At 44.4% G+C, this 576,716-nt stretch overlaps 1 protein-coding gene, 1 non-coding gene and 1 pseudogene across 2 annotated transcripts; 1 reads left to right on the top strand and 2 right to left on the bottom strand.

The window, feature by feature from the left end:
* Positions 1–102,754: 102,754 nt before the first annotated feature.
* LOC126234979 (frizzled-4) lies at positions 102,755–562,901 on the bottom strand. The gene is made up of 5 exons (XM_049943718.1): positions 562,597–562,901; positions 466,935–467,373; positions 461,364–461,785; positions 142,987–143,153; positions 102,755–103,029 (listed from the first exon to the last, which is right to left on the bottom strand). Exons 1-5 carry the CDS (start codon positions 562,899–562,901, stop codon positions 102,755–102,757), a joined length of 1,608 nt encoding a protein of 535 aa, XP_049799675.1.
* Trnaw-cca (transfer RNA tryptophan (anticodon CCA)) lies at positions 187,817–187,888 on the top strand. The gene has a single exon. It is a non-coding gene; the product is annotated as a tRNA-Trp (tRNA).
* On the bottom strand, positions 345,652–345,769 carry LOC126237883 (5S ribosomal RNA; annotated as a pseudogene).
* Positions 562,902–576,716: the final 13,815 nt, after the last annotated feature.

Below are 576,716 nucleotides of genomic sequence, written 5' to 3'. Positions count from 1 at the left end.
ATTTTTTCTGTTTCTGTTTGTGTACTATAAATACATTATACATCATGTTATATGTTGGAATTTACCACCTCACTTTCAGGTATTCAATTACTCTGTATGCAACATGAGGATTGCTGGGCATCCAACTATTGTGATTCTTACATCACTACTTCAAGTTCACTATGGGGCACCTCTGCCCTGGTATTTGTAAAACTATAAATATAAAAATACATCATTAAGAGACATACACACACCCACATATATATATATACACACGCACACAAAATAATTTGTCTCAGGAAACTGAACTACACTCCTGGAAATGGAAAAAAGAACACATTGACACCGGTGTGTCAGACCCACCATACTTGCTCCGGACACTGCGAGAGGGCTGTACAAGCAATGATCACACGCACGGCACAGCGGACACACCAGGAACCGCGGTGTTGGCCGTCGAATGGCGCTAGCTGCGCAGCATTTGTGCACCGCCGCCGTCAGTGTCAGCCAGTTTGCCGTGGCATACGGAGCTCCATCGCAGTCTTTAACACTGGTAGCATGCCGCGACAGCGTGGACGTGAACCGTATGTGCAGTTGACGGACTTTGAGCGAGGGCGTATAGTCGGCATGCGGGAGGCCGGGTGGACGTACCGCCGAATTGCTCAACACGTGGGGCGTGAGGTCTCCACAGTACATCGATGTTGTCGCCAGTGGTCGGCGGAAGGTGCACGTGCCCGTCGACCTGGGACCGGACCGCAGCGACGCACGGATGCACGCCAAGACCGTAGGATCCTACGCAGTGCCGTAGGGGACCGCACCGCCACTTCCCAGCAAATTAGGGACACTGTTGCTCCTGGGGTATCGGCGAGGACCATTCGCAACCGTCTCCATGAAGCTGGGCTACGGTCCCGCACACCGTTAGGCCGTCTTCCGCTCACGCCCCAACATCGTGCAGCCCGCCTCCAGTGGTGTCGCGACAGGCGTGAATGGAGGGACGAATGGAGACGTGTCGTCTTCAGCGATGAGAGTCGCTTCTGCCTTGGTGCCAATGATGGTCGTATGCGTGTTTGGCGCCGTGCAGGTGAGCGCCACAATCAGGACTGCGTACGACTGAGGCACACAGGGCCAACACCCGGCATCATGGTGTGGGGAGCGATCTCCTACACTGGCCGTACACCACTGGTGATCGTCGAGGGACACTGAATAGTGCACGGTACATCCAAACCGTCATCGAACCCATCGTTCTACCATTCGTAGACCGGCAAGTGAACTTGCTGTTCCAACAGGACAATGCACGTCCGCATGTATCCCGTGCCACCCAACGTGCTCTAGAAGGTGTAAGTCAACTACCCTGGCCAGCAAGATCTCCGGATCTGTCCCCCATTGAGCATGTTTGGGACTGGATGAAGCGTCGTCTCACGCGGTCTGCACGTCCAGCACGAACGCTGGTCCAACTGAGGCGCCAGGTGGAAATGGCATGGCAAGCCGTTCCACAGGACTGCATCCAGCATCTCTATGATCGTCTTCATGGGAGAATAGCAGCCTGCATTGCTGCGAAAGGTGGATATACACTGTACTAGTGCCGACATTGTGCATGCTCTGTTGCCTGTGTCTATGTGCCTGTGGTTCTGTCAGTGTGATCATGTGATGTATCTGACCCCAGGAATGTGTCAATAAAGTTTCCCCTTCCTGGGACAATGAATCCACGGTGTTCTTATTTCAATTTCCAGGAGTGTATTATTAGCTGCAATAGGCGACCTAATTAGGTAGGTAATTATTCTTGTGTATAAAAGCCACGCATTTGACATTAAAAATAAGTAGCTTTATTACAATTAAAATGCATTGTCAGTTACTAAAAAATGCTGACAGTTCTGGGTGTGCAATACTTGTAATATCGCACTTTAGCGCACTTGAGACAGATATGAGCATCACTTCCAACGTTTTGATGGGCCAGGTTCCTCAGTGTCACCAGAAATACCTTGAGTTACGGATTCAGGGTCTGTACATAGAGTTGATCTCAGATTAACCTCTTCTTTAAACATCGAGTCAGCCTCAGCAAGTTCATTTCGTCAGCGGTTTCCTCAACATCCTCCATAACATCCTCCATAACATCTTCTTCACTGTCTTCATATAAAAATTTTGGCACGTTTTCACAGTTGACCCCAATACATTTCTTACAAATTGAAGAACATTTCAAACCCGCTTTTCTGCAGGAGCACGCTCCGCCACATTTCAACTTGCATGAGCATGTGAAGAAGTGCTTCAGGTGCTGGATCTTGGCTCATTATAACAGGTATTGGACCATGGTCACTGTGATTCCAGCCCCATTTCTTAGGTTTCCAGTTTCCCATCCAACTTTGGAATTGTTGGTAAGTCCGCAACGAATGATGTTGTGCAGCATCTTGTGTAGGTGGCAATCGTGCAAGATTCAGTTTGCTTTTTGTGGCAGACTTGGCGAATAGCTGGTACCGCAAATGGTCTAGTGTGTGGGAACTGTTGACACCTCCACTATACAATGCGATAGTAACCTGTTCTCCTGCTGTTATTATTTCTACACGGGTAGCATGTGGTTTATTGAACGTGCTGAGGTTAGGTGTTCATTTTTCGCAGCAATATTGCAGCACTTAATTTTTCCTTGACCGAAAAAAGGCGTAAGTGAACAGAATATATTCACTGTCAAACTTGTAAGATGCAGTGGAAAACCACTTGTCTTCTGCATCTCTTCTTCCTGGCTTTAAGAAAAATAAGTTTTCATTGCCTTGCCCCAAACCGGTCATGAGCACAAGCAGGTCAACATCTTCTCCTACAATGACAACACTTCCAAAATCTTTGGTTCTTGAAATGACAGATGTTACAACCATAAAGTCAGCATCTTCTTGTGCCTGGAGCAATTCGATGCTACACTCCAGAAATTCCTTTTTAAGAAGTGTGATCAAACGCATCTTGTTTCGTTCGTTGTACAAGAACTTGTCCTGAGGGACTTGGTTCACCATCTCTGATTCAACCACAACGTCAACCGAAGAATGTTTTTTGGACCTACGAATCCTCTCAGCACTATTTGCGCTACATTTGTCTCCCTCACATGGATACCCATCAAATACAATAGCAAATTGAGATCCAGAAAGACGTTGCAGGTAAGAAACATAGCTTTGGGCTATTGACTTGAAGCAAACATTTCGAGTCCAAGTCACTTTGTGGATAAGGTACCCTCCATCAACGACAAAAAATTTACTCGGTCCACCTGACTTCGCATCTTCCACTGGAACGAAGGCCAAAGAATAAATAAGCTTTAGTCCGCTAAAGAACAATTCCTACATACTTTTTCTTATTACTGATCATTAACGTCAATCAACTGTAGAAAATGTGCGGCACCGGCATGCAATCTTATTACATATTGTAACACAAATAAACTTCACGCAATCCGACGTGAATGTGTTCGTAGTTACTGAATATAATGCTGTTTGTCCTGGCCCTGCAGCAGAGGGAGATGGTAAATTCCAACAAATAACACGATGAGTAATATGTTTATACTACACAAATAGAAACAGAAATAACAGTGTTCAAAAATTAGGTAATTTGCCACTTTGCTCGAAATTTGAAAAAAATGGTATTTTTTGACGTGCTGTAGCGCCTTAGATACTGAGAGTAGAAAAAATGGTAAGAATCAAATTTGTAGAGAATTTTGTGCTCTTTAAAAAAGATAAGAGACGTCAAAGCGATAGGAGCAAACGAAACTGAGATATTTTGAAAAAACTGAAAAAAGTCCGAAATTTTCGAAGTTTTTTGACTGCAGAAAGTTTTCCCAAGAGAAATTTTGTTGGCAAAACTTCGTTTTCTAACCTTTCCAACAATATGAACGAGTTAAAAAAATAAAATCTTCTACCCCACCTTTTGCATGGTACAGGCTTTTTTTCTGACAGTTTCACTGGACTATTGAGTGACGTTTAGGATTTTTCTTGAAGAAATGTGCAGACATTATCGCAATTATGTAAACAGTATATTTATTTAAAATGTTTCTGTGAAATCTTTCAATAAAAATGATTAATGCTCCAAAACGTGTTCTTACTAGCTTTCTCAGCACCAAATACCAACGTAAATATGTCAAGTCGTGCCTGGAGACTGACAAACAAATACCGCGTAAGTTGCAGATAATCGCATAAATACAGAGACAATTCCGCGTATGTGCCGTAATTAAGCTTTCTAAAGCGTATTTTCTTTTGTTTCACATTTTCACATTTTTATTTGATCCAATATTTCCTTGTAGTGCTACGATGCAAATTTAGCGCCGCTGTGAAATGTATTAGGCAGTTTAAACAGTTTTTTTGTCTCTCGTGTAAAATTCTTATTTTGTTACTTACGCGGTATTGTTTCTTCACCGACGATATGTGAAACAAAGGACTATTGACATCGATACTTTCTTTCTAGAAATGTCTTTATGGCGGTACCCAAAAGAAACTTTTAACCCATGTGTATGGGAAAGATTGCCAAAAACCATTTTTGTGGCAAGAAATGCAATTGCTATTGGCGTTTATGATGCAGTTTCATGTTTTAATGATGGTGTGCAAAGCAGGAAATACGTTTTAGAGAAAATGGGAATTAAGCCCGGAGTGAACTGCATCAAAACTTTGTATGAGATATAGCTGTTGGTAAACCATTCGAAATGTGAGGTCGTGGTCCAAGAAACTCTTCTGTTCCTGACGTTTCGTCCAGGACTGCGCTGGACATCCTCAGAGGCGCTCCTCCGCTGAGTCTTGGGAGCGACATATTTACTGTAGGAAAGGGGGCGTGGTCGAAGTAACACGTGATGAGCAGAGATAATCTGTGTCAAAGATAAAACTTAACTATCGAGTGTCGTCTTGTCAAAGATAAAATTGTCTAGCGTGTCTGCAGACCTACTGTCCGGATGTCGCTAACTTTCATTGTCTCCTCTTTCCTATTAAAATTATCCTGATGCTTATAAATTTCAATCGCTTTTCTACATAGTAGTGGATTATATTTTGACGTTGTAGATAAAATTTCTGTTTCAGAAAACTTCACTTCGTGGTTTCCTGACTGAAGAGCCACTTGCACGTTGATGAGGATAAAATGATGATGATGAAGACGACACAAACACCCAGTCCCTGAGCGGAGAAAAATCTCCAAACTAGCGGGCAATCGAACCCGGTCCCCCAGGCATGACAAGCCGGCGCGCTGTCCACTCAGCTACGGTGGCGGGCTTCCCCACATTAGATGATGAAGATGATGATGATATTTGGTTTGTGGGGCGGTCAACTGCGTGGTTGTCAGCGTCCGTACAAATTCTCAGTCTTTACACAGTCCAGACTCGCCACTTTCACGAATGATGATGAAATGATGCAGACAACACAAACACCCGGTCCCCGAGCGGAGAAAATCCCTCGACCAGACCGGGAATTGAACCCAGGACCCCGTGATCCAGAGGCAGCAACGCTAGCGACTAGACCACGAGCTGCTAGAGGCAGAAGCGTCATGGATAGTTGATATAATTCTGACACCCCGCTTGTCTTTCCATACGAGGAGAAGAATGTCATCTTTTCTACGTAGAACTATGTATCCTTAATTCATGCTTGATGCTTTGACTTTCCGCTTTAAACCTCTGTTCACCCTAATAGTACCACAGACTCTGGTTCTGTTTTTCAGTAGTAACTCTGCACTAGAGGTACTATTTGCCTGCTAGACATGGTGCCATATTGAAAGATAACATCAAGATCTGAGAAATAGACTCCTCCAATTTCTTCCCTGCACCATTGTAAGTCTCCGTATTGCACATATGGTAAGTGTCACTATCACACGCCATCCTATGAAATTTCAGAAGTCTGTCACAGCTATTGTTCAATTTCGTGTTGTCAATAAAGTGCCAGAATTTCCACCTCTCTTCAAATCTATTGCGACTCACAGTCTGTGAATAGCTACTAAAGGGTCTATTGACCTATAATCTGTCCATCTACCTTTCCTCGTTTGTCCCGTTGGAAGAATTAGGCCAAGGAGCAGAGGACTACTTGAGTGCTTTAGTCGGCGTTTTACGTTTCACTGAAGTTTGATCATGATAGGTGCAAAACTCCTTGCAAAACAATTCAAAGAAGTCGTCATCAAACATCAGGCTAATTAAACAGGCTACAAAGTCACATTGCGCTGGAAATATAATGACCCAGGATGACCTTCAAACGATTGCAATTGTGGTTTAATGCCAGTTTCATGACAATTATTCTTGTCATCACGGGAACACGAATCATTCATACCAACAGAATCACCATCATTAAGCTAGGGATCACGTGACAGCACTGTCACCTTACGATTCTTTGTAGGTCTAAAAATATCACTGTTAGTGCATTCGTCCTCAGAAGCGTAAATACATTCCGTAAGACAGTCATCCAGATCTCCAAACTCACTAGGAACATCTGAATACTAGTCGTCAAAAACCTCTGAAAGCATTTCTCAGTCGTTCATTTCCTTCCGTTGCCTGAACTATTTGAAATATAAAAATACACTCGCGATGTTAAATAAGCAAAGGTACGTGAAGCCAGTCACGTTTTCTACGTTGCCTACGGTTCTACACTGAAGCGCCGAAAAAACTGGTATAGGCGTGCGTATTCAAACACAGAGATAGGTGAACAGGCAGAATATGGCGCTGTGGTCGGCAAAGCCTATTTAAGACAAGTGTCTGGCGCGGTTGTTAGTTCGGTTACTGCTGCTACAATGGCAAGTTACCAAGGTTTAACTGAGTATGAACGTGGTGTTATAGTCGGCGCACGAGCGATGAAGTGGGGATTTCCCCGTACGACCATTTCATGAGTATACCATGAATATCAGAAAACCGGTGAAACACCAAATGTCCGACTTCGCTGCTGCCGGAAAAAGATCCTGCAAGAACGTGACCAACGACGACTGAAGAGAATCGTTCAACGTGACAGAAGGGCAACCCTTCCGCAAACTGCTGCAGATTTCAATGCTGGGGCATCAACAAGTGTCAGCGTGCGAACCATTCGACGAAACGTTATCGATATGGGCTTCCGGAGCCGAAGGCCCATTCGTGTACTCTCGATACCTGCACGACACGAAGCTTTACGCCTCGCCTGGGCCCGTCAACACCGACATTGGACTGTCGATGACTGAAAACATGTTGCCTGGTCGACGAGTCTCGTTTCAAATTGTATCGAACGGATGGACGTGTACGAGCATGGAGGCATCCTTATGAATCCGTGGACCCTGCATGTGAGCATGGGACTGTTCAAGTTGGTATAGGCTGTGTAATGGTGTGGGGCGTGTGCAGTTGGAGTGATATGGGACCCCTGATAAGTCTAGATATGACTCTGACGTTTGACATGTACGTAAGCATCCAGTCTGATCACCTGCGCCCGCATCTCGTGGTCGAGCGGTAGCGTTCTCGCTTCCCACGCCCGGGTTCCCGGGTTCGATTCCCGGCGGGGTCAGGGATTTTCTCTGCCTCGTGATGGCTGGGTGTTGTGTGCTGTCCTTAGGTTAGTTAGGTTTAAGTAGTTCTAAGTTCTAGGGGACTGATGACCATAGATGTTAAGTCCCATAGTGCTCAGAGCCATTTGAACCATTTGATCACCTGCATCCATTCATGTCCATTGTTCATTCCGACGGACTTGAGCAATTCCAGCAGGAGAATGCGACATCCCACACGTGAAGAATTGTTACAGAGTGGCTCCAGGAACACTCTTCTGAGTTTAAACACTTCCGCTGTCCATCAAACTCCCCAGACATTAACATAATTGAGCATATATGGAATGCTTTACAACGTGCTCTTCAGAAGACATCTCCGCCCCCTCGTACTCTTACGGATTTATGGACAGCGTTGCAGGATTCATGATGTTAATTTCCTCCAGCACTATGTCAGAGATTAGTCGAGTCCATGCCACGTCGTGGTGCGTCACCTCTGCGTGTTCGGGGGGCTCTACACGATATTAGGCAGGTGTAGCAGTTTCTTTAGCTCTTCAGTTAAATACCTATCTAGACGAAGTATACGGGCAGCATGTAGTAAACATAAGTTATCTCACAGTCCGTCCGCAACAGATGGCGCTCCAAACAAGAATGAACTCAGGTCCATCGTCAATATGTTAAGACTCCCTGAATGAAACATCCCCATTTGTGATTAATTAAGAATGTTTATATACCAGTAAGTAACTGAAAAACAGTAACCCGTCTGCCTGCCCCGTCTCCTTCTTCCCCACCGTGAGTTACTTTTGTAACCAGTCCACTTCCCAAGGCGTAATTCCTGAGGACTCAAGTATGCAGTAATAACATTCGTTTATAAAACTGTAGATAAGCAAGTGACCTGTAACTATAGGCCCACCTCCCTCCTTGCCACGTTCTCAAAAATATATGAGAAGCTACCCTACAGCAGAATATTGAACCATGTACCTGAGAATAACGTTTTAACAGCAGCTAAGTTCGCGCTTCCGTAATGGTATAATATATATTATCTCTAAGCAAGAAACATTACCGTGTGGGCGTTTTCAGTGATCTTGCCAAGGCTTTTAGTTGTGTAGATTGAAAAATTCTACCAGAGAAGCTAAAACGGTATGCTGTTGAAATCATTTCCCTTGCATGTATCAAGTAGTATGTTAACAACAGGAAACAGAACGTTGCGTTAGTAAATTATGCAAGGTGAAGTAGGGAAACATTAAATATACGAGTATGGTATTCCTAAAATTCAGTACAAGACCCGCTCCTCTTCCTGGCCCACATTAATGATTTACCTGGGACGTCGGAGGACACTTCAAAAACTGCTGTTTGGTGGTGACAGAAGTATAACCTACTGATAAACGGCCCGAAATCAGACATAGCACAAGCAGCCAGCAAAATAATCGGAGAGGATTGCAAATGTTTACTATCAACTGCTTAATCCTTGATATTACAAAAACTCATCTTACGCAATGCTAAACAGATCAAAATGATCAACAGATATCAGAAGTAGAAACGAATAGGCACGCGCTACACTTGGCTTAGTGTGTGAAATTCCTAAGCATCCAGAAGGATAATCAGTTGAGGTGGCACCATCACGTGGCTAAGTTAACCAAAAAGCTCAGTTCCGCCTTCTGTTAATATGTGACCGACAGACACCAGGGAGGTAACTGAATATCCCCAAATATCCAGCTCCACAGCGAGACATGGACGCACATTTTGACATGTCCTGAGATGTAAATCTTCACATAATCGACCTTTCACTCAGCAAGAGAATGTACACTATTATGAGATTTCCTTTCAGAAGTAAATCTTGCAGACGCGCACATAATGACAGAAAGGAAACGTATGAGCTTGACAGAACATTTTCATGTAATTTCTTTGAGTGACACTATTACTTCATAGCTCCTCAACACTTTAACGGTTTTGGCTAATCATGGGTCAGCTTCAGAGCACTCTATACAAATCAGCATCCTATAACATCATGTATTTGTAAAATCCATGCACTATCACTTGTTTACTTAAAGTCCTAAAACTGACCGTCATTGGCTTATTGTGGAGCTCAGGACCAGACATCAGCCATTTTCAAATTATACATCACGAAGCAGCACGCTACAAGAACTTGAACTTGTAGAAGAAATGAAGTGATACTTAATTTGTACCAATACCAGGCTTCTACATGTACAACCTGATTTTGCATGCTTTTTCGTGGGCTATTTTCTACAGATGACCAACATTTGGTCGAAATCGGAAACTGTAAGGGGATCGTAGAACTCAAACACATTCTGTGAAGAAGAATGTAAATCCGTAATAGAAAAATAGGGCGTATGTTCCTGTTGTATTCAGAGTGAATCAGGGAAGTGTACACAATGAACAGTAGCTCCATAATGGGGAAATAACCGTTGAGATCTTTGTGTTGTTATATACGTATGATTTGCTATCATATATTCAAGAATCAAAAACAGTTCTCTTTTCTGATGATGCATGTATTATAATCAAACCTAATGGAGTAACTTCAGTACTTGAAAATACAGGGTGAGTCACTAACTACTGCCACCTAGAATAACTCCTAAAGTATGATAGCAGCTGAAACGTATGTGGGACAAATGTTACATGGGACAGACGGCCGCGGTGGCCGAGCGGTTCTAGGCGCTTCAGTCTGGAACCGCGCCACTGCTACGGTCGCAGGTTAGAATCCTGCCTCGGACAGGAATGTGTGTGATGTCCTTAGGTTAGTTAGGTTTAATTAGTTCTAAGTTCTAGGGGACTGATGACCTCAGATGTTAAGTCCCATAGTGCTCAGAACCATTTTTGCATGGGACAACGGGGGCCTTAATATGACACTGATTTTTTGTTGCTAGGTAGGGTCGCGTCAGAGATATGAAAGTCTGTTTTTTTTTTTTTTTAATGGGATGCTATAGTTTGGTACTTATTTTCTGACAGCGGCTATCGAGACGAATCCAATGATTAACAGTAAGGTCTTTCGTGGTCAACGAAGGTCAAAAAGGTTGCATGAACATCCATTTACAGAAGGTGTTCGAAGTGACGACCATTGGTATCAATGCAGTACTGCAATCTTTTTGTCATGGACTATGTGATATTCCTTATCACTTCGGCACTTACCGAAGTACATGCTCTGATAATTCTCTCTCGTACATCGTGCAAATAGTAAAAATTCGCCGAATATGGCGTATCCATCTAACATGCCATTGACATGTAAACACCATTCGACGGTTTCGCAATACGACACTAATAGGAACGGTAAGACTAGTATCGTCGCATCAAGCGAATGTGAATGATGTAGTCCTTCGAAGAAGAAGTCGATATGCTTCTCATTTACGGAGAATGCCAGCGAAATTCAGTGAGAGCTAGAGACTTATACGCTGAAAGATATCCTCAGCGTACTCACCCTACGCGTCGTGCATTTAAATACACTCCTGGAAATTGAAATAAGAACACCGTGAATTCATTATCCCAGGAAGGGGAAACTTTATTGACACATTCCTGGGGTCAGATACATCACATGATCACACTGACAGAACCACAGGCACATAGACACAGGCAACAGAGCATGCACAATGTCGGCACTAGTACAGTGTATATCCACCTTTCGCAGCAATGCAGGCTGCTATTCTCCCATGGAGACGATCGTAGAGATGCTGGATGTAGTCCTGTGGAACGGCTTGCCATGCCATTTCCACCTGGCGCCTCAGTTGGACCAGCGTTCGTGCTGGACGTGCAGACCGCGTGAGACGACGCTTCATCCAGTCCCAAACATGCTCAATGGGGGACACATCCGGAGATCTTGCTGGCCAGGGTAGTTGACTTACACCTTCTAGAGCACGTTGGGTGGCACGGGATACATGCGGACGTGCATTGTCCTGTTGGAACAGCAAGTTCCCTTGCCGGTCTAGGAATGGTAGAACGATGGGTTCGATGACGGTTTGGATGTACCGTGCACTATTCAGTGTCCCCTCGACGATCACCAGTGGTGTACGGCCAGTGTAGGAGATCGCTCCCCACACCATGATGCCGGGTGTTGGCCCTGTGTGCCTCAGTCGTATGCAGTCCTGATTGTGGCGCTCCCCTGCACGGCGCCAAACACGCATACGACCATCATTGGCACCAAGGCAGAAGCGACTCTCATCGCTGAAGACGACACGTCTCCATTCGTCCCTCCATTCACGCCTGTCGCGACACCACTGGAGGCGGGCTGCACGATGTTGGGGCGTGAGCGGAAGACGGCCTAACGGTGTGCGGGACCGTAGCCCAGCTTCATGGAGACGGTTGCGAATGGTCCTCGCCGATACCCCAGGAGCAACAGTGTCCCTAATTTGCTGGGAAGTGGCGGTGCGGTCCCCTACGGCACTGCGTAGGATCCTACGGTCTTGGCGTGCATCCGTGCGTCGCTGCGGTCCGGTCCCAGGTCGACGGGCACGTGCACCTTCCGCCGACCACTGGCGACAACATCGATGTACTGTGGAGACCTCACGCCCCACGTGTTGAGCATTTCGGCGGTACGTCCACCCGGCCTCCCGCATGCCCACTATACGCCCTCGCTCAAAGTCCGTCAACTGCACATACGGTTCACGTCCACGCTGTCGCGGCATGCTACCAGTGTTAAAGACTGCGATGGAGCTCCGTATGCCACGGCAAACTGGCTGACACTGACGGCGGCGGTGCACAAATGCTGCGCAGCTAGCGCCATTCGACGGCCAACACCGCGGTTCCTGGTGTGTCCGCTGTGCCGTGCGTGTGATCATTGCTTGTACAGCCCTCTCGCAGTGTCCGGAGCAAGTATGGTGGGTCTGACACACCGGTGTCAATGTGTTCTTTTTTCCATTTCCAGGAGTGTATCTGTATGATAAATTTAGAATAACTGAATTTTTAACGCAGTGGAAGCGTATCTGGCAAAGTAAAGTTCCTAATGAGGAAACGGAAATTGGTACCCTTCCCACTGCTGTTCGTGATCCTTGTGTTAGTTCGCGTCAAATAAAAAATGGCTATAAGCGCTATGGGACTAACATCTGAGGTCATCAGTCCCGTAGACTTACAACTACGTAAACCTAACTAACCTAAGGAAATCACACACATCCATACCCGAGGCAGGTTCAAATGGCTCTGAGCACTATGGGACTTAACATCTATGGTCATCAGTCCCCTAGAACTTAGAACTACTTAAACCTAACTAACCTAAGGACATCACACGACACCCAGTCATCACGAGGCAGAGAAAATCCCTGACCCCGCCGGGAATCGAACCCGGGAACCTGGGCACGGGAAGCGAGAACGCTATCGCACGACCACGAGCTGCGGACTCCCGAGGCAGGATTCGAACCTGCGAATGTAGCAGCAGCGCGGTTCTGGACTGAAGCGCCTAGAACCGCTCGGTCACAATGGCAGGCTCGCGTCAAATCGCAAGGGAATCTGGCATGAGCCGAGTAATGCTGCATCTCCATAAATATCATCCTTACCATATCAGTCTCCACCATGAATTAACTGGTACGGATTGTATGCGTCGCATTGAATTCTGTCAATGGGCTCAACTTCAGATTCAGAATTATTAATTTGATTTTATTTACTGACGAGGCTACATTCACGAACCATGGCAATGTTAATTTGCATAATATGCATTATTGGGCAACTGAAAATCCATGTTGGCTGCGGCAAGCTGCACACCAAAAACCGTGGTCGGTGAATGTATGGTGTGGGATTCTGGAGAACAGAATTATAGGCCCCATTTCATCGAAGGAAATCTTAATGGTAGGAAGTACACCACATTCCTGTAAGAAACATTAGGTCTGTTACTGGAAGAAATACGTTTAGGAACATGGAACAGAATGTGGTATCAACACGATGGGTTTCCAGCACATTTTTCGCTGATGGCTAGAAATGAGTTGCAGAGACAATTCCCAAATCGTTGGATTGGACGCGTAGGAGATGTGTCGTGGCCGACTCGTTCGCCATACTTGACGCTCCTGGGTTTTTTCTTGTGGGAATTCGTAAAAGACATTGTTTATAAAGACGTTCCAACTGCACCTGAAGATAAGCGGGAGAGAATTGTCAGAGCATGTGCTTCGATAAGTGCCGATGTGATAAGGAATACCACTCAATCCATGATAAGAAGACTGTAGCACTGCACTGATACCAATGGTCATCACTTCGAACATCTTCTGTAAATGGACGTTCATGCCACCCTTGTGACCTTCGTTGATCTTCAAAGACCTCAGTGTTACACATCATTGGATTCGTCTCGATAACCACTATCAGAAAATAAGTACCAAACTATAGCATCTCATTTAAAAGAACAAAGTTGACCTTCATATCTCTGAAGACACCCCACCTAGCAACAAAAATCCACCGTCATATTATGGCCCCCGTTGTCCCATGCAACTTTTGTCCCACAAACGTTCCAGCTCATACTTTCGGAGTTATTCTAGGTGGCAATAGTTGGCGACTCACCCTGTATATATAAAATTGCCATGAAAGTTAATACATGATGCTCTACAGATGGACTGCCTCTGAACGATACATACAATTCTGCGTCGCATAAGGTCTAACCACGTCATTTGAATTGACGCAAGGCGTTAAATCAATAAATGAAAGAAAATATTCAAAATTCTTAAGTATTTACATTGATATGAACCTTACTGGAAATCACATGTTACAGTTATTCGTAAACGTAAAAGCTCTACAACTTTTTCATTATGTATAATATCAGATTTCGGAAATGAAAATGTCAAAAAGTTGACATATTTTAACTGTTTCGATTCACTAATGTCTTTCGCTACTATATTTTGGGGTAATTCGACGCTGATGAAAAAAGATATTTGTTGTACAGAAACGTGTACTAAGAAGAATACGTGGTGCTGAAAGAAGCCTACAGCGAGATATTGTACCAACTGTAGTAAAAAATAGCACTAATTTCGTAATTTGTTTTATCATTTATGTCTATTTTCATATTCTGAAGGCAACTTTTGTCTCAAATTGGTACCGTAAGCAGAAAATGTTTCCATCTATCGGGTTGCACGCACACTGACATTCGTTTTCGTAAAAGATAATGTCACTGTAGGAGTGAAACAGTGTCGTACCTGAACAAGAAAGGGTCAATTTATGATGCACAGCGTCCATGTCACACAGGACGTGCTGCTTAACGTGATTTGCGACTGTAGTGCTATCCAACGGCGTCTGTCGGCTGTATCTGGTTCGCAAACCACACATTTTGTTTACGAAAATGGACGCGGTGAAATTCCTACGTTAGCTCTATTAAAAACAAAATTTTCTCCCATGTTCATATGCTAGTCACGTTGCTCTGTCTGTGCTATACATAAATAAAAACTCTAATATCCATGAACATGTTACAACACAAAAAGAGAACTTCCATGTCCTACCAATAAGCTCAACAGCCTATAAAATTTCGCAAAATCGAAAAAAACCGCCATTGAGTGAAAGCACACTTGTATTTACGTAACCTCAAATTTCGCAGGTATTATTTCGACGTATTTAATAAGAAAGTCCCACAATCTTTTAGAAAACGAGAAGACGAGAAATATCTGGGTATAGTGAGACGTTGTTCAGTACCTCTACCAAATATACTCTGCACTGAACTGCAGTTAAAGAACTTGTATTTCGTGTTACGATCTTCTGAAGACTTTAATCGCCAATATGTTACTAATTGAAATTTAAAAATAACAAATCTTATCAAAAAGACCCGTTTTTTATGAATCTTCAATGTACTGTTATCTTAAAATGGCATTCTTTCGTGACACGTGGGCAATAACACGAAAATTACTATCTACGAAAATTTATTAACCACCAATATGATGTTTCCCTTCATTTTACAAGTATAACGACAAACTGTACCAATAACGACGCGTTTTTACAGATTCTCACTGTACTGGCGCGTAGAAACCGCATATATTAGTAGGGTGCAAGTTATAGTATAAAAGCCACCAAATATGGGCTTCTACAGAAAACGACAAATACAGTATGGCGTTTGTCAATTTTCGCTTGTGACGTAAAGAGCATTCTTGCTTCTGAATGGTTCTATTTTATGTGGCACGTTGACGAAATATTGCAGAACTTATTTTTTGTTTCAGTGTACGAAATGACTCCTCAATGGAAGATACCAGCATGTCAGTTAGAAAACTCGTACAGGTCTACCTCAAAGTTAGCTAACTTGTCCCGTGTGAGCAGAAGTTGAACAAACGTGGGTACTTGTGTAGGGGATGTAGTGAAGAGCAGTCAGCATCTTCTCGCAGCGTGTAAATTTGATGAAATTGCACTTGTTTTGCGGCACTTGCAGGGGACAGAAGAACAGTCTTATTATTTCATGATTTGCAATCATGAATCTCCTTTGAGATGAATTATTTGAGTAATTTTTGCCAGTAGATTTATAAAATCAATAATTGGTGTCTTGGTGGCTTTTCTTCTGATCATATGTGGCATTCAGTCAAGCCATCGGTTCGACACACCCTCTTGCTCATTCATTATGTTAATATTATACAAAGAAGAATTATTTTGGAAGTAGTTCCATGACATGCAATTCTTTAGGAATAGATGTACCAAATCAGTGATTGGAGTTTCTCCCTTTGTTCATTTTTATAATTTGGTGTAGCATTGTAGAGATTGCATCGGTGCGATGCACTGCGGAAATGAGTACAGAGGTCTCCCAATTGATTTATTATATATGGTGAACATTAATAAAACCGACAAACTGCAGGGACGGATTACTGACTGGAAATAGAGAGAAAAAGATCCTATGAACGTGTGTCCGGAAATGGACACTGCGTGCAACGACAACACGTCCCAGAACACAGCACAGAGCTGCATCGCATCCGCGTCACAACAGGTGTTCAAAGTGGCCTCCATGGGATTGCAGGTGATAGGGATAGCAGCGGTTTCCATGCAGGAGACACATAATCGTACTATGGCTTACATTATATTGGCGCGCCACTTTGCTGGAGCTTATACGGGGTGTCAGTCATATAGGCTTCAGCACACAAGGTACACATGACATGTGGTCAGAGGAACTTTCATTCGGCACCATCTACCGTGGCAATGACGCATTTCCAGACACAAGATCGTAGAACCTCATTTCCTCCTCTTCTAGTCAGGAATCCGTCCCTGCAGTTTGTCGGTTTTATTTATGTTCACCCTTTATATGCTCATACCATTTTTTAAAGTAAACTGTTTTTTGTAATTTGGTATTTTCACATTGTTTCTACAGGGTATAAAATTTCGGACTATACATTTACTATCAAAAGATGCTTCGTGAACTTTCTTTAGAACATGAGACTTTGCGTTTTTTCTAAAATATCTTTGTTCCGATGTGTTCCATATGTGGTCAGCACATAACTTATCCATAAGTGCTGAATGTCCTCTTCCACAACTGATTTTTGCTATCACATAAACACGCAGCCGTTATTGAAACGTGCTTGTGTAGCCAAGTTATATTTCGTTTCTGAACATTTTCCACTAATCTGGAGGGAGTGACATTTTGTGCAGTGAAGGGGAACTAGAAATATTACATTTACCATGAAGCAGTCTACCTCCAATATTTAACTGATGAGAAAAAGCCTTTGTACTGCCTAAACCAGAAGTCGGATCAGCTGATTTTCCGATTTTATTTATGTAAACAACGGACGATCGGAAAATCAATATTGACGGTCTAACAAAACCTACTCTACATCTGCATCTACATCCATACTCCGCAAGCGGAGGGTACTTTGAGTGCCTCAAAAATGGTTCAAATGGTTCTGAGCACTATGGGACTCAACATCTGAGGTCATCAGTCCCCTAGAACTTAGAACTACTTAAACCTAACTAACCTAAGGACATCACGCACATCCATGCCCGAGGCAGGATTCTAACCTGCGACCGTAGCGGTCGCGCGGTTCCAGACTGTAGCGCCTAGAACCGCTCGGTCACAAAGGCCGGCCTTTGAGTACCTCTATCGGTTCTCCCTTCTATTCCAGTCTCGTATTGTTCGTGGAAAGAAAGATTGCCGGTATACCTCTGTGTGGCCTCTAATCTCTCTGATTTTATCCTCATGGTCTCTTCGCTTGATATACGTAGGAGGGAGCAATATACTGCTTGACTCCTCGGTGAAGGTATGTTCTCGAAACTTCAGAAAAACCCGTAGCGAGCTATTGAGCGTCTCTCTTGCAGAGTCTTCCACTGGAGTTTATCTATCATCTCCGTAACGCTTTCGCAATTACTAAATGATCCTGTAACGAAGCGCGCTGCTCTCCGCTGGATCTACTCTATCTCTTCTATCAACCCTATCTGGTACGGATCCCACACTAGTGAGCAATATTCAAGCAGCGGGCGAACAAGTGTACTGTAACCTACTTCCTTTGTTTTCGGATTGCATTTCCTTAGGATTCTGCCAATGAATCTCAGTCTGGCATCTGCGTTACCGACGATTAATTTTATATGGTCATTCCATTTTAAATCACTCCTAATGCCTACTCCCAGATAATTTATGGAATGAACTGCTTCCAGTTCCTGACCTGCTATATTGTAGCTGAATGATAAAGGATCTTTCTTTCTGTGTATTCGCAGCACACTACACTTGTCTACATTGAGATTCAATTGACATTCCCTGCACCATGCGTCAGTTCGTTGCAGATCCTCCTGCATTTCAGTACAATTTTCCATTGTTACAACCTCTCGATATACTACAGCATCATCCGCAAAAAACCTCAGTGAACTTACGATATTATCCACAAGGTCATTTATATATATTGTGAATAGTAACGATCCTACCACACTCCCTTGCGGCACACCTGAAATCACTCTTACTTCGGAAGACTTCTCTCCATTGAGAATGACATGCTGCGTTCTGTTATCTAGGAACTCTTCAATCCAATCACACAATTGGTCTGATAGTCCATATCCTCTTACTTTGTTCATTAAACGACTGTGGGGAACTTTATCAAACGCCTTGCGGAAGTCAAGAAACACGGCATCTACCTGGGAACCCGTGTCTATGGCCCTCTGAGTCTCGTGGACGAATAGCGCGAGCTGGGTTTCACACGATCGTCTTTTTCGAAACCCATGCTGGTTCCTACAGAGTAGATTTCTAGTCTCCAGAAAAGTCATTATGCTCGAACATAATACGTGTTCCAAAATTCTACAACTGATCGACGTCAGAGATAAAGGTCAATAATTCTGCACATCTGTTCGATGTCCCTTCTTGAAAACGGGGATGACTTGTGCCCTTTTCCAATCTTTTGGAACGCGACGCTCTTCTAGAGACCTACGGTACACCGCTGCAAGAAGGGGGGTAAGTTCCTTCACGTACTCTGTGTAAAATCGAACTGGTATCCCAACAGGTTCAGCGGCTTTTCCTCATTTGAGCGATTTTAATTGTTTTTCTATCCCTCTGTCATCTATTTCGATATGTACCATTTTGTCATCTGTGCGACAATCTAGAGAACATTTCTATTTACGGCTGAAATTATCGATGCAGTAACCGCTTTATGATCGCTGAGTCCCTGTTCTGCGTTAACTGTTTCAAATAGTTCGTGTCTGTTTGTCACCAGAAGGTCTAATATGTTATCGCCATGAGTCGGTTCTCTGTTTAGCTGCTCAAGTTAGTTTTCAGATAATGCACTTAAAAAAATTTCTCTGGATTCTTTGTCCCTGCCACCCGTTATAAACGTTTGAGTCTCCCAGTCTATATCTGGTAAATTAAAATCTCCACCCAGAACCATAACATGGTCGGGAAATCTACTCGTAATATTTTCCAAATTATCCTTCAGGTGCTCTGCCACAACAGCTGCTGAGCCAGGGGGCTTATAGAGACATCCAATTACCATGTTCGAGCCTGCTTTAACCGTGACCTTCACCCAAATTATTTCACATTTGGGATCTCCGTCAATTTCCTTCGATACTATTGCACTTTTTATTGCTATAAACACGCCTCCCCCTTCACTGTCCAGGCTATCTCTGCGGTATACATTCCAATCTGAGTTTAGAATTTTATTACTATTTGCATCCGGTCTCAGCCCGGAAAAGAGAAGTATCTTGCCATGTTCTTCACAGTGATTTGCAGAGATTATATACAGGGGGTGGCCGACTACATGAAACACCACTAACACAAAACTACCATTCCTGATACAGTGTAGGAAACCCGTTGGTGCTCAAAACAGCTTCCAGTCGTCAAGTAAAGGATAAGTACGGGTGCTATAAGGGTTTTAAGAGAATTTTGTACCAGTCTTCCTGCAAAATAGTGGCAATGTCAAATAAATATAGCGGTCACGCGCTCTCTCCAACTTACACCAAGAAGGCTCAATAGCACTGAAATCTGGTGACTGTGGCAGCCAGGGGAATTCGACAGTTCATCCCTGTGGTCCCAAAATCGGTCCTTGGAGATGCAAACTTAATGAACAGGGGCCCTTAGCCTTGCAACACAGCGTCGCCACTGGAGAATAAACTCTGTACCATGGGATGGACCTGATCAACCAAAATTGCTACAAAAGCCTTGGCAATAGTGCGATCTTGCAGAGAACCCATGGGGACCCATTCAGGTCTGTCGAAGTTGTTTCACCACAGAAGATCGTAACACTGTCCCTCCTTTCAACAGTCGTATGAACGTCTAAATGGCAGATATTTGATAACCGATAGCGGAATTGAAATGCAGGACTAGATGAGATACCTATAAGATTCTATAAAGATTATGCGAAAGAAATTGCTCCCCTTCTAGCAGTAATTTATCGTAGATGGCGTGAGCAACGAAAGGTATCTAACGATAGCAAAAAAGCGAAGATCATTCTCATTAGTAAGAAAGGCCATAACACACATACACACAATTATGGACCTACACTGTGAAAGGTGGCGTGGTCTCCTGCCCTTCATTTCTTACATATTCCATCCTCACAATCGTATTCTGCACATGAAGACGCTGCATTCGAACCCAAACTCGATAAGGTAGAGTCAATTTTGTATGAATTCATGTAAGTGATATGTAAATCTCACAAGTAAATTACAACTCTGCACCAAGGTTGAAAAAGTCGAGGCTGGCATATACAACATGACGGCCTCAGGAATTTTCGTTCTAAAGAGGCAACCAGCCCGCTGGGAGGCCCGTCCCTTCATAGGGGTGCGAGAACACACACCTACTTCGGCCAGAGTTACCGCCCAGAGAGAGGACAGCTTTTGCCATAGCGAAGGGATAACGATCCCCGTGTTCGACTTAAAAGCAAATTCCGCTACATTTTGTGGGAGCGCCCAGAAGACGAATTTTTCGATGGGCCGACTGCGTAATTACAGAGTTTTCACAGGAGGACAGTATACGCCTAATGGAGATGCTACATATTTCCGCATTGGTCGACTTAAAAGAAACGTCATTCTCCCATTTAAAAGAGCAACGCTGATTGGCGGAATATTTCTGACGCAAAGAGCCAGAGGTGTGAGGCAAGACTGCGAATGATATACCCTGGCAATTTTTCCAGGAAAAGGGGCCATTCCATTCTCACTCTTGGAGTGGGAACACGTAATGAGAGCGAGTGCGCTCGTACGTATACGCAAAGAGCGAGGAACCAAGTCTCTCCTCAGTACTTCACTGGGAGAGCACCTCTGTTGTTATCAAAGCGGAGTGATACTCTATATTGAGTCGCTCGGAATTAAGCATTGTTCATTGTGTTGGCTGCCACACTTATTGTGTGGTGTGAACACGAACAGAGTACTAGTTAAACGCCTGTGAGCTAATATGGAGTGGCATCGCGGTGGACACGTTATCTGATCAGTGTACCACGCCAATAGTTAGACTAGGGGCGGATAGGGGTCCTTGCCTTCATCAAGGCTTAGGGAGAGTTTGATTGGCGAAGGTCAATTCAGATAGAAAGAGATAGTTGTGTTATTTGCCAGCAGCAAGCAACACAGGCAGCAGTCATCGCAGCTCACGGTATTGTGCACTACAGCGTATGTGAGCCCAATCTTTCCTCCTTAACAGTACACTCCATTACATTTCACATGCGACAGCCTTGACCATACCTAGAAAAGTTATTCAAGTTGGGTAGGCGCAGCTCTCAGCCATTCTGCTAAGTTAATAACATTCTTAAAGAAAAGGGAGAAAAGAGCCTTTCCATATTTTGTATAATACAGGGTTATTACAAATGATTGAAGCGATTTCACAGCTCTACAATAACTTTATTATTTGAGATATTTTCACAATGCTTTGCATACACATACAAAAGCTCAAAAAGTTTTTTTAGGCATTCACAAATGTTCGATATGTGCCCCTTTAGTGATTCAGCAGACATCAAGCCGATAATCAAGTTCCTCCCACACTCGGCGCAGCATGTCCCCATCAATGAGTTCGAAAGCATCGTTAATGCGAGCTCGCAGTTCTGGCACATTTCTTGGTAGAGGACGTTTAGCACTGAATCTTTCACATAACCCCACAGAAAGAAATCGCATGGGGTTAAGTCGGGAGAGCGTGGAGGCCATGACATGAATTGCTGATCATGATCTCCACCACGACCGATCCATCGGTTTTCCAATCTCCTGTTTAAGAAATGCCGAACATCATGATGGAAGTGTGGTGGAGCACCATCCTGTTGAAAAATGAAGTCGGCGCTGTCGGTCTCCAGTTGTGGCATGTGCCAATTTTCCAGCATGTCCAGGTACACGTGTCCTGTAACGTTTTTATCGCAGAAGAAAAAGGGGCCGTAAACTTTAAACCGTGATATTGCACAAAACACGTTAACTTTTGGTGAATTGCGAATTTGCTGCACGAATGCGTCAGGATTCTCTACCGCCCAGATTCGCACATTGTGTCTGTTCACTTCACCATTAAGAAAAAATGTTGCTTCATCACTAAAAACAAGTTTCGCACTGAACGCATCCTCTTCCATGAGCTGTTGCAACCGCGCCGAGAATTCAAAGCGTTTGACTTTGTCATCGGGTGTCAGGGCTTGTAGCAATTGTAAAAGGTAAGGCTTCTGCTTTAGCCTTTTCCGTAAGATTTTCCAAACCGTCGGCTGTGGTACGTTTAGCTCCCTGCTTGCTTTATTCGTCGACTTCCGCGGGCTACGCGTGAAACTTGCCCGCACGCGTTCAACCGTTTCTTCGCTCACTGCAGGCCGACCCGTTGATTTCCCCTTACAGAGGCATCCAGAAGCTTTAAACTGCGCATACCATCGCCGAATGGAGTTAGCAGTTGGTGGATCTTTGTTGAACTTCGTCCTGAAGTGTCGTTGCACTGTTATGACTGACTGATGTGAGTGCACTTCAAGCACGACATACGCTTTCTCGGCTCCTGTCGCCATTTTGTCTCACTGCGCTCTCGAGCGCTCTGGCGGCAGAAACCTGAAGTGCGGCTTCAGCCGAACAAAACTTTATGAGTTTTTCTACGTATCTGTAGTGTGTCGTGACCGTATGTCAATGAATGGAGCTACAGTGAATTTATGAAATCGCTTCAATCATTTGTAAAAGCCCTGTATTTTTGTGTCTTTTCCTTACAGAGGACGACTCCAGAAGATATTTATTGCTGAATGTTTTTCAAGCAGTTCTTGTTGGTACATTAGGAGCGTCTGTCTGACATCTGTAGTAGTGTGGGGTGGAAATTGTTTCTTGCAGGAGCCAAAGGGTACTTGTTGGATCAATCCATTGCGCAACTTGACAAAATAAAACCCACACATTCACAGAAAATGGCGACCCTGCCAGGATAGGTGAAACTGCCAGGATAGGTAAAGCTACCAGAATAGGTAAAACTGCTAGGATAGGTAAAACTGCCAAGCAAATATAGGTAGATTAATAAGAAAGGGTAGTGTCCGAGCTAGATACGGCAGGTCGCTATCGTAGTTGGAAATTTTTTTCATATTGTAAAGAGATATTTGCATGGATTTAGGGTTAGAATAGATACCAGTAGCGAGGAAAGTAGAATTTTAGGGACAAGGTTTTGTGTTATTGTGTTGGAAAATTTTGGATTTTTACGATTTTTGAGTAGCTGTTAGGACATAGGAGTTTCAGGTGATAGACACAGATGCAGGGAGACGCAGAAATACAGAGTGACGCAGTATCAAATGAGTTAGAACTAAGAAATAACATTTTTCTCCCTTTGCAAGGGCACAGGTGGCGATGGGAGACTCTAGCAGAGCAGACAGAACAGCCGAGAAGTCACGACGTTGTTGTTGCTGGTTCAACCAACTGGTAAGTGGTCGTACAGTTTTGTAGATAGAGTTGTGGTGTGTTGAAAGAACTTCCATGTTAACAAGAGCACAAGCCAAAAGGTTACAGGGTAGACAGCAAGTAGAAAACATGGGGGAAATCAATTAGATAAACAGCAAATAAACGAGCTTGTTGAGAATAGGACAGACAGTGAACCTGAGAATAGGACAGACGGTGATTCAGTGAATATGACAGTCGGTGAGTTGCAGAATCTGCAGGCTCAGTTAGATTGGGATAGAATTGAGACAGATTCGACAGATGGGAATCGGAGGGACGAGAACATCGAATTTCCAGAATACGCAATTCCGTGTAGGGCATATTCTGAGCCAGAAATAGACAGGCCACTCGGGAAATGGCAAAGATTAGCAGCGAAACGAGCTAAAGAAACGCATTTGTTTGGCGCATATTCAGAGACAGAATACGCGTCAATACAGTCAATGAATCGGCAGTTAGCTGACGTCCAAAGAGAAGTAGACAGTGAGGAAGAGGGGGAACATTTAGAATACGTCGAAGCTCTTGCACACATTCTAATATGCCTCAGCAACAGGCACAGAATTTTGTGGAGGTCCTAGCGCCGCGAAAGTGCATCGTAACAGTCACAACTGTACCTGCAAACACAAGACATACACAACAGAGAGGGCAGTGGGCGTAGTTGTTTGCGCCACGTAATGGTTCAATGACATACGCAACTAGTCCTCAACACAGAGATAACACAGGGAGACGGGAAGACATCACGGATTGTTGCAGTTATCAAACTTTGAAACGCCTCAGCAAAGCCCAGTAAACGACGTAACTGACCGAGAAGAAAACAATAGAACGAGAAAACACAGTTCAGCAGAAGGCAGTGTTACAGGACAGGACGCGATCATGGAGATGTTACCAGAAATGAACGATAGTATTACGAAACAGAATATACAGATGGCGGATATTAATACACGGATAACGAAACAGAATACACAGATGACGAAACAGCATCAGCAATTGAAACAGGATAATCAGAACTAGAGACAAGAGATAAAGACACAGATTCAACAGATTAAAATCCAGATGGAAGAAGGGATCGCTAGAATTGATAGATCACACAGGTAAACAAAGACGCGAAAGAATCTAGAGAAAGAATTCAAGTACTAACAAAAAGTCAGCAGCAATTACGCACTGACGTGGACAAGGTCCAATTGGACATCGTAAACGTTGACAAAAAGGTGGAACGTTTAACGAAAAAAACCACTGAATAGCAATACAAATTTCGGAAGAACAAACAATTCAAAGCAAGGTCAGAAAGGTTGCACTGAAAAAATATGATCAGCGGATCAGTAAGATAGAACTTAAAAACAAAGATCAATTAGAAAAGCTTCGAACAGAGTTGATACAAACTATTGAAGAAAAGATCGAGACCGATTACACCTGTAGCGAAGAAAACTGATACGTCAAGCATTAATTCAGTACACGAACACGCGCCGTCTAAGAAAGTTCAAGTAGAACCAAGGCCAGACGTAACACCCGCGCAGAAATCGAAACACAAAACCCCGATTAAAGTAGTACATGACATACCACAGAACTAGGCACAGTATCTAGAAAAACAGGACACATACAGTCAGCCGATACCAATAGAAAGACAGGCGACTGAACCAGTAAATCCAGTGACACAGTATAGCAGTAGCACAGGTACAGTACCGCGAATGACGAGAGTAGAGACAAACGAACAACACTTTTGTTCACCAGTGTTACGATATGATGCAATTATGGGGCAGGAAACTGAGCATATGCAGACAGGCAGTAGATTACCAGAGAATAGGCAAGATGACACAAGCCGTGGCAGATTATTTGAGTACATGAATCAGCCACAAACCGGATTTATGAGTAGATATGATGAAGACCACTTCCTAACAGTTAGAAAATTTCAACATTTCAAGGAAGAAGGCGGTAGCTTGCATGCACGCACATTCATCGATCAGTTCCAAGTAGGCTTGCCAAACCATTGGAGCGTGGCTTGCAAACTTGACTTCATTTGTGCACACATGTCAGGAACAGTAGCGGAGGTGATGCAAAAGATCGCTGCTACCTGTACGTCTTCAGTTCAGAACAGCATTTCTCGAAAGATATTGGTCTAAGGAGGCGCAAAACAAAATTAAATACGAGTTACTTCAGATGACACCGTATGAAAACTCAGGGGAGAAAAGCGTGGTAAAATTCTTTGACACAATGGACAAAAACAATCAATGCCTAGACAAACCATACAGTAACGGAGAGCCGATACGTCTATGTAGAATGAAGTTACCAGTAAAATATCAACAGGCGACAGTAGTAAAAAATGAAAATACCGAAGAATTCAAACAGGTCTTAAGGGAACTTGAATTCATGTTTAAAGAAGACGAGGTGAAAGAAAAAAGAAAGGAGAGGGAACAGCAAAAGGAGAGGACTAGGAACGAATATTCCAATAGTAATAATAATCGTAATCCTAATACCAATAATTTCAGGCAATTTAAAAGACTAGGGCAGTGGCATAATGAAGGTAATTGGCATAGAAACGAGAACCAGAATAATTGGTACCGAAATAGGAACGGTAAAGGACACTCATCCAATGTTAGATATGGGTTTAGGAATCAAAATGTCAACGGTCAAGGGTACTTTGAAAGAGGTCACGATGTCAGAAACAGCAACTGGCGAGACCAAGGCGTGAGTAATTACATTGGAAATTATGGTCCACAGAGACAAAACAACACACTAAAGGGAAACCTGAAGTAGAAGTTAGGCCACTGAATACTGCAAAACGTAAAGACTGACGTGGAAAATGCGGAAGAGGTTAGGCAAACTAACGTCTACCCTATCTTATACTAACCACTAAATAAAAGTTAAATTAATAGATCAACAGAACAACATAATTTTAAAAAAACGGACTCAAAACAGACTAACAATTTCATCTATTTACATCTACATCCATACTCCGCAAACCACCCGACGGTGTGTGGCGGATTTCTTGTAGTACTGAGTATCCTGCAACATGCACACAAACAAGAAATGACACACAACCCATAAAAGGATGAAGAAGTGGTAGGACATAATTAGAATAAAGAAAACAAATCAAATAATTTTTGCCACTATCAGAAAATTTTTGCATTATATAAAATCAGAGTTTTTTGTAAATAACAATAACAACTATATTTAAAACAAAAAATTGTAAATATTTCTACGTGTCAGAGGAACATTGCCACCAACATCAATCGCCAGCTCCCTCAACACCAGATGCTTCAAGATAGCGACGGAGAGGGTACAGACATGTTGAGAAAGCACTTAGGGCAATGGTAACAACATGAAGACCAACGCCAACTGGAAACGCAGGTTGCAACCAGGTTGGCCTTCAGCAGAACAATGCACAGCATGGACATGTCAAATGCCACGTAACTGCTACTTCATGGACAAGTGTGGGGAGGATCATGATACGACAAGACTACAAAGAAGATACAAAAAATAAACTCATCAGTGTATATTTGGAAAGGCAGTCAGATCCCACAAATCGTATATCTCTCCTACATTAAAAATCACATATTCCTAGCCTAAGAAGAACAGAAGAATGCAAGAAAGAAGAGAAGAAAAGAAGATGCAAGACGAAGCAGGGCAAAAGACAGCAAGACACCTTCCTCTTCTATCCTACAAAGAAAATTGTTACAAACGTCTTTCCATGAACTTTGAGGCATGGTAACTACTACAACCACCTCTCCAAAAATAAACCTTGAATAGTCAAACAAATACAAACAAACGACAAATGGAATATTAAGCGGTACCAACAAACATTATCCAGAAATGGATTCAGCAAATTGAACATCATTCTCCCTACCACATCAACAAATTAGCATACTGGACCAGGTTGAAATGGTTCAAATGGCTCTGAGCACTATGGGACTTAACTTCTGAGGTCATCAGTCCCCTAGAACTTAGAACTACTTAAACCTAACTAACCTAAGGACATCACACATATCCATGCCCGAGGCAGGATTCGAACCTGCGACCGTAGCGGTCGCGCGGTTCCAGATTGTAGCGCCTAGAACTGCTCGGCCACTCCAGCCGGCACCGAACCAGGTGTGGAGTACCAAGACGTCACGGCACATATATTAGGTGACGATCGTCGGTAATCACCAATTACTACAATCATCGAACTGCCATACCGCCCCAGGTGTGAGAGCAAAAGAGTACCAAGACATCACTGTATACTCAAACTCCAGTCATCATCATCGATTAAAAAGAAAAAAAACTTCATGATTACAACATCAACAAATAAGACCCGGCATCGCATGCTAGAGTGCTTCTCACATGATTTGTGACATCCATATAAATGAGTCGAACCCTTCCAGCACATCCATGGGGATCGTCGAACAAAGAAACGGATAGAGTAAATATAACCAGCGTAGATTATAAAAATTAGATATATGCCAATAATACTTACCTTCCTTCTGTTTGTAAAAGTAATTATTTTATTAAATATGTAAAGTCCCTAATTTATACATCCCTCAAAATTTTTGAGAAAGAAACTAAATTAGCATAGTCATACGATCTCTCATTTCCTTTATATGTAGAATTAGAAAAAGAATTATGTACTATTTTCCTTCTGTAAAGAATGTTCATAAATACATTTTTGTTGCAATCATAACATTAGTACCAAAGATAGAATTAAGAGAAAAGCTTCTTCATTCTTTTTTTTTTAAAAAAAAAACAGTGACACATAAAAGAAATATATAAACGAAACAAAGTGACACAACAGAGCTTTTGAGAACATTCACGTAAAGCTTAACTAGAGAAAAGAAATAACCACACTAAGACATGATGCACTGTGCACTAACGAGTTTAGAAAAATTAATATTGTAAAAGCAACTTTTGGAAATGAAAAATAAAAACAGAGACACGTAATGGCAATGACAAATAAAATCAACCTTAGTAAAACTTCCTGTCAGATTAAAACTGTGTGCCGGAGCGAGACTCGAACTCAGGACCTTTGCCTTTCGCGGGCAAGTGCTCTACCACCTGAGCTACCCAAGCACGGCTCACGCCCCGTCCTCACAGCTTTACTTCTGCCAGTACCTCGTCTCCTACTTTCCAAAAGCTGTGAGGATGGGGCGCGAGTCGTGCTTGGGTAGCTCAGTTGGTAGAGCACTTGCCCACGAAAGGCAAAGGTCATGAGTTCGAGTCTCGGTCCGGCACACAGTTTTAATCTGCCAGGAAGTTTCATATCAGCGCACACTCCACTGCAGAGTGAAAATCTCATTCTGGGAACCCTAGTAAAATCTATATTTGCTTAACAACAAAGCACAAACTGTATAATTAAAAACTAGAAACAATAGCTATAAAGAAATAATTATGAAATTGTTAAGAATGGCTGAGAATTTTTTTTTGCAAAATCTAAAAGAACAATTTTTGCCTGACTTTGTCAGTGTTTTACTCAGCACTGACAACAAACCCCACACAAAACGTTTGTCACAAGGGAGGAGGAGGAGGGTATGTAAGGTGGCGTGGTCTCCCCTTCTAGCAGTAATTTATCGTAGATCGCGTGAGCAACGAAAGGTATCTAATGATAGCAAAAAAGTGAAGGTCATTCTCATTAGTAAGAAAGGCCATAACACACATCCACACAATTATGGACCTACACCGTGAAAGATGGCATGGTCTCCTGCCCTTCATTTCTTACATATTCCATCCTCACAATCGTATTCTGCACATCAAGAGGCTTCATTCGAACCCAGACACGATAAGGTAGAGTCAATTTTGTATGAATTCATGTAAGTGATATGTAAATCTCATAAGTAAATTACAACTGTGCACCAAGGTTGAAAACGTCGAGGCTGGCATACACAACATGACGGCCTCAGGAATTTTCGTTCTAAAGAGGCAACCAGCCCACTGGGAGGCCCGTCCCTTCATAGGTGTGCGACAACACACACCTATTTCGGCCGGAGTGACCGCCCAGAGAGAGGACAGCTTTTGCCATAGCGAAGGGATAACGATCCCCGTGTTCGACTTAAAAGCAAATTCCGCTACATTTTGTGGGAGCGCCCAGAAGACGAATTTTTCGATGGGCCGACTGCGTAATTACAGAGTTTTCACAGGAGAACAGTATACGCCTAATGGTGATGCTACATATTTCCGCATTGGTCGACTTAAAAGAAACGTCATTCTCCCATTTAAAAGAGCAACGCTGATTGGCGGAATATTTCTGACGCATAGAGCCAGAGGAGTGAGGGAAGACAGTGAATGATATACCCTGGCAATTTTTCCAGCAAAAGGGGCCATTCCATTGTCACTCTTGGAGCGGGAACACGTAATGAGAGCGAGTGCGCTCGTACGTATACGTAAAGAGCGAGGAACCAAGTCTCTCCTCAGCACTTCACTGGGAGAGCACATCTGTCGTTAGCAAATCGGAGTGATACTCTATATTGAGTCGCTCTGACTTAAGCGTTGTTCATTGTGTTGGCTGCCACACTTATTGTGTCGTGTGAACACGAACAGAGTACTAGTTAAACGCCTGTGAGCTAATATGTTGTGGCATCGCAGTGGACTGGTTATCTGATCAGTGTACCAAGCCAATAGTTAGACTAGGGGCGGATAGGAGTCCTTGACTTCATCAAGGCTTAGGGAGAGTTTGATTGGCGAAGGTCAATTCAGATAGAAAGAGATAGTTGTGTTATTTGTCAGCAGCGAGCGACGCTGGCAGCAGTCGTCGGAGCTCACGGTATTGTGCGCTACAGCGTATGTGAGCCCAATCTTTCCTCCATAACAATACACTCCATTACATTTCTCACGCGACAGCCTTGACCATACCTAGAAAAGTTATTGAAGTTGGGTAGGTGCAGCTCTCAGCCATACTATCGAGTAAATAACATTATTAAAGAAAAGGGAGAAAAGAGCCTTTCCATACTTTGTAAAATAATAGCATTCCTATCCATAAGAGGCAATGTACTGTTCTGAAAAGAACCCGGAAATTTATTAATTTATAACAAAAAGTTTCACTTGATTTCTCAGAATTTTTTTGCAATAAATAATATTTTTCGTTCGTTTAATGTGGTTCTTACACTAACTAGCAATACTCCAGTACCCAAGTATTCCACTAGTTACGTAAGAATATAGAATATTTTTGTGTCTCTTCCTTACAGCAGACGACTCCAGAAGATATTTATTACTAAATGTTTTTCAAGCAGTTCTTGTTGGTACATAAGGAGCGACTGTCTGACTTCTGTAGTAGTGTGAGGTGGAAATTGTTTCTTGCAGGAGCCAAAGGGTACTTGTTGGATCAATCCATTGCACAACTTGACAAAATAAAACCCTCACTTTCACAACCATTGACGTCACTCTGTTGAAGAAATATGGAACATGTTTTATGCTCAAGAATTAGATCTTTTTTGGGAAATGAAATTCTCCTCTATAAAAATCAACATGGATTTCACAAACAGAGATTCTGCGAAACTCAGATCGCTCTGGTGATCCATGAGATCCACAGCGCAGTGGACAACGGCGCTTGGGTTGATGACGTCTTCCTTGACTTCATTAAGGTATTTGACACCGTCCCGCATTGCCGTTTACTGGAAAAAAAGGAGGTTACGGAGTATCGGAGCAGATTTGCTATTGGATTCAAGCCTTCCTTGCAGATAGAACTCAACATGTCGCTCTTAACGGAACAAAATCGACAGATGTAAAGGTAATATCCAGACTACCACTGGGAAGTGTCATAAAGCCGTTGCTGTTTACAATATATATAAATGATCTAGTAGAAAGCGTCGAATACTCTTAAGGCTGTTCGCAGATGATGCAGTTGTCTACAGGTTGGTCCACTGATCGTGACCAAACCAAATATCTCACGAAATAAGCGTCAAACGAAAAAAAATGCAAAGAACGAAGCTTGTCTAGCTTGAAGGGGGAAACCAGATGGCGCTATGATTGGCCCGCTAGATGGCGCTGCCATAGGTCAAACAGATATCAACTGCGGTTTTTTTTTTAAATAGGAACCCCCATTTTTATTACATATTCGTGAAGTACGTAAAGAAATATGAATGTTTTAGTTGGACCGCTTTTTTCGCTTTGTGATAGATGGCGCTGTAATAGTCACAAACATATGGCTCACAATTTTAGACGGAAAGTTGGTAACAGGTAGGTTTTTTAAATTAAAATGCAGAACGTAGGTACGTTTGAACATTTTATTTCGGTTGTTCCAATGTGATACAAGTATCTTTGTGAACGTATCAATTCTTAGAACGCAAGCTGTTACAGCGTTATTACTTGTAAATACCACATTAATGCAATAAATGCTCGAAATGACGTCCGTCAACCTCAATGCATTTGCCAATACGTGTAACGACATTCCTCTGAACAGCGAGTAGTTCGCCTTCCGTAATGTTCGCTTATGCATTGACAATGCGCTGGCGCATGTTGTCAGGCGTTGTCGGTGGATCACGATAGCAAATATCCTTCAACTTTCCCCACAGAAAGAAATACGGGGACGTCAGATCCGGTGAACGTGCGGGCCATGACCAATCCACCTGTCATGAAATATGGTTTTCAATACCGCTTCAACCGCACGCGAGCTATGTGCCGGACATCCATCATGTTGGAAGTACATCGCCACTCTGTCGTGCAGTGAAACATCTTGTAGTAACATTGGTAGAACATTACATAGGAAATCAGCATACATTGCACCATTTAGATTGCCATCGGTAAAATGGGGGCCAATTATCCTTCCTCTCATGATGCCGCACCATACATTAACCCGCAAAGGTCGCTGATGTTTCACTTGTCGCAGCCATCGTGGATTTTCCGTTGCCCAATTGTGCATATTATGCCGGTTTACATTACCGCTGTTGGTGAATGACGCTTCGTCGCTAAATAGAACGCGTGCAAAAAATCTCTCATCGTCCCGTAATTTTTCTTGTGCCCAGTGGCAGAACTGTACACAACGTTCAAAGTCTTCGCCATGCAATTCCGGATGCATTGAAATATGGTACGGGTGCAATCGATGTTGATGTAGCATTCTCAACACCGACATTTTTGAGATTTCCGATTCTCGCGCAATTTGTCTGCTACTTAAGTGCGGATTAGCTGCGACGGCAGCTAAAATATGTACTTGGGCATCATCATTTGTTGCAGATCGTGGTTGACGTTTCACACGTGGCTGAACACTTATTATCCGGCGAACGGTCCGGATACTTGGATGATGTCGTCCAGGATACCGAGCAGCATACATAGGACACGCCCGTTGGGCATTTTGATCACAATAGCCATACATCAACTCGATATCGTCCTTTTCCGCAATATGTAAACGGTCCATTTTAACACGGGTAATGTATCACGAAGCGAATACCGTCCGCACCGACGGAATGTTACGTGATACCACGTACGTATACGTTTGTGACTATTACAGCGCCATCTATCACAAAGCGAAAAAAGTGGTCCAACTAAAACATTCATATTTCTTTACGGACTACACGAATATGTAATAAAAAATGGGGGTTCCTATTTTTAAAAAAACGCAGTTGATATCCGTTTGACCTATGGCAGCGCCATCTAGCGGACCAACGATAGCGCCATCTGGTTTCCCCCTTCAAGCTAGACGATTTTCGTTCTTTGTAGTTTTTTCGTTTGATGCTTATTTCGTGAGATATTTGGCCTGGCCACTACCAATGGACCACCCTCTATAGGAAAGTAGAAAGGCCAGAAGATAGTTAGAATTCGCTTAACGACCTGCAAAGAAATGATGAATGGTGCAGGTTCCGGCAGTTGACCCTGAATGTTAATAAATGTAACATATTGCGCATACATAGGAAAATAAATACACTAATGATGACAAACAGCTGGAGACAGCATCTGTCGTAAAATAGCTTGGCGCAACTGTCCAGAGCGGCCTTTACTGGAATGACTACATTAAAAAAACAGTGGGAAAAGCAGATACCAGACTCAGATTCATCGGGAGAATCTTAGGGAAATGCAACTCATGAACGAAAGAAGTGGCTTATAAGGCGCTCATTCGCCCGATTCTTGAGTATTGTTCATCTATCTGGGATCCCTATCAGGTAGGACTGATGGAGGAGATCCAACGAAGAGCGGCGCGTTTCGTGACGGGATCGTTTAGCTGGCGAGGGAGTGTTACGGAGATGCTAAACAAACTCCACTGGCAGACATTTACAAGAGAGGCGTTGTGCATCACGGAGAGATTTACTACTGAAATTTCGGGACAGCAGTTTTCAGGAGGAGTCGGAAAACAGATTACTTCCTCCCACATACATCTCGCGTATTGACCACGAGGAGAAATACGAGAAATTAGAGCCTATACAGAGGCCTACCGACAATCATTCTTTCCACGCACTATTCGCGAGTGGAACAGGGTTGGAGCGATCAGGTAGTGGTACCAAAAGTACCCTCCGCCACACAGTATTAGGTGGCTTGAAGAGCATGATGTAGATAGCACGACATAGAGGACCAAATTATCACCGAACCCCCGCCATGTTTCATTGTTGCAACGTAAACTCAGCCAGAAGTTGGAAGCAGTTTGAAGCAAGGCTCATCCTTCCTAGTAACTTTCTACCACAGCTCCATAGTCCAGGTTTTATTGCTTGGGCACTACGTTTTCCTGTTACCGGCATTTGCATCACTGATGAGCGGTTTTGGACTTCCAGTTCGCCCTGCAATTCCCAGCTTGTGGCGCTCCCTGAAAGGGTTCGAGAGTGCGACATTCAGTTCTACAGTCATTTTGCATCTGTCGACTTCTTATTTGTCGGCGCAGTCTGTCACGATCACTCAACAAACTTTGGTCAGCGTTGTGACCTAGTGACGGATGATGTTTTACCGCCTACCCTCTATGTGGTATAAATCTTCGATACGGTGCCTCTCGAAATACCATCCTCTTCGGTTACCTTTGAGCACCAACAATTTGCCCACGTTCGAATTCATTTTAGCTCCGACATAATGCACTCACAACTACACAGAACACTGCCCTGACACTTGCAGTGTCTTGAGAAGGATGCATACGTGATGAAATAAAACAGCGCAACCTGCGGGCTTGGCAAGCACCTGCTCTTGCGTTGAAGTTGTAAGTAGGCTGTTTAGGTTTTTATATTGGTAACGCCACGTAGCGCTCTGTATGAAAATCACTCATTGTGCTATGTGCAGTCTGTGGCTCGTTTGCATTGTTGGAATTTGCTATTGTAGTGTTGGGCAGTTGGCTGTTACCAGCGCGTAGCATTGCGCACTTGGAGGTGAGCCGCCAGCAGTGGTGGATGTGGGGAGAGAGAGAGAGTTTTGAGAGCGGATGATCTGGACGTGTGTCCATCAGAGACAGTAAGTTTGTAAGACGGGATGCCATGAACTGATATATATATATATATATATATATATATATATATATATTATGACTTTTGAACACTATACATTGTTTGTTCTCTATCAAAATCTTTCATTTGCTAAGTATGCCTATCAGTAGTTAGTGCCTTCAGTAGTTAGAATCTTTTATTCAGCTGGCAGTATTGGCGCACGCTGTGTTGCAGTAGTTTGAGTAACGAAGATTTTTGTGAGGTAAGTGATTCATGAAAGGTATAGGTTATTGTTAGTCAGGGCCATTCTTTTGTAGGGATTTTTGAAAGTCAGATTGCGTTGCGCTAAAAATATTGTGTCAGTTTAGTGTTGATCAGAATAGGTAAAGAGCGAAATGTCTGAGTACGTTCAGTTCTGCTCAGCTATTTGAAAATCAAATAATGTAAGAGGTTTATCAGCACAGTCATTCATAGATTTTTCTAAGGGGACGTTTCAAAGTGTTTGTCGCAGTGTCCCAGCTGCCGGCAGCAGCGCTGGAGGGCGCGCCAGCCAGAAGTGCTCCCCTGGCCTGGTAGCAGGCCGGAAGCACGTGTGTGGCGGCATTAATCTGCGGCTGTTTGCTTGGCCTGCCTGCCCTGTGTACACAGCCAGCGACCGCCGCCCTCGGCCTACACGCGCGCCCCGGTACGGCGCCACGGCCACCGCTGGCGGCTGCTGCCCTGTAAGAACACGACTCACACACCTCTGCTCTGCGCCACCGGCAGCGTCTTCCCGACAACAGCGCGTGAATTACGGCTGCGCTACTCTCCTAAATACCACCCACTGTGTGCCCGAAATCCTCACGGAAGCAATGTGTAATACACTGAAGCGCCAAAGGAACTGGTATAGGCATGCGTATTCAAAGACAGAAGTATGTAAACAGGCAGAATACGGCGCAGCGGTCAGCAACACCTATACAAGAGAAGTGTCTGGCGCAGTTGTTAGGTCGGGTACTGCTGCTACAATGGCAGGTTATCAAGATTTAAGTGAGTCTGAAAGTGGTGTTTTAGTCGGCGCACGAGCGATGGGACACCGCATCTCCGAGGTAGTGATGAACTGGGAAATTTCCCCTACGACCATTTCACGAGTAAACCATGAATATCAGGAATCCGGTAAAACATCAAATCTCCGACATGGCTCCGGCCGCAAAAAGATCCTGCAAAAACGGGACAAACGACGACTGAAGGGAATCGTTCAACGTGACATAAGTGCAACCCTTCGGCAAATTGCTGCACATTTCAATGCTGGGCCATCACCAAGTATCAGCGTGCGAACCATTCAACGAAAAATCATCGATATGGGCTTTCGGAGCCACAGACCTACTCGTGTACCCTTGATGACTGCACGACACAAAGCTTTACGCCTCGCCTGGGCTCGTCAACACCGACATTGGATTTTTGATGACTGGAAAAATGTTGCCTCGTCAGACAAAATGGTTCAAATGGCTCTGAACACTACGGGACATAACGTCTGAGGTCATCAGTCCCCTAGAACTTAGATCTACTTAAACCTAACTAACCTAAGGACATCACACACATCCATGCCCGAGACAGGATTCGAACCTACTACCGTAGCGGTCGCGCGGTTCCAGACTGTAGCGCCTAGAATCGCTTTTTTTTACTATCCCGTCACCAACTTCGGCAATTTTAGAGGTGTTGAAATGTCCTTGATCCATTTGATACCTGGTAACTCGGCCACTCCGGCCGGCGCTTCGTCAGACAAGTCTCGTTTCAAATTGTATCGATCGGACGAACGGGTACGAGTATGGAGACAACCTCATGAATCCGTGGACCCTGCATGTCAACTGGGGACTGTTCAAGCTAGTGGAGGCTCTGTACTGGTGCGAGGCGTGATATGGAACCCCTGATATGCCTAGATACGAGACCGGTGATACGTAAGCATGCATCCTGTCTGATGACCTGCATCCAAGCATGTCCATTCTGCATTCCGACACACTTGTGGAATTCCAATAGGACAATGCGACACCCCACAAGTCCAGAATTGCTACAGAGTGGCTCCAGGAACACTCTTCTGAGTTTAAACACTTCTGCTGGCCACCTTCTGGCCGTCCGTTGTGGCCGAGTGGTTCTACGCGCTTCAGTCTGGAACCGCACGACCGCTACGGTCGCAGGTTAGAATCCTGTCTCGGGCATGGATGTGTGTGCTGTCCGTAGTTTAGTTACGTTTTAGTAGTTCTAAGTTCTAGGGGACTGATGACCTCAGATGTTAAATCCCATAGTGCTCAGATCCAAATGAACCATTGTTTTCAAAAAATGGTTCAAATGGCTCTGAGCACTATGGGACTCAACTGCTGAGGTCATTAGTCCCCTAGAACTTAGAACTAGTTAAACCTAACTAACCTAAGGACATCACAAACATCCACGCCCGAGGCAGGATTCGAACCTGCGACCGTAGCGGTCTTGCGGTTCCAGACTGCAGCGCCTTTAACCGCACGGCCACTTCGGCCGGCGAACCATTGTTTTGCTGGCCACCAAAGTCCCTAGACATGAACATGATTGAGCTTATCTGGGATGCCTTGCAACATCCTGTTCAGGATAGATCTGCATCCCCTGGTACTCTAGGGATTTATGGACAGCCCTGCACGATTCATAGTGTCAGTTCCGTCCAGCACTACTTCAGACCCTAATCGAGTCCATGCCATGTCGGCTGTGGCACTTCTGCGTGCTCGCGTGGGGCCCTACACGATATTATGCAGGCATACCAGTTTCTTTGGCTCTTCAGTGTATACATACATAACTAAGTTTGTGCGGAACCCTTTGAGCGCGTGTTCTAAGAGCACGTGTCCGGTTTTTAATAGATAAAGTTTACACATGGGTCCACAGCCGTGGTATATTTTTCGGCAACTCATTCAGTACGTTCTGAAATAAAAATATCTATCCCAAATGTTGTGTTTGTGGAGACAATACAACCTGCAGAGTTCCCAGGTTCCATCACTGGGCGTTCACAAGGTTTGAAGATTCATGATAGAAGGAGGCAAAGACATGTTTAATTTTTCTCCGGCATAATGTACGCAACCATTGCTGCGATCGGAACTGAGGTCCGTTATCAGATAATACTTTGTCTGTGTGACCAGCTTCCTTCAGTAAGTGTTTAACAAATGCTGCAGATACAGTGGTTGCTATTGCTCTGCTTAGTAGGGTAAATGACACAAATTTCGAGGTAAGTCGTACCGCCACAAAAACAAAAGAGTAACCATTGTTTGTTCTGGAAAGGGGTGCAGATAAATCGATGGCTGCGAGTTGTCTAAATTTATTAGAGTTTATAGGAAACACTGGAGCATCGTTGGAAATAGTAGGACGTTTTCATTTTTGACATACACTCCTGGAAATTGAAATTAGAACACCGTGAATTCATTGTCCCAGGAAGGGGAAACTTTATTGACACATTCCTGGGGTCAGATACATCACATGATCACACTGACAGAACCACAGGCACATAGACACAGGCAACAGAGCATGCACAATGTCGGCACTAGTACAGTGTATATCCACCTTTCGCAGCAATGCAGGCTGCTATTCTCCCATGGAGACGATCGTAGAGATGCTGGATGTAGTCCTGTGGAACGGCTTGCCATGCCATTTACACCTGGCGCCTCAGTTGGACCAGCGTTCGTGCTGGACGTGCAGACCGCGTGAGACGACGCTTCATCCAGTCCCAAACATGCTCAATGGGGGACAGATCCGGAGATCTTGCTGGCCAGGGTAGTTGACTTACACCTTCTAGAGCACGTTGGGTGGCACGGGATACATGCGGACGTGCATTGTCCTGTTGGAACAGCAAGTTCCCTTGCCGGTCTAGGAATGGTAGAACGATGGGTTCGATGACGGTTTGGATGTACCGTGCACTATTCAGTGTCCCCTCGACGATCACCAGTGGTGTACGGCCAGTGTAGGAGATCGCTCCCCACACCATGATGCCGGGTGTTGGCCCGGCCAGTGTAGGAGATCACTCCCCACACCATGATGCCGGGTGTTGGCCCTGTGTGCCTCGGTCGTATGCAGTCCTGATTGTGGCGCTCACCTGCACGGCGCCAAACACGCATACGACCATCATTGGCACCAAGGCAGAAGCGACTCTCATCGCTGAAGACGACACGTCTCCATTCGTCCCTCCATTCACGCCTGTCGCGACACCACTGGAGGCGGGCTGCACGATGTTGGGGCGTGAGCGGAAGACGGCCTAACGGTGTGCGGGACCGTAGCCCAGCTTCATGGAGACGGTTGCGAATGGTCCTCGCCGATACCCCAGGAGCAACAGTGTCCCTAATTTGCTGGGAAGTGGCGGTGCGGTCCCCTACGGCACTGCGTAGGATCCTCACGCCCCACGTGTTGAGCAATTCGGCGGTACGTCCACCCGGCCTCCCGCTTGCCCACTATACGCCCTCGCTCAAAGTCCGTCAACTGCACATACGGTTCACGTCCACGCTGTCGCGGCATGCTACCAGTGTTAAAGACGGCGATGGAGCTCCGTATGCCACGGCAAACTGGCTGACACTGACGGCGGCGGTGCACAAATGCTGCGCAGCTAGCGCCATTCGACGGCCAACACGGTTCCAGGTGTGTCCGCTGTGCCGTGCGTGTGATCATTGCTTGTACAGCCCTCTCGCAGTGTCCGGAGCAAGTATGGTGGGTCTGACACACCGGTGTCAATGTGTTCTTTTTTCCATTTCCAGGAGTGTAGTTTACACTTTGAAAGCACTATACAAATGCTTTTCTCCATATTGTGAAGATAAATGTGTCATGTAACTTGTAAAAACATTTCTGTTCCCCAGAATGAGCGTAACCAAGTTTTATGTACCACCCAAGTTTGTTCACCAAGTCATCAAAAATACATACCATCCATAATTCACTCTGAAAAGAATATTGTGTCATATCAGATAAAATTTTCTCACAACTACATTGTCCCTGTCTTTCCATTTCTCTTTGATTTCCTTCCATGTAGGATCCTTGTCTTGCTTCTCAATGATGTCAGCCAGTGTTAGTGAAATATAAATCTCAAATGCAACCTTTTGAGTGTGTGAGATACTACAGCTATTTTCCTGACAATCTTCTTCAGTTGGTATGATAAGACCAACAGGTGAATGAGACAAAGTGTCAGCTACTATATTTTGTGTCCCTGGTATAAAAATAATGGTGAAATGGAACTCCTGCAAAGTTTAGGTCCAACACTTAAGACAATCATGATTTAACTTAGCAGTCATCAGAAACTGAACGGCACAGTGATCAGTATACCCCTTGGTATGCCTGCCATAAAAGAAGTGTTGGAATTTATCAAAAGCCAAAACCCAACCACATCAAATGCCTGCATTTTGGTCACAGAGTAATTACATTCTGATTCAGATAAAAAGCGACTGGCAAATGCAGTAGTCCTTTTCCTCAAATTCTTGAAAAATGTGCCTGCCAAGTCCAAATTTAAAGCTGTCACATGACAGATCTGGTTGATATAATATAGGCACAGCAAAAAGTCCATGCTTCAAACTTTGAAATTCATCCTGAACTACCCCTTTCCAATGCCACAGAATATTCAACCAGTCAACTCATACAACCTGGGAGTGATAAAGATTTTCAAACTAATAAGGTGATGGTAGAAATTAATGAGCCTTAAAAACCCTCTGAGTTGACATTTAGTTGTAGGTAGAGGAATTTTTGCAAATACTTCCAACTTTTCTGAACCAGGTTAAAATCCTTCATTATACATGATACGACTAAGAAATTCAATTTGAGATTGGCCAAACTGCGACCTTTCGAAATCAACTGTGATGCCAAAGTCAGAAAATAACTGTAGCAGTAAATTAAGAAGACTTTTATGTTCTAATGACGACTTTTCTGCAATGAGGTGGTAAATCTTTCCTTCAAGTGCTCAGGAAGAACAGAATTTAATTCACAAATAAAGCAGAAGAGGAAATGTTAAGTCCAAAGGGCAATTTACGAAACTTGTAACAGTTACCAAAACAAAAATAACTGTATATATGCTACAAGCAGGGTGCAACTGTACTTGCCAAAAGCTGAACTGAGATCTAAAGCAAATAACACCTTCCCACCACGAAATTTCTGCAGCAATTACGCCAGTGTCTGACAACAATCTGTTTCAGGAAGAATAATGGTACTGACCTGTCTGGGATCTAACATAAAAATGTATTGACCCATCTCCTTCTTCAGCAAAATGAAGTGGACTGTTGTAAAACTCACAGCAGTCTCAATGACACCTTGAGCTAACATGGACTGGATCTCATTCTGTACGCTTTCCCTGTATACCAATGAAACAGCATAAGGCGGAACAGAAAACTTCATATGTTTGTTGACTTTAAATTCATACAGAAAATTTCGTATGATAGCAGTTTTGTTGACAAAAACTTCAGAATTTGACTGTAAGATATCGAATAATTCTTGCCTATCTACTTTAGAAGCATTCTGTTACACTGACTATTTTGTTGTTGTTGTGATCTTCAGTACAAACACTGGTTTGATGCAACTCTCTATGCTACTCTATGCTGTGTTAGCCTCTTCATCTCCAAGAAATTACTGCAACCCACATCCTTCTGAATCTGCTTCCTGTATTCATTTGTTGGTCCCCTTCTATGATTCCCCCCCCCCCCCCCACACACACACACACTTTCCTCCAGTACTAAATTGGTGATCCCTTGATGCCTCAGAATGTGTCCTACCAACCGATTCCTTCTTTGACTCAAGTTGTGCCACAAATTCCTCTTCTGCCCAGTTCTATTCCATACCATCTCGTTAGCTAGGTGATCTAACCATCCTATATTCAGCATTCTTCTGCAGCACCACATTTCAAAACCTTCTATTCTCTTCTTGTCTAAACTGTTTATTATCCATGTTTCACTTCCATACATGGTTACACTCCATTCAAATACTTTCAGAAAAGACTTCCTGACACATAAATCTATACTTGATGTTAAACAAGTTTCTCTTCTTCAGAAACGCTTTTCTTCCCATCGCCAGTCTACATTTGTTATCCTCTCTACTTCTGCCATCATCAGTTATTTTGCTGCCCAAATAGCAAAACCCATCTACTATTGTGTCTCATTTCCTAATCCAATTCCCTCAGCATCATCTGATTTAATTGGACTGTATTTCATTATTCTCGTTTTACTTTTACTGATATTCATCTTATATCCTACTTTCAGGACACTGTCCATTCTGTTCAACTGCTCTTCCAAGTCCTGTGCTGTCTCTGATAGAATTACAATGCCATTGTCTTTTACTGCCACCTAGATTCTGTACAAGTTGTAAATAGCCTTTTGCACCCCGTATTTTACCATGCTGCCTCAGAATTTCAAAGAGGGTATTCCAGTCAATATTGTCAAAAACTTTCTATGAGTGTACAAATGCTATAAACACTAGTTTGCCTTTCCTTAATCTATCTGCTATGAGACGTTGTAGAGTCAGTATTGCCTCATATGTTTCTAGGTTTCTCCAGAATACAAGCTAATCTTCTCTGAGGTCGGCTTCTACCAGTTTTTCCATTCTTCTGCGAGGAATTCATGTCATTATCTTGCGACCATGACATTAAACTGATATTTCGATAATTTTCACTTCTGTCAGCTCCTGCATTCTTTGGATTGGAATCATTATATTCTTCTTAAAAACTGAGGGTATTTCGTCTGTCTCATACATCTTGCTCACCAGAAGGTAGAATTTTGTCATGGCTGGCTCTCCCAAGGCTATCAATAGTTCTAAGAACATTAAGAAAATGTTGTCTCCTCCTGGGGCGTTATTTAGAATTAGGTCTTTCAGTACTTTGTCAAATTCTTCACACAGCGTCTTATCTCCCATCTCATCTACATCGTCTTCAATTTCTATCATATTGCCCTCAGGTACATCTCCCTTGTATAGACCCTTCATATACTCTTTCTACCTTCAGCTTTCCCTTCTTCACTTAGGACTGGTTTTCCATCTGAGCTCTTGATATTCATCTCTTTTGTTCAAGTCTCTTTAATTTTCATACAGGCACTATCTATCTTTCCCCAAGTGGTATACTCTTCTAAATCCTTGCATTTGTCCTCTTGCCATTCCTGATTGGCCACTTTCCACTTTCTGTCAATATTATTTTTTAGACGTTTGTGTTCCCTTTCGCCTGCTTCATTTACTGCATTTTTACATTTTCTCCTTTCGTCAACTGACTTCAATATATCTTGTGTTACCCACAGTTTTTACTAGCCCTCTTCTTTTTACTTACTTGATCCTCTGCTGCCTTCACTGCTTCCTCCCTCAGAGCGGCCCATTCTTCTTCTACTGTATTCCTTTCACCTGTTCTTGTCAATCCTTCCCTAATGCTCTCTCTGAAACTCTAAAAAACGTCTCGTTCTTTCAGTTTATCCAGGACTCATATCCTTAAATTCCCACATTTTTACAATTTCTTCGGTTTTAATCTACAGTTCATAACCGATAAATTGTGTCAGAGTCCACATCTTCCCCTGGAAATGTCTTAAAATTTAAAATGTGATTCCGAAGTCTGTTTTCTCATTATATAATCAGTCTGAAAATTCCAGTGTCTCTAGGTGTCTCCCACATTTACAGCCTTCTTTCATGATTCTTGCACCAAGTGATAGCGATGATTAAATTATGCACTGTGCTACATTCCAGCCGGCGGCTTCCTCTTCCATTCCTTTGCCCCAGTCCATATTCACCTGCTACCTTTCCTTCTCTTCCGTTTCCTACTATCGAATTCCAGTCCCCCATGACCGTTAAATTTTCGTCTCCCATAACTATCTCAATAATTTCTTTTATCTCATCATACATTTCTTCAATCTCTTCATCATCTGCGGAGCTAGTTGGCATATAAACTTGTACTACTGTGGTAGATATGGCTTTCGTGTCGATCTTGGGTACAATAATGCGTTCAATATGCTGTTCATAGTAGCTTGCCCACATTCCTATAGTCTTATTCATTTATAAAACTACTCCTGCATTACCCCTATCTGATTTTGTATTTATAACCCTGCAGTCACCTGACCAGAAGACCTGTTCCTCCTGCCACTGAACTTCACTAACTCCAATTATATCTAACTTTAACCTATCCATTTCATTTTCAAATTATCTAACCTACCTGCCCGATAAGGGATCTGACATTCCACGCTCCATTGTTCCTCCTGATAACAACATCCTCCTGAGTAGTCCCCGCCCGGAGATCTGAGTAGGGGAGTATTTTGCCTCCAGAATATTTCACTCAAGCGGATGCAATGATTATTTAACCGTAGAGTACAGCTGCATGCCCTTGGGAAAAATTATGGCAGTAGTTTCCCCTTGCTTTCAGCCGTTCGCAGTACCAGCACAGTTAGGCCATTTTGGTTGATGTTACAAGGACAGATCAAACAGTCACCCAGACTGTTGCCTACAACTACTGAAAGCTGAAAGGCTGCTGCGCCTCTTCAGGAACCACACGTTTGTCTGGCCTCTCACAGATACCCCTCCGTTACAGTTGCATCTATGATACGGCTATCTGTATCGCTGAGGCACGCAAGCCTGCCCACCAACAGTAAGGCCCATGGTTCATTTTATCACTTATAATTTCCGAGATATAATAAGACCGTTCCATTTCGTAAGAAGTACTTGATTTATGACTAATAGCTTCAGTGGAAAGTTAGGATTTTAAGGACGATAAAAATTTCAAACAATTGATGTCTTCTTCCTGTTATGTAATCGAATCCTCGTGTTGCAAACATATTAACTTGCCAGCTCTCGGCTGAGCAACATTAAAATCAGCATTCCATTGTATTCAGTCAAGAAATCGACATCCAATCTCATTTGTGTAGTAAGAAGTGGCACCATTTAGAAGTTAGCAGAGAACTGATGACCTCGAAAAATGAAATTCAAACGTGTTTGGTTTCTGACCTCTACAATTTTACCAATTTTTGGTTCGTTGCAATGGAAATGTTGGACAAATAATTGACCCCTGTCATTTTGTGAAAGCTGCCTCACTGATAAGCGAACTAGGACTACCCGGGCGTAATACTACTGATACAAAAAACCTGTCCAACATAAACTGATGGACTAATATGTTCTGAATGTCTACCTTTTCTTCCAGCAAGACGTTTCTAATATCATCCAACTGAACAAAATTTATTCGTCTCTCCTCTGAATCCATGTTACAAAATGTTTTTCCTAAGAAAGTGTTACCAAAGTCTACTACCATTTCATTAGTTACGTTCCGTACTGCTTGTCGATGTACATCTTTTTCAAATTCACTATCATCATCTGACTAAGGCGTGTAATCAGTTATCCAGTCAGAAACATCGAATTACCTTAAGTTTAATGCTTTGTTCTCAACAATCTCTATATTAACAGGATTATGGTCGTTTTCACATAGCAAAAGTTACTCATTTTAATTACTAATAGGCTCACAATGAATTTTATTCACTAATGGGTTCACAATGCACGACATTTGTGTTATGAATAGAGGAATTTCTGTATCGACAAACTAGTCGTTTGTGCCATGTGCCATCAGTCATCCCTGTGATGGCCCGTCACGTCTAACATTATCACGAGGATTAGGCAGTGTAATCTCAACTACTTCAGCACGTCGTTTAGGGCTAAAATTTCCATTATCGCGTTCCTCCTGATTATTTCCTTCGTAATAACTGTTATGATCAAGCAAACTATGTGCTGTTTGGTTGCAATTATGTGAGCTGAAAGCAGTTTTCTCAGTTCCTCGATTTGAATTAAAATTTCGTATTTCACACCGATTACTGTTATTTCATACATTATTCTCTTCTCCGTGGAAATCACAATTATTGCCGTAACTTCTTTGGTTCCTAACTCCACGTGTTATCTGTGTGTGCCACACAGTACTCGTTAAAGCGTGTACTATGGAATTTTGCCATGCTGTGTAGGCGTTGGAACGGCATACCCGAGGCTCAGTGAAGCTACGTCTTCCAGGAGAGACTCCTCGCTCCAGAAGGTGTTGCTCAAACCAGTGCCAAACTCCAACTACTACTGAGCCCGTTGTGCCGTGCAGTGCCCGCGTGCATTTTCCCGCGCTCGCCTGCCATCCACCTTTTACCGCTCCCTTACAGACAGGGTATTCACCCGAGGTTTTGCATTCTACATATCCTAACACATTGCCTACGTATGGACCAGACGCACAGTTACAATTTTAAACATCTTACAACAGTTTCAACATTTGTTACATTTCAATTCTATTACAATATTACTTGACATTTGACATAAACATTAATATTCACATTTAAACTTGTTTACAGTTTTCTTAACACAATGGCATGAAACAAAAAAGAATGAAATCAGAACATCAATTACACAAATGTATCGAAAAATCAGAATAAAAAAATTATTTATATGTACAATAGTACAGCGTCGTACTTTGCGCGGCGCTATTTACTCCCTTCTCCTTAAATTCGGGCCAAGTCATCTTATCGACGTCCCTACTATTTCCTTTTTCAGTAATTAATCTCCTTGCCTCATATTCCTTCTTAAAATCCTCCCACTCACATTGCTTGAGGCCCTAGTACAGATCGTCGATCTGCACACGCCAATCAGTTACTTCGGCTAATTCATTCTCGCCATTTACTTCATTACTAACACTGCTAACCGCACCTCTCTGTGTATCCACTGTTCCATCTACTATTTCCTTCGCCACGGAATTACCACTCGTAATGTATTCGCCAGCTCTTACGCAATGTTCGTACCTAATTCTACCGCCTTGCTAGTGGCTTCTCTCTGAACAGCTGATATGCTAGGCTGGGCCATTGCACTCTGATGCTCCACTCGCCTGTTAACATGTAGCGCTCTGCATGGCGAAGATAAATCATCTGCGCACGCACCTGACGCTTGTTTCTCAACAACACGCTGCGTCGTTCCACGCCTGTCCCTAAGCTGTCTCATAACTTTACTGTCAGTCCGGTAATGTTTCTTAAATCGGGGCCGATATGTTCTGTCCGCTTCCGTTTGGCCCGCAACGTTCGCGGAAATCAGTTTCCCGCGTCGTTATTATTTTGCGCGGTGTACCCTCTAGCGCGACCTGGATAACCCCCTGTTCCTCTTCCCCTGCCTCTACCTCTCTGTATCATGTTGACGCGAAAACCATCGACGTCATTCTTCTCGTCATTATTGCGGTTATTCCTGTTACTAAAATTCTGATAATTGGCACAACTTTCGCGCCAGTGGTCTTGGAAGCTGCGATGATTGCTTCCCACATATCTCTTCGAATTTTCTGGAAGCTTTTTATATAACTCCCATGCGATTTCAGAATCGGATCTTTTCCCTCTTAAGTGTGTCAACTTTCGGTACCAATATTCGCAGAAATCTTTCAAAGAATTCCTGCTCCTGTTATCATGAAGTTTGGCCATGATAAACTCGCGCCACAAATGATCCTGTTTTTGTTCGGACCAGTATTCTTCCGTAAACTTTTGTTTAAACTCTTCGAACGTCATTAGTTCGGTATTCAAGTTAATTCCCCAGCGCTTAGCGTCACCTGCTAAGGTACTAATTACTACGTTTATCTTCTCCTGACCAGAAAAGTGTTTAGGAAACATCCTCTCGCAATTTTTGATGAAATCTAACGGATGCCATCCGTTATGTTTCTTGGCGGGATCGAAGCGCTCCTCACCTTCCAACGGCTTCGTAAGTGGCGTGCCATTACAGACAACACCAGGCCTATCTTTGATTTTACTCTCGAGATCGAAAATTTTGCCTTGAATTTTCGATGTACTTTGTTCACACTTTTGTACACAGTCGGTAACTTTTTCGCCTAAATTTCTTTCAGTATCTGCCTTTTTCAACTGTGATATTCCATGTTGGCATTCGTTTACGATCTCAGTTTTAAGACAGAAAACTTTTTCGTCTACTTTTGTTTCAACAAGAGGCTCTACTTCTCTTGGATGTTGAGAATTTCAACATCAAACCTGCTGTTAATGTCGTCAATTTCCCCCTGCATAGTATTCATATTTTTATTGACTGTGTCAATTTCAGATTTCATAGTATTTATTGCAGAACTTAAATTACCCACTTTTTGTTCTACCTGTTCGATTTGTTTACTAATTTTAATTCCTTGTTCTTCGATCTGTGCTTTAAGCTGACCATTCTGTGTTTTGAGCTGATTAACGTGTGTTCTGAGCTGATTACGTTGTCCTGCAATTTGTTTGGTTAATCGTTCAAATAAGTCGTTCATGCTTAAAATTTTCACACTGTCTTGTTCTACGGAATCGGTGCGTTCCGATCCTACTTCAAAATTTTATTTCGGTTCTTTCTATATCTGTGGTGAATCAAACATGTCAGTGGATTCGTTCACATACCCACTATCATCTACAAAGTCATCCTCTACTTCCTGTTTTATTCCTTGCTGTGTTCGAGGCGATCTCGACATTTCAGTCTGTTCGTTAACATGTTCGTGGTATTGTATGTACGCCAACTGTCTACCGCTAACGCCTCTGGGCACGTGAACTCCTGTCATTGCCAGCCAAATCTTCCATTACGCTCGGCGCATCTACTGCGTTTACGTTCTTGTCCATACCGAACGCAAATTACACCCCACTACCGTACTTGACGTTCTTTGCTATTTACTTCACTAAATATTATTGCAATTCGTGCCACTGAACATCCACTGTTCGGTATTCACGTTAATTTGTGACCTAAAACATCTGGATGACCTGTCACGGTCGCCACTTGTTATCTGTGTGTGCCACACAGCCTGTACTATGGAATTTTGTCATGCTGTGTAGGCGTTGGAACGGCGTACCCGAGGCTCAGTGAAGCTATGTCTTCCATGAGAGCCTCCTCGCTCCAGAAGGTGTTGCTCAAACCAGTGCCAAACTCCAACTACTACCACTGAGCCCGTTGTGCCGTGCAGTGCCCGCGTGCATTTTCCCGCGCTCGCCCGCCATCCACCTTTTACCGCTCCCTTACAGACAGGGTATTCACCCGAGGTTTTGCATTCTACATATCCTAACACAATGCCTACGTATGGACCAGACGCACAGTTACAATTTTAAACATCTTACAACAGTTTCAACATTTGTTACATTTCAATTCTATTACAATATTACTTGACATTTGACATAAACATTAATTTTCACATTTAAACTTGTTTACAGTTTTCTTAACACAATGGCATGAAACAAAAAAGAATGAAATCAGAACATCAATTACACAAATGTATCGAAAAATCAGAAGAAAAAAATTATTTATACGTACAATAGTACAGCGTCGTTGTTGTTACACACGGCCTCTGTTTCTACGTCCGAAATTGCCGCGATTGTTAGACTGATCTCTCGAATGCCAATTTTTCGAATAATTACGATCATTACTATTGAAGAACTGCCAATTCTCTTCATATTTATGTTCAGATTGGGAGAATACCCAGATTTGTTTCGTTGTCATTGGAAATTTTGTTTGTTGCTGGCTCTGTATTTATTTCGCGATTAAAATTTTTCACTGTCAATTTGGAGTTCGTGCACTAAATTTTGAAACGCCTCATGTCATGTTTACAGCGTCCTGCCAAAATCATGTGTTGCGAGCCTGACGGTAGTTTATTCAAACAAATTCTTATTAATTCAGAGGGACTGTACGGATTCTATAAGAAGCGATTCTTGCGTATCATGTGTTGAGAATGGTCCGCCGGGCTGGAAAAGTTTGATTGTTCAAAATCGTTTAGCATAATGATGTTGTTTTTGACTGTCTTGTGTTGCTTCAGACCAGTATGACGACAAGAATGTGTGATAAAAATCACCTTCGTTTGGCATTCTTGTGCGAAAGCTTCTCATTCTTGTGGCTGATTCATATTCTAAATAGCCACACATATATTCAAGTTTATGATCGACTGGCCATGAAGGTGGGAGACAGTTTTGGAATTATTGTAGCCACGCTCTGGGGTGCATGCCATTGGCAGAATTTCGAAAAACTTCAGATTTTCGAAGTGTAAGAAAATGTTTGGAATCATCATAATGAGGGGGTAAATTATTTTTCACGTTGTGTGAGACATCCGCACTATTTTGTTAGCGTAACACACTGAGTTCGCGTGCAGTACACTTATATGGCACAAATCAGAAAGTTCGTCAGGAGCATTAAAACTCAAAGTATGGCTATCTGTATCATCACGCCCGTGACTGAGTTTCCGCTCGATGCACGATAATCGGCCATCCAGTTTCCTTACATCAGACTTACGGTTTTGGTTAATGATCATCTGTCCCTGTTGAAAATGATGAAGAGAAAGATGTTCTCCCAACTCTACAAATGGAACAGGCTATTTAACATTAGAATTTTTGTCTGGATTGTTAGCCAGCTGGATCACGATTACAAAAAGTCGTCTGCCTATCGGTAACTGTACTTAACTGGTCTAGGATATGTGTTTCTTTAGCCTTAAATGATGCGCATTACTCTTGAAAACGTTGTATCTGAGTTTCAAACTGACTATCCTGCTGTTTTAACTGTAAGATTTCGAGCGTTTTCAATGTGTTCAGCTCTCGACTTTAGATTATTTATTACAGGGTTGAACTCCTCACGTACATCTCGCCTAATTTGTTTCATCTCATCCTTGAAGCGCTTAATCTCTTCCCTAACACTTTCTTTAATCTCTTCTTTAAAACCTGTATTTTCTTCCTCAACAATTTTAAACTCCGACTATAGTATCTGCAAAAGATCGTTGTCCTTATCATCGGCACTACTACCGGAAGGAGTAGAGACTGGTTCAGTTTGATTAACAGCTGTGGGTGCAAAATCTGAATCGTGAACCACAGGAGCTGACTGTCGTAACAAATTACATCCTGCAGACTCGCTGTGTAAAGCAGAATCCCCAACTGCACTTTCTTGTTCCATGGTTGATACCGAAAAATTACCCTGATCAATCCCGTCAGGCATTGTTCTATCTGTCCCAATTAAATCAGTATTGTGAGAGGACCCCTATTCAATTACCCCTTTTCTGTCTACATGATTACCAAAAGTTACATCAGCTGCAGCTCTAGCACTGGTAGCTTTTGGCATTTTAATGCAATTACAGTAATACAGAAAAAAAACACACACACACACACTGAAGATCTACACAACACAAGTAACTAGTGAAAACACTTCCTAGAAATATCAATGAAGACAGAACAATTTAAGTCACCACTGGCACACTTTATCTAAAAATACCAATGAAGACAGAACAATTTAAGTCACCACTGGCACACTTTATCTAAAAATGCAAGTTAAGCTTCTGATAGCATCACTGTACATTAAAATGCCTATACTTCAGCAAAGGACAGACAGTAGTACACCCCAGATATAACCACTATCTGCCTAAATAATACTTAAAGATTCAGTAAACAAGAACACTTAAATGGGAATGTATATCAGCAAAAGAAAAAAAAAAATGGTTCAAATGGCTCTGAGCACTATGGGACTGAACTTCTCAGGTCATCAGTCCCCTAGAACTTAGAACTACTTAAACCTAACTAACCTAAGGACATCACACGCATCCATGCCCGAGGCAGGATTCGAACCTGCGACCGTAGCGGTCGCATGGTTCCAGACTGTAGCGCCTAGAACCGCTCGGTCACTAGGCCAGCAGCAAAAGAAAATATCAATGTGAGAATCACTTATTCTAAGCACATACATAAAGCTAAAAATTCACGACAATGAAAGAATCCCAGTTGCATCACACTGTGCAAAATACTTGTCAAAAATCGGTGTTCAAAACTGCTCAAACAAACTGTTCTACAGAAAATGTATCTGTAGTGTTGCCTGGTTATAAATATGCAAAATGAACTGTGTCGCTGAATGGCATACGGTGTATAATTACTACAGTTGTTGCGTTACAAAACTTGAAAGTAATTTCTAAATCATACATTATAATTGAAATTTTAATACATATATGGTTACAAAACAAAACGTCATCTGACTGAAAAAATCATACTTCCATGTAATTATGCATCCTGGCAGGAAAGATAGATGGGTGAAAGTTTCTTGTGGAAGTTTCTTATATATTTAAATTCACGTTCGATAGTGTCAAGGTGGTATCTGAGAAATGTGTAAAAGTTATATCTTATATTAAGGTATGTAAATCTCAGTGCAGGGCAATAAAACTATGCGAAAATTTATTTTTGAGTGGAAATACGCTATGTGATCAGAAGTATTCGGACACGTGGATGAAAATGACTTACGAGTTCGTTGAGTCCTCCATCGGTAATGCTGGAATTCAATATGGTGTTGGCCCACCCTTAGCCTTGACTATAGCTTCTACTCTCTCAATTAGGTGCTGAGGATTTCTTGGGGAATGACAGCACATTCTTCACGGAGTGCTGCACTGAGGACAGGTATCGATGTCGCTCTGTGAGGACTGGCACGAAGTAGGCGTTCCAAAACATCCCAAAGGTGTTCTGTAGGAATCAAGTGAGTACTCTGTGCAGGCCAGTCCATTGCAGGGATGTTATTGTCGTGTAACCACTCCGCCACAGGCCGTGCATTATGAACAAGTGTACGATCATATTGAAAGATGCAATCGCCATCCCCGAATCGCTCTCCAACAGTGGGAAGCAAGAAGGTGCTTAAAACATCAATGTACGCCTGTGCTGCGATAGTGCCACGCAAAACAACAAGGGGTGCAAGCCCCCTACAGGAAAAACACGACCACAGCATTAACACCACCGCCATCGAATTTTACCGTTGGCACTACACACGCTGGCAAATGACGTCCACCGGGCATTCGCCATACCCACACGCTGCCATCGGAACGCCACATTGTGTACCGTGTTTCGTCACTCCATACAACGTTTTTCCATTTTTCAATCGTCCAATGTTTACGCTCCTTACACCAAGCGAGGCGTCTTTTGGCATTTACCGACGTGATGTGTGGCTTATGAGCAGCCGCTCGACCATGAAATCCAAGTTTTCTCACCTCCCGCCTAACTGTCATGGTACTTGCAGTGGATCCAGATGCAGTTTGGAATTCCTGTCTGATGGTCTGGATAGATGTTGCCTATTACACATTACGACTTTCTTCAACTGTCGGCGATCTCTATCAGTCAACAGACGAGGTCAACCCGTACGCTTTTGTGCTGTACGTATCCGTTCACGTTTCCACTTCACTATCACATCGGAAACAGTGGATATAGGGATGTTTAGGAGTGTGGAATCATACAGATGTATGACACAAGTGATACCCAATCACCTGACCACGTTCGAAGTCCGTGAGTTCCGCGGAGCGCCCCATTCTGCTCTCTCATGATGTGTAATGAGTACTGAGGTCGCTGATGTGTAGTACCAGGCAGTAGGTGGCAGGAAAATGCACCAATGCACCGAATATGAAGAACGTGTGGTTTTGGGGGTGTCCGGATACTTTTGATCACATAGTGTATGTGGATCTCACGCTTCATGATGCGATTTCCAGACTAGCCGGTACATCATAAAATTCGTCTGCGAGAAAGCAACCCATTTTCACTTAAATTTATATACGCCGTCTGACTGCAAAATAAAATGACTCGGCTTAAAATATCGGCGCTGAATATTACTAATCTTCAGCTTTAGTCTTGTAAACAACCACTGCATCAGAACTGTTATTTTAATAACACAGAAATGAACATAAAAATTAAAGCATCAGACTTTCTGATAAAACTGCTTGAAAATTCACAAGATGGCACTTTCCTGAAATCTTTTACTGGCATTAAGCCTCTGAACTGATATTATTTTCACAATACACTCCGCCAATCACTGTGACTTTCAGTGGACGTTAACTCTGATTGTAATGAAATTTACTGGCTTACCCGTGCGCACGGAATGCACGTCTGATCTGCAACTTGTTATAATTAGAAATAATGATGTGACTGTCAAAAATCAAATTTCATTTGCCGTACTGGCGATGTTCTGTGCAGTACGGCATCTTACCAATTTTCATAAATGCTTCTCAGTGCACAACTCGCAATGTGCAACGCGAATGTGGAAAAACAGTCATGAAAGTAAATGTAAATGAGGAACTAATCTTAACGATGGATAAATGAGAAGAAAAACTCAAAGTTCAATTGTTCCATAATAACAATCCACCTTTTCGTATAGTTCTCACATCTATACAAGTTAGCAAAATGTTTCTTAATAACTCTCCAACCGGCCTCGGTGGCCGAGCGGTTCTAGGCGCTTCAGTCCGGAACCGCGCGACTGCTACGGTCGCAGGTTCGAATCCTGCCTCAGTCATGGATGTGTGTGATGTCCTTAGGTTAGTTAGGTTTAAGTAGTTCTAAGTTGTAGCGGACTGATGGCCTCAGATGTTGCGTCCCATAGTGCTCAGAGCCATTTGAACCATATGAATAACTCTCCTGTCACAATTATCTCCCCTCACACATGTTTCAACTATAAAACAAGACCATATGCTTCATTAGAAAATTTCTACACCAAACTTCAACCATATGTAAAGTTGTAACAATGAGAAGCTACACAGTTACAAATATGAAAAAACTACATTACCTTAAAAGTTGGCTTTTATTAGTCTTCATTTCATATAATCTCATTTGTTCAATATCTTTCCTGAAATTATATTATTACAAAATCCTTTTTAAATAATGCTGCCTGCAATACACAGCAGACCAGTTTCCTCCTTTCTAAACCAAGTACACTGCTAGACTGTCCAACACACTCTGCTACTCTCTGATTTACACTGACAAAGCAAAGTTAACCTCTCTGACCAACATCTCCGGCCTCAAACACAGTCTTACAAAGTATATGATTACATCGATATTACAGAGGTTGAGTACATCCACAGCTTCACTGACATTTAAGACCAAAACTTTCTGAAAATCGTCATGGCAAGTAGGACAGCCCGTTTTAACATCGGATGTTCAGATCCCTGTTTGACAGGCGAAGTTTATATTTTCCTAAAATACTGAAGCGACTGCCTTTGAAAACGACACCAGAGATTTCTCTCCCTGTCCACGACAGCGCTCAGTCTCTAACGCCACGTCGTCGACGGAGCGTTAAATCTTAAACTCACTTCCTTTTTTTGTACGAAATGATTCTGAGCATTCATTAATGGAATGGAAATCGGGGGAATTATTTTGGTGCAGTTTTCACCCAGCCATGCACTTCTTATATGGGTTATACAGTACAGAGATAGTCGTAAATGGTTTGACTGTCCCCGTTAATGTACTCTTTCTCATTCCTCGTGCGACTGTTCATATTTTCGGATTTTGCCGGCCAAAGTGGCCGAGCGGTTCTAGGCGCTACAGTCCGGAACCGTGCGACCGTTACGGTCGCAAGTTCGAATCCTGCCTCGGGCATGGATGTGTGTGATGTCCTTAGGTTAGCTAGGTTTAAGTAGTTCTAAGTTCTAGGGAACTGATGACCTCAGAAGTTAAGTCCTATAGTGCTCAGAGCCATTTGAACCATTTTTTTTTCGGATTTTCGTCCCAGTATTTCACAGCTTCCTCTGCCTCGTGACCCGTTTGTGTCCACTGCACTGGCTGCAGACGCCCCCATCCGCCCGCCGGGTTATTAATCCCGGTGTCTTTTCAAACATTTACACCGTCCTGGGCCGCAGTTAACGGCCCATCATTTTCATCACACCCTCCCCCTACCCTCCCCTCGCCTACAAGTCTCTTCCGGCAGACGTTCCTGTCAGATTATTCTGCGGCAGGGCACGCCAGTCTGGAATGACGAAAAAATAAAGTGTCCGCCGCAGCTGCTGTGTTTGTTTTGAAATTTTTTAATGGGCCTGGAGAAACGCGCTGTTGACGGCCTCCTTCCCTCCCCCTCCCCCTCTCCCAACACCCCTCCTTTCCCTCCAGTCGTCCGGCCTGTTATGCAGACTCCGGCCGCAGGCAACGCTGTTGCTGCCGAACCCACCGCCATACTTGGGCGCCGCAGTGGTGCTGCCTGAAATGAAAGGCCAACAGTGCGAATTTTTGGTTGCTTTTGCAAAGTATAAGAATAGACGAACATCAAATGGTGACCAATCAGGATTGGGACAATCCTTTTAATGTGTAGAAACGTCCATAATGACTGCGGAGTTGTTTGCCATTCATCACGCTATTCCTTACACAGTCGATTTACAAATGTGTATCTAATACATAAAATTATATATGATATACATAAAGGGGAAAAGTTTTTAATAAAAGCCGCGAAAAGTTCTTGACCAATTTATTTCAAACTTTTACCTGATGCTCTAATAAACATTCGGACTGACATTTTTTAAAATACATGTATTATATAAACATGTATTTAGTATATACAGAGGAGACGTTGTTAGCAAAATTCTCGAGAAGTTACGGACCGTTTTACTTCAAATTGCTACATAATACTACACTGACATTCAAACGGATGTAGGCTATGTATTGTTGTAAACAACTATGTACCAATTTTCTTTTACAACCACTGGATGAAAGGAAATGCTTTGTTGTGAAAATGTATGGTTTTGTTTTCTTTCTTGCAGTCAATTTTAAGTTACGTACCCAGGCATTTGAACTATTAGACAGATTGTTCCTTCCACATATATACTTTCCCCTTATATATGATTTTAGACAAAAACTATATAAAAAAACAACTGTTTTGTCTTCCTCCTAGCAGTCAATTTTTTAAAGAGGAAAGACTTATGATTTGAGTACTGATATGGAATCTGAGTCATTCAAAACTCTACAATCCTCCCCATTCACAGATTTAAAAGTTTGAGAAGTACTGTCATTGCAGTTGCTATCCTCAAAGACGCAGCATCTGGACAGGTCTCTCCTGCTCTCCTTATAGTAGATTTACCCAATCATTTTAAGTGACTTCATTTGCCAGTCAAGGTTTCGTTTGCAGTAACAATAAACAAGGATCTAGGTCAGCAAGGGAGGAGAAGAGGAGATGGACAAAGACGTGGAGGGGGAGAAAATGGACAGAGGTGGACAGAAAGTGGGTTGAGGAGGATAGATAGATGGGGAGGGGGGTGGGAGAAGGAAAGTGAGAGGGGCAAGAGGAGAAGGACAGAGGGAGTGGGGGAAGAGAAGGACAGAGAGAGGGGTGTGAGAGTCTTCCCTAAGAGGCATCAGGCGCGTTTTATCTGCTATTTCGCAGATATCTGAACTTCCTTTTTTGCAATGTGTAACTCGAGCCAGCCAAAATAAACACTATTCAAAGGAAAGCTTCGATATATTTCCCATTACAAACGGAAGCGGAATTTTACGAGCCATTCGACAGAGCAGTCCCAAACAGGGACGGTAAAACACAATAAGACCTTTGTTCACCATGACGAGGTCGCCCGACTTACCCCACCTCGTGCACTGCCCTGGCCTGTGCTATCTGCTAACACCGTGCAGCAGCGCAGCTCAGTCGCCGCTGGAGTACTGGTTATACTTTGTGTTTTACTATCTGTACTGTACATATCGCTAAACCGAATAACGCACAAGCGTACTTTTGGGCCACTTTATCGAATGGGAACGTAAATGACTGCTTTAAAAAAGATTTTATTTGTAACTGATAGCAAACCAAAGTTTTCCGTCGGCACTGATTGTCGCGTGATACATGTGATGAGCAGTATTTGTTTAGGTCGATATCACATGTGAATTGCAAAAACGAAATTGAAAATATCTGCAAAAATGCATCTGACAAGGAAACGCTCATCCTTGTCCGTCGTCTCGTAGCTCCTGTATCTTCAGGTGAAGTTCCATTCGCAGCCACAACCAGAGTCCACGAACTCTCAGGGCTGTGCGCTGCTCGAGACATCACGCCACGAATTCCTCGGCAGACTTCTTCCCAAACGTTCGTTGGCGGACTTATATAATTTCTAGGCCATACTACACGTACGCTATAGAGCCAAATAAGGGTTCCAGCCTCGCTTTGACTCGAGAGACAGGTTTAAAAATGTATCCTCCTCTATGTGGCGTCGATAGTTACGATGCCACAACGTAGGTGCACGCTCTCGTAAGTTGGCACTACGAGAGAAGACTAACTACGCTGACCACAGCGCCCTCTGGCCGACCCTGTGGAACTCAGCGAGTGCCGTCTTGATTTCCGCCCATTTTTCATCAAGAGCTGACGGACTGGAAATATCGCTTCTACTACCGAGTGGGCTAGCTTGCTATTGAGACTTTGTATTAATTACGTTCAGTTAAAGTTTGGATAGCAACGAGTATTTTTTAGTTTTGAGATTATACAGAACAGTCATCCTAACTTCACAGGATTAGACATGGACTACGACTTCACACCTACGTGCTCATCCTAGCCAAAGTTATGTATGCATCTGATACTTACTTGTGTTCTCGACTCTATTAAAAGTGTTAAGGTTACCTGCAGTACCGAAGTGCTTCACCTCCCCTGCTCCTACTCGCTTCCTTCAGTCTCGGCCTATATTACAGAAGCAGTTCACAGGAGCAGACCCACGCACAACGCCTATCCAGGAGGGATACAAAACTCTTTACCACGATTCCAAGTCCTGAAGTCGTGTGACTACTTTCAAAAAATCCCAAGTCCGACCACTGGAATCGACAAAGAACACTGCAGTCAGCCTGTACACCGTTGCTCACCGGTTTTTACCTTCTCCTCTGTAAACCACACATGATCACACGGTGAAGTTAAAGAGGATAAGAACATACACAATAACTCCACAGTTCCAATTTCCACTGAAATAAAACGCAGTTATTCTCTTGTAATATCCCTCGCCAAGTCCATTTCAACGCCTCTAACTAGCCAGTTGCTCCACGTTCGGTTAGGCGGCCTGTTCTTGCTAAACCGCAACACCCACCTCTAAAACAGGTAACTGACTAAGCCGCTTCCCACGCCCGCTCCCAGGAACGCACTTCCAAACACTTCCTGAGCGTTGCAACTTTACTTGTCCCTGCCTACAAACGTCCGAGCTAAGCACCGCAACACCATGTTAGCCCGAGCGGGCTCCAAACTTGACCGCTGCACCCCATCGGGGCTGCCGCTCGATTTCGCTCTTGAGAGCTTTTGAAGGTAGCTCCACGATATTCTTTTCACAGGCAGACATTTCGGCCGATCAGCCTCCAGAGCAGAGGGTAGCTTGTTCGCATAGGGGGGCGCTGATGAGTACCCACAACCACATGACGTGCCTTTACCTAAGACGATTTCACTCTAATAGAACATATTCCTTCACCTGTCTTTGTAGCAATCAGTTCGCATTAGTTTACAGTACATTGTGTGCATCTAGCAATTTGTTTACATATATAACATATTATCTCCTAATGGGACAGAAGCAGGGGATGAGAACTGAAAAATGTGCGGTAACTGTAGCTCTGCATCAGGAAGGCTATTCTGGTAAAATAATAGTAACAAAAGCTGGTGGAGCCCAATCTACACGGGTGTATACATCACAGCAAACTTAGCAGACTGGTGCCAATGGAAATGTTTCGCGATCTCGAAGACCCAGCGTAACATTATATAGGTAAGATATCAGTTTATAAGTGTACGGAGTAAATGTTAGAGGAGTCGTGCTGCACCTGAAATGCGCAAGGAAGTTAACAGTATGCGAGCAATTCCAACCTCTGTCCCAATAGTGCAACGCCATCTTCGTGGACAGAGTTTAAAATGCTGCTTTTTTATATTTTTTTTGAGTCATTAGTCTTCTGACAGGTTTGATGCGGTCCGCCACGAATTCCTCTCCTGTGCCAACCTCTTCATCTCAGAGTAGAACATGCAGTCTACGTCCTCAATTATTTCCTAGCTGTATTTCAATCCCTGTCTTCCTCTACAGTTTTTGCCCTCTACAGCTCCCTCTACTACCGTGGAAGTCATTCCGTGATGTCTTAGCAGGTGTCCTGTCATCTTGTCCCTTCTCCTTGTAAGTGTTTTCCACATATTCCTTTCCTCCCCGATTCTGCGTAGAACCTCCTCATTCCTTACCTTATCAAATGGTTCAAATGGCTCTGAGCACTATGGGACTCAACTGCTGTGGTCATAAGTCCCCTAGAACTTAGAACTACTTAAACCTAACTAACCTAAGGACAGCACACAACACCCAGCCATCACGAGGCAGAGAAAATCCCTGACCCCGCCGGGAATCGAACCCGGGAACCCGGGCGCGGGACTTACCTTATCAGTCCACCTAATTTTCAACATTCGTCTGTTACATCACATCTCAGAACCTTCGATTCTCTTCTGTTCCGGTTTTCCCACAGTGCATGTTTCACTTTCATGCAATGCTGCGTTCCAAACGTAAAATTATTTCTCAAATTAAGGACTATGTTTGATACTAGAAGACATCTGTTGGCCAGGAATGCCCTCTTTGCCAGTGCTAGTCTGCTTTTGAAGTCCTCCTTGCTCCGTCTGTCGTTGGTTATTTTGCTGCCTAGGTAGTAAAATTTCTTAACTTCATCTAATTTCTGGCCATCTAACGTGATGTTAAATTTCTCGCTGTTTTCATGTCTGCTAGTTCACATTATTTTCGTCTTTCTTCTAATTACTCTCAGTCCATATCCTCTACCCATTAGACTGTTCATTCCATTCAACAGGTCATGTAACTCTTCTAACCTTTCACTCAGGATTGTAATAACATCAGAAAATCGATCATTCATATTCTTTCACTCTGAATTTTAATCGCACAACAGAACCATTCTTTTATTTCCATCATTTCTTCTTCTATGTACAGATTGAACAGTAGGGGGGAAAGACTACATCCTTGTCTTACACCCTTTTTAATCCGAGCACTTCGTTCTTGGTCGTTCACTCTTATTATTTTTTCTTGGCTCTTGTACATATTGCATATTACCCGTCTCTCCCCATACCGTACCCCTATTTTTCTCAGAATTTGGAACATCGTGCACCATTTTACACTGTCGAACGTTTTTTCCAGGTTTCTTTAGTCTAGCTTCCATTATCAACCGTGTAAGACGTGTATATTTCTATTGTTTATTGTCAAATCACAATTTATGAAAGATCTTTATATTTTATTAATAGGATTAAGTAGGAATAATTAATATTTGTCATGTTGGAAATAATTGTGGTAGCACGGAACGTCTGCACCAAAGTATTGTTGACAAGAGAGACGGCAAATTGATATAATTTTAAAAAGGGCCGGAGAGACCGCGTATGGATACATTTTAAGAAAAGAGCGGGAAAGACCGTGCAGTGATACATTTTGTAATGGTAGTAGTGATTGTCTGTACCAGAAAGCATTGTTGGCAGGGGAGACCGCACTTTAGCGTTCGTAGGAAGTCAGTAGTAAGCGAGATGTGAAGCGAGTCGGTAGCAGGTCTGAAGCGAGAGGTTGAGAGGAGCGGTGTGCCTGCCAGCCACTAGCGATGATCCACAAGAGATTATAAACGGGTGTACAGAGACATCAGCTAACTATTATAATAAGAGGAACTAATATTATTGAATTAATTTTTTGAGAAACTCAAGACTACTGAAGGTATGTTTGCGCGATGCTAGTTGTAAGATTATTGTAAAAAGTAAGTCCCATTTGAACGTTTGTAAAATCATTTCATTACCAGCAGTAAATATCTGAAGAAACGTTTTCAGAATATAATTAATTTTTGCCAGAAATGTTGCATTACTGATTATCTCTATCTCTATTCGTTTAGTCGGTTCCGACTCTTCGTGACCCCATGAACCAAATCACGCCACTTTTTCCTGTCTTGCACTTTCTCCCGTAGACCTTCCAGGTTGGAACACATTGCTTCTGTGATGCCATCGATCCATCTCATCCTCTGACGTCCTCTTCTTCTAGTTCCTTCAATCTTCCCCAGCATTAATGTTTTTTTCCAGCGAGGCATGCCTTCGCATTGTGTGTCCAAAGTAGGTCAGTTTTTGTTTTAACATTAGACCTTCCAGGGAGAAATCTGGTTTAATTTGCTCCAGTATTGATCTGTTGGTTCTCTTTGCAGTCCATGGAACTCTAAGAAGTTTCCTCCAACACCACAATTCGAAGGAGTCAATTCTTCGCCGTTCAGCCTTTCTAATGGTCCAGGTCTCACATCCATACATCACAACTGGAAAGACCATAGCCCTCACAATACGGATCTTTGTTGCTAGTGTTATATCTCTGGACATTATAACCTTGTCAAGGTTTCACATCGCCTGTCTATCGAGCAACAGGCGTCTCCGGATTTCATGGCTGCAGTCGCCGTCAGCAGAGATCTGGGAACCGAGATAACTGAATGTGGTCACTACCTCCATGGTTTCTCCTGCTATATCCCACGAATTGATAGCTGTAGTTGCCATAATTTTCGTTTTCTTCAGATTCAGCATAAGACCGGCCTTTTCACTTTCGTCTTTCACCTTCAGTAAGAGTGTTCTCAATTCTTCTTCACTTTCTGCCAACAGGATCGTATCATCCGCGTACCTGAGGTTGTTTACATTTATATTACTGATTATAATCCATCCCAAAAAAACCATCAACGTAAAACTTTGCAAAAATTTTATTGTTGTCAAGAAAAAGTTTAACTATGAATTACGTAATTTCAGTCAAATTAATTATAAAATAACGTCAGCTCTGCTATTAAAGAATAACGTCAGCTTTGGTAATAAATACAGCCACTTATTATGAAAGCCCACCAGCAGCTAATAGAGTATAGTAAAACAGAGTAATTATATTCATGTCACAGTTCGATGTAGCAGTCAGATGGCGATCCAGTAACAGTAAAAAAGGTAAGGAACAGTTTTGGGTTATTGCAGATAACGACTGAGGGCCACGACGACGACACATGCTATGTTTCGTCGAAATAATCAGAAAATCACTTTTAATAAGCAGCAATTAAATTTGTATGCGAAGATTGAGAAAGAGAATAAATTTCAAAGGGAAGATTTCATTTGTTATTATTAAGCAAGAGATAGAAATCCTAAGGGAAGGTTACATAGGTTGTTGTAAAAGGGAAGGTTATCAATAACACAAGAGGTATGGAGGAGACGGGAAGGTTTCAACCGCAACATCAAAATTACCTCTCTGGTGCCTTTACCTTTCCTAAGGCCAAACTGCTCCTCATGTAACATATACTCAATTTATTTCCCATTCTTCTATGTATTGTTCTTGTCAGCAACTTGGATTCATGAGCTGTTAAGCTGATTGTGCAATAATTCTCGCACTAGTCAGCTGTTGCAGTCTTCGGAATTGTGTGGATGATATTTTTCCGAAAGGCAGACGCTATGTCGCCAAACGCACACATTCTACACAGCAACGTGAATAGTCGTTTTGTTGCCACTTTCCCCACTTCCCCCAATGACTTCAGAAACTCTGATGGAATGCTGTCTATCCCTTCTGTTTTATTGATTTTAAGTCATCCAAGGCTCTCTTAACTTCTGATTCTAATACTGGGTCCCCTGTATCTTCTAAATAGACTTATGTTTCTTCTTCTGTCACATCAGACAAATGTTCCCGCTCATAGAGGCCTTCAGTGTACTCTTTCCACCTGTCCGCTCTCTCCTCTGTATTTAACAGTGGAATTCCCGTTGTACTCTTAATGTTACCACCCTTGCTTTTAATTTCACTACAGGATATTTTGACTTTCCTATATGCTGAGTCAGTCCTTCGGACAATCATTTCTTTTTCTGTTTCTTCATAGTTTTCATACAGCAATTTCGTCTTAGCTTCCCTGCACTTGCTATTTATTTCATTCCTCAGCGACTTGTATTTCTGTATTCCTCAGTTTCACTGAACATTTTTGTACTTCCTTCGTTCATCGATCAACTGAAGTATTTGTTCTGTTACCTATGGTTTCTTCGCAATTACCTTCTTTGTACCCATGTTTTCCATACCAATATCTGTGGCTGCCCTTTTTAGAGATGTCCATTCCTCTTCAACTGTACTGCCTCCTGAGCTATTCCTTATTGCTGTATCTGTAGCCTTAGAGAACTTCAAGCGTATCTCGTCATTCCTTAGCACTTCCGTTTTCCACTTCTTTGCATATTGATTCTTCCTGACTAATCTCGTAAACTACAGCCTACTCTTCGTCACTTCTTCATTGTGATTTGAGTCTATATCTGTTCCTGTGTACGCCTTACAATCCAGTATCTTATTTCGGAATCTCTGACCATGAGGTAATCTAACTGAAATCTTCCCGTATCACCCAGCCTTTTTCAAGTATGCCTCCCCCTCTCGTGATCCTTCAACAGCGTATTTGCTATTACTTGCTGTAATTTATTACAGAACTCGATTAATATTTCTCCTCTCTCATTCCTTGTCCCAAGCTCATATTCTCCTGTAACTTTTTCTTCTACTCTTTCCCCTACAACTGAATTCCAGTCCTCCATGAGTATTAGAGTTTCATCCCACTTATGTACTGTATTACCCTTTCGATACCCTCACATACTTTCTCTGTCTCTTTATCTTCAGCTTGCGATTTCGGCATTTATATCTCAACTATGGTTGTCGGTGGCGGTTTGCTGTCGATTCTAGTAAGAACAATCTTGCTGCTGCGTGGCGGCCGAAAAGCCTTTATTACACAAACAAAATAAGCCAAACAGATTGAAATGGGTACAGTAGCACAAAAACTGGAGAGTGCAGCGATTCTCCCAGGTGATATTCCCGGAAGAATCTAAGTTTGGGGTATTTGGAAGCCATCGTCGAATTTTGTACGCCGCCTTCGTGGAGAACGTATGAAGATTCAATGTGTGATTCCAACGGTGAAGCACGGTGGATGGTCGGACTTTGTGTGGGTATGTTCTGCTGGATATAAAGTTGGTTGTCTAGTTAATGGAACACTAAAGAAGGAAGGATATCGGAGGATACTGATCAACAATACAGTCTTATCTGGCTAGAGACTTATTGGTCGTGGGATCGTTCTGCAACAGGAAAATGATCTCAAATATGCTTCTTAATTGTGCAGAGGGTATGTGAATAGGAAAGAGAAATATAGGAAACTAAAGAATATGATTTGGCCAGGTCAGTGGCGTGACTTAAATCCCAATGAAATTTTTTGGACTGAACTTTGTAGGGAGGTCATCTAATGTTGAAGATCTATGGAATGATTTACAGACGTGTTGGATTGCAATATCTGCGGAAACATTACAAAAACATATCTATAGAATTCCAAGAGTTTGTGCAGCTCTTTGAAGGGCAAAACAAACACAGTCCGAAGAGGCCTTGAGGGCCCAGTGGGACCGACCGACCGCCGTGTCATCCTCAGCCGTGTCAACGGACCGGTGTCGCTACTTCTCCATCAAGTAACTCCCCAGTTGGCCTCACAAGGGGTAAGTGTACCCGCTTGCAAACAGCACTCGGCAGACCTGGACGGTAACCTATCCAAGTGCCGACAGCTCTTGACTTCGGTGATCTGACAGGAACCGGTGTTACCAATGCGGCAAGGGCGTTGGTCTTTCGGAGCTCAAATGGTGGATATTTTGGAGAGGCTAAAATGTAAACCATACTGTACTGTACTTAATCATGGAGAGAGAAAATATTTTGTTGGTCTGTTTAGTTTGTACTATGTTTTTCTACATTAAATGAAAGTACATATTTTTATCATGGGTTAGAGAAAACTAAATGATGACTCACAACCTCAGCTGCCGACAGGTGTTGTTGTTATACCTCGATGTGGACAGCTGAAAATGTGTGCCCCGACGGGGACTCGAACGCGGGATCTCCTGCTTACACGGCAAACCCTCTATCCATCTGAGCCACCGAGGACACATACGAATAGCGCGACTGCAGGGACTTATCCCTTGCACGCCTCCCGTGAGACTCACATTCCCAACTGTCCACAATTCTACATATGTATTGTACCTTATAGACAGTAACTGTTCTTTCGAGAACTAGTTACTGTCTTCATATATATAGTTAAAGGTTACCCAGCCATTGACCTTCGTCTGTGCGAATGCGCACAGGTTGCCCAAACTCTTATGGGAATCGCCAAAGCGTGCGCGAGTAATGAGTGGGTGGGCAAATGTCTATAAGGTACAATACATATGTAGAATTGTGGACAGTTGGGAATGTGAGTCTCACGGGAGGCGTGCAAGGGATAAGTCCCTGCAGTCGCGCTATTGATCTGTGTCCTCGGTGGCTCAGATGGCTAGAGCGTCTGCCATGTAAGCAGGAGATCCCGGTTTCGACTCCCGGTCGGGGCACACATTTTCAGCTGTCCACATCGAGGTATAACAATAACACCTGTCGGCAGCTGAGGTTGTCAGTCATCATTTATTCCAGGGAAAAGCTGCATGGTCATCAACAGTAACTGTTCTTTCGAGAACTAGTTACTGTCTTCGTATATTATAGAAAACTTTCGACTGGTGGCGTAAATGTGCACTCAGTTCGAGGCTCTACAACAAATCGATGTGAATGATATTGGGCGGTAGTTTAGTGGATCACTTCTACTACCCTTCCTGTAGACGGGTGTCATCTGTTCTTTCTACCAGCTACTGGACATGGTTTTTTTGTTCGAGAGATCTACGATAGATTAAAGTTAGAAGAGGGGCTAACTCAGCTACAAATTCAGTGTAGAATCTGACAGGGATTCCATCGGGCCACGGAGTTTTGTTCAGTTTTAACGATTTCAGCTGTTTCTCAACATCACCGACACTAATACGTATCTCGCTCATCATTTCAGTGGTACGAGGATTAAATTGGGACGATTTTCTTAAGTTTTTCTATGCAAAGGAACATTTTAAAACGTAGTTAAGCATTTCAGCTTTTGTTTTCTTACCCTCAGTTTCAGTTCCTGTCTCATTCGCCACAAACTGGACACCAATTTCGGAGCCACTAACAGCCCTTAGACACGACCAGAATTTCTCTGGGTTCTGTGAAAGATCACTTGACAGTATTCGGCTACAGTAGTCATTGACGGCTTTACATGCTACTCTCTTGACAGCCAAACACGTTTCATTCAGCATCTCTCTAGCTATAGCCCTATGTTTTGTTTTACACTTGTTATGCAGTAATCTCTGTTTCTTTAGAAGTTTCTTTAGAGTGACTGTCTACCATAGAACGTCCCTCCCATTATGGGCTGTTCTACTGGATACATATCTATCAAGTGTATGGTTAACTATTCTTTTAAACTGGAGCCATATTTCCTTCTCATGTTACTGTACTGTGCTGAAAGTTTCAAGTTTCTCGCTGATATATAACACTACCGTTCTTTTTATCTAGTTTACGGAACATGTATAACTTTCTGCTTCTTCCAGTTGTCCTTTGTACTTTGGTAATCATTGTTGCCACAACTACGTCATGGTCACTGATGACAGTTTCGATGTGGACATCCTCAAAGAGGCCAGGTCTGTTTATGGTCGTTACATTCAATATATTTACATCATGAGTGGGGTTCCGAACTATCTGTTCTATCTAGTTTTCAGAGAAGGCATTTAGCAATGTTTCACAGGATGTCCAAAAGGAATGTAGTACATGTTAACCACGTAGTCACGAGTTGACGATTTTCTGTAGTTCGGGTAGCTGAAGAAACAGACTGTCTGGATGATAAAACATAGAAGAACAGAAATGGTTTTCAGTACTTTTGATAAATTGCATACAGCTTTCAAATCAAGCTTCACGTAAGTCTGAAAGTGATAGTTAATTATATTGGTGACTTAGTATTATGCTAGTTAGACACCGTCTTTTAATGCACATACCTTTTAACTAAGAGGTGGTCAGCTAGCAATGGAGAGATGCATGTTGGGAATTGTATTGCATTGTATGTTAAGCGGGGACCTAGAAACGACGGAGAGGCTCCGTCCCCGCCGCAGCCGCAGTGGTCCGCAACTCCACGACGACTACCGCAGTCCACTTCACCCCTCCGCCGCCCCACACCGAACCCACGGTTATTGTGCGGTTCGGCCCCCGGTGGACCCCCCAGGGAACGTCTCACACCAGACGAGTTTAACCCCTATGTTTGCGTGGTAGAGTAATGGTGGTGTACGTGTACGTGGAGAACTTGTTTGCGCAGCAATCGTCGACATAGTTTAACTGAGGCGGAATAGGGGGAACCAGCCCGCATTCGTCGAGGCAGATGGAAAACCGCCTAAAACCCATCCACAGACTGGCCGGTTCACCGGACCTTGACACAAATCCGGCGGGGGATTCGTGCTGGGGACCAGGCGCTCCTTCCCGCCCGGAAAGCCGTGCGTAAGACCGCACGGCCAACCGGGCGGGTATGTTGGGAATTACTACGCGTGAAAGGAAACGAATGCATAGCCCAAGGAATATATTGGGCGTGCAAGAGGGTAATTACGGCTGCATGAGACCTCCGACACCTATAGAAGAAAGGAAAACTAGGCTTTAACAACCTATCGACGAATAATTCGTCAGAGATGATGCTTTTTGTAAATATGGCTACATGCTGACAAAATTGTATTTTATTTCAATTTTTTAAAATCCTGGTCTGGATTCGTAATTTATACCCACCCACTTTTACAGATAATAAAAACAGAATTCCTTCTACAGAATAGATTGAATAGTCAAGAAAAAACCTTTTGTTGTCAAATTTAACTTCGCTTTTTGTCAGACATTTTGTATATCTGACGAAGTGATCAAAAATTTTGGCGCGTAGTCTTACGGGCCCTTTTTGTGCAAAAGACAACCTTACTATGAAATAACGATGTCATTTTTTCATCTGATACTGTAATTATGTGCATCATTCTTCCCTTTGAACTGTACTGAATTATTTATAACGAACTTCATGAGGATGTATATGTACTGTGAGGCAGTTGTCTACCGCCTGATCGTGCGTGGGCACTATAAATTATTCTTACAGCATATTTTTGAGCAATGAAGACTTTCTTAAACATGAACTGCCCCAGAATATTATCCTGTATGACATTAATGAATGAAAATACGCAGAACACTGTATGTTAACTTGCTGAGTTGTCTTTCACCAAGATTTGCAATGATTCGAAATGCAAACGTGGCTGAATTAAGTTGTTTTACGAGCTATAAAATATGTTTTTAGTTTAAGTTATCATTAATATGGACGCCTAAAAATTTTGAATTGTCGAAACTAGATATTACCTTGTCATGTGTACACATTTGTCACTTGTGTACTACTTCTAGAATTACAGAACTGAGTATGTTGTGTGCCTTTGAAACTGAGAGCGAGACCATTTTGAAAAAACCATTCAGTAATAGTTTTAAGAACATTTTTACCATTTCTTCGGTTGCTGAACGCATTTTTGGATTGATTGCAATACTAATGTCATTTGCATGAAGAACTGATTCTGCTTCTTGTATATTATTATAGTTTATATAAATGAGAAGCAATAGTACAGCTAATATTGAGCCTTGTAGAACGCCATAAGTGATTTTTCCCCATTCAGAGGAATCTCCCTTGCTTACTTTGGTTGAATAATTAACTACAACTTTTGTATACTTATGGTTAAATACGACATTATCCATTGATTGGCTGGATATCAATTTCTACAAAACCTCAATTTATCTAGAAGAATATTGTGATTTCACAGTCAAATGCCTCAAACAGCTTACAGAAAATGCCATGTGGAGCTATTTCGTTATTTAATGCTTGTAAAATTTGGTGAGTGAACTTGTAAATGTATTCTTATTTGAAGAACTCTTCTGAAACTCAAACTGTGATTTGCTGAGGCTATTATTGTTCCTAAGATGAGATACTATTCTAGAATACATAATCTTCTCAAGAATTTTGGAAAATGATGTCATTAGAGAAAAGGTTAGCTGGTTATCGACATCTCTCCCGTCGCCTTGATTAGCCTTAATATGGGTGGTCGGATAGGGATGTGAACCACCGTCTTCTCCAATGCAAAGCCAGTGTGTTACCACAGCGTGACCTCGGGTGGTCAGAGACTACAAGATGTGACATTGTGATGAGTTCGGAGGAAGAGGAAGGTGGTGTCAACGAAGCGACCGCGCGCACACAAATGTGCTTCCTGAACGAAGTGCGGTACACGTCGCTGTCGTTAATATTGCCGTCGTAGGCTTCGTGTTCGGGTCACGTCTGGGAGGAATGACGCAATCGGATTAGCAAGTCAGCCGCAGCAGCCGTGCGCGCCCTCCAGGATGTTTACGTGTCCGGGCTGTGGGTCTTGATTAGCCTGCCAGTGCTGTACGCAGCCGGGCACAAGTCACGCCGAGCATACACAAATTTAGCAATCTGTGGAACACTCTAGCGGATGGCTGTTTCAATAACTTAGCTGTTGATTTACCCATCAACATATTTTACAATGATATTAGACAGTTCAGCTTAAGACATGTCTAAAATAATTTTAAAATTATTTATGGAGAAAAAAAACACCTAACGAAAATATAGGACTGCTGGTTTTTGTGCAATACCAACGGGGATGGTGTAAGGTCCAAGCTGGAAGACTGGACGACAGAGGACATAAAGCAGGAATAAGAAAACTGAAACCATTCATGGTATAATGAGTGAGTGATTCACTCCCTAGTTAACTGGCAAGCACCACATAGTAATGTTCGATTGTTCTAATAGTTCTTACGGGTGGGGACTGTTGTGGATTGGCAGGAGAGCCAACCCACGGAGTTTGGAGGAAGCCGAAAGGCACGCGTTTAAGCTCACGCAGGCTGGCGTGAGGTCTGGAACAGGACAAGGAAATTAGAACTTAGAAAAACGGACGCAGATGGTGGAATACTTAACTTTAATCCATTAATGTTGAACGTAGCTCTTGTCTGTACATTCTTTACAATATCAATAGCAACTGATAATGGCGCCTTGCTAGGTCGTAGCAAATGACGTAGCTGAAGGCTATGCTAACTATCGTCTCGGCAAATGAGAACGTATTTTGTCAGCGAACCATCGCTAGCAAAGTCGGTTGTACAACTGGGGCGAGTGCTAGGAAGTCTCTCTAGACCTGCCGTGTGGCGGCGCTCGGTCTGCAATCACTGATAGTGGCGACACGCGGGTCCGACGTATACTAACGGACCGCTGCCGATTTAAAGGCTACCACCTAGCAAGTGTGGTGTCTGGCGGTGACACCACAGGGACAAATTACTACAAGTGTTCCACACAGGTCAATATTGGGACCTATTCTTGTCTTTCTATAATGAATTGCCATAGCATACTGATAAAACAGAATGCATACTGTTTGCTGATGACATCCTCATCATAATCAGTCCCACTAGAGGTACAATATGTGAACTACTCTGAATGTCTTTATTAATGATGTTTGGTAAATGGCATTCACTTAAGTTAGAGAAGACAGTGTACTCTCTGTTTTGTAAATAAAATGGAAGAAAAGAAATATGTAAAACAGAAAAATTAAAATTCCTGTGTACAGAACGATACGTTGGACAATACTGCTAGCCATGAAGTTAAAAGTATTTTTCAGTCCTTGGCTCTACATAAATAATTTGTGCAAAGAATGAGACATCTTCTTAACATATTTTTGAGTCACTAGGGAATCACGATTTCTTACTTTACGTTACATGGGAGTTTGTTAGCTATCTTTTCCCCATACCACATAAAATGTGACAAAGTTTACAGAATGATAAATTGTGTTAATTCATGCACACTGATAATATATGTGAATTTTTTATACTTGATCTTAGGTATTCTGGAGGAAACAAAAACGAAACAACAAATTAACCATCCTTGGCAGTATGATGCACCGAGCACCATGGGAGCTCCGATGCTATCCTGCAATACTATGCAAAAAAAATTGAGACATGGTCACTCTCTTAATCGCAGCATGAACCTCGATACAACATACTATAGATTACTAAGAGGAAAAGGGATTGCTGTTCCAAAATTTTCGTGTAACACTCCATAAATAAACATAATAAACGCCAAATTAAATTGTACACAATTATAGTGATGAGCCTGAAATAAAAACCATTACGTCAATACGAGTAGACAAATAACCCACATCCGAACATTGCTATGTGGGAAGACTTAGTGCGATACAAAATGTCTGATACGACTTCAGTCATGATGCACTCCTTTACGCGAGAATGTTATGAAGTGGTGTATACATTCCAGAAGATCCGTTTTCACGTATTTCGATTCAGTATGGTCAATATTGTTCGTTATATCGCTGATACATCGAAAGTTATTCCATAATTACAATTCGCGTTAACATATCGTTCATGCACCAAAACCTTGTAGCATAGGACACCAAGCGAGGTGGCGCAGTGGTTAGACACTGGACTCGCATTCGGGAGGACGACGGTTCAATCCCGCGTCCGGCCATCCTGATTTAGGTTTTCCGTGATTTCCCTAAATCACTCCAGGCAAATGCCGGGATGGTTCCTCTGAAAGGGCACGGCCGACTTCCTTCCCCATCCTTCCCTAATCCGATGAGACCGATGTCCACGCTGTCTGGTCTCCTTCCCCAAACCAACCAACCAACCAACCAGCATAGGACATTGAAAATACCTGGAAAGAAACTTCAATGACAACATAACCTATAGCCAGTTAAAATTAAGTAAGCAAACGAATACAAAAGTATTCAGTTGTATTTCTAACACCACTGTGATATTGGCACACTGAGTTTTTGTATGAGCTGCATTCTCTGCGATTCGAGTTGCGCGAATATCTCCTTGACGCTTTCAGATTCACTTAACGAACCTGTGAAGAAATGCGCTGTTATTCTTTAGATCTTCTGTATTTCCTCTATCAATGTTATCTGGTACGGATCCCAGACGGCGAGAAATATTGAAGTGATGGTCAAACGAGGGTTTCGAAACTTAACTCTTTCATGGATGGACTACACTTCCTGACGATTTTATCAGTGAATCTCAGGCTGGCATCTGCGTCACCTGCAATTAAACTTGCCACTCTCAGTATTCCTCATTGAAATTTCTGTCTTGTTTACCTTTTAAAGTGTAGTTTTTCGTTCTTTTCAGCGTGTCCAGGAAGGATGCGATGAGCTTTCGCAATAGCAGAGGCAAGTGAAATCCACACACGCTTCAACAGGGACCAAAGATCGGCTGGTAAGAAGTGGTATGACGGTTTTATGAGACGGTACCCCGAACTGATCTTACGACAATCGGAATTAACATCCCAAGCTAAAGTATCCGGCTTCAACAAGGTAGTAGTGAGATGTGCTGCGGCTCGCTTTGGTGCTGTTTGTAGGTTTCCGCCTCTGTTGGAGGCCAGACGGTATCGTTTAGTTGGCGTGGTTGCGGTTGTTTGTCTTCTTCTCGTGTTGACTGGCGCCACTCGGTTTCGCAAGCGTTGTCTGTCCGCTAGTGGCAGCAGCGGCGGTTATGGATATGTAGTAACTGTTGCCCTATCTTTGGGGCGACGTCGTTGTTTCTCCGGGCCGTGTGAGTGGGCCAGTTCGGTTGGGGACTCAGAAGGAGCCAGGTCCGCGCAGAGCCAGCACATGCTGGGACCGCTGGCGGCACGCATGGACTGCCTGATGGAAGGGGTGTGGCCACAAGGGTGTACGACCACGTCGTAAACCGGATCCGGCAAGCTTTAAGATGAGTGCATTTCAATCCAAGTAGAGAAACCTCCACCACTGTGACATCTCGCGATTCTCAAGTAACTTGGGTTCGTGTTGCTGCTCGTAGTGTAGCTGGCGGGGGGAGGGGGGGGGGCAAGAGCAGCGAGTGGAGTGCTTGGGGAAGGCGGATCTGATTACCTTGCCTCGACTTCTTACTACTATTTACTGCATTCAACTTGTTACAATTTGTTAAGTTCAACCGGCGGTAATTTTTCTTGCCTGGTGGCCGCAAACGCCCCAGTTACCTGCCCTGGGGATTAGTGTATGTAACGGCAGTGTACGTTTCCTCGCCTTGCCGCTGCTGTCCGGTAAGGCGTGTAGTCTTGACAGCTTTCTTGATTGTAGGCCGGTTGGTGATTCTTCTACTCTGGTGGCAGTGATTCCTTTCTCGCTCTGGGCGCTCTAAATACACTATTCTGGGGACGTAGTGCAGACCGCCGGTTCCAGCTTTGGCGTATTTTTCCATCGTTGCATTTGGTTTATCGGACGTCAGGTAGCTTCAGCAAGATTATCATTAGTCATTCGTTAGACTGCCACTAGTCTGAGTTACCATCTTGTGAAGTGAAAGCAACTCTCGGTTGCCTATCTCATCGCTCGCGAAAGTGTTTGTTGACGGACCTACTCAGAGGTCGATTCCAGGAGCACCGTCTGTGGCCCCTTAGTTCTTGTAAGACATGTGTGTTTTAAAAGGAGGTCTGATGGCCAGTAGTTCAGTGTAACGCTCCTTCAGTCCACGCCTTCTACGGGTATAATCTGCCTCAGTATCCCTTAAGGAACTTATGTAGTGGTCCTTGTGTTTTATTCTTGTATTATTTATTACAATACCTTGTAATGCCTACATTAAAGGTTATATATGTCTAGTTAATAGTTCTGGTCGCCTTATTATCCCACTGACATTCAGGCTGCTTGGTGACAATGAGGGAACAAAATCACCTTCGGTCGAAACATGTCTATCTCTGGCCATAATCCACTTACTCCGAAACCATTGATGTTTCCCTAGTCGCTGCCCTAGGGAACCAAAGCTATTCTCACTAGGGACGCTATGGGTACTGTTATCGGTCGTCTCGCAGGATTCTGCCTTAGTTTTGTTGCAATTGCTGACCCGAAGTGTGTATTAAGCGGTTTGAGGAAACCCACGCTCAGAGGCTGCATGCGGTGAGTGCAGTGGGACAGTACGATAATATGATTATTCCATTTTTTCGAGCAATTTCTATGGCGGCTAGACTTCGGTATGGGTACTGCGTCCATCAACTATCAACAAGACTTTTGTTTCTGCAGAAGGCTTGACAGCACACGCAAAGTGCTCCAGCCATCGGCAGAAAGCTTAAACATCCATCCATCTCTTTTCTGAGCAACAAAATATTGCCCCAGGAGGTGCTCCAAATGAAGGAGATTCCTTCGTTCTCTTCTTAGGATGTATGAGCAGCGGTGGCACGTAGATTCCTGAGGCACTAACAGCGTAGACCCCTGTCACATTTTGCCCTCGTTCACAACTTGTGACAGCTCCTGCGCCAGCCGCGGTGGTCTAGCGGTTCTAGGCGCTCAGTCCGGAGCCGCGCGACTGCTACGGTCACAGATTCGAATCCTGCCTCGGGCATGGATGTGTGTGATGTCCTTAGGTTAGTTAGGTTTAAGTAGTTCTAAGTTCTAGGGGACTGATGACCATAGATGTTAAGTCCCATAGTGCTCAGAGCCATTTGAACCATTTTTTTGACAGCTCCTGCTCGATGTTTTACTTTCTTAGCAAGCACCTTTTCAGGACGTTGCACAACTGTGTGCGAAGTTTCGTTCACGTTGAATATTCTTGTGTGTGTGATTTTACACTCCTGGAAATTGAAATAAGAACACCGTGAATTCATTGTCCCAGGAAGGGGAAACTTTATTGACACATTCCTGGGGTCAGATACATCACATGATCACACTGACAGAACCACAGGCACATAGACACAGGCAACAGAGCATGCACAATGTCGGCACTAGTACAGTGTATATCCACCTTTCGCAGCAATGCAGGCTGCTTTTCTCCCATGGAGACGATCGTAGAGATGCTGGATGTAGTCCTGTGGAACGGCTTGCCATGCCATTTCCACCTGGCGCCTCAGTTGGACCAGCGTTCGTGCTGGACGTGCAGACCGCGTGAGACGACGCTTCATCCAGTCCCAAACATGCTCAATGGGGGACAGATCCGGACATCTTGCTGGCCAGGGTAGTTGACTTACACCTTCTAGAGCACGTTGGGTGGCACGGGATACATGCGGACGTGCATTGTCCTGTTGGAACAGCAAGTTCCCTTGCCGGTCTAGGAATGGTAGAACGATGGGTTCGATGACGGTTTGGATGTACCGTGCACTATTCAGTGTACCCTCGACGATCACCAGTGGTGTACGGCCAGTGTAGGAGATCGCTCCCCACACCATGATGCCGCGTGTTGGCCCTGTGTGCCTCGGTCGTATGCAGTCCTGATTGTGGCGCTCACCTGCACGGCGCCAAACACGCATACGACCATCATTGGCACCAAGGCAGAAGCGACTCTCATCGCTGAAGACGACACGTCTCCATTCGTCCCTCCATTCACGCCTGTCGCGACACCACTGGAGGCGAGCTGCACGATGTTGGGGCGTGAGCGGAAGACGGCCTAACGGTGTGCGGGACCGTAGCCCAGCTTCATGGAGACGGTTGCGAATGGTCCTCGCCGATACCCCAGGAGCAACAGTGTCCCTAATTTGCTAGGAAGTGGCGGTGCGGTCCCCTACGGCACTGCGTAGGATCCTACGATCTTGGCGTGCATCCGTGCGTCGCTGCGGTCCGGTCCCAGGTCGACGGGCACGTGCACCTTCCGCCGACCACTGGCGACAACATCGATGTACTGTGGAGACCTCACGCCCCACGTGTTGAGCAATTCGGCGGTACGTCCACCCGGCCTCCCGCATGCCCACTATACGCCCTCGCTCAAAGTCCGTCAACTGCACATACGGTTCACGTCCACGCTGTCGTGGCATGCTACCAGTGTTAAAGACTGCGATGGAGCTCCGCATGCCACGGCAAACTGGCTGACACTGACGGCGGCGGTGCACAAATGCTGCGCAGCTAGCGCCATTCGACGGCCAACACCGCGGTTCCTGGTGTGTCCGCTGTGCCGTGCGTGTGATCATTGCTTGTACAGCCCTCTCGTAGTGTCCGGAGCAAGTATGGTGGGTCTGACACACCGGTGTCAATGTGTTCTTTTTTCCATTTCCAGGAGTGTATGTTCATCAAAAAAAAATTGGCTCTGAGCACTATAGGACTTAACATCTGAGGTCATCAGTCCTCTAGAACTTAGAACTACTTAAACCTAACTAACCTAAGGACATCACACACAACCATGCCCGAGGCAGGATTCGAACCTGCGACCGTAGCAGTCGCGCGGCTCCGGACTGCGCGCCTAGAACCGCGAGACCACCGCGGCCGGCTTTATGTTCATCCACAACCCTCTACAACAAATAAAAAATTTATGAACTACTTGAAACCTGGTAGTCAAGGGAAGGAAGGATTCGGTTACGATTGTGGACGGGGCCGTAATCAGTTACCATTGGTTGCCTTTTACAGTTACACACAATTTGTTTTAAACACCAGTAATTCCAGACTCAACAATAAATAAAAGTACCACACGTTATTAATGAATGAATAAACAACTATGTACATAATAATGTTTTCAGTGAGTTACAATTTAGCAAATGACCATTTAATACAGATACAGCAGATAATGTTTTAAAAGCAAACCACTGTAATCTGGGCAGAAGGCCTTACACGCCAGGAATGGCAATAAATTAAGAATTGTTTAAAACTCGCTGCAACTCACAAATTACAAGTATTGAAATATTAAAGGCAAGTCACCACAAACACAGCAGAAGGCATCAGAGGCCAGGAATGGCAGTAAATAAGGTTTTAAGGCTTACTGCTAAAAGAAAAATACCAAATTGGCATTTTAAGGCAAATGACCACAATCAGGGCTGAAGGCCTTACACGCCAGGAACGGAAATAATACAAAAATTTAGAAACCTGCTGTAAAACAGCAAATACAATAGCAAAGTTTAATTAAAAAAAAAAGAAAGTGATCACCAAACAGGTGAAATAAGCTGATGGTAAACTTTGTAACACAACCCTTAACATCTACTGAACACTACACTTGTAGATATTAATCAGATGTTAATCTGGGGCAATATTTTGTTGCTAAGAAAAGAGATGGATGGATGCTTAAGCTTTCTGCCGATGGCTGGAGCACTTTGCGTGTGCTGTCAAGCCTTCTCCAGTAACAAAAGTCTTGTTGATAGTTGATGGACACAGTACCCATATCGAAGTCTAGTCGCCATAGAAATTGCTCGAAAAAATGGAAGAATCATGTTATCGTTGCCGTCCCACTGCCCTCACCGCATGAAGCCTCTGAGCGTGGGTTTCCTCAAACCGCTTAATACATACTTCGGGTCAGCAATTGCAACAAAACTAAGACAGAATCCTGCGAGACGACCGATAACAGAGCACATAGCGTCCCTAGTGAGAATAGCTTTGGTTCCCTAGGGCAGCGACTAGGGAAACATCAATGGTTTCGGAGTAAGTGGATTATGGCCAGAGATAGACATGTTTCGACCGAAGGTGATTTTGCTCCCTCATTGTCACTAAGCAGCCTGAATGTCAGTGGGATAAGAATGGAACGTCCAGACCTTCTCGTTCTCTCACCACACACCCACTCCATACATCCTCAGACGTCCCAAACATGTAGATAGCATTTCATGACTATGTTCCAGCAATCAAAATTAGTCCTCTTCCATCAACCAGTGTAGATGGTTCAGGTAGGAAACATCGCAATCTTGGTACAGCGACTGTTATAATTCTAACTGGAACTCCTCATAAGACAACGCTGGTAATGACGCAATCGACATAACGTAGCGGAAATAAGCGCCTCCTGTTTACAGAAACGAAAACGATGATTGAAGTTACAGGGCCTTCAGATGGCAATGGGACTTTCTGTCTTGTATGTTGACAATCATTTAAGGAGGACTGGATTCAGTGTGATAAATGCAAAGGATGGTCGCACGAAAACTGTGCTGAATTCAGAAATGACAGTTTTTATTTTTGTGATTGGCATTCGTAGTAATCATCTGATTTTGATTTGTTGTTTTTTCGACTCATCTGTATTTATTATGCATGGGCAGGTTAGTATCATGTAGTCCAATTTACACGAATATGTGCTCCAGATTACTCGGATGAGGTCCAAGTTACACGATACTGAATTTCAACTGTTTATTATTGTCACTACAGTAGTTTCATAAAGTAATAAAATTTATATTAATCGATTGATGTATCGTACTGAATATTAGCCAAGAAAATATATTTCTAAGCTAGGGTTCAGTCAGCCAGAGTTTATGAATGATGAGCTTCGTGTGGTCCAAATTATACAACTTCCCGGCCGGAGTGGCCGAGCGGTTCTAGGCGCTACAGTCTGGAACCGCGCGACAGCTACGGTCGCAGGTTCGAATCCTGCCTCGGGCATGGATGTGTGTGGTGTCCTTAGGTTAGTTAGGTTTAAGTAGTTCTAAGTTATAGGGGACTGATGACCTCAGAAGTTAAGTCCCATAGTGCTCAGAGCCATTTGAACCATTTATACAACTTTCCCTATACTGATCCGAATAACGATACTCGCCGACTGTCTGCTGGCGATCCAAAAGTGCCACAGAGTTTATGGAGAATGTTATTAATCCAGTCACATAATTAGTTTGATATTCTGTTAATTGGGCGACAGTGCAGAACAGCATCGAGCGTCCTCCGGAAGTCGAGGAACACGACATCTACATGGACGCCAGTATGTGATGGCTCCTGGGCCTCGTGGTCCCAGGAATCTTCGCGGAATTGATGGCCGCGGCGCTTCGCGCCCTGAGAGAGCAGACTGGATGGAGGCTGGAACGTTAGCCCTCCGGCTGGACCCTCTGGCACGCGCCGGAAACATAAATTGCGCGGCGTACGTGCGAAGCGTGGCGCAGGGGGCGCGCCTTGCATACACGGCACCGCCTCTGGGACAGCGAGCGACCTACACCAGCCGCTGCCACTCCACTGGACCCTTCACAGAACTCTGAAGTATCTCACACGTCCACGGCATTCCTGCTTCTCAAGGTATTCAGAAAAACTGGTCTACAGGTGAGACTTAATGTCGTGGCGCCGAGACGCTCCTAGTGACATAAGAGAGACATATTTTACGCGGCGTCTGGCGCCGCTTATTCAGCGCTGACTGTACCTGTTGGTGCAAGAGCTGCATCGCCCCAACACGCCTGCTGCGTGGGAGACACTCTACTCCGGGTGTTCCCTCCAGCACTTAGATATGAACTGGTTTATACGAAAAGCTGATATTGTTATGGTATTCAGTCGGAAGACTGGTTTGATGTAGCTCTCCATGTTACTCTATCCTATTCAAGCCTCTGGAAAACTTCAGCAACCTATCTGCCCACTGCTTGAATACTGCTCACCGGAGTAGGATCCGTACCAGATAGGGTTGATAGATAAGATCCAACGGAGAGCAGCGCGCTTCGTTACACGATCATTTAGTAATCGCGAAAGCGTTACGGAGATTATAGATAAACTCCAGTGGAAGACTCTGCAGCAGAGACGATCAGTAGCTCGGTATGGGCTTTTGTTGAAGTTTCGAGAACATACCTTCACGGAGGAGTCAAGCAGTATATTGCTCCCTCCTACGTATATCTCGCGAAGAGACCATAAGGATAAAATCAGAGAGATTAGAGCCCACACAGAGGCATACCGACAATCTTTCTTTCCACGAACAATACGAGACTGGAATAGAATGGAGAACCGATAGAGATACTCAAAGTACCCTTCGCCACACACCGTCAGGTGGCTTACAGAGTGTGGATGTAGATGTAGATGCAGATCTGCACTTGAATCACCTTACTGTGTTCATCACTAGGTCTCTCTCTACAATACCCCGCCCCCCCACCACCTATCCACACACACACATACCTCACTCTATTGTCAAACCGACGGTGCATTGATGCCTCTCCTGTTTATCAAGCTGTGCCACAAATTTCCTCCCCCCCCCCCCCCGTCCCCTCCAATTCGGTTCGAAACTTCCGCATTACTTATTCGTTCTACTCATCTAATTTTCTACGTTCTTCCGTAGCATCATATTTCAAAGGCTTCTGTCCTGGTTTTATCTGTACTGCTTATCGTCCACTTTTCACTTCCATGCAGTGCTACACTCCAAACAAAATTTTAATAAACTTCCGGAAACTGACTGACTGTTACTTTATCAATCGGAACTAAAATTTATATTCGATATTCACAAATTTCTCTTTTTCAGAAACGTTTTTCTTGCTACTGCCATTCTGCGTTTTGTGTCATCTCTACTCCGGTAATCATCTTATATGTAGACAGGTGGAGTCCTGAAGATACCTAAAGGTTTCCGACAGACTAAGCTTTCAAAACCAGATTATCGTCAACAACTTCATACACACTAAGCAAGCCACCGTATGGTGCATGGCGGAGGGTACCTTGCAGCACTACTAGTCATTTCCGTTCCTGTTCCACCCGCAAAACATCTACAGATCTATAAACAAAGTAAAACGAATTACTTACTTTCTGTTATTTTACAAAAAGTATAAAAGTATTGTACATAACTGGTGAATTTATCTCTTAGTTGCGATATAGACACGACAGATTGCTAACGCAACTACAGACGTAAGGTCAATACACAATACTAGCATTGCCTGGGTAGGTATTTGTTCCAATCTTCTATTAGTGCATCTTCTCCTTTGTCCATCTCCTTCTTCACCCCTCTCTGTCCATCTCCTACACCCCCTCTCTCCATCCACCGCCTCTCCCTCCATCCACCTTTGTCCATCTCCTGCTCCCCTGTCTCTCTACCTGTCTCTTCCTCCCCCTGCCACAGTCCATCCTATCTTCTTTCCTTGCTCTGTCCGTCTCCTCCTCTCCTCTCTCGCAGTCAATTTCTCCCTTCCTTCTCTCTGTCCATCTCCTCCTCCTCCTATATCTGCCCATCTTCTCCTTCCCCCTCTCTTTGTCCATCTCCTCCTTCACCCCTCTCTGTCCATCTCCTACACCCCCTCTCTCCATCCACTGCCTCTCCCTCCATCCACGTTTGTCCATCTCCTGCTCCCCTGTCTCTCTTCCTGTCTATTCCTCCCCCTGCCTCTGTCCATCCTATCTTCTTTCCTTCCTCTGTCCGCCTCCTCCTCTCCCCTCTCCCTGTCTATTTCCCCTCCCTTCTCTCTGTCCATCTCCTCCCCCCCTATATCTGCCCATCTTCTCCTTCCCCTCGCTGTCTGTCCATCTCAAGATCTCCCCTTCTCTCTCCACATTATCACGTTCACCCCAATAGGAGGTTGCTGGCTGATACCCCCACAGGACTTTTTTCCGCATCGTAAGTAATATGTTTACCAAATTTGGTTAAAATCGTTCCAGGGGTTTAGGATAAGCTTTTTACCGATGTCTTTGCCCTTTCCTGTCCTGCGCCAGTCTTTTCATCTCGTAGTAGCACTGGGAACCTACATCCTCAATTATTTGCAGGATGTATTTCAATGACTGTCTTCCTCTACAATTCTTACCCTCTGTAGCTGCCTCCAGTACCTTGGATTCCCTGATATGTTAACGGTGTCGCATCTCAAAAGCTTGGATTCTCTTCGGTTTTGGTTTTCCCATTGGCTATGATTCACTACCACACAATTCTGTGCTCCAAACGTACATTCTCAGAAATTTCTTCTTCAAATTACGGACTATGTTTGATACCAGTAGACGTCTGTTGGCCAGAAATACCCTCTTTGCCTACGCTAGTTTGCTTCTCATGTTCTCCTTGCTCCGTCCGTCAAAGGTTATTTTGCTTCCAAGGTAGTTCCTTAACTTCGTCTACTTTATGATTCCCAATATTCATGTTAAGTTTCTCGCTATTCTGATTTCTGCTACTTCTCGTTGCTTTTGTCTTTTTCCGGTTTACTCTCAATTTGATTATACTGTTCATTCCGTTCAACAGGTCCTGTAATTCTTCTTCATTTTCACTGTGGATAGCAAAGTCATCAGTGAATCTTATCGTCGATATCCTTTCACTATGAGTTTTAATGCCGTTCTTGAAGCTTTCTTTTATTTCCCCCATGGCTTCTTCCATGTGTAGATAGAACAGCAGGGGCGAAAGAGTAGACCCTGTCTTACACCCTTTTTAATCCGAGCACTTCGTTCTTGGTCTCCTATTTTTAATCTTCGCTCTAAGTTCTTGTACTGTATCGTATATTACCTGTCTTTTCCTACAGCTTACTTCTATTTTTATCAGAATTTCGAACGCCTTCCACCATTTTCCATTGTCGAAAGCTTTTTCCAGGTTGGCAAATCCCACGAAAGTCTCTTCGTTCCATTATCAACCAAAACGTCAGGACCGCCACTCCGGTACCTTTACCTTTCCTAAAGCCGAACTAATTGTCATCTCACGGATCCTCAGTTTTCTTTTCCGTCCTCCTGCATGGTATTGTCGTAAGCAACTTGGATGCATGAGCTGTTAAGCCGATTCTTGCTATCTTTGGAATTGTATCGATGACGTTTTTCCGAAACTCTAATGGTATATCGACAGTCTCATGCATTCTACACCAGCTTCCCCCAACGATTTTAGAAATTCCGATGGAATCTTATCTATCCCTACTGCATAATTGGCTCTTAAGTCTACCAAAGCTCCTCTTAAGTCTAATTCAAGTACTGGGTCCCCTATCTCTTCCCTACCGACTGTTGTTTCTTCTTCTATCTCGTCATCAGAGCAGTACTCCCCCTCACAGAGGCCTTCACTGTACTCTTTCCACCTACCTCCTCTGCATGTAACAGTGGAGTTCCCATTGCACTCTTAATGTTACCGCCCTCACTTTTAATTTCAACGAAGGTTGCTTTGGCTTTTCTGTACGCTGACTCAGTCTTTCCAACAATCATTTCTTTTTCGATTTCACCACATTTTTCACGTAGCCATTTCGCCATAGCTTCCCAGCACTTCAAGTTTATTTCATTCCTAATTTCTGTATTCTTGAATTTCCCGAGCCGGCCGAAGTGGCCGTGCGGTTAAAGGCGCTGCAGTCTGGAACCGCAAGACCGCTACGGTCGCAGGTTCGAATCCTGCCTCGGGCATGGATGTTTGTGATGTCCTTAGGTTAGTTAGGTTTAACTAGTTCTAAGTTCTAGGGGACTAATAACCTCAGCAGTTGAGTCCCATAGTGCTCAGAGCCATTTGAACCATTTTTTTTTTTAATTTCCCGAATATTTTTGTACTATCTGCTTTCGTCAATCAGCTGCAATATTTCTTCTTCTGCCCATGGCCGTGGGAGATAGCCGCGCGATCTGAGGCGTCTTGCCTCGGTTCGTGCGGCTCCCACGTCGGAGGTTTCCGATTGTAGTGTAGCCCTATACGGGTGTGAAACTTGGACGGTGGGAAGAGAAGAGAGAAGACGGCTAGAGGCCCTGGAGATGTGGTGCTATAGAAGGATGATGAAGATCAGCTGGAGAGACAAAGTAATAAATGAAGAGGTGCTTAGAAGAGTACAGGAAACCAGATCTCTGTGGAGGCACATCCAAACAAGAAGAGACAAACTTGTAGGGCACGTCCTACGACACAACAACAGCATTGGAACAATAGCAGAAGGAGCTTCTGAGGGAAGTAATTGGCGGGAGTGACCAAGGATATCATACATGCAACAGATCATGAATGACGTTGGATGTAAGATATACGTGGAAATGAAGAGGAAGGCAGCCAGGAATGGCGCTCTGCTGCAAACCAACCTCAGGATTGAACAATAAAAAAAGAAGAATTAATATGTATACCAAGTTTGCTTCAAAATCGGTACAGTGGTTTAGGAGTAGGTGTGGGACATACATACTTACAGGAGTATACACGTAAGCCCATTTTTGTAATATGTACGGATTTTATATTTTTTGTAGAATAGTAGGAAGTGGTGGAGAGTGTTGAACCTACATGATAGTGTATCTAGAAACAAATGATGTTTCCTGGTCGGTGACCGGTTTTATAATCATATGAAGGAACAGACACTGCAGGCCACCATAAGCAGTTTCTGACAACTTTTAATTTTTGAGTTGTTCTGAGTAATGAGATTGTGTTTTGCGCAGTGTTAGTAAATACACTCCTGGAAACTGAAATAAGAACACCGTGAATTCATTGTCCCAGGAAGGGGAATCTTTATTGACACATTCCTGGGGTCAGATACATCACATGATCACACTGACAGAACCACAGGCACATAGACACAGGCAACAGAGCATGCACAATGTCGGCACTAGTACAGTGTATATCCACCTTTCGCAGCAATGCAGGCTGCTATTCTCCCATGGAGACGATCGTAGAGATGCTGGATGTAGTCCTGTGGAACGGCTTGTCATGCCATTTCCACCTGGCGCCTCAGTTGGACCAGCGTTCGTGCTGGACGTGCAGACCGCGTGAGACGACGCTTCATCCAGTCCCAAACATGCTCAATGGGGGACAGATCCGGAGATCTTGCTGGCCAGGGTAGTTGACTTACACCTTCTAGAGCACGTTGGGTGGCACGGGATACATGCGGACGTGCATTGTCCTGTTGGAACAGCAAGTTCCCTTGCCGGTCTAGGAATGGTAGAACGATGGGTTCGATGACGGTTTGGATGTACCGTGCACTATTCAGTGTCCCCTCGACGATCACCAGTGGTGTACGGCCAGTGTAGGAGATCGCTCCCCACACCATGATGCCGGGTGTTGGCCCTGTGTGCCTCAGTCGTATGCAGTCCTGATTGTGGCGCTCACCTGCACGGCGCCAAACACGCATACGACCATCATTGGCACCAAGGCAGAAGCGACTCTCATCGCTGAAGACGACACGTCTCCATTCGTCCCTCCATTCACGCCTGTCGCGACACCACTGGAGGCGGGCTGCACGATGTTGGGGCGTGAGCGGAAGACGGCCTAACGGTGTGCGGGACCGTAGCCCAGCTTCATGGAGACGGTTGCGAATGGTCCTCGCCGATACCCCAGGAGCAACAGTGTCCCTAATTTGCTGGGAAGTGGCGGTGCGGTCCCCTACGGCACTGCGTAGGATCCTACGGTCTTGGCGTGCATCCGTGCGTCGCTGCGGTCCGGTCCCAGGTCGACGGGCACGTGCACCTTCCGCCGACCACTGGCGACAACATCGATGTACTGTGGAGACCTCACGCCCCACGTGTTGAGCAATTCGGCGGTACGTCCACCCGGCCTCCCGCATGCCCACTATACGCCCTCGCTCAAAGTCCGTCAACTGCACATACGGTTCACGTCCACGCTGTCGCGGCATGCTACCAGTGTTAAAGACTGCGATGGAGCTCCGGATGCCACGGCAAACTGGCTGACACTGACGGCGGCGGTGCACAAATGCTGCGCAGTTAGCGCCATTCGACGGCCAACACCGCGGTTCCTGGTGTGTCCGCTGTGCCGTGCGTGTGATCATTGCTTGTACAGCCCTCTCGCAGTGTCCGGAGCAAGTGTGGTGGGTCTGACACACTGGTGTCAATGTGTTCTTTTTTCCATTTCCGGGAGTGTAGTACGAGATCTACAAGTTTTAGTTCCGTATAATATATTAAATCTATTTGGAGGATATTGTTTATTCTTCAGTTACAGAGTTTTGTGGTGAGTAAAATTCTGTATATTGTATTTTTAAAACCAGTTATAGGACATGTGGACGGTTACGGCATACTTTCTCGGTCGTGCTCCATCTTGTACCTTGACACGGAAGGTCTTCTGTCATGAAACACATGATAATTGGAAACGAACTGAGTGTTTTAGCTTGTTTTACAGTTTCCAACGACTCTTTAGCTGCATGCGAGGTGGCTCCATACTTTTGGAATCGGGAATGCTGTATGCCAAGGTTTGGAAATAAATGGAGTCTCGGAGCCAGAAATGTCTCTAACACGCTGACACACAGTCCAGACGTGACAATGACAGATAGCATGGCCTCATTCGTCCCCAAAACGGTATAGGCCAGCCACCCCACGACACGACACTGCAGACTGTACAGTTACTTTTGCATCCTGTAATGGACGCCAGTGAAGTCTCAGGGTTTACTTGATCCCTGCAACGGATGTTCTGCTTACTCACGTAACAGCTCAAATGAAAATTGCGCCGTCAGACATCCAAAGACGCGGAATGAAGGTTGCATCCTCACAAATGTTGCACACGAAAGGCACAGTTATCGAGATATTGTCGTTGCACAATTTGTAAAGTTTTTGCAGATCAAATAGAAGCTGGTGGAGTATTCTTTCAACTCTCCGACATCTGAGCTACAGTGATGAGGTCAGTTTTCACATCGAATAATGAGAATTGCCTCCGATGGCACCCTGCACGGCATCAGTATTTTCAGTTGTACACTCCTGGAAATGGAAAAAAGAACACATTGACACCGGTGTGTCAGACCCACCATACTTGCTCCGGACACTGCGAGAGGGCTGTACAAGCAATGATCACACGCACGGCACAGCGGACACACCAGGAACCGCGGTGTTGGCCGTCGAATGGCGCTAGCTGCGCAGCATTTGTGCACCGCCGCCGTCAGTGTCAGCCAGTTTGCCGTGGCATACGGAGCTCCATCGCAGTCTTTAACACTGGTAGCATGCCGCGACAGCGTGGACGTGAACCGTATGTGCAGTTGACGGACTTTGAGCGAGGGCGTATAGTGGGCATGCGGGAGGCCGGGTGGACGTACTTCCGAATTGCTCAACACGTGGGGCGTGAGGTCTCCACAGTACATCGATGTTGTCGCCAGTGGTCGGCGGAAGGTGCACGTGCCCGTCGACCTGGGACCGGACCGCAGCGACGCACGGATGCACGCCAAGACCGTAGGATCCTACGCAGTGCCGTAGGGGACCGCACCGCCACTTCCCAGCAAATTAGGGACACTGTTGCTCCTGGGGTATCGGCGAGGACCATTCGCAACCGTCTCCATGAAGCTGGGCTACGGTCCCGCACACCGTTAGGCCGTCTTCCGCTCACGCCCCAACATCGTGCAGCCCGCCTCCAGTGGTGTCGCAACAGGGGTGAATGGAGGGACGAATGGAGACGTGTTGTCTTCAGCGATGAGAGTCGCTTCTGCCTTGGTGCCAATGATGGTCGTATCCGTGTTTGGCGCCGTGCAGGTGAGCGCCACAATCAGGACTGCATACGACTGAGGCACACAGGGCCAACACCCGGCATCATGGTGTGGGGAGCGATCTCCTACACTGGCCGTACACCACTGGTGATCGTCGAGGGGACACTGAATAGTGCACGGTACATCCAAACCGTCATCGAACCCATCGTTCTACCATTCCTAGACCGGCAAGGGAACTTGCTGTTCCAACAGGACAATGCACGTCCGCATGTATCCCGTGCCACCCAACGTGCTCTAGAAGGTGTAAGTCAACTACCCTGGCCAGCAAGATCTCCGGATCTGTCCCCCATTGAGCATGTTTGGGACTGGATGAAGCGTCGTCTCACGCGGTCTGCACGTCCAGCACGAACGCTGGTCCAACTGAGGCGCCAGGTGGAAATGGCATGGCAAGCCGTTCCACAGGACTACATCCAGCATCTCTACGATCGTCTCCATGGGAGAATAGCAGCCTGCATTGCTGCGAAAGGTGGATATACACTGTACTGTGCCGACATTGTGCATGCTCTGTTGCCTGTGTCTATGTTCCTGTGGTTCTGTCAGTGTGATGATGTGATGCATCTGACCCCAGGAATGTGTCAATAAAGTTTCCCCTTCCTGGGACAATGAATTCACGGTGTTCTTATTTCAATTTCCAGGAGTGTATTTACAGAGTGTTCAGTCCCACTGGGCGTTCTCTTCTAAGTTGGACCAGTGTCTTCAATATTACAAATTTACCTTGTGTTTGCCACTGTCGTGCAGCTGTCTGCCAGACTGTCACCATATGTCTCGGTGAAACGTATGTTTAGTCAACTGCACCGCTTCGCAGCTCCAATGCATCCAAATGTCTGTTACTGCTTACTTCTGCTACCGCATTCGTTTTGAAAGCATCTGGAAAGTGACTTTACACATTTTTATGTGCAAATTTCGTTGTTTTCAGAACTATAGTTGCTACTTGCAGCGCAAAATTCAGGGTTGTCGGAATAATATTTTCATTTATTTCGGTACTGTATTCGCTATTTTAAACGGAATATCGTTGTTGTCAGGAAAATATTCGGTTTAAAAGCATGGAGAGAGGCTTTACACTTACGTGTGTACAAATTTTCATTTATTTCGGTGCTATATTCGTTGTGGTCAAAATTGTTCGATGTCCTCCAAAGTAATGTGAAGTGGGGCACCAGCGTATATATTGTAAAGGGAATAGTGTAGAGGATGCTGGTATGATCAGTATTGTATGTATATCCCACATTTCTAATGGAAGCACCACTCCATGCCTATCATTAACGAGCACGATTAATAACCGCGACTGGCTGTGCGCGGTTGAATGTGAGTGATTGATAGCTTGCGTCGGGTGTCGCTATCGACAGCGACCAGCCGCCAGCACTCCAAACATGATTCATAGCTCCACTATGCTAACAGTGTCATGTTAGTCAGTTAGATGGATGACCGGACGTTCTATTCACCTGCAGCCTGTGGACCAAGTTCACAGGATGCTCTGTGGTCTAGCATTTGATACTGGTGACAGTGAAATGCCGTGGATAAGAACGGTATGGGCCATTACTCTAACAAGATGTTATTCTTTCATTGTCTGTATTTACCACAACTTGCCAATAGGTGTAAACATGTTCGATACTCAAATATGCTTCATACATGGCTATTACATATAAGAATTCCAAGTCAATAACAGAACAGGGGTGGCAGGCTATGACTATAGATTCTTTCATAGTTCTTGCCCTCCCCACACCCAATTATTTTGTGGTGAATTTTACAAGCATAGTACCTGCATCTATTTTATTTGGCTTCGGAGCAAGAGCACAACTGTTCACTGCCAGGAGGACGAATGAGCATGTCTTGATTTTTCAATTCCATACCAAAAATTCAAGGTGGCGATCCACCTTGTACTTCCCAGTGTGATGTTAAAGATATGAAGTGGAAAGATCCTAATTTAGGAGAAGTAGTATTCAGGCATTCTATAAGTAACCATACACCTCTGAGTGAATAGCAGCTTGGGGAAACATGTTAAGTAGGTCAACAGACTGGTATCCATTGTCTAAAAGACAGGCTTGCAATTAGAGGAGGGAACAACCATCCTTTATCTCAGATGGCAATCTGACATCATAGTGCCTGTATTCCAGGTCTTGGGTTCTGATGCAGAGCCAGTACCAGTATTACAGGCTAGCATGTCCCAGTATCCTGGGTCAGCCATCTTGGATCGCCAGTTTGGATTCTGACGTCATAAAGCATGTCCCAGTATTCCAGATCAGCCAACATCAACAATGAGCCGTCTTGGGTGTTTGAATCTCCCACAAATGTATACTTAGGACAGCAACTCTACTTCAACAGTGATGTCATTGAAGGAGAAGGGTGGGGTTAAAATAAGAAATTCCCGCCATTTTCTACATACTGCAATTCGCATTTGTAAGATGGGTGGAGGGGTAGGAAATTCAATGACTCATCGATGATGTCATGAGTGACCAACTTTGTTCCAAAACTCCCACTATCTATGAAAAGTTAAATCCTAAATAAAGTTGTTGGCACACAGCCTGTTTGAAATATGAGGAAACTGAAGATACAGTTCACGCAAACAGATTAGTCGCTTCAGCTTCAAAATAAGGTTTGATAGGTTTTATCAGTATGATCATAATATTAATATCTTTTGATTATGCCATCAACACACAGAAAGAAAAGGAAATAGGGAAAACGTAAAAGAAGTTACAGACAAGGCAGAAGAACATTAATTTAGAGTAGTGTGGTAGGAAGAAGTGAAAGGAAATGGTATTAATGACAGGTCCAAAGGAGAGGTAGTGATGCTCGAAGAATGCCATTCAACTTTCTGCATGCAAGCACCGTTTGTCTGGGTTCAAAACACTGCAGACTGTCATGGGTAGTTCACATTTTTCTTATTCTGTATGTATTTGTTATAAAGTGTTCTTCTCAGCGATACAGCTACAGGAGTTCAAAGTTTTTGTATAAGAACTGTTAGGCCATCACACGCTGATATTTATCTTTGTTTCATTATTGTACAGTTTTTCTACTTTTGTACTATTTTCAAGCTGCCGTAGCTGTATATGTTACGTGTTGTGTAGGCACATGGTAGAAACTGAGTTGGCAGCAATACCACCAGCAAGCTCTGCATTTTGAAAGAGACACTCAAGAACCAACTCCAGTGCTTCATTTGTCATCTGTTTCACAATACCATGTATAATTCCCAGCAAAACACAAAATTTTATGAATGATTTGTATTTCCCATTTATTCTCAGACTTCTCCATCTATGCAAAACTTTCATTTTGTTTAATTCCTCGTTTGAAGCGATATTAAAATTTAGTACAAACAAAAACCTGCTGCCGAGGGCTGTGGAATGGTTCGTCCCCTCCCCCCCCACCCCCTCCGACTCCAACATCACCCCTTTAGCTGGCCCTGTTTCTTTCCAAAAGTCAACAGTTGAGTTTGAGTAACCCCAATTAACAGCAGTGATGTGTAAGATAATTTAACGTCCGAACTGAAAGTGTTACAGCTAGTCTTGGAGATTAATGAGATCTAAAGCACGTAACGTATGGTGCATTACCAGCTATCCCAACTATCAGAAGTTTCTATAGAAACATAATCACTGCACAAACGACTAGAAGATATTGAAACATTATGTACGTAAAACCGAATGTTCTTACTGTTTCGTACTTACTGAACTTCAGAGACTATTACATCTTACTAAGAGAATTTACACATTCTTCCAACCAATTAACTTCACCACAGGTTGCGCTTATCTAACATGTTTTCCATGCCTTTATCACAACCTGCTCGTATTAGGCAAGTAGGATTAAAATCCAAATGGGAAATAACTGCTGCAAAAGGTTCTACTGTTTTAATGGCTTCATTTGTGGCCCAGTATGACTATCCTAGGTTTTCTCTCCCGCAGAATTGTGCTTAAGTGGTGGAGGGTAAAAATGTACCCCCAAAACGGAAATTTTTGCAGTTTTACGGTTATATCTCTTAAAGGACTCACAGTATCGAAAACATGGTCCTATTTAAAGTTGCAGGCCAGAAAATTCTGCATTATATGAAACCTGATGCATTTTATTTGGATCACCTGTTCCCGTACTAGTGCTCATCAAAATTGGACAAATTTTACATATTTAAGAAAAATTTCCTTTTTAACTTCAGCTTTTTAGTAATATCATCTAAACTGACCCATCTACCAATAAAGTAATCCACACAAAAGTTATAGAGGAATAAATTATGCATTCGATGAGACCAAAAATGACCTTTTTGGTAAAGCTGTTCCGTACAGCTCCACCTTAAAGTTGGACCAGCCCACGTTGATTGTGTAGGTTGCGGGAAAGATTAGGGATTTTTTTGTTGTTGTAGCGTATTTCGTATTGAAGTTAGTTGTAGTGCAAAACAAAGGACTATAGCACACCATAGTACTAGTCTTGTACCTAGTAAACGTAGCAGCACGTTATTTAACTAAAATTTGAAATTTACGATTAATTTTGTTGCACCAAATGAGTTAGCGCAGCGATTAGCACATTCAACTCGCATTTGGGAGGACGACGGTTCAAACCTGCGTCCGGCCATCCTGATCTGGGTTTTCCACGATTTCCCTAAGTCGCTTAAGACAAATCTGAGCTTGTGCTCCGTCTCTAATGACTTCGTTGTCGACGGGACGTTAAAGACTAATCTTCTCCTCTAATTTTGTTGCATGGTGGAAACAAGCGAAAATGACGGATATGTTTCCAGTGCGTGAAAAAAAAAAAACAATAGAGGAGAATGAGGCAGTGACTGTGAAAGAAAGAGGAATCATAACTTCGTTGGAGTGCAAACACTACAACTGAATTGCGCCAAGTGTGGTGTTTGATGGCTACAAATATGGTAAGCGCCTCTGCCGAACCAAAAGACACGTAATACATGAGGTAACTGCACCTAGCTTATGGTGGTGTCTGTGACTCAGGAGCAAATTCCTTTCCAACGACACAAATAAAGCGCGTCTCATTAGCTTGCTACCTAAGAGGATTGATGGAAAGGCTTTTCAGTAAAACAAGCTAATGAAAACGCAGCTCGTCTTATTGTAGCCATGGGCCTTGAGGTATCACAGGAGCATGAGAAGGTTCTGCCACCATGTTCAATGCCCTAAGCACACCATAAGCAAACATATATTTCTCCAAACCTGGAAGAGGAACGACCACATCAAAAGCTTCAAACTAACAGACAACATCAGAAGGCCACTCAGGTTTCTCCACGCCATAACTGGACGTGACAACTGCAGCACTCTTCAAGTAGGGCAAGAAGAAGGCAGTTCAGCTGTTGGTCGAAAATAAATATCTTCTAGAAGAAATCAAACCTTTCCTCAAGTGTGACAGTCAAGCTGGAGCCAAAGCTCACTACGATTTGTAACAACCCTCTATGGAGGTATATGAGGAGATACTTTAGATAAATTTACATCTGAAGCATTCTGACAACACTGCTTGATAACTTACCTAAAAGTACAAATGTGATTCGGACACCAGGTGGATCAATTCGTCTGGGGTGGCAAGCTTCAGCGTTTGATGTTGACCTTGTTCCTACCTCCACGGTATCAGCCCCACAATCTCTTCTCTCCACAATTTTCTGCAAATGCAACAAGGGACGTGTCAGAAGGCTGGGATTAAGTGCTCGTTGAATTGTACCAACTGCAGGAGAAACTCCTGCACTGACTCCCTCCAACAAGATGAAATTGATGAACCAGATGTTGACAAAGACCTGGACTGCATATATGGGACGATGAAAACTGCAGAGTTTGAGGAGCCGAGCGATGGGACGACAGACTCTGAATCATAAATTACAGGCTTTGAGGAGCCAAGAGATCCAGCAATAGTCAAACATCGACATCTGTGAAATTTTTGTACCCTTTTAATCTTTATACCTTACCTACAACTTTTTATTATGAAACATACTCATCACTAATTGATTTCAAGAACTGTGTTTCTTATTCTGCTTCCATCTCCATATCAGTTGAATGGATCGCATCAAATAATATAAACCATTTTAATACTATCTTTTTATTTATTCTGCAATTTTAATATTTACTAAGTACAAGACTAGAACAATGGGGTGCTGTAGTAATATGCCAAAGGTATTGTAAATAACACTTACTGAAGAGTTGCAATTTCAGCATTCTTAAATGATGATGAGAAATGGTCCAGCCTTAAGATGGATCTGTGGGGAAAGGATTCAGAAAAGTCACTTTTGTTGTCATTGAACGCAGAATTTATTCCTCTATAACTTTTGGGTTGGGTTGTTTGGGGAAGGAGACCAGACAGCGAGGTCATGGGTCTCATTGGATTAGGGAAGGACGGAGAAGAAAGTCGGCCGTGCCGTTTCAAAGGAATTTGCCTGGAGCGATTTAGGGAAATCACAGAAAACCTAAATCAGGATGGCCGGACGCGGGATTGAACCGTCGTCCTCCTGAATGCGAGTCCAGTTTGCTCTATAACGTTTGTATGGACCACTTTACTGACAGATGGGTTATTTTAGATGATATTAACAAAAATCAGAAGAAACAAAGATTTTTCTTAAGTATGTAAAATTTGTCCAACTTCAATGAGCGTTAGTGCGAGATGGGTGGTCCAAAAAATATGTGTCTGGTCTCATTCAATGCAAAATTTAATGTCCTACGACTTTTAATAGGACTATGTTTTCGATACTGCGAGTCCTTAGATATAACCGTGAAACTGCAAAAACACCCCTTTTGGGGGGGTACATTTTTTACCCCCCCCCCCACCACCACCACCACTTAAGCACAACTCCACCAGGTGGGAAAACCTAGGATAGTCATATTGAACCAAAAATGAAGCCACTGAAACAATAAAACATTTTGTAGGAATTATTTCCGATTGTCCATATTTATTAGTTTTACAGTACTGGCAGCACAGCACATTAGCTTACAAAATAGGGAGTTAAGTGAGACCCAGATTAAATCCATGGACCTGACTAATGTCCAGTGTTCTTATTCACCTGCCAAACCCAGTGTGATTTTAGGCTATTTCTTATGGTTGTTTAAGCAGTACCAGGCCAGTTCCTTCTCTCTACATCGAAGACATGATACATATACAGCTAAGACAGCAAACAGAAAAAGTTTACTTGATTCACAGATAAAAGATGTATGGCTATTTCTTATGGTTGTTTAAGCAGTACCAGGCCAGTTCCTTCTCTCTACATCGAAGACATGATACATATACAGCTAAGACAGCAAACAGAAAAAGTTTACTTGATTCACAGATAAAAGATGTATAGGACTTTCCTACTTGAGGCTGACAAGTGTAATGCAGGGTGGGCAACCAGCCAGAGAATTAAGATAAATAAATATAAACTCATAAAAAACGAGTCAACCCCATGACCATGAGACAACACTAGGAATAAGAAGAACATTGCACATACCTTTATTACATGGATTTCATAGAGTGTTGCTTTATTATATTGAGTATTAAGATTACGAGACAATTCAACCAACCTAGTAGTATTTCAATTATAGCTCATTTTTCTAATTTGTTAGAAGTAAAGTAAATAAATTCCCTTCTCGGCAGTTTTTAAAGTTTAGTTTTTCAGTTTCTCTTTAAACAGGTGCATGTTTGCTCATTGTTTGCCGGTTACATACTGGTATCATAGTCATTTTTACCAGCACAAAATTCTTTTCAAATCTGGTTAGTGAACAGAAGTTCTTTAGTAAGTTTAACGAAACATCTGTCTCTTTGTATCTGTCTCTACAACATACTTTTACTAGATAGTCACACTTGCAGTAATTATTTTATGTGACTTCATAGTATGACTATTTACCGTATGATAGTTTGTAAATAACGTGACCCAAAGATTAATGCAGAATAAATTACAAATTGTACTGTCATTTGAAGAAAAATTTTGTTTCTTCTCTGTCTTCTGTTGCATAAATGGTTATTTTTAAATATGTTCATGTAACTACATCATGTATTATACAGAAAAGTTAAAATTATTCTCATAATTTTATTGCTTTCACAGATAAAGCAGAATAACATCCTGCCTTAAAAATATCACAGTGGAGTATAAGTGACCATTCTTCATTTGTGTAACATTTTATCTAGTTTCTGATGTTTGTATTTGGAAGCTGTATACTTTTTAAGCATCCAGAATTACTATTTTTATTGTTATCATAACTCAGGATCCTTATTCACATGAAACAGTCTTAATTTACTAAGTGTAGCTCAAAATCTACTTTAACAAAATGGAAATAGGATTCCATGATTATCTATGCAACGAAAATTCAATGCATCACTTAATGTATATAGTTCCATGAAATACACTAAACCTGATATTCGAAAATCATTAAGCGTTTAGTAAGGATGATTGACTTTGACTGATATTCAGCTGACAACAGACAATATATTGAATAAAATGTTCTCGGGTTTCCAACCGCGTCAATTGCTTAAAACTACACAGACCTGTACCTGCACGCCACCAGCTATCATCATCCAGCACAGAAGTGCACAGTATTACAAACATTGGTACATCGTGCAAGAGTAATATCAGACGACGATAACCTGCCCCATGAACTGAGCCACCTACGCAAGGTTTTCAGGAATAACGGCTACAGTGACCATCAAGTGAAAGAAGTGATAAGAATGAATAAGACCACCGACGAAGAGCAGGAAAAGAAACTTGATTTGCAGCCATTCTGTGGCTCTGTGTCGGGCAAGATAATCCGCCTGTTGAAAAGACACAACATCAAATCAATCTTCCGGCCTCCAACGAAAATCCGCCAATTACTGAGACCAGTTAAAAACACAGTAGGTCTCACAACACCTGGAGTCTACGAAATACCTCGTGAGTGTGGCCATAAGTACATCGGACAAATAGTTCTCCCTGTGCAACAATCCAGAGAAATCTGCGTTAGCTGAGCATGTGTTAGAAAATGGTCACCAGATAAAATTTGACGATATCTCTATCGTGGCTCGCACTAACGGCTTCTGGGATAGTTTAATAGAGGAAGCTATTGAAATAAAAATTACCGCAAACACCCTGAATAGAGACGGTGGCCTGCAGCTCAGCGCTGCTTGGGATCCAGCAATCGCACGGTTGAAGAGGGCACATCGAATGCCGACTCAAAACATGCCCATATATGGCAATGTCACGGGCACCAGTGACGTCACAGCCGGCAGGTAGCGTATATAATGGTGCACCAACAGCCCACCGACATTCATACCACTTGACAATGGCCAAGGAGTGCTTGGCAGAAAGCTCGTGTAGTTTTAAGCAATTGACGTGGTTGGAAACCCGAGAATATTTTATTCAATGTTATTGCCGCCAGACCCTGCATTCATACAGACAATATATTGTTTAATATTATACATTTAATGTAGAGTTATAACAAGTTTATAAGTTCAATTGTATTATATATTTTTGGCTTCATTTGAAAATGTAATTGTTTGTAAGTAAACATTATTGGTTTCTTTTTTCCTTATGTACTCAGGGATATAGTTTAGAAAACTGTGTTGTTTTTGTGTTTCTATACATGTTATGTTGTGGTTGTAGAACTGTATTAAACACTGTAACATAAAAGTGAAATTATTCTTCTCTTTAGCTGCAAAATTTCAATTATCTGAAATCAAGGTGATGAAATCACAGAAAATGCCACTTGTAATCCGAATATAAATTTTATTTACAAAGGATACAAATACATATATCTATTCATTAAAATATAATAATTTTATTCAATTACTTTCTCTTTTACAAGACTAATTATACTAACAGGGTAGTATTCTTAATTATACATTTTACCTCTTTGTTTGTTAAGGCACATGTGGTAAAACATTACATAAAATCAATAATATAGTCTCTGATATCTATAAGAGCAGCAATAAGATTAAAATACACTGTTTTATGCATGTGTTATTAAAAAACCTGTAAGATTTCAAATAGGGCAGCATAATCTGTCACTGTAAAATATAAACTGTTAAAATAAAAATATAATTAAATTGATAAATCTTCCAAATTCACCTCTGTGATTGTATGCTGATGATAAACATTGGTACCAGTTTGTAAAATAATAACACAGCACTTGATGTCCTTCCATTTGTTTAGTAAAAAAGAAATGGAGTTTCAGGTACAGTGTTTGAGATTGTCATCACTGATGTCATGTGAAATTCACTTGCAGCACACTATAGGTCAGAATTATGAGAATGATTAACAAAAACTGTCACTATTGACAGACAAATAACTATATTGCAAAAGAAACATTTTTATACTTGTATTTTCAAGGTCTTTTATGTCACTTTTCAAAGACACACAACTGTAATTACAGAGTTTTGTTGCTCAACATTGCTTCATTAGAAGTGATACTGTTATGAGATCTTTTAATATCGTAAATCTGCATGTTCCCATCATATCCTGGAAGTAGCAGATACAAGTAATAAATCAAGATACTACAGACTTAAAATGATATCTGGAAGGAACATACAATACTTCATATTTTTATGTCAGTAGTATTTAACGAGTTTAAATGTAACATATCAAAATGACAACATAAATCATATTTTATATCTGCACTGTTCACCATTGCCTAGCAATGTTTAAAGTGCAGATTAAGGTCCTTACAAGTTTATTTGAAACTGCTAACTACAAATATGGAGCAAAGCATCCTATGGTAAAGGTAGTTATTTACAAATAATTAACTACAAAATTTTGTACATTGATTAAACACAGTATCACAAATAGTAATTACAAAACACTTAAATAAAAAAGAAGTCTTCTTTGCCAATTACATAAGCAAAGATTAAACTCTATATACTTGAGTAACAGCTAACTTACTCTCAGATCAATGATCAATATGTACACTCTAGTGACTTGCAGCACTTTGTCTCAAAATATCACAATATTTAACACTAAAACGTGTTTCAATTTGTATAAGTCTGTTATATAGATTACAAAATTGTTAAAATGAGCATTCATGTCTCTGTAATTTTATGTATGAGTATGTACATGACTGGCAGCAAATAGTTTCATTTTATGAACATCAGTTACAAATTAAGTAGTAAAAAAGGAATTTCCATTAAGCATATTTAGCAATGACAAATTTTGAACAGTGTTTCAGGTTATCTAGTGAGACTCTATTTATCAGGTGTCTAGAGTTGTTCTGATGGTTGAGGAGCAGAAACAAAGTAGCAGGCAACATCAGTTGTAAGGAATACCCTGTGGCTTCCTCTTATGTGTAGTTTGATAAGAAGATAAAACTGATGTAACATATTACCCTTGAACGTTATTAGTAAGACAAGTAGTGGACACTTACAAGAGTGATTAACAAATTCCTATGCATAAACACATAAAATATATCTGCAAATATGAGATTCAATTTTGGTGACTTCAGGAGAACCGTGCAAAAGCTGAACTAATGCATTATTTCTCAAAGCAGTTTGTAGGATGCATTGGTCCAGTTAAGTGGTCTGGAACAGTGTGTCAACTTTCAAGATTGAATGTTTGCTGTAACACTTTGTTTTATAAACATTAAATTTGAATATTTGAAATGTTTCTTATTTAAGAATGGATTAGACTGTATCCATTTGGAAACAGTTTTATTCAGGTTTGCTGCTACGAATATGCAAGCAATCAGTGCCATTTCGATCATGAATGGTGAATTTATTTGATACCAGGCTCATTTAGTTCTCCTATAGGTTTTTAAAAAGTATGAGAAGAAATATAAACATAGAATGTGTCATCAGAATTGATGGTATTAACAGTGGAATGTACATATTTTTTGCCATCATCAGAAGGAGATTGAGAAGTGGGCAGAGAGTGGCTCTGGTGGGCATTAATTATACTACTGCTAATTAGTGTTGTCAATGAAGGAAACAGAGTTGCTTTCATGCAGAACATTTGCATTCACTGAAACACCTGAGGGCATGAGTAGTTTAATTTTTTATGTTATTTATACTGAAAATGCTTTGTAAATTCATAGGTGCACATAACTGTCTGTATTAATACACCAAGCTACCAATTATCCTGGTGCAGAGTATATGGTAAGAGGATAGTGTGTGAATAGATTGACTATTTTTGAAAAAATAAAAAACTAACCTAAAGTCTTCTGTTATCATTAGAAAGAATATTTTTTTTTTTAGAATTCACTATATGAATGAACTTATTTTTGTCACATACACAGAGGAACTGAAATTTATAGCTCTGTTGTCATGGTATGAAAGATAAAATTTGCTTGCTTTACCAGTGTTTTGATTCTCCAAAAAATTAGAATTGTCGACAAGAAGAAAGAAGGAAAAACAAGATGAGAAAAATGGGCATTTCATATGCTGAAACTGAACTGAAAATAAGTGGTATAATATAAAGTGTTTTAAGTGAAATTTCGTAAATTTTCAGGCGAGTAACATGTAAGGAAGCCAGTGGGCTTTGAAATGTGATTCGTAGCATGTTTTTGAAATGGGATAAATACCAGTTTCTCCTGAAAACATGCGTTTTTCAGTTATCTGTGCTTTCTCTGTTCTGAATTAGGCTGGGTTGTTGGAGGTTTGCTTCACAGTGTAAATACCACTTCTCAGAGAAATGTTATATTAAAAACAGAGGCATCTGAGAATGGTTGCTACTGTGTTAATGCATTATTCAAGTGCAAACGTTAGGTGATGCAGATCAAACTGTAGCAACTGGACGAAGTCTTCAGTTTTATTGTGGTTATGCAGTGGGAGAAGAACAGAGAGATAAAAAGAAAATATACAGAAAGCAGCTGTCTCAATCTTCAAGAAATTGGTTCAAATGGCTCTGAGCACTATGGGACTTAACATCTGTAGTCATCAGTCCCCTAGAACTTAGAACTACTTAAACCTAACTAACCTAAGGACATCACACACATCCATGCCCGAGGCAGGATTCGAACCTGAAACCGTAGCAGTCGCACGGTTCCGGACTGAGCGCCTAGAAGCGCTAGACCACCGCGGCCGGCTCAAGAAATTGTTGGCAGTGGCTAAGTTATAGCATCATGCAATAAATCATAATACCAGATGAAACTTGCTGACAGATTAAAGGTGATGGTCAATCAGTAAAAGCTCCCGAGGTATCAGTGCCGCACGGTACGGTGGAGAGATTCGGTGAATTTGGGAAGTTGAGTTGAGAGGTAATGGCAGAGTAGAGGTCGTAAGGGCGAGTTGTGTATCATGCGCAGCAAGAGCACAGACTGTAGCAGGCAAAATCCAGTCTAGCACGCAGCTTCAATCTGCCAGGAAGTGGACACGTCACTGCACAGTTGAAGAGTTGTTGCTCAGCTCTGGTGAGGAGTCCGACAATACAGTCGGTTTCTCGTCTCTAGTGTCCTACACCACTACGAGTATCGCAAACAGTGAAGCAGTAGAGGCAGTGGTGCGGTCAGACGGTGGTCTCACTGCCGTGCTTGGTGTGTTTGGAAGAGCGGTGCTTGCGCGCCGGCTTGTGGCCGCCGTGGACGTGGGCGGCGGGCAGCAGCAGCGGCTGGTGCTGGCCCAGGGCGGCGGGCAGCAGCGGCTGGGCGGCGTGGGCGGCGCTGTGCTGCAGGTGCACCAGCTGGGCGGTGGTGGAGGGCGCGGCGTGCTGGTAGGGCGGCCGCGCCAGCGGCGCCGGCTGGTAGTAGAGTGGTGGCGGGTGCGGGGGCGGCGCGGGGGCGGCGGAGGCGGGCGGCGGCTGCTTGCACGGCTGGAGGCGGCGCCAGGCGCGCAGCGACCGGCAGGGCGGCGGCGAGCACAGCCACACCCAGCCGGCCACGGCCACGGCGCCCGCCTGCCCCGCCGCCAGCCGCAGCAGCGGCGCCCACAGCGGCGTCGCCCCCGCCTCGTGGGGGCGGCGCGCCCCGTACTCCACCAGCAGCGCCACCAGGCTCAGCGCCGCGGGCACCGCGCACGCCCCGGCCAGCGCCCCCAGGCGGCACAGCTCACCCTGCACACACACACGCAAAACCCTGCAGGTAAGCTGTCACTTCAGCCACGTATATTACTAACGAGGTTTCCCAATTGAATATACAATATGCATTTCATAATAAATACACTGAAGAGCCAAAGAAACTGGTACACCTTGTAACCTCCCAACAGTAAAAATATGTATAGGATACACATTCAGTGTAACCTCCCAACAGAAAAATATATGTATGTTGCATTCACATTTAGTATAACCTACCAACAGATAAATTCCGTAACCTACCAAAAATAAAATGTGACTAATCCCTCAATAAAATTGAGGCTCACTTATGACCTTTCAATAATTGTCTGTGAATTTAAATTGGTCAATTTTGGACGTCAGCAGTGCTGCGTCTGGCCCTGAAAATTTATTCTGAATAAATTGAAAAATATTACCTCCGTGAAGTCGCCGGATAGCGCGTATATATCTGCTCCTATAAGAAATTTTTCTGGCACAGCCGTGTGCAATGCTGGCCGCTAGATTTGTCATGTATAAAAAGAAACAACTGATTTTTCTTTACGATAATCGGGATGACCATGCATTGCAGAAATTAGTAAATTCTTTAAATTCAAATGAATGACTGGCAAAAAAGTTAATTTTATAGAAAAGATTATTATTAAAATATTTTTTAAAACATTTACATGGGACTTGATATAACAATAGTACAAATTTTGTTGTAACAAACTACATATGTGCGCGGCTATTTTTACCTTATACTACATCGCTCAGACACCGCCATCACTCCCCACGACCGGCCTCGCGAACTCCATACACCAGACTGCTAGCTACTACTTGCTCCTACTGACACAGCTCCTACTGCAGCCAACACTGCTCTCTGGTCTGAGATTCTCTTACAGCTTGCATATCGCATGCAGCGCGTGAGCATTTCATCGAAATTACATCTGCTCGAGTGCGCTAGCAATAAATTCCTTAGTCATGGACCTCTTACAACCTGTCTAATATCGTGTGGAGGCGCCGCAAGCACACAGAAGTGCCGCAACACGACGTGGCTCGACTAATGTCTGAAGTAGTGCTGGAGGGAACTGACTCCATGAATCCTGCAGGGCTGTCCATAAATCTGTAAGAGTGCGAGGGGGATGCCTTACAAAGTGCTGTTCAGAAAAGATCTCCACCCCGTCGTACTCTTACAGATTTAGACAGCCCTGCAGGATTATAGGCGTCTGTTCCCTCCAGCACTACTTCAGACATTAGTCGAGTCCATGCCACTTCGTGTTTCGGCACTTCTGCGTGCTCGCGGGGGCCCTACACAATACTAGGCTGCTGTACCAGTTTCTTTGGCTCTTCAGTGAATGTAGGCACAAGATTCACGGGTGGACGCTTGGTAAGGCAGAAAAATCCAAGGAGATAGGAGGAGCCTGGTCTGACGAGCAGAAAAGAGCCCATTCTGAGTGAATGAGAGCGATGTGGGCACCAAGGAAAGATAAATAAATTGAAAAGGCCTCATATTGTGTATTACAAGCTCCAGTAGGGCCAAACTGTGATTAGTAATAACAGTATAACGATTTATTGCTCTTGTAAAAACTCAGAAGACAGCAGTTCTGGCATATAGGCGGTGGATGGGGCGGCGCGGCGCTCACCTGGTTGAGCTTGGCGTCCGGGCCCAGGGTCCTCATCCTGGCGGCGGCGCCCCGGCGCCTGCGGCAGCCCAGCCAGCCGGCGGCGAGCAGGGCGCAGCCGGCGCACAGCCACGCCAGCTGCGGCACCACCACGAACACCAGCAGCGAGCGCGCGCTGTGGTTGCCCACGTAGCACGACCCTGCAAACAACAACACGCTAGTCAGTAGTGAGCCTAGTTAGCACGACCCTGCAAATAACAACACTCTACAATCAGCAGTGAGCCCAACCTGCAAACAACAGCAACAACAACACGCTACAATCAGCAATGAGCCCAACCTGCAAACAACAGCAACAACAACACGCTAGTCAGCAGTGAGCCCATCATGCAAACAACAGCAACAACAACACGCTAGTCTGCAATGAGCCCATCCAGCAAACAACAGCAACAACAACACGCTACAATCAGCAATGAGCCCACTTAGTACGATCCTAAATACAACAGCAACAACAACACTCAACAATCAGCAGTGAGCGCACGTAGCACAAGCCTACAAATAACAGCAACAACAACACGCTACTACAGTCAGCAGTGAGCCCACTTAGCACGAACCTGCAACAACAACCCCAAAACGTTGCAGACAGCAGTGACTGCGTGCTGTGGTTGCCCATCGAGCATGGGGTGCAGGAAAACTGGTTCAAATGGCTCTAAGTACTATGGGACTCAACATCTGAGGTCATCAGTCCCCTAGACTTAGAGCTACTTAAACCTGACTAACCTAAGGACATCGCACACATCCACGCCCGAGGTAGGATTCGAACCTGCGACCGTAGCAGCAGCGCAGTACCGGACTGAAGCGCCTAGAACCGCTCGGCTACAGTGGCCAGCGGGGTGTAACAACAAGAACAATAACAACATGTTACAGTCAGACAGTGTCATGATGTGCACTCTTCAACAAAACGACACACTAGGCTTGATTACAGAGACAAGTGTCAGATAGGATCAACACCAGTAGAAGGTTGTCGCTGACAATGCTGTTGCCCACAGCAAGGTACCATGGATCGACGATCGTAAGGAAATGCACATAAACTTGGACAAAATTTTCCCTTGGTCTAATAAATGACAGCTCTCTCCAGATGTGGATAAGAGCCTATAAATGCGAAACAGAACCCGATAAAATGGTTCAAATGGCTCTGAGCACTATGGGACTTAACTGCTGAGGTCATCAGTCCCCTAGAACTTAGAACTACTTACACCTAACTAACCTAAGGACATCACACACATTCATGCCCGAGGCAGGATTCGAACCTGCAACCGTAGCGGTCGCGCGGTTCCAGACTGTAGCGTCCAGAACCGCTCGGCCACCACGGCCGGCCAGAAGCCGATAGTATATGGTTACAAGATTACTATCAGCATGAAATAGACGACCCCTTAAAATCATTGTTAGTGAGGGCGGATGTGAGAAATAGTGATTCCAAACCAAAATAACCAGTTTTTACCGCGGGACACTTATGAAAATTGCACTCCATTAATTTATGTTTGAATCTCCTCATCACACACACTCACCGCACAGCGCTCCATTGGAAAGGGCAGGAGACTAATAACCTAACAAGTCGTATCCTCTCCCATACACTTCACAGTGGTTTGCAGAGTATGTATTTATTTGCGTGTGTACATAGATAAACAGAACCGCTTCAGACAGATATTTTAGTCGATCCTGAGCTCCAGTGGAAACCATACAAATGTATGCGGGCACTGACTGTAGACACTTTCTCTCATATTTGGCAGAGCGGTTCTAGACGCTTCAGTCTGGAACCGCGCTGCTGCTACGGTTGCAGGTTCGAATCCTGCCTCGGGCATGGATGTGTGTGATGTCCTTAGGTTAGTTAGGTTTAAGCAGTTCTAAGTTCTAGGGGACTGGTGACCTCAGATGTTGAGTCTCACAGCGCTTAGAGCCATTTGAACCATCTCAATATTTCTGTGTTGACCACATCAGGGAACGTGATGAAAGAGTGATTTCGTTTCCGTTTACGAAGTAAATGTATATGGAAACGTTAGTATTTCTGTATACTAGTGGCACAACATTGAACAACAGCCTAAAGCAGTAAACCTCTGGATATGCAACCGTGGATAACGCCATCGCGCAACAGACAAGGACGGAGGCTTCTTTTTGTTTTTTGTTTTTTTTTCCTTTTTTTCCTTTCACTCTCCTACCGGTCACGAAATGGAAACTTCAGTCAAAATTAATAATGTTTATTCGCAAGATTTACCATCACCATCCAGCTACTTCTCTACATAGTCGCCACTCCGACTTACGAGGGGAACTTCCGGTCTGGGAAATTCGGTTCGGGATGAGACTTCGCAGGTTAATAGTATACCTCAAATCTTAAAGGGCACTATCCAGAAAATCCCGAAAAATGGGCTCTAAAGTTTTAAACATAGCTCATACACACCTCCTACACAGGTCATAAGGAGCGCGGTAGCAGACAAGTGAAGTAGCTCAGTAGAGTGCTAGACTGTCTGTGCCCGATCTGGTTTCAATCCTACCTACTTCCTGGTACGGTTTTTAGTTTTAAAAACTATAACCTCGCTTAATTAAAGTTAATGACGTAAAGTATTATCAATTTTTGGCGTTAGTTACTGGGAAACATCTTACACAAGGTAACAAGTTCAGAAACAAAATCAGCTGGTTCTGTTTAAAATAATCCACAATTTGCCGACAAATACATTTTTCCATTTGCTATTGGTCATCACTGAAAACAGCAGCGTCCATCCATCAGTTTTCTCACAGGTAATCCCTTACGCAAAAGTAATAGTACTGTTTCTCCTGGTACATTTACCGCGGCAAATGTTTCATACACCTTAAATCGCCTTTCGTCCACAGCAGTACTGTGCATTTTCTCGACATTTCCATGTGTGATCGAAGTTTTTGAACGTACTTCGTTTAGATTGTAGATGGAAATGAGCGTTTGGGGTCATTGGCCAGGAGGGCCCTTACGGGACAGGTCCGGCCGCCCTGGAGCAGGTCTTATTACATTCGACGTCACATTGGATGACCTGCGCGCCGGATGGGGATGAAATGATGATGAAGACAGCACCACAGGCAGTCCCTGAGCGGAGAAAATCCCCGGCCCGGCCGGGAATCGAAACCGGGCCCCTTAGGACTGCAGTCATGCCGACCATTCAGCTATCGGGGCGGACGCTGTAGATGATTTCAGAGAAAAGTATAGCGGCATTTGAATTCAGATGCCCATTTCTTAATGTTGGAATATAATTATTTTTCGTATAATATTGTAACAGAATAAAGTCTATAAATTAAAATATCGGTAATGACCTTGGATTTTTCTTAAAAAACTAGTATTTTTTACTGTTGTAAATAAAAATTGATATCTTCCAGTGGTGTTGGAAATCATCGGCGGTAAAGGTGCTGCAAGATTTTGGGGCTGTCAGTGATTAGAAATAGGCGACAAAAGGATTGTTCTGATTTTGAGAAAGAAGTGAGCAGTACGAGGTGACGGTTTTTGTGAGAGTGTGTTTTTGAAAGGATTCGAGAGGCAAGTGATGGGGGTGACGACTAGGAATCAAACTGTTCAAATGGAAGGGAGAAGAGTGACAAGAATGAAACTTGGCATGGAGACGAAAGGAATTATTCTGTTAAAGCTGGAAGAATGCATAGATCTTGGGCGGCCATCGTTGTCAGGTATTACAGCGATGTGACATGGGGTGTAAGTAGCTAAAGTTGGGGGAGGGGAATACTGATACAAGTGCGGCATAGGGCCAGTTTTGGTAACCATTGGGAGGTTGCTATCAAATTTACAGGAAGGTTAGGAACTTCAGTGTTCGTTGTCGGAGAAATGATGGAAATTAATACTTTACTGCAAAAGTGGGGTGGCGAGGGTGAGAATTTGAAGGGAGGGAGGGAGTGATGGACTTTTAATGGAGAGGCAATTCAGCCGAGTTTGGCATAAGAGAGGATAAGTGAGATTACGTCTTTCTGGTGTGGAGGAACCACTCCCCTTCTCTGTTTCCCGAAAAGTTATAGAACACAGGCTACATAAAAGACCGCCGAGTTGCCTGTGACTCATGCGCAATTAGTAAAGATGAACCTCCAAGACAGTGTATACACGACACGGATTACGCTACGCCGGCCGCGGTGGCGGGGCGGTTCTAGGTGCTTCAGTCCGGAACCGCGCAACTACAACGGTCGCAGGTTCGAATCCTACCTCGGGCATGGATGTGTGTGATGTTCTTAGCTTAGTTAAGTTTAAGTGGTTCTAAGTTCTAGGGGACTGATGACCTCAGATGTTAAGTCGCATAGTGCTCAGAGCCATTTGATTACGCTACGCATCCGCGTTACGCTACACAAATAGTTCCCAGGTGGATATCCATCCGCCATGTACCGATATAAGCAGACACACAGCTGCAATCAGTAATTAGTTAGTTAGTACCTCAAGTGAGTACCTTAAAGTAGTACCTCAGGACAGTTTCTCTGCGAGTGTCTCAGGACCCATCTCGTCAACGCCAAGAAAAGCTGAACCTGACGTTATACAAGTGACGTTGGTCATCGTTCACTGGATCTCTAACTATATCAGAGATTGAAGAGACATCAGTGAACACTGACCTATATTCGCACGCACGAGTCTCAACTCCACTTACGTACTGTAAAACGTCATTCAATGTTGTTGTTGTGGTCTTCAGTCCTGAGACTGGTTTGATGCAGCTCTCCATGCTACTCTATCCTGTGCAAGCTTCTTCATCTCCCAGTACCTACTGCGACCTACATCCTTTTGAATCTGCTTAGTGTATTCATCTCTTGGTCTCCCTCTACGATTTTTACCCTCCACGCTGCCCTCCAATGCTAAATTTGTGATCCCTTGATGCCTCAAAACATGTCCTACCAACCGATCCCTTCTTCTAGTCAAGTTGTGCCACAAACTTCTCTTCTCCCCAATCCTATCCAATACCTCCTCATTAGTTACGTGATCTACCCACCTTATCTTCAGCATTCTTCTGTACCACCACATTTCGAAAGCTTCTATTCTCTTCTTGTCCAAACTGGTTATCGTCCATGTTTCACTTCCATACATGGCTACACTCCATACAAATACTTTCAGAAACGACTTCCTGACACTTAAATCTATACTCGATGTTAACAAATTTCTCTTCTTCAGAAACGATTTCCTTGCCATTGCCAGTCTACATTTTATATCCTCTCTACTTCGACCATCATCAGTTATTTTACTCCCTAAATAGCAAAACTCCTTTACTACTTTAAGTGTCTCATTTCCTAATCTAATCCCCTCAGCATCACCCGATTTAATTTGACTACCTTCCATTATCCTCGTTTTGCTTTTGTTGATGTTCATCTTATATCCTCCTTTCAAGACACTGTCCATTCCGTTCAACTGCTCTTCCAAGTCCTTTGCTGTCTCTGACAGAATTACAATGTCATCGGCGAACCTCAAAGTTTTTACTTCTTCTCCATGAATTTTAATACCAACTTCGAATTTTTCTTTTGTTTCCTTTACTGCTTGCTCAATATACAGATTGAATAACATCGGGGAGAGGCTACAACCCTGTCTCACTCCTTTCCCAACCACTGCTTCCCTTTCATGCCCCTCGACTCTTATAACTGCCATCTGGTTTCTGTACAAATTGTAAATAGCCTTTCGCTCCCTGTATTTTACCCCTGCCACCTTCAGAATTTGAAAGAGAGTATTCCAGTTAACGTTGTCAAAAGCTTTCTCTAAGTCTACAAATGCTAGAAACGTGGGTTTGCCTTTTCTTAATCTTTCTTCTAAGATAAGTCGTAAGGTTAGTATTGCCACACGTGTTCCAACATTTCTACGGAATCCAAACTGATCTTCCCCGAGGTCCGCTCCTACCAGTTTTTCCATTCGTCTGTAAAGAATTCGCGTTAGTATTTTGCAGCTGTGACTTATTAAACTGATAGTTCGGTAATTTTCACATCTGTCAACACCTGCTTCCTTTGGGATTGGAATTATTATATTCTTCTTGAAGCTTGTGGGTATTTCGCCTGTCTCATACATCTTGCTCACCAGATGGTAGAGTTTTGTCATGACTGGCTCTCCCAAGGCCATCAGTAGTTCTAATGGAATGTTGTCTACTCCCGGGGCCTTGTTTCGACTCAGGTCTTTCAGTGCTCTGTCAAACTCTTCACGCAGTATCTTATCTCCCATTTCATCTTCATCTACATCCTCTTCCATTTCCATAATATTGTCCTCAAGCACATCGCCCTTGTATAAACCCTCTATATACTCCTTCCACCTTTCTGCCTTCCCTTCTTTGCTTAGAACTGGGTTGCCATCTGAGCTCTTGATATTCATACAAGTGGTTCTCTTCTCTCCAAAGGTCTCTTTAATTTTCCTGTAGGCAATATCTATCTTACCCCTAGTGAGACAAGCCTCTACATCCTTACATTTGTCCTCTAGCCATCCCTGCTTAGCCATTTTGCACTTCCTGTCGATCTCATTTTTGAGACGTTTGCATTCCTTTTTGCCTGCTTCATTTACTGCATTTTTATATTTTCTCTTTTCATCAATTAAATTCAATATTTCTTCTGTTACCCAAGGATTTCTATTAGTGCTCGTCTTTTTACCTACTTGATCCTCTGCTGCCTTCACTACTTCATCCCTCAGAGCTACCCATTCTTCTTCTACTGTATTTCTTTCCCCCATTCCTGTCAATTGTTCCCTTATGCTCTCCCTGAAACTCTCTACAACCTCTGGTTCTTTCAGTTTATCCAGGTCCCATCTCCTTAAATTCCCACCTTTTTGCAGTTTCTTCAGTTTTAATCTGCAGTTCATAACCAATAGATTGTGGTCAGAATCCACATCTGCCCCTGGAAACGTCTTACAATTTAAAACTTGGTTCCTAAATCTCTGTCTTACCATTATATAATCTATCTGATACCTTTTAGTATCTCCAGGATTCTTCCAGGTATACAACCTTCTTTTATGATTCTTGAACCAAGTGTTAGCTATGATTAAGTTATGCTCTGTGCAAAATTCTACAAGGCGGCTTCCTCTTTCATTTCTTCCCCCCAATCCATATTCACCTACTATGTTTCCTTCTCTCCCTTTTCCTACTGACGAATTCCAGTCACCCATGACTATTAAATTTTCGTCTCCCTTCACTACCTGAATAATTTCTTTTATCTCGTCATACATTTCATCAATTTCTTCATCATCTGCAGAGCTAGTTGGCATATAAACTTGTACTACTGTAGTAGGTGTGGGCTTCGTATTTATCTTGGCCACAATAATGCGTTCACTAAGCTGTTTGTAGTAGCTTACCCGCATTCCTATTTTCCTATTCACTATTAAAACTACTCCTGCATTACCCCTATTTGACTTTGTGTTTATAACCCTGTAGTCACCTGACCAGAAGTCTTGTTCCTCCTGCCACCGAACTTCACTAATTCCCACTATATCTAACTTTAACCTATCCATTTCCTTTTTTAAATTTTCTAACCTACCTGCCCGATTAAGGGATCTGACATTCCACGCTCCGATCCGCAGAACGCCAGTTTTCTTTCTCCTGATAACGACGTCCTCTTGAGTAGTCCCCGCCCGGAGATTCGAATGGGGGACTATTTTACCTCCGGAATATTTTACCCAAGAGGACGCCATCATCATATAATCATTCAGTAAAGCTGCATGCAGTAAAACGTCATTCAATAAGCAGTTGTAAATTATTGTTATCTAGTTGCTGTCTATTTTCTCCATAGCTGTTGCATAACCCTACCTGGCCCTGTAACAATTCCGTATGGTAGTTGTGTGCAAGCAAGGCACCTTGTAACAGCAACTACTTTGGTGGTAGTGGGTTCTCTTCCTGCCAAATTTACATATTTGTTGTCAAGTTGTTTGATTAATACAAGGGCCCCATATTCGGCGGTTAGTGGGCTGTATGTTATGTAGTTCATAGATGGTGTTGGTCTGTTAATTTATACTCAAAGGTTAGTCGGAGGTTACTTTAATATGTTAATTAGTTGGACAGTACGGTTCTAAACGGTGAGCTAGAAGACATTATTGGAAGGAATTTAAAAAAGCTACTTGGTCGCTTAAAACCAGTCGCTGATTTTCTCTGAATTTCTGAAACGTTTAGAGTTTGACCCATCACCTGATGACCTCTTACAAACTGACGAAGCAACAGCTGTTATGTTACAGTTTTTTACAGAAACGCAAATATCTTACAAAAGTCAGATCTAAACGAACACTATTCATGATACCAGAGACTGAGTAGACGTCAACGACTGTCACTACCAAAACATAGAAACAAACAGGTACCACCATTAACAGTACATTTTGACCCTAACTGTTGGAGTTCCATTCACAATATGAACAGCGCAAGCGAGTGAGCTGGGAGGATGTCTCGGTTGCGCTAGCTGTCGTTCCTGTGTCGATGCACGGTTACATAGCGTGTGTGTGTGGTTTGAGATCTTATGGGCGCTAAACGGCGAGGTTATCAGCGCCCTGACGTCAATTAAAACAAACGAGTGTGGATAAGAACGAAAACTGTCGTACACGCATGCACACGAAACGACCACACAATTACTCTATCGCACAGGCACTCTCACATGCACTAAAACCAATGAGGAGGCAAAATAGCTAATCAAGAAATTAAAACAGAGAGAAAACAAAACACAGAACAGCTAAAAGAATAGTACGGGGAAATGTCACTGGCTGACCACTTACGAAAAACTTTGGGTGAGACAGCCACCCCGTTTACACATTAAAAATAGCGCCACACACAGATTCGTGATCAATGTAAGAATTATATTCAAATTCTTAAGAGACAAGTGGAGAAAGTGCGTATCAATATAACTTCTAATACAAATCTTTCTAACAGAAATTCACGTTATGTGTTATAGTAAGGTCAGCATAATAAATCTTTACAATTTCTGTAAGCGTTTGTAAAATTGTCAAGATATGACCAAAGCAAACAGAAATCTGTCACAGTGCAAATTAGCAAGGTATCTTAATGCAGAAATACAATGCGTCATGACAGTTAATAAACAAATTCAGAGGACACCAGCGACCGTCTTTAAGCAACCAAGCATTAAAAAAAACTATGTAAATTGAAGGGGGGAGAAAGGAAAGGAAAATGAGGGGATTACTGATGTCAGCTGCATCGGGACATTATGTGAAGTCAGGGGCAACGAGTGGAAATGCGTAACGCACCAGGATTCGAACCCGAGATCTCCTGCTTAGTAGGCAGGTGCTTTAACCACTGCACCATCCGGGATACAGCGTTTAGCGCAACTGCGCGGACCATCTCGGCACGCCTCACAGCCTATCCACATTCCCACCGAGCACCACCTGTCCGCAGTCTCTGTCCATTGACTTCACACTCACTACTCTGAGATTCCAGCAGGAGGTCGGACGTACTTGTGCATCCGTACTGAAGAAGGTTGATCCACTGCCCAGCTAGATGAATCAATTATATGAATTAGATTTTCACTCTGTAGGGGAGTGCACGCTGATGTGAAACTTCCTGGCGGATTAAAACAGTGTGCCGGACCGAGACTCGAATTCGGGACCTATGCCTTTCGCGGGCAAGTGCTCTACCAACTGAGCTATCCAAGCACGACTCACGCCCCGTCCTCAAAGCTTCAATTCCGCCAGTACCTCGTCTCCTACCTTAATAACTTCAAAGAAGCTCTTCACAGAAAAAGTGACGGACTTTGAATGAGGTCAGGTGATTGGGTGTCACATGTGTCATACGTCTGTACGCGAGATTTCCACAGTCCTAAACATCCCTAGGTCCGCTGTTTCCGATGTGATAGAAGAGTGGGAAAATGAAGGGACACGTACAGAACAAAAGCGTACAGACCGACCTTGTCTGTTGAAGAGGTTCATAATGTGTAATAGGCACATATCTATCCAGACCATCACACAAGACTTCAAAACAGCATCAGGATCCACTGTAAGTACTATGGCAGTTAGGCAGGCTGTGAGAAAACTGCTCATAAGCCAAACGACAAGTAGCTTGATATAAGGAGCATAAACATTGGACGATTGAATAGAGGAAAAACGTTGCGTTGAGTGACGAATCACGGTACACAATGTGGCGATCCGATGGCAAGGTGTGGGTATGGCGAATGTCCGGTGAACGTCATCTGCCAGCGTGTATAGTGCGAACAGTAAAATTCGGACGTGGTGGTGTTATGTTATGGTGTGGTCGTGTTATGGTGTGGTCGTGTTTTTCATGAAGGAGGCTTGCTGCACCCCTCGTTGTTTTGCGTGGCACTATCGCAGCACAGGCCTACATCGATGTTTTAAGCACCTTCTTGCTCCCTACTGTTAATGAGAGACTCGAGGATGGCGATTGCATCTTTCAACATGATCGTGCACCTGTTAATGCACGGCCTGTTACGGAGTGGTTATACGACAATAACATCCCTGCAATGGACTGGCCTGCACAGAGTACTCACTTGATTCCTACAGAACACCGTTGGGATGTTTTGCAACGCCGACTTCGTGCCAGGCCTCACCGACCGACATTGATACCTCTCGTCAATGCAGCGCTCCGTGAAGAATGGGCTGCCATTCCCCACGAAACGTTCCAGCACCTGATTGAACGTACGCCTCCGAGAGTGGAAGCTGTCATCAAGGCTAAGGGTGGGTCAACACCATATTGAATTCCAGCATTACCTATGGAGGGCGCCACGGACTTGTAAGTCACTGTCAGCCAGGAGTTTGAATACTTTTGATCACATAGTGTATAACATCGCCAGCCCTGTGCTGTACCGAGAAATGTCGTTGGCCTCTTGAAAGGAACCGCATTCGGCGCTGTTTGCAGTCGCACAGGGGACGACGCCGGGGAAGTCAGTGTCCCTGCCGCGGCTATTAAGTAACGGGAGAGGACGGCAGAGGGGCTCTGGAACGCCGGCCCGTGTAGTTTACAGGGCCTACTCGGGTTCAAAATAAACTGTTGTGTCGCGCGGCGGCCTTTGTGTCGGCGCCCGCCGTTATTCTAAGAACGCGGAGAGCGCGGTCGAGTCCAGCTCCACTCGCCACCTCGCACCAGACCACACGCGCGCCGACACCCAGGGCAAAACCACGCCCTCTGCCACTCCGTACCCGGAGGTACGCCGTCCGTCCAAAACACGCCCAGCTCATCCTATTCCTACCGCATAAGCGACGTCAGCTTGACCTAGCAACTGTAAACAACAGACGCGCACGCGATCTGTCAGTTGTGTGCAGGCAGTGGACTAGCGGGCGAAGTGCATCGAAGTTGCTGTGCCACAATTCGCAATGGAGCAATATTCCTAAACCAAATGCTCAAGATATTCTCACCAATGTTTTGAAGAACATAATTACAACTGTTCTTTAAGTCGTTAATTTTCTTTAATGTACTTAACCATTTCTGTATTTCATAATTTAACATGTTTATTAATACACTGAAGCGCCAAAGAAACTGGTATAGGCATGGGTATTCAAACAGAGGTATGTAGACAGGTAGAATACGGTGCTGAATTCGGCTACGTCTGTATAAGACAACAAGTGTCTGAGGCAGTTGTTAGATCGATTACTGCTGCTACAACGGCAGGTTATCAAGATTTAAGTGAGTTGAACGTGGTGTTATAGTCGGCGCACGAGCGATGGGACAAGGCATCTCCGAGGTAGCGATTAAGCGGTGATTTTCCCGTACGACCCTTTCACGAGTGTACCGTGAATATCAGAATCAGGTAAAATATCAAATCTTCGACATCGCTGCGGCCGGATAAAGATCCTGCAAGAACGAGACCAACGACGACTGAAGAGAATCGTTCAACGTGACAGAAGTGTAACACACCATCAAATTGCTGCAGATTTCAGTGCTGGGCCACCAACAAGTGACAGCGTGCGAATCACTCAACGAAACATAATCAATATGCGCTTTCGAAGGCGAAGGCCCACTTCTGTACCCTTGATGACAGCACGACACAAAGCTTTACACCTCGCCTGGGCCCGCCAACACTGACATTGGACTGTTGATGACCGGAAACATGCCGGACGAGTCTCGTTTCAAATTATCTCGAGCGGATGGACGTGTACGGGTTTTGAAATAACCTCATGAATTCATAGACCCTGCATGTCAGCAGGGCACTCTTCAAGCTGATGGAGGCTCTGTAATGGTGTGGGGCGTGTGCAGATGCAGTGATATGGGACTCCTGATACTTCTAGATACGACTCTGACAGGTGATACGTACGTAAGCATCCTGTATGGTCACCTGCATCCATTCATGTCCATTGTGCATTCCGACGGACGTGGGTAATTTCAGAAGGACAATGCAACACTCTGCACATCCAGAATTGCTACAGAGTGGCTCCAGGAACACTTCTCCGTTTAAACACTTTCGCTGGTCACCAAACTCCCCAGACATGAACATTATTGAGCGTATCTGGGATGCCTTGGAACGTGCTGTTCAGAAGAGACCTCCACCCCCTCGTACTCTTACGGATTTATGGACAGCTCTGTAGGATTCATAGTGTCACTTTCCTCCAGCACTACTTCAGACATTAGTCGAGTGCATGCCTCGATATTAGGCAGGTGTACCAGTTTCTTTGGCTCTTCAATGTATTCATTATTAAATTATGTTAGTTGCAAGTTAAGTGTCACATGTGTATTTTACGCCAGGTCGAGATTCTCTGGAACCTGCTGAGTTTTTTCACTGAGATTCATAAGGTAAGAGGGCTGGGTTAGTAGGCCACACGCAGAGAGTCACTTTTTGTTGGTTATTTAACTATGTAATGGGAGGCACACAGTCTGCAATAGCATCTAGAGGTGTAAACTATGGTCCAGCCTGTCTCACATGGAGCAAGTTCCGCCATTAAGTTTGCTTGGCTAGCAGGCAAAGTTCTGTTTCATTTGAAAATGTTCAAAAGATGCCACCTATTTTGTTGGTGGGAGAAGGACAGACGGAAGCTAATGAACAAAGAAAGAGGACCAAAGCTTGGCCAGGAACATTGATAGAAAGGAGGAGCGCTGGGAAGGATGTGCTGTCGACACCTCATGGGCAACTGAGGTTAGCTTTCGAATGCTATTAATTTTATCAAAAATGGCTCTGAGCACTATGGGACTTAACATCTATGGTCATCAGTCCCCTAGAACTTAGAACTACTTAAACCTAACCAACCTAAGGACATCACACGACACCCAGTCATCACGAGGCAGAGAAAATCCCTGACCCCGCCGGTTAATGAATAGCACATTTCGTTAAGATTTGACATTCTGACTGTCTTTACAATGACTGTAACACACGATGTTTGTTAACAAAACAGTTGTATTTGGTCTCTCGGTACTACGGCACTCGAAACTCCTCCCAGAAGTTTCTAACACTTACATATTAATTTTAAATGACTATTGTATAGAAAACGCAACCGCATTTCGTATTAGAAGCGAGAATACATTTTGGGCTGCAAACGCTAATGTTTAAGCGCTTATTACATTATTTAGTCATTATTTGTAAGTCGCAGTACTCACTGACCATATTTCAAAAATACAATTTAGTTCTGATGGAGAAATAATTGTCACTAAAATGAACGTTTGTACAAAACCAACTTACTGCTCCTGTTATTATTTGTACAGACTTCACTTTTTGAACACACACATTTTGTGCGTTACACTGATATTTTTTTTTCACATGTTATCAGTTTGAAAATTCATGTATGTTACAAAAATACAAACAAGTAAAAATATTACTAAAAATAAAGAAGTTTCATTTTTTCTCTTCTAAGGCGAGGCTATAGTTAATATTACATCTCTATATGCATTTCAGAACAGACTTGAGTGCTGTATATAATCATCTGCAAAATTACTAAAGAAATTGTGGGAAGATATTTGAGAAAAGCGACATAAGATGCAGCACTCACTGTTGCCGCTCTGCCCAACCTACGACGTCCCCACCTCAACAGTCGTCAAACACCTCAAACACCCGAAGCGACCGGCAACACTTACGTAACACAAATGTCATGTCTTGACCACAAGTGGTTTTTTTTATTGAATCACTTCTCCCCACGCGATTCGATCACAGACGATCTTCAAAAGTTCTGACAACGAGAAGTCCTTTGAAGATGGCCGGTGGCCGAAACGAGTAGGAAGAAGTGATTCAATAAAAAACACTTGTGGTCAAGACACGACAGTTATGTTACACAAGTGCAAAAACTATGTCTTCTGAAATTAGTTCCATTATTTAGAATACGTTGGAAAAAATTCTGATTGCAAAAGTATTTCAAGTTGTTATGACAGGTGTAATATCTTCTCATTAGTTTCTATCTGAAGCTTTTGCGATGAGCAAATAATGACTAACAATCTGAAGTTGGGCCTTCATAGCTCATGACGTATAGTGCTTTCTAGTTTTTTTTTTTTAAAAAAAAAAAGCGCCAGTTGCGACTGAACGTGAGTGGTTATATCGTTTATATTTTACGAAAGTAAATCAATCATTCTCCAACGCTAGCCACTACGGATAAAATCGAAGTTACTAAATATGGCTCTAGCACCAGAGACGGCTCACACGGTGGCGAGAGTATTTCTGTACACATTATCAGTGTCGTATGTGTGTGTATACAGCTGAGACAAGTCTGCTAATTGCTTATGCATTAAGGGGTGGTGCTGTGGCAGGCCAACAAGTGTTTGCTTTTGAATGTCGAGACAGCCGAGAGCCGCTCTCCGTACAGGTGTGGGGCGAGCCTCCGCGGCGGTTACCTGCCTCCGTGCTGGAAAGTCACTCGCGGCTGGAGCAGAGAAGAGAAAAAGGAATCGCCGTGGATGTCGCCACTGGGACACACGTTTCCGCTGCAACTGTGGCGGCGGAGCGCGCGGCCGGCCGCCTCCATTTTGAGCGGCCGCGACTGTACCCGGCGCTACACCGAAAGCCTCTCGCGGACTGCGCCAGGATTAATATTAATGTATTCATGAATCAATTAGTCCGCTGTCGAAGCACGAAAATATACAGCTCAAACACATGCAGCAGTGTGTGTGCTTGCTCGGTAGACAAGAGGAGTGGACGGCAAACAGGTAGCGTGCCTCTCTCTGCTGCCGGACACCGACGCGACACACGTACCACTCTTCGCCGCTGAGGCTTCCCCGCCTCTGTGAACTTTTCGCTCTGCAGCGGAGTCTGGGTTGTTTTGACTCTTATTGACAGACCGAAAATATCTTAGTGTGTAGAATAAAAACCGCTTACTCTCTTTTATTATTATTATTTTCATCTCCAATCCTTGGTATTTGCTGATTTGCGATCGATTTCAAAAACAAATGGCTTCACCCTGAAGCAGCTCGCATGTTAATCGATACATTACTGTACGCCAGCCTCGGCCGGTTGTGGTGTAACGACACGAGATGCTACCACCTTATGAGGGCACGACACACTTGCGAATGTAGACAGCTCAAAAGAATTACGGGAACAGGTGTATCAGCGTTCGCAACGTTAAAATTCATACAGGGGGTACTAGTGGTCTTACCCCATAGCCTGAGATCTACGCTTTCAGTGTATGCAACAACTATAAGCGTCGTTTAGTAAGTAATGCCCCATTTTTTTTTTTCTCAGAACATATTTATTGTTAAGACTCAGAATCTGGTGACAATATACATCAACATGTCTTGCCCATGTCCTATCTTTCTACGTTGTGAAAGAGCAAGTATTCCCTGCTGGTAAAAGCTCTTCTCCTGTAGGTGCAGCCATGTTTTCACTGCATGACTGACACTCTCGTGATCTTCAAAGCGTGTTCCCCGGCCCAAAGAGATGAAAAGCCGAGGGTGCCAGGTCTGGACTGTAGAGTGGATGAAGCAGAGATGTCCAGCCCAATTTGGCAATGTGTTCAGACTTGTGGTGGGCGTACATTATCGTATTGGAGCAACATTCCTGCTGTATTCTTGTCCGATCGAACAAGTCGAGTACGGTTCTTGAGTTTATTCAGAGTTTTCACGTATGCCTCTGAATTGATGGTTGACCCTCTTGGCAACACAAACATGAGAATGACGTCATCACAATCCCAGAAGACTGTCACCAAGACTTTTCCGGCAGAGGGTCTTATCTTGAATTTCTTCTTTTGCGGTGAATGAGGATGGCGCCACTCTGTGGACTGCCTTTTTTTGTTTCCGGCACAAAGTGGTGCCCCCAGCTTTCGTCCCCCGTAACGATCCGTGACAGAAAGGCCTCTCCGTTGATCAGAAAACGCTGAATCTTGTGGTCCGCTGTGAACATTCGTGGAACCCATCGTGAGCACCTCTTGAATATCCGAGAGTCTCGATCATTGCAGACGCACTTCCAATGCTGACCGACAACTGTGAGCCAATTGTCGAGTTGTGATGCGCCGGTTGGCACGAATAATGGCATCTGCACGATATCTGGAGCAGTGGCTGTGATACGACGTCCCGAGCGTGGCTGAAAATGGAGCTCTGTTTCTGCATTTCCTGAGGCTGTAACTTTCTTTACCCTTCGCTAAACCGTACTCCTATCAACTGCAGCATCGCCGTACACTGTATACAAATGTCTATGCATGTTCACCACGGTTTCTTTTTCTGCACTCAAGAATTCAATAACAGCACGCTGCTTGTAACGTGAGTCGTATTTAGCCGACATTTTGACGCTGTACTACGGCTCTGCCATCGCCAGAACGGTTCGATTGAACGACCCTCGTACAATTATTCACCATTTATCGGCTGTGTTATACATTGTATTATCAGGTGTCCCAGTGTTCTACAATGAGGTACATAGATGGCAATTGATTTGTGGACATTGTATGCGACCAAGCACATGCAATGCGACATCTTAATGCAGTGAAAGTCGCAAGGGCGGTCTGTTTGATTAAAAAACGATGGACTTTCCTTTCTGTTGCGGAAGATGCCATTGCCTCTCCATTTATAAAAAACGGGTTGAGAACATGCCACAGCGAGACAGATCAGTATACGAAAACCGATACCTGGCCATCTCCGCGTTGCGGCGTCAGACGGCTACGGCCAGAGCACTGCAAGACGATCTCAGAAGGGCCACTGGATCCGTTTTGTCCTAACAGAATGTAAGAAAGAGTTTACAAGAAAGGACCATACGCCCCAGACGTCTTGTTCGAGTACCCCGTTTGTCACGACAACTCCCAGCTCGCCTTCAGTTCTGCCGTTCCCAAGTCAACTGCCAATCTCGTCACTGGCGAAACGTGTTATTCACAAACAGGTCTAGATTTCCTCTGATGCACGGTGATGGCTCTGTTCCTGCGTGAAGACGGCGTGGTGAGCGGTACCTGCCGAATGCTGTCCAGGAAATCGACAATTTCAGACAAGGTTTTGTGATGGCGTCGGGAGGCATCAGTGTTGACAGTCGTACGGATCTTATCGTCGTCCAAGGACGCCTTACCACCAGACAGTACATCGAACAGATCCTGTTGAAACATGTGGGGGGCTGCTGCATACGGTGGTAGCACTCAATTCCTCCTTATGGATGATAATGCTTAGGCCCATGTGGCGAGCGTGACAAGGGATATCGTGCGAAGCCTGGACATTGAAGGAATGGAATGGGGAGAGGTGAGTCCTGATCCAAAACCCAGATTGACAGTCGTGTTCGTGGTCATCCTGTTCCACAACCGACTCTCCGAAAGCTCTCAAGGGCTCTCTTTGAAGAGTGGGAACTGATGCCATAAGGTTTCCGTGGGGCTGTAGGGAGCCCGTGACATGGGTGTCAGGTGGTGATAAACGCTCACGGAGCACTCAAAGCACCCGAGATGACGGGATGAATGATTGTTCCACTTTATTTTCGACTCCTGTCGGACATTTCACCTCTTGTCATGTAAATGACAGACTATGTAATGACGTTTTGTTGTATACTTAATTTGCGAAAGATAAAGGTATAATTTGTTAACATACTCAGACCTCAATTATTGTTCAGTGGAGTATGACAGGCGTCCAAGGTCAAGTTCCCCTAATCCTTTTGAGCAGTGTGTAATACATCGTTCATTGCGCAGTGTGCCTGAAGATGAAGCCTTTCGTGGTTCCAACTCGATCGCAAGTCAGTAAATACAGCCGGTTCTCGGAGGCAAAAATTAATAATACAAGACAATAAATAATTTTGACCCTCCGTAACAAGATATTCCTTGTTCTTCTAAGAAAGATAGAAGAAGCAGCAGACTGTCGACTGAGAAAAAAAGGCTCGCTTTAGAAATGGGAGATCCTGCTTTGAACAAATATTTGTTCTGCGATACGTAATACGATTATGCATAGAATCCAACTGTATACTGCACCTTAACTTGGTTGATTCCTTTTTTCTAAAAAAAATTGACAATGTACTCCGAGAATCATTCATAGGGAATTCCTAACCAACTCATAGATGTTTTCACCAACCTGTGTTTACACTCGACTTGCTGCATAAGAACAGAAAACAGGAACACCCCTTCTCTTGGCATTCTGATACGGACGCATTTTACCAGCGTTCCTTTCCATATTAGCCGTAGATTCCATAATGAGAAAAGCTATGGACCACTTAATCTTGCACGTGCCTAAGTTATGTTGGAATATGTGTTGTTACAATTACGTTGAGAATGCACAACTGACTACAACGCACTGATAATAGCTGCACTTCCAGCTGAAAGCCAAATCTGCAGTAGAAAAGACCGTTGATATTACGACCAATGCTGACCTTCTTTCTTTCCTGGATTTATTTATTTGTTGTTTTTTTTCAGTCTGTCATCTGCATACTAAAACAGTCCAGATCTCGCACATGGAACTGTGTATGTGAGTCGAATACACTATTTATGAACATAAAATCTCTAATGTATTAGTAAATCTCAGCGCTACGGTGTTTAATGAAAGTTAAGTAAGTCGGAAATCGAGAGAGAGAGAGAGAGAGAGAGAGAGAGAGAGAGAGAGAGTATGATACCACATTACACACACATCCATTTCAGTAACCAACACTAAAGACACAACTCATACACGGAGAGAAAAGAGACCTTTCTGATTAGGCGGCTGAACCTCTCTTTGCCGTTTCCCAGTTAACAACCCCATACGACTCTTCCTTTTTATCCTAATATTTACGTTTAGTGATTTAGAGAAATCGCGGAAAACTTAAATTTGGATGACCGGACCGGGATATGAACCACCGCCCTCGCTCATGCGAGTCCTGTGTCGTACCACGACGTCTTGTGGCTCGGTAATGGGTCTGACACGAAGCAAAAAGGAACTGATCGAATTAATAACCATCCTGCCGGGATTGTGGCTCCTGTTGACGTTTTATCCGCATTAGTGAATCTCCAAACACAGCGAATTTCTTTTTTCTATTTACTCACACGTATTTCGACATCTGTGTGTCATCTCCTTCTCCACTTACTCCTGTAAAAATATTGTTCAGAGTTCATGACTGTTTTTCCACTTTATGCTTAATATTATGTAATATACACATATAAAAGACACCCATGTTATAATTTTATGTACGGTTGGTCCCGGCGGAGGTTCGAGTCGTCCCTCGGGCATGGGTGTGTGTGTCTGTCCTTAGGATAATTTAGGTTAAGTAGTGTGTAAGCTTCGGGACTGATGACCTTATCAGTTAAGTCCCATAAGATTTCACACACATTTTTTATATAATTTTAAGCCTAAAATATAAAAAACAGCCACGGACTTTGTATAATACTTCTACGGAAGTAAATCGAGACACACAGGAGATGACACATGAGTGTCGAAACATGGTTGTATAAGCAGAGAAAAGAAATACGTTGATTGAATTAACGCTGTGTATGTGGCTCCGGAGATGAGGTTAATGATTAGCACTTTCCACGAAAGACTAGGTCCTCGGTTCGAATCCTAGTACAGCAAAACATTTTTCAACTGCAGAAAGCTTCGTTTCCATAGTTACGTTGGTTTTGTTAGTGTACCCTAAGAAACGAACGGAGTAGCATTGGACGATCATTCACAGAGGCATATTTTGCAACTGCTGCTCTTTGAGTGAGATATTAATTTCGCAAATTGGGATAAAAATAACAAGTTCCACCTTTCCTCAAGATTAGCTGTCATTAGAAGCTACCGTATATTTCATTATCCCTCTCGAGAACTAATAATAGCAGAACAGATGAAGGCGTATCAGGTTCCGGGTCTAGGACACAGCTTTACAGCACTCGTTCAAAAATATATTTCGTTTAGGAAGCAGTTCTGTCAGCTGCAATGTATACCGAGTGAAAGTGATTTGATTAACATTACGGGACATTGCGTCGTTCACTTCAAAGCGACTATCGTAACAGAAGCATTTACGAACTTCCAGCATGCTGGAATAGCTGTGGGTCAGCAACTTCTGTTAATCAGTACAATGAAAAACCAGTCAAAAGTTGCAAATTTCACTTTTTTTTCACTCGATGGTTTGAAAATGGGTCCCGACCCGAAACTAGTCACCCACTGAACAAAAAAGTGGAATTTGCAACTTTGGACTGGTTTTTTCGTTGTACTGACAAAAGCATTTGTCACGACTAAATGAAACAAGGCTACACCAGTTTCTGAAGTCAGTATGTCATAAATATCTTAATTTTGCATAAAACGTTAAAAGCGACTACTGGGTAATTATTGCAGTCTATAATACGCGTCAGCAGGTCTTTAAGAAACGGTAACGCCGCTAAGAAACTTAAATCCTTCATACTTTTTGGTTTTACACCACAGCTTTATGACGAGCTGATTATCGTTGTTCGCCACTACTTTGCAAAAAAATGTCAAACAAGATGGCCGGCAATCAGAACTGATTCTCCTAAAGCTGGTAATTTCCGTGTGGCATCAGGAGAAACAGTCCTGCCTGTATAGAAGAAAGGAGATATGTTGGAGTGTGACAACTATGGAGGAATTACGCAGCTAAACTTGGGAGATAAAGCATTCTCTAAAGTACTATTTGACCATCACAATCCAGCTGTTCAGGGACAGATTGGCTGACACCAATGTGGGTTCCTCCCACAGAAATCAATTATAGATCAGATCTTCACCCTAACGCAAATTTTGGAAAAGGTAACTGAATTCAGTACTGAAACGCATCAGTCCTTCGTTGGCTACAAATTGGCATGTGACAGCATAGACGGAGATCAACTGTACCGTGCTTTGAACTGGCACCTCCTGGGAAATTGTTAAGGCTTGAGAGAACGACAAAGAATGAGGAAAAGAGCTGAATTATATATATATATATATATATATTATAGCTGAAAGACCTCGAAAGGCAATGGAGAAGATATTCATCGCACTTGAGCCTGTCGGTAGGAATATGGGATTCGATGTCAGCCAGCCAGTAAAAAACAAATTATATGACTGCTGGGAAGGAGAATGTGAAACCCTCAATAATTTTCGGTAGTTATGCTATTGGGAGAGCTGAGCAGTTAAAATATCTTCAGTCGACAGTCATCCACTCATATGAAGCTTCTTACGAAATTAAACAGTGGTTAATAGCAGCCATCAGAGCATATTTTGCATTAAGAAAAACTACAAGGAGTATTAAAATGAAAACGTACGAAGCGTCGTAGCAAACATGTGGGTTGAAATTTGCAGATGCCGCTTTTGGATAACGTAACGAAACATCTAGGGACGTGAAGCGTGCGTCGTCACGTCCCCTTCAAAAAGCTGTGCTTTCAGCGGGCAATGTGATGCTCACCGTCTTTTTCGTCGTCCAAGGTCCAATACTCATCGAATTCCTCGAGCGCGGAAAAACATTAATAGTGACGTACTGTAAGACACTCCATAGCCTAGGCAAGTCGATCAAAAGCAAACTGCTTGAGCTGCTCACGGAGGGAGTATAATGGCCAAGTTCAAATGGGAGCAGTCCGGACTTGTCGCCCTGCGACTTTCAGGTGTTTCATCCGCTTAGAAAACATCTGAAGAGCAAGCCCTTCAACTCGTGCGACGAACGGACACGGTGGAGCGCTGGCTCCTTTCACAGCCATAGAAATTCTGGGTGTTCGGTCGTTACATGTGACTGAGTCTCTGGACAATGCTGCCCTCTCTGGAGGTATTTGTACATGAGCGACAGTGGTCAGTGGGCCACCCCTCCAAGGGCACCTAACTGGACACTCGCCGTGGCGAGGGAGAGATTTCCTCACGGCTCCTAACTCGCCTCATCAAATTAACCCGTTTATAAAATACTTACAAAACCTTATAAGGCCTGTGCCTTGGAAACGTGTTCCTTAACACCAGAAGATTTTGGAATGCTAGATGCTTCGAAAAGTCTTTGGCCCAACCTGTAAAGAAAAAGATGAACGAACTGATACAACCGGACCGATTCACTGTACATAAAAATCAACCTGTTAGAAGAATAATGAAATCTATTCGACTGAGATGGAAGGACACATGGCACGAATGAGTGATACCGGAAATAACTAAGAGAATATTAGACGCAAATTCAGGGGTTCAAAGAGGTCGGGGTAACAGATGGAGTCACGGGCGACCTGCAGAAGATGGGCTGTGGTGGATGGAAAGCTCGAGTGTTGATAGTCATTGCAGACAGAGAACTGTTGAAGAGGTCATCGTTCACAGTCAACTGTAAAGCCACAGAGAAGAAGAATCTCAGTCAACAGATCTTTAAGAGACTTAAATCTTTTACTGTTTTACTTTCACATATCAGCATCATGATGAGCTGATTATCGTTGTTCACCACAATCCTGTGTACGAAGTTTGATCTATATGAAACAGAACACTACATTCATTACAACATAACTGAAGGAAAAAACCGGTGAGGAACACATAGTGAGCCGGCCGAAGTGGCCGTGCGGTTAAAGGCGCTGCAGTCTGGAACCGCAAGACCGCTACGGTCGCAGGTTCGAATCCTGCCTCGGGCATGGATGTTTGTGATGTCCTTAGGTTAGTTAGGTTTAACTAGTTCTAAGTTCTAGGGGACTAATGACCTCAGCAGTTGAGTCCCATAGTGCTCAGAGCCATTTGAACACATAGTGTAACGCTGACTTAAATTGTGAAACTTTCGATGAAAGTAGTGCAGGAATGAACTCGTTTGAGAAAGCTGATCAGTAGCGAATCTCGAAAGGCATTCCTGCGAACTAATCGAGCAAGATAGTACTGTTCAAGGCCGCTGCATCCGCAGCCTAGCTCCCGTTTGGTCGGCGACGGGCAGTTTCTGCACACCCTCCCCCCTGCCGCCCCCGTCCAGCTGTGAGCCCCCCGCCCCCTTCCTCTCGCCCTCTGCGAGATGCTGCCGCCCCCAAGCCCCACACAGAGGCGGCGTTGAACGCCTTATCGCCCGCTTCCTGCCGCGCTATCAAAACGGCCGCGGTTATAAGTTAATCTGTCAGCGACACTGCCTGTCCAAACACAAACACGCGCGAGTCCACACGCCAGGACCACACCCGGTACTGCCGACTTCCCATCTCTATGTTGTCCTCACACGGGAGCGACAAGGCAGGCCAAACACACACCTCAAAAACACTACCGTCTCACACTGTACCAGCTCACACTGACCTGTCAGAGACCTCTAAGGAGAACCAGATTTCAAGCACGATGCTAAAGCGCAATTATCATGGTCGTCATCGTGGTAGTGGTCTTAAATCAGAACATGGTTTGGCGCAAAACTTAACGCCGGTCTTTCCTGTGCAAAGCCTCTTCATCTCTGCACAATTACTGCAGTCCATGTCCACTTAAACCTGCGTATTTTAGTAAGTATTGGTCTCCCTTCACAATTTTTACCCCAATATTTCTTTCCATTAACAAGCTGGTAGTCATCAATATACTTTAAATGAGTCGTGTTTTTGTCATGCGCTCTACCAGAGGAACGGTTCGCAGCACAATGTTTCGAGGCGAATAAGAAAGCTCTGAATGAGAAATTAGAAGTCAAGGGAAGAGCGACCTTACGTGAAATCTTAGGGTCAATAAGACAGAAAGATAAACTCAGACGACGGTGTAACAACAAACTGAACTCAAATCTGAAAAAGATGATAAAGTCAGCACGCTGAGAATGGTGATTTTTTAAACTCTTACGTAACACGAATAATACCGGTCAGGCTAAGGAAAAATATTTCCTATTTTATATGGAAAAAGGTCACTGGCGTCGAATATGATTCTCATGGGGATCTACCGAGATGGTGAACACCAGTGTTTCTTTTACAGGATAAGAAATGTCAGTGACAACAAACACTTATACATCATATACCTATTATTATTGGACATCAATAAGGGCCGTGTCCATCCTTCGCCTTTACGGCAGCTTGAACTGTACCGTGGTATCTTTCAGTGAGGTATCTGAATGTCTGCGGAGGAATGGCAGCCCATTCTTCCACAAGAGCCGAAACCAGAGAGGGTAGTGATGTTGGGCGTTAGAAGTCCGAACGAAGTCACGTTCTAACTTGTCCAAAAGCTGTTGCACAGGTCGAATCGCTGAGTAGGCCAGCGCCTTTCAGGGATGTTACTGTCGACAGTCATCGTTTCTGAACTGTACCTCTTCTCTACGCACTACATAGTGCTGCAAGATATGTTCATATCCTTCCGCATTTAGCGTTTTCTGAAGCGCAATAAGTGAACCCACACCCTAACCATGAAAAACACCAACATACCGCAACACGGCCTCCTCTGTATTTCATATTTCACAGTTGACACTACACCTGATGGGAACAACATCCGTCAAAAGCAAACCATTCCGTTGAATTGCTACTTGGTATAGCGTGATTCGTCGTTCCAAATCATTCGTGTCCAGTCATCCACTGTTCAATGACGTCGCTGTTTACAGCACCCCACGCGTCGCCAAGCATCCTCTATAGCAGGGCTTTCCAATCTTTTCAGCTGGCGGGCCCCTTCTTCAGTCGAAAATTCATGGCGGACCCCTCTCAGTCAAGAGCACAGTAACTTTAAATTTCAGAGCGAAACCCATGGGAACTGAAAACTTCTTAATGCACGTGTCATGTTCCCAATTCGTCTCCCATTCAAGAAACAATATCATTAACACACGGCTTTATGAGATTTTCTGCAATGGTATGAGTTTTGCCTGTTTTTGCCACTCGATAACTAACCAAGAAAGAAGCTTTTAATGAATTTTTATTAATTGTTTTTGTACGAGTTTTCATGCAATGCTGAGAAGCAGCTAGTTCAGCACTCTTCCTTTTGAAAAAAATTGATGTCTTTAGCCTGCAATTCCGGGTGAGTACCTTCAAAATGATGGTGCAATTTAACTGGAACCATTGAACTGTTCGGAAGGACTCGCGCACAAACTACACACTGAGCTTTACCCTTCTTTGTCTCCATAAAGCCCATTTCTAAATAGCTTTCGTTGTACTTACGCTTCTTGGTTATTCCACTTCCACAGGATATTGCAACCAATGTAGTGCTTGCAGCGTTTTCACATAATAAATCCAACAAAGCTCGCTCCGCGCATGCGTAAAAGGTTTCAGCGCATCTAGCGCCGTGAGCTGGCGCACAAACGACCCCCGTATTGTTGCGAAACAGTCGATCAGAGAAGCCGCATTCTCCGGCACTAAACTGTGTATTCGTTCTCACTTTGGAACCGCAAAGGCTGCTTGGGAATACGACCTGAAGTAAAAGTACTCGTTTTTCACACGAAAAAACATGATGAATTTCATTTTCACATTTGTATTCAAATATTTTACTCATTATTTTACACGATTTGCTGAAAGGTGGCCACGGACGCCCTAGAAAGAGCCGGCGGACCCCTAAGGGGTCCACACGTTGGGAAGCCCTGCTCTATAGGAACGTGTGGCTTATGAGCAGCTGCTCGACCATTAGTCCCCATTCCTTTTAACTCTCTACACGCAGCCAGCGTCTAGTTGGACTGCTGGTATCGCTTTGGAAGTCATGACTGATTCATTCCGATGATTTCAGGCATTATTTTACCGCCAGCCCGCAACGCCCAACCTCTGTCTGGTCGTGGTTTAGCTCTGGTGGTTCTTTCACGTTTCCATTTTACGATCACGTCCCAATAGTCGACTTTGGCAATTTTAGAGGTGTTGAAATGTCCCCCATCCATTTGATACTAGGTAACTTCCAATGACCAGTCCAAGTTCGAAGTCACTACGGTCTCTCGAACCATTCTGCAGATCCTGCCTCTCTAATGGCAAACCAATGCTCTCCACTTACTTTAATATTGGCACGTCCACCTCCTGTGATATCTAGCTGTCGAGTCCACATGTCATATAGGTTTTCGGATGCCTTTGATTGACATAGTGCATGTGTTCCATCAAAATATCAGGTGTCTCAGAAATAAACTGGAGCTTCTTAATCTTGACATAAATGGCACAGAGTATATACAACCCACGTTAATGTATTATGTCTCGCGGAAGGCTACATAAGGGGTTGAATGAAATACCTCAAATTAGCACTACTTATCTTTGGACCTTCTGTCTTTTCTCTATCAAACCTATCCCGTACGGGTCCCGCACTGACGAGGAAGGGATTATATCCATCATCTTGTGCTTTACATTGGTATCAGTGAAACAGACGCTAGTAATGAAATGAACATACCTAAATGTGTAGCCCAAAGTAATGGACACAGTACCTCCCTCATAAACACCTTGTATGTATGTACTAAACCGGGGACCTAGAAACGACGGAGAGCCTTCGGCCCGCCGTAGCCCTCAGTGGTTCACAAAGCCACAACAGGCCACAGCAGTCCACCAACCTCACCACCGCCCCAGACCGAACCCAGTGACAGAGAATGTTCCACACGGTCGTCTGGCTTACCCTGTACTGGTAGGCCAACCGTCTCGTACTGACACGGCGGTCGACTTCCCCAGCGTTGATTACATTTTCCTCCAAGTCAGACGTCCTAACATTTCGGGTACGTCTTTCATGATATCCTGCTTCCTGAAACGATCTGTCTCAGACAAACGGCGAAACACTGTTGCAGACATCGAATGCTGCGGTTGCTGCCGGCGGCGATGGGTCCCCTGATACAACCTCGCTGCCCGCCGCCCGTTGCCATTTGCCCTTCCGTAAATAAGCGCCATGTCGGCAAGATCTCGATTCGAACACGGAACCATTGCGTACAACACTGTATCACATCCACTGCAAGGTAAGTCAACGACAGAAGTGAATCGGACACAGCATCACCAATGACTACGGCAGGAGAGGGCACTAGGGCATGACGTATGAGGAACAGGACCACCCTCTAGGAGGAAACCATGCATACTTATAACTGTGGCTGCGTGGTGCAGAGAGTGTTAGATCGCAGTTTCTGTAACAAAGTATCATCGAATAAATGGTCCCCAGCATGGAAACCATGCATTTCCGAACACAAGTTCATTAGACCTTTTTCGTGCCGTATCTTCTCAGCAATCATTCCCTAGAGTTTGTTCAAAGTGGAAAAAACCACGCTGTGTATTTAGTTTGTAATGCAGTGCATATTACCTAAAAGGACGCGACGTCGCAAATGTGATTCGTGGAATATTCACACTCTTTATTCTGACGCCCAGTGTTTCTCTCTCTCTCTCTCTCTTTTTTTCAGTCTACTGACTGGTTTGATGCGGCCCGCCACGAATTCCTTTCCTGTGCTAACCTCTTCATCTCAGAGTAGCACTTGCAACCTACGTCCTCAATTATTTGCTTGACGTATTCCAATCTCTGTCTTCCTCTACAGTTTTTGCCCTCTACAGCTCCCTCTAGTACCATGGAAGTCATTCCCCCATGTCTTAGCAGATGTCCTATCATCCTGTCCCTTCTCCTTATCAGTGTTTTCCACATATTCCTTTCCTCTCTGATTCTGCATAGAACCTCCTCATTCCTTACCTTATCAGTCCACCTAATTTTCAACATTCGTCTATACACCACATCTCAAATGCTTCGATTCTCTTCTGTTCCGGTTTTCCCACAGTCCATGTTTCACTACCATACAATGCTGTACTCCAGACGTACATCCTCAGAAATTTCTTCCTCAAATTAAGGCCGGTATCTGATATTAGTAGACTTCTCTTGGCCAGAAATGCCTTTTTTGCCATAGCGAGTCTGCTTTTGATGTCTTCCTTGCTCCGTCCGTCATTGGTTATTTTACTGCCTAGGTAGCAGAATTCCTTAACTTCATTGACTTCGTGACCATCAATCCTGATGTTAAGTTTCTCGCTGTTCTCATTTCTACTACTTCTCATTACCTTCGTCTTTCTCCGATTTACTCTCAAACCATACTGTGTACTCATTAGACTGTTCATTCCGTTCAGCAGATCATTTAATTCTTCTTCACTTTCACTCAGGATAGCAATGTCATCAGCGAATCGTATCATTGATATCCTTTCACCTTGTATTTTAATTCCACTCCTGAACCTTTCTTTTATTTCCATCATTGTTTCCTCGATGTACAGATTGAAGAGTAGGGGCGAAAGGCTACAGCCTTGTCTTACACCCTTCTTAATACGAGCACTTCGTTCTTGATCGTCCACTCTTATTATTCCCTCTTGGTTGTTGTACATATTGTATATGACCCGTCCCTCCCTATAGCTTACCACTACTTTTTTCAGAATCTCGAACAGCTTGCACCATTTTATATTGTCGAACGCTTTTTCCAGGTCGACAAATCCTATGAAAGTGTCTTGATTTTTCTTTAGCCTTGCTTCCATTATTAGCCGTAACGTCAGAATTGCCTCTCTCAGGGTCCCTTTACTTTTCCTAAAGCCAAACTGATCGTCACCTAGCGCATTCTCAATTTTCTTTTCCATTCTTCTGTATATTATTCTTGTAATCAGCTTCGATGCATGAGCTGTTAAGCTGATTGTGCGATAATTCTCGCACTTGTCAGCTCTTGCCGTCTTCGGAATTGTGTGGATGATGCTTTTCCGAAAGTCAGATGGTATATCGCCAGACTCATATATTCTACACACCAACGTGAATAGTCGTTTTGTAGCCACTTCCCCCAATGATTTTAGAAATTCTGATGGAATGTTATCTATCCCTTCTGCCTTATTTGACCGTAAGTCATCCAAAGCTCTTTTAAATTCCGATTCTAATACTGGATCCCCTATCTCTTCTAAATCGACTCCTTTTCCTTCTTCTATCACATCAGACAAATCTTCACCCTCATAGAGGCTTTCAATGTATTCTTTCCACCTATCTGCTCTCTCCTCTGCATTTAACAGTGGAATTCCCGTTGCACTCTTAATGTTACCACCGTTGCTTTTAATGTCACCAAAGGTTGTTTTGACTTTCCTGTATGCTGAGTCTGTCCTTCCGACGATCATATCTTTTTCGATGTCTTCACATTTTTCCTGCAGCCATTTCGTCTTAGCTTCTCTGCACTTCCATTTATTTCATTCCTCAGCGACTTGTATTTCTGTATTCCTGATTTTCCCGGAACATGTTTGTACTTCCTCCTTTCATCAATCAACTGAAGTATTTCTTCTGTTACTCATGGTTTCTTCGCAGCTACCTTCTTTGTACCTATGTTTTCCTTCCCAACTTCTGTGATGGCCCTTTTTAGAGATGTCCATTCCTCTTCAACTGTACTGCCTACTGCGCTATTCCTTATTGCTGTATCTATAGCGTTAGAGAACTTCAAGCGTATCTCGTCATTCCTTAGTACTTCCGTATCCCACTTCTTTGCGTATTGATTCTTCCTGACTAATGTCTTGAACTTCAGCCTACTCTTCATCACTACTATATTGTGATCTGAGTCTATATCTGCTCCTGGGTACGTCTTACAGTCCAGTATCTGATTTCGGAATCTCTGTCTGACCATGATGTAATCTAATTGAAATCTTCCCGTATCTCCCGGCCTTTTCCGAGTATACCTCCTCCTCTTGTGATTCTTGAACAGGGTATTCGCTATTACTAGCTGAAACTTGTTACAGAACTCAATAAGTCTTTCTCCTCTCTCATTCCTTGTCACAAGCCCATATTCTCCTGTAACCTTTTCTTCTACTCCTTCCCCTACAACTACATTCCAGTCGCCCATGACTATTAGATTTGCGTCCCCCTTTACATACTGCATTACCCTTTCAATATCCTCATACACTTTCTCTATCTGTTCATCTTCAGCTTGTGACGTCGGCATGTATACCTGAACTATCGTTGTCGATGTTGGTCTGCTGACGATTCTGATTAGAACAACCCGGTCACTGAACTGTTCACAGTAACACACCCTCTGCCCTACCTTCCTATTCATAACGAATCCTACACATGTTATACCATTTTCTGCTGCTGTTGATATTACCCGATACTCATCTGACCAGAAATCCTTGTCTTTCTTCCACTTCACTTCACTGACCCCTACTATATCTAGATTGAACCTTTGCATTTCCCTTTCAGATTTTCCAGTTTCCCTACCACGTTCAAGCTTCTGACATTCCACTCCCCGACTCTTAGAACGTTATCCTTTCGTTAATTATTCAATCTTTTTCTCATGGTAACCTCCCCCTTGGCAGTCCCCTCCCGGAGATCCGAATGGGGGACTATCCCGGAATCTTTTGTTAATGGAGAGATCATCATCACATTTCTACAATTACAGGCCACATGTCCTGTGGATACACGTTACGTGTCTTTAATGCAGTGGTTTCCATTGCCTTCTGCATCCTCATGTCGTTGATCATTGCTGATTCTTCCGCCTTTAGGGGCAATTTCCCACCCCTAGGACAAGGGAGTGCCCTGAACCTCTATTCGCTCCTCCGCCCTCTTTGACAAGGCCGTTGGCAGAATGAGGCTGACTTCTTATGCCGGAAGTCTTCGGCCGCCAATGCTGATTATTTATCAAAATTTAGGCAGTGGCGGGGATCGAACCCGGGACCGAAGACGTTTTGATTATGAATCAAAGACGCTACCCCTAGACCACATGCAAAATATACAATACCGGAATGAATCTGCCCTGGATACCGCGAGTCAGTGCAGTGTAAGTACCCCGAACATAATCGTTACCGCTAACTAGATTTCCGTCAGTTCCGCCAGCACTACGACCCTAGCGTCCATCTGCACATTGTCCAGATAATGTTCCTGTAACATCTCCTTCTGATGATGAGCCTGCAATGGCTTGAAAACTCATTACCGGTACAGCTTATAAGTAGTATCAAAATTTTTAAAAAAAGGCACCTGATTGCATATTATACCCTCATAAATAGCCAATGGGTACAAGTATCAAGTGAAAAGAATCGAGAAAAAACTATCGCTGCCGATATCGAGGTATCGATACTTCTGCCGCGTCGCTGCGGCTATTAGCGGCGGCGTGACAGCGGCAGAACTGCTGGGCCGCTGCTTGTTTTCACAGTTCTTGCCGATAAAAATAAGTCGACGGTGGCGGCGCGCAACGACTGCCGCGGAACGAGGACGCGTACGCGCGGGCCATTCTGTTTACCGCCGCGCCAGCTGTTTTCCTTATGATCGGAGCCCTGCGCGCCCCTGTTAACCGGGTCGGCCGCGGCGCAACAAGCGCCTATGCGCCTGGACCGCTCCTGATTTACGCTCGCCGTCTACTGGGCGCTAAGTGACGTCAGCAGCGCCCGTCAGTCACTGCTTCGCGCCAACTGCCCGAGCTGCCTCGCAGAAACGACTATTTCTGTTCCAGCGGGAGGGCCGTCTAGCCGACCGAGCACACAAACAATGGAGGCGGAAAGCTCGAGCAATTGTTGTTACTGGCACTCTAGTGGCACACATCAGCGCTGTATTTCAGGTTACAGTCTTGCAACACATTTTTGATCTCATTTCCGGTACTTACTGTCCTTCATGCTGGATATACGGGGTGACATTTAGCGAGTCATGGAACGTATCTGTAAAAGACCGATTAGACGTCAGAGCAAGGTGAGTGTTCACTGTAGTTGACAAAATAATCTCTATTGATGTCTTAGTTCTGAGTGAAAGTGAAGTTATCTGATCGCGTATGAAGATCTAGGTGAAACCAGGTTAAGTGTTGGATGTTTGTCCGGCCACCTGACTCCGCTGTGATATTTCTGGAGACATTCATAGAAAGTTTATGATCAGCAGCCCGTGAATGCTGAGATCACACAATGCTTGTTCGACGCGACTTTAATCCACCGAGTATGCATTGGGAAATCTATAGACTCATTGCACGCGCTAGAGACAGACAGTCGTGTGAAATATCTTCGAACACGTTTCCTTAAAACTGTCTTGAACAGTTAGTTGGGCAACCCATACGCAAATGAAATATTATGGACCTTGTATCTACAAATAAGTTGGACCTTATCGATGGCGTCAGTACAGAAACGGGGGTTAGTGATCATGATGTCATTACAGCAACCTTGGTTACGAAAGTTAATAAATCAGACAAGAAGGCTAGGGGAGTATTTGTGATAGAAAGAAAATATAAGTGGTTTTAGCATCTCACTTAGACGACGAATTGACATCACTTATTTCCTGTGAGATGGACATAAAGGGATTATGGGCAAAGTTTAAGCAGATCGTAAATAGCGATCCGGAGAATTATGTGTCCAGTAAGTGGATTTAGTAAGTGGATTAACGATGTAAAAGAAACCACCGCGGTTTAGTAACGGAATTCGGAAAAAACCGAGGAAGCAGAGGCTGTTGCACTCCCGGTTCAGAACAGAACGCGCAAATGATGACAAGCGATGCTTAGCAGAGATTCGTGCGTCGGCGAAAAGATGTATGGCGAAGCATACAAGAGCTACCACCGTTATATCTTATCAAAATATCTGGCACAGAACCCAAGAAAATTGTGGTCCTATGTACAGTCGCTAAGCTTCCATCCAGTTGCCTGCTGGCCAATCTGCTGTGGCATAGCAAAACGAAAGCCGATTTCAGCATGCTCAAGAAATCGTTCACGCTGGAGACTCGTACAAATATACTGTCGAAAAAAATACCGTTTCAAACATTTTGGGTCAAATTCAAACAGATGATAGTGAGTCCACAACCGATTATATTGAGACAGAAAACCAGGTCGGAAATGTATATTTATTGTGTTATGGTCATACACAGCGTACACCACATAACAACGTAGCTCGTAGCAATTGTTCAACGCGATGACCGCCAGTCTCAATGCACGCACTGCAATGGCGCATGCAGTTCTGCCAAACTCTCGCAAAGATCCCGGGTGTCTGTTGTACACACTGTGACAGGCAGCTGGTGATATGAGGCGTACACAACTGACCACCAAACAGACAAACTGCATACAACGTAACTCACAGCACGTCTGTCACATGACGACAACATGCATCGCACCAGCGAATTAACCTGTTCCGCACGCACATCACTGGTGTCAGTTGTTCATTACACCAGACAGTTTGTAATGTGTCCAAGGTGAGGTGTGTTACTATGGTACAGTGCATGACTCACAGTCAAAGACTGAATGCTACACGTCAAAGGAGTTGGCAGACATTGCCCCTAAAGCAGCACGAATGCACAGAGAACGCTTTCGCCAAAAGCGTCATCCTAATTGGAAGACATTTATCTTCATAGAAACCAACTAATGAAAAGCGGGGTTGTTGACACGACAGAGAGCCGGCCAGGGTTTCCGCCAAAGACAGATACGAACACCAACACCAGAGGTTGAGGAGATGATGTTGGACCATGTGGCCGACAACCCTGCAATAAGCACCATCAGCTTGCACTTGAAACGCACACTTCAAAAGATACAGTGTGGAGAGTACTGGTGGAACAGGTACTTCATCCCTATCATCAAAAACGTGTGCAAACACTGTGACCATCGGATTTTCAGCTCCGCGCTCACTTATGTCAACGGATTACCCATCGCAGAATTTCCTACAATTTGTATTGTTCACGGTTGGGGCCTCATTCAACCTTCACGGTATTTTCAACTGTCATGTCTGGAGTGAGGACAGTTCCTACGTCACCCACATCGGTGGCCACTAGCAACAATTCTCTGTCAAGGCATGGGCGGGCATTGTCCAAGACCACCTAATATGACATCTGTTGCCTCCGTTTGACTGGTCCACGATATCTGGTGTTCCTGCGAGATGTGCTCCCACAATTCTACAAATCTCCTCCGCGAAAGGATGTGGGTTCAACGCGACGATGCATCAGCTCACTTCGATGTTAATAAGTCCGCAGCTCGTGGTCTAGTGGCTAGCGTTGCTGCCTCTGGATCACGGCGTCCCGGGTTCGATTCCCGACCGGGTTGGGGATTTTCTATGCCGGGGACTGAATGTTTGTGTTGTCATCATCATCATCGTCATTCGTGACATTGGCTAGATTAGACTGTGTAAAAATTGGGACTTTGTACGGGAGCTGATGACCAAGCCGTTAAGTGCCCCACAACCCAATCATCATCATCGATGTTTAATATCGGCGAGCACTTGAACAACACGTACCCCATCGTCGGACTGGAACGGGAGGTCCTGTCCCATGGCCAGCGCGATCGCCGGATCTCAAACCCCTGGACTTTTTCCACTGGGGCTAAGTCAAGATGTTGGTGTATGATACCACAGTGGAATGGATGAAGACTTGCATGCTAGCGTCCAAGCTGCCTTTCTCCTGGTACAACAGGCACCAGGGACCTCTGGGAGAGTGCGGTGAAACTTCATGTGCCGTTGTCATGCTGGCGGACGTCACTCTGAACAATTATTATGAGCTATGTTGTTGTTGTTATGTGGTGTATGCTGTGCATGTCCATAACACAAAAAATATGCTTTTCCGACAATTGATCTCCTATCCCAATACAATTGGTTGTCAACCCAATATTATCTGTTTCAGTTTGACCCAAAAGCTTTGGGTGTACGGGCGCTGAACGTCAGGGTTATCAGCGCACAGTCCCTTTATGGACTGAATGTGCAAGGTCAAAAACTGGCACCCGCAGATTGAAATATCTTTGGGTAATAGCCTATATTTACGAAATATTTATTAGACTGTATTGTATGTTACATACCTGTACTTCTGACAACACCTTCTTTGTGCTCACAATTTTGGGATTTATTTGGTGCCAGGCGCACTTCATACATTTACTCGTGCGCATATTTGTGAGTGAGTTTAACATACATAACCAGTTCTCATTTTCTGAACACACAAAATAGACATGTTAGCATCTGAAACTGTGTGCCAGAATGGAACAGGGTCAGGAAGATTGGAATCGGCGAACATTTCGCTGCTAAGTGAGAATTCAGTCTGGAGGGATGACATTTACAGGAAGACGGGAGCAAATACACTGAACATTTTGCCCCACAGACCTGCTACCATGATGGCTCGGATGACATGTTGTGTGCTTACCCTCACGGCGGCGTTCGATGCTGTTCAGCAACTCACAGCGCCATACGCCAAGGAATGCTGACATGGTTGCTGTGTGAAATATGCTTGTTATGACCCACTATACCAGCCCTCTCATTTTCTGCATTCACTTCAAATAGATCCTGTATTAATCTTTTCAATGGTTTATATACCAGAAAGTTGTTACTTCCACACTTCCTATTTTTATAGCTCCTGTTAATTTTGTTGTTTCCAATGGTGAAAAATACGTTATGAGGCATCGTTTCTGAACCATTTACGAAAAATTAAGTACTATAAATGGAATCAACTTACAGAGGCGTCCAAAACCTGATGACTACATTGTTAATTACACCGTCTATTGGGTTGTGCTACCTACACTACGTATGAAGAGATGTGAGGGCGCCGATTCTATTCTGTTTTACGGTATTGTGTACAGTTGGTTGTAGGAACAATGTTTGCCAATAACAGAGCCTGATGACGGTGCGGCGGACCACCGAAACAGGTCCTATTTGCTTAAATAGATACAGACACACGGCTGATGGCGTTATCACTACTTCCCACAATAGGGCAGTCCATGTTATTTCACGCACAGTACTAGTCAACGCTTTCCGCCGAAGCTGCAACGTTGTACTGTTTCTTGTCGCATTTGAACAGAGATACAAACACGTCATAACTTCTCACACACTGAAGAGCCAAAGAAACTGGTACATCTGCCTAATATCGTGTAGGGCTCCCGCCAGCACGCACAAGTGCCACAACACGACGTGGCATGGACTCGACTAATGTCTGAAGTAGTGCTGGAGGGAAGTCACATCATGAATCCTGCAGAACTGTCCATAAATCCGTAAGAGTACGAGGGAGTGGAGATCTCTTCTGAACAGCACGTTGCAAAGCATCCCAGATAAGCTCAATAATGTTCATGTCTGGGAAGTTTGCTGGCCAGCGGAAGTGTTTAAACGCAGAAGAGTATTCCTGGAGCCAAACTGTAGCATTTCTGGACGTGTGGGGTGTCGCATTGCCCTGTTGGAATTGCCCAAGTTCGTAAAAATGCACAATGGACATGAATGGATGCAGGTGATCAGACAGGATGCTTACGTACGAGTCACCTGTCAGGATCGTATCTGGACGTATCAGGACTCCGATATCATCAAACTGCATACACCCCCACATCATTACAAAGCCAACTTGGACAGTTCCCTGTAAACATACAGGGTTTATGGATTCATGAGTTTTTCTCCATACCCTTACAAGTCCATCCACAACCAGGCAACATGTTTCCAGTCACCAACAGCCCAATTTCGGTGTTGACGGGTCCAGGCGAGGCGTAAAGCTTTGTGTCGTGCAGTCGCCAAGGTACACGAGTGGGCCTCCGGGTCCGATAGGCCATAGCGATGATGTTTTGTTGAATGGTTCGCACGCTGACACTTGTTGACGGCGCAGCATTGATATCTGTTCCAATCTGCAGAAGGTTGCTCTTCTGTCATGCTGAACGATTCTCTTCAGTCGTCGTTGGCCCCTTCCTTACAGGATCTTTTTCCGGCCGCAGCGATGTCGGAAATTTGATATTTTATCGGATTCCTGATATTCACGGTACACTCGTGAAATGGTCGTACGGGAAAATCCCCACTTCATCGCTACCTCGGAGATGCTGTGTCCCATCACTCGTGCGCCGACTATAACACCACGTAAAAACTCACTTAAATCTTGATAACCTGCTACTGTAGAATCAGTAACCGATCTAACAACTGCGCCAAACAGTAGTTGTCTTACATAGGCGTTGGCGACCGCAGCGCCGTATTCTGCCTGTTTACATATCTCTGTATTTGAATACGCATGCCTGTACCAGTTTCTTTGGCGCTTCAGAGTGTATTGATCAGCTGTGGTCTCACTATGCATCTGAGGTTGAGGATGGATATCGGAAAATTAGACTGCGCTATTGTTGTGGACGTGGGTCGCTCAACAACAACTAAATTGTTGTCATGGGTGGATAGTGTATTATGTATGATAGAAGCAGGCGTAACTTTGCTAGCCGGCCGCTGTGGCCGAGCGGTTCTAGGCGCTTCAGTCCGGAACCGCGTTGCTGCTGCAGTCGCAGGTTCGAATCCCGGGTATGGATGTGTGTGACGTCCTTAGTTTAGTTAGGTTTAAGTAGTTCTAAGTTCTAGGGGACTGATGACCTCAGATGTTATGTGCCATAGCGTTTAGAGCCATTTGAACCATTTTTTTTTTTTTGTAATTTTGCTAGGTACTAGGAACTTTAGTTACGGCAACTAGTAAATAGGAGCAGTACCGGTAACGTGACAACAAGTATTTTTTGAGGAGTGCAGAATGCATCTCACACCCCAGATATGGGCAAAAACGATTCCTTGTTGTATCTAATAGCTAAAGAAATTGTCCTTGGTTACTGTGTCTAACACCGAAAGAAATAGTCCGTGGCTACCATTTCGATTCCTCGAAATAAGATGCCTGCTTACGAAACGTTCCAGAGCAAACTTCCCAAGATAACCGTATTGTGTACGCTTCACTAAGTGGTTAGAGAAAAAGCGTCAGTATGAAGAAGAGCACTTTGAGAAGACGTGACGTCTGTTTTCGGAAGAAACAGAAATCGGATTTATTTTTCAACTCTTTCGGAGTGACCAATCGTATACAGCGGAAAGCTGTTTGCTGCCAATGCGAGCCGGCTTGTCAAACAAAAAGCGGGCCGGCAGAAATAAAATGGTCAAGGAAGGGAAGGGGGAGGTGTCGGGGAGGGGAGACCCGCAGAAAGAGCGCGTTGTCAGCCGAGCGCCGGCAGCATTGTCTAACGGCCGTGCCGATGACCCGGGCGCGTGTTTGGCGACCAATCAGCGCCGCTTAGCGCCTCGGCGGAGCCCCGGCGCGAAAGCAGCAGCCGAATGGACGCAGGCCGTGGGCGCAGCTCGTTGTTGTGACAACCCATCTCGAACGGTGCCAGCACAGGGGGAAGAGTGTGCGGTTTCCTGCCAGGCATTAGGAAGTGTGTGCGGCTCTATACTGCTTGTGTCTCCATAGTTCGGAAAAACTGTTCAGTCTTGAGTCTTATTCCGCCAAACACAAACGCCTTCGAGAACAGTCAACCGTGAGCTAAAAGTTACGCAATATTTTCTGCGGCACCACCGCCCTGTTGAGCACACCATACTGTACAATACTGGCCATTAAAATTGCTACACCACGAAGATGACGTGCTACAGACGCGAAATTAAACCGACAGGAAGAAGATGCAGTGATATGCAAATGATTAGCTTTTCAGAGCATTCGCGGAAGGTTGGCGCCGGTGGCGACACCTACATCGTCCTGACATGAGTAAAATTTCCAACCGATTTCTCATACACAAACAGCAGTTTACCGGCTTTGCCTGTTGAAACGTTGTTGTGATGCCTCGTGTAAGGAGGAGAAATGCGTACCATCACTTTTCCGACTTTCATAAAGGTCGGATTGTAGTCTATCGCGATTGTGGTTTATCAAAAATGGTTCAAATGGCTCTGAGCACTATGGGACTCAACTGCTGAGGTCATAAGTCCCCTAGAACTTAGAACTACTTTAAAAAAATGGCTCTGAGCACTATGGGACTTAACATCTATGGTCATCAGTCCCCTAGAACTTAGAACTACTTAAACCTAACTAACCTAAGGACATCACACAACACCCAGCCATCACGAGGCAGAGAAAATCCCTGACCCCGCCGGGAATCGAACCCGGGAACCCGGGCGTGGGAAGCGAGAACGCTACCGCACGACCACGAGATGCGGGCGAACTACTTAAACCTAACTAACCTAAGGACAACACACACATCCATGCCCGAGGCAGGATTCGAACCTGCGACCGTACCGGTCGCGCGGTTCCAGACTGTAGCGCCAGAACCGCTCGGCCACCAGCGGCCAGCTGCGGTTTCTCGTATCGCGACATTCCTGCTCGCGTTAGTCGAGATCTAATGACTGTTAGAAGAATATGGAGTCGGTGGGTTCAGGAGGGTAATACGGAACGCCGTGCTGGATCCCAACGGCCTCGTATCACTAGCAGTCGAGATGACAGGCATCTTATCCACACGCCTGTAACGGATCGTGCAGCCACGTCTCGATCCCTGAGTCAACAGATAGGAACGTTTGCAAGAGAACCACCAACTGCACGAACAGTTCGACGACGTTTGCAGCAGCATGGACTACCAGCTCGGAGACCACGGCTGCGGTTAGCCTTGACGCTGCATCAGAGACAGGAGCGCCTGCGATGGTGTACTCAACGACGAACCTGGTTGCACGAATGGCAAAACATTTTTTCGGATGACTCCAGGTTCTGTTTACTGCATCATGATGTTCGCATCCGTGTTTGACGACATCGCGGTGAACGCACGTTGGAAGCGTGTATTCGTCATCGCCATACTGGCGTATCACCCGGCGTGATGGTATGGGGTGCCATTGGTTACACGTCTCGGTCACCTCTTGTCGCATTGACGGCACTTTGAACAGTGGACGTTACATTTCAGATGTGCTACGACCCGTGGCTCTACCCTTCATTCGATCCCTTCGAAACCCTACATTTGAGCAGGATAATCCACGACCGCATGTTGCAGGTCCTGTACGGGCCTTTGTGGGTACAGAAAATGTTCGACTGCTGCCCTGGCCAGCACAGCCTACAGATCTCTCACCAACTGAAAACGTCAGGTCAATGGTGGTCGAGCAACTGGCTCGTGACAATACGCCAGTCACTACTCTTGATGAACTGTGGTATCGTGTTGAAGCTGCATGGGCAGCTGTGCCTGTACACGCTATCCAAGCTCTGTTTGACTCAATTCCCAGGCGTATCAAGGCCGTTATTACGGCCATAGGTGGTTGTTCTGGGTACTGATTTCTCAGGATCTATGCACCCAAACTGCGTGAAAATGTAATCACATGTCAGTTCTAGTATAATATATTTGTGCAATGAATACCCGTTTATCATCTGCATTTTTTCTTGGTGTAGCTATTTTAATGGCCAGTAGTGTATTTATTTGACTTTTTGTAACAATGTGCCTGTATGTGTGCACGGCCACGGCCTCGTCACGCCAGTTCGCGACAGACTGGCAGAAGAGAGTGAGCCTACCTGTCAGCTCGTCCGCGTCGACGTGCCTGAGGACGAGCACGGCGACGGTGCAGACGGCGGGCAGCCCCCAGCCCGCCAGGTGGAACAGCGACGACTGCTGCTGCACGCGCTCCGCCGACCAGCCGCCGCCCGCCGACAGGAACCACGACAGGCACAGCACCACCCACCTGCCGGCACACCGCTGCCATCAGCACCCACTACTGTACACACAGCCACGAGCCCAGCAACAAGGGGCTGCGGACGTGCCGGCAAACAGCCACGAGTTCAACTTGCAGAAATCAGCACAACACACACACACACACCTGAAAACTCAACTCCACTTACCCACTACAACAAGAAAATTTATGCCACCACACACTTGCCTCAACACAGTAACAGTGACGTGCCAACACAGAAATGCAAATCAGCAATACACAGGCCTCTTAAATTCAGTATTCATCCCCACGGACTTAGTAGCCCGTACTCTGCTGCAATTCATTGCCAACCACGAGGTTCCAATTCGACGTAAACAACTCTCGTGTTCGAACTGAAGGCTCAGTTTCATCACGGAGTACATCTGCTCATGCTCGCAAATTTATTTGCAAAATTATTGAGTTGTACGGAATTTCAGAAGTGGGCTTTGTTCTCTGAAATTGACCACTAAAGCCAGTCACGCTCTGTCCCAGTGAGCTTACATGTGGAGTAGCGAAGCCTTCCACTAAATCCTATCTTTCGTTGTGTGAGTGATCAGTGTGAACGAGGTATGTGTGATCTTGATAAATAGTAGCCAGTATTTTGGCAGACTTGCCCCACACGTGTCGGTCCAGATGAAAATGGTTCAAATGGCTCTGAGCACTATGGGACTTAACATCTGAGGTCATCAGTCTCCTAGAACTTAGAACTAATTAAACCTAACCAACCTAAGGACATCACACACATCCATGCCCGAGGCAGGATTCGAACCTGCGACCGTAGCAGTTGCACAGTTGTTGCGTTGCATAATGTACCGAGTGTCACGCGCCAGCATTCCAAGTAACTATGTTTTAACTCGATATCTTTGTGTGTGTTACTTTTAATGATGAAATAAATGTTAATTGTTGCTAAATTCGTTCGTATTACATGTCACAGCCCCATTCCGCTTCCCAGTCAGGATCCTTAAAACCAGTCTGTTTGCACCTCCCCTTAATAATGTTTCAACGAAATTTATCATGATTATTGTACATCCAATATATGGATCGATATCTTATTAAATCATCAAATGATCTGTGAGGTGGCTCCTTTTCTGCAGTTTAATTCATTAAGATTTAAATAAATTTGTCCCACTAATCAGAAATTTTGTGTTTGATACTTGTTCCAGACATGCGAACGTAGACTGTACCTGTACAGTCTACGTCTGAAGTTCTGGTCTTACGTTAAATCAGTAAGTGGCTCGAAACAGCATATCCAGACACTCCGGGATGATGATGGCATTGAAACAGAGGATGACACGCGTAAAGCTGAAATACTAAACACCTTTTTCCAAAGCTGTTTCACAGAGGAAGACCGCACTGCAGTTCCTTCTCTAAATCCTCGCACAAACGAAAAAATGGCTGACATCGAAATAAGTGTCCAAGGAATACAAAAGCAACTAGAATCACTCAACAGAAGAAAGTCCACTGGACCTGACGGGATACCAATTCGACTCTACACAGAGTACGCGAAAGAACTTGCCCCCCTTCTAACATCCGTGTACCGCAAGTCTCTAGAGGAACGGAGGGTTCCAAATGATTGGAAAAGAGCACAGGTAGTCCCAGTCTTCAAGAAGGGTCGTCGAGCAGATGCGCAAAACTATAGACCTATATCTCTGACGTCGATCTGTTGTAGAATTTTAGAACATGTTTTTTGCTCGAGTATCATGTTGTTTTTGGAAACCCAGAATCTACTCTGTAGGAATCAACATGGATTCCGTAAACAGCGATCGTGTGAGACCCAACTCGCTTTATTTGTTCAAGAGACCCAGAAAATATTAGATACCGGCTCCCAGGTAGATGCTATTTTTCTTGACTTCCGGAAGGCGTTCGATACAGTTCCGCACTGTCGCCTGATAAACAAAGTAAGAGCCTACGGAATATCAGACCAGCTGTGTGGCTGGATTGAAGAGTTTTTAGCAAACAGAACACAGCATGTTGTTATCAATTTGAGAGACGTCTACAGACGTTAAAGTAACCTCTGGCGTACCACAGGGGAGTGTTATGGGACCATTGCTTTTCACAATATATATAAATGACCTAGTAGATAGTGTCGGAAGTTCCATGCGGCTTTTCGCGGATGATGCTGTAGTATACAGAGAAGTTACAGCGTTAGAAAATTGTAGCGAAATGCAGGAAGATCTGCAGCGGATAGGCACTTGGTGCAGGGAGTGGCAACTGACCCTTAACATAGACAAATGTAATGTATTGCGAATACATAGAAAGAAGGATCCTTTATTGTATGATTATATGATAGCGGAACAAACACTGGTAGCAGTTACTTCTGTAAAATATCTGGGAGTATGCGTGCGGAACGATTTGAAGTGGAATGATCATATAAAATTAATTGTTGGTAAGGCGGGTACCAGGTTGAGATTCATTGGGAGAGTGCTTAGAAAATGTAGTCCATCAACAAAGGAGGTGGCTTACAAAACACTCGTTCGACCTATACTTGAGTATTGCTCATCAGTGTGGGATCCTTACCAGATCGGGTTGACGGAGGAGATAGAGAAGATCCAAAGAAGAGCGGCGCGTTTCGTCACAGGGTTATTTGGTAACCGTGATAGCGTTACGGAGATGTTTAATACACTCAAGTGGCAGACTCTGCAAGAGAGGCGCTCTGCATCGCGGTGTAGCTTGCTCGCCAGATTTCGAGAGGGTGCGTTTCTGGATGAGGTATCGAATATATTGCTTCCCCCTACTTATACCTCCCGAGTAGATCACGAATGTAAAATTAGAGAGATTCGAGCGCGCACGGAGGCTTTCAGACAGTCGTTCTTCCCGCGAACCATACGCGACTGTAACAGGAAAGGGAGGTAATGACAGTGGCACGTAAAGTGCCCTCCGCCACACACCGTTGGGTGGCTTGCGGAGTATAAATGTAGATGTAGATGTAGATGTACAGTCATTCTTGGGATTTAGAGAATCAGTAAAGAGATACTTTACGAAGCTGATCCCACCAATACCTTCCTCTAGTAAAAGACGACAGGTTAGCATTCAATAGTGTTTTGGCGCATCAGTGTGTGTTAGAAATGAACATCGTCAGTGTCCAGGCAAATGAAAAATGAACAAAAAATTGGCATTTATGCCGGAGGGGAGGTATTTGAAGGCAAGGATATGCGGCGTCCTTCCCCACTGCGGCTCGTCGCTCAGTACCGACTTTGGGTGGACGCAGCAGAAGTGGCCCGTTTGCTGTCGCCAGAAACGCCTGCCCACAGCTGGCGCCTGCTTGGCGCCATTCCTACCTGCTGGCAGCTTTCTCCCACGATCGGTAGCTTGGCAGCTTAAAGACTTCGATTGAGAACCACTGTTGCGCACACTTTCGCTTCAAATGGTAATAGCATATAAAGTTTCGGTGACAAATACGTCCAACACGAGGTGCTTCTGAACTGAAAACGCTTATGAGATAACGAGTTAATAGGTCGGCAGAAGTGCTGTTCCTGTGCTACACGCGTTGTACTCGCTACTAACAAGCACCATGACAGGACGCCATCAGACAGCAGGTGTCAGAGTATAGAGTATGTGCTTATTTCAGAGTAGACTTTGTCTGTTGCAAACTGCATGGTCACACGTCCGACTGCCTGAGAAGCGTAAAATAGCGGGAAGTGAGGCATTTTAGAAAGTAGAAGAACTAATAGAACTCGTTACACTCGACGGCGCACGCTCAACAAAAACAGAATCGAGTAAAATAGGAGCTCTATCACTTTAAGAAGTACGTAAAAGATTAATCACATATGATCAGCAACTCTCTGACGATGGCGTTTTCTACAGGACAGCACCTGCTACTGGACGTACTTGTCGCTTAGGAGGGATCCTCGATCCTAATTTACAGAAAATATGTTTATTTTCAAACTGTCGATCGCTGTTCTGTTATCTCATAATGAACGGTTTCTGGCAGAATGGGAGATCTTTAAATCTGTTAAAAGCATAAAAATGAACACAACTGGATCCTAATCCAGTGTTAATAATATTAAAGAGCTAAAAAACCTGTAGTTACAACTCAAACGTTCTCTTTCTCGTAGTTACAAATTAACCAGTCTTAACGGAAACACTACCACTTTCACCATCGTTAGACCAGGATTTGGAATAAATTTCCAGTTGCTGATATGACTGTCAGTTCTCTTTAAAACTGCATAATTACAAGATTATGCTGTCAACAAAGAGAAAGAACCTGATAGTATCCGGATACAACATTATTGATGAACATCTCTTGTGTATCGTATTACGTATGTATTTACGGATGGTGAAAGAATTAGATGCAACATTACATCGTACTAAATACAAAGAGGTATGTCGTAGTCGTTGAGTAATCCTGGCATGTATCCAATAAAATATTGTTACAAAGCAACCAGCTTATACAAACACATCTATTTGTTGTTGCCTAAAAGGTAGTCACCCGGCATTCGCCTCCGAAATATTATCTCGGATCCACCCACTTTTTAAAATGTCGATAGGTAAACGTTCTATTTACCCTCTATACTTAATGAATCAATTTTTGAACTAAAATTATTCCACACATCTCTGACTAACTGATGGTCATAACAAAATATTCTCGGGGAAGTTCTTTCACCACAAGACGACAGCACATAACCCAATGCCTTGCGCTTTGGGATGCCGTTCTTCCCACGCACACAATTCGCGAATGGAACTGGAACGAGGATATCAGAAATACCTTCCGCCACAACGCGATGTGTCTTATGGGGAATAGATGCAGATGTACATGCAGAAACCAGCACCATTCAGTTTAGAATGAATTAGTGTGTTCTTACTATTCCTTACCTTCCTCAGTAATATAAACGAATTGTGGCCATTGTCATTTACTATGTTGTGCTTTATGATCTGTTGTAAGCCATTTCGTACTTTTTATATCCTTATATGCTGGCACTATGGTGCATATTTCAAACGACAGTTTGAAAAATAAGGCGGGCATGAGAGGAAGATGAAGCTAACTGAAGATATTGTGCTGGCGTGAGCCGTCGTGCGATCGGCTCCCCAATGCTGCTTTCGCATGACTTGGTTTGCTTCTAGAGCATAATAGGTGCCCGGACGTGCGAAGAATTATAGACTGGTAGATGCATTTAAGGGACAGTGCGTGTTCGGTGTGAGAAATACTAACTACCACAATAAATCTTGTCATTTGGAGGATCTATGATGTGACTTCGAGAACCCGTGTGTAGTTCGCAGAGATCATTTGCAGCCTGTAATGGTCGCGGGAGCGCGCTGCGGTCGCACTCGTATGATAACGTCGTGCCATACGTACGACGTGAATAAGCAGGATAAATCCCAAGCAGCATGGGTCTGTCTTGCAGCATTCTTCACTGGATGCCTGAGTGACCGTCTGTTTTTAGGTTTTCCGTGGTATCCTAAATAACTAGGATGGTTCCTTGTTTCTCATTATCTGCATCTACATCTACATGGTTACTCTGCAATTCACACTTAAGTGCCTGGCAGAGGGTTCATCGAACCATTTTCATACTACTTCTCTACCCTTCCACTCTCGAATGGCGCGTGGAAAAAAGGACCACCTAAATCTTTCCGTTCGAACTCTGATATCTTTTATTTTATTGTGATGATCATTTCTCCCTACGCAGGTGGGTGTCAACAAAATATTTTGGCATACGGAAGAGAAAGTTGGTGATTAAAATTTCGTAAATAGATCTCGCTGCAAAGAAAACCGCCTTTGTTTCAGTGACTGCCACCCCAACTCGCGAATCATATCAGTGGCACTCTCACCCCTATTGTGCGATAACACGAAACGGGCTGCCCTTCTTTGCACCTTTTCGATGTCCTCCGTCAACCCTACCTGGTAAGGATCCCACACCACGCAGCAATATTCCAGCAAAGGACGGACAAGTGTAATGTAGGCTGTCTCTTTACTGGGTTTGTCGCATCTTCTAAGTGTTCTGCCAGCAAAGCGCAGTCTTTGTTTCGCCTTCCCCACAATATTATCTATGTGTTATTTCCAATTTAAGTTCTTCGTAATTGTAATTCCTAGGTATTTAGTCGAATTGACAGCTCTTAGATTTGTGCAATTTATCGTATACCCAAAATTTATCGGATTTCTTTTAGTATCCATGTGGATGACCTCGCACTTTTCTTTGGTTAGTGTCAATTGCCACTTTTCGCACCATACAGAAATTCTCTCTAAATCATTTTGTAATTGGAATTGATCGTCAGATGATTTTACTAGACGGTAAATTACAGCGTCATCTGCAAACAATCTAAGGGGGCTGCTCAGATTATCACCTAGATCATTTACGTAAATCAGGAACAGCGGAGGGCCTATGACACTACCTTGCGGAACGCCAGATATCACTTTTGTTCTACTCGATGATTTACCGTCTATCACTTCGAACTGTGACCTCCCTGAGAGGAAATCACGAATCCAGCCACACAATTTGATTAATAGTCGCTTGTGAGGAACGGTATCAAAATTCTGGAAATCTAGGAATATGGAATCGATCTGAGCTTTCTTGTCGACAGCACTCATTACTTCATGGAAATAAAGAGCTAGCTGTGTAGCACAAGAACGATATTTGCTGAATCCATGTTGGTTATGTATCACTAAGTCATTTTCTTGAAGGTGATTCATAATGTGCGAGTACAGTATATGCTCCAAAATCCTGCTGCAAATTGAGGTCAGTGATACGGGTCTGTAATTCGATGGGTTACTCCTATTTCCTTTCTTGAATATTGGTATGACCTATGTTACTTTACAGTCTTTAGGAACAAACCTTTCGTCAAGTGAGTGGTTATATCCCAAATCAAACATGTGTCCCATGTTTATTAAACTGGTAGTCTTCCTGCTTTCCTCGGTATTTCCGTCGCTTCCTTAGGTCACTTCAGTACAGTGCTTGCATGGCTCCCTCAGGGAGACTGCAGCAGCTTGTACCTCCACCTCTGTCGAGCGGTGCTCGTGTTCCCTGTCTCTGGTGGCGCGGACGTAGACGGGACGTGAAGCTGCAGACCCGGCTGCGAACGCGAGTCGTGGGACGGAGCGGAAGAGGGCATCAGTCGGCGCCGAAATTAATCTCCCACCGGACGGAAAGCAAAACAGTTTTTCCCCCCTCTGGTCCGCCACGGGCGACAAAAAAACGGGTCGCGTTTGGCGCCAGGCCGGGGCAGACAGAGACGGGAATGTGTGGCGTGCCTCGGCGGCGCCACGGGCTCTCGGGAAAGCGCAGGCTGCGTGGGAATCGGCGCTCCGGCAGGGCGTGTCGCGCCACCTGCTGTTGCCGTGGCGACCGCGAAAACACGGCCAGCGTGAGACGAACGAAAGGGAGATTATTCTTTCAGATCTCGTCATTGCACGCATTCCGTGATCGTCTCAGTTCTTCTAGCCACAGAGAAGCAACCTCCAGTGCCCTTGAATCATAGTGTTAAGTACCGGGTGTTTATGATCAAACTGGCGGTATTCTGAGTCCTGCAGTGCGGGCTGTATTCATCGTAGGATGCTCAAACATCGTAGGTATGCTCGCGCAGTATCCTGAAAAATCGTAGTTCCACTTTCTGCCACCAGGTGAAAATTGGCGCTGTAAGCAGTTAGAATGTGGTGTGAGTGTAAAGGGGAGGAACGATCACACACGTGATAACGGTGGTTCTGACACGATTATTAGGACATGGTCACAAGTTACTACAGGCGTTCAGTATGGCCTCCCGACTCATCAACGTTCTTCATCCGTAAAACAGCATATACGACAGTTGCTCATAGCACATCCTGTATACTATCCTTCAGATCAGGAGGAGTCTGGATACATCACTGATAGACACGATCTGTCAGATATCATCACAACAAGAAGTCACATGGAGTAGGTCGGTAGTCTGGAAGACCACACTTTTGAAACTGCCTAGAGACAATGCGGTTGTTATCGAAGGTTTCTCGATGAAAATCTTTCCCCTGACAAGGGGCATGTTGTGTCACCCCATCTTGCGTGAAAATAGTGATGAGGACACAATTGCGTTTTTTTCAAAGCTGTATCAAGTGTTGCACAAGGAAGCCCTTATAGTGTGTAGGAGTCACTACGCCCCTAACAGACCCGCGAGGTGTCCTCTCCTCGAAGAAAAACGGACCAAGGATGAAGGAGTTTGTGAAATCACATCATACAGTCACATAAGCAGTATTTGAGGAGGGAGTGAAGTAGAGTCGTAACCTATACTCCATGGCGTTCGCTTGTAAGTAGGCTGTTTAGGTTTTTATGTTGGTAACGCCACGTAGCGCTCTCTATGAAAATCACTGACTGTGCTGTGTGCATTCTATGGCTGGTTGGCATTGTTGGAATATTCGCTTGTGTAGTGTTGGGCAGTTGGATGTGAACAGCGTGTAGTGTTGCGCAGTTGGAGTTGAGCCGCCAGCAGTGGTAGATGTGGGAGAGAGATGGCAGAGTTTTGAGAGCGGACGATCTGGACATGTGTCCGTCATAAAAAGGAAATTTGTAAGACTAGATGTCATGAACTGGTATATATATGATGACTTTTGAACACTATTAAGGTAAATACATTGTTTGTTCTCCATCAAAATTTTTCATTTGCTAACTATGCCAATCAGTAGTTAGAATCTTTTATTCAGCTGGCACTATTGGCGCACGCTGTATTGCAGTAGTTTGAGTAACGAACATTTTTGTGAGGTAAGTGATTTATGAATGGTATAGGTTATTGTTAGTCAGGGCCATTCTTTTGTAGGGAAAAAGAGAGAGAGAGAGAGAGAGAGAGAGAGAGAGAGAGAGAATGTGTGTCAGTTTAGTGTTGATCAGAAGAATAAATAAAGAGAGAAATGTCTGAGTGCGTTCAGTTTTGCTCAGCTGTTTGAAAATCAACGTAGAGGATTTCCAGCACTGTCTTTTAAAAATTTTTCTAAGGGGACGTTACACACTCTTCACGTTGAACAAGCGTTAAACGGAGCTAAACAAATTTTTGGAAAACAACTAAATTTAAGACAGACGAACAAAATGAGGTTTGACACAGTAATTGTATCAGCGAAGCCAGAGACCACGGAACATCAGTTGCACGCAATCGCTTGAAGACACGCTATAAGATGAACATCAACAAAAGTTACACAGGGATAACGAAGTGTAGTCGCCCGCATCTCGTGGTCGTGAGGTAGCGTTCTCGCTTCCCACGCCCGGGTTCCCGGGTTCGATTCCCGGCGGGGTCAGGGATTTTCTCTGCCTCGTGACGGCTGGGTGTTGTGTGCTGTCCTTAGGTTAGTTAGGTTTAAGTAGTTCTAAGTTCTAGGGGACTTATGACCACAGCAGTTGAGTCCCATAGTGCTCAGAGCCATTTGAACCATTTTTTGAAGTGTAGTCGAATGAAACCACACGACGCTAAGGGAATTAAATTAGAAAATGAGCAGAGATTTGGTGACTGGCAAGGAAGTAGAAATGATACAAAATGCAGACTGGCAGTAGCATAAAAATCATTTCTAAAAGAGGTAAATACTTTAACAAGTAATACAAATTTAAATGATAGTTAATTTTTCTCCGAATATACTTGTGTGGCATGTAGTCTTATTTGAATGTGAAATGTGAACGATACGTAATACAGAAAATAAGAGAATAGAAGCTTATGAAATGGCGGGATTTGCTCAGTGCATCGAGTATAGGGGCGCAGTGGTAAGGCACTTGACTTACATTCTGGAATTTGAAGTTTTAATTCGGCGTCCGGGCATCCGTGGTTTTACTGTAATCGCTAAAGGCAAATTCCGGGATGGTTCCTCTGAAATGAGCGTAGCAGATTTCCTTCTCCAGCCTTCCTTAATCGGAGCTTGTACTCCGCTACTAAAGACCTCGTCGTTGACGGGACCTTAAACCCTAACCTTCATTTCTCCCTTGTAGACGAGCAACTTTTCAAAACCCATAACATCCACGCGTGGACAAAAGTGAGTCTGATATGAAATCGTGTATTTTCTGACCAGCACTACATACTCCTACCATCAGATATCGCTAAAACCCGTTTTAAAACATTGAAGAAGAACTCTGAAGAGTAAAAAATGCAACAATTACAATTTTGTCCTCAAGTATGAATGCATCAAACTGCATAAAGTTCATAAATTTATTTTCTTTTCTTTCAAATGGCTCTGAGCACTATGGGACTTAACTTCTGACGTCATCAGTCCCCTAGAACTTAGAACTACTTAAACCTAACTAACCTAAGGACATCACACACATCCATTCCCGAGGCAGGATTCGAACCTGCGACCGTAGCGGTCGCGCGGTTCCAGACTGTAGCGCCTAGAACCGCTCGGCCACTCCGGCCGGCTTCTTTTCTTTCATTAGGCAATGTTAACTACAATGCAATGTACTGGTGTGAAAGCTTTCGACTTACCAACTGTGTCCAGCTGGTATTCGTTTTCACCATTACAGCACTGTTCTGTACCTTTTTCTCATTCTGACTGTCAGAAATACGGAAGTCAGATGTAAAAACTTTTTACTGTTAAGATGGACTGTATAATAGAGTGTGGATGCATATTTTCGATTAATTTTCGACCTTTCTAGTCAGTAGAAAATATCCAGTGCATGTGACCGAGGCACCTCACTCCTTTCCATTTCGAGGACACTCCTTTTTTATCTGCCGATCGAGTTTTTGGCTAAGTAGGGAAAAAAACGTAAAATTTCAGAAATACTGAATCGAAATACATACCAGTAAGTTTATTCAGAAGTGGGATTTTGAGGAAATATTGTGAAATATTTAATGACAAGGACCTAAGAGAAAAAGTTTGAAGCCTGTAAAAATAGGATCGGGTGATCTGAAAATGATTTATCTGAAGAAATGCATGGTAGTCGGAAGGGTAATTGATGAGAAAATCAAAACTCATCTCAAACACTTTTCTGATGATCCTTCAAAGTGCTTTTTGCCATTAGGCAACGTGCATACAGGCATAGCAAAGTAGAAAATAGAGCGAAAGTGTAATCTTCTGACAGGATTAAACAAGAAAAGACAGATGATGTACAAAAACCGCTACGTCTCAGATTTGGAAAAAAAATGGAGAGTAAATTAAATATCTAAATTTTCACCATTATTATCAGCCTTCCATGTAACGAACTTATTGCCCAAGTTACTGTTCGGATTGTATTGAAAAGGAGCCTGTTTTGGAAAAATAATATGAGATCTATCATTGGAAATGAAACATTCTTACGATTTTGTTTCTGCTATTGAAGTTTAATTAGTGCTTTAGTGAATATTAAATAGAGAATTTAAAAAAATAAAATGCATTTAACAGTTCTATGTTATTGAGAACTAGTTATAATGCATTATCTCCAAAATAGCTTACTTCAAAATGCATATTGTCCAACAAAACACAACAAACCGTTTTAGTCCAACACAAATGTCCTTATATTTTAAAAGCAAAATGAAAACCTTTTATCAACAGCCTCACCTGAGTACTTTGTGTTATTGTTGTCTTCAGTCCAAATATTGTTTAATGCAGCACTCCATGCTACTCTATCCTGCTCAAGCCTTTTCGTCTGCGAATAACTACTGCAAACGCACAACCATCTGACTCTGCTTATAGTTTTCATCCCTTGGTCTCTTTCTCTCTACGATTTTTACCCCACACGTTCCTCCAGTACTAAATTGGTGATCCTTTCACGTCTCAGAATGTGTCCCATCAACCGATCCCATCTTCTAGTCAAGTTCTGCCACAAACTTTTCTCTCCAATTCTATTCAGTACGTCCTCATTAGTTACATGATCCACCCATCTAATTTTCGTTCTTCTGTAGCGCCACTTTTAAAAAGCCACTGTTGTTTTCCTGCCTAATCTGTTTATTGTCCATGTTTCGCTTCGATACATGGCTACACTCCATACAAATACTTTCAGAGAAGAATTTCTAACACTTGAGTCTGTATTCGGTGTTAGCCAATTTCTGTTCTTCAGAACTTCTTTTCTTGCCACTGCCAGTGCCGGCCTCTGTGGCCGAGCGGTTCTAGGCGCTTCAGTCCGGAAACACGCTGCTGCTACGGTCGAGGGTTAGAATCCTGTCTCGGGCATTGACGTGTGTGACGTCCTTTGGTTAGTTAGGTTTAAGTAGTTCTAAGTCTAGGGGACTGATGACCTCAGATGTAAAGTCCCCTAGTGCTTAGAGCCATTTGAACCATTTGAACTACTGTTTAAGTGTCTCGTTTCCTAACCTAATGCTCTCAGCATTACCTGATTAATTAGACTACATTCAATTATCATTGTTTTGCTTTTATTGATGATCGTCTTATATTCTTTCAAGACAATGTCCATTCCGTTCAACTACTCTTCCAAGTCCTTTGCTGTCTCTGACAGAATCACAAAGTCATCAGCAAACTTCAAAGTTTTTATTTCTTCTGCCTGAACTTTAATTCCTATTCCAAATTTTTGTTTGGTTTCCTTTATTGCTTGTTCTGTGTACAGAGTGAATAACATGGGGGTAGGCTACAACCGTGTCTCGTTCCCTTCTCAACCACTGCTTCCCTTTCGTGCCTCTCGACTGTTATAACTACGTCTGCTTTCTGTACAAGCCTTTCGGTCCCTATATTTTACCCTTGTTGCTTTCAGAATTTCAAGGAGAGTGTTCCAGTCAACACTGTGAAAAGCTTTCTCTAAGTGAAGTCTGACGTGGTCAGAAGGAGAAAGACGTCGGTCTTCAAGGGGTTTATTAAATTACAAAAATTAAAAGTAGAAACTTTTAATGCCTAGACCGCAACTTTCCTACCACAATTCATATAGGAAATTGACCAGTTGCATGAGTAGAAGCTGGATCAAAAACTCATGCAACTGCACAATTTCCTATGCAACCGTCAGCCTGTGAATTAACCGTCTACAACGTGGATTGCTCATGGTGACGTTTTCAACTATGTACTGTTATTGTTTTGGGACTTACGAATGCATGTTGTTGCATGACAGCAGCTAATGATGCTTTCAAATGCTTATTCATTGCCTTTTCATATTTTGAAGGATCTGAAGATGGTTGCAGATAATAAACGAAATTAGTTATCGAACTGTAATTGTGATAGGGAATTTGCGGTCTAGGCATCAAAAGCTTTTACTTTTAATTTTTTTGGTTTTCTCTAAGTCTGTAAATGCTGTAAACGTAGGTCCGAATTTCCTTAAACTACTATCTTCTAAGATAAGTCGTACGGTCAGTGTTCCCTCACGTGTTCCTACTTTTTTCAGAATCCGAATCATCTTCCCTGAGATCTTCTTCTACTAGTTTTAGCATTCTCCTGTAAAGAATCTGATTTGCGTTAGTACACTACTGGCCATTAAAACTGCTACACCAAGAAGAAATGCAGATTATAAACGGGTATTCATTGCACAAATATATTATACTAGAACTGACATATGATTACATTTTCACGCAATTTGGGTGCACAGATTCTGAGAAATCAGTACCCAGAACAACCACCTCTGGCCGTAATAACGGCCTTGATACGCCTGGGAACTGAGTCAAACAGAGCTTGGATGGCGTGTACAGGTACAGCTGCCCATACAGCTTCAACACGATACCACAGTTCATCAAGAATAGTGACTGGTGTATTGTGACGAGCCAGTTGCTCGGCCACCATTGACCACACGTTTTCAATTGGTGAAAGATCTGGAGAATGTGCTGGCCAGGGCAGCAGTCGAACATTTTCTGTATCCAGAGAGGCCCGTACAGGACCTGCAATATGCGGTCGTGCATTATCCTGCTGTAACGTAGGGTTTCGCAGGGATCGAATGAAGGGTAGAGCCACGGGCCGTAACACATCTGAAATGTAACGTCAACTGTTAAAAGTGCCGTCAATCCGAACAAGACGTGACCAAGACGTGTAACCAATGGCACCCCATACCATCACGCCAGGTGATACGCCAGTCTGGCGATGACGAATACACGCTTCCAATGTGCGTTCACCGCAATGTCGCCAAACACGGATGCGACCATCATGATACTGTAAACAGAACCTGGATTCATCCGAAAAAATGACGTTTTAGCATTCGTGCACCCAGGTTCGTCATTGTGTTCACCATCCAGGCGCTCCTGTCTGTGATGCAGAGTCAAGGGTAACCGCAGCCACGGTCTGCGAGCTGATAGTCCATGCTGCTGCAAACGTCGTCCAGTTGTTCGTGTAGATGGTTGTTGCCTTGCAAACGTCCCCATCTGTTGGCTCATGGATCGAGACGTGGCTGCACGATCCGTTACAACCATGCGGATAAGATGCCTGTCATCTCGTCTGCTAGTGATACGAGGCCGTTGGGATCCAGCACGGCGTTTCGTATTACCCTCCTGAACCCACCGATTCCATATTCTGCTAACAGTCATTGGATCTCGACCAACGCAAGCAACAATGTCGCGATACGATAAACCGCAATCGCGATAGGCTACAATCCGACCTTTATAAAAGTCGGAAACGTGATGGTACGCATTTCTCCTCCATAAACGAGGTATCACAACAACGTTTCACCAGGCAACGCCGGTCAATTGCTGTTTGTGTATGAGAAATCGGTTGGAAACTATCCTCATGTCAGCACGTTGTAGGTGTCGCCACCGGCGCCAACCTTGTGTGAATGCTCTGAAAAGCTAATCATTTGCATTACACTTGCATCTTCTTGCTGTCGGTTAAATTTCGCGTCTGTAGCACGTCATCTTGGTGGTGTAGCAATTTTAATGGCCAGTAGTGTATTTTGCAAATATTTTGTGTAACATTCGGGAAAGTATTTTTTGGGGTGTCGTTTTCCGCTTCTCACGAAAACTTTACTTTCTGTGATACTATGCGATTTAAAAAGCTGCTCCTTCATTCAGTATCCCCAATTTGACATATCTGGTATGGGTCGCGCACGGTTGGGCGATATTGTAATATGTAGATAGACTGTGTTTTTCCCGTGACCTACCAGTGAAACCTAGTCTGTCAGCGGTCTTACCAACGAATGAACATACGTGTTCAGTCCACTACTTCATATCCCTAGAAATTGTTACGCGCAGATACCCGCACGAGCCGCAAAGTTTAGTCACATTACCTTTTGGCTCTTTTTCTCTTTCAGCATGATATCGGTATCTTTGTGAACGTGACCTCGTGTTTAGAGCGTCATATAGTCCGTATACGCCGCACACGTGTTCCATGTGGAATTGCAAGACCTCATCTGAAGTAAAATCTGCGGGAGCTTTATCAGGATATTTGCAACGGATCGTGCTTTGTCCGCTGCGGCGAGTCTCCTTTTGTGCGTGGCTTGCACGTGTGTTGTCTCGTGTCTGCAGCTAGGATAGGCTAGAATAGGGTGCGGTGCACGTGGCGGTCGTAAATTATATGCGTAATGCGTCGCATGTACGGCAGAGTGCGATAGCCGCCTATAGCCGTGCGCGCGTGTTCTCAGAAGTCGACTTGACGGCCACAGCCGGCAGCAATACTCGGTGTATCACAGTTTGCGGCCGGTGGTGCTTACAAGAGGGGCAGGGGCCGACTCGGCTAAACACGGAGTTACACAGGCTCGTGATTCCGGCTGTGTCTGTGTGGCCGCGCCTGTGTGCTGTTGCCCAGCTGTCTGGCCAGCGCTCCCAACCAGTGCTCCGCCATTTGGAGGGGATAAGCACATCTCGCAACGGCACCCTCTTCCAAGCACAAGTGTGTTCTTTCACAAGTCTGCAAAGTTTCAGTGAAATGCAGGGGAGTTTTGGCAAACAGCACCATTGTTGATAAGCGTAGTTATAGACAAGATTCCCATTTTCAGGAAGGATAGTAGGGCAGCTGTGCCTAATTGTAGGTCTATATCGCTGACGTCAATCTGTTGCAGAAATACAGAACACGTGTAGGCTCATATATTATATTTTTAGAGAATGAAAATATTCTCTGCGAAAATCAACGAATGCTGCGCAAAAGAATCAAAGGGTCACCTCTTAAAATCCGTAATTTTCCCTCATTGCGACGTAGAAGTTTGAAATTTGGCTCAAAAATGCCTCAAACAACCTCTGTAATGGTGTAAAACAGTCGGGCCCTGTAACGTCACCCTCGGGTAGCAAGGTGTCGACACACTCTCAGAAGTTCGTGTGAGATGTAAGGTCGGTTAATGAAGTCACATTGGCACTAAATTTCACCATAACTCTGCCGAACACTATTGTGGACGTGCCATACGATGGGAAGGTCGTCACACACACACACACACACACACACACACACACACACACACACACACACACACACACACACCTCCCCTTACCCACATCCCACGCCTTCTCTTGACACCTCTGCTATGGAGATCGGACCCGCGACGCCCACTGTTCGAATCACCCGCGAGTTTCTTCTCGATGGCTAAGGAAAACATTTTAGACACACCGCTGCTCAGAAAAGAGACGAAGAGGTTTCAGGAAGTGGCATAAAGAGCGTCAATAAAGCCACCCCTTCCCTGGCAATGTTCGTTTACACAAATTTTGCGGTCAAAAACGACAGTTTACAGTGCGATGTGCAACAGGGTCACGTTCTTGACAATCTTTCGCAGTGTCAATACCCCCTAGACGATTTAACCCATGTCTTACGACATCGTGGGGCTGTAACAACACTGAACGTGATCTGGCCCCTTTGGAGTGTAGCACGACAGCGAATTTTGTTCTGGTATGCCGAATGTAAGAACTAGGAGTCGTTCAGAACCATTCCACCAGATTCAAGCAGGTGCAAAAATGGTTCAAATGGCTCTGAGCACTATGGGACTTAACATCTGAGGTCATCAGTCCTCTAGAACTGAGAACTACTTAAACCTAACTAACCTAAGGACATCACACACATCCATGCCCGAGGCAGGATTCGAACCTGCGACCGTAGCAGTCGCGCTGTTCCGGACTGAAGCGCCTAGAACCGCTAGGCCACCGCGGCCGGAAACAGGTGCAAGAGAAGCAATGTAGCGCTACTCACCTGTAAAGGCGGGTCCACACTGAGCGCGCCATGCTGCGCCGCGCTGCTGCAGCCCGCGCACAGCTGTAAAACAGCGCGGTTCGCCGTCCACACTGAGCGCGAAGAGCCGCGCAAGGCCGTTTTGCGCAGCGCGGCGCGGGGCGCTCTGCTGCTTTCATCTGTTACTTTCCCCTCTTTGGGGAAGTGTGAGGGGGAGTTTGTAGCCTTTCGGTTTTTACTCCCCTGTGTACATGTGTGTGTGATTTTTTTTTCTATAGTTTTTTGGTGTCTGTGATATGTGATGATTGTTGTGAATGTGTCTAGTACTTGCCTGAGGTGGGCGAGATGATTGGTGTAATATGGGAAGGAACTGGATTAGGGATTGGGTATTGGGATTTTCTCTTCGACTTAATCGTCGAAGATCGTCATAGGGCGCTTGTGCTTATCGCGGGACATGTCATACCGACCTAGGGAGTGGATGAGTGCATTTCCGGATCTGGAAGAACCTTCATAGAAGGCCCTTGCCAGATCCTGGAAACGCTCTCTCAGGAGTGGGATTTCGGCTGCGGCGTGCAGGTCGTCTGTGGGGAATCCAAGAGGTAGATGCAGTGCCCTTCTGAGGGCGCGGTTCTGCAGCCTCTGGAGTTTGTCCAGGTGCTGCTTTGCCGCGTATCCCCAGACAGCGTACGCATACTCCATTACTGGCCGGATCAGGGCCTGGTATACATTTACTGCTACTGGGCAGGGAAGGGAGCTGTTTGTGTTCAGGATACGGCATAGGATGGACATTCTGGCGCAGACCTTCCTGTGGACCTCGCCTAATTGGGGTTTCCACGTAAGACGAGAGTCCAAGGTTACGCCAAGGTACTTGGCGGTTCTGCGCCAGGGGAGCTGGGTTCCATTTAGGTGAAGGTGGAGGGGGGGACATTGAGGAGGTTCGCGCCTTCCGAGCCTGCGGGTAATCAGCATTGCCTGCGTCTTCTCAGAGTTGATGGTGATGCGCCAGCGACGGGCTCAAGCTTCTGTGTCGTCTAAAACCCTTTGTAGCCTACGAATGACCAGGTCCTTGTTCGCATTTCTCGTGTAGAAGGCTGAGTCGTCCGCGTACTGCGCGGTGTGCACCAGGGGGGCCGTTGGAGTGTCCGCAGTGTACAAACTGTGCAGTACGGACCGATCCCTGTGGCACCCCAGCACGAATACGCCTTCTAGTGGAGGTGGCAGTTTCTACTTTGACGGAGAAAGTCCTATTCGTGAGATAGCTCTTGATCAGCTGAACTATGCTCCCGGGAAACCCTTGTGTGTACAACTTGTAGAGTAGCCCTCTATGCCATACTGAATCAAAGGCTTTGGCTACGTCTAGTAGCACTATCCCGCAGTAGCCTCTGTGGTTGAAGCCCTCTGTGGCTGCTTCAACCATTCTCATGACCTGTTGTGGGGCAGAGTGTTTCTGCCGGAATCCGAATTGGAAATCCTGCAGAATTTGCTCTCTGGCAATATGTTCTTGTATTGGTCTTAGCAGGAGGCGCTCATAGATCTTGCTGAGAGTTGGCAAGAGGCTAATCGGCCTGTAGTGCTGCGGGAATAGAGGGTCTTTCCCTGGTTTGTGTATCGCGACCACTTCCGCATGTTTCCAGCAGGCTGGGAACTCGCGGGAGCGAGTAATCTCGTTGAGGACGTTCGCGAGGTGTGTGATCGCTGTGGGTGGGAGTTTTTTGACTAACTGGTTTGTGACACTATCGTGCCCTGGCACCTATTTTGTAGGGAGGGACCTGATTACTCTTGCCGCGTCCTCGGGGGCAAAAAGTATGGGTTCGTCCTCTGGGTCCTCCTCAGCATATAGGAAGACGGCCAGTTGACGACTGACTACCTCTTCATGCTCTTCATCCTGGGGTTCTGCCGTTTGAAACTGCTTCTCGAAGGAGTCGGCGAGGGCGTTGGCCTTCCCAGCATGGCTGTAGACCAGTCCCCGCTCGCCGTGCAGTGGCGGCATCCTAGCGCGTCTTTTTGTGAATTGTTTGGTTGCTTGCCGTAGTGTATGATCGTCTACTTTGAGAGCTGTGAGGCGGTTTTGCCATTGCTGGTTTCTGTGCTCATTGAGCGCTACCTTTAGTTCTCTCTTTAGACGATTGAGCAGCCTCCTGGTGGCCTGATTTCTGGTGATCTTCTACTCTTTTGCCACTCTGTTCTTGTGTCGGATTTGAGTTAGCAAGTGTTCCGGGAGCTGTATTTGCGGTGGAGGGCCATCCCTTTGTGGAGGGGTGGCCTCTTCCGCTGCCTGCAGGATGGTGCCTGTCAAGTCTAGCAGCGCTTGTTCTTCTGTTTCGGCAGTAGGTGGCGGAGCGCGAGCGATATCAGAGGCGACAGTTTCTTGGTATCGCTCCCAGTCTGTGCGTTTGTAAGACGTCTGGTACCGTGGGAGTGCTACCCATTCTCCCACATCGACTTCTAGAATCACTGGGTTGTGGTCGGAGGACATTCTGTTGATTGTCCTTGCGGCCACAAATCCTGCGATCCTCCTAGTGAGAGCTATGTCTAACACATCGGGCCTGCTTCCGTTTTTCGGAAAATGTGTGGGCTCGACTGGAAGTGGGTGTTTCGAAGTGGTGGGTGCGCGCTAGTTGTTGCAGTTTGGCGCCTGCTCTGGAGGTTACTCTAGAATTCCAGTCAGGGTGTTTGGCATTGAAGTCTCCCCCTATTACGAGTTTGCCTTCAATTTGCCCTAGAGCAGCTATGTCTCCCTCATCTATCTGGTCATGTGGGGGTCGGTAGACTGCAACAATTGTTAGGGTCCGGTGGCAGTGGTTACTTCCACCGCCACTGCTTCGATTTTATTGGTAGCTGTCAAGAATACCTGGTGGTGGGGGATCCCTCTTTTTATGTATATGGCCACTCCTCCGCCTTGGGTTGGCCTGTCTTTCCGATAGCTAACATAGTTGGGGACTGTCGCTTTTATTCCTGGTTTTAGGTGGGTTTCCCCCATCATGCATATGTCGATGGAGAACTCCTTCATGAGTTCTCTAAAACTCGACCTCTTGATTAACAATGCCGTCTGCGTTAATGACGCACATTGTCAGGCCTTGGATGTTTGGTCGTCTATTCATGATGGGGTTTTGGTACTACTGAGGAGGTCGCAGAGGGGAGCGACTGCTGGACTGTTGCCTGAAGGGCAACGAGGATCTGTGTGTTCTGCTTCTGGGCTTCCCTGAATTCCTTCATCATTTCCATGACGAGGTTCATGGTCTGCACCATTACATCTAACAACTGATCCATGGGGGGGGGGGGGGAGGAGTGTGTGTGGGGTTCCCTAGGGCTTTCTCTGGCATGGTGGACCTGGTCGTTGTTGCTGTGTATTTCCCGGTGTTGTTCTTGTGATTGTGTCTGGTGTTGTGGTGGTTGGGCAATGCTTTCATGGTTCCTCGGGGGAGAAACCACTTCCGCATATGTTGCCCTTGGTGTGTCCGGCCTTGGTTTTACCCAGGCCTTGTCTGTGTGTGTTGTCATGTTTTGGTTTCTTGTGTGTCTGGATGGGTTCGTGGTGTTTTCTTTTCGTGTGTGGGGGGCGGCCTTTGCGCCCTTTGCCTGCTGTGTGTGTCTTTTATGGACCTCACAACCTTGGTAACCCGCTGTGTGGTTTTTGCCACACAGCGCGCACCTTATTTGCGGGTCCGTGTGTTTTATGTTGCAGGTTCTTGTGTCATGGGCCTCGGCGCATTTTCTGCACCTCACTGCCATGGTGCAGTGTGCCGCAATGTGGTTGAGGCTCTGACATCTGAAGCACTGCACCGTCTTGTTTTTGCGGCGCAGTGGTTCAGTGGTCACAGGGACCGCCAGGATCGTCTTAATGGCCCTTTTGTTTTGTGGGACGTCTGGCAGTGTGACCTGATACAGGGGCCATTTGCTCCCTATGTTGCCCATCTGTTGGACAGCCTTGACGACGTACCCCTGGGCAGTCAGGTCTGTTTTGATCGCCTGGGGGGCCACTCGTCTCGGTAGGTCTCTGATGACAATGTTTTTATTACGTGTTTTTGTTGTGGGGAAAGTGTAGTGGGGTATGTTTTTGCTGTTGAGAAGTGTTTTTATTGTGGTGTAGTGCTCGAGTGTGCGTAATGTTATTTTTATTTTGTCACCACCAGCAGGTTTTGCCTGGAAATTGCCTCCCCCCATTGCTGTTTTTAACATTTCGAAGAGTTCCTCGTAATTCTGAGTGAACTCCGCGACGATCGGAGGGAGGTGGTGGGTGACCTGATTTTGTGTTTGTGTTGTTGTGTCTTGTGGTGTCTCTGACTCATCGGCCACCGCCTGGAACCTGTTCGGGATGGGTTCCACTCCCCGGGCCGGCGGGAGCCTCGGCTGGCGAAAAGTTTTCCTCGTCAGCACGAAACCATCCGCATCCTGCCCGGTTACGCGGTTCCCTTCCAGTGCCAGTGTTTCCTGGTCCCCTCCCAGGACTTCGACAGGTGCTGTCGGGGGCGCAGGCTCCTCAGAGGGTGTGGAAGTGGTTGGGGTGGTAGTGGTGGAGTGCTTTTTCCCCTTGGAGTGCTTCTCCTTCCTGTCCTTCCTTACACGCCGTTGCTTGGATGTGGTGGACTTGAGTGGGGGGGATTTGAGGAACTGGGATCGGGTAGGGGGTTGGGTGGCAGTTGCGGGTTTGGGAAGGACTTTAGTCGGTTGACTGGAATTCTGCTTGCCATTTAGGTTGAGGATATGTTCAGCAAGGCGGTTACAGCCGTTGGAAGCAGGAGAGGGCTGAGGAGAGGGGAGGGAGGAGCGGGATCACAAATACTGACGATGTATTTGTTTGTTTGTGTATCGTGTATTTTTGCCATGTCGGTAGCGGAAAGGGGGCTTGCTGCCAGGTTATTGTCAGTTGCAACTTTTGTTGACACCGTTGGGTTTTCCGGTTGCATTGCTGACCCTACTATCACGATGGCAGACGCGGAATTCTGGACAGGGGCGGCGGAAAACCTTTCTGTGGTTCCGCGGCCCGCTCCCAGGTCCTGGCCTACTGTTTCCCTGTTCTTGGGGGGGGGGGGGGGGGCAGAGACTGACTCTGCGGCAGCTGAAATGCTCGAGACGGCCGGCCGCGCGGCCCGCGGCAACAAGAAAATGCGCCTCGTGTCGTCGGCGGAGAGAGACCGCCGCGACCCCAAGGCGCCACCCAAGCTCGACATACCGCAACGACGAGAAGACACAATTCTGCCAGGCGACGCCATGCAAAAATTTACCAAGTGCCGTCCCTGCTGAGACCTCGGTGCAAGTGCCCGTCAGTGTTTTAATAAAAACAGAGCCGGAGAACACTTCTGTTTTTACTCCCGTGCAAGCGGGGGCCTATGGCTGACAGTACGCGAGTGAGAGGGGCGATGCTCAACCCTCGACTGCTACTCAGCGCGGCGCGCTCAGTCTGGACCCGCCTTAAGGAGTCAAAGGCGTTGCCTGTCTGCAGGCGCCGAGGAATCGGTCAAGGATGTCTCTGCATAGGCACATTTCTGAAGTTCTAAACAAATATGCGTGGCTATGACAGATTGTGCTGCCGAGCTGGGAGCGTCTTAGACAGACCCTTTGCCGTTTTATTCATCCACGAGTCCGTGTCGCATCTCACATTATCACACCACATGAGGGCGAAAACAGGTGGGCTAAAAGTTATAGGTACTTTTTGCTCCTTCGGATCACGAATGGTTTTGAATGGTCCCCAGTGGTTCCACTCTGTATATCCAGGGCAAAAACCGCAGTCAACTACGCTCCAAACGGGTCAGGTCACGTTCACTGTGTTGCAGCCTCGTCATGTCCTTAGAGAAGGGCTCACTCGTCTAGGGGTGGGGGGATTCGGCAGTGTCAAAGGTCTGTCGGCCTGTTGCACATCGCTTTGCACACTCATTTTTCACCGTGAAATTTGTATAAAGAAAACGCTGGAAGTGACAGGGTGGTTTTATTGAAGCCCTTAATGCCAGCTCCCACGGCCTGTTCGTATCAGTTCTGAACGGCGTTGGCCGGCATTTGTGGCCGAGCAGTTCTAGGCGCTAAAATCTGGAACCGCGCGACCGCTACGGTCGCAGGTTCGAATCCTGCCTGGGGCATGGATGTGTGTGATGTCCTTAGGTTAGTTAGGTTTAAATAGGTTCAAATGGCTCTGAGCACTATGGGACTTAACATCTATGGTCATCAGTCCCCTAGAACTTAGAACTACTTAAACCTAACTAACCTAAGGACAGCACACAACACCCAGCCATCACGAGGCAGAGAAAATCCCTGACCCCGCCGGGAATCGAACCCGGGAACCCGGGCGTGGGAAGCGAGAACGCTACCGCACGACCACGAGATGCGGGCAGGTTTAAATAGTTCTAAGTTCTAGGGGACTGATGACCTCAGATGTTAAGTCGCATAGTGCTCAGAGCCATTTGATTTTTGAACGGCGTTGTGTCTGAAATGTTTTTCTCATCCATTCATAAAAAAACCGCTTGACTTCAACAACGGGCGTCGCGCTTCTGACCTCGTCGCATAGGCAGCAGATGTCGTTAAATTTCTGGAAACAGTAAATATTGAAAAATACCTAGGAGTAACCACCCGGAGTGACTTTAAGTGGACTGACTAAAAAAAAAAAAAACTAGGAAAGGCAGATGCCAGACTGAGATCCACAGGAAGAATCTTAAGTAAAAGTAACTCATCGACAAAATAAGTGGCTTACAAGACGATTGTTCGAGTGGGTTTTAAGTTCTGGTTGTCAGTCTGGGATCCTGACCAGATAGGACTGATAGAGACATCCAAAGAAGAGCGTTGGGTTTCTTTACCGGATCCTTTAGTCGGCGAGTGTGCATTACAGAGGTGCTCAAAAAACACCAGTGGTAGACATTACAAGAGAGGCGCTGTGCATCACGAAAAGGTTTACTATTGTAATTCCGAGAGAATACCTCCTGGGAAGAGTCGGGACGCACAGTACTTCCTCCCACATGACTGCAACGAGAAATTAGAGACAATACGGGGGCTTACCGACAACCATTCTTCCCCCGTGCCATTCGCGAATGGAAACAGGGAAAGAGAATCAGTTAGCGGCACCAGAAGTACCCTCCACCAGGCTTGCGGAGTACTGATGCAGATGTAGACACTGAAGCAAACAGCCGACTAATAACCAAAATACAATCACACGCACACACTTCGCTACATGCTAGTAGTAGAAACCAACGCTTTGTACCAAACGGCAGATGTTCAACAGAAACGAAAGCTTAGTAGTTCTAATGTTCTCAGTATAATTACAAAAGTGAGTTATCAGACAGGGTCAGCAGCACAATTAGATTGTTCATTGATGATGCGTCTGTCTATGGGAAAGTATCGTCGTTGGACTTGAGGATGACTTGGACAATATTTCCACTTTGTGTAAAGCACGTGTAAGCTTTCTATAGTAACTTGTTATCAAAATTTAACTAACTTTTGGCAATCGACTGTTTCATTACTAACCGTGATCACTTTCATTGATCGTGTATACTTCTGACAATGACCGCGTGTCCTAGCGTAAAAGTCATTATTACGAATACAAATGCAAAATGGGTGAATGATAACAGTTCAAGATTCACGACGCTTCTGGCATTACTATCAAATATCATTCGCTATGATGTCCAGCTGTGTTGAAATCACAATTCTTTATACTCAATTCCATTACCGGCGATAATTCTTCCAGTTATCTGAAATAGTCAACGAAAGACACATGCTGCATCTCGTCTCTCTCCTGTTAATTATTCTTTGTCCACTGTCTTCAGAATACTATGGGCTCTTTGTTTCACCAGTTCACAACGGTTTCGCATGGCAGACAAGGACAATGAAACATATTTCATGAGAAGTCCGTCAGCTGCCAGTGTTTCGGTTTCAGTTTGCCTATACGTATTTCGAACCGGAAGCTCGAGAATCAGAGTTTCCAAGTTTTACTTTAGTTTTCTTGGCCTGACGAAGCAGTCGCATCTGTGAAATGCTGTTAAATTAACTAAAAAGGCATGAGAATACTAGTGAATAGTAACCTACAGCGCTTTAAAATTACTGCATATTGCAAGAATCCTTTTAGCTGGTAATCCGTGATACGGTTTCTCCAAGTTTCATTTTAATTATACACATATTGTCAAAAATATGCATAAAAACATTTCTCATGTGGGCTGTTTAGTTTCCTACATAATCACATAAAGTAGTTCTACACTATAGATAATCTACATTTAAGATAAAAGTTTCCTATCATATGCTGAGTCTTTCTTATACAACTGCTTCCACAGAAAAAGTGATGAGTTGATCTTAGAAAGAACAGAAAGAAAAGGTGAAATAGGAGTTTTCTTACTATGGACAGGGGTCTCTAACATAAAGTTTACCGAACGTATCGAACCCGCGCGGGATTAGCCGAGCGGTCTAGGCGCTGCAGTCTTGGACTGTGGGGCTGGTCCCGGCGGAGGTTCGAGTCCTCCCTCGGGCATGGGTGTGTGTGTTTGTCCTTAGGATAATTTAGGTTAAGTAGTGTGTAAGCTTAGGGACTAATGACCTTAGCAGCTAAGTCGCATAAGATTTCACATAATTTGAACATTTTTTTTTTTTTTACCGTACTGAAAGCCGAGCGGTTCTGGCGCTACAGTCTGGAACCGCGCGACCGCTACGGTCGCAGGTTCGAATCCTGCCTCGGGCATGGATGTGTGTGTTGTCCTTCGGTTAGTTAGGTTTAAGTAGTTCTAAGTTCTAGGGGACTTATGACCTCAGCAGTTGAGTCCCATAGTGCTCAGAGCCATTTGAACCATTTTGAACCGTACTGAAAACATCAGTATCTGCTATTTCATGAAGCATTTGATGTGATTCTGTAACTGTGTGTAGGAAAAATTATAGTTGCTACCGAATGTCCAGTGCACGCCTTTTTAGTTGTGTACGTAGGATTTTTAATTCGTTTTTAATATTAACAACAATGTATCCAGTCTCAAGCCAGTGTCCAGTTATTGATAATTTATTGGGTTGCAAAGGCGTAAAGCTGCAAGGCCTTCTTTAAACCTCGCTCCATTCATTTTGACCTGTATAGAAATGAAGAAAGGCATTTTTATAGCCATCCTCAGCAAACATTCAACTTTATTCTTTACCGGTTTCGGTTATTATAGCCATCATCACTGGGATAAAAGCTGCACATCAGATGGATCAAAAATGCGTACAAGTCGTAAGTGACTCAACACTATACACCCGGGTTCCCGGGTTCGATTCCCGGCGGGGTCAGGGATTTTCTCTGCCTCGTGATGGCTGGGTGTTGTGTGCTGTCCTTAGGTTAGTTAGGTTTAAGTAGTTCTAAGTTCTAGGGGACTTATGACCACAGCAGTTGAGTCCCATAGTGCTCAGAGCCATTTGACACTATACAAAATACATCGATGTTCCACAGTGGTATGTAAAATGGAACCACTGTGGAAGATCGCTGTATGTGACACGCAGTTTTGACTCATCTGGTGTAAAGCTTCCCTTCCAGTGATGATGCTAATAATACAAACCGAAACTGGTAAAGAATAAAGTTGAATGTCTGAAGCTGATGATTATAAAAATGTCTTTTTTCATATATTTAGGAACTGCACCACGTTAACTATTTAAAGTAATACATAGGAATGGATGCAATTTTTGGAGTTGGTTTTACATTCTCCAGACTGTGGTTGTTTGTGTTATTTCGTATATTTGGTGTCTGGAGCGAGAGCTTATTTTTATACAAAAACTAACCTTAATATTGTATTGCTTGAGAATGTTAATTACTTTGCATGAGAATTGCCAATATGTATTCGGTATACCACACTTTCATTCCTTTTGTTTTCTAACCACGAGTCTTTCTACCGTCCTAAGAAACATTTCGGCTATTTAAAATCCACTTCTGTCTTAATACGTAGTGGTACATGTTCCGCTTCCATAACGGAACGGCCTGTGATAATTTCTGAGGACAGAGGCTCCATGTGTTAGAATACTGCAGCCATCTGTTTTAGCATAATTACGTACCTTAACGGAGTACGTGGTCCGGATGCAAAACGACCAAAATGTCCAAATGTGTGTGAATTCCTAAGGGACCTAGCTGCTGAGGTCATCGGTCCCTAGACCTACACCCTACTTAAACTAACTTATGCTAAGAACAACACACACACACTCATGCCCGAGGGAGGACTCGAACCTCCGGCAGGAGTGGCCGCGCAATCCGTGACGTGGCGCCTCTAGCCGCGCGGCCACTCCGCGCGGCTGCAAGATGATCGCACGCCAAAGAAGATTACTTTTGATGATGTACAGAACGAAATGAGACAGACGCTACCCTTTAAGGACGCAACCAAACGGATCGCCAGTCACTGCTGACACGGCGGTGCAAAAGCTCTCGACAGCTTGCGGTTGACCGCCTGAGTGGCAACAGATGGTACCCCAGCTGGCGGAAGCCCAACGAGCGGCAAATCGGCTGCAGCGTATTTACAAGTCGAATAACAACTTGAAGTCAACAACCTTTTGTCGATTCTACGAGACGAAAACTAGGATTCACAGGAACCATCGCAGACGACAGAACACATGTAACAGATTTTAAGTACACTCTGTTTCAGAAGTAAAGAAAAAATAAAACGATCTCTTATTTTCATTTCTTGAATCAGTTATTGTACAATTTTGCTCTATATCTGACTGACCCGTGCCGGAATCAAAACTGTTTCATTCAAAATCATTACAGCGTACTTTCACAAACGTAAAAAAGTGTTTATCTGGGTAGGGTATTGACTGTTGCACTATAACAGCCATTTGTTTAACATAATTACGTACAGTTAACTATTTTTAGTAAGAATCCCGGTGTACTGATGCTGAATACTGGCCCTACCTAAATGTAAATGTACATTGGTACATCGACATCTTACTGTCTGCCCTGATTACATAAGCAATACGTCAGTAAGGTAAAGAGCTAAAGCTTTCAGCACCCAGATGGTTGGTTTGACTACCACAGTGCTTCGCTAGACATCGTCCTGTAAGACGTGGTGACGCCGTTACCTTCCTCCGACTCTACCAATTTAATGTGGACCTAAAACTACGGTGCAACTCGGCGTTCTTCTCATTAACAGACACTGTCAAAGGGGAGAAAAGTTATAACTGACAGACAAAAATCCTAGGACTAAAGGGGGATTAAACCAGAGACCTTTCACCTGTAGCCTGCGATGGAGATACGGAGTCACACTGTTACATCAGTACCTACATGTAATTTCAACTGCCACTATTTTATGTAGTTATTTTATCTGAGCGCTCCCTCTTAAAAAGGGTGTTTTGCCAGTCAGTATGTCTCTCTCTCTCTCTCTGCGTGTGTGTTTATTGTCTCATTTGCAGTGTGACAGCCAATCGTGAGCACTTGCGAAAACCATGAAGACAAGCTGATTACCTCTCGGATGTTTATCTATTCCAGACTTCTAGTAAACAGGGAGAGGAATTATATCTAACTAAAGTGTAAAATTAAAATAATTATTATTTCCACGTCTTCAAAAGTATAAGTGCATTATACAAATCAGTGCGCCTCTCTCCTTCCTACTCCTCCATACATCCATATATAAATATGGTATACGCGTTGAGTAGAATGGATGATTTCTCAGAACGTTCAGGCACAGCCTAGACGGTAATTTATCTGGAAACAAGTCTTTAGATTGTGGCTAAGCCATTTCTCTGTGATATTCTCTCTTACACGTGTACTAGGCAAGTGGCCATCAAACTTCTTTGCTCAAGAGCCAATACTGACATTTTGGGGTGTAACCTCGGGCCGCGTATGTACTGAGTTTATTATTAATTGGTAATCTAGATAAATTAATACGTTATGAGCCCCCAGTGGGTGCGATAAGTTGGCCACCCGCCCGCAAGTACTGATCATTGAAAGTCGACATCATTCGGAACAGTTCGTGTCGCCTGTTCTGGATTTCAGATTGCCGCCATCCTCAGCAACCTCAAAGTTGTGACACTGTAATTACCTGACAAAGTGTTGCTATGTTGTCTGTGTGAACAGATAATTAACTGATTACTAACAGTAGCTGCACTTATATTGGAAAGCATTATGCAGTATCAGACACGAAAATGTCGACAAATTTAATTTTTCATCTACTCCTTGCATTGTACCATAACATCCTTCACTTAATCTCATATTCTTTGCTACAGATACGACGTCTGTTCAAAAAATTCCTGAACATTTGTAATTTCGCGCCAATGGTGTGTTGGATGGTTCAAACGGCTCTGAGCACATCTTAGGTCATCAGTCCCCTAGAACTTAGAACTACTTAAACCTAACTAACCTAAGGACATCACACACATCCATGCCCGAGGCAGGATTCAAACCTGCGACCGTAGCAGTCCCGCGGTTCCGAACTGCAGCGCCTAGAACCGTTAGACCACCGCGGCCGGCGGTGTGTTGGAGCGAAACACGGTTCGCAACCTTCCCTGCGCACAACTGTGTTTAAGGAGTAACTGCCGGAATTTTCATTGCTGTATATCTGCTAGCTATTGTTCAGTGCTGTACTGTGTAGAACTTTGTGTCGCACTGTTTCGGAATTTCGAGATGGTAGAGTTAGACCAGCAAGGCGTCTGCATTAAATTTTGCATGAAACTCAAGAAAACCTTTACACTGACACCAAATGAAGCACGAGGCCTAAGGTGTTACGAATGGTTCACACGGTTTAAAAAGGGCCGGACAGAAGTTAAAGATGACTCTCGTTCACGAAGTCCTTCGACGTCTACCGACTTCGCTCTGGTCAGGAACGTCAACGAAACTGTGCGTGCCACTAGAAGACTGAGCGTCAGAGAGATTACAGAAGAATGTAACATCTCAGTTGGAAGATATCGAGAAATCCTGTAGTCAGACCTTCCGGCCAGTGTGACCGAGCGGTTCTAGGCGCTTCAGTCTGGAACAGCGCGACCGTTACGGCCGCAGGTTCGAATCCTGCCTCGGGCATGGATGTGTGTGATGTCCTTAGTTTAGTTAGGTTTAAGTAGTTCTAAGTTCTAGGGGACTGATGACCTCAGATGTTAAGTCCCATAGTGCTCAGAGCCATTTGAACCATTTTTTTTGCAATCAGACCTCGCAATCTGTGGATCTCGCAAATGAGAACGAGATGTTCCTTCAGGAAATTATAACCGGTGATGAGACGTGGGTCTACGCTTATGACGTTGAGACCAAGGATCAATCTTCACACTGGGTCAACAAACGACATAAAAGAAAATTCCCATACGGCGCTTCGTGCGATCCAGCAAGTGGCGTACCAAGACTGCTTCCGAAAGTGGAAATGACGTTGGGAGCAGTGTATCAACTGTGGAGGAAAGTATTTCGAAGAACACCATGCACAATAAGTAAAAGGTAGGCGTAGAAAAATTTTGTGGATAAGGTGCTGGAATTTTTTGAACAGCCCTCTTATGTACATTTCTTGATGACAGTCAATAACGCGCATTCACGAATCCATGTTACTTCCGTGTGAAACACGTGCCATAGCAGCTGATCTGTAGGAATGGCGCGTCCGTGAGTTGTCGGTACTGGAAGACAAACAATAAATCATACCCCCCTCCCCCCTCTCACCTCTTCTAACACTCCATCGACCGCTCTACTTACACCTCTGCCTCTGGCGTAAGCGGCCAACTTTACTCAGCTCATGCCGAATTCCCCAATGTAAATTGAATTTAGGCACGTCTCAAAACATTACTGCCTCTGTAAGCACTTTTGTTTGTTATTGAGGAGGAAAACTACACTCTTAAGAAGCTCTTAACGTTAGTTGACGTTTTCGGTTTCGGCTGTTAGTACTGCAAGTTCGCCTGAAGTATAACGCTCTATTGCAATCTAGCGTTACTCTCCGGGAGGATTTTTGAAGTTTGACCGTGTTTTAACCTAATGGGCAGAGGGTATCGAAAAGTATTTTCGTTTCTATGGCAGGTAATAAAAAGACTAACGCCGGCCGGAGTGGCCGTGCGGTTCTGGGCGCTACAGTCTGGAACCGAGCGACCGCTACGGTCGCAGGTTCGAATCCTGCCTCGGGCATGGATGTGTGTGATGTCCTTAGGTTAGTTAGGTTTAATTAGTTCTACGTTCTAGGCGACTGATGACCTCAGAAGTTAAGTCGCATAGTACTCAGTGACATTTGAACCAAAAAGACTAACAGATTGAGTTTTGGAGACAATGAAAGTAATAAAATGCATACAAATGAAATAATCGACGGTCGCCAGCAAAATTAGGCATAATACTTTAAAACATTAAGTTTAAAAAAAATGAACATGGATTGCTGAAGTGACTTTCGTTAATGCTCCTTTTAAGTAGTGTAATGGATACACACAACTAAAGAACGAACTACGTAGTGGTTAGCAATAGATAGCTTTTACACAAACCACCAGACATAGAGAACTAAATAATACTTCACTCATAGTAATAAAAGTTACTATTGCAATCATTAATTGATTCAGTACTAATTCAACATTAAGATGTTACTAAAGACGCACTGGACTGAAATTGGACATGGAAAGAGTTCTGATTTCAGCTAACACATACATACTACAAATAAAATTAAATAATCCTACACCTATACTTATTATGCCTTCATTTTAGCAATGTCACAGATTAATTTTAATAGCAAAGAAAATCACATTATCTTTCAATTTGAGAATAGATTACTGTGGGGACCCATACACTGTTACTTTCTTTACATGCAAACTCCGAAATTATTTCGGACACCAACTGCAATTTAATAACATTAAATTTTTAGCTCCACTTGCAATAGTTTATGTTTAAATGCTTTAACACAAGTTAATCAAATATTAAGCTCAAACAATTTCAGAAAATAGTTCAGAATATTAATCAATGCAAGTTACTTTTCACCATAGTTCAATATACGTGCGTTTCTCACCACCTGTTCTTCAGGTAGCTTTGGTAACAACATTCAACATAAGTCGGTTTCCGAATGCCTCACTTGGCACCTTTGTTGTTGACTGTACAACTGCTGGCTACTGACTGCCTTATGTGCTCTCTCTCTCTTGCCGCCCAGATTGACCGCCAAATCCACCTTTTTTCACGTGCCAAGCCCCTACACCGTTTCCTTTATATAATACAACTTCCCTCCTTTATATAATACAACTTCCCTAAGTATGAACCAGTATTCAAAGTACAATTTCTCTTTTACGAGCATACATATTTAATGAATACATCATAAACTTCCACTTTCCCTCTGACAATTCAAAGATCTTAACTAGTACAGAACAATCATTTCATGGTTAAATACACGTAATAACACTGTATCGATAATGGTGTTACAAGTTGCGAGATGCATGTTGTTATAGAATACGGCTGAGATCCACACGAAGAATTGATTCGGGCCGCATTTGATTACCACTACACTAGGCCATCAAGATGTGCAGGACAGCTTCTGGGAAGTTTGGAAACCAGAAGAGAGGTCTGTCAGAATTGAAGCCGTGAGCGAGAGTTTGGAGTCATGCCTGGATAGCTCAATCGGTAAGTGTATTAAGCACGAGAAGCACGTTTCCGGGTTTGAGCCACAGTCCGACACAGTTTCAGTCCGTCAAGGAGTTTCACGACGACGCATACATTCTGGGACTTTAATGGCTTACATTAAACCTAAAAGCATTCAGATCGAACAGAACAAAAAGTGGTGGAGAGAAACAGATAGAGAAGATTCAAGCCCGAAAGACACGTCAACTGAAGTTATTAATAATTCGTGTCGGACGCCAGCGATAAGGTGTGGCCTGGGCAGGTAGCGGGCGGGCCCCAGCTTATCTGCCACTTCCCGCCTTCAACTGTCACACACGCCCAGGTCCTCCATCTTCGCGGACAGCTGACCCCTCTTCTTTTTGTGTAGTCGCCTCCCCGAGATGCATCCACAGCCCGAATCCGTCAAGATAAACATCGCGCGTGGCGCGCCCGACTGTGGGTGTTGTGCAAACAGCGCCCAGAACCTCCTGCCACAGCCAACAATAACGCTGCACCCCTCCAGTATCGCTGCTGGCGGATTTCCTACTCTGGCTCCCTACATCAGTCTCTGCCACAACTCTCGCTCTGCCACTGGACATAACGCACCCCTAGCTCCAAATCATCACGACGCGGTCGTAATGTTGTCACTTTAAACATTTCTCATGTTTCATAAACACAGGCAGCTGTATATGTGTCAGCGTTTTCCTTGTTTTGTAATACAATATTGCGAGCGGTACGTCGTAACAGCTTGTGTGGCACCTTGAGCTACATTAGAGTTCCGTTAACGCCAAGCACAGTAGCGAAACAACTTATTCTATCTTGTGAGCTACTGACGTTTTGCAGGAACCTTACTTGTAAGGTATGATACTTTTTCATACCACCATGTAAGCAGTTTTTACCATATCACTTAGACAATGAACTCACATCATTTAATTATACACTGGAGAGCCAAAGAAACTGGGACACCTGCCTATATCGTGGAGGGCCCCCGCGAGCACGCAGAAATGCCGCAACACGACGTGGCATGGACTCGACCAATGTCTGAAGTAGTGCTGGAGGGAACTGACACCATGAATCCTTCTGGGCTGTCGATAAATCCATAAGAGTACAAGGGGGTGGAGCTCTCTTCTGAACAGCACGTTCCAAGGCATCCCAGATACGCTCAATAATGTTCATGTCTGGGGAGTTTGGTGACCAGCGAAAGTGTTTAAACGGAGAAGTGTTCCTGGAGCCACTCTGTAGCAATTCTGGATGTGCAGAGTGTTGCATTGTCCTTCTGAAATTACCCACGTCCGTCGGAATGCGCAATGGACATGAATGGATGCAGGTGACCATACAGGATGCTTACGTACGTGTCACCTGTCTGAGTCGTATCTAGAAGTATCAGGAGTCCCATATCACTGCATCTGCACACGCCCCACACCATTACAGAGCCTCCACCAGTTTGAACAGTCCCCTGCTGACATGCAGGGTCCATGGATTCATGAGGTTGTCTCCATACCCGTACACGTCCATCCGCTCGATCGGAAGGAGTGGAGTCTGTCTCTTAAAAAGGCGTTAGGAGCATTTTTATCCGCTTTTTTAAATAGATGTACTTTACGTTTCTTTTAGATGGTTGTGGGTGTTACGGTATTCAGCCTAGCAGAAACTGCCTTGTGGTCGCTAATCCCTTTATTCGTCATGATACTCCCTATCTGTCCAGGATTATTTGTTGCTAAGAGGTCAAGAATGCTTTCGCAACCATTTACGCCTCGAGTGGGCTCATGAACTAATTGTTCAAAATAATTTTCTGAGAAAGCATTCAGTACAATTTCGGATGACGTTTTATGCCTGCCGCCGGCTTTAAACGTATAATTTTTCTAGCATATCGCGGGTAGATTGAAGTCGCCACCGACTGTAATTGTATGAGTGGGGTACCTATTTGAAATGAGACTGAAGTTTTCTTAGAACTGTTCAGCAACTACATCTTCTGAGTCGGGGGTCGGTAAAACAATCGAATTAATAGTTTAGTCCGATTGTCAAGTATAACCTCTACCCATACCATTTCGCAGGAACTATCGAATTCTATTTCACTACAAGGTAAACTACTTGTGACAGCAATAAATACTCTACCACCAATTGTGTTTAATGTATCCTTTTTGAACACTGTTAGGTCGTCTGAAAACATTTCGGTTGAACTTATTTGCGGCTTTAGCCAGCTTTCCGTACCTATAACTATTTGAGCTTCAGTGCTTTCTATTAGGGATTGCAGCCCTGTGTCTTTCCCAACACAGATACGACAATTTACAACTACAATACCGATCGTTTCTACAAGCAGCTCACTGTGTTTTACCTGCCGCCTTTTAGACAGACGCCCTTTCTACGGTTTCCTGAGACTCTCACCCTCTAACCTAAAAAACCGCCAGTCCCTTCCATACAACCCCCGCTACCCGTGTAAGCCGCTTCCTGTGTGTAATGGACCCCTAACCTTTTAAGCGGAACCCGGAAACCCATCACCCGATGGCGCAAGTCAAGGAATCTGCAGCCTACACGGTCACAGAACCGCCTGAGCCTCTGATTCAGACCCTCCACTCGGCTCTACACCAAACGACCACAGTCGGTTCTGTCGACGATGCTGAGCTCCGCCTTAATCTCGGAAGGAAGACTGGCAGTCTTTACCATTTCCGCTAGCCGCCCGAAACCAGAGAGAATCTCCTCCGACCCAAAGCGACACACGTCATTGGTACCAACGTGTGTCACCACCTGCAGTTGGCTGCTCCCTGTAATCTTCATGGCATCCGGAAGCACCCGTTCCACATCCGGAATGACTTCCCCCGGTATGCACACTGAGTGCACACTGGATTGCTTTCCCTCCTTGGCAGCCATGTTCCTAAGGGGCCCCATTACGCGCCTAACGTTGGAGCTCCCAACTACCAGCAAACCCACCGTCTGTGAATGCCCAGACCTTGCGGGCCGAAAAGCTTCCTCTGGAACAGGGTGGACGATTGCTTCCGGCTCAGAGACTTCGTTAGCCACAGTTAACGCCCGAAACCTGTTCGTCAAACGAACCGGGGAGGCCCTACGATCGGCCCCTCGAAAAGTCCTTCGCTGCCTGCCAGACTTTGGAATGATCTCCCACTCGACCACGGTTGAGGGATCAACCTCAGTGCAGGCTGTACCCGAGGCGGCCACAGCAGTGGACCGATCAGCTTGTTTATGGTGTCTTGTTTTGCGTCGCTTTCAACAGCAATTCGTTTTATTATATTTAATTCTTGTGTGTAGTTTTCTGGCTTAAGAGGAGTTCTGTTTACCTGTGGAGCATGTGTGTGAAAATGGCACATTTATTCACAGATACAATATTTGGAACCAAATAATACACATGTAATAATGTTTTATAATGGTTTATAAGTATGCTATTACTGCGTGTTTTATAATCAAATAACTCACTGGTGATGGCGACATATGTCTCTCAAACCAGTTTGGGAATGAATAAAAAAAGTGTTTTGCATTACGGCGGACTCGTAATCCTATATTGTTGTTTTGTATGTAAACACGGACCAATGGAAGAGTTTCAAGATAAAATTACTGCTTTAGATCCCGCTATCGTGATGGTAGCGGAAGAGCAAAAACTTTCACCGATCAGTTTACTCTTCGGGCAAATGTAGAAAATGTTACTGTTTGCAAGAAGTATTTCCTTGGTACAAATCAGCTGGGGTCGTACTTACCCTAGCATATCGATATCACAGACAACCGTGGAAAACCTATTCTAGGCAATAAGATAAATCATAGCAGTGTAATTTCATACATAAATTTTTTTTGGCATACTGCAGTCACTATTCTAGGAAAGATAATCCTATAAATAAGTATTTGCATCCTGAACTTCCAATTCACAAAATGTACCTCCTTTACTTGAAAAAAAAAATTGAATCAGAGGGAACAGAAAGAGTAAAAGAGAAAACATGTCACAAAATTTTCAGCAACAAATTTAATTTGCACTTTAAGCCTCCTAACAGAGATACTTGTCGACTCTGTTGTGCTTTAGAAAAGAATGTCCATGCAGCAGATAGGTGAGAAATAAACCCTTGTTACAGAGCAGGAACATATTTGGAGAGCTGAGCAGGCTAGAGCAACATTCCGCACTGACAAGGAGAAAACCTCAAATAGTGTTTACGCTTGCACATTTGATCTACAAGAGGCCTTACATATTACAACCCCATCGGCTTACTACTAAAAAAACATGTACAGTTTGGAAGTCCATTGCTTCAGTACTGACATGTATGTTGCTGACGAGGCAAGTGGTGTAAGGAGATCTCAGTATTTTGTCATTGATGTGAAGAAGCATTCAAAGAATAATGACTACAACGACAAGCATACCATTTTATATTCTGATTGCTGTTGCCGACAGAACTAAAATATAGAAATGCTACTCATTTTTTCTGAAGCTGGTTTATGACCTAGGTTTTTCAGCGAATGTAAGAGAGCACAAGTTCCTGGTATCTGGTCATTTGTTTCTCCCAACTGATTCTGGATTTGGAATAATTGAATCTGCAACCAAAATGGTGTTACATGTCTACACACTGGAAGATTCAGTCCATCTTTTCAAATCCTCAAAGCGGTATATATTCCATATTTCAAGGTTATCAATATGAAGAGAGAGGAATTCTTATCCACAAAGGCTTTGGAGGACGTAATCACAAAAAAAAAAAAAAAAAAAAAAAAAAAAAAAAAAAAAAAAAGCCTGTTAATGGTCGAGCTTTCAGCTGGCTACACGTAAGGTGGTTACTAGTGGTGAAAGGCTCCCCATTCCAAATGTTTATCAAGCAATCTCTAAATGAAGATATTTTTTCTTTGAGGTAATCTTAAGCAAAATAAGGGTGGAGAACGATCATTACTATCGTCGTCACCGGTCATTCAGGAGCCCCTGTAAAGAATGCAACGAAAATCGCTGTAGTTAAGAATAAGGACATGATGTATCGCTTACCCTATACACCACGAATTCACCATCACTTCCTCAAGAACCTCCCACTTACTACTACGACATGTGTTACAGTAAAAAATGAAGAAGATGAAAATGATAAATATGTGTGCACTGATTGACTTGAATTGTGCTGATATGGAACGTGGAAAAAAAGGCACAAAATCTGTATTGTAATATTAAAAGTGTTACAGGTATTAAAAATACATTGACCGTTTAAAACCACTGCGTAAATTGAATTTTTTGCTCCATCTAACAAATTGAAATTCACAACTAGAGCTAACTATGTCCATTTTTTTCTTGTTCCTAAGTAAATTGTTTAGCGTGGTTAATAAATTATTTCATATGCGTGCCAAAATTTAAGTTAAACTATGTCCCAGTCATTAAGCAGTTTCTAAAATCAATTTAAATCTCCAGGAATTCTTAATGAACCAAAAATTTTAGGACACGATTTCTTTGTTCCAAACGGACTTGGTCCAATTTGGTTCTGAACCACTCATAATATACCCATAAATCGCCAACTGGTACTATTACTATAAAAAAAAAGCGAAGGCAAAATAATGTCGATTTCTCTGCTGTACATTGTAATTCATCATTAACGATAATGAGAGCTGTCAACATTTCCTAACCGTTTCGACGTAATAACATCAAGGTTTTTTGCATGAGCGCAGCACTTGCTTTAATTTCCGCGGTTGTGAATGATAGCCGCCAGCGACCAACGGATGGCTCTGTCTCCGCTCATGGAACTGTCGTTACGTGCTGAATGGTGGTAACTTTACAGTGTTCAGCGAATCATTCAACAATTGAGCGACAAAACCAAGTTTTATGAAAATATACAAAAACCACCTGTATCTTAATTATAAATACCGTTTCTACACTAACGATAGTATGAATACGACCTGTGTTACGCTCCGTAACATTAGCAAGAGATGAAAACACGGATACAGATTTCAAGCGTAGTGCCGAATTGAAGTTTTACTCTCGCCTTGGCGGACGGCGTTGATAAAGCGGGGCGTTTGACTGCGCTGCAAGACCCTCTTCTATTATTGGAGGCTGTTGACGGCCTGTGTTCCGGCGAACACGGGTGTAGGTTTCCGGATGGACAATGGCGGCCTCAAAACAAAGCGCGGTTTGTTCCGGGGCACAAAAGGGCGCCGGTTTGCATTACGGCCGGCCTGACGCCTCGCCTTCCTGCGCGGGCCTAACTGTCTGTGACGTACCCTGGGTTTGTGACGGCAGGAATGTATACCGGCCACCGCTTCTCACGCGGTTCTGGCTGCTGGCCGGGAAAGTCAGCGGGTAATGTGTACACCCCGAAGCGGCGAACACACTGCAACCAAGTTTTGTACGCGTATCACACACGATGTAGACTGTGTACGGTCTGAACAGAAAGGAACGAGCAAATACTTATGGTATCACGTATTAGAATTCATTTTTTACGCCTCCTCATAATACATAAATAATACAATTAATCATGGGGACCGCGCAGGAACAGCACACAACACATGGAACTCTTTCTTAAGGTGCGTTTACACTGCGATTTGTATCGGCACATGTATGAGATACATGTATATGCGACTTTGCGACATGTATCGCGACTTGTATGAGTTGACAAGTATCAACGTCATACATGTATGAGCGTGCGTTTACACTGGTTGATACGTATCACTGTGCGATAGCTTCCGACGACGATTTGGAAGATTTGACATTTTTATGTGCTGATACACTTGCTCTTTTGGAAGATGATAGGAAGAAAAGGCGGAGGAAGCGTAGATGGTGGCACAGAGAGTTTCTCGCGAATTAACGCTAGAGGATGGCGCATATTTTAGAAATTATGTTAGGATGAGTATGGAGGATTTCCGCGGTTTGTTATCACTTGTGGCTCCTCTTGTGTCCAAAACCAACACAAACTTTCGGGAAGCGATTCCACCAGAGGATCAGTTGGCAGTAACACTCCGTTTTTTAGCCACTGGGGATTCCTCGTAAAACGAAGATTTCATGACAAAACATTTGCATTGACGCGCGATTGCTAATGCCAACGTCTCACACACGATTGTCGGCATCCGTTGTCAACATTATCACGCGAGGCCGCCGGAATAATAGCAAAACATTGATATACGTGCCAGATGCATGAAAAAATTATATAATGTATTACATACTCTGATACATATAAAACTTTTAGCTTCACTTCTTGGGATAAAATTGCACAATGGACTCGCAAACACGAAGAATAATGTTGCATATGGCACTTTTTGATATTCTATGCAGATACATTAACGTCGAAACGACAGTCGGTACCTTCAAAACTCAAACAGCCGCCAAAGAGCCTGGTACTACGCATGCGCTAATCGTCGAAATAAGCGGCAGTCGACAAGACGACAGGAAATGATAGTACTGCGCATGCGCGAGTTCTTCAAATGTCGCTCATACATGTCGCGTATATGGCCAAAAAGCGATACACAAAATGTATACGCGACATGTATGAGCTCGAGGGTCCGCATACAAGTTCCGTGAATTTTTGTGTGAGGTGATGTATCGCGACATGTCAAATTGACATGTCGCTCATACATGTCGCGATACATGTATCCCAGTGTAAACGTACCTTTACATGTATTGTTCAAAATGCGTTCACTGTTACATCTTGTTAGCTTGTTATAATTACGTCACAGCAGGAATTTTGTGTACCGGGCAATGAAAACCCGCACATGATAATTTCGAGTACTGGGTGGGACTTACAGTGGCAGAGTCGCTCAGAATTTGTAAAGTAAAGTTGTCATCAGGCCGAAAGTTGGTTCGAAGACCGCGAAGCTTTACAAGGCATCGTCCTGTTCAAGATAGTATGCCACTACCTTCCTCCGACCTTCGAAGTGGCTTAGGCAACCAGTTGTAGGGGGCCGTACAGTTTAACGGGAACTTCGAACCTCTTTGCAGCTTGGTATGTTTCAAACGCATAACTTATTGCTACGGATGGAAGTAGCTGTAACTGATGGAGAAAAAAATTAGAAAAGAAGTTCATGGGGGAGGAACACGTTTCGATGATGTGTAAGTTAGTCAGTTGAACAGAATGGATAGTGTCTTTGAAAAGAACTATAAGTAAAACATGGCCAATGGAATATGGCTGAACTAAATCAGGTGATGCTGAAGTACTGTAATTGGAGTAGGAAATGAGATGGTGAAAGTAATAGAAGAATTATGTTATTTGGGTAGGAAAAACCTAATGACTGTAGAATTAAATAAGATATAACATGTAAACTGGCAATATAAATACAACATATTTCACAAAATAGAGAAATATAGGTATAAGATAAAGAGAAATATATTGAGTGTTGGAAGAAAAAAATGGTTCGAATGGCTCTGAGCACTATGGGACTTAACTGCTGTGGTCATCATTCCCCTGGAACTTAGAACTACTTAAACCTAACTAACCTAAGGGCATCACACACATCCATGCCCGAGGCAGGATTCGAACCTGCGACCGTAGCGGTCGCGCGGTTCCAGACTGTAGCGCCTAGAACCGCTCGGCCACTCCGGCCGAATGTAGCCTTACGTGGAAGTGAAATGTGAATGACAAAAACTGTATGTACAAGAAGCGAATGGACATTTCTGAAATACGGTGATACAGAAAAATGTTGAAAATAAGAAATGAAGAAATGAAGAGGGGGAAAAGAAATGAATGGCACACTTGATTAAAAGAATGATTTGGTCTATAAGATACACTCTGAGACATCCAGGAATTGTTAATTTGGTATATTGGAGTGTTGAGGGGAATTGGGGAAAAATGCAGACGGAGATGAAGGACTGAGCACGGTAAGCAGTTCCAGTGGATGCGGGTTGCAATAATCTTGCTTGGAGAGAATAGACTAGTATCAGCAACTCCATAACGGACAGTTAGTTGGATAGACTTGAGCACAGTAAGTAGATTTAAAATGGATGCAGGATTGCAGTACTTATGTAAAAGATATGGCTTTACAAGAAAAATTATATCTTCCTTAGGGGCATAGTGCAACATTAATTTGGAATGGTAGCTGTTCATAAGCTTCATGTCCACTGGTGTACAGTCCTGGAGAGAAAACTCCCAGGAAATAACACGAAAATATCACTATTCGCATTGGAATAGTGGAAGATGTTAAGTAAATTTCTTAAATCATTATCTATGAAGTCATCTAAAATTGTTTGCTCCATAAGTAAATCACAGCAAAATATTTATGAACCTGTCAGCATACAAAGATATTTATATCACCATTTAGGTCATAGGTACATTATACACCAACAGGAAGTATCAACACATGGAGGTAAAAAAAAAAAGGAAGAGGTGTCATTACGTCATAAACTTGAAGCCGGTGTCCCCATGTTAACTAGCCCAAAACGTTAGGTTCATCGCAGTGACACTTCCCATGACGTCACGCTGACTTGTATCGTATTACTAGAACAAATATGCATCCAAGAACAGAAAAACGTTCGAAATTGCCTCCCTGACACTATGTTATTCTTGTAAGCTCTATAATTTTTAGTATTTAAAACAGTTAAGGCGCGCACACGACAGATATAATGAACAAGAAGCGCTAGTAACAGTAGTGTGCTAATGTTTAGGGCTACTTAAAATGGCGTCCACCCTGGCTTCAAAACAACGTACAGCATAAGTCTGTAGTGCCACCTCCCTTCTTTTTTTACCTCCATGTATCGATTTGTGAACTATATCTTTGGAACGAGTGGGCTCCAACTGTTTTTAATTTCCATTATTTGGCATCGCAGAGCGGTAGTAGTATGTGGCTGTTACAGACACAGCTGTAACAAATGTTCACACATTTCGTAGACTGGGCGTACTTTGATGAGTACGCAATATTGTCTTTGATGTCTTGATGATGACCAAGCAGGCACAGATGCAGTTAATGAGAGAGGAGCTGCTAACATTTCTGGAATGCGATGCGCAGAATGCAGCTTCACCACCATTCTGTTGGGTAAATTATTGCATAATATCAGTACTCACAGGTGCCTTCTAGCCAGTTTGTGAACTCTACTTACGTATAATACGATACAAGTTAGAGAAAGCATGAAATTTTATGAACGTAACTTTTATCTCCCCATATCATTATACTGTTTTCCAGTCTTACCTCTAAAACAATAGTCATTCCTGTTGCTCACGTAGTTAACTGTGCATTCAGCCCGATTCCAAGAATAGAAAATCGCTTATTCTGACTGTGTAATAGTTGCATTACATCTGAGTAGTTTGATTTTATCCGTTTACGGCTGTTAATGTTGACGTATTACATGCTTGTGATCAACACCCATATCATAATTGCCGTTACATTTTTATTACGCATTGTTTTCACACACTTGTAGGAAAGTGGTTTCCTGGTCTTGGTGCGAGTCAAGAGTATTATTTTTCATTTTCGTTCAAAATCTTGATTTCTTTCTCGACTCGTTAACTCTGTGTTGTGTAACTTGCGTTGTGGTTGATTCATCCTGTTATGCAATTAACTTACTGTTTTCATTTACATGTCTTCTTGGTTGTGTAATAGTGTTACTATGACAGCACGTTTGTGTCAAATGCTAAAATGTTGCGTGAAATCGGTCTTTTATGCGTTTTCTGTGTCCGTTGTTGAGTACTTCGACTCCTTTTCTTGATCTTGGGCACACGAAATTCTGATGGCGGTCAGTTTGAATTATCTGGCATACCCAATGGCGAGATCAGCAAACAAGTATATACGTTGTCTGCTTTGCAGTTGTACTCTACATAAAATACATACGCGCATGAAGGTAACGGCTTTCGATTGATCGAAATTTTTATGGTGTGCGTGTTGAATATTAGTCGCCAGCACCAGGGGCTGTGGCAAGGGGCGGGGGGGGGGGGGGGGGGGGCGGCGGGCACTGGATTAAATGACTTCAGAAATCAGGGAAGAATATATTACTTCAACAGATTCAATCATTTTTTATAATTATGTAGCAATATAGGTTGCAATGTATTTCAAATTTAACAAAAGAATAAGAGCGGCAAATAGCTTACTATCTAAACCAATAAATATCATTTAACTTAAAATGGGCGTCTTATTATTTATTAATACACATTGGATGTATATTAATGTACGAGTACCACTTACAATAATCAAGAAAGCTAAATATGCCGGGTATGCCTACCAACACTTAAATTGCTGACCCCAGACAAAAACTTCGAAATCGCCGGACATATGGGGCAAAGCGTATTATTTTCCCGGGCGCACACATTCTGTAGAGACGTTTTTACCCTGAACTCCAAAACAGTTACCAGAAACAACTTAAAGCAGCACCAAATATTACCAATTGTCGGTGGAGGACCCCAACTCTCCCTTTGTTAAGCGATATTCCATTCCCCCCCACCCAACACGCCATTAGCTCCCCTCCCCTTGATCGACTTCTAGAATCGCCCCTGGCCAGCACCGCATTATTAAGATGTATAACTTTGAAATTGATCCTTCAGCACTAACGGTATTCACAATTAGTAATTTATATTATTTATAGTATTTTATCTACGCTTCAGTTAAGGATTGTTGATGGAGAAAGCAACCAGCAACAAATACTTTTTAAATGGCTTTATTTTACTGCTATTATGTCCATCTGTAGATGCCTGCACTAGGTTTACTACAGTATTAGTTTCATCAGTTGTATGTCGTTGCGCACTGCATAAGAATATTTGAGTATTTAGCGTCACCTTAAATGCCGTGCGGGTGACTTGAGTAATAGAGAACACCTAAAGTAACTAAGTTACAAGTCTAGTTTTCGTCTTTATGCACTTTTAAAGCATTAGTGGCTGCTTGCGTTCTCCATCAGCAACTCTTAATTAATTTAACTGTTTTTCCTCCTGCAGGAGCAGCATAAATGAAAGAGTGAGAGGGCGCCCTTGAAGATGGCAAAGGTGTCAAGGATGTTGGAGATGGGCGAAAATACCAATTTACGATCAGTAAGTCGAAAGTTATAAGCGAAAATGTGGACATTTTTAATTTAGTTTTCGTCTGAAGACAATGTTAAAAGTCGAAGCAGACACATCTTGCTAATAATTTTATTTGCTGCACAACTTCCTGAAGGTTGTTCACAGTAGCATTTCCTAACTTACATGCGGACATGAAATGCTGTATTTCGGCTGGGCAAAACCCATATAGTTGATACTCTAGTAGTAATAAATGGCACTATATTACGTCTTTTAAGAATGACTTGAAACAGCCAGTGTAACCGAAATAACTGACGTAGTACGCATTTCATTTTTTTTTTTTACCCCGGATTAACTTTCTTATTGTTGTTTGCCGGTGGAGTTTAACGCCCTGTTGCCATCTTGTACTGGAGTTTTGCACCATAACTATGTAATTTAGTTGGAGAACCGAGAACACAAATCCAAAAAGCATGTGCTCCACAGTGAGTTCCAAGCAGTAGGAACGGCCACGCATGTTGACTCCGTGGCGCAACGGTAGCGCGTCTGACTCCAGATCAGAAGGTTGCGTGTTCAAATCACGTCGGGGTCAAAATATTTTTCTTGCGTATGACCAAATGAGAAGAAAAAACATGTAAGCAAATGATTTGTTATAACGTAAAACAACATAGCTACAGCTTGTAAAGCATCAAAATTGGTTTTAAGTCAGGTGACCGCTTGACATGGTAAGAATGAAATATCAGCCTCAAGTGACTTGCTAGCGTTATTGGAATTTGTTAAAGAATATTGCTTTCTCTCTGATTAGTAACGACTGACAATTTATATGCACTTAAGCGCTGGTTAACACAAACACAAACAAACACACACACACACACACACACACACACACACACACACACAAACGACACCAAACTTTGAAAATATTCATTTCATACAACAAAAAGGATAATTAATTCGCAATGGGTGTAAAGCGTTTACAAACGCCACACTTGTCTTTCCATGTGCGTGTTACTGACAATTGCCGACAGCGACCTGAGGTGCAGTGAGCGAAACACGACATGGTCTGCTGGTTTAGCCAGTCGGATTTAGTTTGTTTTCCTTGGTCTTACAAAATTTGCCATCATCTACTTCAAATATAAACATGCGGGCATAAAACAGCGACGCAGTACGTATTAATACTAGCTTACTGCGATTCACTGACGGATGGCCGCCTGATAGTTGTGGGGAACTGGCACCGATCAAGCATGCAACAGCCAGCAGTGCAAAATTGGCGATTTGATGGACCTCATACATCGATTGCACAACGACAGGGAAGAAGAGTAGGGGCTGCAATGACTGGATGAGTAAACTGTAATGCGTCATTAGTTTTTAGTTTTATAAATCAATTACTACGTACGCATTTAGCAGAGTACGAGCTCTCACGTGTTACACGAATTTGTTCTCTCTTGTAGCTCTCATTAAACGAAGAATAAAGGATGACCATTAGGTCTAAGAAAGAGGGGGCGAGTAACGGTCTAAAGTGCTTTAAACAACTCGCAAAAACGAGACAGGATCAAAGGAAATTTACATTTTTTCCGAATCTCGAATTTTTAAAAAATCTTATCTAATTTCGTGCAGCCTCTCACAGATCTCGAGACGTTTCGTATCCGTCACACCCGTCTCTGAGTCGTGCTGGAAAACTGGCAGAGGGTATTTCGTATCAGTGGGGAGCCAATGAATACTGAGGCCCTCCACACACTGAGCGACTCAAAAGCAATTCGTTGCCAACGTGAAATGGTGACGGGTCGGCAGCGAATCACTTGATGTGCACTTCCAAAGCGAGGCCCGCGCGGAAGACAGACTTTGGCGCGTACGTCACATTGCAGGTCTTCGATGATGATGATGATGATGTTTGGTTTGTGGGGCGCTCAACTGCGCGATCATCAGCGCCCGTAGAAAGTCCCAATTTTCTCACAGTCCAATTTTTACACAATCCAATTATAGGCACTGTCACGAATGATGATGATGAAATGATGAGGACGACACAAACACCCAGTCCCAGGGCAGAGAAAATCCCCAACCCGGCCGGGATCGAACCCGGGAACCCGTGATCGCAGGTCTTCGAGTACCAGCAACCGTCTCTGGTGTGGAGCGAGTATCTTTTTTAGACGAGTTTAACAGTTCTTCTCTGCGAATTCAAATGCATGTAAGTTCTCGATAGCACACGACGGAATTAAGACCTTCAATTGGTACTATTTCAATGAAATATTGATTTCCCGTGGGCCCTCCATGGAGCCGAGCGTTGCCGAAGTGTGGCGGACAAGCCTACTAGCGTGATTCAAAAGTTCGTTGCAAGGCCCGTGTATCTCGCTGGCCCGGTTAAAAAGGGTTCCGTAAACGGCGCGACTGCGCAGTGACTTCGTAGTCAGTCGCTTGCAACGCGTTGTCAACCAGTTGTCGACGATTCGGCGACCGTGCTCTCAAGCTATCTGGCTTGCGTCGTGTTCACGAACACAGCTCCATATTGGTTCAATTTGAAGACCAACAAGCAGGTTGTGAACATTAGCTTTCTATGGGAAAGCCGAGCGTTCCCATTTTATACAACTACAAGCTCCGAGGCTACTGCAGGAGAGATTAACAGAGAGAGCTGAGTGTGAAGTGGGAAGAGATACATGTGTACACCTATTGTTTAAAATAAAATTACCGGTATGTCAAAGGAAACAACAATACAAAAAATTGTAACTCACATCGATAGTATTCCTCTGTGTGACTAGCAGCCTCTGTCACTCAATAAAATTACGTTGTCAAGTGGAAACGAACAGTATGAATACAATGGTGCTAACCTACAAACGATCTAACGAACGCAAATCAGCATCACAAAAAGCACGCAAACCATCTCAAGATATTTGGGTTTTCAAAATAAAAGTAACGGTGTGTTATGGCGAAAGATGTCAACTGCACCAAATCACAGTAGCACTGTTTAGTCGTTCTGTAAAAAGCTATGAATTTCGAATCGTTCGGTTATAGTTCATTGGTTGCTATTCGGTTGGTGCATAAGCTATTAGCGTTTCTGTTTTGCATGTTGCTATAACACTTCCTATGGATTTATTTATCGATTGTTATTATCGATTTGTAGTTCACTGTAGCTATTTGAGTTTACATATTGTCATTTGGAGGTAGCGAGGGTGTAGTTGTGGACGTTATAAAACGGTGTGCCAACTGAGTTCAGTAGAGGGATGACAGCAGCGGAAGTAGGCAGAAAAACTTGCGCCGTGTATGGGGACAATGCCATTGGACAGAGCACGGCAAAAAAACCGTTTCTCTCGTTTTAAGGAGGATCGTTTTGATCAGTGACTTTCCACATTCATTCAGGAAGAGCTTCTTTAAACGCATAATGCACAATGATCCACGGCATTGTACTCGAGGAATGGCAGATATGGCGAACTGTGATCATTTCACCGTTGTGCGGCATTTGCATGTGATGGGGAAGTTTCAAAAACCGGAAATCGGGTGTATGGTTACCTCATGCTCTAGGCCAAATTCACAGAAATCTGCGGGTGGCCAAATGTGCATCTCTGCTTGTTCCTCATCAATTGGTTCGTGAATAACACGGATCATTCCTATCCTGTATCGTTACTGGTGATGAGAAATGGTGTCTTTATGCTAACATAAATGAAAAGAAAGGAATGGTTAAGCCAAGCCGGGAGGGATTAGCCGAGCGGTCTAATGGCGCTGCAGTCATGGACTGTACGGCTGGTCCCGGCGGAAGTTCAAGTCGTCCCCCGGGCATGGGTGTGTGTGTCTGTCCTTAGGATAATTTAGGTTAAATAGTGTGTAAGCTTAGGGACTGATGACCTTAGCAGTTAAGTCCCATAAGATTTCAGACGCATTTGAACATTTTTTTGGTTGAGCCCAAAGCAGCAACTCCCCGTAACCACGAAAGATAATGTTTTGCTTCATCTGGTGTGCTACGGATTGCTTCCCTGAGGCGTAATCGTCATTTCTGGCGTTTGTCAACAACGAAGGCGTCTTGCAGACGCAATCCAGGAACAACGACCAGAAAGATTGCGTGATGTGATGTTACTCCACGACAACGGCCGCAGGCATTCTGCTAGTGACAAAAAACGCTATACTAGGGTTGGGTTGGAAAGTCATTACGCACCCACCTTATTCACCTGATCTTGCGTCTTCAAATTTTCACCTTTCGTGCTCTATCAAGCAACTTTCAAGGAAATTACGTCCTAAAACCACGTGATTTCTACCGTCGCGGAATCGAAAAATTACCCCAGCTTTGGCAGATGGTTGTAAGTAGTGAAGGAGAATATATTATTGATGACTAAAGTCTGTGTTATGTATTGTGTTGATTAAACTTCTGAAGAGACGCTAGAAACATATACACCAACCCGATATATACTGCTTCCACTTTACACTTCTGCGTATGTACGGATGAATCGAGAATTTTCTTCGTTTTTTTATTAGTGTGAAATAATAATAGAGAACTATATCTTCCTCTGAGCTTGAATCTGTGCAGGACATGCCGAGTGTATCCGAAAGACGCTCCTGTGCGATAAACAGTACACCCTCTACTCCTCGCTCTCACACGAAAACTGCAGTTGCTCCTTTATGACACGTGATTGCCCCTTTTGCGGACCTGCGTTGCTAGCCAATCGGCAACCAGTTTCCGTTGTAGATCGCCTGCCTGTTGCGTTCCTTTTCAGTCTCCGTGTGCGGACATCCTAAATGTCTATATTCCTCGGCCTACTTTCCGTTATGTGTTTGCCTTGTAACTCTTATATCGAAGAAGTAGGTTTATGTTATGTATCTGTGTACCTGCAATTATGGAGTGTGCATTCTTTGTTATTTAAAGTCCTTGATTTGTGACAGGAAAATTAGAGTTCTGTAACGTATATATGAAAAAAGCAAAATGATTTGTTAAAATGATAATTATGTGTATGTTCATAAAAAGAAAATGTTTATTGAAAGCTGGTTCATGCTTAGGGCTCTTGTATTTGTAATATATAGAAGATATAGGGAAGTCCCTCAGAACAGAAGTGGCATGGCGCGATGTAAATGGTAGCGGTTTTGGCCGTGGAACTGAGCGGTTCCTTGGTGTGAACTGTGGCTAGCCGTAGCACGGTACACTTCTACGGTGCTAAGAGAGGCAATTCGAAGCTGCTTTACAATGGATTTGCCTCAGATGTGTATCTGTCTATTATTTGGTATTCTCAGCAAAAAGGAATGGTTCTAATATGGTGAAAATCCGACGCCAAGAAGAGATACAGTTAGCCGCCATGTAGCTTGCCACCTATCTTCGCCACTGGTTCACTAACTTCATACATTCAGTAATGGATATGGGCATGGACCAGTTAATTTATGTGTGGTTTGAATAATAATCACAAAAACAAATTTGCATCCGGAACCATATTTTCTAGCCTGATCACGAACCTATGCAGGGTCCTCACCTAAGTGCTACTAAAACCGAGTATCCTGATTTAAATGAACAATTCTTGCATTCAAGTGTTTTAAAGTTATTTTTGCCTAATGTAAAAGGAGTAGTAAAAGTTAAAGTTAAAACCACAAAAGTGAAGTTAGATAGGATTTTGCTAAAGTATCCCTAGTTTATTACAAAGTATAGTTTTGCAGGAATACAGTACAAGATTGTGAAAATATTACTGTCTAAAATAATTTGCTTCACAGGCGATAAAAAGGCAAACAAATTAAGTTCATTCTCAAAAATAGTGTGGTTTTGATTTGTATCATGAATAGTTCCTTTTTTGAAGTTAATTAAGCCTAGTGTGTTAGTGTCTTACAAAGTAAATTATGAACTACTCCAAGTGAAGTGAATGATTATCTTTTTGAATTAGTTTTTTTTTACTGTAATAATCAGAGAGAGAGTTGACTAGAGAAACTATACTAGTTTATGGGTATCCATCATATTCTTCACTCAAGAAAAAATTGAACTGTTACTGTTGCTGAGGAAAACTGATGTATTTAGAGGAACTCAGACAGTGTATTTATGAGATTATTCATATTTGTTGATTTTTTATGTCAGTTAAGATAAAAGCCCCTAATGCCCAAATTAAGTACTGCACTTCATACAATAACATTTCAGTAGTTGATTAAGTAATGCTCTCGAATGTAGCTGTCATTGGTATGAGCTTGCTGCAAAATTACTTCTCATAATTTACTGATGTGTGTGTTATTGGTAACTGCTGCTACACACAGTTCAGAGTGCACTGTGTCAGTTTGTATCCTGTTTGCTATCAAAGGGAAATCTCAACGAAAGTAATTTCAATAACCAATATTCAATTTTCTTAAAAATATATTTCCAAATTAACGTGCCTAATTGGGCTGGCGACTGTTAATTTTTTTCATACACTTATGATTTTATCACTTTTATTAACTCCCTAGGTTAAAGTCCTTTTGGTTTTTTCTGTTAATTTCACCAAATTCAAAATTATAGCCAGATATCTTTGTCCATTAGACACATGCGCGGTCAATCTTAAAAATCCTCCCAGAGGGTAACATCAGCTTGTTTCGCGGCAACAACAATACGGTACGAAAACGATTTGTAATAAACACAGCGCAAAAAATTACGATGACGTCATAGTGTCTGTAACAAGTTTTTGTAACTAAGTCAACGACTGGTCGGAAAGCAAAGGAAATCAACAGAAACGCGAAAGTGGCATAGAGGGCTTTTGATAAAGCAAATTGAGCTTTTACAAGTAAGCTCCCACTGCGCGTGAAACGAGAAATTTATATTTAATGTGTAGTGCCAGTTTTGAATTATGGTTGTGAGACATTTTATATCGCCTCACAGTAGTGTCTAGAGTTACGTAAACTACGTGATGTGACAAGCAGCAGAAGCTTACCTCTCACATTAGATACTATAGAGCGTTCTTTCATTTTGTTGGCTATCTATAAAGTTTGGCACGTGGCGTGAAATTCCACGATCCACTAGTCCACGGAGCGTGAAATAAAAGATCTGGTATGACAGATTTTTGCCTTGTGGAGAGGAAAGTGACCAGTGAGATGTGACATAGTTTTACATCACAAGCAGAATATTTGCGCCACCAAATTATATGGCTTAAAAGATCGTATCTGGTGTTTGCTTGTGTTTTCTCACGGAGTATATGGTTTGAATATAAACTGTATCAAAGCATCAGCAAATTCAGGATTTCTCGAAAACGTTTCCTTTTAGCTACAATTTTTTGTAATAAAATGACGAGAAACTACATATCGGTAGGTAAAGGCTTCCTGCAGTTGATGATTTTAGTCTTATAACCTGGGTTCTACGAAAGTATACCGTTTTAATGCTACGGCGCAGTGGTGATACATCAACAGCGCGTCTTTTTGGTACAGTCTGCATGTTAAATACCAAATCATGACATGCAGATACGGTCTTTAGACAGCGTACTCCATTTATGCAAGGCTAGTTGCTTTGTCGAATCTGTAGCACAGTTGGTAGCATCGCGACTTAGGAGTTGCGAAGAAAAAAGCTTTCTGAAATATGGCGTTTCAGTCTTCGATCGCTATACTTTATTTTCAATTACCGGTTTCGGGCTAGCTGCCCATCTTCAGATCTGTTACACAAAGTTAAAAATGTAATTAATAAAAGAGATACAGTTAGTGATAGAAACATCTTAGTTTACAAAAAGAAATTTTGGAACGTATTATCTATCACTAACTGTATCTCTTTTATTAATTACATTTTTAACTTTGTGTAACAGATGTGAAGATGGGCAGCTAGCCCGAAACCGGTAATTGAAAATAAAGTATAGCGATCGAAGACTGAAACGCCATATTTTATTAATGAACGATCGCGGAATTCCCATTGAGACAATTGTGTCTAGTTTTGATAAAAGCTTTCTGGTTCGCGCCCACCTCTTTTCGGGCTTTTTTTTTTTCATCTTTCGTGTTCTAAAAGTTTCTGGGTCTTTCTTATACATTTAATAGAAGAATTCTCACAAAAGTCTACGTCTTTAATGATCAATAATGCATTTGCTGTAACGTGACTGCCAGTCTACGTCTCTAAGTAAACACAAACACAATTTAGACACTGGAAGTTCCTACTATTATGAAACTATCTGTAAAATATACGTAACTATCTCTGCGTTTATCGACTGACACATGTGTGTAATTTGCTGGTAAACATCTTTTTCAGTGATTGTAAGCAGGTTGGAAAAAATCTTCTCTTCCATTCGAATTAAATTAAGAAACGAATCGCGATGTTGAAACCTATGTGGTGAAGTACGTCACATGAAGAGTATGGATATTATGCGTGCGCATACTGACACTATACCTCGACCATAAACAATTTATAACAGAAAATGGGATGAAAATTCAAGTGACTTAATGAATAACTTCTACTAGTGTGTATGTCAAGTCGTGGCACAGCGTTATGTAGTGTTTCTCTAACAGCATTTCGCTGCTCAAGCCATCGACGAGTCCACTCTCTTCTTCGCGATTTTCTTCGCTCTTCTTCGACAATCGCTGCCAGAGTTAACGCAGCTATTTTCCGCGCGTCCAAAAAAAATGGTTCAAATGGCTCTGAGCACTATGGGACTTAACATCTGTGGTCATCAGTCCCCTAGAACTTAGAACTACTTAAACCTAACTAACCTAAGGACATCACACACATCCATGCCCGAGGCAGGATTCGAACCTGCGACCGTAGCAGTCGCGCAGTTCCGGACTGAGCGCCTAGAACCGCTAGACCACCACTGCCGGCTCCGCGCGTCCAGTTTCGTAAAGGAACTGTGTGGTCTGCGGGCCAAATACAGCCAACAACGGCCGATGGAGAGGGATAAGAGCGCAAATGACGTTAACCGGCTCTTCTCGTGTGACGGCGGCGCTAATCTCGTGGAGCCGGATGTCCCGTCCACGTCAACGGTAGCTGCCTCGTCCCGTGTGAGGACGGCTTAACGATCAGCCAGTGACGTTGGCATCTGCCTTGTTGGGCCGCAGCCTCCAGTGGAAAGGCTGTAGAAGCGCTGAATGGTTCCCCTGCTCGGGACCGACCGCTATCTAAACTCTGGGGCGACATGTTTCAAAATACTGTCACAGCGGACTCAGATAGCGCGGAGGCCAGGCGTCAACAGCGGAGTCCATTCTCTAGCTGGCCGCTTTTTTTCTTCTTCTTTTTACTTGTAGGCCCGAGGTTATCGGCAGGCGGCGGGAATCCGGCCTACTTATCTCAGCCCGAAAATAGATGATTCACCCATCACAGCCGTTTAAGATCGGAAATATACTTCGTTCAGCAGATTTCGAGACCCTTTCTTCCTCTTCGTCATTTTTCTTCTCTATAAGCCAGATGTTATGGAAGCTGCACTGAAGCGCCAAAGAAACTGGTGTAGGCATGTGTATTCAAGTACAGAGATATGTGAACAGGCAGAATACAGCGTTGCGGTCGGCAGCCCCTCTATAATACAGCAAGTGTCTGGCGCAGTTGGTAGATCGGTTACTCCTGCCACAATCCCAGGTTATCAAGATTTAAGTGAGTTTGAACGTGGTGTTATAGTCGCGGCACGAACGATGGGACACAGCATCTCCGAGGTAGTGACGAAGTGGGGATTTTCCTGTACGACCATTTCACGAGTGTACCGTGAATATCAGGAATCCGGTAAAAGATCAAATCTCCGACATCGCTGCGACCAGTAAAAGATCTTGCAAGAGCGGGACCAACGACGATTGAAGAGAATGGTTCACCTCGACAGAAGTGCAACCTTCCGCAAATTGCTGCAGATTTCAGTCCTAGGGTGTCACCAAGTGCCATCGTGCGAACCATTCGACGAAACATCATGGACTTCCGGAGCCGAAGGCCCACTCGTGTGCCCTTCATGACTGCACAACACAAAGCTTTACGCCTCGCCTGGGCCCGTCAACACCGACATTGGACTGTTGATGACTGGAAAAATGTTACGTGATTAGACAAGTCTTGTTTCATATTGTAACGAGCGGATGGACGTGTACAGGTTTGGAGACTACCTCATGAATCCATGGACCCTGCATGTCAGCAGGGGACTGTTCAAGCTGGTGGAGGCTCTGTAATGGTGTGCCGTTGTGCAGTGATATGGGACTCCTGATAGAAGCGACTTCGACAGGTGACACGTACGTAACTATCCTGTCTGATCACCGGCATCCATTCATGTCCATTGTGCATTCTGACGGATTTGGCCAATTCCAGTAAGACAATGCGACACCCCACACGTCCGGAATTGTTACAGAGTGGCTGCAGGAACACTCTTCTCAGTTTAAACACTTCCGCTGGCCACCAAACTCTCCAGACGTGAATATTATTGAGCATATCTGGGATGCCTTGCAACGAGATGTTCAAAAGAGATCTCCAACCCCTCGTACTCTTACGGATTTATCGACAGCCCTGCAGGATTCATGGTGTCAGTTCCCTCCAGCACTACTTCAGACATTAGTCGAGTCCATGCCACGTCGTGTTGCGGCATTTCTGCGTGCTCGCGGGGGCCCTCCACGATATAGGCTGGTGTCCCAGTTTATTTGGCTCTTCAGTGTATAATAAACGACTAAAAGAGAGGTTCGAAGAATACTATACCTGGAATTCACTTAATCCTAGCCCCACAAAAACCGTGGTCTGTGCCTTTGTCTCCACAATAAGCACGCTACCAGAGAGCTGCAGGAAGAGGAAGGCTGTTGGACCACTGTCCCTACCCTGAGATATAGGCAGCACCACGTGGACTCCAGAATGAAATTCAGAGGCAGAGACAATATTTTAAGCTGAAATAAGCGGTGTTAAACTACAAGTGCGAAAAACAATAGCACTGACAGTTTGCCTCTCTGTTTCGTATAAACCTGGCCATGCCAAGCAAGCTGATGTCGCACTAAACGAGAAGATTCATCGCGGATATTCTGAAATCTATTCCTACAGATAAGATCTACCACCTGGCTGGAATTGCTCCACCGACAATTTGATGTGATACAACTGCTTACAAAGGGAGCATGAGCTCACCCACATTCGAACAAAACCCACTATCCGGCTGAAATCTAGAATTGCTCCCTTGGAGCAACCGAGGATTACGAATACCAAATTCATCCTGAAGTGGGGATATGGCCAACTTCATTAGATCATCCCTGGAGGAAATCATCAGAAGAATTACCCCTCGTCCATCAAGAATACTGGTGAGTGTGGAAGTCTTTTAACAGCGCAGACAAGAAGCACAATATCGAAAAAAATCTAAACTTTTTATTCACAATAACGTCTAACGTGTGAGGTCCACACAAGCTAGCACACACATTCCTGCCCTGATTGCCTCACCCATTACAACCTCCAGGACCGCATGTCGGCTACTACTTATGCAACATCTCTCTCTTCCGCTCTGTTTTGTAATACATAATTTGGAATATGTAATTTGTGTTATAAGCGTACAACAGGTCTATTCCCGTAGCTTGTACTTTCTTCTACTTATTTTAAGATGTAATCTCATGCTTCTCCGAATGTAGACTTGTTGCCTATCTTTTATTTACTCTTGTCTCGGTTAACCTCTTCGTACGTCCAGTGTTCCCCCAAAGAGGAATGTAAACTAGCTGAAATGGTGTCCTGAATGGTTGACCATATTCTTTCTTCTAGCGACAATACGCATCCTTCTCGCTCTAACTCGATATCCGACCGCCTATCTTCTGCGTTCTCTGCAAGCAACGTCTCTCGAAAGACTCCAGTCTTTCCTTTTTTTGCCGTAAGCTTTTGAGTTGTAGGTAATGATACTTCACTTATGGAAACACCTCCGTATTAAACAGATACTGGATTATTTACAACTCGTCCTATCTTCTTGTCGAAACACTTTTACTCTAGTTGTAAAATATGTGTCAGAGTATATTACTTTATAACTTGGTGTTCCCGGCAAAATTAAACATTCAAATGGCAGACGGTATACCGACAAACACAGCAAGTGTTTTTTCGACGTAAATAGCACAAGAATTATTTTGAGCACTTACAAAGGCCATTATGTTGTTTTCAGCTCGTCATTAGGACTGGTAAGAGGAAAGTTATCATTTTCATGACCGTCCTAACTGCAAGGTATTATTACTTAAAGGAACTTCCACCACAGCTTGAACCCTCGACAGCTTTTTGTCAGCACCATGAGAATGCACAAAATAAATGTGAATGGCTGTCCGAAAATGAACCTGTCTGTTCTAAACTAGTAACGGCGCTATTTTTTAATGAACGAAATCAATAACAATCCCTTGTTGCTTTTCTTTCATTCAGTACGAATTCATTTATACTTCCTGTTTTTAAGGCATACACTTGTGGCCGTCAATATTGTTCTGTTATTGACATTTTCTATCTCAAATATTCTGTTTTTTTTTTAAATATCTACACACACACACACACACACGTGATGGGACTGTTCACGTATTTCAAAGTGGTGACCTGCAACCAGCACTCTTTGCTGTGCGTATAAGAGAGAATAAAATAAAATATTATTTTACCGAATGAAAATAAACAAACCATGTTATGTTAGTGATTTGTTTCTCTCCAAGACGTGCAGCCGACACGAAATGCTGAAATGGATGAACGCTGTTGCTTAAGACGGCGTGAAACTAGTTTATTTAATTTCTCATCAATAAGTACACCAAAATTTTTCTAAGATTCCACCTTAACTTTACTAACTCTTGCACATTCTTTAAATGTGTCTGTGTTGTTGTATACATATTGTTATTATTGTTGTTATTATGAAGAGCGAGACCACTTGCAGAAAACCAGACAATATTTCTTTTAATCGCATTACTTAAATTTTCCTCTGTTGCTGTGTCAGATTTTTAAGCATTGATTGTGATACCAGTGCCTTGTGCTACAAGAGCTATTTCTTCTTGGTGTGTATTAAATGGAAAGTCTGTTACACTGTCTGTAAGCGAAATAGCAATGCACATTATACTGAACCCTGCGGAACTGCAATGAATAAGAATGGGGAAAGAAATTGTGCTTGTCTATACTTGCGCTAAGCGAGTTAGGCAAACCACGAAAAGCCCTGGTAGACGGACAGGGTTTGATCCTCGCTCGTCGCGAATGCAAATGCAGTACCTAAGCTTTGTCGCACCTTGCTCGGTTGCTGGAGCGATGCAGGAACGCTAGGGGATGTGTTACGTATTCGACCGTGCAGTTGTCCGATGCAAAGAGAGCTACCACTCTGACTTTCAACGAGGCCCGGCTTTTTTAGCAGGTTCCTAGAGCAAGTCTGTGGAAAACTGCCAGCGCGTTACGATGTTTCAACAGCACAGTGTCCAAGTCACGACGACGCAGTGACTCGTGGCAAGAGAGTCAGCGGAGAAGCGGGAATCGTTGCCACAGAGCAGAAGTGGCGTAGGGATTTTAGCAGGGTGTCGCATGAGCTATTCTGTAGCCATGGCCATATCCGAACTGCACAAACTAAAAACATCCGCGACTGAGTAGAACTCAGATGACGAGAAAATATGCGTTATTAAAGTGCCAGTGATGCGCGAACTATGAAGCGCACCTAACTATATAAGAGTAATGCTGTGAGATTACTCACTTATCGCCTTTCTTCCAACAACGTGCCCGATTTATCTAGGACCAAAGATCCAAGAATCTCGTGCGTCAGATGGCCTGGTTCCGGCACTGAAAGCACGAATATGACGCTGTGATGATGTAGCTCACATTTTCATAATGTTACGATGGTCCTTTTGCTACCCATAATTATGACCAAGTTTACTTCCATATTTGGAAAGTCGGCAAGTACTTCTTAAGGTAAACCGTTTATCCCATGGAAGAACGTTCTTCTTTCAGACTACAGTGCCGTAGTTTATTCCAAGTGGCCTTCCAAGTTCAACTTGGAAACTTAGTTAAACTGAAGGTTAACTTTTCAGCTTGTCATGTAACTTCAACGTTATCGACCATATGCTGCGATTTAGGGCATCGAATCCGGTAATGATTCCTTACCCTGTACGTTGATAACAGATCCTAAAGAGGCGTTTCCTGGAGAAGAGAATACAATTGTTTCAACAGTTACGTATTTCTGTCCAGTGTTCACAACATGATAAACGTGGGCCAATGCTTTGGAAATGAAATTGTATCAAAATGCTTTTGTTGATCTGTTAGACCACATATCGTTTGGAATGATATCAAAATACACTCCTGGAAATGGAAAAAAGAACACATTGACACCGGTGTGTCAGACGCACCATACTTGCTCCGGACACTGCGAGAGGGCTGTACAAGCAATGATCACACGCACGGCACAGCGGACACACCAGGAACCGCGGTGTTGGCCGTCGAATGGCGCTAGCTGCGCAGCATTTGTGCACCGCCGCCGTCAGTGTCAGCCAGTTTGCCGTGGCATACGGAGCTCCATCGCAGTCTTTAACACTGGTAGCATGCCGCGACAGCGTGGACGTGAACCGTATGTGCAGTTGACGGACTTTGAGCGAGGGCGTATAGTGGGTATGCGGGAGGCCGGGTGGACGTACCGCCGAATTGCTCAACACGTGGGGCGTGAGGTCTCCACAGTACATCGATGTTGTCGCCAGTGGTCGGCGGAAGGTGCACGTGCCCGTCGACCTGGGACCGGACCGCAGCGACGCACGGATGCACGCCAAGACCGTAGGATCCTACGCAGTGCCGTAGGGGACCGCACCGCCACTTCCCAGCAAATTAGGGACACTGTTGCTCCTGGGGTATCGGCGAGGACCATTCGCAACCGTCTCCATGAAGCTGGGCTACGGTCCCGCACACCGTTAGGCCGTCTTCCGCTCACGCCCCAACATCGTGCAGCCCGCCTCCAGTGGTGTCGCGACAGGCGTGAATGGAGGGACGAATGGAGACGTGTCGTCTTCAGCGATGAGAGTCGCTTCTGCCTTGGTGCCAATGATGGTCGTATGCGTGTTTGGCGCCGTGCAGGTGAGCGCCACAATCAAGACTGCATACGACCGAGGCACACAGGGCCAACACCCGGCATCATGGTGTGGGGAGCGATCTCCTACACTGGCCGTACACCACTGGTGATCGTCGAGGGGACACTGAATAGTGCACGGTACATCCAAACCGTCATCGAACCCATCGTTCTACCATTCCTAGACCGGCAAGGGAACTTGCTGTTCCAACAGGACAATGCACGTCCGCGTGTATCCCGTGCCACCCAACGTGCTCTAGAAGGTGTAAGTCAACTACCCTGGCCAGCAAGATCTCCGGATCTGTCCCCCATTGAGCATGTTTGGGACTGGATGAAGCGTCGTCTCACGCGGTCTGCACGTCCAGCACGAACGCTGGTCCAACTGAGGCGCCAGGTGGAAATGGCATGGCAAGCCGTTCCACAGGACTACATCCAGCATCTCTACGATCGTCTCCATGGGAGAATAGCAGCCTGCATTGCTGCGAAAGGTGGATATACACTGTACTAGTGCCGACATTGTGCATGCTCTGTTGCCTGTGTCTATGTGCCTGTGGTTCTGTCAGTGTGATCATGTGATGTATCTGACTCCAGGAATGTGTCAATAAAGTTTCCCCTTCCTGGGACAATGAATTCACGGTGTTCTTATTTCAATTTCCAGGAGTGTATTTCGAAGCAACTTTGCATATAAACAAATTGCGTAAGACGGTATGAAACTAGTTTCTTTCTATATAATTTCTCGTCAATATATACACCAAAATTTTTTTAAGATTCCATCTTAACCTTACTACCTCTTCCCATACTTTAAATGTGTCAGTTGCATTGTAATAATACTGTTATTATTATTGTTGTTGTTATCAAGAGAGAGAGACCACTTGCAGAAAACCAGTCAATATTCCTGTTTAATCACATTACTTACATTTTGCTCTATTGCTGTGCGCCGTTTTTACGGGATACCACAGCCATGTGCTACAACAACTACTTCTTCTTGATGTGTGTGGTACGGTGACTTAAGTTAAAGCTGTAAAGAAACAACCCGTTGCAACCAGCATTATACTTCAATATTTATTAATTACAACGCGTTTCGGAGGCTTTACTCCATTACCAGAAGACGAATTAAGTTTTTAGTTCAACAAAATTGGTCTCAGAAACGCAAAGATGTAGATAATTATAAAAGTAACACAAATTTATCTGCAATTAACCGCTGGTTTGCAACATCGGTTGTAAGAAGAATGTTGAAACTTCCTGGCAGATTAAAACTAGTGCCGGACTGAGATTCGAACTCGGGACCTTTGCTTTACGCGGGCAAGTGCTCTACCATTTGAGCTACCCAAGCATGACTCGCCCCGTCCTGACAGCTTCAATTCCGCCAGTACCTCGTCTCCTAGAGCACTTGCTCGCGAAAGGCAAAGGCCCCGAGTTCGAGCCTCGGTCCGGCACACAGGTTTAATTAGCCAGGAAGTTTCGTATTAGCGTACATTTCGCTGCAGAGTGAAAATCTCATTCTAAAAAGAATGTTGTGTCGCTAATCCACCAATAGCTGTTGCAAATTTTTAATGAATTTTTCTGTAGGTTGCTTGACATCTCATGGTTTTCCGAGACCTATGTTGCTGAACTACAAATTTAAGCTGTCGCCTGTGTCATTGACCAAATCCACCGAAAAGCGTCGTAATTAATAAATACTCAGATTAGTGACACCCTACAAAGTGTTACTTGTGTACGACTCGGAAGTAAAACTTTCGTTGCATCAAGTCGCTGCCTCTAGTTTTCCATTACCAAAAATTATTTTAGAAAATACGTGTTCTGACAGCTGTTCCACCTGAGAACGTGCTGAACGGCCAAATGTGGTTTAGAAATTATAGTCACAAAGAGGTAAGCAAAGGAAAAATAACTGGTTATATACTTCGTGCAGACCATAATCTGAATTGTTCTCGTGCTACCTATATGAGAAATGCGATGGGGGTAGCGGAACAGTTTGAGTATTGCTCGAATACCAGTTTACTCAACCGATTTTTGGTAGAACCAAGCCGCCCTTCTAGTTTCCATGATTCCTGAACAACAACTCTCTTCCATTTTCGAATTGTGTTTTCCGACTTATTACAACCCTCCAACGTGTCAGTGAACAACTTCGATATCTGCTCTCACGCAGTGTAAATCTTCCATTGGCCTTCCGCAACAATGAACTCACATGTTCGCTGTATTTAGTATCGTCTCGAATTGTTACCGCTGGATATTTAAACGATGTGACAACTTTACCACTTACTTGTAATCTTATACTATCTACATCCACACTTACATGATTACTCTGCAATTCACAATTAAGTGCGCCTTGCAGAGGGATTTAATAGTGAACCATCTTCAAGCTATATCTCTACCGCTCCACTGTTGAACAGCTCGCGGGAAAGACGAAAATTTAAACATTCCCGGGCGAGTTCTGATTTTTCTCATTTTACTACAATGAACTACGTAACTGGGCACCAACAAACAGTTTTCACGTTCGGAGGAGAAAGTTGATGATTGGAATTTCATGAGGAGATCCTGTCGCAACGAAAAACGCCTTTGTTCTAATGAATTCCACCCCAACTATGTTATCATATCCGTGACACTTTGTCCCCTATTTGGCGATAATACAAAACGAGCTGCCTTCGCCGGCCGGAGTGGCCGTGCGGTTCTGGGCGCTACAGTCTGGAGCCGAGCGACCGCTCCGGTCGCAGGTTCGAATCCTGCCTCGGGAATGGATGTGTGTGATGTCCTTAGGTTAGTTAGGTTTAATTAGTTCTAAGTTCTAGGCGACTGATGACCTCAGAAGTTAAGTCGCATAGTGCTCAGAGCCATTTGAGCTGTCTTCCTTGGACTTTTTCGATGTCGTGTCTCCCCTTCTATCCTGTCTGCTAAGATCCCATACTGCACAGCAGTCCTGCGGAAGAAGACGGACAAGCATAGTGAAGGCAGTTACTTTAGTATGCCTGTTAGACGGTAAATAAGAGAATCATCTGCAAACAATCTAAGATGTCTTCAGATTGTCTCCTAAATCTTTTATATAGATCAAGAACAGGAGAGGACTTAAAACACTTCTTCGAAGAATGCCAGATATTGCTTCTGCTTTACTCGATGACGTTCCGTCACGTACTCCGAACTGTGACCATTCTGACAGGAAACACGTGTTGCGAATACATAGAAAGAAGGATTCTTTATCGCATGATTACATGATAGCGGAACAGACATTGGTAGCAGTTACTTCTGTAAAATATCTGGGAGTATGCGTACGGAACGATCTGAAGTGGAATGGTCATTTAAAATTAATTGTTGGTAAGGCGGGTGCCGGGGGGGATTCATTGGGAGAGTCCTTAGAAAATGTAGTCCATCAACAAAGGAGGTGGCTTACAAAACACTCGTTCGACCAATACTTGAGTATTGCTCATCAGTGTGGGATCCGTACCAGGTCGGGTTGACAGAGTAGATAGAGAAGATCCAAAGAAGAGCGGCGCGTTTCGTCACAGGGTTACTTGGTAAGCGTTATAGCGTTACGGAGATGTTTAGCAAACTCAAGTGGCAGACTCTGCAAGAGAGGCGCTCTGCATCGCGGTGTAGCTTGCTGTGCAGCTTTCGAGAGGGTGCGTTTCTGGATGAGGTATCGAATATATTGCTTCCCCCTATTTATACCTCCCGAGGAGATTACGAATGTAAAATTAGAGAGATTCGAGCACGCACGGTGGCTTTCCAGCAGTCGTTCTTCCCGCGAACCATACGCGACTGGAACAGGAAAGGGAGGTAATGACAGTGGCACGTCAAGTGCCCTCCGCCACACACCGTTGGGTGGCTTGCGGAGTATAAATGTAGATGTAGATGAAATCGCGAATCCAGTGGCACAAGTGAGACGATACTCCGTGCGCACGCTATTTGATTGAAAGTCGCTTGTGAGGAACGGTGTCAAAAGCCTCCTGAAAGTCTAAAAATATTCAGTCAATTTGACATTCCTTTCGCTTTGTGCTTGCCATTATGGTGTACATACTAACATTCAGTACACGAAGTAGAAATACTATCCAAGACATCTAAACGCAAGCCTATTCGAATGGCGTCGTCTAGTCTTAGTTTTCCGTGTGTGTTCATATGCTCCACGCTATCTACGCAAAATGACGCATGTCCGTTTGAATGGTGTTTCAGTATTTGTGATGCATACTGAGGATTTCTGCGTGCTACAAAACATGTCAAACTAATTAAAATGCTTAACAATCAGTGAAACAGGGAACTCTGTTTCATAAATTGTAATTTATCGTCAGTACTTTTTATCCCCGGTCTGCTACCGTTTTGTTATGGAATCTGTTAGAATTTGTGCATCGCCCACTCAGATATACACAAACCTCCATGCAATTCGAAACACGTTGGGCTCGGCTCGCCGCACCGCAACACCTTACTTCTTGCGTTTACAGTTAAACTCCCCCCCCCTCCCCCTCGCGGTTTATCTGAGCTGCCGCCGACGTAACGCCAGCACGGGCTTACTTTTATGGCCGTAACGGCCGAATCCTCCCACACCGGCAGATTACACACTAATCCCGGACAAACGGCTGCCCCCGTGACGAAATGACAAACCCGGTATTGGAACAAACAAGATTATGCTCGCCAAAGTTCTGCGTTCTCCGTCAAGGCCCCAAGGTCCACACTTCTGCAGGCGATCCACCTCCACGGCAGTGTCTTCATTCATGTCATTATCTGCAGCAGAAGCGTCCATTAGTTACCAACTGCTAGTAAAAGCCTCCGATAGACTTACCCGTGCATTTTTCCCTTCAGTTAAAGTCATCCGTGTTGCTCTTCATGTTTCCTAATGCCGTCTGCATTTATCGGTATTTCCTTCTCTTTTGAGATCCAACAAAGAGCTTCCATACTGCATATACCACCCATTTGCTTGTCTACACGTCCCTCCCACCCCATTTCATTTTTATTGCGGTTTTATCAGCGTACACCACCCCCATCCTGTTCCCTTGATCATTTGTTTTGTCTTCCTAGCAATTCCTAAACATCCTTCTTTCCACTTACCGCTTAGCAGACCTCTATTTCTAGAGCAGTTTTCGCATTGAAAGCCTTCATCTCAATACTACAAGTGAAATTCTGTAATACACACTGACTTCTAAGGTTCAGTTTCAAACTCATTGTTGAAACCTTAGCTTTCAAAGTTGTATTTAGTACTGAATCACTCGTGACCACTTCCACTGTTTATTTCTTTTCCCACCCAAACAGAAACAGAAGTGATGACACTTTCTGCAGGACCTGACCATCATTTTGCAGGACAATGTTCAAGCTGTTACTGATTTGTTTGACCGATGGGACTGCTAAGTGCTATACCACCTACTGCACTCCCCTGACTTAAGCCCTCGTAAGTTTAACTCGATTTCTAAACTGAAGGAAACACTTCACGGCATTCGCTTCAGAGCTGCTACAAATTCGTCGGGCAATAGACCGCGCCGCTCGAACTGTCAACACCGCCCGTGTTTGTTTTACTTAATTCCACATCGCTGGCGACGGGCTATACACAATGATGGTGACTACTTTGAAGGTCAGTAAAACTTTGAAACACGTATCTATTTTGCACGAGCCACTATTGAAGTTCCAACTCTCGTAGAATGCAACACACCAGCTGAATCCGCCATAGCAGTACAAAATAGGGTCACGGTTATAAGATAAAAGCGGTGGAGCCGCGCACAGCACAATGCCTCTAGTCTATGGTGTGCAAACAAATACTGCCGTATTGTTGGGCACTTCGTATTCCGTCAATACCATCATGAAGGAGACATTTCAGGGAATCAAGTTATACTTCAGACTTTTGTAAACTATACTGGTAAAAATTATAACCAGCGCTAATCTAATCGAGCTGATAATAATAATTCTAGATTACTTCATATAGGTATGTTAACAGAAAAACAGCTACTTTCAGAAAAAGCCTTCTGTGCTACTCTGGTTGTGTGAATCCCTTTTTGAGCGGAAAAAAAATGTAGTCGTGCAGCAGGCTGATGACTTTTCACGTTTAGGGCAGTTAAGACATGGGTGGACAGCAAAAGAAAACGAGGAATAAGCTGAAAGCGCGCGGTGAGGTGCTCGGCTGGCGTAGCAGGCAGCGTCAGGTCGTCACGTCGCAGACGGAGGCCGGGCTCTGCCCACACCTTTTGTCCACGCGGCGCTGTGTGCCGTCGCGACAAGGTAATTTATTTGGTTAGCGTCGGCCGGTTGTCAGGCTGTTCATTCAGCTGCCGCTGGCGCGTCCCGAGTGACAGCACTATTTCGGGCCGTGGCGGAGGGAGACAGGAAGGCTTTTTCGTCTTGTATAAACGCGCCCGCCCGCTCGGGTAAACAGCGCACCCGCGCGCCGGCCGCCCGCTAATGCACCGAAACACTACACCGAGCGCCCCAGAAAAACCGCCCGTGTTTGTTTTACTTAATTACCGGGCCGCGCTGCGACAGGTAGGAACGGGGACACACACATACACATACACGCACACACACAAACGCACGCGCGCGCGGCTCCGGTTACACGGGCTGGAACACGTTACCGGTGACTTCGCCGCTGCGTCCTCTGCCTTGTAGCTGCCACGCCTACAGCTACGTAAATACTCCGCAAGCCACCGTACGGCTGGAACCGCGCGACCGCTACGGTCGCAGGTTCGAGTCCTTGGGTTAGTTAGGTTTAAGTAGTTCTAGGGGACTGATGGCCTCAGATGTTAAGTCCCATAGTGCTCAGAGCCATTTTTTTGAACCACCGTACGGTGCACGGCGGAAGGTACGTCATACCAATATTAGCCGTTTCCTTTCACATTCCACTCGCGTACTGAGCTACGGAATAATGACTTTATGTCCACCAAGCTCTCTTTTCTTGTTGTCTGCCGCGCGGGATTAGCCCAGCGGTCATGGCGCTGAAGTCATGGACTGTGCGGCTGGTCCAGGCGGAGGTTCGAGTCCTCCCTCGGGCATGGGTGTGTGGGTTTGTCCTTAGGATAATTTAGGTTAAGTAGTGTGTAAGCTTAGGGACTGATGACCTTAGCAGTTAAGTCCCATAAGATTTCACACACATTTGAACTTTTTTTTTTCTTGTTGTCTTGATCGCTATATACGCGGAATAAATTCGTGGCAGCTTCGGGTCGCGCAGCCATCTTTGAGTACGGGTTCTCTAACTTCACCCATTTCAGTTTTCCGCACATTTCACTGTACTTTAGTGTCCGCTTCTTACGAGCCTAGCTACGTATCACTGAATTCTGTTGTCATACCTACGTCATAAGGACTCCAAACACTAGAACAATTCTCTAGTATTGGTCGCACTAACGTCTAGCATATGATTTCCGTCACAAATGCGTTGCATTGACCCCACAATTCTTCTCATTCGCTAACAGTGATTTCACTTGATCGTCACATTTCAAACCGCTCCATAGCGGTACTCCTAAATGTTTAAATGATGTGGTGTGCTCAAGACGTTCACCGCTAATCCTGTAATCAGATATTGTAAGGTTGTATCTCTTTATTACATGCATTATCTTATATTTATCGACATTAAAAGAGAGGTGTCAGACATTGCGCCAAGTGGAAATTTTGTCCTCGTCTGTTTGGGATTCCTTATGAAAATCCAGCGACGTACTTTCATGTACACATCTATATCTACATCTACATCCATACTCCGCAAGCCACCTGACGGTGTGTGGCGGAGGGTGCATTGAGTACCTCTATCGGTTCTCCCTTCTATTCCAGTCTCGTATTGTTCGTGGAAAGAAGGATTGTCGGTATGCCTCTGTGTGGGCTCTAATCTCTCTGATTTTATCCTCATCGTCTCTTTGCGAGATATACGTACGAGGGAGCAATATACTGCTTGACTCCTCGGTAAAGGTATGTTCTCTAAACTTCAACAAAAGCCCGTACCGAGTTACTGAGCGTCTCTCGTGCAGAGTCTTCCACTGGAGTTTATCTATCTTCTCCGTAACGCTTTCACGATTACTAAATGATCCTGTAACGAAGCGCGCTGCTCTCCGTTGGATCTTCTCTATCTCTTCTATCAATACTATCTGGTACGGATCCCACACTGCTGAGCAGTATTCAAGCAGTGGGCGAACAAGCGTTCCGTAACCTACTTCCTTTTGTGTTGGGATTGCATTTCCTTAGGATTCTTCCAATGAATCTCAGTCTGTCATCTGCTTTACCGACGATCAACTTTATATGATCATTCCATTTTAAATCACTCCTAATGCGTACTCCCGGATAATTTATGGAATTAACTGCTTCCAGTTGCTGACCTGCTATTTTGTAGCTAAATGATAAGGGATCTTTCTTTCTCTGTATTCGCAGCACATTACACTTGTCTACATTGAGATTCAATTGCTATTCCCTGCACCATGCGTCAATTAGATGCAGATCCTCCTGCATTTCAGTACAATTTTCCATTGTTACAACCTCTCGATAGCAGCATCTGCAAACAGCCTCAGTGAGCTTCCGATGTCATCCACAAGGTCATTTATGTGTATTGTGAATAGCACGGTCCTAGGACACTCCCCTGCGGCTCACCTGAAATCACTCTTACTTCGGAAGACTTCTCTCCATTGAGAATGACACCTGCACCTTCAGCGAACAACCCTATAGTGTTGCTGATCCTGTCCGATATTGAAGCCGGAGCCACGAGGAGGGACTATTCCTGGACGCGGACTGCAACAGCCAGGTAATTGAGAGCTACTAAGTGACTTTTCAGGATGTTCTCTGGTAAATGAAATTCTGAAAGTAACAGAGACAAAATAGAAGGTGTGAAAGCTTTTAAAATTTGCACAGAAACCAGACTACAGTTTTAAGAATTAAGGACGTGAAAGGGAAGCAGTAATTGCAAAGGAAACGAGAGTCTGTACACTGGAAACTGTATTAAATTACAGGGTGAAAAAAAATCAAAACCTTGAGGTTTTCTGTTGACATTGTAATTCTGTTAGTGAAAGCAAAGGACTTGGAAGATTGCTCGAACGAAATGAATATTGTCTTGATGTGATCGTAAGATGAATATGAACAAAAATAAAACAAGGGTAATGGAATGTAGCCGAACCAAATCAGGCTATGCTGAGGGAATCAGATTAGGAAATGAGACACAGTATCCCATAAGTTTTGCTATTTGGGCAGCCGAATAACTAACGGCACAGAGAGGATATACAATGCAGGCTCTCAATAGTAAGAAAATGTGTGGACTGTGCGGCTGGTCCCAGCGGAGGTTCGAGTCCTCCCTCGGGCATGGATGTGTGTGTTTGTCCTTAAGCCGTCGGCACACGGACCGTGCTGTCGAACATTAACGTTGAGCGTGCCAAGTTCAACGTGCTGCTGAACGCTCAGGAACGATGCGACCTGTGCATACGGTACGTGGGCCCCAACGTGGTATACGCAATCGCAACGCAGTCTAGCGGCAGTTGAGGGATGTTTCTAGTTCGTAAATCATACTGTTTACTCAACGGGCGCGCGTAAAATTCCCACGTTAGCTCTGTTAAAACGCACATTTCCTCCATCGTCCACGAAAAAGAAAGTACCTTGTCCAATCAATAAGGATACAGGCTTATAAAAGTTCCATTACAAACAGTGCGGTACAAATTTGGAATACTTCTCCGCATAAGATAAACATTATTTCATCATTCCCACATTTTAGTAAAACCGCAAGGTCAGTTTTACTTGATCACTGTTCCTACCCAGTAGCAGAATCTCTGCAACATGTGAATTACGAAGCGTAAAAGAAAAAGGAGCAAAATATCCTTATGCAAGTAGCGCAAGCTGTCCTGTAAAGTCAATCGAACAAAGCCACCCCTCAAATAATGGTGAACTTATATTTACATAACATCAAATATTATAGCATATAGATATATTAAACTAACAATAAAGTATCGGAACCTAATAAAAACGCGAATGTTAGGAAAAAAATTTGGATTTACAAAAACTTGAACCACCGCCCCAAGAGGGATCTATTTACTAGCCAGTGACGCTACTCATTACGCATTTTTTTATTATTATTATTTTTAAATCTCATTTTGTTCGTTTTCGTTCGTTGAATCTGCTCTGGGCGGACGTCGTAAGACATCCTTTTTAAGTTCGTCGTTGATCGATTAGCTCAGTCTTTTTATTACAGAGGGCTGCTAATCCTCCGAACGAACACGCTGAGCTACCGTGCCGGCTGTTAAATTTACAACATAATAGCGAAGAGTGACGGTCCTTGTACTTAATCATATTGTGTTAGCCCTTGCTGAAAACGTTAATCGTAGATAATTATGTTACTAATTGAAATTTAATTATAACAAATTGTACCAAGAACAATGCATTTTGGGTGGATCTTCAGTGTGTCGCTGCCTTCAAATAGCCTACTCTCATAATACGCAACTTACAATAATTCTTTTGCCACGAATATGATGTTTCTCGTTATTTTATTGGAAGGAATCACACAATTAATAACGGGTTTTCCAGTGATTCTCAAATTGCTGATGCTCAGAAACGGCATAGTTATATACTTATAGGCTTGAAATGAATGCCAATATGGCGCCTCACAACTCTGTATTGATGGGAGACGGCATGCGTGTGACGTAGATGGCGTTGTGCCGTCTCATTGGTCAACGCTCAGACGCACGCTCAGAATATCTGACATGCCAGATATTGCTCTGCACTTTCGGAAAGACTCTTTAACGTGTTATTCCACGCTATGACGTCAGAAACTCGGCACGCTCAACGCTCAATGTTCGGATGCACGGTCCGTGTGCCGACGGCTTTAGGATAATTTAAGTTAAGTAGTGTGTAAGCTTAGGGACTGATGACCTTAGCAGTTAAGTCCCCTAAGTTTTCACACAACTTTTTTTTTTTTTAGTAAGAAAATGTTTACTGAAAAAGATAAATTTGTTAACATAGAATATGGATTTAAGTGTTAGGAAGTCGAATCAGAAGGTATTTGCCTGGGTATAGCCTCCTACGGAAGTGAAACATGTACGTTAAATAGTTCAGGAAAGAAGAGAATGTAAGCATTTGAAATGCAGTGCTACAGGAAAATGCCGACGAGTAGATGGATACATCGGAGATCTGTTGAAAAGGTTCTGACCAGATTTGGAGAGAAAAGAAGTTTATGGCACAACTAGACTGAAAAGAGGAGTCGATTGATAGGACCCTTCCTGAGAGATCAATGAATCGTTGGTTTTGTAACAGATCGAGGTATCGGAATAAAATTGTAGAGACAGGCTGCAGTAAGCAGGGTCAAGTGGATGCACGCTGCAGTGGTTATGCGCAAACGTGCACACTGTACAGCGTAGAATAGCGTGGCGTGCTGCAGCAAACCAGTCTTTATACTCAAGACAACAACAACAACAATGGAGCAATTGGCGCTAGCCACAAACTATTCAAAGACTTCGCTAAAACAGTCGAAAGGCTAACGATAATTGCAACACTCTCCTGATTTCAAATGGTTCAAATGGCTCTGAGCACTATGGGACTTAACATCTGTGGTCATCAGTCCCCTAGCACTTAGAACTACTTAAACCTAACTAACCTAAGGACATCACACACATCCATGCCAGAGGCAGGATTCGAACCAGCGACCGTAGCAGTCGCGCGGTTCCGGACTGAGCGCCTTAACCGCGAGACCACCGCGGCCGGCCCTGATTTCCCAGTGACCACGTTGTGTAGGCCATGGATGCATCAGAGGATATGTACGAGTATAAAGGCCATTCTGGAAGTTTAGACGTTGTGGCCGAGCGGTTCTAGGCGCTTCAGTCTCGAACCGCGTTACTGCTACGGTCGCGGGTTCGAATCCTGCCTCGGGCATGGATGTGTGTGATGTCCTTAGGTTAGTTAGGTTTAAGTAGTTCTAAGTCAAGGGGACTGATGGCCTCAGATGTTAAGTCCCATAGTGCTTAGAGCCATTTGAACCATTTTTGGAAGTTTTGAGATTTCCTGAATTGCTGTTCATTGTCTGATTTCCAAGAAAGCTCAGCTATTAGAAAGCCGTTAAGCTTACGTAGGCCTACTGAATAAATGCTTTCCCCTGTCCGTGAGCAAGTCCTCCTCTCACGAGGGGTGAATCCGTACGTGTACGCGAACGAAGGTGAGGTTTCCAGCAGGCTGGTGAGCGCTCAGGGACAACCTTGCCAACATAGTTCGGGTTGAAACGCTCTCCGGAGGCACTTCTTGGCTGCTTGCTTTTCATTCCCAGTGCTTCTATGGCCATGTTTAAAGTCGCTAATCCAAAGGCGTTCATTGTTGGTGCAGAGTTTCTGTGATCTTGGCTCAATTTAGTTTTGATACGTCAAGCAGAAGAGCCGTTAAAAGAAAATCTTCGATGTCAGTTCGAAAGTTGATATTTATTTCACATTCCGCTGTAACCACTACAGCGTATGCTTGTGAGGACTGTCAACACATTAACTGCCGCCGTATATGTTTGAACCTTTGTCAACAATCCATAAAAGAACACGCTTGCCAACAGTGATACCGTTTGATAAAGTTACAAAACACATTGCGAACTTTCAGCATATGGTGGAGTTTTTGTTAGGCGGAAATAATAAAAAAACGTCACATCACTGGGGAAAGTGATGGCAGGCAATTTGAACCTACTACGACAGTTGTTGTTGTGGTCTTCAGACGACAGTAAGAATAATTATAATTTCGTGTGGCTCATGGCTCTGTGTAAGTCTTTCTACTGGACACCACTTAGACGACTTGCGTGTGCCAAGCCTACCCAACTTATCCAATTGGGGAAAGGGGACCTACAGCTAGGTAGGTGTGCACTACAGTGACATGCGAAGTAGTTAAGCACATGTGGCTTGGAGTACAAAGGGAGCATGCGTAGCAGAAGAAACACGAGGACGGAAATGACTGGCGCGTCATGTCTGGCTGGCACTCGAGCGGCCGAGACTGACAGAGGGTGCTCCTGCTCTTCCACCTCGCAGCGGCTAACAAGCGAACTGACGCGTCCGAGAGGTCGACACGTCTGTCAACACAGCCGCGGCCACAAAAAGCCCGCGGACCGGAATGTCACGAGCGCGGGGTGTTGGCCCTTGAATTAACGACGCGCCTACCTGCCCCGGGCTTTGTCCCCGCCAAGTGTTTGCCCACGGCGCCACGGTCATCTCTCGCCGCGAGATAGTTCACAAAGAAAAGACGTTTCGTTCCCACCAACAAAGCTGTGGATCTCTCCCTGCTGTCGCTACAGGAAGTTACAGTCCAGTCATCGTGATATTACATGAATCTGTCCGGAGACAAGCTCAGATGAACTTTGTCCTATCCCTTGCTATCCTACAGTTCTCGTCAGGGTATTGCTATCCTCTAATTTGCCTGCACCCCAAATCTCCTTTTCGTTTGTATTTGTCCTTTAATGACAGCTTTTTAGAAAGAGATTTTCTTAGAATGTATCGGACCCAGTTCGCTTTCGTCTTTCTGAGATACTTCAGGAGCATTCTTGTTTTCTTTACTCTCTCCAAAATTTAACAGTGTCTATCCATGTCTAGATATTTAACTTTTATTGCCTTTGCCCTCCACAAACAGGCTTTTGAAGCGTACCTAATTTTTCTCCTCTTCTTCCTACTGAAAAAAAAATAAAAATAAAAATAAAATGATCGTATGGCATTGTTGGCCGGGATACCACGTTCGCGTTCGGCCGCCAACTGCAAGTCTTATTTCAGTCGGCGTCGCATTGGGCGACTTGCGGCCGATGATGAGGATGAAATGATGATGAGAACAACACAACACGCAGTCCACTGCCCGGCCGGGAATCGAACCCGGGCCCAGTGCACGGGAGGCAAGCACGTTACCACCCAGCTAAGCAGGCTGACTTCTTCCTACTGATTACATTAGATAGGACACTTTCTTGAAGGAGAACTTGACCCCAACATCTGCTAAGTTCAAAAGCAGCAACAACATCCTCCATTAACTCTGTGGTTCTAGATCGAGATATTCACCAGACATTCTTCGCGTATCGGCACTCGGACTGATATATGATTCAAATGGCTCTGAGCACTATGAGACTTAACTTCTGAGGTCATCAGTCCCCTAGAACTTAGAACTACTTAAACCTAACTAACCTAAGGACATCATACACATCCATGCCCGAGGCAGGATTCGAAACCGGCCGGCGGGACTGATATATTCAGCAGCAAAGTACTGTCTGGTAGATAAGACGTACAACATAGCAGTGCCATCCGCATTGTTAGTGGATCAACACTACCTACTTCATACACTGGCTACCTACTTTGAGCCACACTCCTCCTGATATCGGAGGGAAGAGCACGCGTTTGCGTGAATATTAGACAATTGCTAATAACCCAAATCTTCCAATATTGTACAACATATTCCCTGCGGAGCGAGAACGATTAAGATCATGACATGCCACTCTTATCACAGCTTACAGAAATTGAATTCAGTGTCATCGGTGAAGGGACACGCTATTGGAAACAAGGCAACAAAACTGTGATCCTCAATATCTGAAACTGCTCTACATCCAGGAGAAACCTCCTGGATTTGACCAGTCTTGGGACATTCGAACTACACAGACCCGCATCCGAAGCGGCTATGGAAGATGTGCAGACACTTTCCACACTATCTTGTAACGGTGGTGCGGAACAACAGACAGCTGCGAATGTTGTATCAACAAGTCTGGCACATGCGTACAAGGGTCCTTTCGAAGACTTCCTGAGACCGATGAACGGCGACATAAACTGTATAACAGACCATGATAATTGTGTACATCTGTTATAATTTGTATTATGCTGGAGAAATCTGTTGCAGTGTTGGCATGTACTTGTTTAGTAACCTTTGTATAAGAATTGCTATTATTGTGACTCACAAACTTATTGCGTATCCCACGCGATAAATAAATGCATAAATACACTCCAAATCTCTTGCGTAGATCAATTTCTATGACTCTTGTCGTCAACAAATAACGTATTTTTCTAAACGCTTCCCTTCCGTATTCTGTCCTTGTCATCTCTCAAGTACAGCTTCCACCTACGTCTTCATGAATACTCTGCAATTCATTCTTAATTGGGTGGCAGAGGCTTCATCGACCACTTCCACACTGTTTCTCACAGTTCCTCTGGAACAGCGCGCGAGAAGTAACGAACACTTAAATCTCTCCGTGCTAGCTCTGAATTCTCTTATTTTATATGGTGATCATTTCGACGAAAAATGCCTTTGTTTTGATGATTGCCACCCCAAACTCGTGTATCACATCCCTGAGACTCTCTCCCCTGTTTCGCGATAATACAAAACTAGCTGCCCTTTTTTGAACTTGTTCGATTTCCTCCGTCAATCCTACATGGTAGGGATCCCATACCGCGCAACAATACTCCAGAAGACGACGGACAAGCGTAGTGTAGGCGGTCTCTTTAGTAGACTTGTTGAAGATTCTAAGTGCTCTTCCAGTAAAGCGTAATCTCTGGTTCGCTTCCCCACAACATTATCTAAGTGATCATTCCAATTTAAGTTATTTGTAGATGTAATTAGTAGGTATTCAATTGAACGTACAATCTTTAAACTTGTGTTATCGTGAAACCGAAATTCAACAGAATTTCTTTAGTACAGATGTAGAGGATTTCACACTGTTTATCGTTTTGAGCCAGTTTTAACTTTCGTACTACGCAGATACCATGTCTAAATCTTTTCGCTGTACGTTCCAAAATCGTATTACAAATCGATCTAAATGATGCGGATCTATAATTCAGCGGATCGCTTCTATTTCCGTTCTTGTATACTTGGTTGACCTCTTTGGTTAGGATGTTTCGTCGAGCAAGCTATATGATTGCTAATTAAATTGCCCGATAGTATAAGTGCGGCAGGGTAAGTATCGTTATTGTCGGCAACAGCTGACTGAGCTGCATTGGGCACGTGCCGAGATGTCGGGGAGACGCAACAGGTCAGTTCTGACACGGCTGGCAGAGGAATTGCTTGCGGTCGTGATCAGGGGAACATCGCAGCGTTAACCTTAATTGATTCGAACGCGCGTCCTTCAAAAGAATAAGCGGGCTCATCCGATATTCTGAGCGCCGTGTACTGTGCGCTCCCCAGCGCTGTAACAATACAGGGAGGCGCACCACACCTCACCACACCTCTCGCTTCCTGTTATTTGGCGGCCGGCATGAATATTTAGGCGGCGTTTCCTGGTGTAGGGGCAGGCGGAAGCCGCCTGGCAGGCAGACAAAACAACCCGGCAGGGGGGAAGGGGCGACGGCTTAATAGCGACCCGCGTCCGCCTCTGGCATTGTGCCGTCCGTCCTGTTGTGACAGCTGCTAGCGCCGCAGGTGTCGCCCGCGGAACTAAACTCGCCACCCCACACACCTCTCCTGCACGGAGCCCGATTGACTCGCGGAATTCGAGACGTCTGCAACCAGACACCGCGTCCTGCAAGGGGAAACTCCAGCGACCGAACAGACACCGTCTCCCCCAATTTCGTGAAAAGTGCAACAGGCACAAAGCCGAAATACCAAATTCCACTCCTCGCCGCTCCGGTGACACTAACCGAAGCATTTCCCGTATATAATAAAGGCACCCCTAAACGATCAAACGTATTTGAGAAAATCGCTCATATCTAGGCACGGATTTGCCAAGCAAGCCCGTACACCTTCAAGTAATGTTTGTCACAATGAACTTTTCACTCTGCAGCGGAATATGCGCTGATACGACACTTCCTGGCAGATTAAAACTGTGTGGTAGACAGAGACTCAGTCTCGGGACCTTTGCCTTTCGAGAGCAAGCGCTCTACTGAGCTACAGAAGCACGACGCACGACCCTTCCTCTCAGCTTTACTTCCGCCGGTAACTTGTCTCCTACCTTCCAAACTTCACAAACAGCTCTCCTGCGAAACTTGCAGAACTAGCAGTCATAGAAGAAAGGATACTGCGGAGACATGGCTTAGCCACAGCCAGGGGGATGTTTCCGAGGGCAGCTACTGTGAAGTTTGGAAGGTAGGAGAAGAGGTACTGGCGGAGGTAAAGCTGTGTTTGGTTAGATTAGTTAGTAGAGCACTTGCCCGCGAAAGGTTCAAATGGCTCAAAGCACTATGGGACTTAACATCTGAGATCATCAGTTCCCTAGACTTAGAACTACTTAAACCTAACTAACCGAAGGACGTCACACACATCCATGCCCGAGGCAGGATTCGAACCTGCGACCGTAGCAGCCGCGTGGTTTCGGACAGAAGCGCTTAGAACCGCTCGGCCACAGCGGCCGGCCCCGCGAAAGGCAAAGGTCCCGGTTCAAGTCTCGATCTGGCACACGGTTTTAATCTGCCAGGAAGTTCCAGTACTTATCAATTTAAACTTAACTTTGAGGCAGACGCTTTTCGTGTTCGTCTGTATTTTAAGAGTAGTCAGTACGGCCACAAATGCAGACTTTAGCACTGTGTTTAAGGAACAAGAAGAAAACGAGACTCTGGTCCAGGGAATGGCTTAAAAAGAGAGATTTACCCATGAAAATATGCTAAAGGAAATATTACTCTGAGAACCCAATGATTACATCTACCTTCTCCGTATGGACAATGAAACTTTTTAAAACCTATTCATTTCCTCCTAAAAAAAAAACTTGTCTGTCAAGTTTGCTCTTGTCTCACCACTGATGTGTCAAACAAGCCCGTAGAAGTACTAAGTAATTTCGTCAGTTTAACCTTACTTTTGAAGCAGACACTTTTCGTGTATACTGTATTTTGACACTGGTGGAAATGGATAGAAAGGAAGATAAAGCATTTCTAACATTGCCTTTGGCTCTGTGTTTTTGAGCAAGAAGAAAACAAGACGCTGGTCAAGGGAATGGTTTAAAATGAGAAATATTCAACTGGAAACTTGTTAATGGAATTGATTACATCTACTTTCTGCTGATGGGCAGTCAAACGACTAATAAATTGTTTAACTTTACTTCACCCTTACACTGAGAAGGAAGACACAAGTATGTGGAAATTTATTCTCTTGTACTTGGTCCTCTAATGACGTGTCATTGAAGTACCGCAACATGGGAACATGTAGTTCACATCGTCCGTGGAAGAGCCGGATAACTTCGATGTCTTTTATTTCCGCTTGCATTTCACCGTATGCGTAAAATATCTACCTCTTCATGCGTAATATATGGCTGGGAAAGATGTCGTAGCCGGCCGGAGTGGCCGAGCGGTTCTAGGCGCTACAGTCTGGAACCGCACGACCGCTACGGTCCTGCCTTGGGCATGGATGTGTGTGATGTCCTTAGGTTAGTTAGGTTTAAGTGGTTCTAAGATCTAGGGGACTGATGACCTCAGAAGTTAAGTCCCATAGTGCTCAGAGCCGTTTGAACCATTTGAAAGATATCGTACCTCCACTATTTTGGTAATTGGCAGTGCTATTTTGTTTTTACACTTGACCGTAGTTTTCATAGTAGTTGAAACTCACGATACAGTGAGATAAATCGTAATAAAGCAGTTTTTCACTAAACAGATGAGGCGAAACGCAACAAAAACATCGTCCGCCATCTTGTCAAACTTTCTGTGAATCAAAATTTCTCTCAAACACGTCGAACACGGTCTATCCTTGACTGCACCGTACACGGTCAAATATTTGGCAAGTTATGTTTGACAAAATGTTTGCTCGGTTTAACAACTAAAATTATTTTAAGCAGGCAAAGCACCGAAGTGCGACAGAGTCTCTAAATGTGTGTCTGGACTGAGGATTTCTGAGAAGAGTGGACGTATCATTTTAAACATGGGTGGAAAGTCATCGACAGAAGTGGAAATAACTTATGCATGCCACAGGGAAATACGATGGGACGCTTTTTGTTCGAGTTGTGTATTAATGACCTGGCAGACTATATTAAAGGTGCTCGTTTGTTGTCAACGTCTTATTAACTTCAGGTACGACGTGATTTCCTTGCGTCTTATTATTGTACCACCCTGTGCCGCGATTTATCTGTTCAGCAACAACCCTAGCTATTTTGTTGGTACTTATGGTGTCATCCGAAGAAGGAGGTCCAATGTCAAAGTTGGTACCTCACGACTGAATGACAAGTAGAAAGGACAGTCGTTGCCTGACGCAGCAGCAAATGAGAGACGCAGACGTAGACACGCTCTCCAGAGTTTCCACATGCCATAGCTGCAGGAAGAGTACTCACGTCAGAGCGCAACGCCGCTCAGTCCACTAATCATAGCTTGCGACGACAGCAACGTCTTACTTCACATCCAGAAGTGCGAGTTGTATCAGAAGCCAGACAGTCTATCAGAGTTTACGGTCAATTGTACATCGAGATATGACTATCGAATAATCTCAATAATCTCATGTCAGTCTCAATGTATCTAACCAAATGACAAAGTTCAGTAACAGTAACATACACCCTACCAATGGACCTGGACTGTTTCGAAGTAACGTACTCTATCTTGTTCAAGTTTTAACCCTAGATTACTAAATCCTCATAAAATTTACCGTTGCAGTAGGGTATAAAAGGCATTTTGTACTGAATTTGGTATGTTAAATACCATTGATGATGTAACAGTAGTAATTAACTAATGCGTAACCTATAAATTACGTCTTCCTTCGAATAAAATGTGGAGTAGCAAATTTTACGATGGTTTAGTAGAAATGTAGCATTTCCCCACTTTTGTGTTCTAATATTTAGTGATCTGATATTTTGTATGTGTTGTAGTCTGCTCAGCCTCCTCCTGAAGTAAATCTACTACAGTAATCCTATTTTGTTCATGGTCTGACAGTTGGATAATAACTAAAGAAACTTTAGTGCTATAGCAAAAATTGTTTTTACAGTACTACCAGCCAAGGGAGAAGCCACACTGTACTTCAACCTTTTGTTTGAAATATTCATTACAGCTGCACTAAATACAGGGTGTTACAAAAAGGTACGGCCAAACTTTCAGGAAACATTCCTCACACACAAATAAAGAAAAGATGTTATGTGGGCAGGTGTCCGAAACGCTTAATTTCCATGTTAGAGCTCATTTTAGTTTCGTCAGTATGTACTGTACTTCCTCGATTCACCGCCAGTTGGCCCAGCTGAAGGAAGGTAACGTTGGCTTCGGTGCTTGTGTTGACTTGCGACTCATTGCTCTACAGTACTAGCATCAAGCACATCAGTACGTAGCATCAACAGGTTAGTGTTCATCACGAACGTGATTTTGCAGTCAGTGCAATGTTTACAAGTGCGGAGTTGGCAGATGCCCATTTGATGTATGGATTAGCACGGGGCAATCGCCGTGGCGCTGTACGTTTGTATCGAGACAGATTTCCAGAACGAAGGTGTCCCGACAGGAAGACGTTCGAAGCAATTGATCGGCGTCTTAGGGAGCACGGAACATTCGAGCCTATGACTCGTGACTGGGGAAGACCTAGAACGACGAGGACACCTGCAATGGACGAGGCAATTCTTCGTGCAGTTGACGATAACCCTAATGTCAGCGTCAGAGAAGTTGCTGCTGTACAACGTAACGTTGACCACGTCACTGTATGGAGAGTGCTACGGGAGAACCAGTTGTTTCCGTACCATGTACAGCATGTGCAGGCACTATCAGCAGCTGATTGGCCTCCACGGGTACACTTATGCGAATGGTTCACCCAACAATGTGTCAATCCTCATTTCAGTGCAAATGTTCTCTTTACGGATGAGGCTTCATTCCAACGTGATCAAATTGTAAATTTTCACAATCAACATGTGTGGGCTGACGAGAATCCGCACGCAATTGTGCAATCACGTCATCAACACAGATTTTCTGTGAACGTTTGGGCAGGCATTGTTGGTGATGTCTTGATTGGACCCCATGTTCTTCCACCTACGCTCAATGGAGCACCTTATCATGATTTCATACGGGGTACTCTACCTGTGCCGGCCGCAGTGGTCTCGCGGTTCTAGGCGCGCAGTCCGGAACCGTGGGACTGCTACGGTCGCAGGTTCGAATCCTGCCTCGGGCATGGATGTGTGTGATGTCCTTAGGTTAGTTAGGTTTAAGTAGTTCTAAGTTCTAGGGGACTGATAACCACAGCAGTTGAGTCCCATAGTGCTCAGAGCCATTTGAACCATTTTGAACTCTACCTGTGCTGCTAGAACATGTGCCTTTACAAGTACGACACATGTGGTTCATGCACGATGGAGCTCCTGCACATTTCAGTCGAACTGTTCGTACGCTTCTCAACAACAGATTCGGTGGCCGATGGATTGGTAGAGGCGGACCAATTCCATGGCCTCCACGCTCTCCTGACCTCAACCCTCTTGACTTTCATTTATGGGGGCATTTGAAAGCTCTTGTCTACGCAAACCCGGTACCAAATGTAGAGACTCTTCGTGCTCGTATTGTGGACGGCTGTGATACAATACACCATTCCCCAGGGCTGCATCAGCGCATCAGGGATTCCATGCGACGGAGGGTGGATGCATGTATCCTCGCTAACGGAGGACATTTTGAACATTTCCTGTAACGAAGTGTTTGAAGTCAGGCTGGTACGTTATGTCGCTGTGTGTTTCCATTCCATGATTAATGTGATTTGAAGAGAAGTAATAAAATGAGCTCTAACATGGAAAGTAAGCGTTTCCGGACACATGTCCACATAACATATTTTCTTTCTTAGTGTGTGAGGAATGTTTCCTGAAAGTTTGGCCGTACCTTTTTGTAACACCCTGTATAATATCACTGAGGTTGGCTTCACGGTTCAAACGGCTCTAAGCACTATGGGACTTAACTTCTGAGGTCATCAGTCCCCTAGAACTTAGAACTACTTAAACCTAACTAACCTAAGTACATCACACACATCCATGCCCGAGGCAGGATTCGAACCTGCGACCTTAGCGGTCGAGCTTGGCTTCACGTTTACAAGATTTAAAATTACTTTCAATACAGTCACATCTAAAACTAGGGTTACTTTCCTGCTTTCTTAATTTGTCAAGCTTATGAGCATGTCTTGTCCTCACTTCGTTACTGACCATATGTATACAGTCGTGAATCAATTTATGAACTAAGTCGAACTGTAGCGAATTAAACTCTCTAATATCAAATGGGCTTTCTGTTCAGTTCATGCTTACGTTTAAAGTATCACAAACTACATATGTAATCCATCGTCGCTCAGCACATAATTTAGCATTTTTTACAGCACTAGACTTCGAATATATCCCAACACAAACATATTCGGGAGTCACTCTGTGCTTCAAACATTGTGAATTCATTAAGAGTCCCTTTTTGAAGTTTCATCCTGTTTTTGCTTGCGTACTTTAGTATGCCTGTAGCACTCCCATTGCCCTGCAGTTAATTTCTGGTAATATCCTACAGATTCTTTAAATTACGTCAAATCCGCTTGTAGTAGTAACTTTTGTTGCGCTGCTTGCAATGTGGGGTTTTGTGTCATTTTCAAGCATAAGATTTGATGTCATGTTATGGTATAGAAGTAAGTTAAAAATAACCTTCAAATAGGGCTGTGTTATTCTTAAAGATGAAAGAGCCAATGGTTGTTATCGGTTAAATGAGTAGATTAGTGTTAATTACATATAGATTGAAGTCAGGCTCTATATACTACTATTCTACTGTACTGAATATTAACAATAACTTCAGACTTTCTGTTGATACAATTAATTATCAATAAATCGAGTACCATATGAAGACAGTAAAATCTGCATAATCAGTTGTGATACGCATGACAGCTAGGCTCACCTCCACAATTATTGCTTACTCAACATGTATCTGTTGTCAAGGCTTCGAGTTTCATCTCCTCTTGTTATGAGTCTTCGTGTTGTGGATTGTCTATGTACTTGGTTTTTATCATCATGCTGTACCACCCAAATTTCAAATGCTTTGTCTCCTCTTTTCGGTCCGTCTCTAACGACCCTTTTGTCAGCGGGATATACAATGTACACAATTCACTTGCAAAGTGTCCGACTGCTTAGCTGGGTGGTAACGTGCTTGCCTCCCATACAAGAGGGCCCGCGTTCGATTCCCAGCCGGGTTGGAGAAAAATATGGTTCAAATGGCTCTGAGCACTATGGGACTTAACTTCTGAGGTCATCACTCCCCTAGAACTTAGAACTACTTAGACATAACTAACCTAAGGACAGCACACACATCCATGCCCGAGGCAGGATTCGAACCTGCGACCGTAGCGGTCGCGCGGTTCCAGACTGTAGCGCCTAGAACCGCTCGGCCACTCCGGCCGGCCGGGTTGGAGATATTCTCCGCTCGGGGATTGGGTGTTGTGTTGTTCTCATCATCATTTCATCTTCATGACCGACGCGCAAGTCGCCCAATATGGCGTCGACTGAAATAAGACTTGCACTTAGCGGCAGAACTTCCCCGGATGGGGCCTACGGCCAACGATGCCATACGCTCCTTTCCATTTTACCACTTGCACAGTAAAATCCATAAATATCACAACCATTTTCAACAAGAAAGAAGAAAGCCTCAAGGTAAACGGATCCTAGATTCCCGTGCCGCAAAGAATGACAGTTGCAACTTAAAGTGAAGTAGCTACAATGATAAAGATCAGGAAACAACCCTCCGCGTACTACAGCGCGGAGAGTACTGGGAATAGAGATGGGCAGAAACGAGAACTTCAAGGAATCGAGAGCTTTGTTCTCGAGAACCAAGAGGAATTGAATAAACTGCCGAGATTTTTTTTATCCTCTTGCATACTTTTGCGCCCCTATATGCACTTCAAGTTGAAAGACAAATGTATAAATTACTGTCGAAGGCAGTGCATATTTCCCCTTCAAAATTGTGTATTTGCACAGCAATTACTGCATTTTCACCATCAAAATTGTGAAGTGCACCAGACCGTAAAGTGGTTAAAAAATAGCCTCTATTCCAGTTCGCTGTAGAAATTTCTAAAGAGATATTTTATCAGTCGGCATAGAGACCCCGAAAGTTATAGACTTAGTTTTCGATGCACGTCAGCCTCTTTTTACTGCCACTCCAGCCTCTCGCCCCAAATAGCGTTCTAGGACAATCTTATAATAATTTTGTTCACACAGTACGTAGTCTGGCTAAAACTGCTCCAAGCGTTCCAGATATATGCAGAAATATACCTCCTTCGCTTCATTCGAATTCGCTGATTATTACAAAGCTACATACCACATGTCATGAGTTATTTTCACTAGTAGTAGTTTTGATCCGTGAGATCACCGAAGTTAAGCGCTGTCGGGCGTGGTCGGCACTTGGATGGGTGACCATCCAGGCCGCCATGCACTGTTGCCATTTTTCGGGGTGCACTCAGCCTCGTGATGCCAATTGAGGAGCTACTCGACCGAACAGTAGCGGCTTCAGTCAAGAATACCATCTTACGACCGGGAGTGCGGTGTGCTGACCCCACGCCCCTCCTATCCGCATCCTCCACCGAGGATGACACGGCGGTCGGATGGTTCCGGCAGACCACTCGTGGCCTGACGACGGAGTGGAGTAGTAGTTTTGATGTGCGAACACCGAATCTACTGGAAGCGTGATGGTTGACCACTCATTCTGATCCATTCAAAGCATGTGCTCAGCTAAGTTCCGTATTAAAACCCATATCGCTGCAGCATTGGAACGACGACCTCCACTACGAGAGTCGCTGACGCTGCCCCGAGACCAGAGGCGCGTGCTCAGCTAACGATTTTTGACACTTTGATAGACAGCGATCCAACCGGTGTGACGCTCCTCGGCGGCTTCCACCCGCTTTTGAGGGAGCCTACAGCGATCGTTGTCGCATCCTATATTATTCGGCTGGTGCATAAGTTCGTAGCGTTTCTGTACTGCATGTTGGTATTCCGTTTGCTATTAGTTTATTTATCGATAGTCATTTTTTATTTGTAGTTCACTGTTGCTATTTTTGGAGATAGTGAGTGGTGCTGCGGACGGTAGAAAATGGAATGCAAAGTGGAGAAATCGGAACATTGCCGGCATATTCTTCTGTTTGAGTTTAATAGAAGGGTGACAGCAGCGGAGACAGCCAGAAACATTTGCGCCCTGTAGGCGGGAAATGCCATTGGCCAGAGCACGACAAGAAATTGGTTTTCTCGTTTTAAGGAGTATCATGTCGACATTATCGACTCTCCTTATTCTGGAACACCTTCGGGGTTTGAAAAAGATCGTTTAAATGCAGTAATCAACACTGATATATGTCAGTGTACTGCTACGGTCGCAGGTTCGAATCCTGCCTCGGGATGGATGTGTGTGATGTCCTTAGGTTAGTTAGGTTTAAGTAGTTCTAAGTTTAGGGGACTGATGACCACAGATGGTAAGTCCCATAGTGCTCAGAGCCATTTTTTGTCAGTGTACTCGAGAACTCGTCAATATGATGAATCCCCTGTGATCATTCCACCATCGTGCGTTATTTGTATGCAATGGGGAAGGTTAAAAAATCAGGTGTGTGGATACCGCATGCACTAAGTCAAAATCACAAAAATCAGCGGGTGGCCATGTGTGCATCTCCGCTTGCTCGTCATCAATTGGCTCATGAACAACACCGACCATTCTTAACCTGTATAATTAGTGGTTATGAGAAATTGTGTCTTTATGCTAACATAAGAAATAGAAAGGAATGGTTGAGCGCAGACAAGGCAGTAACTCCCCGTACAAATACCTAAGTGCATCGACAAAAGATACGTTATGCATATGGTGGAACAACCACGGTGTGGTGCACTACGAATTACTTCCCCGAGGTGTGACCGTCCCTGCCGACATTTATTGTTAACAACTGAATCGTCTTGCAGACGCTTTTTTGGTTGGTTGATTCGGGGTACGGGACGAAACAGGGAGGTCATCGGTCCCATCGGGATAGGGAAGGATAGTGCATGTTTTAATACACATTTCAGTTCAACGCCGGCCGGGGTGGCCGAGCGGTTCTGGGCGCTACAGTCTGGAACCGCGCGACCGCTACGGTCGCAGGTTCGAATCCTGCCTCGGGCATGGATGTGTGTGATGTCCTTAGGTTAGTTAGGTTTAACTAATTCTAAGTTCTAGGGGACTGATGACCTCAGAAATTAAGTCCCATAGTGCTCAGAGCCATTTGAACCATTTTTTTTCAGTTCAACGTTCTAACATGTTTAACAAATGACGAAATCAACGGTGTTTCCTGAATTCCTGTATATAACAAATGGCAGCAGGCACGAAATAAAACTGAGAACCAATATGCAAGAACTGAGAAACGAGAACTGAAAAGCGAGACCGGAAAACCGAGAACTTCTGGGTGGTAATCGTGATACAAACATTTAAAGCATACATCCTTGTTGCACTATGGACAAAATAACGCAGGTGAAGTTTTAAACAAAAGAAATGATTGTAAATAAAACTAAATTCAAGTAAATTGAGGAATAGAAATAATCATTGAAATGGAAAAAAAAAGGTTCAAATGACTCTGAGCACTATGGGACTTAACATCTGAGGTCATCAGTCCCCTAGACTTAGAACTACTTAAACATAACTAACCTAAGGACATCACACACATCCATACCCGAGGCAGGATTCGAACCTGTGACCGTAGCGGTCGCGCGGTTACAGATTGAAGCGCCTTGAACCGCCCGGCCACTCCGGCCGGCGATTGAAGTGACATGGACGAAAATGAGAAGTGAGAAAATCGAAGCAATAAAATCGAAGTTAATAGATAAAAATAATTAAAATCACATGGACTAAGATTCCAAATGAGAAAACAATGATAAGAAGAAAAAATGTGACCAACTAAAAAAGTTAATACAGTGACACGGCAAAGCATTAGAAATAAAGAAGAAACATTTAAACCAGTTAATTGGATAAAAATAACGATCAAAATATATGATGATAAAGATTTTAAAAAGTTAAAGGAGTTAGTGGGATTCGAACACACTGCTTTTAGCTTATCAGGAACATGGACTTCAGCATCAACTTGATCATGTTGATACAAAACATAGCTAAATGTCGCACTGCGTATAATTACGCCAGCGATAGGAATATAACCCTTTGTGTCAACAATTTTCTGACACTGCGCGGTGTGGACTGAAAACCGAGATCCAGCGTTGGCTCTCGATAAGAAACAGAACTCTTTGGAATCGAGAGCTTTGCACAGTTCTCGGTCTGTCCATCACTATCTTGTAAGCTGTGACTACGAGCTCCATTCCAGCAACATGGGGTGTATCTCTTACAATTCCAGCCACTCATACTGACGAAATGTCAGAAAAATCACTAAACATGCGTAGTCCGAAGGTCCCGAGGTGAAAGCCAACAGGCGACACGTTGGCAGTAAAATTTATTATAACACTGGTTTCGAATATGGAGTTTCCATTTAGTGACGTAGAGAGACTTCTCCTGTGACTGTGTTCTACAGTCTATACTCTGGCCACTTGCTTCCAGATATTAGTTTGTGGAGTTTTGCAGAGGAACATATTACGTTGCAAACAACACAACGTATATTTTAGCTGTCGCACTAATACTGACGTTTTCTAGGTTGTTAAACCTACATTTAGTGTTTACATGTTGCGATCACCTGTTGTCGCACGATCTCTCTATGTTAACAAGCAAGCTCCTCACTGGTTTGAGAACATCTCGACGCACTGTTCGGGAAAAGGTGGGTACTGAGAATATGCTTGCTCGTCTAGGGCCCTGGTTCGACTCCTTTTAGGTATCTTCTTTGGAGGCTGTCGGGGGAGAGGTGGGGGGGGGGGGGCGCTGCTTGGCTTGGCTGCACGTGAACTTAATGCGCAGTTTGAAGTTTGATCATCGGACAGTGATGACAATGTATTGATTAGCTTTTTTAGTAAATTACGCGAGAACAATCAATACTAGCGCGAGAGTTTGGCGATGAAGGGAAAACATGATTTTTTTTATCTATGTGTATTTACAAGTGTTCAGAATTTTTTTTTCAGTAAACATAGCCCTAACCCACTCGTCAGGATTTCCGCTTCACGGTGGTCCCTTGTTAATAATTTCACCCTAAGCCTGTGTATTCATCCATTCTTGCCGCATTCTCCGCTAATTACACTCTAAGCAGCTACTGCAGTCCGGTGTCCGAATATTAAACAGCCCATTACGGATGCGTAATCAGTTTAATAGCACGGCAGTCTGCCGGAAAACGGCGTGTAATGACTTTTTGTTGCGGCGGTTTATCTTAAGTGGACAGACGATCGTCGGCCGCTGATAACGCCGTTTTAAGTTACGTACAAGTTGTCCGTCTCGAGGGCTCTCTCCTTTTTTGGAGGGCTGCTGAAAACACACACACTCTCGAGCAGTAGACACACAACACGGGCTGCGTGTTCCGTGCCCCGCTGCGACCCGTAATTTCTTCTTCAAACATGCTCGCAAGATATCTCTCTCCGATGTTAATTACCACCTGTCGTCACGTCGTGGAGAACGGCGCAAAGGGAATGAGAGGGGAAGAGAAACTCGCGCATCCTGCACTGCACTGCACTGCGTTGCGCTCGCCAAAACGAAGCGGAAAAGTCGAAATTAATAAGCACCCAGGCCGCGTAGGTAAACACTGGTTAATGCTGGCGAAACTGCGGGCCGCGGCGTGCGCAGTCCGGTACTCGGCGGGCCCGGATCCGCTACTTATTAGTTCGCGTTTCCTCTCCGGCCGCCAGGACTAACTACAGCGTTACGTCGGATTAGCGACTTAAATTACACGCTGGGAACGAACCCTCGTTTTCTCCTTCGCTCTGTGCCGCCTACTTTTCTTTTTTTTTTTCTTTCTTTTTTTTTCCAAAGCAATTTAATGCAGAGGCAGAAGTAATGTAACTGCAGGCTGGAAACTTATCCCGGTTTTACATGTAATGGGCGTTTTGTAATTATTTGTGCAACCGTTATCAATGCTTGTTACGGAGGATAAGCACATAACTTGGACAGTTTTATAACAGCAAAAGAAGAAAGTCAAAGAAGCATTTGTGCCCTGTGACGGCAGAACATTCATTATTAAAAGGGACGGAAAATATGATATGACTAATCCCCCCCGTCCCCCACACACACAAACACTACACACGCATTCATTCACAGGCTTACTAATTTTCAACTACATATTTCATTACACCACACATTGTTTTGTTACATCTTTTAATTATAGACCACTTTTTAATTTCTTTGTCATACATATAATACGGTGTTCAATATCATATGTTAGTTCGAATGTTACTTACAAGGGAACCTCCCCATCACACCCCCCTCAGATTTAGCTGTAAGTTGGCACAGTGGATAGGCCTTGAAAAACTGAACACAGATCAATCGAGAAAACAGGAAGAAGTTGTGTGGAACTATGAAAAAAAATTGTAAAATATACAAACTGAGTAGTCCATGCGCAAGATAAGCAACATCACGGACACTAGCAGTCAAAGAGCGCCGTGGTCCCGTGGTTAGCGAGAGCAGCTACGGAATAAGAGGTCCTTGGTTCAAGTCTTCCCTCGAGTGAAAAGTTTAATTTTTTTATTTTCAGTTTATGTGACCAACTCTTATGTTTTCATCACTTTTTTGGGAGTGATTATCACATCCACAAGAAAACCTAAATCGGGCAAGGTAGAAGAATCTTTTTACCCATTCGCCAAGTGTACAAGTTAGATGGGTCGACAACATATTCCTGTCATGTGACGCACATGCCGTCGCCAGTGTCGTATAGAATATATCAGACGTGTTTTCTCGTGGAGGAATCGGTTGACCTATGACCTTGCGATCAAATGTTTTCGGTTCCCATTGGAGAGGCACGTCCTTTCGTCTACTAATCGCACGGTTTTGCGGTGCGGTCGCAAAACACAGACACTAAACTTACTGCAGTGAACAGAGACGTCAATGAACGAACGGACAGATCATAACTTTGCGAAAATAAAGAAAGTAAAATTTTCAGTTGAGGGAAGACGAACCAAGTACCTCTCGCTTCGCACCTACTCACGCTAACCACGGGACCACGGTGCTCCTGAGCTTACATTCTCCTTGATGTTGCCTATCTTGTATATTTTACTAATTTTTTTCACGGTTCCACACAACTTCTTCCTGTTTTCTCGATTGATCCGTGTTCAGTTTTTCAAGCCCTATCCACTGTGCCAACTTATAACTAAATCTGAGGGGGGTGCGATGGGGAGGTTCCCATGTTAGCAGATTATCCGTACGCTCTATCGGGAAATCTTCCAGCACGTTACTTGACAATTCAACCTCAAAAGCATATTTATCAGAGATTTTCCAACGGACGTTTTCATACCCAAAGAACAACTGATTTCATTATGAAATTTTCACTCTGCAACGGAGTGTGCGCGGATATGAAAATTTCCGGCAGATTAAAACTGAGTGGCGGGTGGGAGACTCGAACTCGGGACCTTTGCAAGTTTCGCAGGGAAGTTTCGCAGAAGAGCTCCTGTTAAGTTTGGAAAGTAGGAGAGGAGGTACTGGCGAAACTAGAGCTGTCAGGAAGGGTGGTCAGTCGTGCTTGGGTAGCTAAGCCGGTTGAGCACTTGCCCGCAGAAGACAAAGTTCTCCAATTCGACTCTGGTTTGACACACAGTTTTAATCTGCCTGGAAGTTTCAACTGATTTCATATCTTGTTCTTCTCTGTAGGAGTACTTTGGCGTACCCACCACGCCTATTCGGAACGAATGTTTCTTGCCGGCCGCTGTGGCCGAGCAGTTTTAGGCGCTTCAGTTTGGAACCGCGTGAATGCTACGGTCGCAGTTTGGAATCCTGCCTCGGGCATGGATGTGTGTGATGTCCTTAGGTTAGTTAGGTTCAAGTAGTTCTAAGTTCTATGGGACTGATGATCTCATATGTTAAGTCCCATAGTGCTCAGAGCCATTTGAACCATTTTTGAATGTTTCTTATGACAGACCGTGATTACATCTACATCTACGTGATTACTCTGCTATTCAAAATAAAGTTCCTGGCAGAGGGTTCAATGAACCACCTTCAAGCTGACTCTCTACCGTTCCACTCTGGAAAGGCACGCGGGAAAAACGAGCACTTAAATTTTTCTGTGCGAGCCCTGATTTCTCTTATTTTATCGTGATGACCATTTCTCCCTATGTAGGTGGGTGCCAACAAAATGTTTTCGCAATCGGAGGAGAAATTTGGTGATTGAAATTTCATGAAAAGATCCCGTCACAACGTAAAACGCCTTTGTTTTAATGATTGCCACTCCGATTCACGTATCATGTCTGTGACAGTATCTCCCCTATTTCGCGATAATACAAAAGGAGCTGCTCTTCTTTGTACTTTTTCAATGTCATCCGTCAGACCCACCTACATCTACATCTACATGGATACTCTGCAAATCACATTTAAGTGCCTGGCAGACGGTTCATCGAACCACCTTCACAATTCTCTATTATTCCAATCTCGTATAGCGCACGGAAAGAATGAACACCTATACCTTTCCGTACGAGCTCTGATTTCCCTTATTTTATCGTGGTGCACGTTCCTCCCTATGTAGGTCGGTGTCGATGCGGATCCCACACCGCACAACAATACTCAAGAATAGGGCGGACAAGCGTGGTGTAAGCAGTCTTTTTAGTAGAGCTGTTGCACCTACTAAGTATTCTGCCTATGAATCGCAGTCTTTGATTTGCTCTACCCACAATATTATCTCTGTGATCGTTCCAATTTAGGTTATTTGTAATTGTAATCTCTAAGTATTTAGTTGAATTTCCAGCGTTTCAGCCTAAAAATTATTATAGAAAATTTTATGTGATTGCAGTCACAGGTTCACTGGTTGTACATTGATTGAGTGTGGTATTCTTCCACTCACATTCCTTTGAGTTTTTCTTTTGAAAGTGACGAAGAGCAGTGTTGGGATTCTATTATTTTGTTCTTGCCGTTCATACGTTGCTCAGTTAACTACTTGTGCGCGTGTCATTACCTTGGATGTTGCTATGTGCTGTGTTCCACCGTGTAGGTACCACCTTACTCCTCACGATTTTCAGAACATTCCGTAAGTAGTGGTTTAAAAGGTTGAACCGGAACTCTCCGCCGACAAACTTTCATAGGTTACTCAGATATAACTTCTGAATATTTTGGTAAGAGGTTCCCCCTGTCTCCGGCAGCTTGCCACAGAGTATGTTATTGAATTGTGATTAATTATTCCGTTTGTTACCGCAATCACCCCTGTTTCTGGGAAAATACCTTCACAAGAGTAAGGAAGACTGTAATATGAGGTAACCAAAATGTACAACACACTGCAGGTAGTAATGCAACAACTTCGACATACTGTAGCTTCGTTGTACCGTTCTCCCATTGCATTCAGTGAACTCGTAGATGCATATCGGCCACTCTTCATCTGAAAACATATCCGTACTGGTAGGTGTCACTATTGACGTACCATTAACACTGCCGAAGAAACAAACCCAAGACAGCGCTGTGCAGTACTGAATGCAAGCTTGAAGGCGAAGAGTTGCGTGGGTACAACTGTTATCAGCTGCAGGTAGCGTGAGCGAATGGAAACAATGGACACAGCGCATAACCAAGACATTTGCACTGCTGTGCACTATTTTCGGTGCAATACAACGCTGAGTGGGGCACGAGGCCAAACGAAGTGCAGTAACTCTGTAACGAGTCGCCCGAGACCGAGGGTCCCTCATACCAAACTACTCAGAAGGTGTCCCATAACAACCTCTGAAAGTTTGTCGGTGGAGTTTTGGTTCAACCTGTATATTACCTAATATAACTTAGTCACAAATATATATTGGTGGGATAAACTCAAATCAAGCGCGGTCTGTGCTCTTTTGTACTCTGTACAGACAAAATAAAACCACAGTACATGGAAAATTAGTAACGTATGTATACATATTAATGAAATAATTAATGGTTCAAATGGTTCAAATGGCTCTGAGCACTATGGGACTCAACTGCTGAGGTCATTAGTCCCCTAGAACTTAGAACTAGTTAAACCTAACTAACCTAAGGACATCACAAACATCCATGCCCGAGGCAGGATTCGAACCTGCGACCGTAGCGGTCTTGCGGTTCCAGACTGCAGCGCCTTTAACCGCACGGCCACTTCGGCCGGCTGAAATAATTAATGACTACAATTTATTTGAAAGTGGTCTTCATGACTGAGAGTATTCAGAGTTATATGTAGCGTCTGTTATTATCAGAGTGGTAAACGGTCTTAAAATGCTCAGTTTCCGGTAAGAATGACTTGCTCTTTCGGCGTGTCACATTTCATTCATGTACACTGTCCGCTTCAAAGCCTGTTATCACACCGTCGACCTCAGAAGTTAAGCCCCATAGTTCTCAGTGCCATTTGAACCATTTTGAACACCGTCGACCCCTACGAATACAAAGTAACCACAGACAATGCTACTAATCATGATGTTACTAAACCAGGAATTTGCCACAGGTAAACGTGAAATTATATTCAGGATTACTCAGGCAATCTTCCGTGTAGCGATTGACGTGATTACGCTCACAAAACTGAGTGAAATACCTGCTGCTGCATTCATCCTGTCTCAGTCCCTTCTGAACCATTGCTTCCCTTTCGTGCCCTTCGACACTTTATAAGCACCGTCTGGTTTCTGCACACGTTGCAAATAGCCTTTCGCTCCCTTTACCCCTGCTTCAGAATTTCAAAGAGTGTATTCCAGTCAATACTGTCAAAAACTTTCTCTTAGTCTGCAAACGCTATAAACGAAAGTTTGCCTTTCCTTAACCTATCTGTTAAAAAATAATTCGTAGGGCCAGTATTGCCTCGCGTGTTCCTACATTTCTCCCGAGTCCAAACTGATCTTCCCCGAGGTCGGCTTCTACTAGTTTTTCATCCTTCTGTAAAGAATTCGTGATAGTATTTTGCTACCGAGACTTATTAAACTGATATTCCGGCAATTTTAACACCCATCAGCAACCGCTTTCTTTGGAATTGGGATTATTACATTCTTCTTGATTATTACATTCGTTATTACGTTCTTCCTTCAACATGTCCTCCCACAATTTCTACACAATGTGCCGCTGAGAATTCATCAGCTTACGTGGTTTCAACATGATGGGGCGCCGGCACACTTTGCATTCGATGTTAGGAAACACACTGAAGTGGTTTTAGGACAACAACGGATTGATCGGGGGAATCCTGTTCCATGGCCAGCCGTAGCACCATTCCTCTTGGACCATGTAAGGAGTGTAATTTACGAAACTTCGGTGGATACTCGCACGGACCAACTTGTTGTTATCATTATTATTATTATTAATTTTCCTTTAATTCACGTCTATGGTCACATTTTTTTGTCATCAGACTACCGGTTTCGGTCTATAATGACCTTCTTCAGATCTATTTTATAAAAACATATCCTAATATAATGTTTTTATAAAACATGTCTGAAGATGGTCATTCTAAATCGAAACCGGCAGTCTGATGGAAAAAAAAAGTGACCATAGACGTGAAGTAAAGGAAATGTATTCTATATTCGGGTTCTTTACAGATGAATGGAAAAACTAGTAGAAGCCGACCTCGGGGAAGATCTATTTGGATTCCGTAGAAATATTGGAACACCTGAGGCAATCTGACCTTACGACTTATCTTAGAAGCTAGATTAAGGAAAGGCAAACCTACGTTTCTAGCATTTGTAGACTTAGAGAAAGCTTTTGACAATGTTGACTGGAATACTCTCTTTAAAATTCTGAAGGTGGCAGGGCTAAAATACAGGGAGCGAAAGGCTATTTACAATTTGTACAGAAACCAGATGGCAGTTATAAGGGTCGAGGGACTTAAAAAGGGAAGCAGTGGTTGGGAAGGGAGTGAGACAGGGTTGTAGCCTCTCCTCGATGTTATTCAATCTGTATATTGAGCAAGCAGTGAAGGAAAAAAAAATTCGGAGTAGGAATTAAAATCCATGGAGAAGAAATAAAAACTTAAAGGTTCGCCGATGACATTGTAATTCTGTCAGAGACAGCAAAGGACTTGGAAGAGCAGTTGAACGGAATGGATAGTGTCTTGAAAGGAGGATATAAGATGAACATCAACAAAAGCAAAACGAGGATAATGGAATGTAGTCGAATTAAGTCGGGTGATTCTGAGGGAATTAGATTAGGAAATGAGACACTTGAAGTAGTAAAGAAGTTTTGCTATTTGGGGAGCAAAATAACTGATGATGGTCGAAGTAGAGAGGATATAAAATGTAGACTGGCAATGGCAAGGAAAGCGTTTCTGAAGAAGAGAAATTTGTTAACATCGAGTATAGATTTAAGTGTCAGGAAGTCGTTTCTGAAAGTATTTGTATGGAGTGTAGCAATGTATGGAAGTGAAACAGGAACGATAAATAGTTCGGACAAGAAGAGAATAGAAGCTTTCGAAATGTGGTGCTACAGAAGAATGCTGAAGATTAGATGGATAGATCACATAACTATTGACGAGGTATTGAATAGGATTGGGGAGAAGAGGAGTTTGTGGCACAACTTGGCTAGAAGAAGGGATCGGTTGGTAGGACATGTTCTGAGGCATCAAGGGATCACCAATTTAGTACTGGAGGAAAGCGTGGAGGATACAAGTCGTAGACGGAGACCAAGAGATGAATTCACTAAGTAGATTCAGAAGGATGTAGGTTGAAGTAGGTACTGGGAAGTGAGGAGGCTTGCACAGGGTGGAGTAGCATGGAGACCTGCATCAAACAGTCTCAGGACTGAAGACCACAACAACAAAAACAACAATTCGGGTCGTTTTTTTCGCGACCTTGTCGCAGCTTGTGATTATTGTTGTTATTATTATTATTATGGTTGACACCGAAGTAGCACGCCGAACACCTTGAATACTTGAGCTTGTGTGGGAGTCCATGGTGCGTCGCTGTACGCTCTGTGGTGATCAGGGTGGTCGGCAATTTGAGAAATACCTGTAAGAGAACCGTTCTGCTTTCGTCATGTGCTGTACTGTGTACTCAATGAACAGAATGAAAACACTGGGAGTTACATGTTTCGACTGTTGATTGTGACATTCCTCTGTGTTGCGTTTCCTTTGTTTTAATTGTTGCATGCCGCGCGGAGTGGCCGAGCCATTAGAGGCCCCATGTCACGGACTGCGCGGCCCCTCCCGTCGGAGGTTCGAGTCCTCCCTCAGGCATGGGTGTGTGTGTGTGTGTGTGTGTGTGTGTGTGTGTGTGTGTGTGTGTGTGTGTTGTTCTTAGCGTAAGTCTTTTTAAGTAGTGTGTAAGCCTAGGGACCGATGACGTCAGCAGTTTGGTCCCTTAGGAATTCACACACATTTAAACATTTGAGTTGTTGCATGTTACGGACTTCACAGTTACGAAGGTATTTTCACTTCTCCACTGTTACGAAGGTATTTTCACAGAAACAAGAGCGATTGCGGTAACAAGCCGAAAAAAGTCGCATTTAAATTGTTGCTCTGTAACGTGACGCCTGAGACCTTGAGTCCCTTGCACCGAAATTCTCAGAAGGCCCCCTCGTAGAACCCCTGGAGCTGTGGTTCACCCTGTACGCCCTCGTTAGCAGCATGACTGGTGCGCTGCTTAGGCTTGCAAACTAGACGTCGGCGCAGCCAGTAAGCAGGTGGCTCGCCCGCCAGGTGTCGCGTAGCGCGTCCCATGCGACTGCCCTGGCCGGGCCCTGCTTGCCGCAGCTCGTGGCGGGGCATTCTCCGCCACCACGGCTGCTGAGGCGTGACCCGCTCAAGGCCGCGGACACTCTTTGTTTGAACAAGCAGCGAGCTGCGGCTGGCCCAGGCCGCTAACCTGCCGAGCCCCGTACCACACAGACCGCCCGCCGTCTGCTCTCACTGCGTCCACTCGACGTTAGTCTGCCAGGCAATTTGCTAGTGTCACGTCCTCACTTCGGGCTACACGAACGCTGCTTAGCTCCATGTTATACCCAAGTTTTCACCATTACATCCCGTACACGTAGCAACGTGTTCATGACCCGTGAAAAATGTACACCGTTTCCAGCACCTAAATACACTGCAAGTAAAAAAAAAGTAAAGTATCTATGAGCAGAGACGGGCACGAGAGGTTATGTGATGAAATTTCAGTGCTTGTAAAATCGAGCCAAATTTGCAAGGAGCTACGCATGCTGGGCCCACTCATCAATGAGGATGCATACTCTCTGGCCTGGATGCGTGGCCTGATTCGGTTGGCAAGGTGGCCCGCAACTGCTGTAACTGGTCCTTGATATCCTGGATACTGACACAGGGAGGGACATGATGTCCGAGCTGGTCCCACCCACGATCTACCGGGGGCTGACACATTATAGAGACACGTGACATGTGTAAACGAGCACTGTCCTGCCGTACCCAGAAGTCATACTCGATGGTTCCCCACATCTGGAACAACACCACTCTGCCTGTCATTTGGTTTAGTGCAAAATCCTGATTATCGCTAATTGTCATTCATCAGTTTTCCATGCTTCGTAGCTACGGCAACACTATAAATGCAGTCCTTCGAGCTGTGGTGTTTACGGCACCCTAAATGTGGAACACAAATTCCCTAGTCCGGCTGCTGGTAACTGACTGAACGTCACATAAATGGACATTTGGAGAAAGGGAAAGGAAGTTTTTGTTATGAGACGTGTGAATTATAAATTATTTCAAGACTATGTGTGCGCGATGTATAACAAATAGTAAAGAACGTAAGTTATTATCAAAACACAAATATGGATGTAATTAACAAAACACAGTTTTTTTTTGTATAATCTCTGTGTAACATAGGCCATGAAGATCAGAGACAATGCTTTGATTGAACTAGCTCTCCTGTTTTGTTTCGTCTAGCGGTAGGCCGCCATTTTAGTGCTCTCTGGAAATTAACGTAAGTTTTATCTATATTTTTGAAAAATATAATAGAAATTGTTATTAGAAAGTGTGTATTATTGACTTAGTTGTCACCTCTCATGATCACAACCATTAATTATAATTAACAAAGTTTTTACAGAACTTCGTTGTGCAGGGAGCTCATCTCCCCTAGCAGGATTTAGTCGGCCATTCATGTCATTAAATGTAAATGCGAGCGACTTCTCAATTTTGATCTTTCGTTAATTTCGAAGTTAAAATTAATTTCAGTTACCAAAATTCACAGCACTGAATGACTTCGGTATGTTTCATTTTGGCCGCCTAACGGCAGACGAGATTCTCTCCAGTTTTGCCTTGCAAGTAATGAAGAAGAAATATTGAAAATCATTATATTCCGCAATATCTCAGTTAATCTTTATGTAATTTGGTACATAAATAACCAGTAGCCCCTGAGACCCATATTAATAATTACAGTTTGCGTAAGAATACGCATATTTTCTTTTCTAAATAGCAGCGCTCACGCAAACTATGTATTAGAAGGCGGTGAGTCGCGCGCTGTGTTTAAAAAATATTATATCGTACGTACTTCGGGGCAGCCGACGTCTGTACGAGTGTTATCTCGGTTTAAGTTAATTAAAAGTCTTATGCTAGCCCACAGTATTTAAAGCCACCCCAAACTAAAATCGTAAAAAAATATAATTATAAAAACAAAAATATATAATTATCTCGTGATAAAGTGCACCCAGACACACACACACACACACACACACACACACACACACACACACACACATATCCCAATATACACTTATACCGTGATATAACGTCCGACTGATGGGGGAGAACAGAATGCTGCAGGGAGTCCGTTACTTGTTCTCGGATAGCAGGCGCGGGTGAGAACACGTTACAATGTGACAGGTGCACAATAAGGCGACCCTGTCTTGTGGTGGTCAGACACGGTCGGTGGGAACCTTGTTGTTGTTGTTGTGGTCTTCAGTCCTGAGACTGGTTTGATGCAGCTCTCCATGCTACTCTATCCTGTGCAAGCTTCTTCATCTCCCAGTACCTACTGCAACCTACATCCTTCTGAATCTGCTTAGTGTATTCATCTCTTGGTCTCCCTCTACGATTTTTACCCTCCACGCTGCCCTCCAATGCTAAATTTGTGATCCCTTGATGCCTCAAAACATGTCCTACCAACCGATCCCTTCTTCTAGTCAAGTTGTGCCACAAACTTCTCTTCTCCCCAATCCTATTCAACACTTCCTCATTAATTATGTGATCTACCCATCTAATCCTCAGCATTCTTCTGTAGCACCACACTTCGAAAGCTTCTATTCTCTTCTTGTCCAAACTAGTTATCGTCCATGTTTCACTTCCATACATGGCTACACTCCATACAAATACTTTCAGAAACGACTTCCTGACACTTAATTCTATACTCGACGTTAACAAATTTCTCTTCTTTAGAAACGATTTCCTTGCCATTGCCAGTCTACATTTTATATCCTATCCACTTCGACCATCATCAGATATTTTACTCCCTAAATAGCAAAACTCCTTTACTACTTGAAGTGTCTCATTTCCTAATCTAATTCCCTCAGCATCACCCGATTTAATTTGACTACTTTCCATTATCCTCGTTTTGCTTTTGTTGATGTTCATCTTATATCCTCCTTTCAAGACACCGTTCAACTGCTCTTCCAAGTCCTTTGCTGTCTCTGACAGAATTACAATGTCATCGGCGAACCTCAAAGTTTTTACTTCTTCTCCATGAATTTTAATACCTACTCCGAATTTTTCTTTTGCTTCCTTTACTGCTTGCTCAATATACAGATTGAATAATATCGAGGAGAGGCTACAACCCTGTCTCACTCCTTTCCCAACCACTGCTTCCCTTTCATGCCCCTCGACTCTTATAACTGCCATCTGGTTTCTGTACAAATTGTAAATAGCCTTTCCCTCCCTGTATTTTACCCCTACCACCTTCAGAATTTGAAAGAGAGTATTCCAGTTAACATTGTCAAAAGCTTTCTCGACGTCTATAAATGCTAGAAACGTAGGTTTGCCTTTTCTTAATCTTTCTTCTAAGATAAGTCGTAAGGTTAGTATTGCCTCACGTGTTCCAACATTTCTACGGAATCCAAACTGATCTTCCCCGAGATCCGCTTCTACAGTTTTGTCATGACTGGCTCTCCCAAGGCCGTCAGTAGTTCTAATGGAATGTTGTCTACTCCCGGGGCCTTGTTTCGACTCAGGTCTTTCAGTGCTCTGTCAAACTCTTCACGCAGTATCTTATCTCCCATTTCGTCTTCATCTACATCCTCTTCCATTTCCATAATATTGTCCTCAAGCACATCGCCCTTGTATAAACCCTCTATATACTCCTTCCACCTTTCTGCCTTCCCTTCTTTGCTTAGAACTGGGTTGCCATCTGAGTTCTTGATATTCATACAAGTGGTTCTCTTCTCTCCAAAGGTCTCTTTAATTTTCCTGTAGGCAGTATCTATCTTACCCCTAGTGAGACAAGCCTCTACATCCTTACATTTTTCCTCTAGCCGTCCCTGCTTAGCCATTTTGCACTTCCTGTCGATCTCATTTTTGAGACGTTTGTATTCCTTTTTGCCTGCTTCATTTACTGCATTTTTATATTTTCTCCTTTCATCAATAAAATTCAATATTTCTTCTGTTACCCAAGGATTTCTATTAGCCCTCGTCTTTTTACCTACTTGATCGTCTGCTGCCTTCACTACTTCATCCCTCAAAGCTACCCGTTCTTCTTCTACTGTATTTCTTTCCCCCATTCCTGTCAATTGTTCCCTTATGCTCTCCCTGAAACTCTCTACAACCACTGGTTCTTTCAGTTTATCCAGGTCCCATCTCCTTAAATTCCCACCTTTTTGCAGTTTCTTCAGTTTCAATCTGCAGTTCATAACCAATAGATTGTGGTCAGAATCCACATCTGCCCCTGGAAATGTCTTACAATTTAATACCTGGTTCTTAAATCTCTGTCTTACCATTATATAATCTATCTGATACCTTTTAGTATCTCCAGGATTCTTCCAGGTATACAACCTTCTTTTATGATTCTTGAACCAAGTGTTAGCTATGATTAAGTTATGCTCTGTGCAAAATTCAACAAGGCGGCTTCCTCTTTGATTTCTTCCCCCCAATCCATATTCACCTACTATGTTTCCTTCTCTCCCTTTTCCTACTGACGAATTCCATTCACCCATGACTATTAAATGTTCGTCTCCCTTCACTACCTGAATAATTTCTTTTATCTCGTCATACATTTCATCTATTTCTTCATCATCTGCAGAGCTAGTTGGCATATAAACTTGTACTACTGTAGTAGGCATGGGCTTCGTATCGATCTTGGCCACAATAATGCGTTCACTATGCTGTTTGTAGTAGCTAACCCGCACTCCTATTTTTTTATTCATTATTAAACCTACTCCTGCATTACCCCTATTTGATTTTGTATTTATAACCCTGTAATCACCTGACCAAAAGTCTTGTTCCTCCTGCCACCGAACTTCACTAATTCCCACTATATCTAACTTTAAACTATTCATTTCCCTTTTTAAATTTTCTAACCTACCTGCCCGATTAAGGGATCTGACATCCCACGCTCCGGTCCGTAGAACGCCAGTTTTCTTTCTCCTGATAACGACGTCCTCTAGAGTAGTCCCCGCCCGGAGATCCGAATGGGGGACTATTTGAACCTTGACAAGGTATATTCCTGCCCTCATGACGCCACGTAGTCCAACATCGGGCCACTGTCACATCCGAATGTCTCGTAAATCTGGATTTTGCACAATTCGATGAGCCGGCGAAATGGAGACCTACAGTGAGACCCCGTTCAAATTCTTTCAGGCATTGATAACGCTGTCTCGCGAGTACGCAGCCTCTCCTGATCACCCAATATCTGAAGCTCTTCGCGCCCCTTACATTAGCTTCCAAGCCTGGTAACAGTTTACGTTCCAGGAGTGAAACGTGGCAGGGGTCCAGTGATGATTTGATACGAGCAGTCATATCATGGTACTCAACGGGCCCCATGCTTACTCTGCAAGGCCGCGTTGCTGCCAAGGATTATGCGATCATTCTGGCCGGTCAGGTACACCGCGTCGTACATTATTTGTTCCGCAATGGTGATCATGTGTTCCAAGCTAACAGGCACCGTGTTCACACAGTGCACATCGTCCAGCACTGGTTATATCAGCACGAGGATGAATTGCCGCACCTACCTTGTCCACCGTGGTCTACTTTGGAGAGATGGGTGCGTCATCGCTATATACCTCCATCATCGTTAGCTGGACTTGGCATTATTTTACAGGTAGAATGGTATAAGATCCTGTTAAAAACCAGACAGGACGCGTGTTTATCCATTGCGAGATGACTGGAATCTGTTTTGAATACCACAGCGTTTCCTAGACCACGTTAGGCGTGGTAATGTGTTGTGTTTTTGGTGTTTCCAGATTTCCGTACAAGTCCTATCCTAGTAACATTAATGCTTAGTCAGTACTTTTATTCCAAATAACCATAGATGTATGCAGATCTGGTTTCAAATATTGTCTCACCTGGATGCGTATAGCTGAATGCCGTAATGTGCAGAGAAGTATGGAAGAGGTCTTTCCCCAGGAGTGTGTGTCGAGTGTCAAATGATAACGGTGAATTAAGTGATGGCTGTTTGCTTTGTGCTGATCGCATCTTCATGAACTACCTGACACAGGTCGTTAAAAGTATTCTTTCAACACCTGCAGTCTTGTGTGTACCTGCTGTGAGCAAGTACTCTGCACAGGGGTGGCCCAGCAGTCTGTCACGGCCGCTACGATTCAATCAGTCTCCGGTCGGGGCCCCGCTGCGCTCCCAATTAGCGAGTCGGCACATCAGGCGGGGACGCGGCTCACGCAAATTACCCCGCCATTACCCGCCGCAACGACGGGCTTTACCCGCAACGGCGCCAAATTACCCGGTCGTGTCACGCCGTCTCGTCTCGCAGCATTGTATTACACAGGGAGCGTGCCTAAGCGACTCCTATGACCACCGCCATCTCGCTTATTCCTCTCCTCCTAAACCACCATCATCACATGCATGCCGATGTTCAGTTCCTCCGTAAACTCTGCCTCTCACATTAGCCTTAGTTAGCAGAGCTGTACCCGCGATGTGATGCCACATATCTGCGCACTGAAACTATATTCTTTGTGTTGCGCGGAACACGCAACATTAACAGTTGTCAACCTAAGTACTCCTCAGGTTACTGAATATTGTGTGGTGGAAGGTACACAGTGCAAAGATGTTAGTAGTTACCACTCGACACGATACTTTGTATCACCCTTATTTCTGATATTCTAATGATGGGCCATGCCAGAGAAGCATAAATACAGTTTTTAAAACAACTAGATTCTAATTATTTAGCGCTCGTTTAATAGGGTAATGATCACAGGTCTCCTCTGCGACCTTCTCTGTCAAGCTGAATTAAAAAAGTGCTGAATCCCTTTTTCCTTTCGTGAATGGTACGCGGGAAGGAAGACTTTCGGTACTCCAATATACGAACCAGAATATCTCTAACTTACCATCGTGGCCATTACAAGAGATATACCGAGCGTTTCAGATAAGGTGATTTTGTCTGTACCTACAGTATATTTGGATAGATGAACGTAAGAAACAGTACTCTTTCTGCGGAGTTTTGAATGTAGTTTATTTAGTAATTTTTCAGAGAGTTACAGCAAAGAGCTACAGTTTCTTTAATGAAACATAATTTTTTCCTATAACATAGCTAATGATTTAAATCAACTGTGTACATATCAATTTCTATCAATTTCATTTATGGAGCTATAAAACGTTTGAAGTTTCAGGGGTGGCTGCAACATGATTCGCTGTTTTCGTATGGATTTTCTGGTGACAGAGAGTTAATTTAAACGAATACCCATTTTCTTGAATGCACGACTCAATGCACCTTCTAAACGACTTTCGGACTTTGGACTAGGTGTGGAGTTATTGATGTCACGCTTCCTCGATGAGCGGTTTCGAGTAGTGTTCGGTTAGATATCTTGTTGAATTCTTAAGCGTCTACAACATACCCCACAAGCCACCTGACGGTGTGCGGCAGAAGGTACTTCTGGTATCACTATCCGATACCGCTTTCCATGTTTCAATCACAAATGGCGCGTGGGAAGAATGACTGTTGGGAAACCTCCGAATTAGCGCCAATTTCTCGAACTTTCTCGTCGTGGTTATTTCGCGAGACGTATCTGGAAGGAGGTAACATGTTGTCCGACTCTTCCCTGAACAAAGAGTTCTCTCGGAATTTCAATACCGGCAGTAAACATTTTCCGTGATGGTCAACGCCTCTCTGCCGCTGGAGTTTGCTAAGCATTTTCTTAACACACTCGCGCCGTGATGGTCAACGCCTCTCTGCCGCTGGAGTTTGCTAAGCATTTTCTTAACACACTCGCGCCGACTAAACGATGTCGTGACGAAACGTGCCACTCTTCGTTGGATCTTGTCTGCTTCTTCTATCAATTCAACCTGGTAAAGGTCTGTAAACGACATGCTGAGGGGTCAGAAGAAGCAGCAATTCTCCAGACCAATACCTCTCCAACTCCTGGAATCTCGGTATGGGGAACTACTGGGGAACAGCAGGACCGATTTTGTAATTGTTGTAGGGAGGCCGGATACCAGCTAATACGTCTCAAGAGTGATGAACCTTGAGGGCATAGCCTTCACGACCACGGTACCTGTTGGCGTATTCCAGGAGAATAACACAAGACCCTGCAGTTCACAACACATATGCCTTTAAGAATGTGCGGATCCTTGACTGGCCTGATTCGTCATTCACAGAAGATGTCTAGCACACGATGGGAAGATGTGTGCTTTCATACTAGCCTCCAGGCGGCGATCTTCGAGAATTGACACAGCAGTGTTTCAGGCACGGCAAGAACCTCGTCAATACGACATTCCGAGGCTTTTTGCTTCTATGCCAAGAGTACGAGTGTGCTCGTGTCGCTACTGATGTAGATAATGAGCATCATTTTACTCGTTTGTGTGACCAACATCTCCACACAGTCTGATAAATGTCGGACTGCATCCTCATGGTCTAATACTTTCCATCAGCGAAGGTCCCAGATTGATGAGCAATACTCAAGAATCGGCCAAACAAGTGTTTTGTAAGCCACTTCTTTCATGGGTGAATTATATTTCCTTAATGTTCTTCGTACGAATCTCAGTCTGGTATCTGCTTCGTTAACGTTCACCTGACCGCACTAATCGGGGTGGCGCAGTGGCTAGCACACTGGACTCGCATTGGGGAGGACGACAGTTCAAACCTGCCGTCCGACCATCCTGATTTAGGTTTTCCGTGATTTCCCTACATCGCTTAAAGCAAACTCTGGGATGGTTCCTTCGAAAGGGCACGGCCGCTTTCCTTCTCCATCTTTCTCCCTAATCCGTACGTGTCTTCCGTCTCTAATGACCTCGTTTTCGATGGGAAGTTAAACAATAATCTCCTACTGCTCCGTCTGAACGCTTCAGGCATAAGCGAGACTCACCACTCAACACTCCAGAGTAGCACTCCGAGTTGACTGTGGCTCTGTCTGTTTCCTGTGCTATGGAAACTCCAGGTCTCAACCTAATTTCCAACAATCTGTTGCCGACGCTTTGTGATGACAGTCTGCCCGCAACCTCTGCTCGTACTTCATATGTTGTCATCCGTCTGTTCCTCAGAGCGACACTGTTGTCCTGAGTTCGTCTCGGCTCTCTCATACAGCAACCATCGCTCTCCAGCCAGCTAACTGTCCGTGCAATGTGTCGGTATGACAGGCGACATTGGGACGTGGAACCCTCGTGTTTCTCTTCACGAATTGGTAACACTGTTTTTATGGCCGTTAGACCACGATGGCAGTCGGCAAGTTCAGTACCGCCATCAGGCCTATTAGTGTCAGACGCGTTGTTAAAAATCAAATAAAAACAGTCTAGGCGCTTCAGTCTGGAACCGCGCGACCGCTAAGGTCGCAGGTTCGAATCCTGCCTCGGGCATGGATGTGTGTGATGTGCTTAGCTTAGTTAGGTTTAAGTAGTTCTAAGTTCTAGGGGACTGATGACCTCAGATGTTAAGTCCCATAGTGCTCAGAGCCATTTGAACAATTTTTGAAAAACAGTCTCCTTACTTCTACGGATCTCGTTCCGTCTGCAGCCACCAGCAGACATAATAGCCGAGAAAAGCCCGAAGATGGTCTGAGGAAAGGGCCGAAACAGGTTGCTAACGAATAAAAATCTAAAACGCGAACGAGACTGTTTTTATTTGATATTTAGCATTTTATGCCGATCGCTGCTGTGTTCCAGTAACAATATGCTTTCTAAAATTTTAGACGCGTTGTTGTTGAACAGAATAATTTTTTAGATTTTTGTAGTTGTGTATCTTACTTCGTGACGTTTTGTATTCAATAAGTAACTTATACTGTCGTATTACAAGTTGAAACTAGTAATACAATGCATATTTTTACTTTTAACTGGCTTTATGAACATATGCCATGCTAAACTATTCTTCACCTTCTTTTTTATGCAGAATGAATTTTACAGAGGCGGTACAGTTGGGGTAAAACCGGTTAGAAGCATTGGAGTACAACCGAAACTACCTTTTTTTATTACTGCATTGACTTCTTTACATATAATTTATGTGTGTGAAGTAAAACGTATATGCTTTTAACGGTACGCTACTTGTGTGTACTCATTTTAATAACTACAATTTAATAATTACGTATAGAATGTACAACTATTTTGTGCCAATTTTTAGATTATTTTTACCACTAATGACCTGAATAATTATCGCTTGTTGATGAGGTATATCATTTGAGATGGGACCACTAAGCGCTTTGTACGGATAGGAAAGTAAGACATGGCTTCAAAGCCAACCCACTACCAAATAGCCTAGTTGTTCGGACTTACTTGTACTACAACAGCAACAATACAAAATGATCAATCTGGGTTTAAACAGACAGGTATTTCCCGATCAATACAAACGCATTGTCGAACAGGAATTTGCACCATCAAATACAACAGAAAGAATGCCAGATTTCCAGATCACAACAGAGTGAGTTACTACATCTTTGTAACATCCAAATCCATCCACTGATGTGCACACACAGTCTTCAATCTCTGTTATTACAAGAGAGTGTAAAGCCAATTCAACATTACGAGATACCATTATCAATTAGAAGAAGAGGAAAATGTGCCCTGATCACGGAGTCTCCCTAAAAATACGAACTCAGTGCAACAAAAGCTTCTTCCCGGCAGGTTATGGAAACTGAAGGCGGAAGACTATAGCAATAAGAGAGGAGGCTGAAGACATGTGAGACAAACATCTCTTCTGAAGCTGAGTATAAAACGCCTTGTCTTATTTGCAAAGACATCTACTCGTCAACAAGAAAATCAGATGATCGAGTAAAGTATTTAAAGTGTAAGAAGTGGGCCCATGAGGATTGTACAGGGTGGACTGAAGGTGAATTGCACGTGTAGCGGTGCGTCCCATGCCTGAGATGATTGAAATGGCTCTGAGCATTATGGGACTTAACATCTGAGGTCATCAGTCCTCTAGAACTTAGAACTACTTAAACCTAACCAACCTAAGGACATCACACACATCCATGCCCGAGGCAGCATTTGAACCTGCGACAGTAGCGGTCGCGTGGTTCCAGACTGAAGCGCCTAGAACCGCTCGGCCACGACGGCTGGCCCATGCCTAAGACGGAAAGTACAACATTCCCCACTTGTTTCCCACAGAGTACCTCCTTTTACCCATGGCACGGGGTATAACCATGTATTGCATAGTGCTAAGCTACATTAAATATAATTTAAACCTCAAAAATAAGTCGTCTTAGGTCATATATTTTGTTAATCACTTGTTTATGTTTCACTGAAATAAGTTCGATGTCTGAAAAATGAAAATTGTCACTGATATCTAGCTTTCTCCTTAACTACCCGATTATACGCCAACTTCCCGTAGCCACACGTCCCACATACGAGGGTGATCCCAAAAGTAAGGTCTCCTATTTTTTTTATAAGTACATAGACCTGTATGTTTCTACAATCGTTTACATCAATTTACAGCTTGAACATTTAGTTATGTTTCGACATAATCACCATTTCTGTCGATGCCTTTTTGTAGACGCTGTGGCAGTTTTTGTACGCCCATGTCATACCAGCTCGCCGCCATGCTGTTAAGAAAGTTATGAACCTCTTCTTTCACTTTATCGTCGGAGCTGAATCGCTTTCCGGCCAAAGGTTTCGTCACCTGTGACAACTAAGTCCAAAAAGTTGTCTTGTTCGGCTGCAAGGCGGTGAAGAAATGCGCCGGAAGCATCAACACGTTGCCGCATGTGCTCTTCCGTCAACATGCGTGGCGCCCACCTTGCGCACGCCTTCCGATAGTTCAATGTTTCCGTTAAAATTCTGTGAGTGGTGCTTCGGGAAACCTCAGGAACCAACGTGCAGAGATCATCCAGGGTGATCCGCCGATCTTCACGCATGCTTTACTCAACCTTCAACACGGTCCCCTCAGAAATTGACGGTCTCCCGCTCCTTTGTTCGTCGTGAATTTTGGTCCGACCAGCTGCAAACTCTCTACACCATCTAAGAACATTTTTGACATCCATACACTTCCGTCAATTGGCGATGGATTTCAATCGGCGCAGTGCCCTTTGCGTTCAAAAACCGAATAACTGCGCGCAGTTCCTACTTGGCGGCAACATACAAGTGTTGTTGTTGTTGTGGTCTTCAGTCCTGAGACTGGTTTGATGCAGCTCTCCATGCTACTCTATCCTGTGCAAGCTTCTTCATCTCCCAGTACCTACTGCAACCTACATCCTTCTGAATCTGCTTAGTGTATTCATCTCTTGGTCTCCCTCTACGATTTTTACCCTCCACGCTGCCCTCCAATGCTAAATTTGTGATCCCTTGATGCCTCAAAACATGTCCTACCAACCGATCCCTTCTTCTAGTCAAGTTGTGCCACAAACTTCTCTTCTCCCCAATCCTATTCAACACCTCCTCATTAATTATGTGATCTACCCATCTAATCCTCAGCATTCTTCTGTAGCACCACATTTCGAAAGCTTCTATTCTCTTCTTGTCCAAACTAGTTATCGTCCACGTTTCACTTCCATACATGGCTACACTCCATACAAATACTTTCAGAAACGACTTCCTGACACTTAAATCTATACTCGATGTTAACAAATTTCTCTTCTTCAGAAACGATTTCCTTGCCATTGCCAGTCTACATTTTATATCCTCTCTACTTCGACCATCATCAGTTATTTTACTCCCTAAATAGCAAAACTCCTTTACTACTTTAAGTGTCTCATTTCCTAATCTAATTCCCTCAGCATCACCCGATTTAATTTGACTACATTCCATTATCCTCGTTTTGCTTTTGTTGATGTTCGTCTTATATCCTCCTTTCAAGACACTGTCCATTCCGTTCAACTGCTCTTCCAAGTCCTTTGCTGTCTCTGACAGAATTACAATGTCATCGGCGAACCTCAAAGTTTTTACTTCTTCTCCATGAATTTTAACACCTACTCCGAATTTTTCTTTTGTTTCCTTTATTGCTTGCTCAATATACAGATTGAATAACATCGGGGAGAGGCTACAACCCTGTCTCACTCCCTTCCCAACCACTGCTTCCCTTTCATGCCCCTCGACTCTTATAACTGCCATCTGGTTTCTGTACAAATTGTAAATAGCCTTTCGCTCCCTGTATTTTACCCCTGCCAACTTCAGAATTTGAAAGAGAGTATTCCAGTTAACGTTGTCAAAAGCTTTCTCTAAGTCTACAAATGCTAGAAACGTAGGTTTGCCTTTTCTTAATCTTTCTTCTAAGATAAGTCGTAAGGTTAGTATTGCCTCACGTGTTCCAACATTTCTACGGAATCCAAACTAATCTTTCCCGAGGTCCGCTTCTACCAGTTTTTCCATTCGTCTGTAAAGAATTCGCGTTAGTATTTTGCAGCTGTGAGTTCTTAAACTGATAGTTCGGTAATTTTCACATCTGTCAACACCTGCTTTCTTTGGTATTGGAATTATTATATTCTTCTTGAAGTCTGTGGGTATTTCGCCTGTCTCATACATCTTGCTCACCAGATGGTACAGTTTTGTCATGACTGGTTCTCCCAAGGCCATCAGTAGTTCTAATGGAATGTTGTCTACTCCCGGGGCCTTGTTTCGACTCAGGTCTTTCAGTGCTCTGTCAAACTCTTCACGCAGTATCTTATCTCCCATTTCGTCTTCATCTACATCCTCTTCCATTTCCATAATACTGTCCTCAAGTACATCGCCCTTGTATAAACCCTCTATATACTCCTTCCACCTTTCTGCCTTCCCTTCTTTGCTTAGAACTGGGTTGCCATCTGAGTTCTTGATATTCATACAAGTGGTTCTCTTCTCTCCAAAGGTCTCTTTAATTTTCCTGTAGGCAGTATCTATCTACCCCTAGTGAGACAAGCCTCTACATCCTTACATTTTTCCTCTAGCCATCCCTGCTTAGCCATTTTGCACTTTCTGTCGATCTCATTTTTGAGACGTTTGTATTCCCTTTTGCCTGCTTCATTTACTGCATTTTTATATTTTCTCCTTTCATCAATAAAATTCAATATTTCTTCTGTTACACAAGGATTTCTATTAGCCCTCGTCTTTTTACCTACTTGATCCTCTGCTGCCTTCACTACTTCATCCCTCAGAGCTACCCATTCTTCTTCTACTGTATTTCTTTCCCCCATTCCTGTCAATTGTTCCCTTATGCTCTCCCTGAAACTCTCTACAACCTCTGGTTCTTTCAGTTTATCGAGGTCCCATCTCCTTAAATTCCCACCTTTTTGCAGTTTCTTCAGTTTCAATCTGCAGTTCATAACCAATAGATTGTGGTCAGAAACCACATCTGCCCCTGGAAATATCTTACAATTTAAAACCTGGTTCCTAAATCTCTGTCTTACCATTATATAATCTATCTGTTACCTTTTAGTATCTCCAGGATTCTTCCAGGTATACAACCTTCTTTTATGATTCTTGAACCAAGTTTTAGCTATGATTAAGTTATGCTCTGTGCAAAATTCTACAAGGCGGCTTCCTCTTCCATTTCTTCCCCCCAATCCATATTTACCTACTATGTTTCCTTCTCTCCCTTTTCCTACTGACGAATTCCAGTCACCCATGACTATTAAATGTTCGTCTCCCTTCACTACCTGAATAATTTCTTTTATCTCGTCATACATTTAATCAATTTCTTCATCATCTGCAGAGCTAGTTGGCATATAAACTTGTACTACTGTAGTAGGCATGGGCTTTGTGTCTCTCTTGGCCACAATAATGCGTTCACTATGCTGTTTGTAGTAGCTAACCCGCACTCCTATTTTTTTATTCATTATTAAACCTACTCCTGCATTACCCCTATTTGATTTTGTATTTATAACCCTGTAATCACCTGACCAAAAGTCTTGTTCCTCCTGCCACCGAACTTCACTAATTCCCACTATATCTAACTTTAACCTATCCATTTCCCTTTTTAAATTTTCTAACCTACCTGCCCGATTAAGGGATCTGACATTCCACGCTCCGATCCGTAGAATGCCAGTTTTCTTTCTCCTGATAACGACGTCCTCTTGAGTAGTCCCCGCCCGGAGATCCGAATGGGGGACTATTTTACCTCCGGAATATTTTACCGAAGAGGACGCAATCATCATTTAATCATACAGTAGAGCTGCATATCCTCGGGAAAAATTACGGCTGTAGTTTCCCCTTGCTTTCAGCCTTTCGCAGTACCAGCACAGCAAGGCCGTTTTGGTTAGTGTTACAAGGCCAGATCAGTCAATCATCCAGACTGTTGCCCCTGCAACTACTGAAAAGGCTGCTGCCCCTCTTCAGGAACCACATGTTTGTCTGGCCTCTCAACAGATACCCCTCCGTTGTGGTTGCACCCACGGTACGGCTATCTGTATCGCTGAGGCACGCAAGCCTCCCCACCAACGGCAAGGTCCATGGTTCATGGGGGATCTCCATTCTCAACGGCTGCCAAGCCAAGACTGAGCGCCTCAGCGCGGCGTGCGCATGTTTACACACAGCGCGTGAAGCACTCTTCATAACAGTGTGACCAATTGCCACAAAAAAATGGTTCAAATGGCTCTGAGCACTATGGGACTCAACTGCTGAGGTCATTAGTCCCCTAGAACTTAGAACTAGTTAAACCTAACTAACCTAAGGACATCACAAACATCCATGCCCGAGGCAGGATTCGAACCTGCGACCGTAGCGGTCTTGCGGTTCCAGACTGCAGCGCCTTTAACCGCACGGCCACTTCGGCCGGCCCAATTGCCACACAAACAGAGTTCTGTACTTATAAAAAAATAGGAGACCTTAATTTTGGGGTTACCCTCGTAACAATGGTCCGGTCTTCCTCAAGGTGCGAAAGATGGCTATAAGCTGCGTGAGCACGTTCTCTGCGCATGGTGTGTTGCGATACCCATCTGAAAAGTTGCACTAACATTAAAAACTCCCAGTAGCCTTCACTGAGTCACACCCTCGTCTCTAGGATATACCGAGAAGTTGCCGCATTAGAAAATTGCAGCGAAATGCAGGAAGATCTGCAGCGGATAGGCACTTGGTGCAGGGAGTGGCAACTGACCCTTAACATAGACAAATGTAATGTATTGCGAATACATAGAAAGAAAGATTCTTTATTGTATGATTATATGATAACGGAACAAACACTGGTAGCAGTTACTTCTGTAAAATATCTGGGAGTATGCGTGTGGAACGATTTGAAGTGGAATGATCATATAAAATTAATTGTTGGTAAGGCGGGTACCAGGTTGAGGTTCATTGGGAGAGTCCTTAGAAAATGTAGTCCATCAACAAATGAGGTGGCGTACAAAACGCTCGTTCGACCTATACTTGAGTATTGCTCATCAGCGTGGTATCCGTACCAGGTCGGGTTGACAGAGGAGATAGAGAAGATCCAAAGAAGAGCGGCGCGTTTCGTCACAGGAGATGTTTAGCAAACTCAAGTGGCAGACTCTGCATTGCGGTGTAGCTTGCTGTCCAGGTTTCGAGAGGGTGCGTTTCTGGATGAGGTATCGAATATATTGCTTCCCCCTACTTATACCTCCCGAGGAGATCACGAATGTAAAATTAGAGAGATTCGAGCGCGCACGGAGGCTTCCCGGCAGTCATTCTTCCCGCGAACCATACGCGACTGGAACAGGAAACGGAGGTAATGGCAGTGGCACGTAAAGTGCCCACTGCCACACACCGTTGGGTGGCTTGCGGAGTATAAATGTAGATGTAGATGTAGGGATAGTTTTCTCCGTAGTGAAAGTAAGCTCGCATAAGGATGAAGTTTTAAAGAACGAATCTCACAGGCAAGAAAACCGTGATGTTTCGAGTCCATTCCCGCCAGTGCAACCCACTCGGCGGGCAGTGTGGGGACGCGGCGACCCCCGCAGGACAGAGTTTTTAATTAGCGGAGGACCGCGCCCAGCGCAGGACAGCGCGGAGCGTGTAATTGGCGCCCCTCCCGCGCCCTGGCGTGCAGATGGCATCAGATTTAGGGCCCGGCGCGAGGATAAACCAGCGCCGCCGCCGCCGCCGCTGCCGCCGGCTTATTAACGCCGTGTCGGCAGCCGCCAGCGCTAACCGCCGGCGCCATCCTTCAGCTGCTGGCCTTTAAGCACTCGTTCTGTAGGTGGAGCGCAGGTAGGAGGGCCAGTGCGTGATGCGTTGTGCTCGGGGGACACCTAGAATACACTGCGTATTGTCTGTCCCACGCCACAATTCTGCCGTTGCCTACCTTAATAACCCTCGATATCGCGGCACAGTTCCTACTCTCGCCACTTAATGTAATTCTTGTGCACGGTTTATGTCACCCTTAATGAACACTACAGCAGCTAAGTAACCTCTCATATGTAGACGAACTGGTAAACCGACGCTACGGCGGGCCGCAAGACGAGACGCAGGCCCGTGAGGAGACGCAGGAGGGCTCACGCCAAATTCCTCCCGGCAGCGTGAGTCACGGCGACAAGTTGGATCGCAGTTTCAATACGCAGTTTGCTGAGGAACTTTGGCTCTGGCAGAGATGGCGACTGCTTCTGCTAGATTAATAGATATAAGTTCAGAATCGGATTCCGATTCTGAGTTTGGGTTCGAAACGGTGTGTTACATCGCTTTGACGAAACAAAAAGCAGAAAAAAGTGCGTACATGAAAAGAAGACTAAGTCATTGGGAATTCGCTTTAACTACGGAATCTGATGATCAAAAATTCACGAACTATTTTAGATTAAACCCTGATCAATTCCAAGAAGTGCATGGTCTCATCAAGAATTAAATTGACAGACAGGGATGCAACGCTACAAGGCTGATTGGAACCAAGGAGAAACTAGCTGTGTTTTTAAGGCAAGCTATTATGATTAACATATATCTGTATATATAAAAATGTTCTGTTGGTTTGTGTATAGCCACTAACCTCCGAAAGCTCTTGACCGATTGCTTTGAAATTTTGACATAACGTTGCATTCTAATATAGGGTGGTTTTTAGGTACCTATTTCTTTAATATATTATATATAACCTATATACAAATTCACTATTTTTTGTAACAATGTTTCCCCGTTATAAAATTTGTATGAAATCAGAAATGTACTCGGACGACAGTTTCGATTCTACATTGATATCAACGACGTGGTTAAATCCATCTATTCCGTTTTTACTGGTAGATATGGAGGGCTACACGCTAGAAAGGAATGATATTGTAAGGAACCTAGGCATCTTTTTTGATAAACTTTTAACCAGGACAGAGCACATCCAGAAAATTTGCCACAGAGTTTTAACAATGTCAATGCAGAATGTTAACAACGAATTACAATGCAACTTACCATTTCGTATGTCCGTTTCCTTGGCCACTTCCTCCCATTTCTCAGCTTTCAGCTTCGTTTTCAAGTAATCTTCATGGCTTGTATCATACAGAATTTTGTGAACACGTACGGCTTCAATTAGCTTTTCCTCCATTTCGAACTACCAACAGCCAGAACCACGGTGAGCCTCGCAGTAAACTGCGTAGAGGAGACTGCGGTCCGCAGGGTCACCAAGCGCAGGAACTGCGTCGCGTAACGCTGCGCTTTAAAGTGCGCAGGACCATTCAGTTGTGTGGTTCGCAAAAACTTACCGTGAGTCACCCTGCGTCACCTCACGGACCTGCGTCTCATCTTGCGGCCAGCCTATTAGACGCACCCCGAAGCGCGTGCCGTGGTCAGACGCGGTAGAATGACGCTACTGGCTGGAGCGTCCCGTGGTACGCTTCTGCGAGGTGCTTTTAGGTGGGCCATATTTTACGGCAATATTTGGCAGGAACAGCGTTGCCGCCAACATTGGATCAGTGTGGCTGCACTTTTGCTGTATCGCCGGGCACTGTTGTTGGTGTTACACCTAGCTGCGTTGGCGACGAGCTGCCGGTGTTGTCCACCAAGGTGGAGAACATTTTCTATTGCAGGGCAATATTTTCGTCTGTCCTGTCTGCAAATGTTCCCTCTCGCGCTCACCTTTCTTTGTTATGTCTCTCGCCGACAGCGCTGCAATTTCTTGCCTGAGCTGGTCCTGGCGGAGGTTCGAGTCCTCCCTCGGGCATGGGTGTGTGTGTTTGTCCTTAGGATAATTTAGGTTAAGTAGTGTGTAAGCTTAGGGACTGATGACCTTAGCAGTTAAGTCCCACAAGATTTCACACACATTTGAACATTTTCTTGCCTGAGCTAAAACAATATTGTTTCGTTTTTATGCGAAAGATTGCGCGTGTACATATAGCGATATGTTTTGTAATCGTTTGTTGTCATTCGCGTATTGTGTACAGCAACGAAGAAATGGACAACGATGAGAAATATGAATTTTATAAAAGTGATTCATCCATGACCAGAACTATGGGACGTCGAAAACACATGGCAAGGTTGTTGTTAATAACCTCGGAATCACGCTTGATGGAGGATACAAAAAAGTGCGGGATCTTCGAACCTATGCCAAATGCGAGGCAAAACCTGCATATGAAGAGTGCAAGCGGAGGTTGTCTTCATCCACATGGTTTGCATTTGATAACGTGGATACCAGGATAGTGTCATACTATCTCAGACGAACCTGAATCTGTGGTGTATGCCGGTGGAAAAAAAGGATGTTATTTCAACCTACTTTAATGAAATCTCCAAACCAGTTTCTCTTTTGTAAAGTGACATGCAAAGACCGGAAATGATACAAACGAAATTGGGCGAGGGGAGGGGGGGCTAAGAGAAGAATAATCACGAATTACGAAACAACAACAGCAAGTTTTTTTAAATCAGTATCTCTGCTAACAGCGACTGAAATAAACGACGATAAGGAAATTGTACACTACATTCATCGGTAAAAACTGTTTGTAATCTATAAGAGTTCAAATATAGAGTCGTATTATGCGCGTTAAGCAATACGAGCGGGTCTGTTTTGGACTGACATACCGTGGCAATTACGGCAAACCTAAAGCTTAATGTGGACCACTAACCACGGTGCAATTTGACTTTTATCATATTCACAAATCACTGCTAGAGGTGAAACGGGCGATACGTGGCAGAAAAATCATACGACCTACTGGGTATCGAACACGAGACCTTCGGTTTTGTACGTTCATTTGCGATTTGTAATTGCAAATTTATCCATTGATCCAGACGAACTCATAAAATGTATTTCAGAGACGTTAATGCTATAAACAGAACTTTTGCATAGAGCAAACATTATTTCTTGCCAACATTGTGATTAATGGCCTTGATTCATAAACGTGCTGTGATGTACAAAATAACTATTTTGAATCATAATACCCATTGCGAGTTTTACTAAACTCTGATCTGAAAAGTTGGCGCATCCATTTCTTTACAGGTTGCAAAACAAAATAATTTTCAATCGTTCTGCTTCATTTCATATTGCGCTATAACTAGTATCTCTAAGAAATTAAGTTCTAACTTATTGAGATTAAGTGTCTTTTGCAAGTGTATAAACGGTGGTTAACAAGGAACTAAAACAGTCGATATAACTAAACACACCACAAGAAACAGCCATTTCAATGTTTAGTTAAAAAGATTATGTGAACAGCAAACTAACAAACGATTATATTAGGTTGTCCGTGTCTTTCTCTGCAGGATGGCTATAGTATATGCTGAGGCTGTAGAGAACAGCTTAGTATCTCTATTTACTTTTGTTAAATGTTTTTGCATTGCTATTGGGTCCTGAAGCTGAGGTTTATACCTCGAATTATAGTACTGCAGTAAATAATTGAGTCAACAAAATTTTATGACTGATAGCGACCCCTGGGGAAAAAAATGGTTCAAATGGCTCTGAGCACTATGGGACTTAACTTCTGAGGTCATCAGTCCTCTAGAACTTAGAACTACTTAAACCTAAATAACCGAAGGACATCACACACATCCATGCCCGAGGCAGGATTCGAACCTGTGACCGTAGCGGTCGCGCGGTTCCAGACTGAAGCGCCTAGAACCGCTCGGCCACTCCGACCGGCATCCTGGAAAACTAGTCACCGCCGATTAACAGCCGATATAACTGTAAAAAATCTAACCAACATTTTCTCTGAACCACGAAACTGTTTGCAGATAATTTTAGTTAAATTTAATATAGATAAGCTTAAGGCGGCACATTCGGTGACACTTGCAGTTCATCCTAAGAAGCGTCGCGCCGCCATGAAGCGAAGTATGCTGAAGCTATACGGCACCAACAATAAGCAGGCGTGTCTCACCCAGAGAGGAGTTGAGGCTTAGCCGAGGACACGGGGCACAGCCCGGTCATCAGTAACAGTACGTTTCTCACCTTAACGAACAAATTTTGGCGAGGAAACTGACTTTGACACTGCCACCAGGGTTTGTCCGCGCTGTCGCCGCTTAGGTGCCGACCAAAATGTCAGTCCTCTACAGGCTATTCTTCATTCACCAAACTCACTATTCCTAAATAGCTCCGGATGAATCCAATAAAGCGGCTCCTTCTTTTAGCCGTCTCATGTACCCCTTTCTCCCCAATTCGATTCACTACCTATTCATCACTTCTCCGATCTACCCATCTAGTATTTAACTTCCTCCGAAAGCAGTACATCAGAAAATACTTCAGTTCTCGTCTCTGTGAACAGCTTACTCTCGACGTTTCATTTTCGACCAACGCAACTCTCCAGACAATACCTTCAAAGAATACTTGTAAACACTTAAATTTACATTGGATGTAATGTATCTGTTTCAGAAATGCTTTTTCGCTGGTGTCAGTCTGCACTGCACATCATATTATTTGAAAATACATCCTATTAACTAATTTTTTGACTACCTAGGGGCGGTGCGTCTTGTTTGTACTGAAATGAAGCATGATTTAAATGTGTTCTTTAATTATATCAGAGCCTCTGCCGCCCTGTGGAAGAAATATGACAGACATCCTTAAGCTGCATTTATTACGTACCTTCCTTGGCAAATTAATATCTGGAGTCGCCCATTTCCATTGGTATACGAAAGTGAATATGTGTGTCGGTGACATCTGAATTTTTAAGACTTTTAGGTAGTGAAAGGAAAACAGTTCCAGTAACATTTAACTACTAGAGGCGGCAAGTGGAATAAGGTAAATGAGTTATAAGTAACTTGACATCGGCAGATTTGAGCTACTAAGTAAACAAGTACGACTACAGGTATTCCAGTTTGTGTCTTTGAATTAATTAATCACATAGCACTTCAAAAGCAAGTAAAATCAGGGTATATACGACCCGGGCCAACCGGGAGATCCGGGAAAAACCCGGGAATTTTTTCAGCCGGGAGAAAAGCGGGAAAAACCCGGGAATATTTTAGAATTCCGGGAATTTTTCATTGTTTTCAGTTAAATTTTTGTAGTTTTGTCTGGTAAGAACCGATACTCTAACAAAGAATATTACTGTATGTCGCTACTGCCGAATAATACTTCACTAATAAAACATGAAGGAGTGAAAAAACGAAAATAAAACTTAAAACTGCAAAATAAATGCGCCATATATTGCAACAAAACATAGTGCTCATACAAGCGTCTGCCAACAGCAAAATTTGTCAAAGGCTTTAGGAAGAATATGCAATGATTCGTAACAACAAATTGCCTCAGATGAGCGTGACGTCACAACTTTTTACATAAGATTCGTTTTAGCAGTTATAAGCGGAATCATGCGCATGCGCAGTTGAGTAGTACCTTCTCTCGCTTCTGGCTACAGAAATATGGCTGTTGGCTGTGTAAGCAACCGCAGGTTCGAATGTCTTGTTTCTTTTATGACCCAATGTAAGATCTTTTAATGTTTTACACGTACGAACATACGGCTCCCTACGACATCGTAGCTGCGCAAGCGCGGTGCCGCCTGTCATCTGGCGCTCTCTGGCAACTGCAGAAACGAACCTATTTCTAACATGTCGCGGTAAAATGTTCCGAATGGTGCTTTGAAAAGTGTTACTATCAAAGAAAATTTCCTTTTACACAAGTTGAACTACGTACGAGAATGTACGATGAATTTCTTAAATCAAAGAGCGTTTGACTCTCATTTAAAAATAAACTCTTTGATGACGAGCCATTTAGATGAATTTCGAGCACAGAAGAACAGACATTTATGTCGTTATTAAAATTTTTAATGGCAAATTTGTGTGATATATCTTAAATTGTAATACGCGCATAAAAGACCAACATTATATGTGAAAGCTTAGCTTCTCTTTCAGTGTATTAATCTTATAGACCAATATTATAAGTGAAAGCTTTACTTTTCTTGTAGCAACACTATGAATATTCCGTATTAATCCTGTAGACCAATATTGTAAGTGAAAGCTTTACTTTTCTTGTAGCAACACTGTGTATATTAATTTAAACCATTAACTTTTTCTGTTTGTGTGTTCGCACGACTTAACAGTGATGTTGCTATTGGCTGACTTCATCACGTGTCATAAGCTCTGAATACCTGGTATCATCGGCCAGTGAAAATCACGTGACATGAGCTATGACTGGCAAAAGCGCATCGCAATATCGATTTCAATGCTTCGGAAAGTAACATGCGCTGTATGGTGGAATTCGAATTTATACTTCCGTAATACGAAAATATGCAGCGTACATGTTACTGCACACCAAAGATCTTTCCAAAACTTCTTTTCCCCCTGTGTTTCGTTTTCTAAAGCGCCGGAAATTCTACGCCCGTGTATAAAACCATAGCCGGCCAGGGTGGCCGAGCGGCTCTAGGCGCTACAGTCTGGAACCGCGCGGTCGCTACGGTCGCAGGTTCGAATCCTGCCTCGGGCATGGATGTGTGTGACGTCCTTAGGTTAGTTAGGTTTAATTAGTTCTAAATCCTAGGGGACTGATGACCTCAGAAGTTAAGTCCCATAGTGCTCGGAGCGATTTTTTTTGGTATAAAACCATAACCATTCAAAGGATGGATAAGTTATATAGTTCCGAGAGAAAATGTACTGTCAGTTGACAGGGAAAAAGTATGTTTTCACCCGGGAGAAAATGTATTTTTAACCGGGAAATCGGGGAATTTTTTTTTTGTCCGCGTATACACCCTGTAAAACAAAACTGTTGTACAAATCAAGTCTACATCTGCCCTAAAGTTATTACGCTACTCGCCGTAAATTAACAAAATCAAAATTCCGTCGCCCTCTGCAGGCCACAGACCTCTCGCTCGCTGCACATCTGATTTGCGGAGCCGTGTAATCGCCCTCAAGATCAGACGTGGAGTGAGTAGCTGCGCACCCAGCCCGGGGCGCTCATTAACGTCGGCGGGAGCAGGGGCGGTCGTGGCGCGCCTTACCAGGAGCTGCTCCCATTAGGGCGGCCGCCGCGCCGATCTAATCACGCCGGAAACATGCCGACCTCCTGCTGAATTGCAAATCCCGCAGTTCCACCCAGCTACGCTGCATATTCATCAGAGATTTCAGGGAGATTGCGCCGGTGATACGGGTACCACCCCCACGTCTCGCACGCACGTGCGCACGCACGCACACACACACACACACACACACACACACACACACACACACACACAAACAAACATGCATACATCAAAACTTGTTGAGTAATGAGAGGAGAAAGTCCGTCTCACAATACCTGCTGCATATATCGCTCTGCGAAGAAGCGTCTACGCGGCTTACAGATGGCAGCCAAAATTTTAGGTTGCCATTCATATTTTGGGTAATTTCTCATTGTTGTCGACGACCCGTAAATTCATGTAAGAGGGGTAAATGAAATTTTGCTGCACATACAGGGTGACAATCATTGAACTATATGAAATAAAATCGTCATAACTTTTTGAACTGTTTGCGTTAGGCCGTTCAAACTGCACGGTTGGCCGCGGGACATGATGGGAGTTAGTGGTTTGGTTTAGCGACGAAGCCCACTTTCATTGGCGCATTTGGGGGACTGAGAATCCGCGTTTCGCGATCGGGAAGTCTCTTCACCCTCAACGGGTAGCTGTGTGATGTGCAATGTCCAGACACGGAATAATCGGTGCAATATTCCTTGATGGCACGGTGACTACCGAACGGTACGTGAGTGTTTTGGAGGATTATTTCATCCCCGTTATCCAAAGTGACTCCGATTTCGACAAGATGTGGCTCATGCAAAACGGAGCTCGACCCCATCGAAGCAGGAGAGTGTTTGATGTCCTAGAAGAGCACTTTGGGGACCGCATTCTGACTCTGGGATAACCAGAGGCCACTGGCATGGGCCTCGATTGGCCTCCGTATTCGCCGGATCTGAACACATGCGACTCCTCCTTTTTTGTGGGGCTATATTAAAGACAAGGTTATAGCAATAACTCCCAAACCATTGCAGAATTAAAAACAGCCTATCAGGAGGTCATCGACAGTCTCAGTGTTCCGACACTTCAGCAGGTCATGAAGAATTTCGCTATTCTTCTGCACCATATCATCGCCACTGATGGCAGGCATATCGAACATGGCATAACCTAAATCCGTGTATCGTTAGTGACCGTTACATGTTGACTAAAGTGTGTGCCCGCCGTAGTTCGTAACTAATTTACGTTTTTTTCATATAGTTCAATAACTGTCACCCTGTTCGCTTACCTTTATATAATTCGGTTTTACGTGATTCGTTGTGTTTTAGATTTCGTAACGAAGTCAGACAATGTCCTGTTTTTATAATTGTCTGTATGTATCGTAAATCCCCCGCCGCGATTTTCTGTTTGTGCGTGAGGGCTAATCTCAGCAACTACTGTAGGGATTTTAACTAATGCAGAAATTGAACACGAGGAAGCTTTGAGTATAACGTATAATTTACTATCGCTACGCCCGACATGTCGTCTGGCCGTACATATTTGTCGTATCCGTTCGAAGCCGGGCTGGATCGCTAGTTTGATGTAATTGTATCAAGTGAAATGGGCGTTGCCTGAAATCAATTGAAAAAGTAAAGTTTTTGTGCACGATTCTTTTTAAAGTAGTCATGTCTGTGACTTTCAATTCGGACTTTCGCTGTCACCTTGCGCCCTATTTGCTCAAGTCTAACGGAAAACACATCTATAATGACAAAATGATGTATTCAATAACCTTTTGCACCCGTCTGTTTTGCTGTTCTTTGTTTAACAGCAACTTATCGCCGCCAATTACGATTCATCCAAAGTTGATAAAGACTTAACCCCTCTGCTCCTCCCACGTTTAACAGCCTTCTTCAAATGCTGGAACGATATGCATTCCACTTCGCATTCCGTATACGACTACCGTCTCTTACCCGAATCTTGTACAATCTCATAATAGTTCCCTCATCTAGAACGTCTCCGCCTTTGCTATACTTCCCTAAAGCTCAGTCCCAACACTCTACCGTATCTCCCATCCTCGATACCCATGGCCTGCTGCTACCGTCACTCAAACTTGGATCCATCCCGAATCAAGTAGTATTCCAGCTTTTCCCACTAATTTTATCCTCCCTTCCGACCTAGTATTATCAGGAATTTCCCCTCCCTTCCTCCCAATCATCTCCATCATATCAGTCATTTCATCAACATTTATTTATCTTAATAAAAGCTATATTTGTCTCTTTATCATCTTCAGCCATAGCTGAAGAGCAGTAGCACCATCAGTACCAGCTTATCCCACATAGGGAAATGAAAATTAGGAAAGCAAAAAGAATAACTGCTTTTGTTCTACAATATTACTTTTATTGTGTTAACCGGCGTCTGAAGATGGCCTTGTAAGCCTAAAATCGGTTAACACAATAAAAGTAATATTGTAGATCTAAAGCAAACTGGTGCTTTTCATTTCTTATAATGTTGTTCTACCAAGAACCGACGGAAGATTCTGTTAACAGAATAACTGCTATTTAAAAGGATTTTCGACTTTCACGAAAACAGGCGGCTTAGTTGAGACAAGGCGGCACGTATTTTCTAAGTGATTCACGCGAACGACGATCCACAACTGCACTTACGTTTGTAAACATCCAGAAAGTGCACAAGATATATCGGACGATCAGCGTTAAATGTGTGTGAAAGACAGCACATGCAACTGGATTATCCAAAGGAAGGGTGCTGTATATTTTTCATTAATAATTAACCACAAAAATGCCTTGTGCAACTTAACAGCTGTATTTGTTAAATGCTACCAAAGAAAAAATTTAAAACGAATTTGTCATCAGTGTTTGGATGGTTTGAAAAGGACCAAAAAAAGGGCGCCGATGTACACGGTGTTTCAAAAAAGACTTTACAACTTCAAAAATTCATATAAATTTATTGAAAGAATATATGGAGCTGGGTTTAGTGTTATTTTGTAGGGAAACACATTAAGTTTCTTTACGTTAAGCTAAAGATGTTGTACGTGGTTTCCGTTGGTTATCTTGCACATATCCCATCGGAAGTCAATTTCTTCCCAAACTAGCTGTAGTATTGCAGGTGTAACTTACTCAGTGGCGGCGTAAATTCTTGCTCTAAGTTCAGGCAGAGAAGCCGGTGCAGGAGGTACAAATACGATATCCTTAATGAATACCCATAAAAAACTATCGAGTGGTGTCAGGTCTGGGGAACGTGGGGGCCATGCAATTGGCGCATCGCGGCCAATCCACTGAACTGGAAAGCGGTCACAGAAAATCCCGGACGTCAGACAGGTAGTGTGGTGGTGCACCATCTTGCATGAAGTAAACATTTCGTTCTTGGTTATCCTCATCGATCTGTGGTATTAAAAGCTGTTGTAAAATATCCGGGTACACTATCCCGTTGATCGTTCTCTCACGGAAAAAAAGGGCCGCACATTTTGTTCTTGATCAGTGCACAAAAAACGTTCAGTTTAGCGCTATCACGAAAATGTTGCAATGTTTAACGTCGATTTTCACTGTTCCAAATCCTACAGTTACCTGTGTTAACCTTGCTACTTAAATGAAAAGTCGACTTGTCAGAAAAGATGATTTTGTCCAAGAAATGTTCATTCTCGTGTAATCGATTTAACATATCCACACAGAGGTTCTTGCGAGCAATTTTATCTGTCTTTTATTACTTGTATGATGATCAATCTGTACGGTTTCAAATGCAAACGGTTTCTCAACACACGCCACACAATCGTATGTGGGATTTGCAGTTCGCGAGATGCACACCGGGTCATTTCGTAGGGCTGTTGACAAAACTTTGTCTTTCTCGCTCAACGACGTCGTTAGATGTGCTTGGACGACCTGATGTTTCCTATGCCTTACCGAGCATCCTGTTTCTACAAAACATCTATGCCACTCATAAATTGTAGGCCTATTAGATGGATCTTTAAAGTACAAAGGGTACTCAAAAAGTTTTGCACAGTCATCTCTATTTTTTTATTTTTTGCAGGAGGAGAATGAAAATTTTTTTTGTGAACATACTTGGAACATTTAGCTACAATTTGGTGTATAAAAGTATTTTATTTTATTTACAGGTGAGCCATAATGGACCATGAAGTAGATGTCAGGTTGCGACAACGATCGGTGATGGAATTCCTCTTCAAGACCGGCAATGACTGCCATATCGATTCACAGGAAGTTCCTCCATTTTTATAGGGAGGACACAGTGGATCGCAGGAGTATCCAGCGGTGGTTGCAGAGGTTTAAAGAAGGTGGTTTCTCTCTACTGGACAATCCACTATGTAGTAGACCATCGACGGCAGTGAGTGATGTGAATAAGGAGACCACTGATCAAATCATCCAAAATGACAGATGTGTGACGACACGACAGCTTGCTGAAATGACTCGTTTGTCATTGGGTAGTGTGGTATCACTGGTACAGTTACTAGGATATAGAAAAATCTGTGCCCGTTTAGTGTCTAGATTATTGACAAGAGAAATGAAAACGATGAGGAAGAATGTGTGCCAGGGTCTCATGAAGACCTTCACTGAAGAGTGGAAACTGTGTTTTGACGGTGTCATTAACGAGGATGAAACATGGTTGTTTTTGTCCGAACCTGAGAGCAAAGCCCAATCCATGGAGTGGCGTCATCCGGGTTCCCCTCGGAAGAAGAAACCAAGATTTTCACGAACTGCAGGCCGAAAGGTGACGGCCCCCTTCTTCTGGGATCAGCGTGGAATCATTTTCATTGACTTTTTGGAACCTGGTTCCACAATTAACCGGTACCGTTACTGTTTATCACTGGACAAGCTGCCACATGCCATCAAGACCCACAGATCACAGCTTCAGGGTCAGCTCATCAGACTACTCCATGACAATGCCAAACTCCATACAGTTGTTATGACGCAGGAGAATATCAGGAAAATGGGTTGGAAAATTGTTACTCATTCTCCCTACAGTCAGGACGTGGCTCTGTCTGATTTTTACCTCTGATTGTCTGATGTTTTTTAAGACCCACCTGTGCGGTGAAACATTTGATGGTGAGAAAGACCTTATTTCCTATGTCAAGCGATGGTGTAAAGGTTAATCCCAAAATTTTACCAAAGTGCATTTATATCATGGAAAGAACTTTGGACCAGATGCGTCACAGCTGATGGAGACTACATTGAGTAGGCTCAATGTATAGCTTCATGTTCGAAGTATGTTCACAAAAAATTTCATTTCCTCCTGCAAAAAATTAAAAAAAATTAGAGACGACTGTGCAAAAATTTTTGAACGCCCTTTGTGCTTCGTACGGAAGTTACACTGAATTGTTGTCGCCGACTTCGATTCTTCAAACCAAAACACACAGCTAGCACGCTCAGGTCCAGTAAAGGCAGCTATCTTTAACGCGCTCCTTACGGTACGATTCGGCACTAGGGAACTACGCGAAACAAAACTTGATGACTTGCCCTACAAATTGACACTACAATCACCTCTGTGGGTACTATGAATTAATTTATATGAATTTTCAAAATTGTAAATTCCTTTTTGAAACACCCTGTATTTTACTTTACGAGACCTCACGTCGTGCCGAAACTTAACGGCGGTTGGATAAGGTTGTCGTGCACAAAAAATGTTGATTGTGCAGACGGCGCTCAGTGTCTCCTGAGAATTCTTCATACTGCATGGGTTACTAGCCATCCTGAATAATTTAATCATGTTGATCCTGCCAGTAACGATCGCCGAAATGAAAGAATTTGCGGGAGAAGTGTGTAGTACTAATCATATGAGTCATGGTAGCAGTAGCAGAAACAGCACTACCACTAGTTGTACAATGGGTTCGAAGGCCAGCAACACTTTTGTGGTAGTGGGAAGTAACTTTTTCTAATGTTTACCACCATTAATATGCTACGCGACACGCAGTGACAACTGTCATGCACACAATTACTATCCAGAAATGTATGCGATCATATGGTCTATTTTAGCTGTCAATGTTGTAATGGTGGAAGAATAAAATAAGTATACAGATATTTACCTTTCGAACAGTGGAATAAAAATAGCTGAATACTACGCAAGTCACTGGACTCGCATTCGGAAGGACGACGGTTCAAACCCGCGTCCAGATATCCTGATTTAGGTTTTCGTGATTTCTCTAAATTACTTCACGTAAATGCCGGGATGGTTCCTGCCGAAAGGGCACGACCGACTGCCTTCCCCATCCTTCCCTAATCCGATGGGACCGATGACCTCGCTATTTGGTCCCCTGCCCCTAATCAACTAACTAATCAACTACGCAAGTCGTTTGAAGCAAACTGGTGAAAGAGTACGTAGAGAGAGACCCTGTACTGCATAAAAAAATATTTATTCATGTCAGTACTGTTGCCTACGAAGCTAAGACGATAAAAAAAAGAATAGATGCGAAGAACGAAGTATTCTAATATCCACCCTGTTCACCCCATTCGGCAGCCGCTGACGTTTACCAGTTCCGCCATTTAATGGCTGGAAATCATTTCGAGTCCTCTGACGAAGTTTGGCAGCCGTAGATGATTATTTTGCAGGCCCTTAGGATGACACGTCAGAGATGGTGGGAACCTTAACAACAAGCACTATACGAGGTCTCAAATGGACAACGCGTGCGTCCGTGAGAGTAGTAAGGCGATGCGTTTTCAACACAGCCAAGCCAAGGTCGCCTACCTCATTTATGCCTGTCGTTATAATGATGTCACCAGATATCATTGATATTAATGCTATAAATGTTACGTTACTTAACTCTGACATCATTAGGAGACTTCACTACAACTTTAGAAGTCTTCATTATAACTTTAGAAGTCGTGGCGTCGCTGTGCTTGAACACATGTTGCATTACTAGTCTCATGCATATACCCATTGCTCGTTCGAGACCTCGTACCGCTTGAAATATTAGGAATATTGGTTTCCAACCTTAGGAGGCGATCGAAAACTAAACTTGTTACGAACTAAAGCAAGCAATATTCCACTGCAATGTGATTGTGTACTCCTCACCCGTTGGGAGGAAATGGACGGAGAGCTAAGATTCACAGTGCAGTGCGCAAAAGGTACGCCTACGTGCTGAGCGATTCAGGCACCAATGACATCATCTTCAAACATTTCGCAGTACCATCGTAAGTACTGCAGCTTTGAAGCCTACTCCTACACAAGCCCGGCGGGCTCTGCAAGTCTTCACCTAAAACCAGAAAGGCCGCTATCCTCACGGGACCAGCCAGTCGGCACATTCTTGTCTTCAGATGCCCAAACTTACAGTTTGGTTACGTTTCCGATCGCTAAGTCACGCAGTCATAACACACACATACACACACATAACTCTGTTAACAACACAGGTCAAAATAAAGTTAAATTTCGTGACGGTCAAGCCGCAGCATCATTTTTAAAGGCGCATTTCATGACGGCATCATGCACTCGTAGGAATCGTAGGAATGAAGTCTGATCTTTTCGACGTAACGTCGAAAGTCACAGAGAGCGTGCAAAAAGGATATGTCCGTCAACACTAATGAGGCTATATCTTTCTTCTCAGATTTGCTGTACTGTTTGCCACATGCTAAAGATCGGCATAAACATTGCGCTTGCATTGCTCTGCGTTTGTTGTAACCTCATTGGGAAACATAAAACCTATCCCTAACGAGTGGAGTCGCATATATAGCCTACGACTATCGTTCCATACGTATAGTATTCATCTAGTGCCCAGTTTTTTACCTGTAAACACCCAAGTCTTTAAATAATTGAACTCCCGTGTATAACACAGCTCCAGGCTTTTGATTATTTTACAAACGAGTTAACGAGTTAAATATTTGACGTTAAGCGTGTAAGCGAGAAGTAATTTAGAAAAGGTTTGAAATTATGTTTATAAAGTTTGTTGTAAGTCCCTAAGTGCTCTCTGTATCAAACAATGGAGAAATATAGTTTGTGTAATTTGCAATCGCCAGTTATTCACGTATCTCAATGTTACGACGTCACATCTCCTGAAACGTGGCCTAAGACAAAATATAGGCCTAAGCCCACGGCTGTGTGACGTCATAAATGTGGTGTTCTCGGTCAGCGATAAATATTTATCAAGGCCCACTGTCATATGCATGATTGCGTCAGAGCCATTTGATCAAATTTTTGACAGTGTAGTAGGGAAGCTTTTAGCAAAGAGCAATGATGAAAAGTTAGAGTGAGGCCATTGTTTACATGTCGCTTCGTTTGTGTCAGTACATTTAAACTATAAAATGACGGAATACGTTTGTTGTGTGGCTACCACCACAGTGATCTTTGCGAAGTATGAAAAATACGAAATTAATCATACCACAAAGCACGTTGACAATTAAAACCGCAACAAGCGGTTGCAATCTTACAAGGAAATGGCTGCATCTATGAGCTGCATTCAAATCTGCTGCACTGAGGGCGATGTTAAACTTACATATAAAAGGAAAGGATGTGGAAGGAGATGAAGGTGTGAAAATCCAAGTACACTCTGTGATCAAAAGTATCCGGACACCTGGCTGCTAATGACTCAGAAGTTCGTGGCGCCCTCCATCAGTAATGCTGGAATTCAATATGGTGTTGACCCACCCTTAGCCTTGATTACAGCTTCCACTCTCGCAGGCATACGTTCAATCAGGTGATGGAAGGTTTAATGGGGAATGGCAGCCCATTCTTCACGGAGTGCTGCGCTGAGGAGAGGTATCGATGTCGGTCGGTGAGGCCTGACACGAAGTCGGCGTTCCAGAACATCCCAAAGGTGTTCTATAGGATTCAGGTCAGGACTCTGTGCAGGCAAGTCCATTACAGAGATGTTATTGTCGTGTAACCACTCCGCCACAGGCCGTGCTCGATCGTGTTGAAAGATGCAATCGCCATCCCCAAATTGCTCTTCAACAGTGGGAAGCAAGAAGATGCTTAAAGCATCAATGTAGGCCTATGTTGTGATAGTGACACGCAAAACAACAAGGGGTGCAAGCAAGCCCCCCTCCATGAAAAACACGGCCACACCATAACACCACCGCCTCCGAATTCTACTGTTGGCACTATACACGCTGGCAGATGACTTCACAGGGCATTCGCCATACGCACATCCTGCCATCGGATCGCCACAATGTGTGTCGTGATTCGTCACTCCACACAACGTTATTCCACGTTCAATCGTCCAATGTTTACGCTCTTTACACCATGCGATGCGTTGTTTGGAATTTACCGGCGGATGTGTGGATAATGAGCAGCCGCTCGACCATGAAATCCAAGTTTTTCTCACCTCCCGCCTAACTATCATAGGGCCTACAGTGGATCCGGATGCAGTTTGGAATTCCTGTGTGATGGCCTGGATAGTTGTCTGCCTATTACATATTACGACTCTGTTCAACTGTCGGCGGTCGCTGTCAGTCAACAGACGATCTCGGCCTGTACGATTTTGTGCTGTACGTGTCCCATCATGTTTCCGCTTCACTATCACATCGGAAACAGTGGACCTAGGGATGTTTAGGAGTTTGGAAATCTCGCGTACAGACGTATGATGTAAGTGACACCCAATCACCTGACCACGTTCGAAGCATGTCAGTTTCGCGGAGCGCCCCCTTCTGCTCTCTCACGATGTCTAATGACTACTGAGGTCCCTGATATGGAGTACCTGGCAGGAGGTGGCAGCACAATGCACCTCATATGAAAAACGTACGTTTTTGGAGGTGTCCGGATACTTTTGATCACATGTTCAAAGTATATTTAAGTGAAATAAATGTCTTTATTTGTACTCCAAACAACTTTAATACAACCTTCATAAATTTCTCATAGGTTATTTGTACGAGGGCAGTTCAATAAGTAATGCAACACATTTTTTTTCTGAAACAGGGGTTGTTTTATTCAGCATTGAAATACACCAGGTTATTCCCCAATCTTTTAGCTACACAACACTATTTTTCAACGTAATCTCCATTCAATGCTACGGCCTTACGCCACCTTGAAATGAGGGCCTGTATGCCTGCACGGTACCATTCCACTGGTCGATGTCGGAGCCAACGTCGTACTGCATCAACAACTTCTTCATCATCCGCGTAGTGCGTCCCACGGATTGCGTCCTTCATTGGGCCAAACATATGGAAATCGGACGGTGCGAGATCGGGGCTGTAGGGTGCATGAGGAAGAACAGTCCACTGAAGTTTTGTGAGCTCCTCTCGGGTGCGAAGACTTGTGTGAGGTCTTACGTTGTCATGAAGAAGGAGAAGTTCGTTCTGATTTTTGTGCCTACGAACACGCTGAAGTTGTTTCTTCAATTTCTGAAGAGTAGCACAACAGACTTCAGAGTTGATCGTTTGACCATGGGGAAGGACATCGAACAGAATAACCCCTTCAGCGTCCCAGAAGACTGTAACCATGACTTTACCGGCTGAGGGTATGGCTTTAAACTTTTTCTTGGTAGGGGAGTGGGTGTGGCGCCACTCCATTGATTGCCGTTCTGTTTCAGGTTCGAAGTGATGAACCCATGTTTCATCGCCTGTAACAATCTTTGACAAGAAATTGTCACCCTCAGCCACATGACGAGCAAGCAATTCCGCACAGATGGTTCTCCTTTGCTCTTTATGGTGTTCGGTTAGACAACGAGGGACCCAGCGGGAGCAAACCTTTGAATATCCCAAATGGTGGACAATTGTGACAGCACTACCAACAGAGATGTCAAGTTGAGCACTGAGTTGTTTGATGGTGATCCGTCGATCATCTCGAACGAGTGTGTTCGCACGCTCCGCCATTGCAGGAGTCACAGCTGTGCACGGCCGGCCCGCACGTGGGAGATCAGACAGTCTTGCTTGACCTTGCGGCGATGATGACACACGCTTTGCCCAACGACTCACCGTGCTTTTGTCCACTGCCAGATCACCGTAGACATTCTGCAAGCGCCTATGAATATCTGAGATGCCCTGGTTTTCCGCCAAAAGAAACTCGATCACTGCCCGTTGTTTGCAACGCACATCCGTTACAGACGCCATTTTAACAGCTCCGTACAGCGCTGCCACCTGTCGGAAGTCAATGAAACTATACGAGACGAAGCGGGAATGTTTGAAAATATTCCACAAGAAATTTACGGTTTTTTCAACCAAAATTGGCCGAGAAAAAAAAGTGTTGCATTACTTATTGAACTGCCCTCGTATATTAGTTCACATGTTTCTGGAATAATACGTAAAACCGTACATTGTGGGACCGAAGTACTACATTGAAAGCTGGAATAGCTTTTGCCTGTTGCTAAAAATCTTAAATTGGCCATGAGACTATCTGTTACAGGAATACCATTCATGACTTGAAGAATGAAACCCAGCACCAGTTACGTATTTTTTCACGTTTTGTACAAGGCCTTGCGAGAGTTTATTCTCATGATCAAGTACAAATATTTGCATTGGTATTTTATGTGATGTTTAGGAAAATTGCCCGAAAGAAATCTGTGCGATTGCAGTCGACCATAACAACAAGACTGCAGAGCAAGAGAGGCAGAACACCACACAAAATACGTATGTAAATATTTCCTGTTGGTAATGAGAATAAATTCTCGAAAAGGGTCTTATTAAGTGTAAAAAATACCTAACTAGTGCAATGTTTCATTATTTAGATCATGAATGATATAGCTGCAGACTTCCCACAAGCATCGATTATGATGAATGAAACTAAGAAGTGGCATTTCTTAAATGAGTTTGTTTATGCAAATATAGGGGGCCACTTTCAAGAGGGCAAATTGAGATGTTCGATCGCTCATACTCAAATAATTATTGTTGTTCTTTATATCCTCACACTTTAGCTCAGGAAGCAAATTCTGGTGTGAACACTTCGAGCTTCTCCACTCGCTATCCGTGGTTACACCCACAATCGTTTCCAGTTCTCTTTTTTCCAGCAAAGTGCTCGCCACCAACATATGACGTTTTAAACTATTTGGCTCCCGTTCCCGAACAACTATGACGATAAATTTTATGATCGTGTAATACCGCCAGTGAAGAAGTTTGGTGAAAGAAGTTTCACGAAATCTTTGACAAAGCATGCATTTGTGTGGGCCAGCTGTTAACACCACCTTGCTGATTTCACAAGGACATGCTATCAGGCCTGTATTTACCGTAGGCCAGGTCCTCAATATGTACTATTGTTCAAATGGCTCTGAGCACTATGGGACTTAACATCTGAGGTCATCAGTCCCGCCGGCCCGTGTGGCCGTGCGGTTCTAGGCGCTTCAGTCTGGAACCGCGTGACCGCTACGGTCGCAGGTTCGAATCCTGCCTCGGGCATGGATGTGTGTGGTGTCCTTAGGTTAGTTAGGTTTAAGTAGTTCTAAGTTCTAGGGGACTGATGACTACAGATGTTAAGTCCCATACTGCTCAGAGCCATTTGAACCATTTTTTTCATCAGTCCCCTAGAACTTATAACTACTTAAACCTAACTAACCTAAGGACATCACACACATCCATGCCCGAGGCAGGATTCGAACCTGCGAACGTAGCGGTCAGTTCCAGACTGAAGCGCCTAGAACCGCAATATGTACTATACAACGATATAATTTTGCAGGTACATCCAGTGGTGCATGTGGATACTGTGTGCAAAATTTGTTGCCAATATAGTTAGTAGTACAGAAGTAATAAATTTAAACTACATGCCTAATACAGCATCTTTATTGTACGAGCAGCGAAAATATGGAACGAGAGAAACTTTTTTCATTTCATCATTTTGCTGGGGGTGTCAGCGGGAAAAAAATTCGTAAAAATTTGTAATCACCTGCTAAGTCTGTTGCAAGTTGCTAAGTGCTTTCATCCACGAATACTGGATGAATAGGCCTATAATCTGGGTATTTGCAGCAGCGAAATACGTTCCTACAAAACATATGCAGTTTCTAACTGTAGTACTTGACTTATTGTGATCAGTTTTTAACATAATACCTCTTAATGAGTAAGCTACGACAGCATTTAATTTTTTTAATTAGGTCAATAGTTATGGGAAATACTGAAAATAAAATTTTTGTTGCCCCTGGGAGCCATTACATAGGCAGCCTACAACCGTTATCTTGAACCGTAAACAATGGACTGGAACAGAACTCTACGAATTGTATAAATTTATACTAATGAATTGCATGAAACTAACTCGAGTGAAACATGACTGCCAATTATTAATAACCTTCAGCATAATAATGAGTAAGTTTATACACTCCTGGAAATGGAAAAAAGAACACATTGACACCGGTGTGTCAGACCCACCATACTTGCTCCGGACACTGCGAGAGGGCTGTACAAGCAATGATCACACGCACGGCACAGCGGACACACCAGGAACCGCGGTGTTGGCCGTCGAATGGCGCTAGCTGCGCAGCATTTGTGCACCGCCGCCGTCAGTGTCAGCCAGTTTGCCGTGGCATACGGAGCTCCATCGCAGTCTTTAACACTGGTAGCATGCCGCGACAGCGTGGACGTGAACCGTATGTGCAGTTGACGGACTTTGAGCGAGGGCGTATAGTGGGCATGCGGGAGGCCGGGTGGACGTACCGCCAAATTGCTCAACACGTGGGGCGTGAGGTCTCCACAGTACATCGATGTTGTCGCCAGTGGTCGGCGGAAGGTGCACGTGCCCGTCGACCTGGGACCGGACCGCAGCGACGCACGGATGCACGGCAAGACCGTAGGATCCTACGCAGTGCCGTAGGGGTCCGCACCGCCACTTCCCAGCAAATTAGGGACACTGTTGCTCCTGGGGTATCGGCGAGGACCATTCGCAACCGTCTCCATGAAGCTGGGCTACGGTCCCGCACACCGTTAGGCCGTCTTCCGCTCACGCCCCAACATCGTGCAGCCCGCCTCCAGTGGTGTCGCGACAGGCGTGAATGGAGGGACGAATGGAGACGTGTCGTCTTCAGCGATGAGAGTCGCTTCTGCCTTGGTGCCAATGATGGTCGTATGCGTGTTTGGCGCCGTGCAGGTGAGCGCCACAATCAGGACTGCATACGACCGAGGCACACAGGGCCAACACCCGGCATCATGGTGTGGGGAGCGATCTCCTACACTGGCCGTACACCACTGGTGATCGTCGAGGGGACACTGAATAGTGCACGGTACATCCAAACCGTCATCGAACCCATCGTTCTACCATTCCTAGACCGGCAAGGGAACTTGCTGTTCCAACAGGACAATGCACGTCCGCATGTATCCCGTGCCACCCAACGTGCTCTAGAAGGTGTAAGTCAACTAGCAAGATCTCCGGATCTGTCCCCCATTGAGCATGTTTGGGACTGTATGAAGCGTCGTCTCACGCGGTCTGCACGTCCAGCACGAACGCTGGTCCAACTGAGGCGCCAGGTGGAAATGGCATGGCAAGCCGTTCCACAGGACTACATCCAGCATCTCTACGATCGTCTCCATGGGAGAATAGCAGCCTGCATTGCTGCGAAAGGTGGATATACACTGTACTAGTGCCGACATTGTGCATGCTCTGTTGCCTGTGTCTATGTGCCTGTGGTTCTGTCAGTGTGATCATGTGATGTATCTGACCCCAGGAATGTGTCAATAAAGTTTCCCCTTCCTGGGACAATGAATTCACGGTGTTCTTATTTCAATTTCCAGGAGTGTATGTTTGTGTTATTTGTAGTGATAGTATGTAATTACGAAATAGTGAGATATATCGAAAATCCTCTCTTAATGTAACAAATGTACATATAATTGTAAATAACTGGGCAGCTAAATACAGTAAATAAATAAAAAATTGACCTGTAGCTGAACTGGGATCCACCCTAGCCGGGGATAAGACTGCAGCTACAGCTTCGGGGACTTATCCTAACAGTCGATCACTAAAATATAAAATTCCATGTGCATGTCAATTTAAAAACGATGTATAGCGCGCAAATAATAAAACTTAAGGTACTACAGGTATTCAGGTCAATTTGTAAAATGCATGATTAAGCACAATTCGACAACTGTGTTTTCCCAGGAAACACGAAGCACTTATCACATTTTCGTACGGGTGTGATCGTCGCACGGTACCTTTCCCGCGTGGTGTGTGGCTATACCGGTCATTAATTTCGTTTTTATTCCTTCATCTTAACAGGTATCGTCTCTTCTTTCTTGTCACACTTGATTCTCGTTGTAAAACTCGAGCAGAAGAGACAAAAGACGTATGGACGTACACAGTTGGCCTTTCTGTTGATCCTCCATTCACTGAAGCTGCAGCTCCCTCGCCTAAAGAGTGCTTTATGGCGGGCCTTGTTCGCGGACATGAATGGAGGTTATAAAACACTGCTTTTGGTACTTCACAGGTCACAACGATTGCCTCTCGCGAAATGTCTGGTTGTTTAGCCCGGCCGAATAATTTTGAGCACCGCACAGCACTTCTCTACAACTGCAGCAATCACGCAAACGTAGACCAGTATGTGTGAAACATGTCCGTGTGCGCCGACAAGCCACCAAATAGAACTGTCTTTGTGTTGTCGGCTACTGCAGCCTCGGTAAATGCTATGCAGTTGATGTTCCTTGCTCACAACCCTTTACCAAAAATACCAATCCGTTTCAGCGACTTAGTGTGCACCAACACATCACACTGCCCACCCGTTCTGTATTTCACTTGAATGTCAATGTCAATCCAGTTCCATCTTGTCCCACTTATATATGTTTGTTTTAACATGTTCCACCCTACGTTGGACAGCATCCGTACAGCTACCTCATCCAATCCCAACAGCCAGCGACTGTTCCATTACCCCAACTGTCGCAAAATTCTCCATCACATATCCTCCTACCAGTTCCCTACCCATTTCTCACAGTCGCTTACCTTCCCATAATACTATGTAGTTAGATGCCATATTTTATCATCATTGCAATCATTCTGTCGTCAGATTGACACCTTTTTATCTTAAATCTTCTTGTACACTCAGCAAACAATCTTTTGACTTATGGAAGAAGGTTCTTCTGGAAGCAGTATCATTTCTCCCCTTTCTGCATGGACAGTTGTGAGCCTCCATATGAGCTCTACCTAAGCTACAGTATGAGAGGTAAACACAGTCTCACACTCCTTTTTACCATGTTCCTATTAGGTCACTTTCTTGTCTTTTCAGCACAAATTTTGCAGTTAACTTCAGATTTAACTTCCCAAGGAGCTACAGACTTTGCCGGCCGGAGTGGCCAAGCGGTTCTAGGCGCTGCGGTCTGGAACCGCGCGGCCGCTACGGTCGCAGGTTCGAATCCTGCCTCGGGCATGGATGTGTGTGATGTCCTTAGGTTAGTTAGGTTTAAGTAGTTCTAAGTTCTAGGGGACTGATGACCTCAAAAGTTAAGTCCCATAGTGCTCAGAGCCATTTGCACCATTTTTTGAAGCTACAGACTTTACATGTTGCTGAAACAGATGACAAAGGTTGGTGACACCTGATATGTCGGTTGCTCTGCAGGACCAGCATGTTGTGCTGGTAGTATCACAATGCATTCCAGGCAGTTCATGAGCATAAGGGAGGGGGGGGGGAGAGGAGATAGCTATCGCTTTCTTCTCCCCCCTTCTCTCTCTCTCTCTCTCTGTGTATGTGTGTGTGTGTGTGTGTGTGTGTGTGCGCGCGTGTGTGTGTGTGTTTGTGTTTTGGTGAAAATTTTGCAACTGGTTTGAAACTAACTTCACTGTGAGCTAGAGAGATGAAATTTTAAGCACACTCGGAACACGGTGACAATGTAATATTAAGTCGCCTTCTGTCTGGTATAAGGTGGAGGGTACTTCGTGTACCACTGCCATTTACCCTCTTTTTCCAGCCACAAATGATTCACAGCAAGAGAGACTGGTAAGCCTCTGTGAGTTAGAATCTCTCTAATTTTTCGGGGGATAAGTGATGGCAGAAGCAATATATTGGATACCTCAGGTTAAGAGAAACTGATATATATCTGAAATTTCCCACATGTCCATGTAGTAATTCATCAAAATGTTTAAAATCTATTAAAAATTTTACTTCATCATCATCATCATCATCATTTAAGACTGATTATGCCTTTCAGCGTTCAGTCTGGAGCATAGCCCCCTTATAAAATTCCTCCACGATCCACTATTCAGTGCTAACATTGGTGCCTCTTCTGATGTTAAACCTATTACTTCAAAATCATTCTTAACCGAATTCAGGTACCTTCTCCTTGGTCTGCCCCGACTCCTCCTACCCTCTACTGCTGAACCCATGAGTCTCTTGGGTAACCTTGCTTCTCCCATGCGTGTAACATGACCCCACCATCTAAGCCTGTTCGCCCTGACTGCTACATCTATAGAGTTCATTCCCAGTTTTTCTTTGATTTCCTCATTGTGGACACCCTCCTGCCATTGTTCCCATCTACTAGTACCTGCAATCATCCTAGCTACTTTCATATCCGTAACCTCAACCTTGTTGATAAGGTAACCTGAATCCACCCAGCTTTCGATCCCATACAACAAAGTCGGTCGAAAGATTGAACGGTGCACGGATAACTTAGTCTTGGTACTGACTTCCTTCTTGTAGAAGAGAGTAGATCGTAGCCGAGCGCTCACTGCATTAGCTTTGCTACACCTCGCTTCCAGTTCTTTTACTTGTGTGACTAAAAAGCAGGAAATAAGCATGTAAATAAAAATTAATTTTTAACATCCCACATTTTTAAATTGCACTAAAAAGTGCAAAATAATTTCTCCTAGCCCCATACAGATTCCTTATCCATACAGATAGTCCGGAAAATTCGTGCTTGTGAATTTTTAATAACTGTGAAAGTATTTGTAAGACTTAAAAAAGGAAAACGTGGGGCACATACAATACATAACCGATGCACGAATAGTTCACCTCCTTATTATTACACTACTTACTAACTGATTGATAACCAGTTGTTCATATCTATTAAAAATTAATAATCACACATTTTCAGCACTATCTGTATGGGGCTGTTTGGTTTTATTTACATTCTGTAGTAAAGCACATGGGAGCTGCTGCCTATGGCAATGTTGGTGCTATAGATTTAACGTTACTGGTAAACAAACACTATCTTTTCCAGAGTAATGTGTGCACCAGGAATAATCCAACGGATACTAATAACTGTGAGTAAAGTCTTTAAGTAGACCTCTCACCAGATGGTAGAGTCCTATCATAACTGGCTCTCCCAAGGGTATCGGTGATTCTAACGGAACGTTGTCTATTCCCAGAGCCTTGTTTCTACTTAGGTCTTTCAGCACTCTGTCAGATTCTTCTCACAGTATGTTATCTCTCATCTGAGCTTCATCTACGTCCTCTTCTATTTCTGTAATATTACCCTCAAGTAAGTCTCTATTGCACAGACCCTCTAATATACTCCTTTCACTTTTCAGCTTTCTCTTCTTTGCTTAAGACTGGTTTTACATCTGAGTTCTTGATGTTCATACAACTGTTTCTTTGTTGTCCGATGCCCTCTTTAACTTTCCTGTAAGCAATATCTATACTTCCCCTAATGATATATGTTTCTAAATCCTTACATTTGTCCTCTATCCATTCCTGCTTAGCCATTATGCACTTCCTGTCAGTCTCGTTTTTTAGACATTGTATTCCCTTTCGCCTGCTCCATTTACTACTTTTTTATATTTCAATATGTCTTGTGTTACCCAAGGTTTTATGCTAGACTTCGTCTTTTACCTATCTGATCCTCTGCTGCTTTCACTATTTCATCTCTCAAAGCTACCCATACTTCTTCTGCTGTATTCCTTTCCCCTGTTGCTGTCAATCATTCCCTAACGCTCCCTCTAATACTCTCAGCAATCTCTGGTTCTTTCAGGTTATCCAGGTCCCATCTCTTTAATTTACTACCTTTTTGCGAGTTCTTCAGTTTTAATCCACAGTTCATAACCAATAAATTGTGAAACCGTGGTCAGAGTTCACATTGGCTACTGAAGATATTTTAGAATTTAAAATCTGCTTCCGAAATCTTTGTCTTGCCATCTGAAACCCTCTGGTGTCTCCAGGTCTGTTTCATGTACACAATCTACTTTGATGATTTCAGAACGAAATTTTCACTCTGCCGCGAAGTGTGCGCTGATATGAAACTTCCTGGCAGATTTGAACTGTCAGATACTTTACTTTCATGAGTCTTAAACAAAGTGTTAGCAGTGAAAAAATTATGCTCGGTGCAAAATTCTACGAGGCGGCTTCCTCTTTCATTCCTTTCCCACAGTGCACGTTCATCCGCTAATTTTTCTTCTCTTCCTTTCCCTGCTATCGATTTCCATTCCCGCGTATTAAATTTTCGTCTCCCTTAACTACCTGAATTCATCTCATCCTGTTTCTCCTGCCATCGAAACTTCGCTAGTTCTCACTACATCGAACTTCAACTTATCCATTTCCCTTTTTGAATTTTCTAATCTACACTACTGGCCATTAAAATTGCTACACCAAAAAGAAATGCAGATGATAGACGGGTATTCATTCGACAAATATATTATGCTAGAACTGACATCCGATTACATTTTCACGCAACTTGAGTGCATAGATCCTGAGAAATCAGTACCCAGAACAACCACCTCCGGCCGTAATAACGGCCTTGATACGCCTGGACATTTGAGTCAAACAGAGCTTGGATGGCGTGCACAAGTACAGCTGCCCATGCAGTTTCAACACGATACCACACTTCATCAAGAGTAGTGACTGGCGTATTGTGACGAGCCAGTTGCTCGGCCACCATTGACCAGACGTTTTCAGTTGGTGAAAGATCTGGAGAATGTGTTGGCCAGGGCAGCAGTCGAACATTTTCTGTATCCAGAGAGGCCCGTACAGGACCTGCAATATGCGGTCGTGCATTATCCTGCTGTAACGTAGGGTTTCGCAGGGATCAAATGAAATGAAGGGTAGAGCCACGGTCCGTAACAGATCTGAAATGTAACGTCAACTGTTAAAAGTGCCGTCAATCCGAACAAGACGTGACCAAGACGTGTAACCAATGGCACCCCATACCATCACGCCTGGTGATACGCCAGTCTGGCGATGACGAATACACGCTTCCAATGTGCGTTCACCGCGATGTCGCCAAACACGGATGCGACCATCATGATGCTATAAACAGAATGTGGATCATCCGAAAAAATGACGTTTTGCCATTCGTGCACCCAGGTTCGTCGTCGAGTACACCATCGCAGGCGCACCTGTCTGTGATGCAGCGTCAAGGATAACCGCAGCCGTGGTCTCAGAGCTGATAGTCCATGCTGCTGCAAACGTCGTCGAACTGTTCGTGCAGATGGTTGTTGTGTTGCAAACGTCCCCATCTGTTGACTCAGGGATCGGGACGTGGCTGCACGATCCGTTACAGCCATGCGGATAAGATGCCTGTCATCTCTACTGCTAGTGATACGAGGCCGTTGGGATCCAGCATGGCGTTCCGTATTACCCTCCTGAACCCACCGATTCCATATTCTGCTAACAGTAATTGGATCTCGACCAACGCGAGCAGCAATGTCGCGATACGATAAACCGCAATCGCGATAGGCTACAATCCGACCTTGATCAAAGTCGGAAACTCGATGGTACGCATTTCTCCTCCTTACACGTGGCATCACAACAACGTTTCTCCATGCAACGCCCGTCAAGTGCTGTTTGTGTATGAGGATTCGGTTGGAAACTTTCCTCATGTCAGCACGTTGTAGGTGTCGCCACCGGCGCCAACCTTGTATGAATGCTCTGAAAAGCTAATCATTTGGATATCACAGCATCTTCTTCCTGTCGGTTAAATTTCGCGTCTGTAGCACGTCATCTTCGTGGTGTTAAGGGATGTGATCCCTAGAACGCCAATTTTGTTTCTCCTGAGTGGTCCCCGACCGGTGATCCGAATGGGGGACCGTTTTACCTCCGGAAAATTTTATCCAAGAGGACGCCATCGCCATTTAACCATACAGTAGAGCTGCATGGCTTCGGGAAATGTTACGGCTGTAGTTTCCCCTTGCTTTCAGCTGTTCGCAGTACCAGGACAGCAGATTCGTTTTGATTTATCTTACAAGGCCAGACCAATCATCCAGACTGTTGCCCCTGCAACTACTGAAAAGACTGCTGCCCCTATTCAGGAGCCACACGTTTGTCTGGCCTCTCAACAGATACCCCTCCGTTGTGGCTGCGTTACGGCTATCTGTATCACTGAGGCTTGCGTGCCTCCCCGCCAATGGCAAGGTACAGGGTTCATGGGGTGTCCGGACATTTGCCACACCGGACATTTGCCACGGTTTTACCTGCTCCGAAGGGTCGGGTCCCTTGTCCCCCCCCCCCCCCCCACCTCCTCCTCCTCCTCACCCGGCCGCCCAGTTTGCTTTCGAAGTTCCGAACGTGACATCAGTATTGAAGATATTACAACAAACAAGGGCAGGCCTCCAGCTCATTACAAAGGTTACGCGTTTCTTAAACAGAGGGAATCTAAAGAAGGTGTTGTTACATGGATGTGTTTACCCCGAAAAACGGATCATTGCACGGGAAAGCTACTTTCGAGGAACGCAGAAGTGTTGAGCGTATTAGAACATCTCTGTGGACCACCTAACGATGCAGCTCTGAAAGTGAGAAAGCAAGTGGAAAGGGCGGAGAGAAGGTCTCGAGAAGAAACTACACAGTTATCGGAGATATACGCGGATGAAATGGGAAATCTACATAATACAGTTTGTGACTTTGTTACAGTGATGCCTAATTCAGAATCTATGAAGAGAACCATGCGTAGTCGACGGAGTCAAGAGCGGGGGAACCAACAACAGCCTAAGAACTCTTATGAAATTGATCTTCATGAAGATCTATTCAAAATGGGTGATGGCAGTAGTTTTCTTCTGGAAGACGATCGATTAGAGGCGAGAATAATGATTTTTAGTGGAAGCAAAGGAAAAGAAATTTTAAAAACATGTGCCCATTTTTTTATGGATGGATCATTTAAGAGATGCAGCAAGCAGTTTGTACAGACCTTCACCATACACGTAGACTTAGGAGGCCCGATTAAAGAAACAAACATTCTTCCTATTGTATTTGCACTGCTCCCTAATAAGAAGAAAGACACATATGTTCGTCTGTTTCGTCTGATAAAACAGGCAGTGTCTGAGTGGTGTCCTAAACAAGTAAAGGTGGACTTTGAGGCAGCTGCGATATCGACCATTCGTCAAGTTTTTCCCACAACTGAAATATATGGATTCTATTTCCATATGAAGAAGAGTTTATGGAGAAGAATTATGGAGAAGAATTAAAGTTCTCGGTCTAACTGAGGAGTAAAGCTAGAACCAGGATTTAAGACTTCACGTCAGCGTGTGTGCAGCGCTGGTAGTTGTAAAACCGGAGGACGTAAGCAATGGATGGATTGAGATTCACGCAGAAGCTCCTGATAACCGAAGGTTCTCTCATTTTCTTGACTACTTGTGGATAACTGGCTATAGAATGAGGATATCGCAATAGAAATGTGGGACTGTTACGGAAAAAGGCACCGAACGACGAATGCTGTTGAAGGGTGGCAAAACAAAATAAATAGTATTATTGGAAACCCTCACCCTAGAATCAACTATTTGGTGGAGTGCTTGAAAAAGGAAGCAGAGCTCACAAACTGCATGTACATGAAATTGGAAATGAATCTTGAAGGTAAGAAGAGGAAGAAGAAGTACGTGGAGCTGGACGACAGGATAGAGAGAATCGTAAAGAATTATGAAGAGACTGGCAACATTAGGCCTTGCTTGAAAGCCATTGCCCATATTCAGAAACTGGACTAAAATACGTTAAAAATGTATTAAAAGCTATGAAGACCACTGAGTCCTCGCAGATTACTAAGATAAAATTATTAAAACATTGAAGCGGCATTATCGGAGCTAATATTAAGTTGTAATTGTAAATAGAGTGTACATTAGTTCAGCGTGTTTAGGCTGATTTTACACACGCCAGAATGGTAGATGGTCATTTATCATTTTCACGGTCCAAAGCCTGTGCAAAGTGTGATGCGAATCAGCCTTTAATGTAAAAATTAAAAAGTGTTTCAAGCCTCACAGAAGTATCCCTATTGTTGTCACGTTAAGATAACTTTTTTCTACCTTCCAATATTATGGCCATACTATTAAATAATTGTGAGTTCTAAAATAATTTTCTGAAGCTTCAGAATCGCAACTATCACCTAAAATATCATGGTTTGTTAAACTGATAGTATACGCTTTTGTGAAAGAAAATGGGAACTTAACCTTTGAATTGCACCTAAAACTGACATCCCAAAACTGATCTGATCCTAAGGTTGACAATTTTGGCACCTCAAATATTTTTTATTTAAGTTTAGCTGCAAACATTTATAGCAGATGTAAATCTACTTAAGTACATTTAAATATAGTCCTTTAAAAATTAAAATTTCTTACTAAATTGTTGATTATCTTTAAACAGGTCAGAAAAGTAAGGAGCTTACTACTGAAAATTAATTGTTACTAAAGAACATCAGAATCAGATGTAGTAGACCTACTTTTCTTATACATTACAGACTTTTTGAAAAGATATTTGATCATTTCCTCTGTCACTGACAGTGTGATTTCAGTTGCTTTGCAACACCAGGGATATCTACTCCTAAATTATGTATCCGGCTGTTCTCATTTCGAATTCTGGAATATTTACTTCGTCTTCTTTGGTGAAGGAATTTCGGAAAATGCATTTACTAACTCCACTTTAGTGGCACTGTCTACAGTAACATTACCATCGCTGTCGCGCAGTAAAGGTACTTACTGAGCCTTTCCGCTGGTTTACTTAACATGGGACCAGTATCTCTTTGGATTTTCCGCCACATTTCTAGAGCGAGTTTCGTTGTGGAAGCTATTAAATGCATCTCGCATTGAAATCCGCACCAAATTTCGAGCCTCAGTAAAACTTCACCAATCTTGGAGATTTTGCGTTCGTCTAAACTATACGTGCCTTTTGCGGTGCTCCTGCAACAGCTTTCTGTCGTGTTTTGCGTACCATGGGGGATCAGTTCCGTCTCTTATTAATGTATTTGGTATGAATATCTCGAGTGCTGTTGATACTATTTCTTTGAACTTAAGCCACATATGGTCTTAATTTACATAGATTGGAAGGATTGGAGACTACCTCTTGGAAAGACGTCACCCGAATGTTTAGCAGCTTTTGTAAATAGATATATTTCGCGTTTAGTTTTGGTGAATTTTTTTGTTACGGAAGTGAGCCTCGCTACGACTGCGTGTTCACTAATTCCTGTATCCGTCGTGATGCTCAGGATTATTTGTGGCTAAGAGTTCAAGTGTGTTTTCGTAACCATTTACAAATGGTTCAAATGGCTCTGAGCACTATGGGACTTAACATCTGTGGTCATCAGTCCCCTAGAACTTAGAACTACTTAAACCTAACTAACCTTAGGATATCACACACATCCATGCCCGAGGCAGGATTCGAACCTGCGACCGTAGCAGTCGCGCGGTTCCGGACTGAGCGCCTAGAACCGCGAGACCACGGCCGCCGGCGTAACCATTTATAATTTGAATGGCCTCGTCAACTAATTGTTAAAAATAATTTAAAAAAAGCATTTAGAACAATTACGGAAGTTGTTTTCTATTACAATAGGGTATGAAAATGTATTTTTGTCGGTCCGCAGCTCGTGGTCGTGCGGTAGCGTTCTCGCTTCCCGCGCCCGCGTTCCCGGGTTCGATTCCCGGCGGGGTCAGGGATTTTCTCTGCCTCATGATGACTGGGTGTTGTGTGATGTCCTAAGGTTAGTTAGGTTTAAGTAGTTCTAAGTTCTAGGGGACTGATGACCATAGATGTTAAGTCCCGTAGTGCTCAGAGCCATTTTGTATTTTTGTCAACATGCGGAAGGTAGATTGAAGTAACTGTCAACTATAATTGTATGAGTAGGGTACCTATTTGTGATGAGACTCAAGTTTTCCTTTCTTTGAACTGTTTCATGTGAGACAGTGGGTCGGTAAAAGGAGCCAGGTATTAATTTATTCCGGCTGTCGAATATAACCTCTGCCCATACTAAGTCACAGGAATTACTTGCTTCAATGTCGCTTGTGAGCTGGAACACACATTACATTATTTTTCCTTAAATTGTCCATCTTGTTTCTGTTGTAGTGCAGATAATTACAATTACGGCTTTTCCCTCCAGAACCTAAGATGATTTCTGTGTGACCCTGTGAATACCAGAGCTAAACAATGTAGAACAACAATATACGTTACAAGCGTAGCATTCTGTATTACTTCATTTCCTTATTGCTAACATTTTAAAATTGTAAGTCGACTTTAGATGACATGTCAATCATAGATGTTCTTATCTCTATTTAGTGAACGTGTTTTCAATTACGTTTTGAACATTGTCCCGCTAGACTTCATTAACAAATGTTTTTAGAGAGTAAATTAATATGGAGTACGTCGTTCTTCTTTTCAAACATTCACAAACCCATTTATTCTTTCCCTATTGTCTTTTGGGTATGCAGTTGTACTAATTAAAGTAGGCACAAATGCAGTGATCAGAAAGAAATGATTAGCGTACATTCGCATTCTCGTTTCATCGTGAAAGGAAGCTACCGTATAGACAGAGGAATCTACATTTATACTTGGCAGAACTAATTACATACTGACAAAATCGTCGGTATTGCTTTCGTTTTCCAAAAGTTATAAATATTTCGATTTCGGAAAAGAAGCTCTGGATTTGGCCAAGATGTCGAAGAAGGAGGTCCCTTACGTACTGGTTGTATGGAGTAAGATGTGGAGACGGCGGTTTGAAAGCGGACAGAGGTAGTGCGGGGAAGGGCGTCCCTTACCTAAGGGATCGCTACTCAAGCTACCTGGCGAAGGGGCAAGTGTGGCAAATGTCTGGTGTGGCAAATGTCCGGTGTGGCAAATGTCCGGCATTCGTTCATGGGGGGGGGATATAAAACGTATCTGACTGAAAAACAGAGTGCCCCGGCCGCCCCTTCAGGGGGCAGAAAAACAGTAAAGAAGAAGGGTGGGTGGCCGGCAGATGTGCCAGCACCAGCGGCCCACGTGTGACTCTGGGGACGGCAGAGGAGAGGACCCCCGCGTGCCGCGCTATTGACTTCCCAACAGGTGGCTGTGGTTCGGCGGGCCCACAAATCACCCAGCCGCTGGCAGGCGGCCAATAAATCTTGTCACAACAGTTTTCCCTCCCCCTCCCACTCCGCCGTGCGTTGCGTGCGAAGCCCAGCGCGGCGGCCGCTCGCGACCTCCAAAGTTGGCGGCTCCGCCTTCCGGCCGAGCTGCGCGCGATAAATTCACTTTGCCGTTGCCCTCAGCCTCTCGCGATAACGCCTTTCTGAGCCGCCTCGCCGTAAACAGCTTCTGGCCAACACTGGCGATAAAAAAATCAGAACACGCCAACGCTGGCTGGTAGTCCGACTGCAGATGTTTGTAGTTTAATTCACCATCCACATCACCGTGAGCTACCTGACGAGTGTGGCTAGCTCAGTGACTACGTGCCAGACTGCTACTCCGCAGATCTGGAGAAGTCTTTTTTCCGAAAAATGCCAAGTCGCAACTTTGTGCCGAGTCCGCTGTTGACTGTAGGTCGCCCTCAAACTGGTTGCGTAGGCTGGCTACGGGTCCCGACCACCTCCATGTTATTTCCTTTCCAACCCTACTTACATGTGCCAGTCCAATTACTTTCCTGACCAATTTTTGTTTCCCCGTCTCTCCTATTAATCTCTCCACTGGTCACCGACCAACCATATTTTCGCATCGTTTTCACGTTCAAACATCGTGACTTACTGCCATTAGTGATTCCTAATAAAACCCGAGTTTATTACTCTCAACTTTACTAAGAAAACACCCTCGGAAGGACCCAAGTATTTCGAGTGAACTATGCTGCAGTTAAAGCACTGTGTTTTGTGAGTCTAGTTCGTTTCTATTTATTGATCACTGTACCTACATCTCTCAAAACTAGCTCTCACCATTACGTACGAGATTCATTTATTGTCACGTAATTACACTTGTACACCTCGTAATGACAACACTTTTTCTACACTACTTGCCATTAAAATTGCTACACCAAGAAGAAATGCAGATGATAAACGGGTATTCATTGGACAAATATATTATACTAGAACTGACATCCGATTACATTTTCACGCAATTTGGGTGCATAGATCCTCAGAAATCAGTACCCAGAACAACCACCTCCGGCCGTAATAACGGCCTTGATACGCCTGGACATTGAGTCAAACAGAGCTTGGATGGCGTGTACAGGTACAGCTGCCCATGCAGCTTCAACACGATACCACACTTCATCAAGAGTACTGATTGGCGTATTCTGTCGAGCCAGTTGCTCGGCCACCATTGACCAGACGTTTTCAATTGGTGAGAGATCTGGAGAATGTGCTGGCCAGGGCAGCAGTCGAACTTTTTATGTATCCAGAAAGGCCCGTACAGGACTTGCAACATGCGGTGGTGCATTATCCTGCTGAAATGTAGGGTTTCGCAGGGATCGAATGAAGGGTAGAGCCACGGGCCGTAACACATCTGAAATGTAACGTCAACTGTTCAAAGTGCCGTCAATGCGAACAAGACGTGACCGAGACGTGTAAGCAATGGCACCCCATGCCATCACGCCTGGTGATACGCCAGTATGGCGATGACGAATACACGCTTCCAATGTGCGTTCACTGCGATGTCGCCAAACACGGAGGCGACCATCATGATGCTGTACACAGACCCTGGATTCATCCGAAAAAATGACGTTTTGCCATTCGTACACACAGGTTCGTCGTTGAGAACACCACCGCAGGCGCTCCTGTCTGTGATGGAGCGTCGAGGGTAACCGCAGCCACGCTCTCCGAGTTGATAGTCCATGCTGCAGCAAACGTCGTCAAATGTCCGTGCAGATGGTTGTTGTCTTGTAAACGTCCCCATCTGTTGACTCATGGATCGAGACGTGGCTGCACGATCCGTTACAGCCATGCGGATAAGATGCCTGTCATCTCGACTGCTGGTGATACGAAGCCGTTGGGTTTCAGCATGGCGTTCCGTATTACCCTCCTGAACCCACCGATTCCATATTCTGCTAACAGTAATTGGATCTCGACCAACGCGAGCAGCAATGTCGCGATATGATAAACCGCAATCGCGATAGGCTACAAACCGACCTTTATTAAACTCGGAGGCATCACAGCAACGTTTCACCGGTCAACTGCCTTTTGTGTATGAGAAATCGGTTGGAAACTTTCCTCATGTCATCACGTTGTAGGTGCCGCCACCGGCGCCAACCTTGTATGAATGCTCTGAAAAGTTAATCATTTGCATATCACAGCATCTTCTTCCTGTCGGTTGAATTTCCGCGTCTCTAGCACGTCATCTTCGTGGAACCGTAGTCTACGATGTAGAATCAGTCATATTGAATAAATTTAACTTTTGCAATGAGATGGTATGCGTACAAACACATCTTGATGCATGCCAGGAAAACGGTAGGTGCAACTCACTGTCAGTTGAACACAGTAATAGACGAAATATTTTTCAGTTTCCAAATGAAACTGAGAAGGATGTGACATTTTCAGGTCACTGTTTACACTAAGAAAAACGAAACAGGCCATGAACTACACTGAGAGTTTGATTAACAGTACCTGTAATGATAAAGTATTTATACTGAGAATATTAACGCCTTGCCACATAAACGATTAATTTCCGTAATACGCCTTTGTTTGCACACTTTTAATATGAAATGTGCCGCCTGAAGACAAGTTTGTAATCCATTTCTCGTTGCAGCGAAATCGGATCTGTTATTAAGATACGTCGAACTGTGAGTTAATGAGAAAAGCTAGCGGCGGTGTCCGAGAGTGGCCGTTAGCCGGTGTCCCCTTAATAAGCTGGCACTCCTCCCCGGAGACAGATTACGGCCTCCCAGAGGAGTAATTACTTCCAGGCGGATCAATGGATCAATCAGGGCAACGCTCCTACGGGAAAGTACGTCGCTCATTACTTTCATCAAGATCTGTGTCTCAAAGTACACAGGCGAGCTGTTAGAAACTGGCAGCAAGACGTGTACGGGGCGGAGATGTCGTGTCGCCGATGGCTGACACCAAATGGAAAACCACGCTGTCGTGTCTGCGGCACAGCACATCCCACTGAAGTGTTCTGGCGTTCACAAACGACTGGCTTCAGGCAGAGCCAAAGCAGGACTGATTGACCCGGGATTATCTGCAAGTAACAAGAAAGTAAGGAAAGGTAAGTGATTAACGTCCCATGGGCAATGAGGTCGTGGGAGAGTTTCAAAGCTCGGGCTAGGGGAAGGAAATCAGCTGTGTCCTTTTTAAAGGAACCATCCCGACGTTAGATTTAAGCGGTTTAGGGCCACCACAGAAAGTCCAGATCTGGACCAGATGCAATTTTAATCACTGTCTTTCTGCAAGCGAATCCAGTGTCTTTCCACTGCGTCATCTCAAGAATGGTTCAAATGGCTCTGAGCACTATGGGACTTAACATCTGAGGCCATCAATCCCCTAGAACGTAGAACTACTTAAACCTAACTAACCCAAGGACATCACACACATCCATGCGCGAGGCAGGGTTCGAACCTGCGAGCGTAGCAGTCACGCGGTTCCGGACTGCAGCACCTAGAACCGCTCGGTCACTGCGGCCGGCTGCGTCATCTCGACCGTTCGTTTTCGCAAATGCTGATAGTAGATACAGAAGAGAGTCTGAGATACACTCACGTTCAGAAAAAAACAGACCTCGAACGACTGGAGATAGAACGTTGATATTCACAGGACATATACATTTGTGTGTTCTGTAGAAATGGTTAGCGTTTGAAACATGTCGACCCGCGGTTTCAAGGGCAACATCGATATCGTAGCGCAGCAGCAACTACCTCTAAAATGTGCCTGCAGCTCTCATGTCTCTCTAAACCGAAGGTAATGGATCAGTTTGTTCAAATGGTTCAAATGGCTCTGAGCACTATGGGACTTAACTTCTGAGGTCATCAGTCCCCTAGAACTACTTAAACCTAACTAACCTAAGGACATCACATACATCCATGCCCGAGGCAAGATTCGAACCTGCGACCGTAGCGGTTGCGCGGTTCCAGACTGAAGCGTCTACAACCGCTCGGCCACACCGGCCGGCGATCAGTTTAGAAATTGGAAATTTGTGGTAAGTTCTACGGGATCAAACTGCTGAGGTCATCAGTCCTTAAGTTTACACATTACTTAACCTAACTGAAACTAAATTACGCTAAGGACAACACACACTCCCATGCCCGAGGGAGGACCTGAACCTCCGACGGGGGGAGCCGCGCGAACCGCTACAAGGCGCCTGAGACCGCTTGGCTAACCCGCGCGGCTGGATCCGTTTGACTTGATCAGACGTGCAGGATGTCTTGCTAACGTATATTCGGATCGTACCAGCAAATCAGTGAGTTCGAAAGAGGGTGCATTATTGGCGTGAGAGAATGTGATGCAGCCATCCGGGAGACTGCTGGTCGTGTGGGACGACGTGTTTCGGCAGTGCAACGGGTGTGTGCAGAATGGTTCACGGAAGGTCGTAGAACACGATGAGATGGGTCAGTTCGCACCACCCAGACCACACCCCGAGAAGACTGACACTTCGTCCGAGTAGCACTGCAGGACACATGTGCGTCATCCTCGGCTGTGGCGCAACAGTGGAACACATCGTACACTATCAGGGGTGACAGTCCATCGCCGTTTATTACGGCACGGGTTACATGCGCGTCGTCCACTTCTCCCCCTACTTTTGACGAATGTGCAGGAACATACTAGATGGCAATGGTGTATGGGACGACGTCACTGGGACAGAAATGGCAGAGATACTGTTTTCGAACGAATCCAGGTTCTCTTTGTTTGAAATTGATGTCCGCATTTTGGTTCGCTGCAGACAGGTGGCGCGGCATCACAGTGACTGCATTCACACAAGACATAACAGCACCGCCTCAAGGGCTTTTGGTGTGAGATGCTATTGTGTACAACCAAAAATGACAGTTGGTGGTGTCCAGGGCACTGTGACCAATGTGATCTACGTGAATGAAATCCTGTGACCCGTAGCCATACCCTTTCTGCACAACACCCCAAACGCCATCTTTCAGCAAGACATTGCACGATGACGTGTTGCTGCACGACACGTGCCTTATTGGTGTCACAGGAAGTCAGCCTTTTGCCCTGGACCGCTAAATCACCAGTCTTGTCGCCAATAGAAAAGGCGTGGGATATGGTGAAACGATGGGTGCAGCTCTGTGACCCAGTGCCAAACACCACAGATGAACTTCGAACCAGGCGAATGCACATGTCAAACTCAGGTCGCTCTTTTCCTTCTCGAGAGCGAGAAAGCAGTGGCTAGTAGAACTCTGGTTGATGCTGTCTCTCTACGACATGCGGAGAGCCTTCGATATAGATCCGGACCTCCGCCCAATAGTTGCATACAGAATATCTGAACACGTACGCGACTGTGCTTCAGAGGTAGTGTCTGGCGTTCTTAGGGGTTAAGTCACAGGGCCGCTGTTGTTCACGCGTACATGTAAATTACGCGGTGCATAAACTCTGTAAGTCTACAACACAGGTGTTCCTGGGTGGTTACGTCGTTAGAAAGTTGTTGCTAAATGCAGACACTTGCAATTGATCTGCAACTGGTGGAAAAATTATCACTCAGCTCTAAACATAAATAATGTAATAAGCGTGACATAGACGAAAAGATCCAGTATCGTCTGACTACGTGCCCGCAAACACACACACTAATCACTAACACACTTCAAGTATGTAGGCGTATCTGTCCGGAGCAACTTGGGGTGCAACGATGATACGAATCTAGCCATGAAAAAGACGAATGATAGACGCGGGTTCATTTGAAGAACCCCGACGAAGGGTAATTGGCTCAGGACAGAGCTCGCCTACGATAACTTTGTTGGACCAATTCCTGAGTACTGCTCGTCTCTCTGGGACGCTACCTACATCTAGATCTACATTTATACTCCGCAAGCCACCCAACGGTGTGTGGCGGAGGGCAGTTTACGTGCCACTGTCATTACTTCCCTTTCCTGTTCCAGTCGCGTATGGTTCGCGGGAAGAACGACTGTCGGAAAGCCCCCGTGCGCGCTCGAATCTCTCTAATTTTACATTCATGATCTCCTCGGGAGGTATAAGTAGGGGGAAGCAGTATATTCGATACCTCATCCAGAAACGCACACTCTCGAAACCTGGCGAGCAAACTACACCGCGATGCAGAGCGCCTCCCTTGCAGACTCTGCCACTTGAGTTTGTTTAACATCTCCATAACGCTATCACGCTTACCAAATAACGCTGTGACGAAACGCGCGGCTCTTCTTTGGGTCTTTTCTATCTCCTCTGTCAACCCGACCTGGTACGGATCCCACACTGATGAGCAATACTCAAGTATAGGTCGAACGAGTGTTTTGTAAGCCACCTGCTTTGTTTATGGACTACATTTTCTAAGGATCCCAGTGAATCTCAACCTGGCACCCGCCTTACCAACAATTAATTTTATATGATCATTCCACTTCAAAAAGTGTAATTAGTAGTAGAGATAGAAAAGATTCAGAGAATATATGCACGACGGGTCTCAGATTGTGTAGTCAGCATGAGAGTGTCTTGTAAATGCTCAACAGACTGCATCTGTAGACGTTACAAGAGGCTGTATCCATCGGGAAGAGTATTCCTCGCAAAACTGCGAAAGGCCTCATTCCAAAACGAGCGGAGAGACATACTGGTGCTTCCAACATTTATCTGGCGTAATATAAATCGGAGAAACTGCGGGCAGTCCCTTCTTCCGTACCGTCCGAGGAAGGGAATAAGAGGGAAGGGGATGACAGTACCACACTGCGCGCCCTCCTCCACACAGCACACGGAGACTTGTAAGGGCAGACGTTTATGTAGTAGTGTTCCCTACTCCTCCCTGGTATCCAGGCGCCAAGATAAAGCAGAGTGTGCTCTTAGCGGACACTCGACACCAAAAAGAAAGCAGCACCGAGGTCTGTGCTACGTGCACCTGGCCACCGCGAGTCGGTGTCGGCGGGACGCGTCACGCCACGCCACGTTGCCAGCGCGGCTGCGTGCGCCCGTCCAAACAACAAAATTACTCCCGGGATGGAGCTCGTATAACCGGTACGCGCGCCGTATAAATTAGAAGCTGTTGGCTCGCCGCGGGAGGGACGCGCTGCTACGCCGGGCGAGTGGCCCGCGTCTCAACAAACACCGTCGCCTTTTTGTGCCCCTCCCCCTCCCGTGCCCCCCTCCCTCCCACCTATCCAAGCCGCATTATTTGTTTTCGCCGCGGCGGGCGGGCCCGTCGACATTTATCATGGGCCCACTTGACTTGCCTGCGCCCAGGATAATGATTCATGGACCCCAATTAATGTACACGTAACCGGCAATCATCTATTCAGTAAATCAACTCGCCGATTACACCGGATGGCCGCTCCAGAACGCCGGCCTCCGGAGTGAGCAGCAATTAAATTATGGGGCGGCCTAATTGTGCCGTCTCGTCTCCGTCTCTTACCTGAAGGACCATCCCCGTCCTGGGAGGGGTGCATCCCCTGCTGGCGCCAGCTACCCCTTTCGCCATCTCGATTGTCTACGTAGCCTCCCACATAGTAACGTACACTCACACGACATCTCCGGGCCGAACGAGACGGAACGCTACACTTGCCATAAGCAACCAAGGCCGCCCCATTACATCTGATAAAAGGACATTCGTAGCAAATTGCTTGGCTGGATAACTTCGTGTTCTTTGCTACATACTGAACCCCAATCTACCGACCAAATTTCGGACGTTACTCCAAGATAATTTCCGAGAATTTTGGTATAAGCGACCCGTGATCTGCGGCATCTCGTTACAAGTTGCATTTCGTTTTATTTCTTACCGCCCCTTTGCACTTAACTCTGTACCGAACTGAAAATGTGTGAACAACAGTGGTAATGTCGACGTTTACGCTGTGCTTCCTGTTTGCAAACAAACCTGTTGCATTCATTCACGATACTTGCTGCCGACAGCAGTGACGTTCACTTTACTGCTTGCTCCCAAGCTTCCATTCAGCACTGCCTGGTTCCTCTCTCTCTTTTTATTATTGCCGGTAGTATTAGTTGTGACCAACGGTCTTGCCGCAGTGGTAACACCGGTTCCCTTCAGATCACCGGAGTTAAGCTCTGTCGGGCTGGGCTGGCATTTCCATGGGTGACCCTCCGATCTGCCGAGCGCTGTTGGCAAGCGGGGTGCACTCAGCCCTTGCGAGGCAAACTGAGGAACTAATGGATCCAGAAGTAGCGGCTCCGGTCTCGTAAAATGACATACGGCCGGGAGAGCGGTGTGCTGACCACATGTCCTCCAATCGCTTCCAGTGACGCCTGTGGGCAGAGGATGACACGGCGGCCGATTGGTACCGTTGGGCTTTCATGGCCTGTTCGGGCGGATTTTAGTTTTAGTATTAGTTGTATGTTAACAGTGATAGACAGCACTATGGATATGGAACTTCCTGGAAGATTAAGACAGTGTGCAGGACCGAGTTTCGAACTCGGGACCTTTGCGTTTTGCAGGCAGGTGCTCTACCTTTTTGTTCTGATCTCGTTTTGTTCATTATTGTTCGTTGCATTTGTTCCGGATGGAGGTCCCACGACTCCTGTTCAAGTTCATCGTTGATTCGTTCACTCAGTTTTTTTATTACAGAGAGCAGCTACCCCTCGAAACGAACACGCTGAGCCAACGTGCCGGGGTCCATCTGAGTTACCCAAGCACGACTTACGACCCGCCCGCACAGCTGTACTTTCGCCAGTACCTCGTATCCTACCATCCGAACTTCACAGCTGTTCAGCGAAAGTTGTGGGACTAGCTCTCCTGGAAGAAAGATATCGCGGGGACATGGCTTAGGCACAGACTGGGGGATGTTTCCAGACTGAAATTTTCACTCTGCAGCGAAATGTGCGCTGATATGTAACGTCCTCAGTCGGTAGAGCACTTGTCTGCGAAAGGCAGAGGCCCGGAGTTCGGGTCACGGTCCAGCACACAGTTTTAATCCGCTAGGAAGTTTCATACCAGTGAAAATTTCATTCAACACTATGGGTATGTTAACCGATGAAGAGTTGACCAGTATGTTGCGTTGTTGTGTGTGTGAAATCTTATGGGACTTAACTGCTAAGGTCATCGTCCCTAAGCTTACACACTACTTAACCTAAATTATCCTAAGGACAAACACACACACCAATGCCCGAGGGAGGACTCGAACCTCCGCCGGGACCAGCCGCACAGTCCATGACTGCAGCGGATTAGACCGCAAGGCTAATCCTGCGCGGCTGACCAGTATGTGCCTCGGGCATGAGTACACTGAACACAGTGGAGCAGCATCACAATCTGAGGCAATCTGAGCAACCATCTCATGTTGTTTGCAATTGATGCTGTTGTTTATCGACTAGTACAGTTATCAGAAGATCAAAACAAACTGCAAGATGATTTAGAAAGCATATCTCTTTGGTGCGAAAACTGGCAATTTACCCACGTGAGTGCTACAAGGAACCCGTTAAATTTCGATTACACGGTAAATCAGTCAAATCTAAAGGCCGTGAATTCAACTAAACACCTACGAATTACAATTACGAACGACTTAAACTGGAAGGAACACACAGAAAATGTTGTGAGGAAGGCTAACCAAAGACTGCGTTTTGTTGAAAGGATACTTAGAAGATGCAACTAACAACCCCAAGATTTTTTGCTGTCATCTCATATGAGTAGGATGATTGCTGCGCTTGTAAATGCTATGAATGAGTTTTTTATTGCGTCTTTCATGTGGATTAAAATATTCAAAGCTTTGTGTTTCAATATTCACGACAAATGAAATGCTGATTTTCGTACCAGGTGATGGCTTACGGTCGAAACTGCTAGTACTAATAAAATCATGTTAATGCAGTTCAGTGTCACGAGTTTTATGACTCACTTATCGACTGCTGAAAATTGGCTGAAAAATTGCGAAGATTATTATGAACATCTCCTTGCTTTACTGGTCTCGGGCTTGTTGGAGGTGCTAAGCTGTTGCCATCCCCCGACCTCTGAACTGACTTACCCAGCCGTTTGTAGGCGATCCTACAGTGCAAAGTGGGATTCCGAACTACGGTGCCACTTGGCATTTTTCTGGTCAACAGACATTGCCTGAGGGGAGAGAAATGACAAGAGACAGATAAATGTTCTAGGAGTAACAAGGGATCGAACCCGAGACCTTCGGATTTGTAGTAACTTCACCAGCGAGTCACAGTGTTTGTATTATTCTGTAAAATTATTTTATATTATACTCGTAGACACACAATACATGTAAAGAATCTTTTAACACGTTCGGTGCCCCCGCCCCGCCATGCCGAGCGTGTTCTATCAGCGCCGTCTAGTCCATGTTTTGTTCACTGTGTGGATCGGATTTGCGTACGTTCATGCCTGGGCACTCTGCTGTTGGTTTATCTTTCTACCATTCTACGATGAAACTTGTTCAGGAAAGAGCATGTGTCTTCAGTTTATATTTCTTTATCTATAAAATTATTGTTTTCAGCGTAATTAAACATAAAATGTACCTTCAAGAGGAAATAATTTGTTTTACGTCGACGCCTGTTTTCGGACACTTCTATAAAAATAAAATTTGTGTGTAATTAGGCTGAAAATAATTATTTTATAGGTGAAGAACGATAAATTGAAAGGAAATGCACTTACCAGCATAAGTTTCACAGTAGAATGGTAGGAAGATAAACCGACAGCCAAATCGCGACTGACGTTCGCTGCAGAGTGGCCGGGCACGGACTGACGCAAATCCGACTCGCACTGTAAACAAAACAAAGGCGAGACGGCGCCGACAGACAGAACACGCCATGCGTGGCGTCGGCCACCTGACGTTACACGAGCTACCACGCCTGGAGGGGCAGGGAACGTGTTAAGGCACCTGCTGTAGAAGAAATGTAATATAAAAAGAAGAGAGACTGCGGAGCATCCGTCTCTAAATTTAACTGTTAAAGCAGCCACTTTTGAACACAAGTTACAGTCTCGTTTGGCCGGCCGGAGTGGCCGAGCGGTTCTAGGCGCTACAGTTTGGAACCGCGCGACCGCTGCGGTCGCAGGTTCGAACCCTGCCTCGGGCATGGCTGCGTGTGATGTCCTTAGGTTAGTTAGGTTTAAGTAGTCCTAAGTTCTAGGGAACTAATGACCACAGCAGTTGAGTCCCATAGTGCTCAGAGCCATTTTGAGCCAATCTCGTTTAACATATAAGACTGGTGCACTTGTTAGTAGGGTAGCCTTCCGTTGCAGAAGACAGTCCAGTAAACGCTTTTGCTGTGCAGCAAGTGGTCTAAATGTCCTTATTTCTTCTGACAGAAAGATTATCCTCGATGCCTATCCGATGTAAGCACGGAGTTGAACAGTGGTTGGTACACAGTAACAATGGCGTAGTTATGAACTTCCCCCTCGCCTGATATTTTCGAAACAAGAGAGAATTTCCAGTTACAGGTTTGACCTCGGCATAGTATCGAACTTTATGGCGGACTGAAAAGCGACAACATTGTATCTTGTCCTCATCGGGCAGTTTCTGGAACCACATCCTGAAATCTGTCGATGGTAGAGCGATATTAATTCTAGAGGCAGAGGCACTGGTGCGCCTTGTCATTGTAAACAAGGCCTACATGGTACATTTTTCAACAGACTTGAGTAAAATACCCAAGAGATTTTGGTTCTATGTGAAATCAGTAAGCGGGTCAAAATCATCTGTTCATTCAGTGACAATACTGGCACCGAAATGGAACATAACAGAGAGAAAGCCGAAATACTGAATTCTGTCTTCCGAAACTGTTTCACCTCAAAAGATCATAGCTCGGTCTCCCCTTAAAATCGTCGTACGAACGTCGAAATGGAGGTATTGAGGTAACCGACCACGGAATAGAGGAACAACTATAATTGCTTAGTAGTGGAAAAGAGTCACGACGAGATAGCTGTAAGATTATGCGAAAGACCTAGCAGTAATTTATCGTAGATCGGTTGAGCAACGATGGGTACCTAGCGATTGGAAGAAAGCGCAGGTCATTCCCGTTTTTAAGAAGGGCCATGGGGCAGATGCACGCAATTATAGGCCTCTATCGTTAACGTCAGTCTATTGTACAATTATGGAACATGTTTTATGCTCAAGAATTATGACGTTTTTTGAGAATGAAAATCTCTATAAAAGTCAACGTGGATTCCGCACACAGAAAATGATGAGAAACAGCTCCCTTTGTTCCTCCACGAGATCCACAAGGCCGCAGGCAACGGCGCTCATGTTGATGCCGTGTTCCATGACTTCAGGAATCCATTTGACACCGTCGCGCACTGCCGCTTAGTGAAAAAAATATGAGATTATCGAGTATCGGAGCAGATTTGCGACTGGATTCAAGACTTCCTTGCAGACAGAACTCAACACGTCGCTCTTAACGAAACAAAACCAACAGATGTAAAGGTTATTTCCGAGGTACACCAAGGAAGTGTGGTAGGACCATTACTGTTTACAATATATTTAACTGATCTAACAGAAAGCGTCGGATGCTCTTTAAGACTGTTCGCAGATGATGCCGTTGTCTATAACAAAGTAGCAACGCCGGAAGATACGATTTGCAGAATGACCTTTGGAAAATTGATGAATGGTGCAGGCTCTGGCAGTCGACTCTGAACGAAAATAAATATAACATATTTCACATCCTTAGAAAAAGAAATGCACTACTGTACAGCTACGCTATTGATGACAAACCGCTGGAAACAGTAGATACCGTAAAATATCTAGGAATAACTATCCTAAGCGACCTTACGTGGCATGACCACATAAAGCAAATAATGGGAAAAGCAGATGCCAGACTCAGATTCATAGGAAGAAACTGAAGGAGATGTAACTCAGTCCACGAAGGAAGTGGCTTATAAGGTACTCGTTCGACCGATTCTTGAGTGCTGTTCATGTATCTGGGATCCCTACCAGATAGGACTGATAGAACGGATAGAGAAGATTCAATGAAGAGCGGCGCGTTTCGTCACAAGATCGTTTTGTCGGCACGAGAGCGTTACACAGATGCACAACAAACTCCATTGGCAGGCGTTACAACTGAAGCGTTGTGCATCACGGAGAGATTTGCTATTGGAATTTCGAGAGAGCACTTTCCGAGAAGAGTCGAACAACATATTACTTCCCCTCAAATACGTCTCGCGTAACGACCACGAGGAGAAAATTCGAGAAATTAGAGCCAGTACAGAGGCTTACCGACAATCATTCTTCCCACGCACTATTCGCGAATGGAACAGGGTTGAAGGGCTCAGTTAATGGTACAGAAAGTACCCTCCGCCACACGCCATTAGGTGGTGGGCAGAGTATGATGTAGATGCAGATGAAAACACTGTGGAGCCCTCGCTATCCTTTACCTCTCATACCACCGCTCAAAGCTACAGACATTGAGTCAAGGCAGGCGTACAGAACATGCACGTATTGGAAGAAATACCTTTACGAACAAGGCACAGACTGTGGTATCAACACGATGGGTATCCGCCACATTTTTCGCTGGTGGCTAGAAATGAGTTGCAGAGACAGTTCCCAAATCGAAACTTCCTGGCGGAGTAAAACCGTGTGTCGGACCGAGACTCGAACTCGGGACCTTTGCCTTTCGCGGGCAAGTGCTCTACCAATTGAGCCGCCCAAGCACGACTCACGCCCCGTCCCCACAGCTTCACTTCTGCCAGTACCTCGTCTCCGCAATATCCTTTCTTTCAGGAGTGCTAGTTCTGCAAGGTTCGCAGGAGAGCTTAGGTAAAGTTTGGAAGGTAGGAGACGAGGTACTGGCAGAAGTGAAGCTCTGGGGACGGGACGTGAGTCGTGCTTGGGTGGCTCAGTTGGTAGAGCACTTGCGCGCGAAAGGCAAAGGTCCCGAGTTCAAGTCTCGGTCCAGCCCACAGTTTTAATCTGCCAAGAAGTTTCATATCAGCGCACACTCCGCTGCAGAGTGAAAATTTCATTCTGGAGTTCCCCAAATCGTCGGACAGGACGCAGAGATGTGTCGTGGCCGGCTCGTTCGCCAGACTTGACGCCTCAGGATTTTTTCTTGTGGCGATTCGTACAAGACATTGTTTATAAAGACGTTCCAACAACAGCTGAAGATATGCGAGAGAGAATTGTCAGAGCATATGCTTCGATAAGTGCCGATGTTATAAGGAATACCACTCAATCCATGATAAGAAGATTGCAGCACTGCATTGATACCAATGGTCATCTCTTCGAACACCCTCTGGAAATGGACGTTCATACCACTTTTGTGACCTTCGTTGACCTTCAAGGCCTTGCAGTTACTAATCATTGGATTCGTCTCGATAGCCGCTATCAGAAAATAAGTACCAAACTATAGCATCCCATAAAAAAACACCACCTAGCAACAAAAAAACCAACGTCATATTATGGCCCCCGTCGCCCCATGCAACATTTGTCCCACAAACTTTTCAGCTACTATAATATTTTCGGAGTTATTCTAGGTGGCAATAGTTGGTCACTGACACTATATTTTCATGACCTGACAGTTATTTGCTTCTCCAACGTACAACCAACTCATACTTCGGACAACGCTAAAGGTCAGGACATCGCCACAATTAACATCTAAAAAATAATTTATAAGCAAAATAAATATTTGCAGTGGTTTCTTCTATCTTTGGTCTCGCATGTATGATGCCACAGTCCACAACATCAGAGTAGACGTACGGTATCGTTGGTTCATTATTTTCTGTTCTCCCAAATCTTAATATGTGGCTAGACAGTTTAAACGTCTCCTGCGTACATCAACGTTAGGATTAGGTCTTCGCCCAGACTTAGATTATAAAACATAGCTATCAGCAGATGGATTTCGCTGTATCCACGGACAACTACACCTTGATACAGCCTTGTGTCACTTTCCCAGCCAGAGAACTCCTACCATCGAATTAGTGTCACGTGTCACTGAAGAGTGTATACTGTTGGCTCCACAGTGTGGCCACTTCATTGCTTTGCCAAGGCAGTGAAGCTTGGCCAGCTGCAATCAAAACACATTCCATGTGGACGGAAATAGTCACTACATCATTTATTATTATTATTTATTTATTTTTTTTTTTGGTCATCAGTCTACTGACTGGTTTGATGCGGCCCGCCACGAATTCCTTTCCTGTGCTAACCTCTTCATCTCAGAGTAGCACTTGCAACCTACGTCCTCAATTATTTGCTTGACGTATTCCAATCTCTGTCTTCCTCTACAGTTTTTGCCCTCTACAACTCCCTCTAGTACCATGGAAGTCATTCCCTCATGTCTTAGCAGATGTCCTACCATCCTGTCCCTTCTCCTTATCAGTGTTTTCCACACATTCCTTTCCTCTCCGATTCTGCATAGAACCTCCTCATTCCTTACCTTATCAGTCCACCTAATTTTCAACATTCGTCTATAGCACCACATCTCAAATGCTTCGATTCTCTTCTGTTCCGGTTTTCCCACAGTCCATGTTTCACTACCATACAATGCTGTACTCCAGACGTACATCCTCAGAAATTTCTTCCTCAAATTAAGGCCGGTATTTGATATTAGTAGACTTCTCTTGGCCAGAAATGCCTTTTTTTCCATAGCGAGTCTGCTTTAGATGTCCTCCTTGCTCCGTCCGTCACTGGTTATTTTACTGCCTAGGTAGCAGAATTCCTTAACTTCATTGACTTCGTGACCATCAGTCCTGATGTTAAGTTTCTCGCTGTTCTCATTTCTACTACTACTCATTACCTTCCTCTTTCTCCGATTTACTCTCAAACCATACTGTGTACTCATTAGACTGTTCATTCCGTTCAGCAGATCATTTAATTCTTCTTCACTTTCACTCAGGATAGCAATGTCATCAGCGAATCGTATCATTGATATCCTTTCACCTTGTATTTTAATTCCACTCTTGAACCTTTCTTTTATTTCCATCATTGCTTCCTCGATGTACAGATTGAAGAGTAGGGGCGAAAGGCTACAGCCTTGTCATACACCCTTCTTAATACGAGCACTTCGTTCTTGATCGTCCGCTCTTATTATTCCCTCTTGGTTGTTGTACATATTGTATATGACCCGTCCCTCCCTATAGCTTACCCCTACTTTTTTCAGAATCTCGAACAGCTTGCACCATTTTATATTGTCGAACGCTTTTTCCAGGTCGACAAATCCTATGAAAGTGTCTTGATTTTTCTTTAGCCTTGCTTCCATTATTAGCCGTAACGTCAGAATTGCCTCTCTCGTCCCTTTACTTTTCCTAAAGCCAAACTGATCGTCACCTAGCGCATTCTCAATTTTCTTTTCCATTCTTCTGTGTATTATTCTTGTAAGCAGCTTCGATGCATGAGCTGTTAAGCTGATTGTGCGATAATTCTCGCACTTGTCAGCTCTTGCCGTCTTCGGAATTGTGTGGATGATGCTTTTCCGAAAGTCAGATGGTATATCGCCAGACTCATATATTCTACACACCAACGTGAATAGTCGTTTTGTTGCCACTTCCCCCAATGATTTTAGAAATTCTGATGGAATGTTATCTATCCCTTCTGCCTTATTTGACCGTAAGTCCTCCAAAGCTCTTTTAAATTCCGATTCTAATACTGGATATTCATGGAAAATCGAAGCAATTCCAGTTCGTGTTCAATTACATTATCCTCATTTACACCAAATTCATTGAACATCAGTTGAATTAAAAGTCACTGACATTAAATAAATCGAATAAAATGGGAATGAAATGGACGTACAGAAATGCTGTATCTTCAGTGTAACGAGTGCTTCATCACAAATGAAAATTTGTGCTTGACAGGATTTCGAATCTGTGGCTGCAGTATATCGCGATATATCGGGTTAATCACTTGGTCGTCCTAACACGCCAGGAGGTTAGATATGTTCTACAGACGAGCTCGGATGGTCTAATTGGTTAAGATGACATCTTGCGATTAGCAGGTTATTCGGTCTGAATCGTGGTCTGACACTTCTTTTCGCTTGTCAAGATATAATCACAACTTATTACAGATCTGCCGCTTTCGGTAACAAGTGGGACATCCTGAGGCGTCCGTGGAATGGTCTTTCGAAAAACTAATGGCCTAAAGAGCGTGTTTTCGTTTTCCTGGTATGAAGTGGCAGTAGTCGGACGCGGAGCTTTCCGAGCGAGGCGTTTGGGGAGGTAAGGGCAGTTGCCGCTAACGAGATGACGCCGGCCTTTTGTGGCCGCGGTTCCCTCCGGAGTCACGCCGCCGTAACATTACGCTTAATACGGACACGACAACAGGCCTGCCAACTGCGGAGCGCAACATTTCCCGGAACTCGGCGCAGCCAGTTAGTTACTCGGCTGAGCACGCGGAGCGGACGAATCTCCAGGGCCCTGTACTCCGCCGAGCCGCGCTTGTCAGGCGCTAGCCAAATACATTACCTGTGCAAACATGTACTTAATTAGGACAGCGTGCGGAAAGTTTATTTGAGAGGCGCCGTCGTGGCGCGCTGAAGCAGGCTCAGTGGAACACTCGTCCCGTTATAAGTACAGTTTTTAATAAACCGATATGATGTACAGTTTGTAGCCTCTTTCCTACTTGTAATACACTGCTAGTGTCACAACGTGGATCATTCTGTAGACAGAATGTGGGGCAGAAAAGGGGAAGCTCACGAATTCTGCTGCCGAAATTAGTTGAATAGGCAAATCGGCCCGCGATTCCTACAGGCAAGCCGAGCTGACTCCCATGAAATTTAAATACTCGTTGCGAACGTCCTCACGCTAAAGACGTAATATGCTGGCTCAAATGGCTCTGAGCACTATGGGACTTAACTTCTGAGGTCATCAGTCCCCTAGACTTAGAACTACTTAAACCTAACTAACCTAAGGACATCACACACATCCATGCCCGAGGCAGGATTCGAACCTGCGACCGTAGCGTTCGCGCGGTTCCAGACTGTAGCGCCTAGAACCGCTCGGTCACCATGGCCGGCCCGGTATGCCTGTTTTCGATCAATTTCGTCTCCTTCGTACATCATGGCTCGTTTATTATGGCACCAAAGACGTAAAATTTTTCTCCCGATTTGCTGCTAGCCTTAAACACAGTGTTGTGTGACGAAAGCTATAGTTTTTGGAAAGCTGGTGTTTCTTTTATCATGTTCATGATCTCGCAAAAATTGCTGTTTGATAATAAATTTAACCGTGTTATCAATGGGATACTTGTGGTGTACACTTCGCTTCTACTTATTTGGTGTAGATAGATAATCCCACTCCTCTCAGTATCCACTCCTCCTTCTGTACCTTGCACGCCATCGAATTACTCAGCTTCAACATTTTGCTTGCATGGTCCGTTACCTTTACCGTCAGTCCTGCCAACCTTTCAACACCGTTAATAAATTTAATACACTACTGGTCATTAAAATTGCTACACCACGAAGATGACGTGCTACAGACGCGAAATTTAACCGACAGGAAGAACATGCTGTGATATGCAAATGATTAGCTTTTCAGAGCATTCACACAAGGTTGGCGCCGGTGGCGACACCTACAACGTGATGACATGAGGAAAGTTTCAAACCGATTTCTCATACACAAACAGCAGTTGACCGGCGTTGCCTGGTGAAACGTTGTTGTGATGCCACGTGTAAGGAGGAGAAATGCGTACCATCACGTTTCCGACTTTGATAAAGGTCGGATTGTAGCTTATCGCGATTGCGGTTTATCGTATCGCGACATTGCTGCTCGCGTTGGTCGAGATCCAATGACTGTTAGCAGAATATGGAATCGGTGGGTTCAGGAGGGTAATACGGAACGCCGTGCTGGATCCCAACGGCCTCCTATCACTAGCAGTCGAGATGACAGGCATCTTATCCGCACGGCTGTAACGGATCGTGCAGCCACGTCTCGATCTCTGAGTCAACAGATGGGGACGTTTGCAAGACAAGAACCATCAGCACGAACAGTTCGACGACATTTGCAGCTGCATGGACTTTCAGCTCGGAGACCATGGCTGCGGTTACCCTTGACGTTGCATCACAGACAGGAGTTTAAATGCGTTTTAGTACTTTCTTTTCTACGAGAAAGATATGTCCAATACGAAAGAATATCACAATGTGTAGGAGCAGTGTGTAATTCAGAACGGTTGTTACTTTCAGAAAAAAGAAATTGTAAGTGTAATGCGGCTAACATTCATCTTTATTTGAAGAAAAAAAAGTAAAAAAAAAATGTTACATGGATCAGTTACGTTTGAAATGAATAAAACGAAACGCGACTGGTCAAGTAAATATACAACTTTTTTTTTGCTTGTTGCTAAGACGGATTTCATACCCCTTTAATTGTAAAGCAATGACACACACAATGGCGACACAAATGAACAGGTAAATTTCATTACTCTACGATGTGTGGTGAGTTGTGTAAAAAAAATGCTCTATATTCAGGTCTGTAGAGTACTTAGAGGAGATAAAAAGAACACTTTATTTTGTAACACAAATGTCGCAGTTGCACCGCATCTCAACTAGGCGTCCCTGTCCGCAGGATGTGTTCTAGTGGCTAGTGTTGCTGCCTATGGATCACTGGGCCGCGGATTCGATTCCCGGCCGGGTCGGGAATTTTCTTCGCCCAATAACTGTTTGTGTTATCCCAATCATCATTCTGGAAAGTAGCGAGATAGTACAGTGCAAAGATTGGGAATTTGTACGGGCGCCGATAAACACGCATTTGAGCACCCCACAAACCAAATATCACGATCATCATCATCATCATCATCATCATCATCCTGCAGAATTTGAAGCCGGACTTCCCACAGGCCAACTTTCGCAGTTGTTTCGACTACTTCTTACAGGTTGATACTGGAGTCAGATTTGCAACAAAATTACGTATTACTGCAAGCAGGTGTCAGTTTTCTGTTCTGCTAGCAGTGTGTAGGTCGCTGGATAAACAATTACATTGTTATTATATTTGTTATGTTGTATGTAAATGAAAGTTTGTACCAATGTTTACATGTTCTTGATGGCTGATGACAGCCTAACCGAGTTAGTTGACGTGCAGCTCGTTTATGGGGAGGCACGATGTAACAGCTGAGTCGCAAGGCGCCTGTCTGCTGGACGATTTGCAGGGAGGAGGTTACCAATAATGTCACGTTTCATAGACTGATGATCGTCTTCGTAAAAGAGGATGCTTTAGACTAGAGCGACGGCAACCTGCTAGGCCTCGCAGCATTCGAAATGTTGAGTTTGAGGAAGCTGTGTTACAATAATTTGAGAACAATCACTACACGATCTATAGCCAAGGAACTAAATACCTCAAACGCCAATCTGTGGATATTGTAAACTCCCCTAAATTTCAAACTTGTGTTGTGTTTGCTGACGAGGTTCGCTTCGCAGGGGAAGAAACATTCAACATCACAGTAGCTATGCGCGGGAGCTTTTTATTTTTTTATTTGTTGGCTTTCGGGTGTTGCCCATTCAGCCATCTCAATAGCGAAATTTCAGTTATGACGATACGGACGTAAGGACAACACAGTATGTAGTCCCCGAGCGGAGAAAATTCTCGACCGGCCGGCAGTCGAACCCTTGTTCCTTTGCTTGGCAATCCGCAGCGCTGACCGCGCAACTGCCGTGGCGGACACCTGGAAGCTTGAAACTGCTGGGCCAATGAGTGTATTCCTCTATCAGCAGAGATTTACTGTAAAAGTGAGGGCTACTGTTATTCACATCCGTATCATTGGGCCGTATCTTCATCTACATCCATACTCCGCAAGCCACCCGACGGTGTGTGGCGGAGGGTACCCTGAGTACCTCTATCGGTTCTCCCTTCTATTCCAGTCTCGTATTGTTCGTGGAAAGAAGGATTGTCTGTACGCTTCTGTGTGGACTCTAATCTCTCTGATTTTATCCTCATGGTCTCTTCGCGAGATATACGTAGGAGGGAGCAATATACTGCTTGACTCTTCGGTGAAGGTATGTTTTCGAAACTGTAACAAAAGCCCGTACCGAGCTACTGAGCGTCTCTCCTGCAGAGTCTTCCACTGGAGTTTACCTATCATCTCCGTAACGCTTTCGCGATTACTAAATGATCCTGTAACGAAGCGCGCTGCTCTCCGTTGGATCTTCTCTATCTCTTCTATCAACCCTATCTGGTACGGATCCCACACCGCTGAGCAGTATTCAAGCAGTGGGCGAACAAGCTTACTGTAACCTACTTCCTTTGTTTTCGGATTGCATTTCCTTAGGATTCTTCCAATGAATCTCAGTCTGGCATCTGCTTTACCGACGATCAACTTTATGTGATCATTCCATTTTAAATCACTCCTAATGTGTACTCCCAGATAATTTATGGAATTAACTGCTTCCAGTTACTGACCTGCTATTTTGTAGCTAAATGATAAGGGATCTATCTTTCTATGTATTCGCAGCACATTACACTTGTCTACATTGAGATTCATTTGCCATTCCCTGCACCATGCGTCAATTCGCTGCAGATCCTCCTGCATTTCAGTACAATTTTCCATTGTTACAACCTCTCGATACACCACAGTATCATCTGCAAAGAGCCTCAGTGATCTACCGATGTCATCCACCAGGTCATTTATGTATATTGTGAACAGCAACGGTCCCATGACACTCCCCTGGGGCCGGCCACGGTGGCCGTGCGGTTCTAGGCGCGTCAGTCCGGAACCGCGCTGCTGCTATGGTCGCTGGTTCGAATCCTGCCTCGGGAATGGCTGTGTGTGATGTCCTTAGGTTAGTTAGGTTTAAGTAGCTCTAAGTCTAGGGGACTGATGACCTCAGATGTTAAGTCCCATAGTGCTCGGAGCCATTTGAACACTCCCCTGTGGCACACCTGAAATCACTCTTACTTCGGAAGACTTCTCTCCATTGAGAATGACATGCTGCTTTCTGTTATCTAGGAACTCAACATTCCAATCACACAATTGGTCTGATAGTCCATATGCTCTTACTTTGTTCATTAAACGACTGTGGGGAACTGTATCGAACGCCTTGCGGAAGTCAAGAAACACGGCATCTACCTGTGAACCCGTGTCTATGGCCCTCTGAGTCTCGTGTACGAATAGCGCGAGCTGGGTTTCACACGACCGTCTTTTTCGAAACCCATGCTGATTCCTACACAGTAGATTTCTAGTTTCCAGGAAAGTCATTATACTCGAATATAATACGTGTTCCAAAATTCTACAACTGATCGACGTCAGAGATATAGGTCTATAGTTCTGCACATCTGTTCGACGTCCCTTCTTGAAAACGGGGATGACCTGTGCCCTTTTCCAATCCTTTGGAACGCTACACTCTTCTAGAGACCTACGGTATACCGCTGCAAGACGGGGGGCAAGTTCCTTCGCGTACTCTGTGTAAAATAGAACTGGTATCCCATCAGGTCCAGCGACCTTTCCTCTTTTGAGCGATTTTAATTGTTTCTCTATCCCTCTGTCGTCTATTTCGATATCTACCATTTTGTCATCTGTGCGACAATCTAGAGAAGGAACTACAGTGCAGTCTTCCTCTGTGAAACAGCTTTGGAAAAAGACATTTAGCATTTCGGCCTTTAGTCTGTCATCCTCTGTTTCAGTACCATTTTGGTCACAGAGTGTCTGGACATTTTGACTTCCGCCTAATACGCTCGACGGACGAAAAAAAATGGCTCTGAGCACTATGGGACTGAACATCTGAGGTCATCAGTCCCCTAGACTTAGAACTACTTAAACCTAACTAACCTAAGGACATCACACCCATTCATGCCCGAGGCAGGATTCGAACCTGCGACCGTAGCAGCAGCGCGGTTCCGGACTGAAGCGCCTAGAACCGCTCGGCCACAGCGGCCGGCTCGACGGACGAAAGTAACCACATCTTTCTCCGTCAAGTATTGCTGAAAATGTAGGAGAATATCCCACTAGTTGTCAGGCTGTGAATGCGGTTGCTGCCTGATTGTGCTGGATCTCACTTTGCCGTTGATGTTAGACAACATGTAGACATTGTTTTCCGCAGCTGTTGAGATGGGCAGCACCGTGGCCACTACGTACTTTTGTGCGGGCAGACGATGCGTTAGGTGCACGAGATAACAATAGACACTGCAAATGAGATGATTCAGATGTGGCTGAAATTGCAACCACTATTCGTGAAACACCTGCTTGTTTTCAGGATGACAGACCATCATTGGCACGCAAATGCCGGTTGTGCAGTAATGAAAATAGACGACATTTCAGTAACATCCCTAAAACATTATTCGTCACAAGGCAGTCTGAACAGTGTCACAACCTTCATTGATCCCTGGCGGTGAAACGGTACACCTGTGACACAGCGGAAATATCGCCGGACTCCAGCATGTCAGCAAATCTGATTGCGACTGCCAGATGAATGAACACAGTCATAAAACCGGGGACAGAAGGGAAGACAATTTGCACACTAAACACAAACAAAACCCACACAACCTTCACACTGTGCGATCAATTTATGACCACTAGACCTGTCATGAGAACCACGGCGTGTCACAGGCACGCAGACGCCGCAGCTCGCCCAGGAGACAACGTCAGAGCCCAGCCTGAGCAGTACCTCTCACCAAATTTGACTGATACTCTCTATGACGAGTTGAAGCCATGACTCTGGTAGCGAATTTTCAACGATATCCAAAGACAGATGTGAAAATTACCGAACTATAAGTTTAATAAGTCACAGCTGCAAAATACTAACGCGAACTCTTTGCAGACGAATGGAAAAACTGATAGAAGCCGACCTCGGGGAAGATCAGTTTGGATTCCGTAGAAATATTGGAACACGTGAGGCAATACTGACCCTACGACTTATCTTAGAAGAAAGATTAAGGAAAGGCAAACCTACGTTTCTAGCATTTGTAGACTTAGAGAAAGCTTTTGACAATGTTTATTGGAATACTCTCTTTCAAATTCTGAAGGTGGCAGGGGTAAAATACAGGGAGCGAAAGGCTATTTACAATTTGTACAGAAACCAGATGGCACGAAAGGGAAGTAGTGGTTGGGAAGGGAGTGAGACAGGGTTGTAGCCTCTCCCCAATGTTATTCAATCTGTATATCGAGCAAGCAATAAAGGAAACTAAAGAAAAGTTCGGAGTAGGTATTAAAATCCATGGAGAAGAAATAAAAACTTTTAGGTTCGCCAGTGACATTGTAATTCTGTCAGAGCCAGCAAAGGACTTGGAAGAGCAGTTGAACGGAATGGACAGTGCCTTGAAAGGAGGATATAAGATGAACATCAACAAAAGCAAAACGAGGATAATGGAATGTAGTCGAATTAAGTCGGGTGAGGCTGAGGGAATTGGATTGGGAAATGAGACACTTAAAGTAGTAAGGGAGTTTTGCTATTTGGGGAGCAAAAATAACTGATGATGGTCGAAGTAGAGAGGATATCAAATGTAGACTGGCAATGGCAAGGAAAGCGTTTCTGAAGAAGAGAAATTTGTTAACATCGAATATAGATTTAAGTGTCAGGAAGCCATTTGTGAAAGTATTTGTATGGAGTGTAACCATGTATGGAAGTGAAACATGGACGATAAATAGTTTGGAAAAGAAGAGAATACAAGCTTTCGAAATGTGGTGCTGCAGAAGAATGCTGAAGATTAGATGGGTAGATCACATAACTAATGGGGAGGTATTGAATAGAATTGGGGAGAAGAGGAGTTCGTGGCACAATTTGACTAGAAGAAAGGATCTGTTGGTAGGACATGTTCTGAGGCATCAAGGAATCACCAATTTAGTATTGGAGGGCAACGCGGAGGGTAAAAATCGTAGAGGGAGACCAAGAGATGAATACACTAAGCAGATTCAAAAGGATGTAGGTTGCAGTAGGTACTGGGAGATGAAGAAGCTTGCACAGGATAGAGTAGCATGGAGAGCTGCATCAAACCAGTCTCAGGACTGAAGACCACAACAACAACAACATCCGAAAACTAATAATTACCTTGTCCTTGCATGATCTGTCGCAGCAAATAAGAAAATCGCTGCTGCTCTTACTAAGCGACCACGCTGTCGTAGAGTTTTTTTCCCCCTTGGCGCTTGCCTTGGCACTTCCCTCCCCTCCCACCCCTCTCCCCATCCCTCTCTCTGCCCTTAAAACCGCTACTCTCCAGTCGCTTTCGTCCACTTTCTGTCACCTCGACAGGCCCATGTTAGTGGGTAATCATACCCAAATGCACGGATATCATCGCACACCCCCATACTATGAAATTCTCGAGGCAGGCTAACAAACGCAGAAGTGAGAGTAGAACTTTCGTGGTGGTCACGATGCCGGTGCGGGCGTTGAGGGGCTCCACCCTTTCTAAAAAGGGTGCGGAGTGACAAACGGCCGTCGGCGGATGTGGCGGAGTCTGCCTGCCGTTCCGCTGCGACACGGCACAAAGCCCGCCAGCAAGGACGCTCGGAACGAATCCTCCGTTCCGTTCCCAGTGGCAATCACTGCCGCGCCGGCCGCCACTTCTGGGAACCTATCTGCCGCTGCTTCCAGAAGAGTCACTGCAGGAATACTCTCCCTGCGAATGAGCTCGACACTCCCTGCCTTTGGTCTTTTTCTGGGAGACTGCTCCAGCAGTTCCTGGAAACGTGCTGAATGCAAGCTGCGAGACACAGCGCATTGTCGCGGTGTCGTCTCTGTCGGAATGTCAACACAATATGACAGACGCCTCAAGAGACGAATTAAGGATCACGGTGTTCACAGTTAAAATTCCGTTTCTGCAAAAGTCAGCCTACACGATGCTCTACATATACGAGGAACAAATGGCCATGTAGGTAACATTAGTGAGATTCCAGGTCACAGGGAGACTTACCGTCCCTCCAGCTCACCAACCGTGCCTGGAACTCGAAAAGGGGGAACGGGGATTATAGTGGTACACTAAGAAACCTCTGTCACTCATCCTAAGGTGGCGTGCAGAGTGTAGGTGTAGATGTAACAATGCTCGCCCGTTGTCACATGTGTGGAAGGAAGTAATGTGCTGTCCGACTCTTCCCGGAATGTACGCTCTCGGGATTTCTATAACAGTAAACGTTTTGAGTAACACTACGCCTCTCTTACAGCTTCCGCTATTGGAGTTGAATGAGCACATCCACAGCGTTCACTAAACTTTGTCCTCGTCTTAGTCGTCTGTATCAGTCCTGTTTTTTAAGTGTCCCACACTGACGAGCAGTACTCCAGAATCGACCACACAGGGGAGGAGGGGCCATAGTTGAATTACATTTCGATAGTGTTTTCTAAAAATTTCACTAAATATTTAACGTTTGTGATTTTACATCGACTCATTGTTGTGTACTACTTCGTACAGTATGCTAAGGAGAGGTAGGATACAGAGTAGTGAATCAGCTGTCTTTGTATGGAAGCTGGACAGGAGCAGAAACGATTAGCAAACGTGTTAATACAGTGAACAAAAGTTTTACTCTTATTTATAGCTTTATCCAAGCGCTGCGAAGAAACTTAACAAAAGGATAAACAGCAGTAAAGTCCAGCTATTACAAGAAGCAGCCAGCGGCCTTGTCGCAGTGGTAGCACTCGTTCCCGTCAATTCACCGAGCGCCGTCGGGCTGGGCTAGCACTTGGATGGGTGACCATCCGGTCTGTCCAGCGCTGTTGGCAAGCGGGGTGCAATCAGCCCTTGTGAGGCAAACTGAGGAGCTACTTGATTGAGAAGTAGCGGCTCCGGTCTCGGAAACTGACCTACAGCCGGGAGTTCAGTGTGCTGACCACACGCCCCTCCATATCCGCATCCAGCGACGCCTGTGGGCTGAGGATGACACAGCGGCCAGTCTGTACCTTCGGGCCTTCATGGCCTGTGCGGGACGTGTTGAGGGTCAACTGGCATTCCCTGCTCCAAGCTGCAGATCTACCAGAATTCCGTTACAGTTGTATGGCGTTGCAACTTCCCTGTAGAGATAACTATCGTTCGTATACATCCTCGCGTTTCTCCCTTTCTTATCCACCATGTCATTTATATCACGGGCAGTATCGGCCCTAACACGCCATTACAGTACGCGTAAAGCTATTCTTAAACCCGAAAATTTCGACGCATTAACTAGACTGTGCGTTTGCAAAAAGTTTTAATGAAAACATTAAGGAACTTCACACAATGGTACTCGTACTTTCAGAATGCTGCGAATATCCATATAGAAAACAGTCGGCCTCTTTCGGTACTATCATTTACTGGCCGCATTCTTAAGGTATACCGAAACGTTCACACAAAGAAACGTTCATTAAATCTTACGTCCGCCTACGATACCACACACTCCATGCCCGAGGCAGCATTCGAACCTGCGATCGTAGCGGTCGCGCGGTTCCAGACTGTAGCGCCTAGCACCACTAGGCCACTTCGGCTACATACTAAGCTACATAGTGAAGCGAACACAAACAGAACTGTTATGAATAAATTAACAATATTTGTAGCTGTAAAATGTATTTTATTAATTTCTATACAGTGGTAAGCTTTACCTACGGAAATAGGCACGCGATACTACAGTAATCGCTGCTACCTTATCGCCTGTGCAATAATGTGATCAGGTCCCATATTGCCGGAGACGGTGTATTCTTTCCTTGTTGCAACGTTAGAATTGACGCAGCCGGTCACTAAGGAAACTGTATGTACTTCAAGTCGGAATCCGAACCAAGCTATCGAATCAATATCTTCACATCTCCAAATGATAATCGAGAGGAAGAAATTCTCGGGTCAGTCAGCTAACGAATCTCAGATCTTCAAAGACACTCTCTCTCTCTCTCTCTCTCTCTCTCTCTCTCTCTCTCTCACACACTCACACACACACACACACACACACACACACACACACACATATATATATATATATATATATATATATATATATATATATATCATTTACACAATAATCATGGTTTACAGTTTACATTGTACAGCACTGCACATAGGTGTATGTACACAGAAAAATCGAAGAACCGAAGATGAATATGTCTCACGCTCTCCAAACACTTGGCGGCAAAACTAAGCTACATAGTGAAGCGAACACAAACAGAACTGTTATGAATATATTAACAATAGTTGTAACTGTAAAATGTATTTTATTAATTTCTATACAGTGGTAAGCTTTACTTACGGAAATAGGCACTCGATACTACAGTAATCTCCGCGATGACTTACCTGTAAAAGAGAAAAATAAGTGAGTTTTCACTCCACGTAGTACCATGCTTGACAAAGCTTTTACAGTTTGCACTGTAATATATGCTAATTACTTTCATAACTGAACGCTGTTACTCTAGAAACATACACCAGAGCATTGTTCTTTTAGTGCTATCCACGCCAATCACATTTTGATACTCTTTTGAAAGTCCCTTGTCTGGAAGTCGCATTTGAAAATAATCGCGACTGTGGTCGTTTATATTTTAGTTCATCGTTATTTATAAGGAGCGATCAAAAAGTCTCCTTTCGAAGGCCGTACAGTCCAGAATCGGTATGCCAATCAGACAAAATCGCCGCGAGCACTGAGGCAATGATCCCACCGAAGCACCAGGTTGAAGGTACCCGTTTGGTAAAACACCGTATCCTGCTGAACGAAGAAGTCCGAAGATGCCTACTGCACATCCTCATGCGACAGGAATCGCCGTCCCTTGAAGGCCCTTTTTACGGGATCGAAGGCGCGATAGCCGCCAGTGTGGCCGAGCGATTCTAGGCGCTTCAGTCTGGAACCGCGCGACCGCTACGGTCGCAGGTTCGAATCCTGCCTCGGGCATGAATGTGTGTGATGTCCTTAGGTTAGTTAGGTTTAAGTAGTTCTACGTTCTAGGGGACTTATGACCACAGCAGTTGAGTCCCATAGTGCTCAGAGCCATTTGAACCATTTATTTGATAACTTGTGTTGTTTGTTCATGTGCCTGTGGTTGGCTCCTAATCAATTCAACAGCGTCCATGATGCAACGAAGCAGTTCATCTCGTGTATTTACCTTCACTTTGTGCACATCTGATTTCAGACAACCCCGTAAACAGAAGTCTAAAGGTGCGAGGTCAGATGATCTTGGAGGCCAGTTAATAGCACCACCACGGCCAATCCAGAGATTAGGGTGGGTGCGGTTGAGATGGTCCCTCACACGTAAGGTAACATGTGGAGGGGCACCGTCATGTTGAAAGTACATTCCAGTTCGCTTGGCTAAAGGAACGACTTTCAATAGTTTCACAAACGAATTTTCCAAAAAATGCAGGTACCTATCTCCCGTGATTCGCTGATTGATAATAAATGGGCCTATCAAACGGTTACCTTTCATGCCGCACCAAACATTTATGGCAAAACGAACATGGAAATTGCTGTCCACTGAAGCGTGTGTATTTTTCCGTGACCCTCGATGATTACTGCGTTTGTTGTTTATTCCTTGTGAAAACTGGGCTTCGTCAGTGAATATTATGCATGGAACCAAATGACTATTCTCAATTACCAACTAACAGAACTGAAGTCGTTGGGCATTGTCGCCAACGTGGAGATGTTGGGCACGCTGTATATGAAATGGATACAGGTTTTCCGCATGTACTGTTTCCCATACACGTGCCTGTGGGACATTCATACGCAAGGACATTCTTCGTATGCTCGTACTGGGACTTCGCTCAACACTTGCGATAATTTCTTCCTGTTATTGCAAAGTTTGTTGACGTGCACGCTTGGACGAAAAATGTCAACTTGGAAGAGAGCCTGTTGCACGCAAAGTGATAAACACTTTGGTGAACACCCTGCGATCAGGTAATCGTGGAGTCGGAAAGTGCCTGTGGTATTCTTCTCTTGCAGCGTTAGCACTACCGTCGTAGAAGCCATAAACATACACCATATCTGCCTATTACTCATTGCTGGAGACGTGTGGCATTGGTAGCAGCTCTTGTACGAACACAGTTAACACCATACACTACACAGCTAACCTATCCGTCGCCGGTACACTACACAATGCGGCTTAGACGGCACAACTGCGCAAACAACGGGTGATTGTACTACGTACGTCACATAACCATAATACGTGGTAGGTTGCATAGCGTAAACATGGCATGTACCCGTGCATTGTTTGCAAGAAACTCACGTTACGGTCCAGTTGTATTCCGTATACGTTCATGCTGTGCACATCAATTTTGCAGAATTAAAGTTCTTTTCAGTACCCATACATTCCTATCGAAGCATTTGCGGACTAATGTTCATATAACATTTATTGTTCAGCATTACTTATACTATCACTGTTTAAAATATTGACCTTTTCTCCCCAAACACCCTGTATACTCGCGCCGAAGTCGCGACCGTTGGAGCAGCAACGCCTCAAACAGAAACTCTTTGATCGTTCCTTATATCACAGCCAGTATTATCTACATCTACATCGATACGCTGCAAATCACATTTAAGTGCCTGGCAGAGGGTTCATCGAACCACCTTGACATTTCTCTATTATTCCAATCTCGTATAGGGCGCGGAAAGAATGAATACCTATATCTCTCCGTACGAGCTCTGATTTCCCTTATTTTATCGTGGTGATCGTTCCGCCCTATGTGTGTCGGTGTCAACAAAATATTTTCGCATTCGGAGGAGAAAGTTGGTGATTGAAATTTCGTGAGAAGATACCGTCGCTATGAAAAACACCTTTCCTTTAATGGTTCAAATGGCTCTGAGCACTATGGGACTCAACTGCTGAGGTCATTAGTCCCCTAGAACTTAGAACTAGTTAAACCTAACTAACCTAAGGACATCACAAACATCCATGCCCGAGGCAGGATTCGAACCTGCGACCGTAGCGGTCTTGCGGTTCCAGACTGCAGCGCCTTTAACCGCACGGCCACTTCGGCCGGCCCTTTCCTTTAATGATTTCCAGCCTAAATCCTGTATAATTTCTGTGACACTCTCTCCCATATTTCGCGATAATACAAAACGTGCTGCCTTTCTTTGAACTTTTTCAATGTATTCCGTCAGTCCTACCTCGTAAGGATCCCACACCGCGCAGCAGTATTCTAAAAGAGGACGGACAAGTGTAGTGTAGGCAGTCTCCTTACATTTTCTAAGTGTCCTGCCATTAAAACGCAGCTTATGGTTAGCCTTCCCACAGCATTCTATGTGTTCTTTCCAATTTAAGTTGTTCGTAATTGTAATACCTAGGTATTTAGTTGAATTTACGGCTTTTAGATTAGACTGATTTATCGTGTAACCGAAGTTTAACGAGTTCCTTTTCGCACTCATTTTGTACACGGAACAGGAGTTTTGGGCATAAGAAACAAAATGCGAGTGGTGGCAATGCATAACCTCAAAAACTGCTTCCAGTCTAGTAAGATACAATAACAAAGTCAGCTGTGCTGTAAATTTCACAGTACACTGCTGACTGACTTCATTAAAAAAAGATAATGTAGCGAGCTACATGGCATTTTATTACTATCAGTCATTTAGGTGGTTTTAGAATAAAATTAAAAGAGTGGCAACACAGTCAACTGTACAATTTGGATTCAGAAAAGGAGCATCAACAGAACATTGCATTTATTATTTTATGTATGAGTCACTTACTGTGTTAAATGATCAGTAGAGGACGGTATGTGTCCTTTTTATTTAATGAACGCATTTTCTTGTATATACCATGCTACAGTTTTGCATAAATTGCTCACTAATGTTTTTTTTTTCAATTCTAAGGAGAATAAAAAAGGAAGCAAGAAGCTATCATCCAGTGCCAACAAACAGGAGCTAGATCAGAATTTGATTGTGGTGTGCCAAGGGGAGGGGCGGGGGTTACCACAGTGATCTCTTCTAGGTCTATTGTTATTATAGGGCTATATACTGGGTGTAACGAGTGTGAGTGCAGATATTTTTAGATGTGGGACGTTAATACGAATGTTGGTTGTTTTTCCTGTGTGTCGAACAGCTTTCCCGCAAACACGTCACACAATTTAATACCCGATGTTTTCTGCACGATCCTAACTGCACCACTAACTGGAATACGCCTGTCGGTATAGACTGACCATTTTCCGTCCATGCGTCCACACTTACAACACCTTTCCTGCTGCCCAGGAGAAAATCGGTATTAATGGCTTGCTTTTGCCACATGAACTTGGGGAGGTACTATCCAAGCTAAAAACATGCGACTTGTAATAGCTATAATTATTACTCTTCAAATGACGTAAATACTGATGTGTGTTGTCACCATCAGAGATATCTGCACTTATACCCGTTACACCCTGTCTACCGAGCGTCTGTCATGAGAGTAGGGGCATTTTCTCTGGTGTTTCGGCAGATATTAGCAGTTTCGTTTCTGCATTGTGCAGCTGGAGCTAGCCTAAACAAATACTGCTCATCATTTCTCTCACGCGACGCATGTCGAGCGAAAGCGCCAGTTGGTTTTCCGTTACAAAAGAAATTATTTTTAAAGCGGAATTTACGTGCCCAGTCGATAGAGCGGTCGCAGATTTGTCTAGTGCGTTAACTGTTTTATCGATATGTATTTATAGGGACAGTAGAAGACCAGTACCCCAGCAGCGACTGGGAAGCGCTGCTGCGTGCCGGTTGAGTCAAGAGCAGGCCAGGGCAAGCTGTCGCTTGTTATTCTCCGTGCTTTACTATCCTTGTTAACACATATCGATAAACGAGATATCGCACTAGACTAATTTGGGACTGCTCTATCGACTGGGACGCAAAATTTCACTTTAAACATAATTTTGTTTTTAACGGGAAACAAACAGACGCATTCCGTCGACACTGGGCGTGTTGCATCAAAGACATGATGAGCAATATTTGTTTGTTGTAAATATCTGCCAAAACGCCAGAGAAAAAGCGCCTACCGACTCACGGGATGTGAAAATTCGCATGGAAGAAAAGCTGGGGACGTCACAGCGTGGGATTCCACATTCCACTACACTGCGGAGCGTGAAATTGGTTCAGATGGCTCTGAGCACTATGGGACTCAACTGCTGAGGTCATTAGTCCCCTAGAACTTAGAACTAGTTAAACCTAACTAACCTAAGGACCTCACAAACATCCATGCCCGAGGCAGGATTCGAACCTGCGACCGTAGCGGTCTTGCGGTTCCAGACTGCAGCGCCTTTAACCGCACGGCCACTTCGGCCGGCGCGGAGCGTGAAATGAAGACCTTGTTATGTCATATTTTTTCCTTGTACATGGTCAGTGAGATGCCAAATCGTTTTTATGTCACAAGCAAAACTTAGAAGCCGCCATACTGTATGGAGTTAAAACTCCGTATTTGCTTTTTTATTATTATTGTAGAGGATGTGGTATGAATATAAGCTGTTTCAAAACATCAAAAACTGAGGATCTATCTCATAATAAAATATATAAAGATGGTATCTGTTCTTTCGGACATAGTATATATATACTTAAGGCTCACCGGCCACTCGACCATCTTCTTCTTCTGTGCGAATGCACAAACAGTACCCGAACTCTTACGGGAATCGGCAACGCACCGCGAGTAATGAGTATAATGGGCGGGGGCACTACGAATGTAGTATGGGACAATACGTTGAGAATGTGGCTTTCGCGGGAGGCGTGCCAGAGATAAATCCCTGCAGTCGTACTATCCTCTGTGTCCTCGGTGGCTCAGATGGATAGAGCGTCTGCCATGTAAGCAGGAGATTCCGGGTTCGAGTCCCGGTCGGGGCACACATTTTCATCTGTCCCCGTTGACGTATGTCAACGCCCGTAAGCAGCTAAGGGTGTTCATTTCAGCATGATAAAATGTCAGGAAACTACGTATCGATATTTAAAGACTTCCCCTATCTTATGCATTTAGTGCCATAACATGTGTGGTATGAAAGTACACCGTTTCATTGCTACAGCACAATCATGATCTGCTGCCAAAAGCGGTCTCTGGTTTTTCGGCAGATTTTTACAGTTTCGTTTTTTTTTTTTTTTTGCATTGTGTAGCTGAGATACGTATCTGCTGGAGGCCACAGTTTTCGGGTCGTATTTTTCAGCCTCTAGCGTAAATGTATCCAGTAGAACAGGTAGCTGCATTAAATTTCCTACAAGAAGGTCCTGTCCAATTTTTCTGTAGGACTAATAGTTTTCGTGTGGAAAGGAAGAGAATATGAAAATTTCGCGCATAGTTTTGGAAGGCGTTGTGGTTACATAAAATCCATAGGTAGGAACAACTGAATCACTCTGTCCCTATGTATGGGCTTACATATATATAATCTCTCTCTCTCGGTGTGTGTGTGTGTGTTTGTGTGTGTGTGTGTGTGTGTGTGTGTGTGTGTGTGTGTGTGTGTGTGTGTGTCCACTGAACATGACAGGTTATTAAAAATTTTTTTGTTGGTGTTGGAAATTAGGCCACTGGGACAGAGTCAGTACATATTTTTTTTCTTTTTTGCAGATGATGAGTAGAAGACGTGATAACGCAATGGAAATGATTCAGCCAATACGGGTATGAGAGACCGTCAATAAAGTCTCATAATGCATCAAAATATGTACAATGTATATAGTTACTGACAAGGGGCTCTCTCGTAAGCGAAATTTTGTTATCACAGGAAATTATCGACTAAATCGAACGTTTTAAATTCTTAGCAATTGCATGTAGATGAAAAGCTCCCTTGGAAGTATCAGATTCAAGATATTGTGTAGAAACTAAATGCTGATATCTTTACTATGACGATAGTCACTGTACAAAGTAAAAATTTGTTTCATCTAATTATGCATCAACTTCTCTCATTAGCAAAGAATAATGTTAGCCTAGTAAAAAACAGGCAGATAGGGTGTAATGCTGTGTACAGAAATTGCTGGCAGAGCTTTGAAAAAAATATCGCAGTTACACTGTTTCAATATTTTCTAATGTTTTCGTGTAATTATTTCATGACCCTTGCAATGTCGTTCCATTAGCCAGTCGCTTTGCCTTACGGAACCTGAGTGAAAACAAAAAGCAAAACAATCTGTAGTAATAGAAGGAAGCATTTAGTAGTGACATGTGGACTAATTTATGAACCTCATCATCCGTGATATATGTTTATTTGGCCATTATGCGTTCCGAATATCAGATAGCCTTCCCCATGTTTGTTTAAAACAGACGGTCTTCGTATGAAAACTGGTGACTGGTAGCGAGAAGTCTCAGCTAGAGCTGACGTTTGAAATCATTAAGTGTTCAGTAAACTCCATCACACTCCTCTTCGTAAGTGACAAAAAGTACATGATAGGACAACCAAAAGGTATACAACTACGTGCATTCTCAAGAAGAACAACGATGATTACTAAAGGAAAACTTTCAACTCGTTTGAATTAATCACCTACATAACGGGTTTGGTTTCGATCCGACTCACTTCGCTTCCTTGTAATTTTTACCGGTGATTATTGAAATTATCACAAATCATGCGAGCATATATAGCCTTCATCCTCGTCAAGTAGTTAAAAATTTATTATCATCATATCTGTATTCTGAATTATTGCTCATAATTATGTTCGTATTCACTTATGGAGCAGTTTCATCTACTGAAATGTCATATATCTTCCCTCTGGATGCCAAGTAAATTTATACGTTGGCATACTGATTGGTACAAGACACAAGGTTAATAAATATCCCGCTCATCAGCATATTTATGAGTAATAATTTTACAGTTGCCAGTTAGTGCGCACGGGCCATAGGGTTACACTTAAGTTTCCACATAACTTTTTAATAATTCTGGTCTTCACGTGTCTGAGAGGGCACATCGGAACTGAGAAGGCGGAAGGTAATGATATTAGTTTTGCGTCATTAAAGTCTGTTTCAGTCGACTACCAAGCTTTATTAAGTTTTAGTTTTATCTGTGTAACAGAATCGTGTGGGGGGTCATAAAATATTTTCACTCTTAAAAAAGTTTTAGAAACAGTAAAAGACTGTTTGCTCTCTCCCTGCGTGGTTGCTTCCAGTATACACGACATGCTATTTCTTTGCAAGGAAGAATGAAATCATTTTGCTGAGTTATAAAACTGTCGCAGCTGCCTTTTCCTTGGGCATTCATTAATTTATGACCCGTATTTGATAGAATTTAGTTTCTGCCAAGATCAGGAGAACTTTTATCATCCCGCCACTTTTAATGAACAGTAAAAGGTTTTTACAACGATTTAGAGTAGCGAGCAAGGGGTGATGTTATATGCCCCTCTCTACCCCCCCCCGCCCCCCTCACTTTCCATTGAGCATATTGGACGGTATAAATGAAGCAAATGATTTTTCTTCGAATTTCGAAGCTTATACTTCGGAATTTATGACAAAACGGAGAAAAATGCTTTTCCTTCGCGTTGTGCTCTGGCTTCGGCATTAGATAAACTGTATGAATAGCTTCTAAAATATGAAGGCTGGTCAGTAGTAGACTCACGTTTGCAGAACGCAGATATGGGTCAACTAGTAGCATGTGTACACCGTGATAAATGCTACAGACCACGTCGATGTGCACTTGGAGAGCATTATAAAATTCTATATCGTTGCAACGAAGGAAATGTTATATGGATTGCGGTTCATTTTTTTTCCCGACACAGGGGAAAGAAGATGAGGAGCACTATCATTAGAACAGAGGATTCTTCTGTATGCAGCTGACTTAGGATTCCAGTCCGGCATAGCAGAAGAAATAGTCGTTCATCAAAACACTGAGCTGAGATTCTAAGAAGATAATGGAACAAAATGACATTCGAATCAAATTTCCGTCGTCACCACATGACGTGACTGCAGCAAGAAACGAGTGGCTAGAAAATGCAAAATTGGCAGGTTCTGTGGATGCAACTGACTCTCGTACATACGGATTCCGAAATCCATTTAGTATGGCGACGAGTGTAGGAATGCGAAGGGTTTCACATTATAAATGTGCAGTCTACGTGCAGTGTAAAGAAATAGCTCACACAGCGATGAGGCTAGCTATCCCGAGTTAGTAAATGACAGTCGACTATGGAGAAATTCAAGTGTCGGGGAAGCGCTAATTGAATTTACGAACACAGTTCTTTTGGCTGATGAAGGTTATCGCCCAGAGCTCTGTTTGGTGACCCCCTATTGCATTCCAACAGAAGAGAGTCACAAATCATTCAACAGGCTTTTAAAAGAATGAGGGTCGTGGTACAGCGTTGTTTCGGTCATCTAAAGAGACGGTTTCCTATTTTGGAGTTTGTGTGTAGTGTTTCCTTATCAAGTGTTCCAATAATTATAACTTGATGCTTTGCACTGCATAAGGTCGCGAAACATCTATGGGATGAAGATTTTGAAGATACTGCACAGGATTTGCATGGCGATGGCGATAATGAAGAGGAGGCTGTGAGAGGGAAATTCTTAGAAGAGGGCATAAAAAAAAATCAAATTGCGTCTCTAACACAAAATGCAGAATTTAGAATTATATATATATATATATATATATATATATATATATATATATATATATATAAACTATTTTCATTTTCAGTATATTTGGTACGATATGATGACTGTGTCCTATTCATGGTTTTATCACCTGACGATAACGATCTTATATTTCGCCTAACATGCGGATGTGAATACTTTTAAGAACCTGATGATGGTCACGCGACTGAAACTGATTTTACCAGCAGCTGAATGCGGTAAAGTGAAATTTTTAAAATTTTGATTTTCCTCCTTTTGAGCGTTGTTTTTGTTGTACATCTCTGCATTAAGGAATTTCACTATCACACCTTCTTTTTCCATTTGCATTCCTGTCAACTTCAATTGCTCCAGTGGCACCAGCCTGTATAATTCCATGATACTGAACACCTGTGTTGTCATTTGTTTCTAGCAAACATTTCGGTTTCTTCAAGGATGGTGACATGTCATATGAACTTGCTGTAGTCGAGGAGATGCTTCCTGTTTCTTTCTTTTTGCTTAGGATAAGTTTCTAAAGCCGTACTTAGAAACACTATTTTCTACAGATACTGAGCTTTCATCTAAATCGGATGAAGACACCTTTAATTGACATGTCACATGTGCTCACTTAGAACAAATACAGCGAAAGGAAGTCTTACGGCGAACAAAACAGCAAAATAAGATGCTCGCGCTTACTGAACAAAGGTTGCTGACAATGCAGACGAAGCAGATCACTAGAAGCATTTGCTTTTGTGTTAGAAGTAAAAGGTAGGAGGACAAGGTAAAGGTTATTCATACAGTCTCATGCAAAAGCTTCCCTTCTTCCTTTCGCTGGTACAGGCAACAAGCGCTTGTTGCATCTTAGTAGGACAACAGGTCACAGAGGAAGAACTGAGAAAAACCATTGAACACCATTTGTTCCAAGGACTCTTTTAAATAATTTATTAACCAGCAATAATTTCTTTTCCTCAACAGTAAAGAGGTACAAGGCTAACTTAAAAAAACACATTAAAGATTAAACTAGAGCTTTCACAATTAAAAAAGGCATTAAACGTGAAATACCAGAAGCGAAACAGCTTAGATATTCTTTAAAGTATTTTTAATTACAATTTCTCAAAACATTAAATATTAATAATTTACATTCTAGGTCATGAAGAGGCACACCATAACCTGAAAATTACAACAGAGCAGCCCCACGCCAGGTCGGGACACGAACCCGCAGGCGACATGACAGACCCCAGATGTAGACATCAGACGCAGCGCGCTGGGGACAACAAGCCGAGAGAGGATATAGATAGTTCACTACAACACGTACAGCAAAGCTCTCTTAAGCAGTGAACAGGTTAAATAAAGCAAAAGCCTTTGTCCCACCTCTAAAAGAAAGCCAATGAGTAGTATTAAGTTAAAATTAAAGTGCAATCGAATGTTAACTCGTCTTCCAATGCTAGTTAAGGTTAATAGGTTCGAGCAAGGTACACACTTAAGGCCGGAATTGCTACTGGCCAGGTTCTAAAATTATTAGTATCTTACGTGTAGAAAATATATCACCACAATCTTAATAAATCCAGAAGCAGCCTTCAAACTAGTGTACATAACCCAAGGGATGCCGTTTTATTAGCATAATAATCAACTCAAAGGTTCTCAAGAAAAAAAATGGTTCAAATGGCTCTGACCACTATGGGACTTAACTTCTAAGGTCATCAGTCCCCTAGAACTTAGATCTACTTGAACCTAACTAACCTAAGGACATCACACACATCCATGCCCGAGGCAGGATTCGAACCTGCGACCGTAGAAGTCGCGTGGATCCAGACTGTAGCGCCTAGAACCGCTCGGCCACCCCGGCCGGCAGAAGAGTTTTGAAATTTAGACGGCTGAAAGGTTCAAATGGCTCTGACCGCTACGGGTCTGAACTTCTGAGGTCATCAGTCCCCTAGAAGCCAGAACTACTTAAACCTAACTAACCTAAGGACATCATACACATCCACGCCAGAGGCAGGATTCGAACCTGCGACCGTAGCGGTCTCGTGTTTCCAGACTGAAGCGCCTAGAACCGCTCGACCACTCCGGCCGGCTGTAGTTCTCAAGAACTTCAGTTGTCCTCGTGGAATTGTTTTTAGCACAGTTTTATGTATTATTTAATAGAGGCAAGCATTATTTAAGCGTCATATAAAAATTCCATTCCACTTATTTCTCCTAAAGGTTGTTGTGGTACCTAAGGGAAGAAGAAAAAGCGTATTGGTTGCAAGAAACAACTAAGTGCCTGTAAATAAAGCGGATCCCTTTTCTTAAGACCAACGGAATTAAAATGTGATTTGGAATTGGGCACAGGCCTCTAAGCCTTAAAATTAAATCACCAGTACAACAGTCTGCACTTCACTTAAAATTGGACGCCCAATTTTTTTAAAAAAACTTTTATTCTAGACATAAACCAATTCGCCCACGGGAGAGAGAGTTGAGCACGTACCACAAATCCTTTCAAAATCACATTACGTGGGGAATGGGGAAGCGTAGCAGAACTAAAAGAACTGAAAAACCAAGCGGAAAGCCAGCGCCAAACTGCTTCAAAAACAATCCACAGCGGGCAATGGAGACAAGTCTCTGGAGAACATAAAATGACTCCGCCCATAAACATAAGGAAATGAAACCGGGCTCTTTCCTCGACCAAGTAACCCGAAGAAGCCGTTGACTCGCTGACCGGCAAAACTCCGTGGTGAAGGCGTTACGGTCGTCTAGCGCAAAAGGGGACACGACCGATGGACTTCGCCGAAGCGAGGCAAATTCTCCGGGAGGAATCCGGGCACTGCGCGAACGTGTATAGCCCAGCACGGCACGTCAGCAGCCCCACCGTTCCCCACTGAGAAAGCCGACCGCCGACGCTCGCACCAGAAAAATGGTGCGCCGACAGTGCTGACCAATTGCTCTCCAGAAAACCCCTACATTCCACCGGGCACAGCATCCACCAGAATCAAAAAAAATGGTTCAAATGGCTCTGAGCACTATGGGACTCAACTGCTGAGGTTATTAGTCCCCTAGAACTTAGAACTAGTTAAACCTAACTAACCTAAGGACATCACAAACATCCATGCCCGAGGCAGGATTCGAACCTGCGACCGTAGCGGTCTTGCGGTTCCAGACTGCAGCGCCTTTAACCGCACGGCCACTTCGGCCGGCTTCCACCAGAATCGCCCAGTACCGACTGCTCACCTGTCTTTCCGCACAACCCTTTCTTCCACCAGAGAGGAAACCAAAGACCCTCTGACCGGCAAAGAACGTGCCGGGCGCGAGCTATCGAATTCGGCGCACGGCTCACTGACTTCTACCTTCATCTTCCAAGCTTGTGCTTCAGTTTTATTGATATGGCCCTGTATCATTCACGACAAAATTAGACGTATTCCAGTTCATACCAGTCTGTACAATAAATTCTCTTCTCCAGTTTTTGTATTGTCATCGCGGCTACGGTCTACCAATACAGAACCTTGTCGAGAGGTTGCCGGCCGCTGTGGCCGAGTGGTTCTAGGCGCTTCAGTCCGGAACCACGCTGCTGCTACGGTCGCAGGTTCGAATCCTGCCCCGGGCATGGATGTGTATGATGTCCTTAGGTTAGTTAGGTTTAAGTAGTTCTAAGTCTAGGGGACTGATGACCTCAGATGTTGAGTCCCATAGTGTGTACTGTATGATTATATGATAGCGGAACAAACACTGGTAGCAGTTACTTCTGTAAAATATCTGGGAGTATGCGTGCGGAACGACTTGAAGTAGAATGGTCATATAAAATTAATTGTTGGTAAGGTGGGTACCAGGTTGAGATTCATTGGGAGAGTCCTTAGAAAATATAGTCCATCAACAAAGGAGGTGGCTTACAAAACACTCGTTCCACCTATGCTTGAGTGTTGCTCATCAGTGTGGGATCCGTACCAGGTCGGGTTGACGGAGGAGATAGTGAAGATCCAAAGAAGAGCGGCGCGTTTCGTCACAGGGTTATTTGGTAAGCGTTATAGCGTTACGGAGATGTTTAGCAAACTCAAGTGGCAGACTCTGCAAGAGAGGCGCTCTGCATCGCGGTGTAGCTTGCTGTCCAGGTTTCAAGAGGGTGCGTTTCTGGATGAGGTATCGAATATATTGCTTCCCCCTAATTATACCTTCCGAGGAGATCACGAATGTAAAATGAGAGAGATTCGAGCGCGCACGGAGGCTTTCCGGCAGTCGTTCTTCCCGCGAACCATACGCGACTGGAACAGGAAAGGGAGGTAATGACAGTGGCACGTAAAGTGCCCTCCGCCACACACCGTTGGGTGGCTTGCGGAGTATAAATGTAAATGTAGATGTTTAGAGCCATTTGACCCATTTTTTTGTCGAGGGTTTCCGCTCCGCTACATTGTTGATTTAGCAGCTCACATCGTGATTTAAATTGCCCATTTCATATGCCGGATGGTTGCGTGCTTTATTACATTAGTGCTGCTAGGGTACGGTTAGAGTGTCGAACCATGTTCGTAAATGCCACATCTTCATAGTTAATTGAGTACAGAATTCGTACGATCGGAATAACACGATTCACACTGCAGGGATGTTGAAGGCAAGGGCAATTGCGAAAGAGTAAAGGTCTCAGCAAAATCACGTGGACACCGAGATGACGTAAAGACAAGTGTCGGACGCCGCAGCCAGCGGCAGCCTTCGACCATAAATATAATAGACTGGCCCTGACGTCATTTTCATGGCTCCAACATCTCTGGGGTAAAGTCACGTGAATGTTGGCAAAACATGGTTGTTTCGTGTTGCGCTTATGGCTGTACTCAGCGTTTTGTCGGGGGAAATGGCATTACATTTCACGTGTGTTTCTATATTAGTGCAGATGCGTTTATTGAAATCTGCTGAAGTGACTTTTATATGTTTTTTTACACTTTAAATAGACTATCACCTAAATTAAAGTGTTGAAAGTGATGCCTGTAAAGTCAGACTCATATTACATTTTGGAAAGTATCTGTGATAATTCGGTTACAGAAGTAAGCATAACTGTTTCTCGTTCCTACTCATAGGTTCCCTAAGGATGAAAACCGAAGGCAGCTTTGGCTACAGGCCCTGAAACGGAAAAACTTTAAGCCATCTGCACATACGCGCCTTTTTGTATATACAAGTGGGATTATAATAAGGTAAGAGCACCTATAGTCGACACATGAAGAGAATTTTTTTCTACCTTATAATACTATTAAATAAATGTAGGCTCCAAAATAATTTTCTGAAACTACAAAGTCTCACCTTTCATCTAAAATATCATTTTTTCAAACTGATAGTTTAAACTTTTGTAAAAATAGTAGGATCTGAACCTTTGAAGTGCACCTAAAATTGATACTCTAAAATGGACCTGCTCTTAAAGTCGACACTTTTGGCACCTATAGTTGACATAATTCCCATATCCCATTTTCTTTTATAAGTGACTAGAGCTCAAAACGCGGCGAATCCAATATTTAAAGTTTTGACACGAGCCCACCCTTACTGTTTAAAAGAATTTTAACGACATTCTACTTTAATTGATAGTTTATAGTAATTTCGTCCCGCTGCCCACCAGAGGGGCGTTCGATGTATTTGTTAGATTTTATAAATGGTACTGTGAACAAATCCAGGTCAAATGTAGTTCAGACATAATTTTTCGCAAGTAAAAAAAGTAATTTTTGTTGGAAGCGTTTGGCAGTCAATTGAGAAATGTGGGTAAAATACGATACAAACATAGAATGGCAACCGCTGATTTGAAATCCCGCCACGTTTTGCCAACAGTCACGTGGTTTATGTTGGAGCCACACCAGCCCTATAGCTTCTGCACAGCAAGTCCAGTATACTAGTAGCCATGGTCGAAGGGGGCAGCAGACGCCGCGCCTGGATTGAGCCGTCAGCGCCCGCCCGCCAGCGGAACGAGTGCCGGCGCTGACGTCACGTCACGTCTCAGCTGTCAGCGCTCCGCTCGACTGTCGTTTGTTTCCGCGCCTGAGCACAGATCGGGGCCGGTTCCGCGGCCGGCCTTGGGGATCGTCTGTGGCGCCTGACTTCTGCCGACCGCTAGTGGGTCGTGACAGCGACGCCAGCCCGACGTACGCCAACGAGATGCGTAGCGGAGCATCAATGAGTTGAAGAGCGCTTTATCCTCTGCTGAATTCTACTTCAACTCTTCTGCGACGTCTTGTAGTGTCATTCTGCCTAAGGCCTTGCATTAAGCGCAAGCAGTAAATACAGTATGGCTACGAAGTCTTTCGCGACGTATTTCTTGAATAAGCGACGCGTTGCAGCAGTTCGTCGAACATTTAAATGGTGTACATCCAAACATAAAATTTACATTGGAGGTAGAGAAGGGAAGGAAGGGAAGTTACCTTTTTTAGATATGTTGGTAGAGCGAAAGCCGGATGGACGACTGGGCCATTCTGTGTACAGGAAGCCAACCCATACAGATTTATATCTGCATAGCCATAGCTTCCATCATCCGTCTCAGAAGAGAGCTATGCTGAATACTTTGGTACACAGAGCCAGGACTATTTCCGACAAGGACCACCTGGGTCCCGAGATTAACCATTTGACGACTGTTTTCAAGAGGAATGGTTATTCTGCCGGTGAAATTAAATCAGTATTGTCCAAGAAAGTAAGACACCATGCCGGCCATATACAAGATGAGGACCAACACATGGCGCGGCTTCCTTTTTGCGGTGCTACAACGAGCAAGATAGCCAGAGTCCTGAAGAGGCAAGGAATAAAACCAGTTTTCCGACCACCTAGGAAAATTAAGGAAATGTTGAGATCAGTCAAAGATAGTCTCGTCTTAAGAGTGCCGGGAATTTATACTATTCCTTGCGAATGCGGCAAGAATTACGTGGGCCAGTCTGTAAGAACCGTTGCCGACCGCTGCATCGAGCACCAGCGCCACCTAAAATACAGGTATTTGGAAAAATCAGCTGTGGCTGAACACAGCCTGCTTAACAAGCATAAGATTTTATTTGAAGAAACCAGAGTAACAGCCCACGCATCGAATTACTGGGACTCTGTGATCCGGGAAGCAGTCGAAATTAGACTTAGCGATAATAACTTTAGCAGAGACAACGGCTATGCACTTAGCAACACTTGGAAGAGTGCACTGGATAAAGAAAAATCGCAGAGAAAAACTTCCCGCACTTTACCTCCTGATTCAAGGGATGGCGCTGCAAGCAACGCAGGATAGAAACTACATCTATGGAAATAGAGGGCACCACTTCACTACGCGCCATATCGCTGTTGCTATGACGTATTCCAGCCAGTCAGAAGCCGTCCTTGGCATATAAAAGTGGGAACTTCGCTAGTTCACGACAGTCAGTTTTAGCCCTGACGACGACCATGGAGGTAGTGGTCGAAAGCTTGGAGTTTTATCCTGAATTGACGCGTCATGTACACCGAGAGATTTTTATTCAGTAAATACAGTAACTGACGCAAAAGGTTCCAGCTTCATTTGTCACAAATGGATCAGTCCGACGAATAGCCGGTGCGTTGTTCGACACGATGCACCACTAGTAGAACGTAATACTTGCGCCCTAATGGAAGCTCATGCGGACGCTAGACATTACGAGGTGGTTCATCTACAGATAGATGGAAAGCAATAAAAGTGAAGATTATGATGATGATGTTTGGTTTGTGGGGCGCTCAACTGCGCGGTCATCAGCGCCCGTACAAAGTCCCAATTTCTACACGGTCCAAGTTTTACGCAATCCATTGTAGCCACTGCCACAAATTATGATGATGACAACACGAACACACAGTCCCCAGGCAGAGAAAATCCCTAACCCGGCCGGTAATCGAACCCGGGATCCCGGGATCCAGAGGCAGAAACGCTAGCCACTAGACCACGAGCTGCGGACAAAGTGAAGATTAAGACATGACATGAAGCCGACTACTAAGAACACGTCAACATATAAGAAACTTGCGCAGTGTTTAGAACACTGGATTTTGATTTCCCATGGTGTCCCTGAACTTTATAATTCCTAGATCTACTTCTACACTCCGAAATTCACGTTATGGTATGTTTTTCCCAGTTTTTGTTCCAAGTTCAACGCCCTGACGGGGAGGGTGCCGTTACAGACGTAGCAGTTGGGACTGGGGAAGGAAATCGACCTTTTCGTTTTCAAATGAGTCATCCCAACATTTGCCTTCAGTGATCTACGGAAATCTCGGATAACCTACATCTAGATGGTCGAACAGGGATTTGAACCGCGTTTGTGCCGAAAAAGAGTCCCCCGACTTATCCACTACGCCACATTGCTTCATGTATGAGCTCCCGTTATTACTGTCGAGGACATTGAAATATATAAGTGAGAAAAAGTAATGTGTTGCCCGACTACACGCTTTCGGAATTAACTGATTTTAGGTGGTCGTTTCACGTCAGTTCGCCCTGGAAGGTTTCTCCTGGGCGTCTTACAATTGCTACTTTTTTCTGTGACTTACCCTCAGTAGTCCAGTCGAATGGAAGAATATTGAACGATTCTACCTGCTTACGAGCACTAGATTACACGTATGTAAACTGCTAACTGCAGAAAGAGAACAAGTCCACATTTTACAAATTTTAAAGGAGAGATAAAAATTGCTGCCCAGAAAAAATCTAAAGCAAAATTATTATATTTTTTTCTAAAAATTTTTGGTTGTACGGTGCTTGATAGTATGCAATTTTTATCTATCACTGTGTTACAAGTAGCTTAAAAAATATTTTCGAACTGTGCATGTTCCCTTTTTGCAACAAACAATGTGCGAGCCGGCCGGTGTTGCCGTGCGGTTAAAGGCGCTTCAGTCTGGAACCGCGTGACCGCTACGGTCGCAGGTTCGAATCCTGCCTCGGGCATGGATGTGTGTGATGTCCTTCGGTTGGTTAGGTTTAATTAGTTCTAAGTTCTAGGCGACTGATGACCTCAGCAGTTGAGTCGCATAGTGCTCAGAGCCATTTGAACAATGTGCGACATAAATTAAAAGCCCTATATTTTGAGGATACGTATTTATTTTACATTTTTTCCTCACACTAAATACATTCTAAATATTATTACATCAAAATAAGCTTCGGACTTATTCCCGTCAGCTTAATTTCTCTTTGTTGTCGGATGCATCAAAATTTCCTTCCAAAATTGCATTTTTTCTTCCGGAATGTAAATTAAACTTTTTTAATATCATTGATTTTTAAGATGTTATGGGATGCCCTGGGGAGTTCTAGATTCATCGAAAAGTATCTGCTCACAGACCGTTGATGTTTACGTTGCACTGAGCTACCTGTAGTATACCCTTGGTATACTCTGAGGGCGCAAAAGAAATCTTTTGCTCCTTTGGAATACCTTTTCCATAAGAATCATTACCAGTGCAAGTCTTTTTGTAAAATTTTGACCACCAAGTATTGTAATTTGTACAGCATCCTTTTTTCATGAGAACAACACTAAATTTGTATATTTTGTGCTAAGAATCTAGTATGATGTCTATCACATAGCTAATTGTGTGACATCATTCCTGTTTTCCCTGTTTCCTCTTGACGATGCCCAAATCTGGAGTAAGCGGTGATTTATACGTGTTGCTAGAGGCCCTTTATTGACTGTGTGCAAGTTCCTTATCTGCAGTAAACCACGCTCCTACGCAGTTGGATTTATTTGATGCAATAAAACGTATTTTGAAAATATTGGACACGTTTTTTTTCTGCACTTTACAGTTCATGTTATTTGCAAGATCAACTTTTGTTCTGCACACGAAGCGTCAATCCTCTGCAAGTCTTCCAGCAATTTGCTACAGTTTTCTGCCGTTGGGTCTTTCCTATTTACGATACAGCGTCATTCACGAAAGGCTTATGGAGCTTCCGACTTGATCGACTGGGTCATTTATATAAGCTGTTAATAGTAACCGGCCTCAAGCATTCCCTTGAGGTAAGGCCGAGGTCAGTTGTACGTCCGCTGATAGAACGCTGGTAAGAACGACATGTTGAATTTCACCTGTTAGGCAGTTCTGTTAGGAGTCCAGGTTACTGACCACAACATAGCCACCCAAGGACAGTTAAGTTTTTTTGTAAAACTTTGACCACCAAGTATTGTAATCTGTACAGCATCCTTTTTTCATGAGAACAACATTAAATTTGTCTATTTTTTGCGAAGAATCTAGTATGATGTCTATCACATTGTTAATTGTGTAATATCATTCCTGTTTTCCCTGTTTCCTCTTGACGATGCCACCGTTGGGTGGCTTGCGGAGTATAAATGTAGATGTAGAAGTGGCCGCCTGACCGCGGGAATGTCGAGTATCGGTGACTGCAGAGAATGGGTGATGCTGGCGAAGCCAGAAAATGTCATCGGCCAGTGACCAGTGGGAACCGCTGAAGCGGCGATATGCGTCAGCTGCAGCGCTGGCGGCGGTGTCAACGCAGCCCGGGAAGCGGCCATCCGGCCTCGGGTTGTCCCTGGTCGAACCCAGGAGCTACGGAGGCGATGGAGTGTCAAGGCTCCAAAGCGGTGGTCCCAGTTCCACAGCCGACAGCGTCGGCGGATGCTTCTGTACTCCGTTCATCACAAGAATAAACCTATTGTAAACATTACACTGTGCATTCTTCCGCGTTTGCTGGAAGCTCATTGGTTTTCGTTTCACGTGGAGCGGAAACCAAGCTCTCTCGAGTACAGTCAAATACGATGATGAGGGTACGTTTTACGTTGTGCGTACATCGACTCAGCGATAATACGGGATTCAGTCCGGAACCGCGCTGCTGCTACGGTCGCAGGTTCGAATCCTGCTTCGGGCATGGATGTGTGTGATGTCCTTAGGTTAGTTAGGTTTAAGCAGTTCTAAGTCTAGGGGACTGAAGACCTCAGATATTAAGTCCCATAGTGCTTAGAGCCATTTGAACCATTTTTTTTATAATACGGGACAACTACTTTACCGGCGCATTTAACTTTGACAGCACTGTTCAGCCACTGGTCCAACTATGCTGTAGTTCAAATGGTTCAAATGGCTCTGAGTACTATGGGACTCAACTTCTGAGGTCATCAGTCCCGTAGAACTTAGAACTACTTAAACCTAACTAACCTAAGGACATCACACACATCCATGCCCGAGGCAGGATTCGAACCTGCGACCGTAGCGGTCGCGCGGTTCCAGACTGAGGCGCCTAGAACCGCTCGGCGACACCGGCCGGCAACATGCTCTTGATCTTAGCTAACATAGTACTGTAATTAACAACAAGAGTGATGAAAATTCCTGTCTGTAACAAGGGTAATTCTTCTTCATGAGCTGTGTGTGGCGTAAAAGCGCACTGCTGAAATTTCACCATGTACTTGAAGATATTGAAGGTATTACAGCCAGTCGTCTGCTAATTTCTGAACTCCTTCCGTATTAACTCTGAGGAGTACATCTCAGTACTGCTACGTTGATAACGAGGCGATCAGCAACAGCATCCCAAGCCACAAAAAAAATCGACATTTGCTCCTCCTCCTTTATGACGTGCTGTTCTACATTTCGCCGTCATTCGGCTGTGACGTGTCACAAAGCTTCCTGCATTAGTTCCAGTACGTTTGACAGCTTAATTGTCTTGTTATTTCTCGCGACAAATCCCTTGACTTGGCTACAGGTCAACTCCATTGGGTTCAGATTGCGGTGTTAAGGTGACAACTATAAAAATCCAGAATTTCAACAGTGTGCTCGACGCCGTGAAAATGACTGTTTTCCATGTTTCAGTGACGCTTATCACTCTGGCCCGTGTGAGCCCACATCTAGAAACTAGAAGAGGTGCACTTTTATTGAAAAAATGATGGTCAAGTATGAGTTAATTAAAAATATTTCATGAATTTCATATTAAATGATTTAGGTATTCAAAGCGAACAAAAAAAAATTGTAGCTAACTAAGGGTTCCGAACGGCAGTTTTCTCGTACACTCCGGTAGCAATCTATAACGCTACCGGTTATGCTACTTATATAATTCAAATAGTCTCCCTTATATTTATTACATAGTTTTTCCCGAAAATGTCAAAGCCGATTTTTCTCTGTAATGTTGTGAAAAACTTCAAGAACAACTTATTTCTAACCATTAACGGTGTTCCGCGCGTGTTTCACTATCAAGCAGGAAGCAGTGTCGTCTATTTTCACTATACATATAAACAGCGAGACAAACAGAGTACAAGGAGCGCTTACAGAGTCTGTGGCTGTACACGATTTTTTAAATAAAAGTTACGTAGTTAAAGTATGATTAAGAAAAACGTTGATGGCAGTTAATACATCAGAATGTCTTAAAGTTTCATTTACAGTGACATAGTAATAAGATATGTAATGCATAACTTGGACCTACTTCCAAGAGCGGAACAATACCAGTGTACGACAGCTAGGCTGCACACCAATCATCGCGTTTGTGTTTGTTTACATCAGGTTTATTCTTATGATGAACGAAATACAGTAGCAGGTTGTTGTTGTTGTTGTTGTTGTTGTTGTTGTTGTCTTCAGTCCAGAGACTGGTTTGATGCAGCTCTCCATGCTACTCTATCCTGTGTAAGCTTCTTCATGTCCCAGTACCTACTGCAACCTACATCCTTCCGAATCTGCTTAGTGTATTCTTCTCTTGGTCTCCCTCTACGATTTTTACCCTCCACGCTGCCCTCCAATACTAAACTGGTGATCCCTTGATCCCTCAGAACATGTCCTACCAACCGATCCCTTTTTCTAGTCAAGGTTCAAATGGTTCAAATGGCTCTGAGCACTATGGGACTCAACATCTTAGGTCATAAGTCCCCTAGAACTTAGAACTACTTAAACCTAACTAACCTAAGGACATCACACACACCCATGCCCGAGGCAGGATTCGAACCTGCGACCGTAGCAGCCCCCGCGGTTCCGGACTGCAGCGCCAGAACCGCACGGGCACCGCGGCCGGCTTCTAGTCAAGGTGTGCCACAAATTTCCTCATTAGTTATGTGATATACCCATCTAATCTTCAGCATTCTTCTGTAGCACCACATTTCAAAAGCTTCTATTCTCTTCTTGTCCAAACTACTTATCGTCCATGTTTCACTTCCATACATGGCTATGCTACACTCCATACAAATACTTTCAGAAACGACTTCCTGACACTTAAATCTGTACTCGACGTTAACAAATTTCTCTTCTTCAGAAACATTTTCCTTGCCATTGCCAGTCTACATTTTGTATCCTCTCTACTTCGACCATCACCAGTTATTTTGCTCCCCAAATAGCAAAACTCCTTCACTACTTTAAGTGTCTCATTTCCTAATCTAATTCCCGCAGCATCACCCGACTTAATTCGGCTACATTCCATTATCCTCGTTTTGCTTTTGTTGATGTTCATCTTATATTCTCCTCTCAAGACACTGTCCATTCCGTTCAGCTGCTCTTCCAGGTCCTTTGGTGTCTCTGACAGAATTACAATGTCATCGTCGAACCTCAACGTTTTTATTTCTTCTCCATGGATTTTAATTCCTATTCCGAATTTTTCTTTTGTTTCCGTTACTGCTTGCTCAATATACAGACTGAGTAACATCGGGGATAGGCTACAACCCTGTCTCACTCCCTTCCCAACCACTGCTTCCCTTTCGTGCCCCTCGACTCTTATAACTGCCATCTGGTTTCTGTACAAATTGTAAATAGCCTTTCGCTCCCTGTATTTTACCCCTGCTACCTTCAGAATTTGAAAGAGAGTATTCCAGTCAACATTGTATCTACTGCTATTGCGTCGGTGCCGAGGCTGGAGTCGATAGTGAGGACCGAGGATGAAGCACAGCAGGGCGCCGCAGAATACGCATCAGAAGCCCAGACCTAACGTAGAGACAAGTCCCCAGTGCAAGTTAACTTCCGCTGGACTGGAGGTCCCGATATACTCGTCCTCTCGACAGGGTTGTGACGAAAAGTCCCACTTATTGTTACGTATGCCTGAAAAGCGCTGTCCCAGGCGTTGGTTTTCAGCAGCTGGGCCCGTTGTGGAGCAACTTATGGAGTGCAGGAGGCTGAGGTAGCAGAGCTACTGTGCCTGACAGTGGAATTTCGTAAGTGGCAGGCCACTTGTCCGACTGTCTTCAACCGCTGGAGCCGATGGCGCAACAGCAATAACAAAGGTGGTCCGGTATTCCGTAAGTTAGTATTTTGTCCACTCGGTGACAATTGGGAACTGCCTTAAAGGCCCTGCGGAAGTCAAGAGACACGCCATCAAGCTGGACGCCGGTATATAACGCTCCCTGGGTCATACAAAGGGAGCTGAGCGTTACAAGATTACCTAAACCACGGCCATCCTTGACGTATCTGCACACAAAGCTATTGGCATGACGTTGAGCCCTGGTATTCGTCCTGCCCGTCATACCTCTATACTTATAACATAGAGCTGCTACACGTCGACGAAGATCGCTGATTGTTTTATAATAATGACTGCCAGTTACTGCGTGTGGTACGGAAGAACGCTCCCTAACACTGACTGATGAGACAAACCGCTGTGCCCGCCATCCACCGTCATACGGTGGCGCTGCGGACACGTGACGCGGTAAGGAAAGGAAATAAGCGGAACAGGGACGAATGGGGAATCATTCCAGCGACGATATGGACAACGAATGGGGAAATCCACTGAAATAAGCGACATTGACAAAGAGCAGTATGTCGGAAATAGTGAGTCTCATTGGATGCTCACGTGCTCCTGTCGTAAGGATTTATGGAAAATGGCTCAAGGGCGGTGAAACTAAGATTAGTAAACCATCTGTTCGATGTACAAGTCTCATCACAGAACGTAGAGATCTGATGCTTCCCCGCTCTGTAAAGCAAGATTGGCGGCCAACTAGTGAGAGATCTGGCGACAGACGACAGTTATGTTACAGACGCAAGTGTCTCGTAACACGGTGTTTAGTGCAAGTTCTTGAATACGGGGCTCCGTAGCAGACGACTCCCACATGTTCCCATTATGACTCGCCGACATTGGCATTACCAATGCAGTGGACACAGGATCATCGAGACTGGATCGATGGAAACATTTTGGCCTCTAATGAGTCAGTTTTATAGTTTCACCTTGTCGATGATCTTGTTTGGAAACGCCGCTATCCAGGTGACCCGCAGCTCGAAACTTGCCACGAGCCACTGATGAAGAACACTGAGCAGTGCGTGGTTCGTGTTCGGGCTACACCTCATTTGACATCCTGTTTTTACTACCACCTCGTTATGTTAATTTCAATTACTGGTGTCACTAAGTTGCCGCCTTGACTGCCCATGAGCGGCAGCAGCAGCGCTTATCGATAATGGCGTATTATCTTTGCTGACTGGTATTACTTCCCGGTTGTCGTGTGTTCGGAGTTAGTTCGGATCTGCCAGTGAGTTGGGAGGCGCTAGCAGTGCAGTCCTGACCTGGCAGTGTGTGGTTAGGACGCGGCAGAAATTCAGACGGGGCGCGGCTGCAGTGACGCCCGGAGACCCATGTCTCTCCCGACGGTTGCCAAGACATATCACTTGAGTGACGACCACCTTGGTTGGTCGTCGGTCGGTCGTCTTATCGGCCGACTTGTATGTTGGTCGGCGACCGCTTATGGGTTGCCCCCGTGTGCCGACTCGTGATTCGTACTTGTTATTGCACAGTCGCTGCCTTTAGTATTGTCTAGTCCTTCGTGCAAGTGTTCGTGAAACTGTGAGTAGCTTGTGATGTCGACTGCTCAGTTATTTTAGTGCTGTCTCTGTGCTGATGTGTGGCCGTCGGTCGGTTGGTGTGGATCAGCGAGTGGGCCGGGCGCTCTGGCGGTCTCTGCGCAGTGTCGAAGTGTGTGGGAGCTGTTCCGATTGCGACGAGGTTCGTGGCTCACCGACCCAGGACATCAAAGTTGAGTGATGATCTAATTACCGAAGCCAGGTTGTTCATATTGTGCCGTTGGTTTTCATGGTTGGCTGTTGGGGGTATTCCCGTGATCAACAGCGAGTGTTCGAGTTGGTGAAGGTTTATCCACCATCCGGTGGAGTTTAACTGTATTTGGTTATTTGAAGTCCAAATGCACCAGCGGAATTTTCTGCCTTGTGGCAGTTAGCGTTCCGGTTACCTGCCCTGGCCGCTGACGTAAAATTCAGGCAGTGTCCTTCGCTCACCGTGTTATCGCTGTCCATCACGTGCATACTTGGTTGTGGGCGGCTACGCCTTTTACGTTTTGGCTTTGGAGTTCCTTGTGTACTGGTCGGGTGGATCTGTTGACTGACGAGGGACGTTCTCCAGGCTTCCATGTGACCAGTGGTAACAATCGAAGGCACCATGACAGTTGTGAGCCACGTTAAACTTACTAAGGACCACCAGTATCCGTTCATGCTTATCGTCTACTCTAATAGCGATTGCATCTTCCAGCAGGCGTCACAAGGTCAGAATCGTGGTACAGGGCTTTGAGGACCTTTTCGGTCAATCTGACGTTGATGTCTTGGCCACAAACTTCGCCCGACCTGAACCTGATGGAACACATCTGGGAAGCGTCTATGGATGAATGGTCTGTAGTATTGTGTGGGAACTGCGTGACCTGTGCGTACACATCTGCTGCCACATACCTCCGGAAAGACCTATCGAATCCACGCCACGCATAATCGCTGTTGCATTGCGTTCAACTACGCTTTTAAGCAGCTGGTATTAATGTTTCGGTGTCGGCCACTTCGCCCATAGTCGAGTCGGCGTTAAGTTGACCCTGACAGCTGCAGTGAGCTGGGAGCAGCAGCTTCGAACTCCCACCTCAACCAGTCTCATAACGCGATTTTGTGTGTGTCCCTGTGGCCTCATTGTTGTTACAGCTGTATGGACGACTCCGTAGCTGAGTAGCTAGCGCGTCTGAAAGCCATGCTAAGGGCCCGGGATTGATTCCCGGCCACGGACTGGGTGTTGTGTTTGTCCTCATCACCATCATTATAGACACGCAAGTCGCTGCAGTGGCGTCAAACGAAAAGACATGCACCAGGCAGCCTAACTCTGCGAAAGGGGCCCATATGCACTTTTTTATGGACAGTTATTGTTTTTGTCTGCAGCCGTTTGTAGTTCGCAGCTGAAAAACAGAGACAGCGCAGTTAACTGACAAGGATTATTGTACGCCGACTCGACTATAAGAAACAGCGACTGTTGGATGAGATGGAGTCGCGAAGCGGTTCTGCTTTTTCGGGATGGTCTGGCTTTGGCCTCATTTGTCGTGGTAAAAATGGCCGCCCCCTCCTCCCCAGTTGTTATCGTCTCGTAAAGTCGCACAGGTATCGTTACCCACGCGACCGTCTGATTACCTCTCGAGGGAGGTTATGTTTACATTAGCGGAGAACCTGTCCCTCATTTCAGACGCGTGCCTTCATTTTTATGAGACAAAATTGTCTTCTCGAACGTTGAAGAGGGGGTGATTATGTTGTTAAGAACGCCGTTGATCGATGGGTTGGCCTTTGGTTATTCGCTGCAGCTATACTAGCGACTAGTGACTCACACACAATTCTGCTTCCGTTGCTCCAGACGTCAAGGTACAAGCCTCTTCATCTGGTACTTGCCTCGTCGTGTCTGCTCTGGCTACTGGAATACAAGTTCCACAGTTATCTTTATTTATATATAATAGAGAAGTGTGACTTCCAGACAGCACGCTGCGCCCTGTCATCGTACGATCCAGATTTCCCAAAAAGAAAAGCACGAATTGTTTCAAAATAAGTGGCAAAAATGATGACAGTTTGTGACAATCCCCGTCTCTAATCGGCTAAGCAAATGACTTATGGCTTGGGCCTAGTCGGATTAAAAATAAGGCTATTGTTTCCAAAATAATAACTGATTAGCGAGGAAAGTGTACAAATTACTTTTACAGTTAACTTTACCTTCTTCCTATGTAAATTTCGAATGACGGTTTTATAATTCAAATCACACACAACATAGACAATGAAAAGTATAATGAAATTTTGAGTAATCCAAAGCAAATCCGTGAAGTTACTTCTAAATTCGGAGGCAGACCAATTGGACGAATTCTGTTCATTAAGCAATTGGTTATCAGAACAGATAGTAGTTATATAACGTATTTGGACAAACGTATGCTGACGAAAACCACGGTCCAGTGACATTAATGTGACCACCGCCTTATGTTCCACGTCAACGTGCAACAGCCACTCACAGAAGGCAGGTGGCAGCACTAGGTGTCGGGGGGGGGGGGGGGGGGAGGAGGGCACGGACAAAGGAGAGCAATCGTTGTTGTAATGCGGAAATGAAGCGATTTATCTGACCCCCAAAAGGGCATGGACATTGGCTTTCTGGCCAAGGGTAGATGCGTTTCCGAAACGGCTACGTTTATAACTGTTCACTTGCCGCTGTAGTTCAATTACACCGTGCATACCAAACTGGCTCTATCCAAAACCGGCGCCAAGGCAACTGTGGCGCACCACGAGCTGTAGATGATAGGGGTGAACAACGGCTCCGGAGATGTGTACGGGTGAGTAGTGGAACTGTTGAGCAACTGACCTGCCAGGTGAACCAAAGGGCCACCAAAAGTGTCTCCTTAACGACCGTCCGAACGTTGCTGCGATGGTCCGCCGCAGCAGGTGTCCGACTGCAGTTCTTTGGCAACGAAGTCTGGAATTTGCGCGTCAGTACCGGAACTGGACGTCCACCGATTGGCGACAGGTGGCTTTTTCACAGGAATTGCGTTTGATGTTCCATCGGACAGATGGTCGACACCCTGCACCAGTCGTTGGAAGGGTCCAGGACGGAGGAGGGATGGTCTGCGGAATGTTTTCGTCGCATTCTCTGAATGATCCCGTGGTTCTGGAATGCACAGTGGATCAACGCCAGTGCGCATCTATCCGTGGGGACCGTGTCCACCCCTACAAGTAGTTTCTTTTCCGTCGGCACGGTGGCTTCTATAAGCAGGACAATGCGACGAGTCACACAGCTCGCAGTGTACGTGCGTGGTGCGAAGAGCGTCAGGATGAGTTTACCGTACATTCCTGATCACCAAACTCTCCGAATTTAAACCAACTCGAGAACCTGTGGGACTACCTCGATCGGGCTGTTCGCGCAGTGGATCCTCAGCCCCGCAGCTGGTCACAGCACTGGAATCGACGTCGCTCCACCTCCTTGTCGGTACCTTCCAGAAACTCACTGACTCACTGCCTGCGTGTCTCGCAGTGTTCCGCGCTGCGAATGGTGGTCATTCAGGGTTTTGACAATTAGCCAAATCAGTGTGACTAGGCAGTGTAATGGCTCAAATGACTCTCAGCACCATGGGACTTAATTTCTGAGGTCATCAGTCCCCTAGAACTTAGAACTACTTAAATCTAACTAACCTAAGGACATCACACAATTCCATGCCCGAGGCAGGATTCGAACCTCCGACCGTAGCGGTCACGCGGTTCCAGACTGTAGCGCCTAGAACCACTCGGCCATCCCGGCCGGCTCTAGGCAGTGTAGTTCGCGTACGAAACCATGAGAAGACTTTACGAAATCAAAAAGAGAAATGTTAACGATAGTTTTAGATTACTGAAGAAAATCAGATGCGATAATTCGGAAAAAAATGCGAATGATCATTAAGGAAGAGGCTAAATGGTGAACTATCCATATTAGAAAAAAATATGCGTTCGCTCGCAATGTTTACCAGCACGGCAAACACAAATAAAAATTCAAAATTCACACTTTTAAATAATTTGGAAGTCTTCGCAAGTAGTAAAAGGAATTAAAATTCAGCGCAATTGCAAGGCCGAAATACGAACATCCAAAGAAGCAACAGAAAACACTTCCATCAATCTAAAACTAAAAAAAAAAAAAACCTAAACTCCGTTCTAACAGGCCTATGGAAGGCTCAACGGTACCGACCGGCCGCCGTATCCTGCTCAGCCCACAGGCGTCACCGGATGCGGATATGGAGGGGCATGTGGTCAGCACACCACTCTCCCGGCCTTATGTCAGTTTACGAGACTGGAGCCGCTACTTCTCAGTCAAGTAGCTCCTCAGTTTGCCTCACAAGGGCTGAGTGCACCCTGCTTGCCAACAGCGCTCGGCAGACCGGACGGTCACCCATCCAAGTGCTAGCCCAGCCCGACAGCGCTTAACTTCGGTGATCTGACGGGAAGCGGTGTTACCACTGCGACAAGGCCGTTGGCAACTTCCACCAATCAGTCATGAGATAAGAAGTTCAATAAACATTGTTTTAGTCTGCCAGTATTACTGCATTTAAATTATCGTACTATTACTTTAGTAGCACTTTCATTCAGATTATGTAGTATGTAAACTCTCTCTGATATTTAGATTACTGAAGAAATGGACTGGCTGACTGACTGAGTTATTATTAGTGTACTATTTACATTGTTTTCGAACAAAACAAAACTGGCATAAATTTCGAAATATATCTTTTCTTTGACACATTACCGAAACTCGGTCCTATTATAATAGGAAAGCTGTAGGATCATAGCCCAATAACACTGATGTTAACGACAAGATCTTGAAATTAAGATTTTACATGACTAGTGTCGTTATTCAGTTTGCAATGAAACTTACTAAGTGTGTCTTACAACAACTCAAAGCCAGCCAGATGTGAAAAGACTTACAAGTAGTCGGTGTTGCTGGGACGACGCTGTCGGCCTCTGTGCGGCAGTGGTCCATTTGCTTCAGTCATTACGAGAATGCTCTCGCTAATTGTAGGCGATTTTGGCGCAGGATCTTGGTGTTATTTGCAGCTTAATTTATCTGCCTACATCCTTCGCTCCCATTGTGTCTCGCAAAATATGACGTGGCCTCACACTCATCAACTTCTCGTCCTGCACGAGATACACACACCCGGCGTAACAAGGCACCACTATCATCACAGTTTACTCTCTCAGAAATATGAACAAAATAACACCTGGATTCCCTACCATTGCCCTACAGACAGGGATGCAGTGTAATAATAACTTCCATAAAGTTGTTAAAATTCGTTTTATAATACTCGTATTAGACACAAAAATACACGCATTGTTTTATTCACAGGCGGAATTTCGAATTTGTAGAAAAACAGCATTTTTGTTAGCACAAAATTAGGTAATATTTAAAGAAAATATTGAAAAATATCACGTTTGTGCTAGTTTTACAAGTTGTGTTGTATTAGTGCTAAATAAATAATTCATTAGAAACGCTCAAGTTGCCATACCGGGAACTTACTGGTTCTGAGTGCCAATAAGGAACTACGTTTTATTTGTGTTAATACAAGTACAGATATACAGCAGTCATATTTTAACTAGTAGAACTGTAGTCAACTAAAACAATTACTCATATGTTTTAAAGTTTTAAAAGAACACAACAAAATTACATGCAAGACAATTATTTTCCAGTACTGACTTCTGTTTCTTACACAGCTCCCTTCTTGGGGATATGTGTTGCAAAGTTTTCTACAAAACTCCCTACGCTGTTGAAGAAATAGCTGCTCTGTTTTGCAACTGACAAATATGGTTGGTCTTCCAGATGAAATACAGCCACGGTCACCCCTCTTTTTAATACAATGACATTTTTCTATTCTTTTGTTTCAAAGTAAGAATTTTTGATAGCTGTTTGACATGGATGAGTGTGAGACGTATTGCTCACATTGTTTTTCACTTTTATAACAATTTTTGAAAACCATATTACCTCATTTCATTACAAGGGTGTTTTTCTTTTACGAACAAAAGCTTAAAAGCACTCTGCTTACCACGGAAACTGTGCGTCCTTGACGCAGCCATTTGGAGCTCCAGAACTGCTTCGCACAAAGATAATGCGGCAGCCAGTGATGAATGTCTGAAACGTTTTCTCCACGATTTGGCACTTGGAAGAAATCTAGAGACTTGAAACATATAACATTTAGAACGTGTAACGTTTCCACACTTCAAGTAATTATATTAAAACATTTTATTGTTATTTCATTCATGTTTGGGCCGTGCTAGAACATGTGATGTTCAACACGATACATTTTCAGAGTTTTGTCTCAGCGCTCCTTTGTGCCCAGATTTTTTATATTCCCTCAAGCTGTTCCTGTTTTCATAGGCTTTCCTGGCAGGCCTAAAAATTTCCCTATTTGCTGTATCAAATTGTGTAATTTCTGCTTCCTTGAGGCCTTCTTTTGCTGCAATGATCCCTTTTTTGTTTTAAGTTTTCCTCTGCTTCAAGTCTTGTAGAACTCTGCAAGCAGTGTTGTTAATCTGGTTGGCTCCATTCTTTTAAAATGCCCATAGATCTTTAGAATTGCTATAGATTAAAACATTTTATATATTTTATTGTTAAAATCCTAGGCATTTGTGACACCCTGAAAATGGGAATGTAGGCAAATTATATTTGGGAAGGCAGGGGGAGGGGGAGGGAGAGAAAGAGGGAAGGGGGGGAGGGGGAGCGAGGGAGGGGGGAGTAAAGGGCCCTTTACACGCCGAGATATTTGCGCCGACTTGTCTGTACAGGGAGTGTTTGCACACACAAATTGTTGCGTGTGTGTCTGTGTTCGGCCTGTGCGGAGTGTGTTGGCGCTTGAACTGACGCAGACGGCACGTGCAGGTCAGACCAAGTGCTTCAGTACTTCTTGTACGGCACGGCGTGTTTCCAGAATGATGTGGCTGAACGATGAAGGTGAGAAAAAAAAAAATCAAAAAATTTCAAATCGGCATAGCTTCTGCGAAGTGCCAAGTATCTATGTTTTCTATAAGCTTTTCATAAGCAATTATTGATATGATCATTACAGTGTCGTTTCTCCTTATATGCAGTGTAACATACTCCAACAACACAAAATGTCTCATCGTCCTAGGTAGTTAAACCGATCCTCTTTTCCAATATTTAGCTCCTGCAAAAGATTAACATGGCAAAGGGTTGCGCGTTTTAGGAGCCACTAATTTGTCTAACTTCGTCGTACTGACCTTCCTCTTTTGTAACTTACCGAATAATATCACTAGACAGAACAATTATCTTATAAGCACAGTTAATTAATTTGGCCACGGCCAGAAAATACTCTACACACTCGGACTACTGATTTACGATTGGGCCAAAGCTGCATTGTGGCCGGAGCGTGTGAATGCTTAGTGAGCCCTGCAAAGCAGATGCGCAAGCGGTCGTTGTGAACACGGCCTACTCACAAGGAGAGGTCGCCAGGTGATGCAATCGACTTTTCGCAACCATCTATGTGGTGGTGTAGTTTAAGAACCCAGGTATCCCGCTCTGAAACCATTCACCCTGGTGGGCCTTCGTTTACGAGTAACCCCCCCCCCCCCAAATTTAGCCTGTTTATCTAGAGAATTAATTTAACTCCTCGACTTTCGACTGATGCCGTAGCGTAATGGATCGCGTGACAGGTAGGTAAACTGCACGTGGCGAGTTCGAATATTGTCACGTTCTTTCGCTATCTCTTATTTTTTGAATTTTATTTTTCTTCAGTTTTTTGCTCCAAATGTAATGTTTTTAAATTTTCTAATCCTTTACCAAGTCATTTTAACCATTGTATTAACTTTCTTATTTATTCTCATTTCTCCATTGGGCTCAAAATCATTGGTGGATTTTCAGTTATGTTAATAGCGGACGAGGAAATCCCAAAATTATCAGACAGTAGGATGGAGAGGCTTACCTCATCATACAAACCCTCTTCATCAGTCTCGCTGTTTAAACTGAAACCATCTTCCTGAACAATAATACTGTCCATCACGAGTGAATCGTTTCCTCTGCGATTCGTTCGCCCATCGCTTTTGCGTTTGCTTTTAGAAAATCGGGAGTGTTTTCAGAAAGGACAGAGCTCTCCACCTAAATAGACAATGCACAGCGCAGGGCATTCGTGAAAGTTCTCCTCGCTTTTCGTCAAGTCCCTCCATTCGTCCGACTGATGACCTCAGAAGTTAAGTCCCATAGTGCTCAGAGCCAGAGCCTCCATTCGTCCGTCATGACATTTGTTGGTTAACGAATTTGCGTTGTGGGACATTTTAAATTCCGCACACTCACAAAGCAAATGCAAGAGGAGACGCAAAAAAACAAAAAACAAAAATGAACTAATTTGTGTTTGGTAACTGCAAATCCACTAATGATTCTGAGCCCAATGGAGAAATCAGAACGAATAAGAAAGTTAATACAATGGTTCATATAATTTGACAAAGGATTAGAAATTTTAAAAACATTACATTTGGAGCAAATAACTGCAGAAAAATAATTTTTTTAAAAAAGAAAAATTGTAAGATCGTGATAGGATTCGAACCCATCACCTTTAATTTACCTGTCTCTGCTTTTTCATTTTGTTCGTTGTATTTGGTCGTAGTGGTTGTCACATGACATCTGTTGAAGTTTGTTGTTGAACCCCTCACTAAGTTTTTTAAATTTTTTTTATTACAGAGACCAGCCACCGGCCGTTGTGGCAGGTTCGATTCCTGCCTCGGGCATGGATGATTGTGATGCCCTTAGGTTAGTTAGGTTTAAGTAGTTCTAAGTTCTAGGGGACTGATGACCTCAGATGTTAAGTCCCATAGCGTTCAGAGCCACTTGAACCATTTTTGAAGAGACCAGCTAGCTCTGACCGAATACGCTGAGCTACCGTGCCGGCTGTCTCTGATGCTATACATTACCGCTACAGCAGCAGTCGAAACTTATTGTATTACATTAATGGTCTAGTGGAACAGGCTAAATTGTTTTTCGGCTTTTGCTCGTAACCGAGGGCTCACCAGGGTGAATGACTTAGGGGGATGTGATACCCGGGTTCTTAACCTACACCACCATCTAGGTGGTTGCAAAAAGTAGATTGCACCTCTCCTTGTCAGACAAAGCTGAGCGTGCAAGGGGCCCTTGAGAAAGTGTGACTCCCCCCAAAACCGAACCTTGGATCCGCGAGTGGCAAGAAACAAGGTACAAATCTGGATTCCGCTACCTACTGCCGTCCGTATCTCGTGAATGAAAGGAGCAAACTCAAGTTCCACACGAACATTGCTGGCGGACTTCCATGTTGATTCCTACATATGAGTTATTCGGCTTAGAAACGGTAACTTTCAAATCCCTTCCCCTGTTTAACTGCGACATGTGTCTGTGTGTGCTTGTGCGAATAGCAGATGATGTGAGCGAGGCAAAAGGTCACTGAACTCGTTGGCCGAGGCACACGCAAGCCGCGGACAAGTCTCACGCAGACGCCAGCTGCTCAAATGACGCCAGCCGGCCCCAGGCGGCCGTGGCGTGCGATTTATACCTCGCACGCTCGCCGCATGCATCACGTCGCATAAAGCAGCCCCGGCCGCACTTTATGCTAACGCCGAGGCCCGGTAACGAGCGCAATGCGGCTGGCCGCAGCCAACACCGGTGGAACTGGGGGAGCCCAGCGCCGTCGTGGGACGCGCGACCATCCACAGACGAGTACTCAACCCCCTCCCTCCCCCCACCTCCTCACAACTCAAACAACTTCCACCAACACTGTGGTAAATCTTGGACAGCACTGACGGGCAGTAATTTTTCCTCGACTACGTCTGTCAGCGCTGCGCACCAATGCCGTCAGCATATTAATGTCCTCGCCACGTCTCCGAGAGTCGTTACATTATCAGTGGGGAGGAGGGAGAGAGTCTGACCTGAAGCAAGTCACTCGCCCTCAGAGACACGGCACGTATCTCATACGGTGCCGTGTAGCGCCCTCTTCAAATATAGTACCGGTGTGATTTGTGTCGCGCCGCTGGGAGCCGACAGGAAAATTATTTTTAACCGCCTTCGATGCCCGTTCGATAACGAGCCGTCCGTGGGATGCCGATTCGGTGCTTGCTGCACGGACATGATAGTAGGGATCGATAGGACGTGAAATTCTAGGATTAGACTGTCTCGGTCCTGCCATCCCTGTAATTCAAGGAGTCTGACTTGCTCGGCAGGCATATATCTCACTGCTTAAACGCTGTTACGACTGTCGGAAGTACGGCAAGCACGAGTAATGAAAGACGATGCTTCTAATAGTCACAGGTTTTTTTTCCGTCGATGCATCAGTAATTCGTTGTAAGCTTACCGGCATCGATACTTCTTTTCTGATAGTTGATCGTTTTGGATGGTACTACTTATTATCCGCGAACAAACATCGAATACGCAATTATAATTTTTCTCTGCTACGGCCATCTGTTCTGCGTGTGTGCAGTGTGTCTTGTTTGACGAGCCCTATTTGACTGACGCGTATCCGTTTTGTCCGTTACGCAGGAGAACTGGATTATTGAATCAACATTAGCAACTGAGACGAATGCAAAACGTTAAGTGTCTGTCTTACACGGTATGAGTACACCAGAAGTACTAATAATTATAAGGCACAGGGAAGACTCGCCGAGGGCTGTCAAGGTGCAAGTATTATGTCACATGTAGTACGAGCAGTATGCAGCCATCACAAATGTCCGAAAAAAATGGTTTCTCGACAAGACTATGGACGACATGTAGACATGTCAACCGCTGTATAAAGCGAAAGTGCCAGATTTTCAGGCAAGCTTTCCAACAAACGGATCTCGGGAAAAGCGATATTGAAGTAAACCGTCAGCACGAATTCTAAACGAAGAACGACGATATCGCTGCGTCTACTTAATTCTTTTAAATCGAAACCCATGACTTTCCCTATACAGCCGACTTTTTCCTTTAAAATAATCTTGTAATAACAGAATGGCAGTTGCCATTGTTCTGAGCTATTCCAGCTGTTGAAAAGTTTCCGAGTAGTCGTACGGATTAATGAAAAACTTTGTCTGACAGTGACATTTAAAACCGTAATAGCTGTAGGTTAATTTGCTGAATGAAGGTGTGCCTCTTGAAATATCTCCTTGGGGAATAAGCTCCTTCTATTATCCACAACAATGATTCGTCTGGACAACAAAATGTAAACCATAAAATTTATAAAACTTACATTTATATTGTGATAGCAATCCGCACAATTCATAATATTCCTATTACTTTTACAAGTACTATTATGATTAGGTTCTCTGTATTTCGTATTTGCCGGTCTGTATTTGTAGATGAGATCATATTCAGGGTCTAGTAAACTCCGTATGTAGGCCTGGCCCCAGTTGTCAACCATTACAAAACCCACAGCCCATAGATGAGATAGACCGTTCATCACGTCATTATGATGCAAACAAACGTCTCCATCAGCTAACGGGTGGGTGCCGCTTGCAGGTAGTTTGTCGGCTATACGCAAAATTTTTTTTATTACAGTGTTTTCAGTCAAGATTTTTTTTTCGTTTACAATGGTGAAGTCTTGTGCAGCGTTTGGTTGTAGAGGAAAATGGTTCAAATGGTTCAAATGGTTCTGAGCACTACGGGACTTAACATCTGTGGTCATCAGTCCCCTAGAACTTAGAACTGCTTAAACCTAACTAACCTAAGGACATCACACACATCCATGCCCGAGGCAGGATTCGAACCTGCGACCGTAGCAGTCGCACGGTTCCGGACTGTGCGCCTAGAACCGCTAGACCACCGCGGCCGCTAGAGGAAAATGGATAGAATGAAGTTTTTTTCGTGCGACATGTAAGAATGTTTTCAAAATACTAAAATGTAAAACACATTTTGAAAGGTTAAGGCACTGAATTATAGACTGTCCCATAAAAAGTACGTATGTAAATGTCTGAATATTACATTTATTTCATATATTTTCAGCACAAAAATTTCTACGTGTGTTATCATCAATAGTCGTAACAGTTCGACCACTGTTGAAAAAATGTGTGCGAAATCTTATGGGACTTAACTGCTAAGGTCATCAGTCCCTAAGCTTACACGCTACTTAACCTAAATTATCCCAAGGACAAACACACACACTCAGGTCCGAGGGAGGACTCGAACCTCCGCCGGGACCAGCCGCACAGTCCATGACTGCAGCGCCATGAGACCGCTCGGCTAATCCCGCGCGGCCCACTGTTGGAGTACAAAGGAATGTTTCGACCCTTGCCATGAAAAGGACAATGATTTTAAGGTCAACGACCACACAAAGATACGCGCAAACGTTGTAACCTCAGTATTTTACTGTACGACCTTTCTTACTGGAAGGAAACTAAACTCGGATTCTGTGTCATGGGTTTTATTTTCCACCATATTTAGTACCGTACCTAAAGGAAAATGAGGAAGTCGCCATCTCACAGACATACGAGGTGCATTCAAGTTCTAAGGCCTCCGATTTTTTTTCTCCAGACTGGAAAAAGATAGAAACATGCGCATTGTTTTAAAATGAGGCCGCGTTCATTGTCAATACGTCCCAGAGATGGCAGCACCGTACGGCAGATGGAATTTTACCGCCAGCGGCGAGAATGAGAACTGTTTTAAATACTTAAAATGGCGACGTTTCCCTTACTTGAACAGCGTGCAATCATTCGTTTTCTAAATTTGCGTGGTGTGAAACCAATTGAAATTCATCGACAGTTGAAGGAGACATTTGGTGATGGAGTTATGGATGTGTCGAAAGTGCGTTCATGGGTGCGACAGTTTAATGAAGGCAGACCATTGTGTGACAACAAGCCGAAACAACCTCGGGCTCGCACAAGCCGGTCTGACGACATGATCGAGAAAGTGGAGAGAATTGTTTTGGGGGATCGCCGAATGACTGTTGAACAGATCGCCTCCAGAATTGGCATTTCTGTGGGTTCTGTGCACACAATCCTGCATGACGACCTGAAAATGAGAAAAGTGTCATCCAGGTGGGTGCCACGAATGCTGACAGACGACCACATGGCTGCCCGTGTGGCATGTTGCCAAGCAATGTTGACACGCAACGACAGCATGGTTCAAATGGCTCTGAGCACTATGGGACTTAACATCTATGGTCATCAGTCCCCTAGAACTTAGAACTACTTAAACCTAACTAACCTAAGGACATCACACAACACCCAGCCATCACGAGGCAGAGAAAATCCCTGACCCCGCCGGGAATCGAACCCGGGAACCCACGACAGCATGAATGGGACTTTCTTTACGTCGGTTGTGACAATGGATGAGACGTGGATGCCATTTTTCAATCCAGAAACAAAGCGCCAGTCAGCTCAATGTAAGCACACAGATTCACTGCCACCAAAAAAATTTCGGGTAACCGCCAGTGCTGAAAAAATGATGGTGTCGATGTTCTGGGACAGCGAGGGCGTAATCCTTACCCATTGCGTTCCAAAAGGCACTGCGGTAACAGGAGCATCCTACGAAAATGTTTTGAAGAACAAATTCCTTCCTGCACTGCAACAATAACGTCCGGGAAGGGCTGCACGTGTGCTGTTTCACCAAGACAACGCACTCGCACATCGAGCTAACGTTACGCAACAGTTTCTTCGTGATAACAACTTTGAAGTGATTCCTCATGCTCCCTACTCACCTGACCTGGCTCCTAGTGACTTTTGGCTTTTTCCAACAATGAAAGACACTCTCCGTGGCCGCACATTCACCAGCCGTGCTGCTATTGCCTCAGCGATTTTCCAGTGGTCAAAACAGACTGCTAAATAAGCCTTCGCCGCTGCCATGGAATCATGGCGTCAGCGTTGTGAAAAATGTGTACGTCTGCAGGGCGATTACGTCGAGAAGTAACGCCAGTTTCATCGATTTCGGGTGAGTAGTTAATTAGAAAAAAAATCGGAGGCCTTAGAACTTGAATGCGCCTCGTACGTAACAAACTTGATCTGCATCGGACATTAATATTTAAGATACATGTTATGTGCTCTTTTATAACACACTTCCGTTAAAGAAAAGTGACGAAAGATTTTGAAACTACGAAACTTTTTCTCTGACCCATTATATCAGTTTTCCGAACAATCAACGTTTTAGGATATATTGTTTTTTGTCGTAATATTGTCCCAGTATCTCCACTAGATGGAGCAAAATTTGTAAAACGTGAAAGCCAGTTAAGTGGAAAAGCGTATGTTATGGATAATATCAAATGTTAAAACGATAATTTAGAATAAAATTGGAAATTGCGCAAAAAATTGTGTTAATTGTATTGTTACATATATAACACTAAAACGGTAGTTCACTCAGTTGTTAAAAGCATTAATTAATTCAGCTGTAAATGAGAATCTCATTACGCCAGAGAAATTCGGTGATGTTTGGAAAATTCAGGATGAAATACAGACAATGTTATGAAAAGGATAGTTGCTACTCACCATACAGCAGAGATGCTATGTCGCAGATAGGCACAACAAAATGATTGGCTTTTTGTTGTGCCTATCTGTGACTCAGCATCTCCGCTATATGGTGAGTAGCATAGTCTGAACACACACAGTCGCGACGCTCACTGCTGTGAAAATTGTTACCATCTGACATTTGGAACGGCCTAGCGGCGAGAAAGCAGATTAAATTTGTTTTTCATTATTTTTCTACTTATTCAACGAAATAGTTACTACATTCTTTCGCTCTAAGCACTAGTAAATTATCGTTAGATGTGAATGATACAGAAATAAATACAAAAACAATCGAATCTCACTGAGTCATTGCCATAAGCTACAACTTATTTATGAAGAAATACTTTAGAATATGTGTATAATTTCAGCTTTTTACGCTGAAAAATCAAGAGAATATAAACACATGTTTCATGCATGAGGAGCATACGTATCTGTTGTTGCCTGTTATGACAAGCACTTCCCTTAATACCTAACCATTTTGTGTGGAGTGTAACGATTCACACGTTCTTACGTTTCATTCGACATTCCAATGCACGAATATTTTACTAATTGTAACTGATTTTGCTTCAAAGGCGAATGTATTGATTTTTGTCGTTTGTGATTCTGATGTTTTATTATCACGTCTGCGTGGTTTTCCCTTACACTACAGCTGTGGTGGCTTATTTGGCACGTTAAATGGTGTAGATATTGCATTACATACAAGTTTTCTGCGCTCCATATTCACTGATTAGACTGGAAGTCCAGTGAAGAAAACTTCATCTGTTGATTAGATATACGACGTCTTTCTGCAAAACATATTCTTATACTGTTTACTAGCAAGTAGAAGAAAGCGAGATTCTTCATTAAATATATGTAGGTTACAAGCGAGTAGTAAATAAACTTCTGTGCAATGAACCGTTTCATACTTCACAGGGTCCTTTGCAAACGAAAAAAGACAAATATGGTGTCATTTTATAATTATGTCTGTTTTTTATGGCACTACTACGCTCCCCATTGCCCCATTGTAAAAACTACTGATCTCACCAAGCACAGAGTAGGAATATCTATGGAGACAGCATAGCGTGCTGCTCATGTCGCCAATGTTACACAGGAAACGTCACGTTACTTTACTATAACGCTGTTAGCTTACATTTTATGCTAAGACCGATGCTTTACTATTAGACCTGCACCTACTTGCCCTGTTTTCACACATTTATTGTTGCTGCTACGGATGTATGTCAAAACATTCAAAGGAGAGAAACATATTTTTCATAGTAGAGCATGTCTAATTACAGTTATCACATTAGCTCGAGACTCTTTAGCTGTCGAAAAATATCCAGACACAGTGTAACAAAGAGTTGCTATTGCAGGGCTAATTTATGCGACCGTATCATCAAATATTTGTCGTACTAGTGCCAGATAAAGTTGCTAGTGTGGCACTGTGCTGTCAGACATCACTGTACACATGTCGAGCATTTTAAGATGACAGACTGAGTCATTTCCTCCGAATTTTAAAAATCTCCAAATCATTGTGCGTATTTTCACGTTGTCTCACAATAGGAAACTGTAGTAGTAGCACCTAGAACGTGCAAAATGAGTACGTGCGATGAATATTGTAGTTTCCCTGAGGATGAATGAAGATTAATGATTTGGCAGCAGAAAGTGAAAAAGAAAGAATTTAATTACTAAAAATATTTCAGTACGTGATACGCTGCTGATTTGCACTTTTACTTTTGCACACTAGGAAGACATTTCGTGTGCCGTCAAATAAATAGAGACTCAGCGATACGATGAAATACACTAACAGAAGTGGGTGTCCCGTCTTTATCTGCAACAAAAAATTAGCGGCATCTCAGCTGTGACACTAGTCGCAAACAAGCGAAATGTGTTAGCATTTATTTCAAAGCTGTAAACTAATTCCAGATACGAATGGAAATAGCTGAGATGCCTATGAATGGCTTATAGTAAATATGCGCTAGTTTTAACCGGAAACTGCCTTTACTGAAGATGTAACGACATTCAAAATCTGCAGAACGCTTCCAGAAAAAGTTAACGCCGCATCATAGTCACGTGACTTTTAGGAGTCGGTGAGTTTGGGGACAAATATTCTGTTCTGTGCACTTGAACGCTCACTCCATGGATATTTCCACTCTTAAATCGCCGTTGTTATTAGTTATTACTACCGAAAGAAATTACTATGAAATTACTGCATACTTGAAAGACTATGAACAACGAAACATATAGTAACATTTTTACGATAGTAAATAACATACAAAACAGATTCAATATCAAGCGCAGTCGCATACAACAGAGAGTAACTGAAGATACCTGAGCATCTCAGTTTAACCATAAAACGTAGTATTAGTGGATATTTAATTTTTGCCGGCCGTGGTGGCCGAGCGGTTCTAGGCGCTTCAGTCCGGGACCGCGCGACTGCTACGGTCATAGGTTCGAATGTTGCCACGGGCATGGATGTGTGTGATGTCCTTAGGTTAGTTAGGTTTAAGTAGTTCTAAGTTCTAGGGGACTGACGACCTCAGATGTTTAAGTCCCATAGTGCTCAGAGCCATTTGAATCATTTGAACCATGTAATTTTTCACTGATGTAGGAAAAAGTTAGATAAGTTTTTGCCCATCGTTCTGAAGCGTCTACATTACGGGGTGCTGCTAGGTCAGTTGAGATAGAAAAGTTACGCTTCAGAGATTTGAAAGAAATCGCTTGAGGTGGGGGCAGTTGATTTGTCTGAACATTGTAGGCACTATGACGTTATATCACAGTTTATAAGTATTAATGACTAGCAAATACTTTTGAACTGATACGATGCATATCTATCATGATAGGGTAAGTACATTTTCAGTCATACTACCTACATTGGCTAGTACCACACAATAGAAAAACGATGGCCTCTTGGTCGCCAAAGACAGAATAGCATGCTCGTCGCTCTGCCTAGCAGTTCATGTACCTACTGGAAGACGTCACGCGGTATCACGACGAATACGGTAGCACTGCCTACTGACTTCACACTGTGTCTTCAACGCGCTAGATTCTGATAATAACGGAGTCGCTTACAACAAACGTCTACAGTCTGGAAGTCGAAGTTGGCGGCCCGTGTGGCCGAGCAGTTCTACGCTGGAACCGCGCGACCGCTACGATCGCAGGTTCGAATCCTGCCTCGGGCATGGATGTGTGTGATGTCCTTAGGTTAGTTAGGTTTTAGTAGTTCTAAGTTCTAGGGGACTGATGACAGATGCTCAGAGCCATATGAACCATTTGAAGTCAAAGTTCGCGGCAGTGGCATTACCCGTTGCATAATTAAAGTGCGAGGTTTGGACAAAAATATGGAAACACTGTGAGAAATGCATACTTGAACATAAATGCGGATGCTTGCCAAACTTTCACGTTACGCTGTTGTATTTGAAAGCGAACGGCACCTGTGCGGTGTCCTCAGTACAGTCGTGAGTGTTACGTGTAGCTTCTAGTGCATTATATCTGAACCAGGTGCACATGGCAAATTGTTAGTGTTCGTATGATAGGTGTTCCATAACCAACGTAGCCAAAGTGTTCGGTGTTTCGAAGAGGCACCGTATCTAAGATTTATACCGTATGCAGGGAGTCACAATACGAACAAAAATGTGTGTTGAGTCATTGTGACAGACGGTCATTGATGAGGAATGTGACGAAATATAAGGGAACAATAGCTGCAAAATTCACTACAGAACAGAATGTCGCACTCGCGAACCCTGTCAGCAGCAAAAGAACGCGAAGGCAATTCCGGAAGTTGGGGATTGCAAGGCGAGCTGGAATTGCGAAACCCTCATCAGTGATGCAGATTCCCATAAGAGGAAAACGTGATGCCGAAGCCATAAAGCTTGGGCTCTAGAGCAATGGAAGTAAGTCACTTGGTTGGATGAGTTTTGTTTCACACTGTATCCTTCTTCTGGCCGAGTTTATGTCCCAAAAGTGAGTCATTCCGGGGTTTTGGTGATCGTCTTCCGTACACCCTTGGTTACTCTGAATGGCCGCGTTACTGTCAAGGATTATGTGGCCATTTTGGTGGATCAAGTCCATCCCATGGTGCAGCATTTGTCCTCCATTGCTGATGCTGTGTTTCAGGACGGCGGGGCCCCTGTTCACAGAGCTCTCACGGTCCAGGACTGGTTCTGTGAGCACGAGGCATGTCCCTTGGTCACCACAATCACCAGATCTCGACATTATTGAACCTTTCTGGTCTACTTTGGAGAGAAGACTGCTTGATTGCTATTCATCTCCATCAACGTTACTTGAGCTTGCGATTATGTTGGAGGAAGAATGGTGTAAGATTCTTGAAAAACCATACAGGACCTGTACTTGTCCATTTCGAGACGACTGAAACTTGTTTTGAATGCAAACAGTTTTCCTACACCGTTTTAGGCAACGTAATGCGTTCTGCTTTTGCATTTTTGTCCAGACCTTGTACAATGAAAACTTAGTGTAAAAGACGTAGACAGGATGTATACCTACAATTTATGTAGAAAGCAAGTGTAGGTCAATCGCCATTTCACCGAGTGCAGTGTGACAATGGGGTGTCATACGCAATTCCTTTCACTTAGTGTGGAGATTAAGGCAGCGAGGTCGCATTCACGAGGTCGGTAATTCAGGTCCCTGTCCGGCCGTCCAAAAGGTGGAAAGATAAAGTGTATAACGTCAACGACGCAATCGCTATAGACAGATCATTAATTCGGGGCGGGGAAGAGTAGGAAAGGGACTCGACCGTGTCCTTTTCAAAGCAACCATCGTGGAATTTACCTTAACAGATTTAGGGAAGCATCTGCAAAACTAAACTTGGATGGCCGGACGCGGATTTGAATCACCGAAAGTGAGTCCAGTGTTTTAACCTCTGTCCAGTCATGACGATGAGGGTTTTAATGGTATCCCTATAACGCTTACGGAAATGCTACGATGGTTACGCTGAAAAGGACAAGGCCGACATCCGTCCGCATTTTTCCACAATGTGACCGTCTCCTCCATCTCTGATGCCTTCCCTTACTACTATTTCCAACTTTCTCCTCTGCCATCCCCGTATCGTAGGTACGAGAATTATATCACGTTTCCCCTCATTACTGTGTTTTCCAGCGGATGTCCAGAGAAAATAAGAAGACGTCAGAAAACCACCGCTGTTGAGACCATAGAGCGCGCTTTTAGCGTTCGGGGGAAGTGTTAAGTACGTCCGCAAGGTTAGCTAATGAAGTGGAATGCGACTCACTAAAAACAAAAAAAAAAAAAAAAGTCGATGCAGGTACATACGGGGTGACAATTATTGAACTATATGAAATAAAATCGTCACAACTTGTGAACGGTTTGCGTCAGGGCTTTCCTACGGCGGCGGGCCATGATGGGAATCAGTATCCGCAAATAAGGTTTGGTTTAGCGACGAAGCCCACTTTCGTTTCGATGGGTTTGTCAATAAGCAAAATTGGCGCATTTGGGGGACTGAGAATCCGCATTTCGCTATCGAGAAGTCTCTTCGCCCATCAACGGCCTACTGTGTGGTGTGCAGTGTCCAGTCGCGGAATAATGGGTGCGATATTCCTTGATGGCACCGTGACTACCCAATGGGTTTGGAAGATGATTTCATCCCCATTATTCAAAGTGACCCTGATTTCGCCGGCCGGAGTGGCCGAGCGGTTCTAGGCGCTGCAGTCTGGAACCGCGCGACAGCTACGATCGCAGGTTCGAATCCTACCTCGGGCATGGCTGTGTGTGATGTCCTTAGGTTAGTTAGGTTTAACTAGTTCTAAGTTCTAGGGGACTGATGACCTCAGAAGTTAAGTCCCACAGTGTTCAGAGCCATTTGAACCACTTGACCCTGATTTCCACAAGATGTGGTTCATGCAATACGAATCTCGACCCCCATCGAAACAGGAGTGTTTGATTTCCTGGAAGACCACTTTGGGGACCGCGTTCTGGCTCCGGCGTACCCAGAGGCCACTGACATGGGCCTCGATTGGCCGCCATTATCTCCGGATCTGAACACATGCGACTCCTTTTTGTGGGGCGCCTTTTTTCTGTGGGGCTATATTAAAGACAAGGTGTACAGAAATAACCGCAAAACCATTGCTGAGCTGAAAATAGCCATTCAAGAGGTCATCGACAACATCGATGATCCGTCACTTGAGCGGGTCATGCAAATTTCGTCATTCGTCTGCGCTACATCATCACCAATGATGGCTGGCATATCGAACATGTCATAACCTAAATCCGAATATACGTGCTGACGTTTCCATATACGTACTGACGTTTACATGTCGGATAAAGTGTGTGCACGCCATAGTATGTAACGTATCTACGTTTTTCTTCATATAGTTCAGTAATTGTCACCTTGTATTTTATGTTCAAGGCTCAAGTTTCCTACGAAACTGTTTTCATTTTAACAGTACGAAGCTGAGCAGACACGTGTAACAGTGCGCCTCGAGTCCGAAATCCGACTGTCAGGCAAGTACAGCTGTATGTTACGGAAGTGCTCGCAAAGTGCAACCAATGATTAACTTATTATGAAGAGATTGGTTTGCCGTTTAATTAACAGCGCAAGTAGTTTATCTCTAACATTCGCGGCGAAAACAAGAATACGGCTAGGGCAGTCATCATCAATAACGTTTGTTCTGAGAAAACGATAATTAGGTGTCACTGCCTCCGCCAACACGCAAGTTGCTGGCTTGTTTGTTTGTTTATTTGTTCCGCCTGGCACGCGGACGGGTCGGCGCCAGCCCACGCGACAAATTGGCCGCCGTAATAAACATTAGATAATTAGTCGCTGTTGGCGAGCTCGTCTGTTTGCTGATTCACGATTACGGGCGGGCTCGTATGTTTATGCAAATGGCTGTAAGGAAGATTATGAATGGTTCATTTTACTTTCAACTACGACATGCTAATGGAATAAGCGGCCGCCGCATACCTGGGCGCTGGCTTCCATTTCCCCCGGCCGTGTCACAGGCCGAGGGAGGGGCGAACGATTATCGCTGCAGCAGAAGGGATTCGGCGGAGGAAAGAGTCCCCGTTAAGCCCGGGGCCGGGTTTGTTCTCGGCGGACACAATGGCCGCTTGTTAGTCAGATGCGTATCAGCGGCGCACAATTAGAATACAAAGTACAAGGCGCTAACACACGGCGCCGATGACTATCGGGAGACAGCCGCCAGCCCGACGCGGATTAAGCTGACGCGCGCGCGAATGAGGCGCCGTGACAGAGATGCAGACCGCGAGTCGCGCTCGCGGGCACACACCGTTGTCTGCCAACGCTGCCTCCCTTTCTGCGGAAGTACTGCCAACGTGACGGAAAAAAATACTCGTACTTAAAACTGTGAAAGTAGATGTTTGAGATTATATCCGGCGCCCCTTCGTAAGACAGTTGGACAACAACGGGCTCTACAGAACGAGCGAACTAGGCGCTTGTATACACCTCTTACGTTTCTCAGCTGGAAAGCAGCCTCCGTGGACTAGTGACTATTGTCGATGCCTGCTAAGCCGGATGTCCCAGGTCCGATTCCCTCAGAGAAAGGTTTGGTTGAAAGATCTGTAGAGGACTCCACTACCAAGGGAACCTCCCCATCGCACGCCCTTCAGATTTAGTGGTAAGACGGTCCAGCACATAGCTCGTCAAACGCTGAACACAGATCAAGCATGACAACATGAAGAAGGTGTATTGAACTGTGAAAAAACAGCAAAATAGAAACAGTGAACGGTCCAAGGATAACAAGTGCAACAATGAGTGAGGCGAACAGCTACAGCGTGGTGGACAGGTCCCAAATAAGCATCGAGAAGGCGGCCACGGATCTGGAAAGTCCAGGAGTCTCCATAACTCCTGTCTCCATGTTCATAAATGTGTTCCGGAAGGGAACCATAAGTCTTATAGCCTCCGACAGGCCGTTTTTTTTGTAACGATTCTTTTACGCGAAGTGAAAGAATTTTAACACTGTGTAATGATCTAGTACAAAGCGTCGGATGCTCTATAAGGCTATTCGCAGATGATGCAGTTGCCTATACCAAAGTAGTAACGGCAGAAGATAGTAAGAATTTGCAGAACGACCTGCAGAGAATTGATGACTGGTGCAGGTTCTGGCAGCTGACCCTGAATGTACAAAAATGTAACATATTACGGGTACATACGAAAAGAAATCCACTACTGTACAGCTACACTATTGATGACAAGCAGCTGGAGACAGCGTCTGCCGTAAAGTATCTAGGCGCAACTATCCAGAGCGACCGTGAGTGGAATGACCACACAAAACAGATAGCAGATACCAGACTCAGATTCATCGGAAGAATCTTAAGGAAATGTAACTCATCCACGAAAGAAGTGGCTTGTAAGTTGTTCGTTCACCCGATTCTTGAGTATTGCTCATCTATCTGTGATCCCTATCAGGTGGGACTGATGGAGGAGTTTGAGAAGATCCAACGAACAGCGGCGCGTTTCGTCACGGGAACGTTTAGCTGGCGAGAGAGCGTTACGGAGATGCTAAGCAAAATCCACTGGCAGACGTTACAAGAGAGACGTTGTGCATCACGGAGAGATCGGGATAGCACTTTTCAGGAGGAGTAAGACAACATATCACTTCCCCCCACATACATCTGGCGTATTGACCACGAGGAGAAAATTCGAGAAATTACAGCCAATACAGAGGCTTATCGACAATCATTCTTCCCACCCACTATTCGCGAGTGGAACAAGGTTGGAGGGATCAGACAGTGGTACCGAAAATACCCTCCGCCACACACCATTAGGTGGCTTGCGGAGTATGATGTAAATGTAACTTTTCCAGAACAAAAAATAAGTAATAAATGAAAAATACATTGGTCATGGTGTTAGACTGCGAAACGAGCGAGCTGGGTTCAAACCTCACTCGTGCCATTTACGTTTTTTTCTCATAACATTATGAACTATCCGGCTGGTCGTTGAAACGTTTGTTGTCTTTCTGTAGTTTTGGCAGTTGCCGTACTATACATTGGTTAGAGAATATGAGTCATATGTTAAGTAAATGTGATGATTAGTGACAGCAGGCGAGATACCGCGTAGATGCCTCACAAAAATGAAAACAACAAGTAAAGGGATACGAACTATCTTACAACAAAGGATTTCAAGAGTCCTAACTTCCAAAACGAAACGCAACTTCAAGAACGTTAAAAACGTATGTTTCGATAGAGCACAGAGAGACTGTGTCGTTGTCAAACTGTTGCGTTCATTTGTTGCAGCTTAAGTGACAAATTATGTTTTCATCACTTTCTTGGGAGTGATCACATTCGCTTTCATACGAACACCTAAATCGGGCAAGGAGGCATATCTCACTCACTCACCAGGGGTAAAAAAATGGCTCTGAGCACTATGGGACTTAACTTCTGAGGTCATTAGTCCCCTAGAACTGAGAACTAGTTAAACCTAACTAACCTAAGGACACCACACACATCCATGCCCGAGGCAGGATTCGAACCTGCGACCGTAGCGGTCTCGCGGTTCCAGACTGCAGCGCCTAGAACCGCACGGCCACTTCGGCCGGCTCACCAGGGGTACAAATTAGGTGCGTCGATAAGAGATTGCTATAATATGACACACATACGTCACTAATGCCGTGTATGGCACGGCAGACGTGTTTTCCGGTGGAGGATTCGGTTGACTTGTCGCCTTGTCATCAAAAGTTTGCGGTTCCCATTCGAAAGCCACTTCCTGTCGGTTGCTAATAGAGTGGTTGTGCACAATCAAGTTTCATTACTGATCCGTTCCTTACACCTCGCCATTGCAAATGGACGTAACACCACGACACAGGCACAGACACAAATTTGAATACAGCGAAGAAAAAAAATTTGCCACGAGGGAGCTCTGAACACGGGTCGCCCGTTTCGCGGTCGAATACCACGATCACTTAACCACGACACAGTAAGCTCTTCCACTTCGCTAGATGTTTTACTTGTTTAGCTTGGAGCGTTATATTAAAGTCGTAAAAAATGGTTCAAATGGCTCTGAGCACTATGGGACTCAACTGCTGAGGTCATTAGTCCCCTAGAACTTAGAACTAGTTAAACCTAACTAACCTAAGTACATCACACACATCCATGCCCGAGGCAGGATTCGAACCTGCGACCGTAGCGGTCTCGCGGTTCCAGACTGCAGCGCCAGAACCGCGCGGCCACTTCTAAAGTCGTAAAATGCAGAATGTAACCTAGATTAATTCTAAAACTACAACTGCGGAGAAACGAATACCCAAAAACAAAGATGACGATGCACAGTCAATCGTTTCCTGGCGGCCTTTGCCTCGGATACCGAAGTACACACCTCCAGCTGCATCAGTCCATTCAACACACCATAAATATTGTAGATCTAACAACTCCTTACCTAACTATGTCAATGTAGCGATCAGAAGCAGTTGGTGGGGACTTCAACCTTCCCTCGATATGTTGGCAAAAATACTTGTTCAAAAACGGTGGTAGGCAGAAAACATCTTCCGAGATTGCCCTAAATGCTTTATCCGAAAATTATTTCGAGCAGTTAGTCCACGAACCCACGCGAATTGTAAATGGTTGCGAAAACACACTTGACCTCTTAGCCACAAACAATCCAGAGCTAATAGAGAGCATCATGACTGATACAGGGATTAGTGATCACAAGGTCGTTGTAGCTAGGCTCAATACCGTTTCTTCCAAATCCACCAGAAACAAACGCAAAATAGTTTTATTTAAAAAAGCGGATAAAGTGTCACTAGAAGCCTTCCTAAGAGACAATCTCCATTCCTTTCGAACTGACTATGCAAATGTAGACGAGATGTGGCTCAAATTCAAAGATATAGTAGCAACAGCAATTGAGAGATTCATACCTCATAAATTGGTAAGAGATGGAACTGATCCCCCATGGTACACAAAACAGGTCCGAACGCTGTTGCAGAGGCAACGGAAAAAGCATGCGAAGTTCAGAAGAACGCTAAATCCCGAAGATTGGCTAAAATTTACAGACGCGCGAAATTTGGCAAGGACTTCAATGCGAGATGCCTCTAATAGTTTCCAAAACGAAACATTGTCTCGAAATTGGGTAGAAAATCCGAAGAAATTCTGGTCGTATGTGAAGTACACAAGCGGCAAGACGCAGTCAATACCTTCGCTGCGCAGTGCCGATGGTACTGTTACCGACGACTGTGCCGCTAAAGCGGAGTTATTGAACGCAATTTTCCGAAATTCCTTCACCAGGGAAGACGAATGGAATATTCCAGAGTTTGAAACACGAACAGCTGCTAGCATGAGTTTCTTAGAAGTAGATACCTTAGGGGTTGCGAAGCAACTCAAATCGCTTCATATGGGCAAGTCTTCAGGTCCAGATTGTATACCGATTAGGTTCCTTTCAGATTACGCTGATACTTTGCAATCATATACAACCTCTCGCTCACCGATAGATCTGTACCTGCAGATTGGAAAATTTCGCAGGTCGCACCAGTGTTTAAGAAGGGTAGTAGAGTAATACATCGAACTACAGACCTATATCAAATGGTTCAAATGGCTCTGAGCACTATGCGACTTAACTTCTGAGGTCATCAGTCGCCTAGAACTTAGAACTAATTAAACCTAACTAACCTAAGGACATCACACACATCCATGCCCGAGGCAGGATTCGAACCTGCGACCGTAGCGGTCGCTCGGTTCCAGACTGTAGCGCCTAGAACCGCACGGCCACTCCGGCCGGCTACAGACCTATATCATCGACGTCGGTTTGCAGTAGGGGTTTGGAGCATATACTGTATTCAAACATTATGAATCACCTCGAAGGGAACGATCTATTGATACGTAATCAGCATGGTTTCAGAAAACATCGTTCTTGTGCAACGCAGCTAGCTCTTTATTCGCACGAAGTAATGGCCGCTATAGACAGGGGATCTCAAGTTGATTCCGTATTTCTAGATTTCCGGAAAGCTTTTGACACCGTTCCTCACAAGCGACTTCTAATCAAGCTGCGAGCCTATGGGGTATCGTCTCAGTTGTGCGACTGGATTCGTGATTTCCTGTCAGGAAGGTCGCAGTTCGTAGTAATAGACGGCAAATCATCGAGTAAAACTGAAGTGATATCAGGTGTTCCCCAGGGAAGCGTCCTGGGACCTCTGCTGTTCTTGATCTATATAAATGACCTGGGTGACAATCTGAGCAGTTCTCTTAGGTTGTTCGCAGATGATGCTGTAATTTACCGTCTAGTAAGGTCATCCGAAAACCAGTATTAGTTGCAAAGCGATTTAGAAAAGATTGCTGTATGGTGTGGCAGGTGGCAGTTGACGCTAAATAACGAAAAGTGTGAGGTGATCCACATGAGTTCCAAAAGAAATCCGTTGGAAATCGATTACTCGATAAATAGTACAATTCTCGAGGCTGTCAATTCAACTATGTAGCTGGGTGTTAAAATTACGAACAACTTCAGTTGAAAAGACCACATAGATAATATTGTGGGGAAGGCGAGCCAAAGGTTGCGTTTCACTGGCAGGACACTTAGAAGATGCAACCAATCCACTAAAGAGACAGCTTACACTACACTCGTTCGTCCTCTGTTAGAATATTGCTGCGCGGTGTGGGATCCTTACCAGGTGCGATTGACGGAGGACATCGAAAGGGTGCAAAAAAGGGCAGCTCGTTTTGTATTATCACGTAATAGGGGAGAGAGTGTGGCAGATATGATACACAAGTTGGGATGGAAGTCATTAAAGCAAAGACGTTTTTCGTCGCGGCGAGATCTATTTACGAAATTTCAGTCACCAACTTTCTCTTTCGAATGCGAAAATATTTTGTTGAGCCCAACCTACATAGGTAGGAATGATCATCAAAATAAAATAAGAGAAATCAGAGCTCGAACAGAAAGTTTAGGTGTTCGGGAGTGGAATGGTAGGGAGATAGTATGATTGTGGTTCGATGAACCCTCTGCCAAGCACTTAAATGTGAATTGCAGAGTAATCATGTAAATGTAGATGTGCTGGACAATAAGCAAAATCATTAGCTCAAAAATACTGGCTTAGTAGTGAAATTAGATCATTACACGGTGGTGACAAAAGTGATAGGATGGTGATATGTTCATTTACAGATAGCGACAGTACTGCGTATACAAGGTATAAAAGGGCAGTGCATTGGCAGAGCTGTCATCTGTACTCAGGTGTTTCATGTGAAAAGGTTTCCGCACGACGGGAATTAACGGACTTTGAAGCTAGACGGATGGGACATTCCATTTCGGAAATCGTTAGGGAATTCAGTATCCTGAGATCGGCACTGTCAAGAGGCCGAGAATGCCAAATTTCAGGCATTACCTCTCACCACGGACAACGCAGAGGCCGACGGCCTTCATTCAATCACCGAGAGCAGCTGCGTTTGCGTAGAGTTGTTAGTGCTAACAGACAAGCAGCACTGCGTGAAATAACGACAGAAGTCAATTTGGGACATACGACGAGCGTATCCGTTAGGACATTGCGGCGAAATTTGTCGCTAATGGGCTGTGACAGCAGATGACCGCCGCGAGTGCCTCTGCTGACAGCACGACATCGCCTGCAGCGCTTCTCCTGGGCTCGTGGCCATGTCGGTTGACCCCTAGACGACTGGGAAACCGTGACCTGGTCAGATGAGTTGGTAAGAGCTGATGGTTCCAATGTGACGCAGACCTCAATATTTCTGCTGAGGACTTCCAACGACTTGTTGAGTCCATACCACTTCGAGTTACTGCTCTACACCAGACAAAAGGAGGTCCAACACGCTATTAGGAGGTGTCCCATGCCTTTTGTCACCTCAGTGTATATGACAAAAAACGAAAACATACGTAAACTGTGTGAAAGCTACTTGCACTTAGTTGACACCATGAATAACAGCGTCATGTTCTCTTGTATTCTCGACAAAGTTGAAGAAAACCCATTGCAATTCCATAGAGCAGTTAGTACAAAGACAGAAAGAAAAACTAAAAAACACTTACAGACCAACACACACACTGAAAACTCACAAACTCGCAGAAACGCGCACATCGATCTACAGACGTGTAATAAACCTCACAGATACTAAACTTAGTGCTGAAGAAACGTAAACGTTATGTACACACAAAAGCAAAAATGTAGAAAATTTAATGATAGATACTATTGTATTGTATTGTATGTTAACCGTGGACCTAGAAACGACGGAGAGGTTCCGTTCCCGCCGCAGCCACAGTGGTCCACAATCCCACGACGACTACCGCAGTCCACTTCACCCCTCCGCCGCCCCACACTGAACCCAGGGTTATTGTGCGGTTCGGCCCCCTGTGGACCCTCCAGGGAACGTCTCACACCAGACGAGTGTAACCCCTATGTTTGCGTGGTAGAGTAATGGTGCTGTACGCGTACGAGGAGAGCTTGTTTGCGTAGCAATCGCCGACATAGTGTAACCGAGGCGGAATAAGGGGAACCAGCCCGCATTCGCCGAGGCAGATGGAACAACCGAGTCGGTTGTGAGCTCTGCAAGATCCATGTAGTAATTTATATTTACGTGACAAACCCTAATTCTAGGGCTATATTTTAATTTTGACAAATGGATCTATGCCGAAATTCGTAAAAACGGCGATGGTACATTAGTCCTTACTAATGTAAAATTGCTTCCTTCTGAAGAAGACAAATTTACATTTGTCGAAACCTAGGTAAAGAATTCTTTATACATTGCAACTGGTCGGCTGTTTATAATTTTATTACGTGGAACCGTTGCTGTTGTGCAGCTATGTTTAAAATACTGATATTCTGATTTAGTTAAGCGTGGCAAGATGCACGCTGGTAAGAGCAGGAGCGATAGGAAAAGATAACCGTGGTTGAGGGGACAGACTGAAGACGAAGAAAGTAATGAAAATGAAATGGAGATGGGTGGGACATGTAGCCAGGGGAGTGGGTCGACCAAGATTCATGCGTAGTGCGCGCGGTCTAGGGCGCCTTGTCACGGTTCGAACCCCCTGTGGTGTCACCGCCAGACACCACACTTGCTAGGTAGTAGCTTAAATCGGCCGCGGTCCATTAGTACACGTCGCACCCGCGTGTCGCCACTGTCAGGATCGCAGACCGAGCGCCACCACAAGGCAGGTCTCGAGAGACTTAGTAGCACTCGCCCCAGTTGTACGACGACATTGCTAGCGACTACACTGACGAAGCCTTTCTCTCATTTGCCGAGAGACAGTTAGAATAGCCTTCAGCTAAGTTAATGGCTACGACCTAGCAAGGCGCCATAAGTAACTTCATGTATCTACTGAGTCTCACTTGTATCATCAAGAATGCTGTATACCAAAGGACGATATAAAAGTTAAGTGTTCTAGTAGCTACGTTCTTTTCTTTATCACATTCATTACGAATCCTGTTCCAGACTTCGCGCCAGTCGGCGTGTGTGTACGCGTGCCCTTTCGGCTACCCGTCTCTGTGGACTGGCTGCCTTAACAGTCCACTACACCCCGCCCCCCCGCCCCCTTCCTGCGCTCGGAGGCTTGAATCCTCCCTCGGGCATGGATGTGTGTCTTGTCCTTAGCGTAGCGTAAATTATTTTAATTTAGAAAAGTAATGTGTAAGCCTAGAGACCGATAGCCTCAGCAGTTTGGTCCCATAGGAACTTACCACCTCATGCGTAATGAATTATAAGAGATAAGGTGGAGGTGGGAGTCTAATGAAATATGGATTGTTGACATTAGGAAGCACGCAGGACGTACTTGAGTGCTCATAGCTCAAGGTGGTAATGCTCGAAAAAGTCTGGGGCAGGCTTTTATCCAATAGTCAGTAGTGAATGTCAGATGAGCAAGGACCACGTAAAGCCCGCGTACGCTACGCTGTCTTAGTAACAAGCAGTGTCCACGGAGGAGCCTAGTTAGACACTCATGAGGGCTGTGCAGGTCCACAGAGATACAGTTGTCCTCCGAGACACGATTAAGACAAAAACTTATCTGGCCCTGACGATCGTAAGCCCATAGATTGGGGCGATGAAAGTCCAGACGGTGTTATGACCGGTCCTGAGAGCGCGCTGGCCGAAACCCGCGCTTTACGACGGCATAAACGTCCGCCCGGCTTCCACGTCGGCCGACTAAGCCGGCTTCGAGCAAGTGGATGCCCGATCGAGAAGAGCCGCGCTGTTTACGGCGGCTGCCAGAGGCCAGCCCACGCCCACGCTGTTGTCATGTTTTGTAACTGTCGTCCACGTATATAATGTTCTTATATACTCGGTAGCCGAAACAAATTACTAGTTGTAATTGACTAATTTTGAAACCTCATGAGGATGTGTAGTTTAACCATTAAATTTGGCGCTGGGTAGGTGGCGCTGGCAATTCGCGTGGGGCATGTTCACGGGTGGTGGGGCTGAGGCGGCGAGCCACTACGAGTGGTAGTCGTTAGCTCTTAATTATCACTTCGAAACCATAAAGTTATTTTTTTTACAGGTACATATCTGCAGCTGTGGTGCTCACGGAAATCCCCGCGCAATAGGTCCCAGTAACTGGACAAGAAACCAAAATGCCACATTCAAGTGAGAAAATGGACTATGTGCAATAGTTCGGGCACCAGCGGCAACGTTCCTGCAGTGTCAGACCAGTCCAGATGACTTCCTTAGCCGCCTTGACACAGTTGACAAGTGCTGAACGTATCACTATGATAGCAAGACACAGTAGGTTGGTTCAAATGGCTCTGAGCACTATGCGACTTAACTTCTGAGGTCATCAGTCGCCTAGAACTTAGAACTAATTAAACCTAACTAACCTAAGGACATCACACACGTCTATGCCCGAGGCAGGATTCGAACCTGCGACCGTAGCGGTCGCTCGGCTCCAGACTGTAGCACCTAGAACAGCACGGCCACTCCGGCCGGCCAAGACACAGTAGGAAAGCAATCAGTGGAAAGATAGACATTCAACAGCGGCAAAAAAGCGGAAGATCCAACACTCATCGGGCAAAGTGATGTGTTTTTTTTCCCTTGATTTTGCGGTGGGAGGGGGGGGGGGAGGGAGGAAGAGAAGTGTCACGAGTTGTGCTAAGAGATTATTCTCCTAAGGGATAAGCCATCACAGGCACATATTATCTTCTGAGAAGATTATTCGAGGCTGTCAAGACGAAGCGTCGCGGGAAATTGTCCAGGGAGGTGGTGTTTGGTCCATGACAATGCACCAGCTCTTTTTTCTACATAGGCCAGTGTCGTAAGTGCTGCTTCTTTCGGCTATCAAATTTTGCTTTACCTCCCGTATTTTCCCGCCGTGGAACCCAGTCAACTTGTTCCTTCTTCCTCAGACAGAAATATTGTTGCCTGGCGGCCAATGTCAGAAAGACGACGCGCTGTTTTTCAAGGTGGAACGTTTCCTAACAAGCCGAAATGGACTTTTACAACAAAGGTCTCCGACATGTCATCCGTCCTGTCCCATTGAAGAGTGAATATGTAGGGATTGGCTAACACGGCTATCAAGTTTCATTGTCACTGACTGATATGTTTCGAGGGGACGATTAAAACTTCGAAATTGCGAAAGATGTGTGAAAAACAACATCCGGCAGAGCGCGAACAACTACCAGGGAAAATGCGAAAGTGAGGTGAGCCCGTCAGGTGCAAGGCACGTTCTTCTGGGTGCTAAATGGGAACGTGGTGCACACGATGAACGAGGGCTTTCCAAATGGAAGGATTGAATGTTCTCACAGCTTTTAGCACACGGCTGGTTCGGTTGAGAAATTTGCAGGAGTGTGGTCTGACGAGGAGAAATTCAAAGTTAACGGCACAATGGCTTCTAAAAGCCTCAAATTCATGAGGACAAGGCAGTTAATCTGCTGAGGACTTAATGTGTAGTGTGGTGTGTCATGTCGTTGTCTTATCGCTACCTACTTCTTCGAGAGTACCGTAACTGGTTGGATGTATCTTGATATGCTTCAGGCAAGGACTTTGCATCGAATGCAAACCGTGTTTGGAGATGAAATGTCTTACACGCACGCAAATGAAACCTCGCCCAACAAAGATGTAGAAGTCAGTTCGTACGTGGATGGTACTCTACCGAGACGGTGGGTGAGCCGAAGAGGTTCTTATACACGGTGTCCACGGATGTGAAGGAAGCCGTGACTCAAGCAATAAACTTCGTATACGTATATGCCCTAAACCGAATAGTTTCCGAGAGAGAACACATTTAATGTAAATTTGTTTCTGGGCTACTGACGCGCACGTACACTGATCGGCGAGAAGATTATGACCACAGAAGTTGACGGTGGGATATTCGAACATTTACTGTGAACTGTACAACAGCTGTAATCGACGTGCACGATAATGCTTAGCGGCTTTAAAAAGTAATACTTTGTGAAATGCATGTTGTAATGTTCACTAGCTGTTGTACGTGACAGTGTATTGAATAATATAGCCAATGTATTGAATAATCTAAAAAATAAATAACAATGCACATTAAATGTGTTCTATCTCGAAAAACATTCGGAGCAGGATCGTTGTTGCCGTATTCCTGGATATTTACCATTCCCTATGGGATACACTATCTACAGTACCCGACTCGTACTCCCGATTTGACACCTATAGGCTCGTAGCAGTGGGGGACAGTTAGGGATGAAGTGTTCAGACACCGCGCGGTGGTGTCACTTCGTCAATGATAGGTTGGCATCAAACATGGCGAGCGCTGCCGTTAGAGAGCGACAAATCAAACGCGGCCGCCAATCGACGACCGCCCGTCTGGACACGCCCTCTACAGCCGCGATCCAAGTGAGTAAGATGCCACCGCGTACTACCATAAGCTCTTCTGTCTTGTGATGTCAGCCTGCGAGTGCAAAGCCTCTAGCTCTCTGTAAGTACCATAGGATAACAAACTCAGCTACGAACAGGGACACACTGTAAAGTTGTATCGGATCTGGTTGGTTGTGTATTCCGCAACTTCTTAAGTGAAAGCCTTTTATCATAACTGTTACTGTGTCTCTCATTCTCTACTTTCTGCTTCTAGAACCCACGCAACGCTGCAGGATGCAACAAAGTGTATCGAGTAAAACCGTGTACGATCAACAACCGCAGTTAGGTTTACAGTTCGGTGCCACGGGTGTCGTCTAGAAGCTGCTAGTGGCCATTTCTAACATGCCTCTCGTTCAGCGTCAAAAATTATACCTGACAGTGAAGTTTTTAAGAATACACGAACTGTTAAACAGTGAATAATTTTTTTTTGGACCGTTCTTACATTAAACGTTCCTTTCCTCTCCTTGTGTGATGTCATGGCGTAGCCCCATATCTCCCGCTAATCCACGAGCTCCATGTGGCACTGGACAAATTGTACGACATGGTGCGCAAGTGGTTAACAAGCGAACGTTGTCAACCATCGTCATCGATTCTCGGCACTGGTACACTTACAAAACAATCGTAATAACGACAATCACCTCACTTGACCCGCGAGAAAGCTTTAAAGTAAGCAGCATTCCATCGGCACAGGTAAAATTATCTGAAGCGATCTGACAGAACTCAGATTCCAAAATCAGAACTCTGCACTGGAAAACGTACACCACGACGTGTTCATACACAAGCTCAAATTGGTTCCTTGCAATTTAGGCAGAAATTTCCACAAAGATGGAACATAGGTCAAGAGATCCGTAAATTAAAACTTCTCGGAATCAGTCCCGTCCGTCAGCGCTAACTCCAGCTACGTGACGGTTCCACGATGGACTCCGCCGACTGATAACGAGCACATCCACTGAAGCGCAACACTCGCCAAGAAAAATCGGAAAAAGACTGGTCAGATTTGCACACCTTCGAACAGGTGCACTTGGGATCTATTTCAGGGACTTGCATACTACCTCTACTACTACTACTACTACCTTCTCTCTCTCTCTCCTTTCTTGAGACTGGAACGTCGCCATGAGAAGCGGACATATACGCTTACCTATAACACAAGTAACTTCTTTGTACAGTTGTCTTTTAGTCTATAATATCTTACTCGATACTACTCCAATAACCATTATTAAATTTTTCAGAGTTACTAGCCCTTGGTCGAGTGGATTTCCTTTGCAAACCGAATGTTTCATCTTCGTCTGCAGAGGACTCGAGTTCGATTTACAGCACACAGTGGTCCACTGGTCATTGAAATGAAATGAAATCAGGACGTGCGCGGTGGGGCGTGTCGTCTCATGCTTTTGAAATTCGAGGGCAGTTACCCATTGTCGGCTATTATCGAACACTGGTGGGAAACTGATGTTGTTACTCCTCTATACCGGAAAGCAGTACGTTGAGTTTATGACGATAGTTCATTCGACTACTGCATAACAACCCGAAAAATCTTTAGTACATTCGACCACAGCATACCAGCCAGAAAAACCTTTACTGCTATTAAACCTTACATTTCACTATTCCTACTTTTTTGCGTCTTTCTTGAGAAGGCGGTTTTCGAATGTAAGGCTTCGACAATCAATTATATTTTTTCATTATTATAGTGTAATTATTTTTGTCTTTAATGTTTACACTAATTCACATACTTGAAACTGTAATCAATGCTAGATTCCACTTTTGTGAAACGCTGTGCCATTAACCGGTGGGATGTGACGTCTCACGCTCCCTACAGTCCAGGCATGTGTCCATCAGACTTAGTCTTACGAATGGAATTCGTTTTCCTTCTCTGTTAGAGCTTTCCGGCCGTTACCCCAGCCATTGGTTTGATGGACATCTGGTCTCTTGGATGGGGCAGTAAAGCTTTCCAGATGATGGGAGTTAGTCATACAGCCTTCAGTAATATCAGATTTCATCCAGACTGCGTACGTGCATGTGACGCGCGCTATACGAGCTGTTTTGCAAGCCTGTGTTTGGGCCAGGCTTAATGATGGTGGTTCCTTGTTGGCCGCAGTGAGAGGTGCGGCCACACACGTACATAGGGCTCCCCAGGAATAGCGTACTCGTTAAGCCTTTACGGCAGCTTCCGCCAGCTGCGTGCCTCTATGTATAGCGGCCGCTTTGCATAACTCCCTCCCTCCCTTCTTCCTCCCACCACCAGCTCTCTGAGCTCTCCGCGGCTTTCAGATTGCGCCAGCCTTATTCGGCCAAGACGTCTGCAAACACGTGGGCCAAGTTTGGCTGTTAGATCGTCAGCGAGGGAAAATTTATGCGTTTCTAACCATCACCCTCCCGCTCTTTCCCTCCATAGCTCACCGTGACTTCAGGTACTGCGCCGAAAAAAGCAAGACACATGAACAGAAAAGATGGACAGAATTCCTAGCAAACAGAGCCTATTAAGTAATCCTTAATCCGCAAAGCATTGTCCAAAGCAATAGTAGCGACCGGCGTAGGCCGGTGTAGCACGGGTGGCGTTCACGATATACAGGGTGCACCAGAACTCCAGCGACAAACTTCCAGAGTTGGGGTCCACGGCCTCGACGTGTTTTGAGAATGAAGACATTGTCCGAGTAGGCTGTATTTTTTTTTATTGTTCGTGCAATTCGCCAATTTAAACCGCGGTTCATTTTCAAGCACAGGTTTTATACAATGCGAATATAGAGTGTGAAATGAAGTTGAAAGCTTAAAACATATGCTTCAAATTAAGCTACCTTTGAAACTGACCGTTTCCGCGAATAATAAAAAGAATACTGCCTACTTGGAATACGTTTTCATTCTCAAAACTCTCAGAGGTTGTTCGGGGATACTTTCTGAGTATTTTAGTATAAGGGACTGATGGTCACTGGCCGCTCAAGCGCAACTTTTTGTTTGCAGTCTTTAACGTTATGCTACTCAGCCTCTTGCAACCGGATATCCTTCTCTAGAATTACTTTTCCCCAACAATAGTTGTCGCTACCAGTATTATTTTTCGAATTTTGGACAATTCAGTATTATCTCAGTTGCTTTTCTGAAAACTTCCATATAATTTTATACGCCGTATGTTATATTTCAAGCTAAAATTTATAAAATACTTCAGTTTCGATGTTATAATCAATAAGTACTAGCTCTGAATGTGCAGTTAAGATTATTTTTTTTAGAAACATTTGAAATTACGAATTATTTGCACACTTAAAATTTCTGTTACTAATTACGCAATCCTGTACTGTTTACTATGTTTATTTCTGGATTCATTTATGAAATAATAATCGGAATTAATAATGTAACGCCGGCCGGAGTGGCCGAGCGGTTCTAGGCGCTACAGTCTGGAACCGCGCGACCGCTACGGTCGCAGTTTCCAATCCTGCCTCGGGTATGGATGTGTGTGATGTCCTTAGGTTAGTTAGGTTTAAGTAGTTCTAAGTTCTAGGGGACTGATAACCTCAGAAGTTAAGTCCCATAGTGCTCAGAGCCATTTGAACCATTTAATAATGTAACGGAAAGCAGTAGGAGTTCATTGGTTAAGAAAAATTGTAAACCCTTTGGAATGTTGTTATTTCCGCATCGTGTGACAGTAGTAAGCTTGCCTCTGATGTGATCGGACGTATTTTTGTGTAATAAGTGCGAACAATGTAATTTCGGCTTTATTAACGTGAAAAATGAAAATACTGCATAATATACTAAAACGTGAGAAAATTAGTGGAAATATATTTACGTAAAACACTCTGCAACAATAGCCTTCTAAATAATATAGTTCAAACCAACCGTGAGGACCTGATGTTAAATTTTCAGCTTTAAAGGTCAGACCCCTAGACAAGAAGATCTGGAGCCATCTCAACTTGACAAGCTAGGTTTATTGTAATCTTTCGCTCCTCACAAATCTTCATAAAAGACTTTGCTTATTAATTACTTGGACTGGGTATTGTTTAATGTGGACAATAGATGGAGGAAGGAAGAATGGGGGATATTACACTCTGTATCATCAGCTGTCGAAGTGGTTAATACACTCCTGGAAATTGAAATAAGAACACCGTGAATTCATTGTCCCAGGAAGGGGAAACTTTATTGACACATTCCTGGGGTCAGATACATCACATGATCACACTGACAGAACCACAGGCACATAGACACAGGCAACAGAGCATGCACAATGTCGGCACTAGTACAGTGTATATCCACCTTTCGCAGCAATGCAGGCTGCTATTCTCCCATGGAGACGATCGTAGAGATGCTGGATGTAGTCCTGTGGAACGGCTTGCCATGCCATTTCCACCTGGCGCCTCAGTTGGACCAGCGTTCGTGCTGGACGTGCAGACCGCGTGAGACGACGCTTCATCCAGTCCCAAACATGCTCAATGGGGGACAGATCCGGAGATCTTGCTGGCCAGGGTAGTTGACTTACACCTTCTAGAGCACGTTGGGTGGCACGGGATACATGCGGACGTGCATTGTCCTGTTGGAACAGCAAGTTCCCTTGCCGGTCTAGGAATGGTAGAACGATGGGTTCGATGACGGTTTGGATGTACCGTGCACTATTCAGTGTCCCCTCGACGATCACCAGTGGTGTACGGCCAGTGTAGGAGATCGCTCCCCACACCATGATGCCGGGTGTTGGCCCTGTGTGCCTCGGTCGTATGCAGTCCTGATTGTGGCGCTCACCTGCACGGCGCTAAACACGCATACGACCATCATTGGCACCAAGGCAGAAGCGACTCTCATCGCTGAAGACGACACGTCTCCATTCGTCCCTCCATTCACGCCTGTCGCGACACCACTGGAGGCGGGCTGCACGATGTTGGGGCGTGAGCGGAAGACGGCCTAACGGTGTGCGGGACCGTAGCCCAGCTTCATGGAGACGGTTGCGAATGGTCCTCGCCGATACCCCAGGAGTAACAGTGTCCCTAATTTGCTGGGAAGTGGCGGTGCGGTCCCCTACGGCACTGCGTAGGATCCTACGGTCTTGGCGTGCATCCGTGCGTCGCTGCGGTCCGGTCCCAGGTCGACGGGCACGTGCACCTTCCGCCGACCACTGGCGACAACATCCATGTACTGTGGAGACCTCACGCCCCACGTGTTGAGCAATTCGGCGGTACGTCCACCCGGCCTCCCGCATGCCCGCTATACGCCCTCGCTCAAAGTCCGTCAACTGCACATACGTTCACGTCCACGCTGTCGCGGCATGCTACCAGTGTTAAAGACTGCGATGGAGCTCCGTATGCCACGGCAAACTGGCTGACACTGACGGCGGCGGTGCACAAATGCTGCGCAGCTAGCGCCATTCGACGGCCAACACCGCGGTTCCTGGTGTGTCCGCTGTGCCGTGCGTGTGATCATTGCTTGTACAGCCCTCTCGCAGTGTCAGGAGCAAGTATGGTGGGTCTGACACACCGGTGTCAATGTGTTCTTTTTTCCATTTCCAGTAGTGTAGATACTCGTGTAATCTACGCTGGTACAGTTTAACGATACGTTCGTCCTACAGTACAAAATATATTTGTAATACTTCCTTTGAAAATTGTTTAAAATAGAATTTCTTCCATTTGGCTTTGAATGTTATTGTTTATAGTAGCTGAAAAGACGTGAATATTTTATAAAAAGCGTTTTAACCATCAGCTGTTCATTTGACCTGTGAGTAATCTATCGGTTTCGCTTATTAACCATCATCTTTTTCCTGTGATGTTTGTCTGTTTGACATGAGACATGACTGTCAGTAGTCTAAGACAAATTATGTTAAGTGTTTGTACAATTTCTCTGGGTAATTCCGATATTGTTCAGCTTCAAAGGAATATGGAATGCTTCTAGCTAATCGGTTGTACGCTACGTCCTGGATGATGGTTAATAAGCGAAACCGGTAGATGACTCACGGGACAAATAAAGGGCTGATAGTTAAAATGCGTTTTATAAAAAACTTTACAGCTGTTGAGCCTCACCTTAGACATCTCCTGATTATTTGTCTCATCCCGTATAAACTCTTTCACCTTGTATCTGTTTTCTCATTTTTAAGTCTACAGTAAAATAATACATTACAGTATTTAAGCTTCGAGCCAAATGCATATATTTATGTGCACCTTTTTTTCAGAAGATTGAGATGCATATTTTTATTTGAATATTATGTCGCAAACTGCTTTAGTTGTCCATTATGATTACCCTTTTGTTCGCAAAAATTGCCAACTACTTCTGATATCGGTTTCTTATCAATTCTTGGTTTTAGATCTCCATATATTATACCATGATCTTTGTTTATTTGATCTGCTTCTTGTGTGCAATGCGTCATAAAATTTTTTGGTCTCTACTTTCCTTCCCTATTCTGGAACATAAACACCTATCACCGCGAGATATCTTCTGTCTGTTTTAAATTTGCATGCTACAGTTCTTTCATTCATAAAGTTATGATTTATTACTCGTTAAAATTAAAGAGAAAAATGTAACTACATGTTCACAGTAGCGGGAAGAAAGACATGTCATTGAGATAAAGAGAAATAGTGCTGGAAATAAACGCGGCGTGTTCTGAGACATTGGGATAAAATTATGTGGTTGTCTGATAAAAATACTGTTATTATAGCAGTCTTCAGTCCGATGATAGGTTCGACGCATCTCTCCACGCTACTCTATCCTGTTGAAGCCTCTTCATCTCTGAATAAATAAAGCACTTTATACCCATTTAAGCCTGCATACTGTATTCATCACCTGATCTCCCTCTGCAATTAAATGATAAGAGCTTAATAATATTCACTGTATTTGTGACGACCACGGCACACAGTACAGCTGTCGCAGAATTTGAAAAATTTTCTTGGTCATTTGTCACAGTTATAGATTCCCTCATGTGTCTAGTACTGTTTGCGGTTCGACTAACGACACGGGACTATTCCCATTGGCTTTAGCGAGCACTTTGTTGTGGACTTAAGACACGGACAAAGTGGCACTGAGGCAATGTGTGGGAAACGCTAAACGAAATGGTGGGATAGATAAGCCCGTGTGTAAGTCGAACCCCGCATTACGATACCTATTAGCAGTACGGATTCGGTACTCGCTGTCCCGTGAAACGGTGGCGGGTACACCCTCTGACGTGTGCACCTGTTGCTCGACACCTGTTGCTCCGCTCTCCTAATTGAGCCTTCTGCTGGCGCCGCTGTGTATAAGTAGAGTCTGCGGCCGCCATTAGGGGAGTCGGTATTGCGCGCCGCGCGTGGTCGGCATTCCTGCGCGGTGTGCCGCGTGCGAGCCGTGGGCAAGCAGGCAGCCGCTTACGAAACTGGCTGTGCGGCGAGAGCAAAGGCCCGCCTGATTTATCGCCACCAGCCCAGCAGCCCACAGACCCAGTGGCCGGCCTGGCCACGCAGCCTCAGCCTGCAGCCCGTTTCTGCTCAAAACGGGCTGGTCACGGTGGGTGCTGTTCACGTGCCACCGTCCAAACCAGACGTCAGACACTTTTCGAGTGGGTGGACGACGACATCCAGTAATTGACTGTACCGAGTACAGAGTTCTAAAGTCCAGAGTATGCTCAAACGGTGCGCAGGGGAATGTGGCGTCGTCTCTGTGGCGTCCCCGCACTCCAACCGGATGCTGATATTATCGACGCCGTAGAGCTGCAACTGCCTCAGCGCGATGACGTAGGTCTCCGTTGGTGAACGGGAGACAGAAATGCGAACTCGTACGATGGATGCTTCTTCTGATTTAAGATTGAATGATTCATTGCCCGGATATGCAGTAGTTGTTAATGTAGTGTCGGCAGACTTGCCAACACTACGCACACTAATTGAAAGAGGCGGCCAAGATGCAGGCGCTAACTCACGAAGGACGGAGTGAGGTCTGAAACAGGATACGTAATGAATGCTATAAAGAAAAGTACGTAGCTTCTGGACTACTTAACTTTAATCCATCCTTTGTATACATCGTTCTTGATGAGGCATCTGGAGATTGTGGCGATACAAGTGAGACTCTTTAGATACAAGCTATCTAAGGCTAATGGCGCCTTGCTAGGTCGTAGACATGGACTTAGCTGAAGGCTATTCTAACTGTCTCTCGGCAAATGAGAGAAAGGCTTCGTCAGTGTAGTCGCTAGCAAAGTCGTCGTACAACTGGGGCGAGTGCTAGTCAGTCTCTCGAGACCTGCCGTGTGGTGGCGCTCGGTCTGCGATCACTGCCAGTGGCGACACGCGGGTCCGACATGTACTAATGGACCGCGGCCGATTTAAAGCTACCACCTAGCAAGTGTGGTGTCTGGCGGTGACACCACAGTTAAATCTTATCCGCATCGTACACACCACCAATGCGAGGAAACATTGTAATTATCAGTCTTCTCGTACGTTGTTGGCTCGTTGCTATGGTGTTGTTGAACCTGTATGAAGCGAAATCTACAGATACTCTTTGATCACGTCTGAGTGAACGCCATAGTGTTAGAAATGTTCAAAAGTTCTCTTTTCAATTAATGAAGTAGGTATTTTGATATTCAGATTAAATTGTCCCTGCTGAACAGTCGTTGGTTAACTATCATTGATTAAATCACCTAATAATGTAGTCCACGCTTGATATTTCACTTGGAACGAACAGTTTATCGTTCCTTGGCCACTAAATACTTTATAACTTTCGCACACACGCACACGGAGTTGGTTGGTAAAGTCAGTTGTATTAAAAAGTTTCTTGACAATTACAACTACTTGACTCTTCAGCGTAATTGTATTATCTTCGTGAAGTCGTGTAATTGTGTCCTACTCGAAACTAATTGAGTGTAGTCCTTTGATATACTATCCACTCTTCTTTCAGTTCCAACTATTTCAAAGTTAAGTCCACTATTCACTAGTTTCGTCAATGAAGTTCAGTTAACCCGTTATGCACGATTAAACGCGTCTATCAGTTCCTGTCTCTGCTTAGAAAATCAGTTTCCGAAGTTCGTGAATCACGTCACGCAAGAAACACTTCTGAACGCAAAACAATCTCGTCGCGTTCCGTACTCTCAATAACTAAGACAAGAATTGTTCTCGCACGTCTTTACAGGACGAGAGCCAGCAAGCGACTTCTTCTGTGAAAGAGTATATTAGGCGCATTGAATTTCTTCGTTGGGCTTACAACTCTCTTCCACATAAAAGTTATCTCTGACTAACATCACCTTGGACAGCTTTCAAGATATTAATTGCAATTATCACATGGATATTTGTCCACTAATTAAATCTGAGGTTTCTTCCTCCTCTTTTCATAACAAAAACTCTCAGTGATGTATAATGTTGTCCGCAGCTCGTGGTAGTGCGGTAGCGTTCTCGCTTCCCGCGCCCGGGTTCCCGGGTTCGATTCCCGGCGGAGTCAGGGATTTTCTCTGCCTCGTGATGACTGAGTGTTGCGTGATGTCCTTAGGTTAGTTAGGTTTAAGTAGTTCTAGGGGACTGATGACCATAGATGTTAAGTCCCATAGCGCTCAGAGCCATTTCAACCATTTTTATAATTTTGTTGTTATCAAAACGTTTTGGTGTTAGCCTATCGTCAAAGATGTCGTATTTGCCAAGATAACTCTTCCCTACTTCATATTATGATATTCTGTCTTAATTGACTTTAAGGGGGTCGTTGGGGGTGTTATATCTCCTAATATCAAAAATTAACATATTTTCGCAGCGCTCACTAGTGTTACAGTGTTTTTTTTTTTTTTTTTTTTTTTTTTTTTAGTGATACACTGCAGTGGTCACATGAAGAGTTGATACAGGGTGACAATTATTGAACTACATGAAAATTTGTTACAAACTACGGGGCGCACACCCTTTATTTAACATGTAAACCTCACTAAAGATATTCGGATTTACGTTGCGACATGCTCGATATGCCTGCCATCATTGGCGATGATGTGGCGCAAACGGATAGCGAAATTCTGCATGACTCGCTGAAGTGTCGGAACATCGACGCTGTCAATGACTTCTTGAACGGCTGTTTCAGGTCAGCTACGGTTTTGGGGTTATGCTGTTGACCCTGTCTTTAATATAGCCCCATAAAAAGGAGTCGCATTTGTTCAGATACGGAGAATACGGCGGCTAATCCAGGCCAATGCCAGTGGCCTCTGGGTATCTCAGAGCCACACGGATTATTCCGCGACTGTGCATTACACCACCACACAGTTGCTCGTTGAGGCTGAAGAGGCTTCTCGATCGCGAATTGCGGATTCTCTGTCCCCCAAATGCGCCAATTTTGCTTACTGACGATGGTATCCAAATGAAAGTGGGCTTCGTCGCTAAAAGAAACCATATATGCTCATACTAATCCCCATCATGCCCTGCGGCCAACCGTGCAGTTTTAACGCCCTAACGCAAACCCTTCAGAAGTTATTAAGGTTTTTTTCAAATAGGTCAATAACTGGCACCCAGTATCTTACCTACTAATGTTCTACAGCTACGTCTACACTCCGCCAGCCACCTTACGGTGTCTGGCAGGGGGTACTTTGTGTACGCTCTATGTCCCCCTTTTTCCTGTTCCAGTCGCAAATGATTCTCGGGAACAATGAATGTTCTCAGCCCTCCGTGGGAGTTGGAATCTCTGTAATTTTACCTTCATGGTCTACTCTCGAGGTACAGAAGAAAGCAATATACCAGTTGAATTCTTCAAGGAGCGTACACTCTCGGAAATTTAACAGAAAACAACAACGTGACGCACAACGCTTCTCTTGTAGCGTGTGCCAATGCAGTTGGTTGCGCATCTCCGTTACGCTTTCGTGCTTACAGAATGAACCTGTCACGAAACGCGGTGTTTCTCATCTAATCTTCTCTATTTCCCAAACAGGCGAGCAAAATTCAAGTATTGGTCTAACGAAGATCACGCAGGCTTCCTCCTTTGTGGGTGGAGTACAGTTCCTGACTATTCTTCCAATGAATCACGGTCTGGCGTCTGCCTTACTTTCGATTAGTTTTACGTGGTCATTCCGCTTTAAATAGCTCCGTTCACGTACTCCCTGAAAGCGCATGTGACTGTTTACAGTGAATGTTCTGCAATCTTGCAATCATACTACGAAGGTTGAATGAAAAGTAATGCCTCCGCCTTCGTTAATTGGGTTGGGATGGAAATATTTTAATAAATCAAACGCAGAAATAATCCTCAGAATCTGATCTTTAATTACCAATATTCACTTTTCCACATAATCACCAGCCAACTGGATAAATTTATGCCAACGATGAACAAGTTTTCTGAAGCAGTCACGGAAGAAGTCGACACTCTGTATCCACAACCACGGTCTCACAGTTCTCTCAACGTCTTCATCAGAAGCATAATGATGTCCCCGCAGATCGTCTTTCATTATCGGGAACAGATGGAATTCAGACGGTGCTAAATGTGGACTGCAAGGAGGATGACGTACGGTGGTGAGATTCAGTCTCTGAAGTTCTGCTGTGGTGGCACGTGAAGTGTGTGTGGTTTAGCACTGTCATGCTGCAGGAAAACATTTTCCTTTTTCTTTCGGACCCTTATTAGCCGTCGTTTCAGAGTTCGCAGCGTTGTGATGTAACCTCTGAATTTATTGTTGTTACACGATCAAGGAAATCAACATGGATAACACCATCTGCGACCCAGAACACTGTGGCCATGATTTTTCCAGCTGAGGGCTGCATCTTAAATTTCTTTTTCTGGGCGAGTCTTTGTGTCGATATTCCATAGACTGAAGTTTCGTCTCCTGGTCGTAATGGTGTACCCACGTTTCGTCTCCTGTCACAATTGAATGGAGAACGGCGTCACCTTCATTCTCGTAACGCGAGAGGAGCTCCTGGCAAATTTCAAGTCTGTGCACTTTCATTTCAGGAGTCAGCATCCGGGGTACCCATCGTGCACAGATCTTCCGATAGCCAAGCGAAGCAATATTGTGACCCACACGTTCTTGTGAAATGCCGACTGTGCTTGCAGTTTCTCTCTGAGTAATACGACGATCGTCCTGAATCAATCTGTCAGCATTTTGCTTGTGAAACTCGGTGGTTGCTGTCCAACTCTTTGTCACGCAGGTCAGGTCTTCCCGCCTCAACATCTTTAAAATTACTCGCCCCCACGACGCACAGTACTCACATCAACAGAGTCACCACAAACTGCTTTCATTCTCTAATGAATCTCCTTTGGGGGTGATGCTTTCTGGTGTCAAGAATTCAATGACGGCACGTTGCTTAGATGTCATTGACCGACCGTCTGCGCAGCGTCCCATACTTTACACTGTAACAACACAACAGTTCAATGCTAAGGCTTCCCGCTAACTGGAGCTGTAGAGAAGAGGTTACGGAAGAAGCCAGTACCTGCCGCATACCAATGCTGCCAACAGTTGAAGAGTTACGAAGGTGGAAGCATTACTTTTCAGTCAACCCTCGTATAATGGGTCTTTCCGCCTTTTTATGCCTCATTTCTTAATGTTGAGGATCAATTGCCAATCCCTGCAGGAATGTCGATCCTCTGGAGGTCTTCCTGCATTTTGCTGCAATTTTTCATCACTGCGCCTTCTCTTTTTACAACAGCATCATCCGCGGAAAGCCTAACGGGACTTCCGACGTTATTCAGTGGGTCGTTTACAACATTTGAGAAGTAATGGTCTCGTAACACTACCTTGGGGTACACCTGAAGTGACTTCTGCATCTGAAGATTTCTCTCCGTCAAGAATGACATACGGTTTTCTGTTTGCTAAAAATATTTCAGTCCAGTCACACAGCTGGGATGATATTCCGTACGCTCGCATTTTGTTCGTTAGGCTGTATCCAATTTTTTCCGGAAGACAAGGAACACAGCATGTACCAGGGCACCGGTATGTGCTACTTTCTAAGTCTCGTGGACGAACTGATCAAGCTGGGTCGAATGATCATTTTTTTCTTTTTTTTTCCTACAGAGGAGATTTCCTGTGTCCAAAAAATGTCGTAATACGACAGCAGAAATTATGACCCAAAATTCTACGACAGACTGACACCAGAGATACAACGTATACTTTCGTGCATTTGTTCAACGACTATTCTTGAAAACGGGAATGACCTGTTCTTTTATCCAATCACGCGGAATGCTTCGATCCTTCTGTGACCTATGGCGCGCTGCAGCTACGAGAGGAGCAAGGTCTCTCACACATTCTACGCAGAGTCGTATATGTATCCCGTCAGGTCCAGTGGCCTTTCCTCTGTTCAGCGGTTTTAGTTGCCTTTCTATCCTGTGGTCACTATTTTCGATATCTGCCATTTTGAAGTTCGTGCGGCGATGTAAAGGAGGAACCACAGTACGATTTATCACTGTGAAACAATTTTCGGAAAAGGTATTTAGTATTTCGGCGTTCTCTCTGTCATCATCCGTCTCGATGCCATTACGGTCACAGTGTGTCCGGGCAAATGGCTTTGATCCGTTTGGTGATTTAATATTTGACCAAAACGTCTTAGCATTTTCTGTCAGGCTGATAGGTAGACTTTTACTTTAGAATTCGTTGAAAGTTTCACGCATGGCCCTCCTTACGCCAATTTCGTTTAATGTGCGTTTGCCTGTGAGGCTTTGGCTACGTTTAAATTTGCAGTGAAGCCCTCTCTATGCTTTCGTAGCAGCTTTCTAACGTGACTGTCGAACCATGGGGGATCTTTTCCGTTCCTCACAACTTCGCTCGACACATACCTGCCTAAAGCGTATTGTACACTGCCCTTGAACTTGGTCCATTGATACTCAGCAACGTTGCAGTAGTGCTGGAGATGAAATTTTCGTGCTGACAGTCTGTTTCCAGTCGCTCTTGCTAAGCAGAAAGATCTGCCTATCTCTCTTTGTATTCGCATTCACAGCCATATTCAGTGACGCTATAACGGCCTCTATGGTCACTGATTCCCTGTTCGACGTTAACGTAATCGATAAGTTCGAGCTCGTTTACAAAGAGGAGATATGAGATGATGCCTTCACGAGCCGGTTCTCTGATTAACTGCTCAATGCAATTTTCGGGTAAGACTTTATCACGATTCGCTCCCCACACAAAGCGCGAATCACTTTAAGTCTCCCAGCGTATAGCTAGTAAGCTGAAATGTCCCCCTAATTTTCTAACATGACCACGAAATTTACGTGCAAACTTCTCCAAGCTTTCCGTGAAATGTTCCGTCACTATTGCTCCTGAGCCAGGGCCTGCAAAAGCACCCGATTGCGTTTAACATGAATTCCCATACATTTCCTTCGCTTTTTGATGGATGTAGGGAAAATAAGAACTTTTGCTAGACACACAGTTATATTAATCCTGTGACATTACTGAAATATGATGGAGCGTATCCTACAACATTTCGAGCACTCGCCAATATGGGCCAAGAATCGCGCCTTGAGAATAACCGAAAACAATGTTCTTAAAAAGGGCGAAATGGTTAACCTGTATAGCTAGCCAAATGTGAATGCTGTGCCGACGACGTTATGACAGTACGTACAGTGAATGCCAAAAAAATGCATTGGCACAGTTTAGCAAATAATAGCCTAACCTGAGTTAAAGCGCTTCTTCCATCTATGCCATTGCTACAGCCTTACTTACGGGAAAAGGACGCTGGGTGCTGCAGCGATCACCGTCATGACTTACCTGCAAAAAAGAAAGAGGAATGTTAGAGTTCAGTAGAAGGCAAAAAAAAATCATGTTTACTAGTAAATAAAATTATATCTCTGATTCGCCCGTCCACCTCCTCTCTCTCTCTCTCTCTCTCTCTCTCTCTCTCACACACACACACACACACACACACACAGGAAACACCCTACACACACACTCACACACATAAACACACACACACACACACACACACATATATATATATATATATATATATATATATATATATATATATATATGTGTGTGTGTGTGTGTGTGTGGAGGGTGTTTCCGTAAGGGTGTAAAAATGTAACAGTAGATAGAGAATACTCCACTGAAATATTTGCGGTAGAGAACTTGCCTAACATGCGTACAAGTTTACATGTACTGTGCTGTTTATTTATATGTATGTTCTTTATTTTCTGAAAGGAAACAAGGAATTAACAAAACTGTTGCTGCCTGCGATGTGATTCGAAACACGCCAAGGATATTTGTCAGGTTGCGTCAGAATCTTGTTCGCCGCTGTCATGGTTGCATTGAGATTGATGGCCTTAAGTTTCAGCACATTTGGAAGATACACTTGAGATGGTACGTTCATTGTGTAAACTGTAGCTAACGTAAATAAAAAAGTACACAGTAATGTGATTTTATTCCTATTATCTCCTTCAGCTGGCTTCTCCGCCCCCAGATTCCCTACCTCAAATTGTTCAGTTTAATTTTTCCTGTTTCTCCTGTTAAATTTTTGCACGCTATGACGGAAATACTCTATTACTTATACTTAGGGCGTATTATGTGTAACACGGATGGAAGTGCACGACGATAGAACAAAAAACGTTACCATTAGACATGGGTTCGCAAATGAACAGACTGCAAGATAGTTGTGGAATGTGTAGTCTGGAGCCAGCACTTGCTGCAGCAAGAAGTACTGGCCTAGTTAGCATAAATGTATTTGATTTGGTAAATTTTGCTATTTGGGCTCAAAATTTCAGAGATGGCCTTCCTTAACAAGAAGTACAACACTACTTCAGCACGTTAGATGTTACACTTCGCGGTACTCTTGTAACCGTTAAGGGGCTCCGGAACGCCCTATACTTGCAATGTTAAAATAACGCTTATAAATTACATCTTTCCTCACAAAGTATTTGTGGTAGGAAGTTGAACTTTTTACAGATTATTTATTGGAATATGGGCTACAACTTAATACAGGGATTTTACAAAATTTTAGTTCAGTTATTAAAGATGATTTTTTTTTCAATTGTAATGAAAATCCACAACATTTTTTTGCAATTTTTTATTTATATATTCAAAAATATACAGTTTTTTGGAAAAAGGCTGTGTTAAATTATGCAGAAGGTACTGTGTAACATTTACTGAAAGTTTGAAACAAATATGTTTGGAAGATCCTTAGAAAACATGTAATTAGTATGAGAAAATAAAAGTTTTGGGAATCGAGCGACAAAGATTGGATTAACTTTTTAGTGCATTCCAGGTCCATAGGATGGATTATCTTCATCCTCTGCAAACTCCTCCTCCAGCTTCCTCTTGTTCCTCCTCCTGTTTACCCTTGCTTGTATTTCTAGAGTCTTTACAGCCCTGTCTGCAGCCCGAAGGCGTTCCTTGTCCAAAGCAAAGCAAGCATCGCTCGTACCATGTGAGAATCTATCTTCATTCCCATATTTCTAAATACCTTGCACCTTACAATGTTGCCATCATTGAAAGTCGCAACAGCATCATACACACCAAAGTGAAGTGTTTCTATTCCAACAAATACAGTCTTGGGGATTCTCGACCATATAACACTATTTACACTTTCATTGGGGTTTTGAGTTTTTCCGTGAATACACTTTTTCAACAGTTCAGGTGCTGCTAAGTCTCTGAAAATAGGTTTTATCACCTCCATTATTGCATGAGGCAGACTATGCTTATGAGTGTACACTTCACCAGTTAGCAATCCTTTGTTATATTTACACCAACTGTCTTCTTCTTTGGGACACAAGCTATGTTGGGGATTTTCATCGTCTTTATTGTTTACAGTAATAACACATACCTTTGGCTTTCCAACATTTCTCCTTTTCTTAAAAGCCTTCAGAGGATTTCTAATAACTTTACTTTTACTCATTATTATACTTCAACAAAACAGAGACTCAAGAAACAGAATTAATTACGAATATTTTCGAGATAACGACAGAGTAAATAAACATGAAACAATCGACAATCACACCAGCGATATATATTGAACCATCACAGGTTAGCCACAACACATACTTTATCTCACATCACTAAAATGTACCTGATGAACACGGACGTTAATAATAACACCATTTGACAGCAGTTTAACAGCGCCACAGTGGGTCACGCCCATGTAGAACACATTTCAAAAAAAATTTAAACATAGTTGTAGTCTTCGGAATCGAATAAATTATATATCTATTAAAAGGTATTAGTCTGCAGATTCAGAAAACGCAAAAAAGTAAAAATTAAACTTTTCATGATTTTGAGCCTTTCCGGAGCCCCTTAAAGGAGGCGTTTCATGTGTCGTCCTAGGATTTGTATGCAGCACTGAACCCGCCTCTATAGTGAGTTAAGAATCCTTCGATTTATCTCGTAAAGCTAGACGAGACTAGTTCTGTGGTGTCGTTCGAAGAACGTTTCCCAAGGCAAAGTTGGTATCTCGCGACGCAACTAAAAGTAAGGACAGTCGCTGCCCGACGCAGCAACGAATGATAGATGTCGGCGTAGACCAAGGAGATTACCTTAAGCCACAAAACTGAAGCACCGTGGCTATATTGGTATGCCCATAAGACTTGGTGTCGATTGAGTATTCATACTGCATTGCACTGATCCTTTATACATTGTATCAAAATACATACTCACAAGGGAACCTCCTCATCGCACCCCGCTCAGATTTAGTTATAACTTGGCACAGTGGATAGACCTTCAAAAACTGAACACAGATCAATCGAGTAAACAGGAAGAAGTTGTGTGGAACTTTGAAAAAAATAAGCAAAATGTACAAACTGAGTAGTCCATGCGCAAGATAGGCAACATCAAGGCTCACATGACATCAGGAGCGCCTTGGTCCCGTGGTTAGCGTGAGTAACTGCGGAACGACAGGTCCTTGGTTCAAATCTTTCCTCGAGTGAAAAGTTTAATTTTTTATTTTCAGACAATTATTACCTGTCCGTCCGTCCGTCCGATGCGAGGTAACTGCGCCGTAGTATGGGGACGCTACACCTAAACGGAAAAATTTGAAAACGTTAAAAACATATGTTTTGACAGAGCACAGGGAAAACTGTGCGACTGTGAAACTGTTGCATTCATTTTTTGCAAGTTTATGTGACAAACTCTTACGTTTTCATCACTTTTTTGGGAGTGATTATCACATCCACAAGAAAACCTAAATCGGGCATCGTAGAAGAATCTTTTTACCCATTCGCCAAGTGTACAAGTTAGGTGGGTGGACAAAATATTCCTGTCATGTGACGCACATGCCGTCACCAGTGTCGTATAGAATATATCAGACGTGTTTTCCTGTGGAGGAATCGGTTGACCTATGACCTTGCGATCAAATGTTTTCGGTTCCCATTGTAGAGGCACGTCCTTTCGTCTACTAATCGCACGGTTTTGCGGTGCGGTCGCAAAACACAGACACTAAACTTATTACAGTGAACAGAGACGTCAATGAATGAACGGACAGATCATAACTTTGCGAAAATAAAGAAAGTAAACAATTCACTCGAGGGAAGACTTGAACCAAGGACCTCTCGTTTCGCAGCTACTCACGCTAACCACGGGACCAAGGCGCTCCTGATCTCACGTTAGCCTTGATGTTGCGTATCTTGCGCATGGACTACTCAGTTTGTACATTTTGCTTATTTTTTTCATAGTTCCACACAACTTCTTCCTGTTTTCTCGATTGATCTGTGTTCAGTTTTTGAAGGCCTATCCACTGTGCCAAGTTATAACTAAATCTGAGGGGGGTGCGATGGAGAGGTTCCCTTGTCAGAAATGACTGCCAATCAGACGTACAAAAGCTAATAGGGCAAACGTCACACGGTATTTAGCCGAGAAACTCACTTCCTGGGCTCACCAAGATGGTGCCCCTGGCTTCAACTTACGGCTATGCTCGGCATAGGTAGTGCCATCTCCCCTTATTGCAACCTCAAGAGTTCCCACACGTGACCGCTGTAGCAAGCTTGCTTACGTGAGAGCGGAGTGCCGCTCACCCCACTCTGCAATCGTCGCCGAAGATGACAGCGTCTTCTCACTACAGAGCCAGTAGTGCGAGAGTTGTATAAGGTATGCAGCAAGTAAAACGTTAGTGTTCACTGACAGTAATAATGGCAGATGACATTCCTGTGGACATGGATTGTTACAAAGTTAAGCATTTCATTATTTTGTCAACTCGGCCTCCTCCAGACGTAAATCTAAGAACCCACCACAGCGCCGACGAGTGTTATTCCGTCCGGCACAACAGATTCGCAGCTCCGTTTTCTTCAATCGTACCAACGGGTAGCTTTCACAGTAGCTTTCACTTTTTAGATGACCCCAGGTAGAAAAGTTGGGAAAATTGCAGAGTGGTGATCCAGGAGGGCAGGGTAAGTGCCCTGTTCGACCAGTCCCTCTTCAAAAATACTGACGCGTTGAACGTCGCTTTGCAGCAGCAGCAGAATATGGTGCTGGTCCATCGTTCGTGAATCACATTCCTCAACTGTGGGCCCTGGTGATATTTGAGCCCAACTAAATGTTGATTTAATTGAAAAGCTTAGATTTCAGATACATTTGCAGTAACTAGGTCTATACTCGATACTGAAGTCCTTGGCAGCTAGTAAGCACACATTGAAAACTGTCTCATGTTTACTCCTGACATCCTTTTCCAAAATCTTTGAGAAGTTGATTTAGTCTAGAAGAATAGTATCTCAACTTAGCAACAACAACATCGTCAGCAAATCACAGATGCAGTAGTCCAGAAGAGTTGCTCTACTAAGAACGTCATTTAAATGTTCACTCACCAGATTTTATAACCGTTAAATAATAAAATAGCGCGCGATCTATCTAAGGTATTTGACTGTTTAAACCACGCTATTTTCCTAGATAAATTGAAGTTTTATGGGATTGATGGCACAGCTAACCAATATATAATGTCATATCTAGAAAAAAAAAATAAAAAATAAAAAAATGCAGGAAATTTGTGCTAGGTAAGTCAACCAATGGGTTTGGGGATCTAATTTGGAGAAATCACTTATGCGATTCCCAAGGATCTATTCTAGGGCCACTATTGTTCCTCATATATGTAAACAATTTTTCGTCCAATATACAAAAAGCAGAATTAGTTCTTTTTGTAGATGAAACGAGTATTGTAATCATTTCAGGGCATACAGACAGAAACAGAAGTAATGGTAAACAGTGTTCTTAAAAGTATCATTGCCAGTGATCTCACCCTCAGCTTTAAAGGACACAACACATTCATTTCTGCACATCTAGGGGCAGTACGCAAATGATAAGTGTAACACATAGCGAGGAAATAATAAGCACGGTGGTAACTTCAAAATTCTTAAGTGTTATGTTGAAGAGAAATTAAACTAGAAAAAGCACATTTTGGAACTCTTAAAACAACTTACTTCAGCCACATTTGCACTTAGAATTACTGCAAATTCTGGGGAGAGACAAATCAGAAAATCGACATATTTTGCACATATTCAATTAATAATGTCATATGGATAATGTTCTGGGGGAACTCATTTTTAAGAAAGAAAGTCTTCGTTGCGCAAAAACGTGCTATAAGGACTCTATGTGGAGATCACCCACGATGATCTTGTACACACCTGTTTAAGGAGTAGGCTAATCTGACTACTGCTTCAGAGGTTACTTACTCCCTCATGATGCTTGTTGTAAATAGTCCTCTAGAGTCCAAAAGGAACAATGATGGTCATCATACAATACCAGAGCGGAAAATGGCATTCATTACTCGACTCCACGTTAGGGCTATCTTTAGCACAAAAACGGGTGCACAGTGCTGCACTTAACCTAATGTCCGACAGATCGCAAACTGAAAAAGTTTCTCCTTGATGACTTCTTCTATTCCACAAAAGAATTTCAATTTGTGTAATGTGTAAAAGCAATCTGTATTTAAAACGAAACAAAAAACAAACTTGTAAATGTTTAGCATGCAGCCATGCTTACAAATTAATTTGCGATGTGAATGGAAAGTGACTCGTTCCACATCATTACTATTTATCGTACAAAATGATCCATGGAACACGAAACCAATTAACTAACTACAATGTTTTTGCTGCTACTATCATATATTACCCGTGTCAGTTTCAAAATTAATTACGATGCGACTTATATACTATTTTGAAATGTACAAAAAGTCAAAAGACGTAAAATTAATGTTGGAAAAAATTTAAAAGTTGAAGACCAATGTAACGTTCTTTTAATTAATAAAGAGAAAGCTTTACTATTACGTTAAATCAAGTCTGAACTGTGGACTGGATACAAAACTCGAACTATCGTGTAGCGTGTTGTAACTGCAAGCGGTGTACTTACACTGTGTTATTGTTAATACGAATCGATTGGGATATGCAACTCCCAATACCAATAAAGAAATACAGTCACTGAAAATTACTTTCGGCCGCTTAACCACTGAATCCTAAGGCCCTGTTCAAAACTGAAACATTGGTCCTTGAGCACATAACAAATAAATTAAATTTTCTTACCTCTAGAGCAGCAATGGTGGAATTCCATATATTCTTATCTCTCACAAAAAATATAAATATGCTAGCTACAGGCTCAGCGATGTGCATTGTTAGATGAAGTACTTTGAAATGCACATGAAACTGTTTTGGATGATAAATGAAAACATTTACGAAAATCCAACTTCTTTGAAAAATATATGACCTGGACAGGGAGACGGAACTGACTGTGGTGAATTACTAAACTGATTTTGTTTGGCAAAAGTTACATTGCAAGTTAAGTTTGTCTTTTCAAAAACATCTGACAACTGAAATTACATTACTCACAACTGATCCCCAAACAATGAGATTTAAACAGCAAGTATTATCTAACTTCATTAATCCAACATTAATGCAAATCATCAAAAAGTGAAATATCCAACTAGCTTTTTTATCAAAACGGTTTGCGTCCATTCTGGGGTAACTCAACAATTACAAATTATCAGCCAACTCATCTATACTCGGGTTCCCGGGTTCGATTCCCGGCGGGGTCAGGGATTTTCTCTGCCTCGTGATGGCTGGGTGTTGTGTGCTGTCCTTAGGTTAGTTAGGTTTAAGTAGTTCTAAGTTCTAGGGGACTGATGACCATAGATGTTAAGTCCCATAGTGCTCAGAGCCATTTGAACCATTCATCTATATTAACGCGCTGGCAAAACAGAAATCATATTTATTTAACACCTCAACCTTGGTTGTATGAAGACTTCTGCTTCCATGTTCAACAATATTGACATACCTACATTAATCTAATACTTTACTTGGTGGCTTCACACAGCACACTACAAAGACTGCATATTCCATCGTCTTTCCCTCACAGACAGTTACTTACGACTGTGCGGCCAGCGCTCTCTTCCTCCAACAAAGCAGTATCTTTGGCTCTACGGTAGCGCAGTCAGCGATCCGCATTATCGAGCCTATCAGAGACATTCATCGTTTATACACTACTGGCCATTAAAATTGCTACACCAAGAAGAAATGCAGATGATAAACGGGTATTCATTAGTCAAATATATTACTAGAACTGACATGTGATTACATTTTCACGCTATTTGGATGCATAGATCCTGAGAAATCAGTACCCAGAACAACCACCTCTGGCCGTAATAACGGCCTTGATACGCCTGGGCACTGAGTCAAACACAGCTTGGATGGCGTGTACAGATAAAGCTGCCCTTGCAACTTCAGCACGATACTACGGTTCATCAAGAGTAGTGACTGGCGTGTTGTGACGAGCCAGTTGCTCGGCCACCATTGACCAGACTTTTCAATTGGTGAGAGATCTGGAGAATGTGCTGGCCAGGGCAGCAATCGAACATTTTCTGTATCCAGATAGGCCCGTACAGGACCTGCAACATGTGGTCGTGCATTATCCTGCTGAAATGTAGGGTTTCGCAGGGATCGAATGAAGGGTAGAGCCACGGGTCGTAACACACCTGAAATGTAACGTCCACTGTTCAAAGTGCCGTCAATGCGAACAAGTGGTCACCGAGACGTGTAACCAATGGTACCCCGTACCATCACGCCGGGTGTTACGCCAGTATGGCGATGACCAATACACGCTTCCAATGTGCGTTCACCGCGATGTCGCCAAACACGGGTGCGACCATCATGATGCTGTAAAGAGAACCTGGATCATCCGAAAAAATGACGTTTTGCCATTCGTGCACCCAGGTTCGTCGATGAGTACACCATCGCAGGCGCTCCTGTCTGTGATGCAGTGTCTAGGGTAACCTTAGCCATGGTCTCCGAGCTGATAGCCCATGCTGCTGCAGACGTCGTCGAACTGTTCGTGCAGATGGTTATTGTCTTGCAAACGTCCCCATCTGTTAACTCAGGGATCGAGACGTGGCTGCACGATCCGTTACAGCCATGTGGATAAGATGCCTGTCATCTCGACTGCTAGTGATACGAGGCCGTTGGGATCCCGCACGGAGTTCCGTATTACCCTCCTGAACCCACCGATTCCATATTGCTAACAGTCATTGGATCTCGACCAACGCGAGCAGCAATGTCTCGATACGATAAACCGCAATCGCGACAGGCTAGAACCCGACCTTTATCAAAGTCGGAAACGTGATGGTACGCATTTCTCCTCCTTACACGAGGTATCACAACAACGTTTCACCAGGCAACGGGCCGGCCGCGGTGGTCTCGCGGTTCTAGGCGGGCAGTCCGGAACCGTGCGACTGCTACGGTCGCAGGTTCGAATCCTGCGTCGGGCATGGATGTGTGTGATGTCCTTAGGTTAGTTAGGTTTAAGTAGTTCTAAGTTCTAGGGGACTGACGACCACAGCAGTTGAGTCCCATAGTGCTCAGAGCCATTTGAACCAGGCAACGCCGGTCAACTGCTGTATGGGTATGAGAAATCGGTTGGAAACTTTCCTCATGTCAGCACGTTGTAGGTGTCGCCACCGGCGCCATCCTTGTGAGAATGCTCTGAAGAGCTAATCATTTGCATATCCTGTCGGTTAAATTTCGGGTCTGTAGCACGTCAACTTCGTGGTGTAGCAATTTTAATGGCCAGTTGTGTAGTATACTAGTTTCATTTTAACTTAAAAATATTGTTATCTTATTCTGGTGCCATATACGGGGTGTTACAAAAAGGTACGGCCAAACTTTCAGGAAACATTCCTCAAACACAAAGATAGAAAATATGTTATGTGGACATGTGTCTGGAAACGCTTACTTTCCATGTTAGAGCTCATTTTATTACTTCTCTTCAAATCACATTAATCATGGAATGGAAACACACATCAACAGAACGTACCAGCGTGACTTCAAACACTTTGTTACAGGAAATGTTCAAAATGTCCTCCGTTAGCGAGGATACATGCATCCACCCTCCGTCGCATGGAATGCCTGATGCACTGAAGCAGCCCTGGAGAATGGCGTATTGTATCACAGCCGTCCACAATACGAGCACGAAGAGTCTCTACATTTGGTACCGGGGTTGCGTAGAGAAGAGCTTTCAAATGCCCCCATAAATGAAAGTCAAGAGGGCTGAGGTCAGGAGAGCGTGGAGGCCACGGAATTGGTCCGTCTCTACCAATCCATCGGTCACCGAATCTGTTGTTGAGAAGCGTACGAACACTTCGACTGAAATGTGCAGGAGCTCCATCGTGCATGAACCACATGTTGTGTCGTTCTTGTAAAGGCACATGTTATAGCAGCACAGCTAGAGTATCCCGTATGAAATCATGGAAACGTGCTCCGTTGAGCGTAGGTGGAAGAACATGGGGCACAATCAAGACATCACCAACAATGCCTGCCTAAACGTTCACAGAAAATCTGTGTTGATGACGTGATTGCCCAATTGCGTGCGGATTCTCGTCAGCCCACACATGTTGATTGTGAAAATTTACAATTTGATCACGTTGGAATGAAGCCTCATTCGTTAAGAGAACATTTGCACTGAAATGAGGATTGACAAATTGTTGGATGAACCATTCGCAGAAGTGTACCCGTGGAGGCCAATAAGCTGCTGATAGTGCCTGCACATGCTGTTCATGGTACGGAAACAACTGGTTCTCCCGTAGCACTCTCCATACAGTGACGTGGTCAACGTTACCTTGTACAGCAGCAACTTCCCTGACGCTGACATTAGGGTTATCGTCAACTGCACGAAGAATTGCCTCGTCCATTGCAGGTGTCCTCGTCGTTCTAGGTCTTCCCCAGTCACGAGTCATACGCTCGAATGTTCCGTGCTCCCTAAGACGCCGATCAATTGCTTCGAACGTCTTCCTGTCGGGACACCTTCGTTCTGGAAATCTGTCTCGATACAAACGTACCGCGCCACGGCTATTGCCCTGTGCTAATCCATACATCAAATGGGCATCTGCCAACTCCGCACTTGTAAACATTGCACTTACTGCAAAACCACGTTCGTGATGAACACTAACCTGTTGATGCTAAGTACTGATGTGCTTGATGCTAGTACTGTAGAGCAATGAGTCGCATGTCAACACAAGCACCGAAGCCAACGTTACCTTCCTTCAGCTGGGCCAACTGGCGGTGAATCGAGGAAGTACAGTACACACTGACGAAACTAAAATGAGCCCTAACATGGAAATTAAGCGTTTCCAGACACATGTCCACATAACATCTTTTCTTTATTTGTGTGTGAGGAATGTTTCCTGAAAGTTTGGCCGTACCTTTTTGTAACACCCTGTATAAGTGTTGCATCTTTTTTCACAGAAACTAGTGACTACAAACTTGTCGCTAACAAAAGACACGTCGGAAGCAGGTGACATTATAAATATTTGATAGTCGTCTTGGTGGGAAAATGCACGAAAAGTTCCAGTAACGAAGCGAGCAAAAGAGGACAGTAACTTTACAAACACCGTGTTTCCACCGAGCTTGCAAAGTGGAAGACCAGTTTCCATTTGTAAATCGAGGGCTCGAGGAAACTGCTGACAAATGAGCATCTGGCCTAACCGTCCAAAGCAATTGTCACAGAGTACGTTGAGAATACTGAATTACTGCTGTTGAGAGTCAAAATTAAAAAAAAGGCGGATAGGAAAAAAAAACATGAATGACGTATTTCTGCTTTCTTTGAAGTAAGTCGTTCGTGGTTTCCTCTGTCACTGTAGGACACAGTTGTAGAAAACAGGTGCAGTGACTTTCGTCATATCTCGCGACGACATGAAACGTTGCGTTCCTGTCGGTTAGATGTGGCGACGCACTCGTAATGTTGTGAATGAGGTGCATCATCGTCCGCATTAAGTAGAGATACGGCCGTGTAGTCGGCTCCGTAGCGGCGCCTGCTTCTCGTAACACTCGAGATAGCGACGCAAGCCGCTCTTCTGCTCAGTATACACAGGACACTATATAGTGCAGTGCTCAGGGCTCGGGACACACGCAGCAGCCGCGATTAAGCAAGCCGGCAGGCGCTTCCCAGAAGAGGCTCGCGATAACTCGGCCAGGGCAGCCGGCGGGAGGTGACTGCGTGCTGTGCTGCGCCACAAGTGTCCAGTACCGGAAGGCAAGCTACATTTAATAATAAAAAAAGGGAAAAAGAACGCGGAACTCTCATCAATGTAAAGGATTGAAGGATGCGGCAGGAAACCGGCCACCGTATTTTTGATGATAACTACCATCGCATTCGCAACAAGATCGTCGCTCTGATGGTCAATAACAGATAGAGCGCCGAAGACAACAGGGCTCAGAACTGATGCTACTTTCCTTGACTTCAACAACGCATTTCACATGGTCCCGCACTGTCGCTCACTGTACCGAATACGGACTTATCGAGCATCGGACTAAGTTTGTGACTCGACTCAGGACTTCCAAGGACTTAGCAGTTACAAGCAACGGCGGCAACGCAGAAAGCTCAATGCCAATTCAACTGTTAAACGGACAGGAGAGCGCAGATGGTTCACTGAAGGGCTCTAAAATGCGAGAGACTTGTCCAATGACGTCACTGAGGATATCGTATCCAATGTTACAGATAGGCAGAGGTTTCGAAAACTTGTGATCAAGTAAGTCAGTACGGATGGATAAAATCTGCACGGAATTTCTAAAATGCCTGCAGGAAGTGGCAACCAAAAGGTTGTTCACGAAGGTACGTACAATCTTACACTGAAGAACCAAAGGAAACTGGTACATTTGCCTAATATGGTGTAGCGCACCCGCGAGCACGCAGAAGTGCCGCAACACGACGTGGCATGGACTCGACTAATGTATGAACAAGTGCTGGAGGGAACTGACACCATGAATCCTGTAGGAAAATGGAGATGAAGTCCCATGCTTCTTGACAGAGCGTAGAAGAACGATGCGGGACACCCGCACCGCCGTAGTAGGCAAGGTCCGAATGGACGTGGTTTGCCGTTGCCTTCCTCAGACGGTAATGGGGATGAACGATGATGGTGGAGACGGCACTACACCCAGTCATCTCGAGACAGGTGAAAATCCCTGAACCCGCCGGGAATCGAACCCGGGACCCAGTGCTCGGGAAGCGAGAACGCTACCGTGAGACCACAAACGGCGGACGAATCCTGTAGGGCTGTCCATAAATGCGCAAGAGTACGAGGGGATGGAGATCTCTTCTGAACAGCACGTTGCAAGGCATCCCAGATATGATCAATAATGTTCATGTCTGTGGAGTTTGGTGACCAGCGGAATTAAACTCAGAAGAGTGTACAGGAGCAGCTCTGTAGCAATTTTGGACGTGCGGGGTGTCGCATTGTCCTGCTGGAATTGTCCAAGTCCGTCGGAATACACAATGGACATGAATGGATGCAGGTGATCAGACAGGATGCTTACGTACGTGTCACCTGTCGAGTCGTATCTAGATGTTTAACAGAGCCTCCACCAGCTTGAACAGTCCTCTGCTGACATGCAGGTTTCATCGATTCATGAGGTCGTCTTCATACCCGTACACGCCCGTCGTGCAGTCATCAAACGTACACTTGGATCCGAAGGCCCATATCGATGATGTTTCGTTGAATGGTTCGCACGCTGACACTTGTTGATGACCCAGCACTGAAATGTCCAGGAGTTTTCGGAAGAGTTGCACTTCTGTCACGTTGAACGATTCTCTTCAGTCGTCGTTGGTCCCGATCTAGCAGGATCTTTTTCCGACCGCAGCGATGTCGGAGATTTGGTGTTTTACCGGATTTCCGATATTCACGGTACCCTCGTGAAATGATCGTAAGGGAAAAATCTACGCTTCATCGCTATCTCGGAGATGTTGTGTCCCAATGCTCGTGCGCCGACTATAAGACCACGTTCAAACTCACTTACATCTTGGTAACCTGTCATTGTAGCAGCAGTAACCGATCTAACAACTTCGCCAGACACTTGTTGTCTTATATAGGCGTTGCCGACCCCAGCGCCGTATTCTGCCTGTTTACATATCTCTGTAGTTGACTACGCATGCTTATACCAGTTTCCTTGGCGCTTCAGTGTATGAGACTAGCGGCATACCATCACACTTTCGGAAAAACGCATTCCAGAAGGTAGCATGGGCTGATGAGTGCGAGACTGTCGCAGAGTCAGCAAAAGGGCTCATGCATCCAAGCTGCTAACAAGAATAATATACAGAGGAATAGAAAACAAAACGCAAGATCTGATGGATAACGATCAGTGTGGGTTTAGGGGAGGTTAGGGCACCAGAGAGGCAGTTCTGACGTTACATTACAAAATGGTAGCAAGATTTATGTAAATCGAGACACATTCATAGGATTAGTCGAACTGGAAAAAGCGTTCGACAACGTAAAATGGTGCAAGATCTTCGAAATTCTGAGAAAAACAGGCGTAAGCTCTAGGGAAAGACGAGCAGTATACAATACGAACAAGAACGAAGAGGAAACAACAAGAATAAAAGAATAAGAAATGCTCACATTAAAAAGAGTTTAAGACAGGGATACAGTATGTTGCCTCTACTGTTCAATCTATACATCGAAGAAACAATTACAGAAATAAAGAAACGTTCAAGAGTGGAATTAGAATTTAGGATGAAAGGGTAGTATCGAACATCGGCCTTAAACAAAGCAAGACATTTCTGAGAATGCGCGTTTAGAGCACGGCGCTGTATGATAATGAATCATAGACTATGGGAAAACCTTAAAAGAAGACACAGCACATTGTCCAAAAGGGTGTGTGTCCTTAAATATTCTAGCGATGACAAACGTTTATAATGTGCTGAGTTTTTATCCACCCGGCATTTTGTACATGAGGTTCAGCATAAAATGAACGTGTTTTACTACAGAAAAATGTTTAAGACCTGAAGACGAGAGCTTAGGCTGTTGTAACCGGTTGTTCCGAATAAAAAATACTTTATGCGATCTTGACTTTCGAGTGGTTTTTAACGATTAAAATAGATCGCCCTTCAGTACTCCCGTAATGAGAAAATTCAACCTATTATTACTACAGAAAAGCTTTAGTGCCAAATTTTACCAATTTTCGTTATCGTTCTGTTGTTACCACTCTTCAAAACTGCCTAGTTTCTTCTCAGTTCCAGGTTCCACAAGTTGTTGTAGATGTCTTCATTCTGAGTTCTATTAGTCGAAAGTCAATTGAGACAGTGACACATCTTGGTCTGTAGTGGACGATGAGATACAGTGTAGAACAAATTTTCGGAAATCTGAGAAGACGGAATCTGCCTTTCCACCTGCATCTGCTGTGTACGAGATATCGCGTGTGAATAAATCATGCTGTGAAACGCTCTGAAAATGCTGATTGTTGTACAAGTGACCTCCAAGTGTTGAACTGTTATTGTTGTACAAGTGACCTCCAAGTGTTGAACTGTTACCTAATCCGTTGACACAGCCCACATGGTGGTAGCGCTTGACCCAGGAGATAAGCCGGCTCGAATCGTGGTGGTAGAAGAAATTATGACTGCCAGCATTTGGCTGGCTAGGGGAGGAGAGTTGTTGACGACCAAACTTGGCGGCAATATCCTCGTTTGCATACTAAATCTCTCTGCAGTGTTTCATGAAGTGAGGCGTTGTGACATTGTTTTTTTGCATTTACATTTACATCTGTACTCTGCAAACCACCGGGAGATGCATGGCAGCGGTTACGTCCTACTGAACTAGTTATTAGGATTTCTTCCTGTTCCATTCGCGTATGAAGTGCGGGGAGAACGATTGTTTGAATGCGTCTCCGCGTGCAGTAATTATTCTAACCTTATCCTCACGATTCCTATGTGAGCGATGAGCGATACAAAGGGGGGGGGGGGGGGTCTAGAACAGGTCGCACGAGTAATGATAAGCAATCTACTTTGTAAACTGATTGCACTTCCCCAGAATTCTACAAGTAAACCAAAGTCTACCACATGCTTTACCCACGACTGAACCTATGTCATCATTCCATTTCACATCCCTACAAAGTGTTACAGCCAGGTATTTGTATGAGTTGGCCGTTTCCAACAGTGACTCATTGATGTTATACTCATGGCTTGGTTCAAATGGCTCTGAGCACTATGGGACTTAACATCTATGGTCATCAGTCCCCTAGAACTTAGAACTACTTAAACCTAACTAACCTAAGGACATCACACAACACCGAGTCATCACGAGGCAGAGAAAATCCCTGACCCCGCCGAGAATCGAACCCGGGAACCCGGGCGTGGGAAGCGAGAACGCTACCGCACGACCATGAGCTGCGGACTACTTATGGCATACTACGTTTTTTCGTTTTGTGAAGTGCAAAATTTTACATTTCTGAACATTTAGAGCAAATTGACAATCTCTGCACCACGTTGATATCTTATCAAGATCTGACTGAATATTTATGCAGCTTCTCTCATACTAAATCTCTTGCAGTGTTTCATGAAGTGAGGCGTTGTGACATTGTTTTTTTGCATTTGCATTTACATCTGTACTCTGCAAACCACCGGGAGGTGCATGGCAGCGGTTACGTCCTACTGAACTAGTTATTAGGATTTCTTCCTGTTCCTGATTTTAGTCTTAATATTGCCTGTAAGGTCATTCATATACAAGGGGTGTTTGGAAAGTCCGTGCAAAAATAAAAACTACTTGCGTGTTTGGGGTAAACTTTTTTATTTTTCGACATTGTCTCCTTTTAGACTTATACACTTCGTCCAACGCTGTTCTAATTTGTTGATCCCTTCCGAATAAAAGGAACTATCCAAGTCCGCAAAATAGCTAGTAGTTGCTGCAATCACCTCCTCGTTTGAATAAAATCTTTGTCCCGCCAGCCATTTCTTCAAATTGGGAAACAATAGCAGTCCGAGGGAGCCAAGTCTGGAGAATAGGGGGATGTAAAACAAGTTGGAATCCTATTTCCAATAATTTTGCGACCACAACTGCTGATGTGTGTGCTGGTGCAGTGTCGTGATGGAAAAGGACTTTTTTTCGGTCCAATCGCCGGCGTTTTTCTTGCAGCTCGGTTTTCAAACGGTCCAATAACGATGAATAATATTCACCCGTAATAGTTTTACCCTTTTCCAGATAGTCTATGAGGATTATCCCTTGCGAATCCCAAAAGACAGTCGCCATAACCTTTCCGGCCGAAGGAATGGTCTTCGCCTTTTTTGGTGCAGATTCTCCCTTGGTAACGCATTGTTTAGATTGTTGTTTGATCTCAGGAGTATAACAATGTATCCATGTTTCATCCACAGTGACGAAACGACGCTTAAAGTCCTGCGGATTCTTCCTGAACAGCTGCAAACCATCCTTGCAACACTTCACACAACTTCGTTTTTGGTCAAGCGTGAGCAATCGCGGAACCCATCTTGCGGACAGCTTTCTCATGTGCAAATGTTTATGCAAAATATTATGTACCCGTTCATTCGAGATGCCCACGGCACTAGCAATCTCACGCACCTTAACTCTTTTGTCATCCATCACCATATCATGGATTTTATCAATGATTTCTGGAGTCATAAATTTCACAGGGCGTCCAGAACGTTCAGCATCACTTGGGCCCATATGGCCACTCCGAAAATTTTGAAACCACTTATAAACTGTTCTACTCGAAGGTGCAGAGTCACCGTGATGTTTATCAAGCTTCTCTTTAGTCTGCTGTGGCGTTTTGCCTTTCATAAAGTAATGTTTAATCACCACACAAAATTCTTTTCCGTCCATTTTTTGACAATCATTCGATTTCCTTGATTCACACGAATGCCAAACACAAACAAATTGACCAATATGGCTGAAACTTGGAGTGCATTCTTTCCAAGATGCTGTTAACTAAACACGAGCACGATACGCGCCGGTGGTACCATCTCTCGGATTTTGCACGGACTTTTCAAACGGCCGTCGTACAACACGAACAGCAAGGGTCGGAAAACACTTTTCTGGGGCACACCCGAAGTTACCTCTACATCTGACGATGACACTCCATCCAAGATAACATGCTGTGTGCTTCCTACCAAAAAGTTCTCAGGCCAGTCACAGATTTCACTTTTGACATTAAATGTAGGTGCGGTACTGAGTCTAATGCTTTTTGGAAATCAAGAAACAGTGCTGCCACCTGACTGCCCTGATTCAAAGCTTTCAGCATGTCATGTGAGAAAAGTGATGCTGATCGGTAAACTGGGCGGCCCCTTGGTGCCCTCTCCCAGCAGGAAGTCCCAAGCGACTGGAGACAAGCGCAGGTGACTCCAACATATGAGAAAGATAAAAGAACGGACCCACAAAATTACAAACCAATACTCCTAACTTCTGTTTGCTGCAGAATCCTTGAACACATTCTCAGTTCCAATATAATAAACTTTCTTGAAGCTAAGCAACTTATACCAACGAATTAACATGGCTTTAGAAAGCACCGCCCCTGCGAAACTCAGCTTGCCGTTTTCTCACATGATATACTGAGAGCTATGGCTGAAGGGCAACAGACAGATCCCAATTTTCTAGATTTCCGGAAAGCACCTGACACGGTGCCCCATTGCAGGCTGGACTAAGTTCGCAGATACGTGAATGACTCGAAGATTTCTTAAATACGAGGGTCGTTCCAAATGAAATGCACACTATTTTTTTTTTAATCCATCTTTTATTCTACATGTCTGAAAGATTTACAGCGAGTAGATACATCCCTTAGGAACAATATTTTGATTTCTCCACATAATTTCCATCCCTCTCAACTGCCTTACCACATCTTGGAACCAGCGCCTGTATACCGGCACGGTAAAATTCTGGACCAACCTGTTGGAGCCACTGTTTGGCAGCGTTCACAAGGGAGTCATCATCTTCAAACCTTGTTCCACGAAGAGAGTCTTTCAGTTTCCCAAAGAGGTGATAGCCACACGGAGCCAGGTCAGGACTATAAGGCGGGTGTTTCAGTGTTGTCCATCCGAGTTTTGTGATCGCTTCCATGGTTTTCTGACTGACATGTGGTCGTGCAACAGCAAAACATCCTGCTTTTGCTGATGTGGTCGAACACGACTCAGTCGAGCTTGAAGTTTCTTCAGTGTCGTCACATATGCATCAGAATTTATGGTGGTTCCACTTGGCATGACGTCTACAAGCAAGAGTCCTTCGGAATCGAAAAACACTTAGCCATAACTTTTCCAACAGAAGGTGTGGTTTTGAATTTTGTTTCCTTGGATGAATTTGCATGATGCCATTCCATTGATTGCCTCTTCATCTCTGGTGAAAAATGATGGAGCCATGTTTCATCACCTGTCAGAATTCTTCCAAAAAATTCATCTCCACCTTTCTCGTACTGTTCCAAAAGTTCACTGCATACCGTTTTTCTTGTTTCTTTGTAAGCCACTGTCAACATCCTGGGAAACCACGTAGCACAAACCTTTTTTAACGCCAACACTTTCTGTATTCTGCAAACATTTCTTTCCCCTAACCCAACGTAGCGCGACAATTCGTTCACTGTGATGCGTCTGTCAGCAGTCACCAATTCGTTAACTCTCTGCACATTGTCTGGAGTGTGTACAGTACGAGGCCTGCCACAATCCTCAATATTGCCGTGCCCGCTTTCATCACGTAACCTGCTTGTTTATCGACTAAATGTACTGCAATCGACAGCAGCATCTCCATACACCTTTTTCAGCCTCTTGTGGATGTTTCCCACTGTCTCGTTTTCACAGCACAGGACTTCTATGACAGCACGTTGCTTCCTACGAACGTCAAGTGTAGCAGCCATCTTGAAGACATTCTGTGACGGCGCCACTCACGGGAACAGGTTGAACTAAGTTTGAAAACAAGCGGTAAGGATGTATCTACACACTGTAAAACATTCAGACATGCAGAATGAAAACTGTATTTTTACAAAAATAGTGTGCATTCCTTTTGTAGTGACCCTCGTAATAGACCCAATATGTTGTCCTCGACGGCTAGTGTTCACCAGAGACAAGGATATCGTCAGGAGTGCCTAGAGAAGTGTGACAGTACCGCTGTTCTTCTCTATATACATAAATGATTTGGCGGAAAGGGTGGGCAGCAGTCTACGGTTGTTTGCTGATGATGTTGTGGATGGTAAAGTATCCTAGTTGAGTGACTGTAGGAAGATACAAGACGACTCAGACAAAATTTGCAGTTGGTCTGATGACAGGTAGTTAGCCCTAAATCTGGAAAAATGTAAGTCAATGCAGATGAGTAGGAAGAACAAACCTGTAATGTTCGGATACAGTACTACTAGTGTCCTACTTGACACTGTCAAGTCGTTAAAGTACCTGGGCGTAACGCTGCAAAGCGATATGACTTGGGACGAGCGTGTGAGAACTGTGGTAGGGAAGGCAAATGGTCGACTTCGGTTTGTTGTGAGAATTTTAGGGAAGAGTGGTTCACTTCTAAAGGAGGCCGCATAAAGGACACCGGTGCGACCTATGCTTGAGTACTGCTCGAGTGTTTGGGATCCGTACCAGGTCGTATTGAAGGAAGGCATTGAAGCAATTCAGAGGAGGGCGACTGGATTTGTGACCGGTGGGTTCGAACAACACGTAAGTGTTACGGAGATGCTTCGGAAATTCAAATGGGAATCCCTGGAGGGAATGCGACGTTCTTTTTTCGGACACACCATTGAGAAAATTTAGAGATTCGGCATTTGAAGCTGACTGCCGAACGATTCTACTGCCGCCTAACATACATCGCGCGTAAGGAGCACGAAGATAAGATACGAGACATTAGGGCTCATACGGAGGCGTATAGACAGTCTTTTTGCCTCGCTCTATTTGCGAGTGGAACAGGAGGGGAAATGACCAGTAGTGGTACAGGGTACCTCCACCACGCACCTTACGTTGGCTTGCGGAATATCTATGTAGGTGTAGATGTAGACGCATTCGAGAGGAGTAGACTGGCTGCCATCGGGTTTCGCCCTCTCCCTTCTCTCATCATCATCTTCATCATTATCATCATCACCATATAATACAAACATTACACTACACTGTGCAGACACATACAACACATACACGTAGTGTTACAAATATTGTAATGGAGCGTGCTGGGAACAAATAAAAAAAGTGTAATGCTGCCCTGTTTGCCTTCCGCCCTTCCATCGCGGCTGCAGGTTGCTAACACTCCTACATTTCTCGCCAGACGGGGCCTGGAGGAGTCTGTGAAGGATCTTTACCAAGCAGTGTACTAGAAGTGACTGACGATTACCAATCTGTGACCGCAAGCCTCAGAAAAATGATCTCGGGAAGCGATGTAGGTGAATGTCAGATATCATTTAGGGACGACGATTTTAGTGGGAGACGTCCATCGAGCGGCAGCGTGTGCGGTGTGGCTGCTGCTGCGTGGGTGGCGGCGACCAGAGGCCAGCGGCCGGCCAGGGACGTGTGTCCGCGATAAGGCGGCAGCGCTTATCAGCATGGCGCAGCGCAGCACGCGGGAACACGGCGCGCTATTTCTAGAGCACGCCGCTCTCCGTTCCGGGACACGGCCGGCCGAGCAAACCCCGTCTCCCATGCGCGAAACTGTAGCTCGTATAGTTGGAGAAGTACGAAGATATACTGCAAATCGAGGAGAAAACAATTTTATGGCACAACCGGAGCAAAAGAGGATACAGGTTGACAGGACAGTTCCTGAGGCATCAATGAATAGTCGAATTTCATTATACAGGGTGTTCGGAAATTCCCGTTACAGAATTGTAGGACGTGTAGAGGGGAGTGAGTACACAATATTTTGTAGGAAAGGTACCGTTTCCGTTCTACGACGGTTTCAATTCAGATGTGTAACGCGTCCACGTACACTCCTGGAAATTGAAATAAGAACACCGTGAATTCATTGTCCCAGGAAGGGGAAACTTTACTGACACATTCCTGGGGTCAGGTACATCACATGATCACACTGACAGAACCACAGGCACATAGACACAGGCAACAGAGCATGCACAATGTCGGCACTAGTACAGTGTATATCCACCTTTCGCAGCAATGCAGGCTGCTATTCTCCCATGCAGACGATCGTAGAGATGCTGGATGTAGTCCTGTGGAACGGCTTGCCATGCCATTTCCACCTGGCGCCTCAGTTGGACCAGCGTTCGTGCTGGACGTGCAGACCGCGTGAGACGACGCTTCATCCCGTCCCAAACATGCTCAATGGGGGACAGATCCGGAGATCTTGCTGGCCAGGGTAGTTGACTTACACCTTCTAGAGCACGTTGGGTGGCACGGGATACATGCGGACGTGCATTGTCCTGTTGGAACAGCAAGTTCCCTTGCCGGTCTAGGAATGGTAGAACGATGGGTTCGATGACGGTTTGGATGTACCGTGCACTATTCAGTGTCCCCTCGACGATCACCAGTGGTGTACGGCCAGTGTAGGAGATCGCTCCCCACACCATGATGCCGGGTGTTGGCCCTGTGTGTCTCGGTGTGTATGCAGTCCTGATTGTGGCGCTCACCTGCACGGCGCCAAACACACATACGACCATCATTGGCACCAAGGCAGAAGCGACTCTCATCGCTGAAGACGACACGTCTCCATTCGTCCCTCCATTCACGCCTGTCGCGACACCACTGGAGGCGGGCTGCACGATGTTGGGGCGTGAGCGGAAGACGGCCTAACGGTGTGTGGGACCGTAGCCCAGCTTCATGGAGACGGTTGCAAATGGTCCTCGCCGATACCCCAGGAGCAACAGTGTCCCTAATTTGCTGGGAAGTGGCGGTGCGGTCCCCTACGGCACTGCGTAGGATCCTACGGTCTTGGCGTGCGTCGCTGCGGTCCGGTCCCAGGTCGACGGGCACGTGCACCTTCCGCCGACCACTGGCGACAACATCGATGTACTGTGGAGACCTCACGCCCCACGTGTTGAGCAATTCGGCGGTACGTCCACCCGGCCTCCCGCATGCCCACTATACGCCCTCGCTCAAAGTCCGTCAACTGCACATACGGTTCACGTCCACGCTGTCGCGGCATGCTACCAGTGTTAAAGACTGCGATGGAGCTCCGTACGCCACGGCAAACTGGCTGACACTGACGGCGGCGGTGCACAAATGCTGCGCAGCTAGCGCCATTCGACGGCCAACACCGCGGTTCCTGGTGTGTCCGCTGTGCCGTGCGTGTGATCATTGCTTGTACAGCCCTCTCGCAGTGTCGGGAGCAAGTATGGTGGGTCTGACACACCGGTGTCAATGTGTTCTTTTTTCCATTTCCAGGAGTGTATGCTAAGGGGCAGAGAAGAGTGTCAGAGTTGCTTGGCCTGGTATGCAATAGGGTGGACAGAGTGATGTGTACTACATCAGAGTGTCACCTGTTATCACTTAACGTCGCATGCAAAGTTTAATTTAGGAGATATCTGTAGAGACAGAGGAAGGTCTACTGGCACGAGTTCTGGCCGCTGCACTGGAAACACTAGGTGGGATGGAGACTGTGTGCCAGAACATGCTTCGTAGGTACAATGTCTGTAACAAAGTTGGCGGTCACCACATCGGGTTACTGTCATGCATCAGTACTGTTTTCTAAGTACAGCATGCTGAGTTCTTTTTTTTTTTTTTTTTTGGAATAATGTAAACACGTATTGTTTCACTATCAGTACAAACAAATGTGCTTAAATGATAAATGGATGTTTCCTTTCGAACTGTTATCTAATAATTGTAGTGCTTCAAGCCCAATTCAATTCCTCAATCAAAAGTGGATGAGTTAAACATCTTGGTCTAAACTGTCGTAGGACGGAAACGGTACGGTCCCAGACACGGCCCAGACACGGGTTCCTGCTCAAAATGTTACGTACTCATTCCCCCCTACATGTTCTAGAAGTCTGTAACGAGAATTTCCGAACACCCTGTAGAAGGAAGTTCGGGCAGCTGGTGAACATTGTAGCGGAAGACCAAGCGACCAAACTTTCATTACATTAACCTTCCTGATAAAAAATTGTTTTTCCTTTATAAATCTGCTTCATTTTGTTTACGTTACGGCCTTCCCGCAGTGGTAACACCGGCTCCCGTCAGATCGTCGAACTCAAGCGCTGTCGGGCGGAGTTACCACTTGGATGGGTGACCATCCGGTCCGCCGAGTTCTGTTGGCAAGCGGGATGCACTCAGCTCTTGTGAGGCAAACTGAGGAGCTACTTGAGTGAGAAATAGCGGCACCGGTCGCGAAAACTTAGACCACATGCCCCTCCATATCCGCATAAAGTGAGGCCTGTGGTCTGAGGATGACACGGTGTCCGGTCGGTACCGCTGGGCCTTCATGGCCTGCTCGGACTGAGTTTAGTTTATTTGGTTTACATACATAACACACATTAACGCTGATTCCTGTGTAAACGAAAACAAAAAAAGACGTCGAATCCGACACCGCCTTGTTATAGGAAGATAAGCAGGTACAAGTGCGTGTAATCTGTAGTAGCCATGGAGAGATGGGTAGCTTTGAGAGATGAAATAGTGAAGGCTACAGTGGATGAAGTAGGTAAAAAGACGGGGCTATTTGAAATCCTTGGGTAACACAAGAAATACTGAATTTAATCGATGAAAGGAGAAAACATAAAATGCAGTAAATGAAGCAGGCGGAAAGGAATACACAGGTCTAAAAAATTTGATCGAAAGAAAGTGCAAAATGACTAAAGAGGAATGGCTAGAAGACAAACGTGAGGATGTAGAAGCATATATCACCAGGATCACTAGGGTTAAGATAGATGCTGCCTACATGAAAATTAAAGAGACCTTTGGAGAAAAGAGAACCACCTGTATGAATATCAAGAGCTCAGATGGAAAATCAGTCCTAAGCAAAGAATGGAAAGCACGTGGAAGGAGTAGATAGAGTATCTCTACAAGAGAGATGTTCTTGAGGGCAATATTATGGAAATCAAAGAGGAGGTAGACGAAGATGAGAAGGGAGATACAATATTGCGAGAAGAATTTGACAAAGCACTGAAAGACGTAAGTCGAAACAAGTCCCCGGGAGTAGACAACATTCCATTAGAACTACTGATAGGCTTGGCAGAGCCAGCCATGACAAAACTCTTCCATCTGGCGACCGAGATGTATGAGATAGGCGAAATACCCTCAGACTGTGAGAAGAATATAATAATTCCAGTTCCAAAGAAAGCAGGTGCTGACAGGTGTGAAAATTACCGAACTTCCAATTTAATAAGTCACGGTTGCAAAATACTAACACGAATCCTTTACAGATGAATGGAAAAACTGGTAGAAGCCGACCTCGGGGAAGATCAGTTGGATTCCGGAGAAATGTAGGAAGGCGTGAGGCAGTACTGGCCCTACGACCTTTCACAGGATATAGGTTAAGGAAAGTCAAACCTACGTTTATATCACTTGTAGATTTAGAGAATGCTTTTGACAATGTTGACTGAAATACTCTCTTTCAAATTCTGAAGGTGGCAGGGGTACAGGGAACAAAAGGTTATTTACAATTTTTTCAAAAATTTGTAGCATCAGTAACCGATCTAACAACTGCTCCAGACACTTGTCTTATAAAGGTGCTGCCGACCGCAGCGCCGTATTCTGCCTGTTTACATATCTCTGTATTTGAATACGCATGCCTATACCAGTTTCTTTGGCGGTTCAGTGTATATATATAAACTCAGGTGAGGACGGTAAATGATTTCTTGAGTGCAGATGCACATCAAGCTCTAACTCTTACGGGAATCGGCGAAATGCCGCGAATGATGAGGATCATGGGTAAGGGGCACTACATTCGTAGTGTGTGGATAAGCTGAGAATTTGGGAATTTCTCATCACGATTATGAAGCAGACGCATGAGAACGCAGGAAGTTTTAATCCAAGGTCCCACTGATAAGGAGACTGACCACTTTCTCGAACGGAACAAGATTACGGAAATGGAGGCAATGTGCCAACATCGATTTACAGAACCCACGGATACAGTAACTCCTTTAGAACGGCGACCAATGTTGTGGGTACACTGTCGGAAAGTTAGAGGCATCACCGTGCCTCTCATCCTTCCGGGAACTCATTATCCTACTACGACATTGTTCCGGGTGATTGACGTCGTCGTTGGGTGTGACGTGAGCACCAGAGCCTGATACGGCACTTACATTGAATGAGCACGAGCCTAGACGTTCAGCTGCGCGATGTGAGCTGAATACTGAGTGACGCCGCGACTTAGGAGGAGGAGAGTGTCTGAGCAGTTTCGTATCATTTTTCATACGCGGCAGGGGATCAGATAACACCGAAGCAGCTTACGTCCAGGGAGCAGGTTAACCGTAAGCCGATTTGGGGAATCGCCAGATAGCCGGGTGGAAGATCACTGGCAGATGCAGCACTGCCTGCCAAGCTGTCGTAACAGCAGCGCGTCTGATGCAAATGTCCTCCTATACTGTAACATAGCCGCCAACTGATTTAGTAAACAAAACGAGAACCTTCCCCTCTCTTTCTTCTTATATACTTATCTACTTGTATTACGGAGCTGGTTAAGACCAGTGAGCCTAGAAGTGCAACATTTAGAGCAGTTCCATTTCCATTTGAATACTGACATTTTGAGATATTACTGGTGGCTCATGTCTTAGTATAGTCGGCGCACAAGCGATGGGAAACAGCATCGCCAAGGAAGCGATGAGGCGGAGATTTTCCTGTGCGATCATTTCACGAGTGTACCGTGAATATAAGGAATCTCCTAAAACATAAAATCTCCGACATCGCTGCGGTCGGTAATAGATCCTGCAAGAATGGAACCAACGGCGACTGAACAGAATCGTTCAACGTGACAGAAATGCAATCCTTCCGCAAATTGCTGCAGATCTGGGCAATCACCAAGTGTCAGTTTGTGAACCATTCAACGAAACATCATCGATATGGGCTTTCGGAGCGGAAGGCCCTAGATGACTGCACAACACAAAGCTTTACGCCTCGCCGAGGCCCGTCAACACCGACATTGGACTGTTGATGACTCGAAACATGTTGCCTCGTCGAACGAGTCTCGTTTCAAATTGTATCGTGTGGAAGGACGAACACGAGTATGGAGACAACCTCATGAATCCGTGGACCCTCCAACTCAGCAGGGGACTGTTCAAACTCGTGGATACGACTCTGGTCTAAATATGACTCTGACAGGTGACACGTACGTAAGCATCCTGTCTGATCACCTGCATCCATTCATGTCCATTGTGCATTTCGACAGACTTCGGCAATTCCAGTAGGGCAAAGCGACACCCACACGTCCAGAATTGCTACAGAGTGGATCGAGGAACACTTTTCTGAGTTTGAACACTTGTGTTGTGGCACTTCTGCGTGCTCGCGGGGGCCCTATACGATCTTAGGCAGGTGTAGCAGTTTCTTTGGTTCTTCAGTGTATATGAACGCAAAAAGTCCCAATTGTGGTCTCTTGCTCGAATTCAGATGTGAATTTGAGTTCTCAAAACCAACGCTCAGTCAAGATACCGAAATAATGTAAGCAGCTTATACAAATCTTCGCGTTCCTGTGGTCAAAATGAATTCAAACCGATAGAATCAGGGAAAAAATAGTACCTCCCTATGCCCTTTTTGGCGTAATAAACAAGTCCAATTGTTGACTTGATTCACTGTATCTCAAGACGACAGATGTTGTTGTTGTTGTGGTCTTCAGTCCTGAGACTGGTTTGATGCAGCTCTCCATGCTACTCTATCCTGTGCAAGCTTCTTCATCTCCCAGTACCTACTGCAACCTACATCCTTCTGAATCTGTTTAGTGTATTCATCTCTTGGTCTCCCTCTACGATTTTTACCCTCCACGCTGCCCTCCAATGCTAAATTTGTGATCCCTTGATGCCTCAAAACATGTCCTACCAACCGATCCCTTCTTCTAGTCAAGTTGTGCCACAAACTTCTCTTCTCCCCAATCCTATTCAGTACCTCCTCATTAGTTACGTGATCTACCCACCTTATCTTCAGCATTCTTCTGTAGCACCACATTTCGAAAGCTTCTATTCTCTTCTTGTCCAAACTAGTTATCGTCCATGTTTCACTTCCATACATGGCTACACTCCATACAAATACTTTCAGAAACGACTTCCTGACACTTAAATCTATACTTGATGTTAACAAATTTCTCTTCTTGAGAAACGCTTTCCTTGCCATTGCCAGTCTACATTTTATATCCTCTCTACTTCGACCATCATCGGTTATTTTACTCCCTAAATAGCAAAACTCCTTTACTACTTTAAGTGTCTCATTTCCTAACCTAATTCCCTCAGCATCACCCGACTTAGTTCGACTACATTCCATTATCCTCGTTTTGCTTTTGTTGATGTTCATCTTATATCCTCCTTTCAAGACACTGTCCATTCCGTTCAACTGCTCTTCCAAGTCCTTTGCTGTCTCTGAGAGAATTACAATGTCATCGGCGAACCTCAAAGTTTTTACTTCTTCTCCATGGATTTTAATACCTACTCCGAATTTTTCTTTTGTTTCCTTTACTGCTTGCTCAATATACAGATTGAATAACATCGGGGAGAGGCTACAACCCTGTCTCACTCCTTTCCCAACCACTGCTTCCCTTTCATGCCCCTCGACTCTTATAACTGCCATCTGGTTTCTGTACAAATTGTAAATAGCCTTTCGCTCCCTGTATTTTACCCCTGCCACCTTCAGAATTTGAAAGAGAGTATTCCAGTTAACATTGTCAAAAGCTTTCTCTAAGTCAACAAATGCTAGAAACGTAGGTTTGCCTTTTCTTAATCTAGCTTCTAAGATAAGTCGTAAGGTCAGTATTGCCTCACGTGTTCCAACATTTCTACGGAATCCAAACTGATCTTCCCCGAGGTCCGCTTCTACCAGTTTTTCCATTCGTCTGTAAAGAATTCGCGTTAGTATTTTGCAGCTGTGACTTATTAAACTGATAGTCCGGTAATTTTCACATCTGTCAACACCTGCTTTCTTTGGGATTGGAATTATTATATTCTTCTTGAAGTCTGAGGGTATTTCGCCTGTCTCATACATCGTGCTCACCAGATGGTAGAGTTTTGTCATGACTGGCTCTCCCGAGGCCATCAGTAGTTCTAATGGAATGTTGTCTACTCCCGGGGCCTTGTTTCGACTCAGGTCTTTCAGTGCTCTGTCAAACTCTTCACGCAGTATCATATCTCCCATTTCATCTTCATCTACATCCTCTTCCATTTCCATAATATTGTCCTCAAGTACATCGCCCTTGTATAAACCCTCTATATACTCCTTCCACCTTTCTGCCTTCCCTTCTTTGCTTAGAACTGGGTTGCCATCTGAGCTCTTGATATTCATACAAATGGTTCTCTTCTCTCCAAAGGTCTCTTTAATTTTCCTGTAGGCAGTATCTATCTTACCCCTAGTGAGACAAGCCTCTACATCCTTACATTTGTCCTCTAGCCATCCCTGCTTAGCCATTTTGCACTTCCTGTCGATCTCATTTTTGAGACGCTTGTATTCCTTTTTGCCTGCTTCATTTACTGCATTTTTATATTTTCTCCTTTCATCAATTAAATTCAATATTTCTTCTGTTACCCAAGGATTTCTATTAGCCCACGTCTTTTTACCTACTTGATCGTCTGCTGCCTTCACTACTTCATCCCTCAGAGCTACCCATTCTTCTTCTACTGTATTTCTTTCCCCCATTCCTGTCAATTGTTCCCTTATGCTCTCCCTCAAACTCTGTACAACCTCTGGTTCTTTCAGTTTATCCAGATCCCATCTCCTTAAATTACCACCTTTATGCAGTTTCTTCAGTTTCAATCTGCAGTTCATAACCAATAGATTGTGGTCAGAATCCACATCTGCCCCTGGAAATGTCTTACAATTTAAAACCTGGTTCCTAAATCTCTGTCTTACCATTATATAATCTATCTGATACCTTTTAGTATCTCCAGGATTCTTCCAGGTATACAACCTTCTTTTATGATTCTTGAACCAAGTGTTAGCTATGATTAAGTTGTGCTCTGTGCAAAATTCTACAAGGCGGCTTCCTCTTTCATTCCTTCCCCCCAATCCATATTCACCTACTATGTTTCCTTCTCTCCCTTTTCCTACTGACGAATTCCAGTCACCCATGACTATTAAATTTTCGTCTCCCTTCACTACCTGAATAATTTCTTTTATCTCGTCATACATTTCATCAATTTCTTCATCATTTGCAGAGCTAGTTGGCATATAAACTTGAACTACTGTAGTAGGCATGGGCTTTGTGTCTATCTTGGCCACAATAATGCGTTCACTATGCTGTTTGTAGTAGCTAACCCGCACTCCTATTTTTTTATTCATTATTAAACCTACTCCTGCATTACCCCTATTTGATTTTGTATTTATAACCCTGTAATCACCTGACCAAGAGTCTTGTTCCTCCTGCCACCGAACTTCACTAATTCCCACTATATCTAATTTTAACCTATCCATTTCCCTTTTTAAATTTTCTAACCTACCTGCCCGATTAAGGGATCTGACATTCCACGCTCCGATCCGTAGAACGCCAGTTTTCTTTCTCCTGATAACGACAGATGTAGGTAAGGAATGATGAAAACGGATTGTAGTGCATCAGTTATGAAAGATGTCCTTAACTGACACACTCTAGTATTATGTAAAAATGTAGCGACGTCCATTGCAAAACAAGTCATTTGTGAGGAAGTAGTTAGTAACTACACCGCTCTTCAAAACTCAGCAAATTATCATTCATCTCATGAATAATAAAGACGTTTCGCTCATAAATAGCTACTCCAGTATGTTTGCTATTCCACCCAGATAATTTTGGCTACTTTCTGCTCATCTGTTGCGAAACGACCAATGTGAAGATTACTTAATGAACGTTTCCATTTTCTTTCTAATTTTAACGTTAATTTCGTCAAATTTTTGCTGAGACTGGCCGACTTCTATTATTTTTTTACTGTAGTTCCTGCGTCTACTAACTGGTTAAGCCACACGTAAAACCTGATGCCCTAATTATCGGGACTGACCCTGTAACTCATTCTGTGCTAATAAAACAAAAAACTGGAAAGTGCCATAATTTGAGCTCCTTAGTTTGGTTACCAAAATAGCTTCGGTCTGTTGTGAACAGTTGATATTCGCTACGGGTATTCGACTGGGCTGGTGCAGTGATGAGACTAGCGGTTCAAATCCCCGTCCAGTAATCCAGATTTTGATTTTTCCTGAATTCCCTAAATCGATTAAGGAGATTGTCACGTCGGTTCCGTTGAAAAGGCGCGGCCGCTTCCTTCCACACATGCGAGGATGTGACCCAAGTTGTCGAGATGTTGAGACATAATCTTCCTTCTCTCGACTATGACGAATGAAAGAAAACGAGTTTTATGAACCCATTCCGCTGAGAATCGCACTTCGACATTAGTTTCGAGGTGCTCCAATGCAGTATTCAAATATTTTTCTGTACGTGTACGCATTGTTTGGGTAGTTCTCTGCGTGTCAGGTTGTGTCTACGAGGGGAGTGGTCTGAAATTAGGACTTGGGTGCCCTCAGTTGCACAGTTGCAGGCCACGCGAGAGGAGTTGCGTTACTGTGTGTGTGTGTGTGTGTGTGTGTGTGTGTGTGTGTGTGTGTGTGGATTGGGGGGGGCGAGGAGGAGGAGGGGAGGGGAGCAACAAACACAGCCTGCGCCTGCATTCCGGGTCTGCGCGGAATCTGGCCCGCAACGGCCACCCAGAAACGCAGAACTTTTCGCGCGTGCTCGGCCTGCAGAGGCGAGCAGGTAGAAGGAAAAGCTAGACGTAGCTTGTGTGGGGATGTGGACGTGGGAGGGGCTCTCCACCAACAGTGCAACAAGGCACAATGGAAGGGGAGGTTGTAGCTGGCTCGTTTTAACTCATGGCCGCTGAATCCGGCACCTTGGTCTCGGTATGTCGTCCTCCTGTTTATGGGACTGATTTCTGAGGCGCTGACGAGATTTTATAGTTTTTGAAATCGATTTGTATTAACTGAAGATCAAAACAAATTACGTGATAAGCTGTATCATAACGTTGTCAGTGGAATATAATAAACGGCGGTGTCCTGTGCACAGTGGTGACCTTGTAAATAAGCATGTTATACCTTGTTCTGTAAACGACTATGGCAACTCTCAATTTAGCTGATTTAACCCTCCTTACGGTGCATTTTCTCAGCATCAGTTGGTTGTACAGACTTTCCTATGTACAGTTTTCTTGATTATATGTCGAAAATCCACGTGACAGCAGAATCTCTCTAACCCACATCTTTGAAGTTTCGTATATTTATTTATTTATTTATTCGTATGGCTCACATGCAGTTTAAAATTACAGGTATATGACATTAGTAATACTATATATAACAGGAATATGAAAATACAAAACTACATATAAAACTAACTAAATGTCAGTATCTAGGTTCCTAGTCCATATTTTCTCTGCCTCGTGATGACTGGGTGTTGTGTGATGTCCTTAGGTTAGTTAGGTTTAAGTAGTTCTAAGTTCTAGGGGACTGATGACCATAGATGTTAAGTCCCATAGTGCTCAGAGCCATTTTGAACCTAGTCGCCGGCCGCTGGTGGCCGAGCGGTTCTGGCGCTACAGTCTGGAACCGCGCGACCGCTACGGTCGCAGGTTCGAATCCTGCCTCGGGCATGGATGTGTGTGTTGTCCTTAGGTTAGTTAGGTTTAAGTAGTTCTAAGTTCTAGGGGACTTATGACCTCAGCAGTTGAGTCCCATAGTGCTCAGAGCCATTTGAACCATTTTTGAACCTAGTCCATATAAGAGCGATATCATCAGCTTTCATGAGGTCGCTCCAACTTCCCTGGTGGGAACGCAACAACGCAACGGGCATTCATCTCTAATATGCTTGATTGTCTGGTCCAGAGCCCCACAGTCACAAACCGGAGACTCTGTAGCACCCCATTTGTAAACAGAGTCTGCGCATCGGCCATGCCCAGTGCGAGCTCTGTTCAATTTGATGCATAGTTCCTGTCGAGTTATGTGCCAGCAGTCTCAAAGTTTTACTTTCGGAACTACTTACACTCTTCAGGATTTTCAATAAGTTGACAGCTATGGTCACACAGGTCTCGCACTCCTGTATTACAGGCATCTAGCTGTTCTGCTTATCTTAATGATGGGTCTCTTGAACGGAGTCTATTTCGTCGTAAACTTGGTATGTCTTCCTGTATGGGTAACTTCAGGTTATCCTGTAGCTTGCGGTACTTCTTAAGCAAGGCCTCGCTTCTGCGGATTGTGGGTGGATGGATGCTGCTGAGCACAAGAAGCCAATAAATCGGTGTTGGTCGGATTGGCTCACTTATTAACCGATAGTGTGGTTCAAGTGAACGTCGATCAGATTGGTGTGGCAGCTGTTTAGCCACACTGGGGCACAATACTCGGCTGCTGAGAAGACTAGGGAAATGGATGACGTGCGCAGGGTGCTTGCTAAAGCTCCCCATGTCATTCCACACAATTTTTTAATAATATTGTTACGAGTTTTTATTTTGGCAGCAGTATTTTAAAGATGTTTTCTATATGAACGGTTGCAGTCAAGGGTGACACCGAGGTACTTAAGAGCACTTGTTATGGCAAAGAATGTTTCCGTTAAGTTTCGCTCTGAGCTCTGCGTTAGCTTGTTTGTTTGTCAGATGGATTGAACATACGAGGGCAGTTCAATAAGTAATGCAACACATTTTTTTTCTGAAACAGGGGTTGTTTTATTCAGCATTGAAATACACCAGGTTATTCCCCAATCTTTTAGCTACACAACACTATTTTTCAACGTAATCTCCATTCAATGCTACGGCCTTACGCCACCTTGAAATGAGGGCCTGTATGCCTGCACGGTACCATTCCACTGGTCGATGTCGGAGCCAACGTCGTACTGCATCAATAACTTCTTCATCATCCGCGTAGTGCCTCCCACGGATTGCGTCCTTCATTGGGCCAAACATATGGAAATCCGACGGTGCGAGATCGGGGCTGTAGGGTGCATCAGGAAGAACAGTCCACTGAAGTTTTGTGAGCTCCTCTCGGGTGCGAAGACTTGTGTGAGGTCTTGCGTTGTCATGAAGAAGGAGAAGTTCGTTCAGATTTTTGTGCCTACGAACACGCTGAAGTCGTTTCTTCAATTTCTGAAGAGTAGCACAATACACTTCAGAGTCGATCGTTTGACCATGGGGAAGGACATCGAACAGAATAACCCCTTCAGCGTCCCAGAAGACTGTAACCGTGACTTTACCGGCTGAGGGTATGGCTTTAAACTTTTTCTTGGTAGGGGAGTGGGTGTGGCGCCACTCCATTGATTGCCGTTTTGTTTCAGGTTCAAAGTGATGAACTCATGTTTCATCGCCTGTAACAATCTTTGACAAGAAATTGTTACCCTCAGCCACATGACGAGCAAGCAATTCCGCACAGATGGTTCTCCTTTGCTCTTTATGGTGTTCGGTTAGACAACGAGGGACCCAGCGGGAACAAACCTTTGAATATCCCAACTGGTGAACAATTGTGACAGCACTACCAACAGAGATGTCAAGTTGAGCACTGAGTTGTTTGATGGTGATCCGTCGATCATCTCGAACGAGTGTGTTCGCACGCTCCGCCATTGCAGGAGTCACAGCTGTGCACGGCCGGCCCGCACGCGGGAGATCAGACAGTCTTGCTTGACCTTGCGGCGATGATGACACACGCTTTGCCCAACGACTCACCGTGCTTTTGTCCACTGCCAGATCACCGTAGACATTCTGCAAGCGCCTATGAATATCTGAGATGCCCTGGTTTTCCGCCAAAAGAAACTCGATCACTGCCCATTGTTTGCAACGCACATCCGTTACAGACGCCATTTTAACAGCTCCGTACAGCGCTCCCACCTGTCGGAAGTCAATGAAACTATACGAGACGAAGCGGGAATGTTTGAAAATATTCCACAAGAAATTTCCGGTTTTTTCAACCAAAATTGGCCGAGAAAAAAATGTGTTGCATTAGTTATTGAACTGCCCTCGTACTTCAGTTTTTCTTGTACTGTGTTTAAGTCGCCACTTTATAAAATAGGTGCTCATAACGGCTAGATCTTCTGTGAGAATTTTCTCCATTCGTCCGACCTCCTTGATTCTACAAGCAAGAGCGATGTCGTCCGCGTACCAGAATTTCTTTTTTATTTTGACCTAGTATTGGGGAGGTTGGAGATATACAAGTCGAAAAAGAGAGGGACTAAAACGGAGCCTTGTGGTAGAACATGTCTTAATTTCCTCTCCTTGTTCACATTTTCTCTTCGTGACTACAAGCTATATATTATATCCCGAGGTCGCTCTCGTAAGGAAATGTTTTGGTAATGCGCCAGTAGACGATCCGTAAAATAAAAAAAAAAAGTTCAAATGTGTGTGAAATCTTATGGGACTTAACTGCTAAGGTCATCAGTCCCTAAGCTTACACACTACTTAACCTAAATTATCCTAAGGACAAACACACTCCCATGCCCGAGGGAGGACTCGAACCTCCGCCGGGACCAGCCGCACAGGCCATGACTGCAGCGCCTAAGACCGCTAGGCTAATCCCGCGCGGCGATGATCCGTACAGATCTAAACTAGTTACCATAAGAAAAGGATTTTTCTACTGGGTTTAAAAGCAAACTACGTATAGAAAATTTTCGAGTGTCTGGAGGAGATAAGAAGAATCAGTTTTATATGTGACTGTCACAGATGCACCGTTTCTCCGCTAGGGTTCCATTAAGATTTGAAGCTAATTATGCTCGGAGACGATTCTCAAACTACCGTAAAATGAATATTAAGTGTTAGATATGTGTTACGCGTCGAGCAGCGCGTGACCTTGATTGGGACTTAGAATTTTTCGCTGCCTGTGCTACAGCGTCCTATATATTTACTTAGCTCGTGTTGCAGAAAATGTGGTTTTGCTACTTCCGGTTGCGCAAGATACGAGCTGATAAGGACTGGCCCGCCGCGCTGCTCGCGCGTTAGAGTCAGCAGCCGACAGTGCAACAACACGAGCTGACCTCCTGTGAATTCCTTCGTGTAGGGGAGGGAGCAACATGAAGGGTATTGTGTATCACGAGATATCGATAGACACTGCAGAAAAGCTTATTTCCGATTTGGCTGAAGCTGCAGCCATAATTCCCCAAACATATGGTTGTTTTGAACGTGTTAGACCAGACCATCATTAGCAGATGCTAGCCCGTGCATTAATGTAAATGGACATTTTCAGCAACATCTCTAAACCAATATTCATTACACGACAGTCTGAACAACGTTTCTGAGCATCGCTGGCGTCAAAACCTTCATGGACGCCTAGCGGGGAAATGGCGCAATATGACATTTTCGTTGCATAAAAGAAGTGTTTCTTTATTTCCTGTAAACACACTGATATTCTGTATACGCAGTTTTAAAGCAGGTTAGGTTGATGTCAAAATGTTCTTTTCAATATGCTGTTCCTTTTCGTTTGATATACTGCAGACTTCTTTCTTTCTCCGTGTAGCCGAGCGGGGAGTACTGCTGGCTGCTACGCGGAGGGCCCTGGTTTGATTCTGGGCACTGCCAGGGAGTTTGGCTATGCCAGCCGAAGAGCCACTCGGGTGAGCAGTGGCGGTTTGAGGGATCGGGAAGGTGCCAGTGGCCGGGAGAACGGCGTGCTGCCTGTATGGTCCTTCAGCCGCCACCCGAGTGTCATTGCAGAGGACGACACGGCGGCCGGTCCGCATCTTCTGATCTTCAGGGCCTGATTGCTGAGTTTCTGATAACTCAAATAGCTCAACTCTCCCGTTCTAAGGATAGTTATATAATTCGAGGTTTCTGCTGTCGTTCCTCAGTTGCTAACTTCATTATTATTGTCATCATCAGCTTAGTGTTTAAGGTCCGTCTCTTAGACAAAATAGGACCCTGCTTGTTTCACTGCACGACACATTTCGCTTCTACATTTCCAAGGCACTTCCTGAGGTCTGTAATACATATTTCGAGTCGTACGTTATGTAATAGTATGTATTAGATACCTGGTGAAATGGTTGTAAACACGCTTCTATATTACAGTTTTTGCCGTTAGTCTCGTATAGTTCGGTTGGAAACAACTGTGTGGCGTACTATTTAGTCAAAAACAATTCAATAAATGAAAAGCACCAGTTTGCTTTTGTTCTACAATATATTAGGGACTGATGACCTTAGCAGTTAAGTCCCGTAAGATTTCACACACATTTGAACACCCTGTATATGTGTATGTGTGGGAAGGTGGAGGGGCGACACATGGGGAGAAGAGGGGAAACCTGGGTGGGGTTGGGTAATAGCTAACACTGGTTTCCATCTGCTCCTTTCTCTCTTTCTCCGCGCGCGCGCGCGCGCGCGTGTGTGTGTGTGTGTGTGTGTGTGTGTGTGTGTGTGTGTGTGCGTGTGTGTGTGTGTGTGTGTGTGTGTGCATATACGTATAAATGAATGGTGCATCGTACTAGCATTATAAAATTTCTTTCCCATTTCATTCACGTAATGAGGTAGTGAAAAATGTCTGTATGTTTGGCTCTTTACAAGTAATCGGTCTTCTCTTTTTCCCCTCATCTCTACGCGAGATGTACTACGATGGCATAATGTCGCACAGCCGTATTCGAATACAGGTTTCCCAAATTTACTCTTCTCCATTTCACCAGAAAGCCACCTTTTTCCCAAAATATTCCCATTTACGTCGTCGAGTATTTTTTGTCACGCTTTTGTACGCTCTGTGTCGGCCTATTACGATCCTAGCAGAGCATCCGAATTCGCTCCGTGTCTGTTATGATGTCTACTTGATGAGGACTCGAAACACTGGAACAATATTGTTTTAATAATGATGCAATTGGTGGGAAGTTCGAGCCTGTTCTCGATTTGTTCCGCTGTGTTCTGTAGCTCACTCACTTTGTTATTGTCTGAATGGCGACGATGAACACCGAGGTGTTACTTGTGCTCAGTTGAGTGATTATTTTCTATCTCGTTAATTGCTTGGGCTTTTCGTGCACAGTACCTGATGTTGGCAGCTTCCTGCTACGGTTGGACAGATTTATAATGTCACGACGTGGTAGCGATGTTTACATTCCGGAGAGCGCCGACGCGCCTGCGCGACGCTATTGGGGGGGGGGGGGGGTAGCAACACGCGGTCGCAGGTTGCGTTAGCCGCCGGCTGGCCGTTAATGGGCCGAGATGTAATCCCGGGTCCCAAGTCAAACAACGGCCGAGGCAGCAGCAGCGGCAGCGGTATAACAAGGCAGGACCGCGCCGCGCCGCCCGCTCCCGTGTTGCCACATGGTCCCCGCGCCCCGTCTACCTGCCGCAGCAGCCAAGCTCGGCACAGCGCGACTAAACGGCCGCTGTTCCACAGCGGTGTGTGGCCGAGAGTAATTCCCACCCCCAACCTGAACTGTCCGCCGGCAGGACGACTGTTGCCATAAGCCCCAGCATCAGCTGTAATTTCTCCCATCTTCCCTTCTGTTACGTCCAGGCATATAAAGGGGGTGGAGAATACGAGGGTCACTCCAAAAGAAATGCACACTATTTTTTTTAATCCATCTTTTATTCTACACGTTTGAAAGTATCTACATACATCCTTTAGGAACAATATTTTCATTTCTCCACATAATTTCCATCCCTCTCAACTGCCTTACGCCATCTTGGACCCAGTGCCTGCATAGCCGCACGGTAAAATTCTGGACCAACCTGTTGGAGCCACTGTTTGGCAGCGTGCACAAGGGAGTCATCATCTTCTAACCTTGTTCCACGAAGAGAGTCTTTCAGTTTCCCAAAGAGGTGATAGCCACACGCAGCCAGGTCAGGACTGTAAGGCGGGTGTTTCAGTGTTGTCCATCCGAGTTTTGTGATCGCTTCCATGGTTTTCTGACTGACATGTGGCCGTGCATTGTCGTGCAACAGCAAAACATCCTGCTTTTTCCGATGTGGTCGAACACGACTCAATCGACCTTGAAGTTCCTTCAGTGTCGTCACATATGCATCAGAATTTATGGTGGTTCCACTTGGGATGATATCCACAAGCAACAGCCCTTCGGAATCGAAAAACACCGTAGCCATAACTTTTCCAGCAGAAGGTGTGGTTTTCAATTTTTTTTTTTTTTTCGTGGGTGAATTTGCATGATGCAACTCCACTGATTGCCTCTTCGTCTCTGGTGAAAAATGATGGAGCCATGTTTCATCACCTGTCAGGATTCTTCCAAGAAGTTCATCTTCACCATTCTCGTACTGTGCCAAAAGTTCGCTGCATACCGTTTTTCTTGTTTCTTTGTGAGCCACTGTGAACATCCTGGGAACCCACCTGAAACAAACCTTTTTTAACGCCAACACTTTCAGTATTCTGCAGACATTTCTTTCCCCTAACCCAACGTAGCGTGACAATTCGTTCACTGTGATGCGTCTGTCAGCAGTCACCAATTCGTTAACTCTCTGCAGCACGAGGCCTGCCGCTGCGAGGACAATCCTCAATATTGCCGTGCCCGCTTTCATCACGCTTGCCCATCCACTAATTGTACTGCGATCGACAGCAGCATCTCCATACACCTTTTTCAACCTCTTGTGGATGTTTCCCACTGTCTCGTTTTCACAGCACAGGAATTCTATGACAGCACGTTGCTTCTGACGAACGTCAAGTGTAGCAGCCATGTTGAAGACATTCTGTGACGGCGCCTCTCACGGGAACAGGTTGAACTAAGTTTGAAAACAAGCGGGAAGGATGTATCTACACACTGTAAAACTTTCACACATGCATAATGAAAACTGTATTTTTACAAAAATAGTGTGCATTTCTTTTGGAGTGACCCTCGTAATATCGAAACGGCAAAAACACAACACATTACCATGCCCAATATTTTATAGGAAACATGCTGGTATTCAAAACAGGTTTCAGTCGTCTCGAAATGAATAAATACAATTCCTGTTTCATTTCAAGTGAATGTGATATCATTCTTCCTGTAAAATTGTGGCAAGTTCAGGTAATAATGATAGAGGTGTATAGGCATCATGCACCCATACCTCCAAAGTACACCACGAAGGCTCAATAATACTGAAATTTTGTGAATGTGGTGACCAGGGGAGTTGCGACAATTCACCCTCGAGCTCAAAAAACCAGTCCTGCGGCCCTGTCGCCGTGTAACGCAGCATCACCATTGGGGAGCGTACCTGATCAGCCAAAACGGTCACATAATGCTTGGCAGTAATACGACCTTACAGAGTAACTATGGGGCCCATGGAATACATACAACCAAATATGTTATAAAAATGGATGTTATTCCTCGCACGATCACGGTTGCTTGTAATATTTCGTAATTACTCTGCTCAAAATTAGACACAAAATACGAAAATATAAACAGAGTTACACTTCTCAAATATGAAGGAGAAATTCTCGAACCTACAGGAGGACAAGAGATCTCACAGAAGACACGACTACAAAAAACGAAGAGAGCTTACGACAGAGCACAGGACATAAATAAGACGTGAGACACTGACACTCCATATGAAAAGAGACATGGAAAGCATACTGGAGAAAGAACGCAAAGTAATGATAAAAATTCTCGGCCCAAAGCTGACACAAGGGGGACACAGGTTACACTCTAGGAAAACCACAGAGAAGATTCAAACCTAGCAGCAGATGTCAGACAAAGTTTAAGTTCTGTGGGCACATCATCAAGCTACCGCCAACAAGACTCACCAACAGAATTCTGGCATAAATAAAAGGTGTCAAGTCAACAACACCATGGATCACACAAGTGAAAATTGACCTAGCAAAACCACAAATCGATCCATGGGCGTTCAAGACAGAAACTTACAATATGCAAGATATACAAGTCGAATGTTAGAGCCGGCCGTTGTGGCCGAGCAGCTCTAGGCGCTTCAGTCTGGAACCGCACGACCGCTACGGTCGCAGGTTCGAATCCTGCCTCGGGCATGGATGTGTGTGATGTCCCTAGGTTAGTTAGGTTAAAGTAGTTCAAAGTTCTAGGAGACTGATGACCTAAGATGTTAAGTCCCATGGTTCTGAGAGCCATTTGATCCATTTTTTTCGAATGTTAGATCAGAGAATGAAGTCCCGAAGAAACGAGGGACAAAGTGGACTGAGGATGAAAAGAGACTCCATGGAGAGAGGAAAAAAAAGAGAATTATGGAAGATTAGAAAGAATGCTCAAATGAGGCAGAATGCTTTGCTTGATCCTATGGGGTCGAGGCGCAAATAACAACAACAATAATAATAATAATAACAATGGATGTACCTGTATATGTATGTACGTAGGTTCCACATCCCCTCCTAAGCAGCTGGACCAATTTCAACCTAAAAAGGTACACATGTCTGGAAAGAATCGCCGTGGAGGTAAGAACCACCTACCTATCAAAAGGATAATCGTGGTGGGGGTGCAAAACCAGTGTGACCAACGACGCGCGAATACCCATACTTTAGTCATCCAGTATTTGAGAAAGGTAGCACTTAGTGACTTGAAAAACCTTTAACATAACTTCAAACTCATATGAAACTTTCTCACTGACATCCCTCACAAAAAGATAAAAGGAAAAATGTTTATCTCTTACTCCATTTTCACTGTTGATGCAATAAAACTACCGCATGAAGCATGACGTTTTAATTTATTACTTGTTTACAACTAACCGTAATCGCGACACATTTTGCAGAGAGTATGCACATAAGCCACTGAATGACCGGCCGAAGTATATCATTGTACGACCATATAGCTCAATGATGTAATGCGTGAAAAATTGCGGGATTCATTAATTTTATCTTAGAAGTCTTCCATTTGGTCCGTGTTTGCAAACACAAACAACACTATGGGAACTGTGAGTCTGCGTTAATGCAAAACACTTTTGTTATTTATTTATTCCTCAAATTAGTTTCAGCGACAAATATCGCCATCATCAGTGGGTTCTTTAATCTAAAACATGCACAAAATAATTATAAAACATTGTATAACATTATTACATTTGTATTTTTTGTTTTATAGTGTTTTATAACTACGTTATTTTTGCATGTTTTAGATTTAAAGAACCTACAGGTGATGGCGATATTTGTCGCTGAAACTACTTTGGGGAATAAATAATTAAATAAATAACAAAAGTGTTTTGCATCAACGCTGACTCACAATTCCCATATTGTTGCGGGATCATGTACGACTTTTAATTTATTATTTCTTTACTACTAACTCTATTCATAACGCATTTCGCGGGCAATAGCCACATATAGCACTGGGTGTACGTGCAAAATAGTATCACTGTACCATACTTAGTTCAGGAGATAACGGCGTCATAAATATTAAGCTACAGTGAAAGTAAAACTGCAGGGTGAAAATCGCGTGAGATTCAGGTGAAATGTGAGTAGAAATAAGTGTAAAATATGTTAAATACATGTGAAATATATTTGACATGTGCGTTCGTGGGCAAAGCAACGCGTAAATAGGTCATCCTATACCCCTGGAACTATTTCAACTAAAATTGGTAAACACATTCGTTACCATCTGGGAAGGAATATGTTCTAATGTGTGTGAAATCTAATGGGACTTAACTGCTCAGTTCATCAGTCCCTACGCTTACACACTACTTAACAACCTAAATTATCCTAAGGACAAACACACACGCCCATGCCCGAGGGAGGACTCGAACCTCCGCCGGGACCAGCCGCACAGTCCATAACTGCAGCGGGAAAGAAATGCTGTGGCAGTAAGAACCACCAGCATCCTAGCATCCTAAGATGGAGAGATACACCGAAGGGAAGTAAGATATGGACACAGATATGCGGGGACGGGGAGATGGACAAAGAGAGGGGAGAGGAGGAGATGGACTGAGAAAGAATTGGAAAAGATGGAGTGAGGCAAGGGGAGGAAGAAAAGGAAGAGAGAGGGGGCAGGAGAAGTGAACAGAGGGAGAGGTAGGAGGAAATGAACACAAGGAGATGTACAGAGAGAGGGGAATGGAGGAGATGGAGAGATAAAGGGAAGAGGAGGAGATGTGCCGGGAGAGGAGGAGATGGACGTAGAGAAAGGGTGGGGGACAGAGAGGGGGTGGAGGATGAGGTGGACAGAGAGAGGAGGAAGGAGGAGATGGAGTAAGAGAAGATTGGGATAAATAAATGCTGGGTACTCAGCTAGTACCATGATATGACTGCCCAAACCATCACCTAACTCCCCGCCGTGTTCTAGTCGTGGGCCCTGAACGTGACCAGAAGTTCGAAACAGTGCGAACAAGACTCTTTCGACCAAATAACGTCTTCCTTGGCTCCATTGTTTAGGTTTTATGTTTTCGGCAGCATGTTTTCCTGTTATTGGCATTTGCATCACTGATGTGTAGTTCCGGAATTCCACCTCGCCTTGCAATTCCCTGCTTATGGAGCTCAGTTCTGTAGTTGTCGTCTCCTTATTTTTCGTCACAGTGGCCTTCAATGACTGTATGTCACGACCACTCAACACAAATATTCATCCGCGTTCCGTCTTAGCGGGTGATGTTTTGCGCTTTCCCTGAGTACCGTGTTTGTAAATCGTCGCAACGGTGCCTCTTCAAACACCAGAGATTTCGGCTTCCTTGGTTACGGAGAAACCATCGTACGAGTACCAACAATTTGTCCAAATCCGAATTCACTTATCTCCAACATAAAGCACTCACAACTATATGGGACACTGTCCTGAGCATGAATGACACTGACAGGTACGTACTGAGGACATTCCACAGGTGCCGTCGTGATAAAATCCAACAGCGCAACCTGCATTTACGTTCGAGCATGCATTTCGCGCTGTTTTTCCTTATTTTTGTCCAGCCCATGCAAAGTTTACTGTAACCGCTTGGCATCACTGAACATGCGCATCCGCACACACAGTACATTTACAGGTTAATGCTTAAATTTGACAAGCAGATCGCAGTACTTGGTGTCACTTCATGCAAGTCTTTGAGGCATCCTTTAAAAGCCTGAAGTGGGCAGTTCTCCACAGTATGTCTTATTGTCTGTGTACACCATTGTCACGCGCAGTGCTTTCAAAATAACCTCACTTCTTCAAGGTAATGCAACATCCCTCCTTTCCCATTCGGGTGCGCTTGAATCTCGACCATCCGCAACGGGGCGGATCAGTCCCTGCAACTTTCATCGTAGTGTTTTGGGTCAGGTGGGCGCCTTGTGGTGGATGTCCATTTCAGCGTCTTTTCCAATTCTGGTGACACCGAAAATATCTGTGACCTGAATATCGATCCTAGGCGGCTTGCTTCTATTCAGGTGTATAGCTGGTCGACTGTGGAGAATGCTACCTAGAAAAAATCTTCTGTGACCCTGTCGTCTTAAGAATTTGCACCTTTGCCAGGGTTTCCTCTGAGTTCCGGACGAGTAATACTGGGTAGAACACGCAACCACTGGAAGAAATTAGATCTAGCCGTTGTCAAAAATGATCCGCATCCCCAATTGTTTTGCGCTATTTTATGGAGTACATTTACACTTGAGCCAAGCTTCTTTCCTACAGTACATGATCGAGGTTGACACCTAGTTATGGGAAACATCCGCCCCACCAAATAATACGTATTTCTTCTAGCGTGCTTCTTGGTTAAGAAGATGGGACACTGAGACCTTAGTTTTATTAGTGTTTGTCTGCACTCTCCACTTGGAAAGGAACTCATTCAATACGGTGAGCTGACTTGAAAGTGCGCTCTCACGATAAGTGATTTCTTGATTCTGACATCATTTGCATAATGGATTTTCATGGAGCTGGTGTGTAGTGGGCATACAAATTAAAACAAAATAGGAGCCAGAAAAGATCCTCGGGGCAGGCCTTTGGTCAGGGTTGTCCCTCTGATAGCTTTTTCTATCAAAAAACTGTAAAACTTCGATCATCAGAGAGTATGCTGTTGAGTAAACGTGCTAGCTTCTGACATGGATTTACATTACCAATGTTGAGCATCAGGCTTTCTCACCACACTGTGTCGTAAACTGTCCTCAGATGCATGAACGCTACAGCCGATTTGAGGCCTCACTGAAACCCAGATGTAGTGTCGGCAGACTTGCCAACACTACGCACACTAATTGAAAGAGGCGGCCAAGATGCACGCGCTAACTCACGAAGGATGGAGTGAGGTCTGAAACAGGAGACTTAATGAATGTGATAAAGAAAATACGTATCTTTGGAATATACTTAACTTTTAATACCTCCTTGTATACATCGTTCTTGATGAGACATCTGGAGATTGTGGCGATACAAGTGACTCTTTATATACAAGCTATTTAAGGCTAATGGCGTCTTGCTAAGTCGTAGCCATTAACTTAGCTGAAGGCTATTCTGTCTCTCGGCAAATGAGAGAAATGGCTTCGTCCGTATAGTCGCTAGCAACGTCGTCGTACAACTGGGGCGAGTTCTCGTACGTCTCTCGAGACCTGCCGTGTGGTGGCGCTCGGTCTGCGATCACACAGTGGCGACACGCGGGTCCGACATGTACTAATGGACCGCGGCCGATTTAAGCTACCACTTAGCAAGTGTGGTGTCTGGCAGTGACACCACACCAGATTCAACCAATGATGTAAGTATGTATTAGGACAGGCCAGCGTGCTCGACATGGATTACTTTATCAGTGACGTCTTGGCTGCGATTGATAATTACCTTCTGCATTAATTTATATGTCATGCTGAGTGGAGAGACAGGTCGATAATTAGCCACATCAGTTCATTCTTTTCATGTCATATAAAATTTTCTTGATATACAGTGTTTCTTTTCCGTCACAATACTTGAAAATTAGAGTTTCCTTTCTGTTTTGGTCCGCGTTTGTCGTAAACATCAATAACTTGTTAAAACGCTGTCAGCTTTTTTTAGAAATGGAACATAGCCGCCTGCGTGTCCGTGCTTGTGTCTACGTGTGTAGTACAGACAGAGAGCGCACAGGTGGCTGAACAGATACGGCGGGCAGTCTGAAGCACTCCGCTGGAAAAAAAAAAGGACTGGGTAAACGATTTGCTGCTCGCTGGCCCTCATTACGTGAACCCGGAAATGGACGCTCACGAAAATTACAACTATCGCATCACCAACCTAACGAGGCGGTGGACGAAACCCCGACGTGGCTCCAGCAGCTCACACAAGGCGTACGTGGCCTGGAGTCTGGATACGCCCACTCCTCTCCGTTCCGAACACGTCAGGCACGTAGCTAATAACTTGTAGCCTGCTGAGGCGTTTGCGGAATCCTGATAGCCTGTATGTCCGGAATACAAGACACGTCCCGTGGCAAGAGCTGAAGGCGACACTAATTTCAATTTCGTACAACCCTAGCACAAGTGTTCGCCGACTGCATATAACTCCTGAGGATGGGTACCAGAGAATCGAAACACGACGCGAATAAAAATGCCTGTCTAATAACAAGCCAGTTTTGCGACTGCTTGCAGAGAAGTCTGTTTCGCCTGATAGCACCGTCATTGGGTTGCTGTTACAAATACCATAAACAACCTACTGAATTAGTTCATCAAAAACAGCGCTATTTGATACTATTTCTTAAATATAAATTTGCTGCAGATGTACAGGGTTACAATTATTGAACTATATGAAAAATACATAAATTAGTTACAAACTACGGCGTGCACACCTTTATTTAACTCGTAAACGCCACTATAGATATTCGGATTTAGGTTACGACATGTTCCATATGCCTGCCATCATGGCCGGCCGCTGTGGCCGAGCGGTTCTAGGCGCTTCAGTCCGGAGCCGCGCGAGTGCTACGATTGCAGTTACGAATCATGCCTCAGGCGTGGATGTGCGTGATGCCCTTAGGTTAGTTAGGTTTAAGTAGTTCTACGTTCTAGCGGACTGATGACCTCAGCCCGCATCTCGTGGTCGTGCGGTAGCGTTCTCGCTTCCCACGCCCGGGTTCCCGGGTTCGATTCCCGGCGGGGTCAGGGATTTTCTCTGCCTCGTGATGGCTGGGTGTTGTGTGCTGTCCTTAGGTTAGTTAGGTTTAAGTAGTTCTAAGTTCTAGGGGACTTATGACCACAGCAGTTGAGTCCCATAGTGCTCAGAGCCATTTGAGCCATTTTGATGACCTCAGAAGTTAAGTCCCATAGTGCTCAGAGCCATTTGAACCATTCACCTACTTGATGGAGTCCAACTCCGCCTTGCACGAACCACATCTTGTCGAAATCAGAGTCACTTTGGATCATGGGGATGAAATCAATTTTCCAAAACCTTCACATACCGTTCGATAGTCACCGTGCCATCAACGAATATCGCACCGATTAGCCCGTGAATGGGCATTGCACACCACACAGTCACTCATCGAGGGTGAAGAGGCTTCTCGATCACGAAATGCGAATTCTCAGTCCCCCAAATGCTCCGATTTCGCTTACTGACGAACCGATCCAAATGAAAGTGTGCTTAGTTGCTAAACCAAACCATACTAATTCCCATCGTGCACCCGCGACTGTTGCCCCTCGACCAACCGTGCAGACCGTTCAGAAGCTATGACGATTTTACTTCACATAGTTCAATAATTGTCACACTGTATGCAATGCCTAGGCATCAGTGTTAGATATTGGAAACGCATGGAATTCAGTGAAAATTTGTTATTATCATGATTAATTGACGCACATATAAATATATTTAAAGCTAGGCATGTTAAATAACTTATGCTGCGGCCAGCACAGTCGTTAATACGGCGGTTACAAATGTAGTGTATGAAATTCAGGACACCTTGATTAAAATGAAGATAACAGAGTTCTTGTTGAGGCCACATTTTCTTGAGGCCTTTGGAACAGTTCTGCACTGTCGCCTATTGGGTCAAATATACCTCACCAGCGGGAAAAATTCTTGTCAGAACTCAAAAAATGGCGAATATGCTCCTCTTATTAAAAGACTCTGACTGGAAAGTGGTTTACCAGCAGCCTTACTCTACCTTCCTCGGTATGTTTAACGTTTTTCCCAATACATTTGGCAATCTCTCTTTCCCACAAGCTCCCATAACAGTAACCCATTCGCAGCCACTAGTCCAGCGCTGAAAGCCGCTCATGCCTATCCTCGCCCACTTGCCCGATGTCACTCAGTCGTTCAGCTCAACTCATTGTCATTGTCTCTTTGTGTCTGTCACTGCCCCCTGTCTCACAGCCACAGTCTCCTTCGTTCTGTGCTGCTACTTCTGTCTGCTCTCTCTGTCGCCGGCCGCGGTGGCCGAGCGGTTCTAGGCGCTTCAGTCCGGAACCGCGCGACTGCTATGGTCGCAGGTTCGAATCCTGCCTCGGGCATGGATGTGTGTGATGTCCTTAGGTTAGTTAGGTTTAAGTAGTTCTAAGTTCTAGGGGACTGATGACCTCAGATGTTAAGTCCCATAGTGCTCAGAGCCATTTGAACCGCTCTCACTGTCACTGTCTCTCTCTTACTGCTATTGTCTCATTCCTTCCTTCCCACTGCTGCTGTTACTAACACTGTCACTATCTGTCTCTTCCTCGTTGTCGTTGTCAAAGACTCTGCCTCTCATTATCACTGGATCTCATCCGATACCACTTTCTCCTTTTCTTTATTCCTCTCCCAGTGGTACTCTCTCTTTCACTATTTTCCTCACACTGTTCCGCACTGTCAACTATTTTCCAGTGCCATTGTACCCCTTTCTTTCAAACCGCCATTGTCTCTTTCGCTCTTTCTGTACCACAACCACTGTCTACCACCTTGCAGTATTTATTACTTTCCCGTCTTTTTTCCACGGCCACTGCCTCCTTCTCTTTCAGAATAAAAAAGGACGAATATGTTCGCATGCCAACGTTTTTGGGAGATTTTTTAAAGGTGCTGAGGAAGAAGGTACAATGTGGCAACTGGTACCCATATTTTAAGTCAAGAGTCTTTTAAAACAGTAGTATATTAGGCTTTTCTATGCCCCAATAAGAGCATTTTTTTGCTAGTACCCTTGTTTTCCCTGCTACAGCTGGGCATGTCACTCATATGAAAAGAACTTTATGGGTCAATAAAATTAGGTAGTTTACTTATGTAAAATTGAAATAGCGTAAAACTATATAATTTTACACCTGACACGGAATTTTTATTTGGACAAAAGTTTTGCATGTGCTTCAGTACTAGCCGGCCGAAGTGGCCGTGCGGTTAAAGGCGCTGCAGTCTGGAACCGCAAGACCGCTACGGTCGCAGGTTCGAATCCTGCCTCGGGCATGGATGTTTGTGATGTCCTTAGGTTAGTTAGGTTTAACTAGTTCTAAGTTCTAGGGGACTAATGACCTCAGCAGTTGAGTCCCATAGTGCTCAGAGCCATTTGAACCATTTTGCTTCAGTACTACAACTTGCGGTTCCCAGAATCCTTCTAATGATAACGGAGACGGTTTAGAACACTTAACTTTATAAACTACGTTTTTGAATCACACGGGATTTTACTTGCGTATTTTACTTATACAAGTACGGTAAATTTGAACTTCTGTGTCTTGGAAACGGATAAATATATCGAGAAAATTTTGTAAGTCGTTCAAGATCGGGAGCTTATATGTATTTCGTAAAAACTACAGCCAGTTGCTGTGCATAGCCGCCTTGGAATCGGCGGCTCCGTTTTGGTATCTAAAACCTATGTTTCTGGGGTGTTTCTCTATAGCAGATAGGCCAGCCGGGGTGGCCGAGCGGTTCTAAACGCTACAGTCTGGAACTGCGCGACCGCTACGGTCGCAGGTTCGAATCCTGCCTCGAGCATGGATGTGTGTATGTCCTTAGGTTAGTTAGGTTTAAGTAGTTCTGAGTTCTACGTGACTGCTGACCTCAGAAGTTAAGTCCCATAGTGCTCAGAGCCATTTCTATAGTAGATAAATATTTTTTTTAAAACGGAAAGATGGCACTTCTAGATACTTGCCCACAGAACATACCCAAATTTGAGGAATTTACTGTGGTTATTTAGATATCCGCCACTGACGGCGAAAAAATGGTGAAAAACGCACTTTTTCTTAGGAACCGCTCTTGAACTGAATGGTGTCTGCATAAGCCCCTTAAGGCGCACTATAGACCAATCTAATGAAAAAGAAAAAGCCTGTCGAGATTTGTTCCATTTGCCTAACCTAGTAGAAGTTTGTAAAATGCATAAGTTGACTGTAGGATACATACAGTAAGGCGGTCCTTCTACTGGGTACATATATGGCTCCTAGCCCAAGGGCTATGCAAAACACTTGCCCGTAAGTTTCTGTCACCAACAGACCTCCAGGTATGTGCCGCGGAAAAATTTCTTTTTTTAGGCGCAGCGTTTTGGCAGATAATGGTAGTACATGCTGTCGCATGTGTACCGATTATGATTTGTTGGGTTTGGTACCGCAGTCACCCCTGTTTCTGTGAAAATACATTCGCAACAGTGAAGAAGCCTGTCATGTGGAACAACCAAAACCTACTTCACAGAGCACAGAGCAACTCGCAACTCGGCAACCGTCAGACGAACCACTGTACTGCGACGTGGCTACTGCCGGCGCGGGAACAGCTCAGCGCAGCGCCGCCGTGCCGCTCTTCCACTGCATTCAGTGAAGCTATGCACGAGGAGTATATCGGCCGGAAAACCTATCCATAGCACTGCCGCGTATCACGGCTAACGCACAACTACCACGGGCGGAATACGAAACCCTAGACAGAACAGAGCAGTTCTCAATGAAGACCCGAGGGCAACGCGTTAAACAGGGCATTACTGTTGTCAACACCAGGAACCTGAGCGAATGGAAACAGGACTCACAGCGCGTAAGGTCGACATGAGCGCTTCTGTGCACTATTTTCGGTTCAATACAGACACGAAGCTAATTAGGACAAGAAACCAAACGAAGTGTAGTAACTCTGTGACGAACCATCAAGACCGTGGCCCCCTTGTGCCAGAATATTCACCGAGCGTGATGGTGCAGTGGTTACTACACTGGACTCGCATTCGAGAGGACGACGGTTCAATCCCGCGTCCGGCCATCCTGATTTAGCTTTTCCGTGATTTCCCGAAATCGCTCCAGGCAAATGCCGGGATGGTTTCTTCGAAAGGGCACGGCCAGCTTCCTTCCCCATCCTTCCCGAGACCGATGACCTAGCTGTTTGGTCTCCTCCCACAAACAACCCAACCCAACCTCCACCCCCTCACCCAAAAAAAAAAAAAAAAAAAAAAAAAAAACAAAATATATATATATATAAATTCAGAAGGCCTTACAGCCGCGCGGGATTAGCCGCCAACCTCCACCCCCCACCCAAAAAATAAATAAATAAATAAATAAAATAAAATTCAGAAGGGCTTACAGCCGCGCGGGATTAGCCGAGCGGTCTAGGGCCCTGCAGTCATGGACTGTGCGGCTGGTCCCGGCGGAGGTTCGAGTCCTTCCTCGGGCATGGGTGTATGTGTTTGTCCTTAGGATAGTTTAGGTTAAGTAGTGTGTAAGCTTAGGGACTGACGACCTTAGCAGTTAAGTCCCATTAGATTTCACACACATTAGAACATTTTTTTTTGAAGTCCTTACAGAATAAACGCTGAAAGCTTGTTGGTTAAGTTCTAATTTCTACATCTACATCTACGTGATTACTCTGCTATTCACAATAAAGCGCCTGGCAGAGGCTACAGTGTACCACCTTCAAGCGGTCTCTCTACCGTTCCACATTCGAACGGCACGCAGGAAAAACGAGCACTTAAATTTTTCCGTGCGAGCCCTGATTTCTCTTATTTTATCGTGACGATAATTTCTCCCTATGTAGGTGGGTGCCAACAGAATGTTTTCGCAATCGGAGGAGAAAACTGGTGATTAAAATTTCATGAGAAGATCCCGTCGCAACGAAAAACGCCTTTGTTTTAATGATTGCCACTCCAATTCACGTATCATGTCTGTAACACTATCTCCCCTATTTCGCGATAATACAAAACGAGCTGCCCTTCTTTGACTTTTTCGATGTCATCCGCCAGTCCCACCTGATGCGGATCCCACACCGCACAGCAGTACTCCATAATAGGGCGGACAAGCGTAGACTAAGCAGTCTCTTCGGTAGACCTGTTGCACCTTCTAAGTGTGCTGCCAATGAATCGCAGTCTTTGGTTTGCTCTAACCACAATAATATTTATGTGATCGTTCCAATTTAGGTTATTTGTAATTGTAATCCCTAAGTATTTAGTTAAATTTACAGCCCTCAGATTTGTGTGACTTATCGCGTGATCGAAATTAGGTGATTTCTTTTAGTACTCATGTGAGTAACTTCGTACTTTTCTTTATTCAGGGTCAACTGCCACTTTTCGCACCATACAGATATCTTATCTAAATAATTTTGCAAGTCGTTTTCATCATCTAATGACTTGACAAGAAGGTAAATGACAGCATCATCTGCAAACAATCTAAGACGGCTACTCAGATTGTCACCTATGTCGTTAATATAGATCAGGAACAATAGAGGGCCTATAACACTTCCTTGGGGAAGTCGCACAACTGAGGCGATACTCCGTAGGCACGCAGTTTGATTAGAAGACGCTTGTGAGGAACGGTGTCCAAAGCCTTCTGGAACTCTAAAAATATGGAATCAACTTGACATCCCCTGTCGATAGCACTTATTACTTCGTGAGTGTAAAGAGCTAGTTGTGTTTCACAAGAACCATATTTTCTGAATCCGTGCTGACTATATGTCAATAAGTCGTTTTCTTGGAGGTACTTCATAATGTTCGGATACAGTATATGTTCTAAAACCCTACTGCAAATCAACGTTAGTGATATAGGCCTGTAATTCCTTTTTGGGTATTGGTGTGACTTGAGCAATTTTCCAGTCTTTAGATACGTATCTTTCTGTGAGCGAGTGGTTGTATATAATTGCTAAATATGGAGCTATTTATCAGCATACTCTGAGTGGAAGCTGACTGGTATACAATCTGGACCGGAGGCCTTGCCTTTATTAAGTGATTTAAGCTGCTTTGTTACACCGACAATATCTACTTTTATATTTCTCATCCTGGCAGTTGTTCTTGATTGGAATTCAGGAATATTTACTTCGTCTTCTTTGGTTCAAAATGATTCAAATGGCTCTGAGCACTATGGGACTTAACGTCTGAGGTCATCAGTCCCCTAGAACTTAGAGAACTACTTAAACCTAACTAACCTAAGGACCTCACACACTTCCATGCCCGAGGCAGGATTCGAACCTGCGACCGTAGGAGCAGCGCGGTTCCGGACTGAAGCGCCTAGAACCGCTCGGCCACAGAGGCTTCTTCTTCTTTGGTGAAGGAGTTTCGGAAAACCGTGTTTAATAACTCTGTTTTAGTGGCACTGTCATCAGTGACTTCACCGTTGTCATCGCGCAGTGAAGGTATTGATTGTGTCTTGCCACTGGCGTGCTTTATGTATGACCAGAATCTCTTTGGGTTTTCTGCCAGATTTCGAGACAGAATATCTTTGTGGAAATTATTAAAAGCATGTCGCATTGAAGTACGCGCCATGTTTCGAACTTCTGTAAAGCTTTGTCAATCTTGGGGATTTTGCGTTCTTTTAAATTTGGCATGCTTTTTTCGTTGCTTCTGCAACAACGATCTGACCCATTTTGTGTACCATGGGGGATCAGTACCATCACTTATTAATTTATGAGGTATATATATCTCTCAATTGCTGTTGATACTGTCTCCTTGAAAACATTCCACAACTTTCCTACACTTACATGATCAGATCGGAAGGAGTGAAGACTGTCTCTTAAAAAGGCGTTGAGAGCATTTTTATCAGCTTTTCTAAATACATATACTTTGCGTTTCTTTTTGATGGTTGTAAGTGTTACGGTATTCAGCGTAGCAGCAAATGCCTTGTGGTCGCTAATCCCTGTATTCGTCAGAACACTCACTATTTGTCCAGGATTATTTGTTGCTAAAAGGTCAAGTATGCTTTCGCAACCATTTACGCTTCGAGTGGGCTCATGAAATAATTGTTCAAAATAATTTTCTGAGAAAGCATTCAGTACAATTTCGGATGACGTTTTATGCCTGCCGCCGGCTTTAAACGTATAATTTTTCCAGCATATCGACGGTAGATTGAAGTCACCACCGACTATAATTGTATGAGCGTGGTACTTATTTGAAATGAGACTCAAGTTTTCTTTGAACTGTTCAGCAACTATGTCTTCTGAGTCGGTAAAACTATCCAATTGACAGTTTAGTCCGATTGTCAGGTATAACCTCTACCCATACTATTTCACACGAACTATCTACTTCAATTTCGCTACAAGGCAAACTACCTCTGACAGCAATAAATGCTCCAACTTTTTTTTTCATCCTCTATAGTCCCATTCTATCCGACACCCTCACAGAACCCCGGCGAGGAGACCCCATAACCAGTGACCACCTCCCCATTCTTTTCAGCACCTCAGCAATCAGCGCCCATAACCCTCACCCCACACAACGCTCTATCCGGCTATTCTCCAAGGCAGACTGGGCCATGTACAAAACAACCATACAAGACGAACTGACAGCACCCATAACTCTAACAGACAATGACGATCTAGACTACATAAACACCCAACTAGAAAACGCCATCTAGAAGGCCACAGACGAAGCAGTCCCGAAAAAACAATCAACAACTGGCGCCCCACCATACCGGCGGAGGTGCTAGCAATCATCAAACGAAAAAAAAAAAAAAAATAAAAAAAAGAGAGAGAGAGACTACAGCGCGAAATGACGAGAACTCGAAACCCAGATCTCAATAGACAATGGAACCGCCTTAACGCTCAGGCAAAACGACTCGTCTCCCGCCACAAACAAAAAGAATGGGATGGCACATGTCGACAGCTAAATTACAAAGAAGGCAGCAAAATTTGTAATAAGTTTAAAACGTTAACAGGCCAAAAGAAGCCCTCCAACCACATGCTCCTTATAGACAATGAACCAACCACAGACCCCAAAAGACAAGCAGACGCCTACGAAAACATCCTAAAGTCCATACATTCCTTCCAAATTGATGACAAATTCGACAATGAATTCTGCCGACTCTTCGCAGATCAACACCCCGACCTTCTCAACAGCCCAACAGTAGAAACAGAAGACACAGCCGAACTGACAATACTCCACTACCAACTGTATTTAATCCTGGATATAGCGAGCGTAACGTTCCTATAATGTTTCCTGGAGGTACGTCCCTATTTCTTGGGCATCAATAGCGTATGGAACGAAAGTGGATAATGATTATTAGTAAAACGTGTTCCAACAGACACATGCTGTACGACTGCTTACTGAGCACACGAGTACATATCTATTTACAGTAAAGTGACTGTCCCTCGCGGTAACGTGTGAGGCTTTTGGCACGGCAGGAAGTGCCCCAATTGGTGTGCGGGTGGAGATCGTCGTCTTAACGACTGTGGACAGGTCTGAGAAACACTAGCCTGGCGTTGCCTCGCAGGTGGCGGCCGGGCGGCCAGAAACCCAAGCCTGGCGGCGGTCCTGTCGCGGTCGCCAGGCGCCCGCCGGCCCGTCCCACAGCGCCGCGCCGCGCCGCGCACTGGTGTCGGGTTTCGCGTCCGGTCACCTTCACCTCCACCACCGACTGCGCTCCACCTGGTCCGCGAGCGCAACACTCACACTCTCTGCACGTACCCTGCCTCGCTGTTAGCAAGACAACCTGGTCAGCCGGAGCTGCACGTGCTGCTTCTCTGTGAGGCTTGAGGATTCTAAACGAAACGAATGCTTTCTATTTATTAGATCATTTATCGTGAGCCTTTGGATCGGGTGGTTAACATCCTGATCAAACGATTCATCAAAGGACATGGGACGGTGGATAGACACTGACTGGTTGGTTGATTTTGAGGAGGGAACCAAACAATAAGGTCATCGGTCCCATCGGATTAGGGATGGATGCGGAAGGATGTCGGCCGTGCCCTCTCAAAGGAATCATTCTCGCATTTGCGTGAAGCGATTTAAGGCAATCACGGAAAACCTAAATCAGGATGGCCGGACGCAGGTTTGAACCGTCGACCTCCCGAATGAGAGTCCAGTGCGCTAACAAATGCGCCACCAAAGACCGAGGGCTGTTATAAATGAGGAATGGACTTCGAGTCAGTCTCTGGTGACTGGTACATCTTAAAACATCCCTCCGTCGCTCTTTGCACGGCGTGTAATATGATGGTTGTATGCTGCCTGCCACCCTTTATGCAGCAGAGACATTCTCACACAAAATTCTGTCATACTCGCTCTCGCCGGCCAGTGTGGCCGAGCGGTCCTAGGCGCTACAGTCTGGAACCGCTCGACCGATACGGTCGCAGGTTCGAATCCTGCCTCGGGCATGGATGTGTGTGATGTCCTTAGGTTAGTTAGGTTTAACTAGTTCTAAGTTCTAGGGGACTGATGACCTCAGAAGTTAAGTCCCATAGTGCTCACAGCCATTTGGACCATTTCATACTCGCTCAAACAATCCCAGTGTTGTTCGGACAATGGTATAGCTAAGGAACATTTTTGACAAGGGATCCTCTTCAGTGTAGACAGAAGTGTTGCACACAAAAATGTTTCACGTGTTCCCCACTATAAATCAAGTGGGGACGAATCAGTTGAACTAGTTGGGCATGAACTCGAATCTCCTCTTCCTATCCAACTTTCAGGGAAATTCTGAAACTTGTGCTCCTGAGCAAGATGCGCAAAGTTATGCAGGTAGAAGCATCTCACGGAAATGCTTCACCCAAGAGAAAAGCAAGTAGCCAGGCAAGGAAGCAAGGATTCCCATTAGGTGAACACAATGCGAGCTCCAAAGTCGTTTCACTTAGTATTAAGAAAACAGTCTTAATCGCGTTTATTATTTATTTAGTGCCGACAGGTTTCAACCCATCGCAAGGGCTATCTTCAGGGCGAAGGTGTCTCCTGCCACACCTTGGTAGACGTGACGCCATCAGCAGTCGACCATATCCTCGCCCCGAAGATGGCCCCTGTGATGGGCTGAAACCTGTCGGTACTAAATAAATAATAAACGCGATTAAGCCTGTTTTCTTAATACTAAGTTAACTTTTATATCAATCGCTGTTAATCCATAACCATGTTGTCGAAACATCTACAAAGTCGTGATGGATTTAAAGCTCGCAGTTTTTTTTCTGAATGGCGGGGTGGTAGCTGGTGTTTCTGTATTACTTTCCCTCACAGTGGTATTTGACACTCGCGTGCAAGTGACTGAATGCTGAAAGGAGGCTCCTTACAGAGGGTCGAGTGAAGACGCCTTTGTGTGAAGTCATGACAGCTGTTGGGGACCTGTGAAGAGACTTATATGCTTGTAAAACATTATTAGAGTTCAGTCGTTTGTTCTCAGTGTTACAAATCATCATTCTTCCACACTAGCCTTCAATGTTGCTCATTGAGCTGCGTGACATCCCATCAAATGAATTCGCAATTGTGAATAATGATGTGGGTCTTGCCCACTCGTCGCTAATAGGGTGCCTACGGAATGTAGCGTTCTCGGAGTGCTATACACAGTTAAAACAAACGAATTAGTAGTTTTATTTCTATAAAGAAATTGACAATACTTAACTTTAGAGATTTACAAATAGTAGTCGGAAACGAGGGCGACTTGCAATATAATTTAGAGTCATTGATATGTGAACTGTTCAGGCAAGTTTGATGCATGCCACTGATAACTAACGTCCACAATCCGGTGCCGACCTGAGCGGCCGACGCTAGCAGGAGCGTCGCTTATATTAACTTCTTCCAGGTGTCGCTTTTGGCGCAGAGCGATCCAATTCCGCCCACCAGTGGCCGGGGTTTCCTCACCGCCTTCTCTGCTCTTGCGTTCCGCATCTTTGTTCCGGCGCTTGTGGTTACGCCAGAACAAATGACTACCATCAGCTGTAGAATGGAATGACGACAATGATTTTTTTGTTGTTGCGATAAATGGGAAATACGGGTTCGAGTCCCAGTCCGGAACAAATGTTCATTGTCGTCATTCCATTCTACAGCTGACGATAGTCATTATTCGCAATTGCGAATTCATTTGATGTGTTTAGTAACGGGTGTGGTCGCCACGGTGCATCGTCGTCACAAGTACACCGGCACTGCAATATCGTACCTAGCTGACATCTGGCGAGTCAGCTCAGTGGTTGCACACCCAGGCGAGATTTAGTGACCTCATACGACAGCAGGTTGCCAGTGAGCAGAAGTGGCCATTGCCTAGTGCTGAGTGGTTTCACCCTGGCTGCTGGAGTGCTGTCGGTCCCAATCCCCCACTTCGATTTCTGCGATGACAACAGGTGACCCATATGCACTGTACCTGGTGTCGGTACTTGTATGGTCACTTGATCTCCTCCCTACTGGCTGGTGGGTTCTGGCACCTGGAGGCATCTGAGTGCTGAACAGGAACATGGACCCCAAGAGGCCCTGTTCCTGTCCTTCACGTTGAGCTTCAGTGCTGGCAGCAATATGTGATGTGGTGTTGTCAGGCGACAGTCTCTTCATCAGTGGATGATAGGTGCAGAGTAGCATGAAGTTCATCGGGTGAAGACCACCATTGACTAGTTCTAAGACTGTGCTGGAGTATCTAGGACAGAGATTCACCGCAGTATCATAATCGTGAAATCGAGTGCTATTACTGTGAATGCCTTCGAGCTCAGTGATCAACTCATGATGGGAGCTAGGGTATTTAAAGGGAGCTGGCGTGAGACTATGGCACAATGCTCGGTTCATAATGAGTGCATGTGTCCTCCTTATTTTGCTATATTCACTTAACAGGCAGTTGACTGTTGTCTCAGTTCCTCACTGTATGCTCTTGCGAACGAGGCAGAGTTTGTTGCAACACGTCTTACGAGCTACCGAATACGCTTGTGTCACTTTCTTTGGTTTTCTGTCGCAGTCTTCTTTCTGCTCACTCAGCAGACTGTGTCGTAATGTGGCGACGACCTGCCCCACTTGGGACATACCGGCTCGCTTCCTGCTTCTGCCTCAGTCTGTGGTATGACTTGAGTTTGGCTGTGGCAATGTGAGCCACTTTTAATAATTTTTTTCTAATTTCTACCCGTTACTATTCTGTGCCGTAGCAACTTCATCCATGCGTGCAAACGCTCCTCCTTGCAAGTCGGTAGCCCGTTCACTTCGTTGTTGTGTTCAGATGCTGTGTAGTAGCACCACTCATTCTGTTCTAGAGATGAGTCGTTCGCGAACTAACGGGTCCAAAGGAACGGTTCACCAAGATGAACGGAACGAGCGAGGAACGAATTCTAAGGAACGGTCTTTCGTAGTTCACTTCGGTCGCGGCTTTCTACTTACAGCTCCCGGGAACGGGAAACGGTCGGTCTCGTTCCCGCAACGGCACGTCGGCCGCTCTCGTTCCAGCCTCGGTCCCGTTCCCGTCTCTCTCTGTCTCGGTCTCGCTCGGCCGGACTCGCCCTTCTTCGCGTGGCCACTCGTCGCAGCTCCGCTGCCGACTGCTCACAGTTCAGTATCGAGTTTTTGTTAGTTTCGTTCACTTCGCACACCCGTTCTAGATCTGTTTCAAACATTTTTTAACTCTGAGCTTCTGGTTCTTTTCGTATTCTATTCAGCGTCCACGACCGGTAATTAAAATGCATTTTATAATTACGTAAATTACATAAAAATTACGTGGTATGTAATACATACATCTTTGTAGGTAACAAAACTGCGTATCTGCTTGCTTCACTATTTCCACAAACAACAGAAGAAATACTTGCAAAAAGGCAAGATTTTTTTTGTTATTACATGTACAAAGAACGTCGGCACGGCACAAACGAGTGGCCATTTTCCGTCTTTTTTTCATCCAAAGTAAAAGAGCATGTTCGCTGTTATGGAAGGCAGACCGACTTACAGCCGAATGAAACTCTCGCTTCGTAATCGAGTGTATGGTGTTACATTTTGTAAAGAGGATGTGATAACTTCTACAATATTATTTCAGTGGTACAGGGTGGCGCACGAAAAATCGGCCCCGAGTACTAGACTACTCATTGTCTCTTACCAATCGTCATCTATTGTCTCGAAGTTGTTTGCATTAGCTTATTTGTTATTTCTTCACTGCCTAATTATTACATGTTTATCTATTCTGCTCGTAGCGATCAACAAATCGTGCGTAATTGGCGAGCAGTCTGTACTCGGGGCCGGCCGAAGTGGCCGTGCGGTTAAAGGCGCTGCAGCCTGGAACCGCAAGACCGCTACGGTCGCAGGTTCGAATCCTGCCTCGGGCATGGATGTTTGTGATGTCCTTAGGTTAGTTAGGTTTAACTAGTTCTAAGTTCTAGGGCACTAATGACCTCAGCAGTTGAGTCCCATAGTGCTCAGAGCCATTTGAACCATTTTTTTTTTCTGTACTCGGGGCCGGTTTTTCGTGCGCCACCTTATATTATTTCACTGCGATCAGCCACATAACGCTGCAGTTGGCTGAACGAGATGTTTTGCAGAATCACGAAAATTACAAGTGTGTGAGAATTCTGTTATGGATAAAAACTCTGTACTCCAGGAGGCAGACTAGTGCCCCCTCTTTGCGCCTTCCATCTTTAGTCACCTATGCTACTAATTTTCAATTTTTCATAAGAACCATATAACAAGCAAAATAAACGGTGAACGAGTAAAAATGAACGGTTGCCCAAAAAAGAGCGATCACTAGTGAACTAGTTCCCAAGGATGAACGAGTTTGCCCATCTCTACTCTGTTCCTCTCATCCGTTAAAATAGGCTTGGAGACCCCGGTGTGCGTTGTATTTCAGCTACGTCGCTACGTGACACTACAGAACCCGTTAACTTGCCAGCAGTTTCCATTTGCACGAATACCACGTCCTCTAATTCTGCAAATGCGAACAACACCACTTCAGTGTGAGTGACCGACTGTACATTTCAATCTAGGGTCACAGCCCGCGGTGTTACTGACCTTTACATCAGCACTGACACTCAAAAGAAGGTAACAGACGTGGGTTCACTGATAGCATACTCGGAAAATGCGATGTGTCTACTCAAGAGATTGGTTTCAAGACATTTGTGCGACCCATGAGCCATAAAATGGCTCTGAGCACTATGGGACTTAACTGCTGTGGCCATCAGTCCCCTAGAACTTAGAACTACTTAAACCTAACTAACCTAAGGAGATCACACACATCCATGCCCGAGGCAGGATTCGAACCTGCGACCGTAGCGGTCACGCGGTTCCAGACTGTAGCGCCTAGAACCGCACGGCCACTCCGGCCGGCTTTCCCATGAGCCATAACAAATGGAACTGACATGGGTTGGTGAATGTATGCAAGAAAGAAAAAAAAGGAAGATTTAGAATTTAACGTCTCATCGACAACGAGTTCATTTAGAGACGGAGCAGAAGCTCGGACTGCTGAAGAATGGGTAAGGAAATTGGTCATGTCCTTAACAAAGGAAGCATTCCGGCATGTTCCTGGTGCGATATAGGGAAATCACGGAAGAGCTGAATGTGAATGGTGGGACGTGTATTTGAACCGTCGTCATCGCGAATATGAACGTACACAGTGGAGGGAAACATGAATGGTCACAGATTTCCTTGAGCCACGGGAGAATGTCACGCAGATGCTGCGAAAACGGCAAACCCTTGAAGATGGATGAGAACTGTCTCACGAAAACCTAATTACAAAATTCAAGAAACTGTACTGAATTCGGAATCTATTAATATACTACAACCCAATACTGATGACGACAACCGAACGAAAACAATCGATTCAGTCGGATGTTGGAAAACAATCAAACCATTCGTTGTAGTTTTGCTTATCGGCTCAATTATTTGTTCGTTGTTCTGAGTAAAACCAGTATATGGGAAGAACCGAAAAAAACAATATGTTGTAGTGTTACTTCTCGGCTGGATTATTATCCGTTTATTTCTGTCGAGTGAAACCAATCGATACAGTCCGTTGTAGTTTTACAGATTTACTAAATTATTCACGCGTTCGTTTTGAGTGAAACGCTGTACATCTACATCAACACTCCGCAAGCCGTCTTGAGGAGTGTGGTGGAGGCTACTTCTGGTACCACTAACCGATCCCCCCTCACTGTTCCATTTGAGAATGGAGCAGGGCAAGAATGATTACCGGTAAGCCTCCGCATCAGCGCTAATTTCTCGAATTTGTTCGTTGTGGTCATTTCGCGAGACGTATGAGGAAGAAAGTAATAAACATACTGTAGTTCTTCTGTAGGTTGCGTGGGAATGGAAGAAACCATATGACTCGATAAAAAGTAAGCCTCAAGATAAGTTCAATGCGATCTCGAAGGATGATTCATATTCTGAAACTATATTAAAGAAATTCATACGAACTTAACGAATGATGAACAATATTTTTCGCAAAAAATATTTGTGGCCAGTTGCAGTATATGGTTTAGAAGGAATTAATTACATCACCAAACGACTAAAAATAATTCTGCAGTATATGCTTTCTATATACTTCACCTCGGCGTTTATGAAAGAGTGTTATCGGAGATGATTGCAAACAGATGGGAGGAGGGAGGGAGAGAGAGAGAGAGAGAGAGAGAGAGAGAGAGAGAGAGAGAGAGCTTCAATAAACTTAAATTACAAAGTAACTGTTGATTTTTTAATCATAAACTTATAATGTAACACCAGTTATCAAACCCTCAAAAGCAACCAAATATAGATATTTAATGCCTGAAGTAGGAGAAGTTCGTGTTTAAATTAAAAGAAACATAGATTTTGAAAATATGAGGGTTGCCAAGAAAGTAATGCACTGCATTTTTTTCTCATCTGAAAACAATTCTACGAACGCGAAACGTTAAGTATGCATTTGATGTCTTCTGAGTGAGCGCGCCAAGTTTCCGTCACTTCCGACAGATAGCGTAGCTGCAGGACAGTTTCAAAATGGCGTCTGTAGGTGATGTACGTTACAAGAACGTCCTGTCATTGAATTTCTCACTGCAGAGAAAGAAACTGTGGGGAATATTCAGAAACGCTGTCGACAGAAGTACAGTTAGTCGCTGGGCACGGACGGTGAGGTCATCAGAAGGTGGTTCGGCGGAGATCCACGATTTGCAGCGGTCGGGGAGATCATGCATAGCTTTCGCACCTGACACGTTGCAGCAAACTGGTGTCATTCGCGAGGACAGACGCATTATGACTCGAGAAGACGATGAGGACGTGATTGACATAGTGAAGCATTGGCTCCGCCACCAGGACAAGGATTGGTACCGAAAAGGCATACACGTCCTTGATTCGCTCTGGAGGAAGGCCATAGAACGGGATGGTTATTACGAGGAAAAATAGGACGTGTAAATAAAACACCATTCTTTGGTGTGTGTAATTGTCATTATGTTCAATAAAGAATTGTTGAAGAAAAACAATGCGGTGCATTATTTTCTGGGCAACCCTCGTACTTCATTTTTAGAGGAGTGCTCTCTAAAATAAGAAACGCTAGCTTTTTGTAAAAAGATCAGCAACCCCAGTCATGGTTCGTGTACAACCGAACAGTCTGCGGAGGTATGTAAGTGAAAGCGCTCCTACTCGGAGACTGAGACAGTCACGTAATTGCCAGGGACTAATTTCAGTCAGCTGTCTCACATTATTTGAAACCACTGAAAATGTGGAGAGGGAGTGAAAAACGTTCGTACAGCTGACGTGGCCGCAGAGGCTAGGACGAGGAAACAGTCGCCCGGCCAATGTGTTACTAAAACAAGTCTTCTGTACCATCACTGGCTGCCGCAGCGTCGCTAAGGCGAGGAATAGACTAGTTACGGCGCGCACGCAAGCGTTTAAGCAGCCATTATTCCCGCGCTGTATATGCGCATGACGGAACATGAACGTAACACACACGCGGCGGTCATACCTACTGCCATATACTTCGTAGTGTTTGCATAGTATCGATTTACAAACACCGTAGCGGTGCCAGTTGACGGACAACTGCTTCCCGTCAGCTCGCGGCGGCCTCTCCTTCGCTCAGGTTTCGGCGCTGCACTGTACCCCGCCGTCGGCAAGCGGACCGTGCTCTCCAACATCAACGTTGAGCGTCCGAGTTCAACGTGCTGCTGAACACTCAGAAACGACGCGACTTCTGCATACGGTACGTGTTGTCCCAACGTAGTATACACGATCTCAACGCGCTCCAGCGGCAGTTGTAGAATGTTCCTAGCTCGTAAATCACACTGTTTACGAAGTCGGTGCACGTACAATTCCTACGTTAGACATGGTGTAAAGCAAAATGGTTCAGGCCGGCCGTTGTGGCCGAGCGGTTCTAGGTGCTTCAGTCTGGAACCGCGTAACCGCTACGGTCGCAGGTTCGAATCCTGCCTCGGGCATGGATGTGTGTGATGTCCTTAGGTTAGTTAGGTTTAAGTAGTTCTAAGTTCTAGGGGACCATTTTCAAAATGGTTCAAATGGCTCTGAGCACTATGGGACTTAACATCTGAGGTCATCAGTCCACTAGAACTTAGAACTACTTAAACCTAACTAACCTAAGGACATCACACACATCCATGCCCGAGGCAGGATTCGAACCTGCGACCGTAGCGGTTGCGCGGTTCCAGACTGAAGCGCCTAGAACTTCTCGGCCACCCCGGCCGGCAAGCTGCTTTCAGATGTGGATACTACACAATATTCGCCTATTATAACTCGTTGCCGAAGTTGTAGTATGTAATACAGGATATGTATATGCACTGTTTGTGATTCATAAATATCCACAAAATGTTTAATTCAGTATGAGCAAATGACGTTTCACCCACTTGAGAAACGAAGCACTGACTTAGCCGTCGATATATGAGTTTCAATTTCTTTTTCTTCTTAAGTGGGGCTTCAAGCAATTTCTTTCTTTCCGCTCTCCAAAACTGCCCTCGTCAGCGTTGGCTTCATCGCCATTAAAATAAAATGTCCTCACCTTTGTGATCTTTTTGTAACATCATTCTTTCTTAATGACAGACAATTACTGTGAACTGAACAAAGCAGTGAGGCACTAGATAGGCTTCCCACCAAGTTTGTGGTGCCTGTTCTTCCGTCCGCGACCTCGATTAGAGAAGCAGCGATAACAGATACCGAGATCTGCGCTCCTTCCGCCACAGCGGGCGCAAGCAACGCCCTAGTCTTGATGCTTCTGTGATCAAGGGCGAACCCTCCGAATAGCGGCAGAGAGGACACTTCCCCGCCCATTCTATTCTCCTTAAGAAAAGAAGAAAAGCTACGGGAAGGTACTGTCCTGTACCACCGCACAGACAGACGTGTCATCGCATTACCAGTGTGACGAAAGCCAGAACATGTGACGGGTACTGACCAGCAGTGGGTATCGCCAGAGTCAAGACAGCTCAAAGATATTTATTCGTCCACCACGTAACTCATATGAGTTAGCGAAACCAGTGTAATGTGTTGGCAGTCACATCGCCTCAGCCCCTGGGAAACACAACAGAGGCAGTCCCTCCCAATACTTTCCGAACAGTTGGCGTTAACGTCCTGTGTATGTCGATAGGTTTCAGTACGCCATTAAGCCTAGTTTACACGGTGACGCTGAGCTGCCAAACTCGTTTCTTGAAACCAGCGGTACAAAACTAGTTTCGTAAGGCTACACGGCGATATCAGTGGACGCTTAAGTTTCGAAATTTTATGAGTACCGAAGCACCATTTTCGTCTCTCAAATGGAAGCCTTGGCAGTTACTTTGGTAATGTAACAAAACACACACCACAGACGCGTCTGAATTCATGACAGGGATTCCCGCTCGGGTACTCAGCGACAGTATTTTGGAGGTTTACTCCGGAATCTACTTCAGCCACCTAAAAATGACTTCACCTAAATTCAAGGATGTTAATCGAATTCAGAACGCAGTAAGGAAATGAGATACACTAATACACGATGCATTATCGTCAGTATTGAAAGTGGAAAACGCGTAGCTCTCTTTTTCGAAAGTCGAGACTTTTATTCCTTGGCCCAGTAGTATTCATATCACGTTCCAAAGTCTACGGTTGCCAAATTTGTTCCAGATGATTTTGGCGCCATCTATTGAGAAGTTTGTTGTCTGTGATGTTTGGATATATAATGTTTCGCTCTGTACATGGCATATTCTCTATCTCCACCGTTAGCTGCACATAGTGTTCTTTTGCTATCTTCTACATTTGTGCAACTGTACTTTCACTGAAGCCACTCTCTTCAAGATGGCTTCACATTGACATAACAATGCATTGATCCAATACGACGACCCTGAATTTTTTGATGCAGGAAGTTGTTCTTGTAATTGTTTCCATTATCGCCCCACAAGCATCTATGCATATTGCAACTGGTCAAAAATCAATAATTTTTTCAGCTCCACACTCCATGTCGCGTTTATGGTGTTATATTACAGACTTCCATCAATTAGAGTTTCAATTTGTTGACATGAGGTATTTTATAACAGTTCGTGTAGCATGTTTCTTATGATAAATTTGGATAATGTATATTTTACTAACAGTGAAACAGTTCCATCTTTATACTCTGTAGTAGTCACAAAAATGTGAAGTGTTTACTGGATGATGGAAACAAACATTTCTCTTTCACCAGGCAGACCTGTTAAAACAAAAATCAATTAATTCTCTCACTTCACAATAATTACAAATTTTATTTAGACGGAATTCGGATGGGATAAGAACTGGGCGTGGCCCTTGTTATTCTGTATATTGTGCGGCGTACCAGACATACTTGATCAATTCGTAAAATGTGGAGATGCAAACTGACAATGCACAAATGACTAAAATTTAACAATACTGTTCCGCTGATAGAGCTTAAATAACGAAGAACTACCGGAAATTATGTTGTCAGACTGTTTTCTATAAAGTGCGTTACACTATTCAATTTTTTTTTTTCATCAAGAGGCTGAATTACACAGTTCCGGGTGGAACCCGAATTATATTAAGTCTTTTCGTTGTCCTCCTAAAGACAGGGGTGTCTTTATGTCCAGACCGGGAGTACAAGAAAACCAACGCATTATTTTCTGAACCTGGTAAGAAGACGTTTGGGCTCATAGCTAAGGAATGGCTCTTACAACTCTATAGTTTTTGCTGGTCTAACAAGACGGTACCTACAACATAGCTGAAGGCCAAGGTAGTAGCTATCCCAAAGCCAGGTAGATCAAGAGATGGTGCCAACAACTATCGTCCAGTATCGCTGCTGTGTTGCTCTTTCAAGCTATATGAACGTCTTATCTTGAATAAAATAGGACCACAACTAGAAAGCCAAATCATTCCACAACAAGCAGGTTTCAGACCCGGTAACTCTTGCACTGGACAGGTCATCTGCCTAACACAATACATGGGGGACGGTTTTGAGAAGGGAGAAAAAACTGGTGTGGTGTTTGTCGACTTATCAGCAGCATACACTATAAAGCACAAAATCCTCCTCGGAAAAAATTTTCAAAATGACGGAAAACTACCATCTTACTGAAGTTGTGAGAACACTCATCTCCAACAGAAGATACTATGTGGAATTTCAAGAGCAAAGAAATCGCTGGAGGAACCAGAAGAATGGGCTCCGCCAGTGCGGACGGTATTTGCTTCGTGATACATTACCCGTGTTAAAATGGAACCTTTACCAATAGCGCAAAAGGTCGAAATCGTGTTGATGTATGGCTATTGTGATCAAAATGCCCAACGGGCGTGTGCTATGTATGCTGCTCGGTATCCTGGACGACATCATCCAAGTGTCCGGACCGTTCGCCAGGTAGTTACCTTATTTAAGGAAACAGGAAGTCTTCAGCCACATGTGAAACGTCAACCACGACCTGCAACAAATGATGATGCCCAAGTAGGTGTTTTAGATGCTGTCGCGGCTAATCCGCACATCAGTAGCAGACAAATTGCGCGAGAATCGGTAATCTCAAAAACGTCGGTGTTGAGAATGCTACATCAACATCGATTGCACCCGTACCATATTTCTAAGCACCAGGAATTGCATGGCGACGACTTTGAACGTCGTGTACAGTTCTGCCACTGGGCACAAAAGAAATTACGGGACGACGAGAGATTTTTTGCACGCATCCTGTTTAGCGACGAAGCATCATTCACCAACAGCGGTAACGTAAACCGGCATAATATGCACTATTGGGCAACGGAAAATCCACGATGGCTGCGACAAGTGGAACATCAGCGACCTTGGCGGGTGAATGTATGGTGCAGCATTATGGGAGGAAGGATAATTGGCTCCCATTTTATAGATGGCAATCTAAATGGTGCAATGTATGTTGATTTCCTACGTAATGTTCTACCGATGTTACTACAAGATGTTTCACTGCATGACAGAATGGCGATGTATTTCCAACATGATGGATGTCCGGCACATAGCTCGCGTGCGGTTGAAGCGGTATCGACAGGTGGATTGGTCGTCGAAGCTCCATACCATGGCCCGCACGTTCAACGGATTTGACGTCCCCGGATTTCTTTCTGTGGGGAAAGTTGAAGGATATTTTGCCATCGTGATCCACCGACAACGCCTGACAACATGCGTCAGCGCATTGTCAATGCATGTGTGAACATTACGGAAGGCGAACTACTCGCTGATGAGAGGAGTGTTGTTACACGTATTGCCAAATGCATTGAGGTTGACGGACATAATTTTCAGCATTTATTGTATTAACGTGCTATTCATAGATAATCACGCTGTAACAGCATGCGTTTTATAATAAGTTCACAAAGGTACATGTATCACATTGGAACAACCGAAATAAAATGTTCAAACGTACCTACGTTCTGTATTTTAATTTTAAAAAACCACCTGTTTCCAACTGTTCGTCTAAAATTATGAGCCATATGTTTGTGACTATTACAGCGCCATCCATCACAAAGCGAAAAAATGGTCCAACTAAAACATTCATATTTCTTTACGTACTACACGAATATGTAATAAAAAATGGGGATTCCTATTTAAAAAAAACGCAGTTGATATCCGTTTGACCCATAGCAGCGCCATCTAGCGGGCCAACCATAGCGCCATCTGGTTTCCCCCTTCAAGCTAGACAAGTTTCGTACTTTGTAGTTTTTTCGTTTCACGCTTATTTCGTGAGATATTTGCCGTGGTCACTGTCAATGGACCACCCTGTATAGCCTATTAATTAATTACAGATGTAGCTCAGACACGATTAAATAAATAATATTACAGATTGTAGTTATCTTATAAATGGCTTGTTCACGGATTTATGCTTACTGGAAAATCTTCCTTCTCCTATCGTATACTTTCACTGTGCCAGATTTCGCTGTTATATTTGATCCTCCTGTAGATACAACAACAAATTTTTATCACTAAAAGTTTTCAAAGATCTCAGGAATTATCTTAAATGGAAAAGAATTATTTCTTCATTTAATGTGCATCAATAGAATGAGATAAATAACATTTCTTTCTGTTACACTTATTTTAAAAGAAATAACAACCCACTTTCATGTTCAATAAATTTAGATTAATTTGTTAATGGTCTAATTGTATGTCAAAGTGAGGTGGAAGGTGGAGGGAGCGAATGTTCTCGAATTTGTTCGTGACTCAACCTATTCTGATTTCATTCCTTTAATCAAGGAATGTTAATAAAATGGATTAGCTCCTGACACACTGCAAGTCAAATGGAGAAAGCATTTTTTATTGTTTCCAGCCAATCTGCTACATAAAGCAGAGTGTATGTATGTGTGTATTTCCAGGATGAATTTCAACCAAATCTAGCTCAGAGATGTCAGACTTCATGAGTGTCGGCACTGTTGTGTTGTAAACTCCTAGCTCTGGCAGGAGCAGACATACAGGAAAAACATATTTTCCCAGCTCCTGGCATAGAGGCTATCCATCATGAGAGGCAAGTTGTGTTAGAACAGTATTGGCCTGCGAGACCAACCAGCTTTGCTGGGCAGCCTACATATCAGGGCCAAAAAACCGTTTTCTGGGCCACAACATGTAGGCTGCCCTGCATTACAGGTACATTGTGTTGAATTAACATCGACCTGTTTTACATGGCAGCCTGTACGTCAGGGACAGATAAATGATATTCAAGCCCCTGATATGTAGCCTGCCCTGCATGACAGGCTTGTTTTACGTCTAGTATCAGTCTGCTTTACTGAACTGTGTTGTAGGGGCTACATGTGGTTATGAGCATGGCTGGGGCAGGTTGAGATTGTTAGAGGAGGGGATGGACAGAGTGAGGGGCAGGTAGAAAAGAAGAGGGCGATGTGGAGATGGAATAAGGGAAAGGGAGGAGAATATGGTCAGAGGAAAGGGGTAGGAAGATGTGGCCAGATAGAGAGGGTGGAGGAAATCGATAAAGAAAGAGGGAGGAGGAGATTAAGGGACAGGCAGAGTGGGGAGGATGAGTGGGACACACAGAGGAGGCAGAGGTGGACACAGAGAGGGGGAGGAGGGGGTGATATGTGTCGAACGCACATGTGGGCTGAACTACAGGGAAATCGCTAATAAATAAATAAAAATAGCTTTGTGCCCACAGTATTTCAGTCAAAAACCCTTGTACAAAGTATTCTGATTTCTCCAGAATAATTTATTCTACATTTCAGTTGATTCTGTACAGAGTTTGTTTTTCCATCTCTTATCAGATAATTAAGTCGTCATAACATTATAAAAGAAAAAAGAAATGGTCAACGTAAGAAATTTCGCGGAGGTGTAGCTCTGCCTAACAAAGTAAACTATGTAACGAAATATGAAATTTTACAGCGCCTTTTCAGTTCCCTGTCCCTTCTCACATCGACTTAACTTTAATTGTGGGGGAGTCGATGCCGATGGCATTTACTTCTGTGTGAATGACCGACTCTTCAAAAGCATTTGTTCATACGCTTTCTGCATACGCTATAGTACTGCTGCCATTAAAATACCATATTTGTAGCAGCCTGGATGCAATGACATCTACATTTCTCTCATTACCATTCCTGCACAATGTTGGATCAGTGCTTCGCGACTCCGGAGCAAGGTGAGTGTCCAGTACGTCAAACGGTAATTGAGAGATCTCCGGCGCAGGGGGGCAGAAGAAGTTGAGGAGCAGCAGGAGGCGTGGAAAGCTCGATCAAAACTGCATCGAATCGATTGCGGACGGCCATCACGGCATCTGGCACGCCGCTCCGCCACGGTGATTACCCACAGTGCTGCGCGCGCCACAAAAAAAAGCCGACGATGGCCCGGTTCGCCGTGGTACTGTGCACAGGTGAGACTAGGCTGGCGCGCATGCGCGGAGCGGAGCGGATGCCCGACCGTAATTGTTAAGACAAACAGTGGCCGGACAGCTGAGCAGCGCTGCGGCTTTTTGTCGGCCGCGCCGCGGGTCGACGCGCCTCGCTATCCACTATCGATAATGACGCCCGTGGCGAGGTGCAGCCATCACAGGCGCGCCGCGGCTGTTACACTTTGCCGATAATTTAAAATAATCTCCTCGTGCTCCTTTTTTCCGCGCGCCGTGCTGATGGCGAGGCGAAACTTGTTTGCTTTTAACGGCGAACGAGCGGTGAGATCGGCGTGCTCGATGCGCGCGCCGCTTCCTATCGTAATTTATTCGGGGCCCGACGGGACGCGACGAGACGTGGTGGGGTGGTTTGAAGAGGAGAGGGAACTGGACGGCCCGGCACAGCGGGAATCAGCTTTCCTCTTTCGTGGTCGCTACCTACTGAGTACCCTGTGCTGCTTCTGTACTAAGTGGAGCTCTATTAAGAAAACGACCGGAAGCTCCTAAGGCAACAAGCTAGCGCAAAAGTGGTCTGCGTTTAGTTTGTTTTATACAGGCTTCATGAAACTGTGTGTTCAGAACTAGAACGATACTGTAATTTGACCTGCTTCACAAGAGAGGAGCCAGGTAATATATGTATGGACTCAGTAACGGAAAAGACAATACTAAAATTACGACTAACTGTACGGAAACACGAGTGGACTTCTAAATGGAGGTTGCACGTTATTATTATGGTAGGTCAATTAAGTTTCAGTGAACGCTGCACTACAATTCAGAGTGACACAGGTACATGACACTGTTCTTCAACATAGTCACGAAGTTTCGGAAAAAAAAATGTTTGGAACGTTGTACCAACTGGTCAATTCTGTACGATGAAAATCCACACTACAATCACGGAGCAATTCGAGAACAGTTGTGTGAATGTCTCATAGCTCGAAAATGTCACCCCCCCCCCCCCCCCCCCAAGATGTTCCTTCAGTCGGCCGAAAAGATGGGAGTGACAAAGCGCAAGAGCTGGATTTTGCTGTTAGCGTCAGCCACGTTTGTGCGGCCTTGATCGAGTTTTCCTTGCTACTCTCAAAAATGTATACCTAGGCATGTCTCTCCTCGCCATTTAAGATTTGTGAGGTGACAAAAAGAATGGGTAAATATGTACTTGAGAGCAAAATTGAGCTGTCTGAAGGCTGAGCTTTTCCTGTAATGTTAATGTGGTAGGAGCCATATTTGAGTCAATTATTGTTTGGACAACGCTTTTTGCCATCTTGGCAAAATGATGTAAATGTAATTTTTACGAAATTTAGAGGGACTGTGAAAGGACGTGTTAAATGTCTCATATTAAAGGAATTTGTGTGCTTATTCCAAAACTGGTGTTAGATTTTTGAATGTATAATATTACCAAAGTTGTTTGGAATTTAATATTACGATTAATATTTTATTAGCATTAATTCATGTTATGTGTTTGGGTTACAGTTGTATGTGTAAAGCATGATTGTTTCTTCTGTAACGTTAGTTGAATGAACGTTACTTCTGAAAACAATCGTTTAATGTAATTACAGTATTGCTTCATATTTTATTACTACGTGACACAGTTTTCCAATTAACCTAATGCGTATGTCCCCTATGAAATTAGAATGATCTGTGACTACTATCGTTCGTCAGTTCAAGGTAGCGAAGTATGACGTGATGAATTAAACTGGTTTCAACATTCGAAATCGAGCTTTCTTACAGGGATCTTAAAATACAATATCAGAAGGACTCTTACGGTATCTATTGAATCAACAATGTTGTGGTGATATTATAAACATGTCTTATAAAAAGAAAATGGAATATACGCAATGTCAATTTAGTTTAGGTTCTAAGAGCCTGTCGTTAGGTGTCTGCGATCGACTTTGTTCCAATAATCGATAGTACATTATGAAGCGACTGTGCGTTCTCATTTAGGCCAGGCGTGAGCAGAACGCGCTACTGACCAGACGGAGGCGGCGGTGCCGAAGTAGTAGAGGAGCAGGAAGACGACGGCGCAGTTGGCGTTGGCCAGGCCGTCGCGCGTCATGAGCAGCGCGTGGGCGGCGCTGCAGGCGACAGCGCGCCGCCCCGCCGCCGCCCGCACCGCCCAGCCGACGGCGCACAGGTTGTGCGACAGCGCCAGGAAGGCGACGGCCGGCGGCGAGCGCGCGGACGCCGCCCCCGAGGAGCCGGCGCCGCCCCCGCCCTGCCGGCCGCGGCCGCCGCCCCCGCCACCCACCAGCGTCAGCGCCGCCCCCAGCGACGCGGCGAAGCCCACCGCCGCCCAGCCGGTGGCCCACGCCTCGGCCAGCCGCTTCTCGGCCGCCGCCCACGCCACGTCCGCGTCGCACGCCGGCTGGCAGCGCGACGGCACGCCGGGAGGGCCCTGCAACACGACGGAGGGGTTCAGACATCACAGTGGCGGCTCACACGGGGCGAGCTACAGGAGACATGCGAGAAGGACTTGTAAGGGAGATTTTATCATTATTAGTTAGAGTTAAATATTTCATCTGCTGTTTGTTTGCAGTCGTCCTGCACACTCAAATCCCAGCGCCACAGCACACTGGCACGCCACTGCAGGAGCCCAAACAAATCGGCGCAGTTCACTGATAAGGTGGTTTATCTTACCACAATCTGGTTTATCTTACCACAATCTACACTGAAGCGCCAAAGTAACTGGTATAGGTAGCCAGATTCGAATACAGAGATATGTGTAACAGGCAGAAGACGGCGCTACGGGGGGCAACGCCTATATTAGACACGCCGACCGGTGTGGCCGAGCGGTTCTAGGCGCTACAGTCTGGAACCGCGCGACCGCTACGGTCGCAGGTTCGAAACCTGCCTCGGGCATGGATGTGTGTGATGTCCTTAGGTTAGTTAGGTTTAAGTAGTTCTAAGTTCTTAGGGAAGTTAAGTACCATAGTGCTCAGAGCCATTTGAACCGTTTGATTTGAATTTGAACGTGGTGTTAGTCGGCACACGAGCGATGGGACGCAGGATCTCCTAGGTAGCTGTGAATTGGGGATTTACTCGTACGACCATATCACGAGTGTACTGTCAATATCAGGAACCCGGTGAAACATCAAATCTCCGACGTCGCTGCAGCTGGAAAAAGATCCTGCAAGAACGGGACCACGGGACCAACGACGACTGAAGAGAATCGTTCAGAAGTGCAATCCTTCCGCAAATTGCTGCACATTTCAATGCTGGGTCATCAAAAAGTTTCTGCGTGCGAACCATTCCACGAAACATCATCGATATGGGCTTTAGGAGCCGAAGACCCACTCGTGCACTCTTGATGACTGCACGACACAGATGTTTACGTCTCACCAGGGCCCGTCAACACCGACATTCGAGTGTTTATGACTGGAAACATGTTGCCTGGTCGGTCGAGTCTGTTTTCAAATTGTGTCTAGCGGATGAAGGTGTACGGGTATGGAGACAATCTCATGAATCCATGGACGTTGCATCTCAGGAGGGGACTGTTCAAGCTGGTGGGGGCTCTGTATTCGAGTCGGAGGTGTGCAGTTGGAGTGATATGGGACCCCTGATATGTCTAGATACGACTCTGACAGGTAACACGTACGGAAGCTTCCTGTCTGGTCACATGCATCCATTCATTTCCATTGTGCATTCTCACGGACTTGGGCAATTCCAGCAGGACAATGCGAAACCCTACACGTCCAGAATTGCTATAGCGTGGCTCCAGGAACTCTCCTCTGAGTTTAAACACTTCCCCTGTCCACGAAACTCCCCAGACATGAACATTATTGAGCATATCTGGAATGTATTACAACGTGCTTTTCATGAGCAATCTCCACCCACTCGTACTCTTACGGATTTATGGACAGCCCTGCAGGATTCATGGCGTCAGTTTCCTTCTGGATGCTCCAAATATTAGTCGAGTACATGCTACGTCGTGTCTCGCGGCACTTCTGCGTGCTCGCGGGGGGCCTACACGATATTACGCAGTTGTACCAGTTTCTTTGGCTCTTCACTGTAGATTACTTCTTTAGCCGTGTGGATTAACTTGACAAAAACGTAAAGAACAAGCTGTTTGACGTAATGTTAATAAGACTGTCATTCGGCGTTTTACAACTACGCCCTCTCCAGTACCCAACATTTCTCCTCTTTTCATTCTTTACACAAACATGATTCGACACGTGTAAGTCATCTTCCGAAGATCTTATTTTATTTCTGTAAAATATGTCGATACATGTTCGTATAAGGAACAAAAAAATCGAAAATCATTCTTTTGGTTTCCTCGAAATACATAATTTAAAACAATAGAATAAAAAGGAACATCCTCTGACACTATATATTTCTCAACTGATTTGCTCTATCTGTTTGTATGGATCCACCATCTCTAACTCAGAGATAAACACATTTTGCCTCGCAGAGGTCGGTAGTAGGCACAATTGATTGTCAAGCGCAGCGAGCGCTAAGTGAGTATATGTGACAGCAGTCTGGGCGTAGCCGTCGGTGAGTGCGCTTATCGCGGTTGTAATGGCGCGGAAAGTATCCCGTGATATATCGGAAGAGAGTGCCCCACCGTCAACGCTTCACTCTCGGTAAAACATAACACCAAATCGTGACAAGTAGTGTTATCGACGAAAGTTCAAAAAAGTTTATGGAGCGTGAAAATCGGCGTTCGCGTCAACCGCGCGGGCCACACATTGGTTTGCAATGAGAATTGTTTGTGCTAATTAATACTACAGCGTGTGATGACATATCAAAGTACTGACCTGTGTCGAGATTAACCGTAACTAGAAGTGTAAGACGAAACTAGTGTCTGCCTCACATTGTCTCTAATCACAATACATCGCTCAAATAGTGTAAAATATCTTGATGTTGATTACTGCAAAAACCCCTCTCGGTTGTATTTGACATTGTTGAGCAGCATCATTCTGAATGAAAACAGCTCACAAAACAGCTAAACCCGATCATCACTTATCTGTTAGGTAACGGTTACATAAAAATAGGAACTTGGTTGCTGTTCGGTTATTTAACAACCGACGAAATTTTATCGGCAGTGTTTCGTTTTCTGTCGCAGCAATTCATTAAGTCATTTGAAGCGCCCTATTCCGAATGTTTTCTGAAATGAACATACTAACGTACATTGTTATTTTTTTCATGTACTATTCTATACATTGTCAGGTCTACACATGTACAGCAGTTAGTAAACACTACTACACGTTCACGTCCAAGCATTCTCGTACACATCGCATTACACCTGTTGTGCAGTTCACAACAAATGTTCGAATATCCTACCGTTAACTTCAGTGCGTTCGTGTGCTTGTGTGAGTGCCTCTGAAAGTTCTCTGATGGGATCAGCAGTGTCCATGATGCAACCAAGCAGTTCATTTCGCGAGTTCACCTTTCATATGATCGTAGTTTAATGGCACGAAGACACCCCTGGCAAAGAGGCTGAAAGCAACCAGCTAGGTTTCGCCAGATAAAACGTCAAAGGGATTGAGTGGGCAAAACATATATCTGGAGTGGGCAAAACATATATCTGCGCACCATTAGCCCAAAAATAAACGTACATTTAATGTGTTCTACTTCGGAAACCATTCGGGAGTAGGATATAAATCCATACGAAGTGTCTTGCCTAATGCCGGCCGCGGTGGTCTCGCGGTTCTAGGCGCGCAGTCCGGAGCCGTGGGACTGCTACGGTCGCAGGTTCGAATCCTGCCTCGGGCATGGATGTGTGTGATGTCCTTAGGTTAGTTAGATTTAAGTAGTTCTAAGTTCTAGGGGACTGATAACCACAGCAGTTGAGTCCCATAGTGCTCAGAGCCATTTGAACCATGTTCCTCAATACTGACCATTTCTCCTGGAACACCCGGTATGCCACATTTCAGTAAGTGCTCCCTGGCCTGCACATGTCTGCAGTCACATACATCTCGTCTTGTACATACCCTCTGTCATCATCTTCCTGCATCAGTCATTTCTTGCACCGTAGAAGTTGGGTCTGTAACAGGGACGTGATTGCTACGTTTGGATGTTTCCCATATTATCTTCCTTTCCTAACTTGCGTCCAAGTTCTCTGGCGCTTAATAAGTCTTCGATATATAGGACTTTAGTTTGAGGTGGTCTGTGGCTATGAGAACCTCACATTTTCAAATATTGGACGCCTTCATGATCTCTTGTGTCACTTACAAAGGAAACTCCCCATCGCAACCCCCTTCCGCCCTCCCTCAGATTTAGTGGCAAGAGGGCCAAGTGCACAGACCGACAAAAACTGAACACAGATCAAGCATGAAAACAGGAAGAAGGTGTACTGAACTGTGAAAAAAGAGCAAAACAGAAACAGTACACGGCTGAAGGACAAAAAGTGCAATAGAGAGAAGGCTAAAAGAGCAATGGCGTCGTGGTCAAGTGGTCACAGTGTTGGGCTGTCAAGCGGGCGAGCCGTGTTCAAACCTCTCTCCTGCGGAAAACTATTTTTCTTTTTCAGTGCCCGCTGTAATCAAATTTATGTCTGTGTCGCAGTGTAACGTCCTTCTGCAACAGCGAGGTGTAAGGAGGGGACCTATAAAGACAGATGATTCTGCACAACTACTTTATTAGCAGCCGAAAGAAAGTGGATTTCGAATGGGAACAGCAAACGTATGATGTCAAGGCGACAAGTCAACCGAATTCTCCACCAGAAAACACGTCTGGTGTGTCATACACTACATTAGTGACAGTGTGTGTGAGATATGATAGGAATCTCTTACCAACACACCTAATTGCACGCCTGGTGAGTGAGTGGGATCTGCCTCCTTGCCCGATTTAGGTGTTCGTATGAAAGTGAATGTGTTCACACCCAAAGAAATGTAAACATAGTAGTTTGTCACACAACCCGCAACAAATGAACGCAACAGTTTCACAGCCACACAGGTTCTCTGTGCCGTCTCAGAACATGTTTTTAACGTTTTTGAAGTCTCGACTCTTGATTTCCTTTGTTGTAACGTAGTTCACACCCTTTTATTTGTTGTTTTCATTTCTGTGAGACGTCTATATGCTATCTCGCCTGCTCTCATTATTTATGACGTTTACTTGCGACGGTTACCAAGTGACTCATGTTCTATAACCACTGTATAGTATGACAACTGCGAAGACTGAAAGCGGGCGAACATTTCAATGACCAAACGGAGGGTTCATAATGTCGTGGAAAAACTAAATGGCACGAGGAATTTTCGAACTCAGCTCGCCTGCTCCAAAGTCCAACACCGTGCCCACTTAACCACGACGCCATGGTTATTCATATGCGCTCAATATTACACATTTGGACCGTTCACTGTTTCTATTTTATTTCTTTTTTTCACAGTTCAGTACACCTTCTTCCTGCTTTCATGTTTGACCTGTGTTCAGTTTTTGATGGGCTATCCAATGGGCTATCTTAGCACTAAATCTGAGGGGGCTACGATGGGGAGTTTCGTCTGTTAGTTGCCAGTTTCAAAAAGTTAGATATGCAATGCAGGTTAAGCGCTGCTACTAACGTGTGTCTAATTTAGTTGGTATTGAGTGTAGCTGAAGCCACCTGTTGCCTCAGGAACGACAACCACGACGATGAGGTTGCGATCTTGATCGATGAGAAAGGTGTCACTGGAAGAATGGCGTGAGTAATGACGTGTTCGGTGGGAGCGTTGCGACTGTCCGATGCGCAACGACACCGGGCAGAACGATTGAGGCGAGGGCTGCTGCGGTGATGGATGGCGGCTGTCCGTCGCGACAGGGCGCATCTGTCGGCCCGGCGTGTGGCTGCAGACTCCCGCGTGGGAGCGGACGGACCTGCTCCCGGCTGACAAACGACCAGCAGAGCTGAGCGAAGGCAAGCATCGCGGCTCCAGCGGGTGGGGACAGTCAAGAGGAGAACGAGACAGAGCCGCGTGGCGGGCAGCATAGGCCGCAGGGGCCGGTCCTGGGCACGGTAGCACGGCGATGGGTGGTGGCAACAGTGTTGCTGTCAGCATTGCTGCGATGAGGCTGCAACACGCAGCAATATTTCTATGTGGCCAGGCAGTACTCCTGATGGAATAGGCGGTTTCAGGTACGAGGGGCGTTCAATAACTAACGCAACACTTTTTTCTGATAGCAGGTTAGTTTTATTCAGGATTCCAAGATCTATATTATTCTCTACTCTTTTCGACACAAAATCCTATTTTTCAATGTAATCTCCGTTCAATGCGACGTATTTATGCCACCTTACTTGGAGGGCTTGTATGCTCGGTCCTGGTTGCTGCTACAATGACCTCCCCATCATCCGCGAAATAACTTGCCCCCCTTCTAACAGCCGTGTACCGCAAGTCTCTAGATGAACGGAAGGTTCCAAATGATTGGAAAAGAGCACAGGTAGTTCCAGTTTTCAAGAAGGGTCGTCTAGCAGATGCGCAAAACTATAGGCCTATATCTCTGACATCGATCTGTTGTAGAATTTTAGAACATGTTTTTTGCTCGCGTATCATATCATTTCTGGAAACAGAGAATCTACTCTGTAGGAATCAACATGGATACCGGAAACAGCGATCGTGTGAGACTCAACTCGCTTTATTTGTTCACGAGACCCAGAAAATATTAGATACAGGCTCCCAGGTAGATGCCATTTTCCTTGACTTCCGGAAGGCGTTCGACACAGTTCCGCGCTGACGCCTGATAAAGTAAGAGCCTACGGAATATCAGACCAGCTGTGTGGCTGGATTGAAGAGTTTTTAGCAAACAGAACACAGCATGTTGTTCTGAATGTAGAGACGTCTACATACGTTAAAGTAACCTCTGGCGTGCCACAGGGGAGTGTTATGGGACCATTGCTTTTCACAATGTATATAAATGGCCTAGTAGATAGTGTCGGAAGTTCCATGCGGCTTTTCGCGGATGATGCTGTAGTATACAGAGAAGTTGCAGCATTAGAAAATTGCAGCGAAATGCAGGAGGATCTGCAGCGGATAGGCACTTGGTGCAGGGAGTTGCAACCGACCCTTAACATAGACAAATGTAATGTACTGAGAATACATAAAAAGAATGATCCTTCATTGTATGATTATATGATAGCTTAACAAACACTGGTAGCAGTTACTTCTGTAAAATATCTGGGAGTATGCGTGCGGAACGATTTGAAGTGGAATGATCATATAAAATTAACTGTTGGTAAGGCGGGTGCCAGGTTGAGATTCATTGGGAGAGCTCTTAGAAAATGTAGTCCATCAACAAATGAGGTGGCTTACAATACACTCGTTCGACCTATACTTGAGTATTGCTCACCAGTGTGGATCCGTACCAGGTCGGGTTGACGTAGGAGGGAGAGAAGATCCAAAGAAGAGCGGCGCGTTTCGTCACAGGGTTATTTGGTAAGCGTGATAGCGTTACGGAGATGTTTAGCAAACTCAAGTGGCAGACTCTGCTAGAGAGGCGCTCTGCATCACGGTGTAGCTCTGCATCACGGTGTAGCTTCCTGTCCAGGTTTCGAGAGGGTGCGTTTCTGGATGAGGTATCGAATATATTGCTTCCCCCTACTTATACATCCCGAGGAGATCACGAATGTAAAATTAGAGAGATTCGAGCGCGCACGGAGGCTTTCCTGCAGTCGTTCTTCCCGCGAACCATACGCGACTGGAACAGGAAAGGGAGGTAATGACAGTGGCTTGTAAAGTGCCCTCCGCCACACACCGTTGGGTGGCTTGCGGAGCATAAATGTAGATGTAGATCCACGTACTGCTTCCTGCAGAGTGCATCCTTCGTTGGGCCAAACATGTGGAAACTGGAAGCTGCGAGATACGGCCGGGCTGTAGGGTGGGTGAGGAAGAATAGTCCATTGACTATTCTTTTGTGAGCTCCTCTCGGATGCTTAGACTTGCGTGAGGCCTTGCGCAGTCATGGAGAAGAAGAATTTTGTTTACATTTTTGTGGTGACGAGCACGCTGAAGTCGTCTCTTCGATTTCCTGAGGGTAGCGCAATACACTTCAGAGCTGGTTGTTGCACCATGAGGGAGGACATCGAACAGAATGACCCCTTAAAGAGTACCAGAAGACCGTCGCCATGACTTTATCGGCTGAGGGGGTGGCTTCGAACTTTTTCTTCGGAGGAGAGATGGTGTGACGCCACTCCAACGATTGCCGTTTTGCTTCCAGTTCGAAGTGATGAACTCTTGTTTAACAGCTTGTGCCGATGTTCGACAAAAATTGTCACGATCAGCTTTGTAACGTGCAAGCAAATTCTTCACAGATCGTCCTTCGTTGTTCTTTATGGTCTTCTGTTCGGGTTCGAGGAATCCAGTGGGCACACACCTGTGGACGAGTGTGTCAGCACTACCAACAGATGTCCAGTTGAGAAGCGAGGAGTTTCGATTGTGATCCGTCAATCACCTCGAATGAGAGTCTCGCCATGTTCCAACATTGCACGAGTAATGTCTATGTGCGGCCTGCCGGGCTGCGGGAGATCGGCGAGGTCTCCGCGACATTGTTGCGATGACAATCGCCTCGCCCAAGACTCGCCGAGCTTTTGTTCACTTCCGGGTCTCCGTAGACATTCTGCAAGCGTCTACAAATATCTGCGAGGCTCTGGTTTTCCGCCAAATGAATCTCCATGCAGCTCTCTGCTTGGAACGCATTTCCATTACAGACGCCATTTTGAAGGTTACGCATAGCGTCGCCAGCTATCGGTACTTCATGAAGCTATAGGGACTGAAGCGGGAATATTTAGAAATTTTTCAACCGAAATTGTCCGAGAAAACAATACGAGGGTTGGAATGTAAATAGTGTCAACTATTTATTCACAACCGATACAAAAGAGTTACATGTTTGCACCTGTTATTGTCCGTCAAAGTAGTCACCAGCGTTGTGTAGAACCCGTTACCAGCAATGTGGAGGGCGTAGTATACCGCTAGCATGTTCTGTTGATGGTGCGAATGAAGCGGCCTACTGCCTGTCGAATCTCAGGAACAGTTCTGAAGCGACTGCCACGGAGTGGTTCCTTCATCTTTGGAATCAAATCAAAGTCACAAAGACTTAAGTCCGGGGAGTATGGTGGATGGTACAGTACCTCCCAGTCCCATCAACCGAACAGAGCAGCCACAGCTTGCGCTGTATGCGCCCGCGCATTGTCGTGCAAAATGATGGGTGGGTTGCGCAGAAAGTATAGGCGCTTCTTTCACAAAGCTGGTCGCAGGTGATGCTCCAAAACGAACAGTAGTTCGACTTAAGTCCTTGTGACTTTGATTTGATTCCGAAGATAAGGAACCACTTCGTGTCATTCGCTTCAGAACTGTTCCAGAGGTTCGACAGGCCGCTCCATTCGCACCATCAACAGAACAGGCTCTGCTAACGGTATACTACGCCTTCCACATCGCTGGGAACGGGTTCTACACAATGCTGGTGACTATTTTGGAGGACAATAACAGGTGCAAACATGTAATTCTTTTGTATCCGTTGTGAACAAATAGTTGCCACTATTTAAGTTCCAACCCTCGTATGTTGCATTACTTATTCAACGCCCCTCAAATTTGCCACGTTATGGCCAATGTGCTGCTGACTGTCCACCAGGGTGGAGAATATTTCGTACTGCCTCTGTCATAGTTTGTAAATGCTTCCCTCTGTCTCTCCGTAGCTGCTTCTTTCCCACGTCGACAGCACCACAGTGCTGAGCGGCGAAACAATATTATTTCGCTTCAGTTCGTATGCTGCCACGTTAACGTTTGAGCAGTCCATTTGTTTGTTGCCTGCAAGAATGTAGAAATGGCAAATAAATTTGATACGTAGCTACATCTATGGTCAGAGCTCTAGAAGATGGAAATGAGTACACAGGATGATTCCGTGACGACGCTTCAAACTTTCAGTGTTGATAGAGAAGGGTTAATGTATCAATTTGAGGTAAGTGGCCCTGGTCCGGAAATGACCAAGTCCAAAGTCATACGCGAAAACCGTTCTGATGCTTCTGACAGTGGATCTCTTCTACTGCAAGCTCTTTGCTGTCCATATTTTGGGAGGAGGTAGTGTGGATCAAAAAAAGAGGACTGTCCAGTGAACATGGGCTCTAAACTACGAGGGCTATTAATTCATTAAGATGTGATCCATCGCGAAATGGAAATCAGAGCGAAAAGCCGATGAAGCTTTGCACAGCTGTATTGTCTGCAGTAAGCCCGTGGATCGCGTCACGTCGCTGTTTTCAGTTCTGAGCGCACAGCAAGGACGTAAAGACACCCCGAGAATAATATCCCCCGCCACGTATGCGCGCCTGCTCAGAGGTGTCATGCAGCCCGGTTAACGTAACGTAAGTGTCGTGCGTTTCCTCCTTCATGACAATTCTCGCCCGCACACTGCATGAGCAATGAAGACGCTCTGCACCGCTTTAGATGGGAAGTGTTTGATCAGCTTCAATACAGTCCGGAACTGCAGACCAGCGTAGAGAATTGGCGAAAAGAGCAGGCAGCTGCCTTCTGTGACGCGGGTATTGCAAAGCTGTACGATACTACGACAAATGTCTTCGTCGGGCCGGGAGGTAGCTGGGAGATGTAGCTAAGTGCTGCAAATAAAACATTTTTGATTTTCGCTGATTCCATTTCCCGACCGATTGGATCGTAACAAACGAATAACCTTCGTACATACCTCAAGAGCTGTGAGCACTTGTTCAGTAGAAGAAATGTATTTTGACACTCCTAAAGATGATCGGCTGGTTGATTTGTGGAAGGGGACCAAACAGCGAGGTCATCGGTCCCATAGGCTTAGGGAAGCATGGAGAAGGAAGTCGACCGTGCCCTCTCAAAGGAACCATCCCGGCATTTGCCTGAAGCGATTTACGTAAATCACGGAAAACGTAAATCAGGATGGCCGGACCCGGGTGTGAACGTCGTCCTCACGAATGCGAGTCCAGTGTGCTAACCACTGCGCCACCTCGCTCGGTTCTGCAAAGATGAACAAGTGCTCACACTTCTCATGACATGCATTTTAGAGTCCACCCTTACCAGACAATTTTTTCTTGTTTTGGTCCACACTACCTCCTCCCTGCATATGGAAAGTAAGCTTGCAGTATAAGACGTCCACTGTCAGAGGCATCAAAACTAGATCGTTTCCGGACCGTCGTCTCTCACTTCTCCATCACCTCTGAAAGTTTGTAACATTGGCCGGCCGGTGTGGCCGAGCGGTTCTAGGCGCTACAGTCTGGAAATGCGAAACCGCTACGGTCGCAGGTTCGAATCCTGCCTCGGGCATGGATGTGTGTGATGTCCTCAGGTTAGCTGGGTTTAAGTAGTTCTAAGTTCTAGGGGATTGATGACCTCAGATGTTAAGTCCCATAGTGCTCAGAGCCATTTGAACCATTTGAATTTGTAACATTATCATGGAATCACCCTGCTTACAAAGCAGCAAGCTCTTTGCTACCGTCCTAAAGCTGTCATAATGTTTTGGCTCGTCAGTTTACACTTTGCAAGAAAGGGCTGACAAAAGATAAAAACAGCACACGAATAAACTCCTTAGTGCAATGCAGCAAACGAATTTCCCTAACAGTTCTCCCCGTTTACTTCTTTCCACATGCTGGCTGTACAGTAATTTGAACCGACAACGCTCTGACGTGAGTGGACAGAATGAGTTGTAGGTACTTTGGAATTTACAGCTTTATCACGCGTCATCGCGAATGACGTGTGCTTGAGGAGATGTTTAGCTCTCGAAGTGGTTAGCTGTGGAGTGCGTTCCGACTCGAGCAGCTCTCGAGCGCCAGGCGAACGATAAGTGGAGGGAGACGAGGGCTGGCTGAGTGTGCGTTATCTGGAGTGGGAGGGGGAGAGAGAGCATCACACGGAACGCGGAGATGCGGCCAGCGCGGCGGAAGTTGCAGCCAGGCTGCCAGGCGGAGATCCGGGAGCAGCACAATGACAGGACACACTCGCTCGGACTGTGGCGTCGCGGAATATGCCGCCTCTGTCAGCTGGAAAACACCCAGCGCTCGCAACTGGGACCAATCGGTCGGGCAAAGTATTTGACAGCACGCCTTGTAATCTGGTACAGTGGCTCCCAGACTGTCGCTTTTTGCCAGTTTTTCACGGTCATTTTGGCAAATGCTGGTCCCGTTCCCGATCTGCGGCTCACAAAATATGATACCCAAGCAGTTAAAACACGATGTTGTGCTCTTCAGCCCAGAGACTGGTTTGATTCAGCTCTCCATGCTACTCTACCCCGTGCAAGCCTCTTCACCTTAGAATAACTACTGCAACTTACATCCTTCTGAATCTGCTTTGTGTCTTCATCTCTTGGTCTCCCTGTACGATTTTAACCCTCCACGCTTCCCTCCAGTACCAAATTGGTGATACCTTGATGCCTCAGAACGTGTCCTACCAACCGGTCCCTTCTTCTTGTCAGGTTCTGCCACAGACTCCTCTTCTCCCCAATTCTATTCAATGCCTCCTCATTAGTTATGTGATCTACCCATCTAATCTTCAGCATTCTTCTGTAGCACCACATTTCGAAAGCTTCTATTCTCTTCTTGTCTAAACTATTTATCGTCCACGTTTCACTTCCATACATGGCTACACTCCATACAAATACTTTCAGAACGGACTTCCTGACACTTAAATCTATACTCGATGTTAACAAATTTCACTTCGTCAGAAACGCTTTTCTTGCCCTAGTCTGTTTATATTTTATATCCTCTCTACTCCGACCATTGTCAGTTATTTTTCTCTCCAAATAACAAAGCTCATTTACTACAGTAAGTGTCTCATTTCCTAATACCCTCAGCATCACCTCATTTAATTCGACTACATTCCATTATCGTCCTTTAGCTTTTGTTGATGTTTTTCTTACATTCTCCTTTCAAGACACGATAACGCAGAAAAATTAAAACATTCGCAGACAGATAATGCACACGTGTTTCTTTCGTAAAGTGAACTGAAGACTGTCCCGTCAGGAAACCCATCCGGCCACAAAGATAAAATAAATTTTCCAAATCATGAAAGTAGCGGACTCGAATGGTGAGATAACTGCCAGTAAAGAGGAGGATCAAAAGTACTTATTTCTAAAAATTATAAGTTGTTGAAAGCTTCCTCTACCTGTACTAGTATGTAAAACTGATGTTTGTGCACCTGTCTACAAGTAACGCGGATAAGCATTTATTTCTAACAACTAACACCTATCCAGGAAAAGTAAATTCTGTCGGGTTTGTTATGGCAGTGCACCCAAGTTGTTGAGAAATACGCACGGTATAAAGTTATTGAAAGAATAGATAGTCGTTCAAAATACGAATCATTTTCTAAGGGTACGGGGATCCAGCATAGACACATTATTTAAACAAGAGAGAAATTTTTATTGCTATAGGTCCCTCACTACTCGACTGTTGAACAAGAGCACAAACGGCTGGACCTACTGCCTTTCTCAAAGAAGCTACATTGCAAGTGGAGCATACTTTCACGAAGTTGTCGCTATTCACGACACTTTTTTGAACGGGAGCTGAACTCATTGTAAGACTGTCAGAGATAATCTTCCGCCTGTCACAAAAAAAATCCAGCTAGTTCAGTCAGGGGTAAAACAAGTGATGCTGCGCGGTCTAGGCCGCCTTGTCGCCTTGTCACGGTCCGTGCGGCTCCCCCCGTCGGAGGTTCAGAGTCCTCCCTCTTATTTCCCATAAGACCTTACCACAAATTAAAAAAATGATAATCTTTCCATCTAATATTCATAGAATCATCAGAACACAAATCCACGTGGTATCACCGCAGTTTATTATTCTGACTGCGTGCAAGAAATTGGACAGAGAGTTTCCAAAGGACTGTCTCTGTTACTCGGCGCTGGTCCACCCATCCACCGTGGCATGGCTCGCCCGCCCACAGGTAAAGTAGTAAACGAAAAGTTGCGAGAATGTGTGTGGGAAGTTTTCCCTCGAGCTACCTGTCCTCAGCCCAATGAACGCTGAAAAAAGCTGTTACCCATCGCTAGAAGAGCTTAATGCAGCCCGTAACAATGCCATCCGATGGATAAACAAGAGTTTGCATCCCAGATGGAATAATGAAAAATTTTCTCATGACGTTGAAATTCTGTTACTGGCAAAAAGGAAGGCTGTACGCTAGGATTGTAAGCAACATATAAGTAAACAACAAACTGGGTGCATCATTTGTTAAATGATTCTCGCTAAAGTAACACCAGGTCATCACCACCAGCGCTCCAGACTTCCCCAAAAACTGCGGTTTTCAGCCCCAAGCATCAGTGTTTATCCTTCATGTTTCTGTATGTCCTCTGTCCATCTTGTGTGTGATCGTCTCGATCGCTTCTTGTTCCTTGGAATACAGCAAAGAACCTCTTCAGTCCGCATACAATCCATTCACCTGGCCACAAGTCCTGCCTATCTCCATTTCACGTTCATATCATAATTATGTATTCTACTCCACTTCTTCTCCAAGGGAATGGTACATTCACTCAGTGGACACTGCATTTGCACGTGCATAACGCTTCTTTAACTATGGTACAGAAATATTTACACTATTCTGCATATTTCAATAGGCTTGCAGCACCACTGAAAAACTTGAGTGACAAGCCCCAGATTTGCGAATCTCACAATAAGCTGGAAGGTATTCTTGTGGCATACCCTTTTTACTGTGTACGGGAGTAAAACAAACGCAAGTTATTTTTTTAGGCCTAAATAAGAAATATGTATAATAATTTACACAGATAAAAAGAGAGAGAAATTTGTAAGTGTAGATTCTATAGAATATGAATTTTAGCGATAGGGAGTCTATTCTGAAGATTGTCTGAGAGTAGCCTGGTGCAGATATGTAACATGGGTCTTAGACAGTTCAGACACGAAGAGACAAGACGCCTCTCAAATGCATTAGAGCCAGTAAGTAATGAGGAGTTACTGAATACAATTGCAGAACAAAGTAATTTACGGCACAATTTGAGTAAAAGACGGGATCGGTTCATAAGACATGTGCTCAGGCTTGAAGAAATCAGCAATTTGGTAACGGAGGTAAGAGTGTGGGGTGGGGGTTAATAATTGTACAAGGAGACCAAGGTTTGATTTCAATAAGCAGGTTGCACTAGTTATGCGGGAATGAGGGGCCTGCACAGGATAGATTGGCGTGGAGAGGTGCATCAAACCAGTCCTACGAGTGAAGACCACAACCACTAAACGATATCAGCTGAAGATTACCCCATATTTGTAGACGGACAATAAGAAACATACTGCATCGCAGAAAGCGGTGTTTTTGTAAACCAAATTCTATATCCAAACATTGAAAAATTCGGCAGACCCTCTAACTTCATGTTTTTAAATTTCATCAGCTTTTGTGTGTGTTACGCGGTGAGTCGTCCGTGACCAAGTAGCTTAGCTCTACATGGAAGTCGATGCAAAACTAAAATGAAGAAATAAGAAAGTACCCGTGTGTCACGCGCACGACATTTACTCGCAGAGTAGAGATATCGCTGGCTCCGCGGTCGGCCGCTGCTGGGAAGGCTTCTGTCAATAGCGGGCTGTGGCAAGAAGCGGCAGATGGGGGCCGACGTGACAGCATTCGCCGCCGACACGGGCGTCGTTACGCACCGCAAAAAGCGGTAGGAAGCGATTTGCCGACCGCAGGCACCGCGTGACGTCACGGCGAGGCATGTTCGCGGCCAGGCGAGGCGTCCCCCCTCCCCCCGCCAGTCTGCGGTCGCCGCCGTTTACTGCGGACATCGGTGTTTCCGCTGTTTGCTATCGCTTCTGAGCTGACCAAGCAAGGCGCTGCCGTGCTCAACGTTTTTATCTCTCGTCCTTCTCACAAGACACGATGCCCACTGCTTTTCTGTAGGACGCACTGCCTATGCTGTTCGACACAGTTACTGTACAGATCTCCTTACCCCCTCTCTGGCTATCTCTTTCTCCTCACCTCTCTGCCCACTTCCTCCTACCCCCCCCCCCCCCCTGCCCACCCCTTCCTCTGTCCGTTTTCTCTCTAATTCCGCCTCCCACTCGTTCTGTTCTTCCTCCCTCCCCCTGTACATCTACTCCTCCTCCTCCCCATCTCTCTATGTCCCCTTCTGTCCCAGACCATCTCCTCCTCTCCTCCTCTCTCTCAGCCCATCTCCCTCTCTCTCTCTCTGTCCGTTTCCTCCTCCCTTCTCTGTCTGTCCCCTCCTGATGCCATCTCTCCCTGTTTGTGCCCTTCTGACTCCCACTCTCCGTCCATCCCCTTTTCTACCCATTTCCAACCTTGCCCAGTCATATCCATCCACACATATTGCCCCTGCAATACAGGGACGATAAACATGCGAATACTCCTGCCACATGCTGAGCTTAAAAGTCGTCTTGTTGCCCCTGTCGTCTAACATGATATGCAAAGTAGACCAACACAACACACCTGTTGTGCAGGGCAGCCTACATATCGTGGGCTGGAAAACCGTTTGTTGCCTCTGACGTGTAGGTTAAGCTGCAGTGCAGGTCAATAAAGCAGCTTGATACTATTCCCATACAAAATACCTGTCATACAGGGCTGCCTTACAGCAGCTGCTGAAAGAACATATCTGCTCGTATCTCCATTCCTGTTGGAGCTAGGGGGTTATAAACCCCAAAGTGCTGATACTCGTCGAGTTTTGTCTGCAGATTTCGTTGAAATCGATTGAGAGATTTAGGAGGAGAGCCCATACATACATCATACACTACTCGTTCCATCTCTCTCTCTCTCTCTCTCTCTCTCTCTCTCTCTCTCTCTCTTTTGACAAGCCACCTTACAGTGTAGTGCAGAGAGTAATTAGCGTACTACTGTTACTCCCTGCTTTTCCTGTTCCAGTCATGTATGATCCACAGAAAGTACGATTACTGGTGAGCCTCTGTGTGTTTACCATCATGGTCTTTTCATGAAAAATATGTGGGAGGAACCAATGTATTGGTTGACTCTTCTAGGAAAGTACACTCTTGCAACTTTAACAGTAAACCATACCACGATACAGAACACCTCTCTTGGAGTGGTTGCTGCTGGAGTTGGCTGTGAACCTTTAACTAAATGCACTGCTCTTTTCTGGACCTTCTCTACTGCCTCTATCAACCCTACCTGGTATGGATCCCACACTAATGAGCGATATTCAAGTATTTGTTAAATGAGTGTTTTGTAAGTTACCTATTTTCTGGGTCGGACACATTTCTTAAGGATTCTTCCCTTATCTGCGATTAGTTTTATGTGCTTGTTCCACTTTTAATTCTCTCCACACTGATGTACCTTGATATTTCATGGATATGACTGCTTCCCGTAATTGTTCTGTAGTCATGTAATGATATAATAATGGCCGTTGCTTTTCTATCTACATATATGCAATACATTAAATTTTATATTTTGCGAGTCAATTGCCAATCTCTGCAACAAGCGTCCATCCCCTGCAGGTCTTTCTGCGCTTCACTAAAATTTTCTAGCGTTGCAACTTTTCTGTACACAACAGCGTCATCTGCAAAAGCCTAATACAACTTCCGATGTTGTCCACTAGTTCATTTATATATACATATACTGTCGAAAGTACATATCGAGGAGGCAGCTGACGAAAAAGAAATCAGCTTCCAGGAAATAATGTCAAAGATGAGGTGCACGAAACCATTCATGCCCGAAAAAGTTAAGGTGGCGAATGATAACGCCGTTTCGATAGAAATGATTACAGTTGACATGGTCGGTAGTTGCTGGTCATGTTGTGGTTTCCTCTTCAGTCCCATGTAATTATTGCTTGCCTCCCTGATACTGTTAGTTGGCATCTTCTTCTTCCAATCCCTTCCTTTCCCTTTAACATACTTTCGGTTTCTAGATGGAGTAAGCACTACCGTCTCAAGATGTGGCTTACACAACTTCTATTTATTTTTCTGGTGGTGTTTTCAACTGTTAAAGTCGGATGCAGAGTAATAAAAATGTTAACTGCAACTTTTTTTTCAAAATGTAGGCCTAAGTATTGTTGTTCTAGTCTTCAGTCCAAAGACTGGTTTGATACAGCTCTCCACGCTACTCTATCCTGTGCAAGCAGCTTCATCTTCGAATAACTATTGCAACCTATATTCTTTTGAACCTGTTTACTATATTCAGTCTATTGGTCTCCTTGGATAATTTTTACGCCCCACACTTCCCTCCACTACTGGTGATCCCTTGATGTCTGAGAATGTGTCCAATCATCCAGTCCCTTCTTTTAGTCACCTCCATTCTCTTTAGTAAGTCCTCATTAGTTACCAAATCTACTCATGTACTCTTCACCATTCTTCCGTAGCACAAATATTCCTATTCTCTTGTTATCTGAACTGATTATCGTATACGTATCCCCTACTTACATGACTACACTACAGACTTCAGAAAATATTTCCTAACACTTATATGACAGCTTCCTCTTCACACAGTAGAAGTATCAAACAACCTCTCAGAGAAAACTTTGGGTTTTGTTCTGGCAAAGGAAAACGCTAGTGTCAGATGGTCCATTTCAAGTCTTGACCGAAATTATGGAACGGAATAGTGAATATCAATGAATTACTACTTAGCTTGAGATTCAAAGACCTTGAAAAAATTTTTGGTGTAGTTTCACTGGTTTGTACATTAACAAAGCGTTAGAAACAAATCATTGGTTCAAATTACGTTAGGATGCTGAGAAATGTACACGCCAATCCTACAGCTTAAATTATATTTCGTCAGGATAATAAGAAATTCAGAATTTGAAGACGAGATACCATATCACTAAAACCATTCTCAGCAGCTCTAGAAGTAGTTTTCAGATCCTTACCCCGGGACAACGAAGAAAGCATACTTGCTAGTGGAGCACATCTAAACCCGCTTCGTTTTACCAATGAAACTGTAGCGTTTGAATGCAGAGGAATTTCAGCAGTGTATTGCGGAAGTTCAAGGGGAAAGTTTCAAAGTAGGTCTGAGAATTAGATGCCATAAGACTAAAATGTCGTACAACCAATATGTTGAACGGAAAATAGTAGAAAGCAATCTACAGTCATATAATCCGTTGACGAGTTAATACAATCCGTTGATGAGTTACGGTATTTAGAGTGTTTAAAGACAACGACAGCAAAGAAACAAACTAAAGCGTACACTGGCCAGAAATGATTTGTTTGAACGAGAGTTGTCAGAACTATGCTTCGGATGTGTGTGAAATGCTAAGGGTGTCACTTCAGGTTTCCCAGGACTTCAGAAGTGCTCTGTCGTGGACTGGACTGTTCTTCTTTCTATAGATTCGATTTTCTCTGTTATTCCTATTTAGTAATGGTCCAGCACTTTTTTGCACTGTTCTAGGATGGCTCGCATGAGCGTTTCGTAACGAATCTCCTTTGTAAAGTGACTACATTTTTTCAAGTATGTTACCTATGAACCAAAGTCCTCACTTGTTTCACTGAACCGATTCGCACTCCAAGAAACTGTCACAGCGAAGTGTACGTTGAATATAGCGACTCCAACTCCCCACCTCTGACTCAATAATACGATACAGTAGTACATTTCTTCGTATTTGAAGCGCAAAATTTTACATTTCTTAACATTTAAAGCACGCTGTTAAGTATTGAACTATTTGGAAGCATATCAGGTGGTGAGTGAATATTTGTACAGTTCCTTTCAGACAGTACTCCATTGTAGATAACTGCATCATCTGCTTCTGAGGTTACTACACTACGGCCATTAAAATTGCTACACCAAGAAGAAATGCAGATGATAAACGGGTATTCATTGGACAAATATATTATACTAGAACTGACATCCGATTACATTTTCACGCAATTTGGGTGCATAGATCCTGAGAAATCAGTACCTAGAACAACCACCTCCGGCCGTAATAACGGCCTTGATACGCCTGGACATTTGAGTCAAACAGAGCTTGGATGGCGTGCACAAGTACAGCTGCCCATGCAGTTTCAACACGATACCACACTTCATCAAGAGTAGTGACTGGCGTATTGTGACGAGCCAGTTGCTCGCCCACCATTGACCAGACGTTTTCAATTAGAGAGAGATCTGGAGAATGTGCTGGCCAGGGCAGCAGTCAAACATTTTCTGTGTCCAGAAAGGCCCGTACAGGACCTGCAACATGCGGTCGTGCATTATCCTGCTGAAATTTAGGGTTTCGCAGGGATCGAACGAAGGGTAGAGCCACGGGTCGTAACACATCTGAAATGTAACGTCCACTGTTCAAAGTGCCGTCAATGCGAACAAGAGGTGACCGAGAGGTGTAACCAATGGCATCCCATACCATAACGCCGGGTGATACGCCAGTATGGCGATGACGAATACACGCTTCCAATGTGCGTTCACCGCGATGTTGCCAAACACGGATGCGAGCATCATGATACTGTAAACAGAACCTGGATTCATCCGAAAAAATGACGTTTTGCCATTCGTACGCCCAGGCTCTTCGTTGAGTACACCATCGCAGGCGCTCCTGTCTGTGATGCAGCGTCAAGGGTAACCGCAGCCATGGTCTCCGAGCTAATAGTCCATGCTGCTGCAAACGTCGTCGAACTGTTCGTGCAGATGGTTGTTGTCTTGCAAACGTCCCCATCTGTTGACTCAGGGATCGAGATGTGGCTGCACGATCCGTTACAGCCATGCGGATAAGATGCCTGTCATCTCTACTGCTAGTGATACGATGCCGTTGGGATCCAGCACGGCGTTCCGTATTACCCTCCTGAACCCACCGATTCCATATTCTGCTAACAGTCATTGGATCTCGATCAACGCGAGCAGCAGTGTCTACGATAAACTGCAATCGCGATAGGCTACAAGCCGACCTTTATATAAGTCGGAAACATGATGGTACGCATTTCTCCTCCTTACACGAGGCATCACAACAACGTTTCACCAGGCAACGCCGGTCAACTGCTGTTTGTGTATGAGAAATCGGTTGGAAACTTTCCTGATGTCAGCACGCTCTAAGTGTCGTCACCGGCGCCAACCTTCCGTGAATGCCCTGAAAAGCTAATAATTTGTATATCACAACATCTTCTTCCTGTCGGTTAAATTTCGCGTCTGTAGCACGTCATCTTCGTGGTGTAGCAATTTTAATGGCCAGTAGTGTATTAATATTATCTGCAAGGTCATTAATAGACAACATGGACAACATGAACGGCAAGGATCCCATCACACTTGCCTGGGGTACACCGGGGGTTACTTCTCCATCTCTCGACTACTCTCCATGCATGATAACATGCAGCACCCTGCCTTCCAAGGAATCTTCAATCCTGTCGCAAAGTTCGCTAGATATCCCGCGCTACCTAACTGTCGTTAATAAGTGTTCGTGTGGCACACAGTGAAATGGTTTTATACTCCACCGACCCGACTGCCTCGATGCGTGGCTTTCAGCGTGTCGTCTAGCGCCAGTGGGGCTCGAGGGATGTCGAGGTGTTGGCTGTCTCACAGTGAGAGGTGGCGGCTGCGCCAGACCAGCGCGAGCTTAGCTGAGCCGTGGCGTGGGGGCTATTTATAACGACGCCCCCTCGCCACAACCAGGGCAGCGGCCGCGGCCGTCTACACAGCAGGTAGGGCGCCGCCGCGCAAACCCCCGCACCTTACATTCTAAATGCGAAAAGTTTAGGTTACGCTTGGTCGTGACTTTTGTCATTCAGTTGAAACCACGAATTACTGTGACCAGTGACACTTACTTAAGGGGACCACACCCTGCCTATCTAACCCATGTTAATTTAGGCAAGTATTTGACCCATTTCTGAAAAAACTATTTGATGCAGGACCTTAATATTTTTACTGTATGTTACATGATACTAATAGAGTCAATTGAACTGAAATATACTTTATCTATTTTGCAGTTAAGAAATAGTTTTTTTAATTTATTAACAAAAAATATTAAGTTTTTTCTGCAGAAATTTTTTTGTGAACTTCCTAATGGGGGAATATTAATGAATGTAGTACCAGAGGTGGCTTTTTATGTTATGCAGAGTCTCTGAAAATTTCATTCATTTATCTATGATAGTTTCTGATATAATGGGGCATACGAGGTGCGGCTAGAAAAAAACCGGACTGATGCTGGAAAAAACATTTATTTACAATTATTTACAATTTCATGTTATCTCCTTCAATGTACTCTCCTCCTCGGTCTCTACACCGCTCCATACGAATTTTCCACTGTTCATAGCAATGCTGCAGATCATTTTCGGTAAGTCCATACATTACTTCCGTCGCTTTTTCTTTTACTGCTTCAACAGTCTCAAATCTAGTTCCTTTCAAAGCTGACTTGACTTTAGGGAAAAGAAAAAAGTCACAGGGGGCCAAATCAGGTGAGTAGGGTGGATGATCTAAGATGGGAATGTTGTGTTTTGCCAAAAACGTCTTCACTGACAACGCACTGTGAGCTGGGGCATTGTCTTGGTGAAGGATCCATGACTTTTTTCTCCACAAATCGTTCCGTTTTCTCCGTACTCGCTCACGTAGGGTAGCCAGGACGCTAATGTAGTAATGCTGATTCACTGTTTGTCCCACTGGTACCCAATCAATGTGCACAATCCCTTTGATGTCAAAAAAAAACAATCATCATTGCCTTGAATTTCGATTTTGACATTCGTGCTTTTTTTTGTCGTGGAGAACCAGGAGTTTTCCAATGCATCGATTGGCGTTTAGTTTCGGGATCGTAAGTAAAAAACCGCGATTCATCGCAAGTAATAACATTTTGTAAGAAGGTGGGATCAATTTCAATGCTTTCCAGGATGTCAGAACAAATCATTCTTCGGCGTTCCTTCTGTTCAATTGTGAGACACTTTGGAACCATTTTTGAACACACTTTGTTCATGTTGAAACTTTCATGAAGAAGCTGCCTAACACTTTCCTTGTCAACTCCTGTTAACTCAGACACTGCTCTGATTGTTAAACGGCGATCTTGTAGAACAAGTTTACCGATTTTTTCAATGTTTGCATCAGTTTTTGCTGACAATGGTCTGCCAGTGCGAGTGTCATCACTGGTGTCTTCGCGGCCATCTTTAAATCGTTTAAACCACTCAAACACTTGTGTTCGCGATAAACAATCATCGCCGTACATTTGTTGTAACATTACAAACGTTTCACTTGCAGATTTTCCTAGTTTGAAACAAAATTTGATGTTAACACGCTGTTCTTTCTGTACACTCAACATTTTCCGACGCACAGACAAAACGTCAACTACTTAAAACAGACGCCACGGGCAGACTGAGTGCAGGAGGCAGATGAAACTCGAGCAGTAGGCGGAGCGGGAGTCACGTGACAGGCCACGCGACTTTCAGCCTTATTGCATTCGTTTTATTGTTTCACCAGTACTAGTCCGGTTTTTTTTCTAGCCACACCTCGTATGTACTAAGATTCGCCGATGACATTGTAATTCTGTCAGAGACAGCAAAGGACTTGGAAGAGCAGTTGAACGGAATGGACAGTGTCTTGAAAGGAGGATATAAGATGAACGTCAACAAAAGCAAAACGAGGATAATGGAATGTAGTCGAATTAAGTCGGGTGATGCCGAGGGAATTAGATTAGGAAAGGAGTTTTGCTATTTGGGGAGCAAAATAACTGATTGTGGTCGAAATAGAGAGGATATAAGATGTAGACTGGCTATGGCAAGGAAAGCGTTTCTGAAGAAGAGGAATTTGTTAACATCGAGTATAGATTTAAGTGTCAGGAAGTCCGTTCTGAAAGTGTTTGTATGGAGTGTAGCCATGTATGGAAGTGAAACGTGGACGATAAATAGTTTGGACAAGAAGAGAATAGAAGCTTTTGAAATGTGGTGCTACATAAGAATGCTGAAGATTAGGTGGGTAGATCACGTAACTAATGAGGAGGTATTGAATAGAAATGGGGAGAAAAGAAATTTGTGGCACAACTTGACTAGAAGAAGGGATTGGTTGGTACGACATGTTCTGAGGCATCAAGGAATCGCCAATTTAGTATTGGAGGGCAGCGTGGAGGGTAAAAATCGTAGAGGGAGACCAAGAGATGAATACACTAAGCAGATTCAGAAGGATGTAGGTTGCAGTAGGTACTGGGAGATGAACTTGCACAGGATAGAGTAGCATGGAGAGCTGCATCAAAGCAGTCTCAGGACTGATGACCACAACAACAACAATGCACTGAAAATTTTAGTTAGCAGGAAATTGACTTTAAAGAAAAAACTTTTGAAATTTGTTACTTACAGTTAATTAAAACTGTCCTGCTGCATATGATGGCCCTTATTTGGCCTCTATCAGGTCTTCCAGCTTCTTTTTCACCTTCCTGGATGTTTGTCCTGCTTTATTGACCATATTAGATGCAGACCTGTCTGCATCGGTTATCCTCATTTTATCGCAATGTTGCAGCCCAGTGATCATATTTTCCCCAGGATTAATTCCCAGGTTTTTCAGTACCCAACACTTTCCAATATTACCACAATTGAATATAATAACAGCATCATGAACTCCTAGTTTCATTGTATGCATGACTACAAATACAGTTTTAGGAAGGCGGTTCCAAATTATGCTGTTGAAACATTCATTTGGGTTCTGTGTCTGCCCATGCAGACATTTCCTTAGAAGGTTAGGATGAGCCAAGTCTCTGAAAATAGGTTTAATTGCTGTAATAACAGCAGCAGAAAGAGAATGCTGGTGAGAATAAGATTCTCAGTCCTATTGTCTTTGCACCACGAATTTTCTCCTGATGGACACAATCCATGACATGGCTTATCATCAGTAGAGGACTTATGGAAGAATATGGCCCAAACATCTCTCTTCATTGCCTCCAGATTTTCTTTATATCTCCTAATTGCCTGGCCATAGTATACCTGCAAGTTTTCTATTTCAGTTTTAGTTAACCAACCCTGTCCGGTCAACAAATTTCCATCTTCTAATTTTTTTCCTCTCATATCAACAGTTAGTTTTCTCAGCCTTGTTCCCAAATGTTTTTGAACATTCTATTTTGCTAATAATGGCATCTCTATATGGCTAAGAATTGACAGTGGGTGGGTTGACAGTGGGTGACAGAAAAGTGGGCGTGGTACATAAACACACGTGGTAGGAAATTGCTCTTTAAATGCTCGAAAAAAGTTTTTTTCAGAAAAATCCTTTTAAAAGTACTTAAATAAAACCTTAATCTATCGAAATATGATGAAAACCGAAAATCGATTTTTTTCGCCCTGAACCTCGGTGTGGTACCCTTAACTTTCCACTACGCGTTTCGGAAGATCAGATCTGCATCGTCAGTTGTATTTATGTCAACTAGCAAGTCATGGATGTACTGTGTGTACGGCTTTTGGATAATACTGTGTCGCTCTCTGGCAGCAGAAGACGAAAACAGTATTTTAGTCCAAAGCTCAAAGTTACACGTGTATCCTCCGACTGCATTGCGAAGATTGATTAATATGTGAAGGATGGTTCTAATTAAACTTCCGCCGATTGAGCACTGTAGACAGGGAACTACACAGTTGGAAAAAACGTAGCAACATCAAGAATGAGTTGTGTGACATAAACAAAATTTGGTAAGCGTGTTTCTACGTGCTAAAGATGTCTATTAAAATTTCGCGCCAGTCACATAAGAAGGGCGCTAGTAGCGCCACTATGACGATGCAGATCAGGTTCGCTTTAAAATCACGCTGTAACGAAATTCAAATGGTTCAAATGGCTCTGAGCACTATGGGACTTAACATCTGAGGTCATCAGTCCCCTAGAACTTAGAACTGCTTAAACCTAACTAACCTAAGGACATCACACACATCCATGCCCGAGGGAGGATTCGAACCTGCGACCGCAGCAGCAGCGCGGTTCCGGACTGAAGCGCCTAGAACCGCTCGGTCACAGCGGCCGGCCCTCAGAGGAGAGGTTGAGTTGTTTATATATGGGAAAGAAATGAGACTTAGTAGAACCGGTTTCTGATCTGACGTCTCAGACGCATTTGGCTTAAGTTGTGGATATTTTCACACACTTGTGTAAGTTGAACTTGCAAGGTTCCAGAAACAGATATTTGGAGGGCGTTGTAAATATATTCTCTTTGTAGATAAACTTCGTGCATTTATTTGGGAACTTCAGTTGTGGACAGGTAAAATTAGCGAAAACAATTATTCTGCGTTCGCGACATTAAAAGCACTCGTTGGTGATAAAAGTATGACACAATTAGTGCAAATGTAGATTAAAACATCAAGTTTCATCTGCAGATAATGGCTGATGAATTCAATCTTCCCAGAAGATAACAAAACAAAAGCTAAAGTTGACCACCAGTGCTAGAGAAGTTACAGAAGAAATCCGGGAAGAGCTCACTGAATTCCAGAATAATAAAAAAACTGTACGGATGCATTTGACTCTGATTCTCTTGAACAGTTTTGGTGCAAAAAGCAATTCGATGCAGTTAAATTCGCTATCTTGCGCTATCTTATGCTTTTATTCACAACTTATTTACGCGAAGAAATGTTGTCTCCTTTGCTGGTGATTCAAAACAAGTCCAGAAATCGATTGAAATAAGTAATGGTATGTGTGTAGCTTGGAGCAGTTATATCAGCCCCAGGATTACCGAACCTCTACAGAATATGCAAGCTCAAAAATTACATTGATGCAAAACAGAAATTGATTTTCTACTAAAAATGTTGCGTTTTCTATTATAACAGAATGCATCTTACTTTTGAGTTTTACGAATATGTGAAAAAATTTTGTTGAAAGTTTATTTTTATATTGACACAATTTAGTTTTCTTGAACCGTGTGGGCACTGCTAAAAATAAAGAAATCAAAGTTGTCCCTCGTCAAACAAAGATTGTGAGCCACTGCGGCATATCCTATGTGATCAAAATTATTCGGATACCCCCCCCCCAAAAAACATACGTTTTTCATAGTAGGTGCATTGTGCTGCCACCTACTGCTAGGTACTCCATATCAGCGACCTCAGTATTCATTAGACATCGTAAGAGAGCAGAATGGAGAGCTCCGCGGAACTCACGGACTTCGAACGTGACCAGTTGATTGGGTGTCACTTGTGTCATACGTCTGTACGCGAGATTTCCACACTCCTAAACATCCCTAGGTCCACTGTTTCCGATGTGATAGTGAAGTGGAGACGTGAAGGGACACGTGCAGCACAAAAGCGTACAGGCCGACCTCGTCTGTTGACTGACAAAGACCGCCCACAGTTGAAGAGGGTCGTAATGTGTAATACGTAGACATCTATCCAGACCATCGCACAGGCATTCCAAACTGCATCAGGACCCACTGCAAGTACTGTGACAGTTAGGCGGGAGGTGAGAAAATATGGATTTCATGGTCGAGCGGCTGCTCATAAGCCACACATCATGCCGGTAAATGCCAAACGACGCCTCGCTTGGTGTAAGGAGCATAAACATTGGACTATTGAACAGTGGAAAAACGTTGTGTGGGGTGACGAATCACGGAACACAATGTGGCGATCCGATGTCAGGATGTGGGTATGGCGAATAACCGGTGAACGTCATCTGCCAGCTTGTATAGTGCCAACAGCAAAATTCGGAGGTGGTGGTGTTATGATATGGTCGTGTTTTTCAAAGAGGGGGCTTGCACCACTTGTTGTTTTGCGTGGCACTATCACAGCACAGCCCTACATCGATGTCTCAAGCACCTTCTTGCTTCCCACTGTTGAAGAGCAATTCGGAGATGGCGACTGCATCTTTCAAGGCTATCGAGCTATATAATGCACGGCCTGTGGCGGAGTGGTAAAACGACAATAACATCCCTATAATGGACTGGCCTGCACAGAGTCTTGACCTGAATCCTATAGAACACGTTTGGGATGTTTTAGAACGCCGTCTTCGTGCCAGGCCTCGCCGACCGGCATGGATACCTCTCCTCAATGCAGCACTCCGTGAAGGATGGGCTGCCATTCCCCAAGAAACCTTCCAACACCTCATTGAACGTATGCCTGCGAGAGTGGGCCAACATCATATTGAATTCCAGCATTACTGATGGAGGGCGTCACGAACTTGTACGTCATCTTCAGCCAGGTGTCCGGATACTTTTTGTCACATAGTGTATGTAGTGTAATTTTTTTCCCTGCCAAATAGTGCCACCAACTGCCCAAAAGTCACACGTGTGCCTTATTAATTGTGATAAAGCTACCTGAAGATGTAGGTGTAACTCTCTGAAATACATAGTGGAAATAATAGTAAGTTGTGACACGTTACAGAAATTTCGAGCATCGGAGCTGACCATCCCCTACCGAGGATTTTTTCAGGACCTCGAGTAGAAGATGGGACAGCACGCCACCCATCTCGCAACGAAAGCAAGATTAGGGTTTAACATTACGTGGACGACGAAGTCGCTTCGAGACGGAGCACAAGCTCGGTTGGGGAAGGAAATGGGCTGTATCCTTTCGAAGGAACCATCGCGGCATTCACCTCCATCGTTTTAGGAAAATTGCGGAAAACCTCAGTGTGGATGACCAGAGGGGAATTTGAGATGACGTCCTGTCCTCTTATTTGAGATCGGCAGCCCGCCATTCAAGAGCAATTGAAGGCTAGAGACATTGCATGGGTGGCGCGATTAGTGTCCTCATTTAGTAAATTGTAGGCAGAAGTTAGCGAACGCGGCGAGAAGAGCCATTTTGATTCTTCTTCTATGGTGGGAAAAGTTTTCTCCACCACCAACAAATATCCCATCATTTCTGTGGCGAACTGCGTACGAAAGAAAAATGAACGAATACTTGTAAATACGAATCGTTACGAAGTGCTTTGCACTGGGTACTTGTCGTACTATGCAGGCTGTAGCGGGTAAAAGTGCAATTATTTTTGTATGTGGTACCTTGATATGCATAGACATCAATGTACTGGTTGGTTTTTCCCTTCGTCGAACGGTCTTCAAACAAATACGTCACAAACTTTATGACCTGACGTTTTCTGTAGGATCATAACTGCACCGCGAAGTGGAATATGCCTGTCAGTATAGACTAAACATTTTGCATCCAAGCGTCCACACATCAATACCTGACATACTGCCGTATGTAACTGGAAGTACTACCCAATCTATAAACATACGACTTATAATAGCTATAATTATTAGTCTGCAAATCATGTGAATCTAGATTTAATGTTATTCAGTACACCGTCCTCAGTCACCAACAGAAATATCTAATCTTATATACATTACACCTTGTATATTCTGAAGGTAATAGCAGTAAAATACAGGAAGCGAAAAGTTATGTACAACTTGTACAGCAAGCAGACAGCAGTTGTAAAAATGGAATGTTTGAAAGGAAGTACTGTTGAGAATAGGGTGAGACAGGACTGTAGCCTACCGCCGATGTTATTCAGTCTGCACGCTGAGGAAGCTGTCAAGGAAGCCTAAGAAAAATCTTGAGAAGGAATTAAAGTTCAGGAAAAAAAAATCAGAACTTTTAGGAGTAGTGATGACCGATGATATTGTAGATCTGTGAGAGGCGGCAAAGGACTTGGAAGTGGAGTTCAACGGAATGGGCAGTGCGTTGGAAGGAAGGTACAAGATGAACATCAAAAAAAGCAAAAAAAGGGTAATGGAATGCAGTCGAATTAAATCATGCCGTACTGAGGGCATCAGATTAGGAAAAGACGCTAAAAGTAGTTGACGAGTTTTAGTATCTCGATACAAAGATAAATGACGATAGAACAAGTAAAGGTTATATAAAATACACAGTTATAGCAGCAGGAAATGCTTTTCTGAGCCACAGGAATACTCCAATACGAATAGAAATTTCAGTGTTAGTCTTTTGTGATGGTGCTTGTCTGGAGTGAGGTCATAAGTGGAAGCTAAGCAAGGACGATAAACAGTTCAGACAAGAAAAGGGTAGAAGGTTTTGAAGTGTGGTTCTACAGAAGAACGCTGAAGATCAGGTGACTAGATGGGATTGATGGGACAGCTTGGCGGGTAAAAATTCTAGAGGACCGAGCGATGTGGCGCATTGGTTAGCACACTCGATTCGCATTCGGGAGGACGACGGTTCAAACCCGCGTCCGGCTTTCCTGATAAAAGTTTTCCGTGATTTTCCTAAATCAAATGCCGGGGCGGTTCAAATGAAAGGTGATGGCCGTTTTCGTTCCCCATCCTTCCTCATTTGATGTGACCGATAACGTCGCTGTTTGGTCCTTCCTCCCCAATCAGCCAACTATTCTGGAGGGACGCGAACGCTTGAATAAAGTATGCAGATTGAAGTGGATGTAATTTGCAGTAGTTCTGCAGAGATAAAGATGCTTGCACAGGATAGACTAGCGTGAACAGCAGCTGTATCAGACAAGTCTACGGACTGAAGACCAGACTGACCAAGAATCGAGGCACGGGCGACATACGCTATTTGATCAAAGGCTTCCAGACACCTATTAGTGGACCTCCATTTGGGCTGTGTATCCCTTTGGCTTTGTTACGGCTTGAACTCTGCTGACGACACTTTCAGTGAGGTGTCTGAATGTATGTGGAGCAATGGCAGCTCATTCTTTCTCGATGCCTGAAACCAGAGAAGGTAGTGCTGCTGGATCCTGGGGTCTGGAGAAAAGTCGACCTTCTAACTCATCCCAAAGGTGCTCCGTTGGGTAGAGGCCGGGACATTCTGCACGGCAGTCCATTTCAGGAGGGTTGCTGTCCACAAACCGTTGCCTTACAAAAGCTGCTTTATGACAGGGTGCACTGTCACGCTGATACAACCATCGTTTCCAAACTATTCCTCTAATGTACGCAATACACAATGCTATAAAATGTGTACACATCCCTAAGCCAAATGAGGAGGTCATAGCGTAACCATGAAAAGCATACTGCGAAACCACGGCCTCTGTTCTAGACTTGGCGCTATTGATGAGGGCGAGTAACTTTGTCAAGGAATTGGCCACTCATACCCTTCCGTCGGATTGCCACAGGGTGTAGCGTGATTCACCAATTCAAACCGCTGTCCAGTGTAGTCGTTCTCTACACCGCCTCAATCGTCGCTTGGTATAGACTATAGAAATGTGTGGCTTTAAAGAAACTGCTCGACTTCATTCTTTTTCCTACGCACAGTCGTGCTAGCTGGACGGCTGGTAAAACTTTGGAACTCAGGAGCGCTTCCTTCCACTAATTTCGTGCGATTTTTTACAACCACCCTCCGGAATCCTCCAGGATCCCTATCCGTCAGTTCAAGAGGTCTGCCTAGCCTTGTCGTTCCTTCGCGTTTCCGCTTCGCAATCACATCACCAACAGACGACATCCAATGAGTCGTTGACGTTCGGAGTCCCTGAGATGTCCTGAGCGATCCATTCTGGCTTACTGCTTACCTGCTGACAACACAATAGATCTGCGTCCTTTCTATATTGAAGAGACCGCCTCTCATGACATCTGGAGGTCAGTCAGGAGACAGTGTGTGAGGTTGCATTGTGGGGACGAGTGGGCGGTGGCCGGGTACACAGAGTGACTCAGCCCGGTCAGCAGCACCTGTTTGTTGTGGCCCCCACCGGAAGGTACAGGAAGCCTGGGACAGGCGGGGTGGCAGGCGACATAAGGCAGCCAGCTTTATGTGGCGTCCCGGTCGTGATTCAGCGCGGGCCGGCGGCCGTGGGCGTCGCCAGTGTCACCGGCACGTGGGCCGCCGCGGTGGGCGTGCTCGCGACAGAATCCCGAGCCTTCACAAGAGGCGCTGAGCACAGGAGCGCACCTCTCGTAGTGAGGCAGCTCGGTCACACCGGCTGGTATCCAATATCTTGCCGACTGTTCCCATTGCGACAGAAACAAAGAACAGCTCTAGCAGAAATAGCAGTCAGCCGCGACCTCGAGATATTAAGGGGTTCACTCTACACCAAGTTTTTTTTAAACATCCAGTATGTTAATACGTTCTTGAGAGACAAAATGTCATTTTTGGGCACAATGTCCGTCCTTTTCAACTGCCTTACGCCTCCGTGGAACTAGCTGCACAGTAGAAGTCAGAGGCGACGGGAAACCTGCCTTCTCGTATCGCTAGACAACATTCGAACAAATCGTATTCGTGAGTTTTGTTACCAAATGAACAATGACAGTACTGAACTTGACAATAACACGGAAGTGTCGCAAGCAAAGAGCGACATGCAAATAAGAAATCTATTCAGTATATACAATCCCTAAGTCGCTGGTCCTGAAGTGCCTAATTTTGATGCTGCTGTAGAAGTGCGCCGTGACCAGTGGGCGCAGCGCATAGATGCCTCTGCTGTCGGGTTGTCGTCCTGGATAGGGGTCGGTCAGCGTGCGATTGGCTGACGTCTTCTTCACAGCCCTCTCTGCTCTACCGTTCCCGACTGTCGGGCCGGCGCTTAACTTTACGTCGTGACAGCCAGCATCTTCAATTCTCGTTGCGCGAAGGGATTCTTTCAGTTCACGGGTTCTTTCAAGCCGGTCGTCTCCAGAATTCTCGCAGTGTTCCGAAGGTTCGGTGCACAGTGTTTTCCGTGTTTCTTTGTTGGCATCCGTCAACATTCTCTGAACTCGCCTGGCATGAAGCTTCCTCTGCTACTCCCACTCTCATTGTGTGGCTGACAGTTTGCTCATTGTTACGCATCTGTCAGCCAAAACCACATCGTGAATGCACATTGTCTGGAGACTGTGCAGTGTTCGGTCTGCTGCTGCGTGGAAGGTCCCGAGTGATGGAGAGCCCACTCTCACCAGATGCACTGCCGGCCCAACGGCCAACCGTACAGCGCCATCCCCATCCACCTTGTCCAATTTCTCGTGGATGTTTGTCACTGTCTCGTTCTCGCAGCAGAGGAGCTCAATAACAGCACGTTCCTTCAGACGAACAGCAAGCACAGGACTAGCCTTCACAGAGTCCTACGACAGTGCGACTTACGGAAACACATCGAATTAAATTTGAATAGAAGCGGGAAGAATGTTTCTATGAGTTCCGTGAACAGCAAGACAGGTTACACTTTTGAAAACAATTTGTGCCTTTCGTTCGCAGTGACACTCGTTTTTGAATTTTATCCATAGTGGATGCTGTCGAACTCCGTGACTGTTTTTGTTTTTCTCCTCCACGACGGAACCTGCAACCCTGTACAGTGAAAATTCCCTGGCGCCCCCTCCACGGTGACGCCGCAGCGTCGCGAGGAGCTTCACGAGCAGACGCAACTTCCGCGCGCCTTTGATAGATTAACTACCAAATATTTCTTGCACAAATCTACATCTGCATCTACATAGGCACTCCGCATAGCGGAAGGTACTCTGTACAACTACTTGTCATTTCCTTTCCTGTTCCGCTCGCAAATAGAGCTAGGGAAAAACGACTGTCTCTATGAGCCCTAATTTCTCGTATCTTACCTTCGTGGTCCTTAAGCGCAGCGCATGTTGGCGGCAGTAGAATCGTTCTGCAGCCAGCTTCAAATTCCAGTTCTTTAATTTTTCTCAATAGTGCGTCTCGAAAACAACGTCGCCTTACCTCCAGGGATTTCCATTTGAGTTCCTACAGCATCTCCATAACACTTACTTCTTGTTCATACCTAACGGTAACAAATCTAGTAGCCCGCCTCTGAATTGCTTCGATGTCTTCTTTCAATCCCATCTGGTACGGATTCCAAACACTAAAAAAAAAATTAAAAAAATAAAAATAAATTTAAAAAATTATAAATTTGTGGTAAGATGTTATGGGACCAAACTGCTTGGGTCATCGGTCGCTAAGCTTACACACTACTTAATCTAATTTTTAAAGGAACTCACGCTGTGGACAATACACACACCAATGTCCGAGGGAGGACTCGAACCTCCGACGGGGGGAGCCGCGCGGACCGTGACAAGACGCACACTAGAGCAGTACTCAAGAATAGGCCACACCAGCGCCCTATATGCGGCCTCCTTTACAGACGAACCATTCTTTCCTAAAATTCTCCCAACAAACCGAAGTGGGTCATTCGCCTTCACTACTACAGTTCTCAAGTTATCACATGCTCGTTCCACCAGATATTTAAACAACTTGAATGTGTCAAGCAGGTCACTAGCAATACTGTATCTGAACATTACAAGTTTGTTCTTCCTACTCACCCGTAATGACTTACATTTTTCCACATTTATGGCTAGCTGCCATTCACCACAGCAACAGGAAATTTTGTCCAAGTCGCCTCGTATCTTCCTACAGCCACTCAACTTCGACACCTTACCGAATACTACGGCATCATTAGCAAACAACCGCAGATTGCTGCCCACCCTGTCCACAAAATCATTTATGTATATAGAGAACATCAGCGGTCCCATCACACCTCCCTATGGCACTCCTGACGATACCCCGGCCTCTGACGAACACTCGCCGCCGAGGACAACATACTTGGGTTCTATTATTTACGAAGACTTCGAGCCACTCACATATCTGTGAACTTACTCCATATGCTCGTACCTTCGTTAACATCCTGCAATGCGCACCGTGTCAAATGAAATCTACAAGTATGCAATCTGCCTGTTGCCCTCCAAATGCCTCTTTCTGCTACAGTTTATGCAAGAGGCATCTTAGTGACGCACTCGCGCCTACTAAAAGAACTCGCGAAGAAAACCTTTTCTTTGCGTCTTCTGTTTCTCGTCTACTAATCGCAAAAGGAAAGTGCCCCAGACTGACAAACAGTCCTCATAAACCGCTTGAAAGAGGATTTTTGTGCTTCAGTTATATTTCCTTAAGATTATTCTAATGAATCACAGTGTGGCATGTGCTATACTCAGTTTTGTATAGTGGTTCCACTTCTAATCGATTTTTTTTTGCTATATTGGCTGTCACTAGTGATTAATCAAAGAACGCTTAATTCAACAATAATTGATATTTTCGTCTACTTATGCGCCATACTTTACGTATGTTCGTACGGAGGTTCATTTTACCAATACCAAGTTTCTATCCTCCCTAGGTTCTGCAATCAGCGACGATTTTCTTACCACGGCCTACATCTACATCTACGTGATTACTCAGCAATTCACAATTAAGTGCGTGGCAGAGGGTTCATCGAACAACCTTCCAGCTATTTCTCTACGGTTCCACGTGGGAAAACGAGCACTTAAATCTTTCTGTGAGAGCACTGATTTATCTTACTTTATCATGACGATGATTTCTTGCTGTGTAGGTGGGAGCAAACAGATTATTTTCGCTTTCGGAGGAGAAAGCTGGTGATTCAAATTTCACGAAAAAGTTCTGCCGCAACGAAGGACACCTCTCTTTATTGACTGCCACCCTAATTCACGCATCATGTCCGTTGCACTCTCTCCCCTATTTCGCGATAATGGAAATCAAGCTGCCCTTCTCTGAACTTTTTCGATGCCCTCCATCAGTCCCTTCTGATGTGGATACCACACTGCACAGCAATGTTCCAGAAGAGGCGGACAAGCGTGGCTTACGCAGTCTCTTGAGTCGATCAGTTGCGTTTTCTAAGTATTCTACCAATAAATCGCAATAAATTTCGACGTTATCCATCAAGTCATCTATACAGGGTGGTTCAGCACAGCGGTTAGACGCTGGAAAATCATACAACAGTCCATGGTTGGAATCGCTTTCGTGGCGTGCATATGACGACACAAAACACAAGAACGGAAGGACACCAATAGGGCGAGAAAATATGTTTGTTATGCTTAATTCGGCAGAAATCAAAGAACCAAAACACACAACGATCGTCATCGAACAAGCGGATCGTGGTGCACGCCTCACATCTCTGACGCTTGGCGTTCCCAACCGTGTATTGCTGTGTGATTTTCCATCGTCTCTACGTGTACCTCTCGTCAGATTATGTAACCATTGTACTGAAACACCCTGTGTACATCATCAACGGTAATGATGGTATAAAACTCCTTCGGGGTGCATTCGAAGCTACTTTCATCCATTTCTCCTCGTTAAGCACGACATAAGAAGTTCTGTTTCCTAGCAGGTCTTCAGTCCTGTCACAAATCCTGCGCAGTGCGAATGGTCGTCTCCCGGAAATGAGTAACACAGCAGCAACTCGATCACCGCTATTTCTACTTCCTAAATCTTCTCTAGATGAACAGAGCGAACGGAATTTCACAAGATTACTGTTTGCGGTATCCATGTTGATTTTCAGTGTTCAGAAAGCTCACAATATGTAAGCATAAAACATGTTCCGACTGACATCAGTGTGACTGGCCCGAGCATCTCTGCCATCCTGTGTGACGACAATCTGCTACAACTACTGCGAGAACGGGAGCAAGCTCTACCAAGCGAGGCGACACGTCGGTTAAGGCACTGAACCTCGCATTCGGGAAGACGTCGTTTCAATTTCTCATCGACGTCTTACGTCGCTTGAGGCAAACAATGAGACGTTTCCTCGGAAAAGGACTGTACCGATATCATCTCCCCGAATCTCTTCTGCTCCCTCTGTAATGACCTCGTCGCCAGCGTGACATTACGACCTAATCTTCCCTTCTCGGGATAACCCAGCGTCGCTTCGTGATTGTGAGGTCGCTGGAAACGGTGGTTGTGTTTTGTTTGCTTCTTAGTCTTGTCCTCTACGGCTTGGCTGAACCGAAAATTGCGATAGCACCTCGCAACGGCGGCTGGCGATTTCAACGGACTCTGCCAGAAGCGAACGTGGTAACGAAACCGAATTTTACTGCACAACAGTGGGAGCGCTGTGACAACAAGACGGTGCTTTACGAGTTGGTGTATTTGGGCCGTGTTCCCCAGCGGGCTGCGGGATGAACGTCACAGATAAATCAGCCGGGCCCGGCCTTCTCGGTCCGAGAACAACGTCAAGTCGGCGTATTATGCATGGGACTTTTCTTTTGTTTGAGAAAGGCGCGTGCGTCGTAAATTTTCCGGATAGTAAGTATGAATAAAGGCGGATATTTATGGCGTTTCGCGGGCCGGCGTGTTTTCCGCTCCCAGCTCATGTTTATTTAGCAGGGAAGCATATGAGCGACGAGGATGCGCCGCCCCCAACCTGCGCATGCTCAGTGCCGTACAGTTTGGGCCGTGCATGACCCCGCGTTCGTCACTGACAATATTCCCTCACGCAGCCATTATTTTCGCAACGTTTCGCCTCACTTCTTTTTTTCCGCCTCGCACTGCGTTTTTTAGCATTCGAAAGAATTTTGTTTGGAGTCTGCAGACTGGAGTGAAATATGATGTAGGTTTCTCTGAAGTCTTCGAAGATGGACTCCCGCAGTCAGACTGAAACGCTGTTTTTTTGGGAACTGCACCGCAGCAGAATCTGTGAGCCTGGAGACGTACGAGGATGGCACTGCAATCCGCATTGGAAGTGCCGGATAACTACAGCACGCGTAGAATAGAATGAACAGTCTATCGGGCACTGAATATGGAAAGAGAATAAACCAAAGAGAACAAAAAGTAATGAGGAGTGCCAGAAATGCGATTACCGAAAAACTTATCAAAACTGTGGATCATGAAGTAGAGACAGGTAGATATTCCGCCACCCTGTAAGAAAAGCAAGGAGGACACAAAAAACACACTAGAACAGGTAAAGAGGCATTCTTCGCTAAAACTAGCCTACTAGTGTCACATATAGGTCTCAATTTCACGAAGAAGTTTCTGAGAAAATACACATTGTAAAGGTATAGAGGTAGGCAGCTTATTCAAACACTTCCTTCCTTTTATTATTTTTTATTCGTTATGTTTAGCAATAAACGTCACTACATTTAAATATTACAAGAGCATGAACGTCACACTTTTACTGTATGCATCTTTACCATAAGAGAGCCCGTTTTCGGCTGTCGAGCCTAAACAGTCGAGGGTAAGGCGGTGATGAGAACGCTGATTGTTGACGTCACGTCGCGGAACTTGTCTTTGAGGATACGAATAAATCATTTAAAATAATAATGGTACGTGCACAGTATCGAAGTGAAGTGCAGAAAGAAAGAGATTCTTGTTATGGTCTTCAGTCCAGAGACTGGTTTGATGCTGCTCTCCATGCTACTCTAGCCTGTGAAAGCTTCTTCCTCTCCCAGTACCTCCTGCAATCTACATCCTTCCGAATCCGTTTAGTGTATTCATTTCTTGGTCTCCCTCTACAGTTTTTACCCTCCACGCTGCCCTCCAATACTAAATTGGTGATCACTTGATGCCTCAGAACATGTCCTACCAACCAATCCCTTCTTCTAGTCAAGTTGTGCCAACAAATTTCTCTTCTCCCCAATTCTTTTCAGTACCTCCTCACTAGTTATGTGATCTATCCATCTAATCTTCAGCATTCTTCTGTAGCACCACATTCTCTTCTTGTCTAAACTATTTATCGTCCATGTTTCACTTCTATACACGGCTACACTCCATACAAATACTTTCAGAAACGACTTCCTGACACTTAAATCTATACTCGATGTTAACAAATTTCTCTTCTTCAGAAACGCTTTCCTTGCCATTGCCAGTCTACATTTTATATCCTCTCTACTTCTACCATCATCAGTTATTTTGCTCCCCAAATAGCAAAACTCCTTAACTACTTTAAGTGTTTCATTTCCTAATCTAATTCCCTCAGCATCACCCGACTGAATTCGACTACATTCCATTATCCTCATTTTTCTTTTGCTGCTGTTCATCTTATATCCTCCTATCAAGACATTGTCCATTCCGTTCAATTGCTCTTCCAGGTCCTTTGCTGTCTCTGACAGAATTACAATGTCATCGTCGAACCTCAAAATTTTTATTTCTTCTCCATGGATTTTAATTCATACTCCAAATTTTTATTTTGTTTCCTTTACTGCTTGCTCAACCACTGCTTCCCTTTCATGTCCCTCGACTCTTATAACTGCCATCTGCTTTCTGTACAAATTGTGCATAGCCTTTCGCTCCCTGTATTGTACCCCTGCCATCTTCAGAATTTGAAAGAGTATTCCAGTCAACATTGTCAAAAGCTTTCTCTAAGTCTACAAATGCTAGAAACGTAGGTTTGCCTTTCCTTAATCTTTCTTCTAAGATAAATCGTAGGGTCAGTATTGCCTCACGTGTTCCAACATTTCTACGGAATCCAAACTGATCTTCCCCAAGGTCAGCTTCTACCAGTTGTTCCACTCGTCTGTAAAAACATACTCTGCAGTGCCGCGTACGTGGAGACTCTGGAACTTCAGTCTCACGACATCCAGCTCACGAGACAGTTGAGACAAAACGTGATTACTACCATTATGTGCAACAGATGTACACCTGTAACGGTTCTGGGAGACACTAAGTCTTAACACAGAATCGCCAGATAGCACATAGGGCGTCATTGTCGCCACACTATCTCGGAATGGTACAGCCAAAGCGGAGTTTTCAAAAAAGACTTTGAAGTAAGATATGGCTCTCAGTTGCAAAAGTCATGTAGTACCTGATTTATCTTCAAAATAAATGGTTGTACCAGTCGTAATATAATATATCCTACTACAACATCGCTGCAATGGTACCGACATGTAAACGTACTGTTTGCTGCACATGACTTTTCTGATTGTAAAAAGAGTACAGGGTTAACAGACGTCCCCGTTTTGCCGAAGCAGCCCAGGTTCTCCCATACATATCATAGTGTCCTGACAAAATCATCCGAGACACATAACTGTCCCTGTTTTTAACCGAGAAACAAAATGAGTTCAATAATATTTTTCATTTAATTAAATACAGGGTGTGTCAAAAAAATGTATACACACTTTGAACTGTCATAGACAATTTATTTCCCGTTCTACAAGGGTAAATATCTGTGAAAAAGTAATGTTATGTTTCTTTAACAGTATGGCAGCAGTGGAAAGGAAGTAATTGCAACATGGCGGACGTGCGTTTGAGCTTTGAAGCGCGGAAGCAGATAATTAAGTGGTACTGGAAGTTTGAGAATGTAGCTGCGGTTCGAAGACAGTGGAGAAGTGACTATGGTACAGAACCACCTTCAAGGTTAACAATTACACGTCTACGAGACAAATTCGAAATTCATGGAATATTGTGTGATGTACATAAATGTCGATCAGGGCGACCTCGTACAGCTACAAGTGTTGATTCCACAACCGCGGTCTTGGAACTGTTTCAGCGTTCGCCTCAAAAATCTTCAGGGCAAGCGGCACGTGAGAGTAATGTAAGTGCTAGTAGTGTGCTACGCAATCTGAGGAAAGGCAAGTTTCGTGTGTACATTCCAAGGCTGGTGCAACATCTAAGTGACGACGATCCAGATCGAAGGTTAGAATTTTGTGAAAGGGTTCAGGAGATGGTGAGACGTGAACCAGGATTTATGGGTAGCATAATTTGGTGAGATTAAGCCCAATTTGGTGAGATTAAGCCCAATTCAAACTCAATGGAACTGTCAATAGGCACAATTGTGTGTACTGGGCTGAAGATAATCCTCGCATTACAGTTGAAAGGACTGTGAATTTGCCTGGTGTAAATGTGTGGTGTGGTTTGTCTGCAACGGGACTCATTGGGCCTTTCCGCTTTGAAGGTACTGTTACTGAGAAACGTACCTATCAATGCTTGCTGACTCCATATTCCCTGCCATTCGTGCATTATACGGTAATGATGAGTTTTATTTCCAACAAGATGGCGCCCCGCCGCACTATCATAGGGACGTACGAGCATACCTGGATCACAATGTACCAGGCCAGTGGATAGGACGCAGGGGACCAATCGAGTTTCCTGCACGCTCTCCAGACCTCACGCCGCTGGATTTCTTCTTATGGGGCACAGTAAAAGATGAGGTGTACAAACGTAAACCACGTAACCTGGACACACTTTGGAATGAAATTCAGGCGGTGTGCGCAGAAATCTCATTGGACACTTTGGTACGATGTATGGAATCAGTGGTGACTCGTACTCAGGAATGTACTGATGCTGAAGGCCACCAGTTTGAACATTAATCATATTTATTTTTCCAATTGGAGTTTAAGCTTTCCATTTCCAGAAATTTAACATTGAAGAACGGCAAATAAATTTTCTATGACGCTTCAAAGTGTGAATACATTTTTTTGACGCACCCTGTATTTGAGAAAAAACAAGTTTTCTAGATGAAAACATTATAGAAATACACTGATCAGCCAAACATTATGACCACTTCCCTCCGCGACGTTAGTTGCCACCTGGTGGGCTTGCGGGCACATGACGCGGTAGCAAAAGTACGTAAGCGGAGCAGACACGGACGGCGGATCACCAAAGCTACGATATGGGCTGCAAATGGGGAAATCCAGTGAAATAAGTGACTTTGAGAAACTGTGAACGAGTATGTGGAAAACGGCGAAGCTGTTCCAATATTCACATGCTAATTCGTGAGCATAGGCAGGACAGTGAACTACTACTACTAGGTGCTAAATGGTTGGGCGTCCACGACTCTTTACAGAACGTGGGGTTTGAAGGCTTGTCTGCTCTGCAAAGTAGGATAGATGGTGACCTACAAGAGCACAAAAAAGTGTTTGGGAGCACGCCGTCCATCGTACATTATTGAACACGGATTTCCGCAGCTGACCACCTCTAAGTCTTCTCACGTTGACCCAACGATATCGTCAATACGATTGCAATTGGCACGGGACCGTCGGTCAATGGAAACGTGTCCGTTCTTCGGGTGAATCATATTTTTGCTAGACTTGGTCACCGGTCGTCTCCATAAAAGCCGTCATCGAGGTGACCGGCGGCTCGAAACGCGCAGCGAGCCATGGGCTCAGGCTGATGGGAGTTGTTTATGCTATGGCAGACTTTCTCCTGCCCTTGCGTGGGACCTGCAGCAGTAATCGAAGACGCGCTGACAGCTGCGAACCACCTGCATCCCTTCATGTTTGATATGTTCCCCGTCGGGTATGTTATATTTCAGCAGTATAATTATTCCTGTCTCGGAGCCAGAAACCTGCTACAGTGGTTTGAGCAGCATTATAGTGAACTTACGTTGAATTTTCGGTGACCAAATTCGCCTGATGTAAATCCTATGGAATCCATCTGAGTCGCTATCGAGCGTCGTCACCGCTTAACGCAAATCAGCGGTCCGTTATTTAAGGGAATGATCTGTGAGTAGACATCTAATGCCACATACCTCCACAAACCGACCAACAAATATCGCATCCCTGTTACGCAGAATCAGTTATGCATTTTGTTCCAAAGACGGACAAACAAACTACGAGGGTCGTTCAATAAGTACCGCCCCACATTTTTTTCTCAGAACATATTTATTGTTAAGAGTCAGATTTTGGTGACAATATGCATCAGCATGTCTTGTGTGTTCAAATGTGTGTGAATTCCTAAGGAACCAAACTGCTGTCATCGGTCCCTAGACTTACACACTACTTAAACTAACTTATGCTAAGAACACACACCCCCATGCCCGAGGGAGGACTCGAACCTCCGGCGGGAGAGGATGCGCAGTCCGTGACATGGCTTCTCTAACCGCACGGCCACACCGAGCGGCCAACATGTCTTGTCCATGTCCTATTTTTCTACGGAGTCTCCATCATGTTCTTTGGCATACGTCAACGTTGTGAAAGAGCATGTATTCTCTGCCGGTAAAACCCATTGTCCTGTAGGCGTAGCCATGTTTTCACTGCATGACTGACAACTCATCACATTCAAAGCGTGTTCCCCGTAGAGAATCTTTAAACTCCCACAATTTAGACGAACTAGCCATTCTTTGAATCTTGTCGTCCGCAATAAGCATTCGTGGAGCCCATCGTGAGAACCTCTTTGAATACCCGAGAGTCTCAATCATTGCAGACGCACTTCCAATGCTGACTGACAACTGTACAGCCAATTGTCGAGCTGTGATGCGCCGGTCGGCACGAATAATGGCGTCCGCACGATTCAGCACGTCTGGAGCAGTGGCTGTGACAGGACGTTCCGAGCGTGGCTGGTTACGGAGCTCTGTTTCTGCATTTCCTGAGGCTGTAACTTTCTTTATCTATCGCCCAACTCTACTCCTATCAACTGCACCATCGCCGTACACTGCACACAAACGTTTATGGATATTCACCACGGTTTCCTTTTCTGTACACAAGAATTCAGTAACAGCACGCTGCTTGTAACGTCGGTCGTACGTAGCCGCCATTTTGACGCTGTACTACGGCTCTGCCATCTGCCAGAACAGTTCGAAACTTCACCGCCGCACAGAACAAACATCAAATGCGAAGCACCAACAAGGGCGTTTGTCTATGTATATTAATGGCTTTTTAAAATAATGTGGGGCATTACTTATTGAATGACCCTCGTATTAAGCACGTGGTCATAATGTCTTGGGTCATCAGTATATGTTTTTCAGCGCATCTGGCTTCACTCGTCTTATGCCTACAGAAAGAGTAAGAGATATGTTGAAAAGAACAGCAGATATTACCTACCCTTGTCTCTAACTTGCCGACATTCCACTTTATGGCCCTCGAGACAAGTAAAAACAATACCAAAGGAGTTATAAGGGAGCATCAATGAACTTAAACTATATCTCCTAACGGGACTGCAGCCATATTAAAGTTAATTTTGTGGAGAATGTGAGCGATGCTACGTATGTGAATAGTGCACATTGAATATTGTTTGTCTTGTATGCACGCTTCCCCTAACAGGCTGAAAACTTTAATTTTTGTACGAAATGTATAATTTTTATCTGATTACTGATAAGTAATATAATTATTAGGATTAACAAATTGTACATAAGGACCTAGTATGTAACTAAACATGTCAGAAAATATATCCAGGATATTACAATAAAAATGTATATATCAGTCTTTTTTATTTCTGAAGAAAACAATTCTTTTTGCTAGGTAATGTACCTACACTTTCCTGTTCAATTGCCGGCCGCTGTTGGCCGAGCGGTTCTGGCGCTACAGTCTGGAACCGCGCGATCGCTACGGTCGCAGGTTCGAATCCTGCCTCGGGCATGGATGTGTGTGTTGTCCTTAGGTTAGTTAGGTTTAAGTAGTTCTAAGTTCTAGGGGACTTATGACCTCAGCAGTTGAGTCCCATAGTGCTCAGAGCCATTTGAACCATTTTTTAGCCTGTTCAATTCACAAAATGAAGATACACTCTTGCTATGGGGTTTCAGCTGCTACATCGTCATAGGCCTGTTCTCCATTTAAAAATATCAAGGTAACTGACAAGAAAGGCAAGCATTAAGTGTAGTAATGAAGTTAGGTATAAAGCACAAAGACAAGCTATTTCTCTATTTCTCTCTGAAATCTGGTCAGCCTAAAGAGTACTCACACAAGAGCGCCCATACCGTGTGGCAAGGAAGGCGGGAGGGGGGGGGGGGATGCCCCCTAGTTCTTAATGAAAGGAAAAAAATGCAGCATAGTCAGGTGTTTTTCTTTCAATAAAATGGTTAAAAGTCAGCATTACGCAAGTTTTTAACATTTTCGAAGCTGAAACATTTTTATGGCTAGTTAGAAGTCGTCATTCCTCTCCCAAAATACAGTATTAAAAATACTCCACATCCCCAGGTATAGCCGGCCCCCACTCCCTCCCCTAAAAACTGTCTTATGGGCACCACTGCTCACACATGTTCCTATTCATGCGGTGCATTGACCATGTTTTGCATATTCTGACTTCTCACGTAGTAAATAAATATTTTTCTGAATTGAGCAGATTTGCAAACCGCCATTGTGCGGCGTGCACCTGAGCCTATCATAGCCGTGCTTTTTACTGAATGCCCGAGAACCGCCGCCAGCGGGGTCTTAGAATCCGACAGCTGGTGTCCACGTGGTTTGTTTACAGTGTTACGCGGGTTTTATAGTGGGAAGTGTCAATATATTTTGAGTAACTGAGTGCAATTCTTGGTGCTTGGACAGTTGTTATTCAACAGCATTATCACTAGATACTTGTGGCAATATTTAATACCAGTAAATGATGTTTATTTAACCCTAGGACAATAAATTAGGGTGATGTTACGTTAATACTAAACCATCGTATATTTTATTACTCCACATGTCATTCAAAGGAAGTCATAATTTAAAGTTTATGCACTAGGTAATTAGAATTGCAAAGTCTCCAATGGTGTGTCACATACAAAATAACCACAAAAAATCCTGTTTTACATCCTATATTAACTCTACCAGATTGGCGGGAACCACAAATTGGTGTCAAATGCAGACGCCAATTTTGCGAGGATTTAGTAATCTACGGTTAATTTTCTTGATTCTTCTTCTTTTATGTTTGAATAAAGATGCAGGGTGAGTGTATGAGTGCAGCTTCGTTGCTTTTGAACTGTACCAAAATTCCAGACGTGAACTTAATCACAGTTAACTAAGACTATAATATGTGATGTATAATATAATGAGATTAGATCGCCACTTGATTACACTGTCATTTACATTAAAAATTAGGTCGACCATCCTGTTGTGTTATAGCCTGCGGCACAACGTTTTTACAGAACTGATTCGTTGACTGTTGCAAAATTGTAAAAGAAAAGAATACGTGCGTTGGAGGCGTGTTGCTACAGAAGGATTCTGGAACTGAAATGCGCTGATAGGATATAAAACGAGGTGGTATTGCACAGAATAGACGAGGAAAGCAATATATGGAAAACACGTATGGAGAGTACGAAGGATGAGGCAGCACAGTGATTTCACAGGCGATCTTTCTGGTCTTGACTCATGAGCCGTGGGAAAAACTTGGCGGCAGCACGATGCATTCCAAGATGCTGCATCAGGGTTTCATGATATGATCCAACTGAAATGTTACATTTTTCTGCAATCTCTCGGACAGACAGTTTTCGAATGGCACGCACTGTTTCGTTAACGCTGCTGGCATGAGAGTCGTCGGTAGATGTCGAAAGGCGTCCTGAACGAGGGTCATCTTTAACTTCCGTTAGGCCATTTTTAAATCGTGTGATCCATTGGTAACATCGAGTACGACTTAAGCACCGCAGACTTCCTGCATCATTTGGTGTGTCTCTGTAAAGGTTTTCTTGAGTTTCACGCAAAATTTAATGCAGACACGTTGCTCCTGTAACTCTGTCCTCTCGAAATTCGCGAACTGTGCGACACAACGTTCTACCCAGTACAGCACTGAACAATAACTAACAGACATACAACAATGAAACCTCTGAAGTTAATACATTAAACACAGGCGTATGCAGGGATGCTAATCGCATTTCGCTCCAACACACTATCGGCACGAAATTACGAATGTTCCAGAAAAGTTTTTGAACAGAGCTCGTGTATATGTTGCCTAAATGGAAGGAAATGAAATTTCACGGGTGAACACGGTATGTGGTGTTATTTCATTGAGTGTAGAGTCGAGTTAAATTTGCAAAGAACTTGTCAATATGAGGCGACTTATCAGTATTACGTTGCACCCCTGTGGCCTGGATGCACGCAGTGAATCGTTTGGGAAGGGTGTCATAAAGTCGTTGTGTCCTCTCCTGAGGCAAGATGGACAACTGTTGTAACTAGCAATGAATGCATATGGGGCCTGAAGACGGCATAGTGGAATGTCGAAACTGGTAGTCAAAATAAAATAAAGTAACTTATCAATTACAGGCCTGTTGGCGAATTTAATTGATAATTACTTGACTAGCTGGTGTCCCCTGTCCATGATGGATCAGCAGAGACTTTGTAACTGGTCCTTGATTTCGTAGATAGTGCCACTACGAAGGGGTCTACGTCCGAGCTGGTCCTGCACACATTCTACCGGGGACAGATCTGATGATTCTGCTGGCCACGCAAACAATTCATGTACAATGGGTTGACGAGCGCTTTGCTGTTGAAAAACAGTACCAAGATTGTGCCGCGTGTGGGGTAAGACATGTGAACTCAGGATGTCCGTGACACATCATTGTGCCGCCAGAGCTCTCTTGGGCACTACTGGTCGTAAGCTGAAATCATATGCAGTGGCTGCCCATACCATGACTCCAGAAGTAACACCGCTGTGCCTTTCCAAAACATTAGAAGAATGGGACTTGTACAGAGGTTGCCGCCAAACCCGCCAACGATGAACATGCGAAGTTGTACAAAATCGTGGAGTTTCACTGCGGGACCATTGAAACGTAGCCGTCTGTGTTGTGGTGCTAATGGTAGCCTACGAATTGGACGGTAATTCCCTAATAAGACTGCTGCTAGTGTTCGACCAACAGTAAAGTACCACATACACTGAAGAGCCTTGGAAACTGGTACACCTGCTTAATGTCGTGTAGGGCCCCCGCAAGCACGCAGAAGTGCCCGCAACACGATGTGGCATGGACTCGACAAATGACTGAAGTAGTGCTGGAAGGAACTGACACTATGAATCCTGCAGGGCTGTCAATAAATCCGTAAGAGTACGAGGGGGTGGAGATCTCTTCTGAAGAGCACGTTGAAAGGCATTCCAGATATGCTCAACAATGTTCATGTCTAGGGAGTTTGGTGGCCAGCGGAAGTGTTTAAGCTCAGAAGAGTGTTTCTGGAGCCACTCACTAGCAATTTTGGACGTGTGGGGTATCGCATTGCCCTGCTGTAATTCTCCAAGGCCGTCGGAATGCACAATGGACATGAATGGATGTAGATGATAAGACAGGATGCTTACATACGTGCCACCTGCCAGAGTCGTATCTAAACGTATCAGGGGTCCCATATCACTCCAACTACACACACCCCACACCATTACGGAGCCTGCACCAGCTTGAAAAGTCCCCTGCTGATATGCAGGGTCCATGGATTCAAGAAGTTGTCTCCAAACCCGTACACATATATGTCCATCCGCTCGATACAATCTGAAACGGGAATCGTCGGACCGGGCAACATGTTATCAACAGTCCAATGTCGGTTTTGATAGATGCAGGCGAGGCGAAAAGCTTTATGTCATGGAGTCATCAAGGATACACGAGTGGGTCTTTGCCTCCGAAAGCCCATATAGATGATTTTTCGTTGAACGGTTCGCACGCTGATACGTGGTGATGGCCAGCACTGAAATGTGCAGCAATTTGCGGAAGGGCTGCACTTCTGCGACGTTGAACGATTCTGTTCAGTCGTCGTTGGTCCCGTTCTTGCAGGATCTTTTTCCGGTCGGAGCGATGTCGGAGATTTGATGTTTTCTCGGATTCCTGATATTGACGGTACACTTGTGAAATGGTCGTATGGGAAACTCCCCACTTCATCGTTACCTCGGAGATGCTGACTATAACACCACGTTCAAACTCACTTAAATCTTGATAACCTGCCATTGAAGCAGCACTAACAGATCCAACAACTGCGCCAGACACTTGTTGTCTTATACAGGCGTTTCTGACCGCAGCGCCATAGTCTGCCTGTGTACATATTTGAAAACACATACCTATACGTTTCTTTGGCGCTTTATGCAGAATGTTGCAGGGAGTCCTCTATTTGCTCTCGGATGGCTGGCGCCGATGCAGAGTGGTTGCGATGGGCTTGGGAGATAGTACGGCGTTCCTCCCTTGTGGTGGTCAGACTTGGTTGGCCCGAACCTTGACGAGAAGTGTGCATGTCCTCACGTTCCGATGCAGTCCAACGTTGGCACATTATCACATTCCAAAACCCCACAAATCTGGATATTTCACGATTGGACCAGCCTGCCCAATGGACACGCACAAAGAGACCCATCTCAAACTCTGTGACTAGCTGTCTGACATGATTTCGCGGCATCTGCGTGTCTTTCAGAGTTATCGCTCTTCACGTGCATCATAACGGTATCCCACCAGGACTGGTAACAACACTAAACACGCACAGTACTGATGCACTTTGGTGGCCGTTCTACCTGTCGTCCGCATCTCGTGGTCGTGCGGTAGCGTTCTCGCTTCCCACGCCCGGGTTCCCGGGTTCGATTCCCGGCGGGGTCAGGGATTTTCTCTGCCCCGTCATGACTGGGTGTTGTGTGATGTCCTTAGGTTAGTTAGGTTTAAGTAGTTCTAAGTTCTAGGGGACTGATGACCATAGATGTTAAGTCCCATAGTGCTCAGAGCCATTTGAACCATTTTTTCTACCTGTCACAGATACGGATCTCTAATCATTTACACACCTGGCGATGGCGTATACGACCGACCATGTTTTCTGGTAGCTACACTCTTTTGTCAGGCAGTGGATTTCCGACCGCTTATCACAATACTCATCATGTCGTCCATTTTTTGATAGCTGAAAAGAGGGACCACATGACGATTTTTCGCAGCGAAACAGTCATCTCCTTAGGCACAATACTACTTTCCAATTCATTGAACGCTTGTCGTTCTGCAAATACATCTACTTAGGTACCCCCAAAAATGTTCAAATGTGTGTGAAATCTTATGGGACTTAACTGCTAAGGTCATCAGTCCCTAAGCTTACACACTACTTAACCTAAATTATGCCAAGGACAAACACACACACCCATGCCCGAGGGAGGACTCGAACCTCCGCCGGGATCAGCCGCACAGTCCCTGACTGCAGCGCCTGAGACCGCTCGGCTAATCCCGCGTGGCTTAGGTACTCCGTATGTCTCTCTACAGTGTATGGAGGATTTTATTTCCGTTTCCACTCGAGTATTGAGCAAGGGAAAAACGATAGTCTGTATGCCCCTGTACGCGCCTTATGTCTCTTATCTGATTTTAAAGATTTCTACAAGAAACGCAGGGTGGAGGCAGCAGAATATTCGCCTAATCTTCCTGGAATACAAACATCTTCTCTAAATTAAGCCAACAGGGTTTTGCAACAGGTACGTCTCTCTTTCAACAAGTCCTGTTTAAGTTTCCCGAGCATTCTTGTTACACTTTCGTATTGGCTATACAGACCTGTACGATCCTATCATCTGGCCTCTGACTTTGTTCACTGTCTCTTCTCGTATTTGTTGATAACGACCTCAAATGCTGCTACAGTCGTCTGGCGTTGTTCGCACTAAAGTCGTAACACCTTTCATACACAAACATTTGAAAGGTGCGACTTGAGCCCTTATTTTTGATACATCATGAGAAGATCTGAAGAGATACACAATACGATATTTTTTTAAAAAATTGTCATACAGGGGCGACGCCAGTTCACAATTTCAGAACATACATTTTGGCGACGACCACCTGATGGTCGATACTCGAAATGTTGATATCTTAAGAAATATAGCGAATCTGATATATCGATACTTAAAATAACATTGTCAGCCACGATACATCGGAAAGGATTATCGACGTATCATCGGAAAATGTGTCACTGTACCGGAAAAAAACCAACGAAAGAAAAGCGGTACACGTTCACGCTTTGCGATAACCACTTTGCCAATAATAGTAACTGCAGGTAAGTAGCGCAATGAAAGATGTCGCATAGGCCGTCGTTCGGTTACGTCGCATATCGGATTTGCCTGGAACATTTCGCCGACTTCCCTGTTCTTTACATTTCTCCAAACGCCAGCGAACTAGCAGTTGTAGTGTCAAAATTGCGTGGTGAAATTAAACGTTGCAGTTTCTGTCGGTAATACCGAGCTCCGATTACGTCAGCGTTTCCCCTCACACCTCTCCGCTCAGCGCAAAGGCCAGTCTTGTAATTTAGATTTTTGTTCATCAGTTTCAGCAACTCTTTTTGAAGAACGCCGATGTTGAGAAATTGCGCACTAATTGCATTAAAAATTGTTTTTTAACGCAACTCTTGTGCTGTTTTTCAAATGGCTCTGAGCACTATGGGACTTAACATCTATGGTCATCAGTCCCCTAGAACTTAGAACTACTTAAACCTAACTAACCTAAGGACATCACACAACACCCAGTCATCACGAGGCAGAGAAAATCCCTGACCCCGCCGGGAATCGAACCCGGGAACCCGGGCGTGGGAGCTGTTTCTTCACATCGGATACCTTGTTATAGATGCTGCACGCACACAGTCAAAGGGAAAGACTGGATCTGATGAAAGCTCAAAAAGTAGTAAGACTCCTTCACACAGTGAAAGTAAAATTATGTTCCGCCACAATTGGGACAAAAATATAACATAGAATAAAAATATCGACACCTGATATTGCCATTTCTATGGCGACACGTCGGGAAAAAAAATGCTGCCTGTATTTATTGACACGTTTTGGAAAAAATATCGATATTTTGTCAACGGCCCTAGTATTTTATACGATATTTAAAAAAAAATGTCTACGGGTGTACTGTTGATTGCTGGTGTCCCAAATGGTATCTATCCTGTCTCGTGATGGGTTTGCGTTGACCCTTTTCTGCCACACAGGCCACGCCAGTTGACAATCTGAGAACGTATACTTTGCCGGTGACCACCAGATGGTCGTCACCCTGGCGCCACCACCCGCTGCTAGCGGGAACTACTAACTGTCCCCTAGTAGCGCTGCCTGCTACGGGCACCGTACAGTTTTTACGGCGCGCCATTTGGAAACTGTCTCCCAGAGTAATCTCCCCGGCAGCTCGGCGTTTACTTTATAAATACCGCCATTTATACAAACACGCCGTGGCAGCGGCTTGAGAAATTGGCCGGCACCGCAGCGCCGGTTTTATACAAACCCCCGGGGCCCCTTCCTCTGCCTCGGCGGGACATATTTCCTCGCCAGGGTCCGCCCCGTGGAAAAACCGGCCGCCGCTGCCGTATAAACTGGCGAGACGAATTAAAGTCGCGGCGTAAATAAACTCGTCGCACGTCTGTTTGTTGTCCCCTGTCACACACGCTCTGTGAGTTACGCACCGTAATGCCTAGTTATGCCGGCTGCCCTGCGCGCGGTTGTCGGCTATTAAGTTAACTCCGCTGCCTGCTTCCTTGCGGAGTCATTATGCGACGCGGACGCCGACCTAAGTGTTTGCGTGGTTTTTTTTCCCCCTCCTTAGGTTGCAACTCGTTCGTCCAGTTAGCGCAGTCGCCATCTCCAAATGAACACGTTATGGCTTACTTACACCAGTTATGGCCAACCGTAATTCCCGCCTAGTATATAAACTCACCTCTTTGCTAACCACTAAGATTAGATTTACGCTGCTATTTGTGAAAAATTTCAGCACTAAGGAATAGCACAGGCAAGGGTATAAAATAAATTACGCGGACAACATAATGATGTACCTGTAAAAAGAACAAAAATAGTCACCAACATGGCTTCCGAAAGTATCGGTCACGCGAAACCAACTCATGGGTTCGAGCTGTTGACAAGTGCGGCACCCGGCCTGCGTATGGTACACTCATTTTTCATAGTTGTCTTTCAGAACTTCATGTTGTACCTGTTACTACCATTTGTGAGCCCGTAAGCCAACTCTCTTTGAGCTGTGTAGGGGGCTTGATGTTTGCAGTATGTTTACAAACTGTACTCTGCCTGTAAACAGACTGAAAAGGGCCGATATCATGAACAGCCACTGGATAAAAGTCTCAAATGGTTCAAATGGCTCTGAGCACTATGGGACTTAACTTCTGAGGTCATCAGTCCCCTAGAACTTAGAACTACTTAAACCTAACTAACCTAGGGACATCACACACATCCATGGCCGAGGCAGGATTCGAACCTGCGACCTTAGCGGTCGCGCGGTTCCAGAGTGTAGCGCCTAGAACCGCTCGGCCACTCTGACCGGCGATAAAAGTCTCCTCTACGTTTTTACACGCATTACGCTCTTCACCTATACGAGGTGTATGGGTCTTTTTCTTTTATCTCTTGGGATACAAAAAGGAACGTCTGCTGTTCAGGAGACATCCGTTTCCCTGGCTATGTTTACTCCAGCCATGATTACGTCTGCTCACTGAAACATTTAATTTTTTTTCCCGCTCTTCCAGTAATTGCCAATGTCCACCTCGCAGTTTTATTGCATTAAGTCCCTGTCATAGGTAAAAACTGGTAACGCACTTACTATAAACCCTCCGTTTCACACACATCAGAGACTTTCTTTTTGCTTTACAAGCCCTCCAGGCCATCATTACTTCTTTGTTTACATAATCCACTGCAGAACGAACACTGATGCACATAAATACAGTACCATAAGAAAAAACTGACATGCATTACTCCACATTATTGTTGTCTTCAGAACGAGACGCCTGTCTTACTGATTACTGAATAGTTAAAATTTCAGCCTATCAGTATAGGGCACTATTAAGAGTTTTCCGTGACAGAGGCTGTTTACTTGGATGTGCGTCGGAAGTTTGAGTGTCGGGACCTAAGTCTACTGAAGGTTAATGTGAGAGTAATTTAATGTGATTGAATTCAGTAATACTCGATGCATTGCAATTGCTGCTACCCTTTCCTGTGTGAGACTAGGTTAAATTGTTTGGTGATATTCGTTCCGAAGCACTGTTAGTGCGTCTGTCTCGCTCGCTCAAGGCTAACTGAGTCGAAGCTTTTGCATATATTGTACTATATTTGTGGGCAATGTGTGGGATTGTAGCTTTATTGCGTGGTTAGGTGATTTATTGCAGACACTACGTACACTTGGGCGGAACGTAATATGGTAACAGCAGTTGGTGATTGATTTGATTTTGCTACTCTGATTTCAAAGTTAAGTTTTGTCCTTACTAGAATTGAATAAGTAACCGCGGAACCATATGATTGAGCAAATACAGCTGTTCCATCCACTTCAAATAGAAAGTTACGAGAGGCTTAAAGCAACGTGTTTAGTGTGTGCGATATATCGGTCAACGTCTGAAGCGACTCTGTAGCCTAACATGTTAAACGTCAGAGTTTAGGTGGCGGTGGCAGTTAGGGGTTTATTTTATTTATTTAATAAATATTGAGTCCGGTCATCAGGAAGTTGCCGGCCCTTGTAACACACCAACGTACAACTGTGTTGTGAAAGAGAAATAAAATATGCTTTAAAAAAAGGTACATCCCAACTTATTAATAAATTGGAATCCATTGACTTTCCGTTGATGCAAAGAAAGGAAAATAACTGACTGAAGAAAGTAATAGCCTTAAGAAAGAAAATATTACGAACATAAATCAGAGAGGTTTGGCAAAACAGTTAGAAGCTTTGATGCTTGTAGAATAAAAAAAAAAAATATCAAGAAGTGGTTGTTATTTACCAAAAGATATAATTTTCAAATAAGATTCTGAAAAGGAATGTGAAATAATTTTGAAGGAGAGATGAGGAATGATCTAAGTATTACGAAAACATATTTCTGAATAGTTAATATTACGAAACATTCTGTAATGGTAGTAAAGAAAGAGCTTATCTGTTGTCAGCATGGCAAGGGTTCTATCGCTGACGTATAGTTACACTCATCGCTGACTTTAGAGGAAAGATTTGTACTTTTTAAACGATAATATTTAACCTTGAATTGCCGTGCGAACATCAGAATAAAAATATCGGGCTTGTTTATTTGAAGAGCATTACTTTAACAGCACAGAATTTTGTGAGTATTTAATCATCTGGTCGGTAAGTTTTATGAAGTGAATCGACAGTGACGTAATCCTGCAAGATTTAAAAGCAAGCGGCTGACCGCCATTTAAGTCTGACTTATACTGATTTATGAGAGTAAAGTATCATTAGGTATTCAGATATCTAGTCGCAAGACGTGCTTTGTGCAGAAAAGTAATATCATTTAGACAATATAATATTACCACACTGACGATATTAACAGATTACGTTATCGTCAAATTGTTTGTATGATATACTATTATACGAGAGGTATTCGCATAGCATTTTGGTCATAATGCTGACAAGATTAGTAACGAACAGTTTAATTTTTCACTCGTGTCCTATTATTCTTGAATATATTTACGAAGTCATTAAACAAATTATGTATGTGTTGAAGCGCTATAAGCGCGTTATCAATCTTGAATGTTAGGCACAGAAAACGATAAAGTCAAAGTAACCACGGTCATTGAAATAGTCAGACTGTAGGAGCGATCGCATGGCAAGGTCATATGATCTTCTAATTGAAAAGCAGTCAGTAAAGGATTAGCGTTTCGCTCTTACGGAAATAGCTGCGCTTGCGCGTTAAATTTGAAGTTAGCGCGGCTGGTACTCAAGTGCAACGTTATGTGACTGCAGTTAGTTCCGTTAACGTGATCTTGGAATCGAACAATTTGCTCAACACGATGTCTTGTAGAGCTCTATCTCACCGTGACTACCGTTAGTTTACTGGGGTTGGTGAAAAGGAGTGACGTCACTAATCCAAGGCACAACACGAGCTAACAATAGTAGTGTTTGCCGATGTGCTGCATCTGGCGTAGACTATTTGTTCGTTAGATTACGGATTATTAAAGTGGAAGTAACGCTTGTGATCCAATCAGTGTACATTGTTCCGTACTCCGCTCAGTAAAAGTGTTCTTTGATTAAGACGCATACCCACCAAATCAAATGTTGAAATGTGTGTGAAATCTTATGGGACTTAACTGCTACGGTCATCAGTCCCTAAGCTTACACACTACTTAACCTAATTATCCTAAGGACAAGCACACACACTCATGCCCGAGGGAGGACTCGAACCTCCGCCGGGACCATTCGTAGTCCATGACTGCAGCGCCCTAGACAGCTCGGCTAATCCCGCGCGGCTTATCCACCATAATACGATATACATAACATGCTGGTGTATAGTGTTCATGTTCCGTGTTAAAGTACTGATCTTGTTACAACTAACACAAAGAACAGCAGGTATTCAGTATGACACCTTAACCAGGCCAGTGGCCAAAAGATGTACAGTGATATTTAGACGTATTTACCAAACGTCCGAGGAAATGTTGCTCTCACTGTTAGCGATTTATTTGCTTAGCGTAAAGTGCCACTGTAGAACTTCGACATACACTGCTGCCCTCTAGGTACTTAACTCATTGTCTCCATGTCAATATGTGATACCAGTGGAGATATTTTACTGAATAAAACTTTCTTTTCCTGCTTTGACGATCCTGGTAATCTTACTTTCTAGACAGGAGGACTCCTTTGTCGGCCGGTGTGGCCGAGCGGTTCTAGGCGCTTCAGTCTGGACCCGCGCGACCGTTACGGTCGCAGGTTCAAATCCTGCCTCGGGCATGAATGTGTGTGATGTCCTTGGGTTAGTTAGGTTTAAGTAGTTCTAAGTTTTAGGGGACTGATGACCTCAGATGATAAGTCCCATAGTGCTCAGAGCCATTTGAACCATTTGACTCCTTTAATTCTTCCACTACTGTTTCGTTCCCGATTTTGTTGCTAAGCAAATCGTTGTCCTACTTTTTACTACTCTCGCTCTTCCTTCAGGGCGTGTACATCGATAAGAAGGGAAGACCGACAATCTCTCCCCCCCCCCATCCCCCCACCACTGCTATACAAAAAAGGATAAGAATCGGCACACTGCCCCGCCACACATATAAAATATTTCGATTTGAAGGCAGGATATGTAATGGATACTGACTAGTAGCAAGCATACCCAGAGCCACTAGACATGAAATCTCAAAACGATTCCGCGCTCGCCGCAAGTCTGCTTGCAGATGGAAATTTCTGAATGTCTCTGTTCTGTAGACCTCTAGCTTTTTATCTTCAATTCGTGATGTACTTTTTTTAGGGGACTGCCAGTGTCAACTCCTATATTACAAAATTAGAAGTGAAAGCAAAATAATGTATACGAATCTCATACAAACTGTAATGTCCGATTTAAGCAAATTATAAGTGGTAGTAGCTAAATAAGCTCAGAAGATAAATGTTAGTCATCGCCTCAACACAGCAAACTAGGCACTCTTGAGCCCTGTAGATAGTGCAGAACTGGTGTAAGGCGCTGGTGCGACTCTGTACAACTGACCTTATGCCATGGCAGTGAAGCGGTGTGTTTGTTGCAGTCGGTCGCGACATTAAGGAGCGATAGAATACTGCAAAGGCACTGTCGGGTTTGGACGTGCCCATGACCGCACCGTGAATTAAGTTGCCCCATTTGTTGCTGTATTGACGCGGACTGTCCAGTGTGTCTACAAGGAATCTTGTTCCACCTGCAGCGATGTAACACGGCGTAAGAACAGTGTCTGTAGAAAAGAGGCGAGTCTCACGACTTTTCAGCGACAGCTGTCAATGAATGCAGGTCCGGCTCAAGCAGTCTGCGAGCGAACATTGTGTAGGAAAGTTGGTGCAGTAACCATTCGGACTCGGGTTCCCGGCTAAAAGCCACTTAAACTGCACGTCTTTAACGGGTCAACCATCTTGGAAACTGGACAGCTGACAAGAGACGTGGAGTCTGCTCCGCGATTCTGCTTGTTTTTTCAGGTGATTCGAGGTGTGGCAAACCCGACAGCCTTGTAATGTTTTTAACGCGCAGTTTGTGGAGGACCCAGTTCTGCCCCGAAGGTGGTTCTGGGAAGTTTTGCATGTTTATCGTGCCACGATTTGTACCCATCACTTAGGTTACCGCGAACATGACCCAGGTGTTGATTTCAACCTTCTCGGTGATCAGCTCTTGCCCTTTCCTTAATTCCTTCATGATGAGTATCCTGTGGACGCTCCCGTCTACCAAGACTACAGCCATGTTCACAGGACTTAAAGAACGCTGTCGCACCTCGGCAGGTCCGTTAAATCACTCCTGATACTATTTGGAACAGCACAGCCGTGAAACGTAGCAATCAATGTCTCCAGAATTTAGTAGCTCAGCGGGGTCCGATCATCAACGAGTCGCTTCGGCCAGACATGGGATATCTGCATCTACATCGATATTCTGCTAATCACACTTAAGTGCCTGCCAGAGGGTTCACCGAATCACCTTAGAAAGAATTCTCAATTATTCCGATCTCGAACAGCACGCGGGAAAAACGAACAACTATATCTTTACTTGCGAGCTCTGATTTCCCTTTTTTTATTATGATGATCGTTTTTTTTCCAATGTAGGTCGGCGTCAACAAAATATTTTCGCATTCGGAGGAGAAAGTTAGTGACTGAAATTTCGTGAGAAGATTCCGCCGCAACGAAAAACGCCTTTGTTTTAACGATGTCCGCCCCAAATCCCGTATCCTTTCAGTGACACTCTCTCCCGTATTTCGCGATAATACGAAACGTGTTGCCTTTCTTTGAACTTTCTCAATGTATTCTGTCAATCCTATCTAGTAAGGATCCCACACCGCGCAGCAGTATTCTAAAAGAGGACGGACAAGCGTCGTGTAGGCAGTCTCTTTAGTGGATCTGTTACATTTTCTAAGTGTCGTGCCAATAAGACACAGTTTTTCGCTTGCCGCTCCCAAAACATTTTCTACGTGTTTCTTCCAATTTAAGTTGTTCGTAATTGTAGTTGCAAGGTATTGAATTTACGGCCTTTAGATCTGACAAATTTATCGATGGAACTTGTACGCTATCTTCCTCGCCGAACTGACGCCATTCTGAAGGTGAGAGGCGGTGTTAGCTTGATCTCTATTGGGGTGTCTAATTTTTGTCCGATATGCTTATTGGTTCAAATGGCTCTGAGCACAATGGGACTTAACTTCTGAGGTCATCAGTCCCCTAGAACTACTTAAACCTAACTAACCTAAGGACATCACACACATCCATGCCCGAGGCAGGATTCGAACCTGCGACCGTAGCGGTTTCGCGGTCCCTGACTGTAGCGCCTAGAACCGCTTGGCCACTGCGGCCGGCGATATGCTTATTCTGAAGTGGTAGCAGTAGTATATTTATTGATTGATAAAGACGGTGTTTCAATACTGATCTTATGGAATTAAATTTTCCTTGAGACATATGAGTCCCAGTTTTATATTCGATAATCACAGAAGCTGAAGAAACGAATTAAAGTTTGTGCCACAGCTGAGACTTGAACCGAGGCCTCCTGCGTACTAGGCCGCTATGCTAATCATTACATCACCGAAGCAGTATGACTGACACAGCTGCTTGGACTACTGTAATCCAATGCGCTCGCTAACACAAATTTCAATTCACACCTGCAGCTCTTTTTCCCCTTCGTAAATCGTCAGTATCGCCTAGGCTCCGGTACTGTTATAGCATCCCAGCTTTTTACATGATGGGGAAGTTCTGTCTGTACCTCACGCGTAGGTGATGCATTGTAGTTTGTGTCAGGGAGGTCATTGGGCTAGCGTAGTCTGTGCATCTGCAATAGACATACTGTTACGGTAGCGTATAATGGTTAGGACAGCTGTCTAGTAGCCGCGCGGGATTAGCCGAGCGGTCTAGGGCCCTGCAGTCATGGACTGTGCGGCTGGTCCCGGCGGAGGTTCGAGTCCTCCCTCGGGCATGGGTGTGTGTGTTTGTCGTTAGGATAATTTAGGTTAAGTAGTGTGTAAGGTTAGGGACTGATGACCTTAGCAGTTATGTCCCATAAGATTTCACACACATTTGAACATTTGAGCTGTCTGGTAAGCAGGAAACCCGGGATCAATTCATGGTCGTAGGACAGATTTCAATTCATTTATTCAGCTTCTATCACTATCGAAGGTGTTTTGTGAGAAATTTTGCTGCGTTTTCTCTCTTCGTCTCCCCTATCTCATACCCTGGGTACGCTCTCGCTCTTGGGTAGGATAGTGTAAGAACGGTCGCCTGCCCGCAACAAGCGCCCGGCGGCCGAGACGCCGTAAAAACGCGACGACACGACACGCAGCCGCTGGCGGTTTTTCGTGGACGCGCTCTTCTGACGCTCGCAGCGAGGCGTAAAACACGAGCGCCCGGACTTCGGAATGCAGACGCCGGATGGCACCGGAGCGGCGCAGCTGCCACGATTCCGGCCCCTTCACCACACACGCCTCGAGCGGAAGTCACACGACACGCGCGCGCGAACGTGGAACGGAACGGGGTCTGTGACGTCACAACATAGAATTTCACGCTGCGACGCAATCGCGAACTACAAAATACAGCGTGTCCAACATAAGAGCAGTCCCGCGTCAGTGTTACGCACACTCAGTTATAGAAAAAACATCATCAGCTTTAAAAACCAGAAAATACTTTTCAAATTACGAATTTAAAACTAAAACATATTTTGAAAATGACGAACACTTCTCTGCCTATTTGTGCTCGTGAAACCACATTGAAAAGTCTCTCTGAAGTCGTTTCATAAGACGCTTGTCGAATTCGGTACAACTTATTCACTTTACTACCTGATTTTAGCTCAATTCATGAACTCTTCCAGAAACACTGAGCACTCAAATAAGGCCTATGGAATATTATATGTGTGTTTTAATGTGGGGTTTCGTTTTTATTTTGTGGGAAACGCTGAGTTGGTCATCGTCTGCTGGGAGCAGACGGTGTTGCTTCTCGTTCGAAGGAGAGCACAGGATGACCAACTTAGGTTTCCAATACCTGAACAGAGAGGTTTAGCCATCTTAGTCGAAGGCTGTGTCGAAGGCTGTTTTTGTGTGTGAGGTTGGTGACGGAGGCTACCCCTCTGGTAGTTTCCGCTGCACGGGGAGCTAGGTAATCTCGAAAGAGAAAGCGGCACTCTTCGGTGAACGCTTGGTGAGTACGGATCGTAGCTCTTAAGGGGGGTTTCAGGTGATGGGATGCAGCTTAACTGAAGCGTGTGAAGCGAGTTATTTTTCAGAATGTGCCATAATTATATTGCTTTAAATAGGCGATTTTTGGGTGTGGAAGTTACTTTATGGGGTTGTAGAAAAATATCCGCTACCAGTCACAATTCTAATGTTTAATTCTGACTGGTAGTGGATATTTTTCTACAACCCCATAAAGGAACAGTCACGGAGTTCGACAGCATCCACTATGGATAAAACTCATGGGAGTTACTTTGTTCATTTTGAACGACGGTGAAGTAGAATTTCAAACGGTAAATCTGATTAGGAAAAGCTGGCTAGGATCACTTCAACCGTTCGTGAGTGTAATACTGTGTCGAAGCGAGTATGATTTTTAATGATTTTTAATCTTATATTTTGTGGAAGTTGCTTTTGTCTTTGTGTGTTGATTTCATGCCACGTGTTTCGTAATCAATGACCCTTCTGGTCCACCACGGCACCGCAATAGGATTTATTTTAACAGTTTGCTTGTTTAATGAGCTATCATTTCTGCAAGAATATCTGTTCTTTCGTGAGCTTTCTACAAAGCAGCACAACAGTTTGATTCGGAATCCACCACGTGCTCTAGTTCGGCCGTTTGCAAGCAGCAGACGCAGTTAGTATGTTGAATAATTATCGCACAACCTCGTGCATTGGTTAAACCTCTGTACAGAATAGTGCATGCGTAGAATCGTAATTCGAATCTCACTGAGATATTTTTATGGTATGAATGCAAAGGAGATGATAGTATCATTGTCTCCCACTCCCGTTTTCTGTGTTTCTTCTTGCAGTAGTTAAATTGTGCTCTGTTAGATTCTCACGTAATTCTTACTTAAATATTTCCAGTCAGGCATCAGTTATGTGTAGTTAGTATGTGCAACCAAATACTTAGATACGATAAATAATCTAAGTGAAAGATAAATTCTGTGGTGTTGATCTTACCCACTTACTCCGATTTACAATCCTGAATTAATCAAGTTGCTTCATGCACGACATGAAGTGCTTTTTATCTGGCTACTTAAATAAATTTGCATACGTGCAATTAAATTATTAAAGTAATTAAACTAATAATTTTCGAGCTCCGTTTTTTTCTAAATGGTTAGGAAGGGCTTGGGCTGGTGGCGACCTTGAATTTCTGAATTTTTATCATTATTTGTGTGAGAGAAACAGCTAGAAATGCGAGATAACGTATATGGCTCGATTAGAAACGTCGTAAAGATAGTAATACGTTACTATATTCAAATTCACTTTCTATATTTATCTGTCATCACATCAGAACAGAAAATCACCGCGTAAAGCAGTTACAACACTTTCAAATGATAGAGCACAGCACCCAGTCGTCCTTTTCTTGCAGTTTTTATTTGATAAGTCTAGATCTCGGCTAGTACCTAGCCATTATCAGTGCATCGTTTCATAGTACCAATACGTGTTCCAGTACGTCAGTCTCGTGTTGTTCGGGCTTCTGTCACAGTTCTTTCAAGATCTGCAACAAAAGGACGACTGATTGCTGTGCTCTGTCATTTGAAATTCAGTTACAACACGCCATATAAATCTTGCACATAACGCCTTAGGGACCGAAACTGAATCTTCTGGAAGAAATAGATATTTACACACATATCCGCAAATATCACACCAAAATCTTAAACGAACAAACTAAATTAAAACATAAAAGTTGTTGAACTTCATTGAAATCATCGAAATCGATCATGGGTAAATAGATTAAGCACATGTAACACCACTAGCAAACAAAACAAAGATAACAAAATCACACGAATCCACAGATTAATAACCGAGACGTAACCATAGTACCAATAAACTATCACAGATTATATCTACTCGCAAACCCTTAAAATACACTCCTGGAAATGGAAAAAAGAACACATTGACACCGGTGTGTCAGACCCACCATACTTGCTCCGGACACTGCGAGAGGGCTGTACAAGCAATGAGCACACGCACGGCACAGCGGACACACCAGGAACCGCGGTGTTGGCCGTCGAATGGCGCTAGCTGCGCAGCATTTGTGCACCGCCGCCGTCAGTGTCAGCCAGTTTGCCGTGGCATACGGAGCTCCATCGCAGTCTTTAACACTGGTAGCATGCCGCGACAGCGTGGACGTGAACCGTATGTGCAGTTGACGGACTTTGAGCGAGGGCGTATAGTGGGCATGCAGGAGGCCGGGTGGACGTACCGCCGAATTGCTCAACACGTGGGGCGTGAGGTCTCCGCAGTACATCGATGTTGTCGCCAGTGGTCGGCGGAAGGTGCACGTGCCCGTCGACCTGGGACCGGACCGCAGCGACGCACGGATGCACGCCAAGACCGTAGGATCCTACGCAGTGCCGTAGGGGACCGCACCGCCACTTCCCAGCAAATTAGGGACACTGTTGCTCCTGGGGTATCGGCGAGGACCATTCGCAACCGTCTCCATGAAGCTGGGCTACGGTCCCGCACACCGTTAGGCCGTCTTCCGCTCACGCCCCAACATCGTGCAGCCCGCCTCCAGTGGTGTCGCGACAGGCGTGAATGGAGGGACGAATGGAGACGTGTCGTCTTCAGCGATGAGAGTCGCTTCTGCCTTGGTGCCAATGATGGTCGTATGCGTGTTTGGCGCCGTGCAGGTGAGCGCCACAATCAGGACTGCATACGACCGAGGCACACAGGGCCAACACCCGGCATCATGGTGTGGGGAGCGATCCCCTACACTGGCCGTACACCACTGGTGATTGTCGAGGGGACACTGAATAGTGCACGGTACATCCAAACCGTCATCGAACCCATCGTCCTACCCTTCCTAGACCGGCAAGGGAACTTGCTGTTCCAACAGGACAATGCACGTCCGCATGTATCCCGTGCCACCCAACGTGCTCTAGAAGGTGTAAGTCAACTACCCTGGCCAGCAAGATCTCCGGATCTGTCCCCCATTGAGCATGTTTGGGACTGGATGAAGCGTCGTCTCACGCGGTCTGCACGTCCAGCACGAACGCTGGTCCAACTGAGGCGCCAGGTGGAAATGGCATGGCAAGCCGTTCCACAGGACTACATCCAGCATCTCTACGATCGTCTCCATGGGAGAATAGCAGCCTGCATTGCTGCGAAAGGTGGATATACACTGTACTAGTGCCGACATTGTGCATGCTCTGTTGCCTGTGTCTATGTGCCTGTGGTTCTGTCAGTGTGATCATGTGATGTATCTGACCCCAGGAATGTGTCAATAAAGTTTCCCCTTCCTGGGACAATGAATTCACGGTGTTCTTATTTCAATTTCCAGGAGTGTAAATCAGAGACGTAGCGATAATTCCGAAAAACAAAACAAAGACTACAATATCTCACAAACCCATAGAATAACAATCCAGAGATGTAACCATAGCACATCGTTAAAAGCTGACAAAAAAGCTGCCAAATACAAATATAATCGACCGTCTCAAAAATAGTGTGCAGTACCTGCATAAGCTGAAGGTTAATACATCTGCACATATATTAACATTTCGACAGCATCAGCAATAACAATGTGTTAAGGATGTAAGTAATTCAAAATTGTAACGTAATTTGTAAAAAACGAACATGTACAAAAACGTTTGTTTCGAGATTGAATTTTTTGCAGATAGCTTGAAAATGACCGTGAGGTTTGAAATGAGATCAATAAATGAGCTCAATAAAAACATTATAGCAGTGTAATTGGTTTTTAAATATATAATGTCCTTACAAGACATATAAAACGCTGCAGGCCCACGAGGAATTAAAACTCACTTGTGCAGGACTACGGGAGGCGTCCTAGGTTTCCCCATTTCATAAAAAGAAATATTATACAGAATTTATCATATTAAAATAATTTTATTGACATCGTAAAACGCTTCCGTTACCTCTCTACACAGTAGCCATGCTTTTCCAAGCATTCCTGGTAACGTCACACAAGTTTTTCCAGAGCAGTGTTGTAACAGGTAGGTTCCTATGCTAGTCTTGATGAATCTGCGAGCTGCCAATCAAAAGAAAGCGTCCGTCTCATACAGCTCGAATCATCCAGGCGGAGCTCGGAAGATTCACTGGGAAGTGTCTCTTCATCCTCAATATTAATCTGATCGTGACTCGAGTGATCCATCAACGCAAAGGTCATCTTGGAGATAAGCAATTCGAGGCCGATGATGAAGTCACATCGACAGTGAACAGCTGGTTACGAGCACAAGATCAGACCTGGAGAACATTGGTTTGGAAAACCTTGCGTCAAGTTACAAGAAATGCTTGGAAAAACATAGCAACTATGTAGAAATGTAACAGAAGCATTGTACAGAGCCAAACTGTGTTAACGCTTTTTTATAAAATTGGCAAACTTACGTACTGGACGCTCCTCGTATTTTATATTAACTGCAGTCGATTTCCAAGTACAATAGGAAACACTTAATGCGGAACGACGCGAACACATTTTAAAGCACTGTTCACTCCGTACGCTGAGACAACAGTTCGGAGACGATAGTTGGATCAGCATGAAAATGCACCCTGTCATAAAGTAGCATCTTTGAGGCAATGGTTTGTGGACAATGACCAGTAACAGATTAATATCAAATATAAGACTTAATTTGGGAAGAAATTTCTGTCTGGAACACAGCATATGTGCTAGTGAACATGGACTGTGGGAAAACCGGAACAGAAGAGAATCGAAGCATTTGAGATGTGGTGCTACAGACGTATGTTGTAAATTAGGTGGACTGATAATGTAAAGAACGAGGAGAGGAAAGGAATATGTGGAAAACACTGACAAGGAGAAAGGACCGGAAGACAGGACATCTATTAAGGGATCGCGGAATGACTTCCCTTGTACTACAGGGAGCTGTAGACGGTAAAAATTGTTGAGGAAGACAGAGATTTGAATACATCCAGCAAATTACTGAGGACGTAGGTTGCAAGTGCTACTAGGAGATGAAGAGATTGGCACCACAGGAGAGGAATTCGTGGCGGGCCCCATCAAACCGTCGAAAAACCGTCAAGATGTCCGAATGAAAATGCGCTCCGAACTCCCAACACGGATCGACGAGTTCTTCGCCTCAAAAGCACATTGTTTCTAGAGCCGTGGAATCGAAAAGTTACCCCAGCGTTGGCAGACTGTTGCAAATAGTAAAGGAGATTATATTACTGATAACTACAGTCTCTGTTTTGTATCTGTAGTGTTGATCAAATCTAGGGAAAAACGCTATAGGCTTATCCACCAACCCAATATGTAAATGATCCGACTGACAGGGTGAGAAGCAATCTGCCGTTTTTTACTGATGACTGACTGTTTGAGCATATAAAATGAGTTAGACGAAATTTCTAGTTCATGTGATACACTGCAGCTTGCACTAAATTTAGAGAAACGTAAGTTAATGCAGAAGATACTGTAATATTCGAAGACAGTGTTAGTCAGGTCAAGGGTTCGACACTGGGGTTGGGTAGTTTGGGAGAAGAGACCAAACAGCGAGGTCATCGGTCTCATCGGATTCGGGAAGGACGGGAAAGGAAGTCGGCCGTGCCCTTTCAAAGGAACCATCCCAGCATTTGCCTGGGGCGATTTAGGGAAATCACAGAAAACCTAAATCAGGATGGCCGGACGCGGGATTGAACCGTCGTCCTCCCGAATACGAGTCCAGTGTGCTAACCATTGCGCACAGTGTTAGTGACACGCTGTTTGGAAAAGTCACGTCTATTTAATATCTAGGTGTAACTTTGCAAAGCGATATGGTTCAAATGGCTCTGAGCACTATGGGACTTAACATCTATGGTCATCAGTCCCCTAGAACTTAGAACTACTTAAACCTAACTAACCTAAGGACAGCACACAACACCCAGCCATCACGAGGCAGAGAAAATCCCTGACCCCGCCGGGAATCGAACCCGGGAACCCGGGCGTGGGAAGCGAGGCAAAGCGATATGAAATGGAAAGAGCACGTAAGGATGGTTGCAGAGAAGGCGAATCGTCGACATGTTTGTTGGGAGAGTTTTAGGGAAGTGGAGTTCATCTGTACAGGAGACCGTGTATAGAACGCTAATGCGACCCATTTTTGAATACTGCTAGAATTTTTGGTATCCCCACGAGGTCGGGTTAAAGGAAGAAATCGAAGCAATTCAAGGGTGCGCTGCTAGACTGGTTAACGCTAGGATCGATCAATACGTATTACCGAAATGCTCCCTGAACTCAAATGGGGATCCCTGGAGGGAAGAACACGTTCTTTTCGTGAAATATTGTTGAAAAAGTTTAGAGAACCGGAATTTACAAGGAACTTCAGCAGAATGGTACTGCAATCCACGCATATCTCGTCTGACGACCGTAAAGCCGAGATAAGGGAAATCTGGGCTTGTACGGATACATATAGACTATCTTTTTTCCCTCGCTTCATTTGCTGGTGGAAGAGGAAAGGGAATGACTAGCAGTGGTATAAGGAAACCTCCGCCATGAATCACACAGTAGCTTGCGGACTATGTTAGTAGATATAGATAAGTAAATCGGACGTTTAGCCCGTCCAAACTTCGTTTGGGAGAAGAGAATTGTTGGCAGACTGCTAGAAGAAACTCTGCAGCCTGGTACTTGGCGTGGGCTGCAGCAATCGCAGCAAACAGAATGCTGCAGGAGCGGAGCCGACGAGTACTAACCAGAGTCGTGGACGGCCTAATGGAAGCAGGCGTTTATGGGCCGTAAACCAGTTTGTCGCCCTGTCTCTCTCTCTCTGTCTGTCCGCAATACCTGCAGGGCGCGCGGCTCTCGCAGCCTCTAGCAGACACCAATTACTCTAGTAAACATTTACACCGACTTCCCACTAGTGCGCGCGAGCACTCGGAAAGCCCAGCAGTCTCCATTACTGCGACACAATCCCAGTCATCATGTCGAAAGCCCATTTTACTCGAGTGATTTTCTTCTCTAAATCGGCTACCGCTCGCAAGAGCCTTACCGTCAAGAAAAATTTAACAAAATAAGAAAATGCGCATAATATTAAATGCTCTACCGTTCGTTACAAACTCAACAATCCACAATGACTTGAAAATTGAAACTGTTTCAAAAGAGTATCTATCAATATCTGAAAGCTTTTAGAGCAATCTTCCTTATTCAACCAACACACTAATTTGTCAATTATTCCTCTTTTAACATCCAGGAACAGCACAAATATAAACGCTCGTAGTTCCACTTCAGTAACACGTAATGAGGCTGACTTACAACACCATAAACATTGGTGTCACATAGTCATGTGTGTTAGAATGGCTCTGAGCACTATGGGACTTAACATCTATGGTCATCAGTCCCCTAGAACTTAGAACTACTTAAACCTAACTAACCTAAGGACATCACTCACATCCATGCCCGAGGCAGGATTCGAACCTGCGACCGTAGTAGTCGCGCGGCTCCGGACTGAGCGCCTAGAACCGCTAGACCACCGCGGCCGGCTTGTGTGTTAGAGGTCAAACATAATCGTAAATAATATTTTCTTCTTGTTTACAATAATGATGAACCTTGACCAGTGGTTAGTGTTAGAATCTTTGTAAACCTATCATTGTTTAAAATGTAATTATGAGGTGGTCATTGTAACACAAAAATTTGAATCTATGTTGCCGGCCGCGGTGGTCTAGCGGTTCTGGCGCTGCAGTCCGGAACCGCGGGACTGCTACGGTCGCAGGTTCGAATCCTGCCTCGGGCATGGGTGTGTGTGATGTCCTTAGGTTAGTTAGGTTTAAGTAGTTCTAAGTTCTAGGGGACTTATGACCTAAGATGTTGAGTCCGATAGTGCTCAGAGCCATTTGAATCTATGTTTATACTCTCTAAGAAGCACCACCAAGGGATTATGCGAATGGAATGGAAATCAGTAGATGTGACGTACATGTACAGCAAACAAATGATTACGATTTCAGAAATACTGGATAATTTATTCAAGAAAAAATTTAAATGGAGCAAGTCAGTAACGCATTGGTTCACTTCTGCCCCTTATGTTAGGAGTTATTCGACTTGCCATTGATTGATACAGTTGTTTCATGTCATCCTGAGTGATATCGTCCCAAATTCTGTCCAATTGGCACGTTAAATCGTCAAAATCCCGATATGGTTGAATGGCACTGCCCACAATGCTACAAACGTTCTCGATTAGGATGTGATCTGGTGACCTTGCTGGCTGAGGTGACATCTGGTAAGCACGAAGACAAGCGGTGGAAATTCTCGTCGTGTACAGAAGGGAATTCTCTCTTTCGGAGCATTAATCCCGATTAGTGGGGGTTTGCTATTATGGTTAACCGGATTTGGCGTGTCAATTTTAAGCGGTGGTCAGATGCCCTTCCTGTCGCCAGCTCCTCCCCCCTCTCCCTGGGACGGAATTTGTGTATCCAACTATCTGCATGTAGTGTAATCCTTGGAATAGTGCGAACGTGTTTCAAACGTCTGCGAGTCGTGTAACTGTGGCGGAACGGGGGGACCAGCCCCGTTTTCACCTAGTGGGATGTGGAAAACCGCCCAAAAACCACATCCAGGCTGGCTGGTACACCGGCCCTCGTCGTTAATTCAACGGGCGTATTCGATCCAGGGCCGGCGCGCCTACCCGAGTCCAGGAAGCAGCGCGTTTGCGTTCTCGGCTACCCTGGCGGGTGTGTGCAGAAGGGCATTATCTCTTTGAACTGTAAGCCCGGAATGGCTTACCATGAAGGCCAAAAAACGGGGCGTAGAATATCGTCGACGTACCGCTGTGCTGTAAGGGTCCCACGGGTAACAGCTAAGGGGGTCCTGCTATGAAAACAAGTCTCACACATGACAATCACTTTTGGTTGTCGGCCCGTATGGCTCAACTGTACTTGCTCAATTTGTAAAGCTCTTTCTCTTGAATAAATCACGTAGTTTTTCTGAAACTGTAATCATTTGTTTTCCCGTACATGTACATCACATCTACCGATTTCCGTCCTACTTGGATAATGCGCCGTGGTGCGTCGGTTTTTTTCCCCTTAGACTGGTTATTCATCTGCACCTTGTCATGCTTTGGGGTTTGTATTACCTTGATGGTAGTTCTTTTGCCCCACTATTGTGATATGTTAGTTACACAAAATGTTAACATAATTGGGCGTAAGGACTCTATTCGAACCTTGCAAAATAAAATAAAGTCAAATAAAAGAATCATCGTGAATGGTGCGCGTCGGGTGCCTCGGTGTAAATCAGCCGCCAACAACGCCGCGACCTGTTGGTAACGTCAGTGGTCAACAGATCATGCCGACTGCAAGAGTTGTCACACCCCAAGTAAGCTGAAGACTGCGAAAGCGCAGAAGCAGCACACAACGGGGACACGGTAGCATCGTCTGCGGATATCGCAAATTAACCAGTTCTCGTCGCATTTATTTCTATGACATGGATTTTGTGTCTTTGCATCTTCTTATTCCTATTTATACTGAAGCGCCAAACAAACTGGTACAGGCAAGCGTTTCAAATTTAGAGATATGTAATCAGGCAGAATACGACGTTGCTGTCGGAAACGCCTATATAAGAAAACATGTGTCTGGCGCAGTTGTTAGATCGGTTACCGCTGATACAATGGCAGGTTATCAACATTTAAGTGAGTTTGAACGTGGTGTTATAGTCACCGGACGAGGGATGGGACACAGCAACTCCGGGGTAGCTATAAAGTGGGGATTTTCCCGTACGACCATTTCACGAGTGTATACCGTGAATACAGGAATCCGGTAAAACATCAAATCTCCAACACCGCTGCGACCGGAAAAAGATCCTGCAAAAACGGGACAAAAGACGACTGAAGAGATTCGTTCAACGTGACAGAAGTGCAACCATTCCGCAAACTGCTGCAGATTTCAGTGCTGGGCCATCAACAAGTGTCAACGTGCGAACCATTCAACGAAACATCATCGATATGGGCTTTCGGAGCCGAGGGCCCACTCGTATGCCATTGTTGACTGCACGACACAAAGCTTTCCGCCTCGCCTGGGCCCGTAAACACCGACATTGGACTGTTGATGACTGGAAACATGTTGCCTGGTGGGAAGAGTCTCGTTTAAAATTGTATCGAGCGGATGGACGTGTACGAGTATGGAGACAACCCCATGAATCCATGGACCCTGCATGTCAGCAGGGAACTGTTCAAGCTGGTGGAGGCTCTGTAATGGTGTGCGGTGTGTGCAGTAGGAGTGATATGGGACCCCTGATATGTCTAGATACGACACTGACGGGTGACACGTACGTAAGCTTCCTGTCTGATCACCTGCATCCATTTATGTCCATTGTGCATTCCGACGGACTTGGAGAATTACAGCAGGGCAATGCGATACCTCACACGTCCAGAATTGCAACAGAGTGGCTCCAGGAATATTGTTCTGAGTTTAAACATTTTCCCTGGCCACCAGACTCCCCGGACGTGAACATTATTGAGCATATCTGGAATGCCTTGCGACGTGCTGTTCAAAAGAGATCTCCACCCGCTCGTACTCTTACGGATTTATGGCCAGCCGTGCAGGGTTGATGATATCAATTCCCTCCAACACTACTTCAGACATTAGTTGAGTCCATGCCAAGTCGTGTTGCGGCACTTCTGCGTGCTCACGGGGGCTCTAAACGATATTCGGCAGGTGTACCAGTTTCTTTGCTCTTCAGTGTACATTGTTCGATTGTTTTCGTTACAGACTGCGAAGATTGCACAAGGACTCGATATTTTTCCTCATGTAAGAGTTACCAGCTACCTGAAAGCAAAATACGATTCAGGTTTTACAGTAACGGGACAAAGAAAAAGTCAGCACTGCGCATAAATAACAAAGTAAATAGATAAAAGATTCTATTGATGGAGTAAAATACAATACTTAAAAAGAAAAAAAAAAGCAAACAATAAAGTGAAATGGCGCTGATCATTAGTTTGTAAGCATTGATGATATAACAGTTCGATGAGTTGATTCCATACAGCAGTATTTGAAGAATTGCATATTTGGCATCAGATGTACAAATGTATTCTTTGTTTTCTACCGGTTTCGGTCGTGGTGGCCATGTTCATAGAAAGAACAAATGCTATACATTAGATGGATATCTATCGATACGAGAGGTCTTTACTCGTATTACCTTAATGATTGCTCAGTTTAATGCTAATGGAGTCAATTTTGGGCTGGCGTAAAAGTCATGGCCTATTATATGTCTTTCTGTAAACAATTTATGATTCTGACAGTTTTCACCTTATCCCATGGAAAGTCGAATTCTTCCGTGGAAATGGTGGCTACGACCGAAATTGTAAAAAGGAAATAGTGAATTTCTACAGCTGATGGAAAACATGCATTTCTTCAAAGTGTTTGATATGTTCGTGTGTACTGTCTTGTAGTAGAGTATAAGCTCTTTTGGTCTGCCCAAGGAAGAGGCTGCTCCAGTCGTTATTCCTCTCGTTACTCAGTCTCGTTAGTTCGCAACAAGCAAGAGGTAGCTCATGCTTACCTATTCGTTCCGTCGAACGACTGATGTGGTTACTTTACAGGAACGTAGCGCTGAAGTGTTATCAGCAGTGGAATGTTTTTCGGTCGTGTATAGTGGTCTTGGTTGTAATAAACCTAATGGTGCACACTGTCGGAAGAATAATGAGCAGTTCTCGAGAAGGTATACTATTTAGTTCGCACCGAGCGAGGTGGCGCAGTAGTTAGCATTCGGGAGGACGACGGTTCGAACTCGCCTGCGGGCATCCCGAGTTAGATTTTCCGTGAGTTCCCTCAAACGCTTCAAGCAAAAGCCGGGATTGTTTTTATGAAAGGGCACGGCCGACTTCCTTCCCCGCCCTTCCGTAATCAGATGGGACCGATGACATCGCTGTTTGGTCCCCTCCCCCAAAATCAACCAACCAATTTGAGTGTAGCGACAGCAAAGACATCACTTGTAGCGAAGATGGCGCAAACAGCAATCGCATTGCTCTTCGGATAAGGGTAGAGTTTCGAAACCCAGTGAATGGACACGAAATGCAAGCGAATGACGAATGACTTACCAAACCGAAAGTGGAAAACGTAACTCGCGACGAGTTACTGGCCGCGATTGTATGTGTATGTACCAATGTTTCGGCAGTTACTGATCGCGAAAAAGTCTCTCTTCCGGATTCTTGTACTACAAAATGGTTCAAATGGCTCTGACCACTATGGGACGCAACTTCTGAGGTCATCAGTCCCCTAGAACTTAGAACTACTTAAACCTAACTAACCTAAGGACATCACACACATCCATGCCCGAGACAGGATTCGAACCTGCGACAGTAGCGGTCGCACGGTTCCAGACTGAAGCGCCCAGAACCGCTCGGCCTCTCCGGCCCGCTCTTATACTACACCGGGACAAAAACCAAGTGTAGTATGTTTAGTTACGAGGCCTCATTAGTGTTATTCAAAGTCAATGCAGAAGAAAGAACAACGGGTAAGGTCAGTCAATGGTTTACTCAACCGTATATTTCTCCATGTGCGTGATGAGTGAGTTTGTAAAGAGGCACTTGTGTCACATGAAGTATGAAGGATTAAAGTGTTATGATACTAAATGGTATTTTTTTCCTAAATCTGTTTTGTAAAAGTAGACAGAACGTCAAGTTGAGACAAGAAAGAGGTAATTTCAACAAAGGGAGACGTGCCACGAGATCTGGAATGTATATTTTGAGAGAAAACGTTGCCATTTTATGTAAAAATCATTGAGGAACTTCATCCGGCAGAAAATTTTAACACAATTTTCAATAACGATTTTTACAACGATTCCTTTCTGTTTAATGAGAAATTAGAAAACTGCATCTGTCCGTTTTCCAGCAAAACCTTCTATTTCCACCGGCCATGAAGGGAGCAGCACTTTGGTTTTAGGGTAGTCGACGAATAAGTCATTACCTAGTACCTTTTTTTGTGATTTTCCATGAAGACACGGTAAGCAGTATGCCATGCGATCGTTTCCGAGTAGTCACCAGCTACATAGAAATCGCCTTCTCGTTCACGTCTTGTGTGAGGGCCACTCTATGTGTGCTTCCTTGTGGCCACGATAAGCTCCTCTGGACGGCAGAGGCTACAATAAGAGGAGCGCGCGACGCAAACAAGATCTTGCGCGGAGCGGGGCGTCCAGCAGAGCTTTTCAATTGTCCCGTTGACCCGCGGCCGGGCGTTGCGTCAGCGCATCTAGAGGGCGCGGTGGCACATGTCGCGTCCATCCGTCACAACTACTCCACTTGCTCTCCACTTTACAGCAGCGACATGGGCGGAGCGCACACACAAACAGACCTATTGCCGAGATTCAACAAACGGCTTCTGATAACGCACCCGTCGTCATTGCGGCAATAGGTTTTAAAGTAGCAGCATAGTATGTACACGGTGACAATTATTGAACAAGGAAAAAAAAAAAACGTAAATTAGTTAGAAACTACGTAAACGTCTCAACAGGTATTCAGATTAGGATATGACATGTTCGATATGCCTGCCATCATTGGCGATGATGTGGCGCAAACGAATAGCTAAATTCTGTATGATCCATTGAAGTGTGGAACATCGATGCTGTCGATTATCTCCTGAATGGCTGTTTTCAGCTCATTGGTTTTGGGGTTATTGCTGTACACCTTGTCTGTAATATAGCCCCACAAAAAGGAGTCGCATGTGTTCAGACCCGGAGAGTATGGCGGCAAATGGAAGCCCATGCCAGTGGCCTCTGGGTATCCCAGAGCCAGAATGCTGTCCCCAAAGTGCTCCTTCAGGACACCAAACACTCTCCTGCTTCGATGGAATCAAACTCCGTCATGTGTGAACCACATCTTGTCGAAATCAGGGTCATTTTGGATAATGGGAATGAAATCATCCTCCAAAACCTTCACGTAGCATTGGCTCAAATGGCTCTGAGCACTATGGGACTTAACTTCTGAGGTCATCAGTCCCCTAGAACTTAGAACTACTTAAACCTAACTAACCTAAGGACATAACACACATCCATGCCCGAGGCAGGATTCGAACCTGCGACCGTAGCGGTCGCGCTGCTCCAGACTGTAGCGCCTAGAACCGCTCCGGAACCGTGGGACTGCTACGGTCGCAGGTTCGAATCCTGCCTCGGGCATGGATGTGTGTGATGTCCTTAGGTTAGTTAGGTTTAAGTAGTTCTAAGTTCTAGGGGACTGATAACCACAGCAGTTGAGTCCCATAGTGCTCAGAGCCATTTGAACCATTTGAACCCACCCGTTCTGCAGCTCGTCTGATCGATTTTCTGGGGCTGATTTGAAACACAACGCGTGTCTTCTCTATGTTTTCATGCGTTTTCACCCTTTTTGGACGATAGATATTGCCAACACTGTCACACGAACACTGCTCGTTCTCTCAAACTTGCGAATCAAATGCTTAATTTCTTAGCACACTTGGACCGGCTGTCTTCAGCTTGAAGTCGGTCGCAAACTTCTTTCAGCTGCAATTGGGCTATTATTGCTCGCATAGTAGGCCTTCACAAGCACTATACACTCAGGCACGCTGTATTGTGATATTTTTACATGCAAATGGCCGACAACAAGTAGGCGCGTGCGCATGCGCATACTAATTCCCATCATGCTCCGCGCTAACCGTATTGTTTGAACGACCTAACGCAATCCGTTCAGAAGCTATGACCATTTTATTTCATATAGTTCAATAATCGTCACGCTATAAGATGAGTTTGCAGTAATGAACACTCTTCTTGGAGAGCATAGTATTTAAAGTACCTTCTGCCCTTGGCCAGGTTCTCATCAAAATGGACCCGGCACGAAAGCTTGCTGTCATGAGTTTCTTTTCCTACTGGCAAGGTGAGTTTACGCCCAAGTTTAATGATGAGCGAAAACATTATGGCTGCCGCCCACCGCGAAGAATGCCACGTGGTGGCTTGCGGACACGTGGCGCAGTCAGGACAGTACATAAGCCGAAGAGAGACGAATTATTGTAGCGACATTACGGACCGCATGTGGGGGAATCCAATAACATAAGCGACTCTGACAAAGCGCAGACTATTAAGGCGCAGCGCCTAGGAACGAGCAACTCGCAAACGGCGAACCTGCCGTCTGTCCGCGTGCTAGTGTCATGATCGAGTATGCAAAGTGCCTGAAGGGCTGTGAACCCACGAACAGTCTACAAGGTGTTGAACGTCCACGCCTCATCAGACACCGCGGCGTCTACGGCAGATCTGACGACAGAGTACGACACCGGTGCAGAGACAAGTGTTTTCCGGAGCACGCCGTTCAGCGCACGTTGTTGACCAGGGGACACCTATGCAGACGACTGCTACGAGTTCCAGTATTGATCCAACGACGTCGTCAATTACTAGCGCAGTGTGCACGAGATCGTCGAGATTGGATCATGGATCAGAGGTAGTATGTCGACTGGTCAGATTAATTTCGTTTCTAGTAACACCAGGTCGATGGTCGTAGCCAGCCAGATACGCCGTCACCCGTGCGAACAGCTGTTCCAATAATGCACCGTGCCACGGACGTTGGGGGCAGTGTTACGTCACAAAGGACACTGACCTGGCCTTCCATGGGCCATGTGGTAGTAACTGAAAGCAACATCGAAGTTGTGCACAACGTGAACATTATTGCGGACCACGTGCAACTCTTCGTCCATGATGTCTTCGTCAACGGTAATGGCATCTTCCAGCCTGAATCGTGCCACGGTGGTTTGAGGATCGTGATAGTGAACTCACATTGATGTTTCATTTTGAAAAGATAAGACCGCTTATGCTGTAAGTGCTTTATTTGTAGGCGGAATACGTTTTGCAGCCTTTTAGCTGCGTCATCAGGGCAATAAAATCGTCATCTTCTAGAATGAGATTTTCACACTACAGCGAAGTGTGCGCTGATATTAAACCTCCTGACAGATTAAAACTGTGCGCCGGACCGAGACTCGAACTCGGGACCTTTTCTTTCGCGAGAAAGTGCTCTACCATCTGAGCTACCCAAGCACGACTCACAACCCGTCCTCACAGCTTCAAATCTGCCACTACCTTGACTCCTACCCTTCAAACCTCACAGAATCTCTTCTGCGAACCTTGCAGAAGTAGCACTCCTGGAAGAAGGGATACTGAAGACATGGCTTAGCCACAGCCTGGGCGATGTTTCCAGAATGAGAAAGGCAAAGGTCTCGAGTTCGAGTCTCTTTCCGGCACACAATTTTAATCTGTCAGGAGGTTTCGTCATCTTCTGATCGAGAAAAAAATAGTAGGATGACCGAGCGTTCACAGTCGACAATTTTCGCTAAGTAGCGCACGTCTGTTGAGCTAATTAGGTCCCCACATACCGAAATAGTGATCAAAGCACAGACTGTATGTATCTACTGAATAATGTGAAATGTGAAGAGCTAATGGTCCCTCATTTGCCCACAGCAAGAGTGCGCACTGGATTGTGTACTAACAGGAAGCGTGTCAAAACGCAACTCATGACACGCCGCCTGTTAGCTCACGCTGATGTCTTGGCCACCAAATTCGCCTCATCGGAACCAGATGAAAAAGTGTGAGGCGCTATACGGCGCCAGTTCCGTATCCACTTAGTACCGACCCGTAATTTACGGGAACTGCGTGACCTGTGTTCAAAATGGTTCAAATGGCTCTGAGCACTATGGGACTTAACATCTATGGTCATCAGTCCACTAGAACTTAGAACTACTTAAACCTAACTAACCTAAGGACATCACACAACACTGTGACCTGTGTGTACCTCCGAAAATCTACCCAAGTACTTGTCGAATCCGTATCACTCAGAAATGCTACCGTATTGCGTTCCAAAGCAAGCAAGTGGCCATAACGTCTTGGCTCCTCAGTAATACACATACTGGCTCTCTCATGAGAGTCGGCAAGCGTATTTTCTCTGGGATTTCGGCAGATGTCTGCAATTTCGTCTTTTTATTGTGTAGCTGGAGTCAGCCCAAAAGAATAGTATTGATGAAGTCTTTCATGTGATACCCAGTGTCAAAAGGAAGTGTCGGTTTGTTTACCGGTACAAACAAAAATGGTTCAAATGGCTCTGAGCACTATGAGACTTAACAGCTGTCATCAGTCCCCTAGAACTGAGAACTACTTAAACCTAACTAACCTATGGACATCACACACACCCATGCCCGAGGCAGGATTCGAACCTGCGAACGTAGCGGGCGCGCGGTTCCAGACTGAAACGCCTAGAACCGCTCGGCCACACCGGCCGGCCCGGTACAAACAAAAATGACTTTTAAAGCAGAACTTTACTTGCCGATTCGACGGAGCGTTCCCAGATTAGTCTAGTGTGAAATTTGTTTCATCGATACCGTATGTATTAATAGAAACAGTATAACTTGGAGAATAACCGGTACGCCAACAGTGGCCGTTCGGTTCTAGGCGCTTCAGTCTGGAACCGCGCTACCGCTACGGTCGCAGGTTCGAATCCTGCCTCGAGCATGGATGTGTGTGATGTCCTTAGGTTAGTTAGGTTTAAGTAGTTATAAGTTCTAGGAGACTGATGACCTCCGCTGTTAAGTCCCATAGTGCTCAGAGCCATTTGAACCATTTTTGGTACTCCAACAGCGACAGGACTGCCCTGGCCCGCGCTGACTTTCTGCTAAGCATGCGGCGCTACTCAGTCGCTGCTGGATTCCTGTGCATTCTCCGTGCGACAAACTTTCCGAGGTTGTTTAGGGATACCTTCTCAGTATTTTGCTATTAGGACTCACGGTCACCGGCGACTCGTTACAGAATTATTGCCTCTCGTTTGATTTCTTGTCCGCACAGGGTAGGTAGGGAAGGGATTATGAAAGACCTGATTTGTAGGCCAATCTATGACTTTAGAATAATCCAATACATATACCCTTACCCCCCAAACTTCATCGCCCACTCAGTTCAAAGGTAGTTTCCCAATAGCAATTGAAAAAGTTAGAAAGAGGAGAATTCAGTGAGCTGAGGCGCTACACGCAACTCCCTCCCATCCCCACAAATGAGGGAAGTGAAATGCAACTACCCATAATAGCTAACCTGACCAATCTCACCCTATACTAGAGGTTAGGAATAGAGGTAAATAGGAAACTAAATTGTAAACTAAAATCATACTCAGGCAGTACAGCAAAATCCAGTCGTAGGAATAATCTAGAACACAGAATCAAATAGAATAAGCAACAGAATGAAATACAGATACTATTAAAGCAACCAGCAGGATAGTACTCCAATATTAGAAACATGCATGACTATCTAAAACACAGTCACAACTACAAGATAAAAAGAGAAATTTGCCACGAATAGAAAATGTAACGACATCCCGACCGGGGTTTCGGTGGTTTCCCGTGGTTGCAAGGTGAATCCCGAGTTGAGGAATTCCACCACATCGAATTAGGAAAATACAGGTAACAAAATGGCTTGCGCGAGTATAACACAACCAACCCAAGTAGGCAGGACTCTCCCATGGAATAAATAAATGGTGCCCCAACAGCATTAATTAGCCCCACTCTGATAAGGACTTGAGTACTCAACATCCGACACCACCTGCGAGGTTGTAGCATCCTTAAAAAAGAGAAAAAAACTGAAAACACTGGAGAATAATGCAGATGTTGGTGGTTATATGCTCCCTGTCTTGCTTGGAAACAAGCTACGCCTTCAAATGGTTCAAATGGCTCTGAGCACTATGGGATTTAACATCTGAGGTCATCAGTCCCCTAGAACTTAGAACTACTTAAGGGGCTCCGGAACGCCCTATACTTGCAATGTTAAAATAACGCTTATAAATTACATCTTTCCTCACAAAGTATTTGAGGTAGGAAGTTGAAATTTTTACAGATTATTTATTGGAATATGGGCTACAACTTAAGACAGGGATTTTACAAAATTTTAGTTCAGTTATTAAAGATGATTTTTTTTCAATTGTAATGAAAATTCACAACATCTTTTTGCAATTTTTTATTTATATATTCAAAAATATACAGTTTTTTGGAAAAAGGCTGTGTTAAATTATGCAGAAGGTACTGTGTAACATTTACTGAAAGTTTGAAACAAATATGTTTGGAAGATCCTTAGAAAACATGTAATTAGTATGAGAAAATAAAAGTTTTGGGAATCGAGCGACAAAGATTGGATTAACTTTTTAGTGCATTCCAGGTCCATAGGATGGATTATCTTCATCCTCTGAAAACTCCTCCTCCAGCTTCCTCTTGTTCCTCCTCCTGTTTACTCTTGCTTGTATTTCTAGACTCTTTACAGCCCTGTCTGCAGCCCGAAGGCGTTCCTTGTCTAAAGCAAGCATCGCTCGTACCATGTTAGAACCTATCTTCATTCCCATATTTCTAAATACCTTGCACCTTACAATGTTGCCATCATTGAAAGTCGCAACAGCATCATACACACCAAAGTGAAGTGTTTCTATTCCAACAAATACAGTCTTGGGGATTCTCGACCATATAACACTATTTACACTTTCATTGGGGTTTTGAGTTTTTCCGTGAATACACTTTTTCAACAGTTCAGGTGCTGCTAAGTCTCTGAAAATAGGTTTTATCACCTCCATTATTGCATGAGGCAGACTATGCTTATGAGTGTACACTTCACCAGTTAGCAATCCTTTGTTATATTTACACCAACTGTCTTCTTCTTTGGGACACAAGCTATGTTGGGGATTTTCATCGTCTTTATTGTTTACAGTAATAACACATACCTTTGGCTTTCCAACATTTCTCCTTTTCTTAAAAGCCTTCAGAGGATTTCTAATAACTTTACTTTTACTCATTATTATACTTCAACAAAACAGAGACTCAAGAAACAGAATTAATTACGAATATTTTCGAGATAACGACACAGTAAATAAACATGAAACAATCGACAATCACACCAGCGATATATATTGAACCATCACAGGTTAGCCACAACACATACTTTATCTCACATCACTAAAATGTACCTGATGAACACGGACGTTAATAATAACACCATTTGACAGCAGTTTAACAGCGCCACAGTGGGTCACGCCCATGTAGAACACATTTCAAAAAAAATTTAAAAATAGTTGTAGTCTTCGGAATTGAATAAATTATATATCTATTAAAAGGTAATAGTCTGCAGATTCAGAAAACGCAAAAAAGTAAAAATTGAACTTTTCATGATTTTGAGCCTTTCCGGATCCCCTTAAACCTAAGTAACCTAAGGACATCACACACATCCATGCCCGAGGCAGGATTCGAACCTGCGACCGTAGCGGTCGCGCGGCTACGCCTTCAAGCTTGCATTCAGCACTGCTCAGTTGTGCCTCGGGTTTGTTTCTACGGCAGTATTAGTTGTACGTTAACAGTGATATACAGTAGCGTGGATGAATTTAGCGGGAAGAGTAGGCCTCGTGGTTGGGTTCACAGAGTGCAGTACAACAGCGGCACAACGAATCTATACTGAGGTGTTCCTGCAGGGACGGCAACCTCGATACAAAAATTAGGTTTTTTTTTTTAATGGCACACATACTTTTTTCCTACCGAAACAAAAACTGGAGGTACATTTAGTGGTGGCAGATTGGGTTTGACCGCTCTAGACCATATAGCTTTTGGAATACTTAGCCTCTAAACAATAGAAACGGAGCCACAGTTTCTGCGGTAATGCGGGTTGCCTGCAGTCCATGGTGCTTGCTATAGTTATTAGCTCTGCACGTTATCGTGGCTTCGTTGCCATCCTTTAAAGTCAACGTATTTAAGAAAGTTTGAGGTTTAGAACAATTAAAAAACAAGCCTCCGTCACTAATAGTACCTATAGTTTTCATTTCAGTAGAAGAAACGTACACGAGCCACTTAAAAAACGTAACGTTGTGTTCGAAGTGATGTTAGTTTACATTTATGGATTATTCCATTGTTGCCCATTGTGTGAGCAGCTGAAATAGGTGCGTCCCTGGCCAAGTACGTTTTTCACATTTTCTTTAGTTTCGGTAATATATGAGGTAGCAGAGTTAGTTTCGATACCCTCTATATATAACATGCTCATCTATTCCTGTGACGCTCAGTGTTGAATAAAACACAACTATTGTCCATATTTTTATACTCCGAGAGACGCTGTATGTTGGACATATTTTATGGCAATATCAGCACCGATACTCCATTTTGTTTTATTGTAGAATGTGACGAAATGATTGGTGCTGTCTCGTCAATAAACCCATCAAAATGTGAGCTGGTAATGAAGAGGTCATTCTTCGTCGCTTTCGACACGTAGAACACTACGGTTCCACCTTTCTAGTGTGCCGAAACATTTGAATGTCAAACTTTTTTTTATACTCTTTAGCTTGCCTGAAAGGATTTGCCACTTATTTTTGACAAGTGTCCCAACGTACGACGACCAAGGATTTTTAGTCAGAGTCTCTAGAAGACAGACGACGCTAAACAAGCTATAGCTGTAAAATAGCGTCCTTTTTCTTTAATTGGTAAAAACCATTTTTTCAACAACAACAGTACTTTTATTCCTTACTTGGTAAGGCCTTTCACACTGTTTATTATCAAATTTCTAAATCATTGGTATAAAACATTTTGCAATCAGCTAAAAAACATACTTTAGCCCATATTTTGTTGATTTTGAAAGACTGTGTGTTGTATACAGTTCCACTCACTACAGAACACTACAATTTCACCAGATGAGTGGTATGTTTCACAATAGGTTACTTAACAATCCATGAAGTTTCTGATTGCTTCTTCTTTTCTCCTGGGCCTTGTTTCTCTCTCATTAAATCTTAAACTTTTCAGAAGAAATCTAAATCGTCCTACCCCCATCATGACTTAGAATATTTCAACTCCGAAGCCACTCGAAGCTCACATTACACCCAGATTCATTCGCCCTGATTTTTACTTCTATCGAGCCAAATACAGTAAATCGATAAAAAGTTTTCATCTCTGTTAAATCAGTCGACCTTTAATCAATATATTGATTTATGTAAGGCCCTATCATTTCCAACATTTTCCATGTAGCAAGCAACGCAAATATCAGAACTTATGATAAAATTTTCACTGCACGCTTTGCACAGGAAAGCTGTGTAAGTAAATTTCAATTTGTTCACACAGGCTCTCGCACACGTAACAGGACACCGTTACAGTAGCGACAACACTCAGAAACGCCCTCCCTCACATAGAAAGAGAGGCGGCTGGCTGTTGGCCGGAGTCCTGCTGCTTTCTACTCTTCTCAGGAAATAAATGCAGTTGCATCTTTCCAAACGCTGCAGATAAGTGGGTGTTTATCGTCTAAATAGTGTCGGAACTGCGCACAATACACTAAAGAGTGAAAAATTCATTTTGGAAACAGCCCCTAGGCTGCGGTAAAGAAATTTCTCCGCCATATCGTTTCTAGTCCCGCTAGATGTACAGGAGAATTATTGCGTGTGCAGAAGAATTACTGTGCAGTTGGGAAAGTAGGAGACAGGTACTGCAGGAAATGATAGTGTGAGAACGGGTCATGAGCCGTACCTGTGTAGCTCAGGTGGTAAGAGCATTGCTTGCGAAAACGAAGGTTCTGGGTTGGAGTCCAGGTCCGTCACACAGTTGTAATCCGCCAGGAAGTTACAACTTGCCAGTTGTTTCCTCATCTATCGTATATGTCTTACCACAGGTCCCGAGTGGACGCTCTCTGTCTTATGTTTCTTTCTTAATTCCACCGGAACAATCTTATACGTGGTTCATATCAATGACAAACTACATATTCACATCGAACATACAAAATAAAAAGCAAAATCTGACAGTACTGTCGAACTGACAATTTCCAGAGCCGCTAGACAAGCTGATGAGGAGATATCAACAATACAAGGTGTTTCAAAAAGAATATACGTATTACAAACTATTATTTTGTCCAAACTATCGATCGCTGCGCCTCGGCTCGGCTATTGGAGAAACGAATACATAGTCTAATTTATATTAATAGCCGCTAGATGTCATTTGACTTATGTTTTGCTTGGTAACCGGCATATGTTTAAAATGGGTACTCCGCAGCAGAATTCATTTTGTGTTCTCGAGTTTGCGAAGTGCAATTCCGTGATTACAGTGCAAAGACGTTTCAGTTTGAGGTACCAAACTGATACTCCGAATGGGTGGACCATTCGCATGTGGTATCGACAGTTACTAGATACAGGAAGTCTATGTAAAGGAAAGAGTCCTGGCCGCCCCCGTGTTCCTGAAGAAAATGTTGCAAGAATTCAAACTGTTTTTCAACGTAGTCCTTCAAAATGCAGTCGGAGTTACAACTGCCTACAACAACAGTTTGGCGTGTTTTGAGACGTCGGTTGGTTATGAAGCCGTACAAGTTACAGCTGCGTCCTGGTGACAAACTCAAACGTGTGGCATTTTGTAACGAGATTCTTGATGCTATTCACAATGGTAACACTTTCGCACAACGCATTGTGTTAGGTGATGAAGCGGCTTTCCATGTTAGTGGTCAGGCAAACAAACACAATGTGCGAATTTGGTGCCTACAGAGCCCACATGCAGCCATTGAACATGTACGAGATTCGCGCAAAGTCAATGTGTTTTGTGCGTTATCCCGATCATCTGTTGACGGCACATTCTTCTTTGTTGGAAGCACGATTAACTGTCAGCAGTATCTCGCTATTTTACGAAACTGGTTGTTTCCGACGCTGCACGAAGACAACTTCACTTTTCAACAAGACGGAGCACCCCCTCACTGGAGTCGCCAAGCGCGTGAATATCTGAATGAAGCTCTACCGAACCGCTGGATTGGTCGTCAAGCAGCTGGCGACTTAGCATGTCTCAGCGGGGCTCCACGGTCACCGGATTATACACCCTCTGACTTCTTCCTGTGGGGTTTCGTTAAAGGCAACGTTTATGTACCACCATTCGCACAGAGTTGAAGAACCGGATCCGTACTGCCAAACACCAGTGACGAAGGACATGCTTTCCCGGGTATGGGAGGAATTTGAGTATCGGCGTGATATTGTTCTTGTAGCTGATGGAGGACATATTGAACATTTGTAATGTGAACTTGAGAGGTTAGTAAATATTTGTTTAAAGTTTCATATTCCTATGTCTTAAAGTTTAATAAACATATGCATTGGAAATACGTATATTCTTTTTGAAACATCCTGTACATTAATTACGTAGGAACTATCGATCTTTTGTATAATGTCGTCGTTGTCGTGGTCTTCGGTCCAAAGACTGGTTTGATGCAGCTCTCCATGCTACTCTATCCTGTGCAAGCTTCTTCATCCCCGTACAACTGCTGCAACTTGTATCCTTCTGAATCTGCTTTATGTATTCATCTCTTGGTCTCTCTCTAGAATTTCAGCCCCCCCCCCCCCCCACACTTCCCTCCGGTACTAACCTGGTGATCCCTTCGTGCCTCAGAATGTTTCCTATGAACCGATCACTTCTTTTAGTCACGTTGTGCCACAAATTTCTTGTCCCCACATTTCTGTTCACTACCTTCCCAGTTGTTACGTCATCGACCTATCTTGTCTTCAACAGTCTTCGGCAGCACCACATTTCGAAAGGTTCTATTCCCTTTTTGTCTAAACTGTTTATCGTCCATGTTCCACTTCCGTGCCATTTGTCAGTAGTTGCTTTACAATTCTTGAGGGTATTTTTGATCTGTCTTTGCAACTACAAAAACGCGTGACTTTCTTCATCAGACGCGTTTCGCTTTACTGAGGTAAAACATCATCAGCGGTCTCTAATTAAGTTTTTACTTTTTGATTTGATTTTAGATCGAAAAACAGTTCGCTAAGAATATGCTGATTTGTAAATCACCATAACTGCAAATCAAAGTATCCTTAACGAACTGTTTTTCGACATAAAATCAAATCAAAATGTAAAAACTTAATTAGAGACCACCGATGATGCTTTACCTCAATAAAGCGAAACGCGTCTGGTGAAAAAATAAAAAAAAATCACGCATTTTTATAGTTGCAACGACAGAACAAAAATACCCTCAAGATCAGTTATTTCGCTTCCCAAATAGCAAAGTTCATCTACCCTCGTTCCCTGATCTAATCCCCTCAGCATCATCTGATTTAGTTCGACTACATTCCATTATCCTTGTTTTGCTTTTGTTGATGTTCATCTTATATCCTCCTTCCAAGACACTGTCCATTCCGTTCAACTGTTCTTCCAAGTCCTTTGTCGTCTCTGACAGACTTACTGTATCATCGACAAACCTCAAAATTATTATTTCTTCTCCCTCAATTTTAATACCGCTCCAAATTTTTCTTTGGTTTTCCTTTACTGCTTCCTCAAGTATACAGACTGAATAACATCTGGGATACGCTATGACCCTGTCTCACTCCTTTTCAACCACTGCTTCGCTTTCATGCCGCTCGACTTTTATAACTGCCGTCTCGTTTCTATACAAGTTGTAAACAACTTTTCGCTCTCTCTATTTTTCCGCTACTTCCTTCAGAATTTCAAAGAGAGTTTCCAGTCAACATTATCAAAAGCTTTCTCTAAGTCCACAAATGCTATAAACGTAGGTTTGCCTTTCCTTAACCTATCTTCGAAGATAAGTCGTACGGTCACTATTGCCTCGCGTGTTCCTACATTTCTTCGAAATCCAAACTGATTTTGCTTGAGGTCGGCTTCTACTAGTTTTCACATCTATCAGTACTGCTTTTTTTGGAATTGGAATTATTACATTCTTCCTGAAGCCTAAGGGTATGTCACCTGTCTCGTGCTTCTTGCACTCCAGGTGGAAGAGTTTTGTCATGGCTGGCTCTCCCAAGGCTATCAGCAATTCTGACAGAATGTCGTCTAGTCCAGAGGCCTTGCACTTTTTACAAATTATGTGAATATTCGTTTATCGATATTAAACTGGAGGTATAGTTATACATTTTTACCATATTTCGGTCATTCATAACTTTATTTTCTATTAATATATTCTTTTACTGGACACTGGATGTAAATAGTCAACTGTTTGTCACACACATTGTCAATAAACTTGACAAAGATGAGTTAAACATTTCTAATATCACATGATAGACGACACCTCTATTCATCGATGTGGTAAATATTTTTTAAAAATTTTTAATGAATTCATTGGACTTCTTGACGGTATAGAGATATCACACATATTCTCAACTGTCAGTCTGCAACCGTTGAACAACCTACCGTTGAACTACTTTATAAATGAGAGAAATGGGCGTCCTGCAAAATCAACGATTATTTTTATGTACCTCTTCAAATTTTTGATAGTAAGTCTGTTGTTGACCAGATGTTGTTTCTTTTTGATATTTAGGTCGACACCACTTTTAAGCCAACATTGAACTAAAATACAAAGTAGAACTTCAAAAAAATGTGGAAGCTACTAATTTACAGATGCTCTTTTTATTTCTTCAAATGCTACGAAAAAATCAGTCTTTTTCCAAAACTTGAGAAAATTTGTTGGTAATGCTAGAGCGAAAATCGGTGGCGCCTAGGTTATACAAAAAATGTAAATAAGAGTTTCCTGTTTTAAGTTTGACGATTTTTTCATGTAAAAACTATTCTTGATGTATAAAAAATTCCGATTCATCGAAAGTGGCGACATTCTACTGCCGACTTATTGGCAGCATCCATATCACTGTGAGAATTTATCAAAAATTACCTATATCTATACTTCCGAAAATATTGCCTTTGCCAGATTGATGACAGGTCCTAAGACATTTGACCCGCGTGGGTGTGCGTGAGAGATGTTGTGGGTAAAGTAAAAATATTCGAAAACGACGAATATTAGTGCGAAATCCAAAGTAATCTGGGCTGCTAAGGTATTTGGGAGTTGACTCATGGTGAAGGCGTGAAAGTGGATAGCTTGTAAAGCATAACTAACGATTGCGTGGAGGAATTTCAACCAAATTCTATGCATATGCCACTTCCCAGCTGGATAAATACTGGGAGTAACATGCGTAGCAATCGTAGACTTGCAGTTGTGAGTGGATAGGCGGTGACATGGAAAATAATCGAAATGAGAAATGTTAGTATCAGATCGATAGCTTTCCGCGCCATTGCTTCACTCTTATGTTATGATGAGAATGCGTTCGCCGAGCAGGGGGAGGGAGTGACATGTAAATATAACCCGCATTGCCTGAATACAAGATTGGGAAAATAAGTGCGCAAGCTATGCTGAGCTATCAGCTAGTTTAGGAATAGAATACATGAGAAACAGCGCGAACGGCTATCTTAACAGCCCTCACTTACGTCAATGCATTTTTACCAACTTATCGGAAGCGCCGTAACGTCATGAGTATTAAAATTTTCTCGAGCGCATACACGATGCATGGAACACAATGTTCTTGGCGTCTTTGTCATTTCAAAATGTATTACTGCATCATTGTAAATGGTAATAATAAAACGTTCATTTTTTTAGTCGAATTTGCTTAACCTAAACAGCGACGATGAGTGGACTTGTAAGGGAACAGTCTGAGGTACATTCGAGTACGGATTCCTTTGAATCGAGGATATACTTACATTTTCTTATGAGAGCTCACAGAGTCCTACTCGCCACGTTAGTGCCAAATAGCGTTCATCTCCCAACTACTTTGCAATCCACCTGCCGATTACGTGGCCAGATTGTAGCTCCCTATTCTTCCTGCGCGTATAAGCGTCTGCTTATTCAGTTGTAGGCTGGCAGAAAGAGCGCGTGACGCCATCTAAGTCGAAACCCGAGCAAATCGAGATTTACGTGAGCAGCATAGCGGGGTCGCAAGACACAGCATCCGGATCATCGTAACGAAAGTAAATGGCATTGCGCAAAGATGAAACTAACAGCTGAGGCATTGAAAGAGAACATCCTACATACCTAATTGTACACCCCACGGCGTGTAGCGTGGTTCCATGTCCACCGCGAGGGACGAGTTTTCAAATTTTTCTGATTTAGGCGTTACGGTCACTTCGCGAGATGTGCACCGAAGGAAATGATACCGGACGTGGCCTAACTCTATTCAGAAAGTAGTCTCACAGAATTTTAACAGAAAACTTGTCGTAACGCATAACCGCTGTCTTAAGGTTCTGCCTCTCCCACTTGCTAAATGTTTGGCAGAAATCGAGCAGCTCGTTGTTAGTTTCGGTGAAGGAACAGCTTGGTGTGAACTCAAAGGAAGGAAACAAGCGCTGCAACATTGTATACTTCGTAATTAAGTGCAGATAGCAGTCGTCACCTTCAAAAGAGGACTAGTCTATGTCCAGACTGTGTGACGGCGCGCTCAAGCGGTCCATATTTTACGGCGATGTGTCGCCGCGACAATGTTGCCGACATCTACATCTACGTGATTACTCTGCTATTCAGAATAAAGTGCCTGGCAGAGGGTTCAATGAACCACCTTCAAGCTGTCTCTCTACCGTTGCACTCTAGAAAGGCACGCGGGAAAAGGAGCACTTAAATTTTTCTGTGCGAGCCCTGATTTCTCTTATTTTATCGTCACGACCATTTCTCCCTGTGTAGGTGGGTGCCAACAGAATGTTTTCGCAATCGGAGGAGAAAACTGGTGATTGTAATTTCATGAGAAGATCCCGTCGCAACGAAAAACGCACTTGTTTTAATGATTGCCACTCCAATTCACGTATCAGGTCTGTGACAGTATGTCCCCTATTTCGCGATATTACGAAACGAGCTGCCCTCCTTTGTACTTTTTCGATGTCATCCGTCAGTCCCACCTGATGCGGATCCCACACCGCACAGCAATACTCCAGAATAGGGCGGACAAGCGTGGTGTCAGCAGTCTCTTTAGTAGACCTGTTCCTGCGATGTAGCAGCGGTATTGCAGTATTACTCGGCAACGTTTCTGGTCGAGCGGGCTGCTGCATGTAGTTGCCGAGATACGGTCGTACTGCTGTCCAGCAGGGGTGGATGATATTTCGTATGGCCAGGCTGTGTGTATCTCTGACCTTGTCTTGAAATGCTTCCCCGCCACTCTGCTTTGCATCTTCCTTACGCCGACACCGCCGCAATGCCACGTCACATAATCTGGGCGGTGAAGCAGAATCAGAGGGTGGACAATAATATGGAAACACCAAAAACGCAAAACATTACAATGCCTAATATGTTTGAGCCGTGATAAAAATTGCTGTTTTGAAGAGCGCGCCACAGCGCGTAGTGTGAAGCAGTCGCCATCCGTTTCTGGCAGTGGCGCCGCTGTGGCAATGCAGCTTTGGTGTCTCCCTCTGGTGGGAAAGGGGAAAGGTAGCCTGTTCACGTGCATTTAAGGGGCGCTATCAGCTCGCTAGGGGGAGTCTGGTCAGTTGGTCAGCCGGGTCAGTGTGGGGCAGTCAGTGTCTGTCTGTCGTCCGGTGTGCTAGTATGTGTTTGGCCGCCAGTCTGCTCGAGTTTGTTCAGGCAATGGTCATTGGCGGTTGGATCGATCAGTTGGTCGGTCGCGCACTGGGACACAAGATGACTTGTCCGTCTTGAGCGTCGGCGCATGTGAGGTCGCCACGTCAGTCCAGTGGGCCGCGCCGTATACGAGGGGTAGTGGCTTCGCGGCCGACACGAGAGCAACAGGAGCCAACCCACGACGTCGGTCTGGCCGGTGCGAGCTGCGACGCCGTGAGACGGGAGTTCGGCGCGCCTTCCTGCGTCCGTTGAAGCAGCTGGCAGCGGACGGTTCTGGAGAGCGTTTTGGGGCTGCTGCGCCAGGTCTTCGCCAGACATCGCAGTTATTCGTGATATGTTGTTTCATTTACTTGTTTTCTTGATCAGTCTCTCGTTCCCAGCTTGCTCGTCTGACTCCCGTCCGTATTTGTTAGGCAGTTAGTCTCTGCCTGTCTGTCGATTTGCCGTACGTTAATAGCTGCCTCTGTCATGTTTGTCGGATTCGGTGTTAACGAATTTATTGCTTGAAGTGTAACGGCCGAATTCCTGAAATATGTTTTTATCGTGCCTATCATCTTGAGAGGCGGTATATGTGTAATGTAGAGCATGTTTGGCCAACCTTGTATATTTTATGTAAGACTGCATTTCATGGGTTTTTATTTAAATGGTCATTTTAGTATATAAGATTGCCACCCTTCCACCGTAATACCTTTTTTTAAAAATCAAGGTGCCCCTTCGGTGGCAAGTTAATCTTTTAATGTTAGTGTTTTGTACCATTTCCATCCCTCCTACGGGGTGCATAGTTTATGTGCTTGTGTGAGTTGTTAAAATTTTTAGTTTAAAGTAATCTGGTGTGTTGCAGATCTGCACCAATGTAGTCTTCCAGAGGTTGTTGTGAGCGGTCGTGACTACGGCCGTGTCAAAAGGGAGCGGCAAGGTTCTCAGCCCGAAAGCTCATGCAGTCAAGAATTGTTCATGCTGCCTCTGAATAAACTGTAACTTAATATTTAGAGGGGGCTTTCTGATTATAATTTTAAATCTGTTTTTTAAAAAAGGGGGCTTTTACGAATAAAATTTCCATTTGTTGAAAGAAATTTGATTTGTTTTCATCAGTTACCCACTGGCAACTACTTCCACGCTCACATAGTGTGATTAAATGTGTTAATGTTCTTGATGAATCGCTAGTAGATAAAGTAAATTCTTAAGAAAAGATTTTGAAGGAAAATTCACGCTTCAACGTTGTAGGAAAGTGGACGGAATTCAAACAGCTATCAGTTGTCTCGGAATGGATAAGTATAGATCCTGTATGGTTTTCAAGGGAAACTGGTACCATTCTTCCTGCAAAATAGGGGCACGTTCAGGCAACGATAATGGAGGTGCATAGCGATCACGCACCCTTCTCTCCAAAGCCGACCACAAAGGCGGAATAATATTGAGATCCGGTGATTGGTGGCCAGGTGAGATTCGAAAATTCATCCTGGTGTACACAACACAGAGTCCTGACGTTGCGAGTTGTGTCAGCGGGTGCCCTGTCGACTTAGAATATAGAGTCACCATTGGGGAACAAACACTGTACCATGGGATGGACCTCATCAACCAAAATAGCCACATAATCCTGCAAAGCGGCCATAGCGCCTGTGGAATACCATGACATGGCTGCACAAATCATCAGCGAACTACCCATCATGTTTCACTCTTGGGACGTAGACGCTGCTAGAAATAAGAATCAGTGTGCAAGAAGACTCGTCCGACCAAATGACATTATTCCACTTATCCCCCAGGTCCACTACTTATGGCTCGGGCTCCATGTTTTCCTGTTGGGCGCATTTGCACCACCGATGAGTGGTCTTGGAATTCCAGCACGCCCTGCAGTTTTCAGGTTACGCAGCAGCCTTCGTGCTCTTTTGTTGGTGACAGGGTTCGCGACTGCGACATTCCGTCGTGCAGTGACTTCTGCAGCTGTCTCCTGTTAATTTTCATCACAATCGTCTTTCATAACTTCAGCCACCATCACTCAACACGCAGTTCGTCCGCGGTAACTTAGCAGATGATATTATTCCGGTTTCCCTGTACGTGGTATAAATCTTCGACGTGGCGCCTCGTGAAACGGGAAACACTTCGGCTATCTTCGTTACGGAAGCAGCCACCATACGAGCATCAACAGTTTGCCCACGTTGGAATTTATTCAGCTCCAACACAATACACTCACAACTACACAGAACACTGTTTTGAACGCGACTGACAATTATATCGTGTTGAGGGCATTGCTCAGGTGCCGTTCGTGGTCAAACAAAAGAGTGCTACCTGCAGACTTGGCTAGCTACCGCATTTATGTTCAACCACGCATTTCTCCAATTTTTGTCCAAGCGTTCTATGTACGCCAGTTTCATATACACTACTGGCCATTAAAATTTCTACACCACGAAGATGACGTGCTACAGACGCAAAATTTAACCGACAGGAAGAAGATGCTGTGATATGCAAATCATTAACTTTTCAGAGCATTCACACAAGGCGCCGGTGGCGACACCTACAACGTGCTGACATGAGGAAAGTTTCCAACCGATTTCTCATACACAAACAGCAGTTGACCAGCGTTGCCTGGTGAAACGTTATTGTGATGCCACGTGTAAGGAGGAGAAATGCGTACCATCACGTTTCCGATTTTGATAAAGGTCGGATTGTAGCCTATCGCGATTGCGGTTTATCGTACCGCGACATTGCTGCTCGCGTTGGTCGAGATCCAATGACTCTTAGCAGAATATGGAATTGGTCGGCTCAGGAGGGTAATACGGAACGCCCTGCTGGTTACCAACGGCCTCGTATCACTAGCAGTCGAGATGAGAGGCATCTTATCCACATCGCTGTAGCGGATCGTGCAGCCACGTCACGATCCCTGAGTCAACAGATGGGGACGTTTGCAAGACAACAACCATCTGCACGAACAGTTCGACGACGTTTGCAGCAGCATGGACTATCAGCTCTGAGACCATGGCTGCGGTTACCCTTGACGCTGCATCACAGACAGGAGCACCTGCGATGGTGTGCTCGACGACGAACCTGGGTGCACGAATGGCAAAGCGTCATTTTTTCGGATGAACACAGGTTCTCTTTACAGCATCATGATGGTCGCATCCGTGTTTAGCGACATCGCGGTGAACCACAATGGAAGCGTGCATTCGACATCGCCATACTGGCGTATCACCAGGTGTGATGGTATGGGGTGCCATTGGTTACACATCTCGGTCACCTCTTGTTCGCATTGACGGCACTTTGAACAGTGGACGTTACATTTCAGATGTGTTACGACCCGTGACTCTACCCTTCATTCGATCCCTGCGAAACCCTACATTTCAGCAGGATAATGCACGACCGCATGTTGCAGGTCCTGTACGAGCCTTTCTGGATACAGAAAATGTTCGACTGCTGCCCTGGCCAGCACATTCTCCAGTTCTCTCACCAATTGAAAACGTCTGGTCAATGGTGGCCGAGCAACTGGCTCGTCACAATACGCCAGTCACTACTCTTGATGAACCGTGGTATCGTGCTGAAGCTGCAAGGACAGCTTTACCTGTACACGCCATCCAAGCTGTGTTTGACTCAGTGCCCAGGCGTATCAAGGCCGTTATTACGGCCAGAGGTGGTTGTTCTGGGTACTGATTTCTCAGGATCTATGCACCCAAATCGCGTGAAAATGTAATCACATGTCAGTTGTAGTATAATATATTTGTCCAATGAATACCCGTTTATCATTTGCATTTCTTCTTGGTGTAGCAATTTTAATGGCCAGTACTGTATTTTACTGTAGTGCTATTTCATATAGTCATTGATAGCACAGTTTCTCCCATCGTTTCGGACCGAGCGAATTTACAACTTGCTCCATAAAAGTTTTCTGTTAAGTTGAAAACAAATTGTAAGTAATATGTTTATTCTTCAGACAGAATTCTGATCGTGATCCAGTCATTCGTTACGTCATCTGGACATCTGCGTGGCTCGTGATATGTTTTGTGATTGACAATTATGTTTTGTGTGTGTGTGTGTGTGTGTGTGTGTGTGTGTGGTTTAATGACATAGGACATGTCATGCTTAATACTTTCAATATGAGCTGCAGCGGTTTGTTTACTAAACTTCAGTGGTCACGGCAAGAGGAAAGTCATTTCTGTCCACTCAGCGCCTGAGATATGAAGGCACCACTCAAGTCCCGTCGTCACAGCTTCAACGTTGCCCGTACCTGGGCGTGAAAGCCAAGATTTCCGGCCCGAGAACGAATTCGGCACACGGTTTTAATCTGTCAGGCAGTTCCGTTGCTGAGTAATAAATTTTCGTTCCGAAATTTATGCTCAATCTATTAATATTCATATAGTGTGGAAGGAAAAAAGAAAAAGAAAAGGAAAGAAAAAACTCATTGCCCCAGCATAGCGCGCTGGGGTAAACCATAAACATATCTAGTGCCCTTAACTTATACCTAACAACAAACATTACAAGGCCGATCGTGAGGTATTACTTAAAATACCGCATTAGAAAATAACTGGTACTTACGTAATACTTCACGCTGTGTAGGTTCTATCTGTCTAATGGCAGGGCTACGGAAGTAGATTGAAGCGTTCGCTATGTAATCATCGCTATGTAGGCATCTACACATTTCTGAAGAGTACCTACGCAAAAATGAATGGACCTTCGGCTATTAGGGGTGCAAGTGTAGAACTAGTATAGGTGGTTCTCATCGTGGAATTGCTTCATTATTTCTTGAATGCATTTAACGCGTCTGTTGGAAGCAGTCATTAGCTTTTGGTTGTTAGCTTTTGGTTGTTAGCTTTTGGTTGTTTCTTTACCAAATTGACTAGGCGATGACGTACGAGACGAAACCATTAACAGAAAGTACAATACTGGCATGGAAAATCCAGAAACGTCATTTATCGGTAAGGAATAAAACTAGTACTACTAATAATAGTAATAATAATCTTTGGACGTTATTCGAAGCTTACATGAGCATGAAAAAGATGAAAAGTGACTTCAGTTTCTCTAAACATACAGAAACAAATATTTTATACGAATTTACCTGCTCACAGACTTATTTTCTCAACTCACTTTTCTAATATCAGCTTAAATCTGTTTCTGGAATTTAGCGGGGCGTAACCTATATGACGGTCCGCGGATTTGCTCCTGAAAAAGCAGCTTGTCGCCACAATTGCTCACGAGATCGCTGCCATGCGTCCAGCACGTGCTGAAACATATACCCCAATCCAGCCCGACTGCTGTGGGTAGAGAGTCCCATTTGACTACGCCTTGTTGGCACCGAGAACACTTGACTAATCGAAAGTTTCCTGAAGGATAACAGTCTGCCACACTGGTTCGCGTTTGTTGGTATTAAGATATCCTTATTCTCTTGGATAGTATGCTGGTATGTATCTCAGACACTTTAAAATAGCTAAAGAGCCGAAACTGTGCAGGATAGGAAAAACCAAAAACAAAAGGACGACTGTCCAGCAGACTGTTGTCAATCAGAATATCTGTTTTGGCTCTTAGGTCTCATTACAAATAAAGTATAATAAATTTAGGTGGAAAAAAGTCATGGGGATAGCGATGTGCACATACACAGATGGCGATAGCGTCACGTACACAAGGTATAAAAGAACAGTGCAGTGGCGCAGTTGTCAGATTCATACAAAAAGGTATCCGTTGTGATTATGGCTGCACGACAAGAATTAACTGACTTTGAATGCGGAATGGTAGTTGAAGCTAGATGCAAGGGACATTCCATTTTGGAAACTGTTAGAGAATTCAATATTCCGAAGAAATGGAAATGAGTATAAGGCATTGTTGGCCAGGAGGCCCCATGCGTGGGAGTTCGGCCGCCGTATTACATGTACTTTTTAGTTGACGCCACTTCGGCGACTTGCGGGTCAATGATGATGCAGGACACACAACATCCAGTCCCCCGCCGGGAACTGAACCCGGGCCCCCTGCGTGATACGCGGAAACGCTACCGCTACGCAACGGAGGTGGACAATATTTCGAGATCCATAGAGTCAAGGGTATGCCGACAGCAACAAATTTCGGGCATTACCTCTCACACGGACAAAGCATTGGCCGACGGCCTTCACTTCACGACCGAGAGCAGCGGCATTTGCATGGAGTTGTCAGTGATAACAGACAAGAAACACAGTGTGAAATAGCGCAGAAATCAATGTGGGACGTGCGACGAACGTTTCTATGAGGACATTGCCGCGAAATTTGGTGTTGATGAGCTATGGCAGCACACGACCGATGCGAGTGCCTATGCTAACAGCACGACATCGCCTGCAGCGCTTCTCCTGGGCTCGTGACCAAATCTGTTGGACCCTAGACGACTGGAAAAGTGCTGCCTGGTCAGATGAGTCCCGGGTTCTGTTAGTATGATAAGAGCTGATAGCAGGGTTCGAGTGTGGCGCAGACTGCGAGAAACCATGGACCCAGGTTGTCAACAAGGCACTGTACAAGTTGGTGCTGTCTCCATGACCGTGTGGACTGTGTTTTCATGGAATGGACTGGGTCCTCTGGTCCACCTGAACTTATCATTGACTGTAAATAGCTATGTTCGGCTACTAGACCATTTGTAGCTATTCGTGCACTTCATGTTCCCAAACAACGGTGGAATTTGTATGGATGGAAATGTGCCATGTCACCAGACCACAATTGTTTGCGATTGGTTGTTCTGGACAATTCGCGCGAATGATTTGGCCACCCAGATCGCTCGACGTGGGACATAATCGAAAGGTCAGTTGGTGCACAGCCGGCCGGTGTGGCCGTGCGGTTCTAGGCGCTTCAGTCTGCAACCGCGTGACCACTACGGTCGCAGGTTCGAATCCTGCCTCGGCCATGGATGTGTGTGATGTCCTTAGGCTAGTTAGGTTTAAGTAGTTCTAAGTTCTAGGGGACTGATGACCACAGATGTTAAGTTCCATAGTGCTCAGAGCCATTTAGTTCGTGCACAAAATCCTGCACCGGCAACGCTTTCGCAATTACGAACGGCCATAGAGGCAGCATGGCTCAATATTTCTGCAGGGGACTTCCAGCGACTGGTTGAGTCCATACCACGTCGAATTGCTGCACTTCGCCGGGCAAAGAGGTCCGACACGATATTAGGAAGTATCCCATGACTTTTGTCACCTCAGTGTAATTTAGTCAAGTTATGAGTGTTTTGAAATCGCTAATAAATGGGGTAAGAACAAGTGAACAAATCAAACGTAACTTAGTTGTAGTCAAGTGCTGAATGCGGAGGAAGATGACAACAATAAGTTCTGCAAAGGCAGTGTGTTTCAGGTATTAAATCTCAGAGCAACGCTTACCCCGGAAGAAGTGTCTGATAACGAAAATGAATTTTATGGAGCTACCTAAGCGCGCCTTAGGGAACTCGCAGGTGGAGTACCTAAACAATACTTTTCCAGAATGACAATCTCGCAGATTTGAGCAAATTTTTTTATAAGAAAAACTATGAACTGCCATCCTAAGTATCGTTAGCCGTCCAAAAGAAACCATATCGCCAAGAACAAAAATGGAGTCAGTACTATACATCCAGGATGTAGTTCAAGGACCGTTGAACACCGATTTTTACAAGGGAAGTCGACAGTACACAAGACATTACGGTCCATATGCAGTCAGCGCCCACATAAGCAATGGAAAATTTTTAGTGTTTTATCATTCCTCCAACGTGGCATGTTGCCAATCTATCAGCAACTGACCTGACAGATAAATGAGATACTTAAATGTAATGTACTGCTATACGATTCACTGAATCGAGTTACTAACATGTTTTACTGATCTACTCAGCTGAATAATCTTATGCCAACTTATTTATTTACCACCGCACCAACGCTGAAATGTCCGTCCAGCCATCTTGACCTGGGTGTATATTACGCAACCCTTTGCAACGTATATGGAGGAGTTTATTAGGTGCTAGAATTATTTTCACTTCTCCCGTCCTATCCGAGAATGAAACACGAAGGGGCGGAAATACCCTGCACCATACACCGTTCGCGTACTGTGCAGTATCGCATTGTAGAACATCAGCGGCATACTCGCCTTCTTCAGCCTTGTAAGTCTGCCATCGCCGAACACTGTATTTCCACTGGTCATGCCAGGAATTACAATGAGACAAAAATTGTGGCCCATACGTCTAACTTTTGGAGTTCTATTATTACTGAATCCGTGGAAATACGGCTGGCCGGCCGAAGGGGCCGTGCGGTTAAAGGCGCTACAGTCTGGAACCGCAAGACCGCTACGGTCGCAGGTTCGAATCCTGCCTCGGGCATGGATGTTTGTGATGTCCTTAGGTTACTTAGGTTTAACTAGTTCTGAGTTCTAGGGGACTAATGACCTCAGAAGTTGAGTCCCATAGTGCTCAGAGCCAAATATGGCTGTCTGACAATGAGCCTCTTATTAATCGTGACGGCGGTTACCAATTGAATTCGGCATGGAATCGAATTGTCGAAAAACTTCATGTCCTCCGTAGCCTTCGTAGGTCTGTGATGGAACCGTGGGAAGACAATCGAATTAATATCGATGCGGTGAGTTTTCAACACGGGGGGCGCGCGGCGTAGCAGAACCGAACGCGCTCAAGTAGCGCACGCGCAACAAGTGAATCCACCACGCATGTGCCGGAGGGGCCTTAAATACCAGAGCTCAGGGAGTTTTCGCCAGTATCACCTGAGGATGGCCAGAAGACTCTGCGGATATTGCAGACATGCGGCAGTTCGTCCGAAATTTTGTGGAACAAATGAATACTGTTTACTTACGAGTTTTGTGTACGAAGCTGCTGTCGTGGCTTTCCGGAAGTTGATAAACACTGCATGAACCTGAGCTGTCATAAACGAATCTAGTACGCCAGTTGTCTCACGATCGGTGCTTATTGAAACCACGTTGATTCGCGGAGAGAAGTTGTTGGTCTCTAGAAAAGTGATTATACGCGAGCGCAAAATACATTCCATATACTCGTCTGAAAGAAACGAAAGAGGGAAGATTAATGTGTAGTCGAAGAAGAGGTCATTGGGTTCGGAGCAGAAATTCGAATTGGGGAATGTAGTCGGCCGCGACCCTTAAAAGGAATCATTTCGGGATTTCTGCTTAAGCGATTTAGGGAGGGGAGATTTGAACCTTCGTCCCTCAATGCAAGTCTACTTCTTGTCCTACAGAATCCAGCGAATGGTGACAGTAGTTCAAATCCTCCATCAAGGCACTCAGAAATAGGTTTTCCGTTGTTTCTTCGAATCATTTATTGCAAATGCCGGGACGATACCTGTGAAAAGGTCACGGCCCGTTTCATTCCCCAGTTCGAGGTTGTGATCCGTGCCTAATGACGTCGACGGGTGGGAAATTAAACTGTAACCTTTTCCTGTTTTCCCGACTTTATCCGTATAGGTTGTGTAGAGATGAAGAGGGTTGCACAGGGTATAGTGGCATGGAGAGCTGCATCATTCGAGTCTTCGGACTGAAAATCACAACAATTGCAGCGATTAACGTGCACGTAGCCGACCACGATATTGTTGTGCTTAGTCTCCCGTGGCTGTTAGGAAAACACGCGTTGACATTACAGTAAACTAGTACAGCGGAGACTAGGAAAAGCCTCGCGCTGTGATTGCTTTGGGGACAGTTGTGGAGTTACTGTCAAGTGGTTCACCGAGTCCTCGTGAAACATCTCGATAAAGACTCAAGATAATCCGACCGAAGCGCACACAGTTCCAAGTGCAATATCTACATCAAGTCTACAGGGATACTCCGCAATCGACTGCACGGTGCGTGGCGGAGGGTACTCTGTTTGCTTTCCTGTTCCACTCGCCAACAGAGCGAGGAGAAAATGACTATCTATATGCCTCCGTATGACACCTAATTTCTCGTATATCATTCTCGCGGCGCAGTGTATGCTGGAGGCAACAGAATCGTTCTGCAGTCAGTTTCAGATGCCGGATCTCTAAATTTTCTCACTGGTGTTCCTCGAAAAGAACGCCGCCTTCCCTCCGGCGATTCCCATTCAGTTCCCGAAGCTTCTCCGTAAAACGTGCGTATTGCTCCGTCCCACCAGTAACAAATCTAGCAGCCCGCCTCTGAATTGCTTCGATGTCTTCCTTTAATCCGACCTGGTACGGAATAAGTCGCACTAGCGTCCTATATTTTGTGTTAGCAGAAGAGCCAACACCGTGTTACGAGTGGAGGCCGAAATGCACGCGTTTTAGCTCACGCAGGCTGGCGTGAGTAGGGAAGAACTATACTGACGTGAGGTCTGGAACATGACAAGGAATGAGAATTCAGAAAGCGGACGTAATTAGTTTGATACCTAACTTTAATCCATTAATGTTGAACGTCGCTCTTGACGGTACATGATTCATTATAATATCTGTTCAGAATACATTCTTAAAGTAATTATAGGAACTGAATATGGCGCCTTGCTAGGTCGTAGCAAATGACGTAGCTGAAGGCTATGCAAAACTGTCGTCTCTGCAAATGAGAGCGTATGTAGACAGTGAACCATCGCTAGTAAAGTCGGCTGTAGCACTGGGGAGTGCTAGGGATTCTCTCTAGACTAGACCTCCCTTGTGGCGGCGCTCGGTCTGCAATCACTGATAGTGGCGACACGCGGGTCCGACGTATAATAACGGACCGCGGCCGATTTAAAGGCTACCACCTAACAAGTGTGGTGTCTGGCGGTGACACCACACTATATGCGGTCTCCTTTACAGACGGCCGCGCGGGATTAGCCGAGCGGTCTTAGGCGCTGCAGTCACGGACTGTGCGGCTGGTCCCGGCGGAGGTTCGAGTCCTCCCTCGGGCATGGGTGTGTGTGTTTGTCCTTAGGATAATTTAGGTTAAGTAGTGTGTAAGCTTAGGGACTGATGACCTTAGCAGTTAAGTCCCGTAAGATGTCACACACATTTGAACATTTGAACATTTACAGACGAACCACACATTCCTAGAATTCTCCCAATAAACCGAAGTCGACCATTCGGCTTCCCTATCACAACCCTCACATGCTCGTTCCAATCCATATCACTGTGCACCGTTATGCCCAGATATTTGGAAGACGTGACTGTGTAAAGTCGGACACTACTAATACCGTATCCGAACATTACAGGTTTGCTCTTCCCACTAAACATCAATAACTTACATTTCTCTGCATTTGGCGCTAGATATTGTAGTCGAATAATAACTTGCGAGAAAGGGAATTGTCTCGAGGCGAGGTGCAGGTGTGGTTTAACAGAGGTTTTTCAGGCTCGTTCAGACAGAATGCTGTGGTCGTCGCTAGTCTTCTCAGAAAATCGACAACACAGAGCTAGAAAACGGTAACATACTATAACAGAGCACACGGCCGCGTCCACTGTACGCGGTTCCATATAGATTGGAGAAGCGACCACTATGATACTTTGGACCCATCCACTACACAGAAATTTGGCAGTTTTTAATCGCCGTCATGCCGTCTTTTAGCGGTGTTTTGTACTTGACGGATAACGAATGTTGGGAAAAATGATTCCGAGCTTTTCCGATCTAATTTTTTATCATGTGACACCTGAAGATGTGGCTTTAACGCCACGAAACCGGTAGTGGTACAGCGATAAAGGACCAAAATACAGCTTAAGCGGTTGTTAATACCCAAGATGAAACAGAAAAAACTTACGCGATGCATAGCCAGGTGGCGCAAACAGCGTGCTTTTCATTTGGTCAGCTGACGGCTTTGCCGAAAGAAAGTGCATCCAGCCGGAAAGTTAAGTGAAAATGAATTTTGTTAACCGTGGGAAGGGCGGCCTCTGCACACAGGAAGCTTTTCCTCTGATTTCCCAAACGGTTTAAGGCGATTTGTTTGCTTTAAGACAGATACGGACGAATTCCTTTCCGACACCGTTTTTGCCGACTGTAATGACAACATAGGGCGGGACGTTAAAACCTTGTTGTCGGTCGGAGCAGAAACGAGGCACTAGGCGGGACGCGGCAGCGCCATACCTGCGGACAGGCGTCGCGCGGAGGCAGCGGCGGCGTCGGGGGCGGCGCGGGGGCGTCGGCGGAGGGCGGCGGCGGCTCGTCCTCGCCGGGACCCTCCATGCACATGGTCTCGTGGTTGTTGTCGGCCGGGAAGAGCGAGCAGTTGAGCGACGCGGGCCAGGGGAACCCGAAGCCCTGCAGCACGGGCAGGCAGCGGCGGCGCACCGCGTGGCAGAGGCCGCGGCACGGCCCGATCGGCGCCGCCACCTTGTCGGTGCACATGGGCGCGAACACGGCGCACAGCAGCAGCTGCAGCTGCGCCGAGCAGCCGTACTGCACCAGCGGGTTGAACGACTGCAGCATGAACTCGGCCTCCTTCTGCGCCAGCGCCGACAGCCCCGTGTGGTTGTAGCCGATGCCGCGGCACATGTCGATGGCCAGCGGCTCGCACCCGCGCGCGCGGCCCGCCGCGGCCGCCACGCCCACCGCCAGCGCCAGCAGCCGCACTCGCGCCATCGCGGCCCGCGACTCACTGAGAGCGGCGGCGGCGACGGCCGAGGCAGCGCTGGAGCGCAGTGGCGTCACGGGGAGGGGGAAGGGGAGCGGGGACCGGGCTGCCTACCCCCACCACGCGCCGGCCGGCCACGGCGACACAACAAACCGGAGGGCCTCGTTAACCGCTCTGCAGCTGATCCGGAGCGCCTCCCGACAGAATCACGCCTCCACTCACAGCGACGCTGGCACGTGCGACTCTGAAAGGCCAGTGTCATACACTATCGTGCACTGAAGAGCCAAAGAAACTGGTACACCTGCCCAATATCGCGTCAAGGGCCCACGCGAGCACACAGAAGTGCCGCAACACGACGTGACATGCACTACTCTACTAGTGTCTGAAGTAGTGCTGGAGGGATTTGATACCATCAATCCTCCACAGCTGGCCATAAATCCGTAAGGGTACGAAGGGGTGGGGATCTCTTCTGAACTGCACGTTGCAAGGCATCCCTGATTTGCTCAATAATGTTCATGTCGGGAGTTTCATCTACATCTACATTTATACTCCGCAAGCCACCCAACGGTATGTGGCGGAGGGCACTTTACGTGCCGCTGCCATTACCTCCCTTTCCTGTTCCAGTCGCGTATGGTACGCGGGAAGAACGACTGCCGGAAAGCCTCCATGCGCGCTCGAATTTCTCTAATTTTACATTTGTGACCTTCTCGGGAGGTATAAGTAGGGGAGAGCAATATGTTCGATACCTCATCCAGAAACGCACCCTCTCGAAACCTGGACAGCAAGCTACACCGCGATGCAGAGCGCCTCTCTTGCAGAGTCGGCCACTTGAGTTCGCTAAACATCTCCGTAACGCTATCACGCTTACCAGATAATCGTGTGACGAAACGCGCCGCTCTTGTTTGGATCTTCTCTATCTCCTCTGTCAACCTGACCTGGTACGGATTCCACACTGATGAGCAATACTCAAGTATAGGTCGAACGAGTGTTTTGTAAGCCACCTGCTTTGTTGATGGACTACATTTTCTAATGACTCTCCCAATGAATCTCAACCCGGCACCCGCCTTACCAACAATTTATTTTATATGATCATTCCACTTCTAATCGTTCCGCACGCATACTCCCAGTATTTTACAGAAGTAACTGCTACCAGTGTTTGTTCCACTATCATATAATCATACAATAAAGCATCCTTCTTTCTATGTATTCGCAATACATTACATTTGTCTATGTTAAGGGTCAGTCGCCACTCCCTGCACTAAGTGCCTATCCGCTGCAGATCTTCCTCCATTTAGCTGCAATTTTCTAATGCTGCAACTTCTCTGTATATTACAGCATCATCTGCGAAAAGCCACATGGAACTTCCGACACTATCTAATAGGTCACACTAGTTCGGTGGACAGTGGAAGAGTTTAAACTCACAACAGTGTTCCTGGAGCTACTCTCTAGCAATTAGGGACGTATGGGGTGTCGCATTGTCCTGCTGGATTTGTCCAAGTCCGTCGGAATGCACAATGGACATGAATGGACACAGGTGCTCAGACAGAATGCTTACGTACGTGTCACCTGTCAGATTCGTATCTAAACGTATCAGGGGACCCATATCACTCCAACTGCACACGCTCCACACCATTACAGAGCCTCCATCAGCTTGAACAGTCCCCTACTGACAGGCAGGGTCCGTGGATTCATGAGTTTGTCTACAAATCCGTACACGTCCATCCACTCGATACAATTTTAAACGAGACTCGTCCGACCAGGCAACATGTTTCCTGTCATCAACAGTTCAATATCGGTGTTGACGGGCCCAGGCGAGGCGTAAAGCTTTTACGTCTTGCAGTCACCAAGTGTACAAGAGTGGGCCTCCGGCTCCGAAAGCCCATATCAATTATGTTTCGTTGGATCGTTCGCACACTGACACTCGTTGATGGCCCAGCATTGAAATCTGCATGGTTGCAGTATTGTCACGTTGAACGATTCTCTTCAGTCGTCGTTGGTCCCGTTCTTGCAGGATCTTTTTCCGGCCGCAGCGATGTCGGAGATTTGATGTCTTACCGGATTCCTGATATTCACGGTACACGCGTGAAATGGTCGTACGGGAAAATCCCCACTTCATCCCTACCACGGAGATACTGTACCCCATCGCTCGTACGCCGACTATAACACCGCGTTCAAACTAAATCTTGATAACCTGCCGCTGTAGCATCAGTAAACGATGTAAAATCTGCGGCAGACACCTGTTGTCTTATATAGGCGTTGCCGATCGCAGCCCCGAATTCTGTCTGTTTACATACCTCCGTATTTGACAACGCATGGCTATACCAGTTTCTCTGGCGCTTCAGTGTGTTTCTTTGTTACAACTGATACGTCAAATATTTACTTCAATGAAATTTGACAGTGTAATAGCTTGATGTCCTGTAATATATTAATGACATAAACCCAGTCACTCGAAAATAGCATAAAAACCGGAAACGTGGGTCGTAAATAAATAAACAACAACACACTCAAATGGCGGTGTGTTCAATTAAAAGTGTAATAGGGAACTTTTGTCTAAGAAAAATGACCAAATCTAGAGCCTCACCTTAGATTTGATCACAAAAGTTGACCATCTTCTGTTCACTGCAATGTGAAATGTAACCGTTGGAGCGCTGGCATCGCTACCCCTATTTGACATCTCTGTAGTGTGTTTGTAAACACGGCTTCGAAGTTGCGACCACTGATGTTTGGTGATACTCTTTTTACAACCTTCCTTCGTCGGGTGGGGGATGGGGGGTGGTGGGAGGACGAGTAAGGAGCACAATGCATGCTATTACTTGTGTGGTGATGGGCAGGTGGAATATGCTGCAGGCGACTTCACATCCACAACCCCACAACCATAGCTACAGTCATCCTCCTTTACATCTGGAAACGTCTGAACAGCTTCTCAGCAAGCGGAGTAGAGGAGGTGATCACACTTTAAAATAAGTAAAAAAAATTCTTAGCTCTCCATTTTACTTTCTCTATTTTTGAACTCCGGATACCACAAGTTAAAAGCTCTTCATCTATTTCGTAATTTTTATTAATTTTGTAGTTGTTGCAATATTAATTCTATTAATTAAATTATTCAAAAATAAAAATAGTTCTTATTGCCCAAATAATGTACTAAACATTTATTTACCTCCAGATATTCCCCCTTCAGTGCTTTATAAATCGCTTCACAAGTTTCAGGGATTATTCTGGTTAATGTACAGTGTGCTACTCGAGTCCTACTAGAGTTGCTCCCTCCTGCATCAAGAAATCGTAGTGCCACGGTGAGCCTGCCTTCTGCGCATATAGCATTTCTCAAGTGTGTAGTCTGTTTTGTAATGTGAGAAGCCACTTTACTGAGCAAATACTGGAACGCACTCTCATCCATTCGTAAGCAATTTCTGTAAGACTTGACGTCCACCACTTGCAGCTCACGTAACAAATTTTGCTGAATGCTTTTACTATCTCGACGTAATACCCACGGCTTCACCCAAGGATGTTCATTTTTTCCGCCACTTTTCTTCCAAATGCACACATAATGCAATTGTGGTACAAGCAACTGCAGCGCAAAGTAACAAGAAGTTGCCCACCATCTTGAAATTTGATACAGTGCCACGTCAAAGATCTTTGTCAAAGAAATTTGACGAATATAATCATATTTCTTTGTCAAAGATCTTTGACGTGACGCTGGAAAGTGGTATTACATTGCCACCATTTGTTTCGTCAAAGTTCAAGATGGCTGATAATAACAATTTGTTATTACGCGCTGCAATTGCTTGTACTACAATTGCACTGTGTGCGCATTTGGAAGCGAAGCGGGAAAAAAGGAAACATTCTTGGGTAAAGCCGTGCGTTTGACCCCGAGTTGATAAAAACATTCACCAAAATTTGTTACGTGAGCTACGAGTGGAGGACATCAAGTTGTACATAAGTTACTTAAGAATGGACGAGAAAACATTTCAGTATTTTCTGAGTGAAGTGGCTCCTCATATCACAAAGCAGAATATTCACTTAAGAATTGCTATACCTGCAGAAGACAGGCTCACTGCTACACTCCGATTTCCTGCTACAGGAGAGAGTTACTCTAACTTAGAATGCAGCCCTCGAATACCGCAGAGCACATTAGCCAGAATAATCCCTGAAACGTGTGAAGAAATTTACAAAGCACTAAAGGATGAATATCAGCAGGTAAATAAATGTTTAGTACACTTTATGTGCAGTAAGAAGTATTTTTATTGTAGACCAAAGCAATAATCACACTTTGTGTCCCATCAACTACAAAATTAGTAGAAACGTACGAAATACATGAAGAATTTTTTTAACTTGAGGCATCTCGATTTCAAAAATAGACATAGTAGAATAGAGAGCTAAGAAAAATTTGTTTATATTAAAGTGTATCTTCTTCCTCTATTCCGTCTTGCTGAAAAGCTGCCTGGGTGTATCCAGGTTTGTAGGTAGAGATGGTTGGCTGTGGCTGTGGAATTGCCACCTGCAGCATTTCCCACCTGGCCATCAGCAAACGATTTATCGCGTGCATAGTGCCCTTGCGGAAACCTCAGCCCCCTCACATTATCCATCTCCTGCAGTTCAGCTGCGATGTTGGTGTCTTCCCGGGCAGTTGATGGAACACACCTACTAAAACTTTGAAGCCATGTTTATAAACATATTCCTGGCGTCACATAGCTGCAGCGATGCTAGCGCTCCAAGTGGTTACATTTAACATTGCAGTGAACAAAAGACAAACGACTTTTACGATAAAATCTACGGCGAGGCCCTAGATTTGATCTTATTTTTCTTTGACGAAATGCGAGATTTCACAAAGTTCCTTATTACACTATCAAATTGGGGACCGATGACCGTTGCAGTCTGGTCCCTTTAATCCCACAAGCCAACCAACCTATCAAATTGCTTTGACATTAATATTTGACGTATCATATTTGACAGACAAAGAAACATGATAATGTACCACCGACCTAACCTCCAATGGTAACAACGGTGGTGTGTCACCCCAGCGATAGTTTGTTTCTTCTGTAAAGCTGCCTACAATGATTTTTACTTTTCTTTCATGCCTATCTATTCCGTTGTCACTGTTACAGATTTCTGACTCGCTTAAGCCGTCCTCGCACGAGACGCGGCAGCTAACGTGGACTTGTACGCGGACGGGCATCCGACCTCACGAGAGATAGCCTAGTCTACACACGGGACGAACTGTTAACGTGATTTGAGGTCTCAGCGATCTCCAGTGGCCGTTGTCGGCTTTATTTGGTTCGCAGACCACACGGTTACTTTAACAAAATGGACGTGCCTAAAACCGCAAAAAAAGATTCTGCACTTGTCGATGTCTTGAACAGCGAATTGCTGGTAGAGGAACACTATGTAATGCTGCCAAACGATCTGACATACAACACGGTGAAGTTATTCATTAACTCATTCGAATTTTCATCCAAGTTTCGGTTTCTAACAGAATTTAGTTAAGATATGGTGTCTAATGTCAGTTTGTAGATGCATAAAATCCACATTCTTCATATAGTGACTACCGATATTTTTCGGTATTTTTTGGTCTCGGTTATAACATGCTTTTTTTAAATTTTTTACTAATAACACTAGTCAACAGCCATTTTACATCTGGGATGTGATACATCAACTAGTATGTATTTTGATGCGTAGAATCCGAAACTACCTTTCAAAACTTTCTAGCACGTACCATTTTTGAGTTTTTAAAGGTTTTTTTATTTTGAATGTTCAGTATTTCTCTTTTTGCTGTTCTTCTGTTTTGATGTTTAATTGTTTGTTTTTCATTTGCAGAGGAGAGCTAGAAGATCTATAAATCGTCAGTAAATGGTTGGTGTGGTAATCCAGTGGTGTGAAAGAGATCCTCAGTGAGTGTTTCCTGTGAAAGATAGTGCAAACGTTTTGTGTTTAAAACTTACACTAAGAAAAATGGCAACTAGTAAATCTCGTTGCTGTCTAAACCATCCCGACAACTTTTGTTATGTGTGTGGGAAATTCACTCCAAAAGCAATCACTGATTTGGTTAAGAAGGCATATAAATTGTATTTTGTTTGTCCTGTTGGTGATGAAGATAATAATTATGCACCTCATATTGCCTGCATAACCTACACTACAACCTTAAACGAGTGGTTGAAATAAAAACGCCAAGCCATGCCATTCGCTGTTCCGATGGCGTGGTGTGAGCCTAATGACGATTATTCAGACTGTTACTTCTGTCTTACAAATATTTCGGGACATTCGAGCAAAACTAGACATAACATAAAGTATCCAAATGTGTCTTCAGTGCATTTTCCTGTGCCCCATGATGAGGGGTTGCCTGTTCCTGTCTGTAACTTGAAAGCCACGAAACCAGACACCATGTCAAGTGAATCAGAAAGTGTTGAATATATAGAAGAGTACTGCCCTCAGTATCATGACTCTTCGCCTCAGTTCTTAAATCAAACGGAATCGAACGATTTGGCTCGCGATCTAAAACTTTTGAAACAGCAAGTTGAACTCTTGGGGTCGAGACTGCAACGACGGAACCTTCTAGCTCCAGGGACAAAAATTTCCTGTTTGAGATCAAGAGGTGCTTCCTTCTCTCGGTATTTCGATATGCAGAATTCAATGTGTGTCAATGGTCTGATGATGCAGCTAGATGTACAACATAATCCACATAAGTGGCGACTATTTATTGACGCCAGTAAAACCAGCTTGAAAGTAGTACCGCTGCATAATGGCAATGCATTTCCATCGTACCTTTGGCTTACGCAGTAGACATGAAAGAAGCTTATGAAACCATGGCTTTGCTGCTAGAGGCAATCAAATGTAAGGATCACGAATGGCAGCTTTTTTGTGATTTAAAAGTTGTTGCACTTGTTACAGGTTTACAGGCTGGATTCACGAAATACTGCTGCTTTTTGTGCCTTTGGGACAGGCTTGACACCAACAAGCACTACATAATCAATAAATGGCCTATAAGGAAGTCATATGTTCCTGGAAACGTTAATGTGAACAATACCCCATTGGATGAGCCCGATAAAATCATGTTGCCTCCACTTCGTATCAAGTTGGGCCTTATCAAGAACTTTGTAAAAGCTCAAGATAAAGAAGGTGAGGCCTTCAATCAATTAAAAGAAAAGTTTCCCAAATTAAGTGAGACAAAGCTGAAAGAGGGTATATTTGTTGGACCACAAATAAGAAAATTGCTGAAAGATCCAACCTTTGATTCCAAACTCACAGACATCCAATTAGCTGCTTGGTCTTCTCTTAAAGCAATTGTGAAGGGCTTTTCGGGTAACAGTAAAGACAAAAACTATGTTACCATTGTGAATGGTCTGTTGGACAACTATAAGAACGTGAGGTGTAGAACGTCGCTTAAAATTCACTTTTTCCGTTCTCACCTCGATGTCTTACCGGAAAATTTGAGAGACGTAACCGATGAGCATGGTGATCGCTTTCACCAAGACGTTCTTACCATGGAACACCGTTGCCAAGGCAACTGGAACCCTTCGATGATGGGTGACTACTGCTTGGGTCTTGTTAGGGAGAGTGATAAGACAGCAAACAAAAGAAGAGCTCCGTCGTCGCATTTTTCAAAAATCAAAGACGATTAAAGGTGAAAATATCTTCTGAACTAATTTGGACCTTTTATTGGCATCATGCTCATATATACGTACAAAATATTATTGATTTCAAACGTTCTGAATGTGTATTTTTGTTTGACTTGATTGTGTCATTTTTCGCTATTACCATTTTTTATTTTGCTGTGTGTCTAGGAAATGTGACGTCACAGAGAAAAACTGATTTTCCCAGTGTATTCAGCACCCGAAAATTACGTAAATCCACACATTTACAAAACAGATGCCGAAAAAAAGTTTAAATTTGTTAACTAGTGTAACTGGTTAAGAACCAGCATATCATGTTGCCATAGGACTAGTGCTAAAATTGTTGGTTTTTTAATGAAACGTCTTTTAAAAACAATAAATGTTTATCTGTAAAATTTCCATTGCTTTGAAATATTTGGATTATTATAGAAACTGGGAAAAGCGATGAGCACTATTTTCATAACAGCGTCTTCAGTCAGAAACCAGCAAGAAACACATATAAGAATCGGTACAGCATTGGCGTGGCCAGTTAGACGGTAAGAGTGTACGTGCAGTGAGCAAGACTAGACGCCGTCTCCTCTATAGTATACTTTCTCACTGTCGTCCTTCGACATCAGTTGTGTTGCACAAGTTTACAAGTATTTTACAAAATGCTGTAGCAATGAAGCCCAGCGCTTCATTTGCTTTAAAAGATTAAGAACGGAAGGAGGCACACAAACTTTCGATACCATATAAGGAGAAATCCACATCGTCATTGGAATCTGAATCAGTAAAGTGGTAGTAGTGGTAGTTTTATTCATCCGTTCATCTCTTTTCACAAGGATATAGGGCATCTCAAAGTATTTACAAGTTCAAACCAATTTAAAATAAGCTAATTCGTATACACATGTATTTACAGACTTCTAGTTAGACATAATCATTAGATTTACTAGTGGTATACAATACTTTTTTTACAAATAACTTATTAAATAATTTAATGCCACACCGTTCACTCACTCCTCACTATCAGTGACGTTGTTTCATAACACTTCACTCATTACACACACACACACACACACACACACACACGCTGGTGATCTCTAAGCCATTTTCTGTACCGCAACTTCCCATTTGCTATCGTGAAAAACTGAATCAGTATCCCTCCATAATGAGTGAGATGTTGAGCTCAGGCAGAGGAAGACGTGTTAGTAGTGTGCTATGCATAGCTTGGGGGTAAGTATTTCTAGAAAGGAAAAAAGAAGGAAAAAACATAAAGTGAAGGTGTTATGTGGAATGTTGGATATTTTATAATCATTATTATTATTATTTATTTGCACAACATTTTTTATCAAAACCCTACTCTGTTTTGTCTAAGTAATCCTTCAATGTATAAAATGTATTGCATAACAGGTACTTTTTAGCTCCCTTTTTAAATAAGTGTATTTTTGCAATTTCTTTAATCTCTTTTGATAATTTATTTTACACTTTTATTCCTTGGTAGAAAATGCTGTTTTGAGTTTTGTGTTTATTTTTTCTTGGTAAATGTAAGCTGAGTCTATCTCTTGTTGCATGGTCATGGACAGAGCTGTTTGTGCAGTAATTACCAACGTTATTTTTCATGTGTATAACTGAATGGTAAATGTATTCACATGTAGCAGTTAAAATCCCCAGTGTTTTGAACAGATCTTTACAATGAGCTCGACTAGTATTTTTGGTTGTTATTCTTATGGCTCTTTTCTGGAGTTTGGAAATTGTGTTCATATTTTGTGCGTTTGTTCCCCAAAAAAGAATGCCATAGCTAAGAACTGAGTGTACATATGAACAATATGTAACTAAAACACACAGCATGTTACACAGTGATGATAGGATTCTAAGGGCATAACATGCTGATGACATTCTGTTTGCAAGTACCTTTGTGTGTTCACACCACTTCAATGCGATGTACTTGAGGACAATATTATGGAAATGGAAGAGGATGTAGATGAAGATGAAGTGGGAGATACGATACTGCGTGAAGAATTTGACAGAGCACTGAAAGACCTGAGTCGAAACAAGGCCCCCGGAGTAGACAACATTCCATTGGAACTACTGGCGGCTTTGGGAGAGCCAGCCCTGACGAAACTCTACCATCTGGTAAGCAAGATGTATGAAACAGGCGAAATACCCTCAGACTTCAAGAAGAATATAATAATTCCAATTCCAAAGAAAGCAGGTGTTGACAGATGTGAGAATTACCGGACAATCAGTTTAATAAGCCACAGCTGCAAAATACTAACACGAATTCTTTACAGACGAATGGAAAAACTAGTAGAAGCCGACCTCGGGGAAGATCAGTTTGGATTCCGTAGAAATACTGGAACACGTGAGGCAATACTGACCTTACGACTTATCTTAGAAGAAAGATTAAGGAAAGGCAAACCTACGTTTCTAGCATTTGTAGACTTAGAGAAAGCTTTTCACAATGTTGACTGGAATACTCTCTTTCAAATTCTAAAGGTGGCAGGGGTAAAATACAGGGAGCGAAAGGCTATTTACAATTTGTACAGAAACCAGATGGCGGTTATAAGAGTCGAGGGGCATGAAAGGGAAGCAGTGGTTGGGAAGGGAGTAAGACAGGGTTGTAGCCTCTCCCCGATGTTATTCAATCTGTATATTGAGCAAGCAGTAAAGGAAACAAAAGAAAAATTCGGAGTAGGTATTAAAATCCATGGAGAAGAAATAAAAACTTTGAGGTTCGCCGATGACATTGTAATTCTGTCAGAGACAGCAAAGGACTTGGAAGAGCAGTTGAACGGAATGGACAGTGTCTTGAAAGGAGGGTATAAGATGAACATCAACAAAAGCAAAACGAGGATAATGGAATGTAGTGGAATTAAGACGGGTGATGTTGAAGGTATTAGATTAGGAAATGAGACACTTAAAGTAGTAAAGGAGTTTTGCTATTTGGGGAGCAAAATAACTGATGATGGTCGAAGTAGAGAGGATATAAAATGTAGACTGGCAATGGCAAGGAAAGCGTTTCTGAAGAAGAGAAATTTGTTAACATCGAGTATAGATTTAAGTGTCAGGAAGTCTTTTCTGAAAGTGTTTGTATGGAGTGTAGCCATGTATGGAAGTGAAACATGGACGATAAATAGTTTGGACAAGAAGAGAATAGAAGCTTTCGAAATGCGGTGCTACAGAAGAATGCTGAAGATTAGATGGGTAGATCACATAACTAATGAGGAGGTACTGAATAGGATTGGGGAGAAGAGGAGTTTGTGGCACAACTTGACCAGAAGAAGGGATCGGTTGGTAGGACATGTTCTGAGGCATCAAGGGATCACCAATTTAGTATTGGAGGGCAGCGTGGAGGGTAAAAATCGTAGGGGGAGACCAAGAGATGCATACACTAAGCAGATTCAGAAGGATGTAGGTTGCAGTAGGTACTGGGAGATGAAGAAGCTTGCACAGGATAGAGTAGCATGGAGAGCTGCATCAAACCAGTCTCAGGACTGAAGACCACAACAACAACCACTTCAATTGAGTGTTCACACCACTTCAATTGAGAATCAATATTCATTCCTAGAAATTATGCATTTGTTACACAGTCTATAGAGGTGCCATCTACATTTAATTTAACATTGCCATTTTTCCTCTTCAAATTGAAATTCATGGCATTAGTTTTTTTAATGTTCAATGTCACTTTATTGCTTATTCACCAGTCATAAACTTTCTTGAGAGTTTCATTTGCTTTCTTGGCAAGGAGTTCTCTTGTTTTCTTAGTGACTGTAATATTGCTGTCATCAGCGAAAAGAATTTTTTCACCATGAGTAACGCCAGTGGGAAAGTCATTGATGTATATCAGGCGCTACAGTCTGGAACCGCGAGACCGCTACGGTCGCAGGTTCGAATCCTGCCTCGGGCATGGATGTGTGTGATGTCCTTAGGTTAGTTAGGTTTAGGTAGTTCTAAGTTCTAGGGGACTGATGACCTCAGAAGTTAAGTCCCATAGTGCTCAGAGCCGATGTATATCAGGAATAGTATTGGTCCTAATATGCCACCTCGTGGAACCCCTATATTAAGTTCATTAGTATAGCTATAATTTTATTGACGTGCTTGCAAGGTGGGATAATAACTGATCTCTTAATTTTGTGATTGTTTCATGGTGAAAAATTGACACCATCCAAAAATTACGGTGCAGGGAAGACATTTCGCCCTCACTGTCGCTGCGCCTGTCTCCTTCAACTTCGCATTCTTTGCTGGAGGCAACGAGACCGATTTCCGCCGCAGACTCAATCTCATATCGATACGATCTCGTTCACCTCCATCAGAATATTTCAGTAATTGTTCGAAGTCTACATTTATTACTGGAAGTAAATGCAAAAAAAAAAAAATCGAAAATCGGTTGTTTCAGGAATATGTTATATCTCAGCGGTTTTAACAGTCCGATGAAGATGAAGACGAAAAGAACTAGTTTAACCCAAAACCAGTTGTTTCAGCGATAACCGCCATCTCTACGTCACGGGAAGATTTCTGCCTACTGGGGAAACATTCCAGGCTAGTCGTTGGCCTTTACAACAAGAATTGCAGCAAATACATAAATTACAATAAAAACGTCGACTTTTAATATCCTTGAGATCCCCTGCTATACCCGCAGGACAGGACAGATAGTTTAATTTGTGGAAAGGGGCCAAAATGAGTGCCTGTCAGTTGCACTCGAACATACTACTTTATTCATTTGACAAACATTACAAGAGTAAAGAAAACATTAAAAACAGGACAAGCCACACATTAATTTTAGAACTTAATTCCCGGTTAAATCCGCCATACAGTCTCACGCCTCAAGGGCAAAACAACTTTAATTTAAAACCAGCTGAAGGCCAATCACTTAAGACTCAAAACCAAGAATTTGAAGTCCGCAGCTCGTGGTCGTGCGGTAGCGTTCTCGCTTCCCGCGCTCGGGTTCCCGGGTTCGATTCCCGGCGGGGTCTGGGATTTTCTCTGCTTCGTGATGATTGGGTGTTGTGTGATGTCCTTAGGTTAGTTAGGTTTAAGTAGTTCTAAGTTCTAGGGGACTGATGACCATAGATGTTAAGTCCCATAGTGCTCAGAGCCATTTGAACCAAGAATTTGAATTTTGAAAGGCAGACGGCCTCATCTTAAAACATTTCTCTAAATTAGGCTGAAGGCCCAAACAATCTCACGCCTTAAGGGCAAAACAACTTTAATTTAAAATCGGCTAGAAGCCATACATAAACAAATAACAAGGACAAATAAGAAAAGGCGGCACATCAAACGGCGCTCAGAAATTTCCAAGGGTCGGCCTGACACATTCAGCTGTCCAACTACACGCCGTGCTGGACAGCCACAACACGACGGGGAAAATACACTGCCTGAATTTACGTCAACGGCCAGGACAGGTAACCGGAACGTTAACGGCCACAAGGCAGAAGATTCCGCTGGTGCACTTCAATTCAAAAATAATCAAGTTAAGTTAAACTCTACAGGAGGGCGGCTAGAACTTCGCCAACTTGAAAACACACGTTGTTGCTCGCGGGAATGTCCCAACAGCCCACAACGAAATTCAAACGACACAGTGTGAACAATTGGGGCTGGCTGGTAGATTAAGTAAAGACTCAACTTTCGTGTCCGGGATCGGTGAGCCACGGACCTCGTAGCAATGGGAACAACCGCTCACACTCCGACCGCGTGGGCGCTACCAGCGGTCCCGGCCAGACACGAGCCAGGAAGACTTCCTCGCTGCTCCACGCCAACCGACCAACTGCTCGCACACGGCACAACCGGAAACTATCAACGCGAGGCCAAAGATAGTACAAGGGTGCGAATATCGATAAACGCTGCTGCTACCACTCGCGGAGAGAGAAGATAACAGCATAATCGTGATAACCGCGGAAGACTAATCAGAGAATAGCAACCAAGGTTTAATGCAAAGCATAACACGAGGCAGCCACGGCTCAATCCTATTAAATGAATGAGGAAGACCTAGCATCTTTTCTCAATCCAATTCACAAACTATGTTCTCTCTCTCTCTCTCTCTATTTTATTATTATAATTATAATTATAAGGGTCGTTAATCTTTTGACTGGTTTGATGCAGCCCGCCACGAATTCCTCTTCTGTGCCAACCCATTCATCTCAGAGTAGCTCCTAC

This window comes from Schistocerca nitens, chromosome 2 (assembly GCF_023898315.1).
Source record: "Schistocerca nitens isolate TAMUIC-IGC-003100 chromosome 2, iqSchNite1.1, whole genome shotgun sequence".
In the NCBI taxonomy this organism is placed as follows: Eukaryota; Metazoa; Arthropoda; class Insecta; order Orthoptera; family Acrididae; genus Schistocerca; species Schistocerca nitens.
This window is presented reverse-complemented; position numbering and strand designations above follow the sequence as displayed.

Excerpts from the sequence above, each read along its gene's own strand:
- LOC126234979 (XM_049943718.1), bottom strand. The coding sequence starts at position 562,901 with ATGTGCCGCGGCATCGGCTACAACCACACGGGGCTGTCGGCGCTGGCG. Across the intron at positions 461,786-466,934 it reads TCGTGGTTGTCGTTCCTGAG|GGCCCTCCCGGCGTGCCGTC; the intron begins GCAACAGGTGGC and ends GTCGTGTTGCAG. Across the intron at positions 103,030-142,986 it reads CGACGCGGACGAGCTGACAG|GGTCGTGCTACGTGGGCAAC; the intron begins GTAGGCTCACTC and ends TGTTGTTTGCAG.